At 48.8% G+C, this 431,111-nt stretch overlaps 4 protein-coding genes and 1 long non-coding RNA gene across 11 annotated transcripts; 3 read left to right on the forward strand and 2 right to left on the reverse strand.

Moving 5' to 3' along the window:
* The first annotated feature begins 39,510 nt into the window (after nucleotides 1-39,510).
* IL4R (interleukin 4 receptor) lies at nucleotides 39,511-78,076 on the forward strand. 3 transcript variants are annotated; one of them, XM_055340773.1, is made up of 10 exons: nucleotides 39,511-39,619; nucleotides 60,205-60,292; nucleotides 61,386-61,524; nucleotides 62,459-62,610; nucleotides 64,148-64,299; nucleotides 68,714-68,870; nucleotides 71,397-71,493; nucleotides 73,040-73,118; nucleotides 74,521-74,570; nucleotides 75,477-78,076. In XM_055340773.1, the coding sequence occupies exons 2-10, from the start codon at nucleotides 60,223-60,225 to the stop codon at nucleotides 77,053-77,055; spliced, it is 2,475 nt and encodes an 824-aa protein (XP_055196748.1). In that variant the 5' UTR covers nucleotides 39,511-39,619; nucleotides 60,205-60,222; the 3' UTR covers nucleotides 77,056-78,076. The 3 variants fall into 3 exon arrangements, with proteins under 3 accessions (XP_055196748.1, XP_055196750.1, XP_055196751.1); XM_055340775.1 differs by having other exon boundaries at nucleotides 39,516-39,619; nucleotides 60,202-60,292; XM_055340776.1 differs by lacking the exons at nucleotides 39,511-39,619; nucleotides 60,205-60,292; nucleotides 64,148-64,299 and having other exon boundaries at nucleotides 61,387-61,524.
* LOC129519938 (uncharacterized) lies at nucleotides 42,593-50,778 on the reverse strand. Its single transcript, XR_008666451.1, has 3 exons — nucleotides 50,673-50,778; nucleotides 46,956-47,200; nucleotides 42,593-46,511 (listed from the first exon to the last, which is right to left on the reverse strand). It is a non-coding gene; the product is annotated as an uncharacterized LOC129519938 (long non-coding RNA).
* A 36,001-nt stretch (nucleotides 78,077-114,077) lies between the features above and the next one.
* IL21R (interleukin 21 receptor) lies at nucleotides 114,078-150,865 on the forward strand. The gene is made up of 9 exons (XM_055339316.1): nucleotides 114,078-114,572; nucleotides 136,126-136,189; nucleotides 138,569-138,671; nucleotides 141,428-141,627; nucleotides 144,395-144,540; nucleotides 145,747-145,924; nucleotides 146,173-146,272; nucleotides 147,310-147,394; nucleotides 149,181-150,865. Exons 2-9 carry the CDS (start codon nucleotides 136,141-136,143, stop codon nucleotides 149,949-149,951), a joined length of 1,632 nt encoding a protein of 543 aa, XP_055195291.1. The 5' UTR covers nucleotides 114,078-114,572; nucleotides 136,126-136,140; the 3' UTR covers nucleotides 149,952-150,865.
* Nucleotides 150,866-158,100: 7,235 nt separating this feature from the next.
* Nucleotides 158,101-232,760, reverse strand: GTF3C1 (general transcription factor IIIC subunit 1). Of its 2 annotated transcripts, XM_055339470.1 has the most exons (38): nucleotides 232,499-232,760; nucleotides 228,728-228,937; nucleotides 222,674-222,850; nucleotides 221,934-222,077; nucleotides 219,749-219,845; nucleotides 215,522-215,645; nucleotides 213,258-213,305; nucleotides 201,464-201,631; nucleotides 199,383-199,498; nucleotides 198,007-198,313; nucleotides 197,163-197,392; nucleotides 194,600-194,736; nucleotides 193,372-193,525; nucleotides 190,753-190,856; nucleotides 189,325-189,506; nucleotides 187,588-187,863; nucleotides 187,166-187,311; nucleotides 186,421-186,518; nucleotides 185,810-185,906; nucleotides 185,519-185,696; nucleotides 182,610-182,751; nucleotides 182,129-182,264; nucleotides 181,600-181,681; nucleotides 181,291-181,479; nucleotides 179,267-179,424; nucleotides 177,192-177,334; nucleotides 174,877-174,958; nucleotides 174,092-174,204; nucleotides 171,796-171,858; nucleotides 170,890-170,983; nucleotides 166,976-167,148; nucleotides 165,198-165,485; nucleotides 164,131-164,390; nucleotides 162,817-163,097; nucleotides 161,423-161,957; nucleotides 160,624-160,675; nucleotides 159,617-159,809; nucleotides 158,101-159,157 (listed from the first exon to the last, which is right to left on the reverse strand). In XM_055339470.1, exons 1-38 carry the CDS (start codon nucleotides 232,717-232,719, stop codon nucleotides 158,945-158,947), a joined length of 6,411 nt encoding a protein of 2,136 aa, XP_055195445.1. In that variant the 5' UTR covers nucleotides 232,720-232,760; the 3' UTR covers nucleotides 158,101-158,944. The 2 variants fall into 2 exon arrangements, with proteins under 2 accessions (XP_055195445.1, XP_055195447.1); XM_055339472.1 differs by lacking the exon at nucleotides 213,258-213,305.
* Nucleotides 232,761-232,970: 210 nt separating this feature from the next.
* KATNIP (katanin interacting protein) lies at nucleotides 232,971-427,826 on the forward strand. Of its 4 annotated transcripts, XR_008666428.1 has the most exons (30): nucleotides 232,971-233,005; nucleotides 254,561-254,616; nucleotides 286,472-286,548; nucleotides 294,528-294,697; nucleotides 296,471-296,568; nucleotides 306,497-306,628; nucleotides 310,853-310,996; nucleotides 331,467-331,734; nucleotides 338,726-338,857; nucleotides 355,632-355,804; nucleotides 356,826-356,891; nucleotides 358,536-358,687; nucleotides 360,263-360,365; nucleotides 364,298-364,513; nucleotides 375,638-375,775; nucleotides 393,121-393,988; nucleotides 399,972-400,697; nucleotides 401,737-401,942; nucleotides 404,117-404,195; nucleotides 410,548-410,725; nucleotides 415,331-415,496; nucleotides 418,460-418,617; nucleotides 420,101-420,165; nucleotides 421,367-421,477; nucleotides 423,137-423,276; nucleotides 425,016-425,117; nucleotides 425,590-425,750; nucleotides 425,837-425,925; nucleotides 426,403-427,201; nucleotides 427,337-427,826. XR_008666428.1 is itself a non-coding variant. In XM_055340414.1 (29 exons), exons 1-29 carry the CDS (start codon nucleotides 232,999-233,001, stop codon nucleotides 426,459-426,461), a joined length of 5,040 nt encoding a protein of 1,679 aa, XP_055196389.1. In that variant the 5' UTR covers nucleotides 232,971-232,998; the 3' UTR covers nucleotides 426,462-427,826. The 4 variants fall into 4 exon arrangements, 3 of the variants coding, with proteins under 3 accessions (XP_055196389.1, XP_055196390.1, XP_055196392.1); XM_055340414.1 differs by having other exon boundaries at nucleotides 426,403-427,826; XM_055340415.1 differs by having other exon boundaries at nucleotides 358,539-358,687; nucleotides 426,403-427,826.
* The last annotated feature ends 3,285 nt before the right edge of the window (nucleotides 427,827-431,111 follow it).

Here is a 431,111-nt window from a genome sequence, read left to right on the forward strand (position 1 = left end):
CCCCGCCACTGCAACCTGCGACCTAGGAGGAGGAAGGGGCACGCATGCAACGGGACCTTCTCCCCAGCAGCCGCGGTTTCCGCGGACACAAGCCAGTGCCCCATCCTGGGCCTCAGTTTCCCCATCCGTGCAAACGACGCCGTGGCCTCGGGGTCGGCCGTGAGGGCTCCGCCGTCCTGCAACTTGAGCTGGAAGGAGGCTCTGCCAGATCTTGAGCAAGTCACTGAGCTGCTGCGCCCAGCCTCAGTTTCTTCTTCTGGTACATGGGGCTGATCAGAGTCGCCATGGAATAATAGGGTGTTCATGGGGTTTCAAGGAAATGACGCACGCTGGAAGTGCTGATTAGATGTCAGCTACTTGTCTTACCTAGGGATTGTTGGGAGAAGCCAATGAAGTTGTGAATGGACTATTGGAGAGCACTCGTTTTACAAACGCTTGCATCCCAGTGCCTGACCTGGGAGCTGGGGCTGGATGCAGCCGAGCAGGGAAACAAGCAGAAAGTGCAAGCATCTAGCTCTGTGATGATAACTTCAAATCCCTACTGCCCGTTGCACGCCTGTGATCTTGGGCAGCAACTTCTCAACTTCTCTGGACCTCAGTTTACCTGTCTGCTGAGTGAGGAAAGCAGTAGCCTCTGATAGTTGTTTTTTTTTTAATGAAGATTTTATTTATTTATTCATGAGAGACACAGAGAGAGAGGCAGAGACACAGGCAGAGGGAGAAGCAGGCTCCATGCAGGGACCCTGATGTGGGACTCGATCCCAGGACCCTGGGATCATGACCTGAGCGGAAGGCAGATGCTCAACCACTGAGCCACCCAGGTGCGCTGGTGTGGTAGTTAAGAGCTTAAGCTTGGGAGCTGGACCATCTGGATTCGAATGCTGCTTCTTAAACTCAATATATCTGAGACCCAGGACAAAATACTGAAGCTCTCCACCTCAGTTTGCTCATCCATAGTGTAGGGATCATAATAGCACACCGTTGATAGGATTGCTGTGAGATTAAATTCGTTAATATGTGCAAAGCACTTAAAAGTACCTGGCACATAGTGAAGCCTCGGTAAGTGTGAGTTATCTTTACTGATAAAGAACTTTATAAAATGCCTTGGGGGCAGTCAGAGAGAAGAAGAGCTCTAAAGAGACCATCTATGTTTTGTTTGTCCTGCATAGTTTTATAGAATTTTGAATTCGCTATCAATATTTAAAGCTGAGGTATTTCCCATAAAACCCGAAGGTATCTGACAGCTCTTGAAAAATGGGGCAGCCTGGCCATGATAGGCCAGATTCCCCTATGGTAGCCCTTGTTTAAACCTTGGTAGAGAGAAACCTGGGTGGCTCAGTGGTTGAGCATCTGCCTTCCGCTCAGGTCATGATCCCAGGGTCCTGGGATCGAGTCACACATCAGGCCTGCTGAGCCTGCTTCTCCCTCTGCCTGTGTCTCTGCCTCTCTGTGTGTGTCTTTCATGAATAAATAAAATATTAAAAAAAAAAACTCTTGGAAACTGTGCTCCTTTGTGATGACACATGTGCTTCCCAGGGTGCAGAGAAATAAAAACAGAGGCCCATGGATGAAAAACACAGGGAACACTAACATTTCAGGATCAAAGGGCCAAGAAAGGAGGTAGAAAGAGAGGGATCCAAGACCAAGTGGTATCAGAGGCAAATAGGTGGGAGAGACTATTGAGTGGTAGTGTGTGGTCTGACTTGTCAGTGCTCTGGAGAGATCAAGACAGATGTGCCACCGCTGTAGAATGTGATGGCCATAAAGAACCCATAGAGACAGGAGGAAGCTAGATTGGCCTCCAAGAGAAGTGAATGCATGGAAGCTGAGAGAGTGGGGAGGGGGCGCTGACTACTTCTAGAAAGGGTGGTTTGGGAAGAGGAGACACAAAGACTGGAGTAGCAGGAATAACCAATAGAATAAAAACAGGGAGACAGGAGAGAATGGGGTCTGGAGACAGGATTACTCTTACCCTAGAAAGGAATAGAGACATTTCTGAAACAGAAGGAAAGGATGTAAAAATGGATGGATAAAGATTCACCCTTGATGTTTTCTGTTTTCTCCATGAAGTAGCAAATTCACATTCTTCTAAGCAAAGGATCTGGGAGGTGCTCAGGGATTTGAGGGGAATCAAAGGTTTGGAATGGATGCCAAAGAGAATGGAAAAGCGAGGTGCCAGCTAAGATTGAAACGATAAATGTGTAGAGAGGATAGTGACTCCTGATCCCCCGCCATCTCCCATCTCCATAGCAGGGGCCCCAGAGCAGAAGCCCTGTCTGGACTCATCTCGGGGTGGGTCTTGGCCAAACAAAGGCAGCTGACCCTAGAGGTCAAAGCAACTGCAGAGTGCTGGTGGGAAGGTCGGTCTTCAAAGTCATCCACCACAGTATGGGCAGATAGACATAGGAGAGATGGGGAGTGCTGAGAACTTAACACAGAGGGGTACAGCAAGCAGAGGTCTCAGTAAGGCAGATTATAGGTGACTGTCCTGCCTCAGCTTGCCTCCACCCCCAGAAGACAGACCACTCTCTGGCCGGCTCAGTGAGTATCTATTAGGGCCTTCAGTGCACCAGACATTGGGCTGTTTGCTACAAGGCAACTCTGCCAGTTCAGATATTCTTCTGAAAGTTGACCCTGAAAAGTATAGAATTTGCATGGACATAAATTCACTGTACATAAGGCAGGTGACCCAGGCCTTGGCTAGAGAGGAAGCATGGGGCCAAACCATAGCTGAGGGGGATCGGGCTTTTACCTGAAGACCATTGAAGCTATTGGAGAGGAAATGATGAGATCAGGTTTGTATTTTAGAAAAAGAACATCAGCACATCTGTTCTTTTCAAACATACTTGGAACATTTACAGAAATTGACTGTGAACTGGCCACAGAGGAAGTCTCAATAAATTCCAAAGAATCTATAGACCACATTCGTGAACCACAGTGAAGTAAAATGAAGAATCAACAAAAACACAGCCAGAAAGAAACCCAAACCACTTGTAAACCTTTAATTAGTTACTGAAAATGCTTCTGAGGGGAGGGTCCTGAAAGCAGGATGATCTCTGTCTTATCATGTACTGCTTTTATTTATGAAAAAGAAAACTAAACATGACAAGCACATGTTTGAATTTTATTTCTCAAGTTGGGTGTTCGTTGTATTCGTCTTTATACCTCTGTGTATGTTGAATGATTTTACGTTTTTAAATGAAAAAGAACATACATTTGGAAACCGAAAAATACATACATATTAAAAAGAAAACCAATATGGAAATTACAAAATATTTAGAAATGAATGTCAAAAAACACCCAATATAATGAAATGTGTGGGATCCAACTAAAACAAACAATTAGAGGGGGATTTGTAGCCTTACGTGTACTTATTACAAAACCAGAAAAATAAGTGTTCAATGTAAGAGGTAGATAAATAAACACTAAATAACCTGGAGAAAACAGAAAGAAGGGAATAATGAAGCAAACGGCAAAATGAGTAAAACAAAAAGGAAAATGTAATTGATTATGGACACCAGAAACTGGTGTTTATTAAAGACTAATCCAACAGACAAACTTTTTGCAAGATTTATCCAAAAAATGTTCCAAATAATATTATAAATGGCTAAAGAAACATACCAGATTGAGTATAAAAATTTTATAAAGCTTAAGAGTATACTATGAACGACTTTATGCCAATACATTTGAAAATCTAAATAAAAGAGACAATTCTTGACAAAAATACAAATTACAAAACGTGGCCCTAGAAAAGTAGACCAATAATCATCAGTAAATTGAAAAGGCAATGGATCTGTTCCAACTCCTAAAATGCCCAGGCTGAGATAGTTTTACTAGAGTGATACACGTAAATGCAAAAAACAAACCATATTATGTAAACTGCACCAGAATATGAACAAGACAGAGTCTATCCAAAAGCCATATGAAAAAAAAAAAGTCATATGAGGCTAGACTAATCTTGAACCAAAACAAAAACAGCAGAATTTAAAAAAAAAAATCGGGTCCATGTATATTATAAGCATGGATGCAAAAATCGAGTCTCTTATGATGAGTGATATTGAACATCTTTTCATGTGTCTGTTGGCCATCTGTACGTCTTCTTTTGTTTTTTTTTCTTTTTTTCTTTTATTTTATTTTTTGTACGTCTTCTTTAGAAAAATGCTGTTCAGGTCCTCTGCCCGTTTTTAATGGGATATTGGGTTATTTGTTTGTTTTGTTTGGTGCTGAGTTGTATACGTTCATCATGTATTTTGGATACTAATCAGGGAAATGCAAATCAAAACCACCAGGTATCACCATACACCTGTCAGAATCGCTAAAATCAAAAAGACAAGAAATAACAAGTGTTGGTGAAGATGTGGAGAAAAAGGAACCCCGATGCACAGTTGGTGGGAATTGCTGCAGCCGCTGTGGAACACAGCATGGAGATTCCTCAAAAACTTAAAAATAGAAATACCATACCATCAAATAATTCCATTATTGGGTATTTACCCAAAGAAAACAAAAGCACTAATTTAAAAAAAAATAGATGCATCCCTATGTTTATTGCAGCATTATTTGCAATAGCTGAGATATGGAAGCAATCTAAACGTTCATTGACAGACAAATGGATAAAGAAGTCATGATGCGTATGTTTATATGAATATGAATATTATGGAGCCATTAAAAAAAAAAGGATGAGATCTTGCCATTTGCAGCAACATGGATAGACCTAAAGACTATTATGCTAAGTGAAATAAGCCTGACTGAGAAAGACAAATAGTATATAATTTCCCTCATATGTGGAATCTAAAAAAATAAAACAAATGAATAAACAAAAAGCAGAATCAGACCTATAATTACAGAGAACAAACTGATGGTTGCTGGAGGGAAAGGGTAGGGGGCAAAATGTGTGAAGGGAAGTAGGAGGTACAGGCTTCCAGCAGAATGGAATGAATAAGTCACAAGAAGAAAAGGCACAGTGGGGCGCCTGGGTGGCTAAGTTTGTTAACCTTTGGCTCAGGTCATGATCCCAGGGTCCTGGGATCCACCCAGCAAGGAGCTCCTTGCTCAGCAGGAGCCTGCTTCTCTCTCTCCCCCTCCCTCAGCCCCTCCCCTGGCTCATGCACTCTCTCACTCTCTCTCTCCCCTCTCTCAAATCAATAAATAAAATATTTTTTAAAAAATAAAAGGCACAACATAGGCAATATAGCCAATGATCTTGTAACAATACTGCGTAGTAACTGATGGTAGCTATACTCATGAGCACAGCATAATATACAGAGATGTCCAATCACAATGTTGTACACCTGAAACTAATGGCACATTGTATATCAACAATACTCCAATTATATGTACAAAAAAATAACTGTCTCTTCCAGAAGAGAAAATTCAAATGGTTAAAAAAAAAAATAGTGGGGAAAGATGCCCAACCTTATAATTAGTTGGAAATACAAACAACAAAAAGATACCAGTTTTCCCCCATAAGAAAGACAAAATGTTGCTGAGGGTGAGGGAGGGGAAACCAACATCCTTATGCATATCTGGCGGAGTTGTAAATATTATAGCTGCTCTGGAGAGCAATTTGGTATTATGAAAATTGAAAAAGCTCATCTGGCAACTCCACTTCTAGGACTTTTAACTGGAGAAAATCTCCCTTGTGCTCTTTGAGAGGTTTGCTCAACGATGTTGACAATAGAAGGAACGACAAGAGAATGTCCTAACTATCCATTAACAAGGAAATGAAAAAGCAAAATGTTCATGTGGGATAGATGATCATGTAACATTAAGAGGAATGAATTCACTCACAAGTACCAATATGGATCAGTCTTAAGACCATAGAGTGAAGTGGGGGGAAAAAAACAAGATGCAAAGTTGATGCATCTTTGGATTACTCTTTGTGTAAAATTGGTGAAATGCAAAATGACAATATTATACATTTCCTGTGGATGAATCTATGCATACAAAAGTATCTTCTTTTTTTTAAATTTTTATTTATTTATGATAGTCACACAGAGAGAGAAAGAGAGGGAGGGAGAGACACAGGCAGAGGGAGAGGGAGAGGCAGGCTCCATGCACCGGGAGCCGGATGTGGGACTCGATCCTGGGTCTCCAGGATCGCGCCCTGGGCCAAAGGCAGGCGCCTAAACTGCTGCGCCACCCAGGGATCCCCCAAAAGTATCTTCTTATTAAGGATTGGAAACACTGTCACAAAACTGACATGTGAGGATCTCTAGGAAAGGGAAAAGGGGGGGTGGAATGGGAATAAAGAAGTTCTTGAGGCTTATCCATAATGTTTGAATTTTAAAATAACAAAATTATATACTTCTATAGTGTTCATCTAATTTTCTAGTAGAGGCAAATATGCCTAAATGCCAACAGTGGTTACTTCTGGGCGGTGGGAAAAGGGATGACTGTTGTTTTTTTCACTTTTACCGTTCTGTAAAAACAATTTCGAATAGGAAGGGTGAACGGATGAAAACGAATGAAAGGTATATTTTTGTTTTTTTCTAGAAATATGTGGCCATCAGTGGAAAGGGAGAGAGGCAAGATCAGGTTTCCCTGGAGCCCGGATCAGACCCTTTCCACCTTTCCATGTTGGTCCTCTTTTACATCTATATACTCACATATTTGTTGGATTCATTACATTTTAGGTTGGATCCAGTAGAGGTGATGGGTGTGAGCCAGCAGGGCAGAAAGGGAACGCGATTCCCCTCTACTCATCCTTCATCCTGGAGGGTTAATGACAGGCCCCAAAGGTCAATTTTAAAAACGATTCCTGCTTAAAGTCCAGGAAGACTCAGACACGGGATTGAGAAATATGCCCAAAGCCAGAGGCAGTGTAGATCGTTCAATCTTTCTAAAGGGCAATTTGGCTGTGCTCATCTAGAGTGCACACATATCATGTTCTTTGACCTTGTAATTCCACTTCTGGGAATCCATCTGAGGAAATAATCAGAGACACACACAAAGGTTAATGAGCAAAAAAGAAAATTACGTCAGAGCCTTAATTTTATCAGGGAAGAATGGCAACAACTAGAATGTCTCCAAATAGCTAAAGAGAGGAATGGTCAGAAAAACAAAAATGCTGCAGAATATTATGTATCCTAAAAAACCATGTTTTGAAAACACAGTTGAGGTCACGGGGGGAAAAAAGTCATAATGCAGAATATTTTAAGAAAGAGAGAAAACTAGAAGAATACCTATACCAAAATATTATCAGTGGTTATCCCTGATTCTATTATAGGTTAATTATTTTCTTGTTGCTTTCTTCTATTTTTCAACTTTTCTCCAGAAGCATTTTTTATTTCATAATCCTAAGGAATATTATTTTTCAAAATAAATGGAGACTGTGATCATAAAGATTTTTGGTATTTTTTCATTAAAGCCATATATTTGGGGATCCCTGGGTGGTGCAGCGGTTTGGCGCCTGCCTTTGGCCCAGGGCGTGATCCTGGAGACCCGGGATCGAATCCCACGTCGGGCTCCCGGTGCATGGAGCCTGCTTCTCCCTCTGCCTGTGTCTCTGCCTCTCTCTCTCTCTCTCTCTCTCTCTCTCTCTCTGTGACTATCATAAATAAATAAAAATTAATAAAAAAAATAAAACATAAAAAATAAAGCCATATATTTGAAGTATCTGAGAATTGTTTTATATAAGTGAATTTCTATATAATTAGATTACTCCTTCAAGCATGAGCATTTTAAAAACTTTTTGTAGTTCCTATACTATAGTTTTAAAAACTATACTTATCTGCTACCGTGAGCAAACAGTGACTTTTTGTGATGAGTACCGGGATTTATCTTTGAGGATAATTACTATGCCTTCATGCCTTTACACAAAATACATGTTGTTAATTATAAAAATGAAAAGCTCATGCTTTTTCACCTCCTTTCCTCTGTCAAACCACCAGCAGTTCTACTCTTCTTATACTTGCCTTCTTTTAATGTCCCTTAGCCTGAGCAAATAAATGCCAAGTCTTGTTGGAAAATTGGCCAAAAATTAATAAGCAAAGGTAAATATCAGTAAAGTGTGCAAGTTTTACTTATTTACTTTTTAAAGATTTTATTTATTTATTCATGAGAGACACAGAGGCAGAGATACAGGCAGAGGGAGAAGCAGGCTCCATGCGGAGAGAACCTGATGCGGGGCTCCATCCCAGGACCCCAGGATCATGACCTGAGCTGAAGGCAGACGCTCAACCACTGAGCCACCCAGGCACCTTGCAAGTTTTAGTATAAATTCGTTACATTTATTTCTTCTTGGACGCTGTTTTGTTTTAAACTATTTTCTAAAGAGATAGCAGGCTGCCAGAGGAGGTTTCCAGACAAGATGCAAAGTCATAGTAATCTTCTAATCCACTGACAAAGAAAGTGAATCAAAGGTTGAATTCAGGGCAAGCAGATCAAAACCCCAAATCCAATGTGGTCCCACAGAGGCATTTTAAGCTCTAAAAACTGTAGTGACCATTTGCATCACACAGGGACATCCCACACTTGCTCCTCCAAGGGTGGTCGGTGAACTAGAAGCATCACATCCCCCAGGAGCTTGAGAGATCTCTAGCAAGACAAGTCTGAGGCACCAGCCGACCTACTGCAGCAGAATCTGCATTTCAACAAGATCCACAGGTGAATGACATGCGTGTGAAAGTTTGAGAAGCATCAATTTCGAACATACTTCTATTTATTCACCTATCCCATTTCCCATGCTCTTAATGCTTACTCCAACAAAAATATTTTCTGTCTTTCTCTCTCGTTGGGAGCAGGTTGTAAATTGTTTGTGTTTTACATGCATTTCTTTTAAGATGAACAAAAGCAGAGAATCCTCTCTTCTCTGTGGTTCTCCACTGGTTCAGCAGCTTTCTGGGGAACATTTCATTTTTTATTTAAAAAAAATTTTTTTGAATAGGCTACACGCTCGGCCTTGAGAGCAAGACCTGAGCTAAGATCATGAGTCGTTGCTTAACCAACTGAACCATCCAGGTGCCCCACTTTCTTTTCTTATTTGAAATTATGAATTCCTTTAGGAACAACAGACAAATAGCTCCAGGTGGCTGCTTCTCCCTTTGTCTACAATAGGATGTTAAACATCAGGATTGGGGGTGGGTGGGATGGGGACACAAAACTAACAGCCCTACATAAAGTGTCTTTCTTTATGAAGAGCTCAGGGAATACTGTCATCGTTCTGATGTTTCAAAAGTATTTTACTCATTGGCATTTTATAAAATTTTTTTGATGTTATGACAACCAGTTATAATATGAGAAATATATATGAACTATGATATATAGAGATATATATGACTTATATGATATAAGGGGTATCATATGATATATATCATGTATGTATAGCATATATATCATACATATATATAATCATAAAATAGAAGTGTCATCATATTTTCAAATCTCTCAATTAAAACTCAGTTGTACCCCCAGTAACTAAAAAGTGTATAATCACTTATTCCTCACAATCCCAGTGCAGCTCTTTCTGTCCATGGGTCCTGTCCCCATACTATAATAAAAGCACCTTTTTTCAAGAAAAAAAAAAAACACAAAAACCAAAAACCAAAACCAAAAAATCTCACTTGCAAATGGTTTTGGAAACCAAGGTTGAAAAGAAAGCACCTAGTTGACTCACCAAATTTTTCATTTTCATTTATTTTTTTGCCTTCATCCTAGTGAATGATCAAGAGCATTAGAAGGTACACAGCAGTGTGGTAGGATGCAAAGATGAGCCGTAGTCCTTATACTCAGATTGATTTAAAAAATGGCTGGTAAAAAAAGTGAGATAGGTACATGTTAATAAGTATAGTCAAAGAAGAAAGTGCTAAGTAGTCTTAGAATTTACAAAATTAAAATAGCTTAAAATAGTTAAGCTATTTTAGGTGCCAGAGATTAACGCTGGATAACTTTATATATATATAATTCCTAAGAGACACAGAGAGAGAGGCAGAGACACAGGCAGAGGGAGAGGCAGGCTCCCTGTGGGGAGCCTCATGTGGGACTCAATCCCAGGACCCCAGGATCATGACCTGAGCCAAAGGCAGACGCTCAACCACTGAGCCACCCAGGCATCTTGACCCTGGATAACTTAAGAAGAAGGAGGACAAGGAGGAAGAGGAAGAGGAGGGGAGGAGGAGGGGAGAAGGAGGGGAGGAGGAGGGGAGGAAGGAGGAGAAGGAAAAGGAGAAGGGGAGGAGGAGGGAGGAGAAGAGGAAGAAGAAACAGAAGAGGGGGTTGGGGAAGGGTGGGGAAGGGAGGGGGGAAGGAGGAGGAGGAAGAAGAAGGAGAAGGAGAAGAAGAAAAGAAAAAAGTTTATTGGAAGGATATTGGGAATCTATTATTCAAGATAGTCAAGGTCACGGTACTGTAACAAACATCCCCCACTTGTTACTTCTAGGGCATGCCACAGATCCTGTGTGGATCAGCAGAGGCTCTGCTCTGCACTTGGGACTCAGATGAACAGAGGCTCCCCAACCTTACAGCCACATCACCTAAACATGAAGCCTCCTCAGTGACCAAGCAGGGGTCTCTAGAGCCTGGAGGTTGGTACAGGGGCTTTTTACTGCCTCAGCTTGAAAGTGACACGTGTCATTTCTATCTATTATCATCAGTCAGAACTAGTCACATGGTCTGCCCTCACTGCAGGGAGCTGGGAAACATAAAGGGACAAATGGGATACCTGATGAGCTCACTGTCTCTGGTACAGGGAGATTCATACTCCAGGGAAGAGCTAAAGCATCACCTCTTGTGCTGAACAGGGATCAGAGCACCTGAGGAGACCTGGCCAGCAGGAGACGCGGTTGGGCCGTCACTCGTTTGCAGTTCTTCCTGTCTCCCATCTCAGAATTTGCTCTGGAGGAAGAAAACAGCTGATTGGCCTGGTCCAGTTTTATGAGCCACCCAGGACAGAGGTAAGTGGACAAGTTGATTGATGGTTCCACCAAAAAGGAGGGACCATGCATCCAAGCAAAATTGGTGAGCTGTTGCTACAGAAAGGGAGGTGAATGCAGGTGGGCCAACATACTCAACTATTGGGGCTTGATGTAACAGAGGCTTTAGAGGAGAGGTGGCATTCAAGGTGAACCTTGAAGGAAGAGATACATTTGATGAGGAGCAAAAATAATGTGGGCAGAGGGTAATATAAGCGAAGCGTGTACACAAAAGAATGGCAGTCATGTACAAAAAAGAAAATAAGTTAAATGTGACCAGAAAAAGTGATTTTCAGTTACTTGTTCACCTCAAATGACCTGGCTTATCTTTGCTCCACTTGGTCACAAGTGGGTGGGGGATTGGTTGGAATGGTTCAACCTCCAACGTGAATTTGAGGCCTTGGTCTTCTGTGTTGGCTGAGATTCTCAGCTCTCCTCCACATGACCTCCCCTCCCTGTGGTTAGCTGACACTGCCTCGCAGCATGAGGGTCTTGGTACAGGTGAATTGCTAATTAGGACAACTGAGGACGCAAAGGTTGAACCTGCTAGGTCGCCTTGGTGCAGACTGGAAGAGCATCAGACCCTTTGCTAGTATCTAGGACGTAAGCTATTTCATGGGATCAGTGCCAATTCAGCGAGGGGGCTGTGCAAAATCATGACTGCTGGGAGACAGCAAAGCCTTGGGACCATTTCCAGAGACTAGCTGCCAAAGAGGATGTCCCTGTGGTTAGGTGTCCCACCCCCAGCTCCAGCATGAGGTATGCAGTGGGAAGTGGGTAGTGTTGGAGGAAAGAGAAGTTGGGGGCTGGGTTGTAGAGTCTAGGAGTTTATGCCACCCCAGACAGCTTAAACTTCTAAAACATAAATGAAAATGATGGCAGTGGGGGAAGGGCACAGAGGTCTTTCCCTTCATGCACCTCTTTCCATATTTGCCCCTTTTGTATTATTGGCCAATATGGAGTCGCCTTGCCACCCCTTGCTCCCAACGAATCTGGGAAAGTAAGAATCTGTTCAGGGGCATGGAATTGCTTTTGATTCATTCTCTGGGTATGGGCCATTACAGGCTGAATGAAGTGGGAGGGAAGAAGTACAATGGTACTGGGGGGAGGGGGGGGTGATATACAGAGGTAGCCACCAGCAACACAAAGCAGGGAAGATTGTAGCTTTAGGTCATATGACAGGGAGTTAGAGCTGGACCAGGGAGGAGGCAACAGGGAGGAAAACAGGCCGGATATGAACATGGATACACAAGTGGAGTGGGACAATGATGGCAGCTCATGTTTATCTTTCATGAGAGAGAAAGGGAAAGAGACAGAGACAGAGACTGAAAGGGAAGTCAAAGATGAGGACATAGTTTCTAGCTTGCTTAATTGGATGTTGAGGCCATTAACCCAGGCTGAGAACACAGAGAAGAAGTGAGGTTGGAGAGAGAATGACTTTGGTCTTAAGCATTTTCAGTTAGGGATCTGAAAGCTAGCTCAGGGGGAAATGCCCACAAGGCATGGGCCATGAAACACTAGGATGGGGAGGAGGGACAGGGTCAGATGGAGAGATTGGGGGTTATCAGCCTAGAGCTGGAGGGTGGCAACCTCTTATCTGTGGTTTTGGTTACTCTCAGTCAAATTCAGTCCAGAAACAATCTTCCTGGTATCATCAGGTCAGTCGTAAGTGCTGCATCACAGTGCCTAGTCATTCCCCTTACTTCGTCTAATCATGTAGACATTTTATTATCTCGTATCCTCACAAGAAGAAGGATAAGATAAGTATAGGATAATGAGATATTTTGAAAGGGAGACCACATCCACATAACTTTTATTACAGTGCATTTTTACAATCATTCTACTTTATTAGTAGTTATGCTGTTCACCTTCTATGTGCCTAATTTATAAATTAAACTTTATCACAGGTAAATACGTTTTGGAAAAATACATGGTATATATATATATATATATAGTTATATATATATATATATAAAAATACATGGTATATATATATAGTTCAATACTACTTGGAGTTTCGGGCATCCACTGGTTATCTTAGAACAAACCCCCTCAAATAAGAGGAGGATTACTGTAGTCAAAACCATGTTAACAAATTATGTCTCTGCTTCTGCAAGATCCAAAAGAATGTACATCTAAATACTCACAGAGGTTCCTTCTGGGAAAAGGGATGGGCAGAGAGGAGGTAGGTCCAGGGGGAGATGTTCACTGACATTGTATACCTCCGCATTGCCGAAGCTTTGATAATGGGCACATATCCGATGAGGAGAAAGTACAATTACAAATGAGCTGAACGACGGGCACTTGGGTGGGTCAGTCAGTTAAGTGTCTGACTCTTGATTTCAACTCAGGCTATGGTCTCAGGGTTGCAGGATCAAGCTTCACATCAGGATCTGCACTAGGCCTGGGGTCTCCTTGGGTTTCTCTCTCTCTCTCTCTCTCCCTCTGTCCCTCCCCCTACTAACATGTGCACTCTCTCTAAATAAGTAAATAAATAAAATCTTTATTAAAAAAAAAGAAATGAGCTGAACAAAAAAGGAGAATGCTAGAGGAACAAGATGAGGATGTGGTGAATGCTTCCATCTAGAGGAAAATGAGAAGGAAGAGGGGAAAGTATTTAGAGAATTAGAGGGTCAGGATTGAACCCTGGAAACACAATGAGTGGCTGCCAAGGTGAAGAAAGACCGAATGAGAGCCTGAAAAAGACAGGTTTGTGTTTAGTGAAACCTCACTGCTGACCCTAGACAGTGCAGGTAGTGTGCAGATGAAAAACAATCACATACTTGTGATGGAGTTCGGGGAAGGCTGCCCTGAAATACGCTACTTTGGCATATTGCTTATTTGGAATGCAAGTTATTTAAGAAACAGTCAGTGCCAGAAGGACACTCTGACTCTCCCCTGTCTCTTTGACCATCCCTTGCCCACCCCCATGTGGAGAGCATCCTCCCCGCATCCAGAGGGCAGAAGCACCCTTAATCGCCAGAGATCAGGAACTCAGGGCCGAGAAGGCTGGTAGAAACAACCCTTGTTACTTTTTCATTAATTTGCTCACCATGAGCCCAAAGTGCTTTGCTTAATTGGATGTTGAGGCCATTAACCCAGGCTGAGAACACAGAGAAGAAGTGAGGTTGGAGAGAGAATGACTTTGGTCTTAAGCATTTTCAGTTAGGGATCTGAAAGCTAGCTGCAAATGTATAATGCCTTTGTCTAAAGAGTCTAAAAAAAGCTGCTTGCTTGGGTCACTTCTTGGAATCTTAGGTTTTTATGAGCCCCTATGTGTGGCTCATAAAATTAACTTTGTTTTTCTCCTGTTCATCTGTCTTACGCTAATTTAATTACCAGCCTCGGCTGAAGAACCTAGAAGTGAAGATGGAAAAAGATTTTCCTCCCCTACACACAGAAATGTGAGCATGTGTGAGCACACGGGAGCTCAAGAAAAGCAGGGAAATATTTCTTGGCTACAGCTCCTTAAAAGACCAGCCCTATCCTTGCAATGTATTATCCTATCACTTCCCTTTTTGCCTTATTTTTGCCCCACCATAGGACCACCAAAACCGAGAAGTATCACACGAACCTGTGTAAGGTGCACACTGGTTATCCCTACAACATCCTGCATCACCATGGGACCGGTAGTTGTGGTGGTAAAAATATGTTGTGCATTCGTCTTTCCCACGAAATTTTTTCTAGCCACAAAATTAACCAGAAACAAGAGAAGCATAACCCCTGCCCCTCCTTTTTCTCAGCATCAGAGAGACAGAGCCTTCGACACAACAGAATGAATAACGTACCACAACTAAGTCAGAAATACCACTGAAAGAGGTTAGCAGGGAAGTGTTTCCTTGCCAGCCAACAGCCCACTGGCCCAGTGTTCCAATTTAGGTTACAGGATGCTCCAGACTAAAGGAACAAGGTGGTGTGATAAGACTGAGCAAAAACAAAGCAAAGGAATTTGGATAATTCACTTGTGAGTGACTCCTCTTTGGTATTTTTATTTGCTGTGTGTTTACTGGCTTTCCTATGAACACGCTGCAGTGCCAGTGAGGTCAACACACATGCTCGTGGGCCAAGAAGCATTACCCATCTATGACCTCAGCTGGCAGCCAGCTCTCATGCTACTGTGAATCTGGGTGAGACTGGGGGTTGGACATTAAAAACCCACTCATCAGGGCCTCCAGAAGTCCAGGATTTCCACTTTATTTCACTTTTATTTCTTTTTTTTATTCCACTTTGACTTTGCCACTTTATTTCAATAATCACTGAGTATAAATTTCTGTAATAATGTAGGTAATGGAATAGTTTCAGCTGCTCATACCAGAACGCCCAACTAAAAGTGGCTTTCATAATGAGGACATTTCAGATCTAATTTGCCAAAGTGTTCTCAGATAGGAGGTTCCAAGGTTGGTGCAGCAACTCAACAATGTCATAAAGGCCCCTGACCCTTCCATCTTCCCACTCTGAGATCTTCCACATGTTGACTTTTCTAGTTAGTTCCACCCTCATGGTCACAAGATGGCTGCCACAGCTCCAAGCATCGCCTCTCCCCATATCAATGTCCAGCATCTCTTTCCATTTCCCTGTCTGTATGAGAGGGAAAGCTCTTTCCCAGAAGCCTCTCACACACTCCCATTCTAGTCCTGTGGCCTAAGATTGGGTCACATGCTCATGCCCAGCTGGCAAGCAAGGCTGGGAAGATGAGTACTTTACATTTTCAGTCTCTGTAGTGGGAGAAAAGAGCTGGGAATGACTGTTAGGTAGGCTACCAAACAACCACTGCAGGTAAGAATAATGAGAATGAAAAGCAATCATAGCAGCTAATATCAACTGAGTCATTAGGTGCTAATATCAACTGAGTCATGACTATCAATTAGTCATGAGTACCTGTCAGGCACTATTTTAAAGGATCTACCTGTATTACTTTGGTTCCTCCCAGCTACACTACCACGAGATTGTATTATTGCCGCCCCTACTTTATAGGCAGGGAAACTGAAGTTCCGACAGGTCAAAAAACTTGCCATTGTCGCCATCAGAAAGCCCACTCTTGGCCTTTCAGAGAGCGAGTTCAGCATGATAGTACTCGACCCCCAAAGGCCCACAGCTCAGAGAAAGGTCCAGGCAGGAAAATAAATCACTGTAATGTGGTGAGGTCAGTGCTAATCCATGTGTAACAGGGTGTGAGTTAGTAAGAAATCGTTTGGCATCAGCATCCCTTGCCCCCTTCCCTATGGCTTGCCTAGGGACACTGTGTTTTCAGTGAAATTTCCCAGGGAGGAAGGGAACAGGAGCGCTGGTACATTGGGGTGAGGGTGGGGATGAGAGGGGGGAGATGGGCAGAAGCATGGAGCCTCAGGAGGGGAGGGTTCCCCAAACCCAGGGGCAGGGATGAAGGGATTTTGGGGCTGCGTGACAAAGCCATGCTGCCTTGTGGTGCCCAGGGAGGTGACAGGATGCTGGTGGAACCACATAATGTGAGGAAGGGAGTGCCTGAGCAGGAAAGGAGCAGTGAGGACACCCACCCTCCTTCTGGGGGCAGGCAAAATCAGACAATAGCCACTCAGTGGTGTCTTTTGCTGATCAGAGCCCAGAGGGCTCTCTGCATAAGCATTAGCACTGCAAAATATAACACCTCCACTCTTTGTGTCCCTCCAGCAGTTCCTGAGAATTATTATTATACTCTGGAGCATGAGGACTTGGCATGGGGCTTTGTTTTATTTGGAACAAAAATTCCTATGGTATTTCATATATCCAGAGAGAAAGCCAGCCTGACCTCATAGCTGCATACACAGATAGGTGAAAAAGCAGAAAAAGGAATCACTGCCACTGTCATAAGGAGAAAGTATCTGGGTAAGTCTCCACAGATGAGGTGTAGCAGGGTACTGAAGGATGAATAGGAGTTCACCAGGAGGGCAAGAGAGGGAAAGAGTCCATGCAAAGGCAAAGAAGTATGAAAGACTTGATTCCCCCTCCAAACTGAGTATTCTGAGCACTGGGTAAATGGCACAGAGATCAGGAGATGGTGCCCGTAAAGAAGACAACTGGGGTACTATCTGAACTTCAAGAGCATGGAAAGGTGAAGCCCTTAAAATGAGTCTGAATAAGAAGCTTCCAAAGTTGCACTTTCAAGCAGCAGACTCTTTTCTTATTCATGAACCCCTTTGCAAAAGTTGAAATTAAATGCAACTCCAGGGATGCCTGAGTGGATCAGTGGTTGAGTATCTGCCTTTGGTTCAGGTTGTGACCCCAGGGTCCTGAGATCAAGTCCTGCCTCAGGCCCCCTGCAGGGAGCCTGCTTCTCCCTCTGCCTATGTCTCTGCCTCTCTCTTTTGTGTCTCTCATGAATAAATAAATAAAATCATAAAATCATAAATAAATAAATAAATAAATAAATAAATAAATGCAACTAAATAAATAAATAAATAAATACAACTCAAATATAATAGTAATAAATTTTTCCCTGACTGCAATTGTCTTGAATGCAAGAAGTATGATTTTACTAATAATTTAAATTAAGCCTCACCCCGTGTGCTCAGTGACCAGCTGGTGAGAAAGCTCCTCTCTGCCACAATGGGAGAACCCTCTTCTATCCAGAGTCACATGAACATCCAAGGTCTGATCCAGTCCAGATGGTTGAGGAGGGCTTTTTCATCCACACAGGGGACGACTCTTTCTCTGGTTCAGCTTCCCTGGGGACACCAGACAGCCATTTCCCTCTGAGCTGGGCACCAGCCCCAGCGGCTCCCCAGGACCTCCAACTAGTCCTGGTTCTAGAGTGGGGAGTTGGCCCAGCCCAGCCCATGTCTGGGGACCCTGATCTCCCCACGCTCTCTCAGATTAAAGTTCAAGTGCTTAACTCGGTCTAAAGCAGTGTTCTCCAAACTGAAGTTCATGGCCCATTGATGACTTACAAAATCAATGCAGTGGGCCAGGACCTATAATGCTTTAATTATTATCTTTATCATTATTTAAAGATTGGAAACGGCTATTTTTAATTTAATTAACTGTTAATTTGTTTTGGTCATGCAGACATTTACTTATTTTTAGCAACCACCCAACATCTTTTCAATGTTTTTATGCCAAACATCTGGTTAGGAACATTTTCGAACATACTAAAAGGTTGTAAGAATTGTATGAAGAATACCTATATTCCCATCAACCAGATTTCACCATTAGTATATATTTTTAATATTTTTAGATTAAGGTATAATTCACATACAGCAAGATTCACCTATTTTAGAATACAGTTCTTTAAAAAAAAAAGGATTTGGTTTATTTATTCATGAGAGACACAGAGAGAAAGAGGCAGAGACATAGGCAGAGGGAGAAGCAGGCTCCCCAAGGGGAGCCAATGCAGGACTCCATCCCAGGACCCCAGGATCACACCCTGAGCCAAAGGCAGATGCTCAAGCACTGAGCCACCCAGGTGCCTGTAGTGTACAGTTCTATGAATTTTGACAAATATAGTCAAGTAGCTACCACCCCAATCAAGATACAGCGACTTGATTCCTTTATTCCAAAAAATTCTCGCCTGCCCCTTTGCAGTGACCCTTCTTCCCCGCCCTGGACCCTGGAAACCACTAGTCTATTTTTCCTCCCTATAGCCCCTCATAGAGTCATACAGTAGGTAGCATGTCAAGTCTGGCTTCTTTCAGGACGCATAGCACTTTGGAGATTTTCCCATAGCATGTGTATCAGAGGATTATTCCTTTTTATTGCTGAGTAGTGTCCGTTGTGTGGATAAACTAAGGTTTGTTTATCCATTCAGCACTAGCTGAGTATATTTGGGATGTTTCTATTTTCTGGCACTTACAAATAGAGTCATTGTATGGAAACGTGTAGACAGGTTTTTCTGTAAATGTGTTTTTCATTTCTCTGGAGTAAATACCCAGCTGTAGGAGAGTAGGTCATAGGATAAAATATGTTTTACTTTATAAGAAACTGCCAAACTATTTTCTGAATGACCATATCATTTTGCTCTCCCACCAGGAATTGTATGAGAGTTCCAGGTGTTTCACCTCTCATGATCACTTGGTATTGTCGGTACACTGAAAAAATTGAGCCATTCTAATATGTGGTGAGGTATCTCATTGTGGTTTTAATTTGTAATTCCCAGATGACTAAAGACGTTGAGCATCTTTTCATGTGCTCATTTGTCACATGTCTATATTTATTAATGAAATGCCTGTTCAAGTGTTTTGCCCATTTAAAAAAGTTGAGTCATTTTCTTATTGAGTTTTGAGAATTCTTGATATATTATGGATTCAAGTCCTTTATTAGATATATAACTTGCAAATATTTTCTCACATTCTATGGCTTATCTTTTTAATCCTTTGGTAGCATCTTTTGAAGAGCAGCAGTGTTTAATTTGGGTGAAGTGCAATTTATTAAATTTTTCATTTATATCTTCATTAACATTTTTTAAGTTTATTGAGATGCAATCCACAAATCATTCTGTACCTGGGTGGCTCAGTCAGTTAAATGTCCAACTCTTGATTTTGGCTCAGGTCATGATCTTGGGGCCAGGAGACTGAGCTCCAAATGGGGCTCGGTGTTCAGCAGGGAATCTGCTTAAGATTCTCTCTCTTCCTCTCCCTCTGCCCCTCCCCACCCATGCTCTCACATGTGCACATGCTCTCTCTTGCTAAAATAAATAAATCTTAAAAAAATAAATTATACAATTCACTCATTAAAAATGTACAATTCAATTGCTTTAGTGTACTCACAGATGTATGCAACCTTTACCACAATCAATTTTAGAGCATTTTCATCCTCCCAGAGTAACCTTGTACCCCTTAACCATCAATCTCCTACTCTGGCCTTCCCACCTCCAGCCCTGGGTAACACTAGTCTGCTTTCTTTCTCTATGAATTTGCCTCCTGTGGACATTTCATATGAACAGAACACACAACATGTGATTCTTTGCAAATGGCTTCTTTCACTTAGTATCGTGTTTTCCAGGTTCATCCATGTTATGGTAGGTATCAGCATTTCATTCCTTTTTATTCCCAAATAATATTCTCTTGAATGGATATGCCACATTTTACTTATCCACCATCAGCTGATGAACATCTGGGTCATTTTTGCCCTTTGGCTATTACCCATAACACTGCTGTGAACATTTGTGTACAAGTTTTCATACGGACACCTATTTTAATTTCTCTTGCGTTATGAGCCTAGGAATGAAATTGTTGAATCCTAAACCACCTGCCTGTTTTCCAAAGTGGCTGCACCATTTACATCCCCATCAGCTGCATACTAGGTTGCAATTTCTCTATGTTGTCACCATTTGCATTTCTCTGTCTTTTTGATAATAGCTGCCCTGGTGGCTACAAAACAGTATCTCCTGGTGGTTTTTATTTGCATCTTCCTGATGACGAGTATTTTTTCATTTGCTTGTAGGCCATTTGTGTATCTTTTTTGGAGAACTGTCTGTTCAGATCCTTTGCTATTTTAAAATTGGATCATCTGAATTGTTATCACTGAAGTGTAATTGTTGCTTACATATTGGAGAGACAAGTCTCTTATCAGATATATGATCGGCAAAAATGTTCTTCGATTCTGTGGATTGTCTTTCCACTGCCTTGATGGAGTCCTCTAAGCCACAAAAGTTTTTCAATTTGATGATGTCAGGATTCCTTATTTTTTTCTTTTGTTGGTTGTATTTTTTTGTGTGTCATAAATAAGAAACCATTGCATAATCCAAGGCCAGGAAAATTTACATCTACATCTTCTCCTAAGAGTTTTATAGTTTAGCTAGAGGTCCTTGATCCATTTTGAGTTAATTTTTATATATGATGTGAGGTAGGGACCCAGTTTCATTCTTTTGTAGGTGGATATCCAGTTATTCCAGCATCGTGTATTGAAAAGGCTAGTCTTCCTTCATTGAGTTGTCTTGACGTGTGTTAGTATTTTTATTATATTTTCTTTATCCCATGTCTGTCAAACTTTCCATCACTCTTATCAATTTCGAAGTAGTGACTTGCAGACACCACAGTACTTCCTCCTAACACTTCAGCATGTATCTCATCAACTATAGTTCAATTTTTGTCCACAATTTTTTTTCTTTCTGATGTAGAATTTGCACACAATGAAGTGCGCAAATCTTAAGTGAACTATTTGGAGAGTTTTGACAAATGCATTCACCTGTGCAATGCAAATCCCTTATCAAGATATATAACATCAACACCACCCGAGAAAGTTCCCTCACATACATTTATTTTTATGCATTTGTTTTTGACAGATGCATGCCCCCATGTAACCACCACCTCAATCAAGATATAGAAAATTTCCATCTCTTGAGAAAGTTCTCTTTCACTTCTTTGCAGTTAATCTTGCCCCACCCAGTCTGCACCCCAGGCAGCCAATAATGTCATTTATACCACTAGAGATTAGTTTTTCCTGTTATAGGATTTTATAGGAAAGAAATCATAGATGTAGACTATTTTGTGATCAGCTTAATTCACCCCTGACCAATATTTTAAAACTAATATCAGAATGAATGCCATGTTACAGGGTGAAATATTCCTTTGCTGACCTTTGCTTCAGATACACACACACACACACACACACACACACACGTGTATGTGTATATGATTGTACAGGGCCAAAACAGAAAATGCATTTCTTACCATGGGCTATAATAAAAAATATTTAAAAGTTACTATTCTCCTGGATCAGAACTTGCTTCTTTTCTACCTGTCTTGTTATTCTCCCTGGACCCTGTTCTTCCCTGATTTCATACCAAATACCCAGTGATCAGTCTCAACTGCAAACCTTTACAAATTTTGTTCCTTCCCTTGGGTCACTCTCCCCACCTCATCCTACTCACTCTCAAACTGGAGAACTCCTATTCATCCATCAGATGCCCACTTGGTTGGCCTTTCTCTAGAAAATTTTGTCTGTTTGCATGCTTTCTTCTCAGAACTGGTATCATGTTGTACTCTAATTGATTACCTGGTGACTCTTTCCTTCAGCTGACCACAAATTCCCTGGGGTTCAGGCACCATATCTCATTCACCTTTGCAGTCCTTAGTTTCTGGGATGTGATGACTCATAACAGGCATCAATAAATGTTCACTGAATAAATAAATGAATAAACCTTGGGGTTCAGGATGACAGAGTATTAAATAAACCACCCTGATTCTTTCCCAAGAACCTTCCCATTCCTGCTTATTTTATTGTCTTGTGTATCTCTGATTTCTTAACCATCATGTTTTTATAACCTCCTTCAACCACCCTAAGACCTAAGCCTTTCAGTTTTCTTCTCTACACACCCAATGCTAATCCTTTCATCATTGTTACTTCCTCCCAGATGTGCTGGGCAACAACTGTCTTTTTGAGGATGACATAATATCCTTATCTTTGTGACCTTTGCTCCAGAACCCTCCCGCATCTTGCCAAAGTTATATTAATTCTATGACTGTGGGTGTGTATGGAGATGTCTATGGTGTACGTGCCCATGCATGTGGAAAAATGTTCACCAAAATGTCACCAGGGTCTACCTCTGAGATTTCAGGTGATTTTAACTTAATTTTTTAAGCTTTTCTATATGGCTTCAACTTTCTAATTAAGAATTGCATCAATTACCTACTGCTACAGTAATGCTGCCAAAAGCCCTCAGTGGCCTGTAACAGAACCATTTATTGCTCATGTTGCAATGGTTGGCCAGGTGGCTCTGCTGATCTTGGCTGGGCTCTTTCATGTCTGGGCATAGTCTGGCTGTTAGATTATCTAGACTGACCTCGGCTTGGCAGTTTGAGGCAACTCTGTTCCACATTCTCTCTTACCCTGTGGGTGAACTTAGCTTCAAGGTGTCCTCATGGCAATGGCAGAAATGCAAATAAGGCCAATCATGGAAGTGACTCTCAAGCTTCTGCCTCCCATCACAACTGCTAACATCCCATTGGCCAGAACAAGACATGTGGTAGAGCTTAAAGTAGAGTAGTAAAGCTACTTTCAAGGGATTTGCATCTTTCAAGCAAGATGGCTGTCAGAGCTCCAGCCCCATATCCTCCAAGTGGTTCAGGTGAGACACCTGTGGAAAGGACAGGTGCCTTTCTATTTCAGCAGCCTAGGAGTCTCATTGGCTCCAATGAGTCACATGCCTGTCTCTTACCAACTCACTAAGGGTAAGGGACCACAGTGTTCTGATTGGCCACTCCTGAGTCACTTGTCCATTTTTGGACCAGGGTAGAGTCAATTCTACCTAATTCATATCGACTGAGATCCAGGGAGGGTGGTTCATTGGAGGAATATTAAGGATGCTACAGGAAGTAGCTGACTTAGGTTAGGTAGCCCCAGAAGTTCCTGAGACAGGGACTGGAGCACAATTTACATGTGAAGGAGGCCCAGAAAGCACTGTGAGAGAGTGGGGAGGAAGCAGACCCAGTGAAGGATCATTCATGAGCAAGTTAGTGCTGGGGGACCAGGGCTCCACCTCTCTGGAACCTCTGGGAGACTGCAGAGCTTGCCTTTAAGTTGTCCCTGCCACGTGCCTTGAGAAGCAAGGAGACTGAGCAACTCCAATTCCAAATCACCATTGACTGAGACCTGCTCTGTAAGCGCTAACTCTGACACTTCTGCTTGTCCTCTGCACAGGCTAAGCTGTCTCCTGAGTCCAGAGAATGTCCTTGGGCAGAGTCGCTGGTGCCGGCAGCCAGAAGTTGGGCTGGTAAGTGCTAAGAGGGTATGGGTGAGGCATTGACAGCATCCACTGTGGTGGGAAAAAGAGGTCACAGGTTAGGACATTGACACATTTTGGTCTGGGTCCTGCCCTCGAGGCAAGCAAGCCCATAGGTACAGCCTCTGGATAGAATCCCAGAGAGGAAATATGGCAGTGGTTAAAGGCACAGGCTGTGGAGTAGGGGAGATACAGGGTGTGGTCCGCTTTCTTCACTTGCTAGCTGTGAGACCTTGGGCGAGTTACTTAACCTCTCCAGGCCTCAGTTTCCTCAACTATAGAATGGAATATACAGGGTTGTTCAAAGATTCATTGAGATAATTGATTACATGGCACTGGGCACATGGTAAATTTCCAAGAATTGAGAGCAACAAGGCTGAATTCAGTCTGAAGGAACGGCATTTCCGGAAGCATCTTCAAGTGTCCTGAGACAAGAAGGTAGAAGAACCAGCCAGGGGTAAGCTGAGTTAAAGACATGGGCAGTACTAAAGGACCCGTGGAGGATGTCACCTAGATGAAGAAGCACTGATTGTGCCAGAGTCTATGAGAAGACTCAAGAAGAAAGTCTGGACCCAGAAGGCCACTCCTTTTAAGAAATATACTCTAGGAATGCACACACATGGGCTTGTCTGCTGTTCAAATGATCTGGTGCTCTACAGCCTTCTTTTTGCAAAACAGCCAGAGGGTAGGAGCAGGGTGCCACCTTGTTGACAGCCTTGCCATGGTGCCATGAAAGGTTTGCCATATGTCCTTCCACTGGAGTCTAACCAGTACCAAGATTTCTTCACCACAGGCTGAGCACCTAGCAGAGCACTATCAGAGTTAAGATTGAAAATCCAACAGACTGGCTTGAGAAAATAACCAAAACATAGATAGGGTACAAGATTTTGCTGGCTTCAGGCCTGGCTGGATCCAGAAGCTCAGACAGTAACATCAGGACCTAATTTCACCCTCTGTTTCTCCACCCCATGACTCCCTTCTGTGGGTTTCCATTTATAGAAAGGACCTCACCTAGTGGTTTTAAGATGGCACCCAACAGGGATCCCCCTAGGTGGTGCAGCGGTTTAGCGCCTGCCTTTGGCCCAGGGCATGATCCTGGAGACCCGGGATCGAATCCCACATCGGGCTCCCGGTGCATGGTGCCTGCTTCTCCCTCTGCCTGTGTCTCTGCCTCTCTCTCTCTCTCACTGTGTGCCTATCATAAATAAATAAAATAAAATTAAAATAAAATTGTAAATGCTTCGGAAAAAAAAAAAAAAAAGATGGCACCCAACAGCAATGAAGTTAAAATCCACACTGTCTACACTCACATCCAGTGCAAAAGGGTATCAGTGCTCTTGTCCAAACAGCCCACCAAAACCTTGAAGTTCACCCTGATTGGACACTCGCTGAGGGCACTCAGGTCATATGCTTGTCCCTGACCAAGCTTCGTGGACTAGATGGTCAGTGGTACCACGAACACTGAATGACAGAGGCCTGGACCACATGGCTCCATCCTAGGCTGGAGTCCCGTGCATGTATGAGGATGGAAAGTTGAGGATGGGTAGATCCCCAGACACCAAGCACGCTATTGCCTTACAACAAGATGACAAGTGTGTGTGGGATACAAACCACTCACATCCACTACAAACATATCCATAGCTCCCACACCTTTGGCCAAATAGCCGCAGAAGCAGAGCCAAGCCAGCTGACGGGTCTGGGAACACTGAAAACCTCACAGAAAAGCACCCAATGTAGAGCCACATTGTGCCAAGAACTTGTTCCCATGTTCTTTCAGTTTCGGGCTTCAGGCTCTCCCTGGCTACTTCCTGCCAGGAAGTCATGGTTAACTCCCTGAATCTCTCCAGGGCTCAGACCCCTCAACCACCTCACTGTTCATCCATTCATGCATTCATTCATTCAGCTGGCCCTCTGTGGGTGCTTGGGGTACAAGCACAGTGCCTGGCACATAATAGGTGCTCATTTAACATTGGTTCAAGGAATAAATGGACAAGACAAAGTCATAGCCTCCAAATGCTCACCGTCTAATAACAAACAAAAATTATAAAACATCCTCTGTCTGGGGCTCAAGAATTCTCCACTTGAAAAGGCATGAGGCCTTTAAGGAAGAGGATGCTTTCCCAGCCTGAGGAAACAAGGAAGCCCATAGCTAGCCCAGGAATAGTGGTGCAAAGCTGGCAGGGAAGAAAGACACATTATTAATCACCTATTAGGGACTGGATATTTTATATTTGCCTTTACACTCTTGGAAAGGATTAGAATTTACTCACAAGGAAATAGAAGGATGCTGCTACTTGCTCTCCCCTCCACTGGGCCCTAACTCTCACTTGGATTATTGTGACAGCCAGCTGCATCTCCCTCAGGTTCACCATCCACACAGCTCGCAGGGAGAGAGGTCATTCCAAAAGCCAACACTGGGCCTCTCGTGCCTTGGTTTGGAATTCACTGATGCTCCACTCACCTGAGGCTGGTGTTCAAGACCTTTTATAATATGGGCCAATCTGCATTGCTTACCTCAGCCCAGCTTCCCAGGTTGTACCTGTAGGCCTCCAACCCTTGTTCACACTGCCCATTGTGACTCAGAAGCCATCTTCCCTTCTACCTCCATCAGAATGCTCTTCTGCATTCAACTGCAGTTGTCTCCTCTTCAAAGATGCCCTCAGGACCTCTTTCAGAGACCCCCCCCCCATACTCTGTACTCCCCATGCTTTCTGTTTGCATGGTTTTATCCCTGACCACAGTCTAATTATGTCCAATTTGATCACTATTTCTTGAGCCATCATTGCTATGAGCTACAGATCCACCTCAGGGGAAGATAAACAGGTGTAAGGCTGGAACCCCACCCTATGGGGAGCCCACCATCTATCTGGTGGTAGGGTCTTCTGAGACCTGTGGTCAAGTCACTTTCTATAGGTCAGAAGCCTGTTTCTGAGTGGTTCTAAAGTGGGGGCCACTTTTACTCCCCCTACCCCAACAAGGGGGCATTTATTTGGCTACGTTTGGGGACATTATGATTGTCACAACTGGGAGAATGTTTCTGGAATCCAGTGAGTAGGGGCCAATGATGCTGCTAAACACCCTACAATGCACAGGGCAGACTCCTGTGGCAAGGGGTTGTCCAACTCAAAAACGTCATTGGGGCGAGATTGAGAAACTCTGATTTAACCCTTAAGCAATGGGGAGCTATTAACTAAATTAATAGGGATTAATTTAGTTAAGGGATTCTTAACTAAGAGATAGAGATAGAGAGAGAGAGAGAGAGAGAGAGAGAGAGATTCAACTTTGTGAACTTCGACAGAAGAGTCAGCAGTGGCCTAGAGGAAGACATTCTGAGAACAGGGTAGTAATTCAAGACTTCTTCCCTTTCCCCCAGGAAATCGATGAGATAAGTAAGTAAGGAGGAGTCTATTGTTCTTTAACCAGAAACACTAAACCTCATGTACATTACTCCCAGATGGTAAATAATAACCATTCCAACAAGCGAAGTGAGTGTGTAGTATCTGTTATGTTCCTGGGAAAAGTCTCTCTCTTCTGAGAAAATGCACGCTGGCTCAGTACTCACAGCAGTGAGATCTTGAGCAAGTTATCCTTTCTGTACCTATTTTCTGATCTGTAAAAAGGAGCTAATAATAGTATCCAACTCCTAGAGTTTTTGTAATTGGCATATTAGCCTAAAACAGGGTCTGGTACACAGTGCCACACTAGGATACAAGTATTAGCTCTTAGCTCCTTCCTGTCATTGGCACCAGCACCATTATCATCCCCACTGTCATGTCGACATCAGCATCTCCACCACCAACCATGTCACAACATCCTCCACATACCCAACATCACCATCATCATCACCATCATCACCACCATCACCATCATCACCACCATCGTCATTGTCATTACTGTCATTAACACCATCATCACCACCGCCATCATCACCACTGCCATCATCATCACCATCGTCGTTCTTTCTCTAAATAGTCTCCTGTTTATGGAGACTGCCTTACCTGCGATATTATTGGATATCATTCTGCCCCAAGGGTGATAGCGGAAATGATCAACTCTCAGCTTCTTTGACACAGCGTGTTGGCTTTGTCCACAGAGCTTGGCTCAGGGTTGTTGGCTATCCCTCTGTCCTCACCTGCCAAAACTGAGGGAGCCACACTAGCACATAGGTTTCAGATGGCTCTAACTCTTGAAATAATCTCACTGGGTCTGTTCTGTTAAACTGCAACAAAACAAAACAACTCCCTCCCTCCAAATCCAAGCAACAGAAGCATAAACAGAGGTTCAAATTTCTCCCATTAAACGGAGGCTGGAGGTTGACCACAGCTGGTGTGATTCAGGTGCTCAAAGATGTCAGGGAAATATTTCTTACCTTACAAGAATTCCAGATACTGGCTGTTGCTGGTGTCCAGTTGTTCATAGATGTCAGGGCTCCCACAATGCAGTTGTCTTGGCCTTTTGCCATGGTGACAGAGTTTCTGTGGTCACAGCAGGAAGACCACCTCTATTAGGAATATTAACATTTTCCCAGAGGCATCCTCACCCCAATCCCTGACCCCCGTGGACTTACATTTGTATTTCATTGGCAGAACTGGATCATTCAGCTACTCCTAGAACAAAGGAGGGGGAATCTGGAATAGGATTGCCATGATTGGCCAAAACAAATCACCATCCATTGCCTCACTCATCGTACTGCACTGCCCCCAGATAAGGTCTGGGTTCTGTTGGCAAGAAAGAATGTGGGAGGTGAGTATCATGGTTATACAGTAAATCAAGGTATACTATGACTGCATAAAAAACTATCCCCAAACTTAGTGGCATTTTTTTTCTTTTTTTTGGGGGGGGGGGGCTCATGAATCTGTAATCTGGCAGGGTTCAGTGGGGACAGCTTGTCTCTGCTACTTGGTGACAAGTTAAAACAATACCAATGTTTATTTTATGTATGATTTTGTGATTTTGTTGGAGTTCAGTGAGATTGATTCATCTCTGTTCCCTTTGGTGTCAGCTGGGATGACTCTGGAACTACAGGCTGGAGCTGACCATTTGATGGCTCACTCATCTCACATCTAGACCTGGGCTGGAAAGCTCCAAACAGCTGGGGCTTCCTGGGCTTCTCTCTCTGTCTCTACATGGACTGTCCATGTGCTCTCTCCAGTGTAGATGGACTTCCTGCATGTCAGCTCGGGGATCCCAAGGTGTGAGTTGAGAGATAGAGAGGGAGGGAGAGAGGGAGGGATGGAGGGAAGTAGAGGAGAATGGAAGGAGAGAGAAAGAGAGAGAGAGAGAGAATTCCAAATGGATGCTGTTTCTCCTTTTTAAGCGTAACTTTAGAAGTCACTGCATCATTTCTGCTAGATCTTATTCATTAGAAGAGACCTACTGAGGCCAGGTCATAGGTAGGAGAGGGGAATTAGACCCCTTCTTTTTGTGAGAGGGTAAATAATTGGACATGTTTCAATGTCACATCTACCTACCAATGACAGAGAGCTAAAAACAGAAACAAAAACACAACCCCCCTAAAAAAATGAAAACAAAGAACAGACCATAAAGCACTGGATGGAGAATTAAGAGGACAGCTGACAAATTCTTTGAAATGCTTTTTCTCTTCAGATCCTAAAACTTATACCATTTTGCTTTTAGGAGAATCAGAGTGGATTTTGCTCAAAAAAGGGAGTCACTCCTCATTTTAGAGGCAGGGCAACCCTGCTGCGTTTACTCTTTTCACGTAACCCATCAACTTTGCCATCTCCTAGCTTCCAACCTCCACTGCAAGCAGCTCTTTGCTTGAGGGCTTGTCTCCAAGTGGTTGGGGCCTGGCTCTGCTCCCCTTCCCATCCTCCCTGTCCCACTTCCACCCCCACAGCTCTGAGCCAACCACTGAGAGGAGTAGGTGTATAAATACCCCAGCTCTCTCCCCTTTAGTGAGATGACTTTCTGGGCCATGTTCTCCCCTTATCTCCCAGAGTTCTGCAGCAGAGCTGAGACTTAGTTGACCACAGAGATTACCTGCACAGTGATGCAAACTCTGTTCCCTCTTTCCCTTCCCAGGTGTACTTTCCCAAACCTCTTTTGGTTTTCCTGGGACCACTGACCAGGTAAGCTGCTTGCATTAGAATCCTAATCTCAGAGTCTGCTTCTGAGGAAAACAAACTAAGAGAACTAGGTTTATTTTTTTTAATTTTTTTAAATTTATGATAGTCACACACACACACACACACACAGAGAGAGAGAGGCAGAGACATAGGCAGAGGGAGAAGCAGGCTCCGTGCACCGGGAGCCTGACGTGGGATTCGATCCCGGGTCTCCAGGATTGCGCCCTGGGCCAAAGGCAGGCGCTAAACCGCTGCGCCACCCAGGGATCCCGACAACTAGGTTTAAAACATAGTTGTCTGTCCAAGTCCAAGACACCTGAAGCTCCAAGTCTAAGACAGGACTTGGAATTTCAGCTCTGGCATGGAAAGAGCTTGAAAGTCATCATTGCCATTCCCACAACAAGAGAAAGGCTAAACAAAGTGAAGATTGAGGACTTTTCTTAGACCTTTCAAGGAATGGAGGCCACAGGGCATGGTGCCATCCCAAAATCTGGAGAGACAAGGTGAACACAGAGATTCACAGCTAAGATCAGCTTACTGGATGCAGAAAGCACATAAACTAATAACTGGTAAGAATAGTTAAGTGATAATTTGTTTTTTTTTTTAAAGATTTTATTTATTTTTTCATGAGAGACACACACAGAGAGAGAGAGAGAGGCAGAGACACAGGCAGAGGGAGAAGCAGGCTCCATGCAGGGAGCCCGACGTGGGACTCCATCCCAGGATTCCAGGATCACACCCCGGGCTGCAGGCAGCGCTAAACCGCTGCACCATCAGGGCTGCCCTTAAGTGATAATTTGATAAATTGCAGGAGGCTGAGAGTGAACCAGTTTAGGAGATGAAAACTGGGGCCCAGCCTTAAGAGGACCACATAAGTTTTTTTTTATTTTTATTTTTAAAGACTGTGTTTATTTATTCATGAGAGACATAGAGAGAGGTAGAGACATAGGCAGAGGAGGAAATAGGCTCTCTGCAAGGAGCCTGATGCAGGACTCGATCCCAAGACCCCGGGATTATGACATGAGCCAGAAGCAGATGCTCAAGGACTGAGCCATTTAGGTGTCCCAGGAGGATCCCATACTTTCATAAATTTTACCTCGAGGAGCCTACCACATTCTCACAGTTATTATTAGAGGGAAAAAAAAACTCCCTCACACTTTAGAGTGGGGGGTGGGGGCAAGTAACCATTCTGAAATACGCAGAAAGCATTCTCCATAACAAAGGACTGCCCTCTAAGGGAACTACTTTTCAGAGTCACGTCTGAGCTGAGGGAAGGGAAATTAGGTCAATTCTAGACCCAGTTAGCCTTGCTGTGTCTAGTAAAGCAAGAAAAAAAGTCTAGGAAATGCTTCTGCAGGTCACAGACCAGGAACTCTCACCCACTAGAAAACTGAGCTTTTTTTTTTTTTTGAGATTATGTATTTATTTATTCATGAGAGACACAGAGAGAGAGGCAGAGACACAGGCAGAGGGAGAAGCAGGCTCCATGTAGGGAGCCAGATGTGGGATTCGATCCTGGGTCTCCAGGATCACGCCCTGGGCCGAAGGCAGGCAATCAACTGCTGAGCCACCCAGGTGTCCTGAAAATTGAGATTTAATTATATTATTACAGATGGCTTCTCCTCTCCAACACCTCACTGCCACATCGACAGGGCTCCGGTATAACAGTGAAGCACGACTTTCAGAGAACTGAAAGACAGGCATTTTATTTAAGAAGGAATTCTTAGTAAAACCCCAAGACCACAGAGGGTTAAAAAAAAAAAGAAAAAAAAAGAGGAAACTAGAGAAAACTAAAGCCTCTGGCATCTATAGCTACCGCAAATATTAAACACAGCCCAGCTCCTAGACAGATTAACATGAAACCTCACATTGGCAGCCTAATTATCTTGGTTCATATTATGCAACATATCGTGCCTGGCTTTCAAGAAAAATTTACAAGATATGCTAAAAGGCAAGAAAAAACACAGTCTGAAAAGATAAAGCAACCATATGAACCAAACTCAGTTATGGTTCAAAATTCAAGACTTATCAAACAGGAAGAAATTAAAAGTAACTAACAATTAACATGTTAAAGGACCTCACAGAAAAAGTAGACAACATGCAAGCAGAGAAATTGACACTGTAAGAAAGAATCAGAAAGGAATGTTAGGAAAAAACACATGCTATACTGGATATGAATACTAGCCCTGGTGGACACATAAGTTGACTGGACACAGCCCAGTGAGCTTGAGGGTGTTTCAACAGAAATTTTCCAAACTGATATCTAGAGAGAAAAAAGAATAGAAAAAAAGAAAGAGGAACAAAATATTCAAGAACCGTGGGACAATCACAAAAGGTACAGCATATGCATAATGGGAAAACCAGAAGGAGGAGAAAATGAGAAAGGAACAGAAGAAATATTTGAAGTGATAATGGCTGAAAATTTTCCAAATTAATGACAAATACTAAATAACAGATCCAGGAAGCTTAAAGAACACCAAGCAAGATAAATATCAAAGGATCTGTATTTAGGCATATCATATTCAAACTACAGAAAACCAAAGGCAAAGAAAATATCTTGAAAGGAGGAAATGAGGAAGAAAAAAAAAAAACTCTTATCAATAAAGAAATAGACTTCTTGTCAAAACCAGTCAAGCAAAAGGAGAATGGAGTGAAAAATTTAAGTATTGAAGGAAAAAAACACCAACCTGGAATTCAGCATCTAGTAAAATTATCCCTCAAAAGTGAAGAAGAGGTAAAGACTTCCTCAAACAAACAAAAACCAAGGAAATCTGTTGCCAATAGATGTACCTTCCAAGAAATGTTAAAAGAAGTTCTTTGGAGAGAAATAAAATAATGCCAGAAACTCAGATCTACATAAAGAAGAGTGTCAGAGAAGGAACAAATTAAGGAAAATTAAAAATTAAATTGTAAAAAAAATCTTAATCGACCTAATAGATAACTATTCAAAGTAATAATAGTATCAGGTGACTATAACATATGGATAAGTGAAATAATTGGCAGCAATGTTATAGGGGATTGGAGGAGGGTATTGGGAACACTTTGTTAGAAGGTACCTGTACTACTTGTAACACAATATAGTCTTGTTTGAAAGTGAATTTAGATAAAGTTGTAAATATATATTGCAAATTCTATGACAACCATTAAAGTTTGTAAAAAAGAAGTATAATTGATATGCTTAAGGGAGGAGAGAAAATGTAATCATATAAAATATTCAGTGAAGACCAGAGAAAGCAGAAAAGCACTATTTTTTTAAGAAATAAGATATAAGTGCAATGAATATGAAACTTATGAAATAAGTTTTCAATATGGTAGATATTAGCCCAGTTATATAGATAAGCACTGTAAATGTGAATGGACTAAATACATCAACTAAAATACAGAGACTGTCAGAGTAGGTTAAAAAACAAGATCCAACTGCACTTTGTCCATAAGAAACCAATTTCAAATGGATACATTCATTGAGATGAAAACTAATGGAATAAAGAAAGCTATATCCATGCTAACATTAATCAAAAGAAAGCTGTAGCAATATTAACTTCAGATAAAGCAGACTTCAAAACAAGGAATATCGGCAGGGATAAAATGGGATATTAATAAAAGGGTCCATTCTCCAAAAACACATAACAATCCTTAATGTGAATGCATCTAACAACTGAGTGACAAAATACATAAGGCAAAAACTGATAGATCTGTAAGGAGAAATAGACAAGTCCACTATTACTTGGGTAATACTAATACCCATTGGATACTAATAATATTGGAGGTTGGAGACTTCAACCCCTCTTTCAGTAACTGACAGATTTATTAAGCAAAAATCAGTAAGTATTATGGCCAAATCAAACAGCACTATCATCAATTGGATCTAACTGCATTCACAGAATACTTCATTTAACCACAGAAGATTATACTTTCATCTCAAGCTCACATGGAACATTCACCAAGGCAGGCCACATTCTGGACCATAAAACAAACTTCAACAAATTTAAAAGATTAGAAATCATATAAAGTATATACTTAGTCTACAACAGAAGTAACCAGAAATGAGAAACAGAAAGAGAGCATGGCATGCACTGGGTAGCTCTGTTGGTTAATTGTTCAACTCTTGATTTTGCCTCAGGCCATGATCTCAGCATCCTGAGCTTGAGCCCCACATTAGGCTCCATGCTGGGTGTGGAGCCTGCTCAGGATTCTCTCTCTCCCTCTCCCTTTGCTCCCACCCCCCTTAAAACAAGTAGAAAGAGAGCTGGAAAATCCCAAAATATTTGGAGAATACAAGCACATTTCTAAATAACACATAGATCAAAGAAGAAATCACAGGGGAAATTTAAAGAGTATTTTTAAATAAACAAAATAAAAACATAACTTCTCAAAATTTGTGAGGTGTGATAAAAGAAGTGCTTCAAGGGAAATCTATAGCATTGAACATAGATATTAGGGCAGCCTGGGTGGCTCAGCGGTTTAGTGCCGCCTGCAGCCCAGGGTGTGATCCTGGAGACCTGGGATCGAGTCTCGCATCAGGCTCCCTGCATGGAGCATGGAGCCTGCTTCTCCCTCTGCCTCTCTCTCTGTCTGTGTCTCTCATAAGTAAATAAAATCTTACAAAAAAAAAAAGAACGTAGATATTAGAAATCATGAAAACTCTAATATCAGTGCCCTAAGAGATGGCAAATAAACATATAACAAGATGCTCAACATAATATGTCCTTTAGGGAATTGTAAATTAAAATAACAATGATATATACCATTACACATCTACCAGACTGGCCAAGATCCAAGAATGCTGATGATACCAAGTGCTGGCAAGAATGCAAACATGCAGGAACTCTCACTGGTTGCTGGTGAGAATTGAAAGGGTACAGACACTTTGGAAGAGTGTTTGAAAGTTTCTTACAAAACGGAATGTTCTCTGACCATATGATCCAGCAATGGCACTCCATCAGTATTTACCCAAAGAAGTTGAAAACATGCCCATGCGAAACTTGCACACAAGTGCTTATAGCAGCTTTATTCCTTTTTTTATTTTTTTAAAGATTTTATTTATTTATTCATGAGGGACACACACAGACAGAGAGAGAGAGAGAGGGAGAGAGAGAGACAGGCAGAGACACAGGCAGAGGGGAAGCAGGTTCCATGTAAGGAGCCCGATGCCTGATTCGATCGTGGGACTCCAGGATCATGCCCCAGGCTGGAGGCAGGCGCTAAACCACTGAGCCACCCAGGGATCCCCAACAGCTTTATTCCTAATTGCCCCAAACTGAAAGCAATTGAGGATCCCTGTAATAAGTGAATCAATAAACTGTGGTATATCCAGATGATGGAATTCAGCACTAAAAAAAAAAGAAAAAAAAAAAAAAAGAAAGCGCTATGAGCCATGAAAGGACACAGAGGAATCCTAAAATAATATGGCTAAGTGACAGAAACCAGTTTTAAGAGACTATCTGCAGCCTGCAAACACCTATATAACATTCTGAAAAAGGGTAAACTATAGGGACAGTAAAATAGGTCAGTGGCTTCCAGGGTTCACTGTTGCTGCGTTGGTGGATACAAATCATTGTGCATTTGTCAAAATGTAATTTTGTCCAAACTATCTCGGCAAGAACCATAATGTAAGCAAACTGCAGACTTGAGTTAATCATAAGGTATAAATATGGGTCACCGACTGTAACAAATATACCACATTAAGGCAAGACGTGGCTAATGGGGGAAATCATGCTCAGGGGAGGGGGTGTACGGGAGTTCTCTGTACTACCCATTTTTCTGTAAGTTGACACCTGTTGTCAAGCGATTTTATTTTCATTACTTTTCTAAAGGCTTAAAACAAATCTGTTATGACGTCATGTGAGCTGAACTTATATGGAAGCACCCTGGGAACCCCCTGGGTTAGGGGACTGAATTTTTATTATTTGGGGGCCTCCGGGCTCCCTTCCAATGCCTGACACAGAGCAGCCACTGATCAGTTCTGGACAGCATGGGCAGGTGAATTTGAATACTGAAACTGTATTCGAGATGACAGAGTTCACATTTACTGCCTATGGGGCCTCAGGACAATGCCCCGTTCTCCTTAACTTCTATTTTGACATCATTTTGGATTTATAGAAAGATAACAGGAAGAGCACAGAGAATTCCTGTGTTCCCTTCCCCTGGCTTCTCCAAAGTCTTCTCATTGGACCACATGGCTCTGCCGTTCCCCGTCTCTCTAGTAACTGTCCTCACCCTCAATTTACAACCAAGCAAACAGCCCGAGGGAAAGGTCTCTTTCTGATCTTTGTTTTTTTTTAATATTTTATTTATTTATTCATGAGAGACACACACAGAGAGAGAGGCAGAGACACAGGCAGAGGGAGAAGCAGGCTCCATGCAGGGAGCCCAATGTGGCACTCGATCCTGGGTCTCTGGGATCATGCTCTGGGCCAAAGGCAGACACTCAACCGCTGAGCCACCGAGGCATCCCTCTGATCTTTGTTCTGATAAGAACAATGATTACCATTCGCTGTGCACCTACTATGTGCTGGGCACCGGTCACTGTTGCAAGCCCTGTGCCTGGCATTCCACCCTCCATGATCCCACTTTGTGCATGTGAAAGCCAAGGCACAGCGACAGTGACCCCCCCCCCCAGCCCTTACCCAAAGTCCCAAAGTCCCACAGTTGGTTAAGTAGTGGACTTGGTGTGTGGACGCAGGTGGTCTGGTGGCAGAGTGAGGGTGGGGGCCGGTTTAGGAGTCAGGGAGGGCAGACGGTGCAGGCTCCCAAAGGGAGACCCATGTCTCCGTGTGAGACACCAACATGGGGCAAAAGAAATTTCATCTGTACAAGGGGAAGCTTGGTGGTGTCAGCGCTCTACTGCCCGGGTTCAAACACCAACTGTGTGGGAGCAGGTGTGAGTGTGTAAAGGGAGTGGGCACATACAAGTAGAGCTGACCCTTGACTAACACAGTCGAAACTGTGTGGGTCCACCTACATGCGGATTTTTTTCAATAACTATAGTCCAGTACTGCAAATGTATTTTCTCTCCTTTGTGACTTTCTAACATTTTCTATCCTCTAGCTTACTTTATTCCTTCTTTAAAGATTGCATTTATTGGGGTGCCTGGTGGTGTAGTTGGTTGAGCATCAGAATCCTGGTTTTTGACTCAGGTCATGAACTCAAGGGCAAGAGATTGAGCCCTGAGTAGGGCTCCATGCTGAGCACCGAGGGTAGGGATAGTAAACAGATCAGTGGCTTCCAGGGCTCATGTTGCTATATTGGTGGAGAGAAGTTATTATGCAGTTGTGTGCTCTCTCTCTTACTTATTATTTTTAAAAATACTTTATTTTGAGACAAAGAGGAAGAGCATGCACATGACTAACGAGGAGGGGCAGAGGGAGAGGGAGAAGCAGACTCCCCATGGAGCAGGAAGCCCAACTCGGGGCTCTATCCAAGGACCTTGAGATCATGACCTTAGTCGAAGGCAGTGGCTTAACCAACTGAGCCACCCATGCGCCTCTAGCTTACTTTATTGTAAAAATACAGTATATGATACATATGACATGCAAAATATGGGCAATCAACTGTTTACGTTGTCAGTAAGGCATCTCATCAACAGTGCGCTATTACTAGTTACATTTTCGGGCAAAGGTTATACATGGATTTTCCACTGTCAAGGGGTCAGCACCCCAACCCCCCACGCATGTCGTTCAAGGGTCAGTCATACACAAGTTCAAGTCCCCATGTGTGGGTGTGAATGCCGGTGGCAGTGTGAGTGTGCATCAGTGTGAACACGTGGAGCATGTGGATGAGTGTAAGTCTGAGAACATATGGGTGAACGAATGTGCGTGGATAAGTATGAACGTGTGCAGGTGCGTGTGCGTGGATGGGTGAGTACGTGAGTGGGAATGTGAGTGAGTGGGTGTAAGGACAGGGTGAATGTGTATGCAAGCTTTTCTAGGCAGGAATAAACCTTGTCAGTGAAGCAATGACTGGAGCCCCCCCCACCCCCCCCCACCCCCGTGGCTCTTCACAGAATTTGCAGAATTCGTGTGAAATGCGGAATCCCCATCTGACCAGTTGGAATTTGCAGCATGTCTGGTCAAGCTCCCTCTCCTTGCCGAGCCTGCTCTGCCTGCTGCCTGGGGCGGCTGGCCCAAGTGTTCATTACACCCAACTTCTCAAGTTTCTCGATTGTCAGGGCCCCAGCCAGACCCCCCCGGCCTAGGAAAGCGGGAGATGGGTCTCTCCCCAGTCCCCAGCTCAGGGCCTGGCACACGGAGACACCAACATGTAGATGCTGAATAATTACAGGCTTTCTCACCCCCAGGTGTTTGCTCAACCCCGATCTCTCTGCCTGAATGCCTTTCCCTTTTCCCTCGCTCTCCTGCACTGACCTTTGGGGGTGACCATCAGAGGCCACCTCCTTCGGGAAGCCATCCCTGACTCCCAGAGACTGTCTACTGTCTACTGTCTACTCTCACATACTTGAGTTTTCTGGTCTCAGAGAGCAGGGCCCATGTTTATTTCATATCTTCGTATCTGTGTCCTCAGCACTTGTCACAGGGTTAGGCCCGCAGCAGGGCCGAGAAAGAGTGCACGAAGAATAATGGAAGAGGATGCAGGTACTGTGTCCCCTCCCCCAGGAAGCCAATCCTAACTCACCAGAAGCTTCCCTGCTTCCCTGGCTCACGCCTCCACCACAGCAACTCCACTGGGCTGTCCTTAGCTCTGAAGGACTTTGTCTCTACTCTAAGACCAGGCTAAGATGGGGTCAAATCACTCTCTGGGTCTCCAGTGCTACCTGGCCTGAGTGTGCACATCTCTTACCTCACCTCTTTCCATTCTCCCCTCAAGGCTCTCCAGCCAGCTATCAGATAATTCCTCCCACATGCCACCCCAGGGCCTTTGCACATGCTGCCCCCCCTCTCTATTGTCTTCCCCCATACTCTCTTAGGGTTCAGCTCAAATATCCTTGCATCAGGGACACCTTTCAACCACTGTCTGCCCCCCCCTCCCGTCTCACCCCCACTGGCCTTAAAGGCCTCTCTCTGTTTTTTTTTTTTTTTTTTAAGATTTATTTATTTATGATAGAGACGCAGAGAGAGAGAGAGAGAGAGAGAGAGAGAGAGAGAGAGGCAGAGACACAGGCAGAGGGAGAAGCAGGCTCCATGCCGGGAGCCCGATGCGGGATCGTGCCCTGGGCCAAAGGCAGGTGCCAAACCGCTGAGCCACCCAGGGATCCCCGCCTCTCTCTGTTTTACTTTCTTCTTGGGTCCTCTTGGGACCTGAAATACTTGATTCACTTAGTGTTCTTCCCCACCGTCTGGTTCCCTTGGGGGCTTTTACGGTGTCCAGCGGTTAGTGCTCAGCGGCGCCTGGGCTCAAATCCCACACCTGCTGGGTGATTCTCAGCACGTTTGCCCTCCGTGCCTCAGTTTCCCCACCTGTAAAATGAGTGCTAGTGATCTAGCTCCCTCGCAGGGTAGCTGTGCGGATCACACGGATGAGTAGGTGCGGAGCCCGGAGCGGGGCCTGCCGGACTGCACGAGCCCCTGGCAGGAGGGTTGTTTGCCTGCATTCTTGTGGCGCCCAGCATAGGGTAGGCGCTGGGTAGGCGCTCGGCAAACACTGGGCGGCGGCAGGCACCCCGGGGCACTTAGCAGGAGCGGGGGGGTGGGGGGTGGAGGGGGCAGGGAGGAGAGCCGCCCAGCCGCCAGCCCCGCTGCACCTGCCCCTCCGCAGGGCGCGGCGAGGGGTCCCGGGGCGCCGCCGGGGCGCGGGGCGGGCGGCAGAGGGCGCGCGCGGGGCAGGGGCGGGGCAGGGGTAGGGGCGGGGGCAGAGGCGGGGGCGGGGCGCAGGAAGCCGGGGCGGGCCGGCGGGCGCTCAGGAAAACCCCGCGCGGCGCGGGCAGGACGGGCCACCCGGGGGTCCCCCACTTCCCGCTCGGGCGCCGGCGCGGCGAATGGACCCGGGGCGCGCAGGTAGGTCGCGGAGCCCGCGCGCGCGGGGACCCCCGGGGGCGCCCCGACCCCATCATCGGGGCTGCTCCGAGCCCGCCCCTCCCTGCGCCTCGAGCGGCCTCCGGGTCACCCCGTGGGGCGTGGGCGTGGGCGTGGGCGTGGGGGTAGCGTGCGCGCGCCCCCGGGGACCCCCGGCGCGCGCCCCCAGACTCGCGCTGGCAGGGAGGCGCCCGCGGGGCCGGCCCCTCGGGGACCTGGGGTCAGGCGAGGCTCGTGGTCTCCGCGATCACCCCCTGCCCTGCGCGCAGGAAGCGGGTGAGGACCGGGCCTGGGGTGGGGGTGGGGGCGGGGGCGGGGGCGGGGGCGGGGAGTTCCGAAAACTGACCTTGGTGACCAGCTCGAGGCGGCGTCTGGGAAGCCGGACCCTGCGGTCCCTTTCTGTCCTTATTTAAATGCCGGATGGACCCAGTAACAGTAGCGACCAAATGCCCCCTGGACTCAGGTGGTCCAGCTTACGTCCGGAACTCTGAAACTGCTCTGACTTAAATCGCGAGACCCCCCGTTTCGGTGGGTGCGACGGCGTGTGGATCGTTCCATTTTTCAGATGAGGACGCTGAGGCCCCCCTCCCCCCCTCCCCCCCTCCCCCGGCGCTTTAAACATTTTGCCCGAGGTGACTCCCGCCTGCAGATGTGCAGCAGGTTTCAGACCCGGGCGGTCTGTCGCCAGAGCCTGTCGTCTTCCACCTGTCCCTAGTATTTGTCAAACTCCCTCATCCCATCAACGAATCATCCGGGGGGTTTTATTAAAAGGCGGCTTCCCAGGCTGCCTTCAGTGAGATTCAGATTCAGTAAAAACAGGAATCTAGATCTTAACACAACTCGTGCGTGCGCACGTAATCAGGATTTCTTAGACTGGGGACCAGGCAAACACGGTGTCCCTGCTGCTGTTGCAGGTGGCTCCCCCGCCACCCTCTCCGCTGTTCTTCCTTAGCTCTCTGTGAGGTTCCACCCCTGCAGCTCCTCAGGTGAGGGTGGCCTTTTAGAAGCCTGGGCGTTTGCTGGGACATTGGTGCCTTTATTAAAATCCTAAAGTCTGATGGGGGAGACTGAGGGTGAGGTATACATTTGTCTAGGGTGTCCCTGGTGTCCCCCCCCCCACACACACACAGGGCATTCCAGAGTCCTGCAAAGGCTCTTTGAGCGCAGCTCACTTGCCCCATGGCTGCAGGTGAGGATGCTGAGGTGTGGAATGGGAGGCAACCAGCCCTAGTCATCCGTTCATTCCTTGGCACCCACGGGGCTCCTACTGGGCACTGCTCCAGCAGTGCTGGGGAAGGGGGGAGAAGCCAGACACAGATGGGAAGGCGGGTCTGGCCACATTGTGGAAGCCCTCGAATGCCATGCTGAGGAGTGTGGCCCAGTGCACCTCACCTTTGCCTGAGCCCCTGAAAACACAACGCAGATTCCTGGGCCTCACCCAGGACCTCCGGAGCCAAATCTGGAGGGAGGCCATGGGAAAGCAGCAAGGAGGAAAAACCGCTAGTGTGTCAGTCACCCTGGTTACCACACACCCAGTTACCAGCAGGTCTGGGATGACCTGAAGATTTCCAAATTCTGGGCAGTGATTCAATAACTGATGTGTTTTATATGCACGATTTCAGGATTGCAGAAAGCCCAGACAGGGGCAGGGAGGTGGTGCCCTAAGACAGCTGGTTTCCTGCTGCTCTGATTTGGAAATGGAGCTGAAAGGCACTGTCAGAGAAGTGGGGCGAGAGCCTGTCCCGGATCCCTCTCTCCCTATGTCCCTGTCTCTCTGCGCCCCCAGGACAGAGGAGGGAGGTTGGGGTCAAGTGGCCCCACTGCCCTCAGCTGCCTTTGGGGGTACCTGGGAGTGAGGTAGGGACAGAAGCCCCCGTGCCAGTGCTTCACGTTTGTCAAGTTGGACTTTTCATGAGGGTTGAGGACATGATGTTTTATAAGATACTTAACACAATTTCCAACATGCAGTCCAGCGCAATGAACATAATTGTTTTTGCCCATTAAGAAGTACAGCTTGGAGGTTAAGAGCATGGACTCTGGAGCCAGATTGCCTAGGTTCACACGCTGGATTTACAGTTTTCTAATTTCTCAGGACCTCAGTCTCCCCGTTTATGAAATTACAGTGACTACTTTATACCACTGGAATGGTGATTAAATGAATGAATAAATGTCAAGCATCAGACAGTGTCTGGCGATGCATGACCACTATGTGTTTGTTAAATAAATAAATGAACCACGTTGGACGGGCTTTAATGTACCCATTTTGCCAGGCAGGACACAGATCCAGAGATGTGTGCAGTGGCCTTGCCTGAGGCGGTGTATCTAGGAGTGACAGGGAGGGATTTGAATCTGCTTTTCTTCCCAGCCTGTGTACTCTCCCACTGTGCCGGTTTGCTCGGGTTAGCAAGAGGGGCATCTTTCTGAGCGTTCCTCATTACCCAGGACATGACTAGTCACACTTGGCCAGAATCCCCTTGGCTAGGCTAGAAGAGAGCCCAGTGGCTTGCCATTCCTCGTATGAACTTGACCGTGCAAGAGTGTGGAAGCCCAGCGGAGCCTGAAGGGTCTTGCAGTGGCCAGGCCATCCCGTGTCCCTGTGGTGTGACTTCCAGTAAGTCACTCTGCTTCCCTGAGCCTGAGGCAGAGAGAAGAGCACAAGCTTGCAGACAGGGGCCCCGGGTTCAAATATGAACTTGCTGTTTCCTCTCTGTGTGATCTTGAGCAAATTGCTGAACCCCACCCCCAAAGCCACTAAAATGGGCATGGGTGGGGGGTGTTCCTGAGATAATTTTTGTAGGCGCCTTGCCCACGGCTCAGGGATTGCTGTTTCTCTTCTTTCTAGGATAATCACTTCTCCATACCCAGCACCTGGCTTGCTCATTCATTTCTTCAAATATTTGTCAAGCACCTGTATGTTCTAGGAGCTACTTATAGAGCAGTGGACAAAGCCTTTGCTCTTCTGGAGTTTCTTCTTCTTCTTTTTTTTCTTTAAGATTTTATTTATTTATTCACGAGACACACCGAGAATGAGAGAGGCAGAAACATAGGCAGAGGGAGAAGCAGGCCCCCTGCAGGGAGCCTGATGCAGGGACTCGATCCCGGGACTCCGGATATCACGACCTGACCCCAAGGCAGAGGCCCAACCGCTGAGCCACCCAGGTGTCCCTGGAGTTTCAATTCTAATTGAGAAGACAGGTGATACACAAGCAAACAACTCTAAACAGGTCTAGTCGCCCTTATTTCTAATTCTGAAATCTGCAAGCTCTAAAAACCGAAAGTTTTTCCCTAACTCGATTGGAAGCGAGACTGAGGTGAACTAATCACGAGGCTCTTTGGTGTGTTTGCTTATCCTCCCTGGCACGAATGCTTGTGTGTCTTGGTGCAGAGGAATTAATGTGAGCGATCCAGGGAATGCTGGGCCTCTGGGGGGTAGGGTGGTTATGTCGGGTGGGACTTTATACCAGATGACCCTTCCATAATACGAGCTCCTGTGAATTCTGAGACATGCCTGGCCCCCAGGATTTCACATGAGACAACAGGGCCCTGCAGTGTCCCATCAGGACCAGGAGGAAAATGTAAAGCAGGGTGAGGGTGGACATTTAGGAAGATGTGGGGCAGGGGCCTGGGGAAGAACAGGCCCAGTGGAGGGAACCCCAGGGAAGGTCTTGTCCACCCCACCAACCCCACTTCCTGGCCCACTGCTTGTCCTTGGCTCTGGGCACACAGATCTGTCTAAACACGCATGTCTTTGCCTTTCCAAGAAGTGGCCATGCCTCTAAGATTTCAGGTTTGGCTCTGACTGACTCATTTCCACCCTAGGGGCCCATATCACGTTCTCGAGGTTGCTTTAGAGATCCAGGGGCTTGGATCTGCAGGAGAAGATCACCAGCTGGGCTAGCCTCTGAGTCCCCGCCCACCTCCCCACCACAGGGACAGAGGGAGGAAGTGGGTCCATGTGAGGGGAAGACAGCTTGGCCTCCTGGGTTTGGTGGAACGCTTCCTAAAGGGGAAGGACTGTATTTCTGAGCAGCGGGTTTAAAAAGGGGCTGATTATGCACCTAGAAGGTACAGGCACGTACATGTGTTGAGTGTCAGCACCAGGCTTGCACTCACTCAGCAAACGTGTCAGGGACAGGGATGCAAGTCACAGCAGTGACACAGATGCAAGAGCCCTCGTGGAGCTGACAGTCTAGTGAGGGAGGTGACTTTTGAGCTAAGACCCGAGGTAAAAAGACATGTGGATGTCTGGGGAAATGGGAGAGTGATTCTGGCAGAGGGAACAGCAGGTGCAAAGGCCCTGAGGTGCGAACAAGCTTGGTGTGTCTGACCCACAAGGAAGCTGATGTGGTCGGACCTGAGCACGACAGAGAGTGGGGAGGAACATAGGTCAGGGGCCTAAACAGAAGCCAGACGCCTGCAGCAGCTCATTTAGCTTGTAAAGTAAGCTTACGAAGAAACAGGCACAGAATGGTTTAGTGACTTGTCCGGGGCCACACAGGTGGCAGAGTGGGGCTGTGAACCTGGCAGCTCCAGGATCCTGTGTCCTTTGCACGGTGTTTGAACACACGCTGGGGATGTGGTGGGGCAGGGTGGTGTTCCAGACGGTGCAATCATCGTGTGGATCATTTTACAGATTTTTTTTTTTTTTTAACCGGCGAGCACCTTCCCGGCCACAGGCGGTGAGGACACACCAAAGCGCAAGGGGGTGTGGAAGAGGATGAGTGGAGGGCCCTCTGCCCATCGGGCACTGTGCCGGTGGGGGTGGGGAGGGGGGTAGATGCAGGGGTAGATTTCCCCGAGGAGGAAACCGAGGCTCAGGGTGGGAGCTGATCTGAGAGATACAACCCCAAAGAGGCAGAGGGTGGATTCAAACCCGAGGCTGCTGACCTGGGGCCTCTGCCTTTAGCTGCTCTTCTGGGGGCCTCCAGCTCGAGGAGTGGAGTCGCAACGGACCGTGCGTGTTGGTCAGAAATGAAGCAGCGCAGTTACCAAGAGCCATTTGGGCGAACGGGGGAAGCCCTGAGGTTTTCCTGAAGGAGCCAGAGTGTTCTCTGCCTCTTCAAAAGAGGAAACGGAACTTCTCTGGAGAGGAGAGACACCAGATCCCTGGACGGGGTAGGCCTCCTCCAAGCCCGTGGAGCCGCAGCCTCTTGACGGTCTTGCCTCCGGAGATGGAGCGTAGGCCCTCCACAAGCTGCATTTTCACAGCTGGGCGGCCTGAACTTGGGAGAAGATCTCTTCCTGAGATCTAGCCAAATTAACTGTCCAGTAGCATTCCCATCCTGGCTCCGGTTCTGCCCCTTGGAAGTAGTAACAGGCCCCCTCCAACCTGAGCCCGACATTTCTCTTTCGCGGAATACATAGTCATACTTCTTGCCGTCATTCTTCCTGACTCCAGGGATTGTAAAGAGTTCGGTCTGGCTTTGGACATGATCCAGTTGGTCAAAGTCAAATCTGTTGCCGCCTCCTCCCCAACTCCCCGCCGCCAAAGTCGGCCCAGTCACGGGGGAGGGAGACTATCACCTCCTTGGATTTGGAGCACATACCTCTGTTGATAGAACCTGCAGTCATATTTCTGAGTGGCCACATCCCCCTTGGAGCTCACATTGGGCTTGCCAGCTAAAACCTTCAGATCTCTCTTCTCCATTGCTGTCCATCAAAGTTTCTTCTATTCTGAGAATCCTTGTTTGAGGCTGACACTTGTTTTTAGCCTTTCTAGTTTTTCTAATAAATCTGCTTCAGGCTAAGTGCCTATATATATATATATATATTTTTTTTTTCTTCTTTGAGTACTCCTTTGGCTTAACTCCTTGGGTCTAGTTACACAATGTCATTCACTGCTAAAATAGTATACAATTTCCATTTTGATGACGAGTGTTATGCACTTCAATTTTTTTTAGGGTATATGGATTTTTTTAAGGTAATCTTTGTATTGTTGGAGTCTAAATTTATTGCATTATGGTCAGTATTTATGACTTGTGTCATATCGATGATGGAGAATTTGTCGAGGTCCTTGTAAGAGTCTCTGGTCAGTTTTTCTGTATGTTTCTGTTCTGTATTTGAAAGGATGTATATTTTCTGATGGGTGTAAAGTTTTAGAAATCTGTTAGATCAAGCTTGATCATGACATCATTCATATTTTCTGTGTTTGTGTGTTTTTCTCTATCTGATTTATCTCCTGCTCTAATAGAGGATCTGTTCATGTCTCCTTGGCCTTTTCTTCTTGTTTTTGCTTTAATTTCAAAATCATATTGTTCGGTGCAATATATATAGAATATATGAGTAGGAGAAGGGTTCATGATTTTTGTACTTTCTTGGGAAATTGCTCCTTTTATCATAAAATAGCCACCTTTCTCCCTTTTAATACTTTGTTGCCTTGAATTCCGTTTTATTTATTATTCATATTCCTGTACTTGTTCCCTTTATGACCATTTTTCTTAACTTTTCTTTGACCCTACCTAGTCTTACAACCACATAAATTGAAAAAAAAAAAAAAACCGTACATCTCAGTCTCGGTTGTGCAGCCCATTTGCCCAGCCATCTGGAGGCAGGTCCTTTTGCCTATTTGGCCTTTATTTTCTTCATCCATAAAATGGGACTATGACTCACTTTGCCTCTCCTCTCCGGAAAGTAACTGGAATCGTGGCTGTGAAAGATCCTGCTGCCATCCCTGTGCGCAGGCTCGTCTCTGGGTGTGAATGTGAGCTGGCATTCCAGGCCGTGAGAAGGGCGTGAGCCGAGGCAGACCTGGGAGGGGGGACCGCACCCAGAGGGCGAAGGTGGACTTCACTGTGGCTGCCCCTGGTTGGCTGCCTCCTCTGTTCAAACAGGTGCATGAGGCGGACACTGTCTGTGGCCTGAAGGAACTTCCAGGCTGGAAAAGGAGGGGGAAGAAGGCACAGGTCCTACTCAGGAGACTGGCAGGGATGTTGGGACAGAGGGGCAGCCAGGGGAAGGGCTGAGGAAAGAGCAGGGTGTGTCCCATGGGGCTATGGCATTGAGACTTGGGGACCTGGCGCACCTGGGGACCAGGTGGGCAGGGCTGGGAGAGCACAGGGTGGGCAGGGGAGCATCCTCCCTTACGAAGGAGGAAGGCATGGGGCTTGCAGAATTTTGAGGCTCCTCATGTGACCCCATGATGCTGCTCAGCCACAAAGAGCAGGTGATGGGGGGGGTCTTCAGGCCCACTCCCTTCTCATCACCATAGCAACCACATCCCCATAATGAGCAAGAGGTAACAGGGACAGAAGGGAGGGGGCATTTGACAAGGCGGCCTTTTGCCTTTGGGGGTGCCTGTGCCCAGGCTGCGGGTTCTCACCTGTTGCTCCTCGTGCCTCATTGGTGGCATCTCAGGACGCCCACCCACCCTGGAGCACATCAGCTGGTGGTTGGAAGCCAAAGAGGGACCACAAGGACGCCTGGGTGGCTCCGTGGTCGACCATCTGCCTTCGGCTCAGGTGTGATTTTGAAGTCCTGGGATCGAGTTCCGCATCAGGCCCCCCGCAAGGAGCCTGCTTCTCTTTCTGCCTGTGTCTCTGCCTCTCTCTCTCTCTCTCTCTGTGCCTTTTATGAATAAATAAATAAAATCTTTTAAAACAACAACAACAACAACAACCAAAAAAAAAAAAAATCTGAAGAGGGACCACAAACTGGACCTGTTTTCCAGATGTTAAAAGTCAGGAAAATAAGCATAGAAATCTGGATTTCTAGCTGCTTTTTGAACCGTCAAGAGACCTAGCAATGCCCAGGCTTTTGCTGAAGTGGCAAAAAGCAGCTGAAGCAGAGTGGCGGCTGGCCTTTGGACTGGCCTATGTGCACCTCATTGTCATGTGTCAAGGGTCTGTCATTGTCATGCGTCTAAGTTCCCTTAGATGCTTGAGTTGACTCTGGGGGGGAGGGTGGCTGTGAACAGTGAGTGCAGACGCTGCTAAGCAGAGGGTCAGCGGCCCCAGGAAAGGCGGAAGGTGGCCGGAAGTGCTGTCTGCAGTGGACTGCAGGGTCTTTGGGGACCCTAGCAGCCTTGAGCCCAATGGCAGCCTCTCTGCATCTTTTCAGTCTTTCTCCCTTTCCTCCTTAGCGTGGCTTCTGTGCAGACAGGTGCATAGCTTTGTGCATTTTCCCGCAGTGTGTACATGTGTGCAGAACCCAGCCTAGAAACAGAGCTTGGCCAGCCACCCAGAAGCTTCCCTCCTGCCCGCCCCCCAAACCAGGGGCACTTCCCTTACTTCTGACTCCAAGTTTCGTTTGTCTCCTTTGGAACTTCACAGAAATGGAGTCAGTTTTGCCCTTGGGAGCCCAGCTTCCTTCCTCTGGTGTGCGCCCCTGAGACTGACCATGGCTGTCATGTACTCAGAGTCTCAGAACACTTCCTTGGTGCTCGAAGATGAGCTTGTGCCACCCGCTCCACCCACGCTGCCCCAGGGCCTCCTCTGCCCCACCATGGTCTCCTTGTCTCCTGCACCACCTGTGAGAAAAGTAGTTCTGCCCTCACTTCACAGATGAAGAGACGGAGGCCCTGAGAGGACCCCCAGCTTACCCAAGGCCTGTCGAACAGCCAGGGCCCAGAGTTATGCTTGTGTGTCTCGGGTGCTCCGGGGTCCCTGCCCACGTGAGTGGCCCCACACGTCTGGGTGTCCCTGACCATGCCAGGGATGATATGACGGGGGGTGGGGGTGGGCAGACAGCAGGAAAAGCTCCAGGCAGAGATCCCTTCCCCAAATGCCTGTCTGCAGACAGAAGGTGAACAGGGAGCTAGCTCTTCCCTGTGGTGACATGCTGCCAGCTTTGGGTTGGCCCCAGGGCCAAAGTCCTGGTCAGTGTTGAGACAAGCTAACCCATGAGGGCTGGGCAGGCAAGGCCAGAAGCCAAGTTCTAGCTCAGTCACTTCCTGCCTGGTCACCTTGGGTGATTTCTGAATGCCTCAGTTTCCCTCTCTGCAGGGTTGAGTAGTGTTTGACCACCTCTCCTACACGGGGCTTGCCAGGAGGAACAGACATGTATGGAAGGAGCAAGCTTGTGGCTGCTTCCTCATGCCAGGCTCTGGGCCGCGGACTCCAGCTCCAGAAGGCCCGGGTTCCGATCCAGACCCACCACTTCCTAGCCACACGTCCTGGGGCAGGTTCCTGAACCCCTGCGTCTGCAGTGGGGGTGCTACTGCACCTGCCATGTTCCTCGGGTTGCTAGCAGGGCTAAGCGAGTTGGTGAAGTCAAAGTGCAGAGTCGAGTCCGGAAGGACCAGTCAAGTCTGGGAGGTGGGGCTGGAACCCAGGGGCAGAAGAGCCCAGAGCATGGTCTCTAATGGCTGGAGGAACTGGGGACACGCAGGGGCATTGGTGGTGACTTTGGAGGACCTCAGGAAGCAGGGCCGTGGAGAGCCGAGCCTGTCTCTTAAGACAGCCAAAATCAAATCAGTGTCCTGGGGCCAGATCCCATAATCGCGGTAATGCCCCAATTACCAGCTCTCTGCAGGCAGTCCCTTCCCCCTCCCCCCCGGGTGGCCACCATCTAAGGAGATTCTGAGCTGGAATTGGTCAGTGTTTATCCAGCTAAGGGGGTGGGTAATTGTAACTTGGGGGGCTGTGACCCGCTTTTGTCAGGGCCGGCTGCCCAGGCCTCCCGGCCTCCAGCACATACCCCGGCCCCTCCGCTGTGTGCTGAGCACTGTACTAGGGCCCGGGGCCCCAGCGGTGGATGGAGTGGACACAGCCTCCGGCCTTGTGGGAGCTGGCGTCCGGGGGGCCCTTGGACAATGCACAGGACACGTGTGCATGTGGTAAACCACAAGGACTAAGTGCCCAACAGAGAAATGGGCTTGCAAGTGACAGGGATCAGCTGCTGCTCCCAACCACACTGTGTCTGGACGCGGGCCTCCTCCCCCGAGGCCTCCAGGACCTTCTGAGGAGAGGCATGGCTTCCAGGCTCCTCGGTGGGGGCCCCCAGCACCCCCTGCAGGTTCCCTTTGGCAGCTGGGACTCAGTGCAGATACTGCCAACATGAGTGTCCGCACTGCCGTAAAGTGGCCAGCCTGTCCCAGAGACCGTGCCCCCTCCAGGGGGTCTGGCCTAGCCATGACCCGCGAAGGAGGTCCCTGGTCGGAGTCTCCAGCGCCCTCTTGGCCCTCTCAGACAAGGCTCCCCCTCTGCGCAGCCCCCTGGGCCTCACACACAGCCTGTGACCTTGTGGCCTGTGTGTGACCTGAGCCTGCCTTCTGAGCTCCAGGCCAGGAGAATACACGTGCACAGCACGGCAGGGCGTGGGATCTTCCTGGCACCCCCACGCACCCACTGCCCGGCCCCGGGCCCCCTCCCCTCCCGGGCCCCCACCGCCAGCGTCAGCAAGTCCAGCACCCCTCCCTCCCTGCAGGGCTGAGTCCACCCCCCTGCCCCCAGCACCTGCCCTCCTCACCCGGCCGCCTGGGTCTCGAACCCACAGCCCGTGTCCACACACGAGTTGGAGTGGACTTTCTGGCAGGGGCAGCAGCTCCTCTCCTGCGTGACTCCTCCTCTTCCGTGGCTCCCTGTTGCCCCGGGGACGGTCGGAGTCTGAAATCCCGTGCTGTGCCCTCTGTCCATCGCCGCCGCCAAGGGCCTGGCTCGCGGGGTGGGAGACGGGCCATGCCCTCCATCCTCCCCGGTGTTCACTCACTCCTTGTTCATCCCTTCCCCCTGCCTTGCCTTCCCCAAGACTCAGCAGGATCAAATATGGGCTTGTCGTTGTAGTCCTCTCACAGGGAGGACTCCAGGCATCTAGGACACTGCCTGGTATTAAGGGAGCCCTGCATACGTGTAGAAATAAGAATGAATAAGAAGACACGGGGTTGTTTATTGAGGGGGTGGGGGGCTCTGTGCTGGACCCTGGGCTTAGCATTCTGCTTTCAGAGGATGGGACATTGCCTGTCCTCACGGAGCCCACAGAGCCACGCTCCCCTGGGGGGTTCTATTTCATCCCTCCAGGGACCCCAGACCCTCTGGGGACCACTGACCCTCCAGGGGCAGCGTGGATCGTCCCCGATGGCTGCCTCCAAACAGCCTCTTACCTTTCCTGATGCTGCTTCCCAGAGTGCCCCCACGGGCCTCTTTCTCACGCGGGGCCCTCCCATGCTCTGCATCACCCTGACGCACGGCAGCTCCAGCCTCCCTCCTGGTGGCTCAGGAACAGAGGAGAATCATTCTCCACCCCGATTCATCCTCTTCCCAAAGTCCATTCTGTCAGCAAATCCTGTTGTCTCTATCTTCAGCGGATCTGGAATGCAGCCCGTTCTTGCTGATCCGTCCTGGCACCTGCTGCCTGGACCACTGCTTCTGCCCTTGACCCCACGGGCCTTTCAGACCATGCAGCCAGAGGGATAGTTTGAAAAGTCTCATCGGGTCACATCTGTGCTCACGAACCTCCAGGAACTTCTCTTTTGAAGTATTTGTCGAAGGGGAGAAGGAAGAAATGAGTGAGTGAGTGAGTGAATTAATGAATGAATGGATGGCTTTTTCCGCGTCTGTAGTAGCTGGTACATATTTGGGGGGTCAGGAAACACAACAGAGACACACGTGGGAGGAGCAAGAGCACACAGTAGGTCCACGGGAAGCCTGCTGGGCTCTGCCGGCCGAGGCTGCTGATCCTCGGCCCCCGTGGGAGTAGGCCCTCCCCTCGCTGGGCCAGGCCATTCTGGGGCCCAGGCCTGGCCTGCCTCGCCAGCTGGGTGGGGCTGCTGATGTGGCTGCCGCTTCTGGGAACCCCAGCCAGGCAGCAGTTCTGGGAAGGCTGCTGCTCGGAGGAGAAGTGTGTGCCTGGCCTCCCGCCAGGGTGGCCCAGCTGTCCTGGAGGACACAGGAAGCTCCAGGCCGGCTTTAGACTGGAGTTTCAGGGGCCAGCAGCTCCCCTGGGGAGGCCGCCGCAGCCCCCCGCTGTCACGGGCTTCCTCTTCACGGGCCCTTGTTATGGGTCTGGCTGCATCCTGTCTGCCCATCCAGCCCCCCCTTCAAGCCAGTCTGTGGTCAAGAGGGAAGAGGAGCGGGGAGCAGGAGGCCTTGTGCCCCTTTAGGCTCAGGAGGAGCCTGTGCGGTCACTTCCTGGCTGCTGCTGGCCTCTGGCCTTTCAAGACGTGCCACTCACGTCCTCCCAAATAAAAAGAGTAAGTTAAGTGCATCTCCCTGCCAGCAAGGAGGGCTTCCCCACTCCGGGCACTTCTGACCTCTCACTGGCTCAGACTTTTCACCGATTGCAGCTTCCTTCCTCCGTGACCTTGGCTTTGTCGCTTGCCATCTCTCAACCTCAGTTTTGGACGATGCCATCACATCCCAGGGTGGCAAGGGCCTCATTTCAAGGGGCTGCAGGATAAGTGGTCGGGCACGTTGGGTTCTGCAGTGAGGCTGCCTGGGTTCAAATCCTACCTCTGTACCTTCGGTGTGGCACGGTCGCCTCATCTGGAAAATCAGGGTCTTAATGACACCTGCTCTGCCCCACAGGGTTGTGTGCATAGCAATTAACCATAAGCAAAAGCTTGGTACGCCCCGTTTAGAAGTAGATTCTGGAATTTGTTATTCTTGACTTTTAACCAGTCTCTTGTTTAATAGATGTTTCTATTAACGTATACGTAATACGTATATGTAAGCGTATGCTGTGGATGTGTCAGGCACTCTTCGGGTCCTGGGGACAAAGCAATGACCATAGAGCTCTGCCCTCATGGGGTTTGCATTCTCATTGCAGGGGGACAAACAGTATGTATATAAACTATTTATTTATTTATTTTTAAATTTATTTTAAAATATTTTATTTATTTATTCATGAGAGACACAGGGAGAGAGGCAGAGACACAGGCAGAGGGAGAAGCAGGCTCCATGCAGGGAGCTTGACATGGGACTCGATCTAGGGACCCCAGGATCATGGCCTGGGAAAAAGGGAGGCACCCAACCGCTGAGCCACCCAGGCGTCCCTACACAAATAATTTAAATGTTATAGGTGATCTTTTACCCTTCCAACATCATGAACTAGCAGCTGAGTGAGAGGGGCTGTTTTGTATTTTGCCAAGATGGAATATATTTTGGGTGAATCCCTTAGGTCCTTTGTCTATTTTTCTTTTCTTTTTTTTTTTTTAAAGATTTTATTCATTTATTCATGAGAGAGAGAGAGAGAGAGGCAGAGACACAGGCAGAGGGAGAAGCAGGCTCCACGCAGGGAGCCCGATGCGGGACTCAATCCTAGGACTCTAGGACCACACCCCAGGCCAAAGGCAGGCACCAAACCGCTGAGCCACCCAGGGATACCCTGCCTATTTTTCTTAAAGGGATGTTTTGTTTGTCTCATTGACTTGTTAGACCTCTTTATATATGAAGGCCGTTAACCCTTTGCAGTGTAGATTATTATCTTTCTCTGGTCTTCGCTTTCTTCTTCTTCTTCTTCTTCTTCTTCTTCTTCTCTTCTTCTTCTTCTTTAATGGTGTATTTTGATCAGGGGAAGTTGAAAACATTTTTGCAGTCAAATCTTTCAATCTTTGCCATCTACATCCTGAAATAAAATAAACATTCACACGTGTAACCTCAGTGATATGATTAGAGATGGTGATAAGTATGTGACAGAAGTAAACAGGGTGCTGTGATAAGCAGCAGCAGGGGGAACCGTCATTAGTGGGGGGCTCCTGGGTGTAAAGTCTCTGAGCGTGTCAAGGTGCTCAGAGGCCAGTGGGACACATGGCTTGAGGAGGTAGGAGGGAATAGTAGGTTAACAGCCAGATCATCAGGGGGCTTGCATTTTTCTTTTTTTTTTTAAGATTTTATTTATTTATTCATGAGACAGAGAGAGAGAGAGAGAGAGAGAAGAGAGAGAGAGAGAGAGAGGCAGAGACACAGGTAGAGGGAGAAGCAGGCTCCATGCAGGGAGCCCGACATGGGACTCAATCCTGGGTCTCCAGGATCAGGCCCTGGGCTGAAGGCAGCGCTAAACCGCTGAGCCACCCGGCTGCCCAAGTTTTGCATTGTCTTACACTTTTTAAGATCGTTGTACCCTCCACATGCAGTCTTAAGAAATAATATACAGTCAGATTCCCCCAAGAGTACCGTCTTGCAAAACTGCCGTACAATAGCACAGCCAGGGTATTGATGTTACCCGCTGAGCTTGCTCAGCGTGCACCCGTCTTACTTGTACGCCTTCACGCATCTTTGTGCATGCGGGTGGGCACGTGTGCGTATTTGGTTCTGTGCAGCTCTGTCACGTGCTCAGGTTTGTGTCTCCAGCGCAGCAACCACTATACCAGGATCCCTCTGTTGCCCTTTTATAGCCACACGGACCTGCCTTCCTACCCGCCAACCATGAATCTGTTCTCCATTTCTATAATTTTGCCATTTCAAGAATGTTACATAAATGGAATCACGCAGAGTGCGCCCTTGTGGATTGGCTGTTTTCACTCTCAGGCTTGGATTTTATTCTGAGTCGGAGATGCTCCTCTGGTGAGCTCCAGGCATCTGTCTGTGCCCCTGGGTGAAGACACCCTTCAGGAGCCAGAGGCCGACGCAGGGTGTGAGCAAGCAGTTCCGATGTAAGAATGACTTTGCCTGCAGTGTGGAGAAGAAATGAAGTGAGTCATGTCTGCAATGTCTACTAACTTCCCCCCGCCCCACCCCATCATTCTGAGAGCCCCAGACTGGGTTCTTGGGAAATCTTGTCACTGTTCAAACCCTTAAAAACTGCTCCTTGCCTAGAAAGGAAGCCTTTGACGTGGAGTCCTTACTTCAGCTGTGGGGGGATCTATGAACCCCTAAATTGGAATGCATAATGTAATGTGTGCACTTCCTAGAAGGAAGATTTGGAGCTTGCATCAGATTTCAGACAGCTCAGTGATCTCCAAAACATTAAGGACCGTGGCTTCTAGACAGAGATGGCGTTTAAGAGCTGAGGCCCCGGAGCCAGACTGCCCCCATTCAAATTTCACAACGGCTACAGCTTGGCAACGTCAGGCAAATCACTTAACCGTTCTGTGCATTGGTTGCCTCATCTGAAAATGGGGGAAGTAATAGGACTTACTTCATAGTGCTCTCTTGAGTATTGAATGAGTTAATACAAGCGCAGTATTTAGAAGAGACTTGGCATGCGGTGAATATCCTATGTTCGTTAAGTGAATGATGAGCGTGTAGGGTTTAGAGGGGCAGAGCCTTTTGGTAAAGCTTTTCTAGGCCCTCTGGGATTTTCAGACCCTCTCTGTGTTGGTTATCATCCTCTAGACAAGCTTCGTTCAGATCAGCAGGGTTTCTTCCAATGGGATACACAGGTGTGATTGGGCACTGTCACCTCCCTTGTCCTGGCTCTTGTATCTCTGTTAATATGACTTTCACTGGCTTTTTTTTTTTTTTTTTTTTTTTTTTTTTTTAAGCTGCTGCTTCACCTCTGGCTTATGGGGAGTTTGTAGACAGCAAAAGCCATAGGTCTTTTCTGCAGTTCCTGGTCCTGTGCTGGGGCAGCTGATGTTTGAAGTTAACAAGCAGGAGGGCCAGCTCCTCCTGGCTTATTTCATTCACCTACTTGGATCCATTCTGTAGTTCTAGGAGAAGGTGAAGGCACTGGTACTTTGGAATGCTCTTTGGGCTCCGAAGCCAACAGTCCTGGGTTCTGACTCTAGCTCTCCCCTCTGGCCAGCTGTGGTACATGACGGGCAAGTTACTTGACCTCTGTGGCCTCGATGCCCCCCGGGTGGAAGGTGGGAATAGCAGCCCATCCTGCAGGGTTCTCGGGCCCATTCAATAAGGTAATGTGCCTCATGCACTTAGCTAACTGCCAAGCACAGTGTAAGTACTTGACAGGCAGGATTTTGTTTATACAAATCTTTGGCTCGGCCTGAGGAAACTTTCTAGTCATCAGTTCTGTTCAGCCATGACCTGGAGATGAGCGTCCGTCCGTGGAGGAGTGCAAACAGACCCTGGACTGCAGCCTGTCAGAGAGGGAATCTGTGCAGAGCATCGCTGTTTGGGTTGGCAGTACAGTCAGGGGTTGCCTGCCAACTCCAGTGGGTCAGGAATCCCATGATTGAGAGTGTGAACTTGAAATCATTTTCTCTTGCTATAGGCTTGACCCAAGCTCTTGGTAATTACTCTTTTTAACTCCTCCGTTCCTATGATATTCAGGGAGGCTCTTCTGTTGCTGCACGTTGTGGACTATGACTGCCCCTGAATGCCCCACCTGCTTGTCCATGAAGCCAGCTGGTGTGTGTGTGTGTGTGTGTATGTGTGTGCGCGCGCGCGTGCACGCGGTGGTGAGCATACATATGCACATATTTGGATGTGCCCTCTGCAACAGATCAAAGATAGCCACCCTGACTGCCCCAGGTCTGATGTTTTAGTCTCCCCTGATGGGATGGCTTGACTTTATCATAACAGCCCTTCTGCTGTGTGACCTTGTCCTCTCTCTTTCTCTTTATTCAAAGTCAAGGCTAAAGTGACACCTTTGCCGTTTCTGCTGCAGGATGCTGCAGGCGTGTGTGAGCTTATCAGAAGAAAAATTACCAGGACTTTGTAGAGGGCACTGGCGTCGTGAGTTCACCACCACACTCCCTCCCCTCCTTCCTGGCTCTTCACTGTGACTCTTCAAGGGAAGCCAGTTGGGGCTTTGGGAAGAGTTTCCAGCCCCGTGCTGAGCCCATCAGAGGCCCCACATCATGTCCAAAATGACTTTATTCCACAGACATTAACTGAGCAGCTGCTCCGTGCCAGGCACTACCGCAGGTACTAGGAGCTGGGCAGTGAACTCGGCAGTGAACAGAGCAGGAACGCCACAGAAGCAATGCTGTGTTCTCAGGGCATAGATTCAGAAGGCACATGACCTTGATTCGTCCCATTCTTGGTGATGTTAACTTTGCCCACTTGGTGAAGGTGGTGCCTGCTGGATTTCTGTACATAAAGTTATATACAATTATATATATGTATATAAAGTATTATATATGAGGCATAGGACATTGTAAGTTTTTATAAAAGATTTTATTTGTTTATTCACGAGAGACACAGAGAGAGGCAGAGACACAGGCAGAGGGAGAAGCAGGCTCCATGCAGGGAGCCTGACATGGGACTCAATCCCGGGACCCCAGGATCACGCCCTGAGCTGAAGGCAGATGCTCAACCACTGAGCCACCCAGGTGTCCCGAACATTGTAAAGTTAGGCATTTTGACTCATTCATTAATACCAGTTTTATGGGCAGATGCTTAGAGGTTGCCATGGTGACATAGAACTGCCCCTCCCCCACTCATCGACCTAAAGCAGGACAGGCCCCTGGGCCCCTGTAACTCCAAGGGGTACAGTTGGTCACTGTGTATTTATTGTGATGCTCCAGCTGTGCCCTTTTGAGCCAGTGGGCAGAGTTAGCTCCTGTGTCTTTTTGGACAAGACCCCCCCCCCCCGTCCTCGGAGCACGTCCTTACTTTCTGACACGAGGATGCCATGTACTTTCCCTGATCGTGGGATCAGCCATTTCTTCAAGGAGTCCTGCTTCCATTCAGCGTGGAACGGTGCTAGCAGCTGAGACCTGGATGTGGGGATGGCACGACAATCAGGTGTAATGCATGACCCTAGACCAGGTCCTGGACTTACAAAGAGCATTGTGGAGGCAGTTGGCGAGGTGGAACTGGGGGCTGTGATCCGATGGCAGGAAGGCTTCTGTGTTGATTTTCTGATTTTGATGGTTGCATTGTGGCAATGAACATTCTCCGGTGTAGGAGAACATTCTCCTTGTGTTCTGTAAGATATGCCAGAGTATTATGGGGTAATTTACTTGTTGTGGGCAAATGAATAAATGAGAGACAAAGAGATTGAGAAGGACAGCACCAAAAAAGGTATGGAGGTGGGAGTGGGTTTGGCGTGTTCAGGGCAGCAGGAAGTGGAGATGCGCAGGTGCTGGGGCCAGGTGGAGAGGGGGGCGGGGCCCACCTGGGGGAGGTCTTGCAAGAGGAACAAAGTCACCCCAAGAGCTTCCAACAGGGGCAGAAAGCCCTTTCTGTGCTCCAGACGCTGTGCAGAGTGCTGGGGGTCCGCAGCTGACTTCCTTTTTTGCAGTACCCCTGAGAGACCAAGCTCACTATCATTTCCATGCTGCAGATAAGGAAGCCAACGCTGTGCAAGATAGGGGGCTGCCTTTGCAGCACGGGGATACCAAGCAGCAGAAGAAAGCCTGGAAGCCGAGATAGAGACCCACGCGGGGATGGAGAGAGCAGGTGCTCTCAGTATTGCCAGGAACATACCTCAGTGCATTGCTTTTCAGAGGGCATTTGGCATTATGCGCAGGGTGTTGAGACATACACACTCCTTGACCCAGTGGGATTCCAGTTCTGAGCATTTTCCTTAATAAAAGTGACCGGTGACTACTTGGACTGTGAGTGTGTCATAGTCCCTGTTTGAGGACTCTGTGTGTCCCAGGACCCCAGTCGGATGGGGGCCGTTATTAGGTCTGCTTTACAGAGTTGGAAACCGAGGCACAGACCAGTTTGCTCGGTGCTCACAACGATTAAGTGACAAGAGCAAGTGTTTAAATTTCAGGAAACCAAAAAAATAAAATAAAATAAAAAATAAATAAATTTCAGGAAACCTTGACACACAGCCATTACCAGTAGGGGTGTTGAGAGGTATTTCGTGGCATAGAAATAAACATGTTCTGAAACAGAAGAACCTTGTACCAGCCCATTCTGTCAAACTATATTTGCACAGAAAAGACTACAAACAGATGCAAAAAAGTCACCAGTGGTGTTTTCCCAGGTGATGGAATTATAGGCATTCTTTTTGCTTATTTGCGTGTCTCTCTTATCTAAATTTTCCACAGCTATCAAATGTGGCTTTTGTAATATGAGAAAAGATCAATAACATACCTTAAAAAGAAAGAAAGAAAGAAAGAAAGAAGAAAGAAAGAAAGAAGAAAGAAAGAAAGAAAGAAAGAAAGAAAAAGAAGGGGCACCTGGGTGGCTCAGTTGGTTGAGTGTCGACTCTTGATTTCAGCTCAGAGCAGGTTGTGAGATAGAGCCTGGTGTGGGGCTCTGCACTCAGTGGGAAGTCTGCTTTTCTCCCTCTCCCTCTGTCCACCCCCCAAAATAAATAAATAGATCTTAAAAAAAAAAGAAGGAAATTGCTTAGGGCAAGGAACAGAGAAATGTGAGCCAATGGTTCTCTAAGGATGGCCACATACGAGACACTGCGTACAATAACAAAGCAATAACAATAATAAATAAAGGCTAAAAATCCAATGGTGGACACAGAGGGTTATTAGTAATGTGATGCTTTGGATCTACAGTGGTATGGAATGATATTTAATGGTATATTAAGTGTTAAAATTTAGGTTTTAATAGGCAGAGGGTGCTGCTATTTCGGTAAATAAAATTCGTATTGATCTCCCTATTTGTATAGATAAACCTGAAAGAATTGATATGAATGTGTACAGGGGTTATTGCTAGGCCTTGTGATTTTGGGGAATTTGAACTGATTTCTTTTTGGGTGTCTGTACTTTCTGATTTTTATTCCCCATGTATTACGGAATGCCATTAACATTGTAGGGGCAGTGCACAATTCCATTTACATGTAACACAAAACACAGAGGTCACCTATGGGGTTAGAAGTCAGAGTGGTGGGGTGATGACCCGAGGGGAATGGCAGTGAAGCACAAAACCCCAGGAACATATAGCAAGAGACATATATTTAGCTCAGGTTGGGTTGGGGGGCAGCCTAGCTGGGCCTGGCTGAGCTCGCAACCGTGGTCAGCCTCGGGTCAGCTACACAGCTCTGTTGAGCTGCAGAACTCAGGCACATGACTTGGAGGTGGCTGCCTGTGGCCTAATGCGGAATGGCCCTGCAGGACTGTTACATGTCACCACCCCCCAGCAGGCTAGCACGGGCATGTTCTCAAGGCGGTGGTTGTGCAAAAGCAGGCTTCTGCAGTGCATCCCTTTTGCTAATATTCTGCTGGCCAGAGCTGGTCACATGGTTGAGCCCATAATCCAAGGACAGGGGAAAAAGCCTTGCCCAGAGTGGTGGTGGTAGTGGCGGTGGTGGGGGCATGGACAGGTTACATAGATCCAGGAGGGGTGTGAAGAATTGGGGCCTTTGATGTAAGTCTAACACACTCAACAGCATCATTTTTACTGCATGAATACACCACTATTTATTTGACGAGCTCTATAAGGCTCTACAGATTAACATCCCCAAAGTATATTTCAAGGACTTGTAAATCGTTTAGGGGTTCATTTGAGGTTTTAACACCCCCCCCCACACACACACAAATGAAGATTGAGTAGGGAAATTAATTGGTAAGTGTTGGGTTAAATGAAGAAAAATAAATTGGACTCATCAGAGCCTTTACATGCAAAAGTGCATTATGAACTTCCAAAAGTCCAAGGAGTTGCTTAAATTTAGCAGGTCATGGGGTTTTTTTTTTTTTCAAGAAGTGTCTCTCGGGACAGGGATTCTGTGGCTCTCATTCTGGGCTTTGTGCATCTGTGTTATGTTTCATGATTATAGAGATACATAGATTGATTGATCAATAGACAGATATAGCTAGAGCTCTGGTGAATACAGAGGGCTCATTGTTGGCACTAACCTGGCTCACTTTCTCTCAGCAGGTGTCCTAGGATCTCCCAATGGGGCGGCTTTGCTCTGGGCTCACATTCCCCGTGAGCTGCCTGGTCCTGGTGTGGGTGGCCAGCTCTGGTAAGTCACCACCTCCCATTCATTCATTCATTCATTCGGTCACTCATTCAGCAAGTGTTTATTGGCCATTTAGATGCGCAGCTCCTAGGATAATCAGTGAACCAAACAAAGATTCCAGGCCCCAAGGAGGTTACACTCTAGTGTGAGGGGACAGCTAATGACAAATGGTTGTAATTATAAATAAATCGTAAAGAGGTTAGAAAGTGATAGAAAAAGCGCAGAACAAAAGAAAAAAGAAAAAGCGCAGAACAGTAGGGGGCATGTATTTGGGGGAGGGGGTATCAGAAGAAGTGAGTTTGGACAAGAGGGGAGAGTTTGAGATGTTTATTAGGATTCTGAGTCACTGCCTAATATGGTCAGTCCTTCATCCAGCAGACAAATGCCAACTGGTGCCGGCTGCGGCGGCGCTGGTGCTGGGCACCAGAGCAGGAAGGCACCTGCCCGTGTGCAGGGCTGGGCAGTCGAGAGCCAGAGCGAGGGCTCTCACATGACGAGCAGACCCACTGCACATCTTGGCAGCTTCACACACAGCTCTGCCACTGACCGGCTGGACGAAATACCCCGACCTTTCATCCTGCCCTTGATATTGGCTGGGCCAAACCCAACTGGCATCCAGAGGTTGAGGGCACCTGGGTGGCAAGACTTTGGGGGTCAACCTCCTGAGTGCAGAGAGGGGTGGAAGATAGATGGGATCGAGGAGCAGGCAAATGGCTAACAGCCCCTCCTCTGCCTGCTCACACAGCTCTGGGGCCAATGCCTGTGGTGGTAGAACAGACTGGAAATTCCTTAGATGAGACACTTCCCTTAATTTGGCCAAGGGCAAGTAGTGGAGTTTCCATAAGGTAAAGGTAGACCCTGCCGTCTGGGGGTGTTCTGTGGCTTCAGGAATCTGCCCCATGCCAGTGGGGAACCTCCAGAGCCCCATCCTGCCCCCAGCTCCATGAAGACTGGCACACAACAGCGCCTGGTACTGTGGTCTCCTTTGTGATGGGCTCCTCAGTCCCATCCGGGCTGGTTTCTGACTCCTCCCACTGGTGCGTGACCCCTTGCTTGTCTGCCTCTGGCTGCTCAGAGCGCTCCTGTGTCTCCCCAGGGAGTGTGAAGGTCCTGCACGAGCCCAGCTGCTTCTCCGACTACATCAGCACCTCTGTCTGTCAGTGGAAGATGGACCGTCCCACCAACTGCAGTGCCGAGCTCCGCCTGTCCTACCAGCTGGACTTTATGGGGTCTGAGTAAGTTTGGGGTAGAGCTGGGACTTGGGGGAAGCTGTGCCTGGACGATTGGGGATAGTGCATTAGTGCTAGATTCACCGTGATGTGATGGTGGGACCATGGAACCTTGGGTATGTTGTTCCAGGTGGGTCACTGGGATAGTCCAGAGCACCTGGAGAATGCTTCCAGGTGGTGCTCAGGACGTGATTGGGCACGCAGTTACAAGGGCACACTGGCACATGGGGCACACCAGAATCTAGGTACAGTGACAGAGGCCTTCCACGATGTATTAAGCTAGACCAGCTGTGCTTTGAAACATGATACACTGGCCTAGACCAGGGATCTGCAAACTCTGGCCCGAGGCCCACATCTGGCCCACCACCTACTTTTGTAAATGAAGTTTTATTGGCACACGACCATGCCCCCTCGTTTCTGTATTGTCTGTGGCTGCTTTTGTGCTACAGCAGCAGAGGTGAGTAGTTGGGACACAAACAGTATGGCCCCCAAAGCCCCAAATATTTACCCTCTGTCCCATTGCAGAAAAGGTTCACTGACCCCATGAGACATGGGGGAGCGTGCCACAGTCCACTGTGCGCTGGGATAAACCATGCTACCCGCAGGTACACTGCGACGCACACACACACATTGTTACAAATTCTTTGGTGCCTTTGTTTCTTCCCTTTCACTGGCTTTCAGAGGTGAGCCAAGTTCCGGGATCAAGACCATGGCCAGGGTCGTGTAAAAGTCTGGGGGGTGTGTGGCAAGTGGCTGTGGCCAGCAAGGAAAGCAGTGCTGGTCTGTTGTCCTCTCTACACCCCAGCGCCCAAATCTGGTCCTGCAGGCAGGGCAGTTGGGAAGCTGGAAGAGCATGCGTTCCCTGAGGCATATTCCAGGGACACCCAGGGGTCCCAGCCAGCCTGAACGTGGCAATCTGACGCACCACCCTTGTCTGCAGAAACCACACGTGTGTCCCTGAGAACCGAGAAGACTCAGTGTGCGTGTGCAGCATGCCGATAGATGACGCGGTGGAAGCGGATGTCTATCAGCTGGACCTGTGGGCTGGGCAGCAGCTGCTATGGAGCGGCTCTTTCCAGCCCAGCAAGCATGGTGAGTGGGGCAGGGGTGTGGGGGTGTGGTTCCCGAACCCCAGCTCGGCTCTGGGGCAGGGGAGGCAGGCCCCAGTTGGGGGAGTGAGCTGCAAGCAATCTCCTGCATAGTCCCAGACATGATGAGATTTTTGTTCCTTTCCGAGCCTCAGTCCTCCCATCTCTGAAATGGGGCTGGGCTACCTAGCACATCAGGTCCCCTTCAGGTTTGATAGTTCAACCACCTGAATTCAAGTGCCCAGACTGGAGTCTTGAGATGAGGCATGCTTATCAGAAGGCATGCTTGCTCCAGATCAAAAACGGAGCTGGGACCTGTCCTTCCACCCTCTGTCGCCTGGTCAGCTGCCGCTCCTTCAGACAGTCTGGGCCATGGAAGGCTGACGTGATCCTGGTAGCCAGAGTCCAACTCACCATGATTCTGCTGCGCTGTAGTGACAGGAGTTTAAAACACCATTTATTGCTCTGTGGCCTTGGGCAAGTCACGTTACCTCTCTGAGCCTCATTTCTCAGAAGAGAGTTATCCCCATTTTGCAATTGAATATAATACAGAGAAGGCAAGTAACCTGCCTAAGGTCACACAGCTACTAAGCTGCAGAGGAGTATTCTCATGACTATCCATGGAGCTCATGAAGGGCCCATTTGTACCGCCCATGGTCAGTGGGTTGTTTAAATGGACCCGTGAATGAACCCATGAATTAAAATAATTTCTGCATGTGTTCATTGATTTAATTTTTTATTATTTTTTATTTTTTTAAAAAGATTTTATTTATTCATGAGAGAGAGAGAGAGAGAGAGAGAGAGAGGCAGAGACACAGGCAGAGGGAGAAGCAGGCTCCATGCGGGGAGCCTGACGTGGGACTCGATCCCGGGTCTCCAGGATCACGCCCTGGGCTGAAGGCAGGTTTTTAACCGCTGAGCCACCCAGGGATCCCCTGCATTGATTTTAATACATATTACATACCTGTGATCTTCTGGACAGGATTGCTTAAAAGAAGACTACATTTAAGAAAACATATGAATCAAAATAAAAAGGGTAATAACATAGTACATAGATGTGGCCAAAAGTGTGAAGGACAAAGGTGAAAAAGGCAAATTTTGGGTTCCTTTGGCTTATGTTTTGCATTCACTGTAGAAAGCTGGTTAATAACCATGATTGCTAGGTAGAATTTTAGCAACACTGTAGTCGGTATTATCATGGTCATTCTCTATTGAGACTAAATCCACATGGGACCCCATAAATGTGCTACAGCAGCATGGTTGACTAAAAATCTAGAGATTTATTTAATTACTTGAGAAAGAGAGAGCAGGGGAGAGGAACAGAAGGGGGTAGTCGAGAATTGCAAGCAGACTCCTCACTGAGCATGGAGCCGCATACTCTGACCCTGAGATCCTGACCTGAGCTGAAATTGAGAGTTGGGGGGTTCACTGACTGAGCCACCCAGGCATCCCCACAGTCAACCTATTAAGTGACCTGTGTCCCGTGGGCTGTCCCTCTCCACACCCGGACAAGCACCTCACTGGGCACCACTTCTCCACAGTGAAGCCCAGGACCCCCGGCAACCTCACAGTTCACCCCAACATCTCCCACACGTGGCTGCTGATGTGGACAAACCCGTACCCTACTGAGAATCACCTGCACTCTGAGCTCACCTACATGGTCAACGTTTCGAATGACAACGACCCCGAGGACGTGAGTGTGTGCACTGGGTGGTTTCTCTACCAACTCCTGGGACTCAGGCAGGAGGAGACTTTTCCATCACAGTGAGGAGTGCGGGGCATTGGCAGGTTTTAGAAAGGGAGAACTGATGGACAGTAGACTCTCCAGTAAATGCTAGCAGGGGCTGGCTGTCCACAGTGGCTGGCTTGGCTCCCTTCTGTTTTACTTTGGGGTGGGGGTGGAGTTTATTTCCTGCCACCTCCGTTTCTCCCTCACACATTCCCAGGGGAGGGACAGCATCTGAACCCCCAGGGCCCCGGCATCCCACAGAGCTGTGTTCTCATACCTGCTTCCACCTGTCAGCTGTGTGACCCTGGCCGTGTCATGTAACCCCCTTGTACCTCAGTTGTCTCATCTGTAATATGGGGATAACGAGAGTACCCACTCCACTGGCTACTGAGAGTGCCACGTGCGTGACCCAGACAGGTTCCCCTGCCAGGCACTCATTGTGTGTCTGAAACATTGTTCTCCTTTTCTCCCGAGTGCCACTAGGCCTTGGAAAGCCCCGTAGGCCTTGCCCTCCCACACCTTGGTCTAGAACTCGCTATGTCAGACTCACCCAGGGCCTCCTCCGAGGCACGCCCTGTATCTGGGGACCCGGGCTGGCCTGGCTCCTGCTGCCAGGAGCAGGCTCCACACATCGTACACCCCCACATCAGCTGCTATCTTCCTACCTCAGCCAGGGAGTGGGTGGGTGTTGATTGACACCTCTCAGATGCTCAGGTGTGGTTTCCCCCCTGGCACGGGGCCACGGCGTGTGGTGGGAGTGGGAATGGAGCAGCCAGGTTCTCGCAGCCGAGGCTTAGAAAGCATTGGGAGGGGCTGCGCAGTTGCCAAAGAGAGAGGCAGGCTCCATTTTGTAGCTAAATCCCCTTCCCATGTTCCGGGAAGTGCAAGGCTTATAAAGAGCAGAGGCTGGAGGGGAGAGCGGGGTGTGACCTGTAGAGTGCAAAGAAAGCTTCCTTATTTGCTTATTGTGGCTGGCTTTAGGTCCAGGAGTCTATCCCTCCCTTGGCTCTGCTTTATTCTGTACTGGCTTCATTTTTAGACACTCTTCCCTCAGGTAGTGGCACCAGAAACTCCATGCTACATGCTAGTGACATGCTAAAGCCACAGTGGGAAAAGTCTTTCTTTTCCGGGAGTTCCAGTAAATTTTGGGGGGCCGATCCTCAGTTGCCTTGCTTGGATGACATGCAAATCTCTGAACCTGGCCCAGGCTGTGGGCAGGAAAGAGGGTGCTGGTGTTGTGCTCTGATTGGCTAGAGGTGAGTCACATGGCCACCTCTGGAGCTGCAGGTGGGGTCAGCTCCACCCAAGCCACATGGGTGGAGAATGAGGGAGAGATGGGTCCCCAGAGGAAAGTCTGGGGAAGGAGAAACAGGGATAGGGCTGGCTGAGACACAGGTGCAGAACCTGGCCGCGGACTCCAGCCAGCAGGTGGAATTAATCAGCGTGCCCAAGCTATGGCTCAGTTGTCACGTACATGCCCAGGGCCTCAGAATTCTGGGTGCAGCTCCTCTTGTTGGTGGGGTAGAGGCTACTGAGACACCCCTCACCCATCTCTGCTTCCCCCAGCAACCGACCCAACCTATAGAATTTCCCTCATTGGTCATTGGCTGGAGCTGGTCACATGCTCCTTCCTGACCAATCACAGGCTAGGGAATGGCGTGGCCGTGATTGGCCTTGACCAATGAGGATTAACCCTGGAGCTGGAGACAGAAGCTTACCTGCTCTGAGCTTTGGGTACCTGACCCCAGTCTCCTAGATGCTGGGTGCGTGTCCAGCTCTGTTTGCTACCATATTGCAGACACCAGCTGTGGCTCAAGACTGGATGGGACCAATTTTTTTTTAATTTAAGTATAATTAACATACAATATTAGTGTTAGGTGTACAACAGAGAGATTTGACATTTGTACACATTTCAAAATGATCACCGCAATAAGTCACCATACAGAGTGAATAGGATATTAGTAGCCGTATTCCCCATGCTGTGCGTTCAGTGGATGCGATCAGTTCTGAGAAGACATCTTGGACGTTTGCTGTGGGGTTTGGAGGATGGCGATAATCATGGCTCTGGATGATTTCTTTTTGGCCTGAGCATTGAAGGGTGTATAAGAGTTTTCTAGATAGGGAAGGAAGGGTAGGCTGCGTGGAACCACATAAGCGGAGACTTGGAGATACGAAGATTCGTGGCATCTGAGGATTATGGGGATGTGGTGGTGTGTGCAGCGTCATGAATGCCACAGCCTAATGATTGATCCTAATGGTTACCATTTTTTGCATGCCTGAAATGTGCTGGGCTCAGAATGTATCACCGTCGGTTGTGAAAGCCCTGCACACAGAAGGGTGCTGGCCTCTCCGTTTTAGTGACAAGGAAACTGAGGCATGAAGAGATAGACTGACTCGCCCAGGGTTGCTGGAATTGGCAGAGCTGGGGTTGGAAGCCAGGATTTGAACTCCAGAGTCTGTGTTGTTTCTCCTGCCTTGGATCTTTCCCTCGGAGGTGTCCTCCCAAATACCTGGCCTCTTTGTTGAAAAACAAGCCACAAGTAGTTCCTTGGAAGCTCTGATTTCTCTTATGTTTCTTAGCAAAACATTTCCCAATCCACTTCTTCTCTTCAGGGTGTATGATTCCTTTGGAGAACTAGGTCCAGCTGTTGTATCCTGATTACTCATATTTAGAAAGAAAAGAAGGCTGTGAGTAAGTGCCTCGTTTTCCTGCCTTCATTTCCTCCCACAACCCCCTTCCCAACCTCAGCATCCCTGGGAAGCTCCAGCTGCCTTCCAGTCTCTACAGCAACCTGTTGGGGTTTTGTGCAAAACCTCCCCTCGGCTCACTTCACACCAGACCATTTCTCTAAATGCACATCCAGCCTTCGAGCAGAAGCAGAGCTGCAGAGGGACGGACCTTGCTGGGAGAAGAGCCCTGGGCGTAGGATTCAGGTTGCTCCCGTGACATCAGAATTGATCTTGAACACAGATTTTATTTCATATTTTAAAGTTTTCTTTTTAATACGAGTAATACTTACATGTAGTAAAAAATTCAAATGGTATGAAAGGACTTGGGATGGTAAATATGTTTCTGTTGTGACCCCAACCTCCAGTTCTTTATCCCAGAGGCTGACTCCTGCTCCCATCTCCTTCCAGGAGGGGAAGGAAGGCCAGGCTAGTGCCAGCAGAGGTCTGGGAGGCATGTGTGTCCTCTCCTCCCCAGAGAGTGTATGCATGTACATGGAAACATGTGTGTTCATTCCTTGCTGTGTCACTTTTCTCTCACTACATAACACAATCACCACAAATGTAGCTGCTTTAAACAACATGCATTTTATTGAGCTACCATTTCTAGGGACCAGGAGTCTGAATGTGGCTTACCTGGGGCCTTAGCTTAGCTTCTTATGGGCTGCTGGACTGTGGGCCACAGCTTCTCGTTGGCCGTGGGTGGGAGGCTGCCCTCAGTTCCTTCCCTATTGACTTCTCAAAACCAGCAGAGGATAGAGCATCCTCTAGCCAGTGGGAATTACAGCCTTATCTGATAAAACCCCATTCATGTGGTCCCTACCTACCCATCACTTTTGCTTCATTCTATTTATAGGAACAGGTCACAAGCCCTACCCACACTCAAGAAGAGGGGTTTACACAGGGGCATGATGCAAGGTGGGATCACGTGCCATCCTAGAGTCTGTCTTTTTTTTTTTTTTTTTTTTTTAGCATAAAAGGTGGCAAACAACACAGACTAATTTTCATTTACCCTTTTCACTGGATAACAGGTCTTAGAAGTCCCTTTCCAGCAGTTGGAGCAGGGCTGAGATTCTAGACTAGAACTCAGGTTTGAGTATGAAGGCTCCAGACAGCCCATGGAGGAGAGAGAGGAACTTGGTGACCTTTCTGTGCTGTAGAAGGGTCACTGTCATGCTTCCTGCATGCTGGGCCCTGTCCTCCATGCTTACCTGTATTAACCCTCATAACAACCCTAGGAGGTGAGGTACAGGCTTTTATTATCAGCATTTAGCTGAAGAAGGATATTGAGGTCTAGAGAGGTTACATCACTTGCCTAGGGTCACCAGCTAGAAGATGGCAGTAGGGACTCTTACCCTCATTTTACAGATAAGAACACTGAAACTCAGCTTGTCCCAGTAATGTTGCAAAGGTAATTGGGGAGCTGGTGGAGGGGGTGCAGGCTGAGGGCCAGTTCCCTGACTCATCTTGCTTGACTCTGGTCGCAGTTGGAGAGGTGGCAAACAAAGCCCCGAATTGGAGGAATGGCCAAATGTCCAGGCTGGTGGCTCTTAAACACTGTGGGGCCAGCGGAGGAGACAGCAGCCCTGGTGGCAGCTGGTACTTCCTTTCCCCCAGTCTGGTGCAGTAATGTGTCCCTTTCCTCTCCCAGTTTAAAGTCTATAATGTGACCTACATGGGGCCCACCCTCCGCTTGGCAGCCAGCACCCTCAAGTCTGGAGCTTCCTACAGCGCACGTGTGAGGGCCTGGGCTCAGACCTACAACAGCACCTGGAGTGATTGGAGCCCCAGCACCACGTGGCTTAACTGTGAGTATCCACAGGGGCTGTGAGTCGGTAGGACACGGGCTCCTCACTTTTATCCTGTGGCCAGACACCTCCTCTGGCTGAGCATCCGTGTTTTGCATTCCCATAGCAGAGAGTGACTCTAACTGTGGGTTAATGGGATTACTGACTGACCTGATGTACTGGTCAGGGTAGGTAGGCTGGTAAATGAGCCCGCAAGTTCTGTGACTCTTCGCTATAGGAATGTATTTCTTGGTCATGTAACCGTCCAGCGTGAACTTAGCTGGTTTTGCAGGGATGGGGGAGGGGATTTGGTTTTGCAGGATGCCTCCTCCTTGTGGTTCCATCATTCCCTTAGGGACAAAGATTCCTAACCTTTTCATATCATGGACCCCTTTGGCTGTGAACCCCAGAATACCATTTTTAAATGTAAAAAATAAAATACATAGGATGATGAGGGAAACTAATTTTATTGAGATGAGGTTATAAAAGTATTTCAAAACATATTTGTTATCTAGGAATATGGGCTTCTTTATTAACACTGTAAAAACAAGATCTCATGGTGCTTCTCATAGATTCTGTAATTTCAAAGTAGGTGAACGTAAATGCTATTTTGTTGGTTTCTGTTGGTGCCCAGTGGCACACATAGCTGCAAGGGATTCTAGGACATATAGTCCCTCACTCTATAGCTACATCCCCCAGCTGCTCTTTGCGACAGTCTTACTCCTGGTTTTTTGCACTAGAAACATTGAATTATGTTATATAAAATGAAGTCTTACAAGGGGACCTTCCCTAGTTTATGCAGCAGCTCAGCAATGTCACCCCAGAGACTTGTCTTCTTTCCTCTGCCCTCCTAACCATGGTAGCACTTTATCCTTTGACTTGTTACCCCAATGCCCCAAGTTGACTGCTGGAGGCACCCTTATGCCTTTCAGAAATGAAAGGCTGCCACAAGCAAGTGCACCTTGTGCATTTCTTTCTTTTATCAGGAAGCAAAAATCTTACCAGAAGCTTCCCTAGCAGACTTCCCCTTGCAATCCCATTGGCTGGGACTGTCATAGAGCCTCTCCCAGCTGGAAACTCAGATGTATTCTGGAAAGGAGAAGAGGAGGGGCATCTGGGTGGCTCAGTGGTTGAGTGTCTGCCTTCAGCTTAGGTCGTGATCCTAGGGTCCTGGAATTGAGTCCTGCATCAGGATGCCCGCAGGGAGCTTGCTTCTCCCTCTCCCTGTGTCCCTGCCTCTCATTCTCTGTCTATCATGAGTAAACGGATAAAATCTTTTAAAAAAGAAAAAAAGAAGAGGATAATCATGATTGGCCCAAACCTCAGGTGGGCACACTGCTCCCTGGTAAGGAAGGGGGAGGTAGCTGTAGGGGAAGGGACTGCCTCAGGCATCATCTATACCATGGAAGAGGAGTAAGAGCTGTTGTCAACATTACTGAGAGAAGGGGTCTTCAAAGGGCGGGGCACAGTGGCCGTTGGTGGGTGCCGCAACCAAACCCTGCCCCACCATGTCCCTCTGGGTGTTGCTCATTTGTCTTGTGGATGTCTCTTGACCCATCTGTCTTACACTGTGGGCTGCAAGCTCCATAGGTGGGATCTACTCTGAGTCTAGACCTCTGGTGCCCCACAGAGCACCAGGGACACAGTAAGCGCTGGGCAGAGTTTTGCCACATTGATTTGATTCTACCATTGACCCGGGGAAGGGAAGAGAAAGGGAGAGAATGGCTTGTGTGGAACATACACAAGGGGCTAGACACTTCATTATTTCCACATATATGTATTGAGTCCCGACTGCCTGCCTGGCTCAGGGCTAGACCCTGGGGTATCAGCCATGAACAAAACAGACAAAAGCCCCTGATCTTCTGGGATTGACATTCTCCGGGGGATACAGAAAAGAAACAAGCAGACAGAAAAATAAATCTGATAGATCTCCATCCAGTTGACAGCCAGTCTGGAGAGAAGAAGCAGAGTGAGGCATGGAGGGTTAGGAGGGTGGCAGCAGGAGAGAGGGCACGAGGGAACTTTCTGGAGCAGGTGACAGTGAAGTGAATGAGAAGGAGCCAGGTGTGCACGGTCGGCAACAGCATAAGCTTCTGGATGTGCAGACACCATTCTGAGTGCTCCGTGTGTTACGTCGTGTAATCCCCACAACAACCCTATAACATGGGGGTACATTAACCCCCGGGTACAGACGAGGAAGTCGAGGTGCAGAGAAGCTGGGTCGCCAGCAAGGATATGACATGGTCAGGCCCCAAACTCAGGGAGTCCAGCTCCAGAGTCACCACTCTTGACCTCTGGGCGTCAGGAAAGAGAGCACCAGGTTCAAGATCCCAGGGTGGCACCGAGCTTTGGAGGAGCAGGGGACCGCGAGGAGGCCGTGTGACAAGGGCTCTCAGTAGGAGGGGATGAGGCGGGAGGGCTCGGTGGCAGCCAGCTCACGCAGGGTCTCGGACGACCCTTCCTCAAGGCCTCGGTCTCCGGCTCCGGGAAGCAGAGGGCAGGTGGTACCCGGCGCGCTGCAGGCTCACGGCTTCCCTCCCATTCCAGACTACGAGCCCTGGGAGCAGCACCTGCCACTTGGCGTCAGCATCTCCTGCCTCGTCATCCTGGCCATCTGCCTGTCCTGCTACTTCAGTATCATCAAGTGAGTCCTGGGCTTCGCCACAGGATGCCACCGAGCCGGCCGCCCCGGGGCGTGCAGTGGCGGGGAGTCTCCCTCTGACCTGCCAGCTTTCCGTCCCTGCGTGCAACAAGAAGTATTTATCGCGCAGCTACTATGCGCAGGGCACTGAGGCGACGGCTGAGAGCAAGGCTGACGAGGACCCTGTGCTCCTTGGGGGGAGAGGGAAGACGCCAGGTCAGCCAGTAACCACAGCTGGTTTCCACAGGGATCCATGCGCTGAAGGGAACCTCCTAGGGCGAAGGGAGGAAATGTTCAGGGTGCTGCATTGGGGAGGGGAGGCCAGGCAGGCCCGTCTGAGCTGAGAGGCCTGACGGGGGAGAGTGAGCTGGGCCAGAAGGGAGATGGGTCACCCTGGGGACCCAGGTGTGGTCCACACACTCGAGGCACGTGCCAGTAGACAGGAATTCTAGACAGCAGCCCTGACGGAGTCTGGAAATCTGGGTTCAGATCCTGGCCTTGGAGCTCAGTAACTTTGTGGCCGATGAGAGGCTGACCCTCTGTCCATCTCAGGTCCCTCCTTTGCAGGTTGAAGGAGCATATTTCAGGAGCCCAAGAGTCCCGAGAGAGTCCTGGATCCCAGTGGGCAGGGGGCTAGAAGGAGCCTTGTTTCCAACGAGCTCAGGCGCTTAGAATCGGGCTGTGTCTCAGCCTCAGTCCTCCCATCTCTGAAATGGGTCTAGCGAGGCTGGACGCACCCTGGCTGGGCGTTGACTGAGGCACGGTGTCCTGCACTTTGGTGGCCACGCGGGCTCTCCTCTTCGTGTCTTGTCATGATGGCTCTGCGGGACCCCGGGCTGGCCTCCCCTTCTCTGAGCCTCCATTTGCCCCCTCGCCTGTCCCTCCCTCTCCCCAGGCGTCTCCGTGGCTCCTGCTCCACCTTCAGTTGCTGCTCAGAAGTCACCTCCTCAGAGAGACTTTCTGGGGTCACACTCTCCATTCTTCTCTATGCCCCGTCTTTCTTTTATTCGTGACACTTAAGTGGCTCTGGCTGGTGTTTGTTTCTTCTAGAAGGTCAGTTCTGCAAGGGCAGGGACTTTTGTCTGTCTTGTTCACTGTTCTATTCCTGACGCCTGACCCAGTGGAGTGGGTGGAGGCCAGTCAGAGGTCATCTGAGAACCCCCCGTCCCAGCGCTGACATTCTGGGGCTCCAGACAGACCCGGGTGGAGAGAGGGACTGTTTTACTCTGGGTATCCTCCGAGACATGGGGAAACCCACAATTCTCTCTCTGCCACTTGGGCTTGCCCTCATTCCCTAGGACTTGTTCCCACCAAGGACAGAGGTGGCCATGTCAGGAACCCCATCCTGGGTAGCAGGATGCTGGAGCACAAACTTGGCTGTTCTGCCCACAGCCCAGCTGTCCTGTGCCTTCTGGGCCTCGGTCTCTTCCTCTGTAGAATGAGGTTAGGGCAAGACGTCTAAGAACCATTCAGTGTGGTCTCTGACCCCGTCACAGAAGGAACATCAACCTGGCCACGGTGTCCAATGCCTCTTCCTTTTCTTTTTCAGGATTAAGAAAGGATGGTGGGATCAGATTCCCAACCCAGCCCACAGCCCCCTCGTGGCCATAGTCATCCAGGACTCACAGGTAAGAGTGTGGGCTGGTGAGGATGCTCTGGACTACGTGCTTCATGAGATAGATCTCAAAGCAGCTCGGATGTTAAGGATCTCCGTTGGCTTTTGAAACTGCACATGTGAAGTCAGGAAGGTTCCAGGGTTTCAGCAGCTTTGTGTGGTCATTAGGGGCCCAAAGGCCTTTGCTTCCCGCCCCTTGGCTCCCGTGGCTACTCTTTCAGCTGGGATGGGCTCCTCTGAGTTGGTCGCTTGGTTTCTTACCTCCCTTGGGAGGAGGTCACCTCATGGGTCACCTCCACATCATCTCCTGGAGAGATGCCTGTACCAGGGCAGGAAGTCAAAAGGTGAGGGCGAGGGGCATGGGCTTCCTGTGTCTTCCCCTTATGAGCAGAAAACTGCCCTCAGTGCACCACAGGTCTCTCCTCAGTTCTCACTGGTCTGAATCGTAACACATGCCCGTTCCTAAAGCATTCGCTGGTAAGGGAGTGGGAATACCTTGAGACCAGCCAGGTGGCCCCCTCAACTAGGGGTGGGTCAGTTTCTCCAACATGATGGCCATGTGGGATTTCCCTGGGTCATAGCAGGATTCTCGGGTGAGCGGGAGGGGGGTGCGGGGAGGGGAGGATACTGGCCTCTGTATTCTCAGGTCTCTGGAGTGGCTCTGGAGTCCATAGGTGCTGGCTTTGAACCCCAGCTCTGCCACTTACTTACAGTGTGGACTTGGGCATGTTGCTTAGCTTCTCTGAGTCTCAGTTTCCTCATGTGGGTTGTAGTAGTGCTTACCTACCTGATGTTGGAATTCATCTAGATGGTTACATATAAAATATAGATTACAGGGTCCTGAGCACAGTAAATGCTATCTCTATCAGTTAGCTTTGCTGTGTAACAAAACAGCCCACAATTTAGAGAGTCCAAACAACCACCACTGATTGAGCACTTGCTTCTGCAGGGGGGAAGTTTGGGCTCCATGCAAAGGTGTAGGGTAGAGGGATCTGGGCTGGGCCCCTTCCCAGTGGCCTCACTCACAGATCCAGAAGCCGGCTGACTCTCACCTGGAGCATGGAGGTGACTAAGCTGTGTCTGTCATCCTTGAACGGGCTGGCCCACTGTCACTTCCATAGCATTCTCTTGGTCAAAGGGGGTCACACAGGGAGGCCAGATTCAAGGGATAGGAGGGACTTCAGAGTACTGTGGCCATTTTTACCTTCAGGCCCAGGAACTTAGTACTAGGGCAGTCTCATTGAGTCCCAGGATGCCAAGGCCCAGAGAGCTGAAGTGACCAAGTCAGACCTCCACCCGGTGTGATGTGAAGCCTTACCATCTTTCTGTAGCAAACCCTCGCTGAACATTGCTCTGTCCCAGGCTGGGCTGCAAGGCCTCTCCACCCTGTTTCATTGGCTGTCTCTGTATTTTAGGTGTCGCTCTGGGGGAAGCGGTCCCGAGGCCAGGAACCAGCCAAGTGCCCGTATGTATATGAACCTAGGTCACTGCCTACATGGATTTGGAAGGGGTTGGAATTGGGGCAGTGGGCCCATCCTAAGAGTGGGATCACACCCCACCTCCACGTCTGCCTTTTCCTCCTTAGCATTCAGCACTTGTTCTGTGACATTGAGCTTTGAGGGGTGGCAGGAGGAACAGTGGGCTGGGTAGGTTGGGCATGATGGCTGAGCCTCCTGAGTTTCACGGCGGGGGAAGGAGGATTAGGGTTGGAAGTGCATTGTCTGTCCTGAGCAAAGCTGATAGAGACTACAACCTGGGCAACTATGCCAGGGGTTCAAGTGTTGGCATAATTACAGATTGGTTGGCCAAGAGCTGCCATCTTGAATCCTTGAGTATCTGATCATCGCCTGGCCTGTTAGCACCTCCATCACCTCTAGCTCCTGCGTCGGGGATGATATTTAAAATACTTATCAAGGGTTGATAGCTGGCCCAGCAGGGGGCTCCAGGACACTGCCTCAGCCTAGTACTCCACCGCCGCAGTCATTACTTCTGCTGTCGTATTGATAAATATTCTAAATTGAAAACTATTTTAAATATTATCATCCCCGACAGAGACTTTTCTTTATTCAATAGACTGGGTTTGTATTGGGTGGCAGGTTATGTGCGGCCTCCAGAAATCCCAGAATAAAACACAGGCTCTGCCCTCAAGCACTTCCCAGTGTAGTAGTGAAGATAGGCTGATAGATTATTGATTATAAAGTCAAGAGTCAAGATTAATGATTATAAAGTCAAGAGTCAAGATTATTGATTATAAAGTCTGCAGTAGATAGACATCAGTCCATGCTGACCTCAAGCCCAGCTTTGAGGGATGAATAGGAATTTTTCAAGCGCAGACACTGAATCCTGACCGAACTTCTCTCTGCTTCTGCAGACACTGGAAGACTTGTCTTACCAAGCTCCTGCCCTGTCTACTGGAGCATGGCCTGGGCAGGGAGGAGGAGTCCTCCAAGACTGCCAAAAATGGGCCTCTCCAAGGTCCTGGAAAATCAGCGTGGTGCCCTGTGGAGGTCAGCAAGACGATCCTCTGGCCAGAGAGCATCAGCGTGGTGCAATGTGTGGAGCTCTCTGAGGCCCCGGTGGACAATGAAGAGGAGGAGGAGGTGGAGGAAGATAAAAGAAGCCTCTGCCCATCGCTGGAGGGCAGCGGGGGCAGCTTCCAGGAGGGCAGAGAGGGCATCGTGGCCCGGCTGACAGAAAGCCTCTTCCTGGACCTTCTCGGGGGTGAGAATGGGGGCTTTTGCCCTCAGGGCCTGGAGGAGTCATGCCTTCCGGCCCCTTCAGGGAGTGTGGGCGCTCAGATGCCCTGGGCTCAGTTCCCAAGGGCCGGGCCCCGGGCGGCGTTGCCCGAGGGCCCGGAGCAGCCTCGCTGCCCCGAGTCCGCTCTTCAGGCCTCCCCGACCCAGAGCGCAGGCAGCTCCGCTTTCCCAGAGCTGCCCCCTGTCGTCACAGACAACCCCGCGTACCGCAGCTTCGGGAGCTTTCTGGGCCAGTCCTCTGATCCCGGGGACGGTGACTCCGACCCAGAGCTGGCCGATCGTCCCGGGGAAGCGGACCCCGGCATCCCCTCTGCCCCCCAGCCCCCGGAGCCACCTGCCACCCTCCAGCCTGAGCCAGAAAGCTGGGAGCAGATCCTGCGCCAGAGTGTCCTCCAGCACCGGGCAGCCCCGGCCCCTGGCCCGGGCCCCGGCAGCGGTTACCGGGAGTTCACGTGCGCCGTGAAGCAGGGCAGCGCCCCCGACGCCGGGGGGCCGGGCTTCGGCCCTTCTGGGGAAGCGGGGTACAAGGCCTTCTGCAGTCTACTCCCTGGCGGTGCCACTTGCCCGGGGACATCTGGGGGTGAGGCCGGCAGTGGGGAGGGGGGCTACAAGCCCTTCCAGAGCCTCACTCCTGGCTGCCCTGGGGCCCCCACCCCAGTCCCTGTCCCCCTGTTCACCTTCGGACTGGACACGGAGCCACCTGGCAGCCCTCAGGACTCGCTCGGCACAGGCAGCTCCCCAGAGCACCTGGGTGTGGAGCCGGCAGGGAAGGAGGAGGACAGCCGCAAGACCCTGCTGGCCCCAGAGCAGGCCACAGACCCCCTCAGGGACGACCTGGCCAGTAGCATCGTCTACTCAGCCCTCACCTGCCACTTGTGTGGCCACCTGAAGCAGTGGCACGACCAGGAGGAGCGTGGCAAGGCCCACATAGTGCCCAGCCCCTGCTGTGGCTGCTGCTGTGGAGACAGGTCCTCACTCCTGCTGAGCCCCCTGAGGGCCCCGAACGTCCTGCCAGGTGGGGTTCTGCTGGAGGCCAGCCTCTCTCCGGCCTCCCTGGTACCCTTGGGGATCTCGAAGGAGGGCAAATCCTCTCCCTTCTCCCAGCCTGCCTCCAGCAGTGCTCAGAGCTCAAGCCAGACCCCCAAAAAGCTGGCCGTGCTTTCCACAGAGCCCACATGCATGAGCACTTCTTAGATGCATCCTCTGGTTGCTGATGTCTGCAGGTGAGGGCTGGGCCTTAGCCATGCCTGTGACACGCCTCCCCCTGGAAGGGGGCCAGGCTTCCAGATTTACAAAAGACTTGGAAAACCCTGGCATGAAGTTGTGAGGCGGTCTGACACGGGGGTGCAGAGACTGGACCTCCCCCTGCATCTCCCTGCCTTGGCCCGGGACTGTCACCTCCCATGGGAGTAGATGGCCTGGGGCAGAGGCACCTTCAGGGATGAGGAGCCCCTTGGGCACCTCAGCTTGGCCACATCATCGGCCCACAGCTTGTCCAGTGTGCTGTCCCTGTCATGGCCCCCAGGCGTGCTTTGTCCATCTAATCGCCGGGTGACTTGTGTCTTGCCCAGTTCTGGGATGTGCTCCTGCTGTCCCATGGATTGGGTGCTGAGCCTAGAAACCAAGCAAGCCAACAGGTGCATGCCTTGGGAAATTGAAGTCCAGGAAGGGTGGTAATTTGCCCAGAGGTGCCCATCCATTCAACAGACCTTCCTTAGGTTGACACTGGGGGCAGACCTGGGCCGTGGCGGGGCAGCTTTGTCATGTGCTGGTATCAAACCCAAAAGTACACAGAAGATTGTGATCACCAAGCCATGACGAGTTGCTGGCAGCTTCCTCACACCCTAAGACTGGGGGCTCCTGTGAAGCACGGGATCCCCAGAATAAACACAGCCAGCTACCTTGGGGCCACTCTGCGCCCCCGTGGATGCTTGCCCGCAGCCATGGAGAGGCGGGATGCAGAGAGTGGTTCCCGTCCAGTGACCCGGCTGAGCTGGGCGTTCTGGGCGGTCCATGCCGGGCACACTTAGCCTGCACATTGACCTACCCCTCAGGTTGAGTAATGTTTGTTTGCGTCTCAAAGATTGTTTTATCACCTGGTATTTGTCTATGCTGAGGAGGGTGGAACGAGAGGGTGTGGAGTTTTATATAAATAAAGGCTGTTTATCTCCTCCCCCTTCCTCCCCCACACTTATTAAACAGACACACTGCCAGACCTGGTTGTGAGCCCTTTATCTCTGTTCATTCATTGAATCTTGCCGTCCAGAAGAAGGTTAAATAACCTTCTCCTATTTGGGCCCCCTCCCCTCCTCCCCCGGAGAGAGGGATTCAAGTGCAGGTAGCTGCTTTAGGGGGTGATTCCAGGACACCTTGCTTGGGAGTCAAGCAAGGTCAGGAGGCGTTAAAGGGCGTGTTACCCAACAGGGCTAGCCTGGGCAGCTGACCTTCACCCCGCCCGGAGCCTTGGATGGCCTTGCACGGCGCAGGCCTGAAGGTATCCCTGCAGAGGTAGGGGGCTGGGGCGTTTGTCCACCGGCTGCTGTCTGGTCCAGGGCTGCCTCCGGAGGCATCAATTCTCTAGCACTTCAACTGCTCCAGGAAATAAGTCACCAGGCTAAGAGTTCATATCTGGGCAGCCTTTGGCGCATCAAGGAGACGCGGACGGAGTACTGCCCGCAAGTGCTACACTTGGCCAATGTCACACAGCGAGTTAGGGCGGGCCCGTCTGTAGCTGAACCCAGGCAGCGTCCCCATTAGCTAGGGTGCCTGGCCAAGTGATCCATGCTCGACGTCCAGGCAGACGGTATGAGGATGCAGGCAGGAGATTTAAGCTCTGGGATAGTTCTGGTCTCTGCGTAGCTACCCTGATGGCCACACGTGGAAAGTAAGGGGCTTAGAGGTTCAAGGTTCCTTTCTATTCGGGTGTTCTACACAATGCACTAGAAGCGATGGGGAGCTCACTACCTCACATGCAGCCTGGTGTTTGTTAGAAATCCTTCCTTTGTGCTGAGCCCAAATCTATCCCTTTCGATGCCCAAGCCAACCTCTCACCTCACGATTTACAGATGGGAGAACTTAGCGTGAGAGAGAAAAAGGGACTTGTCCAAGGTCACGCTGTGAATGACAGCCTGAACTTTTTGCCTTTAGGAGCTCCTTATGAAAAGGCATATGTAAACATTTGGAATCAAAAGAACTACTTAGGGCCAAGCAATATGCTAAGTGCTGTATATCTGCTACGTCACAGCTCTAGTAGGCAGGTTCGATTCTCCCAATTTTATAGATAAGGAAGCAGGCCCAGAGAGAGTGAAGGTTAGCTTAGGACCACACAGTGAGGACATCCTGGATCAGGACTTGAACCCAGGTCAGACGTGGAGGGCTCCCAGCCACCACAGAATGTATGCCACCTACGTGAGTGTCAGCCCTAAATCCATCTTGCCTGAGTGTTGTCTCAGAAAATCACATTTTAAAAGTAAGCAGCAAACAGAGAAAACATGTTTTCGTGTTTTGAGTTTTGTGTGAGTGGTGGAGGGGCGGTTGGGCTGGAAGTCCAACAACAGAACTGAGGTTGATCAACTTGTCCTCTCCCCAGGGTCTTAAGAGAAGGGGACCCAAGTGGTCAGCTGAGGCTCCTATTACAGAGTTGTCTGGGCTTTGGGAACTGGGAATGGAGAATTAGACTCCTCCCATTTCTTAAGTGGATTTAAACCCACCCTTCTAGGTTCAGGGAAGCTGGGGAAAGGCCACTGTTTTTGCTTCCCTAAATCCTCTTCTCCAGCTTAACACAAGGAAGGAGGAAGCAGAAGGCAGGAAAGCTGCACCTGCCACCGATATTTACTGAGCACCTACTGTATGCTCAGCACCATGCCAGATACTGAAGGCTCTCACTGAGTGAGACGAGGTCCCTTCCTCCCTGGATCTTACAGTTCATTGTAGGAGACAGACGTTAAATAGACAAAGGAGAAGGTTACACTGGGGGGTATTATGGAGAAAAGAGGAGTCTGAGGTAGGGGGAACTAACAAGGGAGGTCTTTAAGGAGATGACATTTAAGCTGAGTCTGCCATGACCGGAAGAAGCCAGGAACTGCTGGAGGAAGAGCATTCTGAACAGAGGGGAGAGCAAGAGCAAAGGCCCTGAGGCATAATGAATTCAACACAGTCAGTTCCAAAAGATCAGCTACAGCGCAGTGAGCCAGGGACAGTGGTGGGAGATAAGCTCAGGCAGGATGGGAGCTGGAGCGAGGAATTTACATCTTGGTTCAACTGCACATTAACCCATAGGCTGAGAAACACGGTCTGATGGATACCAGCCACCAATCTTTAATCTCCCCAATCCCCAAAAGAAGCTGCCCAGCCCGAGCCAGAGAGGGGAAGTGAAGCCACTGGAAGTGTCCCTCCATCCAGCAGGGCTCCCTCCCACCTTGCAGAAGTGGGGGACTCAGGTTCCTCCTGACAACAGTGACTGGGGAAGGGGAGCTACAGTTTAAAATCCTCATTGCTGGGATGCCTGGGTGGCTCAGTGGTTGAGCGTCTGCCTTTGACTCAGAGAGTGATCCTGGGGTCCCGGGATCAAGTCCCACATCGGGCTCCCTGCATGGAGCCCTCTTCTCCCTCTGCCTGTGTCTCTGCCTCTCTCTCTGTCTCTCATGAATAAATAAAAAAATCTTTAAAAATAAAATAAAAGCCTCATTGCTGATATTCTCACTCGGGTGTGAAGTGACTTCCCCCAGGGAATGGCTAGCTGCCAGCGACCTTGGAATTTCTTCAACAAAGAACTTTCTAAAATCTCCTTAAAATCTGGTCCTTGGCCTCCCCGTTCTCCAAATTAGGCAAGGAACCCCAAGGTTTTGGGGGTGTGGAGCCCCAGGCCCCTTCTCTGCTGTATCCCCTTTATCCTGTCCATCCCTTGGCTTTCTCATTTGTCAAGCAGGAAGAGTAATTAAACCTGCATCCTCGGGGCGTCCTGGAGATAGGCTCCCTCATCATCATCATCACCGCCATCATCTCTTGGCACTCTGGCTTCTTATGCCCACCCCTTCACTGGTCAGGAGTTCTCCGCCTGGAAACTCACCCCTTCACTCCAGTGTTTATTAACTATACCCTGAGAGTCAGTTTCTTGCTAAAGAAAACACAAAAATTCAAATTACCGGCATGGATCAAAGTTTTATTTTAGATTTGCAGGAAGGGGATCAGAAGGAAGGAGAAAGACAAAATATTGGCTCAAAGGACAATTTTAGGAAAGGGATTTTGTAACAAGACAAAGGAATGTCCAGAACAGCACCATCCAACAGAACTTTTTTGCTACAATGGGAGGGTTTCACGCTGTCCAGTACAGTCCACGTGTGTGGCTGGGAAGTGCTTGAAATGTGGCTAGTGTGACTGAGGAACTGATCCTTAAATTTATTTATTTATTTATTTTTTAGTTTTTTTTAAATTTTTATTTATTTATGATAGTCACAGAGAGAGAGAGAGAGAGAGAGGCGCAGAGACATAGGCAGAGGGAGAAGCAGGCTCCATGCACCGGGAGCCCGATGTGGGATTCAATCCCGGGTCTCCAGGATCGCGCCCTGGGCCAAAGGCAGGTGCCAAACCGCTGCGCCACCCAGGGATCCCTAAATTTATTTTTTTTAAGATTGATTGATTGAGTGATTGATGATAGACACACACACAGAGAGAGAGAGAGAGAGAGGCAGAAACACAGGCAGAGGGAGAAGCAGGTTCTATGCCCGGAGCCCAAAGCGGAACTCGATCCCAGGACTGCAGGATCGCGCCCTGGGCCCAAGGCAGGCACTAAACTGCTAAGCCGCTAAGCCACCCAGGGATCTCCCATCCTTAAACTTTATTGACGACATTTAAATGCAAATAGTCATCTGTGACTAGCGATTTTAGTATTGGGCAGTGCAGGTTGCTAGATCATTTTCTTCCCACATACCTTTGTCCATTGTCTCAGTGTGGACCTGGGAAGATGGAAGAGGGGACAGGACAGGCAGCAGATGTTTGCCCCAAGGGGGGCTGGGGGAGCCAGGATCTGGCGAATCAGGTGGGCCCAGCCCAAGAGTGTCCCCGCCCCAGGACTGTCCCCTCGGGAGCTGGAGGTGGGCGCAGGTGTGGGCGGGGCGAGATGCTGGCAGCGGGAGTTTCCCAGCATCCCCCGCGGGGCTGGACCAGAGGTGCGCAGAGCAGGAGGGTGCTGGGCCAAGCGGACCCGGGTGGCCCGCTGATGCGGATGCATTGATTTCGGGTCTCCCAGCCCCTGCCCCGCACACCTCCAGCCTCGATTTTACAAGGATTTCCCCCCTTTCCTGGGGAGGGGGAATGCCTCTGCTTTATTTTACTTTTTACACAAAAGCCCTGCTTACCATTTGTTTGTTTGTTTGTTTGTTTGCATTTGATCACTAAATTGGCACGTGCCGGCCTTCTCCGATTCAGAGAAAACATAAAGTTATAAAGAGGAAAGTGAAAACCACCGGAAATCCCATCCCCCGCCAGCTCCTGGCACCATGTGGGCGGTCACAAAATGAATGTTTGTTTTTGAAGGTGTAGCTCTGTGAACATCCTGTTGAATAAACTTTCTGACATTATTTTCCCACGAAAGTTATTAATCAAAAAACGAAAAGGCCAGCAAGAAGTTTTGAGCCACTGCAAGGGAGGCATGAGGTCATCGGAACCCCACAGCAGGGCTATGACGTGGGGGGGACTCGCCCATGACGAGCCCTGATTCCTGACCACTCTCCGCCACCCGCTGCCGGTATTTGCGTACCCCTCTGACAGCTCCCAGGACACGGAGGCTCGGGGCGCCTGGGTGGCTCAGTGGTTGAGCGGCTGCCTTCGTCTCAGGTCCTGATCCTGGGGTCCTGGGATCAAGTCCTGCATCTGGGTCCCTGCAGGGAGTCTGCTTCTCCCTCTGCCTGTATCTCTGCCTCTCTCTGTTTCTCAAGAATAAACAAAATCTTTAAAAAACAAAAACCACTGCGGCTCTGAGAAGCAAGGGCTCTGCACTCATCCTGCCTCATTTGGACCTGCCTGTGCCAATTCGGGGCTGTGTGGCGGTGGGCAAAATACTTGACCACTCTGGGCCTCAGTTTCCACCCCATCAAAGACCGGTAAGAGAGTTAGCAGGCAGCCCACAGTGACGGGATGAGGAGCAGGTGTCATGATCGGTGCCCAGCGCTCGGGGGGGGGGGGGGGGGTGGTCCCAAGACAGCTGATGACCCTTTGCCACCCCTTGCCACGTGTTGATTGCACCCGGGCCAGTAGGGGGACTGGCTACATCGGACTGGCTGCAGGCTCGCTCTTTGGTCCCTGCTGCCCCCTAGTGGCCCGCTGCGGCCCCGGGGGGCCTACCTCTGTCCTGGAGACTCAAGTCTAGGGTGGAGCGACGCCCAGAAAAGTTGGCCCAGGAGATCCCACTGTCCCCAGCCCCGCCTCTCTGTCATCTCTGCCTTTCTCCCCCGTACCCTTCAGCACCTTGCAAAAAGGGTCTGGCACGCATTAGGAGCTCAGAATGCGGTAAGGACCAGCTGTGTGGCTCAGGGCCCGTCGCATAACCTCTCTGTGCTTGCTTCCTCCTCTGTAAAATGAGAACGATACTACTACCGCCCTCAGGGACTAGTTGTTAAAAATTAAATACGCTTATTCGTGTAAGCCTTAGGATGGTGTCTGCACATAGTTAAGTGCTTGTCCAAGGGCTTGCTCGCATTCTTCCTATTATACTGACGGGGTCTGTGTGGGTGTTGTGGGAATGAAGGCAATAAAACACAATTAAAGGAAATAATGACGTTCTAAATTGAATGCTATACTTTATCGCAAAAAGGTCAGACTAGCACAACAGAAATCCAGGGGAGAAATGGTCCCAATGGCATCATCGCACCAATGCATGTTTGTATCTGTCCACACATCAATTCTAGATGTTATTCGGATGAAGAGTCAGTGCCTATATCTTTGCAGAGGTGTGGACCACGTGGGTGTCCACGTATCTATCCATCTGTACACATTATATATTTTTTCTCCCTCCCAGCCTCGGTATTTTACTGCAGGCTGTTCCTCCCTCCTGCTCACATTCTTGCATACCTTCCCCATCTCTCAGGGTCTTGCCCACACTCTGCCTCTCTCCTCCCCATGGACCCGAGTCATCAAGCTCTCAACAGATCTTTCCAGAGAAAGAGAATGAGACAAGCGGGGGGGGGGGGGGGGGGGGAGGGGCTGGGAAGGTTAGAAGGACCCTAACTCACCTCGTCCCATGGATATAATAGCACCACATCAGTGTCGATAACCCAGAGCGTGAGACTGGATAGAGATGCAGAAGGAGGGACTGACAGTAAGCCAAACTTCTTTTTTTTTTTAAGATTTTTATTTACTTATTCATGAGAGACACACCCAGAGAGACAGAGAGAGAGAGAGAGAGAGAGGCAGAGACACAGGCAGAGGGAGAAGCAGGCTCCATGCAGGGAGTCCGATGTGGGACTTGATCCCTGGTCTCCAGGATCACAGCCTGGGCTAAAGGCAACGCTAAACCTCTGAGCCACGTGGGCTGCCCCAACCTCTGGATTCTTAAATAAACCATAAACTTGCTTTCATGTAAGCCATTGCAGAGCTTCTTTTGCAGCCATAAAATAGTCTTAAAGATTGTGGTAGGTAGAATAATGAGGCTTCAAAGATATTCACATCATAATCCCTGGAAACTGTGAACGTGTTATGTTACATTGCAAGGGGAAGTCAAGGTTGAAAGTGGAATCAAGATTGCTGATGGACTGATTTTACAATGAGAATATTATCCTGGATTATTCAGATGGCCCCAAGGCTCATCTGATCACAAGTTGTCCTTATAAATGAAAAGTAGTTGTAGGAGAGTTAGCGTCAGAGAGAAATTTGAAGATACTATGCTGCTGGCTTTCAAGGTGGACGAAACGGGAATTTGGGTGACTGCTAAAAGCTGGAAAAATCAAGGAACAGATTCTTCCCCAGTCTCCAGTGTCCTGCTGACACTTTGATTTTTAGCTCAGTGAAACCAATTTCAGTCTTCTGACCTCCAAGACTCTGAGATAACACATTTCTGTTTCAAGCCACTAGATCTGTAGCAACTTGTTATGGCAGCAATAGGGAACGAGTGTATGGAAATTTCCATGTGTCTGATTTTGGGTTGAGAACACATCCCCAGGGGCAGCCTGGTTGGCTCAGTGGTTTGGCTCCACCTTCAGCCTGGGCCGTGATCCTGGAGACCCGGGATCCTGTCCCATGTCGGGCTCCCTGCGTGGAGCCTGCTTCTCCCTTGGCCTGTGTCTCTGCCTCTCTCTCTCTCTGTCTCTCATGAATAAATGAATAAAATCTTTAAAAAAAAAAGAAAAGAAAAGAAAACACATCCCCATCCTCTGTCTCATGGTTGGCACTCAGTCTCCACTTCCAAAGTATTCCGTCAAATGTCTGTCCACCCCTACCTCCACAGGCATCCATCATCTCTTCTTGAAGTGAATGTAGAGCAGGGAAGTCTTCGGAACTTGCCACCAGTGCTATAGTGCTCAGAATTCAAAGCTCTAGGGTTTCCATCTTGAGATCCTTAGTAATTTCATTTTTGAATATGTGTTTTGCAAAGAAAGTCCAATGGGACTTTGGAGCATGCACCAAGGGCTTGGAGTCTCAGCTCATATGTGGTGCCACCCCCCACCACCTGCCCGCTTCCCTGGATCAGGTGCTTGGCCACCTGCTCCTCCACCCCCTGGCACTCTGGACCCTGCTCAGTCTCCCCCTTTCCACCCCTACCCAGCATTGGTGCAGCCTTCTGCCCTTGGATGGGGCCTGGGTGCAGTCACAAAGGAGGGTTGCAGTCAGCTGCACATCTCATGGGATCCTGGGCTGGAGCATGGTGCTGGCCATCCATGCCCAAGGGGTGTGTGTTGGGTGGCCAGAAGCCACAAGTCAGCCAAGCCAGCAAGTCAAGCCTCTGTCCCACTCCCCATCTGGGTACCAAGAGTCACCATTTGGATTCTTAGTGCTTTTTGAACCAAAAGACCTGCACTTCCATTTTGCTCCGAGCCCTTCAAATTATGTAGCTGTTCCTGAAATGGGGTCATTCCTTGTCTCCAACGTTGAGCTCACCACTCTCTCTGGATCCCAAAACACCGTCATCCCCCTGCGTTCTCAGCTTCTTCCCTCTGCAGGCTTCTTCCCATCACTGTGTGTCTCTGTTCAACTCCCCTCCACCTGCAAACAATCAGGGGTTCCTTCCGCCTCTCCTTCTTCTTCCTCTTTCTCTCTCTCCTTCCCTCCCCAGCCACATTCTTGAAAGCTGTCTCCTCTGTCTCCACTTCCTCCCTGCACACCCACTCCTCAACCCTCTGTGCAGAAGCTGCCAGCACTTCTGCCATGAAACTGCTATCACTGAGGCCAGCCACCATGTCCACATCTGTTTAAACCATACTTTTCTGTCCTCCTTTGTTCTCCTGCACTGGCTGCTTGCTCCTGCTCAGTCTCCTTTCCTAGGGTCTTCTCTGTTCTCTCTCTCTCTTTTTAAAAGATTTTATTTATTTATTCATGAAAGACACAGAGAAAGAGAGAGGCAGAGGGAGAAGCAGGCTCCATGCAGGGAGCCTGATGTGGGACTTGATCCCGGGACTCCAGGATCACACCCTGGGCCAAAGGCACATGTTCAACCGCTGAGCCACCCAGGCATCCCCCCTCTCTTTTTTTTTAAGAGAGGGAGTGGGGGGCAGCCTGGGTGGCTCAGTGGTTAGGTGCTGCCTTCAGCCCAGGGCGTGATCCTGGAGACCCAGGATCAAGTCCCACATTGGGTTCCCTGTGAGGAGCCTGCTTCTCCCTCTGCCTGTGTCTCTGCCTCTCTCTCTCTCCTCTCTGTTTCTCATGAATAAATAAATAAAATCTTAAGAGAGAGAGAGAGAGAGTGGGATGGAACAGAGGGAGAGGGACAGAGAGAATCTTAAGCAGGCTCCATGCTGGCCAGGGAGCCTGACACGGGACTTGATCTCACAACCCCGAGATCACGACCTAAGCCAAAATCAAGAATCGGGCACTTAACCAATGGAGGCACCCCTCCTCTGCCCTACCTTAAATATTGGGAGTCTTCAGCCCCCCCTGCACACCTACACACACACATACTCCGTGGACAATCTCTTCTGTTTCCATTGTTTGGGAGGAAAACTTTTCTTATACCCTTCAAAGGTTCTTGGGCTGGTTTAAGAATTTGTTTTTTAAGATTTTATTTATTTATTCATGACAGAGACAGAATGAGAGAGAGAGAGAGAGAGAGAGAGAGAGAGAGAGAGAGGGAGAGGGAGAGGGAGAGGAGAAGCAGGCTCCATGCAGGGAGCCTGACGTGGGACTTGATCCCGAGTCTCCAGGATTACACCTCGGGCCGAAGTGAAGGTGGCGCTAAATCGCTGGGCCACCGAGGCTGCCCTGGTTTAAGAATTAAATTGATATGAGAAAGATTAACAGGAGGAAAAAAATCCCGGAGTTTAATTAGGTACACATGAGATCCAATAATAAAATTGAGACCTAAGAAATGACTCAAAATATGAAGCTTTTATATGTTTTAGACAAAGAAACATAAATCTGTGAGGAATTGACAGGACAAAGAGAACATGTTCAGGAGCTTTGATTAGTAAAGAGATCTAAACAAAATTTGGGTTGGGTCAATAAATTAATAAAAGTAACAAGGTTTGTTTACACAGGCTCTTGGCCCTGAATTTCCCACTTCTGGTGTCATCACAGGGAGTGGACCTTTCACATCGAAGATTTATTTCCTGCTTTCAGAGGGACAGAGAAGCGGTCACAGTGTCCTTTCTGTATGGGCTGTCTTAGATGACCTTAGCTCAACATAAGGAATGTGCCAAAGTGACACATTTTGGGGCAGCCACCCCTGAACCCCATTACCACAGAGAGTTAACTACAACTTTCAGTAAATCTGAACTGGAGTTTCGTAAGGCAGGGACTGTGTGGCCCAGCACCTAGCATAGTGGCTGGCACATAGAATGTGCTTGATAAACATTTGTTTAACAAATGAATGAATGAATGAATGAATGGTGTCTTCTAAATATATCTCCCCAACCCTGGTCTCTTACCTGAACTCCAAACCCATATATCTGTCTTAATTTTCATCTCCCACCGAGACACTTCACACATCCTGTCTAGTACACATTACTATCTAATGTGACATATGACATATTATTAAGTCCTTTCTTACCAGGTCTCCCACATCTCCCCCACTAGAAGATAGGGTCTCCATGGGGACAGAGATTTTTGTTTGGTTGGTTCACTGCTGTAACCGCTGCTGTGGTACACAGTAGGTGCTCAATAAATACTTTCTGAGCAGATGAATGGGTCTCCACACAGATGTCCCCACACGTCAGAATCAGTACATCCCAAACTGAGCTCTTCATCACTCTCCCCAAACCTCCTCCTTCTGGGTCTCCACTGCTATAGCTGGGCAGTGGGCATCACCCCGGGCTGCCCATTTCCTCCCTCCCTACTGAGATTCAGGCATGCGTGCCCCTTTGCTGCTCACACTGCCTCCTGGCTCCCGTTAGGCAAAAGTGTGGGTCACATATACTCAGGACAACCCAAGTATAGGACATTTACCCAGGGGAACCCAGGTGAGGAAACACAAACCTGGAAGCCCTAAGATGATTTGAGGTGGCACATGGGTGTGGCATAAAAGAGCAACAACCCCAGAAAGCAATTCCTTTTTCGTTTCTCTTTCTCTTCTTCTGACTAGCCTTCCATAGGCTACAGTATCTCCCTAAGATTGAATAACTCAGGGGGCAGCCCCGGTGGCTCAGCGGTTTAGCGCCACCTTCGGTCCAGGGCATGACCCTGGAGACCGAGGATCGAGTCCCACGTCAGGCTCCCTGCATAGAGCCTGCTTCTCCCTCTGCCTGTGTCTCTGCCACTCTCTCTCTGTGTGTGTCTCTCATGAATAAATAAATAAAATCTTAAAAAAAAAAAAGATTGAATAACTCAGTTTTGGTTTCATTGTTTTTGTTTTTACGGTTCCCTTCTGTTTATGATAAAGGATTCTTGTTTTTCTATTTGTGATGTTGACAGTATTTCTTTTTTATAATAAAATGATTTAAGTAAAACCAGTAAATCAATAGGAAAACAAGTTTAAGTACATAATGGTGGAGGAAAAGAGGTAAGCGTGAAAGATAGAACCTGTGGCAGTGTGCACAGGGGACACAATTTTGGAAGAACCTGGTCCACAGGTCAGAGTTCAAAGCCCTTTGTAACCTAGATCCTGACTCCATTACACGCTAGACACCATGACCTGCCACCCCTGGATACCATGACTTGTTGCCCTTGGACGCTCTGACCTGTTACCCCTGGACAACGTGACCTGGTCATCCCTAGGCACCTTGACCTGGGCACCTAGAATCTATGAGCTGGTATGATACTGTGATTAATGATAAAAAAAAAAAATACCCAGGTCTTGATGTCTCTGGGGGCCTGGCCATGGTATCTGGGGATGGCCAGGTCGTGTTGATGAGTGGTCCCCAGGTCTTCATGTTTAGAGGGGTCCAGGTATGATTCTGACACTAATTTTGATGTGTGTGTGTGTATCTCCACACCACCAAGCAGTTAACTCAGTTCTAACACTACCCACCTGGAGAGGCATCAGATCCCACAGGCTGAGGGCTCAGCCCTACAAGGTTGCTCCACCCCACTTCAGACCCCAACCTCAAGTCTGAGTTGTCACCAGAGGTTCGGTGTTTGTTCAACAGCTCCTAAAACTCTTGGAATTTCCTAAGTGATTAGAGCAATATGTGTCTTTTGTTAACGTTGATGAGGTGACCTTTGGGAAGTCCCTAGATCACCTAAGGAAGGGGGCTGGCTGGCAGGGGAACCAGCCATGTGATTAGGCTGGAAGGTGTCCTTTCTACCTCTTTGACCTCTGGGGGAGGGAGAGGCACTGGAGACTGAGTTCAGTCACCAAAGGTCAATGATTTCATCAATCACGGCTATTTCCCAAAGCCTCCATAAAAACCAGAAAGGGCGACGTTGTGAGGGCCTCTTGGGTTGGTAAACACGGAGAGGCTGGGAGAATGGTGAGCTCTAGCGAAGCCTGGAAGCTCTGAGCCCTTTCTCCGTATCTTGACCTAGAACCCGAAACCTGGCTGTTCCTGCGTTATATCCCTTCATAATAAACTAAACTTAGAGGTGGTTGCCGTGTCTAGTAAATAAGATGTTTCACTGAGGTCTGTGAGCCGCCCTAGCGAATTAATCACACCCAAGGAGGGGATGCTGGAACCTCTGGTGACAACTCAGATTTGAGATTGGTGTCTGAAGTGGGGTGGAGCAACCTTGTAGGGCTGAGCCCTCAGCCTATGGGATCTGATGCCTCTCCAGGTGGGTGTAGTGTTAGTGCTTGGTGGTGGGGAGATACACACACACACGCACATCGAAACTAGTGTCAGAATCATACCTGGACCCCTTTAGACATGAAGACCTGGGGACCACTCATCAATATGACCTGGCCATCCCCAGACACCATGACCCGGCCACCCAGAGACACCACGACCTGGGCATTCTCTAATTATCATGACCTGTTCCCCCCTTAGATCCCATGACCTGGCCACTGTACCCAGACCACACTGTGCATTTGCAACCCCCCAAGCCTTTACTCATGCCCTTCTCTCTACCAAGTGTGCCCTCCCCACTTCTCCATCCAGGAGCAAAGGGACTCTGATTCCGTCTGCCCAGCATCTGCTGCTCCCTCTTCTGAAAATGGCCTCTGGTCTTCCTTGGGGACAATCTCTCCCTACCCTTAGTTCATGTTGCCAGCATGGACTTGATCTCACTCCCAGCTTTCCAATAAGATACATGCCTCAGGCTTGGCCAGTCAGAACATTCCTTCCCCAATCTACAGAGTATTGGTTCAGGGACAGACATATGATTAAATCTGACCAATGGGAGTCTTTAATGACATGGTCTTTGGGACCATCAGAACAAAGACCTGTTCTTTCCTTAGGGCTTCCTAAACTGGTAGGTTATAGGCTTGGATTTCTGAAAAATAATTTTTTTTTTTAATCCCACCAGAGTCTCACTCAGCCTAAGAAAGAAGCCAACACAGAATAAAGTAGATCCACGAGGTTGGGCCTTCCAGTCTGAAGGAATCATTTGAGTACCTTGATCCATTCGTGCCTGCAGCTATATTCTCAAACTTAAAAAAAAAAAAATTTTTTTATGAGCCAGTGAGCTCATTTAGAAAAACCAGTTTCTGTCACTTACAACCACAAGGCTCTTGATTGAAAAAGCTTATTTTTTAAAATTGAGACTGAATTCACATCATTTACATCAAAATTCCCCATTTTAATCATTTAAAAATATACAATGTAGTGGGTTTTAGTATATTCACAATGTTGTACACCCGTCACCACTATCTAATTCCATTACCACCCCCGGCCTCCTCACAAAAAAAACCCCTAACCCATCAGCAGTCCCTCCCAATTTCCCCTCCCCTATCCCCCCAGTAATTAATGAAATCTCATCTTTTAATGACGAGTTTCAGTGGACATTTCCCTGTGAGCCTGATCCCAAAACACAGGACAGAATTTTCTCTCTTTACCACACATCCCTCTATTATCGCTTATTGTAATTGCCAGTTTTATTTTTTGTATTTGATAATGGAATATTTCAAACATACAGGAAGTCACTGTTGATAATGGAATATTTCAAACACACAGGAAGTCTCTCCTACCAGACACGTTGAGTACAGGATCTAGAATCTATTTCCTCTTGTGTCTCCCAGCCCCTGACCCAGGGCCTGGCCCAGACGAGATGTTCGCGGAGACACAAAACATAACAAAGAGTGAACAAGGGCTCACTCTAAACTTCCCAGACCCCCGCCAGGCCAAGACGTGAAGATGCTGACCAGCGTTTGCTGACCGGCTGATTGACGTCTCCAGTGAACACTTCCACCATGGAAGCTCCTGTTTACGTGTGATGGGGGTGGGGTGGGGATGATGCTTTAGCTGAACAGATCACCTCCCACGCACTGACATTTAATTAACCCCAAATTAAAGTTACAGGTGGTTGCCGTGTCTGGGTACCCCCCCAAAATTTCCCCAAGCTGCACCCACTTCAGATGCTTAGAGGTGGCATATGGGGAGGCAGAGTGAACCAGTGACCGTGGGCATGTTGGCTTACCTTCTCTCGGTCTCAGCTGTCCCATATGTACAAGGGGGTTAAAAATAGCAAGTACCTTGTAGGGTCATCTGAAGATTAAACAAATGAAGACTTATATGGTACTTAGTCCCAGCTCGTTTAACAAGCCTGTTAGACAGGATGCGTTGGCTGGCTTAACCAAGAAGTGCGTGAGATCAATAAAGCCACTGCACATGCTATTTCCTTTGCATGGAAAGAACTCCTTTCTACCCCTCACTCACTCTATTATTACATTTCAGCTTAGATGCCACCTCCTCCAGGAAGTCCTCCGGCTCCCCAGACCTTGGTAAGGTGCCTCTCCTCTGGGATCCTCAGCAGCTGAGCTTTCCCGTCTGCACAGGTAGGGATGGTCTGAGGCACCCCGGGATGCCCAGTGTCCAGCACAGGGCGACGGCTGAGTTCATGAAAGGACAAAGCAGACACCCATTAAAGGATGAGCAAGAGTTTTTTGTTTTGTTCTCATCCCTGGCCCTTCTAACTGGACTCCCGCCCTGCCCTGGGCACCAGGGCTCTGGCTCTGTCCTCCATGTGTCCCCAGAAAGAGAAGGTTGTGGATTAGGGGTGTGCCCAGGCTGGCTCCCACCAGCTCCCGGGGGTCGACTGTGTGCATCTCTCAGCTCTGTGTGTGGTGGCATCGGGTTGCTAGCTTGAAATTGGCCGTGGTGGCAGTTTGTACACCATAGAGAGCAGTAATGCCACGTACGGGGTTTTTGGGTTTTGCTCCTCGATGGCTGGCTGAGCAGCCCACTGCCAGCTGTGATTGGTGCCCCCAGAGACCGCAAATTTTGATCTGCCCAGGACATGCTTCTCCTTCCTTCCCCACCACTGTCCAGTTCGGTCCATGGAGCTCCCTCTGCCTGGGCCAATCTTCCCTGCTCCCCCCACAGCTGAGTACAGCTCCCGTGTGGCCCTCGACCTCTTTGTAGGACAAACCCTGGGCTTACTTACTCCTGTCCCTCTTTCCCTGCCTCGCTGCACCCAGCCAAGGGTGCCAGCTGCAGCTGTCAGTACATACTTGTTGATTGACTGATGGACAGTTTTTGACAAACATTTTTGTGAGTTTGACCTTTCCTCCGTGTCAATGCGGGGAAACCACAGCAGCCTGAACTTTCAGTAAAGGGGAGCCTCTTTGAGGAAGGGAGTCTTTGCAGAAAGTCAGCACAGCTGCCTGGAAATCGAGTCATCGCTGCCCTTCCTCCCTCTGTGTGCAGCCTCTTGGAAGAATGCAGGTGGCTCTGGGCCATGGCTCCCTCGGGTGGAAGATGGGGGAAGAGAAGGAGGTGCAGGACTTTGGGTGGAGGTTCTTGATGGGACAGGAGGCCCCGAGAAGGCCGGGGTAGGGCTGGGGGCCTTGCACACTCGTGTGCACACATGCCAGCATACATGGGGGTGTGCCTATTTCTGCAAATGTATGTGGTATTAGTCACTTGGGTCATGGTTTGGTTTCAGATGGGTTGATGGAGGCTCACGGACCCTTGGAACACAGCAGATGCTAAAAACTGCCCCCTGTACTCCATTCACCTCTTGCCAAGATCGAGGTTGTGCCCCGTGGCGTGGACTCACATGTGTGCAAGTGCACATCAGGAGAAGGCCTCCTGATGCATTGGGCTCAGCTCTGCACCTGACATATAGGAAACACTTTACAGCCAGGACCTACCTGATGTGGCCCTGGTGTGTGCACAGCATATCCATGGATGCGGGTGTCCCCGCGAAAGTACATGCACAGAGGGGGTAGCAGCTCTGTTTTCTTCACTGCTATCTCCCCAGCACAGTGTCTGGCACATAGTAGGTGCTCAATAAATATTTTCTCATATGCAAGTGTACACACACAAATATGCCTGTGCTTGCATGACAATATGTGTGTACTTGCACATCTGCGAGCTCGCTTTCTATGCAGGCATGCAAACAGGGTCATGCATGCTTGTGTGTGTGAACATGCTTGAAGAGTGTGCGTGAGCCAGCAGGGGAAGTCCTCACTGGCCTCTGTGACCCTGCATGCCGACTCTCATGCTAGTGGGACTCTATGCTTCTGAGCGTGTGCCATGTGTGTACATGACTGCGTGAGCCAGGGTGTGATTTCAGGTCACACATGGGACATTTGTGCCATGGATCACACAGGGACATTTGTAATAAAGATCACCACGTACTGGTTAACAGCTCGGGCTCTGGAGCCCAACTATCCAGGTGGGAATTCTGGTTTCATTTCTTCCTATTTGCACAATGACAGACAAGTAACTTAAATTCTTTGTGCCTCTGTTTCTTTATCTGTGAGGGCAGGGATAAAAATCACATCTGCCTCCTAGAGCTGGTTCGGGGACTCAGTAAGAGGCTAGCACCTGGCACGCAGCAAATGTTCAAACGTGCCACCTGTTGCTGCTTCTATTTGTGTGTCGTGTACACCTGTATATGCACATCCGCGTCCCCAACATACCCCCCAACCCTGGCCCTAGAGAAATAAGGACCCTGTCTGCTGGGCACCAAGATTCACATGTGAATTACTGGGAAATAAGCAGGCTCCTGCACCAAGATGGTCAGGGTCGGGGGCAGGGGGCATCACAGCCCCTTCCCCTCGGCTGCCCTTCCTCCCCACTCACCAAGGAGAACCTGGTCTCTCCTTGGTCACCTGACTCCAGCCTCCCAGCCTGGACAGGCCAGTCCTTGCCAAACCAGCTCACTGGGGTCTGAAGACGCAGAAATGAGATGATGGGTGACAAACTTACTTCAAAGAACAGGCAGTCCCAGGATGTATCCACCGTCAGCCCCTTTGGGGGTCAGATTCCCATAAATGTCTATAAAACTGAAAGAGCCTGGTGCCTTTGAAGCGTCTAAAATAAGCTATAATGTGCATGAATGAAATTTGGCTCCTAGGAAAGTGAGTGATTCAAGATGATGGGGCCCTGGGAGGGACAGAAGGACAGGAAGTGACCCCTAGCCTAGTGACCCCTAGGCTAATTGACTCACATCATGTTTCTTGAGTGCCAGGACTGTTCTAGGCCCTGGGGGATATGAGACAGGTCCCTGCCCATGTGCAGCGTGAGGTCAAGTGTATGAGCACCAAGAAGCCCAGAGGAGAGACAGCTCCCCCAGACTGGGGGCATCACGGAGAGCTTCCTGTAGGAGGCAGACATCTCTGTTGAAATCTGAAGGACCAGCACTAGTTTTCTAGGAAACAGCCCGACCTGGCTGGAGCCAATAACAAGAGGTGGGTGAGGTGCGGGGTGAAGCCGTGGGGGAAAAGCAGAGTCCAAGAGTCCTGTGAGCCACACATGGCAGTTGACATTGAAAGAGCCTTGTCACTCAAAGGCCAGCCTGACTCTACTTCCTGGGGTGAGTCTGAAGTGGGGGTGAAGTGTGGCTGCCTGCCAAGAGTGGGGTCTTGAAATAGCCATTCAATCACTCAAAAGATGTTTTTAGTGAGCACCTACTACATGCCAGGCCCTGCTCTAGGGTTTGGGGGTCTACAGTAAACAGAACGGACAGATCCCTGCCCTTGTGAAGCTAACGTGTGGGGGACAGACAGCCGAGAGACGTGCACGCCCACAGTGTGACGTGGGGTGGCAGTGGGTGGGTCACGGAACAGGTAAGCAGGGTGAAGAACAGAGGGGGTGCTCAGGGAAGGCCTGGCCCAGGAGGGGACATTTTGCACACAGACTTGAATGAAGAAAGGGAAGGAGTCATGCAGCTCTCTGGAGGGGTGAGGGGGAAGGAGAGTGTTCTAGGTGGAGGGAATAGCCAGTGCAAAGGCCCTGGGAAGGGAACCGTGTGACAGGGGAGCAGGAAGGTCAGAGGGCTGCAGGGGAGAGCACAAGGGTGGGTTCTGAGGAGGTGGGGCCAGGAGGGGCTCGCTGACCACAGTGAGGACTCTGCGTTTATTCTAGAATGACAAGAAGGTTTTGGAGGTTTCGTTCTAGAACGATCGCTGCAGTGAGAGGAGAACAGGATGCTTTCAGAGGCCCAGAGATGGGAGTGGGGAATTAGCAGCCTGCTGTTATCGTCCAGGTGAGGGATGCTGGTGGCCATCACCATGGATTCTGAGCCTGCTTTGAGGGTAGAACGGGCAGGCTTCCTGAGGGTGGGTTTAGGGTCATGAGACAGAGAGGGAGGCAAGGATGAGCCAGCGCCGTGGCCGTGCTGGAGACCCAGCCTCTCTGGCCTGACCCCGGAGGCAGATGGCATTGTAGCACCGAGGCACAAAATCCTGCCCTCTGCTGTATGCTGAGCCCCTGCCCTGCCAGCACGGTGGCCTCACTGCATCCCCATTATCATGTTGTGTGGTGGGGCTCCCCAGGCCCGCTCAGCAAGTGGAGTTGTAGCGGCTCAGAGGGGCGGGGCCTCTCCCAGGGTCATGCAGCCCTAAGGGCTGGGGTCCTGCGACCCTCCACCACAACACTGAGTCAGCGGTCTCCTCCAGGGGATGCTTGGCAATGTCTGGAGACACGTCGGCTGTGGGCAGAGCCCCGGATGCTGCTCAACATCCCACCATGCACAGGACAGCCCCTACAGCAAAGCATCATCCAGCTCAGAGGTCGACGGTACAGAGATGGAGAAATCCGGCTCCCCCAACTTTCCAGGGCCTTCTCAGAGAGAGCTCCTCCACCCCCGGCCTTGGCCTGCCTGAAAAGGAAGTGAGCCTGTGCCAAGGTGACAGTGGGAGCCGGCGGCCGTGGTGGCATTTTTTCCCCATGACAGAGGCTGGTTCCTGGAAAACTGAACAAGACATCCTTGTGGCTTTTCTTCTCCTTTTCAGTCAGCCCAAGCATCTGAGCCACGACCCCGCATCTGCAGAGGGTCTCCAAGGGCCAGACATGGGCCACCCAGCAAGCTGCTGAGAGCCCTCCTGGCTTCCCCCGCCCACGGATTGGGGTCCTGGTCCCGCTCCTCTGCAGGCAAGCTCCTCAGCGCCCTGGGCACCACTGGCCCCTCCACCTATAGCCTCACCACTTCCTTCTTGCTGGTGGCTCCTCTGCCCAGTCCACCCGCAGCTCTTCCCCCCAACAGGCCGTGTGAACAGGCCGTGCGATCACACCAAGTCTCTAGCTCACCCGTGGCGGGCTTGGGGCTTTGCTGGTCCTCTCCAGGCTTCGCTTCCTTCCTCTTTCATTCTGTTTTTATCCTGATGATTTCCCTTATTTGACTTTCTTCTCTGTTTATCTTGCTGCTTTTTTTCTTACTTCTTGAGACCGGTGTTCAGGATACCTCTTTTGTTTTTCTTCTTTCCTCATTTGCAGATTCTAGGGCTATAAATTTCCCTCGAAGTATTATTTTACCTGCACTCACTAGTTTTGATATGCACTTTTTATGTCGTTCAGCTCAAAATTGTTTTCTAACTTTTCCACTGTGGTTTCTCTCGTCGTCTTTTGGGTTATTTAAAAGCATATTTCTTGGTCTCCCCACTCCTGTTTTTGACAAGTTTTGGAATGGCCACTTATATCTTTCCAAAATGATGAACTGCTCTTCATCCTTCCAGGTCCAGTTTGAGTGATCCCTCCTCTGTGAAGCCTTCCCTGGACATTCCCTCTACACCTCTCCAGGCATATAATTAATAATTACCTCCTGTCTGCTCCCATGGCACTTTGTACATACCATTATTGGTGTAACACTGATGTATCTGTCAAGACTTTTTCAGTTTCAAGTGAAAGAAAACAAATCCAAACTCGCTGAAACCAAAAGGGAACTTATTGCCTCATTTCACTAAAAAGTCTGGCTTTCAGACACAGCTGGATCAAGGGTCCTGATGCCTGATGATTCAATTCATGCCACGAGTCACTTCCTCTATGTTGGTTCCATTCCATTCTGAGGCAAGTTCCCCCTACTTTAAAGATATCTAAAGTAGCTTCAGATAGCATATCCTCTCTGCTCTGAGGCCAGTCTTTGCCTCAATCATCCCATCAAAGGTTTCATGGGTTTTCTTTGGTTCTGATTGCATCATGAACTCTGACTGGATGGATTAAAATGGCCTGAGGGATATAGCAGATTGACTCAGGGCAAGGTCATGCGTCACCCTGGGGAAAGAAATTGAGCATGGAGGAGGGGCGATATCCCAGAAAAAAAAATCAAGATACAATCCTAGCATGTCCAATGCGGACAGCCAAAAACAAGGCAATGCTACTATACCCAACAGCAACAGCTAAAAGTCACTCTTAATCTGCCACACGCTGTTATCCCAAGTGTCTTGTTTTAGTCCTGTGTGTCCCTTCCCCACTGGACTTGAGATCTTAACAGGAAAGAGAAGTCCTGTTTACTGAGAAAGATCAGAGGCCACAGAGGAGGTGGGGGATGGGCAACTCCTCCTCCACCCCCATGGAGGCTGGCACCCCAAGGCCAGGGCTCTGGCCCCACGATGGCCCCAGGACCCCCTGGAGGCAGCTCAGCAGAGGCACCTGATGTGTGCAGCAGTCATTCTCTGTCTTAGCTCAGGCTGCTGTAACAAAACACCACAGACAGGGCGGCTTGAACAGCAGACACTTCTTTCTCAGGGTGCTGCAGGCAGGAAAGTCCAAGACGAGCTGCTGGCTGATTCAGTTCCTGGAGAGAACCCGTGCCCTTGCTCGCAGATGGCCACGTCTTGCTGTGTCTTCACATGGCTGTTTCCTCCACGTCTGTGGGGAAAGAGCGTGCATGCTCCCTGGCATCTCTTTTAACAAGGACATGAATCCACTCTTTTTTTTTTTTTTTTAAGATTTTATGTATTTATTCATGAGAGACACAAAGAGAGAAGCAGAGACATAGGTAGAGGGAGAAGCAGGCCCCATGTAGGGAGCCGGATGTGGGACTTGATCCTGGGACCCTAGGATCATGACTTGAGCTGAAGGTAGATGCTCAACCACTGAGCCACCCAGATGCCCCACGAATCTACTTCTTAATGACTTCCTTAGTAGTTCCATCTCCAAATGTGGTTATACTCAGGTGAGGGCTTCCACCTAGGAATTTTCGGGGGGAAATGGACATTCAGTCCATGGGGCTGGCCTTCCAGGATTAACCCTCCCACATCTTTCCAGAAATCAGAGTCACAGACACTCAGCATGAAAGGAGCCTTCATGGCCCTGTGGTCCAACCACACAGTCAATTAATCCAACCATATACCCACATCAACAGGTGGCCAAGCTTTGGTTTGCATACCACCAGAGACAGGAAGCTCACTATCCCTCAGTGAGGCAACTCTGACTGTACTGGGCTGAACCTAAAGGTCAGCTCTCATGTCTCCCATCCCGGATATTCTCTTCTTCAAGCTAGATACCTTGGCTAGTTTGTGGTTTTCAGACCCTCTCCGTGCCTTCTTGTTCCCCTTTCTGAATATACTCCAGTTTGCCAGTGCTCTTAAAATGAAGGCGTAGGGGTGCCTGGGTGACTCAGTTGGTTAAGCGTCCAGCTCTTGGTTTGGGCTCAGGTAGTGATTTCAGGGTCATAGGATTGAGCCCCATACTGGGCTCTGTGCTCAGTGGGAAGTCTGCTTGGGATTCTTTCCCCCTCCCTCTGCCACTTATCCCTCTTGAGAGCTCTCTCTCTCTCTCTCAAGTAAATAAATTAATGTTTTTGAAAAAAAAAAAATGAAGGCCCAGAACTGGACATAGGCTGGTGTGGCCATTGCAGTGAGGATAACTTGTTCTGGGCACTACACCTCTACGAATGCAGCCCTAGGAAGCTTCAAGTTTCTTTGGGCTGCGACACACTTTTGAGTCTGAGAAAAGCCCCCAAGCACATGTTGCCTCGGTGATTCTAATCATCATACATGTGGAATTGACCATTTGACCTAAAGTAAAGGCCACAGCACTCATCCTAGGTCAGTGTCTTTGGAAGGACCCCCTACTCGCATCTCCATAGATGTTTAATGCCTTCCCCACTTGCTGTGCCCTTTCCCCAGCGCACAGGCGCATTGTGACCTTCCTTTTGTTAATTTCCAAAATTCAATAGCTTGATTATTGTTCTCAGATTCTAGAAGTGATATATCACTTAAAAAATCAATACAGAAAAGTACAAAAAAATTAGAAATAAAAACTCCTGTGACCTACAAGTAGCCCTGTTAACCCGGGGAGCTAGACTGTCCACATTCCAATCCTGCCTCCAATTACTTCCATGATCTATGGTCATGGAAGAGTTGCTTCATCTCCTGCTCCACTGCTTCCTCCTATCTAAAATGTGGGTGCTGAAACGTGGGTATGATAACTTCACACAGTGTCTTCTGATGTAAAGCCTGATGGTAAGCTCCTTAAAAATGTAAACAATCTTGTTATCTTTGTTATTAATAATTGTATTAGCCAGGGCTCTGTTTCTCTGGAGAGTCCTTACTAATACAGATAAATTTGTCCCAGTCTGCTCAGGCTGTCATGTCAAAATGCCACAGACTGGTGGCTTACATAGCAGAAATGTATGTCCTCATGGTCCATTACTGGTGAGGGTCCTCTTCCTTCCCCGTGTGGTGGAGCAAGCAAGCGTTGGTGTCTCTTCTGGTTTTTAAAGATACAGTCCTACTGCATCAGGGCTCTACCTTTATGATCTTATTTAAGTACCTCTGAAAGGCCCTGTCTCCAGATAGTATCACACTGGGAGTTAGGGCTTCAACATACAAGTTTTGGGGAATGGGAGGGAGCGGGGGCGGGAGACACAGTTCAGTCCATAGCAGTAATATTAGTATATGTAGTGGCTATTGTCTTTGCACAGAATGACCTTGCGCTGCACTGCCTTCTTTTTGTGATAGCCACAGAGGTAGCTGGCATTTACCCAGAGTCTCCCGCCCTCTGACCACAGGGACTGGTCCAGGGATTGCCAGGTTACTCACGCTGAGCCACCATTGACCCTCGGATCTGTGTGCAGATTGGCTCATGAGGCAATCCAAGTCAACCAAATAATCCCCTGGCATTTTTTTTCTGTCTGGAGTCTGTGGGAACCACTGTTTTCCTCTCCTACTGCAGAGTGGGTGAGCTGGGAGTTCTACTCAGCCCGCACAGCATCCCGGAGCAGCTCCACTTTCTCTGCAGTAAATTCCCACTTTTGCCAAGCTTGCTTAATCTGGTTTTCTGGAACCACAGCTAAAATAATCATGTTAGTCATGGGCATTGAGTCATAAAATGTATTTTACTTTATTTTCTGGGATATGACAGCAATTTTGAGTTGCCTGCCCAGTATGGGTTTTATCCTTTTTTTCCTCAGTTGCAAACTCTGACAGCTGTCTATCCATTGGTCTGGATTAGAACTACATTGCCACTCACTTCTGTGTCTACAGCCCCATGTGCATCTAAATTCACATCTGCGAGTATGGGTTCAAATGTGGGTTCAGTTGCACATATAGACAGTGGCCTGTATGTGCTGACCGTAGCCTAAATAAGAGAAATTCCTCTCCCATGTCGCAATGTGAAGGTAGGTGTCCAAGGCTGAGTGGTGTCCCCCAGGGACCTAAGCTCACTGCTCTGCCCTCCCTAGGATATGCCTTTGTCCACATTCTCTGAGATGGCCATCACCATGCCTTTGATTCAGGTAGCAGGAAAATGTGCCTTACTTATTTTATTTATCTTATCTTATTATTTTATTTTATTTTTAAATTATTTTCTAGTGGTTTTAAACAACCGTTTTTCCACATGGATTCTATGGGTGGGGCATTTGGACAGGACACAGCAGGGATGGTTTGTCTCTGCTCCATAGTGCCTGGGACCTCAGCTGGGGAGATTTGAAGGCTGGAGGTGGATTAACAGCTGGAGGCTGGAATCATCTGATAGTTCATTCACCTGCCTGTATGGCACCTGGGTGGGAACAACTCAAGGACCAGAACAGCTGACCAGGGCACCTGCCATGACTTCTCTGTGCAGCTTGGCTTCCTCATAGAATGGCTACCTCAGGGCATAGACTTCTTGCATGGCAGCTCATACCAAGCAAGTATTCCAGTTTGTTTCTTTGTTCATTGAGAGAGGGGAGAGGGTCAGGTATTTTCACAGAGATAAATAAGCTAATCCTAAAATTTTTTATGAAAATGCAAAAGACCCTGAAGAGACAAAACAATTCTAGAAAAACAGAACAAAGCTGGATGACTTTCATTTCCCAATTTCAAAACTTACTAAGACAATGTACTGGCATAAAGCAATGAAACAGAACAGAGAGTCCAGAAATAAACCCATACATTTAGAGCCAATTAATTTTCAAAATATGTGCCCAGGTAACTCAGTGGGGGAGCAGATAATCTTTTCAACATATCATACTCGGACAATTGGATAGCTATAAGCAAAAAGATAAATTTAGATCATTATCTCACACCATACACAAAAATTAACTCAAAATGAATCAAAGTTCTGAACATAAGAACTAAATCTTATAGAAGAAAACATAAAAGAGATCTTTGTTACCTCAAGTTAGGCACAGAGTTCTTAGTTATGGCACCAGAAGTACAATTCACACACACACACACACACACACACACACAAATTGGTGAATTGAAAAAAAAAAGTTGGTAAATTGGACTCCAACACAACTTGAAAGTAGAGAACTCCAACAATTAGTCTTTCCATGGAAGCAGCCATTAAGCTGGCAAAAACAATCAGAATCAACTTTTTTGGCACTCTGGAATCTGATCAAAGCCATACAGCAACAAAAGGGTGCTTAATGAAGAAAGAGACTGCTAATCTTTGGTTAAAAAAAGAAAAGTGTTGTGACATTTTTGCTCATCTATCTACTGTCTCTCATTCCCCAGATCATTGATGGCTGTGGGAACAGTAGCTACATTCTTGGTGCCACTTGCTGCTATCAGAAAGGGCGATATAGACCTTGTTTTCAAAGAATTATAGTTATGTATTTTGTTCTGTCTGGTAGTTTTCCTGAAGCATCAGTTCAGGCATTTGTTTTGTTCCCATTGAAATTCTCTCAGGACTGGAGTTGCTTCCTATATAGTATATGTTGAAATAATTTAGAGACATACACTACCCAACTGGGACATGGGATAATGGACAGAGAAAACAGCAGATAGACCAAAAAGCCTGGAAAGGAAGAGTCTGTGGAGGAAGACACAAGGTCTTTGAAGGGCTTCCATATATACCAAGGAATCTGGAGTACAATGCATATGCCCAGGGCTGAATGCATGCACAGATAAAAAAAATTTAAGAGGACCCTAGGTTTATGCCCTTAGCTGATCTTTGAGCTTTTCACATAAAGGTAAAAAGCTAAGGACAAAACTGACACAGTCATCTTGGCTAAATATTGAAGAAATGCCCCAGTTCAGAGCCAATCTATAAAGACTGAGAAAATATGTTTTTATTTTGTTTTCATTTTGGCTCCAAGTGGTTATGGACATCTCTATCAGATTACTGGCTGACTGCTAAGATAATGGAACAGAGACTTTAGTGAACATACATGACAAGGAATACAGTATTTGCAAAAATAGATCGGAAAAGTCACTAAACAAATGGGACAGAGGGCAGGGGAGAATCTGACTTCCAGAGTTATCACATTATAATATTCAAGATGTCTAGTTTTCTACAAAAACATATAAGGCATACAAAGGAACAGGAAAACACGGTGCATTCATTAGGAAAAAAAGAAATGGACAAAACGGTCCCTAAGGAAGTCCAGACATTGGACTTAATAGACAAAGATATGGGCAGCCTGGGTGGTTCAGGGGTTTAGCATCATTTTCGGCCCAGAGCCTGATCCTGGAGACTCGGGATCGAGTCCCTTGTCGGGCTCCCGGCATGGAGCCTGCTTCTCCCTCTGTCTCTGTCTCTGCCTCTCTCTCTCTCTCTCTCTCTCATTCTGTGTGTCATGAATAAATAAATAAAATCTTAAAAAAAATAGACAAAGATTTTAAGCAAGTTGTCTTAACTATGCTCAAAGGGCTAAAGAAAGCCATGGGTGAAGTACTAAGGAAAACCAGAATGATGTATGAACAAATAGGAAATATCAATAAAGAGATAGAAATTATATAAAGGAATCAAATAGGAAATCTGCAGCTGTAAAATAAATACTGAAATAAAAATTTTACCATAGGAGTTCAACATCAGATTTAATGCAGGTAGAGGAAAGAATTGGTGAGTGGAGGATAACAAATTGAAATTACCCAGTTGGAAGTGCATAAAGCAAAAAGAGTGGAGAAAAATTAACAGAACCTAAGGGACTTGCAGGATACTATTAAATATATCAACATATGCATTATAAGAGTCTCATAAGCAGAGGAGAGAAGGGGCCAGAAAAAAAATATTTGAAGAAACAGTGGCCCCAAACTTCCCATGTGATGAAAAACATGAATCTACATATATACATAGCTAAGCAAACTTCAACTAGGATAAATGCAGAAAAGTTTATATCAAAACACATTATAATCAAACTGTTGCAGAATAAAGACAGAATCTTGAAAGCAGAAAAGTGACTCATTACATACAAGGGGGGTATTCAATAAGATAAATAGCCAATTTCTCATGAGAAGTCATAGAAGCCAGGAAATGGTGGGATGTAATAATTAAAGCACTGAAAGAAAAACTGTCAACCAAGAATTCTGTATCTGGCAAACTATCCAAATTATTCCAAGATAAGCAATAGTTGAGGAAGTTTATTGCTAGTAGATCTGCCCTATGATAAATGCTAAAGGGAGTGTTTCAGGCTAAAATAAAAAAGATGCTGGAAAGTGACTCAAAGCTATATGAATAAGAAAAGAAAAAAGAAAAGAAAAGAAAGGAAAGGAAAAGAATACCAGTAAAGGTAAATACACAAAAAAAATGTGAAATCCAGTATTATTATATTTTTGCCTTGTAACCCCTCTTTTTGTTTCCCACAAGACTTAAAAGATACACCCATATACAATAATTATAAATCAATATTAATGGGCACATATATATAAAAATGTAATTTGTGACAACGTAAAAGGGTGGAGAACAGAGCTGTATAGGAGCAGAGTTTCTGTATGCTATTGAATCCGATTGGTATCAATTCAAAGTAGATTATTATAAATTTAGTACTTTAATTCTAATCCCCAGGGAAACCACTGAGAAAATAGCTAAGATATATACAGAAAAGGAAATGAGGAGAGACTCAAAATGGCACACTAAGAAAAAATCAAACATAAAAGAAAAAGTAACAGAATTGAGAAATTAAAAAAGATGTAACATATAAAACAAGGACAAAATAGAAGAAGTTAATCCCTCCTTATCAGTGAACACATTAAATATAAATGGATTAAATGCATAGGTCAAAATACAAAAACAGAGAGAATGGATAAAAAACATGGTCCAACTTTATGTTGTCTACAGGAGACTCACTTTATATACAAAGGCACAAATAGGATGAAAGTGAAGGGATGGAAGAAGATATTCAAATAGTAACCAGAAGAGAGCTGGAATGGACATAATAATATCAGTAAAATAGGCTTTAGGTCAAATTTTTATGAGAGACAAAGGACATTATATGTTGATAGAAGTGTCAATTTATCAAGAAGATGTAATAATATAAATATATATGCACTAACCAACAGAACCCCAAATAAATAAAGCAAATGTTCATAGAACTGAATAGGAAAATAGACATTTACAGTAATAGTTGAAGACTTCAGTACCCCACTTTCAATACTAGATAGAACTACTAGACAGAAAGATAATAAGGAAACAGAGGATTTGAACAATGCTACACACCAACTAGACTGCACAGACATGTATAGAACATGCCATGCAACCATAGGAGTGACCTTCAAGTGCACATGAAACATCCTCTGTGATAGATCATATATTAGGCCACAAAACAAGTCTCAATAAATTTTAAAAGATTACATTTATACTGAATATCTTCTTGACCACAATGGAATAAAGTTTGATATCAATAACAGAAGGAAAACTATGAATTTCACATATATGTGCAAATTAGACAACACACTCTTAAACAACCAATGAATAAAAGCAGAAATAACAAGAAAAATTAGAAAATATTTAAAGATGAATGAAAATGAAAACACAATATACCAAAATGTATGGGATACAGTGGAAACAGAGCTAAGAGGGAAATTTGTAGCTGTAAATGCCTTCATCAAAAAACAAGAAAGACTACAATCAGTAATGTAACTGTACACCTTAAAGAACTAGAAAAAGAGTAGCAAATTTAGCCCAATGCTAGCAGAAGGAAGGAAATAATAAAGATCAGAGTAAGACAAATGAAATTAAAAATAGAAAAACAATAGAGTGGACCACACAACCAAGAGTTATTTCTTGAAAAAAATCAACAAAATTGGCAATTCTTTAGCTGGACTGAGAAAAATCAAAAGAAAGAGAGAAGAAGAAGAAGAAGAAGAAGAAGAAGAAGAAGAAGAAGAAGAAGAAGAAGAAGAAGAAGAAGAAGAAGAAGAAGAAGAAGAAGAGAAGAAGAAGAAGAAGAAGAAGAAGAAGAAGAAGAAGAAGAAGAAGAAGAAGAAGAAGAAGAAGAAAGAAGAGAAGAAGGAGGAGGAGGAGGAGGAGGAGGAGGAGGAGAAAGAAATGCAGCTATTGAAATGGAAGTAATAGGAATATCATTACCAATCTTCTAGAAATAAAAAGGGTTATAAGAGAATACTATAAACAATTATATGCCAACAAATTAGATAACCTAGATGAAATAGTCAACTAGAAAGGCAAAATTACTAAAACTGACTCAAGAATAAATAGAAAATCTAAACAGACATATAACAAGTAGAGTATTGAATCAGTATCAAAAGTCTCCTAATGACAATAAAAGTCGAGATTCAGATGACTTCACTTGTAAGTTCTATTCAACATTTAAAGAAGAATTAACTCCAATCCTTCTCAAACTCTTCCCCAAAACAGAAGAGGAGGGAACATTTCCTAAATCATTCTGTGATACCAAAGCCAGATAAAGACACTAGAAGAAAATAAAACTATGGATCATACCAAAAAATGAAACAAATAAAATTAATTTAAATATAAAGAAAGAAGAGGAAGGAAGGAAGGAAGGAAGGAAGGAAGAAAAAGAAAGAAAGAAAGAAAGAAAGAAAGAAAGAAAGAAAGAAAGAAAGAAAGAAAGAAGAAAGGAGGGAGGGAGGGAAAAAAGAAGGAAGGAAGGATGGACAGATGAACAAACACTATGGACAAACATCCTTTATGAATATAAATGCAAAAATCTCAAGAAAATATTAGCAAACTGAATCCTATTGCATGTTAAAAGGATCATATACCATGACCAAACAGGATTAAGCTCAGATATGCAAGGGAGGTTCAATATAAGAAAATGAGTCAATGTAGCACATTACACCAAAAAAATTAAGGGAAAAAGCTACATGATCATCTCAATTGACACAGAAAAAGCACTTGACAAAATTCAACACCCTTTCATGATAAAAAATGCTCTGCAATTAGGAAAGAAGAAATATCCCCAACATGATTGTTATTATATATGAAAAAAACACAGCTGGGACACCTGGGTGGCTCAGCGGTTTAATGCCTGCCTTCTGCCCAGGGCGTGATCCTGGAGACCCAGGATCAGGTCCCACATCGGGCTCCCTACATGGAGCCTGCTTCTCCCTCTGCCTGTGTCTCTGCCTGCCTCTCTCTGTGTCTCTCGTGAATAAATAAAAATAAAATCTTAAAAAAAACCCAAAACAACAACAACAACAACAACAAACACAGCTAACATCACACTCAGTAGATGAAAGATTGAAAGCCTTCCTCCTAAGACCAGGAGCAAGGATGCCCACTTGTACCACTGCTCTTCAACACTGTACTGAATAGAGCAATTCAGCAAGAAAAAGAAATTGTAAAGAAGAAGTAAAACTACCTCTATTTATGACAACATAATACTATATCTAGAAAATACTCAAGGATCCACAAAGAAATTATTAGGGCTAATAAATTAAATAAGCAACAGTCAGGGTGCAAGCTCAACATACAAAAATTAGTTGTTTTTCTGTACACTAGAACAATATGAAAAGAAAATTAAGAAAACAATTCTATATGCAATAGCATCAGAAAGAATAAGATAGTTAGGAATAGATTTAACCAAGGAAGTGAAAGACATATACATTGAAAACTACGAAATATTGCTGAAAGAAACTAAGGATCTAAATAAATAAATGAAAGAATATCCCATGTTCATGGGATGGAAGAATTAACATTGTTAAGGTAAAAAACAACAACAAACAAACAAATAAACAAAACATTGTTAAGGTAGCAATAGTCCTCAGAGCAACTTGTGGATTCAATGACATTCCTACCAAAATCCCAAGAGCCTTTTGTTGGCTCAGAAATGGAAAAGTTGATCCTAAAATTCATACGGAATTGTAAGGGACTCAGAACACCCAAAATGGCCTTTAAAAGAACAGAGTTGGAGGACTCAAACTCCCAATTTCAAAACTTACTGCAAATCTACAGGAATCAAAACTGTGTGATACTGACATAGGGTAGAAGTAGAGATTGGGGTGCCTGGATGTCTCAGTCGGTTAAGCAACCAACCCTTGATTTCGGCTCAGGTCATGATCCCAGGGTCCTAGGATTGAGCCCCACCTCAGACTCCGTGCTCAGAAAGGATTCTGCTTATAGATTCTCCTTCTGCCTTTCCTTCTTCCTCTGCCCTGCCCCCACTCACACACTTTATCTCTCTCTCTCTCAAATAAGTAAATAAATCTTTAAAAAAAAAAAAAAAAAGAAATAAAGATCAATGGCTAGATTGAGTTGAATTGAGAGTCCAGAAATAAATCTATGTATAGATGGTCAATGATTTTTGACAACAATGCTAAGACAATTCAATGGGGAAAGAACAGTCTCTCCAGCAAATGATACTGGAACAACAGGATATCTACACCAAGAATTAATTTGGACCCTTATCTCACATCTTATCCAAAAATTAATATCAAATGGATCAGAGACTGAAATATAAGAGCTAACACAATAAAACTCTCAGAAAAAGACATGGGGGTAAATCTTCATGACCTTAGATTTAGTGATGGATTCTAGATATGACACTGAAGCATGAGCAGCAAAGAAAAAGGAGATAAATTGCATTTCATAAAAATATAAAACTTTTGTGCATCAAGGGACATTATCAAGAAAGTGAGAAGGTGAATGAGAGAAAATATTTGCAAATTACATATCTGATAAGAGTCAGTATTTAGAATATATAAAGAGCTCTAACAATTCAATGACAAAATGACAAACAACCTGTCTTAGTCCATCCAGGATGCTATAACAAAATACAGTTGATTAAACAACAACAAACTGATTTCACACAGTTCTGAAGATTGAGAAGAGGAAGATCAGTAGATTTGACAGCTGGTGAGAGCCCACTTCTGGTTTATAGACCACTTCATTCTCAGTTGGTGGAAGGGGTAAGTTATCTCTCTGGGGTCTCTTTTATAAGGGTACTAATCCCATTCATGAGCGCTCTGCCCTTATGACGGAATCATCTCTCATAGGCCCCACCTCCATTACCATCACGTTAAGGGTTAGATTTTCACAATGTGATTGGGGGTGTGTGCCACCCAAATATTCAATGGGCAAAGGATGGGGTGCCTGGGAGCACTCAGTTGCTTAAGCGTCCAACTCTTGATTTCAGCTCAGGTCATGATATCAGGGTTGTGAGATGGAACCCTGCATACACCTCTGTGCTGAGTGTGCAGCTTGCTTAAGACTCTTACCCCTCTGCCCTCCTACTACTTGCACGTGTTTTCTCTCTTTCTAATAAATAAATAAATAAATGGGCAAAGAACTTGAATAGACATTTCTCCAAAAGAATATACAAGTGACTACCAAGTACGTGAACAGATGCATGTTCACCATGATTAGCTATTAGGAAAATGCAAAGCAAAACCACAGTGAGATATCATTTCATGCCCACTAGGATGTCTATAGTAAAAAAAAAAAGTGTTGCTAAGGATGTAGAAAAATTGAAATTCTCATACACTGCTGGTAACAATATAAAATGGTGCAGCTGCTTTGGAAGACAGACCATCAGCTCTCAATGAATTACACGTGGAATTGTCATAAGACCCAGCTATCCAATCCAGGGTATATACCCAAAAGATTTGAAAATGCACGTCTGCGCAAAGATTTGCATGGAGATGTCCAAAGCAGTATTATTTATGATGAAGACAAAGTAAACATGTCCATCAGCTGATGAATGGATAAACCAAATGTGTCATCGATTGGATACATTTTTCCAATTTTATTACATGACATCACATTACAATAATATTATTGCAATGGAATAATAATAATACAGCAGCACATATGAATGAAACGCGTGCTACACTGTGGATGAACCTCAATAAATAAAATAAATAAAAGACATCAGGCACAAAAGGTCACAAACATGATTCAATTTATGTGAAATACTCAGGAAAGTGAAAGGAAATCAGTACAGACAGAAAGGAGATTAGTTGGGCCAGGAGGGAGAATGGGATTGATTACAAACGGACACAAGGCATCTTTCGGGAAATGTTTTAAAATTGGGTTGCGGTGATTATTGCACAACTTACTAAAAATCATTGAATTGTGCATGTTCAGCGGCTGGAATTTATGCCATGTAAATTATTCCTTTAATAAAGCTGTTAAAATAAGAATAAAAAAGAGGAAATGAGCTGAAGGAGGGGTTGTCTCAATTATTTTTTTCCCCAGTAGGTCTTTGGTTGAAATGCAAATTTAACCACTTCCTCTCCATTGACCAGCTCTGAATAGTGGGGGCTGAGGGGGAGGGTGTTGAGAGATCCTATTGCATCTTCCTTCCGGGACCTTGGGGGCTAAACTTGTGAGATGTGCACAGACCCAAAGGGCCCCTTCAAGGGACCCTTCCCTCGACATGGATCAGTTTCTGAGGGGGTTCATGGTCACCTCCCTGGGCATGACAGATGTTCAATTTCTACCTCCAAAAGCATCTACTTTTTTTTTTTAAGATTTTATTTATTCATGAGAGACACAGAGAGAGGCTGAGACATAGGCAGAGGGAGAAGCAGGCTCCCTGTGGGGGAAGCCTGATGAGGGATTTGATCCCAGGACCCCGGGATCAGTCCCTGAGCCAAAGGCAGACACTCAACCACTGAGCCACCCTGGCGTCCCCAAGCATCTACTTTTTAAACAGAAGGGGTTAAGTGGCCCCTGGTACACCCCATCCGCTCCCTAAGTCATGGCCTGAGCACTCTTTTGAAAATGTAAATTGGATTAAGCCACATCTCTGATGGAAACCTTAGGTGACTTCCAATATCCCTTGGAACCACATCTACCTTCCTTGCTGTCCTGGCGGTCCCATGCCACGTGCACGATGTGACTTCTGGCCCGCCTCCTTGTATTCGTTTGCTTGCTCACTCCATTCTACAGCACTGTGGTCAAGTTCCCAGAGCCAGCTGCATCCCTCAGCATCTTTGTACTTGCAGTGCCTTCTGCCTAAAATGTTTCCACTGTGGCTGGGTCCGTCCTGTCATCCAGCATGCCCCTACATGTTCCTATCTTGACCTCTCATCAGTTTTCTATGACACTTAGTACAATTTGCATTTTGTTTGTTATTAGTTCTTTTCATCTGTCTCTCTCCATTAGAATACAGGCTGCTTGAGGTCTGTGGCTCATGTATATTTCTGGGGGGTACCCCCAGGACAGAGCCAAGGGCTTGCTCAGTTCTGGTGGGCAGAAGGCAGGGAGAGAGGAATGGCTGGATGGCTGGGCAAGTGGATAGAAGGGTGGATGAGTGGGTAGGTGGGTGAGTGGGTGGGTGGAGATAAGGGCAGGGAGGCCAGCAGGCACATAAGAGGGAGGCAGAAGGGATCAAATACCCTCGGGTTAACATACGTCCGGAAGCAGTGTAGTGAGCAGATCAAAATATATGCTCTGAAGTCTTGAGTTCAAATCCCAGCTCTGTCACTCACTAGCTGTGTGACATTGGACAAGTCATTTGCTCTCCCTGAGCTTCAATTTCCTTCTCTGTAAAATAGGGATGATGACGATGATGAGATATTTAAAAAAAAAAGATTTATTTATTTATTATTTTAGAGAAAGAGAGAGGGAGGGAGTGGGGGGAGGGGCAGAGGGAGAGAGAGAGAGAATCTCAAGCAGACACTACACTCAGTGCAGGACTTGGGACTCAATCTCATGACCCTGAGCTGAAACCAAAAGTCAGATGCTTAACTGACTGCACCATCCAGGTACCCCAATGATGAATTTCAAGTGAGATGACGTATCTTTAAAGTCCTTAGAAACCCTGGCACAGGGGCTGGCTCAGTTGGTGGAGTGTGTGGCTCTTGATCTCAGGGTTGCCTGTTTGAGCTCCATGTTGGGTATAGAGATCACTTTAAAAAAATAAAAAGAAAAATAAAAAAAGAAAACAATGCTGGCTGGCACAGAGCAAACTCTCAGCAAATATTAGGCTCCTTTGTACTGTTCCTTTTCTTGATCTTTCAACTGCTCAGATTACTGATGCATGGTACCATAAAACTCACCCTGAAGATCAAGAGAAAGAAAAGAAAAACAAAAACTGGCTTCCTCCCAACATTGGTTCTCCAGAGAACATGAGATATTTCAGCCGTGGGGAAGAGAATTTCTATAGGGCAAACATCCTTCAAATCAACCACAGGGGAATTTGTACCAAGTTCCTCAAAAACAGCTAGAAAAAGGAAAAAAAAAATAGAAGAAATAAATAGCAAGATGCTTTCTCTTTTTCTTTGGAGCGGTCATGTGGGTTCACTGCAAATTGTTTCCCAAAAATGAGTCAGCTTGGAAGAGATGGCATGCGCTTTTGAGCCAACCCGTGTCATCCTGACACCACAAAGTAGCCCTCATCTAAGCTGGTTACATTTTGTCCTGGTTTGGGCCCATTTTCACAACCTGGTGCAGACTTAGGAATTAGATACACCCAGATTCAAATCCCCACCAAGACACTTCTTAGCTTGCGTGACATTTCACTTCTCAGAGCCTGGTTTTCTCCATCTGTAAAATGCGAATAGTCGTGTTTGCCTCATGAGGTCTGTGGGATAAAATGAGATCGTGTGGGTGCTTTAAAAATGCAAGATAGTGGGCAGCTCCGGTGGCCCAGCAGTTTGGTGCTGCCTTCAGCCCAGGGGTGGTCCTGGGGACCCGGGATCGAGTCCCACGTCAGGCTCCCTGCATGGAGGCTGCTTCTCCCTCTGCCTGTCTCTGCCTCTCTCTCTCTCTCTCTCTGTCATGAATAAATAAACAAAAAATCTTAAAAAAAAAAAGCAAAATAGTGACAGTAGTGGTGGTAGTTAACTTCTCTTGCCTTCCCTCTGAGGCTGCTGGGCATGAGGTTGCTGAGTTCTCTCTCCTGATTTCTCAAACATCTGCGAGAGAGAGAGAGAGACAGCTGACCCTTTCACGGGATCCCTCTGGCTCATCAGCAAGATGGAAACTCTCTTGAAAATTTCTTTTCTCTATTTTTTTCCTGAGTTCCCATGTGTTCATAATGGTGGCCACCCTCTCTCGGTTGGCCAGGCGGCCCACTTGACGGGCAAAATGAGGCATTCAGAGAGGTGTTGTCACCTGCCCAAGGGACTGTCTTCTCAAGGGTGTGGAGACAGGGTCCTGCTCCCTGCAATGGTGGAGCAGGAAGCTAGATTCAAAGGGAGCAGGGTCAGAGGAGTCTGGGAGAGGATCCCGAACTCAGACCCCTCCTGGGCCAGGCAGGCAGTGTGCGTGAGGGAAGCGTGGGACCGTGGCGAGTCTCTGGCCCTGGGCCCTTAGTCTTCTCTCTGAACTGAGAGTTGGCCTCTCAGGACCACCGGGTCCCCTGGGTCACTCACACCACCCCTGGACCCCTCGGAGCCTTGCTATCCACATCTGTGAGCCCTGCCAGCCTCCAAGGTCACGGCCACCAGGCCTGGGGGGATGATGTCAGCCATCCACAAGAGGCTGCTGATCTCACCCTGATGGCCCCAAAATGTCTTTCTAGCAGGTGACCTTTGGTGATCGGAGGGCTCTGCAGGGGCCCGGTCCCCTCCCACCTCTTTCTCACTCCTCAGGGGAGGGGCAGGCAGCCCTGTGGGTGGGGCCTGTGGGGAGCTGCTCACCACATCCTCCTCTTCCTCCCCACCAGGCACACGCGGCCTGAGGGGCCTGGGTGGCAGCCACACTGTGCCGAGTGACCCGCGGGCTCCGGTCTGACTGTTTGCCTGCTTCTTCCTGAGTGTGCCTGACAGCTGCACAGCTGTCTGTCTGGCTGGCTGTCTGCCTGCCTGCCTGCCTGCCTGTCTCTCTGTGAGTCTGCCTGGCTGGCCACCTGCCTCTCTGCTTGACTTCCTCTGTCTTGTCTGCTGTGTGTCCCCTCCCTGGTGCAGCGGATTGGTCCCCACCCCAGTCTCTACCTTCTGTCCGTGGGTGACCTCTCTGGGATGTGACCGTCCATTGCCTGTGCCCCACAGCTGGCTCCCTCTGTGTGTTCTGCCTGCCGGGAGCCCGGCTGCCATCCATCAGGCTGACAGGTTGTCTGCTTGTCTGGCTGGTGACTCGGGGCAGGCTGTGGATCCCCACCCCCTAGCCCTGCCTGTTCCCTCTAACTCCTGCTCCCCACACCAAGCTGAGCCTCGCTGCCACCCCCTGGGAGCCCACTGGATTGCCCGGAGCAAACAGAATGGATTTCTGAGGGAGAAGCTGGAACAGCAGGTAACGGCTCCAGACACTCTTCTCCGAGGGAGCCTGGCACCTTCTTTGCCAGAGTGGGAGGACATCGAGGGGTTTCGCGCCCTCGTCATAGCTGAGACAGTGAGAGCAGCAGAGTTGGGGCTGGAGTCTCCTGCTCGGCGCAGCTCAGGATGACCGCACTGTCTCTCTGTGGGTCTGCCGGAAGCCGGGAGGCAGGGGCATGGCTGAGATGACCCCAGGAGCTGGCTGTGCAAACCAGCCTCCAAAAGGCAAGGGTTGGGGAAAGAAAGCCCAGCCCAGCCCAAGCCCAACACCTTAGTCCGTGGTTCTGGACTCCTGAACAGGGCAGAGTGGGCACGGGCGACACCGTGTGATGGTGTGGCACTTCTAGGGGGGCTATTTTGGAGGAGGAGGGGAAGAGATTTTGTGCCAGGTTCCGTGTTTTAGCTTCTCTAGGTCATCTAACCCCTCAAAACGGCTTGCTGTACCCATTTCACAGAGAAAGAATGGGGGCTGGCTCTGAGAGGTAGAGTGATTTTCCCAAGGTGACTCACCAGTGTGTAGCAGGGTGGGCAGGTGACTCGGAGGCTGGTCCTGTCCTCCACACTGTCTCCTCACGAAAGCCAGGGCATGGGCCCCCTGGAGGCAAGGGGAGCGAGGGGACTGGGGGAGGCTGAGCCTGGAAGCATGGGTTGAATTTTGACACGCAGAAAGGGGGGAGGAGCAGGCACTTTCCTGGCCAAGCAGCCAGGTGACTGAAGGCCTCCGGTGGGGACACCGGACTTGGAGCCGGAGCAGCGGATCCAGGGCAGGCGGCATTAAAACGTCAGGGGCTGCTCCTGGAAGGACATCTGCCTTCCCCTGGGGGAAAGCGTGGGGGTTTTAGAAGCACATGGTGAAGTGGGGAAAACCTGGCGGGTTCAAAAGCCAGCCATGCGACTCCCTAGCTGGGTGAGCGTGAGCATGTCTCTGTGCTGCGTCCAGCCTCGTGGAGTCTCAGTTTTCTCCTCTGCAAAATGGGGATGAAGGCAGTTCCATCCTCGTGGGACTAGTTGTGAGGATTGGAGGGAGGAAAAATATGAAAACTGCAGGCTGGAGACCTGCCCAGGAAGGCGGCTTGTAGCTGTGAGGAACCTGGGAGCCTACGGCAAAGAAGGGCTGGAGTTCCAAGAGTGGAAGAGGGTGCAGGGAGAACCTGAAGTCCTCCCTCCCTCGGCCTCCGTCGTGCTGGTCCTCCCAGCGCCAGGGCTCAGTCCGCTGTTGGCACCCGAGGGTCTCCCACAATGTCACAGGTGAGGCCGGGAGCCTCATTCAGCCCATTTCACAGACAAGATGGTTGAGGATCCCAGGTCACCTGTGGCCATAGTTACCTGCTCCCAGGTTACCTGCTCCCCGGATTACCTGCTCCCATTGGTGAGCTCAGCGGAAGCCCTGGTCTGGCGCACTCCACACCTGACAGGGTGTCTGGATCCTCAGCAGACGGCCCCACAGGGGAGGAAGCTAAACCAAACTAGTGTTAGGAGGAGAATGAACTCCAGGGCCGGGAGAGGTGGGGTGAACGAGACGGAGGCTGAGCCCTGGCCTCCCCACCCGCCCAGTGAGGACCGAGGGCTGGAGACCTAAAAGGCTCGTGGGCAGTGGGGTGGGGGGAGGCCGGTGAAAGAGGTGGGACATCAGAGGCTTTGGGAGGCCCCACTTCTGTCCCTGGAGCCTAATAAATAAATGGATGAAAGGAAGAGGGCAACTGTGATTCCAGGGAGGAGAGCCAGTGCCTTCGGAGTCCCCGCAGGCGGGAGGGACGGCTGGGAGGCCACTGTGCCGCGTGGGGGGCACGGGGCTTTGGCATCAGCCAGGACGGAGCAGACACCCAGCTGCACCCCGTGGTACCTGCGTGACCTGGGGTAAGCCACGTAGCCCCCCTCAACCTCCCTTTCCCCATCTGTAACATCCATTTCAAGGCTTTATTCTCCAGGTGTGTCTTTGAGCATGTGCTGTGCAGCAGGCACTGTCCCAGGTCCTGGGGATTCAGGAGTGCGGACAGCGCAGGGAGGAGGGGAAGGGGCCTGAGCTGGAGGCAGCCTTGAGGACAGGAGGAAGAAACACCCCAGGGAGGAGGGTCTTCTGCCCTCGCAGCCCCTTCCTCGCCCGCCCACCTCTCCAGACTTTGCCCTCTAGTACACCCTGAAATGCCCGGGAGGGGCCGGAGGGAGCAGAGCGGGGCCTCACCCCACCCTCCGGCTCACAGGTGCCCCCGCCTCCACTCCTTGCCCTGGCTCAGGGCCAAAGGGACTTTTTACGACAGCTCATATGCAAGATCTGAGTAAACCTGGAACTTCTGAAACATCCTGAGAATATTCCCCAGGCTGCAGGCAGGGGCCCCACTGATACCCTCCAGTGGCCGGACACCTGCAGCAGATGCCCAGCCTGCTGGTCCCCACAGCCCCCAGGAAGGGTCCGGCCACCTGAGTGGTCCCCAGAGAGGTGGGGCAAGGACACCAACCTGGCTCCCTGCTCAGTCCTTCCTCACTGGGTGACCATAGGCAGGGTGTTGGGCCCCTCTGGGCTTCTCTTTCTCAAATGCCAAGAAGTTTTAAGGATGTAGTTGGGGACCAGGGCCTGCAGAGCTTCTCCAGTACAATCCATAACACTCAGCATACTTTGGCCCGGGTGAAGGCAGGCTGGTGGGGTCCTGCTGGGCAGGGTGGGGGGCAGTTAGAGGGCAGGCCACCAGCCCTGTCCCAGCCACTTGCCTGGCAGCTGCAAGTATCCGTTCTTTCTCTGCCTTCCACCCAGCCTGTCCTGGTCTGGAGGAAAGGGGGCAGGAGGGAGGGGTGGCTACAGGAGCTGAGAGGGGTGACACAGGCTGGACGAGATTGCCCAGCACGGTGGAGATCGCAGGGCAGATAGAGAAGGCACAGGCAGGGAGCCGTTGCCGGGAGTGGAGCATGCTTCTCTGCTTGGAGAGGTTGCTCAGGCTGGGAGAAGTGTCATAGGGAAAGCCTGTTTGGGGCTAGGACAGGCTTCGTGGGCGAGGATCCCAGCCCGCCTGGGAGGGAGACACAGACAGGTGTCACCGGCTGAGGTTGGGATAGGACCTTGCTCTTGTGTTCAGCTCCTACTGACTAAGCTATGACTCCAAGGTCCTGGCACACCTGGGCGCAGACACCCACAACCTACCCCTTGCCACTGGCAGGAAAAAAAAAAAAAACCACTTGTAAAAAGCAACTCATGTTCCCCATACACCTGCGATGTGCCTGGCTCACACTCCCTCAGCCCGGCCAGGGCATCGCCGCATTCTATAGACGAGGAAGACTGAGCTCCAAACAAAGGAAGAGATATGCCTAAGGGTCCTCTAAGGGTTACCGGCAGAGGCTCCTTTCTGATCTAGGGCTGCCAGGCTGGTTGTCCCCCAGCCCGAGAGCTCTGCTTGGCTGAGAAGTTTCTGTGTGGCCCTGGGCAGCCCACTGTCCCTCTCTGAAAGTTCCTTGTTGCTAATCTGATGATAGGAGTCATGACTGCTCAGAGCCTGGGAGCCAAGGGTGTTGCTTGGGGTGGAGGGAAGTTCCTGGGGGCTGTGATGGAGCTGATGGGGAAACTGAGATCTCTCGGGGGGCTGCCTGCGGGTCTGCTCTTTGTATGACTGGACACAGCAATTCTTCACCTTGTTTGTTCATTCGCCATTGCCCCAGCTACTTGTTGAGCACCTGCTGTGCTCCAGACCCCACTCCACGTGCTAGGGATACTTTCTTTTGTAAACAAAACGGAGAATTTCCCAGCCTCTGGGAGCTTATGCTCCATGACGGAGACAGGTCATAAACCCCAAAACAGAAACACTTACTAAACTAATTCTAATATTACACCCATGAGGAAGGAAACAAAGAGATGTGTGGGCCAGAGAACGGCAGGGGACACCCATATGAGATGGTGACAATGGCCCCTTTGAAGGGGCGACATAAAAGTTAAAACCGGAGGATGAGGAAGCAAAGAAGCAGGAGGAAAACTGTGCTGGACAGAGGGAATGGCATGTGCAAAGGCCCTGGGGTGGAGGGGGGGTGAATTTGGAGTGCTGGAGCTTTTAATCCTTGTCAGGTACATTGAGATCCTCAATTCACCAAATTTCATAAAGAGGAGTCAAAAAGAATAACATTTAATTTTAGGGTGTATAGTCCGTGTGGGTTTTAACGTTGAGGGTAGGCTTCAAAGCCCATTATGATAGAAAATATTCCCTTTTATTTTTATCGTGGAACAAAAGTGATGAGCATCAAAAAAAAATTTTTTTTAAAAAAAGTGGTGAGCATCCTCTGGGTGTCAGGCACTGGTTATAACCGCTGGCGATTCAGCGGTAACCAAGACACACACGGTCCCCACTGGACTGTTGCTCAAAATGTCACTGAAAGCACCCTGAGCAGTGTGTGCTCTGGTGGAGGGATGGACCCCAGAGGAAAGAGTGACTCATGCGCTTTGGAGAGGTTTGAAGATTGACAGAGGAGGCCACATTTGAACTGGATTTCAAACCTGAATTTTTCTAATTCACAAGTGGGAGGCTGACAGGCCACCACAGACCGTGGCGACTTCTGGTGGCTGAAAGAGCACGTGCTAAGGTGTGGAAGCGGGGTGAACGGGACGGTGGGGAAGCTGTCGGGAACCTGGTGTACCTGGAGCCCACGATGGATACCGCGGGCCAGAGGGAGTGCTGGGGAGCAGATCCTGAAATGTCTTGAATACCGGGCAAGGACTTTCCGGGTCTTTTCTGGGGGGCCATGGGGAGCCACGGAATGACACAGCTGCAGCACAGACTGGGCAGAGGTGGCCCAGCTGGACGCTGGGCCAGGAGGCCGGCAGGAGGGCAGGTGGACAGAAGTCCTTAGAGGCCAGGGATAAACTGGGAACCCCTTCTGTGTTCCCTTTCGGGAAGTCCCTCAGTCTTGACACTTCCCCTTCTGGCGACCTGTTGGCTCTTGTTTCTGGCACCGCTGGGGAGTCCCTCTTCACCCACCTCGTTTCTTTTGGGTCCCTATGGGAAACGGGCCATTTTGCTCTTACCGCACTCCTCCCTTACCTTTCACTTTCAAGCCCCAGTCCCCGCCCCTGCCCCAGCCCCACTGGAGGTGACGGCTGACCCGCCACACACTCGGCAATCTGCTCCTGAATCATCAGTGAGGGAAAGAAGACCCAGGGTGACCAAAGCTTGGGTTCTTTCCAGTTTGGGGTGGTTGTAAACAATGCTGCCCCGAATGCCCCGGCGCACATCTGATTGTGTACAGATGTTTGTGTTTCTTTTTGATGCGCAGCCTGGAGGTGGGATTCTCTTCAGCAGAATTGCTCCAAAGTGGTTTTACCAAATTGCACGCACACCAGAACATTGAGCAGAGATGGAGAGTTTGGATTACTCTGTGTCCTTTATGAGCACAGAATTGTCTTTTTCCTCTTAGCCTTTCTGGGGTGATGTGTTGTGGTATCACACAGAGATGTAAATTTGCATTTTTCTTGATGAGTCATGGTTTTAAGCACTTTTTACTATCCTTATTGGCCATTTGGATGTCTTTGGTGAAATGTCTCTTTAATAAGCCTTTTGTCCTTTTTTTCAAAATTGAGTTTTGTGTTGTTTATTGTTGTTTTGTAGGAGTTCTTTATACATGCTGGATATCTATATCTTACATATATATATGAATTACATGCATAACATATTTTAGGGGCACCTGGATGGCTCAGTGGTTGAGCATCTGCCTTCGGCCCAGGGCGTGATCCCAGGGTCCTGGGATCAAGTCCCACATTGGGCTCCCCGCAGGGAGTCTGCTTCTCCCTCTGCCTGTGTCTCTGCCTCTCTCTCTGTGTCTCTCATGAATAAATAATAAATAAAATATTTAAAAAATAAATAACATATATTTTATAATTTTATATATATTACATGTATTACATTATATGTAACTATATAAAATATAAGAATTGTATATAATTGTATAAAAGAAACATACAGGTATAGATATAGAGATACAGACATAATCTCTTCTCATTTCAGTTTCTTTTCCATCCTCTTAATGAAATCTTTGGTGAACAAAAATTCTTAATTTTAATAAGGTTCAATTTATCAGTCTTTTTCTTTACAGCTCAAGCTTTCTGTGTGCTGTTTAGGAAGTGTTGTCTGCCCTAAGGTCATGAAAAGATTATCCTCTGTTTTCTTCTAGAAGTTTTATTGTTTTACTTCTGACATTAGGTCTACAAAATATCTGGAGTTTGTGTGTGATGTGAAGTAGAGGGTCAAGATTTATTTTTTTCCTGTATGACTATCCTACTGCCATTTTTTTTTTAAAATCATGCTTTCCTCATGACTTTGCAGTTGTGTCTTTGTTGAAAATCAAGTAACTATAATCGTGAGTCTATTTCTGGCCTCTGTTCTTTTCCATTGGCCAGTTGATTTTCTCTTGCAACAGTACCATATTCTTCTTCATGATTATCTAAACTCTTCTTGGTTCTTTGCAATTCTATATAAATCTTCACACTAGCTTGTCAATTTCCACCAAAGGAAATCCTGCTGGGAATTTGCTTGAAGCTTGAGATTTCACTGAAACTTTAGTTCTATTTGGGGAGAACAAACATCTTTAAAATATGAAATTTTCTAATTCATGAACATGTATGTTCCTCCATTTATTTGTCTCTTTAAACATTTACCTTACTGGTATCTTGTAGTTTTCTATGTAGAGGTGCATCTTTCATTAGAGTTCTTTAGAGTATTGATTTTTTATGCTAATACAAATTGTATAATTTTTAAAATTTCATCTTTGTTCTTGGTATATGGAAATAGAACAGATTTTCTTCACAGTTTATTAACTTTGTTAACACACCTTTTCAAGCTCAAGTTCTAGATATAGGAAGAAATAGCTGCCAAACCCAGTTCACTTCAACTGACTGCCAGTTGGGGTCTTCCAACCTTTGCTTTTATAATGTCTATAGACCTCTTCATTTGCTAATCTCATGAGTTCAAGGCACAGCATTCCAGCTGTGGACTTCATAAACTAGCAGATATTATTTTCTTCTCTTAACAAGTTTCCTAGGGACAATGTAGAACAGTACAGTATTGTTAAGCGTGTGCATGTTGTTGTACTGCCGATCTCTGAAACTTTCACAACTGAAATTTCATACCCATTGAACAACTCATTACCCCCTCCCTCCATCCTCTGAAAAACCACCATTCTACTTTCTGTTTCTGTGAGTTTGATGACTTCAGATATGTCATGTAAGTGGAATCATAGAGTATTTGTCTTTTAGTGATTGGCTTATTTCACTTAGCATAAAGTCCTCGAAGTTCATTCATGTTGTAGCATTCTTTCTTTTTAAGGCTAAATAATATTCTACTGTATGTATGTGCCGGATTTTCTTTATTCACTCATCGGCTGGTGAGTGTAGGTTGCTTACACATCTCGACAGTTGTGACATGCTGCAGTGAACACTGGTGTGCAAATATCTTTGAGATCCTGTTTTCAATTCTCTTGGATATCTACCTAGCATCCCTGGATAATATGGTAGTTCTCTTTTTACTTTTTTGTTTAAAGATTTTATTTATTTATCCATAAGACACACAGGGAGAGAAAGAGGGACAGAGACACAGGCAGAGGGAGAAGCAGGCTCCATGCCAGGAGCCCGATGTGGGACTCGATCCCGGGTCTCCAGGAACACACCCTGGGCCAAAGGCGGCGCTAAACTGCTGAGCCGCCCGGGCTGCCCTCTTTTTAATTTTTTGAGGAAGCTCTGTACTGTCTCCTATTGTGTCTGCACCATTTAGTAATTCCACAAATAGTGTATAGTGGGTACAGGTTTTCTACATTCTCACCAATACAATATCTATCCTCATAGGTGTGAAGTAATAGCTCATTGTGGTTTTGATTTGCATTTTCCTAATGATTAGTGATGTTGAGCGTCTTTTCATATATTTATTGGCCGCTTTCAAGACCTTTACCTATTTTTTAATCTATTTATTTTAATTTTAATTTAATCAATTAACACATAGTATATTATTAGTTTCAGGGGTAGAGTTTAGTGATTTATCAGTTGCATATAACACCCAGTGCTCATTTTATCAAGTGCTCTCCTTAATGCCCATCACCTAATTACCCCTCCCCCCACCTACCTCTGTTCCAGTAACCCTCAGTTTGTTTCCTATAGTTCAGAGCCTCTTGTGGTTTGTCTCTCTCTGATTTTTCCTTCCCTTTCTCTATGTTCATCTGTTTTGTTTCTTAAATTCCACATATGAGTAAAATCATAATGATAATTTTCTTTCTCTGATTGACTTACTTTGTTGAGCATAATACCCTCCAGTCCATCCACATCATGGAATATTACTCACCCATCAAAAAGAATGAAATATACATATATATACAAATCACATCTTCTTCATCTACTCATTTGTCGATGGACAGCTGGGCTCTCCTTTACCTATTCTTCAATCAACTGAAGAATTTGTTACATTCTATTGTGTTTTTTTTTTTGTTACACTCTATTGCTATTTGTTTCATTTTGTTACAGAATTGCAGGAGTTCTTCATATCTACTGAATATATTCAGTATAGGTTTGCAAAGATTTCCTATCATTCTGTAGGTTGTCTTTTACCCTATTGATTGGTTCCTATGCTGTGCAGAGAGTCTTAATGTAACTCTGTCGATGGTTGCTTATTGTCTGTGCTTTTGGTGTTATATCCAAGAAAGAATTGCCAGGCCCAATGTTCTGAACTTTTCCCTTATGTTTTCTTCTAGAAGTCTTATAGTTTCAAGTCTTATATTTAGATCTTGAATCCATTTTAAGTTAATTTTTGTGTATTATGTAAGAGTCCATGCCCACTTTTTTGCATGTTCATATCCAGGTGTCCCAACACCATCTGTTGAAGAGACTGTCCTTTCTTCACTAACCAAGTATGCAAAGATTTATTACTGGGCTCTCTATTTTGTTCCATTGCTCTCTATGCCTGTTTTTTTTTAAAGATTTTATTTATTTATTTATTCATGAGAGACACACACACACAGAGAGGCAGAGACACAGGCAGAGGGAGAAGCAGGCTCCATGCAGGGAGCCCGAAGTGGGACTCGATCCCGGGTCTCCAGGATCACGCCCTGGGCCGAAAGCGGCGCTAAACCACTACGCCACCTGGGCTGCCCTCTATGCCTGTTTTAATGCCAATACCCACTCTGTCTTTGTGCCAATATCTATATGTCTGTCTTTATGTCAATGCCTACTGTGATTACTGTAGCAGGATAATATGTCTTGAAATTAGGAAATGTGAGGCTTGTAGCTTTGTTTCTCATTGTCAAAGATTTCTTTGGTTATTCAGAGTCCTTTGAGATTCCATATGAATTTTAGTATGGTTTTCTCCTATTTCTGCAAAAACAAAATGCCACTGAGATCCTGACAGAGACTACATTGAATGTGCAGATTGCTTTTTACACTTTAATAATATTAAGTCTTCCAATTCATGAACATGGGATGTCTTTCCATTTACTTGTGCCTTCTTTTAATTTCTTTTAGCAATGTTTTGTAGTTTTCAGAGTGTAAGTCTTTCATTTCCTTGGTTAAGTTTATTCCTAAGTATTTTATTCTTTGTGATGCTATTATAAATGATATTATTTTAATTCCCTTTTGAATTGTTCATTGTTAACGTGTAAAAATGCAACTAATTTTGTTGATTTTATATCATTCTACTTTGCTGAGTTTATTAGCCTAATAGTTGTGTGTGTGTGTGTGTGTGTGTGTGTGTGTGTGTGTGTAATCTTTAGGGTTTTCTCTATATGAAATCATGTCAGCTTTGAACAGAGATAATATTACTTCTTCCTTTCCAATTTGACTGCCTTTTACTAATTTTTTATTGCCTAATTTCTTTGACTAGGATGTACAGTGCTATGTTAGATAGAAGTGGTGAGAGTGGGCATTCTTGTTTCATTCCTGATCTTAAAGGAAAAGCTATCTGTTTCTTACCAATGAGTACGAGGTTAGCTTTAGGCTTTTATATATGATCTTTGTTGTGTTGAGGTGATTTCCTTCTATTTCTAGTTTGCTAAATGTCTTTATCATGAAAAGATGTTGAATTTTGTCAAGTGCCTTTTCTGCATCCATTGAAATGATCACATGATTTGTGTGTGTATGTGTGTGTGTGTGTGTGTGTGTGTCTTTGGTCTGTTGATGTGGTGTATTTTTGGATACTGAACCATCCTTGTATCCCAGGGGCAAATTCCACTTGGTCATGGTGTATAATCATTTTAATGTGCTGTTGGATTCAGTTTATTAGTGTCTTGTCAAGGATTTTTGCATCAGTACTCACCAGGAATATTGGTTTGGAGTTTTTGTTGTCTGGTTTTGGTATCAGGGTATTAGGTGCCCTCATAAAATGAGTTTGGAATGTTCTCTTCAGCTTTTCTGGAAGAGTTTGAGGAGGATTGGCATTAATTCATCTTTAAACATTTGGTAGAATTCACCAGTGAAGTCATCTGGTCTTATCGAATCAATTTGCTCACTATAAACAGATTTTCTATTTCTTCAAAATCAGTGTTGTTAGGTCAGATGTTTCTAGACATTTATCCATTTCTTCTCCATTATTGAGTTTGTTGATGTATAATTATTCTTTATAATCACTTTATTTCTGTGGCATCAGTTGTTGTGTCTTCTCTTTTCTGAATTTAATTATTTGAATCTTCTCTTATTTTTTTAGTCTAGCTGAGGGTTTGTCAAGTTTGTTGATCTTCAGAAATACAATAGACTTTTTATATTGGTCTCGTATTCAGCGTCCTTGCTTAACAATTATTATTCTAGTAGTTTAAGTTTCTGGAATTTTCTAGGTGCTCAATCCTTATATCATTCCAATCCTTATAATTTTCTAATCTTTATAAATTTATTTGTTTTTCTTGCCTTATTGCACTGACTAAGACCTCCAGTATAAGGCATTCTTGTCTTTTTCCTGCCTTCAGGATAATAGTGTTGCTGTAGCATTCAGTATTTGACCATTATGGATAATGTTAATTGTGCATATTGTGTGCATGTGTATGTGTGTGCTTCTTATCAGATCAAAGAAGATTCCTTCTATTTCTGGTTTTCTGAGAGTGTTTTAAAGATTGTGAATGGGAGTTACAGTTTATGAAATGTGTTTTCTGAACCTATTAAATTATCATGTAAGTTTCTTTTTTAATTTGTTAATATGATGAAATAGATTACTGATTACAAATGCCAACCTAACCCTGTATTCCTGAAATAAACCTCATGTGATAATGATGTCTATCTACTTTTGTATATATTATTACATCTGATTTGTTAATATTTTGTTTAGGATCTTTGTATGTATATTTATGGGAGAGATTGATCTCTAATTTTACTTTCTTTTAATGTCAAGTTTTGGTGATACAAAGCTATGTCTTTTATTCCAGTGTTTAGTTCACTTACATTTGACAAAAGTACTGATGTGTTTGGGATTAAGTCTACCATCTTACTGTTTGTTTTCCTTTTGTCTAATATTTCTTTCTTTTTTCTTGTTTCATTTTTTGAAGAGTAAAATTTAAAAAATTATCATTCTGTTTCCTATCTGTTATATATATATTTTTAATTCTTTTAGCGCTTTCCTTGAGATTACAATATGGATACTTTTTAAAAAAGATTTTATTTATTTATTTATGAGAAACACAAAGAGAGAGAGAGAGAGAAACAGAGATATAGGCAGAGGGAGAAGCAGACTCCATGCAGGGAGCCTGATGTGGAACTCGATCCCAGGACTACAGGATCACACCCTGGGCTGAAGGCAGGCACTAAACCGCTGAGCCACCCAGGGACCCCATACAATGTGCATACTTAATTTTTTTTTAGTCTATCTTATATTGGTAGACTTATATTGAGTCTACCTTATATTTATAATTTCCCAGACAATACAGTGACCTTTAACTTTATTCATTCCTTTTTATTTTGGGGTGTCATGGTTATGTATTTTAATTTTGCATATAGTTTAAATTTCATAAGACATCATCCTTATTATTATTTTAAGCAATTATTATTATTTTACATTTATAATATTCTCTATTGCTTTTTATTCCTTCCTATATTACCTTGCTTCTCATCTGGTGTTATTTTTCTTTTGCCCAAAAGACTCACTTTAATATATCTTTTGATGTAGTCTAGTGACAAATTCTCTCAGCTTTTTTCTTCTCTTTTCTTTTCTTATTGAAAAATATCCTTATTTTGCTTTTATTTTAATTTAAAAATTATAATTAAGATCTAATTTACATACCATCCAATTCACCTTTTAAAAGTATACAGCTAAGTGGTTTTTAGTATATTTACAAAGTTGTGCAACCATCACCACTGTTAACTGCAGAATATTTTCATATAAATGGAGTCATATAATATGTAGACTTTGTGTCTGGCTTCTTTACCTTAGCATAAATTTTTTTTTTTTTGTTGCAGAACATTATACTTTATTAGGCTTATTTTATTATTTTTTTTTTATAAATTAATTTTTATTGGTGTTCAATTTACCAACATACAGAATAACACCCAGTGCTCATCTGTGTTGAAGCATATATCAGTACTTAAACTAATCTGATGGCTGAATAATATTCTTTTCTATGGATACTCTATGTTTTGTCCTTTCAATTGGTGGATATTGGGCTGCTTCCAGTTTGGGGCTATTATGATTAATGCTGTTATGAATTTTCCCACGCAGAGGTGCTTTTTTAATGGACATATATTTTCAATTATTTTCACTGTATACCTATGAATCAAATTGCTTGGTCATGTGATAACACTGTATTAACTTTTTGAGAAACTGCAAAACTATTTCCCATAGCAAATGCACCATTTCACATTCCAATCAGCAATATATAAGGACTCCAGAACTCTACATTTTCACCCACTTTTAATTTTTCATTTTTAAAATAGTCATCTAGTAAGTTTGAAGTGATCTTTGTCTGCATTTCTCTATGAGTAATGATGATAGCACCTTCCCGTATGTTTGTTAGTCATTCATTAGTGTATCTTCTTTGGAGAAATTTCTATTCAAGTATTTTGCACAAATTGGGTTGTCTTTTAGATCTTGAGTTGTAATAATTCTTCATATATTCTGATACTAGACCCCTTACAAATACACAATTTAAAATATTTTTACTTATTCTGTATATTGCCTTTTCACTTTCTTGGTAATGTCTTTTGATGTGCACAAAAGTTTTAAATTTTGAAATAGATTCAGTGTATCTATATTTTTCTTTGGTACTTGTGCTTTTGGTGTCCTATATAAGATATCTACTGTGTGATATAAGGTCACAAAGAGTTAGATCTGTGTTTTATTTTTATTTATTTATTTATTTTAGTTTTTATTTATGATAGTCACACACAGAGAGAGAGAGAGAGGCAGAGACACAGGCAGAGGGAGAAGCAGGCTCCATGCACCGGGAGCCCGACGTGGGATTCGATCCCGGGTCTCCAGGATCACGCCCTGGGCCAAAGGCAGGCGCTAAACCGCTGCACCACCCAGGGATCCCTGTGTTTTATTTTTAAAGTTTAATGTTTCTACCTCTCACAGTTAGGTCTTTGAGCCGTTTTGAGTTAACTTTTGTTTGTGAGATAGGAGTCCAATTCCATTCTGTTTCATGTGGATATCCAATTGTCCCAGCACCATTAGTTTTAAAGACAATCCCCCCTCCATCAAATTATCTTGGCACCCTTATCAAATATCAATTTAACATGAATGTTTAAGTTTCTTCCTGGACTTTGAATTTGATTCCATTGATCTATACATAGGTTAGTATCACACTGTGTTGATTAGTGTAGCTTTGAAGTAGGCTTTGAAATGGAGAAATCTGAGTCCTTCAAGTTTGTTCTTCTTTTTCAAGATACTTGTCTATTCTGGCCTCTTACATCTCCATTTGAATTTTAGGATCAGCTTTTTAACTTCTGGAAAAGAGCCAGCTGGGTTTTTGATAGGGATTACTTTGAATCTGTAGATCATTTGGGGAAGAAAACAATATTGGGTCTTCCAATCCATGAACCCATGGGATAGGCTTCCATTTATTTGGGCCTTCTATCATTCTTTCAATAATGTTTAGTAATTTTCAGTGTGTGTGTCTTACACTTTTGTTAAATTTCTATTTTATTCTTTTTGATATTATGGTAAAAGAAATTACTTTCTTAATTACACGTTCAGACTGCTCATTATTGTACAAAGATACAATTGATTTTGCATATTCATCTTGCACCCTACAACCTTGCTAAACTCACTTATTAGGCCTAATAGTTTTTGTTTGTTTGTTTGTTTGTTTGTTTTGTTTTGTTTCATTTTGGCTTTTTGGTGTGAATTCTTTAGAATGTATATACAAGATCATATCATCTGCGAACAGAAATGCTTTACTTTTTTCTTTCCAATCAGGATGACTTTTATTTCTTTTTCTTGCTAAATTGTCTTGGCTAGAACCTCTAGTACAATGTTTAATAGAAATGAGAGTGGAGGGATCCCTGGGTGGCGCAGCGGTTTAGCACCTGCCTTTGGCCCAGGGCGTGATCCTGGAGACCTGGGATCGAATCCCACGTCGGGCTCCCGGTGCATGGAGTCTGCTTCTCCCTCTGCCTATGTCTCTGCCTCTCCCTCCCTCTCTCTCTCTCTCTCTCTCTGTGTGACTATCATAAATAAATAAAAATTAAAAAAAAAAAGAAATGAGAGTGGACATCTTTGTCTTGTTTATGATCTTAAAGGAAAATCTTTCTGTGTATAATGTTAACTGTAGAATTTTAGTAGCTCTGTTTTCATATTGAGTTTGCCTTATTTTTTGAGGGATATTTTTTCTGGATATAAAATTCTGAGTTGGCTTTTAAGTATAATCTTCCTTTAATTTTTAAAATAGTTTTTCTATGATGTGTGTAGGAGTGTGAGTTGTTTTTTGTTGTATTTGTCTTTCTTAGGTTTGTAGGACTTCTTGAATCTGTGGATTAATATATTTTTCTGGTTTTGAAAAATTCTTAAGCAATACTTCTGTTATTGTTTCTGAATTGATCTCTCTTCCCTATGTCTATATATATATATATATATATATATATATATATAACCTTTTCACAATGTATATGTCTCTTTTGCTCTTTTCTGTATTTTTATTTATTTATATTTTTATAAGATTTTATTTATTTATTTATTTATTTATTTATTTATTTATTTATTTATGAGAGACACACAGAGAAAGGTAGAGATATAGGCAGAGGGAGAAGCAGGTTCCCTGTGGGGATCCTGGTGGGGGACTCGATCCTGGGACTCCAGGATCATACCCTGAGCTGAAGGCAGGTGCTCAACCACTGAGCCACCCAGATGTCCCTCTTTTCTGCAGTTTTAAACATTTTTTTTTCCTTTGTATGCTTCAATCTGAGTATTTTCTATTCCAGCTCAGCAATCCTCTCTTTTAATGTTACAAATCCATTGCTAAATCCATTCATTTCTTACATATTTCAATTATTAAATTTTTTAGTTTTAGAGTTTCTACTTTTAAATAGATTCCATATTTCTGGTGGAATTCTTCAACATAGTCATCTGAGTATTTTTAAGTCATGTTACATAACACCACTTTCTGAATCACCCATGTGTCTATTTTACTCTTGATTTTTGGTCATTAGGTTCTGTTTTCTGGTTTGCATTGTCAATTTAATTGAATGCTCAACATTGTGCATGAAAAATATAGAAGCCCTGGGTGAAGCTAACTTTTTCCAGATAGGTTCTGATTTTCTTTTAGCAAACATATAGCAAATAGGCAAATCATCTTGATGCATTTATGGCTAAAATGTTTCTGATTTTTCCTTATTCCCAAGGTACATCCTTTCCTAAATACCTGGGTATTTACCAGGGCCTATTTTTCTTGCCAGGGCTTGAACTCTGATTCTTCCCTCACTGCTGTGAAACAAACAAAATCTCTTTAGTTTTTAAGCCCATTGCCAGATTCTTTCTGCTAGGTATCTTGGTATGGATACCAAGTCGTTTGCAATGACTTGACACATGATTTGAGGGGAAATTGCATGCAGAATTTCAGTACATTTTCTTTTCTCTGGAACCCTGGCTTCTAAAGTACTGCTAACTTTATTGCTCTCTCATACCCTCTGTTTTTTTTCCCTACTTAGTAGTTTTCAACTACTAGTAGGGTTTCAGTCTGATACCAGCTACTGCACCATAGCCAGAGGTGGAAATCCCCCTTCACATTTTATTTTACAAACATAAGATTAATTGACATTTAAAATTTTATGAAATAGTTTGGTCATACAAAAAATATTTAAAAATATATTATTATATTTTGAATAATATAATCAACACCCATGGTAGCTTTGCTCAGTTTCACCAAACTGTTGAAACACCTGACACATCCCCTCCTTTTCTACTCTATTCAAAGTTCAATATTTTTTATCTTCCCTTTAAGTTTCTCTATATTTCCAGGGCACATGTATGTTCACCTAAACAATATCTAGAGCTGTTTTACACAGTGTTAAGTGTGACATAGATGGTATTGCTATGCATGTATTCTTATTTTATTTTCACTGTGTATTTTGTTTGTGAGAGTCATTTGCTTTGCTGTGTGAAACTATGATTCATTTTCACATTGAGTGATTACATCACAATTGATCTTTCCATTCTCTTGTTGATGGATATTTAGGTTGTTTCCAATTTTTACTATTAAAATCAGTGCTGGGATCCCTGGGTGGCGCAGCAGTTTGGCGCCTGCCTTTGACCCAGGGCGCGATCCTGGAGACCCGGGATCGAGTCCCACGTCGGGCTCCCGGTGCATGGAGCCTGCTTCTCCCTCTGCCTGTGTCTCTGCCTCTCTCTCTCTCTCATTCTATGTGACTATCATAAATAAATAAAAATTTAAAAAAAAATAAAAAAATAAAATCAGTGCTGTGTATGCTTCTTGTACATACATGCCAGAGTTTCATCAGTAGTGTACATAGGAGTAAAATGGCTACGTCTTAATACAAGCACCTGCTCAAATTTATTAGACCATGTCAAACTATTTTCCAGACCACTAATTTACATTTCCATCAGCCATGAATGAGAGTTCCCATTACATTATGTCTTCAGCAACATGTGATATTGTCAGACTTAGTTTTTGCCAATCGAGTAAAATTAAAATGGCATGTCATTGTGGTTTTAATTTGCATTTCTTTGTTGGCTGTGAGTTAAGTACTTTATGTTCTACGTATCATCCACTTTAATCTGACTTCAGAGCTCCAAGCTTCTTCACTTCCCAAGAATCTCCTGAAATTTGGCTTTTAGTCTGAACTACCACAACACCTAAGATCATTCCTTGGCACCGGAGCCTGGCAGATAAATACCTCTCGACAGCTCCATTCCATCCAGGACTGTGTTGGAGCACTTTACATACAATGATGTATTTGGTGCTTCTAACAAATCTGCAGCAAAGAATCATGACCCCCACTATATAGATGAGAACATAGAGAACCAGAGGTGTTAGGAACTTGCCCAGGGATACACAACTGGGACCAGGAAGACTCTAAGTCAGGTGCTCTTCACTCCTCTGTAGGAGATTGTAGAGGTAGGTGCTGCCACAGGAGGTCCCATAGCAGGTAGGCCCTTAGGAAAATTACCCTGCCCTTCACTCAGAAAAAACATCTGGTGGTTTGGTGTGCACCTGGGGAGAAAGTGCTGTTGCCCTCAGGAATCAACCCTAATGTGAAGACCCACAAAGGGACAGATTCAGGGCAGGGAGAGCAATGGGACGGGGAGGAGTTCCGGCTCGGTGTCTTTACCATTCAAGGGTGCTGTTCCCTGAATTGAGTGGCTTATTTTAGACAGTGTTAAATATCTCTGCACCCCCTAATGAAAGAGTTAGACCTTTTTCAACCTTCTTTCAATCCTCTAATGCCAGTGAGAATCTCAGTTTGGTGTTCATTTGCCTTAAACACTTGATACTCTTTAACCCCCCTTTTAAGGAAAGGCAAACTGGATTTGCCAACTTCCCAGTTTTATGTGGGAGATAGCATCTTATTCAAATTTGATTATTGTCTTCTGTTGCCTTTTATTTCATTTTATAGTTAACCAATCGTTTTTGTTTAAGAAACACATAACATCTACAATTATGTTGGGCACTGTTCCCAGTGCTTTACACATACTGACTAATTTACTTTTCCCAAAGACCCCCTGAGGTGGGCACTATTACTAGTATGTCCATTTTACAGAAGGGGACTCTGAGGCCCAGGAAGTTTAAGTAAATTTCCCTGAGGTCACACAGCCTGTAAATGGAAGTGTTGGGATTTGAGCTGAGGCAGGTTGGCCCCGAGTCTACAATTAACCATTGTGATATACACAGTCTTTCTGTTTCATACTAGTTCCCTGTTGGTTGGATCTTTTCTTTTGAGACATGTTTATTGGAGCAAACCTGGGAGGCAAGGTAACGACAAATAGCAAGTAGATAATAGCATGGGTGAAAACCTTGAAGGCAGAAAGTGGCAGGAATTCTGGAACATTCCACCGTGGCTTCATGGATGCAAGGGTAGAGCAAAAGATTGTGAAGACTGATTAAGAGGGATGGGAGGGGGGGGAAGGTGTTCAAGCGGAAGACTCAGCACAAGAATTTGCCTCATGCAAAGGCAGAGAGGCATGAGAGGGCCTCAGGTGCTAAGGGGCTGCGGAGTAATTCCGAGCAGCTGGCCAGTAACTGCAAGAACCCAGCACCCTCGTATAGCACTTTCCGGTTCGCAGAGCACTGTCACATCTGCTTTCCACTGACCCTTCATAACTGCCAGGTGCAGTGGGCAGGACTGTCCCCATTTTAGAAGTGATAACCAATGTCAGAGAGAGGAAATACCAGGAAAAAAGCTATTATTTCTCCAAGTTACTCTGGCTTCCAATTCCGGGCCCTTTGCTCCATTCCACTGTATCAGGTATCTTTGATGGCAAGCAACAGAGACGTAGTTCACATGGTTGAGCAAAATAAAGTGGGTGTTTGTTTTAGTTTTGGTTTTTGGCTCATGTAAATGAAACGTCCAGGTGTGGACATCAGATACGGCTGGATCCAGGTCCTTGAATAATGCCATGGGGATTCTGGGTCTGTATTTTTCAACTTTTGAGAAAATCTCAGGCAGGCTCTCCCTAAATGGTGACAAAGATGGCTACTAGCTTCCAGCAGGCAGCCAAAAAAGTCCCTCTTTACTGGAGTTCTAGGGAAAATCCCCAGACCGTTCTCACTCACTTTGCTTGGGTTGATGTCCATCCCTGATCCATTCCATGTGGCCAGGCTGGTGGGGTGCTGTCTTGGCCAAGGCTGAGTCAGGTGCCCACCTGTGGAACTGAGGTTCTAGTCCTCTCCACACAGACCACACACGGACAGCTCCAGTTGGAGAAGCTCTTCATAAGAGAGGAAGAGGTGCCAGGCAGACAGAAGCAGCAGTTGCATCCCTTCTATCATCAGGCACCTGCGTGTCATCTATGCAGAGCTGAGGAGTTTGGAGGGGTGGAGAGCTTTGCATCTGGGCAAGGGAGGTGGTGCTTTATCCTGTGGTCCAGATGGAGCTTCTAGGGAGTGACACAGATAGAGCTATGCCAGGCCTTGTACTAGGGCTGGGGGCAGAGGTGTGGACATGCCAGTGAGGGGCAGATATGAACCCTACCTCTTGTGACGGGAAGTGAATCCTTGAAGTGTGATAACAGGGCTCCTCCAGGGCTGAGGCCAGGCAAGATCAGTGTTCCTTAAAGTCAGTTTACAAGGTTTTTGCCCCAACATTATTTTAGTAGCGATGTTACTCATTTTAAGGTGTATTGGGAAAAAAATACACAGTATAGATACTATTGCTTGGAATGAGAGTGGAGTTAGATCTTTTTATTTTTTTTAAGATTTTATTTATTTATTTATTTATGAGAGACAGAGAGAGAGAGAGAGAGAGAGAGGGACATAGGCAGAGGGAGACGCAGGCTCCATGCAGGGAGCCTGATGTGGGACTTGATCCCGGGTCTCCAGGATCAGGCCCTGGGCCAAAGGCTGCGCTAAACCACTGAGCCACCCAGTCTGCCCCAGAGTTAGGTTTTTTTAATGAGCTTATTTATAGAAAACATTAAATAAATAATAGTACACCATGATCTACAAATACGGCCAACATTTTGGAAGTGAGAAACTTAGGGACCTCTTGGTTAGATCATTCTGGGGCCCCTCTATTTCTGGTGCTCTAAATTCTCTATCCATCACAGCTCTTTGTTGAGTGTTTATGTGTCAGGGGCTGTGCTCAGGGTTTTCTGCAAAATGCTTCCTTGAACTCTCACAAGAATCTGGGAAGCAGGGTTTACCATCTCCACGGGGCTCAGAGAGGGGAAGTGATGGGCCCAGAGCAACACAGCTGGTGATCTGAACCTCTGGGTGTGCTTCACCACTGCTTCCTTGGTGACTTGTTTGGGAACTCAGAGGGAGCTCTCAGTGTGGCCACAGTAGGGTCTGGGGGAACCCAGGTGTGTATATGTTTTGGAGGTCTTCCCACTGTGGGCTCAGGGACAGTGTCTGGGAGAAGCCATGCCTGTGACTTGATTCCTGCATGGGTCATTCCCTTAGGCTCCAGTTCCAGTTCCAATCCTGTAACCAGCAGCCAGTCAGTAACCAGGGTGGGGCTCCTGGGCCTGGGGAGGTGGATACCCCCCCCAAGTGGCACCTGCCCCAAGCAGACACAGAACTGGGGTACAGTGGGCAAAGTGCCAACAAGAGTCTGGTGTGGCCAGCCTGGTGGGTCACACCTTTGCCGAAGACACCAGCATCTGTTCCTCCCTGGTAGGTCCGTGCTCTTCTCCAAAGAGGCCTCTCCTGCATTTTATCCAGATCAGGGAGTCAGGCTCGCCTCCAGGGGGTCCCGCCGGGGCTCCCCATATGCTTTCCAGTGCGCTCGCTAACCTGGGCTCAGATATCCGGCTAACCTTAGTATTCATAGGGGTCTTCTTTGTGGGCTAACCTTGGATCTGTTATTCAATAAGAAGCCAGTCTGCCGGGCTAACGTCAACACAGGTGTTTTGTGGAAAGGACTCAAGATCTCTGCTTCTCAAATACCACTTTCCATGCCAGCTTCCCCTCCCTGCCTCCTTGCCCCTCTTTTTTTTTTTCAGAAGGGTAAATGCCCATGTTTCATCTCATGCACAGCACTACATCCATAGGCTTCCAGGGACAGGAGAGCAGCTAGCTCCTTCCTCTTTAAACTCACCTCTCAGGACACCTGGTGGCTCAGTGGTTGAGCGACTGCCTTCAGCTCAGGGCGTGATCCCAGGGTCCTGGGATCAAGTCCCACATCAGGCTCCCCTGCAGGGAGCCTTCTCCCTCTGCCTGTGTCTCTGCTTCTCTTTCTGTGTCTCTCATGAATAAATAAACAAACAAATTCACCTCTTATTTGGGACTGTGTTAGGAGACAGGAAGAAGGTGGGAGAAACAGGGTCCAGGGGAAAATCAGCCATTTCTAAGGGGCAGGAATCCTTGGGAGCATCCAAGGGCTCCAACTCTTGTTTTTCCAAGAATTTGAGGCAAGTCTTCCAAGGGAGGGAGAGGACCAGAGGGGAGGCGGTTTGGAGGCCCGGGTCTTCCCTCTCCCTGCGCGTCTCTTCCAGGACCCGAGAGTCAGCATGCTGTGCGGCGGGGCGGCCGCTCTGTTCCTGCTGATGCTCCAGGGAGGTGAGTAGCTGCCCCAGGTCTGCGGGTGGGGAGGAGGCCAGGCTGGCCTGCAGGCTCCGGGGCAGGGCCAGGGCCCGCAGGGCGGGGGGCTGCAGCCTCTGTGCACGTGGACTGGCCAGTTCCCCATCAACTAGAACCCGTCCCACAGGGGAGCCCCGTTAGCCAGCAGTGGCTCATGTGAGTCCCACATGGACCAGACCACGAGCTGGGGGCTTCACGGCTCACTCACTGCGGGGACGAGAGACTGGAACCTCCATTTCCACAGCTCTCGGCCTGGCCTGGCTCCCAGCCCTCAGAGGGAGGAAGTCCTGCCTTTGGTCTAACCTCAATTTCTCTTTGTGCAATGACTCTCCTAGGAGATGTTTGTCAACAATCACAGAATCCCCAGCAGGCCCTGGGGGGGGGGGGGAGCGGGAGACAAAAGTAGCCAAACCTTGGAAGGCGCCCCCAGGGCACCAGAGGATGAAGTTAGAAGCCCCAGCTGGGAAAGGCCAGGCGTTGGATTTGGGTGCCCAGCCAGGGCTCAGAGGCCTGGGAAGCCTTCCCGGAGGAGGCAGGACGCAGCACACAAGCTCATCGGGGTTGCACTAGGGGCAGGGGTCCCTCGGCCGCTGCTCTGCTGACTCTGCAGTTCTCTCTGGTTTTTACCGAAAGGCCCAGAGCCTCAAATAGCTTCTTCAGGAAGCAGATGTCTGGCTCTTTTATTTTCCCCTTCTGCACGGCGGCCAGCACTCGGTCCTGGGTCACCCTCCAGGGCGCCACCCCCCGCGGGCACAGACAACAAGCCCTTGCTGCACTGGGCGCTGAGCGTCACTCACTCCGCGTCCCCCATGGCCCGTGCGGCCTGTGCCGCAGTGACACCGGGTGCTCACTTGAGGACACCACGGCTCAGGAAGGGTAAGGGACAGGCCACGGACCGACGGCCTGGCAGTGGCAGAGCTGGAATCCCAAACCTGCTTCATCCCCCCGGCTTAGCCACCTTGTGCTGCCGCTGGTATTGAGGGAGCGCCCCGTGCAGGGTCCCCACCGGCATGCTGTCACCTGCGTATCTCCCTCCAGGGGGACCAGTTCCCCTCGGGGGGGAAGCCTCCTCCTAGCGCAGGACTCATTGCCACAACTCAGATCCCTTGGTGGTGGCTGCAGGGAGACCTGTGTTGAGGAGGATTCTGAGGGTCGCCCAAAGGAGGGAGTGCCGTGATCGATTAGTGATGTTTGCTGTGCGCACGGATGTCAACGAGTAGCACAGCTGAGATTTTCCTTTCCTGGGTGAGAGTCTCAGGAGCCCAGCCCCAGAGTGACCGGAGGTGTGGCCCAGGCTCAGAGCCTTCAGGTTCTTGTCTATAAAACGGTGGTGGCAGCTGGCTAAGGACATTTCCAGCAATGGTCCTCTTGGTTCTGAATCCAGCTTCTGACCTAAAGTGAGGCACAGGAAGGGAACACAGCACCACTGCTTGGATCTTCATTAGTCAGGAGAAAATAGGAAAAAGCCACTAAGGATGACTTCACTTAAAAAGGGGAACAGATTTCTGGTAAATATTTGAAGGGGAGTGGGGGAGAAATCTCAGCATTGGTGCTTGATCTTCCAGAACAAAACGAAGCTAAAACTTGTTAAACTTACTTTGTCGAACATTGACACAAATTTAGATTTATGGTTGCACCCCCTACTTCTAGAACAACAGAAAGCATTAATGTTGAGGGTGGGAGGGCATTAAGTCTCCCAACATAATGACCTGAGTGAGCACTTTAGTGTCACCTGGCGGTAGCGGTGCTGGCCAATACACTAATACAGATTTTTCAGCAAAAGTTTTAGAGGGCTTCTTGGTTTGGGGATGTTTTCTTACTCCCTCCATGCACTTCTGGCCTCCCTGAGGTCCGTGTCCTGGCTCGGCCAGCTGCTGTGAAGCAGAGGGCCCCAGCCTTGTCGGGGCTGGGGGCATTTTCAGCAGTGCCTCTGATGGCTTCTTGAATCCCTGACTGGGGGGGGGGGGTGTGCAGATTCGCCCTGCTGCTGGGGAGTTCAGGACCTGCCACCAAGGGGGACACTGGTCAGGAGGGACGCAGAGCTGGTGGTCACATGCTGGCTTTGGTGGGGGGAGAGTGCTGAGGTGGGGACCCGCTTAGTTCCTTACATTTCACATTCATAGTGTCCTGTCTCTGTAGCCAGCCTTGAAACACGGGGGTCATACCAGGAATTCCCAGGTGGCAGGGACACCCTTCCCTGAGCCCACATCTTAGCTGCCCCTGGGTTGCCAAACTCGGCCTGGCCCTGGAACCCCTGCCTCCTCTCACCCTCCAGCCCCCGAGGAGGGGAAGGGGTGAGGCACCACGAAGCCTCTGGCCAGACCCCCACCACGGCCTCTCTCTCCCCTCATCTTCCAGCCTGGGGTTGCCTAGACCTCGTCTGCTACACCGATTACTTCCAGACAGTCACCTGCACCCTGGAATCAGGGACCGTCCACCCCAGCAACCTCACCCTCACCTGGTAAGTGGCCGGCCCTCACCAGCCCTGGGGATGCTGCTCAGGGTGGCCGCTGAGGGGCTGGGGCAAAGCAGGACCAACCACAGAAGGCCACAGACCGCGTTGGACCTTCGAGGTGCCCGGCAGACAGTTTAGCAATAAACATAATAGCTGCCACTTCCTGAGGGTTCTCAGGCATGTTCACCATCAGCATTTGGTTTTGCCCCTGGAGAGGCTGTGAGCTGGACCTGCCCTGCCCGTCTTACACCCCCCTCCCTGCCCCGGCTCACGGCCCTTGTCTAGAGCATCAGCTGAGAGGCCACGGGGCAGTTCTGTCAGCTCCAAAGGCCATACGCTCCTGCCCACATAGCCCTAACTCTGGCTTTTTTTTTTTTAAGATTGATTTATTCGTTTTAGAGAAGGATTAGGGGGGACAGGGGCAGAAGGAGCCAAGCAGACTCTGTGCTGAGTGTGGAGCCCAACGTGGGGCTCGATCCCACGACTCCAAGATCATGACCCGATCTGAAACCGACTGAGCCACCCAGGTGCCCCAGCCCTACCTGTGGTTTTGAGACCCGTGGACAGCCAGACTCCTTCCCGTATGATTTGTTTTTTGAGCATTCAGTACATCCCAGGCACCTTGCTATGTGCTTCCTAGGAACGATCACTTCCCTTCCTCGCAATTATTACTGTCATTTTACAAATGGGGACATTGGGGTTCAGAGAGGTTGTGCCACTTGCCCAAGCCCACACAGCCAGTGAATGGTGGAACTGGATTGAAACACAGGCAGCCTGATTCCAAAATCCACAGGCCCCTTTTAGTCCATTGTTAAAGAACAGGGACGTGAGGCTTTACTCAAGACCACTGCCAGGGGCACAAGGCCCACTGCATGGGGCTTTGCAGTCAGGGGAGAGATTGGGCTCAACCTCAAATACGACCAGGAAAAAGGGGGGATGTAGAGCCAAGGGAGAGGGTGGGGTCAGTGGATGGGAGTTACCAAGAGGACATGTCAAGGGGAAAGGGGGTCTGGCTACATGTCACAGTGTTCTTTTTTTTTTTTTTTAAGATTTATTTATTTATTCATGAGAGACACAGAAAGAGAGGCAGAGACATAGGCAGAGGGAGAAGGAGGTCCCTATGGGGACCCGGATGCAGGACTTGATCCCAGGACCCTGGGATCACAACCTGAGCAAAAGGGTGATGCTCAGCCACTGGGCCACCCAGGTGCTCCAGTTCTTGCTGACGGCAGCCCAGGTTGGTCAGACGTCATCGGGGGATGAGGTGGAGGGCGAGGAGCCTCCTCACACATCCAGGGCAGGGGATGCTGGCTAACCTGACTTAGCAGGAGTCTTGTCAAAATTAGTGCAGAGATGACCCGGGAGCCCAAAGGTCAGGGCCTCGTCCAGGAGAGTGCTCAGAGGAGCCTGGGCGGAGCTTGCCCAAGGAGAGAACCTTTATTCATAGGCTGCTCAGGATAAAGGATAGCTGGCTTTCCTCTCTCATCACTAGTTCATTCATACATTCATTCGGAACATGGTTATTGACCTCCTGCTAGACACCTGCCGGCACTGGGGGCAGACCAGTGAGGTCCCAGGAGCTCTACAGTGGGGGGTGCCTGGGGATAATAAACACATAAGCAGCCATCAAGATGCTTTCTGATGACGATGAGTTCTATAAAGAACAGGAACATGGAAAAAAAAAAAAGAACAGGAACATGGGCCACGGGGTCCTGAGCAAGTGACACGGGGGCAGGTGGTCAGGGAAGTTCTCTCTGGATGAGAAGGAGGCAGCCAGTGAGCTGGGGCAGAGCATTCCAGGCAGAGGGCACTACCTGTGCGAAGTCCCTGGGGGCTGGAAAGGGAAGAGCTGATGAGTTTGAGGAATATCGAGGAAGTCAGTGTAGCCAGAGTGGAGTGAGTCAGTGTGGGAGGGAATAACAAGCAAAGAAGGTGAGAGGAAGGCTGAGGGCAGATTTCACTGTGGGTGGTGAGCAGTCACTGGAGGGTTTTAGGCGTGGGAGTGACGCAGAGTTTTTAAAGGTCCCCTTGGCTCCTATGCAAGAGACTTTCATTGATTGAGCGGAAGTTTCTGTTCTAACAAATATTTAGCAGAGAACAGAGTCTACATGTCCATATTGGCCTTGAAGGGTAGTCATGTTGAGAGTCTGAAAGTGTAGGTGGAGAAATAAATACTTGCTGAACTCCTATACATACTTCAAAACCCATCACTTAACACCCAGTGGGAATGAAAAGGCCAGAGCATTGCCCCAACCCCATACCAACAGCCTCCCTAGAATTTCACCTGGTGCAGGGGATGAGGTTCATTTGGCTCTCATCTTGGCCTTCAACCCAGGTACTCCACTAGGTATTCATTGGATGTTGGATGGAAGGAGGGAGGAAGGAGACCTGAAATGCTTAGCATCCTTCCTACAGGACAGTGATCCAGTTGATGGAATTGCCAAGGACATATTTAGGCTCAGTCTAGGCAAGAATGGCCCAAATTTCCAAAGTTGAGAGTTTACTACCATATGTGAGGTAGTGAGTTCCCAGTTCCTTGGAGGCATGCAAGCCAAGCCTGGATGCAAGCCATCAGGGATGCTTCGGGAGGCGGAGGGTAATACCTTCCCTGGAAAAGTGCTGGTAGACCGAGTGACCCCCGCCTCCAGCCTCCCAGTCTCACCTCCAATTCCTCCCAGCCCCGAGATTCTGGGTTTCTGCCCTGGCCGTGTGCGCTGAGCCCCACCGGCCTCCAGCCGTGACTGGCTGCTCTGTCCTTGAAGGCAAGACCCATATGGAGAACTGGAGGACGAAGTCACCTCCTGCAGCCTCCAGCGGTCCACCCACAACGCCACGCATGCAAAGTACATGTGCCACATGGATGTGTTCCACTTCATGGCCGACGACATTTTCAGTGTCAACGTGACAGACCAGCCTGGCAATTACTCCCAGGAGTGCGGCAGCTTTGTCCTGGCTAAGAGCAGTGAGTATCCTGTGGACCCCAGAGCAGAGGGGAACCCAGGCGGGGGCTGAGCCCCGTGCTCCCGGGCCAGCCGTCCCCCATCATCAGAAGTGACCTGTCCCGTGTGCTGGCTTCCCCCTAGCGTTTGTTCTGTAGACGCACGACTACGGAGCAGTGGGTTGATAACTAGATTTGGGCCTTAACCAGAGAGAGGCCACAGAGGCATGAAATGGAGTTGGCCTGGGGCTCCGGAGCCGGCTCGCTGTGGCCCTGGACTGGCTCACGATTTGTACAGTGAGGGCCCTTCTGGGCTCCTGCCCCCAGTGTGAGGCAAGGTGGGGAGGCCACGTCACAAGAGAAAACCTCCCCTGGGATTTTTCCTGCTTCTTAGCTTGCCAATGAGGCCTAGAATTTCCCTCCAGGCTGGAGGGAGGAGGCCTGGGGGTGGAAGCGGTTGTTTCTGTGGGTCCAGTGCCAGGAGGGAACAGGGAAGGGCACAGGAAGCAGCTGTGAATGTGTGTATGTGTGTGTGCACGCATGTGCCCAAAGTGGAGTGTCCAGGGAGGGGGTGAGACACCCGTGCCCAGAGGCATGCAAGCAGACAGCTAAGAGAGGCCTGCCCCTGGGGAGGCTCAGCCTCTGAGGTCTGGGACTTTGTGTCCCCAGATTCCCAGCGGTGGGGCAAGAAGATAAGAGGGCATCTGTCAGTCACACTCTGGGGGGCCAGGGTTGTGCCACTTGGCACACAGAGGGTGTAAGCATAGCTTCACACATACCCAGACACACCCAGTCTCCTACACATGCACACACATGCATAAATACACCCTCAGAGGTACAGATGTCCTGCCGACTCCAGGCCTAGACAGCACAGACAGATGCTCACATTTTCTCTCAGACCCGTGCAGGTGCGTGCACACACAGGTGCACACATGCTCACTTGGCCATTTGGGTCCAGGCGTGGCAAGCGCAAGGAGCAGGGGTGCCCTCCTGCCTCTGAGTGAGCCCGGTGGGGGGGGCAGCATCCCCGCAACTCCCCTGCAGAGCAGAGTGCAGGGCAGAGAAGGAGCTGCCTTGACACTGCACAGGTGGCTCCAAGTCACATGGTTGCCCTCCACCCCCTCCCTCCTGCCCTCCCTGCGGGGATATGAGGCGCCCTTGCCCAGATGTGGCTCCGGCCCTTTCCTCCTCCTGGGCACTGGGCCTCCCTGGGCTGAGCACCTGCCTCTCACGATGCCTGCCAGGCTCCACAAACATCTGGCTTCCTCCCCCAGTTGGTTCACACCACCCAGCCCAGGCCACAGGGGGAAACTGAGAGCTCGCCCAGCCTGGGAAGACAGAGAGGGTTTAAGAATGAGTCCAGTCCAAAAGGACCCGTGGCTCAAAGGCAACAAAGCTTTAGAGTTCCTTTTTGCGAAACCCCTGAAAGGTTCATTGGTTGATTTAATAAGCATTTCTCCAGGGCCTGGTGTGTGCCCGCTCTGTCCTGGGAGCTGTGGGCACAGCGCTGACCCAGGAGAACAAATCCTCAGCCCCAAGCAGCTAAGATCCCAGAGAAGGGGCAGAGGGGGAACAGGAGCACAGGGGGAAATGCGGAAAATGTTAGATGTTGGCAAATAAGGTGGAAGAAGGAGAGAGGATGGGATTGGGGGGCCAAGAACCTGTCACTTCTCTCTCCTCAAAGGGACCTCCTGCTACTGAGCTGGTCCCCGAGAATTGTCACCCCATGAAAGAGGAGCTGGTACCCTTTTACAAGAGAGGAAATGAAGACATATAACATGTCGTATCCTATTCACCAAACAAGTTTGGGATAGAGCAGAAGGGGAGGCCTGACTTTGACCTTTGCCTGGGAAGCACCCAGGAGGGTGTGGTGATGTGACTCAGGCCTCCGCTCTTGCACTTTCCAGAAGTCTGGGAGAACCCTCACACCAAGTCACACGTGGCCAGTGAGGAGGGTCGGAGTGCTCTGCTCTGCAGACCCTGCAGAGAGCTCAGGAGGGCTGGCGTTTGTCGTTAGCATTAATTAATATTAAGGAAAGCTCATTAGCATTTATGCTAATCAGCATCTTTTGGCTTCTGGGGGAAGCTGCCTCTGAAAGAAAATGATGTCATCGTTTAGAACAGAAATGCAGAAACAGTGCCTCTGGCCCACATGTTGCTCAGCCAGTTTTTGGATTAGTAGCTAACTTTATTGGTTTTTTAAAATATTTTTAATTAATTAATTTATTTGAAAGAGCATGCACAAGACAGAGAGAGAGAGATAGAGCATAAGAGATGGGGAGGGGCAGAGGCAGAGGGAGAAGCAGACCCCCCCCCAGCAGGGAGCCCGATGCGGGGCTCCATCCCAGGACCCCAGGATCGTGACCTGAGCTGAAGGCAGATGCTTCACCCACTGAGCGACCCAGGCACCCCTCGAGCTAACTTTAATGTTTGAGAGAGCTTCCCCCTATTTGGGATTCCAGGTTGCTCTTCTCTGGCCACCCTGGTCTGCTGTCCCGCCCAGCCTGAGTGGTGGCATCCCTCTTACGTGTCCTCAGACCCCAAACCTGCTTCACCCACTTCTGTTACACCCCCCAGTCCTGCCCCTGTAGGGCTGCAGGTCCAGTGTGGTCTCAACTTCTCATTTCTCCGATGAACCAACCGAGGAGGCTTGGATAAGGCAGCTACCTCACCCAGAGTCCCTCCCGGGTTCTGATCCAGGGGGTCGGGGCGTAGGGGCATTTCCTGCCACCACATCCTTCTCAGCTGCTGCCCCATCTCACTCCTTATCTTTCTGGCTTTTTCCTTCAAGTCAAGCCATCCCCCCCTTTCAACGTGACTGTGACCTTCTCCGGACATTATAACATCTCCTGGAGCTCCAGTTACAATTCCTACACGCTGAAGGGCAAGCTGCAGTATGAGCTACGGTACAGGAAGCAGGGGCACTCCTGGGCTCTGGTGAGGCTCGGGGAGACCTGGTGGGGAGGGGGTGAGAGACGGCGTGCAGTGCTGAGCATCCGGGGCGCTGGTGGTGTGGAGGGGGGTGGTCGGAGACACGGGTGAGCTGGTGACTCAGAGTGGAGAATGGACCCAAGGATCCACGGAGGGTGGAAGGCCCCCGCCCCCCTGCACCTTCCCTAGCTGTCCACCCTCCCACACCTGGGGTAGGAGGCCCCTTAAAAGTCTTTCCTTCCTGCCCCTGGTTCCTGGATCAGCTTGCCAGAGAGGAAGGGGGTGTCACTTCCTCAGATTCCACCTGGAGTCCAGAACAGTCGCAGTAGATCAAGTTTCAGAAATGGGGCGATCTGGAGCCTTCCCACCTGCCTTAGAACGGTCACAGGTGAAGAGCTCCAGGTGAAGATGGTCCAGTGTTAGAGGGACCACTGTTTCCAAGCTGAAGGCTTCTAGAAGCCTCCTTGTTGTTGTTGTTTTTAAATATTTTATTTATTTATTCATAAGAGACACAGAGAGGGAGAGAGAGAGAGGCAGAGACACAGGCAGAGGGAGAAGCAGGCTCCTTGCAGGGAGCCTGATGTGGGATTCGATCCCAGGACTCCAGGATTTCACCCTGGGCCAAAGGCAGGCGCTAAACCACTGCGCCACCCAGTGATCCCCAGCCTTCTGTTTAGAGCAGTGGAGAGTTCCCCAATGGCCCTTAATTCAGAACAGTCGTGGCCAAAGACTTCTAGAATGATCCATCCTTCAGGGCGGGCCCAGTTGAAGCATTTCATACATGCGGCTGTTTGGAATGTCCCCTGTGGAAGACTTCCAGAGGTATCCACGGCTGAGATGCCTGTGGTCGAAGGCTTCCAGAAATGCCCGCTCTTGAGAAGGTGCACAGAGGGACAGTCCACAAAGTGTCCGCTGTCTGGAGTGCTGCTGGTTAAAGATTCCCAGGAGGGGCCATCCTGCTCCCGGGACCATCCAGGTCCTCGCAGGGCAGGGCCCTAGCCGGGACAGTGAGGGGAGAGCTGGGGTCGGTCAGAGAGAAACGAGGTTCAAGCGGCGCACGTGGCTCTGAACCGCCCACACCCGAGTGGCCGCGACTCAAGCTGAGTCTGGGTCCTGTGGCAGGGGACGTTCGGCCCCTTCGTGGTGCTTCTGCTGGAGGTGGGGGCTGGCCTGGCTGGTCCTGACCGGTGCGTCCTCTCCCTGTGCCGGCAGAGCCCGGGGAGGAAGCTGATCTCCGTGGACTCGAGAAGCGTCTCTCTCCTCCCCTTGGAGTTCCAGGGTGACTCGAGCTATGAGCTCCAGGTGCGTGCAGGGCCCCAGCCCGGCTCCAACTTCCAGGGGACCTGGAGCGAGTGGAGTGACTCCGTCACCTTTCACACCCAGCCGGAAGGTAGGTGTGACTCCCGGCGGGGCGCTTGCTGCTCCTCCTAACTCTGTGCACGACCATCTCCAGTTTGTGGGTGGGAACACGGAGGCCCAGAGGGATGGAGTGTCGCTTGCCTGGGGTGGGGGTGGGAGCAGGAACCCAGACCACCTCACTGCAAGGCACCTGCCCGGACCCCGTGCCCACTGCACCCGCCCCACGTGGCATCTGGTTAGAGGTTGGTTCCACGTTACCCAGTGTCTGTTCCCTCCCAGAGATAAAGGGAAGCCAGCACACGTACCTGCTCTACCTCCTCCTGGTCATCATACTCCCCATCCTCGTCTTCTTAGGCCTGAAGATCCACCTGCCTTGGAGGTGAGGCCAGGGAGGCAGGGAGGCAGGGAGGCAGGGAGCGGGTGGGGCTGGGCCACAAGCCTCTCTGGGGCCGCCCAGGGTTGGGGGAACACAACCTGGTGTCGAGACACTGATAATGGCAATGACGGTGATGGGAAACGGCTCTTGTTTACCCAACCTCATGAGCTGGACATCTGGTACTCCCCTCCCCTGGGCGACAGGGGAAGGCCAAGGGCTGCGGAGCTTTCAGAGAGCTTGCCCGAGGCTGCGCAGCTCTGAAGCGAGGCAGTAGATTTTGAGCCCGTGCTCAGGACAGGGACCTGGGTTATGATCTTGTCCAGCGAATTTTATGCTTTGAGTCCCAAGGGGCACGGGGTGGGGGCAGTGGTGGTGGCAAAGGGTTGGTGTGATCGTCCACACCCTGCCACCCCCGCCCTTCTGCTCCAACCAGGGCTCTTGCTTTCATCCATATATATACCGGGTTTCTGCTGAATGTTGCCACTGATTAAAATGATAACCTAAAGCTCCCCTGGAGGCAAGCGCTGCAGTGAGGGTTTGCTGAGCCCTGGGAGGGGGGTGTGTGGGGTGGGGTGGGGTGGAGGAAGGGGAGGGGAGGGGATCAGCACAATTTGTTCATCTTCATTCAGAGGTTTTGGCAAAGACGGAGGCAGAGAGGCTAGAGGGGGAGGGAGAGCGATCCAATGATAATGAGTATCACAGGGCGCTGTCACGCTGTCGAGGTCCTGGGGTGCTGTGCAGACGCCCCCGTGGAACTGGCTGTCTGCTCATCCTTGGTTGTAGAGGAGGAAGTTGAGGCTCAGCACGGAACAGGCAGCCAAGCACTCAACCCCCAGGCACCCTCACCAGACATGCTGCCCCCATTTTAGGGATGTGGAAACTGAGGCCCCAGGGCAGAGGGGTGGGAGGGAGGTGCATGGGTGAGCTTTGGGAGGGGCCGAGTCTCCTGCAGGACAAAGCTGGGGAGCCCCTGAGCTGGGGGGGTGCAGGCTGCTCCCCCTGCGGGGACGGTGAGGGCTCACCTGGTCTCTGCCCCCCAGGTTGTGGAAGAAGGTGTGGGGGCAGGTGCCCAGCCCGCAGAAGTTCTTCCAGCCCCTCTACGTGGGCCACAGCGGGGACTTCAAGGTGAGTGCCCGCCCGCCCCTGCTGCGCCCGTGGAGCCTCTGCCCTCTGGGAGCTGAGCTCCACCACCCCAGGACCCCAGCCGCACCCTCCAGGCCCCAGCCCGGCCTCCGTCTCCTCCGTCTCCGCACCTGCAAAGTGCAGGAAATAATCCGGGTGGGGGCAGAACTGGCATAAGAATGACACAGAATCAGGCAGCATCTCCCAACCGGGAAGTCGTTTGGGGGAGGGGGCGGGCCGGGTGGTCGCTGGAGCCACAGACCGGCCTCCTGGTCCTTTGTCAGAAGCCCTGGGAGGGAGGTAGAGACAGGTAGAGCAGGTTCTGGGAAGGGTGTGGATGGCCCCACCTGCAAACTACGCCCCTGCCGAGCCCCAACCACCCATCACCCGCCGGCACCCACAGTTGTCTGTGCCCATTTACCGCTCAACACCCACCCAGCGTGGGAGGGCCCGCCGCAGAGAGGATGTGGTGACTGGTGGGGCCAGGGGAGGGGGCAGCCCGCCCACTCCAGCCGAGCCTGGATGTCAGGAAACGCGGACCAGAGCCCGGCTGAGCTCCTGCTGTCTGCACGGAGCGCCCTCTGCCTTCTGCCCCTTCCACCCCATCGCCCCCCGCCCCCCAGGGAGGAGCTGCTCCATCATCCACAGGGCACCCTGGGGGAGACGGAGGCTCAGAGCGGGGAGCAGGGGAGCAGCCTGGACACCCCCTCCCCGGGAGAGAGACTTTCCTGCTTCCTCTGTACCGTTTCGGAAGCTCAGAGACCACAACGATCTGGTGTTTACTTCCCTGATGCTCAGGGACCGGGTGCCCGGCACGCTGCGGGGAGCGTCAGAGATGTGAACGCATCTGCTCCTCACTACAGCCTGTGGAGTGGGCGGTGCTGGCAGAAGGGGGTCCTCATCGGGGTCCTGAGATATTTTCTTTTTTTAAAGATTTTATTTATTTATTCATGAGAGACACAGGCAGAGGGAGAAGCAGCTCCATGCAGGGAGCTTGATGTGGGACTCGATCCCAGGACCCCGGGATCAAGCCCTGAGCTGAAGGCAGATGCTCGACCACTGAGCCACGGAGGCGTCCCCGCCCTCAGATATTTTCTGAGGCACTAGGCTCAAAACGGGGGAGATTCTGGTTCTCAGGGGTTTTCACTGCCTGAGACCGTCAGATGGGGACCTGTGTCATGAGTGGGACCCCCGGCCAGCGAGGGCGCAGAGGCTGCTGTCGCCTCACATCCCTTACCCACCAAGCACATGGAGGCCTAAGTGGCTTGTCACTGATTGACTCCTCGTGTTCATTTGGTTAATAAACATTTACTGGGTACCTACAAACTGAGGCACCCTGTGAGCCTCCAGGGATACAGCTGTGACCAGAAGGATTAGCTGAGGCTACTGCCCCCACCAAGTGTCCACTCTTGTGGGGACACCAGCAGGAGAATATTAGTTTTCAAGGACTGTCCCAGAGGAAATGAAACAGGGGGCCAGTGGTGGTTCTGTCACCCAGAGCTCAGGCCCTCCCACCCCCTATGTCCCTATAAGCTCAGGAAGCTTGGCCCCCGACCCAGGCCCTATGCAGACCCCAGGCCACCGAGCATGGATTGTCGGGCAGGCTACGGAGGGCTGTGGCTCCTCCTGCAGGTGGACAGAGGGACAGTGGTGAGGAGCATCCCTGGAGAGGGATGCACCACGGTTCTGACCCCTGGCACTCTCTTTTTCCCCTCGTGGTGTCTCTGTGTCTGTCCATACCCTCCTTGCACCCATCCCGTCATGACCGTCCCCCCTTCCTCCCTCACAGAAATGGGTGGGTGCACGCTTCACCGCCTCCAGCCTGGAGCTGGGCCCCCGGAGCCCCGAGGCGCTCTCCTCCCTGGAGCTGTACTACTGCTGCCCTGCGCAGAGCGCCAGCAAGGGGCTGGAGTCCACGCAGCTGCCGGAGCCCACGGACCTGCTGGAAGCCGACGGGGGGCCCGAGCTGGGGGGCTTCTGTGTCCCAGCCCCCTCCATTGCCGGCAGCGTGGGCGGCTCAGCTTATAGCCAGGAGAGGGACCGGCCATACGGTGTTGTGTCCATAGACACGGTGACCGTGGCAGACACAGAGGGGCCATGTGCGTGGTCCTGCACCTGTGGGGCTGACGGCTACCCAGCCCTGAACTTGGATGCCAGCCTGGAGCCCGGCTCCGGCACTGAGGATCCGCTCTTGGACACAGGGACTACGGTCCTATCCTGTGGCTGCGTCTCAACCGGTGGCCTCGCTGGGCTGGGAGGCCCCCCGGGCAGCCTCCTCAATGGGCTACAGCTGCCCCTGGAGGACGAGGCAGGTTGGACGCCGGGGCCGCCCTGGAGCGGCAGGCCACCCCGAGGGGCGTTGGACAGTGAAGCGGGCTCGCCTCCCGCCGGCCTGGACATGGACACTTTTGACAGTGGCTTCGCGGGCTCGGACTGTGGCAGCCCTGTGGAGTGTGACTTCACCAGCACTGGGGATGAAGGGCCCCCCAGGAGCTACCTCCGCCAGTGGGTGGTCATGGCCCCTCCACCTGAGGGACCTGGGCCCCAGGCCAGTGAGTGAGGCTGATGGGTCCAGAGCTGGTTGAGCCACTGGGCCCTGAGCCAGAGATGGGGTCCCTGGGGCCGTGCGGTAAAGATAGGGCCCCTGAGCCTGGTTGACGGTATGCATGTGTGACCCAGGTGCACACCGGTGTGCCTGTGTGCGTGAGCAACACATGTGCCCGTGGACATGGAGCATGCCCGTGGTGATACCATGTGCCCAAGGCCACCCGCGTCTGTGCCTACAGGAGCTCCCTGTGTGCACGAATGTGAGAAGTGTGTGTTACTGGCACTGTGTGCACACGATGCCCGCCTCCCTCCTTTCCAGACAGGGGGCAGCCCCCAGGTCACATGCTGAGAGGCTGGTCCAGTGTTGCCCTCAGGGCCTGCATAGACCAGGGCACCACCTGCAATGGGCACCAGTCCCAGCCCTGCAGATCCTGCCTCCAGGAGCCTTTTCATTCCTCAGGGGGAGGGGAAGAGGTTGGGGTGAGTTCACTGTGACCCTGGGTTGCAGAAAGGTTTGTGGGGGCCTGTGGACCTAGGCGTGGATCCCAACTGAGCCAACTTGGGCAAGCCGCTTCCCCTCTCTGGGCTGGAGTTTCCTGTCTGGACTCGGTGTTGGGGTGGCAGGTGGCATGACGCACCTTGGGGAGAAATCGGCGAGGTCACCCACTGTACAGGCTGCAGCAGAGCAGACCCTCAATAAATGCAGCTTTCTTCCTTCTGGGGCCCAGATCAAGGCTTGTGCTGGAGGTGGGCGGGGGTGAGAAACCAGCCTGGGCTTGGGCGCCTGCCAGTGGGCTGCCCGTCCTGCAGATGGGCACCCCGGGGGGTTTCCAGGCTTCAAGTCAGCCCGTCTCTTAGGAACAGCCCCCACCAGCCAAGATTTCTTTTTCTGGTTCCTGTTGCTCACTTGGTTATTCCCTCTATGCACCCAATAAATACTTCTTGGGTACAAGTACGTGCCCAGACCCTGTGCAGGATTCTGGGGTACGTTGGGTGGGGGGAAGAGACCTCCTTTGGCACTCGTGGTGGGGGAGGGGCAGGAAGGAATCAGCGGCAATGACCCAGCGCTCCGTGCCTTTATTTGCTCATCCCCAGGAATTAGGGGGGAGTTAAGTTTCTGTTGAAGATTTTTTTTAAGATTTTATTTATTTCAGAGAGAGAGAGACAGAGATAGCGAGATAGAGCACAAGAAGGGGGAGTGGCAGAGGGAGAGAAAAGGGAGAAGCAGGCTCCCTGCTAAGCAGGGAGCCCGATGCCAGGCTCCATCCCAGGGCTCTGGGCTGGGATGACCTGAGCCAAAGGCAGACGTTTAACCAACTGAGCCACCCAGGCGCCCCTTGTTGACGACTTCCCACAGAGTCTGTTCAAATGTGAATTAAAAGCTAAGAAAATACATCTTAGCCACATTTGAAGGTGCCTAACCGAACATCAGCTTTGGACAGGAGCTAGACCTCAGTGCTAACAGGTTGCATGCAGCTCCTACTTAAAAAAGCAAAACAAAACAAAACAAGAACCTAGACTGTCTTCTCCATCAGCATGCTCACCTTCACAGGCGTTTTTTTTCACGGCCAGGAAGCAGGGTCAAGGAGGCAGAGAGTCCAATTGAGCCAGCCCTCCACTCTCGGAGCCCCAGGGGGCATCCCCCGCCCTGGCCTGGAACTGCCTTGGCCCATCTTTCTCCCAGGAGGTCAGGCTGCCGGGCAGGACCTGAAGGAGAAAGCTCTGGTTTGTCTCTCCTCTTGGGTGAGTCTGAGCTATGAGTTGGTGGAAGTCAGTCCTGCCAAAAGCCTCACTGTGATTCATCTGTAAAATGGGGTGGTTGGGGGAAGTCCCTGAGAGAGTCCTTGGTGCTGAAAGTTCTAGAACATTGATGGTTTCAACTGTGGGGCTGTTGACTTGGGACCAGAGTGAGGCTCAGATGGGAGCTTGAGTCTGACATGGGAGCTCTTGCACAAGTGAGCAGCTCTCACCATCCCCCACCGTCACCCTGGGGACACTTGGGCCAAGGTGTGCTGTGGTTTCCACATCCTCTTGGGGGCAGTGGGTTCCAGAGGCCACCTGAACCGCCAGCTCCCTGGGGGAAGGAGCTCAGCTCTTCTGTGCACGGGGCTCTGGGCCGGGGCACAGGGGAGGGGACACCCGGGACGCTGATGCCAGGCCTGGGGCTTGGTGGGGGGCTATGGCCTGGACCAGACATGAGGACCCATCACTTCCATCTCTGCAGGGGACTCAGCTCATCTGCAGGGTGCAAAACGGAGGCAAGAGGTGGCCTTCCTGGGAGGGTAGGAGGTGGTGGGTGGTGGGTGGATGACAGAGGGACGGGTGGTTGCATTGGTGGGCGGACAGATGGATAGATGGAGAATGAAAGGCGAGAAGGGAGAGCGCTGATGGACAGGTGGAAACAGCTGCTAGATACCAAGCTCGTAAGTCAAACAGATGCTCTGTGAGGGCAACAATGTCCTCTATTTTGTTCACTGCCCTCCCTCCAGCCCGGCACGTAGAAGGCACTCAAGCCCTATTTGTAGTGTGTTGTGTGTGCTTTCCCTCCACGGTGTAGACACTTCCACCATGGCCCATTTCAAGCTACCAACCTGACAACTCGAAGTGTGATTGGGAGGAGATGTGTGTCATCAGCTCTCCTGGCTAATCCGAGCCAGCCCCACCATGCCACTCATGGGAGCCCCGAGGGGCATCGGGAGGGGCTGGTGGGCTTCAGGGAGGAGGTGGTGTTTGTTGGGACCTTGAAAAAGGAATCAGAGTTGTTAGCTGCACCAGCTCTTTGGGCGGAAGGAAGAACTTGAGCTGGGCCTGGAGGTGTGACGGAGGGGAGAGCCTGGAGATGGGGAAGGTGGCTCTTTGGCGCCCCAGAGTCCAGGCTAGAATTGCTAATGAGTCTCCTAAGAGTCAGGAGGATTGTTAGCAACGCCAGGTGCATGGAAGCCGCGGTCTACTCCTGGGCCAGCTCTCTCCCATCTGCAGGGGCTGAGAGGGCAGGGATGTCCGTGTGACAAATGAAGTGAAGGGGCACAACGGGCAGGGGCTTGCTTGCCTGAGGTCATGTAACAGATTAAAGATCCCAGAACATGAACTCCAGTCTCCTGACCCCAAATGCAGCTCTTCCTCCCCTTGCTCTGCCGAAAGGGACCAAGGTTAAGAGGGAACAAAGTCTTAGCAAAGGCCCATGAGGTGCCTGCTGCTTCTGTCCATGCAGCATCGTTGTGGGGCAGCTGGGAGAGGCCGACAGAGCATTCTGCGCACACACACCCCGCCCCCGCCCCCCCCCCCCCCCCAGCCACACCACTGGTTCTGAGACCTGCACATGACCTGAACCGGTCCATGCACTCTTTCTGCTGGGACTGCTCAGTGGTAGGGATGGACTAGCCTGGGGTTGTGGGCACCAGGAAAGAACAGCTCACCTGGGAGGAGGCCAACATATAAGAATGCAGAGCTGAGAATGGAGATAGATTCCTGGTAATATCTCTTGAGCTCCTGGATCCAGCCATGCCTGAAACTATATCCCCCCTGGACTTTTGAGGTACATGAGTGTGGAAGTCATTATGCTGTTCACCAAATATTTGTAGCTCTTCGTCTTCTGTCCCCCCCTCTCCCCCCGGGATTAGCCAGGGAGTTGTCAGCAGAAGTGCTAAGTCTCACTTCTGAACCAGAACAGGTACCTGACCGTCGTGATGTCCTCTGGAGTGTTGTTCCTCTCTGCCACCGTGCACTGTGACAGATGAGCTGGTGGCCGCTCCATCAGCCTGGGTCCTGGCGTGAGGCGATGCAGAGAGCAGAGCCTCTGGTTTACCCAAGATGGATGTGTATCATGACCAAGAGATAAATCCCTGTTGTAACCCACTGAGGGCTGGGGGCTGTTTGTTAGCACCGCATAACCCAGCCTGTCCTGACTAGGCTGATCAGCTGCGAGTTTCCCCTTTTTGCTTAAGTGGGTCCGAGATGGGTTTGTGTCACCTGCGGCGGGAAGTGTCCTAGCATAAGGAGGACTCTCCTCCCAACCTGAGGAAGGACCACATTCAAAGGGGCTAGGGGACCAGGCTCCATCCCTTCTCATGAATGACCTTGGGCTGCCGGCCGCCTGATGTCTCTGAGCCTCAATTTCCTCCTCCTAAAGTGGGGGCAGCCACCAGCCCCTGGGCTTGCTGGGAGGAACTCTGTGTCTGGGAGGAATGGCTCACCCAGGTTGAGGCCCACACACAAGGAAGCAGAGCTGGGTGTCTTCCTCTAGGATTCCCTGTTGGAGGGGAAGCCTCTTCCGCTCTCCCACTTGGGACTGGGTGTGGGGACTGGCTGCTGGCACCACATGTGGCACATTTCCAGGGCAGCCGCCCAGGAGCACTGTCAGAGAACCAGGGACAGGAAAGACAGAGCAGTGAACACATGCAACCTGCCTCCTGGGAGCCCATCACACCTGGAGAACAGGAGGAAGAGGTAACAGTCAGGAAACATCAAGCCACGAAAGGATAACAAGAGGAGTCAGCTCTGCAGGACCTCCGCGGGGCCCCTCATTCAAAACCACCACACCCCACTCACTTAGTTTTGTTTTTTTCTCCCTCATAATATTAAGCTCTAACTTAGGTCGCTTACGGATTTGTCGGGTTTACTGTCGATCCCGCCAGCATGGGGGTTTTGTCTGTTTTATTTGCTGCTGTGTCTCAGAGCCCAGAACAGTGCCTGGCACATAGCAGGTGCTCAGCAAATGCTGGATGGATGGATGTGTGAGTCAATCAGTAATAAGGCAGCAGGCAGAGAGGAAGGAGGGGACTGGGCCCAGGAGGGAGACACCTGCCCTGGACCTGGAAATGCCTGATAATGGGACACAGAGATGAAGACCGGGGCCTCCTTGCAAGTCTGTATGTGGAGCAAAGGGCCCTCTCCCGTTGCTCACACCACGGGGCAGGAAGGGGTCTTTCCCCCATCCCTAGTGGCAATGGATCTGAGGGGTTTTCTTTTAACATTGGTGGCCCCAGGGAAGAAACCTTCTCATTCTGCAGTTTAAGGGGTCTCCTCCTAGTGTAACGCCAGCTGCTCACCCCAGAGCAAACCCCACCTCTGGCAAGTGGCGTGAGGGGGAAGGCTTTGGGGCTGCACGGCCTGAGCTGGCATGCCAGCACATCCACCCACCCGCTTCCAACTTGCAGAAGTTACTTACCTTCTCTCTTTGTGCCTCAGTTCCTTCAAACACAAATGGGCATACTGAGCGGCGCGGCAGGAGTTAATCTGTGTAAAGGGCCAAGAATGGTGTTGGGCACACGGCAAGTGCTCAGAGAGCGTTGTTATTGCTTTATCGTCATTTCTGTGGACGAGTCAACGGCTCCCCCCGGCCCAGTCCCAGCAAGCTTTTCCTGATCTCAACAGCGAAGCTGGACAGGTTGCTGCGGACACCGGGAGAGCAAGTGAACCAGCCGCGACCAGAGCCGTTGGGCTGCTGCTGCCACCTGCTGGTGACTGCTGGAACCTGGCCGAGGCGTCCCCGCGGGCAGCGCCCTCCAGCTCTGTGCTCTACACTCTCACCTGCCAAGGGCTGCGTCAGGTGGCTTATACGGGTGGCCCTAGACAGTGGTCAGAGCGACCCCCTGCAGCGGGAGTATGGTGATGAGGACACAAGGCGAACTGACAGGCTCCTATTTTAATTCAACAAGGGCTGACTTCTGGATGGGTGGCTGGATGTGCACAGGGCACTGGGCGGTGGGGGTGGGGAGATGTCAGTAAGCAGGGAGGTCACGCGTGCACACACAGACGGGCAGCACGTATACACACATACAGGTCTGTACACAGATCCACATCCACACATACCCCCACACCTACGTGCACAACTGGAAAATAAATCCCTGGCAGAAGCGGGTCAAGGGCCCAAGGGAAGGCTGGGGAGTCAGGGGAAGTCAGAGGGTGGAGACCACTCTCAGCCCAGGTCAGAAAGGAGGCAGGAAGGGGAGCAGGGGGACCAGGAGGAGGCCCAGCAGCAGGCAGGAGGGTGCAAGATCTGAGAGGATGCAAGACAGGAGGGAGGTGGAGGCTCAGAAGGCAGAGGAGGATGCTGAGCAGGGTGGGGGGAACCAGGAACAGTGGTGTCCACCGTCAGGGAAAGGAGGGAATAATTTCAAGCATCTGTGCTGACACGCCTGCCGGTGAGGGGTTGGTGGCTCTCCATGTGCTGATGCATGCACGCCAGGGACACTGCTGGGGGAGCCCAGGGAGTTTCATCAGTGGGACATTTGATGTAAAAATGGCATCAGGCCCATGTTTCCTTACATTACATGTGTGTAAATGCAAAGAAAAAGGTCTTAAGGGGAAAGGAGCCTGGAGGTTTAAGTCTTACCTGTACTAAGCGTTTTAAAGAGAATGCATTACCACGTTACTGATGTAAGTTGAAAGGAAGAAGAACCAAAAGACTTGGCTGGGAATGCCCAGGTGGCTCAGCGGTTTAGCGCCTGCCTTCAGCCCAGGGCGTGGTACTGGGGCCCCAGGATCGAGTCCCGTGTCGGTCTCCCTGCATGGAGCCTGTTTCTCCCTCTGCCTGTGCCTCTGTGTCTCTCATGAATAAATAAACAAATCTTTAGGAAAAAAAAAAGAGAAAGAGTTGGCTGGAGGAACAGGACATGAAGCACAGAGCCACAGGTGTCCAGGCCCTATAGTTCCAGCCTCCTGTGAGTGGTAGGCTAGGGTGAATGGGGTGTGCGCCTCTGTGGTTGGTGTCCCTGCTCATTCTCCCTGCCTTTTGTTTGGGATTCAGTCTAAATGTGAATTCTTTCCCACCCTTCATACACACTTGTTTTCCAGATGGGTGGGTAGATGGATGGATGGACAGATGGAAGGACAGACAGATGGATAGACGATGGGTGGTGGGTGAATGGATGGATGGATGGGTGGACAAACAGACGTGGACAGATGCACAGGTGGGCAGAAGGAGGGAGAGAACAGGTCCCCCTTGCACAGAATGGCTGCCTGTGGAATGTGGAGCCATGATCACAGAAGCCCATCTGTCCACTGAAGGACTGCCCCCCTCGTCCCTATGTCCCAATCTCCCGAACACAGGCCCAAACCAACCCTCATCTGCAGGGACAGACCAGATCAACCGTGCCTGCGCTTGGCATTCTTCAGTGCCTCTGGTCCTCCCGTGAGGGCGGTAGTCCACCCCCATTTTTCAGATGGGAAAAGCAAGGCTCGGAGATGTGAGTTGTCGAGACTGGGTGCCTGTAACCCTACCTTTCTTCCACTGCTTGACAGGTCCCCAAACAATTGGCATCTGTAAAGTATTTTTTGTTCATAAAGCAGAGAACACTCCTTCTTCTATCTGATCTCAACCCCACCCCCCCAACTCTATTCTTTTTATACTTGAGTAAAAATGAGAGAGAGAAAAAAAATGATGGTAAGACTTGGCCGGGTCGTGGCTGTGGTGGGGCTCACTCTCAGACTCTCCATCATGTGTTCCGTCCTGCCCCCCATCACCCCAGAGTCTGGTCTTGGGACGGAAACACAGGGTCCTGAGGTCAAACATGCGCAGGCGGGGTGCTTTTGTCGGGGGTAGAAGCTGGTGGGCATGAGGCTGGGCCAGGGCAGACCTGACAGTGGAGGGGGCACGTCCCACATTCCCCATCCCCCACTGCCCTGTGCGGTGTTGCTGGATCTCTCCAGGTTTTAAGAAGTTAGAAGTTTGAATTTTTAAAATAAGTGAAATGTCCAATTTTTAAAAAGTGTCGGCAGCTAACATACATATAGGAAAGTAAGAAGAGAAGAAAGAAAAGGGAGGGATGAAGAGAAAGACACACACACACACACACACAGAGAGAGAGAGAGAGGGAGGGAAGAAAAAGAAAGGGAGTGGGGGGAGGGGAGGGCTAAAGAGAACTTCCATTGCCCAACCCAGATCATTGTGACCCTGGGGACCTGCTGGCCTGGCCCTGCGTGGCACACCCACACGAGCTTCTCCGTGGAGACACAGGCCTGGGCCCCGCGGCGGAGGAGGAAGGGCTGTGGAGCAGAGGCGGGCAGTGTGGCTGTGCCCAGGGCGGGCTGGGACCAACTGGCCCCGACTGGCCCCCTCTTCCTGTGGTTTTACTGGGAGCAGATTCCTTTCAGCCATCCTGCAGCTGAAAGCAGGGACTCCCACAGGGGATCGATTCTTTAGGAAAACACACCAAACTAAATGCATTTTACTTCACTTTAATTACAAAATAAATAAATACATGCAAGGTATTTGTTTAAAGAGAAAAGAAGTGAAAAGAACAAACCAACCCCAGGCCCGCATGGCTGCTCCACTCCAGCCAGCGGGAAAGATGCCCACCCCCCGCTGGAGGCCTGACGGGTGTCTTGCCAGGTAAATAAGGGAGCCCCAGGCTCCCCTCTGGGTGCCTCAGTTCCAGCCTCAGGGGCAGATGTCCTGCCTGGAGAGCAGTCAGTCCCAGTTGGGGCCCTGGGTGGCAAGACACATGGCCCCTGTTCTGTGACACACCCTACATGAGGCCCTGCCACTTGGGGCCCTTGGGCTTCCTGCCATGGTGGCAAGAATCTGTAATGCGAGGGACGAGCAATGCAAGCTCACAACCCCTCATGGGCCAAAGGATGACAACGCTGAGGTCCATCTGGAAGGCACAGGGGTCCCAGGCAGGCAGCTCTGTTCCCAACGGTGGAGGCCCTTGGAGGCCAAGCCTGCTGGAGCCTCTCAAACTCACCACAACCCCAGTTCCACAGAGAAGGCAGGCAGCGATGGGAGAGTGGGATCCATGCCTGCAGCCACAGCTAAGAGGCCCTGGGAACGAGAGAGGGAGAGGGAGAGCAGGGACCCAAGCCTTCCTTACAAAGCTCCCAGTGGGAACGGGTAGGGCCCTCAGTCCGGGAAGGACCCCGGAGCAGGCGGACAGGTGGCCCTCTTCTAAGTTCCAGGCCAGAGGCCTGGCACAGACCTGTCTCTGTGCACCAGGTGGGGTGCAGCACACGAGTCCCCCGGGGTCACTCCCTCCGCAGGAAGGGGTCGTGGTGACCGCACGTGCCTCATAAGTGGACCCACTTGTTCCAGTTGATCTCATGGGGGAACACACGGCCCAGCCGCAGGGTGCAGTCCAGCGTGGGCTCATAGAACACGGTGGGGCTCTCGCTCGGGCTGGAGGGCTCCTGGGCCTCCAGGACCCAGGGCTTGGAGAAGAGAGAGACGGTTGTGGGCCTTCTCAGCGAGCACTTCTTAATGCAGCCTAGGGATTCCAGGCCCTAGAGAAAGGGAACACCCAGGGTGACGGGCACACTCGCAGCCTGCGTCCTCTGTCCCACCCTGGCAGTTGCAGGAAGCCCAGGACAAGGGCGGGGGCTGCGGGGCCCAGGGGAGAGTGCTGAGGTGCAGGGTGGGAGCCAGTCAGTGCTAACAGGGCAGAAGCCAGAGGCAGGAGGAGGGAAGAGAGGTGTGGGGCTCATTGTGGTCGGCCTGGCAGCCTCCGGGGACAGGGAGCTCACCCCTCTGGGCAAGTCTGAGTGGGGAGATGAAGGAACTAAAGGATTCATGGGAGCTGCCCCGCTCTCTGGGGCTAAGCCTGTGGCACCCTCAGCCCGAAGCTAGGAATTTCCTGACGTCTGCCCCCAAGCCCTGAGGCTGAACCTGAGGCTGAAGCAGGGGCCGAGGAGGAGGGAGCCGTGGTGGGAGGCCTGCCCCAGCCCAGGCCAGCCCAGCCGCACCTGGAGCAGCTCCAGCACGGCGACGGGCTGCAGGACACCCTGGTAGTGCTGCAGCAGGCAGCTCTCGGGAATGCCGGGCCTGCTCATGATGTGATAGAGCAAGGCCTCCATCATGCCCTTGCACACTGGTATGTTCAGGTGGCCGTCCACGATGCGCCATGGGCGGGCGATGAACGAGATGTTCTCGCAGTCCCTGCAGGGGCGGCATGCGGGGGGCAGGCTCAGTCCCCCACTCCAGAGACGGGATGCCGAGCTCTGGGCAGTCGGCACCTGGCCTGCGTCTTGGGGCTGGGGGCCGGTTACCTTCTGCTCGTCCACTCTTCCTTCCCATCCGGAATGACGGGTCCCAACCCCAGGGCCCAGGGTCACCGGCTCAGGAGACCCGCTCACACTCAGCCTTAATCAAGGCCGTGATGTGCCAACGTCCCCCACAGGACCCCTTGCTGGCAGGGGAGGGAGAAGAGCTGATTTCTGGATTTACCAGCTCCAGCTGGGACCCAGGGCAATGGCTGACTCCTCATCAGGCCAAGCTCACAGAGGTGTGCACGTAGAAGCTCTACTTCTGTATCTTATACAGCAGTCCCCGCCTTATCCCCAGTGACTGGTCTGCCACGGGGTCCAGGCACGGGAGGGGCCCAGGACCAGCTGGACACCTGGCTCTGTCCACTGTGATGGGGCCCTGGGAGGGGCCGGTGGAGGGACACATGCACATGTGTAGGAGGCGCCCCCACACCAGGAAGGCTCCCATGAAGCCCATGGTTCCAGATGGACCCCCACACCACACAAGTCTGCACCTCTGGCCCTCACTCACAATCCACAAGTAGCTCCTGCCTTGTTCCCCCAGCCAGTGGGACAACCAAAGTCCCACACGTTTCCAGGTCCCCAGGGCAAGAACCACTGCACCCGACTGTGGAAGATCTCCCTGTGATGCTCCCTACTGGGACCCTGGGGACAGATTCCCACCCTCACACCCGCACCCGGCCGCCTGGATCTGGGTACACACTCACTTTTCCCATGTCGTCTGGGAGAGGCTACCGGCCACAGAACTCTCGGCCAAACCTGACAGAGAGGCAAAGGACATGAGACCTAAGAGGTGGGAGCCCATATCTTTCTCCTCCATTCCTGCGACACGTACTCCTGGCTCTGGGGCTAAAGCCACGAACAATGGGACAGCAAGCCCCTTCCTCACAGAGCCCCAGCCCCCTCCCCCGCAGCAGGCCCCTGGGGCTGAAGCCAGTGCGCCTAGAACAAAACAGGGCTGTGTCCAGGTGTGCAAGGGTCGGGGCGGGGGGCTTGTTCCCAGGGCCCCGAGTGGGGGCAAGTGAGCACCTCCTCTTCCACCCAGGAGCCCTGGCCACAGAGCCGTGTGGATAAACCCCTAAGGAAAACACCCCCAAGGAAACAAAGACAGCTCTAGAAACCACGTGAAGAGGCCAGTGTTGAGCAGAGGGAGGAGCATTCACGCCGCAGGAGAGGAACACGGGAGGTTTCCATTCCTGCACGCCTGCCAATCCCGACAGGAGGTGCGATGCCCCCCGCTCCGGCTGCTGCGCCCCTACACAAGTGCCTTCAGCCAACAGTGCTTTCCAGAACCCATGCTTGTCATTCACAGGCCTGCTCAGGCGTCCCTGAAGCCCTCTAGTGGAAACAGTTAAGTGGAAATAGGCAAGACTTGTGAGGCTAGGTGGGGCTGGAGTGAACAGCCTTGTGTGGCCAGTGGCAGGTTCCCAGTGTCGGCCTGAGGATAGAGGACAGAGGATGGGCAGGTGGGGCGAGGGGGAGAAGGGAACAAGGTTTGCTCGGTACCTCTGGGGTCTTCGGATCCTTCTGGGAACTGGCCCTGACAGCTCAGCTGCTCCTGGCCTGGAAGCCTGGGTTCCCCGGTATCCTCTTGGTCCTCCTGCCCGGCTTCTGGTGCTCCCGGAGGAAGCTCCTCCACATAGGCTGCTGGCAGAGCAGACGCCGGGGGTTCTGGCTCCTCTTCTGCTCTGGGCCCGGGGCTGGGGGCCAAGCGCACATCCTGGAGCGTGGGCCTCTTGGCAGGGGGCTTCAGGGTGCTCTCAGGGTCAGGACCGCTGCCCTGACTGGCCACATCACTGCTCGTCCAGCTGGCACGCCTTTTGGTGCTCTGGGGGCCCTGGGAGTGCCTCTCAGAGGGGCTGTCCTTTCTGGCAGGCCTGTCTTGGGGTTGGGCCCGGAGGTCTTCTCTTGGTGGGTACACATGTTCCTCTCTGCCTTTCAGCCGCACCGAGTGCAGCAGCCAGGGCCGGGCAGAGCCCATGGCCACCAAGCGAGTAGTGTTGCCACCTACTTCCAAGACCTGGTGATGCTCCAAGAGATCCTAGGAAGAGTGGGAGACACACGGGGTCTGTGCACCAATGCAGGGGGCCTCATGGGGGTGCACTGCCAACTCTCTTTTCATTCCTACATTAAAAACCCGTAAGTCAGGATTTGAGAAATTTGCCCCAGTTCACATCCTGGAACTGGGACTCCTCGTCGCCAGGTCATGCAGTTCTGGGGAGGGTTCGCTGTAAGCATTCGCCACCCGGACTGGGCAGCAGGGAACACAGGGAGCTACCCAACCCGTCCTGGCTTGCTTTCCAGGGCTTCAGAGGCACCTCTGGTTATAGGAGTGATGGAACACCACTACATGGACAGTAGTGACAACCCTACTCATGTCCTGTGCTCATGAACACTTGTCTGGTAACCAGAAACGTTGGTATCTGTTCTCCTCCTCCTCCACGAACACTGCAGGCAGGCAGGCAGTTCTGTGACATTACTAATAAGTGACATGTATTCCACTGCTTCTACCTATGGACAATGCTCAGGAAGGTGAGTCGGGTCCCCAGGCACTCAATTTAAAGGGTCCATCTGTTACGACGTTCTCTGGGTTCAAGGGTCCCCAGTGAAAGTGGACCCAGGTGGGGACAGTGGGGAGAAATGAGGGGCCAGGTGCAGGATATCTGGGAGTCAGAGGCCCTACTTGGCTCCATCCCAGTGCTGAGGAACTGGGGCCCAGTGTGCCAAACCTTCAAACATTCCAGAAAAGCTGGGTTTTACGCACAATTCCCTGTTTTTAATCTTGGCAACGAATTTAATTATGCTATGTGCCCCAAACCAAGCCCTCTGCAGGGTGCATCTGGCCAGTGAGCCGTAACTTCTGTGTGGGTTACCCCATGTGACCTGAGAACACGGCTCACCTGGACGTAGTCCGTGAAGGTCCTGGTGCGCTCAGCATCTGTCCTCTCAAAGGCGGAGAACCATTTGCTCAGCTCCACTCTGTCCACCCCAAAGCACCCTGTGGCTGCAATGACCCCGTGGACTTCCAAGACGGCACACACATCTCCAGGCTCATAGCCGCACAGCTCCACCTGGTGGACAAACTCTTCCAGGCTGCAGGGATCCTCCTGGCTCTTAATCAGCCTGGTGAAGGAGTCAGGGAGGCTGGAGATGCCCATGGGCAGCTCTTCCAGACAAGGGACTGTGAAGACGAGGGCCACTATCAGCCAGGCTGGAGCACAAGCAACATCAAGACAGGACGTGCTCCAACACCAACCAACCATGCCCCAACAGTGAGAGGTCACCTTCTGGGAAGATAGGGTGTGGCCCCCTGGTGGCGGGGATTCTCGGGGGCGCCAGGACTGTTCTCTTGCTCAAGATTCAAACTGAAGGGCAAGATAATGGGACTGGAGTCTGAGAAGCACTGCCCAGAGCTCTAGACAGGGGTCCTGAATTTGGGCTGCCCTAGGCCTTGCCTTGCTGGTGCTTATGTGTCAGGACACCCTGGAACCCCGCTCTATGCTCCCCATGTAAACTTCCAGTAGCCAGGGCTGGTATGTGCTGCCTCCTATAAAACCTGGCTCTGCTAAGACCACGGTTACAGGCTTGGCCCGAGTCAAACTCCAGGCAGAGCACAGAATAACTGGGGTTTTGAAACAGAAAGTAAACAAAACACCATGTACCTCAGCAGGGGAAGGAGTTTGGGAAGGCAGAGGCAGGAAGGGGGTGGGAAGGGGGGAAGAGAAGCACAGGGATGGGAAGGGGCCCGGATATCCTTACTTTATGAAGAGAGAGGAGAGACCTTCTCACTTTCGGGGTATGGGAAAGCAAGGCTTAAGTAAGATATTTAGAGTTTCAGAGGTAATTCATAGACAAGCTAAAAAGAGTGTAAAGAATGGAAATAAAGGAGGTGTAGATAATGAACGTAGGCCAAAGACTTGTCTTTCAAGACAAGAGGTCAAAAGTCATACTTCAAAAGCCCCGGAGGGAACCAGCAACAGCAGACAGGCTGCCCTGGTGAGCAGGCCAGGGCCGGCGCGGGGTGGGGGGGCCAGACGCTTCTCCTTACATGCCCACCCCTGAGGGTGGCACACTTCTGCATATGGCAGTGGGGCAAGGACCAGAAGACCAAGGCCTGGGAGGGGAGGGGCTTGGGTTCCATCCCAGCCCCAGTCCAGCCCCAGTCTGCAGGGGCCAGTGGCTTGGGGTGCCGATGGCAGGGGGGCGACACTCACCAGTGGGCCACAGCCGGGTGGGCGTGGGGGTGCGGCGGAGCCGGAACTTCACCTGGCAGGAGTTCACCACAATGCTGTCATTGGGGTTGAGGTTGCGGGTGCTGACGATGCCTGGTGCGCAGTAGCCCCGCATCAGCAGGTAGTTGGTGTGGGAAGCCTGGCGGGCTTTCACCTCAATGGCCCGGCGCTTGCCCCCCGAGCCTTCATCCAAGTCTTCCTCCTCATCGTCATCCTCGTCTAAGCCCCCGTCCTTCCCCAAACTAGGAGAAAAAAACACTGCGGTCCGGCTTCAGCAATGGCCTGTGGTCGCTATGGACTCTCTCCTGCCACCCCATCTGGCTGTGAAGGGCAGTGCGGACTGCTGCTCCAGACTCACCTCCTCTGATCACCTTCACCCCGTTCACGTACCTATGCTTTTGTAACGGCTGTTCCTTTTGCCTGGAAACCCTTCCCAGTTTCTTTCCAAAGAATGTCTGCTTTTCCACTAAATCCCAGCTTAGCTATTAAGCCCTCCAGGAACCTCTGCCAAAGCCACCTTCCGGCCTTACCCCTCCTCTGGCCCCCCCTGCTCCTGAAGGCACCAGCACGAAGCATTGGACTGGACACAGTGCTGAAGTCCCTAGCCCTCAGATCTGTGAGGTCCTGTCCTGAGAACTCCCAGTGGCATTGCTGACACCCTGCCATCTTATGTGCTAGATGCCACACAGTGCCAGATACGACACAGGCAGATGCAGCACATGTTTGTTGAATGAATAATCACTAGAGGTGCCTGGATGCTCAGTTGGTTAAGCGTCTGCTTTCAGCTCAGGTCATGATCCTGGGGTCCTGGGATCGAGTCCTGCATCAGGCTCCCTGCTCAGGGGGAGTCTGCTTCTCCCTCTCCCTCCGCCCCTCCCCGTTTGTGCTCTCTCTCTCTCTCAAATAAATAAAATATTAAAAAAAAAAGAAAAAAAAGAAAAAAAAAAAAAGAAAAAAGACCCGATGACAGAATGAATAAAACTGCAGACACCATAAGACACATAGTGCCCGAGGCCCCCAGCGGTGCCTGCTGACACCTCGGCCCTCACCTCTTCATGACCTCGTTCTCCACCATGGAGCTGTCCACCACGACAATCTGTTCCGGGATCTGCACATCCACGGAAATGAGGCCCAAGGAGAAAAGCGTCAGGGCAGCCACACAGTGTCCTCCAGGGCTATCCAGAGAAAATGCTACCAGGTCATTGGAAGACTTGCTATTATCTTCATCTTTGAAGGAGAAGGTATCAGCCTGGTCCAACTTGCCGGCAGCCAGGATTTTATTGAAAAACTGGAATGATTCTGTGCAAACAGTGCTTGGAAATCTCCACATAAAAATCCTGCGTGGACAAAAAGGTGGTAAGGTCCAAACTGAGGACAGATTGTGGGAGGTCTTCCTGTGGAAGGGCTACGGGCCCTGCAGATCTTTGCGTTCAAATCCGACCATCCCAGCTTCCCCTGAGGCCTTCTTTTCTGCCTCAAATGGTGCCACGTTTCAATCTAACTGTGCATGTCCTCCCTGCTCACCTGAGCACCTTCACGGCGGGGCCGTGTCTTTGCACCTAGCCTTAATATGTAGTGCCTCACAGGCATGTTCTACAGACAGGAGCCAAACTGGGGAAGACGAGTGCATTTTTTGTGATAATCATCTTTAGCCAAGGCAAGCCCTGAACCCGTGTAGAGATGACAGGACCCGTGTGTGTCCATGTCACTGTCTCTGTGAGGCAACTGCAGAGTTCAGCCCTGGCTTCTGTCCAAGAGTGTGACTTCCCACAACCCTGTAACTGGGTCTGGGCCCCAGGGAGGGACCCAGGACTACTGGATGTGAATGCCACCCCCTGGCTTATAGACAAGAATGTCGCAGGGGAGAAATGGTTAAGGTCAAGGTCAAATGGCCTTGTCGGACCTAGACTCACATCTTCTTTTTTTTTTTTTTTTAGATTCACATCTTGTGCTTCCCAGCCCATAGCTCATAGCAGGCTATGTCCCAGGGAGGCCAAGGAGACTGAGCCTCACTTGGGAGGGGCCTCTGAGAAAGGTGCCAGTGTCTGGAGTCACAGGCAAAGGGATACATAGGCCTACCCACCCCCCACCCTCCACCCCCCATTTTGCTGTTCTGTTTCTGACCACAGCTTCGGTGTAGATCTGAGGACTGACAAGGAGGCAGCCAGCCAAGGCCAAACTCCTGGAACACTTTTCACAGACTTGCCCTCCGTGTGGTCAAGCAGACTGGTGGCATAAAATGCCAAGCAGGTAACAGAGGCCGGCCATGCCAGCTGCTGGCGTGAGGCCACGCTGTGAGGAGTGCACCTGTTGGGGGCGCTATGGAGAGTGGCAGCATCCCAAACCACCACTCAAGACAGTTGGTGCCTGCAGAAGGCATCTGGAAAATACGGAATGGCTTCGAACTGAAGCATGTAAGCCTGCAAGCCATGGCTTGCTGTGGCTCTGAGCTGTGAGAACGGCAGGTGAGGCCTGACCAGGACGCTGTGTCTTTCGCTGGGCTAATTAGCATGTTAGAAACTCTATTTTTCCCAATCTGATAGGAGAAGGGAAACACAGTACCTGTAGAATGGTAAATGTCCTGACACAAACTACCTCAAACCCTGCTCTTATTCCTGAGCAGGCAGCACAGATATTGATGAAGACACTGGTTCCAGAAGCTGTGCATTGCACCTGTAGCCTGGGAGGCTGAGCCCTATGCTCTCTGAGGAAGAGCGACATCCCATTCCTTGCGCTCCCACGCACTACTCTTTGCAGCAAAGGTGTGGCCCGGCCTCTGATCTGGAGTCCTGCCTTGCCCCAGCCCCAGCCCAGCCGAAGGGCTCACCTGTAGTAGGTCTGGGACAACTGGTAGGACATCGGCACGAAGGGCAGAGCCCGGTTTTTCTTTGGGCCCAGCATGTGGTTGACGCGGCGCCGGTTGACCAAGCTCCTTTTTTGACATTCCATGAAGACCCTCACAAGAATGTGGTCCTTATACTCGCGGTACAGGCGGAAAGTCTGCAATACAGCAAGTCCATGGGTGAGCAAGGCTCTCCAGCAGCTGGGGGTGGGGGAGGAGCAGAATATGTGAGTGCACAAAAGCTATAGCTGATCATGTACACAGGAGGGGCTGATGGGGGCAAGGGGCTGGGAGGCTGGAGCAGACTCCTGGGGGTGCGGGCGGGAGGGCCTGGAGGAAGCCAGCAATCCAACCATCAACCTCCACCCCCACATCACAGGTCAGACACCACAGAGAAGGACAGGCAGCTGGCGACATGGGATGGCTTGGCACCCCACGCCTGTGTCTTTGGATAAAAAGGCAGTGGGAGTCAATGCAGAATCACCTCTGCTACCATTTGCGTCCCTAGCCCTCAACCAGCCCATCAGTAGGCCTGGTTGGCTGTGCCCGCATAAAATGCTCCCAAACACATCTGCTTTATGCTGCCTACACCATTGCTCCTCACTGTAGCCTCCAGCTAACTGCTCTCCTACGTCCCCATGTGCCACCGGCCCCCAACCTGTCCTTTAGCCACCTAGCCAAAGTAAGCCTCGGGTGCTTCTATCAGCCCACACACTGCTCCCCTCTGTAGATGGAACATCCAGTCCTTACTACGCCTGACAAGGACTCCAGGGAGTGGGACCCTGCCCACCACTCTGGGACCCTGCCCACCACTCTGGCCTCACCGGCCTCCTTACTTTTTCTGAAAGAGCCAAGGCCTTCCCACCATGGAGGCCTTACGTTTGCAGCTCCCATTCCTTGGAAAGTACCTTCCCTCAATTTTTGTAAGGCTGACTCCTCAACATTCAGCTCTCAGCTCAAATATATCCCCTCAAAAAGCAAATCCTCCCCCATCTTGCTCCTCTGCAGTCAACTGTATTATAGGAACCTGTTCTATTTTCTCCATCGTAACTCTCTACCTGAAATGACCTCATTTGCTTACTCATTGTTTCTCTCCCACAAGAAAGGAAGTCCCACAGAAACACAGATGCAATGGTCTACCACTGCCACAGCAGTGGCACACGGCACCCAGCACCTAGCACAAATGTAGAAGGCAATGTCTGGCCCGTCGCAGAGGCTCCTCCTGCTGGCCATACCACCCTGGCTCCATGGCTCAGATTGGACTCTGCCCAGAGGAAGAGCAGCTCCAAGTACTGTGGGGCCAGCAGAGTCCCAATGATTCCAGTTTCTGAAAAGCACTGGCTCAGACAGCCACCCAAGAGTGAATGTCTAGCATCCACCACACCATAGGAAGGTTCCTGCTAGACCTGTCTCCTCAAAAGCGCTGGCCAGGAAAACATGCGGTCATGGTCTGAGAATTTTAGGCTTGGAAGGTTCTCTGCTGCGTTGGCTCCAGAGCCATGGACAGCAGAGAAGACAGAGGTATACTGACTTCAAGGGATCTTCTGAGCCTATACTGCTGGGCAGGGCTGGGGCCCGAGAACAGAGCAAGGCCTTGTCCTTGAGCTCAGTGACCTCACCACTGCGCTACTGCAGAGGAACATGGGATAGGGAGCCAAAGCAGTGGTCAGATGGGGTGCTGGGACAGCACAGCGTGTTCTCCTGGAGCTGGAAGGGGTCTGGGCACACACTGGGTCTTGTCAGTAGGAGGCCTGCAAACCATCATGATTTCTCTCTTGAGAGCTTCCACATCACAGTGGTGCACAGGCCTAAAGGAGGAAGCACTGGCAGGGGCAGAGGGAAAAGAGGCTGGAGAGGGACCATCCTACATCATTCCTTCCCCTGAGGGAAGTGGAAGCTGGGATCCACCTTCGTGGAAAGCCTTGTGTCTTCAGCTCTTCTCTAAGATGATGACAAGATGGGCGTATTCCCCCAACAACTGCAGGCGTGGCCCAGGAATGCTCAGACCACATGTACAGAGTGAATGACTGTGGTCCAGCTCACCAGATTTCCACCCACTGCCCTGCAGTGCATCTCCTGGAAACTTGGGGCTGCAGGGAGCCTAGTGGGATCCTATATATGCCCTGACCTTGTCCCTGATGGCCTTCCAGTGCTCAGTGCCAGGTGGGGAGGTCACTAAAGCAGCATCCTGCTGCCTGCTGTGGCCTGGGTGCTCTCTTATGCAACTTCCCACACCCCTGGGGGTCAAGGAGAGTGATGAGGTCAGTGACCGCCCCCCGACCAGAGCTCAGACAGCAGCTGGAAATGGAACTGGAGGAAGGATAAGCAGCATCATGATGCAGGGGGTGAGGCACTGGCAGAGATGCCAGGGACCTGGCTTTTGCCATTAACTTTGGGGCTGAGCTTTCTCTTGTGACAAGCAGTCGGACTGATCTCCAGGTCCTGTCTGACTCGAATCCTGGCTGGGCAGGACAGCCAAAAGGTCCCTCCATGGTCACAGGTAAAGTTGAAAATTGGGATTTTTATGGGCAATACTGGCAGTAAGTTAAAAAAAATTTTTTTTTTTTAAACAAGCTCAGGTCCAACAGAATATAGCTAGGTGCCAGACTAGGGGCTGTCTCTGTGGGACCTCTGCCCGACCCCACCCTGTTCCAATCTTGTTCTCTGGCACGTTCAGGCACACATAGGCTTTGGGCATGGAGAGGAGGGGGCAAGGCACCACTATCAGCCTCCCGCCCTGCACACGCACACTTCGCGTGAGCAAGCCGGGTCCAAATGCTCCAGGATACCAAAGGTAGCAAGAGCAGGATGACTGGGGACTCTCTCGCTAGACTGGGCCCAGATGTCATCACTGCTGGACAAGCAACTGTACCTCATGGTGACAAATCCAAAGATGACACATACACACTCAATCTTGGGTTGGCAGAGGCCTGGCCGCTGCTGTACAAGGCTGCAGGCTAGGGTGGTGCTCTGAAGCACGAGGGTCACACCTGGCTACCGACTTCCCTTAGATTGCTCCATTTCCCCCTAGTCCTCCTCACCTACTTTGTGGCCAAAATAATCAGCAGCACCTGAAGAACAGAGGCAGTGCCCCAGCTGGGTCTACACCTTGCCACCTCCCCCAGGGTGCTCTGCAGACCCCTTGCACCAGAGTGCTTGGGGACCTGCAGCATATGTGTCAGGCTCTGCGATCTCTAGGGCTGGGGCTGGGGGCCTGTGGGCTAAACGATGTGATCATTAGAAATAAGGGAGGCATGGATACCGGTGAGGGGGGAGTGCAGGCCCTCCTCAGCACCTGTCTGCTGGGGCCCTGGAGCCACACAGACACAGGTTTGAGGGAGAGTGGGGTGAGACCTTGGGCACCTGCTTCTTCACGCTCTGAAATGCAAGTTCCTGTGTCTGTCACTTTCCCAGGCTGAGGACAGGGTTAAATGGGAACTGCCTTCCTCCCTCCCACCCTCACTCGGCCAAGATAAGGCAGCAATACATTCTGATAGTTGTGACGCGTTCTCAGGGGAGAGATAAGCCCAGGACCCACAGAAAGGGAGCTTTCCCACTCTGTGATCTCCAGTGATCAAAACAGCTCAACATGTGTAAGTTCTGACTGAAGATAAGCCGTATGGGTCATTCACTCCCTCAGCTCTGCCACAGCTCACTTCCTCTTCTGCCTCCTTTTCTGCATTAACATGAGACTCTGAACCTCAGCCTGGGAGGGATTTTTGGAGGTCACTGGATCCTGTCCCCACACTTGGAAGATGAAAGAAGGGTCAGGGTGGGAGGCTCAGGGGAGATCATTCCCCATCCCCACAAGACTGCACAGCTAAGAAGTGAGAGCGTCCTTTGGCTCCCGCCTCTGATGGCCCAAGCCCCATGGCGCTGCTAGGATCCCCGCCGCCCACCTGGAATGACCGGCAGGACTCCATCTGGCTTTCCGAGAGGGCCAGTGTGCTCTGGATCAGGTTCTGGAGCACCAGGAAGTGGATGTCATCCACGCTGAAAGACAGTGGGGTGGGCAGCAGAGCACATAAGGCCATGGGCTGTGGGTACCACTCATACTTGGCGGATGTGGTTCTCATTTAGAAAAAGCATCTGAGCCCACAAAAGTGACCCGAGTGCCCAAGCTATTCACAAACCAGAACAAAACAAATGGTGGGTGATTTTACCAATTGGTCAATTTTTGCAGGGAAAAACATTTCCATTTAGTGGATAAGGGGTGCCATACCCTGGAAACAGGTTTGTCAACTGAAAAAATCTCGTTAGTGCTGAGAGTTTTTCAGCCTATCTACCCAGCTGTGAGATCAAGAGTTGCATACTTTATTGACTGTCCCAGCCACACGGTCCATCTTAAAAAGTTTTTCTCCAAAGAAACTTCTCACTGAAATACAGAGCTAAAACCAAACTGAATATTGGTTATCCAACAAAGAAAAAGACAGCTGAGCTTTCTAACCAGAGCTTTGTGTGGAAAGTCATGGGCTGGGAATTCAAATCCTTTCCTCAATGGGCCTTAAGGCTAGGCCACTGATAGGTGAGGCTAGGGTTGGCAAGGTTCTCTTGGAAATGGCCAGATAATAAAGATTTTGGGGTCTTCATGGGCTGTGTGGTCTCTGTTATAACCACTCAATCCTGATGCTATAGGATGGAAGTGGCACAGATGACACATGGGTCAGGCGTGGCTATGCTCTAGTACAACTTTATTTTCAAAGACGGCAGGCAGGCTAGATGTGGCCCTGGGTGGCACCCATGCTGGGCCACAGACAGCCCGATCAACCAGCTGAGGGAAAGTCAGTTGGTAAATCAGTGCTTACCTATTAAGCTCATCCTCTTTCCTGGTTAGATCCTTTTCGTCTCCAATCGCCAAAACTCGGTATCTGTATAAGGAATGAAAAGACGAGAGTGTCAGTGGAACACAGCAGACCTCTAGTAACCAAGTAGATGCTTGCCCAACATGGCCATTTACTGGCTAAAGTGTTGGAGGAAATGTAAAACTCATTAAAATTCAAACGTGTACGTGTCAATTACAATGAGAAAATACCATGTTCTGATCATCAAATGAGTGTGTTGTTAAAATGAGGGCTGAGGAAATACAAAATGATCATTTACTGACAATTAGGAAACAATACAGGAAAGTGTTTATTGGCAGAGAGCTGCTGTTAATTGTTAAGGGAAGGGGATCTAAACTTGTGGGTTCAGTCTGATTAAAAACAAGCATGAGAAAGAGATCTAGAAGAAAGTACTCAGAAAAGAGCGGTTGGGGATCCCTGGGTGGCTCAGCGGTTTAGCACCTGCCTTCGGCCCAGGGTGTGATCCTGGAATCCTGGGATCGAGTCCCGCGTCAGGCTCCCTGCATGGAGCCTGCTTCTCCCTCTGCCTGTGTCTCTGCCTCTCTCTCTCTTTCTCTCTGTGTCTCTCATGAATAAATAAAAAATCTTTTTTTCTTTTTATAAATAAAAAATCTTAAAAAAAAAAAAAGAGAGCAGTTGTATTAGGTAGCAGATTATTTCCCCATCTGCATTTTTGAGCTTCAAGTAATGCTGCTTCCTTGTACTCTAACCAAACAAATGCAAGAGAAGTCCCAATGTGCTAGCCATCATGCTACACAGCCAGCCAGGCAAATAGATTTGAGAAATCATAGAACTCACTTTTAAAAACACATGGCTAAAAAATAAAAATAAAAAAATAAAAATAAATAAAAAAATAAAAACACATGGCTATTTACTTGTAAGACATTTCTTTGTTTTCTATAATTCTAAAATCAAAATTCATCTTGGCAACAGTAAATTCTTAAAATTTAGGAATAAGGAAAAAAGCACCTTTTCATAATATGAACTATTTTTAAAGCAGCTGAATCTATTTCTTTTTGTCTGGCCTGCCAGGATGTTCAAGATCAAGTTTAGTGTTAAATCGTTACAACTGGATGGAACTTCTTTCCTCCAGATGATTCATGAACTCTTTAAAATAATCTTTATTTTAACTGTATTTTTTCATAACTAAAAGTTGCCCTATAAATTTACTGAAACTAGGTGGGGCTATAAATCACAAATAGGTAAACGGGTCATTTGAATCACTTACTGAACATAAACCATATCATTTGGGAGTTCTAGCGAACAGTCTGCTGCACACACACACACACAAAACAAAAAACAGAAGCAAGTGTCAACTCCGAGAAGGACTACATATCGCTACCTAGGCCTGGCATATGCGGGTACAACATGAATTATTTGTTGGATGACTCAAAGAAGGAGATCTCTGACTGACCTGTAGAGGGCTAACTACAACTGTATTGTATGGTTCCCAAACAGGAACCAATTTTTTTTTTTTTTAATATTTATTTATTTATTTATGATAGCCACAGAGAGAGAGAGAGGCAGAGACACAGGCAGAGGGAGAAGCAGGCTCCATGCACCGGGAGCCCGACGTGGGACTCGATCCCGGGTCTCCAGGATCGCGCCCTGGGCCAAAGGCAGGCGCCAAACCGCTGCGCCACCCAGGGATCCCCCAAACAGGAACCAATTGATGAAAGTCACCTCTACAGGAAGAGATGCAGAAATCCAGTGGCCAGAGGGACCGTCTCGATGAGGGTGGTAAAACAGGATTCATATTTGGATTAAGCAGTGGCAATAGGCCTGGTTCACAGAACTCAAGCTTTTAACATCTCTTGGGTTCTATGCTCAAACCCAAGTGTGTTCTTCCTGGAAAGAGCTGGGGCTCTGAAGTCAAACCCACCACAGAAGTTCAAATTCTGGCCCTGTGGCTCACAAGCACCATGGCTTTGGGTGAGCTACTTCTATCTTGGAGTTTCTTCATATGTCAAGTGAGCAATCTTGGCAAGAGCACACCAATCACTTGTGGAGGCCTGGATTAGGCCAGCAGCCGGGCCTCTATGGGAGAAGGAACAGGAGTGCCCGGCAGGGTGCTTGGGATGGTGGTGGCCTCCCCATTTTCATGTCTCTTGTGAGAGAAGGTGAGGTGGTTCAAGGTCAGGGGACACAGCAGGGTTAGCTCCAAGGCCATGGGACTACTGACACAGGGAGATGCCTGTGGCCAGTGACTGTTTCTCTTGCTCCACGAAGATCACACAGAAGCTTCCCAGAAGAACCTTACCTGGCAAACAGCTCCTGGAGTGTGTCTGGGATTTCAAGGTTGGGATCCTTTAGAGCAGAACTGAACTTCTCTTTGAGCTTCTCCACAAATTCTTTAAACTCACTGGCACAAACCTTTCAACGTGGGAGAATGAGATGTTAAAGCCCTTTCTCTCCCTGAGGAGAAGTTTCACTGACACATCAAGGAAAATCTTGTAATAAACTCCCAGAAACACGGACTGAGAAGCGTGGCCTCCTCTGCCTCCCTGCCTCCCCAGCCCGATGAGTCCACCTGGGAAGAAGTGACAGACACTCACCACTCTGCCTAGGGATTTGGAGCAAGAAACATGCTGCTGGCCCTCACTCCTGCACCACCATCTCTCTCCCAAGCCCCAGAAGGGAGGACAGTGTGTCGCACACTGTCCCCACAGCCTCTTGCCACTGCACACCTCTCTACCCAGAGAACTCAGAAAAACTCACATCTTGTCCTATCTGCTAGCTTTCCAGGGAGTCTAGCTGCTTGAAATTTCTGAAGAGCTGCCCTATTTCTTTAATGAAATATGCTCAAGGCCCTGCAGAATTGCCAAGTGGCATGCCAAATTCTAACAATCTCTAAGATCTGGTGCTACAGCCTCATCAAATGAGGGCCAAAGCCAAAGAACTGACGAGCTGATTTCCCAGACTCACAGGAAAAATATCTGTATTTGCAAGTCAGGCAGAGACGCTGTGGGACCCAGAGGACCAGAGAGGAATGTACACAGTCCTGCCTTCGGGGCACGCTGAGCCCAATGACCATGCAGGGCCTACCTTTGGGTCTTCGTAGTCACATTTTCGATTCATGAATTCTCCAACAAGGGCCTTATCCTGGTACACCTCAGCGAGGCAAACTCTGCAAAAAGAGAGGACGAATGTGAGGTCTGGGGTTGTAATAATGTCTGCGTTCAGAACCATCTGAAGACTCCTGTTCTAATATGTCTGCCTGTGGCTAACTGCGAGGTATGAGTTACTTACACACCTGCTGGGTGATTACAGCTCTTAATAATGAAGGATTACAGGTCAGCCAACCCTGATTCAAGTCAGGTCTGTCATTGCTCACGCTTCACACCTTTGGCTTCTCTGAGCTTCCATTCTCCACATGTAAACTGAAAACAGTGACTCCTGCCTGCTTGCCTGCTCTCACAGGTATCTAGCTAGGACCAAACGAGATGCCCTATGTGAAAATGTACTATAAATTTTAAATTGGGCAGTCCGGGTGGCTCAGCGGTTTAGCGCCTCCTTCAGCCCAGGACGTGATCCTGGAGACTCGGGATGGAGTCCCATGTCGGGCTCCCTGCATGGAGCCTGCTTCTTCCTCTGCCTGTGTCTCTGCCTCTCTCTCTCTGTGTGTGTCTAATGAATAAATTAAAAAAAAATCTTAAAAAAATTTTTTAATTATCATATAGGTCCTGGTGTTCGTTATTAGTCAAAAGAACTACTTGTCTACTGCAGACATCTTTGTCTCTCCATGACATAAGGAGAGCATGACTTGCCCAAAAAGAAATGGAGGGAGAGGCAACCAGTGTCTGTAGGGCTCCTATGAACCGGGTGCTTCCACCTTCCTGAAGAGCTTACAAGCTCCATTTTAGAGTTCAGTGAGGTGTAGGGGCCCCCAAAGTGACATGTCTGCCAGGGGCTGAGGCAGGTGGGCCAGGGGTGGCTATTATTGGTAGTATTGTCCTGCTCAGAGGTGAGGGAATGGCCTCCAAGTGGACACATGCCCTGTGCAAGGTTCTACAGCTCATGTTCCCTTCCCCTGACTGATGCTGCAGGACACAAGAAAGAGCATCAGGCGGGGCCAGGAAGCCCAAGTTCCAGAACTTATTCCATTGCCAACGCACTGTCACTCTAGCCAACCCACATCCTCTCTCTGGGCCTGTTTCCATTCTGAAAGAAGAGGACTTTGGAGCAGGTGATCAGAGCCCTTAGATAGAAAAGTCTAAGATTCTATGCACCAGAGCCAGTGGTCCCCAAAGGAAGGCCATGTCTAACCCGCTATGTCTAACCCGCTGGCTCCTGCAGACATTTGGAGACATGTCTGGCTGTCATGGCTGGGAGTGGGGTGCTAGTGGCGACTAGTGGGTAGAGGCAGGGCTGCTGCTAAATATCCCACAGTGCAAAGAATGGCCCCAACACAAAGAATTTTCTGGCCTCAAATGTCAATAGTGCTGAGGTTGAGAATTCCTGGCTGGAGAAGTTTTCTCTGCAATCAAGGGCTGGGCTGTTCCTCTCTACAACCTGGTTGACGGCACGTAGGCCAAGGCTCAGAATCAAGCCAGAGCTAAGCTCTTCTACTGACCCATGGCATGAACAACCAGTTGGGTGAAGTGGTCCTTTCCAACCCTGTCATGTGTCCCCTCCATGCCCCCTCGGATGCTCCCTGTTGTCTTATAGGGTTGGTGATGGCATCTCGGATGCTCCCTGTTGTCTTATAGGGTTGGTGATGGCACTGTGCCCTGGCCATGTGAGAAACAGGTGGGCAAGCAGCCTTGCTGGCCACTGACAAACCCCAAGGAGGATGCTTTGTGACTCCCAGCCAGCTGCCATCCCCACTCGTACCAAGCCACATCAGGAGACATGGAGGAGACACCTAGTTCTACTGGGGACAGTGCTCTTTGGTGCAATGACCCTGGTCCTGTCTAGCTTCTTCCTGGAGTTAGCTATGTGATGGGCCATTGACACAGAGAGGTAAACAGCTGCTCTGACCACTAAAAATGGTAGTAAAACTCAGCAGATGCCTCGGCCCTCACCACACACTGCTAATGTAATGTATTCAACAAACCACCTAGCCTGAATGGCCTGTTTCTTCCTGGGTAGCAAAGAAGAACAGTACCTACTTCTTGAGGCTGGCCTGCAGTCTACATGACACCAGATATGGGGAAGGACCCAGAAGCAGGTCTGGCCCTGGAAAAATCATGGACCCCAACACTGCAAACAGGCTATAGGTGAGCCAGGGGACAGCTCACTGCTCTCTCTGGATTTTCTAGTGGACTCTTAAGCAAAAGGGATGGCAGAAGAGTAAAGAATGAACTAGACACATGGGAGGAACCTTGGCCTAAAGTTAGAAAAATTCATATGAGGCTTACTTATAGTTCAGATAGGCTTGTGGGTTTTTGACTATGTAGCGAGCTCTTCGTCCAACTGAATGAGATGTCTTATCCAGAGACTCTTCAAAAGTAGAGTGCAAAATGTCCCGCACAACTTGCCAGGTGACAAATGGGCCCTTTACCTGGATCAAACACAAGCCAAGATGGAAAATCAGTATCCTCAGAGTCTGAATTATGGGTCCTTAATGTGAAGGAAGGGGGAGGGTATATTCTATGGTAACTCTTTCCACAGCGGGTACTCCAAACTGGCCCCTCATGTGTTTACTCATTCACATTTACAGTGCACTGATGATGTGCCTGGCATAAGTGAGGTGCTGGGCAAAGAATAAGCCAGATCCTCAATGTCTAGTGGGTAAGAGTGTCTTCTAGAAAGTAACAGGTGCTCGGGGAATGTTGGGTAAGTAATACTGTTTGGGTGGAGGTTATGCGTACATTGATGTATTTAGTTAGATACTTTTAAAGGTTTAAGTACATGTTATGTATGCTCAGAAACATCCTGTAGGTTAGTAGAAACATAAGCACTGAATTAGCCTCATTAGAGACTCAGGAGAACATTTTGGCCAAAACACACAGGAAGGCAGAGTCTAGACAGGAAAGGGGCTTGATGACAAGCTTATTTTCTGAGAGCCCCCCAGAATGAGGTGGCCCAAGGATCTGGTTTACATGTAAGCAGATGAGTGGAGGGTCTGCTGTCCCTGAACCACGCAGGGCTCTGCTGGCCCCTCTGGCTGCATGGAGGGTAGGTGGCAGAAGGCACATCCCTTTTGTCAGTGTTGTGATGAAAACCCATTGCAGAGGCAAGGAACAAATATTAGGAACAGCAACACATCATTTCCAGCTTGTTCCTGGGAGAAGGGATCAGGCTGGAATTTAGTAGGGAATGGGGGTGGTGGTGGTGGTGATGGTGAGAGCATCTGGGCAAAGTGGTCAAGAAAAAAGGGATCCAATGAGCTAGGCAGAGAGCATCCAGGGCTGCCTCTCTTGGCTGGTATGCTTTAGGACAGGGTGTACAAACTGGGCTTGGATGGAGCTGCCCTAACCATGCTCCCCGGTGGCATGACTACCTAGAAGGAGCCTGGCACTAGATGATGGCAGCTCATTCTCTGGTGGCTTCCATGAATCAGCTTGATCAGACACTTGCCGACCTGGATTGCTCTCCCCATGCCTTGCTGCAAATTCAGAAGATCTAAACAGTGCAAAATGGTGGGGACAGACAGCCTAGGGGTCAGTGAGGCTGCTTTGGGGAACGTAGTGAGGAAGTGAACTCAGGCTCAGGCTGTGGGACCTTCTTGGAGGCAGTGACATCAGAGGAAAGAGGAAGAATTTGCTAGCTAGGAAGCTAGGTCCTCCCCAGCCGCCAGGGTTCAGGGACACAGGCCAGGGGGACAGGTGAGTGTGGGGGCCTGGGGCATGGAAGGCGTGGGCCAGGCCAAGGCCACCATCACCATTCCACATCGACTGGGTGCACAGTGACAGAGCGATGGCCATGCAGTAGGCACCATGCTAGGGGCTGTAGCTTGGAAAATAAATGAGAAGTCTCTCTCCCTTGCAAGGAGCAGTCGCTCCAATGAGCCAAGAAGAGTCAGAAGCAAAAGAAGCAGCATGAAAAGTCCATGCCCGAGGGATGCAGCAAGAACACAGTAATTCCTTCCAATTGGCAGGATCACCGAAGCCTTTCCAGAGAGGATAAGCAGTTGTGAGAGAGAAATAGAAGAGTTTTTCAGGCAGATGAGGATGGGAGAAGGGGAGCAGAAAGTATCAGACTCCTGGTGAAGAGAGAGAGAACAACTTGGGGCTGGTTAGCTTGTAGACAGGCAAAGATTTGTATGTGTTAGCTGAAGGCTGGAAAGAAATGTGCAAAAATGAGAGTATTCATTTGTAGGATCCTGGGAAATGTTCTTCCCAGTGGCCAAAGAAAACAGGTAAGTGGAATGTCCCAGGGACCACAAGCCTCCATGGGCGGGTCATATGGGGAAGAGGACAACCCATGGGAGGGAAAGCCACGTGGCAGGGCTGTGAGTTGGGAAGGAGGAGGGACCTGGTGGGCCAAATACCTTGGTGTTGAGGACATTGCTGGCAATGCGGCAGAGCATGAGCAGCCCATCTTCCTGTATGGACCAGGTGACGCGCAGTCGGGTCATCCTCTGCAGGGCGCTCTGGTCGGCCTCGTCGTGGTAACGCAGGCTCCTGTTTTTCTCTTGGGGGGACTCTTCTAAGAATATCAGGGGGAGAAAGAGAAGGAGCCTCTAACAACTGGTTTGGAGCTGTCCCCCTGGAGAGGGGAAGGGTTCCTACTCAGCTAGTGAGATCTGACCAAGGGTATCCATTATCAGAATTGCATTGTGTCAGAAGCCAGATAAACTAACCACAAAAGATTTGGGCCTGGATAGATTTTTTCTTTTTTTTTTACTCCTTTAGTCATGTCTCTTTGATGTGGACAGGCTGGGCAGCCTGAATGCAGCCTCTTGTGAGTTATCTGCCAATCTTCAATCCTTCCCACTGTGGTGCTAGGTGCTTTGAAAGCATATGGAGCATGCTTGGGGCCCCCACCATTCTCTTGCACAGTAACATCAGAGATGCTGCACAAAATCTGGGGCACCACAGGGGGAATAAGGCATATCCTACAGGGCTGCCTCAAGGATTAAACCAGATTGGGTATAAAACACCCAGTGCAGTGCCAGTCACCAACATTGCGGAATATTTATTGTGTGCCAAGCACTGGTTTAAGCTTTTTACGTATCACAACTACTTTGTGGAGCACCTGGCTGGCACATTTGGCTGAATGTCCAACTCTCAGTTTCAGCTCAGTTCATGATCTTGGGGTTGTGGGATTGAGCCCCTCATTGGGGCTCAACTGGAGCTCAGTTTAGTATAGACTCTGCTTGGGATTCTCTCCCTTTCCCTCTCCTTCTGCCCCTCTCCCCCTTGAATGCACTCTCTTGCTTGCTCTTGATCTCTCTCTAAAATGAATAAATATAAACTTAAAGAAAAGAAATACCACTTTTCACTAGCCCTATAAGGAGGAGGCAGTTATAATCCCCATTTTGTAGTTGAGGAATCTGAAACACAGCAAAGTACAGCAGTTTGCCCAAAGTCACACAGCCCAGTCAGTAGCAGACATAGGATCTGAACCGTGAGCTCTTACCCACTAGGTTTTTTCAACATCTCCTCCCCTCAGAGAGATACTCATGGTAGTTTCACAAGGTAAACACCATATGCTACTGCCAATTCCAAGAGACTGCTTGTTTAGGAAGTTTTTCCAAATTAAGGCAGAAGAAAAGTAGGGTAAGAACATTTGGGATGCCACCACTGTATTTTGTCTTGTTACAAATTCAGGTCTTTGTAAGCCAAATCGATCTCACGCATATCTGGATAGGCTGAGCTAAGGGGGCCTTTCCAACGGACACAAGGCTATTTGTCATGAACACCAGCCAAATAAACCACTGAAAACAGGTTCCCGTTTAAACATTCTGTTCTCGTCTGAAAGCGCTAGAGCTATCAGATCACTGTTGTAACACACACATAGAGGATGCAACGTGGTCAAAGAAACAGACGGTGGTCTCCTCACTGTCCTCCCACTGTCCTTGCTATAAAGACTTGCTCAGGTGAAGAATCCAAAATGGCAGTGAACACACCTAAGGGGTTCTTCGAAGAGATTCTGCAGGCTTGACCCCCTCCCACCTTTCCTCCAATTTACAAATACGACATGACTTTGAACTGTGGCCCGATTAACATAAGGCAGATATTAAAAGCCAAACCAAAAGAATAATAGGATTTTGGCTAAATCTGGTAAAGATTTCTGCTAAAGATTTTTCAGTTTTTCCAGTTGAGGTTAAGTTAGAAAATTCAATGAGGGAGGTTACTGAGATGGCACATAAAGAGCTTGAGGAGCTTTGTTCACCAGTTTCATGTGGAGACTAAATTGGCAACCACACAGAATTGGCCCTACACATCGCAGGAAAACAGAAACCCAAGTCTGAGGGCAGAGCTCATGCTGGCCGCAGTGACAGTACTGCATGTCTCCGAGCTGGGACGTACACAGACAAGGCCTAGCAGATACAAGTGATCATCACAAAACCTTTTTTCTTTTTCTTGATCTTCTTTCCGAGGTCCTTCCTCAGCCGTTTCCGTTTCTGGCTTCTCCCGCCCCTCACTCTTCGGTTCCTGTCCAGCGTGGGCTCTTGGCCAATCTCGAACTGTTCTTCCCAGTCAGCACACAGCTCAGATCCTGGTCTGGCTTCCCCCCAGATATTCAATCTGCCACTACCTAGAAATAACCACAGCAGGTGAGTGTCTCGGGATAAGCCCCACAAAAGCTAGAAGCCAAATGGAACGTGCTTGAGCTGGCCTCCCATCTGCTTCTGGGGTGAACTCCCTGCACACATACCTCCAGCACCGAGTGGTAATGGGCGCTTGGACAGAAACGTCTGGAGCCTCACCATGAGCCCATTTTCAGAAGTAGTGTTCTCCTAAAAGGCAAGTACATTGCTGGAATAAAGCGGGGACTCCGCTGAATCCCCAGGGGCGCAGAGCATTAAATGCAGGGAGGTGTTCGGGTCTCTGCTGGAGAGGCCGAGGGCGGGTGGGCTGCCTCTGTGCAACCGCTTGCTTCTCACACATGGCACTCCCTCATGTGTGACCTCTGTCTCACGGACTTTCTGTTCCTACTTTAAAACGGAACACCCGTTCATATCACAGAATCAGTTAGAATCCACTGGAAAAAAATAGGCTAGACCAGACTGATATACCTACAATACATACATAAATAAATACTGGGGCCTCTGGTCAGCTTTGGTTTTACCAGTTCAGAATCAGTAAGCCAGCTGGGAAAGGGTGAGAGGGATGGGTACCTATGGTAGCCCCCGCCGGGGGGACCACACGTGGGCATGGGTGGTCCTTGCTCCCCAGAAGCCTACCTTCTTGGCCTTGCTGATGATGTAGCTGGTCCAGATCCAGTTGCGCTTTAGGTGCCCATAGAAACTGGAATCGAGCCCAGCGGCTCCCAGTCCATCCCCAGGGATGAAGCCTTCATCCACCACCTCACGGCTCCCCCTGAGAGGCAGGAGGTAAACAGAAAGAGCTCTTCTTGGGAACTGAAAAGAGAGCCCGTGACATGGGTGAGGGTGCTTTTTCTCACTAACTTTTGCCTTTTTGGTAATAATACCTAATAGAAGCAAAGCACTTGTCAAAACCCCAGATATTGATATAAATTCCCAGTTTTTTAACTTTGGCAACTTTTTTTTTTTTTTTTTAAACAATATGGTCCACAGCCATCAATTTGCGCCTTGGCCTCAGAGACCTGGGCACTCCTGGCCTGACATCCAAAGCCAGAGCCAATGGATGAAAATAGTCCTAGCCCTACACTTGGGGACGGTGTGTGGAGGGGCCAGGACACACGTGTTGTACTCCATCATGGCACACTTGCGCTCCAGGTTGTGCTTGTCGATGGCACATTCCTGCTCCTTCCGCAGACTGCCCTCCTCATCAGCGCCGTGATCCTGGGTGCTGTTCTTCCTGACACGCGGGTAGCGTACCACACCTAGGAAACGAAACACAAGCTTCTCTGATGACAGTATACTGCTATGGCTCTGTGACTCCACTTCCCAACCGGGGGACAGGGTCTGAAACTGGAAGAAGCTCTTTATACGCATGCATCATAATAGATGTCAGATGGTTCAACGCTGGGGCGTGAGCATGAGGGAAGGATTTGTGCTCTGGATGAACCCCGCTAAGCTGGGAAGGCAGGTTGCCAACAGCAGAAACAAACAGGAATCGTGAGCACAGGAACCCCGAGGGTTCCTTCTTTGGGGGAAACCTACAGAACTCCCATGTGCCAGCACGGAGGGAGTGGTAAACAGAAATGAGGCACTTGGCAGTGGCTGCAGGGTCAGGATCAGCAGGGATCTGGACAGATAGCTCACTGCAGTGTCAGTTTCCCCAGGCCCCATGGGGTCTGGGAGGCAGCCAGATGTTTCCCGCATGCCCAAGAGGGGCATTAACATAGTTGAAAAATTACGTTCCGTTAATCCACAATAAAGAAAATTGTGTTTCTTGCAAGAGAATATAAACTACTACACTAAATTGTTGCTTGAGCCAGGCAAAGGAAGGTTACGATGATTTGCAGGCTACCAAAGACAGTCTTCTAACACACTCAACTGCAGACCTGGGTCTGGGTGGGGGCAAAGGGGCAGTGGGGAGAGCCCATGCCCCACACCTCTCAGCTGGTGTTTACAGAAGACACTGTGTTCAAGCTTTGTTTCAGCCCAGAAGTTGGTGGTGTTCCCAGCTTAGAAATGAAGAGGCAAACCTCAGAGGTATTCAGGGGGCCCAAGGTCATGCATCTGAAAGGCCGGATGGTCCTAGGATTTAGGGCAATGCTTCTTCTGTGCACCATCTAGCTGTGTGCTCGAAATGCAGATTTAGACCATCCCCATGCCTGCTGAACCTAAAGCACTGGACAGGGCCCGGTAATCTGCATTTTAGCAGGCTTCCCAGATGCTTCTAGTACACACTCATGCTCAGTGAGCCCCTGCTTTAAAGGATGCTCACGTCTTAATATATGGTGCTTTTCCTCAGTCCTCGGGGCAGAACCTCCTCAAATGTTTGTTGAACGAAGGGACAATCGATGCCTGATTAATAGACTCTGAGCCTCCCCTATTTCTGCTCATGAACACTTAAAAGGGATGGAAATTCACCAGTTGTCAAGCCTCAACAACTCTGGTGCAAATAACATACTGGTTCACAAATTTTTATCTGGGTATAAAATGCAGGGGAATTAGGGCACTCTAAAAATCTGAAATGGTTAAAAGCCTAGCTCACTGAATTCCAGAGGACTCTATGAAACACACAGTTCTAAAATCTGTCTGGACCCATTACATTAAAGGTTCTAAATACAAGGGCTCATTACCCTGCCAGCACTAAACAATTCTACGAAATAAATGTGGGACTCCTGCTTTGCAAAATGCAAAGTGCAGGACTGATCTTTTGGCTCTGTGACAGGGAAGGGAGAAGGGCTCCTCTCCCAGGTGCAGATTAGATGTACCATCCCTTCTCTTAGCAGAAGTGGCAAGAAGACACCAGATGGAAACTGGCTTAGAGGACAGAGCGCTGATATATGGCCTCCACAAACTCTCCACCTAGTCAATCAGCATTTACGGGATGTCGACAGTGTACCAGGCACTCTGAGACACTAGGGGGATGAAGCCACATTTCCTGTGCCCAAGAAATCCTCAGAAGAAAATCAGAAGACAGTATGAAGATGTTGGGAAGGCTCTCTTGAAGAGGTGATGCTTGACGCAGGTGTGGCCAGTGCCAGGTGAACACAGGTCATGGGTTAGTCCAGGGACAAGAAGACGACCAAGCAAAGGCCTTATCCCCAGACCCAACTCTTTCCACCCGCTCGTCAAATCTGCTCATTTCTTCCTCCAAATATCTCCCCCGCCAAAACCAACAACAGCAACAAAAAACAAAATAAAACCAAAAAACAAAACCCCAGAACAAACAAAATACCTCCCAAGCTGCCCACCCCCCTTCACAGTCACCAGAGGACATCTCTCTTTGGGACAAGCGTCACAACCCTGCTTCTGCTCTTGGCCCCTCCGTTCCCCACCTGGCAGGCATGACAAACTTTGAAAACCTGCAGAGATCTTGTCACTTCTTCCCTACGGCTCCCATGGCTTCTCCCTGCTTAGAATAAACCCCGTACCAAGCCCAGCCAAGCCCCCAGAGTTCTGGCTGCCCCCCATTTCACTTCTCCAATGGCACCTGTCATTCTCCTCCCCACCACACCAGCCTCCTCTGTTTCTCCAACAGCACTCTCCCTGTTGCTGTGCCTGCAGGGCTCTCCCCTAGCTCTGAGCTCTGCTGACTCGGGCTCGGCCCTCGCCTTTTGAGCTCAGTCCGTCTTCAGAAAGGCTGCTCCTGACCACCCCAGTAAAACACCCTCCACTCACGCCCCTGTATACATCCTCCAGGGCACTAGGCACACTCCGGATCTGGAGTGAAGGCAGGCCCAGGAGATGACAAACACCTACTGAATGTATGAAGCAAAAAAAGACCAAGACCAAGCAGAGTGCCCTGGGTTAAACGGGAGGCGCTGTGCGGGGCGGGGGTTGGGGGATTGGGGTGGTGTCTGGGATCCCTCATTTGGAGCTCACCACCTTCCTTTCTAAGGGAGCCTCAAGGACACGCTAGGTCTCTGGAGAGCAGTCTGCAAACCAGCAGCCACTACTAGTTTCTTCTTGCCCTGAAGCCCAGTGCTGGCAGGAAAGCAGGGGATGATGGGGCCTGGCACAGACAGACAGTACCTAAGGGGGTGTTGAGACAGACACACTGCAGGTCGAACCAGTAGTTCTCCACATCCTGCATGGAATTCAGGACATACAGACGCCTTTCAAAGGGCCGGCTGCTGTGGGCCAGGTTATAATGTGGGTCACAGATGGTGGTGTCAACAATGACTGCATTCTTCTTCAAGAAAATGAAGACCTAGAGACATGGAGATGGGGTGAGGAGAGGAGCTCAGAACAACCGCCAGGTCAGCTGTCTGGAAACTGCTGAGCCATCGGGATCCTCATTCATTCAGGCGTGAGAGACATTACCTGATCTTTATCCTGAAACTTTTCTGTGGGGCCAAACTGCAGCAGCCCCATGTGGCACAGCCTCTGGAGGTTCTCCACCACGGAAAAGATATAACGTCTGGAAAACAGAGAGGTCCCAGTCACCATAAGCTTGGCTGTGGTCAGAGGGTCTGCATCTGGGTTAAGGGATGCAACTCGCTTATGGTTCCCCCTTCAACCTTGTGGGTCCTGGAGGACTGGCCTTGGGCCTGCCCTGGGTGGAGATCCAGAAGCCCCTTCCCCCCACCCACCCAAGGCAATGGAGCAACAGAGCATCAATCCTACATAGGAGGGTTGATTTAGAAAGTACAAGTAGCAAAAGGGAAAAAACACCCCAACACTTGCAGTCTTTATCAACAGATTGTACTTTAAAAGAACCCTGAAGTTAGTAATAAAATTTATCAGCCTGCACCTCATTCCTCCTGTGCTTTATCCAGAAGGCTTGCAGGGCTGCTGAATTAACGAAAACCTCATGTCAGTGCGATCTGGCAGGCAGAACGCTTTCCTCTTCCTGGTGACGATCATTCAGAACCCTAACTTGGAGGAGCCTGCTAGGACCCTTGGCCAGTCTGTGTCAGTTCTGGGGAACTCACCTCTTGTATAGAAGTTGCTGCCGGATGGACCTGGGCAGAAAGCGAATCAGCGTGTGCTTCTTCAGAGGGTCATTCAGAAACTCCTCAAGGTTGTCTACCTAAGGGGTCATTTTCAGGATCAGCTCATCCACAAGGCCAAGGTCCATTTTAAGAATTGTGAAAACACACACGCTACTCTTTTCTGGGCAACAGTGTCTCTGACACTTTCTCCTTTTCTGTATTTGCCAAATTTCTAAAAACATACTTTATTGTTACAATTATTTGGGTCTTTCAATCTATCTGATTGATCTAACTGTAAGAACAAGTTTATCAAGTATTTCCTTTGACCCACCAGACAACCATTCATCTAGCTCTATCTATCCATCCTGTCTATCCTCCCTCCCTCCCTACCCATCCATCCTTCCTTCTTCTCATCCATCCACCCATTCATCTACCCATCTATTCACCTACCTACCCATCCCATCTATTCATCTATCCCATCATCTCTCTCCATCATCTATCCTTCCTTCCTTCAATCCATCCACTCAACCATCTATCCATCCATCCATTTATCCATCCATCTAATCTGTCTATCCTCCCAATTTCCTTCCATCCATCTATCCTCCCACCTATCCTTCCATCCATGCACCTATGTATCCAGACAAATGTAAGTCTGGAAGTATTTTCCCTTGATTGGGTGAATGCAGGTTCTCTGGCCTGGAGCTGGGGGACTGGCCCCCACAAGAGGCCCAGGAGTCATTAGTACCTTGTAACTGACTTGCACAATCTGAACAAAGATGGAGAGGGGCAGGCAGAGGAGAATGTCACTGACGAGAGCCCAGCCAAAGCCAAACTCGTTGTGGATTGGGATGGGAGGGACATAGCGTTTCCAGGAGGCTTCTTCCACATAAACTAGGAGAGAATCGGAGTCAGTGCTGCCGGCAGGGTCCCAGTCACAATGGTGCCATGACATTATCCCAGGAGGTCCTGATTCCCTCTCGCCACCAACTCAGGCAGAACCCCACTTGACAGGCAGGAGACCCACAGATTCAGGGAGTCTAGGTTATAAATTATTTGGATCAGGACACCATAGGGATGCAGCCGATTCAGATGATAAGAATAAGGAAGCATCATGATTCTCCTCCGGACACCACCGTGGCCTGCCTGCCTGCCTCAGAAGCACCTTACCTTTCTCCGTGGGGAGCTCCACTTCGGTCTCCATGAGGGTTATTTCTTGGTAGTCCTTGCGTGGGGCATCAGAGGAGGCTTCCAGGTCACTTCGGGAGGGCAGGACTCTCACCCTGCTTGGTTCCTGCCTCCCTATTCTTCTTGAACTGCCGGGGCCTGGCTTGACCCCCGGGTAGGTGACAGGATGCCCGTAGATTAGGTACCACAGAAACATGTGTATTGCCCGCAGGCGAGGCATTTTGGGCAGAAACCCTAGAGAACGGCCGAGTCCTGGAACTGAGGCGAGAGCGGGAAGGGCAATCCTTAAGAACTTCCAGATTCACTTCAGTTCAAGCCACTCGAAGACTATAAAGTGCCACTATGTCCCAGGTGCCAGGGATATAGCAAACCTTCTTATTCTCATGGAACTTACCTTCCAAGGCAAAGGGCAGACGATAACAAGATACCTAACACTGAATATCAGATGAATTAGCTGGAGCAGAAAACAGAGTGAGGAAGGGGGAGGAAGACTGTTAATTCCATCTAGAGGAAAAGTGAAGTCCCCAAGGTGGTGGGAATGGGGGCATGCAGGCACCTGGGGACGTGCACCCCGGAGCAAATGCAAGGTGCCAGAGATGTGCGTGTGCCTGGCAGGCCTGGTGGATTGCCAGGCTGCCACAGTGACAGGTGCAGCAAGGGAAGAGGAGGGAGCAGCACAGAAGCCGGAGTGTGTTGGAGAAGGCCCTGTAGAGGGCCTGACAGACCTCCACATGGGCCCCCTGGCTTGATAGGCCTGTGCAAAATATCCCTGAATTAGGTTCTTTGAAAGCATCTTCTTTGTTGACACAAATGAAGTATTCCTTGGCTTTCCCCAGGAGAGAAGACAGGTCAAAGAACAAGAAGCCATAGAAGCAGCAGGGCCAGGGCAAGTGGCCAGAAGGCTGTCCTCCATCGCCATGCCCCCCTAAAGAACACACTCATCGTCTTGTCTGTGCAACCTTGGGTGCCCCTTGGGTGCTGTTGAGCTGCACCTGCTCCTGCCTGGATCTCTCCCTCAGGCTGCACTTCCTAACCACGAGAGCCTGAAGGCAGGCCATGCTGTTGTGACTGGGTACATAGAGACGGAGGTCACACAAATTGCCTCTTCTACCTGGGATCCCAGGTCTGCTATGCCGTGTGCCACACCAGGACATGGTTTGTGCCTGCCAAGTCACCTCTGCCCTCCTCTGCCAACATGCATGGTTGTGGCCAGGGGAGGAGCAAAGCCCCCCTGGCCATCTGTACTTGCCCCACACACGTTCATGTCAGAGCAGCCCGGTGGGGGCCCAAGGAGGCAACCCCGTCAGATAACAGACTGAGAAAATTATACAAGCGTTCAAACCCCTCAGTGACTATAACTATCAGAAGCTTTGAGGTCAGGAGAGACAGAGGTTTTCTGTGGCTGAAAGGATATTCCAGCCAAAGGATACTGAGCAGAGGAATTCATCTTTGTGACCAATTCCTTGCATTAGGATCCAGCCCAGTTTCATCTGAGTCTCCTGACAGCCTTGTGAGGTATGCTGGGCAAGAATCATGCCCACTGTGCAAATGGGGACTTTGAAGCCAGCGAAGGTCATGTGACCAGCCCCACGTGACCCAGCTAGTGATTCTTTGGACTACAGCCCAGTGCTACAAGGTAGAACAGCAAGTCACTCAAACATCATCATACAGACAACCAATGACACATCACCGGACGTTGATGAGGGGCTGCTTCTTTACCTACGACAGGGTTATAGTTTTTCAGCTGGGTGATGCCCATTTTCTCATCAGTTTTCTTCACCCGTCCACTTTCTGGTTTAGAGGAAGCATTTGGCTCAGAGTCTCCTGATCCACTCGGACCCTCTTTTCCTTCACTTTCTTCTTCAACTTCTTGAGGTGCTGGAGGCTGGGGTACTTTAATCCTGTAGTTCAAATACAAGATTGATAGCATGTTGGAATGAGGACTCGGAGAAAGGAAAGGGTTTGCCTTGGTGAATCAGATGAAGCCACTTGGCCCTAGAGTTTCAACTTAACTTGCCTGGAGAAACCAAGCAGATGATGTGAATGAATAAAATGCATCAGGTCATTTGGGAGATAATTTGGGGGAGACAGGGGCTGCAGTAACCCGCAGAGTATACATGCCCACCTACAGGGCAGTTGCTATCTTGTAAGGCAGCCCAATGGGCTGGGTCTTCTAACACTTTCAGAAATGCCAGAGATCGGGGGTACCTGGGGGTGGCTCAGTGTGTTAAGTGTCCAACTCGTGACTTCGGTTCAGGTCATGACCCAGGGTCACGAGATCAAGCCCCACATCAGGTTCTGTGCCCAGTGGGGAGTCTCCTGGAGATTCTCCTTCTCTTTTTCCCTCTGCCTCTACCCCTGCCCACTCTCTCTCAAAAATAAACAAATCCTAAAAAAAAAAATAATTAAAAATAAATAAAGTGCCAAAGATCAGGAACTAATATGAAATCAATCAGTAACTGGTTCGAAGTACATAAGCTCTGCAGTCTGCATGGAGCCCTGTGCCTGCCCGTTGGCCACCTCCAGTTTAAGCCCAGCTAAGAATTTCTCCCCCCCCCCCCCTGAGTTTTCTCAGTCTGTGAGATGGTTTACAAACAAAATTAGAGAAGACCGCAGAAAGGCAACTAGACTCATTTTGAGCCATTAGGAGACTGGGTGAGCTTCACACTTCACAGGGCCCATGATTCAGAGAGCTCTGTCGACACCATTAGGCAGAGGAGAATGAAGAACATTAGGACTTTTTTTCTCCTTAAAAATCCAGAAACTAAAAAAAAAAAAAAAAAAAAAAAAAAAATCCAGAAACTGAGGGCACCTGGGTGGCTCAGTCAGTTAAACGTCTACCTTCAGCTAAGATCATGATCCCGGGGATGGAGCCCCATGTCAGGCTCCCTGATGACCTGAGCTGAGCACCAAAGGCGGGGAGCGAGGGAGCCTGGTTCTCCCTCTGCCTCTGGTTGTGCTCCCTCCCTCTCAAAAAAAAATAAAATCTTAAAAAAAAAAAAAAAAAGCTAGAAATTGCTCCTAAACCAGTGAATCCACTGATCTCACATGAGTATAAACAAAAGGTGTGTGTGGAAACTGCTACAGATAGAGATATGAAGACCCAGGCGGTTTCCTTGTGGATTCCTATGGGGTACTGCCACTTGCCTGTTTGCTGTGCTGGAATTGGAGATCCGGAAACGGACCTGCTCAATGGCACTTCTCACCAGAGGGTCATTCTGGTCCATGGACGGGTGCACAACCAGATCCACCTGTGGAGGGAGAGGTCAGAGTGTCCCAAAAGGGCAGAGGAGGAGCTGAGGGAGAGCCAGCTCTAGAACACGGTACCTCGGAGCAACCCTGCTGATACTTTTCATTAACATTTCCAAGAGATGTCTGAGACTGAAGCAAAAAAGCATTACTGAACAGTTGGCCATTACAATTTCTGGCGTCAAAATCCCTTGAGTTGACTGAGAAAGTTCTGCCATTGGTAATGTGCTGCTCTGTGCTGCTCTGCCCAGGTGAGGAATTTCTGCCCTGGAAACACAGTCCCCTGGGCTGGGCTGTCCTGGCCCCCTAGTCTCCACAGCTACCTAGTGGCACCTTCCTGACACCCCACTGCAGCTATCTGGGAATTTCCCACAGTTGCTCATGAATCCTGAGGGCTTCCATCTGGAAAAGGTAAGCAGCTTTCCTTAATCTCCCCTCGCTGAGAATGCCATCATGGGACTCCTGCCAGGCATGCTTTGAAACCAACTGGCAGAGGATTTAGAGCTGCTTTTGTTATTTTACCTCTTCCAAGGTACTGAAGCTGAACAGTTAGGGGGGTTACCATTTCACGAGCATTATCCAGGGTGATAAACGGAATAGCTTGGTGGAGGTGAGCAGAGGGGTATGGGTGTGGTACCTGGGTGACAGATGGCAGATGCTATGATCATGGCCCCTGGAGAGCCAGACTTTTCTTCTGTCTTTGCCGCTGGCAGGACAGGGCAAGGTAGGGTTTTCTAAACTTGTGACTCTGACCAGCAGGCTTCATGCAGAGAATGGCCCAAGGGGTAGGGCCAATCATAGGAAATGGACATTTGTGCTATGGGGACAATATCCTCCTCTCACACCTTGCCAACTCTTTTGGAATTTTGTGAGGCTCAAATGAGATGCAGTTAGGCAACACCTTGGAGCACTTAAAAGCACAGTGCAAATACAATACATTCCCATCTCCCCACTGGCCACAGCTGAATAGCCAGCCAGCTCACTGCCCAAAGGCCCAGTGGGCAGGGCAGGATGCAGGAGCAAAGGCCAAAGCGGATGCTGCCACATGGCAGCTCCAGTCAACATACCTTCAGGGCATCAGCAGGCAGCCTGCCAGCAGCACGGGCTCTGCGAGCTGGAGAAAATGCTGGTGAGCCACTCAAGCTTATTCTGAAGGCAGATGCACAAAAGTGCAGTCCTTCCCAGCTGCACACACAGGCTACTAGAGCTGAAGTGCTAGTGGCGCTCTGTGGCAAGAGGCCCAGGGCTGGTGCCTTCATTTTTGAGGTCATGCGATTGTTGGTGCTTATGCATGGCACTCTGTTCCCCACCCTCCCCAACACCTCTCCCACCAGACCGCCTAGTGGACACTAGGCTAGACGGGAGGAGTTGGACATAGCTGGACAGCAGATCCCTGTGCTACTCCTAGACTGTGGGAGATTTCCTTGCCTTCATTCACTACTGTCCCAAGAAGGAGGCCACCCCGAAATAACTCCTCTGTGTGACAACAGATATCTAAGGGGCAGCTGCTGAGGGGTGAGGGCTTTTGTCCTTGATGACAGAGCTCAGCACAAAGACCCCCTGCCTGCTGCAGGAGAGGATGTCAGGCTGGTGGGGGGTAGGGGGAAAAGGAGAAGGGCAAGGTCAAGGGGACTCAACAGCAGATATAAAAACTGATAGAGCTGCCAACCTGGAAGGGCTGAAATGGTGTAAGTCATTTCTCATGCTGCTGTTTTTCAAACTTCAAATGTCTCAAAAAAATAAGATAAAGTAAAAAAGCAGAAATGACCTTGTCGGCTTATTAAAGAAGCAAGACATCAAAGCATAGCTTTCTTAAGGCAGAGATTTACAATGCAGCCAGGAAAAAAGGTCAGGCAATTACTAGTGTCTGTCCCCACAGTACCTGCCTTCTGGTCCCAGGGGCCCGGCAGGGCTCTCTCCAATGATTCCAACCCTGTAAAATGTAGGCTTCCGACTATGTGCAGAGCTGCAGAGCTCCAGTTGCTATGGGAATGGGCCCAAACTTTAAATTTTACAGAAACAGATAAACTGAAGGCAGAAGATCTGCTGGTGTGCACTCAGATTATGCCAGCAGTGCGTCTTACCTGAATCACCAACATCACTTCCTTAGGAACGGTTCCCTATGGAACAGATCCTTATGGAAACTCCTTTTGCTGTCCTACTCTGCACCTTCCACCTGTTAACACGTGGCTGAATCTCTGCCAGTGCTGCTCTGCAGAACTTCAATGTCTCCTACTCGCCTTCTTGCCACTCAGGGCAGGCCTGGGGCCTGAACACCTGCTCTAAGGCCTGTGCATGCTGCTCTGAGATCCAAGCGACTTATTCCTCTTTTCGGATTCCAGCCTCCCACGGAAAGCTGGCATGGCCCCTGCTTCCCAGATGAGGAGGCACAATGGGAAATGGGAGTTACTGGCAGCAAAGGAACAAGTGAAATCAGATGAGGACAAGAGGAGCCAGACAAGAAAGCTTCTAATAGTGTGAAGCTGGTGTGGTGGGCATTAGGAGAGCCATGCATACCTTCTTCTTGATGCCATCCTGAATAACCGTAGTCCGATACACTCTCAGGAGACCCTCCTCAGAGAGGTTCCGCACCAAGCGGACGATGGACTTCTTACAGCACTTGGTAGACACGCCTTCTTGCTTCTCCTGATCCATGATCATTTTCTGAATCCTGGGGTGTCAGAAAATAAGTTATATACCCAATCTCAACACAGAAGGCCTTTTTCAACCCAGGCAGCTGAGAGCTACCTAGTGGTACCCAGTGGAAATGGGAGGAGAACTAAAAGGGGAACTCGTCATTGAATGGCTGACTTCTAGAGACACTACAGATCATCTCTCTTGGCGATAAATGAGGTAGCTAAAGACAAGCTGCCACTCACAAGCAGCTGCACATTCTGAGCCTTTTACCAGAAGTAAAGGGAGTTCGTGATTCCTAAAGGGACAGTGAGTGCCGTGATGGGAGATCCTTCTCTACGCTAGTTTTAACTCCCAGACACAGGGATGGTCCAGTATATGGCTGTTGACACTCTCAGGTCTGCAGCTCTTTCTGATTCCTCTCATGTCTTACTGTCTAGAACTTACTGAGTCACTACGTGATGTTTCCAGACCACCAATCACTGGATGGCAGGGCCAGAAGGACATTAGGAGTGTCCAACCAAACCCCTCACTGCACAGATAAGGGGATGCAGGCAGCACTGTCTGCACATGGTCCCCCAACCCCTAGTTAGAGAACTGGGGTGAGGCTCCTTCTAACTGAGCGGCTTTGACGCTGGGTGCCAGGAAGATGCCGCCTTGGAGGCGGTGATGACAGTGGGTTAGAAGGACCCCACTGAAGTGCAGAGGTTCACCCCAAACACACAAGTAAGTCCTACCTGCATCTCTGTGTTTTTGCTTTCACATCAGACTGCGTTTGAACAAAAGCTTCCATATGGAAGTAAAAGCTGTTTACGAGCTGATGCATATTGGCTGCCTAAGTTTCTTCTCCAAGGCAAGAGAGGTGCCCTGCACTTTCCTGACTTCCACTTCTTCCCCAGTCACTCTCCCTGTTTAGTGCTTCTATGTTCCTCAATGTCTACACTTTCCAAATTGCTAGAACAAGTGCTAAACCCTTCCTACCACACAGCGATGCCGTGAGAATCTATAGAACAGAGGAAGACTCAGAGGCCTCTTGGTCATTTCTGTGGCTTGTGATAATGACCTGGCCTGAAATGTGCTGTTAGTGCAAGACAGACAGATGGCTCCTTACGTGAATAAGCTCTCGATTAAGCGCAGGTTGGTAACAGCTTCTATGATCAGGTTCCTGCGTTTGAGCAACCGGTAAGTTTCGTGGGGTTTGTCTTGGCCTGGGCCATGCTTCCCTGCCTTCTGCGAACTGCTGCTCTCCTAGAATGGGGGACAGAGAGAATAAGAACACAATGGGCTCAATAAAGTCAGGGGGCCACCTTTCCCCCAGGTGTGTCTTGCCTCTTTAGGCAATTTCCATGACCATGTTTCAAGAAACAAAGTCAAGAGGGCTAGCTCTCTCTCTGGGAATACAGGATAGAAGCAGAGATGGGCTTCTGGGGTCAGGTAGTTGTCCCTAGGTGCATTAAGATGTGTGCCGGGATCCCTGGGTGGCGCAGCGGTTTAGCGCCTGCCTTTGGCCCAGGGCACGATCCTGGAGACCCGGGATCGAATCCCACGTCGGGCTCCCGGTGCATGGAGCCTGCTTCTCCCTCTGCCTATGTCTCTGCCTCTCTCTCTCTCTATCTTTCTCTCTGTGTGACTATCATAAATAAATAAAAATTAAAAAAAAAAAAAGAAGATGTGTGCCAAATGAAAGACAAAGGGAGAAGAGAGCGAAGAGTGCTCTCTCTCCCATTCCTGCCAAAATGCCCATGGTTCTCTTCATAGCTCCTGTCTTCTAAGAGCTTCTGTGAAACTGTTACATCTGCCCTTGGATCCCGTCTGTTAAAGCCCCTGCATGTCCCCTGAGGGAAGGGAAATCCTGACTCCAGTACAGTCCTTGCAAATCACGTGCCACAAATGGGCACCCTGTGGTGGCCTAGGCCCTCCTTTGCTGGATGCCCTCCTCACTTGGAGAGGTGCTTTCAGGAGAACGAGAATGAGCTTGAGGAGGCTACTCGCAGCTGGTTGTCAGGACAGCCAGCCCCAGATCACTTCCCTGCTGGGCTGGGGCTTAGGAAGACACACAGTTCTTTCCTGAAAGGGGACCAGCTCAAAAGCATTCAAGATTCATGGAAGGGCCCAGGAGAAAGACCTCTGTGCTCTCCTGCACTATACAGCAAACATTCTGGAGGGCAGCCGAGTGACGGGGATGCTAGAGTACAAGGTGAAGAAACATGTTTTGCCAATGGCCCTCCAGATGTGGCGTTCACGGCATCTTCTCAGCACGATGCAGAAAGAAGGTCAGCATTCTGCAGTTACTTTGGGAACAGATTTCTAAAGGAAGAGAAAGAGCTGAGCCAGGCAGCAAGCAAAGGAATCCTAGGGCCTGGAGGGAACATGTGTGCCGCTGGAGACAGGTGAGCATAATCCAAAGGTACAAAGAGGGTGAGGGTGTGAGCAGGGCAGGCAGGCCCTCTAGAACCTATTGGGACCCACCTGCTGGTAGGCCCAGCTTCTTCAGTGACACAGTACCAACCATGACTTGAGAAGTTACGGCATCCAAAGACTAGGAAGGAGCTCAAAGTTTCTAGAAAAATCCACAGAAAACCTTTGCACCCCATGCCCCCCCCCCAATTGCTTCTGTTGTAGGGGTGGTACCAAAAGCACAGGCCTCCACACCAAAAAGGGAGAAGCAAGGCAGGAGGAGCTCCACACACATGGGATCTTATCCTCACTTTGCATTCACTGAGAAGGCAAGTGGCTCGTTCCCTAGGGGCCTCCCCTGTCTCGTCCTGACATCCATCTCACAGGGGTGTTGTGAGGCCTCAATGAAAGAGCAGGAACAGCATCTAAAGCTGCCCCAATCACAACTGTGCCCTGTGCTGAGTGCCTCATCCTCTGACGGCGTGCTTCTGAAGTGCAGGAGGTGACACTGGTGGTTTCTGAGGCATGCTCAAGTGACACAGGACAGCATAAAGGGAACCAAATCACATAATGAGAACGGTACTCCTGTGTCAATTCCTTTTTAATCCTTCTAATTACACTGATGAAAAGCATTTGATTCTATTGGGTCTTGAATGCTGTGACACTCAACAGTATCTGGCCAGAATGTACTGAACAGTTTCAGGTTTGTCTGTTTTGTAATCACCTCCCTTTCACAGCAGATGATACTGGCCTTTCATCTAAGGTGGGGCTTCTCAACATTAGCACCATTGACATTTGGGGCTGGATAATTCTCTCCTGTGGGCTGTCCCTGCACATTCTAAGAGATTAAGCAGCACCCCTGGCCTCCACCTACTAGACACCAGTGGTCCCCTGTCCCCTAGTTGTGACCAGGAAAAATGTTTCCTCCAGACACTGCCAGATGTCCCCTGGGAGGCTAAATCGGCCTAGAATGGGAATAACCACTAATCTAACCTAAACAAATTTTCCCTACAAAATCAACTTAAGTAAAAAGAGCAAGTTGTTGAGAATTAAAAGACTATGTAAACAATGCTGATGCTTTCCAGCTGGGCAGAAAGGTGGTATGTGGAGGAGCACTAGCCCACTGTCTGGCACAGAGCACTCAGCACACAGTACTCTTACCATTATTGATTTTGTTGTTGTTGTTGCTGGGATTCTTACGCACAGAACTGAGAAGGCCAAGGTCCTTGCCATAGGCCCTTGCCAGAGAAAAGGCACTCCCCACTGTGAGCACTCACCTTTGTGTTTTCATGCCTGACCTCTTCAATCACGGTCATGTCACCACTACTATTCCTCATGCGGTGGGAGCCAAAGGACATGCTGGAGGTGCTGGTGTCCTGCACGGAGGTGCTGGTGTCCTGGAGGCTGTCCCTGCCGGCAGAGCTCTGGCAGGCTTTCTCCTCAGCCGCTCCTAGGGAGGAAGGCAGCTGCTTCTTCAGTGGGTGGGCGTTTACGACCTTCCAGCCACCTGCAGTGGAGGGGCGGGAGGGGCATGAATGAATTGTGGCCTCATCAGGGGACAGAGAGGAGGGCACTAACACTCAGCAGCCAGACCAGACCCACGCAGGCCCAGGGTTTCACTTGGTCAGTTTGAGGACTAGGGTGGAGGGCCAAGTGAGCAGTGTTGGGGCCCCTTCCCGCCCCACAACCCCATTTAGCTAGACACCAGATTTGCAAACTGGTCATAAGCTCCACCCAGCGCATGTTTTAAAAAGTCTGTAATTAACCTAAAGCCTCAAAGGCTCCTCAGATCACTAGAGGGAAGGGGACAGCGGAAGTTTACTGGATCTCATTCCTTTACTAGTAAAAATACAACAAAATGAACTGAACGTTTGCCAAGGAGATCAGACTTGCAAGCAGCCAAGAGACAGACGTTTCCTCCAAACTAATGATTATGTGATCACGTGACACCAACAGGTCCCCAGTTAGGACAGCACAAAGAGATCCTCAAGTGTCTGCTGAACGAACGGGCTATTTTCTCAAGATCCCCAGAGCAAGGTGGGATTGGCAGAGCTTAGATCGAGGGCAACACCCTCTGCCAGCCTTGCCCACCTTCCCTCCAGCCCCCAGAGCACTCCTTACCCTTTGCTGACATGGAGTGATGAGGCTGTGTCCTGAGACTGGAGTTCAAGCTGGCTTTCCCGTCACTCTGGGATGCTCTCCCTTTCTTCTTGCCGCTGCTCTCCTCCTCACTGTCTGACTCAGAAAGGAAGGTGTCTTCCCCTTCAGGCACGAGTGATTCCTCCTGAATGGAGGCCAGGCTCACTGTGGTCAGCAGCTGGCTCCGGGCTTTCTCCCTCTTGTACTGCCGGCTTAGATCGCTCTCTTCTGCAAACACGCAGGAGATGTACTTGGTGGTCCGCTGCCGCCCTTCATCTTCCATGAACCCCTGGAGGGGGGAATGAGATGTGTTTAATCACGTTTGGAGGGTGCTGCAACTCTCAGGTATGCAGGTGAGCTGGGGGCTGTGGTGTCTGCATCCTGATCTTTCCTGCACCTCTTGCCACCACCCGGGCTCTGTGTCAGCCCCACTGGTGTTCCCTCACTGTCCTGTCTGGTCACCTCTCGCATGCTGCTTCCACAGGCCTGTCGGGAGATGGGTTTCCAAACTGCCATCCTGAATGTGTGTCTGTTCTATGGGACTGTGAGCTCCTTGAGGGTTGGGTCCTCACTTGGTCCTTCCCCATCTCATTTGTGCTTGGCACAAGACTAGGCCCACAGGCAATGGTTAGTGAGCAGTGAGTGTTAACTGTGTAGGATTCTAGGATTTAGAACTGTTGCCACGGACTGGAGGTCACCAGCTCCATGCAGCCACTGCCTTAGGGACAGAGGATGGGACCATCATCAACCCACACTTCTTATCTTCCAAAACAGGGGAAAGGCGCTCTCTTGGCTCTTAATGGCAGGAAGAACAACATCTTCTATGTGTCAAGCTCATGCCAAGGCACATGCCAAGCACTCTGCAATCATTAGCTCAACTGTAATCCTGCCTTCCAACAAAATGGCCAAAATGTTGGCAAGAAGAGAGGGAAGGATATGGGCTGGAAGGAATGTAGGCAATGCCGAAAGGAGACCTGCAGACACGTACAGTTGGCCGTCCACTGTCCCCAGGAGCCAGGCAAGTGATGAGAGAGAAAGAGGCCTGAGTAGGGGTCCAGGCCCCTGGGCAGCACCTGCTTTGACTGAAGGGGCAGTGAGAGGCTAGCCAGCTTCCTTGGAGGCCCCACACAGTTGTGTGCCCCCTGTAGCCACATCTCCTGCTACAGTGCTGAAGACTCATTCAGTTTTTGAAAAGTGAAAACCAACAAAAACCAGCATCAAGGAGACATGACATGCCTGTGGGCAGCCACCTGCGACTGAGGCCTACAGCGTCTCCTGAGTGGCTGAGACAGCCCTTGGCTATCACGCTGTGCGCAGACCCAGAGACAATGGAGCCTGCAGATGACTCATGATGTTACCTTGACAACCTTGAATCTCTGAAGAAGGCGACACAGCATTCTTGCTTCCAGCTTTCCCACATTCATAGCCACTCGGATTTCAGCTTGGGAAATTCCTTTCGTGCCTCTGCGCTCAACTGTGGGAAATAATATAATGTGTAAACCTCAGCCCCTGAAAAGGAGCCCTCCCACTCTAAACAAATCCACTCCTGCCACCCCCGTTAAGCACAGACTCCATCAATATGGCGAAACCAACACGCAGAAAAGAATCAGTATTTCCTCTCCCTCCCCTACCAAGAACCTCTGAACATTCCTTCCAAAAGCTAATTCTTCAGGCTGCCTCCTCCCTGTTAGAACAGTAAGTGGCAAGTGACAGGCTGCGGATGTACTCAGCTCCGCTGACAGTGCTTTTGCCTCTTCCATGTGGACTTTTCCAGATACATGAAACGGATTTTCTTTTTGGTTTCTAATAGTTTTTAGTTAAGAACTTTTCTCATTTCCCCGCTGTCTCGGCAGACGCAGAGGCATTCCGAACACCAATCTGGCAGTGTCCCGTACAGATGCCTGCCGGCGGGCTAGGGGAAAGAGTGTGCTGGGCCCTGCGGTAAGCAAGCAGCAGACGCCTGTGCTCTATTATCTGCACCGTCCACTCTGTCAGCTCCTGCCCTGCTACATGATGTCACCACTCAGTGCTGCTACTGTAGATGCCTCAAAGAAGCCCTTTTGAATTTACTCAAAGGCTCCGGGACTAGGAACTCTAGGATGGAGCCTGGTGGGCGTGGGGGCAGACGTAGCAGGGGGTCTCCCCAGGAAAGTGCACAAGCCACAGGACGGGCTTTGCAGCAAAGCTCTCTTGTTCAGAAATAGATTCCCCTTTATTGCTGCATCACACACTTGAGGCTGCCAGGTACAAGCCATCTGGATAAAGGAGGTCTTGCAGTGTTGTATGGGCATAAAAATAAACATCAGAATGAAAGGGGTGGTGGTGGTAACTGGGTGGCTCAGTTGGTTACGAGTCTGACTCTTGATTTTAGCCCAGGTCATGATGTCAGGGTTGTGAGATCAAGGCCCATGTTGGGCTCCACAATGGCACGGAGCCTGCTTAAGATACTCTCCCTCTGCCTCTCCTTCACCAGGGGCACATGTGCACTCTCTCTCAAAAAAAAGAACCAAAGAGAGGACCAGGATGTATCACTATATTGAACCAGTAACATGCTCATAGTAGGCACAAAAGGGTTAAGGGTAGCTTTTCCCAAACTGTGTTTGGAGGAACCCATTTGGAGTGATATTAAGAGCTGATAAAGGGCAGCCCAGGTGGCTCAGCAGTTCAGTGCCACCTTCAGTCCAGGGCCTGATCCTGGAGACCCGGGATCGAGTCCCATGTTGGGCTCCCTGCATGGAGCCTGCTTCTCCCTCTGCCTGTGTCTATGCCTCTCTCTCTCTTTCTGTGTCTCTCATGAATAAACAAAATCTTAAAAAAAAAAAAACTGATAAAAAATGCCAAAAAGCCCCTCAAAAGGCTATGTTGATTCACCAGCATGGCTTCGTACCAGCTGCTGACTCGCAGCCCGTGGCCACTGCACTCCCTCTTCTGTCCTCCTCCCCACAGGGACCTGCAGCCACCCTGTCTATGGCTCTGGGTCACTGCTGTCTTACATGGATCCCAGGGGGTCTAGGGAAAAGGTGAGGAGTGGGGAGACGAGACTACAGGCCTGCAGTAACTCCAGATCAATTTCAGAAGATGGGAGGTGGTTCTCGAATCTTTGCATTTTAGTATTAACTGATTAGTATTAATCAGTTTTTGAGTGCTTTCCACAGGGGAGGCCCTACACCAATGTTCTGATTCTACTCCTCACTCAGTCCCTCTCATGGGCTAGGGTGTGCATCATGCCCAGTTTACAGATGTGGGAGCCAAGGCTCACGGACCTTGCTAATGTCCTACAGGGTGACTACTCACACTCAGATCTGACCCAAAGCCTGACCTTCCAAGGGAACCAGAGTCTCAACAACATAGCCCTCTCCTTCGACACGTGGACAGCACATCTCTGGGCCCCCAGTGCTCAGGAGCCGCATGTCAGCAGGCGCGCGCACATAGGACCTACTGAGTTCATAGGTCTGCGTGAGCATGTCCCGCTCGTACACGATGTCCACTGGGGGCACTGCCTTAGAGATGACCTCCTCGTCCTCGTCGTCGTCCTGGTCATGGTCATCCTCGACCTTCCGTTTAAATTCCTTCAGCAGCCGGAGGCAGCGTACCATGACATCCGTCCCTAGGAATGCAATGTGGCATATTTTCCAGCAATGAGCAGAACACTGCTGAGGGGGGTGGGGCATAGCTGAGATAGGGACCTGGAGAACAGGCGTACACACAGCATGGAGTTCAGAACGTTTGAAACGGCACATCCTGGGGCACGACACCTGAACATGTCCTCCATACAACCACTTTTTGTTTCCCACATAATTAGTAAACAGGGAAATGCAAATGAGAGGAATAATGAGGCACTGTGTCAGTCCTATTAAATAAACAGCAGCCTTCTCCTGCTCGAGACAAGCTCTGCGACAGGAGGAAGCGGGCCTGTCTGTCCACGCCAGCTTCCCAGCACCCAGCACAGTTCCTGGTGCACAAGCAGTATTGCCGAAAGGGCGAAAGGCAATTTTTCTCCTTTTAAGGGGAGACTGACTACCAAGAAGTTGTGATGGCAGTGTAAACGTGTTCTAGAACCCTATGAGGGCATTGCTGGAAACCTTTCACCAATGATTTCTAGAGTGGGAATTTATTCCAAGAAAACTCCAGAAAGAGGCAAAAGCTGCCAGTATGAAGGGGTCCACACAGCACTCTGTGTGCTAGCTTTTCTGAAGCACACAAACAATGATGCAGGACTAAGTGGTGGTGCACTGACAACAACCACTCTGTGGGCTAGCGCAGGTCTTCAAGCAATCACAATCCGCCCATCACACCCAACCCACGGAAGCACAATATGAGAAAGATAACCAGCCTGTGCTGTGGCTGTACCAAAAGAAAGATACAAAACAAAGCAAAAACATCTCAGCACCTTACTAGTGCAAACCCACCCATTTGATCCTGACAATCCTAGAAAGCATTTTACAGATGGAGAAACTGAGGTACAGAGGAGGCCATGACTGGCCCAAGCTCTCTGGAGCTTGTAAGCAACAGGGGCAAAGGTGCTCAGGTAAGGTCACAGGTCTCCACTGAAGACGAAAGGACCTTGCACTAGGAGGTCCTATGACATACAAGTGTGGTGGCACAATAATGACCCCGCGAGGATGTCCATGCCCTGATACCCGCAACCTGTGACTACATTACCCTCTGTGGCAAGAAGGACATACAGGTGTGATTATGTTAAGGGATGATCTTATCCTGGAGTCTGGGTGGGCCCAATGTCACAGAACCCTTAGGAAGGGAGGCAGGAGGATCAGAGTGAAAGACTAGAAGGTGCTAGGCCGCTGGCTTTGAAGGTGGAGGAGGAGAGCTCGAGCCAAGGAATGCAGGGGGCCTGTACGAACTGGAAATGGCCAGGAACGGATTCTCTCCTGGGGCCCGCAGAAGGAACAAAGCCCTGCCGTCATCGTGATTTTAGCCCTATGACATCCATTCCAGGCTGCCAGAATTGTAAAGCAATAAAGTGGTGCTGCCTGCAGTCACCAAGTCTGCAGTAATTGTTATCGCAGGGACACAGATGGTTTCTCCAACAGGACACCAAGGTGCCTAATCCTGGGTACCAAGGCAAGGGGAGCCATAATAAAGCTGGTCTCTGCTACCCAACGCCTCTTGTATAGGAGCTGTGGCCAGAGGGCCTTCCCTCACACCGAGCATTGCAGACTGGCCTCTGAGCCAGGTCAGGTGCAACACCCCAACTGGGGCAGGGGATCTCATGGAGGACACAGCGTGTGGCTTGTAGGTGAAATTCACAAGCAGTAATGCATGTCAGGGTCCTGAGCTCATCAGGCTTACCTTCAGGGCAGGGTCTGGTCAAGCCTGATCTACCAGAACCCTCCTGGAGGGCAGGCCTGGGGCAAATGGTCACAAAAGTGGGGGCAGCCTGGGAAGTCTTCAGACACCAGCCTGGTGCTGACTTGCCCGCACTCCTCCCAGTGACAGAAAATCCCATTCGTTGAAAATCCCATTTCTGATTTTCAACAGAAGAAACGTGAAGTCACAACACTAGCTTCCTCATGCCTTGGCTCCCCCCATACCTGCCGGGCCCTCTCCTGTTATCCTGCTTCCCACAGCTTTGCCCTTTGCTCAGGGTGCCTGCCCCACCCTCTCCTTCCATTCCTCCCTCCCTAGATGGGAGCCTAACGCAATCAGGAGGAGGGGCATGGCAAGGAGGGGGACCCTTGGACCCATCTGTATGGGTGAAAATTATTTCGAGGCTTGAGTGACCAGAATGGATGTTTCACTGGGGTTTCCTACTAGCAGCCAAGGACCGAGGTACCTACAGCCCGCACACCCAGCACAAAGGCAGAACACCAAACACCAACTCATTCCCCACTGGGTCTTCCCCCTGTCCGCTCTACCCCAGCCCCTCCCAACTCTCTCAACCCCCAACTCGCCTCTCAGACAGTGCCCACAGAGCGACCTACTGCTCCTAATATTACCATTGCTCGAATGCATGCAGTGTCCCAGATACCAATCAAAGCTCTCCATGTGTTATAGAAGCTGATTCTCACCATGGCCTGAGTTGCTGGTGGCCACTATCCTGTTTCACACTTGAGAACCCCAGGAGCTAAGGCATTTGCCCAAACTCCTATTCCTCAGCAAGGGAGGAGCTGGGATTTACCAGACAGTCTGGCTTCCGAGCCCAGGTCCCAAACCTTGAACTACATATGGCCCCTAATTCAAAGGCATCCATATGACCAAGCATAGTGGGTGACCTGGGGCCAGGGACTCTGGCTTCCATGGGAGAGGTGACCCGATGCAGCTAGGGGAGGCAGGCCAGCACGTATCAGCAACAGCCCAGCAATATTTCTTCCATCCCGTCTTAACTGATTAACTTGGTTAATCAGCCAAGGAGAGATACACAGAGCAGTGCTCAACATCAGCACTGATGAGGAAGAGAAAAGCTACTATATACTCATGTGTCCAAAGGGCGAGGAAGGAAATGCCCTCTGGGCCTCCCTAGCTTCTGCTCATGACATCAAGTTGGCACCTGTGCTCACCTATGCTTGGACAGCACTCGATGCCTGTGCCCCCACCCCCAGCCTTGTCCAAATGACCCCCCACTGTCACCTATGCTGCCAGCCAGGGTGGCCAGACCTTCGGAGGAGCATCGGGGCAAAACCTGGGCTCCAGGGTCAGGCAAACACAGGTCATCTAAGCTCCACAACCTCCCATTTCTGAGACTCTGAGGAAATGACTTGGTAGAGCTTTTGGTGTTCAGCTCAGCAAAATGTCTGATGTTCTCCACCTCACACATCAGTGGTGAGATGCTGGAGACAATACACTGAGGCTGGCACGCAGCAGTTGACCCTAACAGCCAGCACTTGTGGTGGGCCGGCACCATGGCATGTACGTTATGTGAGGTGACCCATCAGATCTAACAATCCGAGGCTGGGGGGCCCCTGTAATCCCCGTGACACAGGTGAGTCCCCAGCATCCTTTCAGCGGTGGGTTCGGCTCAGGCGTCTCAGACCGGGCTCAGCATGAGGTAGTTGTGCTTCCAGAAGGCCAGGTAGGACACACATCCAGATGGCTGCCAGTGAGGTTTGGGGCCATGGGGTCTGCAGCTCTGCCCATCCCATGCAGCATGGCTGATTTCTCTGCCATGAATCCCAGCAGCAAGGACTTTCTCCCGGATCCATGAGATGAGTAAACCCTGGATCATTTACCCAAGCTGTGTCTGTCTCTGGTCTTTCTCAAAACACTGATCATGGAAACAGGTCCGTTTCCCCGTGCCGTATCAAATGCACCTTTACTGTGTTAAACCTTGTGTTAGAGAGGTAGCGTGCATGGTGGTTAAGAACCTGGGCTCCTCTGCCAGAGCCGGTGTGCAAACCTAAATGAGCTGGTTGACTTCCCTCAGCCTCGACTGACTTGCCTAGAAACTAAGGAGGTCTAGCCTCATGAGGTTATAGGGAGAACTTTAAGAGATAAGGTAAAGGTGGAGGAGGCAACACTGTGTAGTCGGTGGCTTAGGACTCCAAGAAGCCACTTGGAATTACTTTCACCAGCCTTCTATGCCTTTTCCATAGCTCTGGTTTAACCAGTCTTGGAATTCCAACTTTTATTACTGAAATCCCTCCAGCTTATGTTTGGCTATGTTTAAGGCAATTTTAAGGAGCCTGTACCAGACCACAAGTCAGCAAAAGCCAAAACAGAGGGGCTGGAATGAGATCCTGGTCAGCAGGCATGTGCAGGGTGAACAGAGCCGACTGGTCCATGGGAGCTGGCACCTCAGTGACCTCAGTGACCCCTTCTCAGATGAATCACCTGGCAATGGCAACCACGGGGCCCTGGGTGCAGGGCTTCCTTTCCAGGAAGAAAAGGCAAGGAGAGACAGAACCAGCCAGATGGCTGTACACGTTCTCAGGCATCTTAAAGATATGGTGTGCTAATGTCCACAGTTCCACACAAACCAAGCAGAGTTCTTTTGTGTCAAAGGTCCAAGAAGGGCTCGCCTTGGCATGAAGCAAGAATGGCTTACTGTAAGTATCCTGAAGACCCAGAAAGGAGGAAGGGCAGGAGTGAACCCTTCCCAAACACTCCTAGGCGCACCAGGTACTGTGTTAGATGGTTTCAGAAGCAAATTATCGTGTGGATTCTGCAAGTTGCTGCTGCTGGTTTATGAAAAAGGAAAATAGGCTCAGGGGTCAGTGAGCTGCTGGACCTCTTCTACCGGGCAACCTGACTGGCTTGGAAATTTCTATTTCTATCGGAAAACACTGTCCCCTATAAAGGGAAATCCCGAGCTGCTGTGAAGTGGCACCCACAGCCTGTGTTTCTCACATTCCCAACCTAACAGAGAGGTGCTCTCAATGTGATGAACCCAGGAAAGAACAAAAATAAGACGAGAACAAATGAGCATCATAACATTTGCTCCTGCAAAGTCATCAACAGAGGTAGAGTCCTACTGGTCAACCAGGGAGAAGTTATGTAAACTCTCCCTTCCTGCCACACAAACACACACACACACACACACACACACACACACACCCCTATGGACGTGCCTAGGATGGTCAGTGCTGGAGTGTCATTCGGGGAGTCTAGAAACTGAAATGAGAAGTCAGCCCACAGAGGTAGGAGGTCCTAAGGAGGTAACTTCCAGACATACAGAATTCAGGGCTGTGCTCAGGAATGAAGGAGGGTGCCCACAGCCCATATCCTAGGGTGATAGAACAGGTTAGAAATATGGGCTCTGGGGACCCTCGGGTGGCACAGTTGGGGTTAAATGGCTGACTCTTGGTTTGGGCTTAGGTCATGATCTCAGGGTTAAGAAATGGAGCCCCGCATCGGGCTCCGCGCTCAGCAGAATCTGCTAAGTTTTCTTTTTCCTTCTCCCTCAGCCCCTTCCTGCTCTCTCTCTAAAATAAACACACACACACATACACACAAAGAAAGAAAGAAAGAAAGGAAAGAAAGAAAGAAAGAAAGAAAGAAATAAAGAAAAGAAGAGAAAAGAAAAAAGAAAAGAAAGAAAAAGACACATGGGCTCTGCAGTGTCTCTTTGGTGATAACCTGCCTCTGCCACCTACCAGCTGGATGGCAGAGTGACAAGACCACTCTATGCCTCGGGTCGTTCAGCTACAAAATGGGGACAGAAGAGTATCATCCTCAGAGTGCTCAGGACTGTGTCTGGCAAACAAATAGTGCTCAATAGGTAGCGCTCGCTCCTGCTCTTTTTACAATGATCATTACAGCACAGCCAGGTCACAACCTGGGCTGAAAATATCATATTGCTTGGGGCATTTAATTCAATTTCAAGCATTTGTTCTGGTTTGGACCCAAAAGACATAAAGATGAAGACAGGGTTCTTGCCCTGCAAAGGGTGGTGTCTGAGAGAGAGGACAGGGTGGGGTGGGGTAGGTAGGGGTGGTGGGCAGTCTGCTTGGGTTTCCCAAGCTTCCCACAAGCTAGGGGTTGAGTTCTGGCTCTGTCGTGGCAACCTGCTATCCACTCTGAGCCTCGGGTTCCTCCTCTGTAAAATGGGCATCATTCTAACAGCATGGCTGGACTCACCTGCTGGGAAGGACCAGAGGAGTGACTGTGGGTAAGGGGCTCAGCCTCACAAACTAAGCATACTTCATGCTCCATGATTACAGAGCAAGGAGCCAGCATCCACAGTGCTGGGAAATGATGCAGCATGTGGGGCGAGGCAGGCGAAGGCAGAAACAGGGGACCTGGGGGTGGGATGCTAGAGGTGCTAGAGGACACACCAGAAACGTCCAGGCAGAAGGGATGTAGGCAGAGGAAGGCGAGGGATGCTGGAAGGGTGGGGATGAAGGAGAAGGCTGATTGTAGAAGATTTAGAGGCCAAACAATGGATATTGTGTTTTTTATTTTGTAGACGTGACTTAGTTATTTCTGTGGTGGATGTGGAAGATGGACTAGAGAGAAGGCCAGCAGGAGCCCACATCTTCCTACTCTCCTGCCCCTGTTCTAAGCTAGCCCCACCTTCAGCCCCTGCGCTGACTCAGGCCCCAGGCACTCACTCCCCAACCCCAACCCCTTCCTTCTCTCAGGGAGGAAGCAGACGGCCTTGATTAGAGGCTCACACCTTCTGTGCTCAAACCTCCACACCTGTCCTTCCTCTATGACCTGAGGCAAGGGATCTGTGCTTTGGTTTTCTTATCAGCAGAGAAGAGAGCCCACATAATGGGAGGGCCCAAAGGAGCACAGTAAAGCACTAACACTTGGCACACAGCCTGGCATATTATCCAGATGGCTTTTCCACCTCTCTCCTGGCTCCAAGATAGGACAACAAAATGACATAATCTCCCCTGGGGCCTTCCTCCTTTTCATGGCCTAAGATAAGCCCGTGGAGTCTAAGGTTCCCCTTGCTAACTGTACAATGTAACAATGGTACTGACCATCATGTACATACAAGAGGGCTCACAGGCTTTAGGGTGCTGGAGAAATGCTCTCAGCCATAGTTCCAGAGCCCCCATTAAATACCCAGCCCAATCCTTGGGCTGAGTTAGTGACTGACTTGTTGAGGTCCCTGGGAGTTCTTAGAGACCCACAGAAGGAAATGGCTGGTATAAACCATGCTATGACTAGCATGGCAGCAACGAACCTTTCTTGAGGGCACTGAGCCAGATGCCGGTTAAGAATGGAATGGCACCCAGCACAGACACATCTGTCACTTTACTGGCACCCTGCCAACCTGTGGCCAGCTGGGCACCTGTGCAGCCACATACTCACAAGTCCCTGCACTGGCCTCTTCCAAGCCCCAAGGGCAACCTCGCCAGCTCTTCCCCACATCAGACCTGTGTGGCACATCTACTGCCACTGGACCCCGTCTGACTCTGCAGAATGCTCCCCTGGCCCCACTCCCTTTCCGCCTGCTGCCAGCCTCCACTGCCCACAGCATGGCTGGGACAGGCATGTTCCCTCCTAGTCACCACAAGGAAAAGACTATCTCCCAACAAGGGTGCTGTCCCAAGTGCTGAGCCCCCTCGGGAGCCAGAGGGCTGCCTGGAGCCCTGGCTTGACATTACTCAAAGCCTGGAATTATGCCATTGAGGATCTTACTCCTGATTCTACCCTCTTAGATGCTTGGCTCTAAATCGTTTTCTGCCATATTAAAATGTCCATTTCCTTTATTTATCTCAAATATTAACGAGAGGAATTACCCTTCATTTTTTAGCTGGCATCCTTTAACCAACTTTGCTACTTTTGACTTAGAGATCTTGTTATTTTTAACTGATTCTACTGGGTTTCCCCCGTGCCACTAATTTTCTAGGCTTTAGCTCAGCTCTGATGATCTTTTTCTATTCTTTTCATGTTTATGTTCACCCTTTATCCTTTTTGTATTTCTGATCTTCATTCTTTTTAATTCTACTTTCCTGGTTTCAAAGCTCTTTTAAAACTTTATTTTTATTTTATTGCATTTTAATCCTCGATATGGCTCATTTCTCATTTTCCTTAGCTTGTATACTTTAATCCTACTATAATTTCTCAAATGTCACTTTTTGCCATTTTAATGATCTTAATTTAGTTTGCTGTACCCTATTACAAGTGTTTCTTGGTTTTACTTTTTTTTCTTTCTTTTTTTTTTAAAAGATTTTATTTATTTATTCATAGAGATGCAGAGAGAGAGAGAGAGGCAGAGACACAGGCAGAGGGAGAAGCAGGCTCCATGCAGGGAGCCGGATGTGGGACCCGATCCAAGGTCTCCAGATCACACCCTGGGCTGCAGGCGGCGCTAAACCGCTGCGCCACCGGGGCTGCCCTTGGCTTTACTTTTTAACAGCTTTACTGACTTATAATTCACATTCCCTACCATTCACCTTGTGCACAACACACATCAGCAGTGGTTTAGTGTATTCTCAGGTAGGTGTGCCTGTCACCAATCCATTTTTGAAATCTTCCCTGCCTCAGACCTTGTACCTGGCACCCTGGGTGCCCCCATCACAGCCCTGAGCACTCGCTAATCTACTTCCAGATTCCTCACTCTGGATTTTCCTCTAAGTGGAATTATACAGCAATGGCCTTTTGTGACTGGGTTCTTTCTCCATTGGAACGGTCTTGGCACCCTTGCTGAAAAAAATCAGTTGACTATGGACATACGGGTGTATGTCTGGACTCTCAATTCTACTTCTTGATCTGTCCATCCTTGTGCTGGTACCATACTAGCTTAATTATTGTTGCTTTGTAGTGGTTTCAAAATTAGTAAGTTTGAGTCTTCCTACAGTACTTAATTCTCATTTCCCAGGATTGTTTTAACTTTCTGGGTACCCTGCAATTCCATATGGACTTTAGAATCAGTTTGCGAATGTCTACACTGATGTCAGTTGAGATTCTCCTAGTTTGGAGAGTGCTGCCATCTTAACTACATTAAATCTCCAGATCCATGAATAAGGGATTATTCCCATTTGCTTAGATATTAAATCTGTCAACAATGTTTTGTAGTTCTTTGACTACACATTTTATACTTGTTTTGCTTGAATGTATTATTCCTAAATGTTATTCTTTTTGATGCTAATGGGAGAATTGTTTAATTTTGTTTTTGGATTGTTACAAGTGTATAAAAAATACAACTGATTTTTTTGTATTGACCTTGTGTCCTGCTATCTTGCTGAATTTGTTTTTTATATTGTAAGGGTCATGAGTTAATAGCTACGGTTAAAGTCTACAGCATAAATAGGATAATACAGGTGCTTGGACCCCTTGCTCATCCTTTTCAGTGCTGGACACACTGGACTGACCCTGGACAACCTGCTGACTGACTGCCTCCATCATGAGCTCCAGGGAACACTTCTGTCACTTGCTTCCAGTTGGCCCTCATTTTCAGAAAAATCACAAAGTTGATTTCAATTTCTTTTCCCTTCAGCTCTCAGCCCAAATGAATAAACACTGTATGACCAGTAAATACTTGAAGAATATAATCCAAATTTTGCAAAACAGATCAGTTCAGGGTGACTGTTTGCATTACCAAAGATTTTTTCTTTTTTTTTTTCCTTTTTGCAAAGCAGATCACTGCGGCTTCTTCCTATAATGTACTTGAAATATGCCTAAATCCAAACTCTTTATTTACAGCTTTTAGAAACAACTCATATATATCCAGGCACACCTGTAAATTTACATGAAATAATCCATCATCTTTATTTATTATTTAAGACTTGTCTGCTTCATAATGCCTTAGAGGGAAGGTTTATGTTAATTCTGTAAACTGGGATGTTAAAACACAAAGCAAAAAAAAAAAAAACTAAAGCTGTGCCTTCATCCCTTCTCTCCTGCACAAGGAGAGGAACTAACATGGTACCTAATTAAATTTGCTAAGCATTTGTTTAGCACCTACTCTGTTCCAAGCAGACACTGCAAAGGCCTCAAGGATAAAAATATGTGAGGGGCACGGCTACCACTCTCAAGGAGTTCCCAACCTAGCTGGAAAAAAGTCACACAGATAAATACCTGAGTCACAGTGTGACATGGGGAGTGAGGGGAATCCAGCTGATGAGCCTGAGCAGCAGGAGGTGGGTAATAAGACCACCACAGAATGAGAGGAGCCTCCTGAACAGTCAGAATGGGCTCTCTGTGCTTGTGTGTGACAATCTAAAAATTCTGATGGTCACTGTCTTAGAGGCCTGCTCACTTGACCCCACATAAGGAATTAAAGCTATCACTAGCATCAGTACCCAGTCTTGGTGAGCTTCTCTTCCCAGCCCAAGGCCTCAGGAAAATGTGGACAACTCACCGTGTGACACAGACACACCTGCAAGAATCAGGCCAATGACACACCAGAGTGAAGCTGGCTATGGGCCACACAGCAGGAAGCAGGGCATCCCTGGGGGGTGGGGGGTGGGCCCTGTGGAAAGGGGGCACCATCTCTCTGCCTGGTTGATGGCTAATAAAGAAACACAGTTTGATGTTGCCTAATTTCATTTTCTGCAGGGAAGCTGAAAGGCTGACTTTTTAGGTGTGATTTCTGATTCTTAAATGCCCAGCAATGAATTCAGTGAAAACAAACACCATGAGCCAAGCAAAATACATTGCTACACGTGACCATTCCTGGTCGGTGGCCCCTGCTCTGTATACACTGTCTTCTGTAAACCCCATGACACTCTGGAAGGTTGCATTATTATCCCTAGATCATCCTGCTGAGGCGGAGAGAGGCCAAAACTTGCAGGTTACCCCCACAGGAAGTGACCCAGGGCTGTCACATCAAAGTTGCAAGAGGCTAGCTTGAATTTCCAGGGGCCTCAAGCTTGGGAGAAGCTGTGCTCCATGGCTGCCTGCCCAGCAAGAAAGGCTCTTTAAGGATGTTTCCGGCTTAGTTTCTCTTTACTTTAAAAATATAATCACTTCAGTCTGTTTATTTTTAATGTCTTCCTTCCAATAAATCAGGAAATAAAAATGCTTAACAGGCCCACAGGTCAGGGCTATTTTAAGTATTCAGAGAAGTCCCCAGGATACCTCTCGGTTCCTGGGACTTTTCTGCCTGCCACAGGACCCAGCGCTACTTTCTGGTTTTCTTTCTACTGAAAAGGCTGATGTCACCTACTCTTTCCAAAGGGATTCAAGGCATTTGACCAGTCACTTGTGCACTCAGCACTGAAGGGACTCAGAGGTCCCCCAAGGGGCCTCACCCTGGGCTCCTTCATTGGTTTATTCACCTGTTGTATGATAATATTGGTGTTACTGTCTCTGTTGCAAGACGTTGCTCAAACACAGGAAGCCAGACATGTCAGGCAGTGACTGATGAGCTCAGCGAGGAGATAAGAGACAGACCCCTCAGACTGGCAGTTCACGGTCACTCGACAAACATGACTGACTGCCTCCTGGCCACATCGAGCTACTCGTCAGGGAGGGTGTGTTTTGTCCTCCATCAGTACACTCTCTCCTAAGCTGTGGTAATGAAGTCAGCCTCCACAGGTTACTTGTTCTGCTCCTAAAGTCAAGCATACAGGCCCTGACCTTTTTCTCTTATATACCTTTTGGTTTTCTTTGGCATTAATAATGTCATTTTCCCCCCATTGGCTTGGTTTTGTTTACTGGTCACTAATTCGCACAGACTCTGCCAATACACAACCTTCTCAAAACACATTCACACTCACTAGGCAACTGATCCTTTGCATGGACTTGCGTCCCTCCAGAGTCCTCATCCCCTGTTCCCATGTGGACAGGTTGCCCTGGTGCCTGTCACAGTGATTTCCCTTCGGCATCTTCCCACGTTTTTCCTGGTCTCCCCCGCAACCCAGACCCCATTTTCCCACCTCTTGTTTCAGCCTGCCGTTTGATGGTGCACATCGTCCTGCAGCTTCCTGAAAGGGAACACGAGAGATGGGAGATGAACGGTTTCAGATCTGCATGTACGAAAATGTCCTTACTTTCACAGTGGATCGATGTGAAAGCTGAATAGGGAGCTCCAGATGGAAAGTCCATTCCCTGCAGAATGAAAGCTCCAAAGCCACCGGGCTTCAGGTACTACCGGCAAGTCTGTGGTCTCCTCTCTGGAGGCTCCTTTGCTCCAGGTTTCCCACGTCCCAGGACACTGTGTTTTGGTGTGGATTTTGGTATGTTCTTCATGCTAGGCACCTGCTGGGTCTCTTGCTCTAGAACTTACATCCTGCAGATTTGGGAGAAGCGCTTGTATCATTTCTCATCGTCTCCTCCTCTCTTCCTCTGCACACATTCTGTCTCTCCCCCCTGAGCCCCTCATATTTTCAACTTAGCTCTGTTTTTCACCTCTTATGAGTTTTTGATTTTTCTCAGCATTATCTCACTACCTCTCCTTCTGCTAAATCTTTTATTGCAATAGTCATATTCCTTCTATTTCCAAAAGCTCTTTTTGATTTTCTGCACGTCCCTCCTTTAGAGCTTCTTGCTGTGTTTTCATGGATGTGATGTCTTCTCTCTGCCAGTTCTTTTAGGTTTTCCTCTGTTCCTCATTTTGTTTCTATTTCCTACATTTGTTTGTTCCTGTTACACTCCTATTAGAGTTCTCAAATGTTTGGTGAAGCATTAAATTGCTGCCCAAAGCCCATGTTTTGGGTGTTGCGTAGAAAAAGGATTGGGAATCATTGTGTAGGCTTCCATGTAGGGTGAGCAGGCAGGGGTCAGCTGTTTTGTTGGGATATCCCTAAATTTCAGTATCTAGAAGGCTTTTATCTCCGACTGTTTGGTTTCTGCAAAAAAAGAAGCCTCCAGGGGCGCCTGGGTGGCTCAGTGGTTGAGTGTCTGCCTTTGGCTCAGGCTGTGATCCTGGGATTGAGTCCCGCATCGGGCTCCCTGCAGGTAACCTGCTTCTTCCTCTGTCTATGTCTCTGCCTCTATCTCCCATGAATAAATAGATAAGATCTTTAAAAAAAGAAAAGAAAAAAGAAGCCTCCAGTCTCTGACCTAGGGGAGAAGTCTGGCTGTCAATGTGCAGGAGCCAAATTTGGAACCACAGTGAGAGTTACCCTCACCTTTTAGTGTCCCATTTTCAGCACACCACTGTGTCCCGAGCTGGGTCTGTGAGTCCAGAAACCCTCCAATGCATCTTATCTTGAGATAAATCCAGAATTTTGTGGGAAAGGGCTTCTTACTTGGTTATGCAAAGTTGCGAAGAGGACTTGGGGGAACAGAAGCTTCTCACACACGCTGCCAACCAGTCCTCTTGTTTCTGGTGCTATCCAAACTTGTGCTTGAAGGTACCTGGAAATTTTTAGTTTATTTCGGGTTTTGAGGCATCAATTCTTGGCTTGTGCCCTTCTCTGTCATTGAGCTTCCCCAGGCTGCTCAGTCCATTATTATGTATCCATCTGTCTTGAGCACCAGAATACTGTTGATGACTCTGCTGTCATCCTGTCCTAGTCTCTTTGTACCTGCAGATTTATTCCTTTTATATCACTTGTCATCACTACAGAAGAGTTTGGGAAGATTGCAGATAAATGCATATATCTCATCTATCATCTTCTACTGAAAGCTCTGACCCTTAGCTTTTTAAATGACTTCGGTTGGTCAGAAACAGCATGGTGTAAACATCAAGAATAGAGAAAAATAAAGGACTAAGGAAGGTTTTTGAAGTTTTATATAGTCTATGGTCCTTAGTTTAACTTTCTTGGAAGGTTCAAATCCCACATCTGCCACTTACTGATTGTTCAACCTTATGTCAATTACTTAGCATCTCTTAATTTTCATACATGTGAAAGGTGATACTACCACCGATCTTGCAAGGACTACAGAATGAGATCATGTAACACAGCTTCAGTACTTTCAAAATGCTGGAATGAACAGTGGCTGAGTGTAAGAAGACAAACTTGTTTTGGACACCACGGAGTGGAGATGTTGGAGGGACATCTACATAGAGATGTGTGCAGGCAGTTAGGTTAACTTTCATTCAGCGAACATTTCCTGAGCACTTTTCCTAAGTGAGGCACTGGGGAATGGAGATTTGGACAAATGTGAAGTCACCCCACTGTAAGGCTGAATGTGGGAAGGGAAAAGTGAAAGCCGTCTGTGCGGCCAAGGGGACAGAGGCTAAGACCACCTTTACCTTTCTTTGTCTTACAGGGTCCACACTCAGGGTGGATCTCTTGCAAGGGGAGAGATACCACCTTCGCAAGGCCAGCGTTCAGCATGTACTGGTACAGCCGCTTAAATGTCCTCTCACACAGACCCTGCAAAAAAAATACAATTTAAGAGCTGCTATCAGATAAAAGCAAGGTGTTTGCAACCATTAAAATCATGTCAGTGGACATAAGTTCAGGAGCTGAGTTAACCGATTACCTTAAAAAAGGAAACGCAAGGGCTAATGAGGAAAGGTTCCAAGCTATGCTGTCAAGGGAACAAAACAAGGTCCAGGGCACTAAATAAATGATTCTATAAATAGTTTTTATTATGAGAGAGGAAAGAGATTTATTTGCTCAAAGATCCTGAAAGGATATGGGGGGGGGGGGGAGCGAGGCAGATGTGGGCAGAGCCAAAAGGTGGCTTCTCTCCGTATACTTTTTCAGTGTTTGGTTTTCTAACTAAGGAAGTATACTACACACACACACACACACACACACACACACACACACACACACACACAACCTACCCACCACAGGCAATGAACAAAGAGAAAAAATTTAGTGAAGAAAAATTTTAATTGAGTTTATCAATGAAGGTTCCACAAAGTGAGAAGAGTGTGCACCCTACCACTACTCACAGTTCTGCGAGGCAATATGGCCAAAATGACCCTACATGTTCCTAACTGCAATGAGGAGCTTCCAGCGTAGGCCACATTTTTTCCATCTATACGTTTTTGAAAATAAGTGATTTGCTTCACAACATTGAAAAGTGAGAGATTTTATTTTTTTAAAAATGTGGGTTCTGGCTTCTATCAGAAAAAATTCAGCAACAAGTTCTGGGACTGCGGATCCTTGGAGCAGTCAGCAGTGGGAGCCTCGCAGGGTGGCCCTATCAACTCCTTGCATGTCAGGGTTGAAGGTCAGTTCCTATCTGTCACCAGTTACGTGCTGTCTTCTCTTAAAATAATCGAGGGGAAAGTTAAATATTTCTTGGATCCATACTGAGAGCAAAACCATTTTTCCTATCTGGCCTGTTTCATTCATTCATATATCCATCCCAGCCACTACCTGCCTTTGACTTTGCAACCCCCAGAGTCAGGAGGCCAGTTCTGGCTGCTATAAACTGTGGACAGAATGACAGGAGGCACTCATCACTAAGAGTTGTCACTGGAGTCTTAACAGGTTCCCTCTTACCCTCTGGGGGAGGGAGGGGAGAGAGAGACTCTTTGCTGTTTGAGAGACACTCAAACAGCAAAGGGGGGGGGCGGTGCTGCCACCACATATATATGATCAACTCAGAATAGCCAGTGCCCCAGCCCTAGGGCAGGAGAACATATGGCTATCAAAAAAATACAGATGACTCACATATGGCTCATCCAAACACATCAGCTTGTAAATGGGATCTATTGTTAATCTAGCTGTGCCCTCAGCACCACGGGAAGACCCTACGGAAGTTCATCCATCAAATCCCAGCCCCCAACATATGGTCCTAAGTCCTGGACCATCCTAAGCGAAGGAGGATGATGTAGGCTTACCTTCTGGGGGGCTGCCGTCAGGGACTTACACAATCTGCCCAGCCAAAACAGAAAGGAGCAGTATAAGCATCCCCTACTCCCCACAAAAGACAGCATCCATATTCATAGCATCAACCTCATGCACTGGCTAATTATTCACTAAGTCCTGCTCAGCTCTCTCTGACTTTATTTCCAGCTGCTGACGAGACCTCGCCAAGTGAAAGTCCCAGAAGATCTTCATACTCAAAAAATCCTAAAGTCAAATTTGTCATGTGTAAACGTGTTCCCTTCTGTACTCCCTACTTTATTTGTGCATTCATTCCACAAATATTTACTGAGTGCCCACTGTGGGCCAGGTGCTGTCCATCCGTCTGGTGGGGCTTCAGCAGTAAACAAGCAAGCACAGTCCCTGCTCTAATGATCCTGCCTTGGGCCCTGTTTCGGTGAGGTGCAATCACTTAGTCCAGACAGCAAGATTCCTTGTCCTTTATTGACCCCCACACCCTGGCCTCCGTCACTTACCACATGGAATATCTCAGTTCTAGCGGTCACCCTCCCGGCTCCCGGCCTGAGGCAACAGCATCCACCTCCAATCAGCAGCTCCAACTTCTCTTTCTCCTACTGGTTCACCGGTTCATTTCCTACACATTCTTCTCCATCTATGAACTGCCAGCAGCAGTTTATGCGGCTGAAGGCCACACCCTGACTCTTCAGCCTGGCACTCCAGACCTCTCTTATCTGGCCCCAACTTCCCTCTTGGGCCACATCTCTTGCTTTCCTGCCTGCACACACTGCGGCCGGGTTACTGTACATACCTCCAGCACATCTCCAGCATACCTCCAGCTACTTCTCCTGTGCCTGAAATGCCATTTCTTGTCTACTTTGGGAATACTTCATCTTCAAAGCCTGGCTTGACTATAATTTGCTCTATAAAGCTTCTCCCAGCTCTCTGAAGAAAGTGCATCCTTCATTGGAGTTCAGACACATCCTTTTTAATAGCATTCGAGCCTAAATGTGTGTTCACATGTCTGCCCCTCCAGTAACACTGCTCCATGACAGTGTTGAGACCTGTCATCCTCACTAACTTTTGTCATCATGGTGCAGCACACAGTTCTGACTCAGAGCAGATGCTCACTGAATTATGGGCCAGATAAATAATGGAAAGATGCCCAATCATGGTGCACTCTTCGGAGCTAGTGCTGATCTGAGACCAGACTAGCTCAATCTCCCCACACGTGACTGACCCCAGGCGGGCAGAGGGTTTCATTCTGCAAAGTCTGCTGGACAAGAAATAGAAAGAACAGAGAGAGCAGAATTTGCTTTGTAAGGAAGTAGGAATTTTCTTAATTTCTACTACGGTCTCTGAAGAAGCTTTATCGGTCTCCCTTTTGTTTTCCACTTTTGATAGACTCAAATACTGAAAAATCTTTCTTACCACAAACAGCAGTCCACACGTAATGCCAAATGACATGGCCTGGTGTCTGAGAGGTGACAGGAAGGAAGAGGTCTGGGGCAGGGAGCCGCCAGTGCACAGCTGGCTCAAGCTGACTGCTGTCATGAGGACTGCAGGCCCAGGCTTGTCAGAGCCTCTAATATTTCAAAGGCAGCTGGAAGCTTAGATTTTTATGTGAAATCTCAATTTTAAAAAAATGCTAGGTCAAGAGTACTTTTAACAACATATAGGCCAAATCTGACCCACAAGCCTCCTAAGCTCTGTTTAAAGAGACTTGGGCAGGAGGCTTGGTCTGAGGGGCTTAGTAGGTTAAGTGTCCAACTCTTGATTTCAGCTCAGGTCAGGATCTCAGTGTCGTGGGATTGAGCCCCAGGTCAGACTCTGTGCTCAGCAGGGCATCTGCTTGGGATTCTCTTCCTCCTGCCTCTTCCCCTGCTCACAAGCATGCACATGCCCACTCTATCTCTCTAAATAAACAGAATCTTTTAAAGAGACTTGCACATGCAGTAGATCTAACATTAGAGAAGAGGCTCCTTTCCCTCTATGATAGAATCAGGGACTGGGGCTTCAGCCACAACGCAGCAGGAGCAAGGATTATCCTGGTGCCGATAATCAGGCTCCAAATTGTGTCCCCAAACAGCCTGACTTGAAACTTTAGGTTTTAAGTTCTGCTGTTTAGCCCACAGGGCAATATTTCTCTCCCCTTCTGGCCGGCTCTTCCCTAGCATCCACCGAAGACTGTCCTCATCAGCCTGGAGGCTGCGTGCCACCTCTGTGCTTACCTCCTCTCCCCACTATATCCCGCCTCTACTACGGGCCCAGAGACCAAGCTGGCCAGGAAGTGCTTTTCTCCCAGCACCATCTCGCATGCTTCTCTGCAAAGTCACAATGCCCTTTCCGTATCAAGGCAGTGGGGACAGAATTAGAAGCATGCTTACAGAAGCACCCCTAAATACCCAGTTTTGCCATTTCACATGAACTTGTATGGCACGTAGTACTAGAGCAAACCATGGGAGGAAATGGGAGCCTGACAAGGGCATGAAGGTCTTCAACAAAGGACTGAGGACCAAGCACTTTTTTATCCTGTGAAACAAAGGAAGATTCCACTTGTTTTAAAGTTAGGGATGGTCAAGTCTGTTAACAGGGCTTCCAACTGCAAGTCACGTAATATACATTTGATGAGGTTGTCCAGGCTGTGGTGAGGATCATTCCAGCCCAGCACAGGGGTGGGCCTGGACACTTACCAGTTCTTCCCTCAGCCTGCCCAGGGTCTCTATCTGGTGACTCCGTGTGCTCAGCACCCCTGAGAGCTTCTCCATGAGGATGTCATATTTGCTCCTCCTGTGAGAAACACAAAACAGCTCACCTTCTCAAACCTATTGCTAAAGAACGCCTGTTGTTTAAAGACAACAAAGAAAGACTTAAATGACAACGTGCCACATCAGACCACCTTAGTTTTAGGTCTCAGCCATCATCTAGCTCGCATTCCGCACTTGGCAGAGCAGAGACTGTGCCTCTAAGCAGTTCAGTCACTCAGCCAAGGACACCTAACTAGTGACAGCATAGTGACTAGACTCTGTGGCCACAGCTATTATGATTCTTTATAACGTCTTACATCTTTATACCATAAATTTGAGGAAGTATCTTCTATATTTCCGTATGATTCACTTGGTGAAGGAGGGGATTATTTCATAGAGAAGTGAACAGGCTTTTCTAAAGCTCAGACTCAAGACATGAACCTAGGTCTTTGCCCACATCCATTGCTCTCTTCACTGTTATGATGGCTCTGATCCTCAAGTATGGCTTCTACTCTGACTTCACTGGCATAATTGATCCTACCTTCAGCCTCATTTATGATACTCATTTATGGAGTATGGAGTATCATAACTGCTTCCAAGCTAATTGCCACCAAGGAAGCTATGAAAGAGAGCAGGAGGCTCCTGGACTGTGCATTCATGGGGAAGGTGACCTTGGCTTTAACTGCCCACAGGCCTGGGGGTAGGCAGGGCAAATGTATGGGATTCAGAGTTTACGCCTGTGTCTCTACTTTGCCTCTCAACACATGAAAAATAAAGGCAGGCACAGATATTTACTGTACATGGACTAGTACCAAGCACTGTGTCATGGCCATGTTACAGAAGAGGAAACCATGCTTCAGAGAGCTCAAGTGACTTTGCCCAAGTAAAAATGATTTAGTCCATTGTTCTCCCTGCCACCCATAGCTGCCACCTATGTTCTCTGTAGACACAGGTCACACACAGGTTAGGAGCCTGCTGATACTAGTATCTAACCAATGGATAGTAAAGTAAATAAATAAAGTGCAAATTCTCAAAGCACAATTCTTTCTAATGTAGGATTTCTAGAACATAGGTTTGAAGACAAATTTGGAATTTTGACAGGGATTCAGTGATATCATTACTCCTGGAAATCCTTAGTCAATAAATAGTCTGTCTAGACACATATATTAAGCACTTTCTTTGGGTCTAGGCTTGTGCTATGCGGCACACACTGTAAATTTTAAAACTTACGCTGAAGGACATGCCAGGCCACTGGATAAAGGACCAACTAAGGCCTCTGGGACTTAGCTAGAGGAGACTCAGAGTCATTCCCTGGTCCAAAGGAAAGGGGGGGATGCCCACTACCTCTCAGGTCTCCCACAACACTGCCTGCCTTCACTACAGAGCACTGGTGGCCATGCACTCAGGGACACCCAGCCTACTCACCCAGCGGCCACGTCCTCTAGATCCTACACCAGCTCAACCCTTCCCCACCCTCGTCTCTGCGCCTCCCACCAAGAAGGGCATGAGGCACTGGAGTGCAGGCCAAGACCCCTCTAAGGGGTGGTGGAACATTTTTTCCCCCATTCTTATGCCAGGCAGTCACCCTAACTGGGAGTAGTAAAGAATCAGAGATCCACTTCCAGAGACTGATCTTCAGAAGGGAATATGCACATCTCACCACCTTGCTATACTGTCCAGATTAAGACATGCAGCTAAACAGCAATATCATGCATTGTACTCATTCAGCAGAAACCACCCCATTTCACCATCTAAGTTGACTATGAGAGTTGCATGTTGGAATAAAATGCCAATTTTAAACTGAACACAACTCAGTCTCAATTCTGTCACTGAAACGAATCTAATTTGACGAACTTATTATTTTTTATACTCCCCCCAAATTTCACCAACATGTTAACGGTTCCTATTGCCAGGCTATGGAGTGATAGGATTTTTTTTCTCCTCCTTTTCTGTATAATCTTCAAATTTTCTAAATCAGCAGGACTTACTTTCATAATCAGAAATAGACTGTACATATCTTTCTTAAAAAGCTGTAGTCATAATGTGACTTTGCCTCTACGCTTTCTTTGTACAGGACTAATCCACATGGCTAAACATTGGAACAAAGTGTTCTGGTATCTGCATGCTGTACCTGTCCACATGAAACCGATTCAGGAGGAGGAGAATTGAGTGCTGCTGTGCTCCAGTGGGTAATCGGATCACATGTGACTGCATTGTAATGAGCCCGTTTTTGTTCAGAATTTTCCGGTGATAATGGAGCTTGCCAGCATCAACCCTAGAGGAGAGGAAGAGAGTGGCTGTGTCATTTCACTTTGCCTGTGGCTTTTACCCAACAGTGCAGAGGGCCTCTCATTTGAACATAAGTGCTAGAGAGACACAGTTCCTATCCAGCCAGTCTAAGGGAACAGTCACTGTGAGACAATGGCCTTGAAAAGAAGAGCCATGCCTCAGCCTGAGGCCCTGCAGAGGTAGATGGGAGTAGAGGCCCAGGGAAATGGAATGGGACAGGAATGGCTGGGGTGGGCGACAATGAGGGTTAGTGAGGACACCATCAAATACACGTCTCCAATCCTGTAGTGGCCAATGAGTAGGGCCACCCTACATCCTGGGTGGCCAATGGTCCCAATTTATGCCCACTACCCTGGCATGCCCCTAACTTCCACTTTCCATTTTCCAAAAATGCCCGGTCTAAACACTAAATTATACAGTTGCCCCAAGGTCTCTTCAAAAAAAAAAAAAGCACTGCATGACCAACCATCATGGATTACAGACTGCCCCAGTGGCAGGGAGGAGACAAATAGGGAAGGTAAGTCAACAGGGCCCAATCATCAGGGAGTCCCAGTATTTCAGGAGAGAAGATCATCCCCTCACTTGAAAGCAGTGGTATGGAGGTCTCGCTGGAGCTCCCCTTGCCACCGGGACCGGCCTAATCGCTCCAGAATGCAGTAGGAGAAGTCAGGGAGCTTCAGGTCAGGGTCACCCTCCAAGCCTATCAAGGCCCTGTAACGCATGTCCTGGGAGGCAACGATGATCAGTCTCTTTCCCCACCTGTGAATCAGAAACACCGCATGGAAGAAATAACTAAGTATTTTACGAAAATCAAACGGTGAAAAAGCAGAACCTTAGAGAATTATCACCTTGTGTTATTTCTTGGAGGTTCACAATGCCCCTGTGAAGGTTTGTCCCCATACCATGCATGTTTGGGGTGAACAGAGCCAACCTCGTCATCTTGTGCAGAACCCTCCAAGGTCTTGCTCAGACACTCAGACCAAAGCCCAAAGTCATCACCAGGGCCCAGAATGCCTTATGCACCCTCTACAACCTGCCAGGTCCTGAAACAAGTTGCTTCCTCTGCCTAGCCACTCCTCCCCTGGTCTGTAGGTGGCTGATGCCTTCTCTTCATCCATGCCACTGATTAGACATCACCTCCTCAGACCTTCCTGAAAGTCTAGCCAGTTTGTTCCCTACCTCTGACCACTACCATATTCTTCACAGCACACAGCATGCTTCAAAATGTTTTTTTTCAGACATTCTTGTCTGTTTCCTCCCTTCGAATTTAAGTGCTGTAAGATTAGGCACATTGTTGACTTTTCACTAGGACACATTCAGTACCTAGAATGATTGTGGTATGGTGTGGTGTGGTATGGAATGATTGTGGCGTGGTCTGGAAACATTTAAATGAGCTAACCTATGGAATTAGACATAAATTTCAAGGTAAAAAATATAGGCGTACCTCAGAGATGTTATGGGTTTGATTCCAGATTACTGCAATAAAGCAAATATTGTAATAAGGCGAGTATTGCGATAAACCTTAGTCAAATCAATGTTTTGATTTCCAGGGCATATGAAAGTATGTTTACACTCTATTGCAGTCTATTTAGTGTGCAATGACATCTAAAACAACAATAACAACAACGTGCGTACTTTATTAAAACATATTTATTGCTGGGACTCCTGAGTGGCTCAGTGTCTGCCTTCAGCTCGGGTCATGATCCCAGGGTCCAGGGATCAAGTCCCGCACTGGGCTCCTCAGAGGGAGCCTGCTTCTCCTTCTGCCTAGGTCTCTGCCTCTCTGTGTCTCTCATGAGCAAATAAACAAAATCTTTAAAAAGTGTATTTTTTGCTAAAAAATGCTAACCGTCATCTGAGCTTTCAGAAAATCGTAGTCACAGATCCCAGAATGCCATAACAAATATAGTAACAAAAAGTTCAAAATATTGTGAGAATGACCAAAATGTGATAGAAACATGATGTAATAAGCAAACGCTGCTGGAAAAAATGGTGCCAGTAGACTTGATGCAGGGTTGCCACAAATGTTCAATTTATAAAAAAACGCAGTATCTGTAAGCACAGTAATATGAGGTATGCCTGTACTTAACTACGTAATCGGTGGCTCCGTAGTGTGTTGAAGATCAGACCTGGGAAAAATCCCTCATTCCTACTGACCTATGGTATGAAAATAGAGGCCACGAATATGTCCTACCAGCACAGAACATAAAGACTCCTAACTCTGGGAAACGAACTAGGGGTGGTGGAAGGGGAGGAGGGCGGGGGGTGGGGGTGAATGGATGACGGGCACGGAGGGGGACACTTGACGGGATGAGCACTGGGTGTTATTCTGAATGTTGGTAAACTGAACAGCAATAAAAATTAATTTATTAAAAAAAATAAAAATTCAATCAGATCTTGGCAAACAAACAAACAAAAAAACCCGAATATGTCCTACCAGGCAGCCCGGGTGGCTCAGCGGTTTAGCGCTGCCTTTGGCCTGGGGCATGATCCTGGAGACCTGGGATCGAGTTCCACATCAGGCTCCCAACATGGAGCCTGCTTCTCCCTCTGCCTTTGTCTCTGCCTGTCTCTCATGAATAAAGAAAAAAAAAAAAAAGAATAGGTCCTACCTAGCAAAGCATTTCAGACCTAGTGATGTGATGGGAGACAGGCCTGTGGTCAGGTATTTAAACAACAGAGTTATGAAAAGTAGATGCTGGTCCAGGATTAGAAGTTGGTAGCTCATGAGCTCTTGTGCATGGACCCTGGGTGACTTGTCTGGGAAAGGGAGTGCTTCCAAGTGGATGGTATCTCAATGCCAAGAAGAGAATGAGCAATGGGATCTCTGCTGCAAGGCTTGGAACCTAAAAGGGTGTGATGGAGTAGGCCAATCTGCCCAACACATAAGCTTAGATTAGCAGATAAGGCACTATGACGGAGTCTCAGTCTTAAGGGATGGAGACTAGGCAGAGAAATGAATTTATTCCATCACATAGTTCTGATAGTTCTCCTTCCTCCTACTCAGTCTGATAGTTCTCCTTCCTCCTACTCCACATCAGCTGATTTCACCTCTACCGCCAAAAGATCAAAGAAGAGACTGCCTTCCTTTTAACTTAAACATTGCAGATTCCTATACGTTGTGACCTAAAATAAGTCTTCTGTAGTCATGGAAGTCTGCAGAATCCAGCCTTGGAAAGAATGTTAAGTTGTGAACACACACAAAAGAGAGAAAGTCAACTTCCTGTGTCTGCATGTCACAAACTTAGGACCTATACCCTCTCATTTCAAAATAAGCTCGTGGAAGTTACATTGGAAGAGGTCAGCTGGGAAAAGAAAGTTTGAAAACAGGGGAACTGGTTTGCTGCTTTTCAAATGTATCAGATTTGTTTACTATACTGTATGTTATAATCCCAACATTTCCAGTTAGCTGACTCTGTGACTCCTGCTAGGCTGAAATTGCTGAGTGTGTTCATCAGACAGGATGTCAAATACTGAATAAGCACAATGCAAAATACCAGAGATACCAAGATAAATTAAAGTGGTATCAATCTGCAAGGAGCTCACAGTCTACTGAAGGAGCAAGTCAAGAGACTGAGCGATGATGCTACGGCCCATAGCTGGCAGAGAGCAACTCTGGTGGTCGAGCCTACAGAATGCCATTATGTGTGGAGCCCCAATTCCAGCCTGTGTGTGTGAACAAAATGCATGCATAGTAACCAGGGAACACTCTCACAGGAGGTGATTCCAGAGTTAGCAGTCACCAGGGTGGGTGAAGGACAAGGAAGCAGAACCTGGAAGGTTCAGAGGGATGAAGGAGCACGCCTGTCCCAGGAGGCAAGTGGTGTGGTATGGCTAGAAAGTCCGGGGTTGCAAGCTAGAAAGCAGAAGGAAAGAAAGCTCAAGAGGTCACTGGGAGGGCAGCCCCGGTGGCACAGCGGTTTAGCGCCTGCCTTCAGCCCAGGGTATGATCCTGGAGACCCGGATCTAGTCCCACATCAGGCTCCCTGCATGGAGCCTGCTTCTCTCTCTGCCTGTGTCTCTGCCTCTCTCTCTCTCTGTGTTTCTCATAAATAAATAAATCTTAAAAACAAAACAAAACAAAAAAAAGAGGTCACTGGGAGTCTACATCCTGAATGGCCTTGCAATGCCAGCCCCGGGAGTTTAGATGTCATGGCACAGGTCAGGGGCTATAACTTCAAACCCAACAGGATAATCAATCAGTCAACATGCCTTTTTAGGAGTTGATATTGTGCCAGGCATATTCTAGATCCTAGAGTTACAGTCATGAATAAAAAAGTTTCTGCCTTCAAGAATTTATGGTCTGGTGGCAAAAGGGTGACATGAATAAATACGTAAGATCATTTGGTACTAGGGCACCTGTGGGAGTCAGTCTCTTGATTTCAGGTCAGGTCATGATTTCTGTGAGATGGAAACCCTGCGTTGGGCTCCATGCCGGGCATGAAGCCTGCTCAAGATTCATTCCATCTCCTTCTCCCCTCCCCACCTCATAAACGCATGCCTGCACTCTTTTACTGTCTCTCTCAAAAACAAAAGACCTTTTTTGGTACTGCAATGAGTAACACAATGGTGTCTGGGCAACAGGCACACTTTCTGAGGAGCTAAGTTAAGACTGAATGATGTGTATAGGGTGGAGATGTGAAGATCTGAGGCAGAACATTCTCAGCATGAGGAACGGCACGTGCTGTAGCCCTGAGACAGAAATGAGCTCCACATGTTTGGGCTGCAGCATGGAGAAGACTCGGGCAAGTTCAGGGGCTACAGTCAGAGCTTGGGCAGGGTGCAGAGGGTAGGTCCTGCAGAGCCTGAAGGGCTAGGGTCAGTCGGCAGGCAGTTGCAGGGCACGCAGAGCACTGGGTGGCTCGTGGCTCATGGCTCTGGCCTATGTCACGAAGCAAAAATCCGTCCTAGTGCAGCTAGATCCTGTGATGTTTTTAAAAAGGAGCTAGAAGTCCAGATTTTAAATATTAGTTAAGATATAAAATTAAAACAAAACACCGTGCAGGCTAACCAAAGCATGTACATGGGGCACATGTGGCCAGTTGGAAACATGTGCCATGAATGACCAAGGCTCTATGTATCACAATTCCATTTTAGAAAAAAACATGCCATGGAGTGTGGGAAGTTCCAAAGAGGAGAGACGGGGCACCTGGGCAGCAGTCGGTTAAGCATCTGACTCTTGATTTTGGCTCAGGTCATGATCTCAGGGTCATGGGTGATTGAACCCTACGTCAGGCTCTGTGCTCAGTAGGGAGGCTGCTTGAGATCCTCTCTCTCTCTCTTTCTAAAATAAATAAATCTTGAAAAAGAAGAGAAAGAGGTAGAGCAAGGCAGCAAGAAGGGAGTCAGGAGACTCTTGTACTATTTTGAGGCCAAAGGGTGTTTGAAAAAATGATAGAGGGTCAAGTTCATGGGACTTGGCAGCCAGCTGCAGGCAGAAGTATGGAGAGAAGGGGGCCAGGAATCCCAAGTTTGCAGCTTGTACACCAGGCACATGGGAATACCCTGGCGCAGAGGAAATCACAAAAGAGGCAAGAAAGGCAAGAGGAGGCAGGTTCGGGGTGAAGGAGTGTGATGCTCTGAAGAAGAGGCTACTGAACTCCACACGTGGCACTTGGGAGACGTATGGGTAGGAGAGCCCTTCAGAGCAGCCCAATATTTAAAGGGTGGATGGAAGCTGGGGCATCCATGAGGCAGCTGGCGAGGACTGGCCAGAACAGAAAAACAAAGCGGGAAGCCATGGCACAAAAACTTTAAAACTCCATGATGGGGTAGAGGGGTCAAGGAGATCAAGAGCCCAACAGCATCCACAGGCTTGTTACTAGGAATCTCAGGGGATAAGATTTCAGTGAAGTAATAAAGTCAGACATCAATGGGCAGAGAAGTGAAGGAGAGAAAGAATGAAGGTGGCTATTTCCTCCAGGAAATAGCAAGCAGCACAGACAGATCTATAGTCACAGGGGACCCGAGGTGAGAGAAGGTCCTGTTGTAAGATGGGCGAGTCATTAGGATTGAGGAGAGAGCTCCAGCAGCAAGGAGGCAATGGTTGAAACTCATGGAGAAAGATGAGCTCACTGAGAGAGGTAGCCGGGGTGGGGGAGCTAGGCTGGAGAAAGGAGGAGAGGAGGAGGAGGAGGAAGAAGAGAAGCAGAGTGCAGCCCGGGCCTGGGCCAGGGCTTCTTGTTGCCTCTGAGCTGAGGAAGAGCGGAAACATGGAAAGTTGCAGGCTGAAGACACAAGTCTGCAGAATTCACACTGGCAGCTTTTCCCTGTTCCGTGAAGTGGGCAGGGAGGTGGGGATGGGGAGGGGCTGAAGAAGATAACAACCTGGATTAGTCTCTCTGGGAAACTGGGATCCTGAGCCTGGACAAGAGAAGGAAAGGCATTGATCCGTATGAGGGCCATCTACTCTGCTCAACTGTGCCAGGACCATGGACACAAGGGAAAGGGGAAAGGTAGGCCCCTGAGCAAAATCTGCACCACTGCAAGAGTGGCATGCAGAATGTGGAGGCTTAGTGCAGGGCTGCCACACGGACAGACTTCCAGGCTGCAGACGAGTCTCCGTGCCCTGACTATACCCCCCGGGCTTCCACACAGGAGGCATTCCATGAATCTCCGATAGTACAGAGCCCTTACCTGCCAAAGGCTTCCACCATCATACACCGGGGCTGTAGAGACTTGGTCCTGATGTCATTGGTTATGTTTTTCCTCTCCTTGAAGTACCGGCATGAGCCCTGGATGCCATCCTTGTTCTCTAAGATCATATGAATGGGGTAGACATCCTCCAAGGGGACTGGATCCCTCCGGGACTCCAAAATGCCAGTTTCCAAGTCAATCTCTTCATACCTAAAAGGGGGAAAGCACAAACACCAAACCACAACTCAGCTTCAGAAATAATACATACTTGGCACATTCTTCTTTCCTTTTTTTATTAAAGATTTTATTTATTTATTTTTAGAGAGTGAGTATGCAACAGCTGGGGTGGGGAGAGGCAGAGGGAGAGAAAGAGGTAAAGGGTCCCAAGCAGACTTCACGCTGGGAGCCCTACACAGGGCTGGATCTCACGACCCTGAGATCATGACCTGAGCTGAAACCAGAAACCAAGAGCCGGATGTTTAACGGACAGAGCCACCCAGGCGCCCCTGGCGCATTCTTCTGACAAACTCCTGCTGAGATCAGAGAGTGAGCTCACTCGGTCCCCAGCCTTGCATATGCAGATTAGAGCAGCAATCCTGCCTTTCTATCCCAGAAAACACAGACCTTTCCAGGGTCCCCCAAACCCACCCTAGAAGCTGAATGCTGGAACCAGAACCATCTCACTGGCCCAAATCATGGCCTTTTGGTTTCCCTCCAAATCCGGTGCCTGCATGTTAACAATTTTCACCTTGGAATCCTCAGTCCTGTCTTTTCCTCCAAACACTGATCCTGGGTCTCCAGTTGTCTATCGAACACCTCGAATTCAATGAGATCAAAATCAAGGCTATGACGACCTCTCTCTGCCTCGAATGAAGTCCCTCCTTTCCACTTTCTTCCAGTTATGTTGTATAGATGCCATAGGGACATCTTTGGCTTGCATTTCTTCCTTTATCCAGTTAGCCAAGTTTGTGAGGCTCTCCTTAGAAATGTTGCTCACAGCCTGCGCTGATCTATTTAAGGGCAAATCCCATTTATGCTCATCAGCCCTCTCTTCTTCGCCTTCTCTGTGACCTCTGCACTGCTTTACCCTCCATTCCCAAATCACATCTTCCACCACCTGCCAGGAGTTGGCTGTGGACTACTGCCCTCCACCTCTCCAGCCACACCTCCCTAGACTTCTTTGATGGTTTCTAGCTGTCCATCCAGCCTTTCAGTGTACGTGCACCTAAAGGCCATGTCTTAGGCCTCCTGTCACACTGCATCCTCTTCCAGGGATGATCCCGGTCTATAGCTTTAATACCTAACCATATGGGATGATTGCCCATGTCCAGCTCTGTCCCTCCCTCTGGCCTTGCTTTTGTCCAATGAAGCCACATGTTTACTAAATAGAATCTCCACTTGGATCACCCAAAGGAACCTTGAACTCAGTGTGTACATTCAGCACCTTGCCCACCTCCCCTGAGACCCAACCACCTTGCTGCTCTTCTGTGTTCCTCACCAACAGTAAAGGGCATCAATATTCATTGAGGAACCTAAATATCAGAAACCAGAAAACAATCATCCCTGATTCCCCCCTGTCTTAATAACCCCACATCTAGGGATCCCTGGGTGGCGCAGCGGTTTGGTGCCTGCCTTTGGCCTAGGGCACGATCCTGGAGACCCGGGATCGAATCCCACGTTGGGTTCCTGGTGCATGGAGCCTGCTTCTCCCTCTGCCTGTGTCTCTGCCTCTCTTTCTCTCTCTGTGTGACTATCATAAATAAATAATAAAAAAAAAATACATACTATGTGTTTAATTTAAAAAAAAAATAACCCCACATCTAGTCACCAAATCCTCTTGATTCTTCTGCTCCATATGTCTCGATTCCATTTGCCTCTCTTATTTATTCTCACTTGTGCCACAGTAAGCAAAACTGAGGTGGAGAACAAAGGCAAGAAAGAAATGTAGAGGGCAGCCTGGGTGGCTCAGCGGTTTGGCGCCGCCTTCAGCCCAGGGCGTGATCCTGGAGATGGGGGATGGAGTCCCAGGTCGAGCACCCAGCGTGGAGCCTGCTTCTCCCTCTGCCTGTGTCTCTGCCTCTCTTTCTGTGTCTCTCATGAATAAATAAATAAAATCTTAAAAAAAAAAAAAGAAAGAAAATGTAGATGAAAATGAAACTTCTTTATAACCTGCAGCCCATTGTCATTCGAGGCAGGCAGAGTATAACATTCTTCCAGGAAGCTCCCAACTGTAAAAATTAATGCTCTGCTAGGAGAAAAACAAGCTTAGCTTGACAATAGCTAGGCCTCCAGGGTCCCCCTGAGTCTTCTTCAGCATCTGAGAGTCCTTTTGGAAGCCTCCGTTTGTCTTTACTGCCCACAACTGGAAAATATATAATCAGTCACTCGCTCCTGACAACCCCAGCTCGTTCTGCCCACCGGTCCTATCACTGTGCTTTCATGAAAGCCTTCTTGCACCGAAGACTTCTCGTGAATTCTTTCTTGGCCAACAGCTCTAAACCCCAACCTTCAAACCACATCAAAACGATGATTGGTTGTTTGTGACTGGATTACTAAAATCTCTCAACCTCACATTCTGCCCTTAGTCTGGCCCTCCTTTTTGGGGGTGGGGTTCCCAACTGTTCTTTTGGTAAAGGATAAACTCTCTAAGTGGATTAAAAGACCACTGATTACCTCTCCAGTCCCATCTGTTTAAGGACAGAGAGGACTCTGTAACCCCAAACTTCAAGGATTCAAATTCTGGTTGAAGTTGCTCTTGCTAGTTGATAGTCTTGAACAAGTCACTTACCCTCTCTGTGCCCGAATTTTCTCTTCAGGAAAATGGGGGTGATAATATCCACCTCCTTAGGGTCATTGTAAAAATTAACTTGCTATGTCAGGGTCTCAGCAAATCCCAGCTCACAAGAAGCATGTACCTAAGTGCCAACTATTATTCCCTATTCTCCGCCTCCCACCCTACACTTCAACCACACTTAACTTACTTCTCTCCCTTTAGACTTCCACATTTGCCCTTCCCCGTCCAGAATACTCTGCCAAGTGGCTCCCTAAATCCAATCTTTTAAGTCTTGCTTTGGACAGTATTACCTCTGGTAACTTCTCACAACACGACGTTAACCGCACAGACTCTATAGAGACAGGCTGCCTTGAGTGTTCTAATCAACACTTGGGTCACTTATAATCTCTCTTAACTTGGGACAGGTTAATCCTCAGGTGCCTCTTCTGCAAAATGGGGAAGATAAAAGCACCCACTGCTGAGGCCTGAAGGAGTTCAGTTTCTCCAAGCTCCTAGCACAGGATCTTCCAGCATCAGGCCAATAATAACCGTCCAATAAATGCTAGCTATTATTATTATGGCTAAGCTTGCTGTTAGGCAGATCTCTAGCTGCCCTGGGCTCTCTAGTTGAGCACTGTATGAATGCCCCAGAAAAGGAGGCTGAACTCCAGGATCTCCAGTCTTGATCTAATCTGACTTCCTACCCACCACTCTTTGAAGCTCTTTGGGGATATCCTCCCCCCCCCAGTGCTGCTCACTAGCACCCAAACACCCACAGCGGGCCGGAAGGGACATCGCTAGATGCCCCCCCACCCCATCAGGCGCCCGGGCTCTAAGCAGGCCCGAGGGACCCCCTCCCCCTCCCCCTCCCAGCCAGCCGCTCCCCGCGCCCCCCATCAGACAGACTCCCGCGGCTGCACTCGTCCCCTCCGCCCCCTCGCAGCGCCGTGGGGCTCCGGGCCCCGCGCCCGCCCCCTCCCCAGGGCCAGGCCGCTGACCGGTCCTGGAGCTGGAGGTCGGGTCGCTCCCGAGGCTCTTCGTAGAAGCTGATGCCCGGGTGCGTGGCAAGGGCCCGCCACAGGAACTCCTGCGTGTAGGGCTCCAAAGGCAGCGGGAAGGGAGGCACTCGCGTCTCCAGACGGCTCCACAGCGCCGGCAGACACAGGCCATCGAGCCCCTCCAGGGCCACCTCGTCCAACAACGACTCCAACGCGTCCATTGCTCCTGGAGTTTGCAGCTCCCCGGGCGCCTGCGCATCAGGACGCGGAGGGCCCTCCAGCGCGCCTGCGCACGACAGCGGCAGCCCGGGGAGGCGGGGCTGGACCTGAAGGGGGGAGGAGGAGTTCCAGAGCGCCGGCGTGACGTCACGCCCCGTGGGGGCGGGCTCAGTCCGCGGGGCTCCGCCGCCATTGGTCCGGAACCCCGCAGTAACCAGGGGAACTGCAAACACTGCAGAGGCCGCTTCCGGTTCGAGCACCCGGAACCGCCGCCTCTCGGGATGGATGGTGAGTGTCCGTGGGCCCCTCCGGACGGTCGGGCGGTTATTGTCTCATCTCTCCTGAGGTTCCCTCGGACAGAATCCCAGGCAAGAGAGCCCCGGGTCGCTACTGCCTGACCCGGGGTGGTCTCTGGTCAGAGGGAAAGGGAGCCCCACTAGGGGGTCCGGGATGGGAAGAAGGGGGTGGGGGGGAAGGGGGGCGGGGGGGCGGGGGGGCGGGGTCAGTGGTTTGGCCTCTGTGCGGAGCCCTGTTGGTGTAGGAACCCGGTACAGGCCGGGGGCTCAGAAGCGCCTTAGGGTAGAAAGGAGAAGCAGAAGTCTGAAGGGGGTCTTGTGTGGCCTCCTCGGATGTGGGGCGGTGAAACCTGGGTGTTGGTATGGGGGTACGCGCCATCCAGGTCATCAGCTACTGGGCGGGTGGGGGAGGACCAGGGCATCCTCTCCTTCTGAGCTCTGATGTGGATAATCACTACTGTTTAGTGCCAAAAACTGCAAGCGCTGTCAACAACACCTCGTTAAGCTCCTCAACAGCTCTTTGGGGGGCGGGGGGGGGTCCCATGGTGTGTGTGTGTGTGTGTGTGTGTGATCCTGTTTTGCAAATGAAGAAACTGAGGCTCAAAGAAGTTAACTTGCCCCAAGTCAAACGGCCAGCAAGCTGGGCAGAGTGACTAAGAAACACAGACACTCAGCTAAATGAACAGAGTTGGAGATTTGGCAGTGGTTTCAGAGGCCCTTCAGCTCATTCCAGGCGTTCCAAATGGAAGTATCTGCAGGGGCAGGTCTGGTGGGCTGGATTGGGGTGTCACTGAAAAATCACTGCCCCTTTTGGAAAGGAAAGCTTCTCACTCATCTCCAACCAATTTATTTTTCTGGGGGGGGTTGGGGCAGGGGGAGGCACTTCTCGAAATGCCATGACAGCCAATCAGTCTGATGGCCAGATGGCCAGATGTCACCTGTGGCCCACTATTTAGGGTTCCCTGATTAGAATCATGGAATTGACCGTTGAAAACAATCTAAAAATAGGGTACTTTGATCTCATTTTGAAGATAGGAGGACTAATGTCTAGACAGACTGTTGAGGGCCTGTGCTAGAATCCAGATCATTTTTCTCATTTCAGCACTGTCCCTTACTTCCGAGGATTTGTTCCTTGAATCCGCCTGATGCAGTGTGGGAAGTTAGTTTTTTTTTTTTTAATTGAACAGTCTGATATGTACTTAAAAGACATCTTTGCCCTTTGTACTTCAGAAGTACTATAAAATGTCATTTGCAGTTGCCTTGTGGAGCGATCTATTGCTACAGAGCAACAGTTCTCAAATGTTTGTTTTTGTTTTGTTTTTGTTTTTTCTCAAATCATTTTGATCTCAGGACACCTTTATACTCTTACCTCAAAAGAGCTTTATGTATATTGTATCTGTGCTATTGACCGTATTGAAATTAAAACTGAGAAAAAAAAATCTTAAAGCATTCATTTATCAATTATTTAAAAATAGCAGTAAACTTGGGGTGTCTGGGTAGCTCAGTTCGCTAAGCATCCAGTTCTTGGTTTCGGCTCAGGTCATCATCTCATGGGTTGAGATTGAGCCCCACATTGGGTTCCTCACTTAGCAGGGAGTCTGCTTAAGGTTCTCTCCCTCTGCCCCTCCCCATGCTCACATGTGCCCTCTCTCTCTCTCTAAAGATATTAAATCTTTAAAAAATAACAGTAAACCCATTACTTCTGAATAAAAATTATAATTTTAATGAAAATTAGCTAGGCCTACATCCCCCAAAATTAGTAGGAAGAGTAGCATTATTTTACATTGTCTCAAATCTCTTTAATGTCTGGCTTGATAGAAAATAGCTAGACTCTCATTTCTGCTTCAGCAACCAAACTGTTGTGTCTTTTGGCTGATGTACATGAAGAAAGTCTGGCCTCACACAGGTTTTAATTGCCGTTTCAAATAACTGTAGACCTTCTTTTTTGATACCATACCAAAACCTAGCAAGTGGTGATTTCTTGAAGGGTATTTACAGTGTGCCATCTGAAACCATATTGGTGAACTTTTGTACTCTGTTACATTAAAATCCATTGGTTTATCTTCCCTTTTGTTCAGATATTTTACTCATGTATGATTTTATTACATTAGGCATTGGTCATTTGGAAAATGTTGGTTTACTGAGTCACGCAAGTCTTCCAAATGTTGACCTTTCAAATTCCATTATGTGATATCAAGTGGAATATAATTATATAATATCAAGAAAATCACATTTGTTAATATCACCGTCTATTTCTTCTTTCTTTTTTTTTTTTTTTAGAAAAAAGTTTAAGCTGCTAAACTCAAGGTAGTAGAAACAAGTTTTCATTTGGGCAGCAAATACTGTCAGTTTCCTTGGGGAGAGGGACAGACTCACTTTTTTTTTTTTTTTTTTTTTTTTACGTATTTGAGAAAATGTCCGTGAAACACTCAAGCCTGTATAACTATAAACTATAGTTTGTTAGATGTTCATTCAAGTAAAAAAGTCATTCTATTTATGTATGTGGCTAGGTCAGCTGGTAACTCACACAAGTACATGAGTGTTTTCTAGGATCAACTATTCCGCTTTGGCTTGTACCAGAAGGGCTTGATATACTTCCCATTTTGTTGCACACAATATTAAAAAGATGTATACTCGTGGGATGAAATGGAACAAAATTAATTTAGTATTTCATAAAGATATTCTTAGGTGAAAATGATTTTTTTATGATTATAGTTTTACCGTGAGTACATGGCAGTAAATAATATGATGACTGCTAGTACAATTTGGTGCTGCTGCCTTGTAGCAACTCAGGCCACAAGCAGTTCTATCTACTGCTGCTTCTCCATCATCAATGCAAGTATCGACACAGTGAAGAAATCTTAGAATTGTGGTTAAGATAGTTTTGTCCTTGTGAACCCCCTCTTCTTCCCAGGGTCTGTGGAAAACAGTTTGAGAAACATCGCTATAGACCATTTTTAAGAAGTCTGCCCAGTTACTCTGTCATCATCTCCTTCACTCCTAGAGCATTATCACAGCCCAATAGAGCCCACTCTGTTAATTTTCAGAGTGGTTACAAAAAAGAAAAACTTGTTCTTTCTAAGAAAGCATTTGCCCTAAGATTAGATTTAGCATTCAAAAGATCCCTTTTCTATTAAATGTTTAAAATGTAGGTGATACAACAATTTTATAGGCACATATGTGTTGGGTAGGGTGAAGCATACCATGATGAATTGTGATTCTAGCCAAGTCTGGCCTTACCAAAAAGGTGTTTACTTCCCAAATTTACAGAAAGCTTAAGAATCTACCATCTATCTACAATACCCAAACTGGATTGTAGTTAGGTTAATTCTGCATGTCCAAATCACCATGGTTTTTCACATTTTTCCTGGTCTGTTGGTTTTGACCTTGGGCAAGTTTCATTTGGCTCTGCGATACAGCGTGATATAATGCTGATATATTTGGGGGGGCTATATACCGGTGGATTCAAATTTCAGCTATGTACTCTGACCTCTCTGAGCCTCAGTTTTTCTGTCAATGAAATAGAGCTGAAAATAAGGCATACTTTGTTTTATCTGGTAATCCACTGGTGAATTCAATGAGACTGTGCATGAACACTTAACACCAAGTCTGGCAGATAAAAAGCACTCCTACGAGGTAGCTAATGCTGTCATTATCTGCAAATGGGCAAACTTTAGCTGGCAGAAGAGGGAGGAGGGAATCGATGAAGCTCTCTAGCAAATAATAATCTTTGTAATTAGCTCACTGTTTGTTTAAAAGAAAAGCCGACTTGTGACATTTTATATTTACCTGAAAGTAAACTGGCAATGTGTAAGTCTTTTGCTATGAAGTGTTCACCTTTATGTTAAAGTCACATTTCCTCCAGTGCTTTTAAAATATGATGTGGTTCAGGAAAAAAATATTTCTACTCAGTTCTCAAGGAAACATAATAATTAGACAAAAGTTCAGCACATCAACATAATTAGAAAGGATTTTAAAGCTGTTCATTTGCTTTTGCTCTCCCCAGAGCAAATATTCAACATTTCCCCCGCTTATACTGTTCATTTGCTTAGTACACTTTCTCAAAGAATTAATAATGCCAAGATGAAATTTAGCCTAGCTTGTCTAAATAATCCCAAACTGCAAAACGGGTGACGGTTGAATTAGTAAGGTTTTGTTGAAAGTATGCTGTCAGCATGTCTGGTCTCCTCTGTTCTGATCCAGTATTCACCTGTGGGCTCCCGGTGACTTGTCAATTTCTCTGACTACTTAAAATAAACCAAGCCAAAAATGTTGTAAAATAAAACAAAGTGAGCATTCAGCAGGCAAAATAAACATGTGGTCTGTGTAGTCTCTATGTCTGTTCTCCCTCCCTTCTTTCTTCATGCCCACCTTTGAATCTGATTCATTTATTTGTGTCTTGCTAGTTCTCAGTATCCATCCCAACCTGTGATTTTAGCTTACAGGAACTTGGCACGCTAAGTTTTGCTTATTCTTTAGGGCATTCATTTAGTAACCCTGCATTTCAATGCCTTCTGTGTGCTGGAATCCAGAGATACCAAGATGAGTACTGGATCCAGGTGAAGGGTAGACGGGAGTTTATTGTATTATTCTTTTTCTTTTCTTTCTTTCTTTTTTTTTTTTCTCTTAAAGTAGGATCCACGCCCAGCATGGAGCCAACATGGGGCTTGAACTCACGAGCCTGAGATCAAGACCTGAGCTGAGATCAAGAGTCAGATGCTTAACCGACTGAGCCACCCAGACACCCCTCCTTGTATTACTCTTAAAACTTTCTTTAAGTTGATTTTTCTGAACATAGAAGTTAAGAATTTTTTCACCTTAAACACAAAAAGAGCGATGTAGCCAATTTGAAAATGAATTCTTTATATCTGAGGTTACAAGTTGGGGGCCTCTGAATAAATCAGATCACAGTCATGCTTACTTAGCCCATAATGATTTTTGTTTTGTTTTCAGTTTTTTTTTTTTTTGCAATTTTTGAATGAGTTGTCAACGTTGAAAAATTGAGGGGTTTCTCATAAATATCTGATCGTGATATTTTCTTAACAAAAATAATAAAGTCTATTAACACCAAATCAGAGTTGTGCATGGCAACAGCTTCCTCCCAGCTGGAGCTAAATGGAGACCACCCCTTTAACAGGGAGGTGCACTTTCCAGTTTGCCAGAGCACCTCCCTGACTGGCCGCTCTCATTGAGTGTGTTCCCTGCCTGCTATCTTAAGTTACAGTCCTGCTCTTCTATTAACTTGGGCAATTTTGGAAATCCCTGCAGATTATTGTGTGGCATGGTGTGCCATATATACTTGTTCTCTTTGTTTTAATCTGAGAGAAAAAGAGGGGGGTGGATATATATTCTGCATTTAAGAACTTCATAGTCTGGTGAGAAAGCCTGTCAACAATAGCTAACTGTAATCCAACATGGGAGTCCCTAGAAGATCACATTTTCAAAGGTCTTTCTCTTTCTCAAAGCAATCTGGCTCACTGCCTGCTTTTATAAATAAAGTTTTATTGGGATATGGCTATGCCCACTTGCATATAAATGCGTACAATCTATGGCTATTTTCATCCTTCAGAGGCAAAGCTGATTAGTTGTGGCAGAGGCCATATGGTCCATAAAGCCAAAAATCTTTACTATCTGGCCCTTCCCTGGAAAAGTTTGCCGACTTCTGCCAGAGAGGATCTGATTTGATTCTTGAGACAGTTCCACGTGATGCTCATTAACATTGGGCCCATTTACACCATGTAACTAGCAGGTAGCAGAACTAGGACTCAACCAAATAAAGTGTACACCCTAGATTTTTGTATATCTAGAGCATGTCCTCAAAGACCGGTCTCAAACTGGACTGTGCCAGTTTGTGGCCAGGTTGTTACACTTGTGAAGTGAGTCTATGGGCGATGCCTACCCATTAGGCTTGTGGAAGAACAAACACAGTTTAAAAGGCACTACCTGGGCAGCCCTGGTGGCCCAGCGGTTTGGCGCTGCTTTTAGCCCAGGGTCTGATCCTGGAGACCTGGGATTGTGTCCCACGTCGGGCTCCCTGCAGGGAGCCTGCTTCTCCCTCTGCCTGTGTCTCTGCCTCTCTCTCTGTGTCTGTCATGAATAAATAAATAAATAAAATCTTTAAAAATAAATAAATAAAAGGCACTGCCCTTGATCACCTCCGTGGCTCCTCAGAATCTGACCCTGTGGCCACTCTTCTATTTCCAAATAGGAAAGTGCTTATCAGGAGCAATATGGTTAGTTCAAGGAGGAGTTTGGTACTGTTTACAGCTCACTTTATATAAGAATAAGGAAGTAACCATTGTCCTCAATGACACCAGACAGACAACTGATGCCCTGCAGATTTCAACAGCTTGACCCTTGTAACTTTAACAATTGCCCTGTGGACACAGCACCCTAAATCAAAAAATTTCCCAGATGAGGCATTGTTCCTCCCTTCCCCTATCTCCTGTTTGGTCTGCTGGTCTCCAGTCTCCTGTTTAGATACTCACCTACCCACCCACCCTCATGTCCAGAGGTATTATAATGGGCTGAACGGGGTCCGTTGTTGTGTGTTCCCATATTTAAAAATAGTGATCTCCCATAGAAACCTGGACTTTATAGTCTCTGGATGGAAGGGTGCTTTGGTCCTGCTGGGCCTGCATTCCCACAAAGCCCTGGTTCTGAACCTTGGTCACCCCTTGACCTTGGACATGTGATGACAGTTTGACCTCTTCTGGCTGATGGCACTGGTCAGCAAGTGCCTTTTTCTTGCATTAAGAATATTAGCCTGGGGCAGCCCCAGTGGCACAGCGGTTTAGCGCCGCTGCAGCCCGGGGCATGATCTTGGAGAACTGGGATCGAGTCCCACGTCGGGCTCCCCGCATGGGGCCCGCTTCTCCCTCTGCCTGTGTCTCTGCCTCTGTGTGTGTGTGTGTCTCTGTGAATAAATAAATAAAATCTAAAAAAAAAAAAAAAAAAGAATATTAGCCTGAATATTCAGGTCTCTAGGCATCTGAAATTTCAACTGCTGCCCAGTCACCCCAGAAAGCTGGCCATTTCTTGTGCACACCATATTCTTTCCCACCTCCCTGCCTTCCCCCTTGTACTCCCTGCCAGCTGTCTCCTTTCAAGTCACCTCCACACTGTAGATTACGGTAACTGACGCCACCTGTAGAATTAACTCCTCCCACATGGCGGGATTCCATGGCCCCCTCCTGTATCCTGCTGTATCACAGGTACTAGGCTCCATGCCTTTCTTCCTCTATGAGGATAGACACCCACTCTGGTTCCTTTGTATACCCAGCGCTTGGCACAAGGACTAGCACAGGGAGATGTACGTGAGTGTTTGCTGGGCTGACATTGTAACCAGGAAAGAGATGAACTGATCTGTCCCTTAGTGAATTGCTGGCTGGTCTCCATAAAGCAGGCAGAGTAAAAGTCCTTGCAGCCAAGCCTACAGGCCAAGATTCTAGATATCTCAACGGGTTCCTCTTTCTCTAATGAGAAAAGTATGGTTCCTAGACATCCTTTAGAGTACTTCAACCCAGTCCTAATAACATGCTCTAACCTAGCTACCTTTACTGTATCTCTAGCCCCTGTTGTTATCCTCTTCTCCCAGACCCTGGGATCATGCCCTGAGCTGAAGGCAGACGCTCAACTGCTGAGTGTCAACCCAGGCGTCCCTCCTGCCTCATTTTTGACTCTGATGCTACCTTGACCACCATTAACTGATGGATTCTCTGGAGATAGCTCCTGACTTAACATGTCCTTGGAGGATAGGAGGGTTACTGGTGAATGTAGCACCAGGCCGCAAGTTGGAGCACCAGGGATACCTGGCCACTAACCACAGAACCCCTGCAGGGACCACCCACTCTTTATAAACTCTGAGTGGCTTTGCAATGCACTGTGTGTGTGTATGTGTGTGTGCGTGTACATACATGTGCACGTATGCTCTTTCTCAAGAATCCCAAACTATTGGGATGCCTGGGTGGCTCAGCAGTTGAGCATCTGCCTTTGGCTCAGGGCATGATCCCGGGGTTCTGGTATTGAATCCCACATTGGGTTCCCTGTAGGGAGCACGCTTTTCCCTCTGCCTGTGTCTCTGCCTCTCTCTGTGTGTCTCTTGTGAATAAATAAAATCTTAAAAAAAAAATTCCTGAACTATTTAGGGGTGCCTGCGTGGCTTGGTTGCTTAAGTGTCCAACTCTTGGTTTTTGGTTCACATCACAATCTTGGGGTCCCAAGATCGAGTCCCTTGTTGGCTTGGCAGTCAGTGCAGGGTCTGCTTGTCCCTCTCCCTTCTGCTCTTGCTCCTCCTCTCATTCACTTAAGTATATAAATAAACAAATAAATAAATAAATAAATAAAATCTTTTAAAGAAGAATCCAAAACTATTTATTTATTTATTTTCCCCAAACTATTTAGATAGCTTTTAGAAACCTACCTAAAACCACAGACAGATCCAGAAAGGACTTAAACAGATCTCGTCCAGGGAACTAGATAGATTTCTGAACCCTAAGGATTCCATGCAGGAATACAAGTTTAGAAGCCTGTAGGGACCAGGCAGGTAATATAAATGACCACAGTGGCCAGGGTTTATTTTGTTATGCTGCTTTATGTCAGATTCTTTCAACACCTGTATACACTTTGCATACCTGGAATATTCCTCAATTTCATAAACAACTCGATCGTCTGCGAATTCCTTGAAGCCTCCTCCATTCCCCCATAATCTGTAAAATAGAGATGATAGTTGTCCTACTTCCTGGGGTTATTGTAAAAATTAAAAGCATTCATGGATGCAGTGCCCTTAGATCAGGACCTGGCATGCTCACTGCAGTTAGAACGATGATGATAATGATTCTCACTTTTGCTGGAGATGTGGACATATGGACCTTCACTTTCATCTTTACTGTAGGGAAAAACCTCTCAGACCTGCTGATAAGTGACAACTTGGACTTGACTTCAGTGGCAGGGATACAGCCAGCCAGTGGGGCTGGGAACCAGAGGACACCATGCTGTCTGCTGGGCTACTGTTCTCAGCTCAAGACAACAGATGCCAGGCAGGAATGCAAGCCCTGTGTTGCCATGTCTTTTGGTTTTCCAAAAGAATCCAGGACTCAGGATTTTATTTTTATTTTTATTTATTTATTTATTCATTCAGAGAGAGCGAAGAGAGAGGCAAAGACACAGGCAGAGGGAGAAGCAGGCTCCCTGCAGGAAGCCCGACGTGGGACTGGATCCTGAGTCTCCCCAGGATCACACCCCAGGCTGCAGGCGGCGCTAAACCGCTGTGCCACCAGGGCTGCCCGGACTCAGGATTTTAAAATGTGAAATCACCCAAGCTGTAGATGTCAGCTGAAAAAACAATTTTTTTTTTTTTCCAAATAAGGAGACCCAACAAATGTCTGTGGGCTGGATTCAGCTAGTGAGTAACTTCCGATCTGGTGTGACCGCTGTCATTTATCAGATGTTGGGGCCAAGGCCTGGGGAGTTAACGTGCCCACAGAAGTGGGAGAACAGGCACAGATCCATTTCTGTCCAGTGCCCCCCGCCCCAACCATGACAAAGCCTTCCTCCCAGTGAGCCCTTGCAGTGGAAAGTCCTGCTTCTTGCATGATTGGAGATGGAGATTTTATTTTAAGCCTACAGAAGGCAACCCTGAAAAAGCAGGGCAGAGGATTAGACTCGCTCTCCTGCCCTTCACGTCTTTTGAGTTGGTGCTCACTAACTACATGATCCTTCCTCATCTGGGGAAGAGAGAAAGGAGCAGAGCTTTTGGAAACCTACCAAGGGGACTCCAATTCTGAGGCTGCATGACCTCAGGGGATTAGTTCCTTCATCTCTTAGTGTCTGGACTCTGAAATTATAAAACAGAGATTCATAGTAGGACTTCCTCATAGGGCTACTCTGAGAATCAAGTGAATTCATCTATTTAAAGCCCTTTAAAATGGTACCCAGCACTTAATAGGCTTTCAGTAAAAATTAGCTGTCAGAGGAAGAAACATACCTTTTTCTTTAGGATTCCAGGGGCGATCATGCATCATTTCCTGTGTTTTCCAGGGCTACTTGGCAGATCATTGGGAGGAGGGGTGAGTGGAATGCAAATACTCAAGAGACACTTTAATGTGAATGCATCCATACCAGCTCACATAGATTGACAAACGCAATGTCCCCACTTGTATTCAGTGGGGGCCTGGTTAGTAAGACAGGGCTGGGTTGGTGTGTGTAGTTGGAACAGGTTTAGGAACTTGTATGATGGATATAGAGGTCAAGCAAAGTACATTTTAGCCTGGGAAGCATGTTGTCACATAAGCCACTGATTAGATTACAGAAGTGTGGCATTTTCTTATCTTTACTGTTTCAAATGAAAAAGAATCAATATTTTCCAATTATCTCCAGTGGTGTATTAAACTCACTTTGTCATATTTCATTTCACCATCTGAGAAAGAGCAGGGGGAAAGGGTCAGAAAGATACACTGTGAGAGAAGATGAAGTCTTCACAGCAGTTCGTACCCATGCCTCCTGTCTTCCCAACACTGTCCATTCAAAAATTTGGTCATTCATTCGTTCATTCAAAGATTCCAGAAATGTCCACTGATGTCCAATCCATTCTAGGCACTGTTCCAGGTGTGGGAAATCCAGTGTTAAGAAAAGCCAGTGGCCATATTTAGGGACAAGGGAGATAAACCACAACCACACTAACACGAAATAGATCAGACGGGGCTGTGCAGCAGGTAAAAAGGAGGGAGGGAGGAGGGAGCTAGTCCTCTCTGAGGAGGGAGGTCCCTTTAGGCTGAGATGTGATTAATAAGTAGGAGCCAACAGGAGAGGACCAGAACCATGTGAGCAAAGGCACTAGAACACGAAGGAATCGTGAGTCCAAGGAGCAGAGGAAAGACTGGCGGGCTGCAGGGATGTGTGGCGTGGGTGTGGCTGTGAGCATGCTCGAACAGGAAGAGAAACATGCAGAGGAAAACACCCTGGAGGGTCAGGTAGGCAAGGGATATGGTCTCATTTTTAGTTGGCTGCCATGGGAAAAGCACAGCAATAGTGGAGGCAGGAGACCTACCAGGTGGCTCTGCAATGATTATGGGCCTCACAGAGGGACGATGGAGAGGAAACAACAGATTCAAGATATGTTTGGGATGCAGAGTCCAACAGAACTCACGGAGATCCTTGAACATACAGTCAGCTGTTTATGGGGGAGTGAACTACTTCCTGCTAAGCGCCTACTATGTGCAGGGCACCATTCTACGCATTTCACATGCACTATCTTAACACTGACAATAGAGTGAAATGGAATTGCACTATCAGTGTTTCCAAACAGGTACTGAGAAGCTGAGCCAGACGGGCTGACCCACAATCTACCCTCTCTGCCACCACACAGCATTGTCTCCAGGCTCTCATGTAATTATGAAGGCAGCCAAAGAATGCATGGCTAAGCATTTTTAGAAATGCACAAGCAAATGCGCATAACAGCGTGCAGGTTATAAATAACCATTTCTAGCTGCCAGCTGCTGTTTGGGTTTGGAAAGGAAAATAGGATCTTAGCATGACTTGTTTATCTCAGGTAATTTGGCAGTAAACTGGGCCCTGGGAATTTGAGTTACACAGAAAATGCAAAGGAAGAGTGACAGGGATATTGTTTTGGGCTTTCAGATGACAGAATGTGACTTAAAGTCCCCAGAACCAGCCTGGAGGTGCACACGGAGAATTGGAAGGAATCTGAAAGTGTGTCGCAGAGCCCACGTTTACCTATCTTCCAAGCAGAAATTTTCTAACAGATTTCTGTTATTATGATGAGATTTCCTTAAAGAGCTCTCCTCCCTCCCCTGCAAAAATGGTCCATAGCATTGAGGTAAATACAGGAGATTCTCCAGCCTTCTGCCTAGTTGCCAATTAGGTTAGAAACTAGAAGGCTTTTTTGTTTGATCTATATAGATCTTTAATTTTTTTAAATTACTTGTCAAAATTTAAAACTTAGAAGCTTTCTCTTAATACTGGACTTCTCTGGAAAAATCCAATCAAGTGAGACTGGGCCCACGTTCCTGCATGGAAACTGGAAGCTGCAGCCAAATAGCAATTCCCCCAGGGGTACCTAGGTGGCTCAGCCAGTTAAGCATCTGTCTTGGTTTTGGCAGAGGTCATGTTCTCAGGGTCGTGAGACCAAGCTCCGCTTTGTGCTGGGTGTGGAGCCTGCTTACTGTTCTCTCTTTCTGGGCAGCCCAGGTGGCTCAGCGGTTTAGCGCCACCTTCAGCCCGGGGTGTGATCCTGGAGACCCAGGATCTAGTCCCACGTCGGGCTCCCTGCATGGATCCTGCTTCTCCCTCTGCCTGTGCCTCTGCCTCTCTCTCTCCTCTCTGTGTATTCTCATAAATAAATAAAATATTTTTTTTTAAAGAAAGATTCTCTCTTTCTCTCTCTCTCTCTCTTTCTCCCTCCCTCCCCCTCTACCCCCCCCCCCCACCCTTGCAGCACTCTCTCTGTCTCTCTCAAAAAACAACAACAACAAAACCAAATAAGGATTCCCCTTAGGCTGGGCAGGTGCTCCCCAGGCTGCTCTGTCCCCACCCTGCCACCTTACTCTGCCATAGTTATCTTTGCAAAGGCTGTAGGTGGAAGTCTAGGAAGCTGGGATGGGGCTGAAGACCTGTGTGTGTGTGTGGGGGGGGGGGTAGTAATGACAGTGGTGGGGCCCCAGGGTGCTTCCATCCCTGGACTTGATGAGTGGGTGGGTGCCAGCAGGGTGGAGTGAACACTGGATTAGCAGCCAGACTGACTGGTTACTAATCCAGTTCTTCCCTTTCCTCGCTCTGACCTTGGACAGATTTCTTTACTTCTCTGAGCCACATGGCTCTGTTGTTTTGTATGATTGTATGATAGGGAGTCCTGAGAGCAGACCTGGGGAAGAAGCTGTCTAGGTAGGTGCTCAGTAAGCACAAGGAAACCACGATTTCCAGACAGCCCGTCTAGACAGGTCTCAGTTTTCCTTTGCTTGTTTTTCCTTCCTTTTTCTTTTTCCTTTCTCATCTTGTCTGGCCATTTTACAGAAACTTTGCCCTTAAATAAATGAGCAGGTCACCAAATAGCTTATTGGCTTAGCCAAGAAACTGTTGTTCCAATTTCCAGAAAACATTTTTTTTGTCATCATATCATTCTTATCTCTCGTGCATTGTACAGGTCAGTCTCTTAGACTTAGACAGTTTGTCCTCCTAAAATACCGTGTGGTCTCTCCAACAAGCTTTGGGGTGCTGTGTTTTGCAGAGGCTACTCTATCTCTCTCCAGCAGACCAAACCTTCTTGTGGGTTCTCTGATGGGAATAGTCTACAGCATTTCCCATTGTATATTTTTAAAATTTGAATCTGCCTTTTGGACATTTAATATTTTAAGTTTCTTTTAATTTTTTCATAAGGAAATAGGTTCAAATACATCATTCAAAAATAAAAACAGGGCAGCCCTGGTGGCGCAGTGGTTTAGCGCCACCTGCAGCCCAGGGCATGATCCTGGAGACCCTGGATCGAGTCCCACATCAGGCTCTCTGTATGATGCCTGCTTCTCCCTCTGCCTGTGTCTCTGCCTCTCTTTCTCTGTCTCTATGAATAAATTAAAAAAAAAAAGATAAAAACAATATAAAAAGGAACAGTGATTTGTCCTTGCACATGTAGCTCTGAGTGGTTCCTTAAACAGGTAGAACCAATGTGAGTATTCTTATTTTCCTCTTTTTTAGAGAAAAGGTTGCATAGTGCATATACTTTCTGCCTATTGATTTTTTTTTCACTTAACATATGACTATCTCTTGTATAAGAAACTTGCTCATTCATTTTTCCAGCTTCACAGTATTCTGTACCATTGTGCGGATTCACTATATTTATTTAGCCAGTCCTTTCTGGTAGACTTATGGGTCATTTCCAATATTTGCTATAGCAAATTGTGATACAGTGAGTACCTTTGTACATCCATTTCCTGTTTGTGGAGGTGGATTCTTTGTGGTGGATTCCTGGAAGTGCCCTTTCTAGCCCAAAAGGAAAATGCACTTGTACTTTTGAGGATATTGTCAAAATACCTTCCAAAGGGGCTATATAATTTTGCATTTCCCCCTGCAATGCTCAAAAGTGTCAGCTTCCTAGCTCTTGTCAACAGGACATTGTCAAACCTCTGATTTTTGCCAGTTCAATTAGTGAGATTAAGTGGTATTTCAGTGGGATATTTGTCATTTAAATTAAATTCCATAGATATATAAAATGAATGTAACATAAGCCCTTGTATTTGGACAACAGAAGAAATAAACTCATTTTAGTAACCTAACAGCTGCACCGTTACCCCAGTGGAGAGAAGCAAATTCTTTGTTCAAAGCTCCTTTGTGGTGGGGAGGTCCCTGCATGGGCCCTCTTTGCTTGCAGGACTTCCACTGGATTTATTCTCCAAAGCCCAGCCTTTCCTGCCAAGACTGAGCATTTCACCTGAATAGACAGGAGTGAGTGTCTAATGCCAACCTTGCCTTACCACTTTTGGCATCTCATGGCATTTAGCTGGCTTGCTGGCAACACTGTCTTCTTTGATCACTGGGAAATCATTTTCCCTTGATCATTCCCCTTATTAATTGCTCCAGGAGTCCAAAGTACATTAGAAAGCTACATGACCAAAAGAATTCCTTACATCAAACTCCTTCCCTTACCAGGCCCATTCTGGTGTTCTTGAACTTGTCTTTAGCACCTTGACTGAGGAGCAGTGCAGTCCAGTGGTTAGGAGTGCAAACTCTGGAGCCAGACTGCTCAGATCCAGATCAAAGCTCCTCTACTCACTAACTGGGTGATTTGGGGCAAGTTTCCTAATCTCTTTGGATCTCAGGGACTGCATCTGACAAGCGGGATGAAAATAGTGCCTATTTTTGGCGGTAGCTGAAAGGAGTAAATGAGTTGATTCATGTACTTAACCTGGAACTCTGCCTGGCACAGAATAAACCTGACTTAAGGTGAGCTCCCATGGTAATGGTAATGATTAATGTGATTGCAATGGTGATGGTGTTAGTGAGGATAGCCATTAGGAGCACACTGAGCCCTGTCACTTACAAGTTACATTTTTGTGACCTTGAAAAAGAAGTTCAATCACCCCCTCAACATTTGTTTCTCATCTCTCCCTTGGCTGGTACCAACGGGATAGTACAGTCCATCTAAAGCAAGTGTCAGCAATCTAAGCCTGGGGGCAAAGTCCGGCCTACCACCTGTGTTTGTGAATAAAGTTTTATTGGAATATAGCAGCACCCATTTGTCTAGTGCTGCTCTCATGCCATGATGGCAGAGTTGAGTAGTTGCACCAGAGACTTTGTAACTTTAAGAACCTATGGCCTGTAAGGTAAAAAATATTTACACACTGGCCCTTTAAAGGTCAAGTTTATCGACCCCTGATCCACAGGAGTGGTTGAAAGTCAAGAAATAAAGCCTGTGTGTTGATCCTGGCACATAGTAGGTGTCCACTTCAGTGGAGCTGTGTCCCCCAAGCATTAACATTCATGAACTTGGTGCCTGGTTCTCACCCTCGCCCAACCCCCACGCCCGCCCCCAGCACTCTCCTACAGGAAAAAGAGAGTAATTACCATGTGAATAATTTAGTTAGAAATACCATAAAATGATATTAGGCATATGTATTTTTATCATGTACTGTACATTTCCATATGCACCAAATATTTCACACATGCAGTAAACTACAGCAGTGGATATAAAATGCTGTGGAGGGCAGCCCCTGTGGTGCAGTGGTTTAGCGCCGTCTGCAGCCTGGGGTGTGGTCCTGGAGGCCCAGGATCGAGTCCCATGTCCAGCTCCCTGCATGGAGCCTGCTTCTCCCTCTGCCTGTGTCTCTGCCTCTCTCTGTGTGTGTCTCTATGAATAAGTAAATAAAAATCTTTAAAAAAAATAAATAGAAAAAAAGAATTTCCTTCAAAAAAAAAAAAAAGGCTGTGGACTGTACTTCACAGGAGGTTTACAGCTCTTTTAAGGGTAATTCTGACACTGACTTTCCCTTGCCTGATGGCTTCAGAAGCTGTCATCCAAGGAAGACGCACCTCCCTTCTGAATGGTAGTGCTGAGCATTATGATCTGCATCTAGAGCAAAGTAAAACCAAAGTGTCAGAATCCAGGCAGCCCCGGTGGCTCAGCGTTTTAGCGCTGCCTTCAGCCCAGGGTGTGATCCTGGAGACCTGGGATCAAGTTCCACTTCAGGCTCCCTGCAGGGAGCCTGCTTCTCCCTCTGCCTGTGCCTCTGCCTCTCTCTCTCTCCCTCTGTGTCTCTCATGAATAAATAAATAAAATCTTAAAAACAAAACAAAAAAACAAAGTGCCAGAATCCTCTAACCATTGAAAATAAATCCAAAATGTGGATAAAGGGCAGCCGGGGTGGCTCAGTGGTTTAGCGCCGCCTTCAGCACAGGGCATGATCCCAGGATCCGGGATGGAATTCCACGTTGGGCTCCCTGCATGGAGCCTGCTTCTCCCTCTGCCTGTGTCTCTGCCTCTCTCTTTCTCTCTCTGTGTCTCTCATGAATAAATAAATAAAATCTTAAGGAAAAAAAGTGTGGGTAAAATCTCTGAAGTCCTAAGTGGGAGAATATTATATGCATTCACGTGGTTTTCTTTTTTTTTTCCATCCCCCAGGCACATGTCTGTTTTATAATATGAGGTACACATATATCATTTACATTTGGCCTAATTTATCATCTCATGGCTGAAACTGACAGGTCACCTTGCAAAATGCAGGGGAACACCCCTCAATTTTGCAAGCAGCATCTATTGATATTAATGTCACCTTCTCCCATCTCCCTCCCTGAGTGTTGTGAGAATACCATGGGATATGAGTAGGAAGGTACTCAGAGATGCTTTGTGCAGTAGACAGGCCCAGTGTAATCTTGTTCCTTCTGTCCTTGGCAAGAAGGAGCAGCCTCCACATCAAGGTGCCCAGAGGAGAAAGGGGCTCAGTGGTGTGAGGACGGGACATTAGATTACAAGTGTGCATAATTAGAGCAAATTATCTTCATTAGAAAATAAGCAAATTATTTTCCAACTTAATGAATAAGCAGCTTCTAATGAACTCCAGTAGAGAGATTTGCTTTCAAATCTCAGTAGCTAAGCTCTGTGTTCTTTGTATTAATGTGTTGTTTTTATGGCTCACCTTAATGTTTTTCTTACTGTTGTCTATTGGAGTAACAGAATCTGAGAGATGAAAAGCAACCCCAGAGGTGATTCAGCCTCTCATTTTAAGTTTTAAAAAAGGGGTGGTGTAACAAGACAGGGATGTTCACTCTCACCACTGCTATTCAACATAGTACTGGAAGTCCTAGCCTCAGCAATCAGACAACAAAAAGACATTAAAGGCATTCAAATTGGCAAAGAAGTCAAACTCTCCCTCTTTGCCGTGACATGATACTCTACATAGCAAACCCAAAAGTCTCCACCCCGAGATTGCTAGAACTCACAGCAATTTGGTAGTGTGGCAGGATACAAAATCAGTGCCCAGAAATCAGTGGCATTTCTATACACTAACAATGAGACTGAAGAAAGAGAAATTAAGGAGTCAATCCCATTTACAATTGCACCCAAAAGCATAAGATACCTAGGAGTAAACCTAACCAAAGAGGTAAAGGATCTATACCATAAAAACTATAGAACACTTCTGAAAGAAATTGAGGAAGACACAAAGAGATGGAAAAATATTCCATGCTCATGGATTGGCAGAATTAATATTGTGAAAATGTCAATGTTACCCAGGGCAATTTACATGTTTAATGCAATCCCTATCAAAATACCATGGACTTTCTTCAGAGAGTTAGAACAAATTATTGTAAGATTTGTGTGGAATCAGAAAAGACCCCGAATAGCCAGGGGAATTCTAAAAAAGAAAACCATATCTGGGGGCATCACAATGCCAGATTTCAGGTTGTACTACAAAGCTGTGGTCATCAAGACAGTGTGGTACTGGCACAAAAACAGACACATAGATCAATGGAACAGAATAGAGAACCCAGAAGTGGACCCTGAACTTTATGGTCAACTAATATTTGATAAAGGAGGAAAGACTATCCATTGGAAGAATGACAGTCTCTTCAATAAATGGTGCTGGGAAAATTGGACATCCACATGCAGAAGAATGAAACTAGACCACTCTCTTACACCATACACAAAGATAAACTCAAAATGGATGAAAGATCTAAATGTGAGACAAGATTCCATCAAAATCCTAGAGGAGAACACAGGCAACACCCTTTTTGAACTCAGCCACAGTAACATCCACGAAGGCAAAAGAAACAAAAGCAAAAATGAACTATTGGGACTTCATCAAGATAAGAAGCTTTTGCACAGCAAAGGATACAGTCAACAAAACTAAAAGACAACCTACAAAATGGGAGAGGATATTTACAAGTGACGTATCAGATAAAGGGCTAGTATCCAAGATCTATAAAGAACTTATTAAACTCAACAGCAAAGAAACAAACAATCCAATCATGAAATGGGCAAAAGACATGAAGAGAAATCTCACAGAGGAAGACATAGACATGGCCAACACGCACATGAGAAAATGCTCTGCGTCACTGGCCATCAGGGAAATACAAATCAAAACCACAATGAGATACCGCCTCACACCAGTGAGAATGGGGAAAATTAACAAGGCAGGAAACCACAAATGTTGGAGAGGATGCGGAGAAAAGGGAACCCTCTTGCACTGTTGGTGGGAATGTGAACTGGTGCAGCCACTCTGGAAAACTGTGTGCAGGTTCCTCAAAGAGTTAAAAATAGACTTGCCCTATGACCCAGCAATTGCACTGCTGGGGATTTACCCCAAAGATACAGATGCAATGAAACGCCGGGACACCTGCACCCCAATGTTTCTAGCAGCCATGTCCACAATAGCCAAACTGTGGAAGGAGCCTTGGTGTCCATCGAAAGATGAATGGATAAAGAAGATGTGGTTTATGTATACAATGGAATATTACTCAGCCATTAGAAATGACAAATATCCACCATTTGCTTCAACGTGGATGGAACTGGAGGGTATTATGCTGAGTGAAATAAGTCAATCGGAGAAGGACAAACAGTGTATGTTCTCATTCATTTGGGGAATATAAATAATAGTGAAAGGGAATATAAGGGAAGAAAGAAGAAATGTGTGGGAAATATCAGAAAGGGAGACAGAACATAAAGACTCCTAACTCTGGGAAACGAACTAGGGGTGGTGGAAGGGGAGGAGGGCAGGGGGTGGGGGTGAATGGGTGACGGGCACTGGGGGGGGCACTTGACGGGATGAGCCCTGGGTGTTATTCTGTATGTTGGTAAATTGAACACCAATAAAAAATAAATTTATTAAAAATTTAAAAAAGGGGTGGTGTACAAAATATGGCCCAGAGAGATCCTGTGGGATCCTGTGACTTATCTAAGATCCCATAACTGGTCAGCTATCCACTGGACCAGGTCCCTAAACATGGGTCTGACCAGCACCAGAAGGGCCGCAGCCAGACTCTGGGGACTGTCATATTTGCCCCTGGATTAGCTCTGTTTTCCTTCTGCTCTCTAGCTTTATTCTAGGCCCATTTTGCCCCTGTTGTCATCTTTCTTCCTCGGCACTGCTTCTGCTGGTAGAATGCTCTGGTCTGACCCCTGGTCTCTACCTTCTCTATCCCCTTCTAGCTCCAGGCCAATATCCTGGCTCCTGGCTCTGCCCTGCGTGGCCTACCACCTGGCATGCCATCTCCTCTGGTCAACCCTAGGGCCTACAGTGAGTCCTTTCACTGACAGCTGGACCAGACATGGTCAAGCATATCTGGGAGCCATCCACCCTAGTTCCTCTTCCAGAGCACTGGGGATCAGGAGATTGGGATAAAATTGGCCCAACAACCCAGATCACCTGATCCTTAATTCTGGGCCTTTTCCCTAATTTTTTAAATTAATGAACTTTATTTTTTAGAGGAGTTTTAGGTTCATAGCTAAGTTGGGTAGAAAGTACAGAGTGTTCTCATACACCCCCTGTCTGCACACACATACAGCCTCCCCCCACTGTTGGCATCCAGCAACTCAGTGGTATATTAAGTGGGTGTCTGTGGAATACAAGAGCAGGTAAGTAGTCAGTCTCAGATCACTTTGTTCTGCCTTGGCATTCTTTGGTCTGGTAGTCTGTCCCCCAGGGCAGGTGGCTGCTGACAGCATCAAAATTCACGCATGGAGATAGCCCTGCTCTAGCCCTCTGCCTTCTCTGTCTTTCCAACTAATTTCAAATTCCTGGAGCTGGGGTTCCAATTGACTGTGGTTGGGTCAGGTGTCCATTCCCCAGGGCATCATACTGAGATTGGGGTTCTGTATAGTCATGGCTGCCAGGGGACTCCCCTCTGAGGACAGGAAGGAGAGTAAGAAAGAAGGAGGCAGTTTAGGGTGTCCTTATAAGCTGAGCAGATAACCCAAAAGACATCTACTATACCATGATACTGTATAATCCAGGGTCTCCTATAAATTTTCCCTCTGCCTTTTTTCCAAATCCTTTATTAATATTGGCCCCAAATTTCTGGCCATTGCCAGAGGTTCATCTTTGGACCTTTGCTCTTCCCCTTATTCTCACTTTCTTAGAGTGTTATCCTTTGACTTGTTCTTCCTCACCAGCTATGAGGTCCCCTACACCCCCATCCTCCAAACCTGTGTAGACCTACCACAAGTGGCCACATCCAGAGACAAATGTCTTTCCTCTGAGACTGGGTCCCCACTTCTTACCTCTCATAAATAATCACTAAGCCTTTTTGCTCCTGCTTTGGAGTACTCTTGGCTAATAGGACATGTGGTACTGATTTTCTCACAAATAGCCACCCTCTGGGTAATTTGGAAGACACATTGACAATGCACAGCGGTTCTCATTTTATATTTTAAAACCAAGGCAATCCATTAATTTTCCATCAAGGAATCCTTTTATAATGGACACTTTCATAAGAGTTGTGAAAACTGCATTTGGAACAGCATATTTAAACCTTATGATGTTGAGCTGTTGAATTTATATGTACTTTCAAATGTTAGTCTTCCAGTTTTCTAAGAAAAGCAGCATTCTCTCTGAAATTGCCCGTTATATGGGAAATGCAGGTGATTACTGCTAATTCACATCTGTACTATCACCTAGGTGGCGAGTTTGGGGGTTTGGTGAAGCGCATTGGTATGCACTCATCAAAAGTTATGTGTATGTGCACAGTGGAAGGCATTTTTTTTGGAAGGCATTTTATATAATTCCAAACAATTTAATAAAAATGTAATTCGACTGGGAAATCTACAGCCGGCCCTTGCAGAGTGCAGATAATGTTCCAGATTAAAGAGCTGAGGCTTTGTTCATTACAGTCAAATAACGTAAGTGTGTGAATTACCATTTCCTTGCCGTTGGTCTATTTCAAGAGTATGCCATTTTCCCACTATAATAATAGACTACATTTTCTTAAAATCATTTGATTATGATTGGTCCCGTCTATTCAGTTTGCAAATAAAAAGCTTTTGCAGTGATAAACTAGCTGTTTTAAAATAGCCTTAATCTCTGGTTCTGCTTTTGAACCGCCACAGGTCAGACTCTGCGAAAGGGTGACAGAAGCCGCTCGTGCTCGCGGGAGAAAAAGGAGGTAAATGTGGTCACTGGTGAAGGTGGGTGGGAAGCATCTGTGTTTGAAAGGACCTGAGAGAGCATGCTGGTGAGTAAGGATTCCTGGATTTCCTGCTTGGGTCTCTCTGAGTTTCAGGCTTGAATCCTGGACCAAACGAGAAGTGACACCTAGAATTCTCAACCAAAGTGTCACTCGTAGTAACAATCTCTTACAAAGTGGATCAGTTAGCTTTGTCTGCGTAACAAATCAAACCCACATTTCAGTGATGTGAAACAACGGCTGTGCATTTAGTTCGTGATTCTGTGAGTTGTCAGTTTGGGCTAGGCAGTTCTGCTGATTTCAGCTGTACTTAGGCATTTGCAGTGAGCCACTGTGTCACCTTGGGGATGGCTGATATCAGTAGTGTGTTTTGGCTCTCTTTCAGTGCTTTCTCGTCTACCAGCAAGCCAGCCAGCTTTGTTCATATGGGGGTTCAGGGAGTTAAGAACATGAAGAGGGGAAGCTGCAGGAACTCTCAAGCCCTGGGCTTGGAACCAGCACGGTGTCACTTCTCCCAGTTTGTTTTCTTTAAAGCAAGTCACATGGTCAGGCCAGATTGAAGGGGTGGGAATAGGCCTCACCTCTGGATGGGAAGTCTACAAATACTGTGGCCATTCTTGAAACCCGCAGCACTGAGCCCACCTGCTCTGTACTTGGCATAAGGGATGAGAGAGACAGCCCTGATCTCAGGATGTGCTTGGTGTAGATGGAAGGGATGTGCAACAGGATCATTATAATGCCGTGTGAGAAGGACAAAGAGAGTGGAATTTCAATACAGAAAAGGGGTCTCCTGACTCTGCCAGTGGTCTCCAGAAAGGCATGCAGCAAAGCCTCTTAAAGAATGAGCAGCAGTTTTTTGGGCCAAGTAAAGAGCATAGTCAAAGTCCGAGAGAAACAGAAGGTTGCAAGATTACTGAGCTGGAGGGTACAAAGTGGAAGCAAGGACCCCGAGGTTATCACAGGGCCCTTGGATCAAGTCTCAAGCTCATAGGAGTCTGGATTTGAGTCTTACGTTGTGGCAGATGGGTGTAGGGGTACCAGGGTGTGAAGGCATGTGACTCATCATAAGTATGGACCGATGTTGAAATTCATCAGCTCTTACCTGCTGCATCCTCAGAGTTGGCCTCACCTCAGACAACTGAGGCAGGTCGAGGTTGGACCACGAAGGACCTCGTATGCTTTGCAGTAGCTGTCATCCTGCCCCCTCTTGTCTCCTTTCTCCTCTGTAGCCAGAATAGCCAGTGTAGGTTTTCTTCTTATTTAAACATTCTACCTGGTTCGCAGGCTGGGACTTTGGTGCTGCTTGAAAACATCTAAGTGTCAGCCCTGGTGGCCATTCTAGAAACTGAAACAGGGTGGGTTCTGTTGCTCCTTCCTGGTAGGAACATTTTTCTGGAAGCAGGAGCAGGCGTGCCCATCTCCCACAAGGTCCTTCCAGGGACTTGGAGGGTAGAGGAGCCAGAACAGGAGTGAGCACAGGCCCACAGGCTCCTGGCCTCCCTTAGGGAAGTGACCTAGGGTGGGGACCAACCCCTACACCCCTCCATCCTCCCAGCCAGAAATGAACTGTTTCAACCTAACGGAGGCTTTCAGTCACAGAGTAACATCATCACATTTATCCACATTAAGAGATTTGCTAGGAATCAACAGAGCAGGGCAGCAGGTAACTAGTTGAGATACTCGTTTCCACCTCTCTCTTTCTCCTTGGCAACAAGACTCCCTAATTGCTGCTTTCCTGGCTACTCCCATCATGCCAGTTGCCCGAGAGCATTTCAGATCACTCCTCTTCTGCAAAGTGCTTGAAATGAGAAAAAAAACAGAGCAGAGATATTTATCACAATATCTAACTTTCACCCCGAAAGATATTTAAAATGGTTTTAGGCCTTTCTGAAAAAGAGGGTGCTGACTCTCCTAACAGGGCTTTTGTTTGGTTAGAAAAACAAGAGAAAGAAACAAAGAGCAAGCTACTAGGATGCTCATCTTGATATAACATGCTTTTCCTGCCCTCCTCCTCCTCCCACATCCCTCCCCCATCACCTGCAAAATTGTACTTGCTGACACTCTGGGCCTTACACAAGATGCCAGGTATAGATCAGACTCTGTCACCATGAAAGGCAAGGAGAAGACAAGCTGGTTGGAACAAGCAGACAGGGAGGTGCATCATGTTGCTTCGGTAGTGAGGTGTCATAGACCTGCTCACCCCATGGCAGGTGAACATGCTGTTTCCTTCCGGGGTCGGGACTGGGTACCTGTCTGTGTGGTCATGGCGCAACATGGCGAAGTGAGGAGGGGAGGCTGTTCTCAACGAGCTCATCAGGTCAAATTCAAGCCAAAGATGTTTTATTTGGCCTAGACTCTATTACATTTTTTTGAAAATTAGATGCCTGCATTTACGACTTTCACATAAAAATGCACACTTCTGGCTTCTTTGATAAAATGGAGAAGAAGAGCAGAGGCCTTATTTCCATAAGGCAACACTAGGGAATGGCTGGTGTTGAGGTAGGCACCCCGCTCTCCATGGGGTCCTCCATTCAGCCATCCCTGCCCTCCACACATAGCTACCTAGTAGCAAACAGGTACCAGCAACCATATTGTGGCAGCCCCGTGCCGTGCCGTGCCGAGTGCTGTGTGTCAGCAGTCACAAACACTGTTGCACACTAGAATCACCCAGGAGCTTTTTTTTTTTTTTTAAGATTTTATTTATTTATTCATGAGAGATACAGAGAGAGAGAGAGAGGCAGAGACACAGGCAGAGGGAGAAGCAGGCTCCATGCAGGGAGCCCAATGTGGGACTCGATTCTGGGTCTCCAGAATCAGGCCCTGTGCTGAAGGCGGCGCTAAACCGCTGAGCCACCCGGGCTGCCCCTTCCCCAGGAGCTTTTTATTTTTATTTTTTAATTTATTTTTATTTTCTTTTTAAAGATAGATAGATAGATTTATTTATTTATTTATTTATTTATTTATTTATTTATTTATTTATTTATTTATTTGAGACAGAAAGAGAGGCAGAGACACAGGCAGAGGTTGAAGCAGGCTCCAGGCAGGGAACCTGACATGGGACTCGATCCAGGGTCTCCAGGATCACACTCTATGCTGAAGGCGGCGCTAAACCGCTGAGCCACCCGGGCTGCCCCTTCCCCAGGAGCTTTTTATTTTTATTTTTAAATATATTTTTATTTTCTTTTTAAAGATTTATTTATTTATTTATTTATTTATTTATTTATTTATTTATTTATTTATGAGAGACAGAGAGAGAGGCAGAGACACAGGCAGAGGGAGAAGCAGGCTCCAGGCAGGGAACCTGACATGGGACTCGATCCAGGGTCTCCAGGATCACGCCCTGGGCCGAGGCAGCGCTAAACCGCTGAGCCCCAGGCTGCCCCCCAGGAGCTTTTTAAATACCCCAAAGTTTAGGCCTCTTTCCAAACCAGTTAAATCATAATCTGTGGGGGTGGGGCCCAGGCTTGAAGATTTTATAACCACCTCCTAAGCACAGGTGAAAGCCAGTGCTTGGTCTGTGTTAAGTAACCCTTGTCCTCGTCCTTTCCTGAGCACTGCGTGCCTGTATGGCCCCAAAACACCCCAGTTCTCAAAGCCCTCCCACAGATACACATAAAACCCCAACAGGTGCCAGAGGAGGGAGAGAAGGCTTCCTGGAAGAGGCAGCTTGAACCCCGAGGTCTTGAAAGGGCTACAGTCTTTGCAGAAACATGCATATGATGGCTAGCTGGAAGCCAATAGATACTTTTCTCCGTTTAGCTAGGTAAAAATATTCTCGGCCTTGTCTCTAACAAGTATTCATGGTTTCTGCCTGTGGAGATTATATAGTGTTTATGGCCCTTGGTCATGAATTATTAATGATTTTGAAATTGTGGTCATTGTAGTTTACTCAAAAATCATTAGGAAGTAAATTTATCACACAGTGCTCAAAAAAAGTAGAAAAGAAAATCACGAAGGAGGGAAAAAAAGTCTTTATTCATCAGCTCCCCAGCACCGTGGGGCTCATGGCTCATGGGCATGGCACTGGAGACACATCCTGTGACACAGAGCCACAGGGGCCCCAAGAAAATGAATTAGTTCCCACAATGCATTCTTCCTGTCTCAGACAGATCCCAGTCATATGACCTTGGATGATTCTCTTGACTCCTCATACCGCCTTTTGAGATTTTTGTTTACTGGGCAGTAATGTGTTAAAGTACCCTGCACGATGCCAGACCTGTAGTAAGCATTCCATAAATATTCGTTGTTATGGTATTTTAATCATTTCTTAGCATGTCTGATATTTAACAGAGAGATATTCATGTCCTTGGACAGAGAAGGCGCACAATTATATTTCTTACTGAAGGGGTCTCCCTTGCTCCAGCTGGACTTTGGGCTGATTCCAGCCTTCCAATCTCCTGGCTGTGTGCCCTCAGGCAGGTGGGCCCAGGCAGGCTAGATCCAGTGCCCCTACTCTGAAGCAGTCTGAGAGTCTCCTGTGATAATGCACTGCTGCCTTTTGCAGCTGATTGGAGATTCTGAAAAATGCTCTTAACAGCACACTCATCTGCTGAGCTCACTTTGTAAAGGACTGCAAAAGTCATTTAACTCAACCACCTAGAAAATGTTAAGCTTTCCCTCTGCATGCAGGTACAAGCGCATGCACGCACCGCATGCTTACACATACACACACACACAAGCACTTCCTGCTACTAAGCAAAGCCACTCAGTGCAAGGACTAGAGACTCCTTCCATCTTTGCCACATGGCAAGAGGAACTGGATCTCAGGAGAACACAGTGAAGGAGAGTCCAGGAATCAGGCTGCTTCCAGGGATGGGGAATGCTGGATGACCCTCTCTTTGGACCATCACAGATATGCCACCCCACCCCTCTGGTCTATGCACCTGTCATTGTCTTGATGCTCTTCCCTATCCTTCCTTCTCCCTCCCCTTCCCTACCTTCCTTCTCCCAGTTCAGACACAGAAAGAGAGTCTGATTGACCTGGTAATCAATACCAAAGGGTATTCAGTACTCTTGATTTCAGCCCCATCGGATGCCCTCTCAAGAAGCAACCACAGTAAGCAATGGCTTGTGTGTCCTTCCAGAAATCCTTCCATAGCTGTGCAACTATGCAGAGCATATATATCTGTCCTTCCCTGTCCCAATGATAGCACAGCAACACTTTTTTTCTTGGATTTTTTTTTTCATTTAATAATGTGTCTTGGAGAGCATTCCATAGCAGGACATGTGCACAGACCTCGTCCATTCCTCTTTATGGCTGTACAGTGCTCCATTGTGAATGCACAGAAACACGGTCCTTTCTTTGAAATCTTTAGGGCCAAAGGTATTTCACTGTTTTATAATTTAGAAAATAATAACATCCCAGTATGGCCTAGAACAATATCCTATAATCAAACATATTAATGTTGTCTGCAGGGAAACATGAATATTCATACTAACCAGGATAGATAAAGGCTGTAAGTTTCATATTAGTTCTTTTTTTTTTTTTAATTTTTATTTATTTATGATAGTCACACAGAGAGAGACAGAGAGGCAGAGACACAGGCAGAGGGAGAAGCAGGCTCCATGCACCGGGAGCCCGACATGGGATTCGATCCAGGGTCTCCAGGATCGCGCCCTGGGCCAAAGGCATGCGCCAAACCGCTGCGCCACCCAGGGATCCCTGTAAGTTTCATATTAGTTCTGATCTGGTTTTGATACCAAATAAATGGGTGTAAGGGAGTGTGGACCTGTCCATAGATATATCACTGTCCCTGGTTGACAACTTTCTAGGCTATTAAGAGAATTTGCTGCTTTAAGAGTACTTTATCTTATTTTATTTTAAGATTTTTTTTTTTATTATTATTCATAAGAGACACAGAGAGAGAGAGGCAGAGACATAGGCAGAGAGAAAAGCAGGCTCCCCGTGGGGAGCCTGATGCAGGACTCAATCCCAGGATGCCGGGATCATGCCCTGAGTCAAAGGCAGACAATCACTAAGCCACCCAGGTGTCCCTGTAAGAGTACTTTAAAGAATACCCTAGAGCAGACCTCTTTGTGCACAGGTCCAGAAATTGCCAAAGGTTAAATTCTTAAAAGTAGGATGACTGACTCAAAGGGTATGCACTTTTTATTTTAATTTAATTTAATTTAATTTAATTTAATTTAATTTAATTTAATTTAATTTAATTTAATTTTAATTCATAGAGACAGAGAGAGAGAGAGGCAGAGACACAGGCAGAGGGAGAAGCAGGCACCATACAGAGAGCCCGACGTGGGACTCGATCCCGGGTCTCCAGGATCATGCCCTGGGCTGCAGGCGGCGCTAAACCGCTGCACCACCGGGGCTGCCCGGTATGCACTTTTTAAAACTGGGCATTTCCATTTTGTCTCCCGACAGCATAAGAGAGGCAGTGCTTTTTGTTCTAGGCTACCTGGTAGCATACTGGCCAGATTGATGTGTGGATGCCCACACCAGGACCATTTGATGGCCACCCCTGCGTGCTCTCTAGTCCGCTTTCCTTAGCAGGGAGTAGGAGCAGGGCAGCTGTCCTGAGAAGGATTTGGAGGCATGTCTAGCACCTTGATTTCTGAAAGCCATCTGTCCCAGGCCCTTGGCTCTCAGCACCTTGTCTGGCTGGTTGCAGCAGCACCAATGGGACTGGTGACTTGTCCTGTAAGTTTCAGACTCTACTAGCCACACAGTCTGCAGACCCTTCTTCCTCATTTCAAGTCCCAGTGTTCTGGGCCACTTCAGCCTTCTGGGGAATCGGGTGCCAACCCTTCCATCATATTTATAGATTTCAACCCCTTTGTTTAAAAATTTTAAAAATAATTAAAAAAAAAAAAACGAAGCAGGCAGCGGGGAGAAAAAACAATTCAAGTTGAGAGTCCTGTGTTACAAGAGCCTGTCCAATTTGACGGCTGATGTTCCAAATCCACACTTTTCCCGAAATGAAAGCTTTCAGTTCACATTTCTGGGCAGAGAAGGACTTAATTCATTTTCTAGCCAATTGCCAAGTGCATTACCAGTTGTGAAGTTACAGCTGTCAGGCTTTCTGTCTCTTGAGGGCTTGGTTTCTGTAGGTCCGGGAATTTTGAAGTAGGAGGCCGTCAGGACACCGACAATTTCTGATCACTCCAGAGCAAACAAGTCACGTGGCGGGGTTAGAAGCCACTCAGCAAAGTAGTGGAGTCTGAGAACCCTGGAAGCAAACAGCCTGGTTCCTAGTGGAGCCCCATCACTCAGGCCAGTTGCCTATTCTGCCTGTGACTTGATCTCCTAAAGAGTAGGGATCATAGAGAGCCTGCCTCAGAAGGTCGTGGGAAGAATTCAGTGATTCAATACGTGTCAAGTGCTTGCAGGGGTGCCTGGCCACCTACAAGGAGCTCAATAAATGTTGTATCCTGTAATTTAGGACTGGCAGGGGCAGAGCAGCCTGTTGAGAAAGCTAATCCCTTCAGAGTCAGAGGTGGATGAGAGTTCTGGCCACAGAAAAGTGAGCTACAATTGGGCCGGTGTTCCTCACCCCTTTGGGGTGATGGAAACTCATCACACCCAAAGGCCAGCCTACTGTGAGACCCCTGCAATCAGGCCAGGAGCCACAGGAGATGTGTCCGCAGACCTGGTGTCAGGAACCCACGTTTGACAGCAAGGCCAAGACGAAAGCCTCGGAAAGCAAAGAGAATCAATTTCTGATAAAATGCCAGGAAGGAGATTGACGCGTCGGAAACCTTCCTGGTATCAGCTTAGCTTCCAGCACAAGATTAAACTCTAGGAAAAACCCATCAGAGAGCCGCAATTTGTGACCAGAGAGAGATAATGTTGACAGCTTCCCCTTCCCAGGTCTGTTTTGGATAAACAATGTGCCCTTCAACAGAGCTTCATCAGAGTTTTCTCTATTTCCAGATCTGAGGCATGAAATTGCCTTGAAAGTGTCTCCTTTTTCCTCCCAACCCCCAAATTCACTTTTGTAGAATACAGAATGTTGGTTAGAAAACAGAATGATACTGTCTAAGAGAAAGAGCTTCCTGCGAATTCCTCTTGAAAGGTATGTCTGCAGGGGGAGGAAGGGCCTATCAGAATGTAAGAGCTATCTCTTCAGTCTGTGGATCCTTCTGGAAGAGCAGGACAAGGGCCATGACAGTGGTAGGCCATGTGGGCTCCAGCCACCACTGCTGACCATGGGCACACTTCCTGTCCCCTCACTAGGCCTCCATTTCCTCTGTGTCCCCCAGTCTGACAAGAGCCATCCATCTGTGACATCCATTTCCTCAGGGTTCACAGGCTGTCTCTTGGACTCCCCTCCTCAAACTAGCTTCATCTAGAAAGGGAATTTGTTGCCTCACCTAGCCAAAAAGTTCTGGGCGTGGCTGAATGCAGTCATGCTCATTCAGTCCCTCTAGACTCGTCCATGACAGGACTTTCCCCAGCAGGCTGTTGCATCTCAGAGCAAGCTAGCTGCCAGCAGCCCCAGGCTGGAGGGCACTTGGGGGAAAGGCACAGGCGCTGGAGCCAGACAGCCTGGGGTTGAATCCCAGTTCCTCACTTACCAAGTGCGTATCTGCCTGTACGCCTTCATATGTAGAATGGGAATACTGGTGGTGCCCACCTTATCGGGTCATCGGGGGTGCTCTGAGCGGTGCCTGGCATGTGGTATACCCAGAAAAAGTGACAAGTGCTTTTTCCACTCCTTTCCTTCCTATAATTCCTATAATTCTTTCAACAACTGTAGCTAGAGAGAGCAATGTGAGACGCATTGCCAGCCCAGGGTTTTATACCACTCCAGTGACGGGGCTGGGGATGGGGATGGATTGACCCCATGTGAAGCACATGCTGAGGAAGGGGTGTTTTACCAAAGGATAATCAGGATCATGTTACCAGAAGACAGGGAGGTGGGGAAGGCTAGACAGCAGGCAGAAGGCAGTGACTATCCAGCACACGGCCATCTCGCACTGGGGACAGTGGGGCTGACAGTAGTGCAGTTGTTAAATCCCCTTGAGACCCCGTGAGGTGAGCAACATTTTCCTCCTCTTGTAAGTGAGGGACCTGGGCTCACAGCAAAGAGGCAAGCTGTCCCAGCCACCACAGCAAGTCCAGGGCCACGCTGATCCTTCATGTTCTGTGCACCATGAAAAGTGGCAAGTGCATGCCTCACCCCAGAGGGACCTCAGGCAAGTTCTGTGACCATCCCAGGGTCGTGGGGCAGCGCCCACGTGTCCAAGGGTTGAGGGTATTTGATCCACCTGGGCTGCACAAGAGTGAGTCCTGACAGCCTTGCTGCAAACGGCCCAACCCACACAGTACTGGGGCCTCATTGATAGCTTGGGAAGCACATAGTTGCTCAAAACACTCACTTTGGAAATGTCTCTTATGGCTGTGGCCTCTGCTGTGTCACCAATGACAGGCTTCCTAATATCTTCGTCCAGAGGCACACATTGGGTGCAGTTGGCACAGCAACTAGGCTGCATGTGGCTGTTACCTTTTCTTGGCCATCTTGGAAATGAGGCCCCAAGAGCAAGGATCAGTTTCTTTATCTGTAAAATGGGCATCTGCGGTCCTTCCTCCCAAGTTTGAGGCCTCAGGGAGGTTAAGAGAGATGAACACACCAACTGGCTCTCTTACAGGTCACTTTCCCTCTTCTCCCCATGGACCCTATCGCTGGCTCAGAGTTATCCGGAGGACTACATCCATCCTCCTGGGGTGACAGGAAAGTGAATAGGAAGGCAGGGGCAATGACAGCCAGATCATGCCAAGCTGAGATAGATCTGATATTCTCTGCATCCCCAAATGCAGTTAATGACAGCTGGAGCCCAATCAGAGGTCAATAAGAAGAGTAGTGCCCTTCCCTGCCCTCACTATATGATTCAGCACAAAACTGTAAAGTATCAGGAAATTCATCAAGGCTCTCCACTTGTTTTCTGTTTCTCTTTTTTGATGTAGAAACCTAAACTCTTTCTTTTTACTTTTACTAAAGATTTTTAAATTTTATTTCCTTTGAGCAAGAGAGAGCATAAGCAGGGGGAAGAGCAGAGGGAGAGGAAGAAGCAGACTCCCCACTGAGCAAGGAACTTGATGTGGGCAGGATCCCAGGACCCTGGGATCATGACCTGAGCTGAAAGCAGATGGTTAACCTGTTAAGGCCTGAGGCATCCTGAAACCTAAACTCGCCCCCAAAAAATTATTTGGGCTGCTCATGCTTTGCCGATGCCCTGGAAGATGGCACAAGAGAGATAGTATGGCAGGAATAGTCAAGGACAGGGCAGGGCTCTAGCTCAGACTTGTCTTGTCGGGGCTTGCATCCTGGCTCTAGCTGTGTGGCCTATAGCAAGTTATATTCTTTTGTTATATATTTCCGTGTCTCAATTTCCCCATCTGCAGAATGGAACTGAAAATGGAGTACCTCAACACGGGGTTGCTGAGCGAGGTAGAGAATAGTGCTTGTGAAGTACTTGGAACCATAGCTGCACCTGCTGTTCAGGTGTATGTGGCCCATCCTGGCGTCCTGTCCATCTGTGCCACCAGGAGGGGGAGCACCAGAGGTGGGGCTGGTGCTGTCCACATTAGCAGGCACCCACCCGGGTCGGGCCTGCATTAGACATTTACCAACTCTTTCTGATTCCAGAACTAATGGATGCTAACTGTAGTGAAATTAGAAAATACAGAAAGGTACACCAATCTGTCATTGTCCTACCACTTAGATAATCTCCATCACTTGCTCCCATGTTTCCTTCTGGCTTTTTTGTGCACAGCTACCTGTATTTCAGAATTAGGGTCATGCTACTAGACAATTAGAAAACGCCTACCTTCCATTCTTCTTTTCGCTTTTTACTTATTGAGATGTAACTTATGTATAATAAAGTGGATGATCTTAAGTACATAGTTTTAAGAATTTATACAACTGCATATGCATGTGTTGGCACTACTCCCATCAAAAGATAGAACATTCCTAGCTCCCCAGGAGGCAACTTCATGCCAACTTCTTGTTCATACACCTCTCCAAGGGTATTATCTACATCCACTGTCTTGACTCGTAGAAAAGTTTTGCCTGTATTTAATTTTATATAAATGGAATCACAGAGTAAGTACTTATTTTATGTTTTATTGGTTTTCTTTTGAAGATTTTTACTTATTTATTTGAAGGAGAGAGAGAGAGCACATGAGCAGGGAGGAACAGCTGAGAGAGAGGGAGAAGCAGGCTCCCTGCTGAGCAGGGAACCTGACACAGGGCTCCATCCCAGGACGCTGGGATCATAACCTGAGCTGGAGGCAGACGCTTAACAGACTGAACCACCCAGGCGCCCCAGGTTTCTTGTAAACATATCTGTGAGAGGGGTGCCTGGGTCACGTAGTTAGGTGTCTGACTTCGTTTGGGCTCAGGTCATGATCTCAGAGTTGTGAGATTGAGCCCCTTATCTTTTTTTTTTTTTTAAAGATTTTATTTATTTATTCATGAGAGAGGGAGAGCCAGGCTCCATGCGGGGAGCCCGACGTGGGACTCGATTCCGGGTCTCCAGGATCACACCCCGGGCTGAAGGCGGCGCTAAACCGCTGAGCCATCCGGGCTGCCCTCGAGCCCCTCATCTGGCTCCATGCTCAGCACTGTGTGCTTAAGACTCTGTCCCTCTGCCCCTCCCTAAAATAAATAAATACGCCTTTTAAAAACAAAAACATTTGTGAGATTCATCTGTCTTTAAGAGTATCAGTAGTTTGTTCCTTATTGCTGTGGTATAGACCTTCAGTTCTTTTATTAGAAGAATTAAATTGCAAAACAATTCGGGTTCATTGTTGTCATTTTAAAAATTCCAAGTTTAGGCATTGAATAAAAATTCCCCTTGAAATTTACCCCAATATCATTCTTCTCCTTGGAAATAACCAGTTCTCAGTGAGATGTTCATCTTTCTGGACCTCATTCTGTTTGTACAATTCTGTTCATTGTTTCCATTGGGAGTGAATTTGGCTGCACATAACAGAAAACCCAGCTAATAATGGCCTAAGTTGGGGCTCAGCAAGCTTTTTCTGTAAAAGGTCAGATAATACATGTTGTAGGCTTCACAGGCCACACTGTCTCTATCATAACTACTCAACTCTGTCATTATAATGCGAAGGCAGCCCTATCAAGTATGTAAATGAGTGGGTGTGGCTGTGTTCCAGTAAAACTATCTGCAAAGATAGGTGGCGAGCCGGATTTGGCCTATAGGCTGTAATTGGCTGACCCTTGGCTTAACAGAAGGGATTTGTTTGGCTCCAGTGGCAAGAAATCTGGAAATAGCCTCATAAGAAAAACCTAATTCACATTCCTACCAAAAATATTTGAGAACGCCTGCAACCTTGCAAATAGTGGGTATTAACAGTCTTTTATATTTTTGCCAATATTCTTGGTCCCTATTCCTGCATTTTGGGTAAATGCCTCTCCCTGATCTTTCAGCTCAGTGATTTTATCTGTATCTGTATCTGTTTCTAGGCTGCTCTTCACTGTCTTTTGATCTTTTTATTTTGATGATTAAATCTTTTCCTCATGATTTCTAATTCATCCTCTCCATACTAGGTTATTCTTGTCTGATGGAGACAATGCCCCCTGTTATCCCTCTAAGAATATTAAATATACTTAAAATATCTCTGTTTGCATCATTATCCCTGTCTTTGGTTGTTGTTCCTTCTGTTAGTTGAGTTGGCCTGTCTCTTTCGTGGTGTGAGTTTTCCTGGAATGTTTTGTGATTGGTGCATGTGTGCTTCTGTGTTCTGTGAGCTCCTGTTTTCTTTGTGGAGGCCTTTCTTCCTTCCTCCCTTCTTTGACAGAGAGTGTGAGCTGACAGGGAGGGGCACAGGGAGAGAGAGAATCCCAAGTAGGCTCTACCCCCAGTGTGGAGTCCAGTGCAGGGCTCAATCTCACAACCCTGAGATCCTGATCTGAGCCAAAATTAAGAGTCAGATACCCAACCAACTGAGCCACCTGGGTGCCCCTGGATACATTTCTTTTTAGCCGCTGGTGATCATGTCAGAGGGGTGGAGCTTGCTGCAAGAAGTGTGGAGCTAATAGTTTGTCTTCTGAGCACAGGATCTTCCATTTCCTTCTGGTTATATCCTGCTTTTCTATCCCAGAGAACCCTGCCCCCCTCCAGGCACATATCCTCCAAGCTAGGTGGAGCACAGAGCTACCTGTTAGTACCCCAACAGGAGTTTGCAATCTGTGTCTTTTTTTTTTTTAAATTTTTTTTTTTTTAATTTATTTTATGATAGTCACACACACACACAGAGGAGAGAGAGAGAGAGAGAGGCAGAGACATAGGCAGAGGGAGAAGCAGGCTCCATGCACCGGGAGCCCGACGTGGGATTCGATCCGGAGTCTCCAGATCGCGCCCTGGGCCAAAGGCAGGCGCCAAACCGCTGCGCCACCCAGGGATCCCGCAATCTGTGTCTTTGAACCTTGACTTTGAGGCCTCTCCTTTTCCTTTAGAATGTGTTGCCTCTGGGTTTGGAGCAACCCAAGACTGCCTTCTCTTTTTATAGCAGACCTTCCCAGCTTTTCATTTGGCCCATATTTCTTTTCATTAATCCAGTTCTGTTTGCCATCCCATTCTCAGGGATGTCTTGACATTTTTAATCTACCAGGAGCACCCCTTCTCATTTTCCCATGCTCTTATGGACTTTATTAAAGGGTGGCTCTTCTGTGGGTTTGGCCAGGAGAGGCTGATGTGTGTACTTGCTCTTGGTCTTCCTAACTCGATTCAATCTCAGAGTGACTCCTTGTTATAGTTTTCGCCTTCCTGGCCACTTCCATCTGAACAGGTTCATATTTCTCAAAAAACACACTGTACTGGAACCAAACTGAACATTCCAACAGTGAACCAATCAATACATGTAGAATATAGGGATGGCATGTGCTTGCTAATAAAACCTGGGTTCAGATACTAACTCTGCTCTCTACTCTGTGAGCACATCCATTCAATTCTTTAAGCTTTAGCCTCCTCACCTATCAAATGGGACTAATGATTATAATACCCACCTCACAGATTCACAAGACTATCAGCTGAAATAGTACATCAAGAGTTTAACATGGGGCCTGCCACACAGTAGGTGCTGAAACATACTAGTTCCCTTCCTCTTTCTCTGACAAAACTCCTAAGACACTCATTGTGTGCGCTGTGGCAGTGGTAGTTGTTGGCAGCCACACCACAGTTAGCTCATACTGAGCACATTAGCTAAAAGCTCTGTCTTTGTCTCATGAGCTTTCCTTAAGCCAGACTTCTCTCCTAGTGCCTCTCCTTGTATAGGACCTTTACCTTGGCTATGACAAGCATTCTGTCAAGCTGTTCCTGATCCATCTTTAGCCTGTAGAAATTGATCTGAATGCAGATTCCATCATCCAGCTTATCCCGTGTGCCTCCCATCTAATGTCATCTGCAGACTTAATAAACAGGCTTCAGTGGCCGTATCTAGCCATTGATAAAATTATGGCTTGGGATAGGACCAAGGACAAAACCTCATGGCATGCCACCCTTCAGGGGAAGAGTAATTTAGATGACTGTGCAAAGTTGATTAATTTGTCCAGTTCCTGGAATCCTATGTCCTTGTGGCTTGATTATAATAATACTAGCATCCATGTACTGGGTCTATTTGCCACCGGCCAGGCACTGAGGTAAGTGCTTTTCATATATTTTTATTTTCTATAACAAGTCTGCAGGGTAGTATTTGCATTACCTAGGACTTGGTTTTTTAAAAAAAACAATAACTTCAATCTAGCTTTAGCAGAAGAAGGACTATATTACTTCATTACAAGACTCTACAGTGTAGAGGTGCTTGGGTGGCTCAGTCAGTTGGGTGGCTAATTCTTGATTTCAGTTCAGAGCATGATCTCAGGGTTCTGGAATTGAGCCCCATGTCAAGCTCTGTGCCCAAGTAGGGTGTGTGCTTGAGGATTCTTTCCCTCCCTCTCCATCTGCCCCCTCCTCCTGCTTGCCCACACGTGTGTACTCTCTCTCTCTAAAGTGAATAAATAAATCTTTAAAAAAAAAAGACTCTACAGTGTGGGTGCTTCACAGAAGCCAAGGGCAGGAATGAACCTTGTGTTAAGAATGGTGAACCAGAGCTCATGACTTCTAGGGTCCCAGAAAATCCTCTCTATGGTTCTTATCTTTGTGTCTGTCAGCATCTGTCATTCTTCTCACTTGGTACAAACCAGCTTTCTCTTTCACGGTCTACCTGGCAGAAAGTAGTCCCACAAGCAACACCTGAGTTTGCTCCTTTCAAGACAGCTTCCAGATCTTCCCTGAACATGTGAATCCCAATTCCCCCAGGATTAGGGTCCTGCCCGGATCGGGTGCCTGCTCCTGGTCCAGCTACCTCCAGTTAGCAGTGGGGTAGTAGTGTCCAGATGTGGCCTGTGGGAGTCTCAGTGCTGTAACCTGTGGCCACAGTACAGGCAATGTCCAGAATCCCCCTGCACACTTTACAAATGAGAGACCCAAAGTCACACAGCTGGTAAGTAGAGAGGCCAGGACTTGACCCTGGTTTTGTCTGATGCTCAAGCTTATGTCAATATAACACGCTCCTTATCCTGGGCCACATTGTCCCAGGGCAGCCTCTGTGGTGGGGTCAGTAAGAGCTGACCATGGTCTCAGGCCAGAGAGCTCAAGGGCCACCTTGTGCCATCACCATGGTCCAGCCCCAGCTCGGGGCTCAGATTCCTTGGCTGGTTGATTTGCCTGTTTAGTGATTCAGCAGATGCCATTACAGAACTCACAACTTTGTAGAGGGACCTGATCCTTAAGAGTATAACTACAGTCTTTGGAGTCTGGTAAAGCTAGATTCAAATTCTGGTGTTTCACTTTTCTACTGGTGACTCTCCATGCCTCAGTTTCCATAACTGTAAAGTGGAGGTTATGCAAATACCTGCTTTATTAGTTGTTAAAACGATTCAGTGAGATAATACATATAAACTCCATGTGGTCAGCATAGAGTAATTGGTTCTATAAATGGTAGCAGTTTATCAACTCTGGATCAGGGAGAAGGTACAGGAGTCCAGAGGAGAAAGCCTGTACCTGAGCCAACAGGGCAGCGATGGGGGCCGTGGGCTGGCCAGGGTTTCAGGGAGGAAAGGACATCAGAGCTGGAACAGTGAATGGACAGGAGGATTGGGGTAACTGGCAAAGAAGAACAACTGCAAACACATGAGCATATACAGGAGCTTGAGGGACCAGCGAGTAAGTAGTTCATTGTTTGTTTTTTTAATTTTTTTTTTAAATTTATGATAGTCACAGAGAGAGAGAGAGAGAGAGAGGCAGAGACACAGGCAGAGGGAGAAGCAGGCTCCATGCACCGGGAGCCCGACGTGGGATTCGATCCCGGGTCTCCAGGATCGCGCCCTGGGCCAAAGGCAGACGCTAAACCACTGCGCCACCCAGGGATCCCCCATTGTGAGAGAAGCAAAGAATAGGTACTTTGAGCAAAGGGGGGTGACTGAGGCCCCAGAGAGAAAACTTTGTTTACGCCTTCATATAATGACTTAACAAATATTTGTCAAGTACCTGCTGTGTCCCAGGCACTGTCCTGGGTCCCCTCAGTTCTGCAGTGAAGAAGCAGATACACATCCACACCCTTGTGGAGCTTGTGTCCTGGTGGCTAGAGGTAGACACTGAACAAATGAATAAGTGAGACAGGAAGGGTATCAGAGAAAAAACAATAAAGCAGGGAAGGGGGTGGGGAGTGCTGGGCATGGGGGATAGGAGGGGGTCCTCAGGAGGACCTTCCTGAGAAGGGATCAGAGTCTAAAGGATGTTGGCCAGGGGGCGAGGAGCTAGGACAAAAGTCCTGAGGGTGGAGACTGTGTGGCCCAGTTGGGTGGGGGGGATCAGGGGCAGGGAGGTAGGAGGTGGGAGGCAAGGACGCAGGGGTAAATGCTGGGTCTTACAGGGCCTGGTGGCCATTTATAAGGACTTGGGTTTTTGTCTGAGTGAGGAGGGAGCCACAGGAGCATTTTGAGCAGGAGAGGGTCAGAACCAAACAGATATTATCAGGATGTATGTAGAGAATAGACTCTGGGGCAGGGGCCTAAGCTGGAGATGGCTGAGGGCTACAGCAGAATCCCCCGTGGAGGTGATGATGGCAGTGATTGGGGACAGTGGAGGCACAGAGAAGGCGCTGGATCCTGAGCACTCTGAAGGGAGAGCCAGGTGGGCTTGCTGTTGGACTGGCTCTGGGTGGGAGAGAAGGAGAGGGATCGAGAATGGCTTTTAAGGTTCTGAATACCCAGAAAAAAAGATTCATTAATTCCTGAAACAGGAAGGGGTCGGAACAGCTTTTAGGGAGAAGACCAGGAATTCAGCTTAAAACCTGTCAAGACCTTGAGCAGGCAACTGGATATGAAAATCTGGAATTCAAAGGGAAAGCCATGTCAAGCTTCATCTATCTAGACTGTGAAACCATTGATTTTTTTTTTTTTTTTGAGAGAGAGCAAGGGTTAGTGGAGGTGGGGAGATGGGCTGGGGGAGGCTGGGGAGGCATACACAGAAAGAATTATAAGCAGGCTCTATGCTTAGCATGGAGCCAAACAGCAGGAGTGGATCTCTGGACCCTGAGATCATGACCTGAACTAAAATCAAGAGTCAGAGGTTGGGGCACCTTGGTGGCTCAGTGGTTGAGCATCTGCCTTTGGCTCAGGTCGTGATCCCGGGGTCCTAGAATCGAGTCCTCTGAGGGGAACCTGCTTCTCCTTCTGCCTATGTCCCTGCCTCTCTCTCTCTCTCTCTCTCTGTCTCTGTCTCTCATGAATAAACTCATAAAAAAAAAAAGAGGCCTAACTGACTGAGCCACCCAGGCGCCTCTTTTTTTTTTTTTTTCTTTTTCTTTTTTGAGAAGGGAAGTAGGATGGGTGGAGGTCATTAGTTACACAAGTAATACATGAAAACAACTTCCTTGAGAAAATTATTTTCAAGCCTCTAGATAAGGCTTAAAATCCCTTTTGCCAATTCCCACTCCTCCCAAATCCCAGTCTCCCCCTCTGTTGTAACTGTTGTTGGGAGCTTGGCATGCATACACCCTTCCAGACCTTTCTCTGGGCCTCCATATACCCAAGTGTATCTGTAAAATATACATCGTGCTTTGGGAGTGTGTGTATTTTAACAAAATGGTGTCATAATGAATATGTTGTTGGGCGATGTGCTTTTGTAACTCGTAGTTATCCTTCCTGAACTATGTCTTGGAGATCCATCCTTGGTGTTACAAATGAACCTAGGTCTTATTTATTTATTTATTTATTTATTTATTTATTTAAACAAACTTGTTATGGTATGGTAGGGCCAGACTGTGAGTTATTTGGCCATGTTTCCAATGGGAGGGCATTAGCATTCTGTACATTTTTCCTCGGGCACCTGTGTCTTTCCAGAGTCTTCTAAGGAGTGAAATGACTGGCTCTGAATAGATAGAAGCAATGCCAGGTTTTGTTTGGTCTTGTTTTGATAGATATTGCCACACAGCCCCCCAAAGTGCCTCTGCCACCTGACTCGCCAGCCTTGGCAGGTTTTTAATGAGGGGAGCTACAGAGATCTGTGTTTTAGAGCAGAGCTCAGTAGTGGGCTGTGGGTTGTAAGGAGCGAGGAGGAAACAGAGACTGTGGAATTTGTGGGCTGCTGTCCCACTCTTAGAACCCGCCTTGGGACAGAACACAGGCTACTCTAGGGGCTGGAAGAGACCCTCCCTGCTCTTTCCTTTCCTCCTGCCCAAACGAAATGCTGTCTCTCCTACAGCCCGCAAGCCTGGCTTCTTCCCTGCCAGCCAGTTTCTATTCCTAGACCTCCTCACCAGCTTGAAGTCATCCCCTTTTGACAAACACACTGGTCAAGACATTATAAAAACACTATTTTTATTAGAGCAGACCGGCTTCTCACTCATCGGGCCTCTTATCCCGCCACCAGCCTGACAACATTCTTTGCCTGCCCCCCCGTGACGCCGCATCTAAGGTTGGCGCACAACCAGGGTTGTGATTGTCACCAACCCAGCGCCTGTTCTGAGGGTGTGATAGCAGCCCCTCTCTGGAGGCAGACCAAATCCTACACCCAGCTGCTCTCCCCAGAAACAGTTTAGCTCAGCCACAGCCCACATGGGCAAAGGAAAGTGGCGTCCTTAAAACAATTACGTCATCTTCCCATGAATTTCAGGTGGGTGTCGGCTGTGGTATAAAATGCCTTCAGGGTTAGCTCAGAGAGCTGGGTTGGGGGTCCACCAGGAGTTCAGATTTTGTGCTGCTGGAGCTAGAAACTTCTGAATATTTCTAATCAGCATCATCTTTGTTGCTAACATGTAACGAGCATCTATTACACGCCAGGCCATATTCTGAACAGTTTATGTTTATAAGGGGGATGCTTTCCATCATACCTATTTCTTTTGTTTTTTATTGAGATCTAATTGCCATAACACAAAATTTACCATTTTCAGGTGCACAATTTCAGTGGTAGTTAGCATATTCATAGTGTTGTGCGATCATCGTTACTACCTAATCCCAGAATGTGTATATCACCCCAGAGAGAAAGCTGTACCCATTAGTGGTTACTCCCTATTTCTCCTTCCCCCAGGCCCTGGCATCCATGAGTCTGCTCTCTTTGTCTGTGGATTTGCTTGTTCTGGACATTTCATATAAATGTCTGGCATCTCTCACTGAGCATAATGTTTTCGGGGTCCACCCATGTTGTAGTGTGTGTCAGCACCCTATTCCTTTCTGTGACCTAACAACATTCTGTTGTATGGAGATAGCACACCCTGTTTATCCATTCATCCATTGAAGGACAAGCCAGGTTGCTTCTGCTTTTTGGCTGTTATGCACTATGCTGCTAGAACATCATCCCAGTTTGACAGCCAAGAAAACTCAGACACAAGTACCATTTGCCACTCACTCAAGCAGGATGGGATTCCTACCCAGACATCTGGCTCCAGAGCCAAGTCCCAGCCACCCCTCCCAGCTGCTCGGCAGTCCAATGAAGACCCGGGAATTGAGGGCCTATGTCATATACCTCCATGGCAACCATATTTCAGAATTAAAAATTGGGTCCTGTGGGGGCGCCTGGGTGGCTCAATTGGTTGGGCCGCTGGCTCTTGATTTTGGCTCGGGTCATGATCTCAGGGTGCAGAGATTGAGACCCGCATCAGGCTCTGTGCTTAGCAAGGAGTCTGTTTAAGGATTCTTATTCTCCCTCTGCCCCTCCCCCTGCTCCTGCTCTCTCCCTCTCCCTTTCTCTCCTTCTCCTTCTCTCTCAAATAAATAAATTTTTAAAAATTGGATCCTATGGTGCAAGGAATTCGTCATAGTTTTGGGACTTGGGTCTGTCTTATTTGCATTCCGGACCATGTAGGAAGTCCTGGCTGAATCATTATTGTTCATGCTGTCCAAAATGCATTTGTCAATGTCTTTAATGTAACAAGACTCAGCCGTGCCCTGGAAGCTCATGGTCAAGGAGGAAAGATGTGCTATCTTGGCTCCCCAGGAAGCAGACTCTAGGAGGGAGATATGTTGTGGGGGGCTCTCTGGAATGATGTGAGACTGGACAGAGGAAGGAGTTGAGTGGTAATCTGGCCTTGGTAATCCCAAAGTAAACTCTGGAGATGGGTGGAGCTTCAGAGACATTCCCAGTTCAGACAAGGAGCCTCAGTCTTTGTACCCTTGGCATCAACCCGTGTCTGAGAGCCAGCATCACCTGGCTTCTTCCTGGGAAGGGATCAGCTGTGAGCTGCCCACCATCACTGGTCCCGGTACCTGGGAGTCATCTGGCCTGCATCCACAGCAGCTTGGCTGAGAGCTCCTACAGAGAGTGGTCCATGAGAAGGAGCCAGGAGCACCACTGGGGGCAGACCTAACCCTGCCTGGGATGGGGGTGAGCAGGGAGGAAGGTGCATCTTCACCGTGCCATGAAGCCTTGAACCCCAAACCTCTATACCCAACTGCTAGCCCATGAACTGCTCCTCTTGGGTGCCTCAGTGTCTCAACACAGCTGCCCCAAACCAGTCATCCCTGCTCCCTGCCAGCTTTCAGTGCTCAGAGAATAACAATGCCATGCCTCCCATTACACAGGCGAGACACTGCAGAGCCTTCAGCATCTCTCCTCCTTCATGTCCTTTCTCCAAACCGTCATCCAGCCCTGCCTTCACTTTGAAAGTATCTTCTCCCTGCCTCCCCCATTTGCTGACCCCTCTTGTTGTCAGAACACCCAGAGCAGCCTCCTACCTCCTCCTAGCACCCATCCTTGGCCACCTCCATCGTCCTATTCCCGCGTCCCCCACCTCTGCTCCAAAAACCTGTTGTGGCTCCCTGGTGGCCTGGGGTTGAGGGCAAATCTTGCTGTGGGCCACATGGCATTGGTGGTCCAGCCCCTCAGCCCGTGTCATTCCCCCACTCCCCTTCCTGTCTCCAGCCCCGCTGAGCTTTCTTATCCCTCCTGTTATTTGCACCTTCTTGCCACATGGCCTTCCAATGTGTGTCCACTCTGCTAGGAACACACTCTCCTCTCTGCCCCTAATTACCTTGTTTACCCTTCATGTTTTGGTTCCGTGTCGGCCCTCCATGAAGCCCCAGCTGCCCCCCCCTGCTGTTATCATGTGTGTCCCTGTAACACTGCTCAGGGTGTCCTGTATCTGCCTCCAGAGTGCTTGAAATGGTACATGACATATATATGGTGGCTGGCTCATTTGTCTAAAATTGGGCTCCTTCCCGAAAGCATCAGCTCCAAAGGCGAGGGAACTTGTCCTGGCACAGGCCAGGAGGTGCTCAGGAAGCCTGAGAGCTTTTCCTGAGGAAAGGAAGGAGGGGGGTCAAGGGGGTAAAGAGAGGGAAGGAAAGGATCATGGTCCCATGCGGTCAGGGGGAGGGGATGGGGGTATGGGAGCTGATATGACCTGCTTTCCTTATATCCTAGATCTCCATGAGCTCACCTGGCAAACATTTGACTGTAGTGGGTGAGGGGATGTGGAATTTAGGCCCTCAAGCCCACTGTACCGCCCCAGATTGGAGCATGAGATTCCCCTCCCTTCCTCGAGATTTCCCCCCCTTCCCGCCCCGCCACCACCCCAGCACCTGTCACTGACTTGGTGGGCTTTGCCCTTCACCAGGCTAAAGCAGACCTTAAATGTTGGAGGCTAGTCCCTCTGGCCATCCCCTGAGATCAAACCAGTGTGCTCTGAACATTTTCCATCCCAACCCCCAGACATGCTTCCAGGGCTCCTTGCCCTATGCTTTTACACACTTTATCCCCTGCCTGGATGCCCTTCCTGTCCCTCCCCTGCCTTCCCCCCCCGACCGTCTAGTGAGCTCCTTTACAAGCTGGCACTGTCTCCTCTCCTCTCCTCTGTAGAGCCAGCCGCCCAGCCCTGGGTGGTGCCCGGCATCCACGCTCTCCGCCCTGGGCCTTGGCATTCATGCCTCCCGTTGGTAGCAATTATCCCATGGCATCCAAGCATTTGTGTTTCAGGGACCGCCCTGCTAAGTTCTTTAAGGACAGGGATCACGTCTTCCTGCCTTCCTTTCCTTCTTTTCTTTCTTGTTCCCTCCTTCCCACAATACTCTGCGAGCTCCTTGTGTGTGCCAGGCCCTAGTTGGGGGCTGAGAGGTACAGCCCTCCTTTCTTGGCTCTGCTGTCCCGGCCCATACCACAAACTAACAAATGGAGATACTTTCAGAGAGAAGGTTTGGGAGTCAGGAGAGGCCCCAGAAAGGGCCACCCATGCCCACAAGCAAGGAGGAGACCTTCTAAAAGGGCTCAGCTGCTCTGAGAAACAGCCAGAAGGGCTATGAGCCTAGGGGGGCAGGGCAGAGGAGGCAGGAGTGAGGTCAGGGAGGGTGGTGGAGCCAGATTCCATTCATCTCTGCTTGTCTCTGGCATAGCTCTCATCCCATAGGAGAAGCTCCAGGAATATTTGTGGAATGAATAGAAAGGGGCCCCTGAGTGCTCCCGCCTCTTCAGAGGGCTAGAGGCGGCCCCTGTCTAAGGGGTGAGCATCCTTTCTGACAACCAGGGGATGGATGAGTTCTGTGGGAGATTCATTCCCTTAGAAGGAAAAGTTGTTGGTGCAGATGAAGTGGTGGTGAAAGACATTGGAGAAGAGAAAATCCCAGCTAGGCTAAGTGGCCCGTCCTGCGGGATTGGAAGGCTCTGACCCGTAACAGCCGTCTGAATGAGTTTAGCACAAGCTTGAGAGTGCAGAAGTGAGCAGGCCTTTTCCATCGGTGCTGCAGACCCTGCTTCCAGGGATCCTGCCAGCCGAAACCCCCTACAGAGCTCTCCTTAGCCCCAGAGCCATCCCAACTCACATAAACCTCCCAGCCCCAGCCCATCCCAACTCACATAAACCTCGATGCCGTGAAGCCAGCTCTGCTCAAAACCCTCCAAGAGCTTCCTGGTACCTCAGAGTAATGCCAGAGTCCTCAGCATGGCCTCTGCCCTGGTCCACCCCAATCCTCCCCTTCGCCCCACCTTGCTCACTCTGTTCCTCCAGCATGCCATCATGCTCCCACCTCAGGACCTTTGCACTTGTTGCTCCTGCCACCTGGAAAACCCCTTTATCCAGATTCCCACAGTTTTTCTTTCACTTCCTTCAGCCTCTTCTTGAATGTCACCTTAGCAGAGGCCTTCTCTCACCCCATGGCTAAAATAGCACCTCCCACCCCCACCCCCACTCCCAGCCTTCCATTCTCCGCAGCACTTAGCACCATCTGAAATACTACCTATTTACTTATTTTTTTTTATTGCCTGTCTCTTCTCATTAGAATGTAATAGCAGAGACTTTGATGTGCTTACTGTTCTTCTCCAGAATAGGCGTTCGATAAATATTGAGCGAACAAATGAATTTGTAAAATGAGGTCAGTGCTGTCCAGCTTGCAGAGTGGCTTGGAGTTTCCCAGTGTGTGGTTCGCTTTCTTCCACGGCACTGTAGGTGGCTCGTAAAACATGTGCTATTTCAGTAGGTCCATATTTATGTCTGCCTTCTATTTATGGCAGGTGATAATGATTTTCCATTTATGGCATTAATATAAAATTTCCTTTTTTAAAGTAAACTCATTCAGGATTAAAAAGAGAAATCTATATTTGCCAGCCTGAAAGATAGTTTATAACACAACATTGCATTCTTACAAGAAAACTTTTCTGAGAATTAAAAAGAAACATTCATTATTTTCTAGCAGATACAGATTGAAAATGATTTTTTATGTAGGTACGTAAGAAAAACATTTTCACAGAGACAACAGTGTGTCTGTATCTGTGTCCTGAAGTCCAGGAGGAAATCCTAGATTCTAGATCTGCATCGATGTTCAACAAACCCTGGCACCAAGTATAAAATCTCCAGGTGTGTGTTGGTAGCAATAAATGATGGTACATGGCAGGGTAGTGAAGTAATCAGTGTAAGTCTAAGATATTTGAGAAATAATCCAAACTCTTCCTATGATTATTCATCTCGTGTGTGCAAAGCATGTGATTTTGTTAACCCAGTCTACCCAGGGCGGGAGAAACTCAAATCTTTGCTGCTGTGCCTTGCCTTATTTCGCTCCAACCTCTAGGGGGTAGTATCTGCCGATGCTTTAGCTTCTTTTGTGATGGAGCATAATGAATGCAGAGCATTTTTTGTTCCTGTTTTGAGGATGGGATATTTTGTTAGCAAGAACGGTAAAAAGGAAGCTCAAAACTATCCTTTTTCATTCAGCTAATCTGCATTAAGGACTTAACTACACATCATGGGCATTCTAAAGAATAGGATTGTTAGGATAACAGAGCAGTTGGCATTTGGGGGTGGGTTTTGAAGGGAGAATAGGAGTTTAGTACTTTGGGATACATTGGGATTGTCTTTTATTGTGGATTTAGGGCCATCACTGAGACCATTCCCTAAGGGATCATTGTAATCCTCTACTGACTACTCCTCTGAGCCTTAGATCACAGGACAGACTTTAGATTCAGGCGGTCCTGAGTATTGGCTTTACTGCTGTGCCACCCAGAACTCACTCAGGTGTTGTGAATTCTCTCTCTCTTTCTCTCTCTCTCTCCCACACACACAAACCATTCAAATCGGCTTGAGTAAAGAAAGCTATGTGACTGGGCAGCCCAGGTGGCTCAGCAGTTTAGCACCGCCTTCAGCCCAGGGCATGATCCCGGAGACCCGGGATCGAGTGTCATGTCAGGCTCCCTGCATGGGGCCTGCTTCTCCCTCTGCCTGTCTCTGCCTGTGTCTCTGCCCTTCTCTTTCTCTCTGTGTCTCTCATGAATAAATAAATAAGATATTTAAAAAAAAAGGTATGTAACTAAAATCTGGGTTCAGGCATGACTGGATATGGGAGTTAAATATGATCAAGAGGATCTGGTTTCCTTGTGGTCCATCTCTTTCTGTCCTCAACCCAGCAGCCAGCTGCCTTGGTGTTGGCGTCACTCTTGGACAGATATCACCATGAAACACACAAGGATGTTCACCATGGTACACCTAATCAGTTGATAAAAATGACTTCCTTCATGATGGCCCTAGTAGCTCTCTGTTCCTATCAGCTAATAATTCCGGGGGAAGAGACACGGGGACTTGTCCAGCGAATCCAGTCAATCCCTTGGTTGAGTCTGTTGACCTGGCATGAGGGCACATGCGTAGCCCTGAGCCAATCACATGGCCAGGGAGATGGAGTCCCTGGTTGGCCAGGGTACCACATGGACTGAGAGTGGAGGAGAAGTGGTTTCCCAAAGGAAGAGTGAGGTGATGTAACCAGAAGGAAATGAAATAGACGCTGAGCCGACACAAATAGCAAATGTGCCTTAGCTCCACTTAGTTGCTTTGTGGCCATTAGGCCATTTGCCTCAGCTTTCAGAGCCTGTAAAATGGGCTTAATGATCTCAGAGCGTAGCATGACTGCACACAGCCACCATAAGCATCCCCAGAGAGCATAAGAAATGGCAGCTATGGCAGCCTGCAGAGCTGGGCCCCAGTAATCTGGAGCATTGGCTCTGCTCCTAAATTGTCCCTCAGGTTAGGGTGTGAGCCTGGGGGGAGGTAGGGTAGAAGAGGGGCTCTGTGAACTCTGCAGTGCCTCAGGCCTCATTATTAAACCATCCAAAGTTCGTGTACTTCCCTGCTGGGACCTGACACCAGTGAGGCTAGGTCCCCGGCATTCACCAGCCCTGGAGACAGAGTCTGCAGCTCTCAGCTGCTTGTTAATGCAGCTCACACACTGGCACTCGCTAAGTCAGCCCTGTTTAGGAGAATTCCAATATTCTGGCCTCAGAGGAGCATGTGATTCCTGAAATATAGACTCTGTCAAGCACCTTTAAGCATAGCCGATTCTCGGCATTCTTTCCAATTCCATTTTTTCCCCTAAAGAGAACTAATAGTAAGGCCATTGATAAGGTTCTGTACCGTCTCTGGGGCTGGCATCAGGGATAAAGATGATGAGGATAACAGTAGTGGCAGTGACACTTTGTGTCCATGTCACATCCAAACACCTTAAGACCCTTTGCTATAGCTAACTTGCGCAGTCTCCACGCCCACCTCTTGTCAAACCCAACTTCTGGCCAGTTGGGAACATTTCAAGCTTTTTCAAGCCCCCTCCCGCCCCCGCACACCTTTGCCCATACTGACCCTATTGCCTGGAATGCCTTTCCCTTTTCTTGTGGGCCAGAAAATGTTTCAGGTTTAAAATCCCAGCTCAAATGTGGCTGTATTTATTCATTCACTCAACTCGTATTTAGGGAGGGTGCATTGTGCACCCGGCACTGTCTTAGGGGCTTGGAAGACACAAATGATCAAAACAGACCCAGTCCCTGCCTCCGTGGAATTAATACATAAGAGGTGTAGTAAATGAGATAAAGGAGATAGTATGTTAGGGAGATTGGAAGTGAAGATGTGATGCACAGCTTGCAATTTTATTTTATTTTAGAAGATTTTATTTATTTATCTGACAGAGTGAGAGAGCACAAGCAGGGGGAGCAGACAGAGGGAAAGGGAGAAGCAGGCTCCCCACTGAACAGGGAGCCTGTTGTAGGGCTTGATCCCAGGACCCTGGGATCATGACCCTGGGAAGGCAGATACCAAAATGAGCCACCCAGGTGCCCCTGGCTTGCAATTTTAAATAGGGTGGCCAGGGAGGACCTCTCTGAGAAAGTAAGATGTGAGGCAAGTCTTGGAGGAGGTGAGCAATCTGGGTATTTATCTGGGAGAAGAGCAGCATATCATGCAGGACTGGTGAGTTGAAGGCTCTAAGGCTGGAGCATGCTGAGTGTCAAGGGTCCTGGGATGAGGGGAGGGGAGAGGAGTGGGGTCAGAGACATGAGTAGAGGCCCAGGGCCCTGCTGGCCACTGGGACCCGTGAAGAGTCCGGAGCAGAGGAGTCACATGATTTATCTTAGCTTTCATCAGGACCCCCTAGCTGCAGCAGGGAGAAGAGACTGCAGGGGTGAGGGCAGGAGCATGAGGGGGCCCAAGCCAGGGTGTGGCAGGGAGGTGGGGAAGAAATGGTTAGGTTTTGGGTATCTGATTGTTTCCCTGGGAGACTAGGGCCTGGCCATACCCTGGGGAGCCTTCCTAGGTCCCTCATTCAAATCCTTGGCATCCCATTTTATACATTTTATTATGATCATTTGTCTTCTTTCTTTGGTCTCAGATGCCTTGGGTAATCTGTTGAAAATTACAGATTTTCTTCCCAGAAAAATACCCTCATGCATTCAATCGAATGGGTGTTCCGAAAAGCCTCTGCAGGCCATCCTCAATATTAGGACCCCTGGCTAGTATGTGTTTGCTTGACTGGATGCACAACACCCGTACCAGGCACGACAGGACCATGCGGGGCAGGGCCCAGACTGGTGGCTGAGTATGGCCTATAGATGAGTACACACAGTGGGTCCAAGCTTTTGTTAAACCCTTGTGCATATGTGACAACACTTGATCAATGTTTGCTGGAAGACGGTGATGATGAAGTTGGCACTTTATAGGGGTCTCACACCTTCTAGGGGTGCCTCCCATACAAATGTCTCCAGGTTTAGCCAGACACATAAAGCCTCTGCAAAGTGAAGTGTGTGGTGCTGAGGAGGGTCTGTGTCTGGTTTCTGATTAGGGCTGGAGTGAGTGAGAGTGAACCAAGTTGGTGCTTAGCCAGCCTCAGCACTCACCATCCTACAGCTGGATGGTGGTGAGGCTGAGACTCTTCCCCTATCCTCCCCCTATAATCTGGCTGGGGAATCAGTGAGAAGACAGGGAAGGATCCTAAATCACTTCTGCTTTTCTCCTAGTGGAGCTGTAGAGCTGCCCTCTGACCTTACTGTTAACCCCCCTTTACAGACCAAGGCCACTGAGGCTCAGCGAAGGTATGTAGCGGAGTTCAGGGTTCACCCCCAAGTCTCCAAATCCCCAGATAATTGGTGAGCAATATATATAGTTAAATGCTAACAACTTAGCACTTAATTACGTACTATTGCACATTGTATTGTATATAATTTAATGCTAATTGCAGGGTTTCGGAATGAGCTGAAGAGAGTGGGGCGAGAATGGCAAGGGAAGTTTTCGTGGAGGCTTTGGGAACCCAGCTGGGCCCTGGAGAGGATTTGGGTGGAGGCTGGAGGGGATGGAGTAGATTTCTGGAAAAGGGAGTAGAATAATTAAGGCCGGCCAGGTAGGAATGAGCTTGGGGGGGAGGGGGGAAGCTAAGATAGTACTATTTAAATAATGGAGCTCTATAAATGCAAATATACCTAAATAGTCACTGAGAACCTTCTATGTGCGGCGTACTATGCTAAGTCCTTTCCACTGTTATTGCTTCCAATCCACATGTAACCCTATTTGGGAAAGAAAAATCCAACCAGACAGGTACTGTTATTACTTCCATTTTAACAGAGGAATAAACTAATGGCAGTGTTGCTACTCTGGAGCCAGGCCTGGTCTCAGAGCTCATGTTCTCCCCAGCTCTAATTCAGAGACCGTCTGATTAGAGGTGGGCTAGGCTCAGGCCTTGCTACTCCAATTGTGGCCCATGGGCATTGCCTGTGAGCTTGTTAGAAATGCAGACATGGGCCCCTCCCTCCCTAGTCCTACCCGGAGTCAGAACCTGCATTTCAACCTAGTCCCGGGTGATTTGTGTGCATGTTAGTTCTAGCATTTGAGAAGCACAGAAAAGCACGGGGCTGGTGAGAAGTTCGGCTTGGATGTGTGCCTGTGCTGTTCAAGTCTTTGTGATACATCACTCTCCCGGCAGAGGCGAATAAATGCATTCTCGGATGGTCTGAGGTACAAGCCCAGGGCAGCCCATCACAAGCTGAGCTCTCTTTGTCATCTTGTATTTCATCTAAAAATGTCACTGAGTGTCCATTCCACACCATAATCTATCAGTGGTCATTTCGATATTTCAAAATGGTTATGTAAATTGCCATGGAGTAGGATGGGTGTTCCTGGAAGATGCGTGAGATGGGTTTCTTTGTATCTTAAATGGGTAATAATAACCACTTTAAGAGCTCTTGCAAAGATCAAAGGAGAATCATGGATATGGAAATGCTCCACATCAGACACATGCTATTTTGGAAGGGACTGACGATCCTCCCCAGACCCAGTGTCCTGCAAACAGCTCTCAGAGGGCTGAGGTTGAGCTCTTCTCACATTCAGGGCAAGTGAGGCAGGGCTCAGTCCCAGAGAGCACGAAGTCACCTGGCATCTCAGGAAGCCAGGGAAATAAGAGAATAGGGTCAACTATTGCTAATTTGTTTGTTTACATTTCCTTCCTCATGCCCACTTCCTGATTGTTTGGCCAGATAAGCTAGCAGGAAAACCCAGTGAAACTCAGAAGTTTCGGGGACATTGGGACAGGAGAGAAAAGGGGAGCACTTCATCCTGTCCCCAAGTGGGCCCAAAGAGTAGGGCATGGGGGAAAAAGGTTGTGGGAAGTGGGATGACAAGGAAGAGGTAAGCAGATGGCAACAACACAAGTCCTACAGGAAAGGAGACAAGAGAGGGGATTGGGCTGTCAGCACTGGACCAGGAGTGACCTCGGGTTTCCATCCAGAGGGCCCATTTCCTCGTAACTGGAAAGAGAAGATGGGGAGAGAGGCCCAGAGGGGTGAAATGGACAGAGACGGTGCAAGACAAGAAGGGAAGCCAGACAAGGCATCGGAGGGCAGAGAGGCCCATTTACAACTGCAGAAGCCGAAGGAGGAGAATTTGGGGACAGACGGGGAGGTCAGTAGTCCTCCATAGCCCAGAGCAACTGAAAAGGAGGAGCACAGGAAAGGCTATTTATATATATTTGGTTAAGGAGGTTATGGGTCACCCGTGGATAGGGTTGTGGTCTTAAAGCCAGATTTTGAGAAGAGGAGAATGATGGGGATTTTCTTTTCTCTTCTTCCCATGGTGGCAGTTAGGATTTTCACACAAACTGCATTTCTATTGCAAATGTCTTACTTGCCTTTTAAAACTTAATCCATGTAACTTGTGACCAGAACCAAGCCTATATTGTCTCTTTAATCCATCCCTTGGCAAAAAAAAAAAAAAAAAAGTTATTTAAGAAAGAGAAAATTAAAGAGCATTGTTTATAGTATGATCCTATTTTTGTTTAAAAGAATGTCTGTGGGGGCGCCTGGGTGGCTCAGCTGGTTAAGCGTCTAACTCTTGATTTTGGCTCAGGTCATGATCTCAGGGTCATGAGATTGAGCCCCCCTCAAAAGAAAAAAAAAAAGAATGTCTGGGTTTGTGTATATGTTTATAAATATGTATGTAAAAATATGTATGTATATGTATATGATAAAAACATCTAGGGGAATATATATCAAGTTATAATGGAGGTTTTACTGGCATATACATATGTCACTTTAAACACGTATAGTTTATTCTGCATTAATTATCCCTCCATAAAGCTATAGAAAATTAGAATAGGGGTTATCTCTAATGGTCAGTTTATGGTACATATGACATAATTCTTTTGGCTACAAGTGATAGAGACTCAGCAGAAACTTCTAAAGCAAGAACTAAATTGTCCAGATACTTCTTCAGACATGAGTGGATCCAAGGTGTCAAGTGACGACTTTAAGGATCTGTCTCCATCTCTCGATGCACCTGCTCTCTCTGTTATTGACCTCATTCTCAGATAGTTCCAGGCCTGTGTCTCATCAGCCTAGCCGCTCCCCAATGGAAAGATAGCAGCTCTTCCCCCAAAAGGATCAGCAAAGACTCAGGGCTGACTTTCAAGGGTCTGGCTCAGGCCATGGCTCACGCACAGACTAGTGAATCACTGTGGTTGCAGGCAGCACTGTGTGGATTGTCAAGGCTAAGGCCAAGGTCATGTGACCCAAGAGGCCAACAAAGGAAGTTTCTAGGGCCTCTCACAAAGTCAGTGAACTGAAGGAAGGTGATGAGTGGTTCTTTAAAGGAAACCCAGAGTTCTGTTGCCAAAAGAGGAGGTCTAAGCCCCCAAGTGTCTGCTCTTAAAGGCGCCCTCACTGTCTGGATCATGTTTTTATAATGACTGAGTTCTAATAAGCATGCATTCCTCTTGCCATGGCAAGAGAAGAATGAGATCCCTTCTTAAGCAACTGATTTGGGTCACATCTGGTTATGATAATTCAGGTAGCTAAATAATGAATGTGGAGAAAACATAAAAGCTAAAATTTAGCCCAAGCCCCTGCTCTTACAGAGCACGGGTGGAACAAACAGTGTCAAGACCAGAGAACCGACCTCCTCCTTTCTATAGACTGTTGGTTATGTATGTTCAAGACCCATGGGACCCTCAGACCATCTCTGGGGCTCTGGGTCGCCTGAGTGATGTGCCCAGGGAGCCGGGCCTTCGGCAAGCTCAGTCTCTGGCCTCTCAGCCTCCTGCCTCAGTAAATAATTCCCCACATTCCGATATCACACTGCTCGATTTCTTCATTTCAGGCTTACACTAAGGACATGGTGCCAGACTTCGATGAGAAACATGATGAGTATTTAATATTGCTTCAGCAGAGGAACCGGTAAGATGAACCTGCTCAATGGCAGCCCTTAATATTAGCCAAATAAAAACCCGATTTCGATTTATTAGACAGCAGGCAGGCTCTGTGTCACATAGGAATGGGGCGCAGTCAGCCTCTACTCAGAGGCTTGGAATATTATCTACAATCCCAGCTCCTGTTTCTCCCCTCACTGATTTAATTGCATCTTTGATTGAGCAGTAGCAAACTGTTCCACATATAAGTACCACCTCTTGCTTTCCTGCTGCTGTTCTGGGAGACGGTGTCTTTGTCATGGAAAAGCTTGAACCTGACAGGGCCTGTGCATTAGTCACCTGAATAGCCCAGTTTGCCATCTCCCAAGCTTTGACGGGCCCTTGAAATCTGAGCCTATAATCATGCCTCATTAGATCAAGGTGGAGTCGTTTCACATCTGTGTTTAAAGCTGGTCAATATGTCATTTAAAGTTTAGTTGGTACTTATTTTTGACTCTGGTGTGCTAGCTCCGGAGTGGGGGGGGGGGGAACTATGGTAGATGCAATGTTTAGTGATCGAGGGCAAAGCAGTGTGGTCTGGTTGGAAAGAGGCATCACCTCTTCACTGCCTTCATGGGGCCTGTGGAGGTTCACAGTCAGTTCACTGTGGTTTGTTATCAGGCCTTAGGTTTCAGGTTAAGCTGGGTTGGCAACTCAGATGCTAGGAGGGGCCGGGCAGTGAGTGAAGGAAGCCAGCACAGCACAGTGGAGTCGGTGGGCACCTGGGATTCTCACTTCCCAGCTGCTCAGCTCAGGCCAGTTGTTGTTTGTAGGAGCCTGGGCCCAGGGGTCCATATCTTCCAAGGCTGCTGGAGAAGCTGGAAATCTGGATTTGGGTTGTGAAATCTCCTGAATTTTAAAATGTTGGTAATGCACTCAGATTAAAACTCAAAACAACGCGCAGGATGCTGCAGGCCCCTAAAACAGGCCTGTGGGAGTGGGGAGGGGAGGGCCCTAATCTGGGCCTTTGTGTTATAGGAATGAGTTCGGGGTCTTACAGGCAAGAGAGCCTGGGAGTTGTCATCCTGCTTGTTGTGCATTCAGCCCTCATCTGACTGTCCGGACACCCAATTCTTGTCAGGTGGGACCCTGCTGGCATGTTACACAGACGGGTTTATATAGGAGTTAGCATTCCCGTGCACTGACCCTTTTACTAAATTCCACTAAGGCGCCTGGGATCTATCTCTAACAACACCGGCCCACAGTGGCTAGATGCCCCTGTTCTGGCCATGCGGCCCCTGGTGGTGAATTACTGAACAGGTAAACTTTCCAGGAGCAGCTAGACATACCAGACAGTGTCCTTCCTCTGTGCCAGGCCACTCTGTGCTCATCTCCCCAGCCCAGGGGCAGCTCCACCTACGGTAGTGGGAGGCTTGTGCTGATTAGCCCAGCATGGGTTTTTATCATCATTAATGCCGTGGAGCGGGGTGTTTTTATTCCATTCCTGGCAGGCTGGATGGTGCCACCGAACACCTGAGTGGTCGTTTAATCATGTACGTGTGACTTGTCTGGGAGGACATTGTCATAGTTCCTTAGGAGCAAATTGCTTCTCATTAATCAGCGGATCAATAAGTGCACCATCAAAGGGCTACCAGCCGGTAGCATAGAGGAGAATATCCAGAGACAAGGTTGCAGCACAAAGGCAATTAAAAAATATGTCAAAGCTGAGTTGCCATAAAATTTGGGGGATACGTTGTCACCCAGAGGGAGCTGGCGTGATGACAGGAGCTCAGAAGGTAGAGCTAGAAACACTTCCAAATGGAGACATGAAAAGTGGGTGGCCCCATGAGCTACCACCAGTTGTTGCTTTGGAGGCACCTCTTCTGGAGTGCCTCCTGCATGCAGGCACTTGAGCCCCATCCTTTCAGTTTATCCTCCCCCTACCTGATGTGATGTAGCTATACTCACTGCACCCATTTTCCAGACAAAAAAGACCCAGAGCAGTGAGCCGTTTGTCCAAAGTCATCCAGCCAGGAAGTGGTAGAGCTGGGCTGGACTTTCTGATTTATGTTTTGTTTAATATTGTCATAAATAATCAAGAGGGGAGAAATCTGCCAGAGTTGCCAGTTTCGCAATGAAGGGTTTTGTGGGAGTAAACCGCAGTGTACTTGGAAATCTAGTTATATGACCTGGTAGAAAGCCAGCCTCTGGGCTTTATGGTGTACACAGAGGGAAATGAAAACCCAGCCTGCTTATCTGGGTTGCCCTGTGACCTGAGACAGGAGGGTGTGCAAAAACTGGAGCCAGTTCCCGGGAGTGTCCTGCCCAGAACATAGCTGCCACAAATGCTGTAGGTGGTATTCTTTTCTTCATTCAGGATTTCACTGAGTGCCTTCTCGGTGCTTAGCACTACCAACAACATGAAGGAGAGCATTGTGATGAGGAAGGCATCAACTTTATTAGTTAGTACTCAGGTGGTTGGGAGACAGGAAGGACAGAAACTCAAGGTAAATGGACCTTAAATAAAAAAGGAAACTTACTGGCTCATGAAATTAAGAAATCTGGGATAATGTTCTGGCTTCAGGTATAGTTGTATCCAGGTACTTGGCTCTGACTCTACTCATCTCAGGCTGGCACCTCCTTCACGGGAGCCAAGGCAGCCACCGGTGGCCTCACCCTTGCATCCTGCCTCAAGGAGAAGAGAGGACTTCTTGATAGTTGGGCTGAATTCCTGAGGAGGGCCCCAGCCTCAGCCCCGAGCCAGTTGCCCCTGGTGCCTGGCGAACTGGCATGGCCTGACTGGCCACTCCTTGGCTACCTCCTTCACCTGGGTAGTGGAGTGAGTGTCACCCAGACCACACAGAGTAAGGGAAAGAACAGAGCGGTTCCCAAAAGGAATCCGAGGAGCTGGTTTGGAGGATAGGGAAGAGTTGCTGGCGAGGCAGACTGAACAGATTTCTGCCCCACAGCCCTTGCCCTTGAGGAACTGCCCTGGCAGTGGCAGGTGAGCACAAGGCCACCCATTTATAACCACTCCCAAAGAAGCAGAATGTGATCATGTGCTCCAGGAGAGGACCAAGGGAGGTAGAGGAGGATGTGACAGTCCCAGGTCACTCCTGCCTGAACCCTCCCAGAGGATCCTTAGTGATTCTGGTCACTCACCTTCATGATAGATGTAATCACACCCGACCGGCTCACTCACGACAGAGCTACCAGGTTGGGCCGAGTGCTGGAGGGCTGATGGCAGGGAAGGACTGTAAAACATCCCTCTAGATGGTGGGGGCTGGACCAGATCCAGGAGTCCAGCAGTGGTGTTATTTCTTCTCTGGAAAAGGTGGTTTGAGGGAAATGTATAGGAAAACATGCCCATGAAAGATGTAAACCCACTGCCCCAAAAGGAGATTCAGGCAGAGAAGGAACGGGAGAACCAGCATCCGGGGTGGGGGGTGAGGGGCTGTTGGCATGGGCCAGTCTCTGAGCTGGAGCTGCAGCCTGGTATCCCACTCCATCCTCATGTCAGCCCGAAGAGGGGTAGGCACTCTTAATCTCATTTTACAGAAGAGGAACAGGCCCAGGAGGTGTCGGGACTTGCCAAAGGTTACACAGACACTGAGGAAATGGTAAAACCTTCTCTGTGGAGCTTCATCCTCCACACTGCACCACCTACACCCACACGGATGGGGGATGCTGACATCCTAACAGGCCAGTACTAGAGCCTGTGAGCACCAATGTTCTGGGAGGAACAGCAGTCTCTTTGCACCACCGCCCTCTGCCTTACCATCTTTCAGGGCTGGTCTCAAATGCCACCACCTCCAGGAAGCCCCCAGCTGGGAGCCACTGCTCCCCATCTGGACTCTCCTTGCTCAGCCCTGGTGGTGTGATAAGTGGTGAGGAGACTAGAAACAGCACAATGGTGTGTCTGGGAGATGGGCTCTGGAGCCTTGCGGACCAGAATTGAAATCCTGGCAGCTTCCTGGGCTCTGTGATCTTGGTCAAGTTCATCTATAAAACAGACCAATGGAAAAAAAAAAAAACAAAAAAAACAAACAAACAAACAAACAAAAAAAAAAAAACAGGCCAATGGTAAGACCTAAATCACAGGGCCAGTGAAGGAGTAAGAGAGACAAACACTCAGGTGTCATCATTACCACCACCACCACCATCATCATCATCATTATATTAATGTTAATGTCAGTTAATACCCTGAGCTGAAATCCGGGTATTTCTTGAATGCTTGACCCCTGGAGAAGCCCTTGGTTGCCCTCTGGGGTGACTGAGGTCCTAGCGGCCATGTGGCTAGCCTGGTCACCCACCAGCCACAGTGCTCTGAGGCTGAGGTGATCCCACCATCCACACAGGCACGACCACACCCAGGAGCGATGCACCACCTATCCCTCGACCTTGGCCATGTCCTCTTGCCAGCTGTGCCCCTGCTCGTGCCCTGACCACCCAATCATGTCCCTTGTCACACCCCCACTTTCTCTCTGTACAAGTGGCCTCATAGGTCACTTATAGGATAAGACAGAAAGAGCTCCAATGATGAGCATGGGGACCATAGTAGCTCTGTTAGAATGCATATCCATGTCTTCTATACCCTGCTAGACCCTGAGGGCCTTAGAACCACTTGTTCTGGGCAACCTGGGTGGCTCAGCAGTTTAGTGCCGCCTTCGGCCCAGGGCATGATCCTGGAGTCCCAGGATCGAGTCCCACATCAGGCTCCCTGCATGGAGCCTGCTTCTCCCTCTGCCTGCGTCTCTACCTCTCTCTCTCTCTCTCTCTCTCTGTGTCTCTCATGAATAAATAAATAAAATCTTTTTTTTAATTAAAAAAAAAAAGAACCACTTGTTCCAGAGTTGAGGCACAAGAGTGTTCCTCACCCTCAGCACTGACCCCAACCATATGCAGGGGTCAGATTCCCATGGTAGGAAGGGAGAATAAACAGACACACAGGTAGTCTCCCCTAGGATGAGGCAGTGAGCCACAAGCTCTGAAGCCAGCAAGACCCGTAACAAAGTAGAGTGTGTGTGTTAAGGGCACTAGGTGGGCAGGGGCTCCATCTTCGACAGGGCGGGGACCGTGTCTGATTTTTCTGAATCCCATATACCGAGGGCTGCTTTTTATGCAAAGCAGGCTATCAATTAAAAAAAAAAAAAGACACCACTTCTCTTTGATGCCACATGCGTATCACTGACAGCTCAGCTGCAGTCGGGGAGTTCCTTTAGCGATCCCTTTCACAGTCTGGATAATTATCTCCTCATTTATCAGTTTCATAAATCCACATTTTCATAAATCATTCTGCTTAAAGAGAAGCACACACGACGGAGTGCCAGCCCCAGAACGCCAGTAGCGGGATGTCACCGTAACCACCAAGGCAGCATCAGGAGACAGGGCGGTCTCGGGAGGGAGATGGAGGCAGGCGCCCTGTGGCTGGGTGGTCAGACTTTCCATTCTCTGTGCTCCTCCCGGGGCTCGGGCTCCCCGCTCTCTCTCCCCAGGGCCTGCTGCTGCCCGCTGCAGCCTCCGATTGTTTGCTCCAGAGAGGGCAACTAACGCTGTGTTTGGAAAGCACCTCTTAGTTACTTGTGTTTTCCTTCTGTTTTATGCTGTTGCCCGCCCAACAATCAACTCCCAGGCTTCCAAGGCCAGCAGGAGATAAGAAGTCTGTAATAAATGTTCCTGCCAGGATTGTTGAAAAGATGGATGTATCAACAGCCAAAGAAACATTTAAAAAACAAACAAAGAAATCACCCATAATGCCACCACCTTACCTCAACAACTGATTGGATTTTCACATTTATCACCTTCTGTTCCTGTTCCACAAACACACTTTTTTCCAATTTTGTACATAAACACACATGCACTGTTTTTATTCTGTTTCGCCCCCCACCAATCACAAGCCATTCCTCACGTTTGGACAGATTCTTCGTAGTGATCTCAGCTGTGTGGGATCCCAGGTTCCATTTCCCCGTGTTGGACATTTGGGTTGCCTTCAGGGTTTTGTTACGACCACACACTGACCATCGTTCCCAGTCAAAAGTGATTTGCTGGAATGGATTTACCAGGGGAAGACCAAGCATATGGCATTTTCCCTATTTTCATATTACTTCTGAGAAGGTCCTGTGAGTTACCAGCAATGTCTAAGTCTGCCAGTTTCAATGTCATCTCACTAACTTTAGAGGTTGTCTTTGTTGTGGTGAAGACTGGAGCCAGATTGCCCTACCACCATACCAGCTGTGTGACCTTGGGCAAGTTACTTATCCTCTCTGTGTCTCGTTCTCCTTATCTATTGCATGGGGATGATAAAAGTAATCACCCCATAGGATTGTTGGGGAAGATTAATGTCTAAATATAGTCAATCCCTATAATTCATAGGTTCCCTAAATATGAATTCACCTACTCACTAAAATTTATTCGTCGGTATTTGCAGTGCTTTTGTGGGCATTCAAAGACATGTGCAGGATGGCAAAAATTTTTGGTTGCCCAACGTGCACATTCCCGCCTTTGGTGTAGAGCAAGGGAACACTCCCTCTTCTTATTTCAGCCCTTATTCCATAAGCAAGTGTCCTTTTGAAATATACTTAGTGCCATGTTTTCCACATTTTTATGCTTTTTAGTGGTGATTTTGCTTTTAAACTGGCCCCCAGGCATAGTGCGGAAGTACCGTGTGGTGTTTCTAAGTGCAAGAAGACTATATTGTCTCTACGCAGAAAATACAGAAAATACCCAAATGTGTTGGGTGGGCTTCCCTCAGGCCTGGGTTAGAGCACTGCTGGCCTGTGAGGTGTATCAACTATGTATCAAATAAAGTGCCTTTAAACAGAAACACACAGCAAGGTTACGTATTGATCAGTTGATGAAGTGTTGCGGCAGAGGCTCACAGGAACCAAATCCTGTATTTTCCCCTAGGGACAAAGTTTCGGTATTCACTAACTCAGCATTTGTGGTGATTTCATAGAATAAAACTACCACGAATAACAAGAACCAACTACCGTATCAGTACAGCAGGTAGAACAGAGTTTGGCACTTACTAGACACCCTTTATGTGATTACTGATTATTTTTAAAAATTTGCATTTTGCCAGTTTGGTAGTAATGTGTTTAATCACAAAGAAGATGCATGCTGGTTGCCACGCGGGCTGGTTGTCTGTATTTTTTCTTGTGTGGAAATAAATCTCATTGATGTGGGGGTGCATGGAGGTGTTTGTAAAGACAATGAAGGATTTGACGACAGATGGAAGTGGTTCCGGAGGGGCTGGTGAGGATGCTGCCCACTGATTATGGTACTGGCCATATCAGGAGTTGGCCAAGGATGGAGCCTGAGGAGTGAGGTTGGGTTTTTGAGAAGAGTTGAACTAGGGGTCCACCCATGTTCACACCAAAACCCTTTTAGCCAAAAGGTGATAATCATATCATGAATCTTGAACGAATGCCTGCTTTGATATATTCTTTCACTGCATTAGAATATAAAATGATGACATTTGAGATATCAGGGGTGAGCTTTGGAGAACACATTTATTACTGAAGGAAAAAGTCAGTCTGCTGGTGTGATGGAGGATGTTTTCTGATTTGTAGATGTTCTATGAAACCTCTTGCAAAGGCTTAGAACCTAAGATCCTTAAACCCATGTTTTGTTATACTCTGGAGAAGTTAACACTATCCACACAAGGTGGAGATGCATGAAACTGGGGTCATCCCAGGAAACCCAGGCTGTGTGGTGGCAATGCTAACACATGTCTCAGCCACCGCGGGGTGAGGTCGGTGTGTGCCTGAGTTGTCGCTAACGTGCATTTGAACCTCAGCACGAAAGCAGAAACACCCCTGCAGGGCCTGAAACCATCTCCCCCTTGCTGCTTTTCCGTGTGTGTAATGGGCCTCTTACAGGCTGTTTGTAGATGAACAGCTGGGCACCCGCCACCCGGCCTCCGATTAGAGACGTTTTGCCCATCAGAGCAGCGGTTCTCTCACTGCATGGGGGTGGGCGGCAGCCCAGGCTCACATAACAAGGAGCAAGGAATCATTTCTCTTCCAGGATATTAAAACATTTGAAAACCAAGGACCCCATGCAATTGAGATTGGAGCACTTGGAGCAGGGCTTCTCTGTCTACGTCAATGGGGCCAATTCTGAGCTGAAGACATCACCCCGGAAAGCTGTCCACTCTGACTTCACCAGAAGTGCCTCACATGCCGAGGGAACACATGGTGAGTACAGGACCCCCTGGGCCCAGCCACACACTGACAAATTTGGGACAGTGGAGTCCTATCCCATGCACATAAACTTACCAGCAAGTAGCTAGTTAACTATACCCACTTTGGCAGAAAGAGAGCTTGGGGCACCTGGGTGGCCCAGTTGGTTAAGTGTCTGACGCTTGATTTCAGCTCAGGTCATGATCTCAGGGTTGTGAAATCAAGCCCCGGTGTCAGACCTGCGCTGAGCATGGAGCCTGCTTAAGATTCTCCCTCTGCCTCTCCTCATGCTTGCACGTGTGTGCACTTTCTCTCTCTCTTGAAAAAAGAGAGAGAGAGAGAGAGAGAGAGAGAGAGAGAGAGAAAAGAGCAGGAGTGTGTGCGTGAGAGAGAGAAATCCCTTTTTATACCTTTTAAAACTTAGCCCTGGCCTCCATTACCCAAGGGCAGAGGTGGTCAGAGCACTAAATTCCCGGCTTTTACATTTCGTAGTGCCAGTAATTGAAGGAAATGTCTAGAATAATTTAAATTATACTCGATTTTCACTGGCTGTGTCTTCACTTCAGTACCTAACCCTGTGTGATATTTGATTCCACTGTTCATTTCTGAATTTAGTTAATCCATACTCCACAGACTTTAAACCAATCCCATGTGTCCTGCACTAAAAGCTCAGAGAGTCTGTGAAGTGGAACAGGAGCAGAACCATCCCAAGCCATTAGTAGCCAGCGGCTAGCCCAGTACAGGCACCAGAAATAACCTGGTGGTAAAGTGAATGAAGTGACAGAGCACATTTGGCCATGTTACTCTGGGCCTTTGCTTCCTCATCTGTTAAATGGAACTGACAAGGGCACCCATCCGTAGGGCACCCTTGAAGGCAGGCCACTTTGTCTGAGAAGCTGGTGTGCTACCAAATTACAGGAAGAACATTTGGAATGAGGCAGAGCTGGGTTTGAACTCTGTTCTGCCACTGTTTAGCTTTGAGACCTCTGGCAGTCGGGCCCTCTCTGACCCTCAGTTTCCTCTTCTATGAAGTGGGAATAGTTAGTCCCACCTTGTAGGCTTGCCAGGAAGATTAAATAATATATGAAATGTTAAATGCCCGTTGCACAATAATCTTGATTCGTGTTGTTCTGATTCATTGCCTTACTCTCAGGTATGGTAACCATCCCAAGCCATTAGTAGCCACTAAAAGTCAAAACAACAAAAAGCTAAAAGGAGAAAGCAAAGTCCCCAAACCTTCCTCCAGGAGACCCACAGCCACTCAGCTTAGAGTTTAGCATGAGCTTCCTAGCCCCCAGGACAACAAGGGAAATGGAATGATTCTCCTAGCTTTTGGGGAGGAGGAATCAGGCCAAAACCTGCTACTAGTTGGGAGAAGCAGGCCTTTCTTGGTCCAGGTTTCAAGGAGGTGCAGGTAATAAGAGTCTTTGTACTTGGGTCACCAGCAATACCTTCACTCATTCAACAAATCTCTCTCCCTTCTCTCCTCTTTTATACAAATGCTGGCCTGTAGTACATACCGCATGTACCCTGCTTCCATATCTCGGAGATTGTTCCTTTTGTATATAGACCTGCCCGATTCAGCTGTGACTTACTTCCCATTCCCTTTCTCCTGGGCATTTGGCTGTTTTCTAATGCCCTGCTGCTACCAGCAGCACTATAGTAACTCACTTTGTATATGACTTTGGGCACACTAGTGTGCATTTTCAGTGGAAGTCATGAATCCTCCTTGGGTGTGAACTTGTCATTGGTGCCTCACTGAGACTCTTTCCTTCATCCCTGGTACAGATGGTGGACGAAGAACCCTGTTCCGAGAAGCAGAGGAAGCTTTAAGACGCAATTCTCGGACAGCCCCCAGCAAAGTCCAGCGCCGAGGATGGCACCAGGTCTGGAAACCTTGGGCAGAGTCAAGACATATAGCTTTAGAATAAGGAGCAGGGTCTTGTGGGAATAGAAATATAATCCAAGCACTGAGAATTCTCATGGTCTGTCTGGGCACCCTACTGATGTCCTCTCTTCGTGTAGTGCTGGCCCTTGAGAGTGGGGGGAGCCTAGGGACCCTCCTGCCCCCTCTTAGTGGCATGATCCTCCCTTCCAGATAGGGGATGGGGTCACCCCAAGATGGACTCACAATCCTATCATGGTGACTCATTTATACAGCTGTCTTTTTTTGAGCACCCACTATGTGCCTGGCACATTCTTCGATGCCAGGGATGCAGTGGGTGAAGAAGACAAAGCTCCCTTCCCCACAGACCTAAGATGCCACGTCAGGGTGCTGCTGATGCCAGCAGCTTGCATTTTTGAGCACCAACCAGGTATGAGGTGTGGGCTAAGCTCCCACATGACTCCTCCCCTTTGTCCTTACAGCAGACCTATAAGGCAAGTTCCAATGTTCTTCCTCTTTTAAGGAAGCCAAGGAGGTGAATGATCAGAAAAGCGAAGTGAGCTTTCCAAGGCCAATCACTAATAAGTGACAGCCTCAGAACTCAAACCCAGAGCTTTGCTCTGAGTGCTGTGTTCCTGCCTGCGTTGTCCTCACCTGGTGGTTACTCACACTTTGCTGGGCCAGGGTCAGTGGGTCTCAGCCCCCACAGCACATTCACATCACCTGGGCAGCCCCACCCGTAGAGATTCTGACCCATGGGGTCTGAGGTGAGGCTTAAGCAATGGTGTCTAATCCTCTTTAATCCTGTAGTCACCCATATTGGGAGGTACACTGTGCTGTACATGTGGGTCTGTAGGAAACACTTCCATAAGCTTTATTGGCCTATCTCTGCAATAACCCCATAGGTCTGCTAACTGTCCTCATTGTGCCACTGATAAAACTGAGGCCCAGTGAGAAGAGGTGAGCTGCTCAGGATCACATGGTGACTAAGGGAGGTTTTTTTTTTTTTTTTTTTTTTTTTTTTTTTTTTTTTTAAGAATTTATTTTATTTTTTTAAGATTTTTTTTTCTATAAATTAATTTTTATTGGTGTTCAATTTACCAACATACAGAATAACACCCAGTGCTCATCCCGTCAAGTGTCCCCCTCCGTGCCCATCACCCATTCACCCCCACCCCCCGCCCTCCTCCCCTTCCACCACCCCTAGTTCATTTCCCAGAGTTAGAAGTCTTTATGTTCTGTGTCCCTTTCTGATATCTCCCACACATTTCTTCTCCTAAGGGAGGTTTGAACCCTAGACCCATGACCTCCACACACAAACCTATTGGTCTTCCCTGTGTTTGTGGATCTGTGATTAAGCCCTGAAGGGTGTTCCTGGCCAACTGACTCCCATAGCCTTATCTCAGTGCGGATGAGCAAGGTCTCCAGGGCACACAGCCTAGAGGTCTCCTCTTGTCCCCAGCAATGAATGTTAATTTTTCATTGAGGAGGCCTTTCTCCACATCCCACTTGAGAGCCTCCTTCTTGTGGTTTTGAGTGCCTTCAATTATCAGGAGCCGTATTTGCATCTTAGACTGTGACTTAATGGCTGGCCCCAGAGCCTGTGCAATTTAAAAGACTTGGGCTGAGATTAATTAGCATCCCTCCCCAGCCTCTCCCTGTGGTCCCACACTTCACAGGCCCTAATCATGGCTGATTTCTTGGCTTCCTGATGCCACAAAGGCTCTAATTGTCCTTCTGCACCGTATCAGTCAGGGGTCAGTCAGTGCCTAATCGTAGAGACCACTTAAGCTGTTTTAATCAGAGATGAACGTAATGCAGGGAATCAGGTGCTTGTAAGGTCTCTGGGTGGCAAGAGGAGGAGCGAGCGGGGTCCCCCAGGAATGGTACCCAGCCTTCTAGCACAGCCTGCCAGGAAAGCTGCTGCCTAGGACACAGTGGGAAAGGTGGAAGATCAGCCTCAGGGATGTATCACCTTAGCTGTCATCCAGGAGCCAGGTGGCCACCGCCACAACCACTGGCCCCAGATGATGCCTGCTACAGCAACATGGCCCATACCTATCTGGCCCGAGGAGGGACACTTGAAAAACCCGTCGCCTCCATCACCGTGCTCATCAGCCAGTGTGTGTCCCCTTCTTTCCATTTCACTTCTACTTTCCCTCCCTTGTATGAGGCCATCTGATCGGCTGCAGAATCCAGAATCCCTAGTGAAAAAGCATCTGGGAAACACAGACTGGCTTTCCGGCCTCTACTGAATGCAATGGCACCCTAGGAGGAAAGTGGAAGGGGTCCTGGGGGGTCAGCCCTCCCCTCTCCCACTACTGCATGGACTCTGCTCCAGCCACATGGCATGCTTTGGGGACCACTCCCCCTTGATATGGATAAATCCAGGAGCATTCAGAAGTGGTGCAAGGACTAGAAGCCACATCCCAAAAGAAATCATCTTTTAATTTTGATGTAGCAAGCATTTATTACCCCAGGCTGGGCACTGTGTGGGGCTTTGGAGGTAGAAACAATCAGATAAGCCTCAGTTCTTGCCCTTGGTGCCCCAGCTCTGAAGACATGGGGACTGGCCAGCCTGCACAGAAGACATAACAACCAGGTCTGAAGCGTACAGAGGACTGGCCTGCCGGACTTGAGAGTGAGCAGCTTGCGGCCTGTGGGCTGAACTTGTCCCCCAGAGAATGTTTTTTGGACTCACACAGTTTTAAAAAGACTTAGTCACTTGCTAACATTTAAATTCAAAAGTTTTTATATATTTTTAAAAAGCTAGATTCCTCCTTCGCTGGAAAAAGGGAAAGATCTGGCCCTCGCGCTGGGCTTCCGCTCCCTGCTAGGCAGCCGTTAGCAGAGCAACGTAGCCGGTGCACTGGGTATAAATGGTCCTATTTGATGCAGTCTGTACCACCCCCTTTAAAGCCTCAGAGCTGAGCCCGAGTGGCAGCTGCCATCTGTTATCAGAACCCGTGGCTCCTGGAGAGACAGAAACGGGCTTTGGAGTCAAACTGCCTGCTGGCTGTGTGCCCTGGAGCTGGTGGTGTGACCTCTCTGAGCCTCTGAGCTTTGCGTTCATCATCAGTAAACCTCCTGGGGCTGCCAGGAGGCCATGCGTGCTCAGTGTGTGTCACAGGGGTCTGTCAGCGGGGGCCGTCTGCTGCTTCAAGTAGGAGTACCCGGTGGCAGGGGCACAGACAAGTCCAGAGAGGTGAGTGAGGGCACAGACTCAGAAACCCAGCGGCTGTCGATCAAAGTCTTGGCTTCACCCCTTCCCAGGAGTGTGGCCATGGATGAGCTGCTCAACTTCTGGTGCCTGTCTCTTCACCTGCAGGTAGAGTTGGTAATGGCAACTGCCTGGTAGGGTGGTTAACGAGAACTGAACGAGCCAGGGTCTGTGGAGCATGTCAAGCCGTGCTCGGCACAGAGGAAACAGTCAGCAGTCCTGACCATTGCTGTAGTTGGTGGGGGGTGGATGCTGATGGTGGCTCTGCCTGGAGGCCTCAGGGCCCTTCGCTCCGGGATGTTTCTTCACTTGCTCAGTCTGTTGTTCATTCTGTGCCCTCTGCTGAGCAGCAGTGCAAACGTGGTTGCTTGTAGGTTTTGGGGTCAGCACCCTGAGTGAAACAGGGTGGGCCCTGCTCTCCTGGAGCTCAAGTCTACCGGGGGTGGGTGGGGAGGCAGAGGGCCAGAAGCAAGCGAGCAAAGAAACAAGTGCTACATGGGAGAAAAGAGTGTGGGATGAGATGGACCAGAATCTGGGGAAGAGCTGATCTAGAGAGAGTGGGCAACAAAGGCTTCCCCGGGGGCCACGTCTGACCTGACTGCTGAGGGCGAGCAGAGCCAGCTCCAGGAAGTTCTGGCGGGGGTCTCCAGTGCCTGGAAGATCCCAGGAAGAAGTTTGGATTTCACTTTTTTTTTTTTAGATTTTCTTTATTTTAGAGAGAGAGAGAAAGCAGGCAAGGGGGAGTGGCAGGCAGAGAATGAGAGGGAGAAACAGACTCCCCACTGAGCAGGGAGCCCAATGTGGGACTCAATCCCAGGACCCCAGGATTATGACCTAAGCCAAAAGCAGATGCATAACCAAGTGAGCCACCCACGCGCCCCTGGATTTCATTTTAATTGTGATGAATTGTCTGAGGGGGTTTCAATAGGAGAGTTATGTGTTTGGGCTCATGTTTTAGGAAGGTCCCCGGCTGCTACATGTCACAGGATGCCCAAAGGGCCAAGTGGCTATAGGAAGACAAGGCAGGAGTCTTTGAAGCAAGGCTCCCATCCTGTCAGCATGACACAGCCTGTGTCTCTCTGTCCCCCAGCCTCCACCTCACATCTCTGTCCCTAGCCCCCAGAGTCCCCGATCACCTCTGTTGACTCCACACATCCCCAGGATGTCATCCCTGTGGTCTTTCAGTATTTGTTTGTTGAAGTTGTCCAGAGAGATACCATCTGAATCTCAGTTGGTCAGCCTGGACCAGATGCCCACTCCTGCCTTGCTAGGATGTGATCAGAGGCAGGGCCAGGCCCCATGATACAAAGCCTGCCTGCTCTGAGCTGTTCCTGGAGCAGGGCCTGGGGCCCCTAGCTTCTCATCCAAGACAGTAGATAGGCCCAATGTGCCAACTGCACTATTGCCAGGAGGAAGAGGGAGGGACTTGTTGGGTTTCCTTTTGCCCTAAGAAGTAGAGTTACATAGAAAATTTCTCCCTGGTAGAAAGTACATGGAGACAGATTTTGGGGTACAGAGGATAGAGGGGAAGGCAATCTTGATCTCACCCTTTTGGGTGAGATTCATTGCTCTTGGAGGCAGCCAGAGGTGAGCAGTGGTCAAGGCAGCAGGATCCCCAGTGGCCAGTGGTGGCTAGTTCTTAAAAGCCACTCTACCAGGAGAGGTACCAGAGCCCTGTCCCAGTCCTGGGGTGTCTCCTATATGGTTGTAGCCAGCAGGAAGGACAGGTGGGGCCACACAGGCGCTTGGTGTATTGGCACTGACCACAGCCAGGTAGGTAGGGGACACAGAGGTCGAAGGACACACCCTGCAGTCCCAGCCTCTCCCCGGCCAGCACAGCTCCCTCCCTTTGGCCTCCCTGCGCTCTTCAACTGGCTTCCTTGCACGTTTTTCTGAGTGTCGCTCTAAACTCCCGTGGACCACATGTCACCTTCCCAGAGACCTGGACCAAGACCTTCATCTCTTCCAGTAGAATAACCTCCCTTCTTAGGATCTTGCCTGGCAAGTAGGAAGCACTTTCAGGTAGAGATGTCCCCGACAGAAGGGGCTGCCTCAGACACATGGGCCCCAGGATCCCAGCTCCAGAAGGTCATGAGTCATACAAACACTGGTCTGGAGCCTGACCGGCTGCACCTGTAAAACCCTTCCTAGGACCCTCCAACGGTGGGAGAGCCACAGAGGCGAATGGCAGCACCCTGTTGTCTTCCAAGCCGCCTCATGCATCGTGGACTGGGCTGGAGGTGATAAATGGTCTCTGGTTGGTACTGTCCTTTATCCCCCACCACTTCTCAGCCTTGGATCTTTCTCCTGCTATCAGTGGATTAAGATTTATGGCTTCCTCAGCCTTGTAATACTTGGGTGGACAGCAGCCTAATCAACAGAGCCCTCGTTTACCAAAATGCTGTCAGATTTGATGAACGTCATCGGCTCTTAGCATTAAATTGGTAGTGAAGGGATTGGCCTTTCAGCAATTTACTGTGGGGTGGGCCTTTCTTAAAGGCCCGGAAAGCAAGTTCATTGCAATTTAAAGCAAAGGCTTTGCTCTCACTCTACCACTGTATCCCTGTATCTGGTTTCCTGTGGTGGGCAAAGGCAGCTTGCTTAATCACCCTCCAGGAAAGCCCATGAGTAAAAACGTAAAGCCCTTTCCTTTGTTTTCCTGTTTCTGAGTTTTGAGAACCCCTGCAGTGAGGACAATAAATGAAACAACCCATAAAGCATCAGCTTTCACAGAGACCTTGCACGACACAGACCATCAGAGTGTCGAGCGCTGTTATTTGTAAGAGATCAGAGGAATCCGAATCCAGGAAGAACCTATCAAGTAAGGTAGATTTACTCCCCACCCCAAACCTGCCTGTCAGCGTCTTCCGAGCTCTCCTACCTGTAGAGGGAGCCACTTACATACTGTACAACCTGAACAACCATACAGGGCAACCCGTAGCCTTGATCTTTCTTTCTAATTGACAGTAGCTTGAGTGCACATCTCTAAGAACACTTTGCTAAGGGGGGAGGGCAGGAGATACAGACAGGTAACTCTGGTCATGGCATTGGGCTGAGTGTGGCTGAGGACAAAAGCTGGTCTCGGACTGGCAAACTGGAAAATGGGTGTATGGGTATCAGGACTTTTAAATCCTGTCCCAGTATGTGGGTGATACTGCAGGGGTCACCCAGGTCTGGGCGCTGCAAGTAGGCAGGAGAGAGCAGCCACTTGCAAACACCCACTCCGGGTAAAGCAGCGTGCCAAGCGGGGAGCCAGCCAGGAGCTCGGGCATCATCCTTGCAAGCATGTGAAGGTGGGAGGCAGGGAGCGGGCGCCTCCTGGGGGCTGGGTTGGAACCTGCCAGCCTCGTGCTCCTATTGGGAGGTGGGCGTCCTCGTGTGGGTGAGGCGGCTCCCCATCTCCTCCAGTGGTGGCAGAGGCACCTCACTGGGGCTGAGGTGGGAGGGCAGGCCAGATGGAAGACTATTTATTCCCCTCTCAGGCACCCACTCAGCATTTAAAACTCTTTCTGGACCACATTAATTTTGTCAAACGTTGCTTCCTAAACATGTTCTTCTGCTGTGTGTGCTGTGTGAACTCCCTAAGGCCGGGGCATTGATGGTTACAGTTTTCGCTATCTTGACATGCTTCCAGAACCTTGTATGCAGTCAGTATTCAGTAAGAACTTGCTTATTAAGTGCCTTAATGCCTGCTGCTCCTGGCCTTTTGGCAAGGCAAGCAGTCATGCCAGGCTCCTAGGAAGGGAGATGGACACTTTTGGGGAAGGGGAGGATGGGAAAGCAGTAGAGAAGAGATCTGCCTGGGCTCTCCTCCTTGAACCCTGGAGCTCTTTCCCATATTTATAATTCAGACCAGACCAGCAGAGCTGCATTAATGCCACCTCTTTCACTTTCCCAGTGGGAATTCCCAGTTCAGGCATGGCTGGATCCAGGTGCTCAGACAGTGTAGCAGGGCTTATTCTCCATCCCTCAACTCTGCTTTTCCCCATGTTGCTCTCTGTGGTACCAGGATGGCCACCATCAGCTCCCATCTTCCATTCTGTCACCCTGCTATTGCATCTCTTTGGCTCCCCTGAACCAATCAGCTAGTCACTCTGGGCCAGGAGGATCTAATGTTCAGATCAGCTGGGCCTGTCCTATGCTCCGGCCATCCATAGACTCAGTTCCATGTGAACACTTGGATTGGGAGCAGGGAGGGAGAGGATTTCCCAAAAGAAAATCAGGGTGCTTTTGCCCAAAGACAAGGGAGCACATGAGGGACAAGAGGCAACACTAGCACCTACCCCAGAACTTTATAGATCTCACGCCACTGGAACTTCAGTGTGCATACAAGTCACCTGGGCTCCTGTGAAAATGCAGATTTTCATCCCTAGCTCTAAAATGGGGCTTGAAATTCTGCATTTCTCACAAACTCCCCAGGAGAAGCCAGTACTGCTGGTGCACGGACCAACCACACAGGGAGTAGTGAGGTCCTAGTCCAAGCCTTCCCTTTCTAGAGAAAGGAACAGAAACCTGGGGGGGGGGGGCGGCAGGCTGTGCCCCATGCCTGGTGCTCCTCCCTCTGCACCCCTTCCCCATCCCCCACTTCCCCCTCACCCTCTCCCTCCTTCATGCCCTCCCTCTTCTCTCTCTCTTCCCTTTTCTCTTTCTCTGTCTCTATTTCAGCATTTGGGCATTATTGAATGGTTCCTGAGGAGGAAGGAGGAGCCCGCCCTCCCCAGAATTGTGGTAGAAAATCCATCTTGGAGATGAACTTCAAAGCCCTTACAACTTCATCCTGGCCTGAGGCAAGAAAGCTCTCAGGGATCTCCTGGCCAGGTGTTATGTATTTGGTGTACTACTTACCCTCCATACCCCCTGCTGCTGCCGTGAGAAATGCCCTGAGAGCCAGTCCACACAGCCTGGGAGGCAGCAAGGCCACACTTGGAGCTGGAGCAGAGCGGGCCATAGCCGAGAGTTGGATGGCCTAGCGAAGGAAAAATCTCCCAGAGCACTTTCATTCTGCCCCTCTGTCTCCTCTCTGCCTTTCTCAGCCTCTCTTCTTATTTACTCTTTCCAAGACTTTAAAAAAAATTTTTTTTTTTATGTATTTGGGAGAGAGAGCACAAGGGGAGAGGCAGAGGGAGAAGCATACTCCCCACTGAGCAGGGAGCCTGATACGGGGACTTGATCCCAGGACCCTGAGATCATGACCTGAGCCAAAGGCAGACACTTAACCGACTGAGCCACCGAGGTCCTACCCCAAGATCTTTTTTTCGAATGATCTATAGCCAAACCCCTGCCTACTTTTTTGAGTGTTAGATATTCTCAAGAAATATCTTAATTTCTCTCTCTTCTCTGCAAAGGCCACTGTAGCCCAGACTGGGCACATTTATTCTTCACATGCCTATTGGGGGCAGTACAGCATGGTGGTTTAGTACTGGGGTCCATCGGCAAACTATAGCTCTTGGGCCAAATCCAGCGACAGCCTGTTCTTATAAATTAAGTGTTCTGGAGACACAGCCGTGCCCATTTACTTAGGCATTATCTGTGGCTGCCTTCAAGCTATGATAGAACAGTTGAACACTGTGATAGAGACCAGATGGCTGGCAAAACCTAATATACTTACTCTTTACAGCAAACATTGACCCACCCCCGGTTTAGAGCAAGGCCCCAGGAGCCAAACTGCTGGGGTTTTGCGGCTTCCTGGCTGTGTGACCTTTAGTGAGAGGCTTGCAGCCTGGTGCCTCAGTTTCCCCCTGAGAGTGCTACCAGGACTAAGTGAGCAGAGGCCTCTGCATTAAGTGACCTGGCACTCGGTGTGGAAGCGCTGATGGGGCAAGCAGTGTGTCTGTGGATGAGGAAGGTGTTCAGTCCTAACCAGTGAGACTCCTGCAGGGCAGTTGGGCTCCAGCATCATGTTCTTCCTCACCAAGCTAACAGCTAAGTCCACTAAGCTTGTGGCGATGCTGAGTCTTACAGGGATGAAGGCTTCTGACCCAGGGTGTGAGGGGAAAAGCATGGTCTAAATCACTGTCCCTCTGCAGAGTAATAAACTCAGTACACCTGGCTTGGCAGATCTCTTCTTTCTCCCAGCAGCCAGGCCTCAGGAGAGTGAGGCCAGCCCAGAAAGCATAAGGAGGCCCTCACTTGTGGATTCGTGCATGTGCAGGACACTCAAGAGGGAGTCCCCTCTTTTCAATGTGGCTCCCATGGTGCCTCGCTACTGTCACCCTGGCCCCAGCCCCGAGAAGTCCTGCAGAGGGAAAAAAAATCCAGGGTCTCCTAAACTTATTGGATCACAAAGCCAATTTGAGAAAGTTTATCACCCACTAAAATTCTACTGATATGGGGCACCTGGGTGGCTCAGTGGTGGAGCATCTGCCTTCAGCTCAGGTCATGATCCTGGGGTCCTGGGATCCAGTAATTAATTAATTCATTCATCCTTAAAAAAAGATTCTACTGATAACAGTATTTCAAACCAAAAAGAGTTGATTTAAAAAATTCTGAACACGCTTTGTGCAGTAGAAAGCCATAAAGACTTTAGGGCAGAGGTGGCGCCACCCGTCCGACCGGCCCACACTAGTCGGTGCGGGGCTGGTGTGCCTCATAGCACGACTGCTGCTGTTCAAGGACAAATGACCTCGGGGTCAGCCCGCTGCCATGCTCATCCCTCAGAGGGCTCGAGCTGTTTGTTCCATCACGTCTGAAACAATCTTTTTCTGTCTAGAAATCTGTGCAGATCAGAACGGAAGCTGGCCCACGGCTTCACATCGAGCCACCTCTGGACTATTCTGAAGATTTTGAGCCAGGAGGAGATGAGACCATCAAGGCAAAGGGTGCTTCTGGGGACCGACCACAGGTAGGACTGGCCTCGGCTTGTGCTACAGCGGCTCGTGGGCACTTTGCAACCTTCCCTCCTTCCTTCTGCCCCTGGGTTCAATCACTCTGACATTCGCGTTCACTATAATGAGCACCCAGACCATGGGCTAGATGCCCTGCTAGGCACCCAGGGTCCAGGTGTCAATAAGTCTGGTGTCTAACCCCAAGTGGTGACAGCATATAATATGATGTTCAGGGCAAAGTGAGGGGTGGGGTGCAAGGATACGCAATAGACAAGAATAAACCAAGAAATAATAATACAATAATTTCAGGTATTGTCACATTGTATGAAGAAAACGGGGAGCTGGGATAGTGTGGGCAAGAGGGCAGCATTGGACATGGCAGAGAGAGCAGGGAGATTTCCTTCAAGTGTGACATTTCAGCTGAAACCTGATGGGAAAGGCATTGCAGGCATAGGGACCAGCATGCACAGATGCCATGGGGCTGGGCTTGTTTAAGGAGACAGTGCAGGCACAGCATGAGTGATGGGGGAGTGTGGAACAAGGGGCAGTGGGGCAGACTAGACCATGAAACCTGGCAAGGGTGAGCGTGGAGGGTTGGATCTCATTCCAAAGGCATTGCTTTTACACGTAGAATGAGCATGTAAATCATCTCCATGGTTATGTAGAAGCAAAATTATCGGAGGGCAGCAGGACAAAGGCCCCTAAGCCAACCCCTGCTCTATTCACCAGGTGTGTGTTCACCTGTGGGTCCAGGCTGCAGATTCAACAGCCTCCCTCAAAGAACAAAATCTTGCTTTCATGTGTCACTTCTGTACCAAAAACCTACCTTTAAGAAATACACATGATTCATAAAAGCAGTGAGAATATTGTCCAGGAAACATCCCTCTGGTGGTGTTGCCTGTTTCTATGTCCTTCTTTGCTCATAAAGAAAGGACAGGTAAGGAGCAAAGGGTCACTTTGTTTCACATCCTGGCTACAAAAGTCCAACAATATATTGGAAATTCTGTCTTCTTGGGGGGAAAAATAAGAAGCCCTTCTTTATGGACTAACCCAATGACCTTGTTTCCTACTTAGTCCCTAGAAGTGGGATTTTACAGTAGGCAGAATTGTGGTGTGGACTTTACTGCCTTCAACACCCATCTCCCCTCCCCCCCCAACACACACTTCTGAATCAACAGAACAGTCCCTTGCTTAGGATCTGAGCACATGTCTGTGCAAACAGCCATTGTCTTTCTTAGTCTGGGGGGCTGGTCGGTAGCCAAGCTGAGTCTGTTACAGTCCTAGCCAGGCCCCCTGTCAGAGAATGTGTGGTCACCCTGCACGCGGGAAGTGGGGTAGTTCCCTTCTTCTCCTTTGGCCACTTGGTACTTCCCGTTAAATGAACATATATTCCTTCCTTTGCAATCTCCCAAGCTCCCTACAGCACAAGGCAGCCTGCCCCTCACGAGCTATTAAAGCTCCCATTAGCATTCTTGTGTGCACGCGTGCTCTGAATCAGCATCGCCCTGCTCTTGCCAGCGCTTCATTTTCTCCACCGTGAGTGCTTGATTGTATTTCTTTCTTTCCTTTTTTTCTCCCCATCTTGAGGGGGCACACTGTAAGGCTTCACAGTCAATTTCCCCTCGGAGTTATTTTCCTGCTAAGTGAAAGAGTAAAATGGTGACGCCGGTTTTCGGCCACGGCAGAAGCCGTAAGAGATGCAATCTGAACGGTAGAGGGGGGGAAAAAGGCGTGTGGCTAAATATACTCAGCCACCTCACACTGTTTGCGAGCGTAGCTCTGAAATGTAGCAAAAGGAAATGTGTGCCTGCTTGTGTACTTTGCATCTGACCTTCACTGTTGAAGCACACCAGCCTTTCCGCCTTCAATCGTACCCTTAGTGATCTTCAATTTCTTGGCGGCTCCGAGTTCACAGACAGGCATGCCGCAGACATGCTCGGTTGGCCTCCGGCCCATTGATGTGCACGGTGCTTTTGAAAAGAATTACTAGTTGACATTTAAGAATCGGGAGATTCCATGTCAAAATGTGAATTTGGGGCTTGTCTTGAGAAATCCGAACATTTGGGAGCCCCATCCTTACACGACAGTGGCAGCTGGAGCTGAGGAGTAGCCGCCCCCGTAGACAGGTGTGTGCACTGCATGAATCCTGGTCTCTATTCCAGATCCTGGGCACTGTTCTATACACTGAAGATAAAACAGACAATACCAGTAGGTATCATATACCAGCAGGTGATAGGGTTTATCGGAGAAAGGGCTGGAGAAAGACGGGCAGGGGTCGTGTTCTATGCAAGGCAGGGCCTTCTCATTGATGAGGTGCTATGTGAGCAGTTCTCGAGAAAGCCAGGGAGTGAGCCATGTGGAGAAGAGCATGCCAGGCATGGGAGCAGCAGGTGTGGAGGCCCCAAGGCAGGAGGACAGGTGTGTCTAGGCTCCAGTATGTCTGGGAGCTGGGTGAGCAAGGGGGCGAGGAAAAAGAGGTGAGGCCAAGGCTCAGATGGCCCAGGGCTTTGAGGCCCTTTACTATAGTAAAGATGAAGGATTCTACTTTGAGTCAGAGGGGAAGCCACCGTAGGGTTTTGAGCAGCTTTGGAACTCCTGTGAAAGGAGGACACCTCTTTCCAGAGAGTTCTGCCAAAGTGCTGGGTCTAGTCATGTTGGGCTTTGTGTTGCAGTGGATAATAGGGCCCCATTTATGTATCAGGAATGAGACAAAGTGCACACTTTTTTCTATCAGTAAGATATCTTTTTTTCCCCTGATAATGCACAATCTATATGAAAAAATTCAACTGATACAAATAAATCTTTTCATAATCCCACTGCCCCAGAGATCAGAGATGGGTACACCCATCCAGAATACAGATTTCTCTTTTTTAAAATATTTTATTTATTTGAGAGAGAGTGAGAGCGAGAGAGTGAGCATGAGTTGGGGAGGGTCAGAGGGAGAGGGAGAAGCAGACTCCCCACTGAGCAGGAAGCCTGACTTGAGGACTCCCAGGACCTCTGGATCATGACCTGAGCCAAAGGCAGATAGGCAGATACTTAACCAACTGAGCCACCCACGTGCCCCTAAAGATTTCTTGTATTCGTTATATGCATGTGTTGATTATATCCAAGTAGAGGTAGTTCATCTGGAATGTTCCAGTCCTGGCCCATTCCCAGTGAGTGGAAGTACCCAAATTTAGGTATCTTCTCTGAGTTTCCCTCTATTGTATGGACCCTGGAGTGGGGTGAACGGTGATCTGCCTGCAATTGCAGTTCAGTGTTTTAAAGTCATTGTTACTTGCTAACACATATGCACAATTAAACACCAGTCCCGAGCTGTGTGCCCCCATCATATCTGCCACATGTGGACTCTGCCGAGGCCCATGATGGCTCCCCCACCTGTGGGTACGGCAAAGATTCTATTGTGCCATCGCTGGCCAACCATCCCCCAGTGGAGCAGCCTGCCCCTCTCCTGGTCCCCAGCAGAGCCTGGCAGCACGTCCCTTTAGCCCTCCTTCATTCATTCCAATGGTGAGGCTTAAAAAATGAAGGATCGTTTTTAGGGCCATCCCATTGTTTGGGTACTTCTGTTTTAGATGACCATATAAATAACTTCTGAGTGAGCACTATTTTTTTTAAGATTTTATGTATGTATGTATGTATGTATGTATGTATGTATCTATCTATCTATCTATCTATCTGAGAGAGAGAGAGAGAGAGAGAGAGCAGGGGGAGGGTCAGAGGGAATGGGAGAGAGAGAATCCCAAGCAGACCTCGTTGAGCATGGAGCCTGACTCAGGGATCGAGCCTATGACCCTGAGATCATGACCTGAGCCAAAACCGAAGTTTGGACACTTAACCGACTGAGCCACCCTGGTGCCTCACCTTTATTTTTTGTTATTTTCACATAGATGTGATTATATACCATCCACACTATTTTGATAATCCCACCTTTTTTATTCAAGATGTGACGGCCACATCTCCACACAGGTACTCACTTGGTACTCACTCAGCCAGTGCTAAGGTTGTTAGTGGCCTGAGTTTGAGTTCCAGTCCATTTACTTAGCATGTGCGTGCCGTGGTATGGGTGAGGCAGGGATGGGTTTGACAAGATCAGCCTTGGGAGCGAGATCAGAGAGTGACAGTGAGGAGAGAGACAGGAAGCATGGAGGGAACTAACAGAGGGAACGAGGGACCCCAGCATGTCTTCAGGGACAGAAGTTGCTTTTCTCACACCCATTCTGTCTGCTTGTCCCCAGGGCACCAAGTATTCCACCGACAGACTTCCATCCTTCCAACCACCCTGTGATTTTAACTTCTCCCTTCTAAATGCACACGGATGCTCAGACCCTGCAAGCAGTACAGACAAAGAAAGGATCCTCTTAACTATTCAGGATGTAATGGTAAGATGGATTTCGCCTTGTAACCCCACAAAGGGCCAGGGTCCCATAGCCAAGCAGTTGGGTGGTAGGATGGGACCCTAGAGAGCATCTTCATCTACACCTGGGAAGATGATGCAGATAACAGCAGGATTTGGCTTTAACAAAAACCTCAGGCCCACCCACTAGATTTAAAATAACACTCATGGGATTTGACTTAATGATATATTTTTTTAAGATAGTAGAAACTCAAAAAAAAAAAAAAGATAGTAGAAGCTCATATTAAGTGAATACCTAAAAATTGCTATGCACTATGTTGAGTGCATAACATCCATCCTTGCATTAACACTGTGAGTTAAGTGCTAGGTATTTTCTTTCCTTTTTTTTTTTTTTTAAGATTTTATTTAATTATTTGGGAAAGGGAGAGGGTGTGAGAGAGAGCAGCAGGGAGTAGGGGGAGAGGGAGAAGCAGACTCCCCAGTGAGCAGGGAGCCAAATGTGGGATTCAATCCCAGGACCCTGGATCATGACCCAAGCCAGAGACAGACACATAACCAACTGAGCCATGTAGGCACCCAAATGCTAGGGTGCTTTGAGAGAGGCATTCTTGAGAGAATTTGCATTCTCATTTTGTAGTTTGGGGAAACTGAGAAGCAGGGAAAGGATGATGCTCACCCAGGCCTTGGAGGAACCCAGACTGGAAATCTGTACCCCATGACTCCTTGTTCCTTGCAATTAACGATCGTGGGCTGAGAATCACACTGAGCTGCTTTTTGCTCCCCAGAGCACCCAGTTCTCTGTACGGGCACTGTCTGTTATGAGCATGATTGAGGTTCTGCCTAGAAGCAAAGTGCTGAGAGGTAGCCATCTACCAGCTGTGCTTAGGATCGAGAAGACGTCTCCTCTGCCAAGTATCTCCTCAATGAACCCATAGCTGGGAACATTGATGGAAAGGTGTTTTTTTAAAAATGAAATCCAATGAGGAAAAAAACAGACAAAGCCAGATTGAGGAATTACCTGCTGGCCTGGAGTCTTCAAAACTATCCATGGCATGAGAAAGACTATTCCAGATAAAAGAGGCTAACCAGATACCACAGTTATGCTGCATGAGATGCAAGGGACAGGGTGATGGGGGGGGGGGGGGTAATTGCCCTAAATGAAAGGATGGTTTTGAAAATTCACTATATTCACTATGATATTGTATTGATGTTAAATTTCCTGAATTTGATGATTATATTGTGTTTGTGTAAGAGAAGGTCTTTGTTTTCAGGTCTTCTCAGAATTGGTGAAGAACCAGTGAATGTAGGTGAAGGGTGTTTGGGTATTTTTTATACCCTTCCTTAATACTATTCTGCTATGTTTTCTGTGGGTTTTACCTTTTTTTTTTTTTTCAAAATAAAAAGTGTTTTTTTTTTTCTTTTTAAGCTAGCACATTAAGGAGGAGATACTCTGCTTCAATAGAGCTAAGCGTCAGCAGAGAAAGAAATAAAGAAAAGTTTAAAAGGAGACCTAGTTGAAGAAGCTTAGTAGGATTGTAATGTCAACTTCCCAATTGTGCTGTGGTGCTTTAATTATGCAAGGTGGTACCATGGGGAAATTGGATGAAGGGTTCATGGGCTGTCTCTCTCTGTTGTTTCCTACAAACAGCATACGAAATCTATAATAAGCACAACATAAAAAGTAAAAGCCCACCTGTGTATGGTACCAAGACAAAGAAAGGCATAGATGAGTGGCACCTGGGTGGCTCAGTAGTTGAGCATCTGCCTTTGGCTCAGGTTGTGATCCCGGGGTCCTGGGATCGAGTCTTATTTCTCCCTCTGCATATGTCTCTGCCTCTCTCAGTGTTTCTCATGAATAAATAAATAAAATCTAAAAACAAAAAAAGGTAAAAGCTAAGTAAAATAAACAGGTCCTACCTTCAGAGGCTCAGATTCTGATCCTGGGTTTGGGCTCAGGCATGTTTTTGTTTCGTTCTGTTTTTAAGCACCAAAATACATTAATGTATTTTGCAGCAATATTTTAGAACCAGTTTTAAGAAAAGAGAGAGCTGTGGATCTCAAAATTTGATATGCACAAGAATCAATTAGGATATTTGTTTAAAATGCATATTTTAGATCTAATTTTGAAACTAACAGAATTTGTATCTAGGAGAGTATAGTTTTTAACACAAGAACTCCCAGTGATTCTGAATCAGAAGGCTTGAAGACTTCAGTTTACCTCATATGAAAGGAAAGTATTGGAGATAATTTGGACTTTGTGGGTTGGATCTGGAGACTATAAAAGAAAAGAATTTTAAAATTCAAGTTAGAATCTCTTCTTCCTCATACAAAATTAAGATAACTATAAAGTAAAAAACAAAATAAACAACAAAAATCCAAAAGGTTCACAAAAGCCAGAAAGGGATGGGAGAGAGCTTGGCGCTGTCCTCAAAACCATATCCTGGGAACTTGGGTGACTTCTGGGAACTTGGGTGATAGAGGATGTTACTTAAAATAGTAAATAAAAGATACAAAATGGTAAGAGCTCCGACAGCATCTCCTCTATTACAGATCAACTTCTATCCAGAACATTGACCATTAGTATCAAGGAAAGACTAAATTATGTTTTAAGAAGACAAGAAAGCCCTAATACATTTTAGAAATATTTTCTTTCTTTGTTTTTTAAGATTTTATTTATTTATTTTACAAAGGGAGAAAGTATGCATGAAAGAGAGAGAGAGAGCACTCTCTCTTAGTGAGGTGGGAAGGGGCAGAAAGAGAGGGAGAAGCAGACTCCCCATTGAGCAGGGAGGCCAATGTGGGGCTTGATCCCAGCACTCCCAGATCAGGATCTGAGAGCCTCTAAGGCAGACATTTAACCAACTGAGTCACCTGGGCACCCCTAGAAATAGTTTCATAGAAAATTATTTTATTTAGGTTTTTGACTATTTAAAGAGGTGAATTTTAGATAAATAGAAAAGTAATTTTGTGTTATTAAAACATTATTAAGAAAATGAATATGAATGCTTCATATTTGGTTTTTCTCACTTTGGTCACATTCAAAATATATTTCAAACTAGAGGAAAAAAACAATCCAGAGAAAATAGGGGCATGTGGGAAAGGAGTTATTAGTTATGACTTGAAAAAATTAAGCTGGATTTCAAGATGAGTAGAAATATAGTCATGAATAGAAGTGGGTGTGGCCATCAGGGAGGTCCTGGACCTGGGACTGCAAGAGCTGACTTTGACTCCTAGATGTGTCTCGTTGGCTGGCCTTGTATTTTGCTGTGGTTGTCATTGTTGCTGTTTTATTTTAATTCCAGTATAGTTAAGTGCAATGTTATATTAGTTTCAGGTGTACAATATAGTGATTGAACAATTCTGTGCATGACTCAGTGCTCATCACAATAAGTGTACTCTTAATCCCCTTCATCTGTTTTCCCCCCTACCCCTACCCCCTCCCCTCTTGTGACCATCTGGTTTTCTCTATAGTTTTTGGTTTCTCTCTCTCTCTTTTTTTTTCTTTGTTTTGTTTCTTAAATTCCACATGAGTCAATCACATGGTATTTGTCTTTCACTGACTGACTTATTTTACTTAACATAATGCTCTCTAGCTCCATCCATGTTGTTGCAAGTGACAGGATTTCATTCTTTTTTATGGCTGAGTAATATTCCATTGTGTTATATGTCACAACATCTTTAGCCATTTATCGTGGGACACTTGGGCTGCCTCCATAATTTGGCTATTATGAATAATGCTGTAATAAACATGGATTTCCCTGATGATCAGTGATGTTGAACATCTTTTGATGTGCCTGTTGGCCATCTGGATGTCTTTGGAGAAATTTCTGTTCATGTCTTCTGCCCATTTTTAATTGGATTATTTGTTTTTTTGTTGTTGTGTAAGTCCTTTACATTTTGGATACTAATCCTTGGGATATCTTCTAATAATGGGATATCTTCTCCCATTCAGTACATTGTCTTTTCATTTGCTGATTGTTTCCTTTGCTGTGCAGAAGCTTTTTGTGTTTTTTTTTTAAGATTTTTTTTTTTATTTTATTGAAAAAGAGCACAAGAAGAGGGGCAGAGGGAGAGGAAGACAAGCGGACTCCTCGTTCAGTAGGGAGCTTGGCGTAGGGCTCAATCCCAGGACCCTGACCCTATGACCTGAGCCCAAATCAAGAGTCGGATGCTTAACCGACTGAGCTACCCAGGCGCCCCAGAAGCTTTTCATTTAATGTAGTCCTGGTAGCTTTTGTTTCCCTTGCCTCAGGAGATATATCTAGAAAAATGTTACTATGGCCAATATCAGAGGCATTACTACCTGTGCTCTCTTTTAGGATTTTTATGCTTTCAAGTCCTTTATCTGTTTGAGTTTATTTTTGTATATGGTGTAAAAAAATGGTCTGTTTCATTCTTTTGCATGTAGCTTTCCAGTTTTCCCAACACCATTTGTTGAAGAGACTATCTTTTTCCCATTGCATATTCTTGCCTACTTGCTGAAGATTAATTGACCATATAATTGTGTGTTTATCTCTGGGCTCCCTATTCTGTGTCATTGATCTATATGTCTGTTTTTGTGCCACTACCATACTGCTTTGATTACTACAGCTTTGTAGTATATCTGGAAATCTGGGAATGTGATTCCTCCAGTTTTGTTCATCTTTTTCTAGATCACGTTGGCTATTTGGGATCTTTCATGGTTCCACACAAATTTAAGGATTATTTGTTCTTTCTGTGAAAAATGCTGTTGGCATTTTGATAGGCATTGCATTAAATCTGTAGATTGCTTTTGGGGTAGTGTGGACATTTTAACAGTGTCTGTTCTTCCAATCCATGAGCATGGACTATCTTTCCATTTGTTTGTGTCATCTTCAAGCTCTTTCATCAGTGCTGTATAGTTTTCAGAATACAGGTCTTTCACTTCTTTGGTTATGTTTATTCCTAGGAATTTTATTCTTTTTGGTATCATTGTAAGTGGAATTGCTAAATTCTCTTTCTGCTACCTCATTATTAGTGCATAGAAATGCAACAAATTTCTGTACATTGATTTTTGTATCCTGTGACTTTACTGAATTCATTAATCAGTTCTAATTGTATTTTAGTGCAGTTTTTAGAGATTTCTATATATAGTATAATGTTGTTTGCAGATAGTGAAAGTTTGACTTCTTCCTTGCTGATTTAGATGCCTTTTCTTTTCTTTCTTTTCTTTTCTTTTTTCTTTCCTTTCCTTTCCTTTCTTCTCTTTTCCTTTTCTTTCTTTCTTTCTTTCTTTCTTTCTTTCTTTCTTTCTTTCTTCCTTTCTTTCTTTCTTTGTCTAACTGCTGTGGCTAGGACTTGAGTACTATATTGAATAAAACCTGTGAGAGTGGGCATCCTTTCTCTATAGTTTCCTTGTCTTGATTCTGACCTTAGGGGGAAAGCTCTCAGTTTTTCATCTTAGTATGATGTTAGCCATGAGTTTTTCATATATGGCCTTTATTATGTTGAGGTATGTCCCCTCTAAACCTACTTTGTTGATGTTTTTTTTTTTTTATCATGAATGGATATTGTACTTTGCCACATGTTTTCTATGTCCATTTCTATGGTCAATTGAAAGGACCATACGATTTTCATCCTTTCTCTTGTTGATGTGGTGTATCACATTGATTGTTTTGCAAATATTGAACCACCCTTGCAGCCCAGCAATAAATCCCAGTTGATCATGGTGAATGATTTCTTTAATGTATTGTTGGATTTGGTTCTCTGATATTTTGTTGAGGATTTTTGCAACTATGTTCATCAGTGACATTGATCTATAATTCTCTTTTTTTGTAGCATATTTATCTGGTTTTGGTGTCAGGATAATACTGGCCTCATAGAATGAATTTTGAAGTTTTCCTTCCTCTTCTAATTTTTGGAATAGTTTTAGGACAGTAGATATTATCTCTTCTTTAAATGTTTGGTAGAATTCACCTGTGAAGCCATCTGACCCTAAGCTTTTGTCTGCTGGGAGGTTTTTTTTTTTTTTTTTTTTTTTATTACTGATTCAATTTCATTACTGGTTTCTATCCTGTTCAAATTTTCTATTTCTTTCTTCAGTTTTGGGAGGCTATATGTTTCTAGGAATTCATCAGTTTCTTCTAGGTTGTCCAATTTGTGGGCATATAATTTTGTACAATATTCTCTTATAATCCTTTGTGTTTTGGTGATGTTTGTTATTTTCTTTCATTTATGATTTTGTTTGAATTCTCTCTCTCCGTCTCTGTCTCTGTCTCCCAATGAGTCTGGCTAGGTTTATCAGTTTGGTTATTTTTTCAAAGAACCAGCTCCTGATTTGTTCTATTGTTTTTTTAAGTTTCTATTTCATTTATTTCAGTTCTAATCTTTATTATTCCCTTCCTTCTATTGGTTGGGGTTTTGTTTGTTCTTTTTCTAGCTCCTTTAGGTACAAAGTTAAGTTGTTTTTTTCTGAGTTTTTTTTTTTTTTTGAGATTTTTTTCTTGCTTCTTGAGGTAGGCCTGTATTGTTACAAACTTCCCTCTTAGAACAGCTTTTGCTGCATCCCAAGGATTTTGGATCATTGTGTTTTCAATTTAATTTGCTTCCATGTATTTTTTTATTTCTATTTTGATTTCTTGGTTGATCATTCATTTTTAGTAGCATGTTACTTAATCTTAATGTATTTGTGTGCTTTTCAGATTTTTTTTCTTGTGGTTGATTTCTAGTTTCATGGTGTTGTGGTCAGAAAAGATGCATGGTATGACTTCAGTCTTTTTGAATTCATTGAAACTTGTTTTGTGGCCGAATATGGATTTATTCTGGAGAATGTTCCATGTTGCATTTGAAAAGAATGTGTATTCTGCTGTTTTAGGATAGAATGTTCTGAATATATCTGTTAGACCCATCTGGTCCAATATGTCATTCAAAGTCACTGTTTCCTTGTTGATTTTCTGTTTAGAAGATCTATCCATTGACATAAATGTGGTGTTAAAGTCCCCTACTATTATTGTATTACTATTGATTACTTCCTTTCTGTTTGTTATTACCTGCTTTATGTATTTGGATCCTCCTATGTTGGGTATGTAAATATTTACAATTGTTATATCTTCTTGATGGATTGTTCCCTTTATGATTAAATAGTGTCCTTCTTTGTCTCTGTTATGTCTTTGTTTTAAAGTCTATTTTGTCTGATATAAGTATCACTATCCCAGCTTTATTTTCACTTCCGTTTGCATGATAAATGCTTTTCCATCCCTTTCCCTTCAATCTGCATGTATCTTTATGTCTGTAATGAGTCTCGTGTAAGCAGCATATGGATGGGTCTTGTTTTTTTATCCACTCTGACATCCTATGTCTTTTGATTGGAGCATTTGTTCCAAAGTAATTATTGATAGGTATTTACTTATTACTATGTATCATACTTTGTATTCTTTTATTTTGTGAATCCCTTGATTTTTATAGATATACTTAATTTTACTGCTTTTGTACTTCTTAGGTTTCTGACTCCTACTTAGGGTCTTTCCTTTCCATTCAAAGAGTCCTCTTTAACATTTTTCATAAGGCTGGTTTAGTGGTCATGAATTTCTTTAACTTTTATCTAGGAAACTAGCTCCCCTTCTATGAATGATAGCCTTGCTAGATAGAGTGTTCCTGGTTGCAGGTTTTGTTTTGTTTTGAGCACTTTGAATATACCATGCCACTCCTGGCCTACTAAGTCTATGCAGAGAAATCTGCTGGAAGCCTTTTGGGATTTCCCTTGTATATGACTATTTTCTCTTGCTCCTTTTAAAATTCTCTCTTTATTAGTATTTTTGCAATTTTAATTACTGTGTGTCTTGATGTGAACCTCATTGAATTGATTTTGTTGGGTACTCTCTGTGCCTCTTGGATCTGGATTTCTGTTTCCTTCTCCAGATTTCAGTTATCGTTTTTTCAGATAAATTTTCTTTCTCCTCTTCTGGGATCCCTATAATACAAACATTATGCTTGATGTTGTCACTGAGTTCCCTTAATCTATTTTCTCTTTTAGAGAGAGAGAGTGCATGCATGCTCTCAGGGGTAGGGAAGGTCAGAGGGAGAGAGAATCTTGGGGCTTGATCCCAGAACCCTGAGATCATGACATGAGCCAAAATCAAGAGTCATCAGCTTAACCAACTGAGCTACCCAGGTGGCCCTATTTTCATTTTTTGTTAAAATTTTTTTTCTCTCTCTCCTGTTCAGCTTGATTGCTTTCCATTACTCTGACCTCTAGGTCACTGATCTGTTCTACTTCCTCTAGCTTACTATTCATTCCTTCTAGGGTATTTTTCATTTAAGGTATGGAGTTCTTCTCTAATGGTTTATTTTTATGTTTTCTCTTTGTTGAATCTCACTGAAGTCTTCCACTCTTTGAGTCCAGTGAGTATCTTTAGAACCATTACTTTAAATTCTCTATCAGGTATGTTATTTATCTTTGTTTTATTTAGATCCCTTTCTGTGATTTTGTCCCATTCTTTCATTTGGGACATAGTCTTCTGTCTCTTCATTTTATCTAACTCTCTGTGTCTCTTTCTATATGTTAGGAAAGTCAGCTACATCTCCTGGTCTTGAGAGTAGTGGCCTTATGAAGAAGAGGTCCTATAGTGGCTTGCAGTGCAATGTCCCCTGTTTTCTAGAACCTCAGAGGTGTCTCCTATGTGTGTTGCATGTGCCTGACTGTTGTAGCTGAGCCACTGTTCCTGTCAGTCCAGTCATTTTCAGTGACTTTCCTTGCCCGGTTAGGGCAGTGTTTGGTCACTGTGTTGTTAGTGGGCCAGTCTGGGAACACCTTGGACTTGAGTTGAGTCAGACCAGCCATTTGCCAGAGATGCAGTAGCCCCAAACTATGGGGTACTTTCCCTGTATTGTCCCCTGAGAAACTTTTGTTGGTGGGCAGGGCTTGCAGTCAGACCAAATGTCTGCTCCAGCCTACTGCTGGAACCATAGTTGGGTAGGTATATATAATTATCTTCTCTCTCCAGAGCAAGATGCAATTTTAGAGGTACTGGGCCGTGATAGGACTGCTTGCACACTGCCAGGCTTGTGGCATCACTCTGGATGGGCTTTAGCCAAGGGCATATTGGAGGGAGTGTATCCACAGGAGATCTTGGGAGCAGGCACACTGTTAGCAAGCCAGGTAGAAAGTGTTGGTGCTATCCTGGTCCCCATAGGTGTCTGTGTGTCTAGGCTGGAGGACAGGTGAGGGAAATGGCACTGGCCAACGCCTGTGTTCCTGGAGTAGTCTACTGAAGATCCCTGCCCCTCCAGCACACACTGTGAGACAAGGAAACAAATGTCCCTCCAGTCTACCCTAGGCATTTTTAAAACTACTGCTTCTATGCTGTATCTCCACAGGGTTGTTTGTTGGGCTGCCTCTCTTAAGGGCAAGGTTTCTTCTCACCCTCTTAGATCTCCCAGAGCCAAGCCACTGATTTTTAAAGTTCCAGGTGTTAAGCCTTACTAATAATAAGAACTCGTGAGATTTGGCCCCTCTGGTTTTCAAAACCAAATGTTATGGGAATTTGTCTTCCTCATGCAAGGTTACCCATGCTTGGGTACCTGGTGTGAGGGTCTGTTTCTGTTTCTTCTGCACACCCGCAATGTCCCATGGACAGCCCCACATGTCCATTTAGCTCCCAACAGCATCTGGGATCATCCTACCTTCTTCTATGTGGCCTCTTCTCTACATTTAGTTGTGGAGAGTCTGTTCTGCCAGTCTTCAGGTCACTTTCTGGGTTATTTACACTGATGTGGGTGTTATCTAGTTGTATCCATGGGACAAGGTGGGCTTATCCTCCTCTTTTACATCTTCCCTGGAAGATGAATATTCAAATGAATATTTGAATATTTTAAGTGACATAGTGAGGCAGATGGATAACAGCCTTTGGCTTGGGTATCAGGGCATGGCAAGGAATGGTGGGATCTAGGGAATGGTGTTGCCAACCCAGCTTGGCTGTCATTATGTGGAAACAAGGGCTCAGTGATATCAGATTTTAAGAGAAACCAGGCATCTGAGTTTCTTTGTGTTTGGTTTCTCCACATTTTTTAATGTTGATTACTAACTCACTATTTTCTATAGATTAAACAAAATATGGCTGGCCAGATTTGGCCTGAGATCACCAGCTTGCAACTTCTGGTTTAGATATCTTTGTCTATTTCTGACAAGAGGAGAAAGAGGTCTTTTCCCTTTCCAGAGGCCCTTGACTTAGCCCCTCTGGTACCCAGAGCCATTGGGGGGCAAGATGCCCTGAATGCACCCAGAGATGCCCACCTAGGCAGCTCAGACCAAAGGACAGTGTGACTGATGGCATTAGGCAGGGCCCTGGACAGGAGGGTCAGACAGCACAAAGCCAGCTGTACAGGAATTCTTCATGTGGATAAACAATTCATGTGAAATGATGCTGAACAAGCACTGACTGCCCATGAAGTACAGGTCCATAAGTGCTAGATGTAGGAATTCTTTCACCTAGTAGAGTGTTTCTGTAAGTGAAGACACCAGATGGTATCTGAGTTACTAAAGCATCCTTTTCAGTCTTAGTGAAAGTAAAGAATAACTGACCTCTGAGTCACTACTGGAACAAATAATGCAATTTATTTCTTGTGGTTATAGCCTACTTAGGTTTTCTTAGATATTTTTACATTATTTTGTATTGTATAATACGGCATCTAATATATGAAATGTTCTCTCCACCTACCTAGCCAAACCATGCCCAGCTTTTATTTTTATTGAGCTTGTATACTTTATTTCATCATTTATTTATTCACTCCTTCATTTATTGGCTTCTATTTCAGTTCATTTCTACTTTTATCTTGATTCTTTCCTTAAACTTTATGGTTTAATTTATTGCTTTGGTTCTCTCCCCACACCCATTTTATGGCCTGGTGTGTTAAGTTAAATGCTTAATTCATCTATCTTCAGTCTTGTTTTCTAATATAAAAATTTTAAGGCTATAAGTTTTCCTCCGAACACTGCTTTGTCCTTATCCCACAAATTTTGCCATGTGTGTAGTGTTCTATTGTCATTTATTTCGAATTGGTTTGTGATTGGGGAGGGGAGGGAGTTCCCTCTATATATAGGAGAATTCTTACAAATGTTCTAAGTAAATAGCTTTTCTCTCTCTCTCTCTCTCTCTCTCTCTCTCTCTCGCTGTCCTTTTGTGTTAATTTCTAATTTTACTACATTATGATCAGTAATTTGTTTGGTTTCTGGTTTTTGGAAGTTTTTGAGGTTTTGCTTGTGCTCTACAAGATCATTTTTATGACTGCTCCTTGGCATTTCAAAAGAATAGTAATTATTCTCCTTTTGGTACAAAGTTCTCAATATATCTATTAAATCAAGCTATTCACTGAGTTTTTTAACCTGATGAGTCTTAAAGTATAGTCCCAAACCACCTACATCAGAATTACCTGGGCTGCTTATTAAAAATGTGAATTTTCCCACTGATAGGTACAGAATTAGATGGGGGAGAGGGTAGTAGGGTCGTGAATGGAGTGTTTGGAATCTGCATTTATAATAAGACAGAAAATTGTTATGCTCATTAGCAAACCACTGCAATATATCCTACTTAATTTTGTTTAATCTGGTTGATTTATCTGAACTTGTCAATTTTTCCTTCTACTTCTTAGTTGTTGTTTATATATTTCAAATCACTATTATTGTGTGCATATATAGTAAAGATGTTTTCTAATAGGTTGTATCTTTTATCCATATAAATAGATCAGTATTGATATCTGTCCCAGTAGGTGTATCTTTTCAATTTGAAGGTTTGTGTCCTTCTTTAGCATTGGAAATTATTATTATTATTATTATTATTATTATTATTATCATCTTCCATTTTATCTATACTATTCTCTGGAATTTCTGTTGCACAAACATTGGCCCAGATCTATGCTTTCAACTCTCTTAATTTTTCTTCCACATTTTATTTTTGTCTTTTTATACCGTGTTCTTATATAATTGGCTTGATTTTCTACAGCATCTTTTATCTGTTTCTGCTATTTAGCTTATCTTTTTTTTTTAAGATTTTATTTATTTATTCATGAGAGACAGAGAGAGGCAGAGACAGGGGCAGAGGGAGAAGCAGGCATCTCACAGGGAGCCTGATGTGGCACTCGACCCCAGAACCCCGGGATCATGCCCTGAGCCAAAGACAGATGCTCAGCCACTGAGCCACCCAGGCGTCCCTATTTAGTTTATCTTTTTAAAATGTTAATAAAATTATAACTTTTAGGATATCTAGTTGTTTCTTTTTCATGGATGAAATGTCCTCTTAAATCTCTCCAGGGATGTTAATTTATTAATTTCTTGCATTCTAAAGTCTTCCCCTGTTTGTTCTATTAACTTTCTTTCACTGGGTATTAGTTCTTTGGTTAATTAAATTTGGTGCTTATCTTTCAGGGTGTTGATTTTCCCCAAATGTTTGCTCATTCTTGGTTGTCTGTTCATCTTTGTATTTGAGAATCCCCCTCCCTCTGCTCATTCTATTTGATGTAACATGACCCTGGTGATTGTGGAGTTGGGGTACAATATGCTGTGTACAAGCTGTGTACCTTAGGTATGAGTGCTCCTACCTACCTTCGGAATATTGACTTCCTGGGGTATTGCCCTGCCTTCCTGCGCCATTGCCCACACTCTGGGCTTCAGCCTGTAGGTGAGCGCCTCTATAATTAATACACTGGGGAAGGGCCAGCAGTCCTAAAAGCAGTCTCCCAATGAATGCCCCAAGGCTTCCTCTCTCTCCACCTTGACTGTGGACTCAACTGCATACCATTCCTTCTATGGAAAATATTACTGCCCGTATTTTGATCTAAAGTTTTCTTTTCTTTTAAGTTATTCATAGATGGGATCCCTTCCCTCTATCTTTTAGGCATTCCTCAAAATTTCTAGTTGGCTGGCAGTATTGTTTGTTGCTTTGTCTCTATCCCCTCATCCCTGTCCAATTTCCTACACCAGTCACTGTTCTGGGCAGGTTCAGGTGAGGCCCATTGGCATGCTGATGCCAAGATATTTGCCAAGGGCCTCACAGCCAAGGAAGCAGGTGGGCAGCCTCCAGTGCCCTCCTGCTTCCAGAGCCCCTGCTCCCTCTTTTATGTCGCTCTAGTCTGTAAAACAAGGATAGATTATCTTCATAGTGATGGACATTTGAGACTGAAATCCAAGATGCTTCATAAATAAATGTAGCTTTGAATGAAAATTAGTAAAAGAGAGCCCAAGGGTGAGTGAAACAATAAGAAAGTATCAAAAACTAACAACATCACAAGACTATTTGAAGCACATAGTGTGTGACTCAGATGTTCCTAGCCATAGTTCCATCAGAATTGGCCGAGGGGAATGTGATCTCAAAAATACACAATGTGGACCTTAAAGCTAGGGCTCAAGTTCCTTTATTCTGGGAATTTTGTGATCCACCAGCCACTAGGCTTGAAGTGTGGGCTGGCAAGCCCTACATTTGGGTTCTTGAAGCCTGTTGTGCTTGTCATTTCTTCTAGAATGGCCATTTTTGCTGCCAGGCTAGAAATTCCATGAGAACAGGCACTCTGTTTGGTTCATTCCTCTCTCTCTAATAGTAGTCAGACGTACTTCTCCAAACAAACATCCCCAACAAATATTTGTTGAATAATGAGTTCATGAAAAGAAAAACAAATTAATCAGTTAACCCCTCGATGCAGGGTAAAAATCTTTTCTGGGCCAGGCAGATTAATATAAATGTGCAGAATGGCTCCTATAAGGCAATAGGAGTAAGTAAGAATTATTGCAACTAGCGGTGCATGCCAGACTCAAAAGCTTCCAAATCCCAATTTTATAAAACTGCCAACCACATGAGAGACATTATTGGGGATTGGTGGGGATCAGGGAGGCTGGCTGTAAGTCAGTGACCTCCACCCCAGAGATTGCCGCTTCCTCTTGAATATTGTCAGGGTATCCACTGTGCCTTCATGGTCAAAACATTAGATCTTCTTAGGCAAAATCAGTAAGATCTGAGACATAAGAATGTGCTGTCATCTGAATTTGAAATGTTCTGTAAAAGCCAGACCTCTGCAAAAGCAATCACGAAACACTGATTCATAACTGTATTACTTCATTGTAACCCTTCAGCAACCTTGTCAGGTTGCCAGGGCACATTTCCCCACATTAGAGGAGGGCAGAGCCAGGGAGGGCCCTTTGACCCAGAGACTTGCCTGGGGACATAGGGTGACTGGAGTGAGGCTCAGAACCTGAACTTAGAACTCAGACCCAGCTGTTCCCCTTTCTGAGTGTAATAAGAAGTTTCAGGCTTCATCCACTAACATTTAGCACACACTTTAGTACGTTTACTGGCCTCAAGGCAGCTTTATGTCAAAAGCTCTTACGGGCACCTTTTATCAATCCCATGCAAACCAATGGACAGTCACCCAGCACCTGACTTTCATCCCATTCTAGAGACCACTTGCTTCCAACATGTTAGTGCCACCAAGCAGGGAATAAATATGGGCACATGGTGAGGAACCTGGACTTTGGAGTCAGACAGTCATTCATCCAAAGTGGCTCTGCCATTGTTAGCTGCCCAGTCTTGCACTGGTACTTATGTGGCCCTACCCACCTGGGTCGTAGGAGGCTACAATGAGAATGAGATAAGGTGCATGGAGAGGTTAGCTTGGTGCCAGATATGCAGCAAAAAGCTTCATAAGTAGTAGCTGATGAGCTGATGAGGCTGTTGATGTTATATTGTTACCAATACTGCATACATTTTATGTTTCATGGCACCCAGTTCCCTCCCTTGCCTAGCCCAGGAGAAAGAGGCAGATCAGGCCTGTAAGGCACTAATCCGCTGACCATCAAACCCCTGCTGCCTTTTAGCCGGTGGTCCAGGCGTCTGTTCCTCCCTCTGCCTCCTCCCTGGCTTTCCAGTGAGGGGGCTGATTTGTTCTCCACCCGCAGTGTTTACCGCCTGGCCTCCATGCAGAGGGTTTTCTGCTGCAAGGGTATGAACCTAACATTTTAACCACAACACTGAAATCATATATGACCAGGTTGTAAAAGCAAAGCTCTAAAGTTAGTTTTCACAGAGAAATTTCTGGATGATAGCTTCAAAGCAACCGGTAGATACCCCTGCATGGTACCCCTTTGAAGTATGGGCAGGATGCCTTTCAAAGCAACCAAATCAAGATCCTCCTCTTTCCAGATGGAAAGGTTTTGAACTGCTCTCTCGAGGGAGTGTTGCTACTTACTTCTCCCCCTTGCCCCAGGAACAGATGGTTTTAGATCACACAGGCATTTATAAGAGCATAGGTTCCTAAAGTTTGCTCATCCAGTGTGAGCAAATAATGGTTTTCCTTTTTGAAGAAGACACCAGCCAAGCAGAATCTAGGCTTCTTTTTCATGTGTATTTTGTCAATATAATTATGGCATTGAAATTGGCATTAATAGAAACAATAGGAATTATTGAGATTTAATTTTTTTTAAATCACAAGAGGCATTTTTAAAAATATCTCATCGGCTTAATAAATTACAAAAAAAGATTAGAAGGTCAGAGTAGCCATGTTTAAACACTCTGTTTCCATTGAAGATGGATTTAAGTGGACTGGCTGCTATGGAAAATGAGGCCGGGGTTGGGGGGGTTGCTGCACGCACGCAGCCTGCTCTCCTCTGGCTTTTGTTAGCTAAGCTCAGGGCTTCGGATGAGAACATTGCATTCCGGTCTGTAGCCCAAGTGTGCACAATTGTCTCGTATCTATTTGGTCTCTAAGTGGCTTCAGTGTTTACCATCAGACCTTTTACCATGGCTTTGCCAAGTCTGTGCTCTCTTTTGACTTCACCCTTCATTGTTTGGATTTTGTTCTGGGAGCTTTTATCCAGAGAAAGGCCCAAGGCTGCTAGATTCCCTGAGTTTCTTCCCGTTAGAATTGGGACCCTGTTGTTTTTTAAGTCTGGACTTAGTGTCTGGTGCTACCGTCTGCCACTTTCTGAGTCATTCTTTTGGGGTGATGAGATGAGTCCCAGGGATAGAGATCAGTTACTTTTCAGACAGCTGGCTGTCTGGGGCCCTGCACCCCACTGATCCCTCCCACTCCCGTGGGGAATTTTCTTATTTATAAGAGTCAGGGACAGGATTTAAACATAAATGGAAAGATACCATTTTTTCCTTTTTTTTTTTTGATACCATTTTTTCCTAATTATAAAATTGAAAACATGCTTATCATTTAAAAAAAAAAATTAAGTAAAACAAAGGAGAAAAGAAAGTTCTCATCATGCAACTCCCAGAGAGAACACCCTGTTAATAGTTTGGTGACTCTTCTTCCCCAGACTTTTCATGTGTGGATATGCATACAGGCATGGAAAGTAATTTTTTGAATCGGATTTAGTCTACATTGTACATATGGACATTTTTCAACAGGCTTATTTTGGCTTAAATGTGTATCCTGCTACTTTTCTGAGTAGGTACCACAAGACCCACCTCGTTTTCTGTGAGGGCCGCTTGAGGCTCTGTCGATGCCTGGTCAGTGAGCATTTAATCCACCACTTCTTGTTGCACCTTTGGAACGTTCTCAGTTATCAAGAATCGACATATATCAAGACCGAAGGATAAATTTTCAGAGGGACTTGGTCAAAGGGTGTATACACTGTTCATTTCTAGTCAGTCATTTATCATCACTGCCTCCCAAATGCATCTCCAGAGGCACCCCTGCCCCACACCCACCCCACTCCCCCTCTACCTTGCCCCTCACTGCTACAGCTGTACCCGTGTGCCTTGTCTCCACCCTGCCCTCCTCTCAGGATCCAGGAGCCATAGTGCCCTTTAAAACCAGAAGTCACATAATATTGTGCCTTTGCTTGGCACCCTTCAGTGGCCTCTTGTGGCACATAAACCAAAATCCAGACTGCCTTGGCTTATTAAGCCTTCCTGTGACCCCTCCCTGTTCCCTGCCCTCCCTCCTCTGGTGCACACCACCCTCTAGCCATGCTTACCTCCTGGCCTTTGCCTCTGCTGTTCCTCCTGCCTGACATGCTTGTGCCCCAGACACTTCTTGGGTGGTTTTCTCAGCAGCCAGCCTTCCCTGACCAGCTTTCAGCAGGGGCTCCTTAGCCCACTTACCTTCTGTGCAACAGCCAGGCTGGCTCTTTCCTTCATAGTCCTGGCTAGGGTAGAAATGCCCCTATTTCTTTCTCTTTATGTCCTGTTTGTCTGAGGCTTCGCCACCTTACTGCCCACTGTTATGCCAGCCCTTAGCACACCTTGCCTGCATGCCTGAATAAATGAGCAAGGGTAGCAGCTATGTCACCGCTGTCTATCCTCCCCGCCCCTCCCCCCATCGCCCTGCACTGGTTGGACCATGACAGAATGCAAAGGACTTTGTTTTACACTTGGACAACTTAGAAGGAGCAGGGAGCAGTGGCCAAGGGCATTTGTCACTGCCCTGCCACTTCATCACTGTGACAAGTCAGAACAGCTTAAAAGTTATAGTCCCTCCATCTTAGGGGGGGAGACCCCAAAACTCCAGTCACTGAAACTGTGGGTTGCAATGTGGTGAAGGGGCCAGAGAAGCTGGAGGGAGCCTGCTCAGGTGACCATGGATTCAAGCATCCCAGTGCCCCATCCAGAACCTTCCTGGAACTGGCTGTGGTAGGTGGCTCCACTCAGCCGTAGACATCAACAGAAATGATCGTAGGCCCTGGGACTGGCTGGGATTTCCTGGGCGGTGACCAGTCTCCCAGCAAGGAATCTGCCGGCTAGCTGGCACCCCTTGTATCATTTTGATCCAAAGACAGAAGCCAGTTGCCAGTCCTCTTTGGCTGTCCAGTAGTTCATGTTATCACAGGGTTTCGCTCTATCTTGTCGGGTTATCGTGAGCATCAAATGAGAGAAGGAGTTGAAAGTGCTTTTTTGTAAAGCATAGAGCGGCATTCCATTGAGTCAGTCATTGTCACTGATATTTGGCAGTGGCTGGGAGAGAGCTGGAAAAGACACTAACTATACTAGTGTCCCATTGCTGCTGTGACAACCTCACACAAATTTAGTGGCTTCTTTTATAATTCTGGAGGTCAGAAATCCAAGTTCAGTTCTACTGGTCTAAAATCAAGATGACAGCAGCCCTGTATTCCTTTGGGAGGCTCCAGAGGAAGAGCCGTTTCCTTGTCTTTTCCAGCTTCTAGAAGCTACTGTCATTCCTTGGCTTATGGCTCTTTCCTCCTCCAAAGCCAGCAGTGTGGCATCTTTTTTCCTCCCTGACCTCTGCTTCCATTTTTATATCTTCTCTCTCTGACTCCTGTCTTCCTGCCTCCCTCTTACCAGGACCCTGGTGATTACATTGGGCCCTTTTGGATAATCCAGCCTAATCTCTCCTATCTCAGGATCCTTATTCACATCTGCAAATACCCTTTGCCCATAAGGTAACATTCATAGGTCCCAGGGTTTAGAACGTGGACATCTTTGGGGGCCATTTATTCCGCCCATAGCAGTTTGCCCTGGAGCTCTCAAAGGTCTTGGTCTACCCCACATACAAAATACATCCATTCCATCCCAAGCTTCCCCATCTCAACCCAAAATATCCTCTATATCTCACCTGCTCAAAACTTCCAAGTGTCGTCATCTGCGTCATCTGAATGAAGTAGGGGTAGGGATCCAGGTAGAATCCTTTTGAGGACCAAAGTGTCTCCATCTGTGGGCCCTTGAAACTAACAAGTTACCTGCTCCCAAGGACAATGGCAGGTCAGGCCCAGGGTAATGGCCACAGACATCCCCATTACAACAGGGACAAAATGAAAGGAGAAGGGAGTCACCAAACCCAAGCAATTTTGAAATCCAACTGGGCAAAATTCATTGGGTGGGTTTCAAGTCCTTGGAAAAATTCTCAGTGACTCCGGGCTCCAGCCTCTGGGCCCACGGCCCCATCCTTGGAGCCATCGTTCTTCTCTCATGTAGGGTAGCCTGTGTCTGCAGCTAAGTATCAACCTGCTTCCTGACTATGGGATTTGGGGAGTATGATAGCCTTCTTTTATTTTGTCCTTCCTCTCTCGGTATAAGCCGGTAGTGTTTCCACTGGTATGACATTCTCAAAACCCATGTGGTCTGCTATGTACGTCTCTAGAATCCCCTCCATTAGACAAAGAGGTTCCTTCATGGATCTTCATGGGTAATCTTATCTCTATGCCTGGCTTCTTCTGGGATGGCTAAGAAGATCCATGATCCCAGGTCTAGTGTCTTCAGAGAACCCTCCGTGTGATTGAATCCTCTAAACTTCGATCCTTCTCAAGGACTAGCAAAAAGTTGTCCAGCCATACCTTGGGTTTCTCTCCAGAGCATGATTTTCTAACCACGAATCTCTGCATGTTAGCATCTTTTGCAACTGGCTAGGCTGAGAGTTTCCCAAATCTTCAAATCTCAGTTCCCAGTTCCACTTATGACAGAACTGTAGGCACAGCACAGCACAGCTAAGATCCTGCCACTGCATCATAAGATTCCTTGTTTCCTGAGCCCCTACAAGCCAGCACCTTTGGTGTCCATATTTCTACCATCGGGTCTTTTTTTAGGGCGACTTCTCTAGAATGATTAAACTATTCCAGTGACTCTTCCCTCTTCATGAGCTGTCACTGACTTACAGGGTCCAGGGGTTAGGACTTGAACACCATAGCAACTGTTAAGTTTACTGGTCAACCACCAGTATCAAGCAAGCGGTATTGATTGCTTCTCATTTGCTCAGAGCTCTGTTAGACAACACGAGCTGGGGGTGGGTGGGTGGTATAGCCAAACATTAGTTTGCCCAGATAGCCCAGTTGACGTTTTTTTTGTCCCAGAGTAAGTAGACCAGTACCCTTTTTCCCTTTCAAAAGTATCCTGGCAAAAAAAAAAAAAAAAGTATCCTGGCTTCGGTGATGAATATTCTGGTCACTCTAAGTGTAGATCATAATGCTCACCCTTCAGATTATAAATCGATCTCATGGAGATGAAACACAAATTGAAAAAAATTATCCAGCAGCTATGGATAAGTGCTAAATCTTATGATATCTTAGGTTCTTCTAAACATCCTTCAATATATAGGACAGCACTCCCTACAACTGTCTGGAAGACACTGTACCATCTGGAATTTCAAGGTCATTTGGAAGCCTTTGGGGTTTCATATTCAGAGTGTGGTCCCTGGATCAGCAGCATTAACATCAGCCTATAGAAGTGCACATCATTAGGCCTTGTCCAGGACCCACTGGATCAGAAACTCTGGGGGGGGTGGAACCCCACAATCTGTTTAAACAGGCCCCAAACAAGAACATCTGTAACACAGAGACACACACACGCACACTCTTAGTGGTATCCCAGGAATGTGACCACAGCAAATACTATAAATACTCCTCTGCTAGGGAGTTACTCGTTTGTCCCTATCTTTGTTTTCTCGTCTTCAAAGCGATGACAACACACGCATCAAGATGATTTGGGTAAATGTTCATTTGCTGGGAATAGTTCTTTGGTCCTAATGATCTATTTGCAGGTGAGTTTTTCTCAAAGTAGCATATTTCATTTTTGGCCTCTCTTCCTGACTTTTGGTAGGAGCTAAGAAAAAGCCTGGAACTTAGTGTAAATCTACAGAGGAAACAGAAAGATGGTTCCAGTGATGAGTATGACTCCATTGAAGAAGAGGTGCTGTCTGAACCCGAGCCCGAGGAACAGGTGCTGATGGGCCAACCCAAAGATGACCCCGCTCTTTCCAGTGGGGACTCCATGCAGAAGGATGTTGCTGAGGACCAAGAGACAGAAGGGCACCCTCCCCAGGGCCCAGACACCCTCGTGGTGCTGGAATTTAACCCAGCTTCCAAGAGTGAGTTCTGTCTTTGTGGGCATGCCATTGCCCTTGGTGTGTCCGGGTCTACTGGGAGGACTTGAATTTCTAGCAGTACTTGGAATTTAGCTTTGGGGAGACTGTCCCCCAGGTCAGGGAGGTATATCAGCCAAGTCTCTGCTGACTCCAAGAAGCAAAGGCTCCCAATGGCCTACAGATGACCCTGAAATTCCAGACGGCCGATGTCTGGCAGATAGTTTTGGGGGGCTGTCCTGTGCACTGTAGGATGTGTTGCAGGATCTACATGCCAAAGGCTAATGATACATTCTGGCTTAAGCAAAAGGAAGTATATTGGCTTGGATCATTGAGATGTCCAGGGCTGTCAAGGACTTTCCCTCCCCTTCTTCCCTCCTCCCTTCTCCCTTCCTTTTCCCTCTCTTCCTCCCTCCCTCTCATCTCTGCCTTTTTTTTTTTTTTTAAGATTTATTTATTTATTCATAAGAGAGACACAGAGATAAGCAGAGACACAGGCAGAGGGAGAAGCAGGCTCCCTATGGGGAGCCTGATATGGAATGTGATTCCAGGACCCCGGGATCACAACCTGAGCTGAAGGCAGACCCTCAACCACTGAGCCACCGAGGTGCCCTTCATCTCTGCCTTTCTTTGTCTTAGTACCATTCACAGGTGGGCTCTCCACATTGCAGACACAGAATTGAGATATTGGCTTGATGCCTCCATCAGAAAGTGAATTTTTCTCCCCAAAAGCTCCAGCAAAGGTCCCAGGCCTGGCTCTTAAGCCCACATTGGGTCACATTTCTGAACTAGTCACTGTGGCTCCGGTTGGCCTGGTCTAGCCAGTAAGGCTATGGCTGTGGTTATTGCTACCCAAACCCCATGGACTGTTTGTTAGTAGTTCCAAAGGAAAATCGAGGTGAACCTGAAGAAGGAGGAAAGCATGCAGGGCAGGCAGAAATAGCAGCCATCTGCTAGAGGAGGTTTTCCAGAAAAGACCCTGGAAAGTAGAGTCAAGAAAGCAATTTGAGGAGGAGCGGGGAGGGGCCCACCTGCCACAGTTCCTGGGGCCAATGCCGAGCTGGCTCGGTCTCTGCCTGCCCTTCCCTCTCCATCCTGGGCACATCCTTCTCACAGTTGTGTGTGCCAGACTTTCTGAACCAAATACTAAGGCCACCTGGCTGGGAAACAGGGGTGCCTCTAAGGGAAGAGAAATGAGGGGATGTACGCAATTAGGCAGAGTATATTAGTGTGTTCAGGCTACACGGACCAGGGGAGAGCTCCAACAGCAACAGGAAGGCATTTTCTTATCATTCTGGAGACTGGAAGACCAAGGTCAGGGTGTAAGCCAGTTGTTTTCTTCTTAGGCCTCACTCTGGCTTGTCGGTGGACGTCCTCCCCCTGTGTCCGCACGAGGTCTTCCCTCTGTGTGTGTGTGTCCTAATCTCCTCCCACAAGGACACCAGGCAAACTGGATTAATGCCCACCCTCATTGACTCATTTTACCACAATGACCAAATAGTCTCCAGATTCGGTCAGATTCTGAGGTCCTGGGGATTAGGACTTAAACATATGAATTGGGGATGGATATAATGACTGGCAGCCCTGGAAATGCCACACACAGGGGTTGATGCCTCCAGACCTCCAGAGAGAACATTTGTCCCTCAGATATGCTCTCACTGTGTTCTCTCACCTCCAAACCTTTGCTTGGGCTGTTCCCTCTGTCCTGATGACCACATCTCCTCTCCTTTCCACTCTGAACCCTGAAACCTGGCTCCCTGCTTTCCCCTCAAGATTCAATTCAGGGGCTGCTTCCTCCAAGAAGCCTCCCTTGCCCTCTCAGCATGGCTCAGGTAGGTTTGCCTCCTCTGCCCCCAGGGTGTCATCATGGCACTGGTCTCACAATGGACTCCTCTTGTCTTTCTCCCCCTCTGGCCTGTGAGCCTCTGCCAGGGCCCCCACCAGCGCTTCCCCGCCCCCAGCCCATTGCACCTCCAGGGGCAACACTCACCTGGCACATTTAAACCACTCCAGAAATCGTTTTCCGATACATGAAGGCTTTACACCTACCTGCTAAAGCGTTCCGTGCCCATGCTTCTGTGTGAAACCTGCTGCGGTTGCACAGGGAACTGTTTTTCTTCAGGGAGTGGGGAGACTGGGGGAGGGCAGTAAGGAGACTGAGTGAGCCTCCTACTGGAAACAGGGCATGACAGTCACTTCTGGTACCAAGGACCGGGCCACAGAGAGAACCACTGGACTCCCCAGCACAGTTTGAGAGTGAGATTGGAACATACAACAAAAAGAAAGAACTTCACTTTCTTAACAGTTTGCCTATTTTTTGGAGATTTTATTCATTTATTTATTCATTCATTCATTCATTCATTTATTAGAGAGAGTGCATGCACAAGTGGGGGTGGATGAGGGGCAGAGGGAGGAGCCTAATGTGGGGCTTGATCCCAGGACCCCAAGATCATGACCTGAGCTGAAGGTAGACACTTAACTGACTGAGCCACCCAGGCATCTGGACATTTTGCATTTTTTGACAATGAGATTGCTTGGCGAGTTCCTGCACTAACCGCTGTGATGTCTGCCCCGGGCAGGGGCTGCCTAATCTGGAGCCTTAGAGGGTCAGAGGCATGCCTCCTACTGCCACTCATCTGTAGCCTCTGACCACAGACCCACTGAGAGGAGCAGGCAAAAGTTGAGCAGCCTGTTGCCAGGTCTCCCCAGGCCCCAGTGGGGGATTGGATGCTGAACTAATCCTGAACAGTTACTCAAGCACAGTCAATAGTAGCCTGAAAAGTTGTGCTTGGTTCTAGGCTGTCCATACATTCGTGCCCCAGGCCTAGGCATATACTGGAGCAAGAGAGGTCCAGTCCCTTCTCCTATGGCACTTAAACCTAGCAGGGAAAACAAACACCTAAAACATAAATAATAAACGATTACCAACGTCGACTGAATTCTTACTAACATGCGCCAAGCGCTATTCCAGGGGCTTACCATGTATAGTCCTTACCACAACACCAAGACCAGTCCTGTCAACACCTTGCTTTACAGATGGGGACGCTGGCAAACAGAGAGGTCAGATGACTTGCCCAAGGTCACACAGGGGCAGAGTGGGATTGAATTTGTCAGGAGTCTGAACCCAGAGCCCAAGCCCTTAATCACTAGGCTGAATAAATAAACCAGATCAAATTAGAAAACAATAGTTGGGCTTTGAGGAGCTGATAAGTAATGCCACCCACTCTGTCTTCCTTCCTAATCAAAACAAATGAGAGATGGGCTTGGGAATCTGATAGAAGGAGAACAAATGTTCACCTTTGCAACTGAGAAGAGCCAGATTGCTGGCTACTCGGTGCTGCCCCTCTGAAGTAGGCAGACCCCTGACCCCAGATGCTGACAGAGCTGGGCCACTGATGGCATTAGTGTGGTGGCAGATGGCTGTGTGTCTTGAGGGCAACCCTGCTGGAGGAGGGAGGGGAGTGGCTGGATTGAGCTTTGATGTCTTCCTGCCACCACCACCCCAGCCCCCACCCCATCCCATCCCATGGGACTTCCTTCTGAGTGAGGGCCAGGGTATGAGTGGCACAGAAAAAGGCAGAGGTTATTTTCCTAATAACTGGAAAGGGAAAGGCTAGGTCATGGGTCAATTTAGGAATTCACAGAGGAGGATGGGGCACCTGGGTGGGTTAAGCATCCGCCTCTTGATTTCAGCTCAGGTCACGATCTCAGGGTTGTGAGATCAAGCCCCATGTTGGGCTCCTTGCTGAATGTGGAGCCTGCTTGAGATTCTCTCTTTTCCCCTGCCCCTACCCACCCCCACTCATATTCCTGTGCATGCACTCTTTCTCTAACTTAAAAAAAAAGAAATTGAGAGAGGAGGATAGAAGGAGAGAATTGTACCCCCAAGAGTTTTGAACATTGTGCAGAGTATAAAACAGGATACCAGTTGGGGGATGGGGGTCTGAGAAGGACCCCTCAAGCTGGAGTGGTCAGAGAAGCCTTCTCAGGAGGTGATGGTGAATCTGGGACAGGAATTAAGAGGAAGCAGCCATTGGAACAGCATTCCAGGGGCAGGGAGTAGCAAGTACAAAGGGCTCAAAGAGGAAATGAGCTTGGTGTACCCAGGGAAAGGGAAGGGGCCAGTGTGGCTGGATCCAAGTGAGCACGTGGAGAGTGTAGTACACAATGAGTCTGGTCAGTGATCTCCAGCCACTTTCCATGAAGACTCAATGGTCCTAGGGTAGCACCAAGGGTCTGCATCCTTTGGTGCCCTAGAAAATATCCTTGTGTAGACCTGATAGCAAGGAGAGCCATCTTATGCAGAGGAGGGGGTGGTAGACAGGGGACAAGGTGGCTCAGGGCAGGGCTCCAAGCCAGATGGGTCTGATCAAATCCCGATTCTGTCGCTTCCCAGCTCTGCGACCTCAGACAGACAACTTGAACTCCAGAGCCCTGCTCTGTAATAGTATGTATTAGTTTTCTATCGTTGCTGTAACAAATGATGACAAACCCAGTGGCTTAAGTGAAACAAATTTATTATTTATGGTTCCATAGGCCAGAAGTTGGGCTCAAGGCTCACTAGGCTAGGGGATCCCTGGGTGGCGCAGTGGTTTGGCGCCTGCCTTTGGCCCAGGGCGCGATCCTGGAGACCCGGGATCGAATCCCACGTCGGGCTCCCGGTGCATGGAGCCTGCTTCTCCCTCTGCCTATGTCTCTGCCTTGTCTCTGCCTCTCTCTCTCTCTGTGTGACTATCATAAATAAATTTAAAAAAAAAAAAAAAGGCTCACTGGGCTAAATTCACAGTGTCAACAGGGCTGTGATCCTTCTGGAGGCTCTAGGGGAAAAATTTTCTCACTATTCCAGCTTCTAGAGGCTTCCACATTCCTTGACTCATGGCCCCTCCCTCCACCTTCAGAGCCAGCAACCTTGAGCCTCTCTGTGCCTTTCTTACAGAGTCCCCTCTCCCCCTAGCCCTCCTCTTCTGCTGTCCTCCGTGTGTGTGGGTGTGGGGGGGTTACTGCAGTAAGGAACACCTGACAGATTTTACCATTTTCACCATCACTTAAGAGTGCCACTTGGTGTTACTAAGTACATTCACACCGCTGTGTAACCATCATCAGAATCTATCTTCAAACCTTCCTCATAGTCCCAAACTGAAACTGTATCCCTCTTTCACTTTTAAGAACCCTTGTGGATTATACTGGATCCATTAGGATAATTGAAGATCTCCCTAGTTGAAGGTTGGCTGATTAGCACTGTGGATTCCGTTTTGCCTTGTGACTTTGGGTTAGGCCATTTTTGGGCACATCATTATTTGCCTCCCATCTACTCCCTGGGATGGCCAGAGAGGTGAATGAGACAGACAGGGTGTGCCAGGGACCTGACTAGCACCTGCGCGCTCGGGAGGCCAAACCCAGTTAGCACTGGCACTCTTAGCAGCAGAAGCATATTTTCAGCACATGGAGAGCCAGTCTTGTGGTCATCTGCCCCCCTCCATTCTCTGTCTTGTCCCATTGGACATAGTGGGTCCTGGATGTCATCCCTTGGGTTCTGCATTACAGGCCAGCCAGGGAGCAGCTACTTCAGGAATTGTATAGAGAAACACACGTCCTTTGTGAGGCTAAGAGGGGATGGTGGAGAGGTTGCTGCCAGTCTGAAAAGAACCCACACAAGCCCCCAGCCTCTGTCCTGAGATCCCAAGAATCCTGTGGGGACTTGGATTCAGGGACTCTCTCTCCTTTGGGCCCCCAGAAGCCCCCAGGATTGCTCGCTGGGAGTCCTATCATATTGCACTTCAGCAGGCACTGGATTTCCGGCCTTCCTAAGCCAGGAGGTCCTGCATCCAGGGACCTTAACCCTTCTCCCCATCTGCAGAGTCTATTCTGCTTAGCTACCCCAGCCTCGCTGCCTAGAGGGCTGCTCTTCTGCCTGGCAGTCCTGAGCGTGTCCTTCTCTTGCTCTTAAACCTGCGCTGGCCAGAGCCCTGGTGCCATTTCCCCTGCACTTGAGCCATTTGCAAACCTAAAGTCACTTTTTTTCCCCCTTTTTTTTTTTTTGCCATCTCCACAAACCTCCTGTACTATTAGCTTTGTTGAAACAAACATCTTTCTTTTTTTCCTCCCTTCCTCTCAATTTCTACCCTCCCTCCCTCCCCTTTCTTTCTTTTTCTTTTCTCTAGTAATTCTAGGATTGTTCTAAGTAGTACTATCAATGAAATCAAGGGTTTGATAGGCTGGTTACATGTTTTTCCATGAACGTTCATTTATATAACTGCTTAAAAACCATTTGCCCACATGGCATCTGGCTTCATCTCCCATTCCACCCGTGGTCCAGGCACCCTGCTTTTCGAAATGTTGGCTCTGCAGCATGGTCTGTGGGCCCTCCCTTCTCTGTCTGGCTCCAGTCACCACCTTAGGCCCCAGCCACTCACCTGCTACATAACCTTCCAGCTGTCAAGCCTTTGCACATGCTGTTCCCTGTGTCTGGAATGCCCCATCTCATGCCTTTGGTAACATCCTGGTCACCTGTATGCTCCCTGTCTGCTGCACACCCTCTGGCCACATGCTCCAGGCTGCATGCTCCTCCATAACTCTGGAACCTTCTTCTTTCCCAGCCTTCCCCTCTTATCCCTTCCACCCTCTTTTCCTGGGCTAAGCGGTGAGTCCCTCCAGGGCAGCAAATGTGTTTTGCTCTACTCTTTTCACCCCAGGATGTCCTTGATGGCATCATTATTTCATGTACCATGCTGCCAATTAAACCTCATTGATTGCAAGACTCCACCCTACTCAGTAATGTTAAAATCTGGAAACCTGTACATATCATAGAATGTTTCATTTATTTGCCGAAATGTGCTGCATTATTCACATCTCTGATCCTGAACTTGCCTGGCACAGACTAGGGGTTCAACAAATATTTGTTGAATGAATACGTGAATGAACCAACAGATACCTGAGTAGCATGCCCCAACTTCGCTGGTGCTCCGTGTCTGACATCTAAACCATTGTTTTCCTACAGGTAATAAAAAGGAAAGGAATTTATCTGCCAAGAGGAAGGACAATGCTGAGGTTTTCATTCCCAGCAGACCTGAACTGAACTTGAACCCCCAGCCCTCTATTGTGTTCCCAGACCAGGAGAAGGCATGCTCAAGTAAGAGTCCTGGCAGGGAGGACTGGGGCTGGGCCTGGATCCGGGTTCCTCTCAGTGGGATGCCGTGAGGGAGGAGTCCTTCCTGTGTTACCCTCTTTGTCAAGGTCTGAGCTCACATTTTACAAATGTATTGTTAGTCAAGGTCTCCAGAGTTAACGGAACCAATAGAATGTGTGTGCACATGTGTGTGTGTGTGCATTTGTGTGTGTGTGAGTCCAATCTACAAGATGGATCAGCAGGCTGGAGACCCAGAGGAGACAGTGTTCCAGTTCAAAGGCCATATATCCTGGAAGGGCTAAAGTTGCAAAGGAAGTCCAGAGGTAGTCTTCTGGAGAATTCTCTTACCTGAGAGAAGGTCAGTCTTTTTGTTCTATTCAGGCCTTCAGGTGAATTATACCATTACGGATGGTGATCTGCTAGATTCCCCCAACAAAACATTACTCTCATCCAAAAACACCTTTTGGAAACACCCAGAATAGCCCAAATATCTGGGCTCCCTGGGGCCCCATCAAATGGACACATGAAATTAACCATCACAGCTCCTTTCTCGCTCTGCAACCAAGATGTGGTTATAATGGAAAAGCTATTTTAGTGTTGGTTTTACTTTTTCATTATGGTTTTACTTTTATTATTTTTTTTAAGATTTTATTTATTTGTTCACAAGAGACACAGAGAGAGACAGAGGCAGAGACATAGGCAGAGGCAGAAGCAGGCTCCATGCAGGGAGCCTGACGTGGGACTCGATCTTGGGACTCCAGGATCATGCCCTGGGCCAAAGGCAGGCTCCAAACCGCTGAGCCACCCAGGGATCCCCCTGGTTTTACTTTTAAATTAATTTGTTTACTTTATGTGGATAATGATGCACGCAAATGGTACTAAATTCTAGAAGTAGGCGAGTTTATGGTGAATGCTGCCTGCTGCTCCTCTGATGAAATTGATTGAGGACTTACCGTAAGCCGGCCACCACTGTCAACAATTAGTCCTGTCACTTGCAAGGAAATTATAACCCTTATACATAGCCTTAGAGGTAGGTCCAGGGGTTGTCCCCATTTCGCAAATGAGGACCTGAGGCCCACAGTAGGGGATTCACACAGCTGGGAAGTGGCCGCTGTAGGCCCCAAGCCCCAGTGGAGTGTGACCATGCCATGTCCTGAGTGGCAGACCACATGCACTGGAGACTGTTGATGAGTCATTGCAGCTGAAGGCCAGATCCAGTGGCAGAGTCCCTCTGGGGAAGCCACTTGCTTCTGGTTTTTGCCACCCAAAACGGAGGACCTCAAAGAGTCCAAGGCAGGGGCACCTGGTGGCTCAGTGGTTGAGCGTCTGCCTTGGGCTCGGGTCATGGTCTCGGGGTCCTGGGATCGAGTCCTGCATCAGGCTCCCCACAGGGAGCCTGCTTGTCCCTCTGCCCATGTCTCTGCTTCTCTCTGTGTGTCTCTAATGAAAAAATAAATAAAATCTTTAAAAAAGAAAAGAAAATAGTACAAGACATCCTGCTATCCCAAGAATCTGGAAACCTGGGGAGTCCTGGGCAAAATCCAGCCCCAGACAGCCTTGTTAGCCAGTCTGTGTGAACCTGGGGCCCTGCTCTCTGGGGCTGTGGCATTCCATTCGTATCTGCTTGGAGAGCTGGAGGGACTGGGGGCCGAGCTCGAAGCTCCTATCCCCGCAACTCGGGGCAGGTGGAAGGAGAAAGAGAAATAACAGGAACAGCCATCGCTTACTGAGCACTTGCTCCAGCTGTATAAATACTGTCTCTGTTTGGATTCCTCCAGATGCCGACTCTGAGGTAAGGATTTGAGAACGAGTCATTTATTTGGAAGGTGCCCCCTGGTAGGGGACGGCAGAGGGGAAGAGCCCAACCTGGCTTTACCACCAAACAAGTTCACTGGGCAAGTGGAGTGCCTCCTGGCTGGGGGGTTCTGGGGGCAGTGCTGAACACAAGCCTCTGCATGTTACCTCTGCCCCCCATCCCAGGGCAAGGGGGCTAGGCTCTTATACACCCCTCCCTGGTGCCAGCGGAGCCCAGAGCCAGAGCTGCAGGCTGAGGTTTGGCTGAGGGGCTGTGGGCAGGGCAGCACACAGGCCATTATCTGATTAATTCTTGTGCACCCCAAGCTCCAAGTGAAAGAAATGACACACAAACACAAGACAAGGCAGTTTAAGTAGCAAGTGATTTTATTTTATTTTGTTTTTAATGATTATTTATTTACTTGAGAGAGAGTGCTTTCAAGAACACAAATGAGGGTGCAGGAGCAGAGGGAGAAGGAGAAGCAGGCTCCACACTGAGTGAGGAGCCCAATGCAGGGCTCAACCTGGGATTATGACCTGAGCAGAAGGCAGATACTTAATTGACTGAGCCACCCAGGTGCCCCTAGGTAGGGGCAGGATTTTAAAAAGTGTCTTTAAGGGAAAGAGTCCAAATTAACCCATGTAACTATAAAGTCCAAAGGTGGTGGGATCTCAGGCAGAGATGATCCAATGATTAAAATCAGCAGTCTTCCTCTCTCCATCTCCCATTGAACATTTCTTCTGCCCCTTGTTCTTAGGCAGGATCTAGGGGTGATAGGATGGCCACCAGCAGCCCTGGGCTTTCAGCCCCCCAGCCCAGCAACCCTGGCAGGAAACAAGCCTGACCATCTGCTATAAATCCTGCCTGTCCACCTACTAGCTCTGTGACCTCAGGCAGGTTCCTTAACCTCTCTGGGCCTCATCCTTCCATCTGCCCAGCAGGGATAAGAATGATACCCTCATCTGAGGGTTGCTATGAAGATAAAAGGGCAGGAGAGGGATCACCTGGCTCAGAGCAAGTGTTCGGCAGGGTCAGCTGGCGCCTTTCCCATGAATGCCTTGGAGTTGCTGTCATTCCCAGCTTAAGTCAGGGGTGCTTCTGAGAAGGAGACATGGGTGCTGTCACCAGAGGCAGAAGGAGAGGGTGCCAGGCAGCAAACTCCAGGAGATCCTTGTGGATACCACTGCCCTCTTCTCCCATTTCACAGATGAGGAAACCAAGATTGAGAACCTGGAGGTTACTTGCCTAGAGTACCAGGTGGGACAGCAAAGCCAGGATTCACACCCAGGCTCCAAGCCCCATGCTCTAGATTGCCACAACAAGCTGCTCCCCCCAGAGCTGGCTGGCCACAGAGGCAGCTTTGGAGGCACCTGGGGGTTCTGGCCCTGACAAGCCTGGTTGTGATGTGGGCAGTGTGACGACGCGGGTTTTCAGTCCAGTACACAGAGGCCTGGGTTGGGAAGTTGGGGAATTGGGGCAGCTTTTGGGGCCAGCAGCAAGCATCCTGGGGATATGGCCTGACCCATGCACAGGGTGAGCAGAGGAGGCTGGGCCCATGGGGTCCAGGCCTGGGACTATAGCTCAGGGCATGCTCCAGCCCTGCCCAGTCCAGTCCAGTCAGTGCTGGATGGGATTCCAGGCAAAGGCAACGGTGATTTGCTGTCTTCTTTGACCTCACCAGAAACCTGTGTGTGGAGCACCTACTGTGTGCCAGCCCTGGTCCAGGCCCTGGTGATCCAGTGAGCAACACACTGTTCTTGCTGTCTTGGTGTTTACATTTTAGCAGGCAGGGATTGATAACAAACACAAAATGGGGTGGTGACAGCCACCATCAAGACAGCAACTGGGTGATGGCTAGGCAGCATGGCTAGAGGAGGCCTCTGAGGTGTGGGGGGACATGAGCTGAGACCAGGTGAGGTCAGGGATTAGCCTTTTGCAGAGGGGAAAGCCTGTGCAAAGGCCCTGAGGTAGGAATGAGATGCTCAGTTGGCTCAAGAATCAGAAAAAAGGGTGGGGGCCAGAGCATAGTGAGTGAGGGGTGGGAGGCTGAGATGGGGTCACAGAGGTGAGCAGGGGCCAGGAGAGGGACTTGGTGCAGCAAGCACTGCCATGACCTGCTTTACATTTGAACAAGGTAACTCTGGCTGCCACAAGGAGTGTGGCCTGTCGGGAGCCATGGTAGTTGTGGGGTGACCAGGGAAGAGGCCATTGCAGGATGGAGAAGATAGTGACTTAGTCTCTGAGTCTTACCAGTGGCTGGATTCCCAACAGCAGTTGGGCTTGGTGGGGATTCCATTGTAAGCATGAGACTAGTTGTGGCTCTTATCCTGAACAACTAGGGATAAGACACTGGGCAGTGGGGAGCCCACCATGATAGGGCAGGAAAGCTGGGACTCAGCAGTGACGGGGGATCCCTGGCTTGTTTCTTGTTTAAGATAGGTTCTGAATCTGTGCCTCTAGCAAAGGAGACCCAAGCTAGCGAGGTCCCTGGAGCTGGAATCTGTGTCGGGATAGGCAGTGTTCAGTGCTAAGCCCACTACAGGAAGGGGGAGGTCTGATCTGTGTCTTGTCTCAGGAGGGAGTGACCTGAAATTGCAGTGAGATAGAGCCTGCAGGTGGCCAAGTTGTCTGCATCCCACCAACACGAAAGGCCAAAATCCAGTGGGTAGAGCTAGGACCAAACTGATTCCTGGGGCTTTTTGGCAAAAGTCAGAGCCTAGAAAGTCACTTACATGGGGCCCGAGAAAGGTAGACATAGGAAGGGAATCACTGTGGATATGATATGTTGACAAGGGCATGTCAAGGTCACAGCAGCTGATAGGGTTAGAGATGTCATGTTTGTACATAGATAAATTGAGATATAGTGTATAGGGGTGAAGAGTAAGATGTAACACGTACAATGTCAGGAAAACTTGGTGAATTTCGAGTCTACTTGCTTTGGCCAGATGAAGAGCCAGGAAGCTGGAAGCAGAGAGAGAGAAGGGGCCAGGGGACAAGGTGAAGATCTGGCCGGCTCTCAGAGCCCCACCAGCAAGTGGAGAATGCAGGTGGCAATCCCAGGTGATATTTCCTGGACACCCAAACCAGCTCCACTGACCACCATTTCAGTCGACAAGACTGTGGTCTATACCACTAGTATTCACTCTTTGTGAAAAATTAATAAGGGTTTTCAGAAAGTTCCTCCAAAATGAGCTATTGAAAAAAATGAAACCCAGAGTAGTGTGCCACTGTGCAGGAACCCTTCCAGGGCCCCTGATAGAGTGGGAGCAGGACCATGGTATCAAAGCAACCTTCCCAGCCATCCTACTGGGCTCACTGGGACTTCCCTTCTGCATGTGCATGCCACGATCACTAGATTTTCCATGTCTGGGTAATAAAATGAAGAGCCAGCACTTACAAAGCACTGAACCAAAAAAAGCTGTGTTTATCCCACACATGTAATCTTGCATTTAATCATTTAAACCGCTCCATGCAGTAGCCACTGCTATCAGCAGCACCATTATGCAGAGGAAACCAAGGCATGGAGATGCCTGAAGTCACACAGCCAGCGAGTGGTGAAATCAGTGTTTGAAAACCTGGCTGCAGAGTCTGTTCTCTTAACCACTCCACTGCATGGTCCCTTATGTGCCAACTAAAATGCTGTTTGCTTACTACATACCCACATCAGCTTGGTCCTAAACAAAAACATGCCTAAAAATCACAGAGTTGAGTCGCTTGCGATATTTTTTCTAACACTTGTTAATATAAATATGTAACTGTTAATATTTTATTTTTTTATTATTTTTTTAAATTTATTTATTTATGATAGTCACAGAGAGAGAGAGAGGCAGAGACACAGGCAGAGGGAGAAGCAGGCTCCATGCAGGGAGCCCGATGTGGGATTCAATCCCAGGTCTCCAGTTTCGCGCCCTGGGCCAAAGGCAGGCGCCAAACCGCTGCGCCACCCAGGGATTCCCGTAACTGTTAATATTTTAAAAGTTAAGCTATGTGTCAACGAAAGTAACTTTGAATACCGTATTAATTTCCTAAGGCTTCTGTAACAGTACCATAGTCTGATTGGGTGAAACAACAGAAATTTATTGCCTCACCATTCTAGAAACTAGAAGTCCAAGACCAAGGTGCTATGTTCCTTCTGAAAGAAGGCTCTAGGGAAGAATCTGTACTAGGCTTCCCTCCTAACTGCTGACTCCAACCTTCACATGGTTCTCTCCTGTGCACACATCTGTCTGCATGCCCAAATTTCCCCTTTTTATAAGGATGTCAGTCATTTTGGATGAAGGCCCACCCTAATGACCCCATCTTAACCCCACCATCTGCAAATGCCCTATTTCTTAATAAGGTCACACTGACACAGCCTAGGGGTTAGGACTTCAGCATCTTTTATGGGGACACAATTCAATCCATAATACATACCTCCATGGACAACATTTTGCAAAGTAGAGCTTAGTTAATTTACTTATAATCAGCCATTCTCCAGAAAATTCTGGCATGTTCTAACTAATTATATGCAGCATGTGGTGCGAGACTGATAAATATATGTGGAAATGAGAGTGCAGAGAAGGCGAGAGGAGAAAAAAGTGGGATGAAGCCAGGGGGTGAAGAAATGAGGGGGGTGTTCAGTAGTGACTCTGAGTTTCCTGGCCACTGTGGCAAAGTAGCATACATTCATGTAAAAAAATGCATGTCACTGGTCTCTCTGATAAAAATCAGATTACCAGCTATCCCTGGTACTTGATTCTTACAGTAATTTGTCCCATCCACCCCCCAAAAGATGACACTGTCTGAGGTAGTGGAATCTTCATTTTGAACAGATTTGGAGCTCAGCCTGTCAAATATACTTGGCCCCTACATAAGCCAAATGTGAAGAAAGTTGAAAACTAGGACATTGTCACCACCCTCGCACTGGGACTGTGGTGGAGCCACTTTTCACACAAGGATTAGGTTCTAAAGGTCAGAAAAAGTGCAGCTGGTGGCCAAAGAAACCCTTGGAAATCTCCTCAAATTGACAATGAAGGGCAGCATATGTGTATATATTTGGCTCTGTGTAGACCACCCCTTACAGACACATCATCTCCAGCAAGCCCCAGAGCATCATCTCTCCACCAGGGTGGGAATAATCCCAGCTTCTTGGCTGAGCCCCAGGTGAAGCAGTTGGCTTTGTTTAGGATCTGGGCTGCAGTGAAAATGTGTGTTTTTAGACACTGGCATTATCCTAAGGGCACTGGATGTTCACACCCCCAGAGGCATGAGGAACCTGAGGCTTCCCGAGAAGACAAGCTAATCAAATTAGCTCACCCTTCCAGGCAAAATCTGGACTGCTTACATGCTTTGTATTTGTAGGGGGCTGTCTTTTGGGGGGGCATGCACAAATGAGCCTCTTTATATCTTCCTGGTGAATAGAACCTTTTATCACTTCATTGTCTCTTGTTCATCCTAGCAGTGCTCTTTGTCCTAGAGCCCACCAGCTTTCTTTTTTGGTCACTGTTTACATGGTGTGTCTTCTTTCGTCCTTTTGCTTTCAAACTTTCTCCTTCCTTACATTGAAGTTTGTCTCTCGTAAGCAGCGTGTAATTGGGTTTTATTTTTATCCTCTAACAATCTTCGTGTTTTAATGGGCACATTTAGTCCATTTACATTTAATGTAATTGCTGGTATGCTTGAATTTAAATCTATCGTATTGTTTGCTTTTTATTGGTTCCGCCTGTTTTATGTTTCTCTTTCTCTCCTTTCTTGCCCTCTTTTGAACTGATTACTTTCTGTTGTTCCCTCTTTCCCTCTCTACTAGCTTGTTAGTTGTACGTCCTTTTATTGTTCTTTCAGTCATTATCTGAGATTGCAACACACATTCTTGACTTATTTGTATCTACTTTAAATTAGCAAGCTTACCACTTCCCATTCAGGGGAAGGGCCTTACAACTCCATAACTCCATTTACCCTCCTCCTCACTTAAATGCTACTATTGTCATGCTTTTTAATTTTGTTTAGATCTCAAACCTCACTAGATGACAATATCATCTTTACCATGATTGCTATTAGTTTTAATTTTACACAGTAATAATTTGGGCTGCCCACGTTGTCAACCTTTCTTTTGCTCCTGGCTCTTTCCAGGTCCACCCTGACTCTCAGGCTATGGCCCTGAGTCTGTCGTCAGTTCTGCTCAGCCTCCTGGGGTCAACAGCTCCTTTAGGGAAAACACTGCTGGGTTCACCTCCCTGGGTTTCCTTCTCCTGCCACTTTTGACCCTATAATCTTTCACAGCCCTATTCACTCTCCATATCTTCAAACAAATTTCTTTTTTTTTCTTTTTTTTTTTTAAGATTTTATTTATTTATTCATGAGAGACATGCAGAGGGAGAAGCAGGCTCCCTGCAGGGAGCCCGATGTGGGACTTGATCCCAAGACCCTTATGACCTGAGCCAAAGGCAGACGCTCAACCACTGAACCACCCAGGTGCCCCCAAATTTCTTTTTTCAAGCAGATTTGTATAATATTTAGTCCAGGTTTTCTAGTTGTGCTCCAAGGAAGAGTTGGTCTATATTAACATTACCAGAAGTACAACCTATTGCCTGCATTCTTTAAAGAGTTATTTCTCCCGTTGCCCCTTTTCCTTTGGCCAAGGTCATAAAATTGAATTCGTGTCACTTAAATGTGCATATGATGTACAAGAGCGTAATTCCTCTCTCTCACTGTAACTACCCTGGTTCTAATGAAGGAGTCTCATGGCCTGTATTGCTTCAGTCTCTACCCATGAGTTTTCCACAAGACTTCCAGAGACCTGTTGTCTTCTTGAGGGTGAAAGAACATCAGTCTTTAATGCAGAAAGTTTACTATCCAAGTTGTCAGAGTGCTCTAGGGAAGTGATATATCTGGACCACTTTTCTCAAACAAGCTGCCAACCATAGAAATAAAGTAACACCCCTCAGCATGATTGAATTAGAGGACCCTGACAGCCCAGCACTTAGCATTTCTGTCAGGTACCAGCAGCAGAAAGACCGTTCTGCCAAAGTCCAGAGTCTTATAACATAGTTAGTCAGTGTTCGTTATTAATAGCAAGTGACAGAAATCCAAACTGACTGAAGCAACAAAGGAAAATGTATTGCTCCCACACTTGGAAAGTCCAGGACTATAGATTTGGCCTCAGGCATGGTGGGATCCAGATGCCCAGATGATATCACCAGGAGGCTGTTTTCTCCATCACTTAGCTCTACTCTTCTTCAGTCCAGCAGGTCTCAAACTTGGAATGTGCATCAGAATTACTTGCAAAGCAAATGAAAACACAGATTTTGGGGCACCAGCCCCAGTTTCTAATTCCATGCATCTAGAATGGAACTGAAATATTTTGATCACCTAACATTGGAATCATTAGTTCCATGATGATGATGTTGCCAGTCCAGGGACCACACTTTGAGAACCACATCCCTAGTCTCAGGCATGGCCCATGGATGGCCCCCAGGAGCTCTAGGCTCTCTCTTACTGGCTCAGCAACCCTAAGGAAAGGGACTGCTCCTTTTCTAATAATTCCAACAGAGCCCAAGAACCAACTCTCCCCTGAAAACATCTCTCATCTCCATGGACAGAGGCATGTCTCTCATTTCCCCAGGCTGGGCCAGACATGGGGTCAGATCTGTCCAAACTCTGCAGCCTGAGAAAAGTGAGGAAGGGCCAGTTAGTTCCCCAAAGGAAAACATGGGTGTTGTGCATGTGGTCACTGCTGCAGGGAAGCCAGAAGCAGCTGTTATTCATTTCATAGACAAATTAAGCACGAAGGACATTTTGCTACGGATTCTCCAAAGGCAGGGTAAGGACCAAAGGACCATCCTATCCAAGAGGGAAGAGCAGAGCCAGTGAGTCAGGGTGGCATGGGGAGCCCTGATTGCCTGCCTTGAAAGTTATATGCATTCATGGGCTGAAGAAGAGCCAGTGGCAAAAGGATGAGTATTAGAGTTACAGACAGCATCTGCCCATGGAGAGGCCTAGAGAAGCTCTAGAGATAAGAACACAGGTCTTTTTTTTTTTTTTTTTTTTTTTTAAGAACACAGGTCTTGACAAGCCAGGTGTATCAGCTGTTTATAGCCCACTAACAAGCTGCCCCAAAATGCAGTGGGTTGAAACAACAACCGTTTTTGCTTTCGCTCAGGAGTCCCTAAGTGGCTCCATGGTGAGCTGGTGTGCAGCTGAGCTGGATGGTCTCAAACAGCCAGTCATGCAGGCCACTTGGCCCTTAGACCTCAGCTAGGATGATTGTCTCTGTTCCACATAGTCTTGCTAGCCAGCCCGTGGTGATCTCAGGGAAGCAAGAGGGGACACACCCCAAAGTGTAAGTGCTTTTTTAAGTCTCTGCTTGGTCATGATTGTCCAATGACCTGTTGGGCAAAGAAAATCACCAGGACAAGCCTAGCTAGAGAAACAGACTCCACCCTTTGCATCACGGTGCAAAGCAGCACAGCTCAAGGGGGGGAGGAGAGGAATTAGTGGACACTTGTCATCATGGGAAGTGTGTGGCCTGATGAGACTGTGCCACAGTGAAATGCAGGGAGGTATGGGGTACTCAGGTGTAGACCACTGTCTCGGGTGCAGCTCCCTACCCACCTGCCAGTTGGATTTTGGAGGTGAGTGTGGGCATCTCAGGACTCAGGGCTAAGTCAGCTGTTTCCCTGGAACTTTTGCCACACAAATCAGTGCACAGTTTCCAGGCTGATGGGCTCATGACCACAGGGAGTGGGGGTGTACTATGGAACCCGGAGTGCTTCTAACCCATCTAAAGGGGCACCACTACCCAGCTCCAGCCTCTGATGGCCATATGGGAATGCCAGTCAGGGGTTACCAGATTGTATGACTTTCTAAGAGACCACCAGGAATTCCAATTTTCAGGTGGATTTCCTCTTTAAAATAAAAAAAAGCTTAGCATCTATTTCCAAAAAAAAAATTCAAAGTCACACAATACACATCTGTAGCTGGATTTGGTCTGCTGCTGGCTTGTGATTTTTACTGTAGACCTTTGTATTCTCAGATGTAATATCTGCCATTTCAGTGGATTCCCAGGTGATCTCAAAGCCCCCACACGTGTGGTAAGGGATAATTTTGCTGAGACTCTGAATTTGAGCTTTTTCGAGTCAGAGCTGGTAGGTGGGAACGAGTCACCTGGGCCGTGAGCTGACCGGCAGCCCCACATCCTTCAGTCTTCTTATGTGACACGTGCCATATTATATCATGGTATATCTCCCGTGTTGATAAGCTCTTTGTTTCTCTGTGAGAGAGAGAGAGAGAAAAGGCAAGTTTTGGTGAAGCCAAGAGAAAGTGAAGTTAATGGAAGAGGGATGGTTTTCTACCAGAAAAGAGCAGTGTGGGATAAATTAAAATGTGCAGTTTGGTTCTTGCTGGTGGCACAAATTTATTGTGTGAATAAATCTGCCATTCTCTAGTTGTATGACGAAAATAAATCCACCCTCATGTGGTGTTCGGGCTGGTGCAAAACCGGCTCGCCCAAGTGAGCAATGAGAGCGTCAAAACGAGTTAAAAGATGGTTGCCTCATGTGTCGTGAGAAAATGCACAGTAAACACAAGCTGGTCAGCAGAAATGTGGTTCAAGAGGACGCAGGCACCGTGTGCGGACATTTCCTGAAAGCCACGGGTGGGGAAAGCTCTGGTAGTAGAGCTGCAGAGTTGAGCTGCAGAGTTGACCTTCACTCGGAGAAAGGGTGATTTAATTTTTAAAAGCATCTTCTTAGCATAATACAACTCAAAGGGCAGAGGCAGCTCACAATGATCATGCTGCTGGAGGAGCATTCCCTCCCAAATGAAAGATGCCTGGGGCAGGGGAGTTTGTGCAGACAGAACTGGACCCCCCTGGAAAAAAAAACAAGCAAACCTTCCTTGATACCCTCTTCCAAGAAGAGCCAAGCATAGGGTTTCAGCGGCGAAGGGCAGATGGTTGTCTCACTGCAGACCACTGAGGCACAGGAGGGCAGGCCACTTGCCCACATAAAGATGGTAGAAAGGCAGATATCACCACACAGCTCTTTTTGGACCGACTTTATAAGTGTTCCAAGCAGGGAACGGAGAAGAACCTCATGAATTGCATGTTCTGCTTGTCCCGGCGCTGCCTGAGACTTCCACCAACCTGGGGGTTCACACCCCCCAACATCAGAGTGTGAGCACACTTGTTGAGCTTTACACACGACCTTAGTCCCTTATTTATAGAATTACCCATAGGATCAGAAGGGGCCTTGAATTTTTCAGCTCGGCTTTCCTGCAGATGATGGAGGAAAAAGTATGCTTTAGTGATATTCACAGAAACCGAGGTTGCAAGGTTTGAGTTCGAAATCATTTTCCATAAAAGCCTTTGACAAAAATCATCATGCCAAGTGCCAGGTTTGTAGCACAAGGCCTGATGAGTTGATGTGGCCTTGAGGCCACATGAGAACCAAGCCCAAGACCTCTCCACGCTCCTGCCCACTCCAGTCCACCTTGCCATTCCTCATCTGCCAAGCCCCACCCACCTCAGGGCCTTGCCACCTGCTATTCCCTTGGCCTAAAACAGCCTCCCCATGTGGGTACTCACAGGGCTCACTGCCTTGGGGTCTCCACTCAGATGTCACCCTCCTAGCCAAGTGGTGTGTTTTCCCTGCATCATCTCTGGCCTCTACCTCACTTTGTTTCTGGTAGCACTTGTTACCACCTGTTGGTAGGGCCAATGTCCACCTGCCTGATCCCTGCCCGTCTCTGCCCCATGACTGTGAGGTCTGTGAGGCGGGGGGCTCTGTTCCCCAGGGCAGCGTGTCATTCCTCAGCCTAGTGAGAGCTGAGAGCCTGTGTGATAACACCTTTGCCTTGCTGGGAACCCATTTCCGCTTCAGCCACCCTAGGGGCAAGCATGTAGATTTTTCAGTTCCAGTTTCAGTGTAGCTCAAGACCATGTCCTTTAGCTTCCTTTCACTTGTCCTCCCTGTCCCTATCCCCTCAGCTACTTCCAGGACCTGAGCCCCATGTGGCTCTCTGCATCCCTCTTTTTTTTTTTTTTCTCAATTAGCCAACATATGGCACATAGTTTCCCATGTAGTGTCCAGTGATTCATCAATTGCATATAATACCCAGTGTCATCACATCATGTGCCCTCCTTAATGCCCATCACCCAGTTATCCCATCACCCCACCCCACCCCTCCAGCCATCCTCAGTTTATTTCCCAGAGTTAAGAGTCTCTTATGGTTTGTCTACCTCTCTGATGACTTCCCATTCAGTTTTCCCTCCCTTACCTCATGATCCTCTGCACTGTTTCTTACAGTCCACGTATGAGTGAAACCATATGATAAGATTCTTTCTCTGATTGATTTATTTCATTCAACATAATTACCCTCCAATTCCATCCATGCCAATCAATGTAACTGGTAAGTATTCATCCTTTTGATGGCTGAGTAATATTCCATTATATATATAAGCCACATCCTCTTTACCCATTCACGAAGGACATCGTGGCTTCTTCCACAGTTTGGCTATTGTGGACATTGCTGCTATGAACATTGGGGTGCAGGTGCCCCTTCTGATCACTGCATTCGTTATCTTTAGGGTAAATCCCTAGTAGTGCAATTGTTGGGTTAGAGTGTAGCTCTATTTTTAACTTTTTTTGAAGAACCTCCACACTGTTTTCCAAAGTGGCTGTACCAGCTTGCATTCCTGCCAACAGCGTAAGAGGGCCCCCCCCCCTTTCTCTGCATCTTCGCCAACATCTGTTGTTGCCTGTCTTAATTTTAGCCATTCTGAATGGTGGTTTTGATCTCTATTTCCCTGACTTCTGTATCCCTTTTATCCAACTGAATTTCCATACCAATAAGGATCCCCACCCCCATCAGCCTGTTAAGCTGAGCTGCTTCTCACCTTCCTCCTTTCTGCTCTGTGTTTGGGTATTTGTTTTACCTTCTCATTCCATCCCTCCTTCCCCACTCCCTAACCCATTGCAGAGCCATGGAATCCCTGATAAGATGAAACAAGAAGACAGTAAAGCAGTAAAGACTGGGGTGAGAAGAATCCCAGGTCACTTTTCCAGCAGCTTCTTACCTTTCTGTGCCTAGGACCTGCGTTGGGGCAATGATCAGAGACAGTACATCAAAATCAGAAAATAGTCCACCAGCTGTTTCGCCCAGGCCAGACACCTGCAGGCACAGGAGGTTCCTTTGAGTGCCCTTGACCCTCCTGGGAAAGCAGCTTGGACTTGTCGTTGCCTTGGGGTAGGCCAGCCCTTGGGCTCCACTGGCCTTCATAAGCTTTCTTTAAAACCAGGATATGTCCATGAACAAATAAAATTCAGGGACTTCACGTAGATTTCAAATTCTAGCTTTTCTTGGGAAAAAATGACCACATGAAGAGTGTAGCCCTATATGGCAGGTGTTGGCTGGAGCTGGGCTGTGGCCTCTGGCCCAGGGCATTCAAATTCACAGTAACTTACTGGGTGCCTGGTAGAAATTGATACCCTCTCATTTTAGTTTTAGCTTTTTCATAAAAACCCATGGTCTCCCATCAGCCCCGTGCCCAGCTGTACTGGAAGCCAACTCAGGGGAGCTGCACTGTGGTTCCTTTCCTCTCGCTGCTAGAACTCTCCCTCAGATGCAGCATTCTAACACAACACAGCAGAAGGGACAAGTGGTAGGACAGAAGTCTCCAGTACTCAGGGTGGATGGTTTACTGAGGCCATGAGGATGCAAGGATGCTATTTTATATATCCCAAGAGGTAATACCTGTGAATTCCCAGTTTGTTAGAGACCAGCATCAATGTCGATCTTTGACCTTACTGCTAAATGATACAATCCAGTTGCTTCTGCCGAATTCACATCTCCGGGCGCAGACCTTCTTCTCCCAAACTCAGACCAGCGTGTGTATGTGTGACTCAGTGGCTCCACTTTGATGCCTGAATCACATCTTAGATCCAATCATCTGTCCTAACCGGAGCCCCCGCTCTCTGCTCCCAAAACTGCTCCATGCATAGCCCTTGCAACTCAACCCTTCCTCTCTCCCAGCCACATCCAAGTTGTTGGACACGCCATGAGCCCTGCCTTCTGTGCATATGCAGGATCTGACCACAGTCTGTGTCCCTTCTCCTCTGTTGCCGTGCCTCCCCTCGCTGCAGCCAGAAACTCCTAAAGACCTAGTCTCCCTGCTGTCACCTCCACCTCCCTTCAGTCTTTTCTCCACTCAGCATTGAAGTCAGGTCAAGTCCTCCCCTGCTCTAGAGCCCACAGTGGCTCCCCATTTCACTCAGAGTGATAGCTTTGCAGTGACCTCCAGGGCTCTGAGTGACCTGGCCCTCCCTGCCCCCACTCAGACCTCCCCAACCTGTTTCTCCTGCTGCCCGCTGCACCTTGCTGCTCCATTAACACACCCCACATGGGTCTCACCACACTGGTGCCTGGAGCACGGCACCACCCTGCAGCTCTACTCCATTCTGTCTTGCCTGTTTTTTCCATAACATTTTCGGACATCTAACACTCTATTTTGTTCACTATTCCCCTGGCTTATGGTCTTACTTTACAAAGGTGGGGTTCTCAATCTGTGTCGTCACTTCTGTATCATCAGTGCCAAGGACAGAGCCTGGCACAATGGTACTCAATAAATACTTGCCGAGGGGATGAATGTCAATAGGTGAAAGCTTCCTTAAGCATTCCAGTAGAGACATTTCAAGCAGTTCTATTTTAAAAGGGAGATTTTTTCCTCTAATATTGAAAGAATCCACACATAATTGAGAGGATGTTATAGTGACCCCCATGTGTCCCTTACCTGGCCTTGGCAGTCGTGAATTGATGATCAGTGTCATTTCATCTACATCCCCACCCACTGCCCAGATGATTAGGAAGCAAATTCAAGTCATCCTTTCATTGTATCTGTAGATAGTTTAGTATGCTCTTCTTTTTCTGCTGCAAGCCCTCTGCTGGGTGGGTAGACCGTAATTTATTATATTCAGCCAGTCTTACTGGGTGCTGTTTGCGTGTCATTTTATACTTTATAAAACCAATTGTCCTTTCCTTGGAACTTCTGGAATTGACTGCAGCTTTGCAACACTTCTTTCTAAAATTGAGATGTAAAGTCTTTGCAACTCTTGTTACCCTTGGAAAAACAAAACAAAATAAAGTAAAATGTTCCCCAATACCCATCTGTCTCCATGACAGCATATATTATTCCTTACAGGTACTTTGTTAGAGCGTTAATTGTTTACAACTGTTCATTTAGATGAGATTTCAAACTTAAAGTTGTAAGAAGAGTACAAATGACACTCCATATACATTTCCACCCAACTCACTGACTTAACATTTTGTCCCGGTTGATTGATTGAGGGATTTCTTTCTTTCCTTCTTTCTTTTTTTTTTTTTTAAAGTAAGCTCCAGGTCCAATGTGGGGCTTGAACTCATGACCCCAAGATCAAGAGTCACACTCTCAACCAACTGAGCCAGCCAGCTGCCCCTCATCCCTGCTGATTTATATTTGTATTCTGTGTGTGTGTGTGTGTGGATGTGTGTATATATATGTGTGTGTATTTTTTAATCATTTGAGATTAAGTTGCAGTCATCATTCCCCTTCACCCCTGAACTCTGCAGTGTGTATCCCCTAAGACTGGAGCATTCTTTTTACATTACCGCAGCACTCAGGAAATTCAGGAGAGTTAGCATTAATACAATACTATTATCTACACCACAAACTCTATTGGGATTTCTGCACTCGCTGCAGTAATGTCCTGCACACCAGTGCTTTCCAACCCAAGATCCAGTGCCAGGAACGCCACTGCATTCTTGTTGCCGTGTCTGCCCAGTCTCCTTTAATTTGGAATAGCTCGCCAGGCCTTTTTTCTTTGTCTTGCATGACCTTGACCTTTTTGGAGAGTACAGGCCAGTTGTTTTATAGAATGTTCCTCAATTTGGGTCTAATAGATTTGGAGAGGCACTCCGAAAACGAAAACGCAGTCTAAAGGAGCACCCCCCCACCCTGTTTCCCGCCCACAGGACCTGGGAGCCGGCGTGAGAGACCCCTATCAGCAACCCGAAAACCCGTGCAGGAGGCTGAGGACCGGGAGGAAGACGCCTCTGCGGTGCTCAGGGCCATCCAGGTGGAGAATGAAGCCCTGCAGAGGGCGCTCCTCAGCAGAAAGGCTGAGCCCCCCACCAGCCCACTGCAGGTGCGTCCAGGGGCGGAGGGGAAGGACCACACAGGAGGCTACTCAGGGACCCAGTGGTGTCTGAACAGCGCTTGCAAAGAGCTCTTGGTCAGGAGAGAGACATTGTAGAAATCCCTGACCTCAGACTGGCTGCACGTCTCCTGCTTGATGCACAGTTGCTCACCAACCTGCCAGAGCTCCCCGTTTCCTTCACCCTCTTCTTTGTTTGCTTCTGAAAGCCTAAGGTAGATGCCAGTTTGCCTCTAACCTTTGCTGATCTCCCTTCAGGCCCTGGATACCTTAGAGCAGGGTTGCAACTGGTGGGTCAGAGAAAGAATGGAGTAGACAACAGCCCTGGCTGCTCTGGAAAGACCTCATTTCCCAGAGCATAAGACCCTCAGGCCTCTGCAGCCCTTAGCACTCCCTGTCGTCCTACCCCTGCCCCACTGCACCTGTTCCAGAAACCTCCCTGGCCCAGCAGCATGTGTTTGAGTGTGTGCCCGCTGCTGTCAGCTTTGAGCAAGAAGCAGGAGGATATGTAGTGGGCTGGAGTAAGGACCCTTTAAGAGCTGGAGGCTTTAGACATGCCTCAGTATACATGTCCCTTCCCAGAAGCATGTTCCCTGGCTCATCTGTTGAAACCCTTTGTCTTAGCTTGTCCCATGGGATGCCCACAAGAAGTCAGAAGCAGGCAGGCCTGGTTTCATCGCCCCATTTCATAGATGTGACTGATGGCCCCCAGGGAGCAAGGCAGCTTGCCCAGGTCATGTCTTTGGAAGGCACTGAGGACTGCCTACCTGCAAGCCTTGGGCCCTGTCCATACCGCCTGTTGCTCCCCAGGCTCTAACACAGGCTGCCCTTTGGGGCATTCATCGAGCAGTACCTGTTGTCTGTCTTCCTGGAGCTCAGTGCTTTGCCCCCGACGTTTGTGTCTCTGGGATCTCAGGACAGTCCCCGCACCTCTGTACTCTCATCTGTCAGTGCAGAGTATACAATGGATGACTTTATTCTGACCTCAGATCATGTGATTATATCATTCCAGGACACAGAGGGACCACCAGCAAAATTGTGGACCAGTCTACTGAAGGGGAAGGAAGAGAGCCCTGAGGTTGGTGAGAGGAGCAACAAAGCCCTGTGCCCACTGCTCCGAGCAGTACCTGGGGACCTCCAGAGGGTTTTCCCAATGTGGTCCCAGCAGGCCCTCCCTGTGCTCCCTGAGCATGGTGTCATTTGGCCCATTTCACAGATGGGAAAGCTGGGCTGGAGTAGCTTGCCCCAGATTACAAGTGGAAACCAGAACTTACGCAGGCCTGGGGACTCCAATTCCTTGTTACATTTCTTTCTTTCTTTTTCTTTCTTTCTTTCTTTCTTTCTTTCTTTCTTTCTTTCTTTCTTTCTTTCTTTCTTCTTTCTTTCTTTCTCTTTCTTTCTTTCTTTCTTTCTTTTTTTAGATTTTATTTATTTATTTATGAGAGACACAAAGAGAGAGAGACAGAGACACAGGCAGAGGGAGAAGCAGGCTCCATGCAGGGAGCCTGATGTGGGACTCGACCCCCGGGATTCCAGGATCATGCCTCGGGCCAGAGGCAGGCACTAAACCGCTGAGCCACCCAGGTGTCCCTCTTGTTACATTTCTATTTCTTGACAAGACAACACAAAAATCGATCTTGGGTTCCTGAATAAGTAAATTATATCTGTATCTACCGAGGTCAGTCAGGCCAATCTCAGCAGAGACGGCCCCTGGCAAATTCCGACGTGAACTAATAAAACACCCAGCAACATCTTTGTTAGATTGTGCCCAGGTCTGTGCCATGTGCTCAGAATACAGAGGTGGCTAAATCAGATCAGATTAGCCCCTGGCCTCAGGGAGCTTACAGACAACAAGCAAATAAAGCCACAAATAAGCCAGGTGACTTCAGAGAGAGATGACAGTAAAAGATGATAGATGGTGGCTACTCTCTGAAACGGTAGCCCGAGGAAGCCCCTCAGAGGGCCCCACTTGAACTGAGTCCTGTCTCTTAAGGAACCAGCCAGAAACAGAACAGCATTCCAGGTGGAAGGGACAGCAGATGCTTTGAAGTGGGAATGAGGCCCTCCTGATCCAGGAACAAGAAGAAACCTGACATGGTGGGAATGCATAGCACCAGAGGGAAGGTGGTGGACAGTGGGGAAGAGAGAAGAGGAGGGGAGAGGAGGAGAGAGCACTCGAGGGAAGGAGTGCCACCTAGAGCACCATAGTGGGGTTTCCTTTATGTGTCCCCCCTCTTTGTTCTGTTCTTCCCTGGTGGTGTTGAGCTGTCGCCAGCTGACATTTCTGACCAGTCTGTGGCACTGCCCACTGCATGGTGCACGACTTCTGGATGACCTGACCTGACCCAGGACCCACAGAGCTTCCAGTGACTAAAATCACTTGCTGATGGAGAGCCGAACACGTTTCTAGTTGAGATGATAAATGTAAAAGAAGGAGGATTAAAAATGCAAAGGCCCTAAGGATGTTACTGGAATGCTTCCATGGAGCCTGGTTACTTTGAAGCACGCAGGGCAGGGGTGTGACGGAGGGGGGAGAGATTCTGATGAGAGGAAGTTTTTTCAATAGCTGATTGAAGAGATCTTTTCCTGGGACCTCCAGGATCATAAGAAACAGAAATCTCTGTCTCTGCAGAGATCATGGTGGGGGGCCTGGATCTCATGAGCCCCTGTAGACTCTGTCCCTCTCATACCTCATTCCTATTACCTCTTCCTGCTTGACCAGCAGCTTCCTACCCCCGCTGCTACCAGTGTGACCGGCCCAACCAGTGCGACCAGCCCAACCAGCACAACCAGCCCACAGGAGCCAGCCAGGGCGGCAGGGGGAGCCAGAGCCGTCAGCGAAGCCATTGACAGAATCGGTCTTTTGGGGAGCAGGTACTTACTGAGGCAGCTTCAAAACAAAACCAGAATCCTGTAGCAGTGAAGCCACGGGGATCTCATTAAGAGAGGTTTCTCTTTGCTTCTCCAGTGTTATTCCAGACCATGTAAAACTGCTCCCTTAGACCATCCCCCTTCCACCCCCCACCCTCCGAGGAGTGGACTTGATATCTTTCCAGCCAATGGGTCTTTGCAGGTTCGGTTCCGTTCCGTCTCCCCTGTATAAGGCTTCATCCTCCTCGGGGGCTTCCACCAAAGGACCCTGTGCAGCAGATAGTGGTGAACTCAATGGGGCCGGGGTAGAGGGCAAGAACGACCCTGAGCCATGTCCCTTCGGCCTTCTTTTTCCTGTTAAGTCTGTTGATATACAGCCTTTGTTTGGTTCCATTAATGCATCAGAGCAGCTATTGGAACTGTCAAATTTTCATTCCAAAACAGTGTCTTCCCTCTAGTCTTCAGAAAGATGCACCAGGTCTAGCTGGTTGTCTCAAGCATGTTCTGGCACATGGCCACACTCGCCAGGCCAGTCCATGGGGCTTCATGCACCATGCTGTCTGCAAAATGCCTGTGCCTGGCTTAGGGGTGAGAGGGCATGCTGGTCACTAAGCAGAGGCCCTGGGCTGGGTCTGGGGCAGCCCAAAGAGGGGTCAGTGTTGTGGGGGGAGCTTTTTCTCTGCACAAAAGAAGAATTTCCAGCCCAAGCTGTACACCCTCCACATGTGTGTCCGCCCCAGAGGAGTATCCTTGTAATCTGCAGAAAACCTCTGGAGAGGCAGTGCTAGCCATCTCTCTAAGAGCCTGCAGACCCCAGACTGGAAACCAGGGCTGTGTACCCATGCAGCCATGAGTAAGAACCCCCAGGTTCCTCTGCATGGGAAAGGGCCGGTGCTGGAGGATATTTTAGATCTGATACAGTTCTATTTACGGACAGCACACACGTCACCAGAGGCTTCTTGCTTCATCCTCAAGATCCTTGATGTTCCAGGGTCTTGAGGGTACTCCATCTTAAACAGCACATGTGGGGTGCATTTGCAAACCCTACCCTGCTGAGTCAGGAATGCCTACAGCCCCAGAAACAGGAAGCATGAAGTAGGTCTCTAGGCCAGGAGCAGCGGACGTTTTTTAGCAAAGGGCCAGATATGAAGACTTCAGACTTTTCACTGTTTGTTTTTTGTTTGTTTGTTTGTTTGTTTGTTTGAACAACCCTTCGAAAGGTAAAAGCGGTTCTTAGCTCCCAGGCCATGTAAAACCAGGCTGCAGGCCGTATCTGCGGCTCCCTGCTCTAGACCCTTCCGAGTTACCAGTCAGTTTAGGGAGATCTGATGGCCATCTAGCCCCAAACAATTTCCTCTCCTTGGCTCTTCTTTGATCACCAGTTGTACAGTTATCAGAAAGGATGGGGGGGAACAGCTTGTGTGCGCCTTTGAACTGTACGCGGGGTGGGAACTCGCTTCTCAAACGACCACTACTTCTGAGTTAGAAAAGTAAGCACTGTCGCCTTGATGGGCCTGCTCTCTGTTGTGTGCCATCTGCCTGTTACTGCCTGTCTGCTAAAACAAAATTACATTTCAGACAACAGCAGAGGCTTCTGAAAGTCCTCCAGGCCATCGAAAGTGACTCTGCCCGTCTCAGCAGGGTCGCTTCACCAACGGAGGAACCAATGCTAGACCCAGAGGTAAGAATGTTGACTTATAGGGATTTCTAGATGCATTCAGTGTCTCGCCTGAAAGCTGAGGGAGGAGAGGCCCCTTGGTGCAATCATCTCTGTGCGGTGGGGGTGGCCAACAGCAGTCAACTTAACATGTCTCTACAGGAGGCTCCATGCCCCCCCCGCACCCAGTACCCAGACAGGCAGGGGATGGAGCAAAGGGTTGCAGCAGAGAGAAGCCCGTCCACACAGTATACCATGTAAGCCCACAGGGGAATGTCCAACATCACTGATAACCAAGAAATGCAGATTAGAGCAACCTTAATGTCCTACTTGATATCTGAGTTCACGGATGATTTTTGATGATAACCTCTAGGACTGGCAAGGTCACAGCAGGCTTACTCTGCTGGCAGCACTATAAATGGGTGGAACCCTCTCAAAAAGCAGGAGGGCCGGGCTCAGGAAGAGCCTTAGAAATACTTAATGTCCTCCCAGCCCAGCGATCCCACTTCCTCACCCTAAGGAAATCACTCAACAGAAAGCAAAAGCTATAGGCATGAAGATGTCTGTTGCAGAATGGTTGGAAGTAGGGAAAAATGAGGGAGAAAAAAAAAAGAACAAGAAATAACAGAAATGTCTCATGATAACAGAGTTAATCACAGAGGCATGATATATCAGCACAATGCAGTGGTATAAAAGGAGGGGAATTATCATTATGGAGATTATGCAGAATGAAAATCGTGAGGATACACAGTTAACTGTAAAAGGTGAAATTAATCTTCATTGAGTCCAGTATGATAGTGTAACTGTGCAAAGCCACGGCCGTGTGATGTGTCAGCGCAGCAGAGCCGTGAACCAAAAGGCCACGGTGCCATCCAGGCAGAAGGGTAATGAGGACTTGCATTTCTTTTGTGTCAGAAGGTGTGTGTCCAGTACATCCTTCTCAGCCCTTCCTTTGTCCAAGGCGTTCACCATTCCTACTACTGGCCACTTAAACCCTCCCAGAGCCACACGTAAAACTCCCATGAGATCAGAAACCCCCACTCCTCCCTCCCCAAAGCACGCCAGCCTAGACCAGAGTTGTGTCTCTGAGTCTGGCACCATCATTTAGAGGGCATGTGACCTCAGAGAAGCCTCTTAAGCTCTCTGATCCTGGGAGTGTGCAGCTGTTGCATTGGGTAAAATAATCCACTGCCATGGGCTGCCGTGAGGATAAAACAAAAGGGTTTTGTGAGGGTGGGCACCTCAATGCCTGGCACAAGGCAAGGAGGAGCCAGCAAATACCAGTTGCAAGTTTAACATCTAGAAAATTCAAAGCTTTACCCCCTTCCATATCTCCTGCATGGAACATTTGCTTTCTAAGCCATGAAGACCCTAAGTGTGATAAAGCTTCACCCACATTAAAGAGAATCTGGATTGATCAATCTCCTTATAGCAAACAGAAAACCCAGGGCAAACTGACTTATCCAATGAAGGGAAGGAAATGATAGACTCTTGTAATAAATGCCACAGTGAGGACCAGGTGGGGCTTGATCCAGCAGCTCACACTAGATCTGCACAATGCCAGCTACATCCTTGAGTTCTGTCCCCACCTCAGCACCCAGGCCCGGTGCTGCCATCTCCCTGGGACCCTCAGTAGCCAGAGTGGTTCCCACCTCTTGCCTTCATCCCCTCAGGCCCTATAGTCAGAAGAGGAGAGCATTTCCTCCACGCACAGAACTGAGATTGGGTCACATGCCCATCGCTGAGCAACCCCCTTCTGGTGGTTCAGGGGACAGGCCACACTGATTTATTGGACCAGTCCTCCTCGAGGTGGGAAGGGTCTGTCCCCCTCTAGGACCATCCTCATGGCTGAGGAAGGAGAAGGGGTGACTTCCCGACAGGAAAACCGGATATTCTTGGTGAGAGATGGGGCAGTGAGAGCAGGAGATAAGGAGCTGCGTCCATCTTAGCCCCCCTGCTAGAGATCCCACATCAAGAAATTCAGAAGCAGGAGTAGCCATCTAATTGCAGCACCGACAAGTTGTGACACTTCCTTAGATAATAGACCTTCAGCTTCTTCATTTTGAAGCCCCGCTGCAGGACTTCACACGGTTTAGATAGCACCGAGCGAGCGCGAGCGTGAGATCCAGCAGCCCCTCTGTGAGGCGGCTTACCTCCCATCTGGACCTCCTCAGTGCTGCCAACAGCCAAGGTGAACAGCACCGCTCCTTCTCACTTCCTACCCAGCTCACCTTGGCAGCACAACACTCCGCAAGAGCCCCAGCTCATTCACCTCTCATACCCACCCCCCAACTTGAGAGAGGCCAACTTAAGTTTCAGTGAAGTTTCTCAGTGTCCTGCAAGCCTGGGACTCAGGCCCCGGGCAGCAGGGAGGGCCTGACCGGGACCCCACACAGCCCTGTGGGAGCAGAGGAGGAAGCTGCAGACTTGGCTGATAAAAGCAGGCCCTGTGTTCCTTCTGGGAGCTGGGAGCTGACCTCCCTCCCCGTCCCCATCCCCATCGCGTGGCAATCAAGGCGCGTCCAAACACACACTGCGAGCGATAGCACGTCTCGCTGGCTATTAATTAAAAAAATAAGTAGGGAACAGTTGCTGTTCATTTGCTCAACTCCCTGCTCACAGAACCGTTGCAGATTACCAGTGCTAATTAACAGAGGGCATGTGCACGCGGGGAATGCACCATTTTATGAATGACTGATCCGTGGCGACCAGTGCTGCAGTCGGGGCCCGAAGGGGCCTCAGGAAGCCATCCTGCAGCGTGGCTGTTTATTGATGGCATCCACACAGCCTCGGACCACACGGCCTCCCTGCAAAGGAGGCTGCACTCAAACCAGCGATGGAGAGAGACGGCTGCAAGTGGACCCTCAGAGAGTGCACAGGGGGGTCCAGACTCGGACAGGTTCTTCCCCAGTGTCTGTATCTCTCTTAGTCTCTGTGACAGGATTGTCAGAGATGTGGTGTCATCTCCCATCTCCAGCCAGGCTGAGGGACGTCAGGTGACTCGTCCATGGTCCTGCATTACGGACCGAATTCATTTGCTAGGGCAGCCATAGCCACACACTGCAGACAGAGTGGCCTAAGCAACAGAGTTGTGTTTTCTCACAGGTCTGTGGGCTCAAGTCCAAGATCAAAGTGTCGGCCCATGTGGTTTCTCCCGAGGCCTCTCCTGCCTTGCGGGTGGCTGTCTTCCGGCTGCGTCCTCGCACAGTCTTTTCTCTGTGTGTGTACCCCCGTGGTGTGTCTCAGGTGTAGCTTTCCCCTTCATGTAAGGACATGGGTCAGACTGGATTTGGGCCCACCCTCGCAGCCTCATGTTACCTTAATTACCCCTTTAAAGGCCCTGTCTCCAAATACAGTCACATTCTGAGGTCCTGGGGTTAGAATGTTAGCAGCTGAATTTTGGAGGGGCACAATTTAGTCTGTAACACCTTCCCCAGTTCAGCTGACAGGCCACGAACACTTGGTATGGAGGAGAGAAGAGCATATTCAGGAAGAATCTGATGCCTTTTAGACATTTTTTATTTGCAAACTCTTATGGAAAATACTAACTGCCGAGGGTTCACAGTGACAATTTTTTTTTAAGATTTTATTTATTTGAGAGAGAGAGCAAGAGAGTATGAGGGAGGTGGGGTGAGATAGAGGGAGAAGCAGATTCCCCACCGAGCAGAGAGACCAATGCAGGGCTCGATCCCAGGACCCTGAGATCATGACCTGAGCCAAAGGCACACTTAACAGACTGAGCCACCCAGGTGCCCTCAATAACTATGTTTTCAGTGCTTTACAAATAGCTCATTTAGTCTTGGTATTAACCATATGTAATGGGTGCTATTCTTACCCTCCTTATACAAAATGGGGAAACTGAGACCCTGAGTGGCTAAATGACTCTTTGCTTAGTGGTAAGCTGAATCCAGCCTGTCATGTTTGGATCCTTTGACACTCTTTTTCTCTTCATTAAGGACAAATCGAGAACAAAAGGTGGAGACATCAAAGATGCCGTCTATGTGACCATGGAAATCCTGTCCAACTGGGGCCACACATCCTGGGTGGGTCTCACAGAAGTTGAGTTCTTTGACCTGCACAACACAAAGCTTTATGTGTCGCCTCATGACGTGGATATCCGGAACACGGACACACCTGGGGACCTGGGCCACCTGGTCAATCGGAACTTAGCTGTAAGTGGAGGCAGTACTGGAGTGAGCCTTGGCCTTGTGTTTTGATGCATTTTCTCTGCCCTTGCTAGGGCTGCAATGCAGGTGTGGGTGATGCAGGTGCGGGGAGGGGAAGAAGAATAGAATCTTCAACTGTTGTTCATTTGGGCAAAGTGGGAGGAGCCTGAGGGAAAGGTCCAGGTGAGGGCCTTGAAGCTATCCCCCCACCTCATTGACGATCTCTGCTCCGTGGGTTTTTCTTGGGAGAGGGAGCAAAGAGGAGCCAAGTCACCCCCTTTCATCCACCCTGCAGTTTAGCACAGGCGCCACAAAACAGGGGACCCCTGGGCATCATTGAGGTCCTTGCCCTGATCTTATAGATAAACTAAGTCCTGGGAAGAATATTGATTGGTCAAGAGCACACCGCTGGAAGGTGGTGGGGCCACGTTGACATCCTGTAGCCTGGCCCAGGGTTCAGGCACACTCCCACTCAGGGCCCTGCTTCCCAGCAAACATCGAACATTCCTGTCCTTTAAGTATCTAATGGTCAAAAAGAAAGGAAGAAAGTAAAAGCATTGGCATTTTCTCCTCTCTCCACTGGCATGTTGGACATAGAGACTGGGAGCTCAGCTGAGGCGGGCCTCCCAGCCTTGTCATTACTATTCTGTGCTTCAGCCTCAATATTCATTCCCTCCAGGAGGGGCCTGAAAAACTGGGGACAAAATCTGCCCCTGGGCCATAGAGCCAAGTAGGCAAGGCACAGAGGCAATAGGAGGACATCCCTTGGGCCCTTTTTGGCACCTTTTAAATCTCCTGCCATGTAGCTGTATTATCAATTCCAACGAACAAGTTCAATTCGTTGGAATTGAACAAGTTATTAACTTTAAAAAAATAAGGATTGAAAAATGAAAACACCTACTACATGTTCAGCACTTGCCTAGTGTCAGGCACAGGGTGTCATACACATAATCTTATTTGTACTTAGCAGGACACAGGCTTGAGAAGCAGAAAGGCCTGGTTCAGAGCTTACCATCTACAGCTTCATCAGCATGGGCAGCTCACCTGACATCTACTTTAGTGTCTAAAGAGGCACAATAATTATACTTAACTTGCTACGATGTTGTGAGGATCAAACGTAACTATAAAAAGCTTAGCACTGTGCCAGCCTTTTCCAAAGGCCTCTAAAACATCAGTTCTTAGTGTATTTGTTGTTATTAGTAATAGCATTGATATCATTAGAAAGTAGATATTCCCATTTTAAGATGAAGAAACAAGAAAGGGGATCTTTGAAATCCTGATTTCTAGAGACCCACGTTCTGGTCTTGACTTTATAGCCTTTGGCAACTCACCTGCCTTCTCTGAGAATCAGTTTCTCTGCCCTCTGTAAGATAGAACTGGAGGGCAGGGATAATCCATAGGATTCTTATATGTTGGCAAAAGAAACTGGAGTCTGGCTCACTTTAACAAATTTCCAACAAAGAACTTTGTTGCAAGTCTTTGGGTAGCTGGTAGATTCACTGTCACCCAGGCCAGAAGAGGGCAGGCCCCACAGTCATATTGGGGTTCTAGGTAGCATCTAGGATGCATGAGCATCAAGAGTGTGGTCTTTTTTTTGGAAGCAGAGGGGTTGGCAGTATTTATAGTTGACTTGCCATCCTGTCGCTCTGCTAGAGATATGCAGTCCCAGGAGAGGAAAGCTGATGGCCAGCCTGGCTAGGAAGGTGGGCACAAATGCTAGTTACACCAGGATGCCACAGCAGGGAAGAGGGGCAGGAAGGAATTCCCCCTGGAGAAGTTCAGCGTTGTTACTGAAAGGAAGGCAGGGTAGGTGCTAGGTAGCTGAGAAATACCACTCATCCCCAGGGCTAGACTGAATGGTGACCCAGTCTAAGATTATCAGCTCGTGACTTTGAAAGAAACAGGTCCCATAGGTCAGGGCAGCTGGGATGCTCTGGCTTCACATTCCCTGCTCTGCTCCCTGCTTGGATTCTGTAGGCGCTCACGTGTGCTGCTGGGGCTTAGAGGGGCCCTTCGCCACCCCCTCCCGTCTCCCTGATGCGCAGAGCAGTGGCATTTGGGAAGCCCGCTGTACCAAACAGAGCACACCGGGGCAATAAAAAGCATCATTGGATTTGACGGGGGCCAGTTCTCATGACTTTTCCTTTTCCTCTGTTTAGCAGAGGCTGGTAAGCTTTGCCACGTGAAAACAGGAAGGAATTCAGCTCATGGTTTTGGGGGTGCTGAGGTTTTCAATTTGGTGGCCATCTTACCCTGGGCTGCCAAATCTCTGGGCCAAGCCATGTGCGGGCTGGATTCCCCCAGCCACCCTGGCACCAGGTCTACCTGATGGTCATCCTGGTATATAGGCCTGGGACTACCAGCATGTACTGCCTCTTGGGACCACCCAGTTTCACTGGGGTTTATTAAAGACCCACAGCCTGCAGGCCAGGGCCTCAGACATCCCTCATGTGATCTTCACGTGAACCTTGAGTTACTCTCCACATTTGATAAATGAGAAAACCAGGTCTCAGGGAGGACGAGTGACTTGCCCCAGGCCACACTGCCATGGCATGGGGAGCTTGGCTACAATCTGACCAATAGGTAACTGAAAGTGGAGCCTGGGTTCGAAAGAGAAGTGGCTTCAGTGGAAGATAACGGAGGGCTGCTGGAAGATGTGGGGGTACCCCATGCTTGGTGCACACCCTCCTACCCTCTGCACCTACACTGTCTCTCTTAATTGGCCTCACCCAGGCCCATGGCTTCAAAATGATTCCAAATGGATACACCAAGGCCCACCTGCTTCTCTGAGTCCCTGACTTGAGTGCCTGCCAACTTCCTGCTCAACATCTCTTCTTGGATGCCCACTGGACCTCTCAGACTTCAGAGACCTACGTCCTGAGTTTTCATTCCCCTGTCCCACCCACATCTCTCCCTCCTACAACATTCCTGTGCCCAGTAAATGGCATTGCTGCTTGCTCTGCTGCCAAGTCCACCTCTTAAGAGTTCCTTGACTGCCCCAGCCCCTTCCTGCCACCTTCCAGGATACCAGCAAGTCCTGCTGATTCTTCCTCCAAAATGGAGCCTGGGTCTCCATTCCTCTAGTGGCTCCCAAGTCTGATCAGTGTGTGGAGTTCCCTCTCGCTGGCACTATTAAGTGGCCTCCTGTCTCACTGTCTTCTCTTCTGGCTCCTTCCACTGCATTTTCTACTCCATCCAAAGTGATCTTTTACAAATGTCAGCTTGCACCCCTCCTATACTTAAAACCCTGGCCATGACTTCCCAGTACACTTGGAAATAAAGTCACATGCCTCCCATGGCCTGGGAAGCTGTCTGAGAATAGGCCTTGGGCTCCCTCCTGGCCTGCTTCTCATACCCCCTGCCTCATGCATGGGGCTCTAGTAGTCATGGGGCTTCCTTCTGTTCCTCTGACACTCCAAGTTCATGTCACCTGAGCCCTCCCAAGAATATCCCTCCTCCAGAATTTCATGTGGATACCTGCTTTTTCCTCATTTGGATTTCAGCTCAAATACCACTTTCCCAGCAAGCCCTTCCCAGACTACTTCCCAGTGTGGAGGAGTGCTGTCTCACGCCACCCCAGCAAATTCCATTTTCTTCAGGGTACTTCTCACATTAAGAAATTATCTTCTTGCTTGATTATTATCTCTCTCCCCTCCATTAAGCTACACGTTCTTGTCTGTCCTAGCCATACTATATCCCCAGCACATAAATGTACACAGTACATTTTTTTGTAGTTTTTATTTGGAAATAATCACAGAATCATAAGAAATTGTAAAAAATGTGTAGAGAAGAGAAAAATAACAGAGGGAAACCAGTGAAGCTAGAAGTTGGTTTTCTGAAAGGATCGACAAAGTTAACAAACCTTTAGCTAGGTTTGTTAGCTAAGTTTTACCAGGCAGAAAGGATTCAAGTTACTAAAATCAAGAATGAAAGAGGGGGGGACATTACTACCAACCTGACAGAGGAAAAAAAGATTACAGGAGAATATTCTGAACAATTTTATGCCAACAAATGAAGATATCCCAGATGACATGGACAATGTCCTAGAAAGACACAAATCACCGAAATCGACTCAAGAGGAAATAGAACATCTGGCTAGACCTATAGCAAGTAAAGAGACTGAATTAAAAAAAAAAATTCCCACGAAGAAAAGCAAAGGACCAGATGGCTTCGCTGGTGAATCATACTAAATATTTAAAGAATTAACACCAATCCTTCACAAATTTTTCTAAAATATAGAGAGGAGAGAACAATTCCAAACTCATTCTATGAGGCCAGTATTACCCTGACAACAAAACCAAAGACATCACAAGAAAACTATTGAACCAACATTCCTTATGAATATAGATGTAAAAATCCTCAACAAAACATTAGCAAACCAAAATCTACCAGTTTATAGAAAGATTTATGCATTGAAACCTAGTGGAGTTGACCTGGACAATGGCTTGTTGATCAATATACGAGAACCCATCAGTATAATACAACATATTAATACAATAGAGGGGAAAAATAACCATGTGACATCTTAATGGGTACAGGAAAAACATTTGAGAAAATTCAACACCCTTTTGTGTTGAAGACCATAAACCAAGAGTAGAAGGCAACATTCACCTAATAAAGGGCACCTATGAAAACCCACAGCTAACATCATCCTGGTTAAAAACCGAAAACTTTCACCCCAAGATCAGGAACAAGACAAGGATGACTGCTTTCACCACCTCTGCTCACATGGTACTGGAGATTCTGCTCAGGGCAGCTAGGCAAGAAAATGAAATAAGAGCTTGGAAAGGAAGAAATAAAACTATTTGGTGATACGATCTTATATATAGAAAACTCTAAAGAATCCACAAAAATTACTTAAAAAGCTAAAATCAAGTTCAAGTTTACAGGGTAAAAGACCAATATACAAAAAATCAGTTGTATTTCTATACTCCAGCAATGAACAATCTGCAAAGAAAATTAGGGGAAAATATCTATTTAAAATAGCATTAAAAAGAATAAGGTACTTAAGAATAAACTTCACCAAATAAGTGAAAGACTTATACATTGGAAAATATATTGTTGATGGGAATTGAAGAAGACCCAAATAAATGTGAAAAGACATTCAATGTTCACGGATTGGAAAATTTCATACTGTTGAGATGGTGATGCACCTTGAATTATCTACAGATTCAGTGCAATCCTATCAAAATTCCAACTGCCTATTTTGTGGAAATTGATAAACTGATCTTAAAATATATATGGAAGTATAAGGAACCTAGAATAGCTAAAACAATATTGGAAAAGAACAAAATTGGAAAACTCACACTTCTAATTTTAAAACTTAATACCAAGCTACAGTAATCAAGACTGTGTGGTACTGGCATAGGAATAGACAGATCAATGTAATAGAATTGATAGAGAAGTATAACCTTACATCTACGGTCAGTTGATTTTCAACAAGGACGTCAAGGCTATTGGATGGAGGAAAAAAAGTCATATTTTTAAGCAAATGGTATTGGGACAACTGGATTTCTGCATGTAAAAAATGAAGCTGGATTCCTACCCTAACACTGTCTACAAAAACTAGTTCAATAGATCAAATACCTTAAAACTTTTAAAGTATTAAGGCTGTAAAACTTCTTTTTCAAGGTTTTATTTATTTGACAGAAAGAGCGCAGGAAGGGGAACCAGCAGAGGGAGAGGGAGAAGCAGACCCCTGCTGAGCAGGGAGCCTGATGTGGGGCTCAATCCCAGGACCTGGAGATCATGACCTGAGCCAAAGGCAGATGCATAACTGACTGAGCCACCCAGCTGCCCAGGGTTGTGAAACTCTTAAAAGAAACGTAGATATAAGTCTTTGTAGCCTTGACCTTTTCAGTGAGGTCTTAGATATGACACCCACAGCACAAGCAACACAAGAAAAAAAATAGATCAGGCTTCATCAAAATTTAAAATACTTTTGCTTCAAAGGACATTCATCAAGATAGTGAAAAGACAGCTTACAAAATGGGAGAAAATATTTGCAAATCATATATCTGATAAGGGTCTACACCCAGAATATGTAAAGAAAAGAACTCTTAAACTCAACAACAAAATGACAAACAACCTAATGAAAATATGGCCAAGGTACTCTGAATAGACTGTCCTCCAAAGAAGACATACATGGCCAAGAAGCACATGAAAAGCTCAACATCATTAGTCGTCAGGGAAATGCAAATCAAAACCACAAAGAGATATCATTTCACATCCACCAAGATGGTTATAACTTTTGAAAAGAAAAGAAATAAATGACAGTATTGGCAATCGTGGAAAAATCATACCTTCCTGGTGGGAACGGAAAAGTCAAATGGTGCAGCCATTGTGGAAAATAGTGTGGCTGTGTCTCAAAAAGTTAAATGCTGTGTCTCAAAAAGTTAAATGTAGAGTTACTCTTGATGTAGCAATTCCACTTCTGGGTACTGACCCAAGGGAATTGAAAACATGTTCCCACAAATACTTATACACAGTATCATTCATAGTAGCCATTAGGTGGCAGCAACCCAAATGTCTATCTACTGATAAATGGATAAAGAAAATGTGGTGTAGCCATGCAATGGAATATTACTCAGCTATGAAGAAGAACAAAGTTCTGACACCTGCTACAATGTGGATGAACTGGGGTACCTGGGTGGCTCAGTCAGTTAAGCATCTGCCTTCAGCTCAGGTCATGAGCCCAGGGTCTTGGGATAGAGCCCTGTATCAGGTACCCTGCTGAGGGCTCTCCCTCTCTCTACTGCTCCCTCTGCTTGTGCACGTTTGCTCGTTCTCTCTCTCTCTCTCTCTCTCTCTCTCTCTCCCCACCTCTGTCAAATAAATAAATAAAATCTTTTAAAAAATCCATAACATCGGTGAACCTTGGAAACGTGATGCTACGTGAAAGAAGTCAGACATAGAAGACCACATATTGTATGATTCCATTCACATGCAGTGTCTAGAACAGGCAATTCATGGAACCAGGAAGTAGATTAGTGGTTGCCAGAGACTGGGGACGGCAGGAACGGAGAAGGACTGCTAAAAGGTAGGGGGTTCCTTTTTTTTTTTTTTTTTTTTTTTTTAGATTTTATTTATTTATTCATGAGAGACAGAGAGAGAGAGAGAGAGAGAGAGAGAGAGACGCAGGCAGAGGGAGAAGCAGGCTCCATGCAGGGAGCCTGATGTGGGACTCCATCCCGGGTCTCCAGGGTCACACCTGGGCTGAAGGTGGTGCTAAACCGCTGGGCCACCAGGGCTGCCCTAGGGGGTTCCTGTTAGGATGGTAAAAGAAATATGCTGGAAAAAGATAGTGGTGAGGATTGCACAGCCTTGGAATATACTAAACAACAACACTGAATTGCATACTTAAAAGTAGTGATTTTATATGTGTGAATTATATCTCAGGTTCTACAAAAAAGCATCGAGAGGTGCCATGTGTCCTTGCCCAGCTTCCCCCATCACTGACATCTTACGTAACTGTAGTATATTATCAAAACCAGGAAACTGACATTAGTATAATGTGCAGAGCTTCATACACGCATTCGTGTATGTGTGTGTGTGCGTATGAGTTCTATGCAATTTTATCACACGTAGATTCATGTAGCCACCACCACATCAAGATACACAGCAACAGTTCCATCACCGCAAAAAGATTCCCTCACGTAGCCCTTTATAGCCACGCCTCCCCATCCCCTCCCTAACATTGGCAACCACTGATCTTTTCTCCAAACTTTGTGTCACTTCAAGAATGCCGTATAAATGGAATCCTACTGCATGTAACCTTTCAGAGACTGGCTTTTTCCACTCCGAATGCCCTTGACATCCGTCCAAATTGTTGTGTGTATCAATAGCTTGTTGCTTTTGATTGCGGTAATTTATTAAATTGGGGCTACTTCTGAGGGCAATCCAGCATCTGCCTGAGGGAGTGGATCTGTGTCAGGTTAATTCCGGGAGAGGAGAGCATCTTTGTTAGGAGTTAGAGAGGGACCTCCTGCAAGAGGCCTCCCCTGACCATCCGTTCTAAAAATGCCCCTCCACTGGCCATTAATAATTCTCTCTTATTTTCCGTGTCCAATTTATCCTTGCCTGACTGATGTTTTTTCTTGGCAGTATTACTTGTTTGCTTCCCCAGCTCACGCAGAGCTGGGACCTGGTGGGCCAGGCTCCACTGCCCACCCCTGCATGGGGCTCGGCGCCTGCCCCACAGGAGGGTGTTTGTATTTGGCAAGTGGGTGACAGATGGTGTTGTGCCTCCCCAGCCCCCGGCCCTGCCCTCGTCTGTGTGTGCTGGCTGATATTTCTCTGATGGAGGATTGTCTTTCTGGCCTCCAGGGCCCACTTTGTTTCCCAGGCAGCAGGCCCAGACTGGTGGGGAATTGGGCCCCCAGGAACTGCCCTCAACCTACGCTGGTGGGAATTGGGGTATGAATACCCCAGCTCCCTTGTCCCGAGGGTGGAGCTGCTCTGAGGCATCTTCTGCTCTGGCTCCCAAGATTCCCTGGTGGCACTGAGCTCCAGCTGCCGCAGGAGTGGCTAGCCTGGTGACACACTCTTTATTGAAGGCCTTTCCTCCTCTGACCTCTCCACACTCCAACTGGTGTTTCCTTTGGTGTATAAATAACCTTCTGATCCTCAAATCCTTGCCTTGGGGTCTGCTTCTGGGGGGCGGGGGTACACACTAAGATAGAATGAATTAATGAACAAAAATGGTTGTAAATCAGGACTCCACTACTTAGGCAGACCGCACCCCTTGCTCCCTTACTGAGCTCTGGTCTTCCTTCCATGACACGGGTTCCAGTACTAGCCCCCTCCCAGGGCTATGAGAGGACCCAGGGAGGCCACGGTGCCAGCATGAAGGTGCCCTGATTCCTGTTCTGCCATCATTGCGACGGGCAGGTGCAGCAGACGCTCCGCCTGCTGGCCTGGCACCCAGGGCGCCTTGGTCAGCCCCCGGCGCCTTCCTGGCAGCCTTTTTCTTAGAGACTCCGGCCACTAATGAGGCCCTGCATTACCCGCAGGTGAATGTTCTTTGACTTTGAATACCATGATGCCCACTTAATCTTCCTGTTATCCCTCCTGTGGACAGAAAAGTGACAGGAAATCAATTATGGTCCCCTTGCCGGCATCTGAGGGTCAGCCTTCAGACTCTTCCTTTGTCAGGCAGCCACAGTGACCCAGTTCGGGCCCCGACTTGGGCAAGAAATGAGGGGCACCCACTGGATTTTGAGCTGTGGTATCCTGACCCCTTGCAGCTGCCCAGAGCACTAGAAGTTCTTGCAGAGCTTGAGAAACTTGGCCAGAATAAGTCAGAACCCCTTGAACTCCTCTCTCTCTCTGGACAAAAGCAACCTCCTCCCTCCTGAAAGGCACCATTGTCCCTGGAACAAGCCCTCTTTGTTCTCCCCCGCAGCTGGAGCCTGGGCCTCTTGCATCTCCTGGGGGGCCAGCAAAACCCCAGAGTCAGCCAGTCTCCTCCTTCCCTGGCTCTGTCAAGTAGCCGGCATGGTCCCGGTGACAGGGGTCTCTTGAGACCTCCTCAAATACACAGTGACGGCTCATTTAGGTAAAAGGGACAGCTCTAGTCAGTGTCAGAGATGCTGTGGTTCTGTTGCTGCCACTGTCAGCCCCTAAGCAGGAACCCTAGACTCAGACATGTGCAGGGGCCAGCCAGAGGCATATCCTGGGAAGTAAAGTGGGTGTAAAACAGTAGGGAGCAGTAGGGACTGGGGCACCAGAGAGCCCGCGCCCTGGGCCTGGGAGCGGCGCCCTCGGCTCCAGCCAGCATCCATCAGGGGCCCTGTGTGGCCGTGTTGTCTACACACGAGCAGAACTCTAGCTCTGGAGGGGGTGGGGAAATCTCCCCCTTGTTAAATGTTGGCCATGATGTTTTTTTTAATACTTCATGAGCCAAACAAAATCGCCCTCCAGGCTAGATCAGTGTACAGCCACTTCTCCAAAGTTTCAGTGAAGGGACAGCTATGAGGAGGTAAATTTCAACTGGCCATTCATTCCTTCATTTGTTCAGTCAACAAAGATTCCGTGGCATCTACTGTGTGCCAAGGAACTGGGCTGAATGCTAAAGGTTCCGGAGTGAATTAGACACAGCCAGTTCCCTTCAGGAGCTCACAGCTGAGCATGTGGAAGGGTGACCTGGACTAGAAAACAGGTAGTTACAAGACACTGAGGTCCTACAAGGGAGCTGTGGGCGGCTGGAGGCCAGGGTGATGGTGTCAGGGAAGGAGTGGCAGTGGGGGTGACAGCACGTTTGTGCTGCATTTTCCTGGGTGGGAGAGGCTGGAAGCGTATTGCAAGGAGAAGCCCAGCCTGTGCAAAGGCCCTGAGGCCAAGCCTGTGGGGAGATGTTCAGCTGTAGCTGTGAGTTTTGTCTGGACAGAGCGTTAGAAGAGGCATCCGAAGGACAAAACAGGAGGCAGCTGGAGTTGAGAAAAGTGCCTGGACTTGGCTTTTTCCACCTGCATCTAACACACCCCTGACATGGAATTTTGCTGGTGAAAGTGGCCATGACTGTGGAGCTTCCCTGCAACTCTGCCCCCCTGGCCTTGAGAGCCAGTGGCCTTGCCAGTGGGCAGGAACCACACCCTGGGAGGCTTGGAAGCCCTGCCGGGGAGCAGAGCAAATCCTGAAGCTCAGTCCCACAGTCCCAACGCCTACGCCCTTTTCTTTTCTTTTCTTTTCTTTTCTTTTCTTTTCTTTTCTTTTCTTTCTTTCTTTCTTTTTTACATTTTTAAAATTCCACAGGGTTTTACAAAAAAAAACAAAAACAAAAAACCAGACTCTGCTTGCTGGGTTAATAAAATAGCACAAGTGACACTCTTATCCCACCCTCCACTCTCTGTCTGTCCCCACCCCTAGCGCTCTCCCCAGAGCTGATTAAATTAATCAAAATAAAGCCCGCCGCATTTAAATTCAGTTGGCCTGGCAAAGCAGAGAGGTCCACGTGGCTGCTTTGTGCCAGGGACCAACCACAAAGTGCGGTCCGGATGGACGGGTGAGGTCTAAGAGCCCACCTTGGATTATGTAGACAAGGGAGGCCTGGCCTCCTGCCCTCAGTCCGATTACTTTGGGAAGAGGCAGAAAATAGACTAACGACTCCCCCCTCTCTTGCTGGTGTTTCAGAGCAAGAAAGACACCTCCTTGTGGACGTGCCCCTTCCACCCGCCGCTCCAGCTCTTTTTTGTCATCCGCAACACCAGGCGGCTGCAGGACTTTGGTCTAGGCAAGATCAAGGTTTGGAACTACTGGACGGCTGATGGCGTAAGTAAGGGCCCCGACTCCTTGCTGGACAGTTTGAGTAATGGTAGGACTTAGCGCTGTCCAATAATCTGATTGCTGAAGTTGCAAGATGGGTACTCGGAGGCCCTGTTGACGTTCCTGCTGGGTGTAGGAAGTGCCTGGTGGGACATTTCATGCTGAATGGTTGGAGCCATCAAGAGCAGAGATTCAGCTTGAAGCTTTAGGAAGTGAAATCAGGCCACCCTTTGGGAGAACTGGACAAATAGGAACTGGAGCTCAGTTTTATTTATTTATTTTTAAAGATTTTTTTTATTTATATGAGAGAGAGTGTGTGAGTGAAGGAGAGAGAGAGAGGAGCAAGAGCAGAGGCGGGGGGGGGGGGGGGGGAGAAGAGACTCCCTGCTGAACAGGGAGCCCTGTGATGCAGGACTCCCTCCCAGGACCCTGAGATCATGACCTGAGCTGAAGACAGACGCTAACTGACTGAGCCACTCAGGCACCCCTGGGGCTCAATTTTAATAGATAAGGAAGCAGAATCACAGAGAGGTTATATAATATGCCCCAAGTCGCACAACCAGTAAGTGTCACAGTGAGAATGTGAACCCATGCAGTCAGACTCTTGGCTCATTCACTTAACCAACGCATCTCAAAATTTACTGGGGATCTTGCTAAAATGAGGATTCTAATTCAGCAGGTCTAGGCAGGGCCCGAGATTCTGCATCCAGGTGTGCCAGTGTTCCTGGTGTGGGGACCCCACTCTGAACAGCCAGGCTCTTAACCTCTGTGTTCTTCTGTCCCCCCTATTTCAGAATCCCTGCCCTCCTTTCTACCCCCACACCCCCTCCTACACCTGACCACTTAACCTTTCTTTCTACTCTGGGCTGTTTTTTCATGTTCTCATTTGCATTTATTCCTTCATTCAACACTTATTGTGGAGCACATGTGTCATCAGCCTTCCCTGATCAATTTGAAGGACATTAATATAAAAGACACAGTCCCCACCTTTGAGGTACTCCTTGTCTGAAAGCCGGCAGACAAGTAAATGTAAAACTATGATGTCATGTGCTGAAAGCCTTTGTAGAGGTGACTGCAGGGTGCCAGGAATTTAAAATAGAAGCCCCAGGAACTCATCAGGGAACTCAGTGGGTGAGGAAAGGCAGGAACCCCCAGCCTATCTTGTTTCCCCTCATATGATAGACATGGGTACAAGAATTGTTCTACTTTCCCTTCCAGTTTGTTCTCAAGGAAGCAGTAATACAAGGGAGATGAGCAAGGGCAACTAGTCTTCAGCTTCAGTGTTGTCAAGAGAGACAGTAGGGCATGATAGGGAGTGTGGCATACTGGTAAGCACATGCTTCAGTAAAGAGAAAGCCACTTCTCAGCTTCAGCTAATGGTTGCTATGTATGAATGCCAACCAGTGCTGCTAGATCTTCTGAACATTCCCCAGGGACCTGGGAATCTGGAATTTGGTAGGAGCCTTTCTGGTTTGTAAATGTCGACAGCTAATTTAAATTCTTTTGAAGCCACCATACAGTCCAAAGCAAACTCATCTTAGGGCTGGAGTTGACCTGTTTAAACTGTAGCCCCTGGGGCACAGATAGAGTCTGGGAAGGTGCTGGAAGGAGCACACACCTGAGCTGGAGTGGAAAGAGACAGTGGCACAGAGTCGAGGCAGAAAAGGAGAAAGCATATCCCAGGAGGAGGGCCTTACATATGCAAAGGCAGAGGTGTGCAAGAGTGCAGCCACTGAACTGCCCTCTCTGTACTTAGGTCCAGGCCTCCTAGTCTGTCTCCAATAGCTACTGGGAGGTCTGATCATGATTCTCTGCTGCTTCAAACCCTCTGAAGCTCCCTTGGAGATGGAGGATCCAGGTCAAACGCCTGAGTGTGACATCAGGGCTCCGTAATCTCTGTGTGCCAGGCCCTGTGTCTCCCTCGCATAGGCCCCCATCCCTCACTCTGGCCACATTCTTGGAGTGCCAGCTGCTGGGCCTCTCCACCATGCTAGGGGAGGGGAATTACACCTGTAGGTCCTGGCCCCTCCCATCTGCCTCAGCTGATGCCCTGGCCCCTCCCATCTGCCTCAGCTCCAGGTGCCCTGGTTCCTTCCATCTGGCTCAGCTCCAGGTGCTCTGGCCCCTCCCATCTGCCTCAGCTCCAGGTGCCCTGGCCCTTCCCATCTGGCTCAGCTCCAGGTGCCCCGGCCCCTCCCATCTGCCTCAGCTCCAGGTCCCCTGGCCCCTCCCATCTGGCTCAGCTCCAGGTGCCCCAGCCCCTCCCATCTGGCACCGTGCCAGGTGCCTGCCTCCCCTGCAAGTTTCTGGAAAACCAGGCATCGCTTTCTCCAGGAAGCCAGTCCTAACCCCTGACCTTTACACCACTTGTGCACCTCATGAATATGTTCCATCACCCCTGTACTAGGATAGATACCTGCTGCCCCCATACCACAGTGGGGCCCTGGAAGCAGGGCCTGAGTTGTCTCTACCTCCATGCCATTCAAAGTAGAAACACATGGTTATCAAGTAAAGGAATGAGTTCATTCCCTGAGAACCTACAAGCAGTTTGTCATACGCTTTTTGATATCCAGATGAGACATGGAGAATTGGAGTTTACAGCATTTACATAGGCTCATACTCAAGGTTAAAGGCAGAGCTGGGGATCAAATCCAGGGGCGTCGGCTCCTCCTCCCTCCTTCCTCCCCCCATCCCATACTTCTTCCTGCAGATTCTCCCTCTGCCAGCCACCCTCCCAGCTCCCCAGGACTCCTCCAGGACCTCACCCCTGTGTGGCACTGCCTGCAGGTAGGGCTGTGCTCTCTCATTCCCTAGTCAGCTGGGCATTTCCTGGCAGGTGGTCGTCAGCATCTTCTGGAATGAGTAATGGAACAGTGCCTGCTGCCCAAGCCTGTGCCCTGTAGCTCAGCCCTGTCATTGAATATATGTCTCAGGCCAAGAAAAGCGGATTTTATGTACTGGATTACAAAGCAGATAAGCTTCATCCCTTTTGGCTAGGCCCACCTTTCTTCTTGAACCTGCACTCAGCCTTCCCTGTGTGCTAAGAATAAAAAAGAGGAGCAGGACATCAGGGTGTCATTTGGGGGTGCTTTGGGGAGCCTCAGCTGCGGCGATCAGAGTCCAGAGGTATTTCTACAGGCGGAACAGAGTGCGGAGGACTGCAGGGGCGCCACTTATGTAACGCACGCCCATCTGTTGCCAGAATTTACCGGGGGCAGAAAGCGCAAACAAATGCAGCTGCAGGTTGGTTTGATTTAATATTCTCCAGAGAATGCTATTACTGTGTGTTTTAGAGGAGATAAAATGAGAGTTTATAGGAAATATAGCTCAGCCCGGTAGACACGGCTTGTTAATACAGTGTTTTGTGTATGGGAATCCAAGGGAGAAAAGTTAAATGGGGGGGGAGCTAATCCAACCAAGGCTTATTTAGAACATAAGAGAAGAAGGTGCTAGAAAAAGGGAAGTCTCTTTTATTGGAAAATATGCTGCCTGTGAAGTCCTGAGGCCAACTTTTCTGGGCTCCCTTCCCCCTCATTAGGTGATTTGGGGAGTGTGGGCTGGCCCAAGGGGAAGTGGGGACAAAGGCTAGAATCCGTCCAAGCAGGCAAACTGAAGGCAGTACGCAGATTCCTGTACTTGTCACAGCTGCCTTTTATCCAGGGCTGCGTCCATCAGGTAGGCACGAGGCACCTAGTAGGCTCCCAGTCACCATTTGATGCGTGAACAAATAGCAAAGTAATCATTTCAGTTAACCCCCAAGAATCCTGCAAGGTGGTGTTGGTCTCTACCTTTTGATGTGGACGCTAGGGCTTAGAATAGTGAGCTCCTTGGGGGCAGAGGTAGTGCGTCTCTTTTGCCAGCCCTGCTTGGAAATGGCTGCCTGGAGTGCCATCTTGTGAAGGATCTGGAACCTTCCTTCTGGTTCATAAAGAGAAGGGTGTGTGATGGATCAGTGATGTCTGCCTCAGGCTCAGGGGGAGGATGTGATAATACGTCTGCCACATTTTTTGGTAATCCTCGGATGACGTGACTTGCCCAGCTAGTGACTTGCAAGGGACACAGCTGGGAGGAGGACGTGAGGGATTTTGCTTTTTCTCTTTTTTTTTTTTTTTCAGCACCACTTCTGCAGAGCTGCATCTGTTGGGAGGAAGGAGCCAATAGTCTCCTTACTATAGTATATAGTAACCCATCCAAGAAGTGGGCTTTCAGCAGCTCCCCATGGTCTGTGTTTTTCTTCAGAATGAGCCTATTAGTTATCTTCTACCTGGTGGCGCCCTTTACTAAAAACAGGCACCTATCAACATCTTCACCCACAATGTGACCACACAGATGCCACCCCCAGGCTGGTCACAGCAGTGGGTGAGGCAGGACGGGCGTCTGGGCGTATAATTCATACACAGAAATACTGCTTGTTAAATTGTTTATGAATGAATGAGTGAATGAATGTACGATTACCCCAGCGAAGTATCTCTGTGATACCCCATGGTGGTCTAAGCCAGCGCTGCCCCATAGAACTTTCTGTGATAATACTAATGTGCCCCATCTATTCCAGTAGCCATGAGCCACAGGGGGCTGTTGAGAAGTTGCAATATGGCTGGTATAACAGAGAAACTGCATTTTATTTTACTTATTTAATTTTTAATTGAGCTGTAATTGACACATGAGATGGTATTCTTACATGCTTTAGGTGCATGACAATGATTTGATATGTGTATATATTGCAAAATGATCACTGTAATAAGTTTCATTAACCTCCATCAGCACACATAGTTACAAAACATTTTCCGTATGATGAGAACTTTTAAGATTGATTTTCATAGGAACTTTCAAATATACAATATGGTATTGTTAACTACAATTACGATGCTTACATGACATCCCCAGGACTTATTTATAACTACAAATTTGTGCCTTTTTTTTTAAGATTTTATTTATTCATTCATGAGAGACACACAGAGAGAGGCAGAGACACAGGCAGAGGGAGAAGCAGGCTCCATGCAGGGAGCCCGATGTGGGACTCGATCCCAGGACCCCAGGACTACAACCTGAGCCAAAGGCAGATACCCAACCATTGAGCCACCCAGGTGCCCAAGTTTGTGCCTTTTGACAGCCTCCGCTCATTGTACTTACCTCCCACTTCCTGCCTCTGGATACCCACTAATCTGTTCTCTGGATCTATGAGTTCAGGTTTTCTTAAGTTGCACACATAAATGGAATTGTACGATATTTGTCTTTCACTGTCTGACTTATTTCACTTCATGTAAGGCACTCAGGGTTCCTCCACGTCTTTGCAAATGGCAAGATCTCCTTTTTCATGGCCGAGTAATATTCTATCATGTATATACACCACATATTCTTTATCCATTCATCTGTAAGTGGACATTTGGGTTGTTTCCATGTCTTGGCTATCGTCAATAACACTGCAGCAAACATGGGGGTGCAGATATCTTTTCAAGATAGTGATTTCATTTCATAAGGACAAATCCCCCAATGCAGAATTGCAGGTTCCCACGGAAGTTCTACTTTTCATTTTTTGAGGCACCTCCATACTGTTTTCCAGAGTGGCTGCTCCTCTACAGCCCCGCCAGTGGTGCACATGGTTCCCTTTTTCTCTGCATTCTTGCCAACACTTATTATGAGAAACTGCATCTCACATTTCATTTAATTTTATTTTTTATCATTTTTTATTTTTTAAAGATTTTATTTATTCATGAGAGACACAGAGAGGGTCAGAGACATAGGCAGAGGGAGAAGGAGGTTCCATGCAGGGAGCCCGACGCGGGACTCGATCTCGAGCCTCCAGGATCACGCCCTGGGCCAAAGGCGGTGCTAAACTGCTGAGCCACCCGGGCTGCCCTCATTTAATTTTAACTTCAGCAGCCACATGGGGTTGGGGACTGTGTATTGGACTGCACATGTCTCGGTGCTCAGGGTGCCATGGTGACCCAAGTAGATGAGGCCCTGTCCACCTAGCCCTGTCCCTTTTTGTGTGGAAGGGAAATAAACTAGGGCACAAACGAATAATGTAATTTCAGGTAATGCTAAGTGTACACTGTCTAACTGTATTGCCTTCAGAATGGCAGTGGGAGAGAAGGAAGCTGGGCTCCTTTGAGTGGTGAGAGGCCTCCCATCAGAGAGCCAGAGCCAGGGCAAAGGCCCCAAGTAGGATCACGCTCAGCAGTTCTAAGACAGTAGTTCAGGTAGTGGCTGGAAATGGAGAACAAAGAAGAGTATAGGGGGAGGCTCCAGAGATAGGCAGGAATCAGGTCTTGGGGGCCTCCCTGCTTCAGATCTTATTCCTGGAAAGGCAGAAGAGAGGAGTGGTCAGAGCAAAGGCATTGGAGCCAGCGCCCCTTTGGCAAACCTTGGCTCCCCCTCTTCCCATCTGTGTGACCTTGAGCATCTTATGACTCCATATCCCTGGGCCTCAGTTCCTCCATCCATAAAATGGGGTAATTATTGTTCAGTTAAATACGTGGAAAGTGTTCACAATGACTCCTGGCCTTCGTGAGCTCTTCTATAAGTGTCAGCTTTTAGAGTCGGTATTGGAGGGTTTTGAACAGGGGGTGATATAATCTGAGGAATTGAAAAGATCACTCTGGCTGCTGTTTGGAGAATGGATTAGAGGGAACAGAGTACCCCCAAAGGAGGCTTCTGGCATAGCCTATCTAAGGGTCATGGTGGCTTGGATGAGGGTCCTGGTGCTTACGGGATATACCACGCAGAGACTGGTTTCATCCCAGGACAATATTTGCCTTTTCAACAAGGCCTCTGTTTGGCAGAGGGAGAATTCTCCAACAAACTCAAAAGAGAGATGAATTCAGTAACACTGCATGCACCCCTCACCCACTTCTACAATAATCAGCATCCTGCCATTCTGGTTTCGTCTACCCCCTACCATATGATTGTAGCTCTCCTACCATTTCACTCATAAATTCTTCAGTACGCATCTCCAACAGGTAAGGAGTTTGCTTTTATATAACCCCAATGCCACTGTCATACCTGATGGTAATTAATTACTATGTGCTAATGATAATCAAATACCCAGTCCCTATTCCAATACCCTGTCTCAAAATTGTTTTTTTAATAGTTGGTTTGTTTGGATCAGGATATAAACCATGACCAAACATGGCAGTGGCTTCAAAGTCAAAGCTGCAACCTTCATTTGGTCGGCTGAGTTAGCGTGGCCTGGTGGCTGGGCCCCATGGCAGGGTCTGGGCAGCCTCAGGTCTGGGGAGCCCGATGGCATCTTAGCAGGGTGACTGGTGGAAAGGGGGCCAACCCAGGTGCACTAGAGGCTTTCTGAGGTGTTGACCTCATGTTTGATGTAAGCCACTACCAATCACCAAAGGGTGCCGAAATATGTGAGCAGGGTCCACACTCAGGAGGTTAGGGGCCTGGTAATCTTGTGAGCCCCAGGAGTCCTGGATTTAAAGCAGGCCCCCAGGCAGCACGGGAAGGAGAGGCAAGCTTTTGCAAGAAGGCAAAACAAAAGCCTTCTCTTTGGAATTAGAACTATCAGAAAAGAAGAAGCTTTGCCAGTGGACAGTGAAAAACGAAGACCTGATCACAATTAAAGAAGCTAAAGGATAGAGTTAAGGAAGTAGACACGAGAGGTCTAAAGATTACTGGCTGGGGGGTGGGGCGGGCGGTAATTGCTTCTGCTGTTAGTCTAAATGGATAGACTCTAGAACACCTATAGCTTCCCTGAATTGTTAGCACAATCCTTAGATGTATCTAGAGAACCACAAGGAGATGGACAAATTGCACCAATTCTGGTTAGATTCAGGACACGGAAGATCTATTACTTGTAGGGTTATTTGAAATATGTGGATTTCCTGTATGCTTTAAAGAATAAATGCTAAGTCTTCTACTATATGCTAAAACAAAACAAAACAAAAACACCAAGGTGTTTAGGAGCCAAAGGGCAGATTGGGATTCAGACCAGACTGCTCCCAGCAGGACAAATGCAGAACCAGGATAGAAGCTGAGGCCCGTGTGCTGTGCTGTGAGGACTATAGCAGGGACAAGCAGTAGCTGGGCTGGACAGATCTCTTTGTAGGAAGGACTGCTTACCCACGTGCAGGTGCCAGTCTAGATAAATCCCAGACCCCCTAGGGGGTAGGGCTTCCCTCTCTCCTGCCTCCTGCCCACCTGGGCCAGCATGGATTCAGTAACAACCTATTGTTTAAAGTTCTCAGTCCCAGGGCTAGTGTATCAATCAGGATTCTCTTGGCACAAAGGACAGAAAACCTAATTAAAACTGACTTAAGCACAAAAGGGAGTTCATCGGCTCACATAACAGGAGAGTATGGAGTGGCTGGCTTCAGGCATGGCAGGATCCAGGAGTTCACATGATGTCATCCAGGATCTGCCCCCTCCTTCATGCATCTCTGCTTTCCTCTGTGCTGGCTTCATCCTCAGGCTCCAGGGAGTGAAACCTAATGATGTCAAGACTCCTGTTCAGCCCTTGCAAAAGAGATTGTCCTCATGAAGGCCCCAGATCTAGGGCCCAGCAGCCAGGCAACCTGGGGTGGGGCTCACAATATCCCTCTGAATGGAGGTCGGGGGAAGGATGGATGCCCCATGGAAAATTGAGGTTGCTGTCTCCACAAGAAGGGAACATAGGAAATAATATCCAAACTAGGTGTTTTTTCTTCTTCTCCAAGAACACACAAGTCACATGCTGTTGAACTAATTCATCGGCTCCCAGATCTAAACTTTTTCCAAAGCTTAACTTCTGAACCAAGCTTCCATCATGGCCCCCAGACATTTGTCTTTGGCATTTCTGCCCAGCAAGGCACTGATACTCCAACCCCACACACCGAAGCCCTCGAGGGTCTGCCCCAGCTGGTCCGGTCCTCTGCTCCCTTTTGCTGCCTGCCACAGCATCTCACTCCCACCTCTGAGTCCTCCTTTCTTCCCCCTGCCCCTCTCTGCCAATCATCCCTAAGTCCTATTTCCATTGCCAAAACCCAGCTGCTCCTTACCCCCACCCTCCCACCCCCGCCTTCTGCCTACTGGCCCCTAAGTGGGACGCATCCCATATCTCTGCTCCCCTCACTCAGCTGCTCAGTTCACTGTCTCATCAGCAGAGGCTTATCGATCCCCCACACTCGGCTGTTGTGCTGGGGCCAAGACTCAGACACGCTGTCTGCCCCTACCAGCTCACACCCAGGCAGGGGGGTCCAGAGGGATCAAAAGCAAACCACAGTTCAACGGGGCCAGTGCAGTGATGGGGGATGAACCAGGGGAGGAGATGGGGGCCTCGAAGCTTGCAGGACTCTGGGGAGTGGCAAGGTCCACTGCCATCACATTGTCCATTGCACAATTCTGGGAAGGAGGCCGTGACAGAGACTGTGCCCCCACCAACCAGGCAGCTTGCAGACACATTTCAGCCGGCTCACATGGGATTTACAAAAATTCTCTGATTTGCCAGCTTTTAAAAATTGGGAGGTTTCACATGAAAATATGGATTTTTGACTTTTACTGAGAAACAAAGATCTGGTGACACCAGGCCACATCCACACTTGGGAGCTTCAGGGAAGCTGAATCACGGCACCACAGTCCCCACCACTCCCACGAGACTCCGTGACACAGTGGTGCGCTGTTACACCACATTGCTGCTCCCAGACCCCAAAACTGACCCTCTGGCTCTTCCATCCTTGTGTAACTTATCTCCCTCTGGTCCCCAGAAAACTGTTCTCTTTGCCATGCCTTTGCTCCTGTCCTTCCCAGAATCCAGAATGCCTGGACTGTCCAATTACAAACCCTGCCTTCGGAGACATCAAGCCTCCTGCACACCCCTAGCCTGCCCTGGGCCCCTTCTGGTGGTCTCTAGCCACACCCTTCCAGGCACCAAGTCCCATGCTTCCCTAGGTGTTCCTCAGTTTCCCAAGCCTCTGATATCTGAAACCGGTGCCCCCTGGTCAAAGCCATCCCACCCCATTTGGCCCTCACAGTGTTGTTCAGCTTGTGAACCACTTGACAACATTTGAAAATTGGCTTTTGCTGAAGTGGCAACCTCCTCTGTATGGCGTCTACCAGCTGGAGCTGAGTAGCCCCTGGGAACCCTCTGGACTGGTGGGTGTGTGTTCTCTAGCTCATCATAGGCCCCTCACCCCTTACCACCACTGTGGCACTACAGGCACAGACCATCATGAACTCCTTAAGATGAACCTCGCTTTCTTCCTTTGCATCCTGCACAGGCCAGGACCACGAAAGGGTCCTGCATGTTATGTATTAGATTAAACAAAATTGCAAGAATTGCATTCTGGGGCCTCAGCCCAGATCTAGTTGAGTCCTGGCCTGAGGACAGTGAGAGGGATTCCTCCTAGGCCCGCTGCCAGCCTCTGCCTGGAACAGGGGGCTCGCTGAACTAGGCCTTAGGGGAGCAGGGAGTCTCTGGGCCACGCAAGCCCCTAGCAGCCAGCCTTGGCAGGTACATCACACCCAGGCAGTGGACTGAGTACGAGGCAGTGATGGTAACTTAAATTTCTTGAGCACATGCCATGTGTCAGGCAGCATGCAAAGGACTTTGCATGTTTCAGCTCATTTATTTCACCCAGCAGTCCTATGAGATGGGTACGGCATGATTAGCTCCATTCTACAGAGAGAGAAACTGAGGCATTGGAAAGCAGAGCAGCTTGCCAGTAGTCACATGACTACCAGGCCATCTGGTGCCCATCACACGGTCCTGCCTTCCAGTAGGGACTGTGGTCACTGGAGAGCCATGCCCTGTCGAGGCAACGGTCACTGCCCTCTGGTGCTGGCCCCGTGATGCCAGGTGGCCTGAATATTCCAGAAGTGTGAATTGGCATGTGAAAGCTCCCAATATTTAGATATTATCAACTAGTTTTGAAAATTTTAACTGCTCTGGGAGGCAGACCAGCACAGATTCAGCTGTCGGGCCTCTAGTTAGTGACCTGATCTGTCACATCCCATCCACACCTGTTGTCCCGAGTCTGTGATATTGGGAGGGCCAGGGTGCTTGGCCCAGAGCCCAGCATGTAGTACGTAGGTGCTTGTCAAATGTCACAGAGTCTCACGGTCTTCTTCCAAGTTTCTACATCAAAAAATGGTTCTCATTGCTCTTCTTCCCAAGGAACGTGTAAAAGGCCATTAAGGTCTCCTCCACATAAAACATTCAAGTTCAGGTACTCCAGGAAGGAGCACGTTCAGTTCCCAGAGCTAGGCCTCAAGAAAGATCAGAATTAGGCCTGTACCCTGTTCTTGAAGGTCTTACATCCACATGAGGACAGGCACACACCTGTGGATGCTCACCAGCTAGAGGTGCAGGGTTCCAGCTGGTAAGCCCAGCTCTGAGAGCCCAGAGGAGGACCCTCAATTCCACCTGAGAGGGGAAGAGGGGAAGAAGGGATGGAGGGGCAGGGGATTCCTGGAGGAGTCAGCCCCTGAGCCAGTGCCTGAAGCCTGCATGGTGGCCCCTAGGCAGCGGCGGCTCAATCCCCAAGGCCCCCCATTCTGGATAAACCTTATATCAAGGTGAACCCCTTCCCAGTCAGCCCAGATCCCCTAGGTCATAACAGAACCTATGGAGTGTGGGGCACCTTCAGCATGGCCCCCACAGGCTGCACATGAATGAGGCCCAGCTTCTGTGCAGATGGGCTGGCTCCAGCTGGGTGCCCGAGCTGGGGTCTGCTTTTAGGGGGCCTGCCCGGCCTTCAGCACTCGGCCTAGCCACACTGCTTGCTCCCAGCGTTCTCCGGGCGTTGTCAGCTATGCTTAAGGCAGGTGTTTGTCTCTGGGGAAAGTGCTTCATGAATGCAAATGCCCACACCTCTGCTGGGATTGTTGTCATAACAGAGCTGCACCGCCATTAATCTTTGCTGAGTGGCGCGTGCGCTCATTGGAAGAGAGATGTCATTCGACACTGGGGCCAAGGAGGAAAGTGGGCTTGCAAAGTCAATTAAGTTACATAGATTGAAATAATATTAATATTGTCGTATTCAGAATGCATGACAATCTCAACATGGTTGGTTCTTGTCAGTTGTGTAAAGAAGGACAGTATAGTCGGGGTGTGAACAAGGAAGGATGCTCCCATTCACCACACGCCAACCAGAGGGTTTCAAGGTGTCCCTTTGAAAACCTGTGACAGAGGGGCTTGAGGCAGCGTCCACAGAGGCCTAATGGTAACTCTAGTTAAGTGAGGAAGGAAAAACCCCAAGGAAGCAAGGAAGCACACATACACAGCTCTGAAGGGTAAGGGGGTAGGAGGAGTTTTACCCTGGATTCTTTTTTTTTTTTTTAAGATTTTATTAATTTGAGAGAGAGAGAGCAAAAGCAAGGTGAGGGGTAGAGGGAGAAGCAGACGCCCCACTGAGCAGGGAGCCTGATATACGGCTGGGACCCTGGGGTCATGACCTGAGCTGAAGGCAGATGCTTTACCAAGTGCCCCCACCCCGAACTTCTTGGAAGCCAGCCCAGGGAGGGAAATGGGGAGGACTAAATGCCTGCTTATTGTGGCTCTTGAAGCAACAGAATCTTGTCCCTGTATCCATGCCCATATGCAGATCTTTGCTGCGGGGACACCAAGGAACACAGGCCTACAAAATCCTCAGGCCGGCTTCCTATACACTACATGTGCATCTCACGTGGGTTCTGACCTCGCCCCGAAGGTGTGGTGATGGGGACGTCAACATGTTGGTAAATATGGAGGAAAAGTCTGAAAGGACACCTGTGCAGGCCCTCCCACAGCGATCACCTCTGGGGGTGAGGGAGGAGTGAGGACTTAGGGAAAACTAGAAATGTGGTCAGAGCTCCACCCAGGGCAAGTCATTCTGTCAGTGGCCAGGCCTTCTCGTGGTCTAGCCTGACCCAAAGGGAGATGCCAGGCAGAGTGGCTCCCCACACACCAGCAGCATGACCTCGGGGAAGGCTGAGCCTCAGTGTCGTCATCTGCAAGAGGGGCTCTAAGGCCCACGGCTGTGTGGGATGACGCAGCCTTTTGTTTTTTTCATACTTGGAATCCCCAGTGAAGTGACTACTACTTGCTGCCAGCCAGGGAGCCCACTCTGATGATCCTTGGGCCAAATCCGCATACAGACATGGCTTGTTTGGCCTGCGGAGTGTTGGAAACTTGCCAGATTGAAGCACCGTCAGGCAGAGCCTGAGCCTCCCGGCTACCCACACACACCCCCATCACATCCTGAGGTCCACCTTAATGCATCTCTCCCCCACCTGCCTGGCCCCTGTGGGCCTGAGAACCAGGCACCCTGCCTCAACCTGCTTCCCTCCTTCTGTCCCCTCCTCGGCCAGACGTCTTGGCGGGAGCTAGGCAGCAGCCGGCTAGAAGTCAGGTGGTGCTCCAGGCTGTCCGTGGAATGTAGACAAACACACTTCGGAAGCCAGACATCTCATTGTGAGAGCCCGGGTGCCCACCTCGTGACTGCGCCGGACCGGAAGGCCTCCCCACCACCCCCGTCACCTCTTGAAATGAGAGTGTTTCTGTGTCACCAGATGTTTCCGTGGTGGTAATTGTGCAGAACGAGTCGTTGAAGCTGCCCATGCTGTCCTTCTCGAATAGCTGTCTCCTGATTAATTCACAGCACGCACTTGCTCTGTGCCTCCACTAAACAGAGAACACATCCATATAAACATGTAAAAGAGTGCTTTGAGAATCGACTTTTCTGACAGTCGGCAAATAGTAGCCTGCCATCCCGCAATTGGATGATTGAAGCCGAGTTCCTGTGGTGTAACACGGGCTTGATGCTTCTCCTTCTAAATTGCTACGGAAACCTCTGTGGCCGTAACTTGGTGAACTAGAAATTTAGTTAGAGCTTACTCTCCAAGCTGCAGGAAGGCAGAGGGTGGGGAATGAGTAGAGATGGACACCCCTGGGCTCTCAGATCCTATATCTCAAAAGCAGATCAACAGCCAAAGCAAGGTGGAAACTGATCTAGAGGTGAAACAACAGGCTGCCATTTTTCTGATCAGATTTATTCTCAGGAAGCCGTCAGAGAGCAGTGCCATCCTGGAGAAGAATACGTGTGTTCATGCTTTGCAGTTCCAAAGCAAGTGTTGAGTGCCAGCTATGTGCCGGGTACCTGTTGGGCCCTTGGACAAGATTGGTAGGGCCTCCACTGTCTTGGAGCTGAAATTTGAGTTGGGGGAGCGGGTGGAGACATTATCTAAGCTAAAAAGCTGATAAGACCATTTCAGAGACAGGAAGGAAATCAAACAGAGCGACAGGAGAGAGGGGACTGGGTGGGCCGGGGGCTCAAGAGGAAGTCACTCAGGAAGATCTCTGGGAAGACAAGAGGGAGCCCACCTTGCAGGTGTCTGGGGCAGAACATTGCAGCCCAATGCACAGGTCCCAGGGTGGCCTTGAGCTTTGCAGCATCACAGAGCAGCAGTCAGACCAGTGTGTTGGGAGTGAGGACAAGAGGGGGAATGTGATAGGTCAGAGAGGTCTGCAGGGGCCAGATCACATGGGCCTCATTTTCCACTGAAGGGAGCTGGAATTTAATCTCAGTGTAGTGGGAAATTGCTGGGCCATTTTAAGCAGGGGGCTGCTGTGACCTGATAAGTTGTTAAAAAAAAAAAAAAGACTGGCCGCTGTGTAGACAAAAAAGTGTGTTTGTGTTGAGCAGGAGCACAGTGACAGTGTAGAGAAGAAACGGAGGCCAATTGGGAGGCTCTGATCTTTGTCTCAGGGAGAGATGGTGGTCACCCTAGGGTGACAGGCAGCAGATGCTCAGGGACAAGGGGTCAGAGCTTCGGGAGGGGTTTTGGAGGTAGCCCGCAGGGGGCTTCTGACAGGTAGGATTCATAAGTGAGAGAACAAGAGGAATTAAGGAGGACTCCTAGGCTGAGGCATCTAGTTGAATGCTGGGACCACTGTTAAGATGGGCAAAGACCAGATTTGGAAAAGTGGATCAAGAATTCAGTTTGGGATGGGGCACCTGAGTGGCTCAGTTGGCTAAGCACCAGCTCTTGATTTTGATTCAGCTCATGATTTTGGGGTGCTGGAATTGAGCCCCGTGTCAGGTGGGCTCCATGCTAGGGATGGAGTCTGCTTAGGATTCTCCCTATCTCTCTGCCCCTCCCTTCCCCCTTGCTCACTCTTGTTCTCTTGCTGAAGGAAGGAAGGATGGATTCTGTTTGGAGCATGTTATAAGGTTGGGACGCCTGTTTGATATCCCAGAAGAGAGGTCATGCAGTCACTTGGCCTGGTGGAGAGTTCAGGGTTGGAGATTAAAATAATTAAGCGAAATTAATCAGGAGTCATCAACACAAAGATGGTATTTTGGACCTCGAGCCTGGATGAGAACACCTAGTGAAAGGGTGCGGGGAGAGCTGGAAGCCTGGGATGGAGCCCCAGGGCAGGCAAAGAGGAGGAAAAGCAAGGACCCTGGTGCTGCAGCAGTGAGAGCAGAGGCCAGAGGGAAACCAGGTGAGCACAGGGCTCAGAAGCGCCGAAGGAAATCTGTAGAAGGGGAGTAAGTAACCTGCTGAGCCACCGCCCCAGCTGAGGGCTGTGCATCTCCCAGTGGATCTGGCAACCTGCTGAACCCTACAACTTATCAGCCAAACCAGGACACTTTAGAGGGTGGAAAATGGGTTTCATGAGTGATTACACCAGGACAACAGGACGACATCCGACTTGTCCCAGACTAACAAGGAAGCTTCATCACCCCGGCGATTGGAGCCTTGCCAAGGAAGGATCCGCATAGAGGCCCAACTCGGGTGAGGCCAGGAGACAAGCGAGGAGGAGCATCCATGACAGTGACCCTCAGAGTTGAACAGACAGATTTTGGGGCACCCCTGCAACAGACCACTCCTCAGCATAAAAATGAATAAAACTATGAATTCACACAATGCAGTGAACCTCACTTATGCTAAGTGAAAGAAGTCAGGCCAAAAAAAGTACATGGTACGGGCTTCCTTTTATATAAAAATTCTAGAAAAGGCAGCATAATCTGTAGTGACAGGAAGCTGATGGGCGGTTGCCTGGGGGTGGGAGTCGTGGGCAGGGTGGGATTCCCTAGAGGTACAAGGAAACTCTGGGGGTGACAGATGTGGAGATGATCCACCTTAGTGTATACATGTGTCGAAACTTACCAAGTTGTACGCACGATTTACGGTATGAAGCACATATTCTATTTCTCGAGAAAGCTGTTTTTAAAGAAAGAGTTTTGCTCTAAAGGGGAATGGACAAACAGGGCAGTAGCAGGAGGAGGTGTGATTATATTTTAAGCACGAACAAAGAAGCGTTCAATGCCCGCGTGCTGTGGGGGTGCAAGGGTTGTGGGGAGGAGGAGACGGGAAGGCTAAACCAGGGATCCTTTTGTGAAGGCTTCTGTATATATGTCATGCTGAGGAGTTTGGAATCCATCCCATTGGCCTGAGGTTCTCCACCGTCCATGTGCCAAAGAATCAGCCAGAGAACCGTCACCAGGACAGCACCACACCACATCCCCTCCGCCCACCTCCGGTTGCAGTTGGGGTGTGGCAGCCCGTGGGCAGGCGGACAGGGCACCGCCTCAAGTGCTCCTAGGTCATTCTGCCTTTCGAGAGCCACCAGTGCCCTCAGCTTGTGTGCTGAGGAGCCAGTGCCCCTAGGGGCAAACTTCATCAGCAGGAAAGGGGGTCAGTGGATAGATACCCCAGCCTCCCACCTTGGGAGGGACGCTTCTGAGGTGTGTTCTATGGGTTCCTCCAAGTGCCCCAGTAGGATGCCCCATCTGCATACAGGAGGGACCAGCTCAAAAACTGTTGGGGGGTTTTCTCCTATCTTATTCCCCCTACTCCCTCTTGGGAACAGCTTCCAAATAAACAACCTGCACTCAACCCCTGCCTCAGGCTCTGCTTTCAGGGCATCCAAAATATGACCCTCATGGAACCAGGGGCTTTGCATTTTATGTGCACATCAGGCTTTCCTGAAGCAGAGATCCCAGGAACCATGTATTAAAGAACAGGCAGCGAGAAACAAGAACAATTTGACAAAGAGGAGTGACCGGGCCAGCTCTGCTCTTGTAGAGAGTGAACTCTGGCAATGTGAAGTTGAGGTTGAAGGCAGCAAGAGACAGGAAGCAGGCAGACCAATTAGCAGGCTATTACCAATGTCCCAGCAGGGAGTAATGGTGAGAAGGCAGCAATTGGGGCTGTCTCTTTGTGAACATCCTTTGATTTATAGAGTCTGTAAGGGTTCACCCAGAAATGACACTGGCTTTATTTAACATCCCTGGTGCTATAGTTTTTTTTTTTTTTTTTTAAAGCTCGTGTTTCTAGCACTCCCCATTTTTCTTTTGTATCTCCTACTTCCAAAATGTGATATGTCCGCCTGATGCCACCACGCATCTTCATTTTGTCAAATCTTGTGTTTTCAGGATCTCGACATTGGTGCCAAGAACGTGAAGCTCTACGTCAATAAAAATCTCATCTTTGATGGCACGTTAGACAAAGGAGGTGGAGAGGCCCCGGCTGACTGCAGCATCCCGGTGGTCCTGAAACCCGAGAGTGACGAGAGCAGGGGAAGGGCCCTGGGTGCCCTCTCAGGAGAAAGCAGAGATGCCCGCAAGATGGCTGGCACAGATGGGGAGCTCTCGCAGCCAGCTGGAGCAAGAGCGGATGTAAAGGTTTCTTCCCAAGGAAAGTTATTTGGCGAAAAGATGAATCCTTCCGACAACATGAAGGACAGTTTGTCCAAGTTAGATGAAGACGCGAGCTGCTCAGCAGCCCCAGCCTCAATAGGTGGTATGCCCAGTGCTCCCCTGCTCTGCCCCACTGTGGAACGCCCTCCCCTTGACCCAGAGCTCTCTCTGACCCAACAGCTGGAAAACCTTATGGGCAGAAAAGTCTCTGAGCCGCCAGCAAAAACCCCATCCTGGTTGCAACCTTCTGTCACAGGGAAGGGCAGGAAGCAGGGAGATAGGAAGCCCAAACCCCTCTGGCTGAGTCCTGAGAAGCCACTGGACTGGGGAGGCCAACTTCCATCAAACTCCATCATTGACATTATGGGGGAGGATCCTAAAGAGACAGAGGTTGGAGATAAAGGCCCCAGGCATGAGCCAGGGCGGTCAAGCAGCTGGAATGTCATTGCTGGGGAGAGAGCCCAGAAGGTGACCCCCAAAGTCAGTGACAACTTTGACATCTTTAACCAGCCCTCCAGCAGGGAACACCCTGCTAGTGGGAGGAGGGGCCTGAGGAAGGACACCCTCGTGAGCAGTCACAGCGATGGCCAGCCAACTGGCAGAGGTAAGCTCGAGAAGCAGCCTGACTCAGGTGCCACCATCCCTGAGCTCAGGCCGCTGACTGGCATGATACCATTTGGCTCCATGGACCTCTGTTGCTTCATCTGCAAGGCAAGGAGGTTCTTCTCAACCCATGGTCACAAATTCACTGTCTTGGGTGCCACAGAGGTGGCAGTAATGAGCAGAACGAGCAAGAGCCATTCTGCATGTTAAACTCCTCAATATACTTGTCATTGCCACCAAGTTATATCCCCTTTGCTCATTTTTCTTGCAATGTGGTTTTTCCGGTCTAGGCTCTGTCATTCCACCTCTGAAGGAGACATAGGTCTCTAATGACTTCACTTTATTCTTAAGCATACCATCAGAAAAATAACACAAATGTGATGATAAATAGCATTTGGCACTTGCCTGGGTGTGGGAAGTACTGTAGGGAGTGGTGAGGTCTGTGGTGCTGGAGAGGGGCAGCTGCTCCTCCACTTTCTGGCATTCAGCAATGCGAGGCCAATGTGCCAGACCTCCCTTCTCCTTTTTTAAAGAGAAATCAGAACTGTAGAATATTATTCTTCAATATTGGCACTGGATTGAGATTATTTTTAAACCTGTATGTGGGTCAAAAAAAAAATCTGCTGGGAGGACTCACCTGGTGTGTGAACTTTGCAGTAGATTATATCTGAGGAATCTTTGAAAGGTTGGGTTTCTAAATATTTGCACTCAGATTTGGCTACTGGGAGGGTATGTAGCACAGCTGCTAGGAGTCAGACCATTTGAATCCAGCCTCTGCCATTTCTAGGTCTGGTACCTCTAGGCTGGGACTTACAGACCCGGGCATATCCACTTTCGGAGCCTCGGCGTCCTCATCTGTAAATGAGAACAAGCCACCTCCCCCCTTCTCAATGTTGTGAGGCATGAATAAGATGATGAACCAGAGCCTGGTGTGTGGGAAGTGCTCTGCAAGCACCAGATCTTAGATCCTCTGAATGGAACCCCACTCCACCCTGCACCGCTCAGGAGTCAAACCACCTGGGCAGTATCCACCACCAACCTCCCCATCCCCAGTGGGCAAGTTCCGAAACCCCTCCAAGCCTCAGTTCCCTTGTCTGTAAAATGACGCCAATGATGTCCATCTCATGGGAGGGTAAAATGAGACCATATGCGTGCAGCGGTTGGCACAGTACCTGGCCCACGGGAGCACCCAGCAGGAGTTAGCTGCTTCTGTTTATCGTCACCACTGCCCCCGCTCTGTGTTCTGCCTCCTGGTGTGTCTGTATGTGAAGCCAGTGTTTCTGTTCCCTAGTGAATCAGGTCAACATCTAGTCTGTCACTGTCCAGAGGACAGACCCCAAAGGTCTGCATTCAGCCCAAGTCTGTGCTTAGACATGCAGAGAGTTGGTGGCTTCTTTCAGACTCCTGAGGTCACACAGGCCACTGAGGCATGTCTCTCAGATGCCAGGTGCCTTTCCACCTTCTTCTGGGTAGAGCTCCCTCCCCCACCTCCCCAGCCTTACAAACTTCTGCTGCCCACCCTCACCTGGACTTTACCCTGAGACTGGGTGTCAGGGAGGAGAGCTGAGCAAAAGAACTGAGAAGCTCTTTGAGGGCAGAGACTATGTCCCATCTGTATCGGGGTCCCCAGGACCCAGGTGCCCGACACGTGGTGGGTCCTCTGAAGCATGGAAGGGATGGCGTAAAGAAAAAACTTGGGTGGCTTGATGCATGGCATGCTGTGTTAAGCTAGGCTCTGGCCCAGGCACATTACTCAAATGATTTAATTCTCACGCCATCCCCATTTGACAGATACAGAAAACGTGAGGTGTAAGTAACTGTCCTCAGGTCACACAGCCAGGAAGGGCTAGAGCAGGATCTGAACCCAGGCCATCCTGCTCCAGCATCCATGCCTTGAATTACTAACCCTATAGAGCCCCATTACCGCAGCCTCCTGACCAGGGAGAGCCAGGCAATCTAGAGCCTTTCTGGTAAACAGACCCACAGAACCTCTGGGAGCTCCAAGGTGAAGGGTGTTATTCTAACCTGTCCACATTCAGAAGATTTTTGTCTCATTTTAATTTCTTTCCAGGCATTTCACTGCTTGGCTTAATGACACATTGAGAACCAAGCCCTGGAGATTTAATGCTTGTTAAGCCAGTCATGCTAAAAAGGAAAGTTGCTTAGAAATTTTAAATTACCCATTACATAGAGCCAAATCCCACAGCCATGCCCTTCAGGAAAGGCATGGGCCTGGGCCCTCCAATTGCTTGTAAAATGAATGGCCACCTGGGTTCTTCCCTGGGGCCACAGTCATTGTTGTCACAGAAAGAGAGAGCCCGAAATCCTTTTGTCCAACAGAGCATCTCATTGTAATGTCATCTGCATTTTGCAAGTGTCAGCAATAGTGGGGTTCCATGAGCTAGAGGTGAATAAAATCGCACCTGCCCAGTTTGAGCACAAGACCTCCAGAGGCAGGAAGTGTGGCCACCCATCAGCTGAGATTGGAAAGAGGAAGCAGAAAGCCAGGGGGTGCCCAGGACACTTCTCCCTGACTCCCCAGGGCTGCTGGGCCCTGCCTCTGCCACTGTTCCTCACTCTTCCTTTCTCTGCTCTGTGCACAGGGCAGGAAAGGCCCGCAGCCCAAGAGTGACAGCTGCCCGGCTCTGATGCCCAAAGTCTCAGGGGAGACGCTGATTGGCTGACGTGGGTCAGGTGTCTACCCCTTGTCCAATCAGCTGCGGCTGGAGGGCTGGTCACCTTGAACTCACATGGCTCTGTTGTGTCTCACTGCATTCCTTCTTGTTCCCCCTTTTAGTAACGGTTAGCACATACCACACCGTGGTGCTCTTGATTTTTATAAGCTTGGGTTTTGAACTTTAAAACTACCCCTTGGCGGGGGCAAACTGTAAAGTCTTCGATCCTGTCATCTTATGCTGATGGTCCCCACCCCCCCCACCCCCCAGACTGTGTTGGGTGCAGATTAAAGCAGCAGCTTTCTGGTGTCCATTCCAAGCCATGGGTAGGAATGTTGACAAAGATAAAACAAAGCTCAGATCCTTGCCGCCCCCACCTCCTGACTCCCGGGGACTAGTGAGTGATGTGTTCTCCTGCAGACAGTGCCCTCAACCTGCTGTCACAGCCCAGAGGTCCAGGAGCAAGCCCTGCACCTCTCTGTTTTCAAAACCCAGAGCATACATCTTGGAGAATAAATCTGAAAGCAGGTGCAGAGCGAGAGCAAAGTCCTGCCTTTCTTGCCAACCCAGGCAAGAAAGTCCCTGACACATGACGTCTGTTTGCTGTCCTCAGCTCACTTACAGACCAACCCAGGCCATTCATTGCAGTTGATGGAAATCAAACCCCAATAAACTGATGTCATGACGATTCATCTGGGAAGTTCTTTCTGCCAGATGTTAAGCCTCACACCTGGAGGAGAGGAAGCAACTCCTGGGGTCTTTTTTATCATGGCAGATGAGAAGGAGGGGAGAGGGGAAGACAGGTATACAGAGCTGACAGGTGGAGGGGGGAGTCCCTGGGCTCCTGGGCCCAAACCCACAGGTTGTGTAATGGTGATGCCAGCCGTCTGTCCCTGGGCTGACAAGCACGCACTGAGCACTCCTGTGCGCCGCGTTCTATGCTAGGCATTGATTGGGACAGTCTAGGGAGCAGGGCAAAGAAGTCCTCCCCGAGGAGGAGGGGGACGAGGAGGTTCAGCAGGGCAGAGGGCACCACAGATGGGCAGGAAAAGGTTTAGAATAGAAAGGCCCACACGGCGGAGCTGATCTTTAGGGAGGTTAGTGAAGCCGGAGGGCCTCCCCCAGGGCCCTGGTCATTCCCAGCTAGGGGAGACAATGCCAATTGGAGGAATTAGTGGCAGATTCCCTCTCAGGCACAGGGAGCTTGAAGTGACAGAGTGGACACCTCTGAACCTTCGGGGTGGGGTGGGGGGGGTCGCTGGGCCCAGAAAGTGGTGGCTGAGGAAGAGAAGCCAGAACTTGCCATAGAAAATTGAGCATCGCCTGCCTGGCAACTAGAAGCTGGCTGGGTGAGCTCAGAAAGGGAGGGCAGTGTTGAGAGGGGACCCGACAGGGCTGGGCAGAAGCCCGGGGTAGGGCTAGGGGGTGGAGAGGCTGGCAACAGCAGCAGTGGAGAGACAGGAAGCACAAATGCTCCCAAGCCCTGAGCCAGCAGAGGAGGGACTGTCAAGTGGGAGACTCCACCTGGAAGTCATCATGATTCTGTATCTGGTTTGCAGAAAGTCAGCTCAGTGGAGGGTTGTGGGAATTACAGGACTCTTACAGAGGCCACCGGGGCTCTGGCTTCAGGCATGGCTAAATCCAGGGGCTCAAATGACGTCATCAGGACTCTCCATCTCTGCTCACGTTCCCTGTGTTGGCTTCGTTATCAGCCAGGATCCCCACCCCTCCACCCCACCCCACCCCACCCCCGCCACTCACAGCATAGCAAAGTGGCCACTGGCACTGTCCAACATCCTGCCACCTAGGGGCGCCAGTTTAAAGAGAGCCGCTCTCTCTCCATAGCTCCTTTCCCCACCCAGAAGGACAGCTGGCAGCATTCGCCTAATCTGGATGGTCTGATGGTGGGGGCATCCCCAAAGGAAAATCAGGAGGAGGGCAGGTGGGTCTTAGGTGCACCAAACAGGTAACTCTGCAGAGCCCCCCCCCCTCCATAGCAGGGTTGAGGGAAGGTGGGAGTGGGGAGGGCGCAGGGGCTGCAGCCGAGGGAGGGAGAACATAGGGCAGCCTTTGGAGGAAGCCACGAGATCAGGTCCAGCTTCCCTTTTCTTTCCAGTAGGAGAGATTTATGCATGTCTGCAGGCAGAGAGAGGGCAAGGTGCCAGTGGGGAAGGGGTGACAGAGGGTTCTGGAGAGAGAGGATAATTGATGAAGCCAGGCCCCCTAGGAGACAGGCAGAAAATGGAGTGCAGGGCACAGTCCAATATGAAAGGAGGAAAAACAGAACGTCAGTGTCTATCAGCTGCTGTTTTTCCAGAATGACACCCTTCCATGGCACTTAGCCACAGCGTGGCTGTGAGGACAGGCCGCGCGGGGGGTGCATGCCGGGCCTCTTCTGTGCTACAGGGAGGAGAGTGCGGCCTTCAGAGCTGGCCCCCTGAGGGCCAGGCCTGAGCTCCGCACATGCTGGGACGCAGGCTTCCCTTCTTGAAGCCAGCCTAGCCACACAGAGGAGTAAACTCCTTACCTGTATACCTGTGTTGTTGGCAATTCTTATAGCACTTTTTCTTGGTTATAAAAATAGTACATCTGGGGAGCTCAGAAGATCAGGTGACGATGAAGAAGCTAGAAGTCCTCATGACTCCGCACCCAGAAAGCAGCATGTTTACACGTGGGTGCCCACTGCCCATAACCAGGGTCCTGCGGCAGCCGCAAGAGCACAGCTGGCTTCTCCCCACCTAACGTTCTTGTGTGAGCGAGCATTCCATCCGTTCTTTGAAAATATCCTGAGTCAGGTGACAGGGCGGCCTCAGAGCAGCCCCTCTGCCTGCTGACTCAGGCGCTGTTGCCAGGCCACCCCGTCCTGGGAGTCTCTGAAGTGTAGGATGGCTTCTCTGCAAAGGTTCTCACACAACAAAAGGTCTGCCCTTGATCTGCATGTGGGCCACATTCTTAGAAAATCCAAAGTACATTGAAAAATGTTTTGCATTTTTTGCAAAACAACCAGAATCGAGACTCGGGTAACCATAATCAGTGTTTACCAAGCTGAATGTTGGCGTGTGACCCGAGGCCCAGAGCGTCCTGTGCAGGGCAGGAGAGTCCCATCCTGGTCCCACCCTGGTCAAAGGCCAGGAGGGCCTCTAGGCGTTGAGACAGCCAAGAGCAACACCCCCCCCACCCCTGATTTCTAGAATGCCCTCCCGAGGGCGACCCCACCTAGCCGAGAGCTCCTCAGTTGGGACCATCTGTAAGGGTCCCCACTCGCACACCTGCCGCTAATGGGGCTCCACCCCTCCTGTGTTCTTCCAGAAGACACCCAGTCCGCCAAGACGCCACTGCGCTCCCGGTGCTGCAGCGAGCAGGAGCACACGCTGCACGAGTCCTGGGACTCGCTCAGCGCCTTTGACCGCTCCCACCGGGGACGCATCTCCAATATGGAGCTGCAGGGGGACATCCTGGACGAGTTCCTGCAGCAGCAGAAGGGCAGCCGGCATGGCGAGCAGCTGCCCCCCGGCAAGGAGGAGAAGCCAGAGCCAAGGAGAGGCCTGGAGGACAGCCCCGGAGAGCCCGACGACGGCAGTGACTTTGAAATCCCTGTCTTGCCTTACGGACAGCGCCTGGTCATCGACATCAAGTCCACATGGGGGGACCGGCACTATGTCGGCCTCAACGGAATAGAAATATTCAGTTCAGAGGGGGAGCCAGTGCAAATCGCGAACATTTGCGCGGACCCCCCTGACATCAATGTTTTACCTGCCTACGGGAAGGACCCCCGCGTGGTCACCAACCTCATCGACGGGGTGAACAGGACCCAGGACGACATGCATGTCTGGCTGGCCCCCTTCACTCTGGGCAAGCCCCACTCCATCTCCATAGACTTCGTGCACCCTTGCCAAGTCGCCCTGATCCGAATATGGAACTACAATAAATCTCGGATACATTCCTTCCGTGGCGTGAAGGACATCACCATGCTGCTAGACGCACAGTGCATCTTTAAAGGAGAAATCGCCAAGGCCTCAGGGACCCTGACGGGAGGTACAGTATGTCTGTAAGAATGTTCTGGAAGCCCCTACCTGCTACCCGCTGAGGCTCTGAGGAAAGACAAAAGGCCCTGGCTAGCCAGTGACAGATGGGTCTCTCTTCTTCCTGGGCCTGGCTCACTCCTCGCTTTTTGTAGCGTGGGGGGCGCAAGAGCTGACCTCATTTTAACTCCTCCCCTGGGTGCAGTCCTTACTCCGCTTCTGCCTTGAAGAAGGGGGGATTCTTCTACAAGCGACTTATTTGCGGGTGCTCCCAGGAGAGCCTGTGGTGCAAGGAGAGAGACAGGATGAGAATGGGAGATGCCAGGCAGGGCGAGGGCGAGGGGGAAGCCGAATTGCAGCCTGATCCCGAACGGAGCTCTGGAGCATAACTTGCAGGGTCTGTCCTGCCTTAAGGCAGAGCAGCAGGGCTCCCCAAGGTTGGGGGTGTAACTCCCATGCCCTTCCAGGCAAACCTCTAGCCCCCCAAAAGGCATCAGCAGGCACCTGGGTGGGGCCCCAACAGCTTCTGCTAAGGTGCCTCCCCCACACCTTAGAAGCATCTCTCATTTCAGGCCGGATCACGACTCTCATTAGGTTAGATCCCTTCATTAGGACCCAGTGGTTCCTGGGGCATGTGAATCCCATTTGCAAATGTGTGAATAATAATAAGGGAGGCTTCCTAACATAAATCAGGAATTGGGGGATCCCTGGGTGGCGCAGCGGTTTGGCGCCTGCTTTGGCCCAGGGCACGATCCTGAAGACCCAGGATCGAATCCCACGTCGGGCTCCCGGTGCATGGAGCCTGCTTCTCCCTCTGCCTGTGTCTCTGCCCGTCTCTCTCTCTCTCTCTCTCTCTCTCTCTCTCTCTCTCTCTCTCCTCTCTCTGTGTGACTATCATAAATAAATAAAATAAAAAAAAAATCAGGAACTGGTGGTGGTTGGGGATGGGGTTTTTAGCATAGAGGTTGGTGGGTCTGGGTCCCTGCTCTCCAAACCATTGTGATTCGGGCGGGGTGAGTTGACTCTTCCTCTCTCCCTGGCATCCCATCCAGCCCCAGAGCACTTTGGAGACACCATCTTGTTCACGACGGACGATGACATCCTGGAGGCCATATTCTGCTCAGATGAGACTTTTGACGTGGATGTGGCGAGCCCCTGCAGCCTGCAGAGCGAGGAGACGCCCAGGAGGCCGAGCACCGCCGACAGCGATGGGGGGGACAGGCCCTACACCCGGGCCGGCTCGTGGGCTGAGGACCGGGTAGGACTTGGGGGGAAGGGGGCCCCCGGAGACATTTCTCCTCCTGACTCCGAGTGGAATAGGAGGGATGAAGATGGATGGCCTTTAAGCTGCTGGTGCTACTGTTTTGACATTTCCCATTTTTCTACTTCATTTTTTGGTCCTCTGTGTCATATTTCATTCTCTAATTATGTTTTATTTTTTTATTTTTTTTAAGCAAAGTGAAGAAAGTATTCAAATTTTAATCAAAGCTAGGAGAAATCAGTTCTGCGTCATCTCTGTAATTTAGAGGTTGGCAGTCTCAGGGGAATTTTTGCTTTGGGTTGCGGTTTGATCGCTCACTGTTGTTTCTGATGGAAAGGACTAGGAACGCTTTTAATAGGCAGCCTTAGAATTAAAATAATGATCACCTCACCATCATTTTCTGCACACATATGGCAATCCGGTGATAGAGCATCGTGTCACCCTTACAAGTAGGGATCACCAATATCCGCATTTGAGAAATCAGGGCTCAGACCTGTTAAGTGACTTGACCAAAGACACACAGCAGGAACGTAACCAGGCTAGAACTTGAATGCGTGACTCCAAAGTCTGTGTTTTTAACCTCATAAACCAATTTTTTAGGAACTGAAAGATGACATTCAGGGGAAAGGTCAGTCTAAGTGAAGAACCAGTAATCTGGAGAGCCAGGACCCCCAGGGATGGTCTTGAGACCCTAGCAGAAAGAGGAGATGGTTACAGAGGGTGGGGGAGGGGAGCGGGGACAGCTGGAAACCAGAGGACAGAAGGCAGGGCCCGGCAAGGTTGTGAGGCTGTGGTGTGCAGATCTCCACTGTGTTCACTGGGGGTAAAAATCTGCAGGGCCAGGCAGAAGTGTCATGCAAGACTAGGGGGTGCTAAGGCCCCTGCTTCTCAGGACAGACGGGAGCTGCTAGTTCATGTTGGTAGTTGTCCTCATTTCTTCCGGGAGAAGCCAGAAATCTGGGCTTTTATGGAAAATGTCCCAATTAAAAACCGTTGGCAACTAAGTGGGAAGGCTTTCAAACCTTCTGTGAGCCACAGCACGTCTGTGGTCTAGAAGTGATTCATGGGTCTCCAGTCGGGAGCTGACCTTGAAGGCTTCCTTTCATGTGCCCAGCGTTTTCCAAATGCTTCTAAGGGTCTCTGATCACATCCAGCCTGGGAGGGACAGGAAGGAATCCTCACCGTCTCAGAGACAAGGAGCCCGTGTTCTGGGAGGCCAGTGTCACAACCCTAGAAAGTGCCAGGGCTGGAGCCTCACCCGCCCTGTCTCGGTGTCCAGGTCAGTGCAGCCACCAGGGAGAGATCCACCAGGGAGAGTCCCAGGAGGCTCTGGGAGGCATGAGAAGGCACATGGGTGCCAGAACAGTAGCCTCCCCTGGTGGCCTGAAGCTGCTTGGTGTCGTGCATGCTCCTGGAAGGCCATCTTCCTCACCCTCCTCCCCACAGCCAGGCAAGAAAGGGCCTCAAGAGGCTATGTCTAAGGGGCCAGGCCGAGGGTTCCATGATTCCCGGGACTGAAAGACCATCCCCACCAAAAAACTCTAACACCCGGACAGCCAGCTTCCCCTCCTTTTGCACCTCAGCCTCCTTGTCTGCAAAACAGTAAAGGCCCTTTTGCCCTAACTTACGGTGTAGCAATCTAATGAGCAAGATGTACCCATGAGATCTGGGAAATGGGGTGTGGCTGCCCCCTCTGTCTGCCTGTAGACCAGGGGTTCTTTATCCTGGCTTCCCTTGGGAATCACCTGAGGAGCTTTAAAAAGGCAGATTCCCAGGCCTCTCAGGTTGAGAGCCACTCTCTGTGGTTGAATTTTTCCCCCTTCTTCCCTCCCTCCATCCCTCTCTGCTGATCCTCCTCCCTGCCTCCTTCCTCAGGCTCCCTAGGTAAACATTTATTGGGTCTTTCTCTGCTCCAGAAAATCTGCTCACCTTAGCCGATGGCCTCAAACTCCTCCCCTACCAACAAGAGGTGCTGGCAAGGACTCAGACACACAGGGGTTTCTGGGTCTGCCCATGGTATCAGTCACACAGCTTCCATGGTGGCAGAAAATGCAAGAAAAGACACAAGGGAGTATCTGGGGCTCGGGTGGATAGTAGCATGGCCAGCCAGCTATACGGGTATCAGAAAAGTCACCTACTTTCCTTCTGCTTCTCCCTTAACCCATGTGTAGATCCCGGGGCTAGAGCCGCCACCCAGTCCCCCTGTCCCTGAAGTAACCACGCCAGAGCCGGGCATCTACCATGGGATCTGTGAGTATCCTCTTTTGGGACAGTATCCAGGGGAAGAAGGAGCATCAGGGGCCAGGGAGAGCCATGGCTACTGGGTCAGGGACCCTCGGACAGTTGGGCCGGTTGTACATGGCACAAAGATGCCAAGCCACGGGATGAATGGGGGGTAACACAGCCTAGACTTGGCTCGCTGGTCGTGGCAGGTCTATATCACTGTGGAGGAGGGACACCTCTCTGCAGCAGGCCTTTCCAGAAGGGCACTTTTGTATTTTGAGTGCAGACATCTTATGTGTTAGTTGTAGCCCTGACCCAGGAGGCTGCAGCTAGAGCCCAGAAAGCATAGAACAGACGGGAAGAGATCCAAGGCATCTGTCAGTCCAGTGATTTGGGACCTTCAAACCCAGATGTATGCATAAAAGAAAATCTGCATCTTCCCCATTCCAGGTGGGGCGGGGGCAGCAGGAATACTAGCCCAGGGTGCTGGGTCTTCTGAGAAGGCAGAGATTTGGATATTTATGTGAAATCTCCAAAAATTTAAGTGTTGGGTGGCTAATTATGATATTTTTAAAACACCATGTCTGTGGCCTCTGAGCAAACCCCATCCGGGTTTCACTGTGTCTGTTCCCTCTTCTTTTCCCCATTTACCCTTCCAGCTGCTCCCTCCCCGCTCAGTACACACACTCAGCCAGCACCTGTGCTGCGTCCTGGGGAATCTTCAGACCCCAGGCCCTGGCTTATGGATCTCTCTCCCCTGCCCCGTCCAGGAGACTCTGTCAGCCACTCTTTGCTGGGGTTCCCTGGGGCGAGCTGTTGAGGGAGGGCAGCAAGCAGGATGGGCAGAGGGAGCCCTGGAGCTACAAAGGCCCTTTGAACCAGTCCTGAGTTGAGTGAGGGGTCAGGGCTCCATGTGTCTGTATCTGCAAGTTTTGGGATGCGGGCTGCCCCTGGGGACAGGCAAGGACAAGGAAGCAAGGGTGGGAGGACTCAACTGTGAGGCTGTTGGCACTCCCCTCCCCTGGAGGAGTGAGTCCTTCAGTCCCAGGGGTGGGCGTGGGACCCGGGCACCAACCCCCAGCAGCCTCGACACCCCTTTCTTGAGGCCTTGCTGTCACCCACTTCCTCCCCAAGAGGCCTGCCCACCTGCCCAGCGAGAACCGTGTCTGCCTCCCTCACTTCCCAAAGACAAATTCCCTCTTAGAAGGGGAAGATACCTGACTTGGAGTCCTCATGGCTCCTCACATTCCAGAACACTCTCTCAATTTCTCTCACTTAGTCTGAGACAACAGAGAATTTCTAGAGCCAGCCTAGGGCAGGCAAGAGCCTGGTTTGGGGCTTGATTTTGTCTGCCACTCAGGCACCCTGCTGAGGCTTTCCCTGCCGTATCTCAGTGAACACTCCGTTCTTATTGGGTCCATATAGCTGGATCTGGGGGTGCAAATGATGTCATCATGCCCTGGTGTTTCTCTCCCGCTCTTTGCGCTGTCTTGCTCTCTCTTGCCTTTCTCCCACTCGGACCCATCCACACAACAGGTCCCCCTGGAAGCCCTGGCTTTACATTCACGTTCTGGCCGGCAATCCCAGTTAAATGAGAGCCTTGGTTCCCAGGGAGTCCAGCAACGGGTCCAGAATCAGGCCTCCTCGGCCTGCCTTGGTCACCTGCCATCTGTAAGCCAATGGCTGCGGCTCACTGTGGTGGGGAGTGGGGGTGTGTGAGGTGCAAAACTGGGATTGGCCACACCTGAGGCAGAGGCACATCCCTGGAGCCCCGAGACCAGGGGTCAGCCGCCCCCTGGAGCCCTGGTAGAGGTCAGAGTGCCACAGCCAGAGAAGGAGGGAAAGGAGGCTGGCGGGAGGCAGCCACCATCCCCTTCATCTGATCATTTCCCCAAAGATGCTGTCTGTAAATGTCCTTCCTGCTGAAGCGGCTTCTGACCTTTCTCAGAAATGTATTTCAATACCTTCGGGAGTGTTGCCCTGGAGCAGAGCTCAGAGCCCTTGTTGCCGTAAGGAACGTGCGATTTCTCAGCTGCTCTGCTCAGTAGGAAGGAGAACCTCCTGACCAAGCATCCTCTGCACTTTTTGGAGGCATATGATTTCCGAATCTCTCTTGTCTGAACCTTTTTGTTTTCCCCCACTGTCTCAAATCTTCAACCCACTTCACCAGCCTGTGCAAATGGAGAGAGCTTTGATAACGTGACCCGGGGGGATGCGCTGGGGTTGGTAAATATGGCCAATCCTATTAATGTTTTGAAAGGGGATATATGACTTGCTAATTTGCAGATGACACTAATTTTGGGCGTTTTGCAAATATCAGCAGTGATGAATAGGAAAGTAGCTGAGAGAGTTGAAACGTGGGAGAGAAATAACAAAATTAATTTCCATTTATATAAATACTAATTGATACACCAGAGGAAAATGAATATAGAACGTGAATATTAGCTCAAACAGGAGAGCAGGAGCTTTTGGAGCAACCCCAAATTAGATGCCCTTGCAGTCCGTCGTGCCAAGCAAGCAAAGTGGGTGGCTGGGGAGAGGCTGGGCGGCCACCTCTTGTTTTGCCTGGGGGAGGTTGCATTTCTCCCTCACGGTGATCCCCTCATCCAAATCCACTCCCTCTGCCATCGTGTACTCTGCCTCTTGGGACCAGTACCCACAGCCACTTTGTTGCTTGGGTCAAAAACATTGTCTCTTTCCTTCCCTGCAGAAGCCACTGAACATCCTGGTGGTGCTGTCTCCAAGACAGATCCTGAATCTGTCTGCTTCCCCCCCATTTTCACCAGGGCCACCCCTTGTCCAGGGCACCAGTATCACAACAGCCTCCTCCCTGGTCTCCCTGGAGAGCCTGACCCCCAACCCAAGTGTATTTTCCAAGATGCAGAGGGGTTCGAGTCAGCTCCCTGCTTCAAAGTCTAACCCTCCCAGTGGCTCCCCACCACAGACAGAAGAAAATCTGGACTTCATGACATGATCTAGCACCCCCCCACACCGGCCCTTCTGACCTCATCTTCTTCCACTGCCCCTAACCACAGGTCAGATTTGTTCCTGTCCCAGAGCCCTTGCTGCCCTCTCAACCTGGAATGGTCTTCCAGGAATGCTGAGGAATGATGGCTTCCTCCTTATCACCCGGGTCTCAGCTCCAGCATCACCACCTCAGAGAGGCCCTCCCTGACTGCTCCCCCATCCACTTAGTCACTCCCTGACAAGTTGTGCCTTCTTGTCTCCATGCTATTTGTGGCTCTGTGGAACTTTCCTATATGTCTGTTATATGCTCATTGTCCATTTTCACTGCAATGGAAGCTCCCAGAGAGATTCTGCTGTGTGTTGATGCCTGGATTTCCAGGACCGAGGACAGGGCTTTGTACATAGTAGATGATCAATGAATATTTGTTTGCCATTCACTATGAACTTGGTGAAACTCAGTGCTTTTATTTTGTTTTGTTTTTAAAGATTTTATTTATTTATTCATGACAGACACACACAGAGAGAGGGAGAGACACAGGCATAGGGAGAAGAAGGCTCCATGCAGGGAGCCCGATGTGGGACTCGATCCCGGGACCCCAGGACCACACCTTGGGCTGAAGGTGGTGCCAAACCACTGAGCCACCCGGGCATCCCAGTGATTTTATTTTGATTCATTTACCCGTGATTATCTACTGAATACCTACTCTTCAACCCATCATTTATCTAAAAAGAAGAAAAAAAAACTTTTATTGACTGTCTATTTTCCAGATACTGTCCTAGGCTTTGGGGATACAAAGGCAACAGAGCTCCTCCCCTCAGGGAGCTTCCATCTTAGTGAAAGATGAGAAAACACACAAGTAAATGAATGAAATGAATGAAGAATACATTGTCGGGTAGTGACAAGTGCTGTAACAAAAAATAAGGCAGGAGCTGGTAGGGAGGTGGTGCCATTTGAGCGCATATGGTCAGGGAAGGCCTCTCTGAGGAGATGACATTTGAACACCGACTTGAAATGAAAAGGAGTATATCGATTAGCTTTCACTGCAGACCAAACCAACCCAAACTTGAGTGGCTTAGCACACTAAGCCATGACTGTTTAATCCATGACTGACTCATAATTCCCTGGCTTGCCTGAACCGTCTTCATCTAAGCTGGCTTGGCTGTCCTCTTCAGGGCCTGCTCACGGGTCTGGTCAGCTAGCAGATGGGCTGGCAGCTGAATGACCTTGGATGTCTTCATTCCAAGCAGATGGGAGGCTGTTGGCCAGAGAGATAGGGAGACCAGTCTCACCTGGTTCCTTCACACGGCAGACCTCCCAAGTGTGGTGAGAAAGGACAAGCCCCAGTGCGTGTGTGTGCTTTACATCCTCTGCCCGTACCACCTCTGCTTCTCTCCCATTGGCCAAAGCAAATCACCAGGCCCAGACTCAGGGAGTGGACTCAGGGAATGGATAAATGGGCTCCTGTGTCTGGATGGGAGAAGCAGCAAAGTCACGCTGCAAAGCATCAGTGGCCATTTTGCGTCCCGTTGCTGCTATGAGAAGCTAGGATGTGCCTGATCCCATTGCTAGTCACATCTTTTCCATCTACCCCCAAGATGCTCAGGGCTGCCTCGACCCCATGGAGAGCAGAGGGATCTGAGAATGACTTACAACACGCATGTTGGAAATGACGTGTAAGAGAAGAAGCCGAGCTCCAGGGAGGCTGGGTGGCTTGGCCTCACTTCCTAGCCATAGGGATGCCCTGCGGCCTCCCTGGGCTTCTGCTTCCACACCTGACCTGAAATAGGTGGGACCACGTGACATCCAGGCAGCCTCCTTCCAGCACTAAAGGGTTGGCCTTCTGTGAAAGCTGCAAAGAGTATGAGTTTTCTAACACAGCCCCCCAGAAGGGTGGTAAAAGAGGCTCCACATTCTCCCAGTGTAGAGAGTTCACTGGGCCTGTGCTTGCTCTAATGGGAGACCAGTAAGAAAAGAGAAGTTTTAGCCAAATATCTGACAGAGCCTGACCAAGGCTTCATTTGGTTTGAGCTATCCGGGCAAATGGATGACTCACCTGGACAATATGCCCCAGGACCACAGAGAGTCACTTCTAGATGGTCCCTGGTGGAGCAGGGGTGAGGCGGCAGCAAAAAGATGGGCATACCTTTGTAGGTCACTTCCTTACTCTGAATCCTGGGAAGTCTTGTGATGGTGCCCAATTGGTATGAAATGCCCATTTCTGATGTGCTGTATAGATTGATGTAGCTGCCTCCATGTAGTTACTTTTTTTTTTTAAGATTTTTTATTTATTTGAGAGTGAGAATGAGAGAGATCACAGAGGGAGAGGGGGAAGCAGGCTCCCCACTGAGCAGAGAGCCCAATGTAGGGCTCGATCTCAAGACCCTGGGATCATGACTTGAGCTGAAAGCAGTCGTTTAACCGACTGAAGCACCCAGGCACCCCTCTGTGTACTTATTAAAACATCCCATCTATACTGAGTTCCTACTATGTGTCAGGCACTGTGCCAGTCTTTGAGGACACAAAGATCTAGCAGATCAGATGGGGTTTCAGCTCTCAGGGAGTTCGCCATCTGGCAGAGCAAACGGCTATTTACCAGATGGTCACAAGATCACAGTGGTGACCAGAGCATGGAAGTGGAAGTTCACTTGTGACATGGCAGGCTGTAGATAGAGGTTTGATGTGGTCAAAGAAGTCAGAAGGGCTTCCCTAAGGAAGTGAGTCGGGATATGAAGGGTAAGCACACTAGGTCATGTGAGTTCTAGCAAGAACAGCATGTGCAAAGGCTCTGTGATGGGAGAGAGGAATGGAAATGTGAATGATTAAAAGATTGTCTGGGTAGAGCCTTGCTCCCTAGTATGAAATGAGGTTAGACTATTAGGTAGAAGCCAGATAGACAAGGTCTGTTAGCCAAGCATCACGGGAAGCATGAAGAGTAGAGCAACATGATGGATGCATGAGAAAGGATCCAGGGCCATGTGCAGGTTTATTGTTTTTTTTTTTTTTTTTTTAAGATTTTATTTCTCAGAGAATGAGTGGGGGGCAGAGGGAGAGGGAGAAGCAGACTCCCTGCTTACCAGGGAGCCCTGACGTGGGACTCCATCCCAGGACCCTGAGATCATGACCTGAGCTGAAGGCAGACGCTTAGCCAACCAAGACACCCAGGCAGCCCCCATGTGCAGATTTAAACACTGGTCCATTCATCCTGCAGACATTTCCAGAACATCAGCAGTGTCCCAGGCCCTAGGGTCACTAGGAGAAAAGGTAGAGAGCCCACCCTGAAGGCACTTTCATTCCAGTCTGGGTTCTCACGCTGGTAGAACACAGAGGCTGAGGTTATACCTTTCTAGGTCTCTGTCTTGAGCCTCCTCTGGAACCTCCAGTGTTCATGGGCCGCTTCTCCTCCCATTACAGGCCTCCAGCTGAATTTCACTGCCTCCTGGGGGGACCCGCATTACCTGGGGCTCACAGGCCTGGAAGTGGTGGGCAAGGATGGCCAGGCACTGCCCATCAGCCTGCACCAGATCACTGCCTCCCCCAGAGACCTAAATGACCTCCCCGAGTACACCGATGACTCCCGGACCCTGGACAAGTAAGTGTCTGTAGGCAGCCTCCCACAGGGACTCCCAGGGCCATCTCCTCCAACCATGAGCAACAGAACGCTTCTGGCCCCCGAGAGGCGGGGTGGCTCAGGCTCCGATGCAGAGCCGGGGCTCGGGGAGCTGCTCTACATCTTTCCAGATTCCAACATCACACGGTGTTCCCTATTCCACCTTCCCCAGCCACCCCTGGGCGTCTGCAGTCTTCTCATTTTATTTATGTATTTATTTAAGTAGGCTCCACCCCCAGTGTGGAGCCCAACACAGGGCTTAGACTCCTGACCCCAAGATTGACACCTGAGCTGAGATCAAGAGTCAGACCTTTAACTGACTGCACCACCCTGGTGGTCTTCCCATTTTAGAGTCAAGGGAAACCAAGGCTTGGGAAAAGGAGGTGACCCTCCCAGGGCCATGCAGGCAGAAGTGGTGGGCGGGGCTCCTCTGCTCCCAGATGCAGTTGTGCTTTGTTCTCACCACGCTTAGTGAAGGGCCAGGAATGCAGGTGAGACCTTGGCCAGCCTTTGCTGAGCCAGCTCTGCATCTGAGCATGAGTGACCCCACCTCTCGGGCTGAAAGATCTCCGTTGCTCCAGGTTGCGGGGTGGGGGTTGGCTCTGGAAGTCTCCGCAGGCAGCTGTGGGTGCTTTCCTTTGCTTTTGTCTGATTTCATAAGCCCAGACTGGGGCCAGTCAATAATAGGGCAAGCCTGGCATAATAGTATCAGTCCACATGCCCGTCACTGCAGACTGGTGCTGGGCCCCCTGCTCGGGACAGCTGCAGGGCCTGGGCTCTGCCTGGAGGTGTCAAAGGGGGGAGCCTACAGGGGTCAGAGGGATGAGAGTTCCAATCCTGGCTCTGCCCCTTTGCCAGCTCATAAGTTTCTTAACCTCTCTAGTTGTAATAGTAATAATAACAAAATTGTAGTGACTCTTCTTGGAGCCCACTGAGTTCCACTGTCTTCCCCTGCCTCGCTTGCCTTATCAGAGGTGTAGGGCAGAAAGAGGATGATAAGTCCCCTGGCTGGAGGGCGGGGAGGGGGTCGCCACACTGCACCTGCACCCCCTGCCTGGCCCAGAGCACCTGCAGTTAGTGGTAGACTCCTCCCTGCTCTCCCATAAGGGACTCCTCACCCGTGGCCCTCATGCCTGCAGTCAGTGTCTGCTCAAGAACTACTCGGCACTCCGCATATTGGCGGACCACACTCCCGCATACTCAGGCTTGGAGTCCACGGACCCAGCTCCTGCTGCAAAAGTGATCACAAGGCGGGCCCCACTTGTTCATCCACACCCGCCCACTTACCGTCCCCTCCACCCAGATTATGTGATCATAGCAAATCCCAAGCCTGATAGCACTTCTGCTAAATATTTCAGTATGTAGCTCTAAACAATGATTTTATTTTTTTTAAAGATTTTATTTATTTATTCATGAGAGACACACAGAGAGAGAGAGAGGCAGAGACACAGGCAGAGGGAGAAGCAGGCTCCATGCAGGGAGCCCCATGTGGGACTCGATCCTGGGTCTCCAGGATCACACCCTGGGCTGAAGGCAGCACCAAACTGCTGAGCCACCCGGGCTGCCCTAAACAATGATTTTAAAAGGAACATAATCTCACTACTGAGTGAGATTTAGGAATCACCTAAAAATTACTGGTGATTCCCTAAATTAGTAGACATCCGGCATGTTCCTATTTCCCTGACTGTCTCCTCATCTTCCTTTTTTGTTTCTTGAATTAAGGTCCAGATAAGGTCCAAGCCTTGTGATTGGCTGGTTTGAGATCCAATTAAGAACCTTATGTTACAACTCTCTGATATGTCTCTTAACTTCTTATAATCTTTAGGCTCCCTTCCTTTTTTCACTTTTTCTTACAAATTATCTTTTGAAAGAAGGGGAGGGTTTGCCCTGTAGGGTCTGGATTTTACTGGTTGCATCTCTGTGGTACTGTTTAACCTGTTCCTCAAGCTCCTGTATTTCTTGTAAATTATTCATCAGATCTAGACACCTCATCTGGTTGAGGTTTGACCATTGGGGCAAGATATGACCGTGGGGGTGTGGATGTCACTGTGAATTCCCTTCAGGACATATAGAGTGTCTGGTGTTAAGGCTTTTTGTGACATTGACAGTCAGTGCTCAGTGGCTAGATCCACTTGATTGCAAGGTGATGGTGCACTAGTGGGTCCTATCATTCTTTTTTTTTTATCAATAAAGATAAATTTTTCTTCAATGATTTGGTTACTCTGAGGTACAATGCAAATTGGAAAGGCAGTCTAAGTGCTTGGGTTCTTTCCCTTAATTTTTCAGTTTGCAAAATAAAAAATTGTTTTTCTAACATACTTTAAAAGTTTGTGTTTGACCATCATAAATCATGGATTTAAACACTATGTTTGAAGGATTTCAATTTATTGTAGTTTTATCTTATTGATGTTATTAGATACTGGGAGCTCTTGGATCCTTTTTTAAAATAGTAGTGTGACAGCTTTCCTGCCTTCTGATGTGACAAGATATTCTAGGCTCCCCTTGTATATTTCCTATCCCAAATGTGGAATCAGCCATATTTTCCCAAGAAGCCCTGGTTCCTTCTGCTGGGAAATGGTATTTAGAGACCATAATCTAGCCACTAGAGATGCTCATTGCTACTGGGCTCGTCACGATTTCTGTGGACAAAGCTGGGAAGTGTCATGTGGGTATTCTTTTTTTTTTTCTTTACAAATTTATTTTTTATTGGTGTTCAGTTTGCCAACATATAGAATAACACCCAGTGCTCATCCCATCAAGTTCATGTGGATATTCTTGATGGTGTCTATAGGGACCTTCCTTCACCGTCAACTATAAACACTTCAACAACTCTCTCTACTTTCAGAATCAGGTAACAGCTTTGGTATGGAGGCAGCCCCATCTCTAGGACACAGAAGTAATTGCTTTTAGAAAGAAATGGAAGGTTCTCCAGTCAGCCTAATTCCACAAACACCTCTGTTTTAAATTGCTGAGTTTCCTCAGTTTTAAGATGCCAGCAATTGTAAGACACACCATCCATCAATTTAATAACAGACTTTTAGAGAAAAAAAAAGAAACATTACTTCCTTGGATGAACACTTAGATTGTAAGATTTATTCCAAATCCAGAACTTTAAAATGTAAAAGGAAAAAAAAAAAGTTTATTTTAAAATCTAGGAATTTCTCCCAATGCGGCAGCCTCAAAGTCACCAGGAAATTAGGAAGAAGAGGGGGGAGGGTTGCCCAAGAAGCTGAGAGTTGGGCCCCTGTTCCTGGGGCCAGGTCGTTCAGTGGCAATGCTGGACACGGGCCAGAGCCATAAGGATAACAGCCTGGGGCCCAGGCTGCGGTGTGCTGGGCAGTTCAGGGCAGTCAGCGGCATGGTGGTCTTTGGGACAAACACAGGCCAGGTTGAGGGGGATGAGGCAGGATGTGCAGAGCAGAAGATCTGGAAACTGGCCAGGATAGGAGTACAATGTGGGCAAGGTGATGAGTTCATTTAGAACAGCAGCTGAGAAGAACACAAGGAGCTAGGGGCTCCCTCCTAAGGCCGAGGGTCTTCCGTGGGCTGCCCAGGCCGCATGGTTACTGGCCAGGCCAGCCCCCCACAGACACACCTGCCCCTTCTGGTGCTTTTCTCACACCAAGAGCCGACAAACTCACCCCAGTACCTTAGCATCTCTCTCACCTGACACCAGAAAGAAGGAATCAAATTCTTTCAGAATGTTCTGTAGAGCCAATACAGCATTTTATAGAAAGTTTGGAAAATAGAGAAAAGCATCTGTCTCCCATCCCCTCTGACACAAATGTGTTTTTCATCCTTGCGTGGTCTCTCCTGGCTCCTGTCCTCAGCTTCCAGCATTAAGATCATTTTCCATATCATTGCATCATCCTCACAATTATCATATTAACTGGACAGATTTACTTAATTAACCCTTTGTATTCTGAGACCTCATGGGGTTTTTTTTGTTTTTTTTTTTTTTTTTAAATATCTTCATTTTTTTTGTTTTATTTATTTATGATAGGCACACAGTGAGAGAGAGAGGCAGAGACATAGGCAGAGGGAGAAGCAGGCTCCATACACCGGGAGCCCGACGTGGGATTCGATCCCGGGTCTCCAGGATCGCGCCCTGGGCCAAAGGCAGGCGCTAAACCACTGCGCCACCCAGGGATCCCTGTTTTTTTTTTCTTTTTCTGCTGACATAAATAACACTATAATGAATATTTTTGTGCAGATAGCCTTTCCTGCAGGCTGAACGAATTTTCCTTAGAGGAAAACAATGTCAGAAATGGGATCCCCAGGTTAAACGGTCCTGAAAGATGACACATTTCCCTCTTTATTTTAAACCTTGATGATCATTTCACTGCACCTTTAATAGCACAGGCTGTTATTTCTTCCAGTTTCCTTATTTTGTCTGATTTTACGGATGAGCTGTGGCCCCTCACAGTGGCTGTAATGAGTCTTGCCTCCACTTAACAAGCCCAGTGCAGCCAGGCTCACACCAGGCAGGGTGCAGGGGGCCATAAAGGGGCATAGACCCCCTGCTCTGATTTCTCCCACAGGTCATGGCCAAGCCCTACCTCACTGCTCCCTCCCCACTGTTTGCAGGTTAATCGATGGAGCCAACATCACAATGGAGGATGAGCATATGTGGCTGATCCCCTTCTCGCCTGGCCTGGACCACATGGTCACGATCCGCTTCGACAGAGCTGAAAGCATCGCAGGCCTGCGCTTCTGGAACTACAATAAATCTCCCGAGGACACCTATCGCGGGGTAAGCTGGGGAATAGCAGCCGCGCTCAGTCCACTGTCAGGGAAACGGTGCCTTGATGAATAGCTGGCATGGCTGCCAGAGAGGAGCATAAATCTTCCAGAATTTTCCAAATGGAGCTGGGGGGGTTACAGCCAGGGAGAGAGCGCACTGCTATTTGCTTCTTCTGCAAACACCAAATATGGGCTAAAGTTCCCAGGCTAGACTTGGGACACAGAAGCACTTTGCTTCTCTTGGGGGCCGGGTTCCTCAGCGGTCCAGCCCGGAACCGTAGTGGTGAATTTGGGGCCCTGTTGTTCATTGAGCTCTTTGAGGGCCAGGTCCTGAGCTGAGGGCTCTGTACTCATTCATTTCATGGGACCCTCACTCCAGCCTCTGGGAAGTTAATACCCCATCTTTCAGGGTATTAAAAACTGAGGTTCAGAATATACACTCACTCATCCTAGGGACACACCGTGAGAGCCCCAGGGCACACCCACTGGGCTTGGAGCACACACTATGTTCTTTTTCGTCAGGATGTGACAAAGCAGGGGTCTCCACTGTACTTCGACAAAAGGCACCAGAAGTGCCCTTTGCATGGGTTTTTCTGTCCTCATATGACTGTGGGCTTGATAGGTGTGTCCCCTCTCCCTAGAACACACAAGTGATGGTGATAATGTCCCCTAAGATACAGCAGTGCCATTGGGGCCCTGAAGTCACAAGGCCCTGGTCCGAATCCCTGCTCTGACCCTAACCAGCCATGTGACCTTTGGCAAGTGGCCTGCTTTCCCTGGGCCTCAGTCTCCTCATCTGTAAAATGGGGAGGAAGAGGATGCTACCTGCCTTGGGAAGGTGGTCATCATCCTCTGCCATGCAGAAATTGACAAAGCCAGGCCTTGCATCCTGTGAGCCCCAGGTGTGGCTCCCCACCATGCACGTGCCCCAGAATTTCTTCCATGGGCCCCGTGGGGCCTGCAGCACTGTGGGAGCTGGCCACCATGGAGTCCGTGGCCCCCAGGCGCTTACCCTCTGGAGCAACAGCTCATCTGATTGTAGGGTCTACAGATCCTCCCAGGCCATGCTGGTGTCTCCCAAGTACACTCTAAGGTTCAGCACATTTAAAAAGTAAGATACACTGGCGTTGAGAAAGCTTTCTTCTGGCTCAACTCATGCCCCAGGCCTTTGCATTCCCTTGAGCCAATCAGCTGAGGCCCTGTGGCCTGGATTCGCTACCTGGAAATGTTGGACCTAGGGCCCCTGCCTCCCAGGCCTGGCCACCATCAGCTTTGGTGCCGGTGACAGGTGGCCACCATGGGATGGAGGGGGGTGGAGAGATGGACACAATCTGAGAGGGGGATCCCAGAGGGCAGGTGATGGAAACTCTGTCCCTCCCCAGAAAAATGCTTTGGGTGCCTGTGTGCCCCAAGGCCCTCTGGGTACCCTGCTTATGAGCACCTGGCGTGTGGTTAGAGCCGGGCCTTGCATGCTGGAGATGGGGCCTCAGATCCCTGCAGTGAGTCCTTAAGCAAATTGCTTAGCCTTTCTGAACTAGTTTCCTTGGCTGTAAGATGGAGGTGATAATAAAAGCTCTATCTGAGGAAAGAAACAGAGGCCTGGGGAAGTCAGGAGCACTTCGTAGAGGAGGCAGTCTCTGTGGAGGAAGGCCTTCCTGGACCTCTGCTCTCTGTTGCCAGCTTCTGGCTAGCCGAAAAGGGACCTCTTCATTCAAGGCGAGCCAACAAAACCCCAGGAGTCACGCTGATTGTTCTGGTCCAGTTCCGTGTCCCTGGTCCAACTGCATGGCCAGCGGGTGACAGTTCTATTTGTGTGTGTCCACCCTTGGGCCAGGGTCTGAATCAGCCTTAAGCAAAGCCGAGTGGGGAAATGTAGAGACAGCTTTTGGGTCCCCATATCCAACCACACTTGAAGCCATGTACCGTACACTTTTCAGGCTTATGTGCCCCGTGACTGGCTGCCATGAGGGAGCTCCCAAATTGCTGAAGGAATGAAGGGCCTCGGTGCACATTAGTTATCAGTGAGACCCAGGGCAGGGCTCCTTTCTGCATGGAAAAGCCCTTCTGCATCCCCCGGAGCTGAAAATCTACCAGTTTGGTCATCACTTGGGTCATGTTGCTCACCATGAAGATGCTGGAAGTCCTGATCCCAAAATGTGAGCCGGAGAGAGAGTACTCACCCACCGCCCCCCTGCCCAAAGGAAGCAGAGCTGAGCCACCCCAGACCCTGCCCGTTAAGGCTTTGAGATTTGCTGGTGGATCCCAGCCTCTGGCTGGTGAAATCTGTCCTAGGCCGGGGGAGCATGTTGGCCCCAATCTAACCCATTCGGCGGGCTCTTGGTAAGCGCCCACTCTGCACCAGGCCTGAGGCAGATATAGATGGCCTGGCCCCCGGGGTAGGTGAGCTGTGAGCCGGAGTATGAAGAAGGATCCGTGTCCCAGCCAGCATTTACTGAGTGCCCGCCTGCTGAGCACACACCTCGTGCCAGGCACTGTGTTACATAAGTTAGCTCATTAGTGAGCCCATTTAACGGAGGAGGGGATTGACGCATAGGGAGGTGAGGTAAGAACTTGCAGAGCTGCTAGTGATGAGTATCAGGGCACCCGAACCCCCTGCCCTGGACCGCCACGTTGTACCACCTCCAGCCACTGCAACTGGTCAGCTACGGGGTGGCAGGCGAGGGGGGGCGCAAGTCAGGTGCCACCCCTGAAACTTGGGGTCCCCCATGGCAGGGGCCTCACCTGCCTGGTCCCCTGCCATCCACCCAGTGCGCAACACAGTGCCTGGCATGGGATGCAGATGGCACCAGACAGCGTGGACCTGGCCAGTGGTCCTGGTCGGAGAAAAAAGCCAGGCCGAGCGATTTCTCGGGCCTGGGGGCTGCGGGCGGGCCTCTGTCATGCACAGCAGCTGCCGGCCCGCACGCTGGCTGGCCTCCTTTCTTCAGGCATGTTTTTCCTTTTGTTTGCTAGGCCAAAATCGTGCACATCTCCCTGGACGGCCTGTGTGTCTCCCCTCCAGAGGGCTTCCTCATCCGGAAGGGGCCGGGCAACTGCCACTTTGATTATGCTCAAGAAATTCTCTTTGTGGACTACCTCCAGGCTCGCCAGCTGCCCCAGCCGGCCCGGAGGTGAGGGCGAGCAGCCCCGGGAACGTCCTGTCGTCCCCTCCCCGTCCTCGGGCTGCTGGCTTCACGCATCGCTCTGAAGCCTCTACCTAAAGGTTTTGAAATGATGATCAAACGCATCGCTTTTCAACTTGGCGGTTTTCTAAAGCTCTGCCAAGCCTCCCCGGAAGCCCGGGGGATGTGCCCACCTTGTCTGGGGATGTTTGGGTTCCCCACAGTCTGGAGTGCCTGAGCTTTTTAAATGCCTCGTTGCACTTCCTGCTGGGAAGAGAGGCTGCAGCCGGCCTCCGTTCCAGAAATGCCCGCCGGCCAATTCGGGGAAGGGCCTTCTCTCTCTTGTTTCTGAATTCCTGGTTTAAAAAGATTCAGAGAGGAAATGAGAGCCTAACATTTCATGGGTGCGCCGGTATTTCTTGGCCGCAGTCTCAGCCGCATTAAGTTCACGGCAATTTGTAAATGCCACGTTGCGTTTACTCATTTAAACCCCCCCAGTGTCCCAACGCCAGAGGCCAAGCTCACAACACAAAATGAGTTTCTCTCCACTGTGGCTGGGATCACTTCCTGGGCCGGTCATTGGGAACAGCCACTTAATTATAACATCGCCCTTGAAATGGAAGAAAACCAGCGAGGCCTGGAGGGTACTGGCCCCGGACCAGGGAGGGAGGCCCCAAGGGGAGGAGCGTGCAGGGGGAGAGAACCCTCTCCCAGGTGCCCGATCTGATTGTATGCATCCTTCAGGGACTCCTTCCACCCACCCTTTGAAGGAGGGGTTATTCCGCCCATTTTACAGATGTGGGCATTGAGGCCACTTGCTCAGGATCACAAAGCCGAAGCCTTCAGGGTACGCCCCACCTTCCAGCCTCCTTTCCCTGCCCACTTCCCATCCCACCCAACATTCCAGCCCGTCTGGTGCTTTTCCACCTCCCACCACAGGGCCTTTGCTCTCGTTGCTCTTCTACTTGGAAGGTTCAGCTCCGATCTTTCTGTGGCTGTCCCCTCCTTAGTTCAGGCACTGGCTCCCTGACCTCCCCGTAGGGTAGCCCGACCCAGCCCAGCACTCTCTCCAGGCCGTCACTGCACTGGGAGTCTCATCCAGCTGTCAGCACAGCGTGGTCTCGCCCTGTTCAGGAAGGGGCAGGAGGGCTGGGTGGTTAAGAGCGGACTCTAGACCCAGACGACTTCCGGTCACATCCCAGTTGTGCCACCTAACCAGCTGTGTGTCCCTCGGCCAGTGACTTCAATTCTCTGTGCTCACTTCCGCACCCACAAGCCACAGCTATAAAAGGACCCACCTCCCAGGGTTGTTCTGAGGCAAGAAGAATCCATATGGACAAGCCCGAGGGCCCCGAGTCTCCCACAGTGGGACGGGACACACGTCAGTGGTCGCTCTCACTGTCAGGGAACCCCACCCTGCCACCTGCGGAGTCACTGACCTGCCAGGTCACTGCAATCCTCTGCTTCCCGGTGCTGTCTTGTGTCTTTTTAGGCTCGACCTGCAAAGCCTGGAGCGTGCGACCATGGACTATGAGGCGCCCCTGATGCCCTGCGGCTGTATCCTCCTCCTGCCCGTCTGCGCATCCTGGGCCCTTGGGGCCCGTGCCCAGAACCCCAGGAGAGGCAGTGTCGGGGTTCCAGGCAGGCCACAGCTGGGGAGCTGGGGCGCCATGTGAGGAAGCCCAAGGGAGGATGGGAGGCTTCCCAGGGCCCCCAAGCTCACTGGGTGCTGCAAGGGCAGGGATGGTGACAGGGTTCCAGACCCCGCGCCCTGGCTGGCTGAGGTTTTGGGAGGCAGCACCCACCCAGCTGGGAGGGACCAGAGGAGCCCGAACTCTCCCCAGGGACTGAACTAGGGCCATCCTTGAGACCAGGCAGGGAGGAGGCGAACAGAGAAGTGATGATAGCCCAAATTTGCTGGATCCTTCCTGGGCCTGGCGCCGTTACAGTGGGTTGCCTCTGTTAACTCAGTCCTCACCACAGCGTGGCGTGGCGATGCTGCGAGCATCCCCATTTCACAGCTGAGCAAACTGAGGCCCAGAGAGGCTAAGCAACTCGTCCAAGGCCACAGAGCTGGGAGGGGGCAGGGCAGGTTCATGAACATGAGCAGCCTGGCTCTCTCAGTACCTGTTCTCCTAAACAGACTGCCTGTGGCTATGATACTGCCTGAAGCCACCTTTCCTGCCCTGCCCACTCCTGGAGGGCTGGGAGCTGGTGGGGGACAGGGCTGAGGACTGCGGGACTCAGCATTGGCGGGTCACCGGGCCACAGCCCATCCCTCCTGATGCTACAGAGCTCACATATTCCCCCCACCTTAACCTCCCTGCACGCTTGACATGGGTGGGGGAGGGAACGGGTACTTCGTTCTTGTCATTTTACAACCAGGGAAACTGAGGCATGAGACGGTGTGAGCCCTGGTCACTTTGTTGAGCGCCAGCACACAGTGAGTTTGTGACACACATGGTTCTCATCCTGCCAGCTCCCTGGAGAGCAGCAGCCTCCCCACCTCCCGTCCTGTCCTCCTGTCTCCTAGGACTCAGAGAAGGGTTTTTAATTCTTAAAACATACACATAGGCAGTTTAAATTAAAGAAAATTTAATGCCACATATATTTGGATGGGCTTCAGTCTCAGTAAGAGAAAAAAAATGACTTTTTTCTTTCATTCATCTGTAGAGGCCCCCAAAGTATATTATTTTTGTCACTGTTTTGCTTTGTTCTCAGAAAATTAAGCCTGTTTTTCCTTAATAACGTGTCCCAGTCATCTTCCAGTTGCAGCTCCTGACCAGCTGGGGTGACCCCTATTATATCGGTCTCACAGGCCTGGAGCTGTATGATGAGCGAGGAGAAAAAATCCCTCTGTCGGAAAACAGTATCCTTTTGAGGCAGAAGGGGACTTCTCCCTGACTGAGGGGAGCACAGGAGGGTCCCAGGAAGGAGAGGACATGTCCGTGTGGGAGCCTGACCCCGGGACGAGAAATGCCAGTGGGCTATTTCCAGGGTCAGATGCTGACCCTTGGGGGGCCGCCCGTGGCCCAGGCATTTGGGAGAGGGTACCAGCCGCACCCACTCCTGGAGAACCACAGGTGCTTTGGAGTTCCAAAGGCTCTGACAAGGCCTGCAGGACGCAGCCTGTGGCACTGTATTCAACCCAGTGTTGTCCTGAATTTATTGACCATGGACCCCTTTGTTGGTGGAACACCCCCACCAGAATACGCAAACCGCTGGACTGCTGAGTTTTTAAATATTTCAGATTAGTTGCTAATAGTTTTTAAAAATTGGGGGGTTTCACATGAAAATTTCAGTCTTCAGCTCCTCTTGAGAAATTAGCAAGACATGCCAGTGGAGGCTGGACCTGAGTGTCCACTGCCCTTTACCCCAAGCGTGTCCTTGCTGTTTTCTACCCCAAAACAAATTGCTAATATTTTACTGAGGGCTCGCTCTGGGAGGCCTTGTCCCACGGAACCTCATTTGCCCTCACAACCATCTTGTGAATTGAATGCTGTTATCCCCGTTTGACACATGAGGAATTGAGACAGAGGTTAAGTAACTTGCCCAAGGTCACACAGCATGTGAGTGTGGAGCTGGGCACCCGCTGTAGAGACCATGCCCTGCCCTCTGAGCTGTGTGTGTGTGTGGGGGGGTGTCTCTCTCTTTGACGTCACCTGCCCGACCCCTCCAGGTGCTTGCCTGTGATCCCCCACCCACCCCAGTGTCCTGCCAGAGCAGGTCCAGTCCCAAAGCCTGCCTTACACCTATTTGGGGTCCCTGGGTTCCAGTGGGACCCTGTCCTGCCTTCCTTCCCCTGGTGACACCCTCCTCCTCACCTGGGATAAATGATTCCTGGTGGGTTTGACTGTTATTAGTGATTCCTTGGAGGTAGAAGGCTCTGTTGATTCGACCGAGCCTGCTCACAGCCAGTGTCCTCTGAGATCCCCACAGCGATTCTGGGAGGGGGAGGCTGTTATGCCCATCTTCCAGAGGAGGGAACAGGCCCCGAGATGTGACTCGCCCGAGACCTCCCAGGTCAGAAGGCAGAGCCAGAGCTGGAACTGGTTCATCCGACCCGCCGTGATGCCAGCACTCAAGTGGCCGTAGCCGGGCCAGGCTCCCCCAGTGCTTCCCGTGGCGTCGCAGGGCAGTCCCCGCATGCCAAGGCCACATCCAGCTGTCCCCCAGCAAACCTTCACAGGGTGCCCTCCCCTCCCCAGAGTGCCAGCCACAAATTCTGTGTCTGCCTCCCACAGTCCCATGAGACCACGCTCTGTCCAGCCGTCTGTCCGCACGGCCGCCTCCCTTGTCCTTGAAGCCCCCCCACACCCATACCCCCGTCGGCCTCCGTGCTCATTTTCCCCACAATGTCTCGTTTGGCTGTCACTTGTCAGGCTGCCCCAAGCAGCAGAGGGCTGTTCTGCTGCCAGCCCTGGTGTCCCCCAAGCCACGCCGTCAGCATGACGAGGCTGGTGGCCGCAGAGTGGCCCACAGCCCCCAGCACACTGCTTTGGGTTATGGCAGCTTAGAGGCTCCCCAGATATCGCCGCCTTCCCTGACAGCGTGAACTCTCTGGAGGGCGTGTGCGGCGACGTCCGGACCCCCGACAAGCTCATCGACCAAGTGAATGACACCAGTGACGGCAGACACATGTGGCTGGCTCCCATCCTGCCGGGCCTGGTGGGTTCCCGGAGGCTCCCCGCCCTGGGGCGGGAGGAGGGGGCAGAGGGGGGGGCTTTGGGTCCTCGGTCGCTCTTTCTTCCAGGCCAAGTTCATCTCCAACAAATCAAAATGGCCATGGGCTGTCAGGAAGGCACAGGTCTTCCCTGACACATCTGATGGGCACTCTTCGGGCCGGCAGTTCTTTCTCTTTGCGCTTGGGGTTGTTACCGCAAGGGGTCACGGGATAGAGGAGGGCCCACACAGGGCTCTGGGCCGCCCTGCGGCAGTCGTCCATCGGTCCCTGCGGGCAGTGCTGTCCCCTGGCCACGTCCCCTGTGTCTGCTCCTCCTTGAGGCCACGGGGCACTGGACCCCAGCCCTGCCCCCTCTCTGGCCCCAAATCCGCGGGTCAGCTCTTACAGTTTCGCAGATCTCCGGCCCTCCTGCTGGTTCCGCTTGTCACTTGGGGACCTGGGGCTGGGCCTTCTAGCCCCCCCTCCCCCAGGCCTGGCTGATGTTGGGGGAGAGAGAGAGGAGACAGGCCGGGTGGGGACAGGTGGGTCCAGCCCCGCGCCAGCCAGATGCCTGGTGGAGAAGTGCAGCAGGCCCTAGCGCGTGCGTGTGACCGCTGAAGGGTCCCCTTCCCCTCCCTGTGACTGAGCAGGAGGATGAGGAGGTGTATTTTCCTCTCAAAACACAGAACGGGGGCAGCACCAGCAGCTCCGTGTGGGAGGTTCTCCACAGTGTCCCCCGCCCTCCCCAGACCCTGAGCAGAGGCTGGGCCCACCCTTGCCAAGGAGAACCCCAGGGGTCTCTGGGCCTGAGACGGGGCCCCCCCGCCCACTTCTGGTGTGAGGCAGTGTGTCCAGCTGTCACAATCCCTGCTGGACTCAAACATTTGTATCTGCTTGAGCCCCATGGGCAGCTGGGTTTGAGGACCTCTTACTATTTCCACGGCACAGTCAGAAGGCCGACCCTCCCCCGGCAGTCCCCCCACCCCTGCAACCCACGACAACCTCGGAGGCCTCCTGCGACCTGGGGCCTGGGGCCAAGCTGAGCCAGCAGCCTGCGGCCCGCACTGGATGCTCATTGCTGTATTCTCTCTCACAGGGGGTCTCCTAATACAGGAGAGTCTCTGTGGGGACCGTGGGAGGGTGGCGGGGGGTGGGGGAGGCCGCCAGGTCTGACCTTCCTAGCTGGTCTGGCCACTCATCTGGACAGCCCCCTCCCCCACCCCCTGCAGAGGTTCAAAGACATGGGCTGGAAATTACTCGGCACTGCCTTCAGGGCCTATCTGCTGTGCTTCTCATTTATGACTGGAGAAAGGACAGATCGGGGTCAAGGCGGTGCTGACCCCCCGGGGACAGTGCTCCGTGACTCTGCACCCGCGCGGCCTGCCCCTTTGGCCCCGGGAGCCCCGCACTGGGTGTCGGCCCAACCTGGGGGAGACAGAAGGGCCCACCCAATTCTCTGCGGGTATTTAAATGAGGGCCACGCCAGGCCCAAGAAAACAGGCCCTCCGGGAGCCAGGCGGCGAGCGGTTTGTTGCAAACGCAGCCACACGTGACCAGACTCAAGATGGGCTTCCAGGAGCCGGGAGGCGGCGGGAACCCCAGCGCCGCAGCCCCCGGCAGGCAGCCGGGCGCCGCCTCCAGCACCCACCGGGCCAGCCCCTCCCTGCCCGCGCCTGGCACCCCCCGCCCCACCCAGCGCCTGTTCCCAAACATGCCTGTTTTAATGAGTTCTTGTCTCTGACAGGTGAACCGAGTTTATGTGATTTTCGATCTGCCCACCACCGTGTCAATGATCAAACTGTGGAATTACGCAAAAACGCCCCATCGAGGGGTGAAAGAGTTTGGCGTGAGTACTTATCAGCTGGGTTTTTCGAGATAATTATGCTCGTTGGTAATTAGGCTGCCGGCAATTATCATTTGTCGCAGTTTGATTTACTTCTCTCTGTTGCCACCTTAGACACAAATGCCTGGTTCTCAGAGGCAGGGAAATTCGCCATCCCATCGTGAATTCAAAACCTACTCCGAGTGATTTGAATCATCACCCTGAAAACCAGAAAGTGGCTTTTCTTTTGCAATCATATTGGTCTAGGGAACCTGTCACTCGGGGAGGTGACCCTGGGGCAGGGCGAGCGGGGCCCCGGGAGGCTAATCACAGGTACCTTCCCTGGTCGTGAAGGCCTGAAATCCCAACGCCGGCCAGGCTAGCCCACAACGCTCCCAGCAGTAACATGCTTTGCCCAGGACCTTGGGGCAAAGGGGACCACAGGGGACCCTGGGCCGGCCCCACTGGGTGCAGCCCCTCCTCTGTGTCTGTCCAGCTCCTGGTGGATGACTTGCTTGTGTACAACGGAATCCTGGCCATGGTGGGCCACCTGGTGGGGGGCATCCTGCCCACATGTGAGCCCACGGTGCCCTACCACACCATCCTCTTCACCGAGGACACGGACATCTGCCGCCAGGAGCGACACACGGCCATCAGGTGCGCCCACGCCCAGCCCTCGGCCTCCCCGGCCGGCCCTAAAAAGATGGCCTGGGCTGAACCCTCTGTCTTCTCCCTCCTCCCAGCAATCAGGTGGAGGATCAGGACGTCCAGATGATGAATGAAAACCAAATCATCACCAACTCAAAAAGGAAGCAGGGTGCAGTTGACCCAGGTGGGTTGGGATGCTCTGCGCAGAGGCCGCCCTCGGGACTCGAGGCTGCAGGGACCAGCAGCTGGCAGCGTCCCACAGCCTCTCGCCCCTGCCTGCCCCTTGCACCCCTCTTCTCTCCCCAGGAGGCTTCCGGGGCCGAGGAGGGGCTGTGGGGTCAGAACCCCGGGAGTAGCGAGGCCTGCTTCCCGCGGGCACCTGTAGCTCGGCGGCCTGGCTTCCTGGGAGGCCTTTCGGTGCAGGCGTGCCCTCGGACTCTGTGGGAAGCCAGGGGAGGGTGCCCGGGGTGAGGGCGTCCCAGAGGAGGTGGTGCTTGAGCTGCCGCCTGAGACATTCAGGGAGTTGGCCGGGCAGAGGCCTGGGGGCCGGCCTGGGGGGGCCTGCGGGGGCTGCGGGGGCTGCGGCGGCGGCCGGGCGTGGGGCCGCCCTCGAGGACCGAGGTTGGGTGACGCCCTCCCCTCCGCATCCTCCCTTTGACAGCCTTACGCCCCAAAACGTGCATAAGCGAGAAGGAGACAGTACGACGATGGCGGTGCTGACCCGGAGGAGGGAGAACCGGCGCCCGCCCGGCCCTCAGCTGGAGCAGCCTGGGCTCCAGGGGCTGGAAGAGGGGAGCCAGAGGGCACCCGTGTGGCATGGCCTTCCCCTGCGCTGCGCTCCGCTCCGCGTGCCCCCACCCCGCCCCGGGGCACAGCAGCTCGGCCCGGCCCCGCCCCCCGCTGGGCCGCCTCGGGTGGGTGCGGTGGCCCGGGAGGCCTCAGACCCCACAGGAGGGGGCGCCAGGGGATGCGGGGAGGCTGCAGCGGAGGTGCCAACAGCTCCCCTCTCCCCCCACCCCTGCCTCAAGGGCGGGCTGCTGCGGCCGGCTGGGGGTGGGGGAGTCATTCATTCCCTGCCCCCCCAACGTCTAGCCCGGACTGCTCCACCCCCTTGGCTCATCCCAGGCGAGGACGGACCCCTCAGGGAGGTGTGTCTCACGCAGGAAGGGAGCAGGGCCCACCGGCCAGGCCTCCCGGCGCACGGGGGGTGGGAGGGGCGCTCCCCTCGGACCCCCTCCACGGCCCCCCTCCGCGTCCTCCCGGAACTTTGTCTGGAGGCGGGGCCCCTCCTGGGCCTGAGCTCGGGCCCCTCCCGGTCCCTCCTCCCCGCCCGCCCCCTTCCAGCAGCTTCCCCTCGAGTTGGAAATGTGCCTTGCACCCCCAGCCGAGTGAAGCTCCGAACGTATCTATTTCCATCGATGTAACAAGCCCGGATCAGGGACCTAATTGGTTTCCCAGCGGTGGGTAATTTCTCGTTGCAAATATTAATCCGCTGTTTCCCTGGCGCGCGGCCCGGCCGCCGCAGCCCTGCGCCCCGAGTACGTTCCTATGCAACCGCGCGCCCGAGCCCGGCAAATACTTTATGGGCTTTGCAGCTTCGGCGGAGCAGCTATGCAAATGCGCTTTTCATTTGGAGCGTGGGGCCGATGGGGAGATAAGGAATTGTTCCTCCCGGAGAAGATCCATCATTCCTGTAGCTTCCAGGGCCGGGGCTTCTGTGCGCGCCTCCCAGATGTGCGGAGCGTCTGCGAGGAGGCCGCAGGGCCCCCGGGGGGGGGGAGGGAGCTGCGGCTGCCCCCCCAACCCCCAACCCCCCAGCCCCCCACCCCCGGGGCCGAGGAGCCAGCTCCTAGGGGCCAAACCAGCGCCGCCTCTCTCCCGGCCGCCCAGCTCCGTCGCCGCCGAGACCGAGCCCGGGCACAGGTCCGACCCGGGGAGCTGGCCCCGAGGCCACGCACAACCTCCGCGGCTGTTTATCATAGTTGTATGCGCCGCGCGATTTAGGAGGGGGAGAAGAGCGGTGCAGGCGTTAACTGTAAAATAAATTTCTATTTTTTTTCTCGCAAAATCAATAAAAGATGTTATTAAGAATGCGGTCTGACGTGCAGGATTTGGGGTCAGGCCGAGGGAGCCCAGGCTGCCTCCAAGAACAGACTCAGGTGGCTGGGGCAGGTGCCCTCTCTGACCTTCCGACACCACCTGCAGTTGGGGGCCTGAGCAGGAGCGAAGCCCATACCTACGTAGGGGTGAGTTTGTGCAGGGGTGAGTTTGTGCGTGGCTCTGCCTCATGGAATCCCCATCACGGCCCTACCCGGTATCGCTATCATGCTCCTCCTCCTGCAGGTGAGACAATGGAAGCACAGACAGGTGGAGGGACTTGGCCAAGACACACAGCAGTGGAAGCCATTAGTGCACAAAGCCCAGGGTAACCCCAGGAGAGCCGAGGTGGGGTGAAGTCCTGGGCCTCTGGTCCTGGGGTTTCCCTGAGGCCCACGTGCACCCTAGAAGCCAAGGCCCCAGATGCTGGATTTCTGGGCTGTCTCGGGTTTCCCACTCTCCAACTTCCTTCAGAGCTGAAGCATTGGCGTCTGGATAAAGCAGCCCTTGAGTGGGAAAGGGCTCACTTGGCGGGGCGTGGTTCTGGGCTACATCTCGGGTGCTACACAAGAGGGCCCCTGAGAAACCCCACCCCCCTCCACTGTGCCAGGCGCAAGGCGGAGTTGTCTGGCCTGGCCTGGGCTTCCCTCTGAGATCCTACCCATCTCAGGTGGCCTCCCCACCTCCCCCCGTGGTCGCACCTCTGGGCCAGCCCCCGAAACCCTGGAGGGGCAGGCAAGGCCATTCAGTGTTCTGTGAGGTGGGAGGCTGGGCCAGGGGCACCACAGTGTTCTGTGGGGTGGGCTCCTGGGCCAGTAATCTGCCTCACATCAGCCAGCCAGAGTCCCAGCCTGATGTCAGGGAGCAGAGCCCACCCAGGAGGACCTGGTCAACAGGGCAGTGCACATGCCTTCTCTGGGACAGAGATCCTAGACCTCCAAGGATTTTAAGAGAAGCCAGAAAAAAAAAAAAAAAAAAAAAAAAGAAGCCAGACATCAGACATCCAGGTGTTCTAATTTTTTTTAAAGATTTTATTTATTATTCAAGAGACACCAGCAGAGGGAGAAGCAGGCTCCCTGCGGGGAGCCTGATGTGGGACTCGATCCCAGGACCCCGGGATCATGACCTGAGCCACCCAGGTGCCCTGTGTTCTATTTTTAATGTGAAATCTCACTTGTAAGTGTTGGCTCAGCTTAACCAAAGCAAACACCAAGTGAGCCACACCAGTTACCAGTCCTGCATAGCACCTCCGCCACCCTGAGTCCCACGGCGTCTCAGCATGAACCCCAGCGTCCCCTCCCTTCCCAGTCCCCATTGAAGACTGCAATCCTCAGCCTGTGGCCCCCTGAAGGCCCCAGAGCATGTCCCTCCCTGGGAAGTCAGAGGAGGGAGGGGATCATTCCTGGACCCTGAGACCTCCTTGGGGTCGGCCCGGTGACCTGTGCACGCTGGGGTGGCAGTCCCCACACTCAGTCCTGGTGGAAGAACAGAAACCTTGCCCTGGGCGTTCTGCCTCCCACCCCCGTGTCTCAGGCCCTGCCTGCATCCCTCGCCGCAGCCCTGCAGGCCTCAGAGGTGACAGTGCCGTGGGGCCCTGGCCTGGCCATCGGGCCCCAGCGGCCTGTGCGTCCAGAGGGCTCACCCGGGGGCGGTGAGATTCAAGCCTCTGGTGTCCAGTCGGCGACAGGCTCGGGGCAAGACGGGGAGGCAGATGGGGCCTCCATCTGATGGGTCTGTGTCCCTGAGTCCTACGGTCTGTCTGCCTGGCGCTCTATGACATGTGGGGCATTCATGACCCGCTTCCAGGCACCCAGCCCCCGCCGGACGGGCCTTTGGCAGCCGTGTTCTGCGAGAGTAGCCAAAAGATACTAAGGCCGGCACGTACGAAGGCCTCACCCCCAGCAGGATGTGCTAGGTTCCGTCCCTGAAGGGATACACCAGCATGACACTGAGATGTCACACTGTGGGTGCCCTGTCCCCAGATGGTCGTTGTGGGGACTCATGACCAGGGACCAGGGGTCAAGTCCAGGCGAGGGATTTCACCTGCCACCCCTGCCCCAAGCCTGGCCTCACTCCACGTCCTTACCTGGTCGGTAGGGTGCCGGGAGCACCTGCTTCGGGGAGCTGCTCGGGTGTCCTTTGAGCACCTCCCGGGAGGGAAGACATACCTGCCACATCCCACGACACCCCTCCCTTGCCAGGGGTGCACACTGAGGCTCTCCTTGGGGCTGAGCTGGGACTCCAAGGCCCTCCAGCCCCGGACCTAGGCTCCTTGCCAGGGCAAGCAGGCACCGCCTCCCACCTGCCACTCCTGATCTTCCGGACGCCCACACTCACCCTGGACGTTCCTGGGGGGATTGGGAAGGTCCAAGGATGGAGGGGGGGTGCTTGGTGCAGGGGCTCGCCACTCGCCAGCCCGGCCTCAGGCGGTGGAACTCCTCCCTGCTCCCCTGGAGTCCCAGATCCCCCCCACCCCCACCCCTGCGTGCTGTGCTGTGTGCGGACAGGGCAAGGGTTCCCACACCGGGATTTCCTGTCTGTCCGAGCAGTAAATCCGCGCACGGAGCAGATTGGTTTTTCCTCCTGACTGATGGTCCCTGGCTGGGCTGAATTTGTTCCTCAGTCCTGGGGCGGGGGAGGGGGCTGCCCACCAGTGTGGTGGTGCGATTCACCCACTGCCCACGGCCCCGGACTGAGGGCTGAGCAGCGCTAATCTCCAGCCCCCACGCCGTGTGCCCCGGGCTGCACCTCCTGTGGTCTGGGGTCAGGAGCTTTGCTAACTCAGCCGCTCAGACGCCACTTTTCCGGATTCCCGCCATGGCCCCGAGGGGCCCCCGGTGTCCCGTGGGCACAGCATCGAAGCCCAGAAGGAGCCTAGAGAGAAGCCAGCCCAGCTGAGCCCGGATGTCCCTCATGCCCTCACCGGTCCCCGAGCCCCACTGGGGTGACTTCTCTCATCCTGGTGCCCCCGCAGCCTAAGCCCCACTGTCTCTCTGTGCAGTCCTGTCTCTGGTCACCCTGCCTCCGCCTCGCACCCCGTCTCCCAGGCCTCCCCCACACAACCAGGAGGAACTTGCCCAAATGCAGAGCTGACCATGGCCTCCTCTAAAAACCCTCCCGCCAATGGCTCCCTGTGAGTGACCTTTCAGGTGACGGCCACACTCCTGGCCATAACCCACAGGCCTCACCAGCTCTGACCCCTGAAGACCAACTGCTCAGTAGCAGACTCCATGCCCTCCCCTGGAGCTCCAAGCACTGTGTCCTGTCAGAGAG

The sequence above is a fragment of the Nyctereutes procyonoides genome, unplaced genomic scaffold, assembly GCF_905146905.1.
Source record: "Nyctereutes procyonoides isolate TBG_1078 unplaced genomic scaffold, NYPRO_anot_genome, whole genome shotgun sequence".
NCBI lineage: Eukaryota > Metazoa > Chordata > Mammalia > Carnivora > Canidae > Nyctereutes > Nyctereutes procyonoides.

Excerpts from the sequence above, each read along its gene's own strand:
- IL4R (XM_055340773.1), top strand. The coding sequence starts at position 60,223 with ATGGGGCGGCTTTGCTCTGGGCTCACATTCCCCGTGAGCTGCCTGGTC. Across the intron at positions 64,300-68,713 it reads ATGACAACGACCCCGAGGAC|TTTAAAGTCTATAATGTGAC; the intron begins GTGAGTGTGTGC and ends TTCCTCTCCCAG. Across the intron at positions 68,871-71,396 it reads CAGCACCACGTGGCTTAACT|ACTACGAGCCCTGGGAGCAG; the intron begins GTGAGTATCCAC and ends CTCCCATTCCAG.
- IL21R (XM_055339316.1), top strand. The coding sequence starts at position 136,141 with ATGCTGTGCGGCGGGGCGGCCGCTCTGTTCCTGCTGATGCTCCAGGGA. Across the intron at positions 141,628-144,394 it reads CTTTGTCCTGGCTAAGAGCA|TCAAGCCATCCCCCCCTTTC; the intron begins GTGAGTATCCTG and ends TTTTCCTTCAAG. Across the intron at positions 146,273-147,309 it reads AAGATCCACCTGCCTTGGAG|GTTGTGGAAGAAGGTGTGGG; the intron begins GTGAGGCCAGGG and ends TCTGCCCCCCAG.
- GTF3C1 (XM_055339470.1), bottom strand. The coding sequence starts at position 232,719 with ATGGACGCGTTGGAGTCGTTGTTGGACGAGGTGGCCCTGGAGGGGCTC. Across the intron at positions 187,312-187,587 it reads GGAGCTCCCCACGGAGAAAG|TTTATGTGGAAGAAGCCTCC; the intron begins GTAAGGTGCTTC and ends ATTCTCTCCTAG. Across the intron at positions 171,859-174,091 it reads CTCCAGGAGCTGTTTGCCAG|ATACCGAGTTTTGGCGATTG; the intron begins GTAAGGTTCTTC and ends TTCCTTATACAG.
- KATNIP (XM_055340414.1), top strand. Across the intron at positions 331,735-338,725 it reads ATTTAACCCAGCTTCCAAGA|GTAATAAAAAGGAAAGGAAT; the intron begins GTGAGTTCTGTC and ends GTTTTCCTACAG. Across the intron at positions 360,366-364,297 it reads AACCAATGCTAGACCCAGAG|GACAAATCGAGAACAAAAGG; the intron begins GTAAGAATGTTG and ends CTCTTCATTAAG.